The sequence below is a fragment of the Puntigrus tetrazona genome, chromosome 8, assembly GCF_018831695.1.
Source record: "Puntigrus tetrazona isolate hp1 chromosome 8, ASM1883169v1, whole genome shotgun sequence".
NCBI lineage: Eukaryota > Metazoa > Chordata > Actinopteri > Cypriniformes > Cyprinidae > Puntigrus > Puntigrus tetrazona.
In genome coordinates, this window is record NC_056706.1 from 8,233,021 (window position 1) to 8,809,736 (window position 576,716).

A 576,716-nucleotide genomic window follows, 5' to 3' on the forward strand; every position below is an offset into this window, starting at 1 on the left:
TAATAATAATTAAACCCCTACGTGTGTGTTGGAGAGAGTTTCATGCTTGATTTGAACAGAATAAAGAATCACTTAAAGACGGAACGGTTCACCTAAAAATTTAAATTCTGTAATCATTTACTCACCTTCAAGTATTTCCAAACTATTCTGTTTTGGGTCACCATTGACTTCCACAGTATTTTTTTCCTACTATGAAAGTTAATGGTGACCCAAATGAGCCTGGTTACAAATTGTCTTCAAAATATCTTCCTTTGTGTTTGACAGAACAAAGACATTCATACAGGTCTGGAGGGTGAGTAAATGATGACAAAATTTTCATTCTGGGTGAACTATTCCTTTAACATTTGAAACGCTTATTTACATGAGCTCTTCCTACAACAATTTGTCGATCAAATAAGTCTTCAGACATCAAATTAGAGAATGGTAAACACAATGCACTCTTTTCCATTATTTCCTGTATAACAGCACTTCAACTCAGACCTACAGACAATATGCAGTACATGCAAGTGTGTGATGTCTACTTTAAATGCTTGTGGCTTAAACACTATACTCAAAGGTATAAACTGAATCCAATGAAGGGCACCTTGGAGAAAAAGCAATTTTGCCATGCAAACAATGCAAATAAAACAGAAATATATAAAGATAAGCATGTGAAGGAAAACTAATTCACGTTACCATAGTTACCCACTTGTTTACAATAGGGAAAATAGAGAAATATCCTATTGTGCATATATACATTGTGAAACCAGCAAAATATATATAAAACTAAAAGGTTTTAGAACATATATGCTACTACGTGAATTGAATAGTCAAAAAACCTGTTGACAAGCACACTCGCATGATGCATGTGCAAATGCAATGCTGTAGTCAAATCAACAGGTACACAAACAGACACACAACATCATAAACAGCAAATGAGCATTTTGTGGGTGCTAATTGGAGCATGCAAAAAACCATCAACAATGCGAGAGGATGAGTGGCCACTGGGGGCAGCGTGGAGCGCTCAAGGGGCCTCAGGGTCATTACGCCACTAATGGAGCCATATGGTCCGAAAACAAACAGAAAACAGCCATTTTCTCCTCAATAATAAGGTCATGAGATGCCTTTGCTTGTTTGGCTAGAGACCAGTGGGAAGTTATGAGAAAGATGAGACCATTTCAGCATGGTGTCTTGCGATGGTAAATGGATTTATTTTGTCGACAGAGCCTTCGGCAAAGGCAAAAGTTAAGTCCTCTTGAGTGGAGAACACAAAGAATCATGCAGATGGCTGTAATGTCACTTTTAGAGCAAGAATACAGGCACATTTTTGTATTTATGGCTGTACTTTATGAAGTGTATATGAAGGACAATATTTTTTGATGACTATGAATCTGGCCCTTACCCAAAAGGCACAATTACTTACAGCCTTATGGTCTGAGAAGACCACTGATTCATAGGGTGCCTAAGCAACTCATTTTAAAACCTGTGGTCTAAAACCTGAAAACTGTCACATGCAAATTTTAAGACATAAGAATTTGTAAGAAATCTGACTTAGAAAGGGGACAAATTTTGTCATAACAAAATAAAAACCTTGTTATGAAGATCAAATCTGCGCTAAATAAAGATTTAATAAAGATTAAACATGCATGCTAACATGCATGGCATCATGATGATATTCTCATTTAGAATAAAGTGGCAGTGGTGCATGCTACCAAGTAATCAGTTCCAAACGCACACCCTAGACCCTTCAAAGTGCTCATTGCAAGTGCATTGCCCTTTAGAGTGTGTGGGCCATACTTTTAAATGTAGTCCGCCCAATGACAGAGCAAGGAGGGGGTCTTTTAAACGTCCCTCTGAGGGATCAGGGTCAATGAGCCAAACAGAGGTGGACATAAATGATCACAGCCTGACTGATTCTTAGTCTCTAACTTTGAATTATCGCTGGTATCTGGCACCAGGTCAAAGGAAGCTGCTTCACCACACTGCGACAACATACTCAGTTTGATCTATGTATTACATTTCGATTTCTGACACATTTTTTAAACACATTTCTAGACAAATAGTACTGTCAGAACACCAGTGAACCTATATGAATATACCTAAAAGCATGACTTTAATCTATTTCTAGTTTAAAGAAATAGTTCAACCAAAAATGAAAATCCTGTCATCATTTACGCACCCCTCATGTCGTTTTAAACTTGTGGGACACAAGTATATCACGAAATAGGTTCTTGTTGCTTTTTTCCATGAGTCTTCATAATAGTCAATATAAAGTGTGGGCTGAATTGCAAATGCATACAGAAACTTTTTGGGTCAGTAATATTATTTTTATGTTTTTGGGGATGCATTAACTTGATTAAAAATACAATTTAAATAGCAATTTTGTTAAATACTACTGCAATAAATTATTTCTGGTCTTAATATATTTAAAAATTTAATTTATTCTCACGACACAAACACGTTTTTTAACATCCATTACTCCAGTCTTCAGGCACATGATTCTTCAGAAATTGTTTAAATATGCTATTTTGGTGCTCAATTTTTCAATTATCATATCAGTTCAATCTATAAATGAAACAACCAATTAACTCAAAAGAATTTGTTCTTTTCACAAATTGGACATTGCTTTTTTTCGCATCAAGGAGAACTAGGTCAGATTTCAAGATATTCAAGACTGGAATGTAGCACACAGAGCTACTTTTGTGCTGTATTTTTGCCCATTTTAAAGCTTGAAATGCTCTAGACTTAAACGAATGAAAACCAGCACAAATACGAGTTTGAAGGTGAGTAATAAGGATGAGTAAATGATAACAGTATTTTTGGTTAATCTATTCCTTTTACTTACAGTCCTTGTAGTATTTTGTTAACTTTTACAGTTGAGCCAATCAAGAGTTTTGCTCATTCGGGTGTTCTGTGACCGACTTACATAAGAGAATTTAATTTGTAGATGTATAGGGCTAATCCATCAAAGAGACAGTCATGTGATCCTGCGTAATGGTGTTCAAATTACTCCCCCAAAACGCAAAGGGAAAAAAAGTGGACAATTTTGCAGATATTTCATTTCTCCGGTTCCAGCAGCTGTCATCTCTTTCACTCCATTACCCAGGCTTCCCTGTGCAAACCAATTGCCGCCATCCACCATTTAACCATACATTTGCAAGAAAGCACCGTTCATCACGGTGCCTGTGGACGGTGGGGAAAAACACAGGATGTAAAAAATGCTTTTGCACTGTACAGACACAAAGAAATTAACATTTTGATATCATTTGCCGTATCTGTTCCTCTCCAGGGATCTCTTGTGTGGAGGAAGAGACTAGAGTGGCCTCAACAAGTCACTCTGAAATCACCCCAGCTCTCGCTTTCACCGTTTCTGCCTCCACCTCATCGAGGTGCCTGCAGGGGAAGCGTGGAAAACAGCCAAAACGAGTATTTAATATTCACGCCCAGATTGAGAGACGTTGTGGGTATTAGTCGAAGAGAACTTTGATGTGGCATTAAGCATGTGCTGAAAAATACATAGCGAAATAAATAAAAAAAGCACACATGGCATCTATTTTTGTCTCTGTTTCTGGCTTCTCCTGTGCGCACACCCTTCTTTGGAGATGGAGTGAAAAGAAAAAGTCCCTTCACTCGACTTCTTTCCTCTTTTCAGGAATGTGTTGGGCCAGCTGGTGAGTTTTTGATGTGTTTCACTTTAATACCGACTCTGACTCCTCTCCTGGCTGAGATTCTCTCTCTTTCCTTCCCTTTATCTCTGGTGCTCTCTCTCTCTCTGCCTGTCTCCCTCTCTTTCTATCCATCTCTCTCTTCCTCAACGCCCAACAAAATCCTTCTGGGTCCCAATTAAGACTCAAAGCTGCTGTTCTCTGTATGATAACAACACCAAGCGCTGACAACATGCTACCTGTCAACGAGAGCATCAACACCCGCCATCTGTTCCTGGGCAAATTGTCTTCATTATACACAAACTGCACAATACAACACACACACACATTCACTCACTCATATATATATATATATATATATATATATATTTATATACCCTAACAGGAAAGCGCCTTCGATGCGCACAAATCTAATTACAAGCTAATCTCACATAAATTACGCCACTATATGTCTCGTCTCTATGTTTCGATTGTGCTTTATTTGAACAATTTTTTTTTTGCTTGTTGCGAACTATAGGAAAAACCCTCCTGATCCCGCTTCTTGATTGTTAATACAACAACTAATTAAAATACAGCCTGCTGTTGTAGGTAACCACATTTCCACTCACACCCCTGTTACTCATAATGGTTTTGTCAGTCGGAGCAAATTATCCTGAGGAGGTGATGATAGATTTTCTTCTCTAATTAAAACACATTTTTTTTTCTCTCACCGGTCTATTAATCAGAGGATAAAACTGCTTTGTCAGGAAATATAGAGGTGCAGTCCTTTCCAAATGGGAACGTTCACCTAGAGAGCATTCGGAGCGTGCACATTTTTTTTTCTTTCTCTTTTGCTAAGGATTATAGACTAAATTGGTTTCATAAGACTCATTTTACTGAATTTTATCCCTCCGCCTACCATTTTACGGCACAAAAAGTGCTTACATATCCAATGGGACAGCGACACACTGTTTGCAATGAATTAGCTGCTTGCACTGCGCAAAACGTGGGATCTGATGGTTATTGCGATTGTCAGCATTGTCATTCAGGTCCATCTGTGTTGTTTTATGTTGTTTAGCTCAGGGCAGTGTGAGAAAATAACAGAGTTAACTTCACCTTTACTACCACTGTCACTCCACTCACAGATTCTCATTAGGTCTTATCTTAAGAGCTTCCAACACAGCAAACACAGCATGTGTGTGTGCGCATGTGTGTTCCCTGTCGCACACACACACACACACACTCACTGGTAAAAGGCCCACAGGCATCTCTCATCCTGCGGCACTGACATAGTGCTACAGGAGGGCTAAATATAAACAGTGTGGGCAGCTTACCACACGGCGACTTGCGCGACCATCTGAGGTGCATTATGGGTCTGATGGGCTGATGACAGGATCTCTGCTATCAGGCTGTGAGGGCCCACACTGTTTGAACGCGGTAACAGTGAGAGTCGGACGCGGGGAGTGGATGAGAGCGCTCTGGACTGTCTCACACTGAGAGAGTTAATGAGAACAGCACAGCCCCCAGCAGATGTGAGTTCAGCCGCTCAGTCATTTCTTCTCACTCACTCGGTCAGCGCTGTTTAACCACCGTGTGTCTCGTCTGAGTTTAGCCCCCACTAAAAAAATGCCCTCTACAAAAGCAGCTTGGCATGGCTGAATTGTGTCAGATCTGCTCCGATGACTTTTCTTTGCATTTAATGTCCAAGTGCAGTCATTATGCTCCCTCAAATGAAGCCCTCTAAATTGCTTGGTCGAAAAACTTATGAGCTGCCTACGGAGGCTACATATTAAGGAGAGGCACCAAGGGTGGGAAACAGCAGGGACCTGGCGATGCAAAATGACACTGCTATCTGGCTCATGATATGATTATACTGTGACTATCAGTTTAAAGTTATTCAAAACCGGGATGTATTGTGGTATTTTACTCACTTACAGCAGTTACGTTTTGCATTCTCACAATCTGCACCAAATTGTCTTTGTATTTGTAACAAAAGACAAAAATACATTGTATGGGTTATTTTTCTTTTTATCAATCAATCAATCAATCAATCAATTAATCAATTTTATTTATATAGCGCTTTTAACAACACAGGCTGCATCAAAGCACTTTAATCAAAAATGATTAGGATATTAGTTAAAGATCATGTTCTGTGAAGATATTTTGTAAATTTCTTATCATAAATATATAAAAACGTTTTGCTTAGTAATATGCTAAGAACTTAATTTAGACAAAAAATTTCTCATTTCTCATTCCAGATGTCAAATAGTTGTATCTCAGACAAATATTGTCCAATCCTAACAAAGAAAACGTATTTATGTATGTGTTTGTTGTCTTGTATTTATGCTTTTTGTGACTATTTGTGATCTGCCAAGGTACTGTGAAAGAAAAATTTGCTTTTATAATAATAATATATATATATAGCTTTCAGAAGATTTATAAATCTTAGCTGACAATTAAAAATTGACACTTAAGGCAGGTTTGTGGTCCAGGGTCACATATCTGTGTGGAGTGCGTATATTTATTATTTATCTATAAATTCCAAATATTTTGAAAATATTTACATGTAATTACATTTACATACTTATATTCATATAATTTATACTATATATAAATTTATTTAATATCTACAAGTAACATATTTTTCTTAAATATATACATGTTTGAATGTGTATTTATATATACATATATATGCTGTGTGAACAAAACATTTTTGGATGCGATTGCTGCAAATAATCATTTGACAGCACAAAGAATATTAAATATAAATAAAATACAAAATAAAGTGTATTATGTATATAATATACAATAGAAATATCAAATAGAAACATATAAATAAATAAATAAATAAATAAATAAATAATCTTGGCAGCAAAATACAGTGCAATACATCACCTTAATCATTGGTGTACTCCTAACATGAAGGCGATAGATACTTCTTGGAGCCAAAATCTGAGGCAGTATTATATAGTTCCCATGCTGAGAAGGCAAATCAAGAAGGCACTGTAACAGGCTATGAGAAAAATAAATCCAAGATGAATGATGTAAGAGAAAAGTTGCTTATAAATAAAAAAAAAGTTCAATGTGATTAAAAATGAATAATTTACCCAATATTTATTTTACGCTTTTTAGATTCAATTGAAATTTACTTTGAGTTAAGTGTCCCACATGAAGCTGCTGCCCATCTATGTAAAGTGTTCCAAATCAATCTCTGAGGTTCCATAATGTTCAGGATGCCGCATTAGAAAGCAGCTGTCTAGACAGACAGTAGACGCCAAGGCAACTCACTAAGTTTTGGAACAGATCTAATGTCTATAAGAAGGCAGAATCCATCAGAAACTGTCAACTCAGGAACAGATAACCATTTTCCTCAGGAGAATGCTGCAAGTCGATGACAATTTATGAGTCACCTCAGTCTTTTTTATGATTTTGTTTTCACTTAATGCCATTACTTGGCGTTCCATGAAACTTGCCTTCTTGTCAGAGAGATGGCAGCTATGTCATTGTGAAGAATGTATGGGAGTTTCCAACATTAGATGTGTTTCTGGAGTTTTATAAGATTGTACTTGCTGTAAATTTATAAATGCACAGGAATCCAGACAGACTTCCTCTTTGAGTTCTTTATTGCAGAGCTTTTGAAACTGTCAGCTGCGTGACAACACATTGCTTTGGAATTGTATTTACTGAGAAAAGCGTTATAAAAATACATCGAACTGAACTTAAATGGTTTCTGTACTGCTAGGCAGAAACAAAAAAATTGTACACTGGGCAAAAAGAGAAACTAAATACTATTAACAATAATATTTTACAAACATTTAATATTTAAAAATGTTTTGGCTTAAGCACAATGGTCAGTATCAGTATATTTGGGGCTCTGTTTTAATTAGAACTACCGTCTGATTTCAAGGAAATAGAAACGATTTAAACTCATCAGGGCACTGAGATGAACTACCTAGTGAGGAGTAATAACTCACAGAACAGAATGATTTCCACATTAATGATTAAAACACTGCACTCTTGTCTTAGACTCTTGGATCTGGGATGGTGTTAAATGCATTCTCACTGCATTGCCGCAAGCAGGCTCTTGTGCCCGAGTCCCATCAGCAGTCGTGGTGCAGAGATGAATGGACTGAAATTCTCCCCCTGTATAATGTCATCTCTTCGCCCCATCTCTCTGCCTATAATCTCTGGCCCACAGGCCAGGTGAAGACCATCCAGCACGCAAACACCATGTCATACATTATGCATTACTGCACAGCTAATGCGTTCAAACATCGTCCGCTAGCCGCCCTTGTTATTGGAGACCTCCTCACTTGAGTAATGAGAGTCTCCGTGCCCAATGTCCCGTACAGCAGACAATGACTGCGTTCAGAAAAGAGCAAAAAAGTGTTGAGGAGAGAAAGAGAGAGGGAGAGCACATCTGCCAGGATCAGCCGTGTGCTCTGCCTCCTTCAGCGTCCTTGCAAGTCTCTTAACTTTAGTCCTTCTTACAATCTTATTGTCCTAGCATCAAGAAGTAGCAAGTAGAGGATGCACAAAACTGATGACTTGTAAAACAATCTGCCATTGAGTTGTCTGAAGGCCGTTCGCATACTGTAGCAAAGATATCGTTATAGTAAATTCAAACTATTTTCGGTACACAAAAAGTAGACTTGGAAAGGAGTAATGTCGCAAGTATAGAAAAAGGCATCTTTGGATCTAATCGCTGATGACAGTAGATGAATTCTTCAGTTCTAAAGACATGTGATTATGTCATCTGTCATTGATTTCTGACAACCTTACAGGGTGCAGGGATATTGCTATAAGGTCAAAGGTCTAAACAATTACTCGAGTAAAATAATGACAGTGACTCGTCTGGAATAACAAGCGGACTGATATATTTGACTAATATTGATTGACAACTCTGACCAGCAGCCTGTTTGGAGTGTCAGACACAAACTCTACTGAAACAGCCCTAATCAAAGTCCTTTCTCATTACCAATCAAACTCTCATCTGCAGGCAAAACTGTCAAATGGATGTACCCAAATGTGTCATAAAAATAAGAATAGAAGCTGAGGGAAGGAAAAAAATGTATGTGCTGACAATTTCATATTAAAGGGAGGATTCGTGGACCTTATGAATATCTCCGAGCTTGGGGCCAAGATATATCAAGGTCATTTGCTTTTCAAAAGTTGGTGGGCAGTTGTAGTTTGAATATGCTGACTGTGGAATTTATTAAGATTAAATGTTTGGTTTTATTTACGAAAAAAAAAAAGTATATTTTGCATAAGTATTCAACAGTCTGGGCTTTTTAAAAGAAATGTATGCTTTAAACTTTTAATGACTTTTTTAAAAGTATTTTTAAAGTAGCTTTTAAATGACCTTTTCAACAAGTTCTGTAAAAAATATAAAGCAAAACATTAGTTTTTAAGCTTTATTTAAAAAAAATTAAATTAGCATTTGAATGGTTTCTGAATGATCATGTGACACTGACAACTGGAATAAAGGCTGCTAAAAATTCAGTTTTGCCATCACTGGAATAAAATTTATTAAAATTTTAAACAATTATTTTAAATTCTAATAATAGTTCATAATGTTACTGTTTTTACTCTACCATCATTAAAATGCAAAATGCAAGTTCTGTGAACTGGTCACCGCAGCCGGATCATTTATCTTCCTATCAGGCCATCTTTATTGTTGCGTTCTACAGTTTGGATGTGCATACAGATAAAACAATGAGAGCATTAGGAGTAAAAAAAATGCCACAAGAACAATCAAGAGGATTCATTAGCGTGTGTCAGCCTTGGTTAAAATATATTACGATATGAATAATGAGCTAATCAAGCTAATAATCCATTAAACACCCTTTCAGCAGCTGTTGAAGATTTTGAATTTTGTGTAACAAAAACTGTAATCATTAATGCACAAGTAAATAAAATGTATAAATTAGCCACGCTGCGTCAAGTGATTGGGCTCTAGAACGCAATCATTAAGAAAAATATGTCTGCACAAATAAATTTCCATATAATAAGGTTGACTGTCACAAAGACAACGCAAACAAGCATTTTATCTCGACAAAAACATACATTTAGCATCTGTTTTCAACGGCAGAGAATACGCCTACCTAAATACAGAGTATGAAGTGATAGATACACCCAGACACACAACAATATCATACTACCACATAATCTGGGACCCGGGCAGATATGTGACTGCGTACCGGTAATAATTCACCAGCTAGTAAATGTAAGACCCTCGGTCTCCCATCCCAGGAGTCTCTCTTTACTGCCATGTCATAAAAGCACGGGTACATGTCATTGCAGAGGGATAAAATACTTTGTAGATGGCTGTAAAAAGCAGCAGAATGTCCTGAGGCCCCCACCCCTCTTCCTCGTGGTCTGTGTTCATGGTGTTTTTTAATTAAAGGGAATGTACTGCAGTAAGCCTCCACTAGCTCACATACACCCACATTATTCTACCACATCTACTGCGGGGCTGTAAAGCTGCGGTTAATGTCTGGTTGTAGCTCGGTAGAGGGGAAATGGGAGGATACGGCACAGCTAGAAATGAAAAGCAGAAACACCATTTATTCCCCTCCGCCCCCTCGCCCCGCTATCTCCGTTTCCTTCTCGTCCAATCTCTACGATCTGTCATCCGCTGGCATTTACAGTGCATTTCATTCACTCGTTCCTTAAGGACAATTGGTTTTCTCCCCTGATTCCATTAACATGAAGGCAAAGAGAAATGAGAGGCGCACGGACTCTGGAAGAACCCCACATTTACCACTCCACCTGTCAACACGCGTACACAACACGCTACACACGTGACGCAAAATGCCACGGTGCACAAACACATTCAAGTTCCTAAAAAAGCAACCGCATTTTCAAACTGATCTTTTGCATTATACTCAATGAAAAGGCTCATGAAGGTCAGGTTTGAATGCTAAACAATGCAACACACAAAAAGCACAGCCGGAGCCATTTCAATGCACCAATCACAGAACACGTTGCTAGTTTCTTAATATTGGATGCATGGGCCAACTTTTCTTTCAAACGTGAAATGGGGGTCAACATGCCACACTTGTAGAAATATGTGCTTTATAAATTATAGCTTATTTATACCACGGCAAGAAAATGAAAAGGATGCTAACAGTGGGGAACCTATCGGGATGGGAATAAAGAGCTAAAGTTAGCCATTACTCAATGGGAGACTGAAATTTACATGAGGTGTCAAGTCACTGCTCATTATGATATTTATTCAATGGTTTCTGCTATTAAAGAATTGCATGAAGCACAAAACTGATTTTAATAGTGAGAGAAACTAAGTAATACGAAAATTTTAATCTATTGCTATGATTTAATTTTGTGGGTTTCCAATCAAAAGTAATGTCACTTTCTGGAGGATGATGCTATTTCAAAACTGCATTCATACTAATATGAAAAACTAAAAGAATGGAAAGTGATATCAAGGACACGGGGGAAAAAGTACAAATCAAAGTATTGGTAAAAAATATTACCAAGAATAAATTAAAGGAAAAAATGAAGAAATAGCCGGAATCACTTCTTAATAAATTAGTTTTTCCATGTTTAAAGTTATTGCGACTGTGCTCAAATCCACCTGGAAAGTTGCTACTTACAAGTTTAGAAATCTTAATTAAGATATGGAGCACGGTATGTCAGTCCTTTTAGTAAAATGGACTGAACAAACACATTTCTCTCCCTTTTTCTCGACAAAGACAGAGAGCTTTTTTGCACTAATACAACATAATGAAAATCAAAAAATATTGTTTGGTTGCACAAGTCCATCTCCTCCAGGCTAAACGAGTAGCATTTTGTGACTATCAGCACACATTTTATTCACAAACTAGTGTTATTTTAGTGTTATTTATATTACAGTATTTATTAATATTTCTATTGCCTTTTATATTAAAATTCTCGGTTTTAGTAATTTGTTATGTGCTTTTGTCATTTTCATTAGTTTTGTTTTTTTTATATTTCCATTTAGCTTTAATTTATTTTTATTACAGTTTAAGCAACTGAACTGATTTAAGTTTAGTTGCCAAGGCAACATTTCAAATTTTCATTTAGGCTTTCAATAAATGAAAACTTTTAATGGAATTTTAGTGCCAACCGCTACTTGTGCACTCACTTAAATGCAACTGTTACCAACTATACCTATATTTTGAATAATAAAAAATAGTTTTTATATATTGTGAGTTGAATGTTAATAAAATGTACTGAACAACAGAACCGAAGAAGCAACCTTATGACCTTTCATGGACCAGCTGTACCTTTAACAGTCAGCGTGTTTTGTACAAGGTATACCTGAGTCTCTCTGTTTTAAGAGTCTTCAGCAGATTGTGAGTCTGGGGCACTGTGGATCACGGCAGCTATGATGGAGGTAATTATTCAAGGAAACGGAGGTGTTAGAACAGTCTTAAACACCACAGCTCTCCTTTCGTTCAGCCTCACTGCATAGACAAATAACAGCCGCCATCCGCCTGATCCGGTGCCTCAAGGAGAAAATGGCCTTGTGGGGGGGGGGGAAACTTATAAGCGATACAGCTTTTTATTTCAGAGGGAGAAGAAAATATCGTGACAAATAAATTGCTCACCATTGTAATGGTCTTTCTTTGCACCGGCTCCGGCGTGTGCTAGAGAAATTTCAATATACTGGAACATCTTAATACAGAATTTATCAGCGAGCTTCACTCACAGGGCCACGGTAATAATCCTTGTTCCTGCAGAGGGATGTAGTAAACCCACTTTACTCTAGGTTTTTTTTTCTAGTTTGATGCTAAATCCTGCACATGATTACATAAAGACTTTTTATGGTTGGACTTGTTCTGTCAAATTAGGTCTTTTAGCACCCTGCCCTGCTGGAATTACAGACTTATTTCCTTCTCCTGAATATAGATAATCAGGGTCTCACTATGGGTTTAGAAGAAACTCCCAGCCTAGACAACTGGAGAAAAGAGCAAACGTGAGAAGAAATGGAGCACGAGCAAGACAGGGAGAGAATGGGATACAGATAAAGTGAGAGGACTGGAGAATGTGAGCGTGAGAAAAAGAGATGCTCTTCTCGACTCTAAGAGATCTGAACATATGAAGAAATTCTCACCTTCTCTATAATCATAGCATGAGATGATTCTTCCTTCAGAGAGATTACAGATGGTAAGCACCGCAATTCCTTCCACTTTGAATTCTGCCCTTGCTCTGAGAGGGAAGGAAAGTGCGCACACTCAAGTGCTCTCTATGTTTCTCTGATTCCTGAGACTATAACACAAATAAAATCACTCATTTAACACTGAATCTCATATTCTGTTTGGTGTCTGAGTGACACCATTTTAATTGGCTAAAAAAAACAACGAGGCAATGACAACAAGTCATTGATCACATTTCTCCCACAACAACAAAAAAATTTCACTGTGATTGAGGTCTCAAATATAAAACATTTTGGGCACCCCAGACATTAAACATGAATAAAAGCAATACCAACTGGTTATACAGACAGAAATAATATCACTAAGTCACATCTATTATTAAGTAAATTATTAATCATCAAGGCACATTTCTGATGCAACAGAGGTTTAAAACTTTAGTAATACCTGCCAGCTGAGTTTTGATTAGGTCACATTAAATATTCTAAATATATATTTCCAAAATTAATTCAAAATATATATTTTTAAATTGTCTACAAAGTCTGCAAATAACTGAAAAGTCTAATCTGTATTTGATTTATATATAAATGAGGCATTTTGTTAAAACACAAAAATAACATTAAACAATATTTGTAAAGCAATAATCTTGGTCTATGTACATATGCTAATAAGTTTTTAACATTTAATATGGTATATATCAGCATTAGTTATTAATAATGATGCTGTTATTATTAATGATCAATAATGAAAAATTGTGTAATTACAAATTAACAATCTAAATTATAACAAATATGGTCATGCTTTTAGGTCAATTTTTTGCTAGAAAAATCATAATTCACTTTTGCCTCAATAAACAACCAATTTGCTACTTATTAATAGTTATGGTAGTTAAATTTAAGTATTAGGTAGGATTGGGGATGTAGAAAATAGTCTTGTAGAATATGTGTTTTGAAAGTACTATTAATATGCCAATATATTAATACTATGCAAGCTAATAAGCAACTAGTTAATAGTGAAAATTGGTCCCTGCTGAAGTGGTATAAGTGATCCCTAATCCATTAACTTGACGTTAATTGTAAAGCATTAGCTTTATTTCCTCACAGGATATCACTGAATATGGCAGTCTATTTAAAAAGAAATGTTACCAGTGACCTCTTTATTATTAAGACAATTTTCCTTTCACAGAAAGTAAAAAACAACAGAGAATGTAAAAGTATGCACCGCGATCTATCAGTTCTTACACACAAATCATCTATCTTTGTGTTTGTGGTCAGTGGCATGTCCAATGAGCACTAAACAAACCTCACAGAGTAGCCCAAGGTCTATCGACAGATCCTCTGTGGATTTGATTGAGTGTGTTCAAAAGCTAGGCTAGCAATATGAAGCCATCGATTTCCTGCCATATTAAAAAGGATTAAGGTAGCCATAAATGCAAGTGGAAAAAGACTTAATGGGCCATACTTGTGTGCTAAACTTTAATGTCTGTTATTTTTTCCCTTTATTCGACACCATTAATCACATTTCATCTGCGATGATGGATGTCTGTCAGTGGAGGCCGATCTGTCTTTTAGATCTCAAAGGTATGGTTTCTATCTATCAATATGAGAAGACGCCGGATGGAACTAGAGCAAGACATTCGTCTTTTCACATCCTCAGGCAATGGATTACCAAGGTCAAGTATCCTTCATCTCTCCCAACATCCAACTGGCCCCTTCCGATTTCTGCAGTGGAAGTCATAGTTAAATGTGGCATCCCACACTAATGAGACTCTTTAAACAGAGCCGTTTCACAGTCCTGAGTATTTAACGCACCAATAACATGGTCCTGAAGATCCATGCTGTGAAATGTACCACATAAAGCAGCGTATCGCTCCAAAGCGAAGGGGATTTTCAGTGTGCCGTGACACACAGGAAGTGTAGTCACCAGCCTCGATTCCCGAACGTCTAATGCTCCGTGAGAATTCTCAGAGAGTTTAAAAGGACTTTCAATCGCTACAGGGATGAATCTGGCCTGCTTTCCCCCCTCGCAGTGACATTCACAGACAGACTAAACTTCTCCCAACATGATTCTACTGAACATGATTGTTCCTGACATTTCCAGCAACGGGCTTCTAAGAGACAAATCACGCACCCTCTCTCTGTCGTACAGCAACCAGGAGCCCGGCATACCAGAGTTTATTACACCAAACCCAGAGAGGTGAAGATACAGTAAATCCATTCAGCTTGGAGGAAATAGTAGGTGAGAAAGTGAGCGTGCAATCGTGCGAGAGAGAGAGATAGTGGTAGACAGACACACAGACAAAAAGCAGGAAAATGAGGGAGAGAGGCTGCTGCCAGACCCCAAGCGCTCCCTGAAGGTATGCTGTATATTTCATACTGTTATGAGACACTCTGAATGGTATTGTTTAATTCAATCTCAGCCGCTGCTGCTCCTGTCAGCTCTCTTACACAACAACCACACACACACACAGAATCCACACAGTAACACACTCAGGCACAGATAGAAGCAAAATGCTGAAATACACAGCTATGCAGCTACGCACACACTAATACACAACCTAGTACACTCATGTACAAACAAGCATGTATGAATACATATCTGGGATATATTGGTATATGTATCCATACATGGAAAACATGGGTATTAGTATACATTCTGGTTTAATGTTAATTAATTCACTGTACACATGACACTTTTTTATTTAATATTTTCTAATAATTTTCTCATAATTACAAACATGAATATTTAAGAAAAATAGGCTATGTAAATATATATATATATATATATATATATATATATATATATATATATATATATATATATATATTCAGATGAATATGGGTATTTATACAGATATAATTCAAATGAACTTCACGTTTTACCTGGGGGGGGCCACTTTTTTTCAATCTACGAAGCACCACATACACAGCGTCACACACACCTCACCAGAGCTGCCACACACATCTCCACACTGACTCACACAGCATCAACTCAATCCCACAATCCCACGCAGCACATCTCTTAATCCTCACTGCCACAGAGATTAGGCAGCACAGACGGAGAGCTAATGCCGCTAACACCTGAGGATTCACCTGAGTACGCCTTCTACAGGTTCACAATCATGAACAAGAACTCCAGACCCCATGCAACAATACCCCCCCTTCCCGATCACTTCATATCTGAAGTAAATACAATACTCTGTACATGGACACCTTATATCTGCCAGAACAAACTGAGTAGTTTTCTTGCAAACCGAAAAACACCCTGGGAAGACAAACGCAAGGCAACCAGCTGACATCAGCTTCCTGTCACAGTAACTTTACAATTTGTATTCTAATACCACAACATAAAGAGGTGAAAGTGTGTATGTGTGTGTGTTAGCATGTGAGTCCACATTCTTTCCAGCTGGCATCCGTCCTATCAGACCACAACAGCTTCCTTCCTAGTGTGCTGGAATTCAGTCTTTTCCCCATTTTTTCGCCCCGTACGGACTAATGCATAATCCCGTCAGATATTTCTGGCAGCGTCAAGTGAAAGTTAATAAACACCTCTCTATTGACTCACAAGGATTAAAAGTCATCAGGACATGTTTGCGCTCCTCGCACATGCCTTTCTGCCAGGGCTGCGCCAAACAATTTATGCCGAGATGTTTGCGACAACGAGCCGGCTTTCTGCTGCACGGATCCCCGGTGACATGTCAAAAACCGAACGGGAAGTAATTAGCATGTTCAGTGAAGTTTCCCATGCATTTGGCGTGACGCGTCGCGGGGATACATGCAGGATTCATGCCATGAAAAATAATATATTCATCCAGGTCCGTGCTCCAGATTTGCTCACATTTCAAAACACGTAGAGCACATCTTTGTGCTTTTTTCAAACAAAACAAGAGCTAGACATTAGGCCTAAATACCATTTGAATTCCTCCTTTAATCTACCTACATTATAGCAGCAGCAGTGCTGGAAAATAACATACATTTTCACCATTTTACAGAACATATAATAATCTTGTAATGGTACTTGACAATATCCACCCCGCCTCCCTCTGACAGACATTTTGAATATGTTTTGACTCCAGGGAAATCACATGGTCTTTAGTAAAAGCATTAAAGGCCGCCCAGTTTGCGCTGCTTAAGAGCGTCTCGCTCTCCGTCGGCCCCTGAGGGTCGCGAGACTCTCATGGTCTCCAGCCCTGTTCAGGTACGACTCACTACAGAAAAACGGTAAGATTCGGAGGCAGCGCTATGGCAACAGCAGAGCCCGGCATTAAGATTCCAGTGGCGTTCCGATCGCGAGCACACTAGTCGCAGGTTTCTCGGGGAATCTCCTCCAGGCTGCGCTTCCAAGGTGAGTGCGCACGCTCCTTAGGAGTTGGGAGCGAGAGATAGCGGCCAGAAGCTATTAAAATATGGGCAGGAATTTCTGTTATCTGCCTGACGGGAGGCTGTGACGGCGGCTTTGTGTTATTACAGAGATAAAATGCACAGCCGCTTGGAGAGCACGAGGGGAGCGAGAAAGGAAGGAGGAGGAGGAGGGTAGTGGTGGTAGAAGAGGAGGAAGGGAGGGTGTTGGAAGCTCAGATTTATAGAACTAGGGAAGCTTAAGGTTATTAAATCTGAAGATTACTAGAGTGCAAAATTGTTGGAGGTTCTTTTTTTTTTTTTTTTTTGACGAGAACTTGAGGGATTTGGTCCAGTATTTAGCAAAGGGCTTTAACGGTCAATGATATAATTCACAATTATTTTCCCTCTTGTCTTTCTTGCTCCCTCTTTTGTCTTTTTCTTTGTTCATTAATACCAGAATGAAGCACTTTTGTTCCTCAATTCTCTCTGTTCTGCTGTAGGTCTTTCTGAAGTGAGGGGACCACACCTGCAGCATGAACATCACAGATACCGTAAATACAACAGAGATAACAGATATAAATACACATCACAAGTGTATCTCATGAATAATATCTCAGTTGTATCTCCTCAACTGCATTGTAAGAGTGAACGGTAAGCAAACGGATGCTCATGCTTTGTGATGAAACATTAGCAGTCCTCCATATTGTTACGTACTGTACATCCAAGTGAAATGGATTATCATTGGATGGAAACTGAATTGCTGAATATGAGTTTGTAGTCAACTGTAAGAAATAATCTATAGGTTTAGGCTGACCAAATGATTGGAGACATACAACATTAGTCTTACATAAATTTTTTTTAGTAAGTTAAATTATTTACCCATAGAGACAACTGTAAGAAAGACATTCTTAGGTTAATTCGCCCCAAAAAGGTAAACATTGTCACTCATGGGTTCGAAAAATACAGCATCTGGAGTTTGTCTGAACAGTGTAGCATTCGTTCAGTTATTCATTTATTCATCCATTTATTTCAGTTTGGTGTAAAAGTTACACACTTCACCTTCAGATCTCATGCTTCTCGGCTTTGTCCTCAGACCCTAGTAATCTCCTGTCTCCTCTAGAGTTCAGATGGGGATCTTAACAATGCCACAAACTGCTCAGAGTTGCTAAGATACCAAAGTCATCAAAAGTCAAAGATTTTAATATGAACTCTCATCAAACTCTTATCTCATCAAAGGCTATGCTACACATTCGTTTTATAGCTCTATGCTCCTGCTGAATGTCAACAGTTTCATCTGATACTTAAGTGAAACATAATTAAGAGCTGCATTAAGTCCCCAGAGCGCTTAAAAGAGCAACCTATGAGAAATAAACATCTATCAAGCTTCAGTTCCAGTTTTAGTGAAATCACAAAGTAAATGTGACTGATATACATCAACTGACATACAATAAATACATCAACGCATGTTCTCTAAAATAAAAAGACAAATTAGATTTAATCAAATCCAATAACTACGAAAACTTTCAATGGCTGATGGCAAGCACAGATGTATCATTAATTGTTTAGCAAGAATGATTGCTCTCTCAAAGTACTGTGTAAAAACACTTTTTATATTAACTATATTTACTTTATGTACTACATATATTGTTTAAATTATTTTTGGACATTTTTAATTATAAATCCTATTGGTTTTGATAACTTCAGACCAGATTTCTGGATCAATACACTGCATGCACTAAACAGACTACACAAATTGGGTTTTATGGGCAACTGCAGAGAGTTTGTGAGCTGATGAAAAGCTAGCAATGTAACCAATGTATGTTTTTATTTTATCTTATGCACATTAAATATGGTAAATGTAGGCTCAAACATTCCTTTTAGCTGTTATTGCTGCACTAGATATGTGTTTGACCTCTGCATTTTGCATTTTGTTTAGTTTTCTCCCTCTAATAAAACTTCTGTATGTCTGTCAGAAAATAAAGCACTTCTACTTTTTTAATTTAAAGTAACTTTTTTACTTAAGTGTGTTTTTGGTCAGATACATTTACTGACTATCTTTACTTTTACTTGAGTAAACTTTTTGAGTACTTTTTACACCTCTATTTAAGTGTCTATTTACCTGTATGACCATTTAACCAACATCCACAAACTGTAAACAATCCAACTGATTAAGTTGATAAATAACTAATACCTTAAAATTCCTTCAAGTAAATCTCATGCATTAAAAGCGTTTGACTGGCAAAAAAGGTTTGGCAATCCCTGCACTAAACATGATCTGCACTAAGATCATGTTAAATTATTTGTGAGTAAAAAAAGCCTCTGGCATTTTGTTACACCACAAGCCCAACAACCCAAACCATCTCCGCTACTTTTTAACATAAAAAGATGACCATGAATTGTATCATTTTATTTTTTTAAATTTATTTCTTAAACTGTCAGTCATCGAGCCAAGGTCTTCCGAAATAGAGATACAGAATCTGAAATGACACTTCAGACGCAAGCAACCCCATCGGGAGGTTTGTGAGGTGGGGAATGGTGAGCAGGATCAGGTGCTTTCGTGACTGTTTACGAAGTCCCTGTTCCGTCTCAAGCTCGTCACGGTGAATAGACGGACCCCCCACTGTGATCTAAGGAAAGGAACGCTCCTTTATGCGAGACTGCTTATGCGTGAGTTTGTGTGTGTGCGTGGACACGAGGATTCAGATGGCGTTTGTTTACACGTAAAAAACCTCTCTCAGGCTGCCATCTCGAGATCCACTTGTTAATTTCTGGTGCCTTGCTGAAGAGAAAATTCATTAACCTCAGAGCCACACAGCCATGTGGTGAAATGTGCATGTTTAATGTGCCTTAAAAGAGCTTTTTAAAGACGTAAACAGGCTAATTGGCAGGACTGTAGGCAACACGGCGCATCACACACACCAGCTCACTCCTAAAGAGCTATTCGTGTTCGCACTTCATTGGTGCTTTGCCCTAAACGCATACATGCACAACCCTGTATATACACCCTTGTGGGGGCTTGTTCCTAATATATGCTAATTATGATAACTATAGACTAACTACCACTAACCCAAAAATAAACAACAAACAATGAGGTTGCGCATTATAGTCATTAGCTGTTATTGTTATCGAACACGATTTTACGTTTGAATTTACTTAATAATAGCACAACCCAGACACACACAAGTATGTTAAGCTCACAACCGCACCGTATTTATAATAATGCCTGATACTGATGAGACACATAATTATGTTAATCAATAAAAGCATGATGGAATTAAAAACAAAACCTAAAAATAAAAATTTGTCAATGCTACTGGTGATTTGAGGCATTATGAAATTTTTATGTACAGTATGAAAAAATGAAAATTCATTGTAAAATTAGCTTGAAAGTGCTAAGAAATTGTTAGTGTTTGAGATTAACTTTAATACGATTATGCATAATGATTGACAAATGAGGAACACTCAAAGAAATACACAGATGTTACAAGTTATCCTAGTTACTTTACTGTAATCATTTTAGTTAACTTTAATGTAGTGACCAATAAACAGGCACTATTGAAAAATAAAAAAGATCTCCCTCGAGGCTGGTACTATTTTGCCTCTTTTACTCTCTTTGTCTTCCATTCCGCAAAGGTGGAGGTCAGGCGTGGCTGTTCCTGGTCCAAGCCTCGGAGGCAAAATCTCTCTAATGCACTTAGAATCTGGCACATACACCTTCCTCCCACACAGGAAGTCCTGATGGGGCAGAGAGCACACACTGCAAAGAAGACAGAGGGGAGAGAGAGAATCCACTGGAGCATAAACCCCCTGGAGACTGACAGTACAGTGCATGTATCTGTGATGAGGGTGTGTATGTGTGCGCGTGTGCGTCTGTGCGTGTGTGGGTGTATTTCAGAGAGGAAAGGACATGTGGCAGATTTAAGAGCACTTGTGTGCAACACGAAGGTGTTTTCCGCCAAGTCGGGGGAAAAAAATTTGGTCAAAACACGGGCTGATTGCCATGGTTATAATTACACTAATGGCTTCATTACGGGCATTAATTCAGCCCTCATCAGTCTTTTGCCAGTGATTAGTTCAAAGTGGAGGAGGGGTGAAACGTACAGTTCTCAAAAGAAAATGATTTTCCTAAACAGGCACAATCTACCAGATCAAGATGTCCTCCCACAATCCCTCATGGTTTTGTAACACGCAGAGACTGCGGCCAATATCATCAGATGGAGTTTGTCAGATGGAAACTGATATAATCCTGATTTAGTGTTATGACACCAACTGAAGGTGCACTCAAAAAGAAGAATTCTTCGGCTGCACTTAATACAATTGTGTTCAGCACTTCCAAACGTTGAAAATGGGTTTTCCTGACGGTAAATTAAACCGTGAACCTTGTAAAGTGGAAACCTAACAGAATTGAGCAAATGCGATAAAATTAAACATATCAAATTAGACCAACCAAGGAGGTATTTACATCAGACTTTTTATCGGGTAACTATGAGATCAGATTTCCATGAAGAGGAAACTAGTTGATATCTGGACCAGCACCATGTTTTTTATGCAAACAATGGCCCTTATTCACATTTCTTTTCACAAGCTTCTAAAGTAATTTCAGTTCAATAGTATTCTAGTCTTCTATATGGTGAATGGTAACTACAACAAAATTAAATGTTTATGTTGCCATTTGAGTCAATATCAGAAATAAAAATAAATCCATGGTACAGTGTTACACACATATACACACACACACACATATATATACATATATATATATATATATATATATATATATATATATATATATATATATACACACACATATATATACACACATATATATATATTTATACTGATTACAGTAGTCAGAAAAGATTACAATGTCAAATTTGTCAAAAGTCAATCAGCTGAAATAACAAGGTAATAAAATACCTATTTTATTGTTATAAATGTACACAATTTTTGTAAATATACACAGAAAACAGTTGATGTTAACTTTGGAAATGCATCCAAATTCCAACCAGATTTATAGTCAACTGAAAATAAAATTAAAGTAGGAAATATGAAAACTAATATATTAAGAAAAACCATGATAGTATCTTAATGATACTGAAATAGCACTAAGCACCAGACAATTAACATTAACTGTCCTCTTTTTTCAATTTTTCCTAAGCTAGGTTAACATTAGTTGAAATTATTTATGTGGTCTTAATGCAAATGAAGTAAACTTCTATTTTACAACTAATCGACTGAACTCAATTAAATTAAATTGTGACACAATATCCATGAGTTGTGATGTATTAGATCACTTTAATTGAATAGATTAAGCAAGCTGCAAAATTCTTTTTGACTGCGTGTTCTAAAGAGTGCATGATATCCACATGCTAAATGAGTTTCCTTCCAGCGTTACTGCTTCCCGTTTATGATAGGAAGAGAACATGTGATCAGCCTAAGGGCCCTCAGTATGTTTTCAATTGCCTGTGGTCTTTCTCCTGAAACGTAAGATTTGAAAAGAGAAAATACACACATAAAAGTGGTGTTTTGAAGCGTGGCCATCACAGCGCCACTCGTCAAATGAAGCAGTGTCTCACAGGCACTTTTGTCTGGTCATTTCTTCTTAGAATCCTCTACATTAAAGCTGTGGAGGGAACCAGCTGAATGTATCTGTTCAGAAACAAACACACAGACAGAACATCAAAGCGTGTGGACTGCAGTCAGAGTGGACAGTGAGTGACCTGTTCAGACGCTGAGTGCAGAACAAGATTACATGAAAGACCACAGGAAATCTAAATTAGTTTTATGGCTTTTAGACCATGTGTGTTAGCTTTGAGGCCATCTATATGCTAGACTTTTGACAAAATTCCCTTTTAGCAGATACTTAATGATAAAATGTATTAATAAAATAAAATATAAAATAAAAATTGGTTAATAAAAATAAGTTACATTTAATTAAATTCAATTGATGCAAACAATTCCATTTGAAAACATTAAACACAAAAAATTCTATATCATGTGGAAAAGCTACAAACTGCGTGCAGACAACTGGAAAATTGCTCCATAAAGTGTACATTTACTAACATATACTATGTTCAGTTGTCAGCAAATGTCGGTACTCTTGAGCTTAAAATGTTCTTTCAATAGATGATATTTATTTATACAATAACTTTTATTTTGCTCTTACCCCTAATGCAGCTCTTCTTCTGAGAATGTGACTATTACATAACATATAAACAGTTTTTGGACACTCTCACAAAATAAATAGATGAATAATTGTTAGTTGAATAATATGTTTTTATAATTTATACATTAACAATATTTATATATTAGCCACAGTTATCCATAGATACAAGCCACAACAGTGTCAGCTTATAATACCTGACCACTCTATCCTCATCATATTTTGTCAGATGCTATTGAATCATCTTTACCAAACATGAAGAGCTCCCTCTAAAGGTCTAAAGGCCTACTGCAAAGTATCACTATTTTCCTTTTTCAAAGCCCAACCTTTCACACACACACACACACACACACACACATCCCCTTAAACTCAACTCCTTCTCAACCTACTCTCTCCTCACACACTCTCCTTCAAATCGCGATCCATCATTGTCCTCTAAATCAATAATCAATCTGCAGTCTTGTCCTCTCACCCCATCTGTCTCCATTGGCCAGAGCGTTGCTCTCTGCCTGTATAGATCATCATTTGGGTCCCTGTAATTGCTGGTCAGAGGGAGGGAGGCCATTAAAGACAGTATGGCCACTGGCTCTTTCTTTTCCCTTCTCTTTGACCCAGTTCAGGCACTTCTTGGCTTCTCTCACACCACTTTTTCCCACTCTCTCACTGGCCAGAAAACTCTAACAAGGCTAGAGATGAAGATATCAGTAAAGATACTAAAATAAGCTCTGTACTTACTTTACAGGTAACTATCAATTTTAACAATTGCATTTAATTTTAGTTTTCTTGTTACATTTATTTCATGCAGCAGCAGTACATGTGTTTTATTAATCAAAATATAATACAATATAATATTCAGTGTTGGGCTGCCAAGACTCCAGACACTCGCATGTTGTGGGCAAGCTGAGATAGGCCTATAGCATCTTAATCAAAGACTAAAATGGAATAGGCCTATAAAAGAAAACCAGTATAGGATTAGAATGCATCTCAAAAATACCGCATACACAGATGCACGTTGCCATTATGGGAGTCAGAACCAAAGTATAGGTAAATAAAAAATAAACTGAGATTACAAAAGTGATTCAGTCAAGATCAGTAAGGGATTTTCTTTTCTTTTGTTTTTTGATAACATGCACTGCATCAGCTACACCTTTGTTTTCATTACATTTCTTTAAGACATAACCAATTGTATTTCTGAGATATTTTTGATATAATTCTGTGTGCATTTGTCACAAAATATAAATCGAAAATAATGCCACTGAAATACACTTTAATGAGAACAGGCTGCCACACGTTTCATTCAAATGAATGCGCACATTAACGTTCTATTACAGCACAAGACAAGCACTACATGGAGAGCTATAAACGAGCAAGAATGATAAACTTTGGAACTTGAGGAAGCAGCACTGGCCTGACTGCTCAGAGAAGTGATTATAGTTCAGAGAACTGAAGCCCACCTAAACGCTCAAACTCTGACTCGAACGTGTGTGGCTCATTATCCAATGCCGTCTTCGGACCAGGGCTTGACATAACCTGGGAGGTTGATGGCTCCATGTCAAAGCATTGGTTATGATTTTCAGACAGATCAGACCTTAACTTAACATTCTTAACAAAAAAAGTTGTCAATCGTTGTTTTTATCTCTCATCATCCGCGGCTAAATCCACTCTATTTATCTGACAGGCCTAGGCTACTCGCCTCTCTCTGTCTGACTGCAGCACACACATTTTCAAACATACACACATAAAGTAATATCTAGATCCGCCATTCACTATGTCTGATTGGTTCAGACTATGATATGTGCCTAATGTGTGCGATAGTTTTAAACCGCACGAAGACTTTCAGAGTTTCTGAAATTTTTTTCTCTAGAACAGCTAGTCGTACAGGTGCATCCATAGATTTTTTTTAAATGTGACACCAGAGGGTGTTTACCCACTGACTGGCCACCAACATGGATATGGTAGGCTGCTATGGCCACCATGTACAGCTTCAGGATGGAGTGGGTTTACCCTGCAAAGAGTCTAGTCTGCAAGAACTCCAGAACTGTACCAACCCCAGGGTGCAAGCAGGGCATTCAGCAGCTGGCTCCCTTGCGAGTCTTTGCCGCATGCTCTACTCCCAGACAAACAACACACAGCGTGTGTGTATCTTGAGGCGTCATAAAATGCTTACATGGATGCACACACTACTTATAAACTCTCTGTTTGCAGATTGAATGAATCGGTTGAATGAATGACTCAATGACTCATGCTGTGATTTGCTGCCATCTACTGCAAATTTTAAGTTCTGCGTAAATACACTGTCTTAGGTTAAATAAAAACTAAAGGATCAAAAAAAAGGTCAAAATCATTTAATCATAGCACAGGATATGAAGAATATCAAACATTTAGGAACTGTTCAAGGCAAAGTAGCAGCACAATAACACAACTTTTTTTTTTTTTACAAAAATGTAAGTATAGGCAAGTTTTTTGAAAAAAAATTAGTGTTAACACCCGCCTATCATGTTCACAAACAGGCCTGAACGGGTTAAACTTGTAAAAAAAAAAGATGGGCTAATTAAAGAGAAAACAACTAACCCAATAAAACGTCCAAATCAAAATTAACATAAAATGTGCATTGAGATTTTAACTAGATTAAATTAAAACTGCAGTGGTTTTAATTCTAGCTACAGTTGCTAATATTTACTGATTGGTGCAAAAAACATTCACTTACAGGTTCACAATAAGCGTCAGCCTACAGGATGATTCATTCAACCGATTTAAATGTTTATGTATTTATAGCAAAAATATGGGCTGTTGAAATGTCATGCATCAGATTCGGTGGTGACCAAAGCAGGATATGAATAGATTTACCATCCTAATCAAGGGCAAATTCAAAGAAAGACACATCCAGGTGACATATTTTCCACTTTTTCTCTTGTTCGCCAGCACTTGCTGTACTCCCCTAGTTCATTTTGTGCTGCGTCGTGCCTATAACCCTTTGTACCATCCCGGAAACCTTACAGTTCATATCTACCTAATTCTAGGCTACATTTCCCATCTCCTTCTGTGCTCCCAAGCAACTGGGATTTTCTTTTTCTGGCTTAATTAAAGCAGCGGGTGGGCGTAAATTTCTGACATCCATCACACATTAGCTACTAAATTGTTGCAGTGTCACAACATGCTCCGACATTGTTTCATAACATCAAATAGCAGGTTATAACATCAAGCTTTTCGACGCTGCTCACATCCAGCTCTGAGTCGATCAGAAGCATTCGACTAGTCGTCAAAGAGCGGCAGCCGAAGAGGCGTTTCTTTAAACAAAAGTACCGAATGCTCAGTTGTCTGTACTGCAGGCTATTATGGATTCACAGCATTTCCCCTCAGAGATGTGTGTGTATTTTCTCCCCGTTTTTCCCTCCACCATCAGGGGAACCAGAATCAGTACGCAACTCGGCGGGTTAGCGGAGCATTCAGCTGCGTCCACTGCTTCTACAGAGTGATATGCTGTTAATTAATTTACACTGAGTCCCAGCACTATGCTAACCATTGTTTGTGTCTGCTGCAATTCCCCGTTCCAAACACATGGGTGTTCGTTCATGTATGTGCTGTTTGCGGGGCGCGATTATCCAATCAACAACGCGGGTCACCATGGGCCAAAGAGGGGCTGGGGAGCGTTGGAAATCAGTGAGCGTCTTAAATGGGCTTTATTACTAATTTACCATAAGTAGGATTCATTTTTTCCCCACTGGCTTTGGTCAAACAGACACCAGGGTCTCACGAAGCGTCCACACACAACAGCTGTCCTTACCAAAACCGTACGGCCGCTAATTTACAGTCGACGAGGAGGAGCAGCACCGGCCTCCGTGATTCCTCCAACGCTAATTGGCTGCTTGTAAAAGATCGCCCTGGAGGAAAACAAAGGGCTCTTGAAATATTAATGCCCTTAACAACTTTGGAAGAGTGCCCACTCCAAAAGCCCCTGCTGTGCGACTCCTACTTGTTGTTGTTGTTGTTGGGTTTTTTTTTTCCTATTTCTTTCAAAACTCTCCCACTCTCTCACACAGCAATGCCGAAGAAGGCCTGTGAGTCACAATGCATTTGTGATGGGCTGCTTACAGCACTGGCAGACCAACATATGCCTTGTCAGGGCACAAACTGCCCCCTTCAGTAAGTCTGCTATCTGCTATCTAATGGTCAAGAGAGTAACTGACAATGGCTATACAAGAGGCTGTCTGTTCAGGAGAAAACCTGTTAGCAGCTTATCTCTGTCCAAGAAGCTGACATGGCAAAGTCAGTTTTGAACTTATATATTTTTTTGTGTAGGGATGTCAAAAGTACCAGTACTTTGACACTAAGTGAATACTAAAATAAAAAGATATACTAGTAAAAAAATACTAAGCAGTACTAAATTTTTCAACATATAGCAGCTTCAGTTTTTTTTTTATTCCGCGATCGCAGAATACAATGCAAAATTAACAAAATGTTGCAGTTTTTTGCAATTCGTTGTTTAGCCACAAAATAATTACAAAAAAGTCCTCACATAACATTAAATTCTAATGATCTAACTCAGGGATTGGCCCCAGTATCTTTTAGTATGTGCTGCTGGATCATATTAGACTAGGATGATGAATTTTTAAATATTCATCAAGTCAGTCAAGTAAAAATTGTTTCTCCAACCAGTAGAGGTCAATAGTTTCCGCCTTTTAAGAGGTCTTAAATTTGGGGACAGAAATACAAGAATTGTTATATAGACTAAAATGTTGTTTAAACTTTAAATAAGTAACATTCATATTTGCTGTAGAACTAAAACTGGTATCTAATTATGAAATTAATACTAGCATTGACTGCAATTTTTTTTTACAGCATACTGTTAAACTCTAGAGACAACTGATGATATTCCAGGTCAGCTAAACACTATAGTCTCTCAATCCCTTCAGTGGGTGCCTATAACTTCAAATTATGAATTCAGGCACGTAACCAAATGGTGAGAGCTTCAATTTTTTTTTTCATGGCTTCTTGCTGTTCCTCATCAGTACTTTCTGCTGAAACGTACTGTTTGCAATATGCAATTAATGAGTTGTTCAATGCTTTGAACGAATCCATTTTAAATGTAATTGTCTCTGTTCCCTAGAGGCGTAAGGACAGGCCCAGAGACGGAGCTGTCAGAGAAACAGGGCTGTCTTTAATCTTCATTTGATGACTCTCATACTTGTACGCTGTGCTATAATTTAACATGAGAGAGAATGAAAGTGTGTATGAGGTAGTAAGTGACAGTGAAAAAAAAAAAAAGTGGGTGAGTGTATGCTTGTGTGTGCGAAAGATATCGAGAAGGTACAACATAGCAGACTCAACGTTTCAGACAGACCTACTTCTGCCAATCAGACGTCGATTGTCTCTCATCTTAGGTACAGAGAGGAAGCGATTGCTTTGAAAGCGTCCGACGCTACAATGGACTGAGACGGGGGAGTGTTGTGCAGGGTAATAGAATAGTTGGCACAGTCATACTTAATAGAGAGCACTTTGCGTCTCATCTTTTATGTTTAAAAACATCAAAGCTGTTCAAAATGACGCATATCAAACTGATCTAACAATCACACAGAGTGAGTAAGAAGAACGTCTGCTGTGTGTCTGCTAAATCTGAGAATATTTGAGGGAATACATAGCGGAGTAACAGGAAGGCGAACCGAGGCCTTTGTCTACTTGTAAGCAACTACAAAGTTGGTGAAATGGGAATATAGTGTAACAGAGATGCCAGAAGTGTTTCAGGTAGCTGCCTTAGCAAACTTTCAAGAGGCCTGCAAAATGATTTCAAATTATTTTTAAAATAAGATAGAACTGCTACATTTCACAGTCAATATATTACTTGTTTTAATTCATCCCTTCATATTCAATTATTGATAAGATTTCCATAAGATATAAAAAAGAATTTCAAAAGTGTTATATATATAATATTTGTGAAAAGTCCTTATTCAGTCAAGTTCATTAGTCAAAAATAAGTGTTCTCCAACATAAATAAAAACAAATTAAATTATAGTTCTTTTTGCCTATTGAAAACATCTTTAAAGCAGTAACTGCTAAAATTCTTTGTGTTAACCTACCTGGAAATAAAACGGTTGAGAACCATCACTCTACATAATATTACTGTCCATTCTCCAAAACTTTCCAACTAACTGACACATTGATGATGCATAAAATATGACACAGAGGTTCTATTTCTACTGGTAAAAAATGCCTCACTTCACTGAAAACCTAGCCAGCTCATCTGAAGCCAACCACCAGACACCTTCAGGGAATTACTACCACCACGCATACTGACCGAATCAACTGGCCGCAGCAGCTCCTGGTACTAAATCAACATGCCAAGTCATAGTATTACTCTCTCTGAGTGATGATCTTTTTTGTGGTCAGTTTTTTGGGAGACAAAAACACCATTGTGTTTATGTTAATGAAAGATTCAAGAGCAATAGCAAACAGTGCTTCCTGCTCCAAAAACTTCCTGAGGCAGAAAGATGCAGTGAATAGACTGCAAACCGTTCAGGTAAAACTGAGTGGGAGAGGTGAATTGTGTTCCTCCCGCAGAGATTCTGACACTTCAAAACCAAAGAAGACGGATCACACCACACACACCATACAAAACGATACCAAAAAAGCACAGACCAACTGTTCAGTTATAATTTTATCTTTTCAACAACTTTTGATTTGTTGAGCAGTTTAGGTTTAACAGTATTTTATTGTGTTAAAAAACATTTTGATATATACACAAACTTTTCAACTATAAGTACATTAATTAGCAGGCATAAAGTATGTAATTTAAAATTAATTATAATTGAAATCAAAATGTATTAAAACAAAATATATTACACATAAATACATTCAAATATAATTATAAGCTTTGTGTATTTATTTATTGAAGGTACATATAAATCCTGGAACTTGTGATTATTGTAAGGTTATTTGATGACTGAATAAAAAAATATTCTCATATAATTATAATTAGATAATTAAATGTACAAAAAAAGATACATAAATATATTCACATATATAACTATCAGTGTTTTTTAATTAATATACTGCAATCACATTAATTCAATTTAAATATATTCATATTACTTCACATTTACATATACCAAATTTACACACATGTATATATAATTGAGCAAACAACTATTTAATAATGCATAACATTAAAGTACTACTGTTACATAATTTACGTATATATTCAATTGTATACACAAAAGATAATGATATTAAATACAGTTTTATTATATATCTTATTATCAGGAATTATTCGTATATTTCATATTCATACAATCATGCGCATAAGCAAAAAAATATATATTATTTTAGATTATAAATTGTATTTGTACACATATTAAAGAGCATATTCTATGTATGCAGCATATTGGACTGCAAATGATTGAAAATTGACATTGTGGGCAATCACACAATCAAAATTGGCCTTTGCCTGCAGCGTCCTGACATTTAATCCCACTAGACACAGGACAGCAGGTTGGCTGTGATATGACACTGAGCATGTGTGTCATGAATAGGGTCCGAAAGGGCAGATGCCAAGGTCACATGGGGACGTAAGCCCTCTGCAGACCCGCATTCAATTACTCTTAAATCAATGTATCAAATGACACCCCTAAATCAATAATCCTCAAGGTGTTCCTTGAAAAAATGCACAGTTTGCTGACCTCCGCCTGCCTCTGATCTCCAATCCACTTCTGCTGGGTCGGGTCAGACCCTTTACCTTGACCCCCGCATAGGTAATGCACTGAAAGCCATCAACCCAGTGCTAAAGTGAGCCACCCCCCGTGAGATTGCATCCCTCTTTTAAACCGAACACCATCCTCACACCCCGGAGACAAGGAGCAGCGTTCTCTATTGAGCGGAAAAGTAATTGCCTTTCTTTTGTTTGTTTATGCACTTTCTATTTGTTATTCAGCATGGACAGTAAAGGCAGCTCTTAGAGTGAAAATGAGTTTTATGTAAGGAGTAATAACCTAAATGGATTTCCTCAGTAGCAGGAAGCCCCATGGCTATTTATCTTCTCCCTCCACTAATTATTCATTACAGCTCAGCCAGAGGAAACTCGCAAAAACACACAGTCAGATAACGGCGGCGAAGCGCTCGCAAAATTACTTTCTGCTTTCGCCTCTTAAAAGATTCTCGCACTTCAATGCGTTTCATTCCAGCCGAGCTTCTGGAGGAGACGCCCACCGAAAGCATCTGATAGCTGGGAAAATATTCAGAAACACTGATTTGTAAATGCACAAACAGCATCCAGGAGGAACTGAACGTTTTTCGTCACAGGTGGAAGTTGAACTTGTGCGTTTTGAGAGAAGCGCGTCTCCTGCAGTGTCCTAAAGTATTTGCCTGTTCTGTAGTAACTGCTGTCCACGGCGTATTAGCGATTCCCTAGCAGAGGACTACTTACCGCTGACCTTATATTTATAATTACCCTTCACCTTTACCTGACTGATGTCACAGCGCTGACATTTGTGTCCAGTCGTGCCATTCGGTGGCTCCACTGCGACGCTCTCTCTAATCGCACGGGCCCCGACTCATCACACAAACCTATCAGCTCACTGCAGGATAGCTGTCACGCTGACAACAACACAATGGAGGCGAAGCCTTGTGAGGTAGTAGATGGAGAAACAGACACTTTTCACTGAATAAAGAAAAGAGCAGCCACATGGCCACATTTTAATTCATGTTTGGAAGTTTGAAATTTATTTGAAGAGAAATGGCATGATAGTGATGAACATTCACTTACTCACAAATAAACCTGTTAACTGTACTTTACCTTACAATAAATTAACAACAAAAGCTACTGTTCAAAGGCCTGGAGGTCAGTAAATTAATATTTTCTATCAAGTAAAATATTGTCAAATATTATTACATGTATTACATTACATTAAAACAACTTTTCTATTTTAATGTAATTTAAAATGTAAATGATTTCTGTGATGGCAAAGCTGAATTTTTTTCAGAAGCCTTTACTTGAGTCTTGAGTGTGACATGATCCTTCAGAAACAATTCTAATACCAATAAATCAAAACAGTTACGCTGCTTAATACATTTGTGTAAACCATGATGCTTTGTTTCAAAATTCTTTGATGTTTTTGATGACTATTCATTTAGTTTTTTTTGGAAACAATGGGAAGGTCTTTACTGTCACTTTTGATCAATGTAAAGTATCCTTGAATTAATAAATGATGAATAAACATTTTTTATATTACCAAACTTTTTAAAGTTTGTATAGTCTGTATAGACATATAAATGCAAAAAAAAATGTAATTAAGAAGTACACTATAAAATATATTAATGCAACATTCAAAAAATTAAATATTGCTTTTTAAGTATATGTAATGGCATTACATAATTTCATCAACATCATTATACAGTTATCATATAGAATTAAATGATTTTATGCAAAACTTTCTCTTTTTTTTAACAACAACAAATCTTCCTCAAGTCTTCCTCATACAGCACTTAAGTCTGTTAATATTACAGCTTAACAATACATACTTGTATGTGTCAAATATCGAAAGTCAACAAAAACATGTGATTTTTATTTGGTTTCTCTGATCAGTCCAACAGGATCAGAGAAGCACTGCAGCAGAACAGCTTGACCTTGTATCCACTGCAGGATATGGACTAACAGTGCTATGAGCATCATGGGAAACATCTGTGTGGTAAGACTGCCATCTAGTGTAAATGACCATCTGATACATAAACCTCTGAACTCTTATCTGCATGGACTTTACAGGGTCTGCTAGCCAGGCCAAATCATCATCAACTGATTGCTTTCGAATCTAACCTATACTATACTAACACTTAGAAACACTGATTTAATCTTCAAGTTCAGAGGAATGTTGTAAAAAATTCTATTCTGTGCTTCCTGAGACAGCAAACACTGGGTGAATGGATGCAGTGTACTGAATAAACAATACCAGTTACGCCTAATTAATTTGACAAGTGATTAATACCCACTCAGACAACAAAAACAAATGGTTGCTGCTCCCTAGGTCTAGTTAACCAACAAAGAGCCAAGCAAATAATTCATAGGAAAAGGTTTTACAAGGAGTGCAGGTGTAGCAGAGCAATAACCCTGCGACACAGCCCAAAAGCCCTCCAGAGACAAACCAACAACAAACAAAAATGAACACAAGCATTCATTACGCATTTGCTTTCAGGCTATAATTCAGTAATTTGCAACAAATGAATGAGTATCTTCCTCTGTCTTCTGAATAGGCCACAGAGGACAGATCCTATGACCAAATTACTTTTGAATAGTGTCGTTATTCACATTTTTTAGAACATTGCATTTTTTAGAACAATTTTGAACAGTTTTTGCTTATAATCTGTTCAATCAATAATCTGTGAATATTTCTTTTCTCATTCAGATGAGAAAATTCTTCTTTTTTATTTATATATATATATATATATATATATATATATATATATATATATATATATATATATATATATATATACACACACACACACACACACACACAATTTGTTAACATCTTAATTATGGACTTGCAGCTTTTAATTTCAGAAGATATTAACTGATGAGTCATGTGAATTATTGAGGTGCTTTTATCAGCTGTTTGGGCTCTCCTTCTGACGGCACCCATTCACTGGAGAGGATCCTTTGGTGACCAAGTGATGTAATGCTGAATTACTCTAAATCTGATGAACAAACTAAATCTATATTGTGGATAGTGTGAGCCTAAGTACATTTTCAGCTAATTTTCATTTTTGGGTGAACTACTCATTTAGGAGTAAAAATATTCTTGTGAATTTTTACTAGTTGCATATGTCTACAAGACAGCCTACAATATACATAAAGAATATTAAAGCACCTAATACAAGAAGAAGCAGCAGCTTTCAGTGCTCATGTAACCATCAGATTGTGTAAAATATGTTTTCAAAGCATTACGACTTGGAAATTTCATCCCACGCAGTGCCTCTTTCTGTCTTCATAATTATATATGAAGTATTTTCAGGTTAATAATTACTACACTCAGTAGTAGTTTCAGGCTAATTTTGCAATTTATAGTCAGTTTTAGTCTTCTCGTGAACAATTACCTCATATTATCTATGCATCCAAAAACACTCACCTGAGAGACAGTGAATATTGCACAGTTAGAGGTCACTATGAAGTCTGGAAGGACACCACATCCAAATGTAGGCAGGGCTAGAAAAATCACCAGTAGAAATAACAAACATAAGATAACTAATCCAGCAAAAAAATAACAATACAGTTTATTTTACACAATTGTTTTGGGCCATTTGCATTTTTTGCAACAAGTCCCAGTTATTTTCGGAGTCTGCTCAAGTAATAAGCATGGCATTTGTGCACAGTTAGCATTTCATTGTACTCACAACGTATTTAGCACTATTAATGGTTTAACCCTATAAATGCTTCTGTAACATATTTAATACACAAATTTCTGAGGCCTCTAAATGATCAACATGTTCAAAACTTCATGCTCTGTTGCATTTGTCTTTTTGATTTGAACCTGTATTGTTAGTCATATTTTAATATTTTCAAACAGCAGCAACACATTTGATCTAATTTTTCCACACCTATTTTGTAAAACCGCGTTAAAATGCAAATATGAAATATGATTTATCAGGCTTTTGAGGAACATTTATTTGTCCATCTCTCAATCATCACGGAATTGCACATTGAATTGAGTACTGTTATGAAGTATACATTTTTTCATTGATTTGGCATATGTTACAATCTGAATTTATAAAAATACACATTATTATTGATGAATAAAATGCATGCAATCGTTTCTTTTTTCAAAGTTTGTTTAAAAGTTCAACAAACTGGCCGATTTGGTTTGCATTTACAGATTTAACCATAACATATATTACATTGCCCTACTGCTTTGTAAACTGTTAAAATTTTACTGTGTATAAGCGTCATTATCTTTGTCACTCTTCAACACAGACAAGACGAGCAATGTGATGGAATCAAAAAGGCGAAATAAGAATATTATATCGTTATTAATCCAGTAGATGGCGCAATAGCTTTTTTATTTCAAATTCGTACCTGATAAACACAAATGAAAAAAAGTCCATAGAAATGACACTTGTCACTTTAATTGCTTAAAGAGAAGTTGCTAGGGTTAACATCTAATCTTATAAAATGCATCTTATCATATATTAGTTTTTAAATTAATTGAATTAGAGCTTATGTACATGTTAATAATAATAAATAGCCTACTGATTTAGTGATCAGAACCAGTACATGACCTGCTATAAACGGAGACCGTTGTGCTTGATGCAAAAAAAAATATCATAATTTGAAGCTCAATAGCAGTTGAGCAGGATGACTTAGAGTCATATAGGTGTCGAGTACAAAAGTTTTACAAACGTTCAGGGCTTTACCCAAAACATCCGGGGCTCAATAAAATCAAAACAAACATAAAACAACTCAATAAAATGTGTTCTTTGAATACCATGTAAGTTGCTTTGGATAAAAGCGTCTGGCAAATGCGTGAATGTAAATGTAAAGTAAAAGACAATGTATTTTGGTTTACCTGTTTCTGAATTTCTGTAAAATGTACAGCTGGCTGTATAATGAGTCTAGTTTAGTGTTTTTGTACTTTATAATCAGACAAAAACTACCATACAATAATAGAACTTACATTTCAATAAGATAAAAATGTACAATATATATTAGCAAAACATGCTGTATTTATATATTGCTAGAACAGCAGCCCGTGGATAATTTAGCTAACTTTATTTACTAACTTTACCTAATGGGAGCTCACCTGTTGTTAGCACGGCAACGACGGCGATCACAAGAAAAGACTCCGATGCAAACGACATGACCATAAATTTATAAATAAAATACAAAAAAAATGTACTTAAAAGTGGTGTTTCTTCTCTCAGTTTTACTCAGTATTTCCTGTTACCCCGTTGTTTCATATTACGCCTATCAATGGAACTAGGGACCGTCTCCAAAGTTACATACGACACTGGCGTTCACGTTTCTAACGTTTTCAGCATTTAAAGAGAATTACCTTACTTGCTATAAAGAGGCAGTGTAAAAAGTTATTAGGCTTCTCTATGTTTAACATAGTTGACATAGTTAACTTCAATAAGTGAGATTAACTCCAGTTGTTCAAGAGGACCAGTTGTTCTATGCAACGTGGAATTGAAAAAGAGCACAAACACAAAAAAAAACACATTTGACATCCTGACTACATACTTAAAAAAGAACAAAAAAAGAAGCAAGTTACTTAAAAAATGCTATTTAAAATCTCCACTTGAAATAGTAGCGTCGCCGAGTGCACTTTACCTCAGTATTTCTGATGTTAGCCTGCTGTTGCCAGAGCTAGCTTGAATTAAAGAGCAGCAGACCATAAGGGCTTGTTTTTTTTAATTTTTTGGTTTAACTAAAGTTTAAGTTTATTTCGACTAGGACACCTTCATTTACTCAGTCGATGTTATCATCATTATGGCGGTATTCCGGCCGACAGTAAAACATGAAAAACGACATGATGAGTTATGTTAGTTTGCTGTTGTGAAGTGAAACATCTTAAAATATCTATAAAACAATAATATACTAAACTTTTGTCCTTTTACTGCCTCGTTTCTTGCCATTTGGTCAGTTTTACTAGGACAGGTAAATGTACAGTAGTTTACTGTAAATTGATTTACAGCGGTGAAGAAATACAGAAGTGGATATATATTTTCCCATAATCGTTTGTACTGTACGTAGCCTATTACAGTAAAATACTGTTCGGTTACAGTGTGTAAAACGTGTGCATTGTAGCTGACACCTAGATGAACACTTTAAAGCTTGTTTTATGACTAAATCATCCTGTTCAAATGCGTTTTAACCTTAAAATCGGCATTTGAGTCCATTCGGTAGTGAAAAGTATCTTTTCTGCTTATGATTTAGTTTAGTTTAATAATCATCAAAAATATAAAAGGTGTGCATTATAGGTGACAGGATGAATAGCCTACAGTTTGTTTCATGACTGTAAGTCATTCTGCTTCCATGCTGTTGAGCTTCAAATTATGGAATATTTTGCATTTTGCATTCTGTAGTGAAAATAGCATTTTTTTTTACATACGATTTACAGTTTAATTTAATAATTCTTAAAATGTAAAAGCATTATATTTGACAACCAGACGACCAGTATAGATGTTTTTATGACTTTAAGTCATTCTCCTCAAATGCTTTCGACGTTAAGGAAGTGCAGGCTTATGCCAACGTCGCACGTAAGACGGTCCCTAAATATCGATCGTCCAGCGTCAGGCCAATTTTATGCTATTCTGACGCCGCCATCATTAATTCCCGCGTGAACTCGAGAAACCGTCCTCTCGGGTTTGGCCTGACGTTACTACCTGACTTCACGACAGAACGCTAACGTTACTCTCGGGTACCTTTTCCGTGTGCTCTTTATACATTTCCCCGCAAGGTGTCGACATAATCAAAGACAAAACTATTACGAGTCGCCTGAGATTCCACTGACCGATTCCATATTCGACCAGAAGAGGGCGACAAACTCTCTCATTGAAGGTTATGATTTTAACACGATGGCCAAATTCTGAAACAATATCAAGACGAGAATTTCATGAGACGGTTTGCCAATAGTGTTATTTGTATTGGCGCTTTATATTAGTAACTGTTGTTCATTTTATTATTTTCCATTTAGCATATTCTTCCTTTCTAGAACCTTGATATCTAATTTTACTTGATATTTGTAGCCTAACGACGAAACCGTGTTATGTTGGGTTTTGTTTTATAAGAACAAGTAGAACAAGATCAAACGGAATTATAGTGGTTTGATTTGTTTGTTTCACCATTTTTATAGTAACTTTGCGCTTTAGAAGCGGTCTAAATTTACAGCACAGCTCGCATGATATTACTCCGTTGCTTCTGGGACAATTTAAAATAGCATTTTCATAATACCACATTCCTGCTTGTTCTGTTTCTGAATGAAAATTGCAAAATGAAAATGTAAAATTAAAAAGACAAAAAGGCGTAGGCTATGTGGGCTATTTCAGTTATTTCTGTACAATGCAAAAAAAAGTAAAAATAAATAGAAAGATGTCTAAACACACACTTTTTAATTTCAAAATGCATGTTTTTTTTGTTAAATGTAAAAATATACATAGATTTTTTTTTTATGTACTTAGCATACCCTATATATGTGGGCTATTAGCCTATGCTTTTTTATTTAGATGAGATCTAGCCTAGCTGCTTGATAGTTTGTCGTAATGTTTAACCTACGATTTTATTACTTAGAAAAGCAATAGACTAGGCTGTAACGTAGTCACACGGTATTTAAAACATAGAGTATTTTCATTCGATGTATAGTTAGACCTACCGAAATTGTATAAAATGATGTAAATACTGTAAAATAAATACAAACTAAATAAAAACCGAGTTGAAAGCAAGCGCCGGGGCGGAGGAATTTATCTCAAATTTATTAAAACACTAGCCTATCTGTGTAAATATCAAACAAACCGAGAGAAGAGTCTGTGTTATTATGCACCTCATCAAATGTGCATTATGAACATTGGAGTGCTCGGTTTCTCCGTTAAATGAAGGCACACTGTCAATCCGACACTGCTGTTTACACTGTTTTATCTGCGGGGAGAAAGTAAACACTTGAGCTCTGGCGAGGGGGATTATGTCTCCATGGCATCGAGTTTCAATAGTGCAGCTATACACTCCTCGTGCGAAAATACAGTGGACTCCTGCTTTGAGACTGTCTCTGTTTAGAGGCTTTCACCATCTTTTAAAAGAAGAGAGGAGCTTATAATATCATCTCTCTTTAGCTCGGACTGTCCATACGAAAAACAGAACCAGACATAGGCCTATTGTTATGATAAATGCACTTTTTGCACGCAAAATATTTATCATTTGAGATTATATATATATATATATATATATATATATATATATATATATATATATATATATATATATATATATATATATATATAGCGTATGTGAGTGGACGCTTTGTATTAATTAACTAATAATAATTGCACTAATACATTAAACGTGATATTTTTTGTTAAACATAGGCTATTGCTATTTATTAAGTCCATTATGACATTGCTGATTTTTGTTTGAACTTTGTGTTATGCAAAATATTTTTTCGAATAGTTTCGAAATAAGCCATAACGCGCCAAATGCTATAAAAAAAACATTTAAATGCACAAAAGTAAGAATAAAATAACATTTATTTATTTTGCAAAATTTACACAGAGAAATGTACACTTCGCAACGCAGCAAGATCTCATTCAACAAACATCTTTTTTTTTTTAGATCCCTTTTGATGTTTTTTGAGAAAATGACTTAGACAAATATGAGTTCATCAGGAAAATGCAATATACATAATTTAGTCGTGTAACACAATATATCACTCACAAAGGGAACACAAATGTCTACTTGAGCCAGTACCCATATTAAATCCAAAGAACTTCTGTTCTGTTGAATGAACATGGCACGATTTTACAGACACTTAGCAGAAAAAGAGTGAATAATAGACGTTCCACAATAACAATAATGCTAGAATATTCCCTTTTTTTTTAAACGATGAAGCAAATTATTATTCTAGGAATTGCACTATTATCGCACGGAGCTTAATCCGTTTGGTAAATAATCTAAATGGATTGTAACAAACGTGAAGGATTTTTAAAATACACAATTTACATTACGCGAAAATACTATGGTTACCCTGCTAAAGGTCTAAAATAATTCCCCTCTGGCTCCCTTTGCGCTGAGGCAGTGTCGGTAATGCCACCCTGCAACAGTAAGATGGGTAAAAACTACTTTAACCTTTACGCGTAACCATTTTCTTTTTGATTAATCACAAACTTCAAAGAAGCCACGACCACCAAACACATTTTTTTCCCGGTGATTCAACTAGACATATTTTATATACAGAAACACGAGGCCCCGCGAGTCTTCAGGGATGAGGAACGCTTAGGCCTATGAGTCTTTAAAGACAAGAAACACTTTCGTCTACATTTGGGAAACACTATTTCACTGTTTCTCTGGGGTGTTGTTGACCAGAGGACCGTACAGTCCGTTGGTGTAGCTTTGATCTTTATGTAAGAGAGTCCTGTCTCTGATCAAGTCACTGAAGGCATAGTCCATTGGCGGCCGGAAGCCCAGAGTTGGCATCAGACCCGTGGTGGAGTACGGAGCCATGAAGGCCAGGCCTCTGCTGTGAGCCGAGTACGCCAGCCGGAGCGGGTTCAAGCCCAAATGCGTACTGAGGGGATACGTGCTCGGGTCGGAACCGAAGTGTGGCGCGTTGGGTTGCAGTGGAGAGAAGGCGGATCTGTTGCTGAGAGTCATGGTTCCGGGTAGCATAGGCCGCGGGGTGGAGGACATGGGCGGCTGCGCGCTCTGCAGCATCCGATCCGCCGTCCAGGACTCCTCTGGGCCCTTGGCTTGGCCGCTGTTGTTGAGGATTTGCTCTATGGCCTGCACCACGTCTTTGCCGCATCCCTGCAGCACGAGCTCCAGGACGCTGCGCTTGTGGTTAGGGAAAACCCTCGTTAGGATGTCGATGGCGTTCATCTGTCGCGATGCCGCGGAGGAGGGCGAGGGCTCCTGCTCGTCTTTATCCGTATCCGAGCCGGAGTCTGAGCCGAGCGGACTGATGGAGCCCGGCGTCTCATCGCCGTCTTTTAACGGTTTGGCTATCGGGGAACTCACGATGGACTCGCGGTCACCGTTCTCCGAACCCGAGCCGTGGCGCATATCTGGAGATGACATTCCCGGAACGGACTCGGTGTCTGTGGATACGGACTTTCCAGGCGCCTGCTGTGGGGTCACCGATCCAGATAAAGATGTCTTGGGGAACAACTCGAACTTTTGGATGTTTGATTCACCTGAAATAGATTGACGCACGTCAGTGATGGTCATCAGTCATCTTATTTTTTCGTATTTTTTACAGTGACACTTGAAACGCAACCTGAAATTATCCTACACAGTACGATATTATTATTATTTGTATAATACATACGCTAGCTAAACATGCCATTTCTTTTTTTTAGAAATAATTTTTAGAGATATGCAACTTATATTTAACATGTAACATGTTTAATTTTGATTCAGTATAACAGCTTAAAAGTGCGTAAATGTTTTCTAGAGAAGTGTATTTAAACGTCTTTAAATATATACTGTACATTATATTATAGTATAATATCTATTTAAAATAAATTATCCACCTACCAGAGTTGGTGTCGTTGTTAACTGGGCCAAAGACCTCGTAGTTTTGCCGGGGAGGAATGATGCCGTTGGCAGCGGCCAGGGCCAGACCCTCTGCCGTGCCGTAGAGCAGCTGAAGTTCTCTCGCCTCGTTCTCCTCCTGCGCCTGCTGTCTGCGGAGCGCAACCTGAGCAGCCATGACGCGTTGTCTCTCCGCGATCAAAGTGCATTTGGCACACATGCAGTCCTTCCATCTGCAGTAGCGCTTGTGCCCCTTAAGCGCGGACACAACGCCGTGATTCCTGCACCGGGCGCACTTGGGCGTCCGTGGATACTTCTCCGTAGCGCGAAGCAACAGCGGCGGGGCCCTCAAGAGGTTACCGGCCATGGAAACCGGGATGGAGGCGGCAGCGGCCGCGGCAGCGGCACCGGGGTGAACCTGCGACCCTGCCTGGGAGGCGGGTGGGATCTCTGAACGAAGATCCATATTCTCCGAATACAAACAGCCGATCGATAGGTTAAAAAACGCGCGCAACCGTAGTCTTCGATCGGAGACGTTTCATAAGCATTGAGTAGAATCGATACGCGGCGAATTTCTTCAGCACAGCACTCGAGGAAGAACACAGCCCGAATGCCAGTGTCCAGAGAAGAGATGAGAAAACACTTATGCTTCACGAAAGTTCTCTTTCCAGTGAGATCTTCAACTTGTTGCGCGCTGTCCACAAGCAGCCCAGTACGCTCTCTTAGAAATTTAACATGCGAATAAAATCGATCTTTAAAAACAAAACGCAAAAATCCATCGAAGGTAACGCAAAACTAACTTTAAAGTCAACGATCAGCCGACAGTCTGGGAGAGAGCAGAGTTTGCTGCTGGAGCCAGTGTGAGACACTAACTTCCTCGAGAGATCTTCAGTGGATACAGATCCCTCTCGATCTATTGTTGCGCCCACGTTTTCATTAGACAAATTTGACAACAATGTGGCGCCTGTCATTGGCCAAAGGGGGAAGGAGCGATCTGATTGGCTTGTCTCTTTTTCAACTGTGTCCACCTGCGTTCTTTTCTCAAATAACAAGCATCACGCAGAGCTAAAACATAAAACTTTTATCATAAGATATTATTTACTAAAATACAGGCAAAAGATCCCGAAAGACAAACGACTATTGATACTATAATCTTTAAAGGCATTGTCTTACGGTTTGGCAGTACAAAACGCAGATTAGACAACAACAAAAAATAGCTGTTAAAAGTTCATTACGTGGACTTTTTTTCTTCATTATTTTTATTTACCGGCAATTATTAGCCAAAACATGTTTCGTATTTTTTTGGTGATCTTTTAAAAAGACACGTTTTTGCTCTAGAGGTTTGCCGGAGAGCCATTTCCTCGTAGAATGACGTCAATATCGATAAAGGCGAAACGGTAAGTTGTTACGCTGGACTTTAAGGGCAGTTCGTTGTCCGTAATTGTTTACTGCATGTCTGTAATCGTTTACTGTAAACGTTGTTCGCCTGGCTTGGAAATGTCATTCGTTTGTAGCGTTATTTTAGAACTGCTGATCTGGCTGCCGGAGTCAAAAACAGGTTCAATGTGCTTGCCATTTCTCATCGATACAAACAAAACATTGCGATATCTGACAGCAATCTAATCATTTAAGATGAACTAAATGAACACTTCATTGATCGATATGGCAGTAATGTGCTTGGACGCCGCAGGATTAGTTATATCAATCTAGCCTTTGCAAGACAAGCTATCGCTTCTGTTTGTCTGTATTTGTCAAACATTTATAGCCTACTATTAAAGCACTATATTTGACTCCAGCATTGTATCGTTCCTTGTAAGCGTTGATCCCGATAAATAACAAACTTTTTTTTTTTTTTTGCTTGTTTTTTTTTTTCTGGAACACATTTCATTTGGCTATTTGATTTTTTTTTTTCATTTAGCGCTCTTCACACTTTTAAAAGTCTCCCGATTGTCCAAAATACGAACATCAGCAGAAAGCGCTACGATTATCAGGCTATTATACTATCATTATAATTAATAATAATATTGTATTATTGCTAATATTATTATAATTAGGCTTATTGTTTTTATTATTATGCATTATTGCTAATTGACTTATTGGAAATAGCCTACAAGCAGTTGTATTGTTGTGATTCGACACGTACAAGAAAATAAAAGCGATGATTATAATGTGAACCTAGTCATAAAATGTCAAATTAATTAATTTCGCAATACTTCAATGCATTTAGCCTACCTTTAGATTAGCGCAGTTCTTTTTTTTTACATATAGGAGCTATGCAATATTCGAGATTAAAGATCGTGCTGCCATAAAATGGTAAGCAATTTTATTTTCTGAGAGCGTTAAAATATGTTTTTGTTAAATAAGACGCGCTACGCGATTAACCATAGGCTGCCGCTCACTTATTAAAGGATCCATTGCACGCTACGCTTTTATTTTTTATTTTCAAAATAAAAAATGAAGTGCATCGGCTAAATTTTTTTACATTTGCTCGCATGCGATAAACAAATCTGTCAGACGACAGCGGATTTAAATCTTAACGTTATTTCTTGTTCGTTCGGATTAATGCACTTCGCCGGCATGTTTTGTATTTTGCAAAGAACTTAAAGCAGATCGACACGGTTGTCTTTGATACCTGGACCCTTCGATAAAGTGATATGGGCCTGTACTGTTTCCCTGTCGCTCGGTTTCTTATTGTTTACACACTCAATCACAGTAAGCAAATGCCATCTGTCCCCCCCGCCGCTCTCATCTGCACCTTTAATTACCCAACCAGCACACTAATAGAGACGATATTAAACTAAAGCTTTTTGACATTCAAAGTCATTATCTCGGCAGCGATCTCACGCGACTGAAAATAGACATCCCGAGATCATTACAAAACCGCAAGCAGGCGTTGATTGTTCATAAACTGGGAGATGATGAAAGCGCAGCTCCGAACAATTGTGATCTTTTGACAGATATGAGAACTAAGCCGGTTTTATGTAAGCTGTTCTGTCGATGATAGCCATATAGTCACAACTCTCGGAATGCAACTCAAAGCAGACGACTTAGATATTTTTACATGCATTTTTACATTACTCAAAGCAAAACATTTAGTGTTTAATGCACAAAATGCATTTTAAACATAATTTCAAAGCTCATATATATATATATATATATATATATATATATATATATATATATATATATATATATATATATATATATATATATATATATATAAACGTGGCGTTCCCAATTGCTTTCTACCGGTGCGAGAAAACCTTTAGGAACATAAAAGACACGCACTGTTGTAAGTTGTAGTTAGACATTAAAAACTTTTTTCAATTCTATTATCATCCACGGAGCGAACTTTAAAAGGTTTTGCTCTGAGACCAAAAAAAAAAAAAAAAAAAAACTTTACTCGCAAGAGAGCAGGCAACATTTACCAATTCTGTTCAGGCAGAACCTGTATATTTTATGAAGTTTAAATAATGAATCCGGCCCTCTTTACTCGAAAAAAGAAAATCTCTCCCCTGAACGGGCGTCTCTGTGAATTCCAATTAAATGCCCCCGGGCAATTAAAACTGACTGTGGGCACTTAGGAAATTCAACATTCTTTCAACAGTTCATCAGACCTATGCATCAAAAACCCATACAGGGCTTTCACTCCCTTTAGAATCTCCACCGCTGACTGAGTTTTACACCTTTTTAAAGCGGCACAAAAGAGATGCTTGACCCGACATATGTAACAGCATGTCTCTGTTCCTCCAGCACCCCGGAGCGCTATTGTGAGGATCTTTCTCTCCGCTGATACCCGGCCGGAGCGCGGCTGGACCCGAGCTACCTCCCCGCGGAACTCCCGCTGGAATGGTTTGAGCGCGCGGAGCGCGGCAGAGGTTAGAGTAGCAGATAAAAAAGGGGAACGAGGGTGCCGAGCGCGCGGTTTTGAGAAAAACCAGTGTATTTACACGCTTCATCTCGTCTCCAAGTCCTCATTAGGTTGTTAACCTCTTGTTCACATGAAAAGCTGCCGCGCCGCGCAGGACCCTTGAGCGCAGCAATGGCATTCCCCTAAAGGCACGGAACAAAGCGCTTAAAATAACTGCGTTAAATTAAGCTTTTATTAGCTTACTTAGGATGGACGATCGATGCGGCTTGCTTTAGTTATTCACCTAAAATATACATTTTTAATATTAATTCACTCAGCGTCGCCTATTACGCAATTAAGCTATGAATTAACGTCTGCATACTTATTTTAATTAATTTACGAAATTAAACAATGCAAAAAAAAAGCACGAAAACTATCAATGGGGTGGTACCTTTTCAAAAGGCAAAAACGTTGTACCTTATTTATAGCACATTTATACCTTAAAGGTACATATTTTACCACTAAGTGTGAATTTAAAATAGCTCAAGAATCATACAGGTATATCATATTCTTAAATCTTGATGGAAACGGAAACTTTGAAACGGAGCCGTTTCTGTCCACTTCGTTTAAAATCATAATGCATTGGTCCGATACTTAAAATGCACACCATTCTTAGATTATTATAATATTACGGTCCGTTCTGCTTCTTCGGGGAAATAATAATAAAATAATAATTTACTGTAATTTTACTCTCTTTTTTTTACACCAAGGACGCACAAGGCCGACGACAGACGAAATGATGCGAGCTCAGGCAGCAGCCAATTAAAATGCGGCTTCCATCCCTCCACATCTGCCTCCCTTTACAAACGAATCAAACAGAAAAGCAGGAACCCAGTGAAAGAGCGCTCATTGAGATCACAGATGGAGTATAGGTTTTTGCAAGAAATTTGAGAAACACCATTGTCCCAAATCCAAACTCAATGTGGTCCCTCACAATGGTTGGGGCTTTGAGCCGCGCCGACTCAATTGGCCTTGTTTTTTAAACTTGAAGTGTTGAGCACAAAGACCGGCCTCCTAAATGTCACAACCGCTCCGAGTGGGGCTCTGCAGCGCGATGCTGCCTGAAAAAAAAAAGAGAGAAAAAGAACACAATTATGAAGCAATAATTACTCTGCTTCTCTTCGCACGCCACTGCGTCTATTCAGGCCCCTTTAGCCCCATTTAATGCTTTATCCTCGTCCACGATAATCCGAATACCACAGCTTTATTATTTTTTCTTCTCCCTTGCAGAATTTTCTTATGAGACGGGAGTGGGAAACGGGGATTGTGCTAAACCGGACAATGGCCGTGTCGACTTACTTTTTTAATATCGAAAGATTAATGCTTAGCGTCACAGCCGAGAGCTCGCGATACGAAATGTATATTAAACTCATTTATTGAAACGGATGTAAAATATTACGTTTGTTTTTATTTATTTGTCGCATATTTATTAAGCAGCACCGTAACTGATACAAATAAAAATATTGTTTTAATTAAAAGTGTTTTTTGGGGGAGTATAGGCTTTTTTTAAATGTTTTTTTTTTTTAAACGTATAAAAATGCTGAAAATGTCAAGGACAACCGTAGACTATAATTGCTAATAATACAAAATAATTAAATAAACGACAACAAATACATCACATGTTTAAAAAGTAGCCTATATTATGTATCTATGATTAATATAGCAGATATAAAACACCAATTTTCATTCAGTGTGAAAAAAAGAGCACTTTTTTTGACTGACTATAGGCCAACGTTTAAGTTATTAAGTTATTTGCAGGACTGTGTAAAACGCACTACATAAAAGAGCTTCTTCTTTCGTTATCTTGAAGATTTGTCTTATTGCTTTGCTGAGTACTAATTTTTGTAAAGTCGTCTTAATATGTATCGAATATCCACGAAGAAAACTGTTTAATGAGTCCGTTCATATCACTAGACGTTGTAATTTAGGCTATTGGTAAATAAAGTATGCAAAAGTTGCGTATTTCTGTGTTTATTTTCATTTTGCGGGGAAAAAAAAAAGTTTGATGCCAATTGACGATAAAGTAGAAGGTTTAGGTTTCTTATTTCTGGAGATCCAATTATCATCATCATCTACATGCCATCAAAACTATGCGCTTTCTCAATTTAAAATAATATTATGATGTGCTCTCATGTGACTTTAAAAAAAAATTATAATAAAAGCCACAATCAAGAAATAGAAACTCAACCTTTTTGAAGTAATTGTTTTTACAAAATAGCATTGGCTGCAGTGTTTTTGCCATTTAAACATTAATTAAAAGTGTGTTTTTTCTAATTAGAATTTCAACCATGCATCAAAGAGGGGGAGAGACACATGAATTATAAAGATGCATTTAAAAATCTATTTAGACTTCGAAAAACAAACAAACGAGCCAAAACCAATCATTAAAGAAACTGGAGAAACATCCATAAACAGTGAAAAAGTAAGTTGCACCCGCAGCATCCTTCAGGACCCGGTACCTAATGAAATGAAAACTCCTGGAAATCCGTCAGGATGACTAAAGCATTCCTTTTGGAAGCGGCCAATAAAACTATTTCTGTTCACACCGACCCCTCCCGTCTCGCTCACTCCATTCGCACACATTTGCCCGCCACAAACGAGCCCCTTTTTCGGGCGACTCTTTAAGCCGCATAGATTCTGTTTCTCTAGCGTCTCTGAGAAAGTAAACTTTGAGTGACCCTCCAGGTTAGTTTAGTCTGGGATTTCGGCATCGTTGGGTGAGTGGATGCTGTGGGATCAGGAACTGCTTCAAAGAAGAGATCACTTGCGTCAGGAATTCTCTTCTCTCACCAAGGGCCAGCAGCATTCTTGACCCTTAAAGACTAGTCAAACATTATTGAACGCTTCCCTTTTGTCATTGAAGAATCGAGCCACCACCTGATGTTGCCAGAGGAGAATCTGTGTCACAAGAAGCCACAAAATAACTCTATTGTCCCTAAATAGAGAGTTTGATGATCGTATTGGAAAATCGGATTCTTGACTGACAGCAGCTACGATTCAGGGTCGCCGAGTGAGACGTCACAGAGCTGACAAGTGGGCAAATGAAAAACTCAATATAATAACACTTAAAAAATGCTGATATTAACTATTAATAATCAAAAATATTAAATATATACGTGTACACACACTCTCAGAAATAAAGGTACAAAAGCTGTCACTGGGACGGTACCTTTTTAAAAAGGTACACTTTTGTACCTATTAGGTTCTAATATGTACAATTTAAGTACTAAAAACTTAAAACAAACCCCCAAAAAAAAAAAAAACCCAGTGACAGCTTTTGCACCTTTATTTCTCAGAGTGCACAAATTAAATACATTCACTTATTTACCGTTTTGCATTATTAAACACTATTTTCCCTACTAAATATCATATTTACAACAGCTTTGTTTTCAGTTTGTATTGATAAAAACAATATAAAGGTGATTTTATTTGACCTTTAAAAAATGTGTTTTATACACACACACACACAAATAAAACTACTACTATCTGTTTTCAGTTGTCTTTTTAAACATATACACACACAAATATATATATAATATATATATATATATATATATATATATATATATATATATATATATAGCTAAATTATTTATAAAATATAAATATGTATGAAATAGGACGTGTTTGTAAACACACAGTGTAATAACAAGGTAACAATCAAAATATAATATCAAAAGAAAATTGTTCAATGTCTTTAGGCATCTAGTTGTCTTTTTTTAAATTGTTTAATAACTTTTGACTAGTCTTTTAGTGTCAAGAACTAATATATATACCGGTTGAACTGAGAAATGAGTTAAACCTTGTACAACTGATGAAGTTGAAAACGTAAAAAATTAATTTTAACATTTAACATCGTTTTTTCTTTTTCGTGTTTAAAGTCTAAAAGCAACTAAAAATGTAAAAACAAAAAAAAAAAAGGGAGAAAATCAAAAGCCCATTATGTCCTCCGATAGTGGATTTTTTAATTTTTTTTTCCAAACAGGAGGATTACTGTTTCAACTGTGGACATTAATGTGCTCTTCTCACATTGCTCAGAACACACCTGCTAAAAGAACGCCGATGACTAGGTGCAGACAAGCCAGATCAAGCTAAAAGAAATATCAGTTCACTACTTGAAACGACAGCATTTCCGACCTTCTCCTCAATGCTGTCTGTGTCGGTACAAAGTCAACGTCTGCGTGCATTAACCAACCATTCAATCATTGAAACAGTAATATCACACGCACACGGGAGCTGCATAACCAGCATTTCTCCCTCGAGCTGGATTTACCGATCCTCCACACCTGATTGGGCATGATGAAAACGTGAAGAAAATGAGAAAATCTTACCTTTCAGTGCTTGCTCTTTCTTGAAAGAACGGACACGGGAGAGCGGACCAGGCCAAACTTAAAAACGATACCTGGGGAACGGCGGATTCTGAAACGCATTCAAGTCCAATTTACACAGGCGTTACTCGTATTTCACAGCATTAAATTGCAAAGCGGCAGCGAGTATACGAATCATAAGGAGGAAGAAACATTCACATTTTGCGAATGCTCATTTTGGGGCCGAAGAACACACAAGAGCCGGTTTCAGAGATTTGGGTTACCCGACCAAGCTTGAAGAAAGCTGTAATTTAGTTTGTTGTTGTCACTTTGAACATGGCTGCTTTCTCCTTTGTCTGAAATGAATACTGAACTCGCACAATGTTTGAGTTAGTTTAACTTACTAAGCTCATTCTCAGCAAACGGTGTGTGTGTGAGAAACAGAGTGATTCATGTCTTCTCAGGGCACATCACCTACAGTGGAAGTATGACTGGGTGAACACATTCAACTTTCAGATTCCTTGCGTGAGAAGGCAGACAACCCAAACAAAACAGCCTGCAGGTTAGACTCCTTCTATCCAGTTTAAAAAAGGTCAAGCGTACACGACGAACTGTGCTTTGCATAAAAACGTTCTGTTCGCCGCTTATAGTTTAGCAGGTCACTTCATTAGCTTCAAAATCCACGAAGAATCAGGATGGATCCCTGAACCGTCAACTAATTATTTAACTTATCATCGATCCCAAACAAGAGCAAAGAGCCTCGTTTTTCTCTCATCGAAGTGTGTGGAGATGCAGAATTACAATAAGCGTTTAATTAAAAAGTTTAACGGGCAAAGCAGCCATAATGGCTAATAATGCTCATGAGAGATGTCTGAAAACATCAAAAAAAAAAAAAAAAAAAGTCCTTCAGTGCATGTTATGTAGCATCCAGACAGTTCCTCAAAGTGATCAGTGTATATTCTTTAGATCCTTTTTAGAATACATGATCAATCATGTGACCGCCACTGGCTACATTCTCATGCACGATACGCCAAAAAAAAAAAAAAAGAAAGAAAAGCCACCCGCTTCAGAGAATTGCAATGTTAACCCGCAAGTAGTTCTCATCAGCGCTGAAGATATTTGTGGTATTCCCAGGTTCATTTAAGGAAATATATACTACTCGCCCACAAGCCATCCTAGCTGTATTTCACTTTCTTTAAGATGAACACAGTTTGTTTTTATTTATCCTGGCTCTTCTAAACTTGGTAATGTGGCTGAAGAGCGGCCATTATTTTGATTTATTCATAAATCTGATATATGCGCAAGTACTGCGACGTAAAACTAACCTATACTCCTTCGGGGGGTTATCACACGTCTTCTGAAGCAGATCGATGGGTTTTTGTAACAAAGATATTTCAAGTTTTAAAATTATAATGTCAATAACTGACTCGCAGAATTACGTCATACTTCGGGTCAGAAGTCAGCCAAGAAGCCGGAATTCAACACTCAGTTATTCACTTTCTAATTATAAATAATTAATAATAATAATTATAATTTTAAATCATTACCACCTGCATCACCAAGTTAAAAAAAAATTTTTACTCATTTTTTACAACATTTTTTAAGAAAATGTTAAGAAACTGAAAGAAGTCAGTCATATACACCTTGGGTGGCTTCGAGGTGAGTGAAATATTGGGTAATTTTCATTTTTGGGTGAACTATTAATTTAATCAAAATATTTTAAATGATAATCCTGACCACAGTGATCTTGAAAATAACGGTGAAAAAATTAATTGGTGTGATGTTATATTGCTCCTGCAATAAGGATGTTAGAAGAACAGTGTAAAGCAAAAAATGAAAACCCTGTCATTTGCTTACCCACATATTGTTCCAAACCTGTATTTTTCAAAAACTGCACTGGTCACTTCAATCAAAAATGAATCAATTATTATACTCCACCATGATAGACCAAGATCTTCATTAAAAAAATAACTTAGAAGGCTAGCTATGTAGCACACTGTCATATTGAACATCTTTATGATGCTTTTGTGCCATCTTTTAAAGCTCAAGTCCTCTTTTAGATAGTCCTCACTTTCAATATTTCTGTTTGGAAAACTTTGGAAGTTTGCAAGTTAATAAATAACTCCATAATGCATTAAATTTACCTCAGCAGGCACGTGTTAAAACTACAGAACTCCAATGAGGAGGGGCCATGTGCTGGTTTGATGAGGTCATGGTGACATAGTCACCCACACATGAAGGTAAAAATAAATTTAGAGTGGCAAGACACATGCATGTTCATATATTCTTTATATAATGTATATTAACCTAAATCTAATACAGCATCAAACTTAAAAATGGGGGAGAAAAAAAAAAAAAAAAAAACAAGTATTAAACCAAGTATAATCAATTTGGGTATAAGGAAGAAGCTGGGAGCACGGGCTGTCCAGGGCCGTGCTGAGAATCAGGGACTCTGAGAACTTTGGGAAAGGAAATGGTCCAGCGTTCTCCAGGAAATGTCTCTTTGTATGACTTTTATTTATTTGTCTTTTTTTTTTTTTTTTTTTTTTAATTGATTTTTTTTTTTGCTTCATTTCAACACAAAACATGTCTAAAAAGCAGCCTCAGCGAGAAGTCCTTGTCTGTGAGGCTGGCTGTTTTAGACTTCCACACCTCTGCTTGTTTATTTTTTTTATTTTTAATGTTTTTTTTTCTCGGTTACCTTACGTTTTGGGTGGAAAAAGAACATTACACTGCAGTTATGGGAGGAGAGTGATCGTTTATCCATGTGCTTGTGAAGGCCTCTGTGTGCATAAAATGTACACTCAGCATTCATATACAACGCACTGTGTGATAGTGTGTGAAGGCTTGTGTGTATGTGGGTGTGTGTCTGGTCGCTGTGGACATCATGCTAAAAGTTCTTTGCTTATTCTTGTTCGCCCTCAGGACGTCTCCGATCAGTCCTACTCTTTGGCCTCCAGGAACAGGGTCTCCTGAGGGAAGAGTTTAGCCTCCACCAGACTCCATGCCGGGTCCAACTGCGTTATCTGGAAACAGATGAAGACAAAAAAAAAGCAAATTTGTAATTTTTTTATATATATGCTAAATTAATAACTCAAAGCAGCACAGAGTGCAGTCCGCCATTACGGGTTTTATTGATTCAAAAAATTCTTGTTGCTTTCTGCATGCTTTCTCTTCTAGAGTCTCTCCTTCATTCCAGGTCAAACATGTAACGCTGAACACTGCTACTGAGACTTTTTTTAATGCGTCAGATTGTCCTGTTTTGTTGATGCCGGTACGCCATGAGCTCTTGAAGCTCCGCCCTGTTCTGAAAAGGGGGCCGGGTGCACCAGCTTATTAGCATTTTGGCAATTTTAACAAGCTATAAAAAATATCTGTGGGGTATTTTGAGATAAAATTCACACAGGCTTTGGGGACATCAGAGACTTATTTTACATCTAGTAAAAAGGGGGATAATAGGTCTCTTTCGAAAGAATATTAATAAACAATAATAATGCATTTTAATTAATGGTGCCTTTTTAATTAATGGTTCAAATGCATACATGGATCTTTATCTTTATTTGACGCATTTGAACATTCTCAAAAAAACAAAAAAAACAAACAAATAGAATTGGCTTTTTGAAAAAGTGTCATACAACAAACTCAGAACATTTATTTTCAAAACAGATTTTTTCCCCCTCAGAATTCTGAGTGTATATCTTACGATTCAGAATTTTTTGTTTCGCTAGGTAATAAAAAAAATGGGTAATTTTAACTTTTTACACAATTCTCATTTCTTTTTCTTTTCTTCTTTTCTCTAATTTCCAATAGAAACAATCTTCCAGTGTAGCACATCAAGTCCACATCAAAAATGCAACGATAATTGCACAGATGAATGAAATAGTTTTCAGAATGACTTTTTATCTGGCCGATAAAAGGAAAAAATGCTTAAAACACTAAAAGCCGATCAGAATCCATCTTTTTTATAAGAGCTCAAGCGTTTCTATTGAACAGCAGGATGCACTTATGATAAACCAAACTCTTTTCTGATGCTGATATAGTTATCTTTCATTCTAGATATAAATGGGCCATTATTGCAAATATCAAAATTGAAAAGAAAAAAAAAACACACACACAGTTAATGAGGTGTGCGGGTTAAGTCTGGCCATTCCTCCTAAACTAAGCGATGTGTGGGGTCTAGCCTTCTGATGTCATTGGTTAAAGCCGTAATGCGATAATGTCCCCCGTGTGAGGTACGTGTCCTGTTTCCCTCTGGGATAGTAGCTGTTTGTTATCGCAAATGGACCGATCCAAACCAAGCACGATAGCAATGGGCTGAGAACTCATCAGCCACTAATAATCTCCATGAGTGAAGCTTGACTTCATTATCCAAGAGCAATGCAATCACTAGCCACACTTTTAACAGCAAACTAACGGACGTTTGTGACTATGCAACCATCATCCACGTCTCGGTTTGGGGATTTTCCCAGCTGATGAGGAGTGATGAGCGCTTGTGTAAGCGGCTTGCGATCCTGCGTCGAGACAGAAAAGGAGAGCAGGAGATGATGGCTGTATTGTAGTGAGCTAATAGCAGAGCGTTCTCTTGTTACACGGGGCCTTTGCCTCACACCTGGGTGTCCACACATCGAGCGGCCACAGCGCTCAGGACAGGGGCTTAACTGCAGCCTGGTGACAGGGCTCTGATTAAGGCCTATTCTCTGCTCTGAAGACCCTTCCAGCTCTACGTGTTTGTAATTAAAACACAGAGCTGAAAGCAGCTGGACTGGAAGGTCACAGGGTCGGAGCTGTGTATAGTGTAATTTCTGTTAAAGTAGTCAGGACATTGGATAATATTACAAAGATGATTAAAAAAAAAAAAAAAAAAATGTGTGTGTGTGTATATATATATATATATATATATATACATAAAATAAATAAGTGCTTAAACTGTTTTATAATATTATTTTAAAATTATAATAAATAAGTGCTTAATAACTGGCCCAAATCAAAATGCATTCTCATTATTACTATTATAATGATACAAAAAGGTTATAACGTTCTTATAAACAGAGGAACAAATAAAATAATTTTCTGTGGTGATTGGCAGCATGCCACATATATAACAAACAAAAATCTTTTGAACATTAGTATGTGTACAAATCAGCAGTCAAGATGAATAAAAAGTACTTTTTAAATTTTTGAAACTTAATTACACACAAAAATACATTTTGTTTACCTTAACACATCCTTTAAAAGGTACAATTCTGTCCCATAACAAAAACGAAATTCTAATATTACAAACATTTTAGAGGTAAAGGCCTCATCAGGACACACCTGACGTAGGCGGAAAGAAGCGGCGTAATATCGGCGGGTCTGGCATCTCAAAGGGGGGTAAGTACAGATATCACACCCGCTTCAGCACATTAGCTGTGTTGCCCCAAACCTCATTTTAGCGTGTGACTTATGCCTTTTGTTTTTCAATCTGACCTGAGGGCACAGGAGGGGGTGTAGTACGTCGTAAACACACATCGCTCCCACCAGGATGCCTTCCCTTTCTTTCGTACGAGGACTTAAGCGAAACTTAAAATGGAAATGAACCCGAAAACCTGCTATAACACCACAGCATCAGGTAGAAGTAAATGAGGTTCAAGGGTGGCGCAGATGTGTGCGCGTGTTTGTGTTGATGACTGTTCTCTTTTAAAGGGGAACGAGAGAAACAAGGTGGCACTCCAATGGCAGGAGACAGATGCCATGGGTGATTGTTTACATTGTTATCCAATTAACAGACCATAAGAGGAGAAGCATCTGTCAACAAACAAAGCTGTTGTTTTCCTCCACTCTCTTTGTCTTTCGCTCTTTTTCTTCCTCTCACTCCCTCCCTCTTTTCCCAGCACTTGTTAGTTTCTTCAGAAACCTTCTGTTTGGCCCTTCTGAATTAAATTAGAGCGAGATCGCGCTCGTGCTTCAAACACCTCGACTGACACACAAACGCACACTTGCACAGAGTCGTAAAATTAAAGTACGATTAAAACCCCCCTGACTGACAACCTTAACCCGCTATGCGCCGAAAGGGGGAAGTTAAGACCAAATGAACTCGGGTAGTGAGATCTCCACTGATGAACAATACGTTCTCCGACGGCCAAAGTAAATAGAAGAAGAAAAGAGATCATTTGAAGGGTGTGGAGACTCATATCACCGTAATCCTGAAGAGGTTTATTAAAGCAAGAAGTGGCCGTGCGATGGAGGAGAGGCCCGAGCGGCTGTTTTCTTTGGGCCTTGATGATGTTGATGGCAGGTAATCCTGTTAAACCTTTAACACACTCATCTTCAACGGCCCCACACAGTCACCAAACAAACATAGGACAGCCGCTCAGATGACCACAGGAAAAGGGGCACGAGAGAAAGATAGAGGGAATCCTGCTCTCCAAAAGCAGAGTGCTACTCGACTTCTGAGCCCTGAATGCAACGATGACCATCGACAGGCCATTGAAAAGAAGCAAAAGCAACTAAAACTCTTATGCATACTGCACTTATTTGACCAATTCATTGAGTAAATATAGTAAAATATCATTACTGAAGTTGTCGATTTTTAATACATTTAAAATGTAAATCATTCCTGTGATGGCAAAGCTGGATTTTCAGCAGCCATTACTCCAGCATCGTCAAACATGAACCTTTAGAAATCATTTGAATATTCAGATTAACTTTTAATCAATTTATTAAAACTTAATGTAACTATTGTAGTCTGATATTTGTAGACAGGTAATCTGTGTGTTGGGCTGTATTTTCCTCACTTTATAAGTTATTATATTCATTAATTATTAATTAATATTAAAAATACACAGGGTCAATAAGATTATTTTCTTATGCTCACCAAGGCTTGCCTTTATATGAGGTAAAAACAGCAATAGAGTGATATAACTATGAATTAGAGTACTGTTGTATTATATTTTATAATATAATTTATTCTGCTGATGGCAAAGCTAAATTTCCGGCAGCTATTAAGCCAGTTTTTCCAGTGTAAAACAATACTTCAGAAATCAATTTAAATATGATGATTTAGTATTTAAGAACATTTCAGTGTTAGTGTATTACTGTTACTTTTGAAACAATTTACTGCATCCTTGCTAAATTAAAGTATTATTATTATCATTATTATTTAAAAAAGAAAATTTTAGACTTTTTATCGGTAGTGTAAAAAAAAAAAAACCAAACAAATGCAACTAATAATATAATAAATATAATAAGCTTCTATATTATATACAATAATCACTTTTAAAAAGTGCAGCTGAAGGGAAAATTCACCTGCACTGTCTTCGTGTGAAATTTGAGCAGCACTCATTTGTATCACTGACTGTACTGTGTACATTTCTACAACAAGACTATTTGAAAAGTCCTGAGGGAATCAATACGGAGTTCACCGGAAAACAAAATAAAAGCTGGATGTCTCAGAGCATGATTAACTGATGTCACTTGCAGCTGCCAGTTCAGTTTAATTAATTTCATTATTAGTATGCTTAAGGATTAACCTGATCAATAACACAGTAAAAACTCATTAAAATGACAATACAGAGTTTCATCACAAAGCAGGTGTATGTTACCAGGCCGCTGCAAAGTAAACTGCACGGAGGCATTATTATAAATTAAGAACACACAGGTTTTAAGAAAGGTCTGGCTTCCGAATCACATAGTCAAAACATTTAAAGCAAATTAGTAATAAGCTGAACGCCAGTCCTCGCTGATTCGAAGCTAGACTTGTTTAAACTGAACATCCACTTTAAAAGCCAGGCAAATAAATATTGCCGTTCATTAGCACTAATAAAAGGACCTGCAATAAGAGGCCAAGAGAGAAGGAAAATAAAGACCAGACACGTGAGATGTGGAATATAGAAGGAAAAAAGAAAAGGGGAAAAAGGCAAACCAACAAAAAAGAAAAAAAAATATACAGCTGAAACAACGGTTCTAATGAAGCCATTTAGGGTCCTCCACCATTAATTAAAACCCAATAGCCAGGTCTGTGTTAGCGCTGTGTTGTAGAGTGTTTATTTGGCCAATTAGGAAAGCGGTGGGAGATCATTATCTGCCTGCAGGAGCGGTGAGGGCGTTAGCGTTCACAGTGTTGGAGTAAGACTCTGCTAAGGGCCGGCCGAGGGTGGAGACGGAGGGGGAAAGGAGGGTTCCCACCTCTGGGGAGAAGTCAGTTCTGACTCCCTGCTTGTCTGTAGCATGACCGCGGGATGCTAAGGGGGGGTCTAAAGGCAAGAAGCCAATGCAAATGCATAGACAGGCCAGGCGCTGACGCAAGGGATGTGAAACCACACATCCAAATGGCTCTCCGAGAGTAGAAAGAAGCGATGTTTTATCAAGCAGTGGTTTTGCAGCTGCTTTGGTCCGGTGACCCATGCTTCACAGAATATCACATGATGACCCCAAATGATTTGTAAAGATGAATAATAAAATACACATACACATACATATATAAGTACGTATGTATATGTGTGTTTTTGTGTGTGTGCATGTATCTCTCTCTCTACGCACACACACGTGTTATATTGTTTATATAATGCTATAATGATAATATTATATTGTAAATGTAATTTGTAAATATAATGCATTTGTCTTTTATCGATTTTTTTTTCTGCATTTCTACAGAAAAAGTTGCCATGCTCATTTATCTTCGCTTCGAGGTTAGTTTAATTTTTATTATAATTAAATGTGTTCTCTATTCCAAACAGACCTGTCACTCAATTTTGGGTCGGAACCAACCAGCTGAGAAGCACCGTTCTTCAATCAAAACACATGAGATTAGATTATTCATCCAAGAGATCCTTACGTATCCCGAGTTGGATAACTTTAAAAAACTACAGAAAACAAAAAGAACTCATCAGATGATTGGAGGTCCTCTAAGCGCTGGTGTGAGTGGCAATGTGACTGTGCCATGACATTAATGAGTGTTATGAATAGAAAGGGAATCCTGAGGCTGCTTTTCTAATCCTTCCTCACGCTCGCGCTCAGAAGAGTGCAGGTGCATTGGATCTGTCCATCAAAGAGAAGAAAAGAACAAACAAACTGACAAACACAACCCTCGCAGGCCGCAAATGAAACAAAAGGCTTCAGACACTTTTCCATCTCTCTCTTTCTAAACTCCTCTGTTTAATCACTCTCTTATTGCTGGCAATTATCTCGGTTTTGGATGCGGCGAGGAAAGGAGGAGGAGGAGGAGGAGGGGGAGGAAAAAGAGAGAGAGATGAAGTTTAAACATTTGTGCAGAATTACAAATGCAATAGTGCTCATGGCCTAATCCTGTGGGAGGGATAGAGCGAGTCTGTGGCAGAGATGATTTTAATTAGAAGAGGCAGAGAGAGAGAGAAAGAGAGAGAGGATTAAACTCAAGCACTGTAGTCACAGTCACAAACACAGCCTGTTTTTCCTGCTTTTGCTTTCCTCTTTTTGCTGGATACACATTTCGCCCTCCGCAGAAACACGCAACTCGATTCTCTTTTGCTTTCCAAACAGAGACTGTGAATAAACGCAATACAATGTGTGAAATGGTGTTCGTCGGGCGCGAGGCTGCCCGAGTAGCAGTGTTTAAGGCAAATGTTGAGCATTTATGAGCATGAGAAGGCATTTTGTGAGTGTGTTTAAAATTGTGAGCTTGTTGGGGGCCTTAGCGCTCGTCCCCAAAGGGTTTGGATGGCATGCTGTCTGGGCAGGCCTGCGCACATCTCTTGATTAATGGAAAGCCCATTTCTGTTTCCATGCTGTTAATTAGTCAGGTCGTTAAGAGCAGCGCTTGTTATCTACCTGCTGCAGAGTGCACAAACGCAGCACTTTAATGACACAAACACACACTCACACACACACACAGGAAAAAGAACTGCTGACTGTATCTGAAGTAGCCAGTGCACCTTTCTGCTTCTGAGGACCGCAATTAATATTCCGTAAATTATTCATGCACTTGTGGGATAGATGTGGATAGAAAAAAAAAGGAAAAATAAAATACACAAGAGGAAAAGAAATACTAATTAACCAGGCATGGCTTTTAATTAATGTGCAGGTGTGTGACTATCTGTGGACTTGTACAGTACACACACACACACACACACACACACACACACACACACACACACGCAGACTAAGATGAGCAACAAACTTCTGCCACACGCTGGGATTAACTAGCCAATTATACACTCTATTTTTCCTGCTGAGCTGTAACACTCACACACACTCTTTGCACACACACAGGCACGCACACACAGTTATTAGTGCACCGCAGATGGACAGGAATTAAAAGATATTCACCATCAGTGGGGCTCTAGACTAATATCAGTCATGTTCCAGCATGGGGAAAGTTGCCCACAGAAAATATATTGAACAGGAAGGAGGCGGGTGTTGCAGGAATATGTGCGCACTTGGGTACTTATAATAACTGTCACGAGTGGGGTTATGGTCATGACCAATATCATTATGATATACACGTGTTACTCTAATTATCTGAATCCAAATGAGCAGAAACATTTAGTTAAAAATAATAACAAAAAATATATGCAATGCTTTTTGTGAAACAATGCTTTTAAATAAACTTTGAGGAAAAGTGATTCATAAACACACAACAATAACAATAATAAATACATTAGTGATATAAAGACTTAATAAAATAATTCTAAATAAAAATTAATAAAAAGATTTACTGAACTATTTATTATATAATAATAAAAAGTATTTTCATTTTAATAATAATAATTGACTTAAGTTACACACATTTAAAATAAACTAAATTAATTATATTTAATTTAAATATAAAATTAAAAACTTTTTGTTGTGTCTTATATATAGCACTAACATGTCAATTAAAGAAATAAGTGTATATTTTTGCATTTATTCATATTTATTTATACTCATATTTTAAACAGTGTGTAAAGTTTGATTGTTCATTATTTTAGGGTCAAAATTCATATACATTTATTTGAAAACAGTAATTGTTTGTGTGCACGTGTGAACTCACAATTCTGCGTGGAAAGGTGGTGAGCAGTTTGAACTCGTCAGATGGGTAGCCCTTGGAGGCGACGAAGTCAAATAGGACCTGGAGTTTACAGCTGCCCAGGAACCGCCTTTCTAAAAACTCGCCACTTGGCGTCCGGATGCGCAGCTTGCTGATTGGCTCTCCGCCCTCTTCTTTGGGCTCTGGTGGCAGGGCCTGCTCCAATGAGAGACGAATAGCCTGCGCGAAGGGACAGTAAAACGGTAACATTATGGCAAAACAAACATCTCTCATATGTATCTCATGAACCAACCACTTTATAAATCTCCCGTTATGAAAGTGAAGGTTTAAAGCTCACTGAATATTAAAATGACTATAAAACACAATACTGTATCTTATGAAATCGTAGCACTCAAGTCATGCGTTGAAAGTACTAAATTTAGCATCACAGCTTGAACGAGCCACAAAAAAAAAATCCATTTTGCACGTCATAGAAATATCACACTGTAAAAAAAGAAAACAAAAAAACAAAACGAGTCAAAAGTGAGGGACGGGGAGGGAAACGGTGAGAAGTCGCATACACATGTAAAGAGAACAAGAGCGAAAGTGAGAGGGAGAGGTGAGGGAATTGCGCCGTCTCTAGTGTCACGGAGCACGACCTGCCGCTCCTCTGGGCTTTTCAACTCCAGCTTGTTGTTCCTGTTGTGACACTGGGCAGCATATGCTGTGACAAAACACGCAGGCTTTATTTACACACCATAATGCAATTATATTTCATCAAAGTGTACAACAGTAGCTCATTAGCAGCAGGTGGCTTGTGTGAGCACGTGCCGGCCCCGCTCCCTTAGGTAGGGGCCGCGTGTAAAAAGCCCTCTGGGGGGCGAACGGCGTCTCTCCCCCAGCCCTGCTCGGGATGTATGTGTGTACGTACGTGTCTGTGTGTTTCCTGGTCCCTGCGCACAAAGGGCACTAAGGAGCATCCTTTTCACTGCGCTAAACAAACAGAGTGTGTGTGTAGCACCTGACTGCAGAGAATAATGACATCACCACTCCCCCACGGCCTTTCATGTGCTGTCTGGGTCACAAAAGAGTCCAAATCACAGAGACATTTCCCCTCTCTACTTTTCTATACACTTCTGCTTATTGTTTCCCTCTAGTGCACCTATTGTCGCCACAGACCCACCGAGGTGCTGTGGTTTGGGCGTGTGCGAGGTTGAGCGCGTGCTTGGATAGACTCCAGGTGGAGAGCATCTTACTGCCTTGTTTACACACACACACACACACACAATGTCACAAAAACAATGCGCGGGAAGAAACGCAGATACACGCACACCACACACGGCCAAACTGCAACAGCTGCTAAAAAAATAAATAAATAAAAAAAATAGAGGAAACGAATGTACGCCATTTGAATCTAATCTTTCCCTTCAAGAGCAAGAGGTTAATTACGATTGTGTGCGAATCCAAACAATGTCATGAAACGTAACAGGTGACCTCTAAGGTGCAGGAATCGAATATATGTCACCCGTTTCACAGCTTGGAGATTCATGTCCAAAGGCGTGACGTTTCAGCTGGGAAAGGAAAAAGCGGTCGTTTGGAGTTTAGTGAAGGTGATTTTATCTGTTTAAATGTGTGTGTGTGTTTCAAGCGTCTTCTCCCCTTGGGATCATTACAGACAGCAGGTGAACAACTTTAGACCCTGTTCTCATTAAAACACAAGGCTGCTGCTGAGTTAACAGCTCACACACACACACACACTCAGGACTGACACAATTACTTCGCCTCCAGGCCGTCTTTGTGTTTACCTCTCTACAATATGCCTCATATTAACAGCTTTGTCCAAGACGAGCATTAAACGAAGCTAAAGTGAACTATTGTAGGGTATTGTGTGTTTGAAGGTCTATACTGTAGCCTACACACCACGTCCTGACAAGAATGGTACCATGGCAATCGGATATTGAACTAATTACATGCTTTTGTTGTGACCTAAAAGTGACAAATTATCTCATATAGCAGTTTCACCTGAGCTGGTTCAGGTAGTATTTACTGCTGAATAAACAGACGCTAATCTGGCGACACTGGTGTGGCAGCTTTTTGTGAGCAAATATCTTATTAAAAAGAGTGTGTGTGTGTTGAACTTGTAAGCACACTAAATGAACAAGTACACTTTGTGCCACAAACTGTCTTTAGAAAGAGCGCTAAACCGCACCATCTGTAATACATTTGAATGTTAATACAGCGGTATTGTATTCTGCTGATTAGCTGATAGGAAAGGGGCTATATTTGCTTACTCCTACATCTACAGGTGAGATTTAACTTTCCGTGACACTTTTTGATGCCGTCTTTGTGAGGGTGTCAGTGTTTTGACGTGCACCTGTCGTTTTGTACAGCTCGTATAAGGGGCGATAGCGCAAACACTGCAGGAGTACGCGGGCGGATTGCAAATATGTATGTGATTTGTGTAACAATGTAAAGTGTGTGTTTGATGAGAGTGGTTACGACAAGACACGAAGCTTTATGGCTGTCACTGCTATTTGTCATCTTATGAGGCATGAAATCCCATTTAAGTAACATGTTTAGAATATCAAGAAACACATTAAATAGCAATGAGTGAAACTGTCACGTTTAAATTTGGGCTTAAAGCACAAGTGTCATTTTTTTCGGCTTTAATGGATGAGAAAGTGGTTTTAAAGATGTTTTCAAAAGCATTAATGGCTTTTTTTGAACCAATTAACTGGAACTAACTAGCAAGGCAAAGTAATAGTAACATAATGCTGGAAATCAGTCATATTTGGCAAGCAAACAAAGCTTTGCTGGGCTCTACGTAGAATAAAACAAGGAAACTAGAACATTTCTGTGAATTCCTGTTCTTTTACATAGAAGGATCATGATTACATGGCCTGTATTGTGCTACTTTTAAGGTGAATTATTTAGGGTCGTTCTCAGATTTTCTTCTTTTCACCCACCTTTGAGCTTGTCATATAAACCATGTTACTGAAACAGTCACCAAACCGGTGAAACTCAGTGAAAGTAAATCTCACCTCTCTTTCCTCCTCCTGCTCTTTCTTGATTCGCTCCTGACGAACTTGCTCTGCCTCTTCTCGCTCTTGCGCTTCTCTCTGAAACAAAAAGACATTTAAATCACATTAACTAGCAACATACTATAATACAATATATAGAATAAAAAATAAGAACTTTACATAATCATTCAGCAACTTCATATTTTATAATAATAATTTATATTCATTCATAATAAATAAAAAAGAAAATTATATATATATATATATATATATATATATATATATATATATATATATATATATATATATATATATATATATATATATATATATACACACATAGACACACACACAAAAACATCTGAGCAAAAAAAGACATTTAATATTGTGCTAAACCTTTTTACGGTCAGCCTCCAGAGACACACGATAAGCTTCATCCTGCTCTCTTTTGACCATTTCTCTGGCTTCACGTTCATCCTGAAAGAAAAAGGAGGGTGAATAAAACTTTTTATGAACCAATCATCAAATATTAAAACAACAATTTTAATTTCGAAAATTAATATGAATATGATTATTTACTTTTTTTAAAGGGGGATCCAGAAGTAAAATAAATAAATAAAGTAAACAAGAACAGATATTGATAAATTGAAGACTAATAATAATAATAATAATGTCAAAATAATTCAAATTTAATTTTAGGTCACTTATTGGAAAGCAAGTAGACACTGACCATGTGTACTAACTTGTTCAAAAAGACTTAACTACTTATTAAAACTGTTTAGCTGATCATTAGCAGACTCTTATATTATCACTACATTTCTATTATCTACCACCTATACCAGCTAGCCAATAGGAGCATGTCTATCCAGATAACAATCCCATTGGATCTTTGACGTATGAGATGGTTCCTCGTCATTGTCAGCAGTAATGGCCACATACTGAATACTATTGTATTGTCAGACACACTAACTGGGGATGACTAAAAGAGTATCTTATAGAAGTGAATGCATGGAGTTCCTCTACATACAATGGATAGGCTCTTTTATTATTGTGAGTGTGTGTGTGTGTGTGTGTGTGTGTCTGTGTGAATCCTGTTTGTTAAGACCCAGCTGCAGGTCTACCTGCTGAGACTGAAGACTGTGAATAACTACTGTTGCTTTTGTGCAGTCAGGCTCGTGCGATTGTCTGCGGCCGCTTTTAAGACTAAGGGTCTTTTCTCCTGGCCGGACTTTGTGTGGAAATGTGAAAGAGTTGTAACTACACAGAGCAGAGAAAAAGAAAACGAAGGATAGAGGAAAGAAAGGAGCACAGAGGCTGATCAAAGCAGAGATACATCCTCAAATTCTATTCAAACGAGCTGTAAAAGAGTGTGTGAAAACCATGTTGTGGTATAGGAAGAGTTTGTGGGCTGATGTGTGTGGGTCTCCATTGGTAAAGTCAGAACACTGAAACAACTCGGGTGAATAAGGATTACAAACAACTGGATCTTTTATCTGAGGGATGGAAATAACAAATATACATTGACTTTTCCAAACACGCTGTGCTTTTGAAGAACTGCTCGTACAAGACAAACTCTTTCAAAAGGACTTTCAAAAGCTACTGTTCTAATAAAGCAATTAGTCACGACATGCCTCTTTTTTTTCTTTTTTTTTTTTTTAACACAATGAATTCACTAAATCTGTTAATCAAGGTTTAAAAACCCTTACGGAGCTTACGGAGTTTGCGGAATTGTGATAACAACCATGTTATCTTTACCAAACAACATTAACAACATTAATAATAGTCATTTTTCAACCAAGTAGTATAATAGTTAATTATCCTTAAGCAACCTAGAGCAACCAAACAAAAAAACTATTCATAGTAAAATAAAAAACAAACTGAATGTTTAGATGACTTTACAGTACAATTTACAAAACATTTACAGACAACCTAAACTGTAACATTCAAAATGATTTCTATAAATCACCTTGACTATTAAAAACAAGTCCCAAATCATAATTCATGGCTGTCATCCAAGCTAAAATCAATTGCCCATTAAAAACATTTTTAATGAATTTTAACACGTAACGTTAATGACTATTACATTTATAAGTAGTCCAATTGACCAATTTGATTATCCATTTACTCCACTTGTATCCTTCTACTAGAACAAAGCAAAGCATTCTTTTAATGCTCTGTCAAAAAAAAGCATAAGATGAAAATAAACAGTGCGAGTAAAGAATGTCCAACCATTCTCCCATGTTTTTCTCTCTGTTGCTCTCTACATACAGTGAGTCAGTGCTGTGACCTGTACCAGAGCTAATGGAGCAAGCGTATAACTATTTTATCCCTGACTGCACAACCCCAGGTCATGTCACTTACACACAGAGGAATCTGGTGTGATCTTGGTGGATGAGTGTGTGCTGTCTAGGTTTGTCTGTTGATCCAGACAGTGTATGTAAGGGGTGTATATCTGTCCGTACAGATGGACAGACACACACAGGTCACTCTGAGTCACCTGACTGTATGGGGCAGGGATGGCACACACGCACACAGGGACATTTCGGTTAAGGACTTTAAAGGGCAAACCTAAACTGCCTCAAATGGCAGGCTGTTAGTGGTGGCACAACAACAAATGCGTCCAAACACTCCCACATATTTCTAAGGTGGCTCACTCATTTGTGTACAAACACAAGGTTAACAAAGGATTTGGATTCAAGCATCACGCCCATGATTTGAAATGAGATGTAATCACCAGCAAATCTGATTTTAAACTAAGTCAGTGCTACAATACTTTGACCCTTTAAAACCATTCTGAGTCTGATATGTTTTCATTTTTAGTGAATGTAAAACATTCAGTGCAACCAGTATAGTCATACTCGCAATGAACTGCTTCTTTTTGTTGAATCAAAATATTAAAAATTTTTTACGTATGGTTTATTTATAAATATTTAATTATAAATTCCTGTTGGAAAAACAGTTTATGTTGGTTAGGTAAATCTTGGATGCTGGTTTGAGCTGGTTTAAGCTTATCCATAGCTGGTCATAAGCTATCAAGAATAGTTTAGATATAACTGAAATAAATAGCTGGCTAATTAAAATCATATAGTACTGATACTCAACTCTAGGGAGTAAATATTAAATTTTACATGCTTTAGGTAAACTACACCTTAACTATATCTTTCTACCACATAAACAGTTTTTGCTGTAAACAGAAAATGAATGGAAATCTTGTTTCTTCACTTTCAAGCTAAGGGCCAAATGTGTGAACTACATAAAGTGCAAAATATCTCCTCTGCGTTTCTTCTGGCACCTCACTAAACCCGGCTCCCTGTTTGTGTCCATTCACATCACATTTCCTTCACAGCCAAAGAGATTACAGCCATTAATTGCCACGAGGAGCAAACCGTCAAGACGCTTCCAGCTGAAATCCATCAACGTGTCAGAGTTATTCAAGCGCTCTGACTGAGGGAAGCGGAAATTTCACAGCCTAATGGATCTAATGGAACAGATACAAATCAAAAATAACATTTTTAACTGAACTTATGCAGCGAGCGGGGAAACCGGCCTAATAGCAGAGAAGACTGAGAGAATTACCTCGAGTCTAGAAGAAATGTTTTCACACTGAGACAATGGCAAGGACTAAGACGATTATGACATGTCAAATATTTTCTGTTGCTTTTCATGATTGATAATTATTCAAAGCATCTCACGCAGGGGTGCGAACTGAAAAGAGAATGCTGGGACGAGGCATAAAATGTCATGACTTATCAAATCATCGAGTCAATGTGCCTCAGGGGGACAGTAAGCTGTGTTTGCTGTCTGAATATTTCCCACCAAACCACAGACAGAAACATTAAAACACACAGGTGAAGAAAGAAGACCAATTAGCTCAACTCGAAAAAAGTGTGGTCGGACCTGTCATGACATGTATCCAAACATTAATAATTAGTGTTTTTAATTAGGCAGGAAGCTAATGTCCTCTTGAAAGCTGCCACAGAGTATAGAGATCCACTATTAGGAATAACCTTTCAGTTATGCCACTTAAAAACGTTTTCAATTCATTTGAGCAGATGGACACATCTTGTTTCATTGTTTGCAGAACGGGCATTGATTTAAACAATCACATACCGCATGAAAACGTGACACACCAAAATCGCATCCTGCCAGCATTGTGTGGACTTCACAAGCACAGACCACCGCAAGCTTACATTACACAATTGTGCTTTTTCTTCCATGGCTTGTCTGAAAGCCAGACAAGCACACAGGCGAAGGAGGAGTGTCTATTCTTACCCTTGTGTGATGGGCCGACTCAGACAATGAGTGGTCATCTGCCCCAACATGCCCCCTTTTTGTAGCCTAAAAATATGACTCTGAATCTGCCTAATAAAAAGCACCTTTCTAAACTAATCAGTGTCTGGTATAGTGAATTACAAGTAGAGTGCACTGCATAATTTTATATATATATTTTAAATATTTTTATTTGGAATTTATATTGTCACAATACAGTAAGGGATTGATTTTTCAGGATACATGTAGTGCTTAGAATTTGGCCAAACAAAGCATCTTAGGAGGGAAAATAATTAAGCTGCCTATTTTCATTTCAGAAATGCTTAAAATGCTGCCTATGAAGATAGCTCATCTTCGATCTCACCTCATCTTTGATGTCTTCTTGTTGCTGTGCTGTGAAGATCTCCATGGCTCCCATGAGTCTCATCATGAGCTCATCCACTGTTGTGTTGCCTTCATCATACACACAGAAAAACAAAAACAATCAGACGTATCTAATTTTGAAGTTTTTCATACTTTGAGATGCATGCCAAAATGTTTTAAATGGAAAATAATTGTATAAGCACTATATGAGGCATGCTGATATACAATTTAATGTAATTTTTTCTGAATTATTACGTATATAATCTAAACTATTATGGATTATTAAGCACTGCTCAAGCACTGCTATTATTAAACCAAAGATTTTATCTGAAAGGTAATTATTCAATACTACCTCAAATGGTTATGTAAAATATTATTACTATTATTTTTTTTCTGTCCATTCATCCATGTATATGGTCTAAGTACATGCAAAGTACATTCAATGAATTAGTTTTATTTGTGATTCATTTAGATAGTTTATATTTTACCTTGAATGACATTTAAAACTTCATTTGATGTCCGTTTGCCCATGACAATTAAAAGTAATGGGAATTGGTCAGTCTTGTACGTCCGAATGGTCTGTGCAACAACACTGCCAAAGTGCCTTGTACACATCGTGAGTAGTCTAGAAAGAGAATGACAGAAATGAGAGAGAGAAAGGAGAGAGAGTCAGTAATTTAAGTGGACAGTGGACAGACAGCCAGTGAAACTCCCCTGAACAATCACTGAGCTTAATAAGAGTACACAGCTCATCATATTAACAGACTTTAAAACCAATTCTGCTCTCCGCTCAGAGGATGGTCCTTCTCCAAACACTCCCCCGGTCTGAATTAGTATTCAGCTCCCGCCGCACCGAATTTGATAGGGCAGAGAGGATTTCTTATTCCATTACAAAGACAGAACTTTAAATTAACGTTTCGCTGAAGGAAAAGGGTAGCAGGCAGACTCAGAGAGCTCGCAGTAAATGTCATAATATTAATGAATTGCTATAGAGCGAATGCAAATATAGATTAGCTTCTCTCTTCTTTTAATAACATCGGCTTTAATAACTGGAAAGTAAAATAGAAGAGAGATGGAACACACTAGAGTGAGGGGCCAAGACCAGTGTAGAAGGGAAGAAAAGAAAAATTGAAGTTTTTTTAATGCCAAATTTCACCCTTTTATCAGAGAACTATATAAAAAAAGTTCAGAGAAGATAGGTGAGCACTTTGACAGGCCTTAAGACAGGCTTACTACTCATAATTTATAAAATAGTATGTAGTATGTTCACTTAGATTCAGAATAAACTACATGGAATAATGTATTTGCATATATGCAATTAAATATTCCCTATATTACATATACTCTTAATAGACAACTAGGGAAGCGAACTGAAAACAAGAATGACAAGATTGAAAAAAGTCAATTAAGTTACTAAAACAAATAGAGTGGTTACATGGTTAACTAACAGGACAACAGACATCTATCTTCTGTGTAACTTGTACAGATGACTAGACTCCACGGAGCTGCCAAAAAAAATTTAAACATCATACAAATAACACTTGTGTTTCCAGAGGTCCCATCAGGCATTGCAGTTGGCAGTTCATTGTCACATCAGTGATGCGCAAAGAAATCTTGAAGAATGTTAAGAGTTTTCAAAGGACCTCAGGGGAGTTATTTTTGATTTTCTAGTTACTAACACCAGGTGTTTCAAGCGTCTCATCAAGGATGGCTTTGTAATTGGAGTGACACACTCTCGTCTCCTTCTCAACCCTCGCTCAAGTCACACACTCTTGAGTGTGTGAACCGTAATATTTCCCCATCGCCTGAACCGACAGAGGTGTGGCACAGTATCAGACCATCTGCTGGGGCCACAGGGCGTGCACTGCTCTTTGACTGTTTCCCTGAGAAAACAGTTTCTCGATCACAATGATCATGATACTCAAACTATGCATTGATGTTCAATGACACAATTGCACAGCAGCAACAACCAAATTTTTAGATACTTCTGTTAATTTACAAACACAAGATTCACTATTGAGTCTACTAAATTAAATTACTTTACTTTTTATCATTCACAAGGACAATTCTCCAATACCTCGCCCATTCTGAACTTTACACACCTGTTGCAAAACAGGAAAACACATACCCAGAATTTTATCATTTGAATTTGGGACATAGCCTTGTGCCCATCTCTTCAACATCTCCAGTTTGAGTCCTGGCTAGTGTTTCTTTCCTGATCCCTCTCTCCTATCATATTCATATTCTCAATTGTTCTTTATATAAAGGCAAAAAAGAGATTAATTGTAGCAATAATGCTGTAAATACCATATTGAACGTATGATTCACAGGTTTTCATAATTCACTATGATTCACTTTGAGTCGATACACAATTAAATTTGATTAAATGTAATTAATCTTAGTATTGAAAAAATATTCTGTAAATACTTCTATCAATGCCTTTTACAGATTTTGTATCAATACCAAAAAAAAAAAAAATATGAAGAAAAAACTGCTGCAGTTGTTGGAAAAAAATAAGTATTAAAATTGCAATTAGTTAGACTTTTAGCACTGTCAATAAATCAGTTATATGAATCATCAGGATTTAATAGAGTGAAGAAAAAAGAAAAAAAAACATTATCTGCTAGAATGCACGGTCAAAATTCTGACCTGCAGCTTTTTCTTACTTGTACCAGTAACAAAGAGCACCTGTAGCACCTGTGGGTGCTAATTACATTCACTCTAATTACATTTGGGCTCTGGATTAATGCACAATTATGCTGAAAGTCTATGTGATCGGTGTCAGCGATTAGCGATTCACAGGCTTCATTCACAGAGTTAGCTTTGAAAAACACTGCCAGTCACCATCCACAATCACCAATCAGTCAGGCCTGGCTCGGGAGCGTGAGAATGAGGTGTGTATGTGTGTATGAGTATGTCAGCGTACAAGGATGTGGGATTGTGTGTGTGTGTGTGTGTGTGCCTGTCTCTCTCTGTTCGCATTATGAATAGCCCCAGATGTTGCCCGCCTTTAATCTGTGGTAGAAAGGCTCAGCTGGGGCAAAAAGCAGAAGGGGAGGGAGAGGGGTATAGAGGCAAGGCTGGACTGAAGGAGCCCCTGCAGAACCAGGTCACTAGCTGGTCTTTCTCTCCCCGTCCGCTCTGGAGGGAGGCCTTTAGGGTGAAGCCTACTGGAAGGAAAAGTAGAGGCCTACTCAGAAGCAAAGCCTGCTGGGACCAATCAAGAATCCATCTGCTGCCTGACCAGCTTCTCCCTTTTTCTCTTTCGGTTCGTTTCCTTTTCTGGCTTTACATTTCTATTTTGCATGCGCCATTTCTACCTGAAGCAATCTGGGATCTTCGTAGTTTACTCAACATCTCAAAATAAAAATAAAGCACACTTGAAACAGTAAAGAGCGATGTGTTTGTACAATCTTAATAGCGTTTTGGGCTGAGCACTTCTATTGCTTCTGAGGACCAAAAGTTGCATTTTACCAAAGACAAAGCGTAAAACCACTATAACTGCTATCTTGAAATGAAGGCATTGAGCAAACCTTCATATGGGTTTACTCAAAGTACATTTGAAACAGGGCAGAATAAATTATTTTTGCAACCTTAATGCTATTTTAGGTGCATGTTTCTCTTGCTTCTGAAGGCCAAAAGTTGCATTTGCCCAGTGACAAAATTTAAAACGTCTGTAACCAGTGTCCTGAAATGAAGACATTCTGAGGAGTGTGCTCTATGATGGCTGTGTGTCTAACTGACCCTTTAGTGGGGCAGATTAGTGCAGATTGCCCTACCGGGGCCTCAGTGAGCAAACACGACATCTTTTGTTAAAGCCCTCTATGAGGAGAGAGTCAGAAGAGGAGAGGGGGGAAGGGAGGAATGCCTCTCATTAAGAGATCATCCATTTTGAGTGTGAAAATGCTTCCGATCCCCACCGTTCTGGATGGTTTGACTGCCATTGTGTGTATGCAATGAGAGAGATGAAAGAAAGGAAAATGCTAAACAGTGTTACCTGGCTTTATTAGCTTCTTTAGTAACGTCCCAGGCCCATGTGATGAAGTTCTGGCTGAGATATGACACTATGGAGTCTGCGCACATCATCTGAGAGCAGAACACGTTACTGAGGACACTCTCATCGTTGTGGAGGTAGATGGCCAGCAGTTTTCTCTGAAAGACAGAAGCACAACATAAAAAAACAGATATAGGTATGAAACTAATTGAGATTATGGATATAATGAAACGTGTCATCATGATGGGGGGGTTTGCAGAAAAGAAAAGCAACTGCTGTCCATAAAGTCTGTAGCCAAATGGAGAAAGCATTACACAATAAATAAAACACACAAACTGGCCACACAATATAGTCCATCCCCAACATCTAATATTTTTAAATCATATAAATCTATTCTATTTACATTATATTATATTATAATATATTATATAAATAATATAGATGTGTAGCTGGTGTAAGTGATACATATTTATTTAAAACTACATTTGTGGACAAAAAGATTATATATATATATATATATATATATATATATATATATATATATATATATATATATATATATATATATATATATATATATATATACACACATATACATACATACATATACATACACACACACACATATATATATATACACATATATATATATATATATATATATATATATATATATATATATATCCTATTCAAATATCTACACAGAATAAAGAGAGACATTCACCCATTTATAAACTAATTCCCACACAAGTTATTCCATTCCCACATCCAATTTTCAAAAAAAAAAAAAAAAAAAAAAGCATGAAAACCGAAGCCTCAATGGCTAATTCACTACCTATGAAGCCAGAACCCATCTAATCCCAGCTCACTGATCCACCTTTATTTCATGATTCACCATCAGGCTTTCTGAGAGCTTTAAGGCCACTAATGCTTCACCAGAGTCCACGAGTAGAAAAAGACAGCAAGTGCCCTCCCCGTGAGCCCTGAGCAAAACAAACATCCAAACCAAATCAAACTGATGCAGGCTAAATCAAACTTTCTCTGAAAAACAAAAACCGAACAAATCGCTTTATTTGTTTTGCATCAAATGCCAGTGCCCTCCTTCCATCTTCGTAGGTTAGCACAGGAAGGCACCTCTGATGTCGACGCATGTCCAAATCCACAGATATTTACGCCGTCACTCGCTCGCATAACCCAGCAACTAATTAAAAAAAAAAAAAAAAAAAAAAAAAAAAAAAAAAAAAAAGGACACCGCCACAAACATGAAAGGTTTCGCCAGACAAGGCTGGGGAATAAAACCCACCGAATTACAGAACAACTCTGAACGTTTCCTACAGCTCTGACCCCCGACGGTTCGTCGAATACAGCAGGAGGGATTACAGTCCGACGGCGGAAAAACAGAAAGCAAAGCAGGGAGAGAAACGAAGGAGGGCGTCGACGGAGAAGAGAAAGTTGGGCTCTACGGAGGTGTGTATGGAGGGAGCGCTGCTGTGTTTGCACAGTGATTAAAGCTCTCGAATGAGCCGCACGGCCCCTGGCGGGAGAGAGCTCAGGCCTCTTTCACTAGCCCAATTCAAGGCCCTGAAAAGATTAAACACTCACGCTGGGTAGACAAGCAAATGGGACCTAGAGAGAGGGCGAGATTTTACTCGTCAAAAACTAGGAGGAGGCGGGGGTGAATGAAAACTAGACATAAACTTTTCCACCCTCGCTCTTGTAGTCGGTCCTAAAACTGACAAGGCTGTTTTAGCACCGACTGAACGCATTCGCTGCGAGCCGCGAAAACGTTTTGACCTTTTGAGGCCTCTAAGATTTCACTGAAGAGGTGGGGAGAAGCTACTCTCGCTAATAACAGTCTTTGGTCAGCTCCCTCGTTTCACGCCCCTCCATTACCCACAGTCACTCCCTCTCTACTTTCATCCCATTGTTTTCTCCTCCTTTCTTTCCCTAGTTTTTGTGGGGCTTTTCTTAGCCTGCAGAAATCAGCGCTCAGTCCAAAATTACTGGGTCTGTTCTGGGGAAGAAACTGACCCAAAAGGTCTTTCTGTCACCTTGAGCTGTATCCCCACCTGCTCCGGACGAGAATCCTGAAATGGTGAGGAGGAAAGGGTAGAGCTGCGAAAGGAACATGGGAGGAGAGAACAGAGAGGGAGGTGGGTAGAAGGAGAGAGAAAGCTGATCTGTCCTGTGAGTGGGATAGTACTAGATTTCACACAGTTGTCTGAAAGTGAGGAATTCCCAGGCTAACTTTGGATGTGAGCATGTTTGTCTGCTAAACAACAGTCTAGTCACACCAAGAATGACTGTCTGGCATTAAAAGCATGAATGAAACAATGTATCACTGTGCAGTCCTTTAAACAAATCAGTCATTATTTATTCAGAGTCAGTAAAAAATATAATTCAGACAAAATTTGGAGAGCGATGGAAACTGAATGCAAAAAGTTATTCAATCTGAACAGGCAGATTGAATTTACCTAAAAAAGGACATGCTAACAACCTTTGTATGGAGCATTTGCAATTAGTAAAAGTGTCTTACAAATGGTTCGAAATTTTGTATTACACAGTGCAAGGTTTCCAGCATTACTATTACTATAAAATGAAATATTAAGCACAAATCACAGCTAAGCAAGACAGATTTAAATTTAAAATCAGCATGAAATGTGAATTTTTTGTGAATGATTCATCTAACCATGTTTAAATGTTTTTAGTTTGCAAAATGTTATAACTCGATGAAAGATGTTTTTTTTTTTTCTTTAGAAGTGGTCATATTTTTTTTTAATTCAGTTTAATCCAAACTGAATCCAAAAATAAGATTGATTACCTTTTGGTGAACTGCTGGTTGGCCAAACTCATATTTAAGGCACTGTCTCAACATAGAGGCTAAATTTATGAAATCTTAATTCTTTTCAAATTATCGCAAGACATTCTTGTGATGGCTCCACCTGCTCGGCTGTGAAAATAATGCTAGTTATACAGACGACCATCTTGTAAAAGTATTGTGAAAGGATGTTTTTAATTACAGACGACCTGTATGTGCTGAAGGGGGGAGAGACTGTGAAAGTGATCATCCTCTTTTCACTGTAGGAAAGCAAACAATGGGAAATGAGGAGTTCATATTACTGCTCTCTCCTGACCTGTAGCGGACTGCTTTAACAGATGGCACTTACAATACTATAAGAGATTCTCCCACAAAACTGAACAATAATAAAAATGTTGTTGCATAATTAGAGTTTAGCTTTAATAGCTGCCTTCTATATGTAATACAACTCTAAAAGGGCCAGTCCACCCAGCAATGAAAATTCTGTCAGTATTTACTCACCCACATGTCACTCCAAAACCCAAATGACTGAGTTTTTAAGGAAATGTGTTGAAAAGGGATATATATATATATATATATATATATATATATATATATATATATATATATATATATATATATATATATATATATATCATGCGTCTTTTATTCTGATAGCTATGAAACAGAATAATATGCAAGTCATTGTTATTTATTAAATTCTAGCAGAGATTATATTCTTCCCCTCCAGTGTGCTGTGAAATTTTTGCAATAAACACTTGCTCATGATTCATACATTGTTGCTTCTCTTGTGGATATGCACAACTGACACATCAATTAATTATTTTGAGCAGTGTATAAAGACAAGAGTCAATTTTCATCAGTTTTGATCAGTTAGAACAGCATTTTCAATAATAAGTCTTTCGGGTGTCAGAAAACTCATCTCTCTGTATCATTTTTCTCACAGACTGAAAAATCAATTCATCACGGAGGCTCTGCTATGAAGCTCATGCATGAAAAACCCATGAAGGGCGCAACGGAGCTATGAATTTTGATGGTCGTCTTTGTGCGGGTGGCAGAGGAGGGTTAGCGTGATTAGCTGGATGTTAAGGGGATTTGTGATGAGGCCTGTGTGCTGATGGGTGGCCTGACTCAAGAGTCTTCCGCTGATCCTCCGGATGAACTCCAGGGCCTCTAGCATTTTCATTAAGGATGGATTGGGAGCATCTCTCACTCCAGAAACACTTCATCACACGTAGTGTTTTACTTAGTGATTAGCCTCTCAGGCCTATGAGAGAGAGGCACAAGTGCCCTCAGAAAAATCCATCCCACACATGCACACGTGCACATGAAACGTTCACAGCCACGGCTAAACAACCTACACTTAACAAGAAGACCAACTGACTGAAACGTGGTGAACACAGTGGCTCATGCATTAGCCTGAGTAGTCTGAATGCTTCCCTTCAAAAATCCTATTTTACTGGTTATTTTACTTTGTTATTGCAGTTCTATATAGTTATGTTAGTATGCAGATATTTCTTCAGTGTTTCCATTGCCTAGATTCTGACAGCCTGCCAGTCCTGTTGCAGTTTTGTATTGAATATGAACATATTCTGTACAGTTCTGATAATGAAATAATATGTTTTGCACTATAGCTTTGGCACTGCATCTGTCAATAAACCAAAATAAAGAAGTTAATTAAACAAATAGTCTATAACACAGCACATTTAAAAGTGAAGCATGCATGCGGTTCACTTCACAGTGCATGTGCTGTACGTTTAACATGCATTTGGGAATTTATACATTTACATAATTTCCAACATATTTGTGGACATATGATTTTTTGCATGATTTGTTAATAGATGTGTTGTAAACCACCAAATTTTCCACCAAAATAAAAGTGAAGATATTAAGACAAAATAAAAAACATACTTATTTTGAAATTCTAATTAAATGTATCGTTCATTTACATTTATGTTACAGTTTTGTTGCAACAGCACTATAATACTGTCTTACACGTAATAAAAATAATAATAATTACAAAAATATTATTACGTTCTGTATTCTGTTTGTCTTCCACTTTAAATGTCAAGGCAAATTAACTAGTTTTTTTTATTCCGTTTAATTTGGACAGTAAAAAGGACTTGGAGCTGTTGTAAACTCTCATAGTGCACCAGATTGAGGCTTTTAACTTCAAAATGAACGAACCCCTTTTTATCTAGGAATGGCTTCCCCTAGACCTCATTAGACGGACCAAAGTCCATCCCCCTTATTTCCACAATCCTATGGGAAACGTGTTATGTCATAATTTACTAATAGCACAATTTAGTTTATCGTAAAAAACACACTAAAAGTATTTTCACAAGTCATTTGGGACTTCATTGCTGTACCGAAATAATGTTCCAGTTGACGTCGATCCATTTTTAGAAATTTTCTCTTTCATCATTTTTACTCAAAAGCACTTTTTAATGACGCATACCTTAAATATGTCGTGTTAATTCCCTCCTAAATATAAATCCTCTGGCTGAAGCCCAAAATGAGGACAACTGTGAATGGCATTCTAGAGAAGTGCACATGGATAAAAAAGTGAAAAAGCATGACCCGTGAAGAAAAACACTGACTGTCTGCAAGAGAGGAACACAGAAGGTCATCTCTTCTTCTTACATTAGTTTGTTTTTACTGACACACTGAACTGTCTTCTCGGGGGAGAGCGGCGGCCATATTGTGCCTGTGCTGAGGAGAGGAGGAGATCAGCTGGGCTGCAGGCAGGAAGCCATTCCAGCCCGCTCCTCATGCTCAAAAACCCCCTGAACATCTTGCTGCATCCTCCCAGTCTAATAAGACCGTAATCCACACAAGCTGTCAGTTGATACAAGCCTCCTTATGAGGACACAGCGGGAAAACCAGCGCAAAGCTGTTCTAAATAAAGCTTCAGCTGTTCAAATGGGAAACGGAAATTTGATAGGGATTTATCATGATGGGGGGCCAGTTCTGCCAATCAAACATTTAGCATTGTTTATATACCTGAGCATACGACTTTCAGAAGAAATGTTAGAGACGTGACCTGGTAGAGCATAAGCTTATATGTGGGCAATATAGGTTTCTGCAATCTGGCTCAGGTCATTTACTGATCCAACCATTCATTGTTTTTAAATTAAATTGTAAAGTAAACCAATTAATAAATGCATTAATTTAAAATAAAATCATAAAATAAATTACGCATTTATTGACTGGTAGAGTGTAGAGTTACTCACATCTCTGGCTTTGCCATAAAAGGCCTCTTGAGATGCTGCTTCCAATGAGCCGATGTAGAACACGGGATGGCAATCGCCATATCTACAAAACATACAGAACACACTAAGCAAATATCACACACAAATAAGCAAATATCAGAGTAGCTATTTTCTAACATTAAAAACATCTCATTCAAAACCAGCATCGCTGAAAAATGTGTACAAGACGCTGCATACTGAGCTATAAAGAAATGCAGTTCATGTTTGATTTTCTTTAGTGAAATTGGATTACAAATGTTACTTTGTCCAGGGATCTCACCTTCTAGAAAATTCAGCAGTAAAGTGCAGTAAGGCATCACCCTCATTTTCACTGTTCTCTGGCACTGAGGAAAGATGAAAGCATGTATCAATGCAGATATCCAGTAAACAACCATTCCTTCAAGGTCAACACCAGATGAAATGACACAGTGTAACTTACTCATCGGAGACTTTCGACAACTTGAGCTTCCCATGCCAAAGATTTCAGATTCATCTACACCAAATTCAGGTGCATCTTCGAAATCATCTCCCTCACTGTCACTGACCATGTGAACATCTGTGCACTGTAACACAGACACAGAGGCAATTAAAAAAAAAAAATCAAGTTATCTTTGTTCCTCTTCTACCCTTTCATTCTCGATAGGAGTAAACAAAGTAAGAATTTCAATGTTCAATGAATTTTAATGTAATGTAGTACATATGATAATAAAGCTCTTTTCTACTTTATATCAAAATGTTAAATCTAATCTAATCCTAAATTCACTGAAAGGTATTTGGGTTTATAATCATGGGGGAAAAACAAACACAAGATTTACAATCCTGTGAAAATGAACAGAAATAGCTATTAGAGTCAGCCAAAACTGCCTATATTCGTGACTGCCCAAATAAAACTCCATAAAAAAAGGATAATAGTTCATAAAATAGCTCCCATTTTAATTCTACATTGGGGACCAAACCTTATATGAACGGTGCAGAGAATGCAATAGTTGCCAATCTGTTGAAAGGTTGCCATCAGACTTGAAACACAGGGGCAAGTCTGGCTGCAGTGTTACGCCTGGCAACTCAACAGCGATCCCTGTGCCCACTACACATTATTTCATCAATTCAGACTGGGGCTGCATTTCTATTCCAACAACGAGTTTCTAATTAAAGATAAAAATGGCAATCATTTATCCATTTTGGCTGAGCGTAGCAGTCTAATTAAAAATCCCACAAAACATTAGAATTGCCAAAACTGCCACCACATGCTGGCTTTCAATATGCTGAAAAATTAAAAAACAAAAACAGCAGAAATGAAATATATAAATGTAAAAAATGACAGAAACAGAACTTCTTCCTGGTTTTTTTATCTACAGGTAAACCACAGCAGATTTGACACTTTTTACGCATTGTAGTGGTGTAGATGTGTGTTCTGTGCTTTACCTCGTCTGTCTGGTCCACCGTAAGGGCAGGAGAAGATCTTCTGCACACGGTCAGGTGGTGGCAGGGGTAACTGATTCCACTGGAGGCCAGAGTCATCTGGACAATCAAAAAATTGATTTCTTAGACATTTTAGCATTGTTTCCCCAACCTTTTTGTTTTGTGTAAGATGAAACTCCCTTTTGTGCCAACAGAAAAGGCCATATTGTCATCATAGCTAATGTTTATGTAGTGAGGATAGACTTACTGAATGAACTATTCCTTTAAAATTTCCCAGTAAAGTTTGCAGAGACCACCAGTATTCATTTTCACAGGTTTTCAGGGGTACTGTCTGTTTGGCACTCTAAAGAGCATCACATGCAGCATACGGTGAGCTGCTGGTGAAGGCCTGAGTACCTCATTAACTCTTAGGCTAGAGTGGAAATGTCAGCAGCACTCCACACTACAGGGACTCATTACAGACCAGCCCCATACACACATACACTCTCATAACTCCCTGGAGTTACAGCAGAGGTCTATTCTCTCGACTCTTACCTGACATTACCAATTACACTCTATAATCACAGTCTGTTTTTACATATTCATTTTCAATACTTAAATGACCACAGCGGTCTATACTTTATACCAATAGTAAATGATAAACTTTCGCTTAAACCTCTCTAAAGTAGCAAGAAAGACACACCAGAAGAAACTAAAATCCAAGGAAACAAAAGGAAAAAGAATACTTGACTGCAGGGGGCTCTTGTGCACTTTTACTTTCATGTGTTTTAGAGAGATTTAGAGAGAATTTTTGATTCAACGAAAGCTATGTTTATACCATTTTTTTTTACCTACTTAAATTATTGGATCTTCAATTTTAAATCTACTGATCAATTGCATAATTAGATGGAACTTGAAACAAATTGCACCCAGTGACACCATTTACATAACAGGGCTGTTTTCACAGGTAAATTACTTAAATGTACTGTTTACATCAATTACTCAATTAAAAAAAAAAAAACGGCAGTCCACAACAAATACACGGAAATTAAGTTAAAATTTACAGCTCAAAACAAAGATAACAATACATGTGTAAATTTAGAAGCCAAAGCAACCATGCATAAAAAAGCATAACAAATGATAACAACAATATTATTTTATAATAATTATTATTATTGTTCTGTACAAAAAATTCAGCTGCTAAATAAGATCTCTCTGATTTGTAATGTTACCCAATAAAAATATAAATTTCTTGAGCATCTTGATTAGGATATGCATTTAAATAATTTAAACATTAACTAAACTTTACTTTTTAGAAGTTAAAATAACTTTAAAAAATTAAGTTAAACAAATTTGAGACATGCCAAAACCGATGTCACATCTTATTGATTAATAGACATAACAGATTAAATGTAAAAAAGCTTTAGTTTAAGCACCATGATATCCCATAATGCAACTCAGAGAGGTTTTCAGAGTGTCAAGTACTTCATCAGTGTGCCAACTCCCCCAAAACACACAAACACAACACACTCTCTCCTTCTTTGTGATGGCCCACACAGAGAGAAGAATCAGTGTTTCTTTTCTACAAGGACTAATTAAAGACAGACTGCCTGTACAGAGAGACAATGTACAGTACTGTTGGGTGACACAAATAAAAGCACTGTCCAAACATCAGACACGTTCTTTTCACAGGAGGATCAGAGAGTTGCAGGCCAGAGAAAACTTAGAACTCACTAAGAAAGAAATTAAAAACTGTGCAACTACTGCAAGTCCATGCACAGTCACAATTAAGTTTGCCATAATTCTTTATCTGACGGAATATATTATAAATTCTATATATAAACGAACTTTGTTATGCAAACTTCCACGTAACAGGTTGCTAATGCTGTCTAATCTTGATTAGATGCTGATACGCAGACAGTTAGTTTAAAATATTTTGTAAGAATAGTTAATGTAAAAATGAAATTTCTTTTATCATTTACTCAAGCTCATGCTGTTTCAAACCTATGACATTTTCATATTCTCTGAACTCCAAACAACCAAACACTGCACTGGCTGCCTATCAAACATCAGATTTTAAAATATTGTCAATTACTTAAAAAGCCCTAAATGGTTTAGCTCCTCAATACTTGAGCAAGCTCCCATCACATTAGACCTGGCCGTCCTCTGTGTTCTCAAAACCCTGCCTGTTTGATAATCGATTGCGGGTGGCACATGCTCTTCCTATTTAACTCTAAAATAATCTCCTTAACACTGTCAGTTTAAATCTAGATTAAAGACACATCTCTTTAACCCATTTTACACGCTTAAAATTAATATATTACTCAAATCTGTTAAAGGATTGTTAGGCTGCATTAATTAGATCAGCCGGAACCAGGAACAAGCCCCATAACACACTATGTACTTGTTACATCATAAAAAATATGGCATCTACGCTAATATTAGTTTCTTTCTTATTCTGTTTCTGAGTTCGTATCCAGATCAGATGGTGGATCAGCACCAAGAGATGACCTTCATCATAGACCCGAACACCTAGATGTGCCCCGTGGACAGATCACTGGAACCAGACACTGGGAATGCTGGGAATCCGGCCAGAGGAGAACTAGCCCCCAACTGAGCCTGGTTTCTCCCAAGGTTTTTTTTCCTCCATTCTGTCTTGTATGGGGTTTTGATTCATTGCTGCTGTCGTCTCTGGCTTGCTTAGGTGGGGACACTTAATTTCTAGTAATTATCATAAATTTGATCTAGGTCTCTATGCATTAAAAAGGTGTTTAATCTCATCATTATACACCACTATCACTGTATTCTCCTATTTAGTACTGTTCGGTGCTTTGATACAATCCATATTGTTAATAGCACTATATTAATAAAAGGGATTGATTAAAGTGACAGGTAAGTGACGAAACTTTTATGTTCTGACCCCATTGCCTAACGGTATGAGTGTGTCTGGGTGCTTAAGTGTGTGTGTATTCAGAGCCGCAGGCTACAGGGGAGAGGTCACCCCCTCATCTTTCCACACCTCCCTCTCCACCTCCAAACAAAGAACAAAATCCTCCTCTTTTGGACCCCTTTCATTAACACTTGCATTAAAGCCCCTAGCATTGAGAACCATGCAAAAGAGGAATTCCATTTCTTTTTCGCAGTTCTTATCTTAGTGGACTTTTCAATCTATTATCAACTAAACATATTTCTCTGCCTAACTTTTACTTCTCCTCTCGCATGTTTTCAGCTATTTGTTGTCATTCTCCATCTCTCAGGCTGTGAAGGAGATAATTACTGCTGACAGCTGCTCTAGTCGTCCGAAAGCCCCAAGCTGCACCTTGTGTCTGCCTTCTTTGATAGATGAGGACAAGAGAGCTACAGAGCGCGAAAAAAGCGAGAGAGTGTGGAGTCCAGAAAAGAATGGAAAAATAAGAAGCCCCACCCTAAACACCTGTTGGACCCTTTCAGGTTGGGGTTTGAAGAGGTGTCAGTCTTGATTAAGATCTAGGGTCAAATACAGTGTTTAAAATGCCCAGTGAACCCTTCAGAACTAAGCCCTTCGAGAAAAAAAAAGTGTGAAAAGGCTAGGAGATGTTTTGTTTTCACCTGTTTAAGGTGTAATCTGTAACTGCTACGATTTGCTGGATGCCGGATGGCAGACAACAGCAAATGTCTTGTACAATAATAAAATATTGTAATTGTGTAGTGCAAATCTCAATGTCAAAATAGTTATATTTTAACACAAAGTATTATTTGAAAACAAAACAAAAAACACCAAACTTACTTGCATAAATGTGTGTGTGCATATACATACATATACACACTTTTACACACACATACACTCACACATATATATATATACACATATGTGTGTGTGTGTGTGTGTGTGTATATATATATATATATATATATATATATATATATATATATATATATATATATATATATATATATATATATATATATATATATATTCATTGAAAACATACAAAAAGAATAATGTTATGTTATTATTATATATGTTATGTAGTTCACTAAAACACAGAGCAATGAAAAAAACCCTACATTTCAAAATCAAACATTACAGATCAATTTCACCTCCATATGATACATCACCACTACCCACTGTTAAATACAACACCAGCATAGTTAGCAGGGTGTTGATCTAAACATGTAAAGCATGTTTTATGTCAGTTGGCCCTAGTAAGGGACAGGGAGTGGAGATCGACAGCAAGCCGGCGATTCTGAAGACAGAAGATTGGCAATATAAGAGTGTATATACCTCTTGAAAACTTCACCTGCAGACAGCAATCTCACAAGGGGCTCTGTACAGGCTTAGAGCTGAGCCTCGTCGCTACGGCAACCAGCGGGCCCAATAAGCCGCCTCCGCAGGTCTATGACGCTGAAAGCCCATAACAGCCGTGGGCCACGGAGACCCTCAGAGAGCAGCAGCAGTAATACATTAGCAAACACCAAGAAACACTGGATAAATGTCAGCAATTAAGGGGGAAAAGACTCTAATAAGGACGTTCCAGAAGTTGTCAATCATTCCCATAGGTGCTCCACGAGGTTGGCAGTGAAATATGAAAAGAGCTCAAAAGAGTTTTGGCTCAAGATGTGTGTGTGTGTGTGTGTGTGAGAAAGGGAACGCAGAGGTGGGAAATGGACCAATTAGGCGCCTAAATTAAGAGAACAAATAAAATAAACAAGAACATGAGCTACAAATTGACGCTGGGACATTTTTAATAAAAGAGTCAAGGGAACAGTGCACAGTCAATCAATCTTAAGCACTATTAATTTTTTTCAGACAGAAATTCACAAAAGCCATGAAATAAATATTCACTAATTAAGCAAAATGATGAACTGGTATTATTTGCATAAATCGTCTGAAATCTCTAAAAAAACCACAATAGGATGCAACAAAAAAATATAGTGCAGCCCAAGTTCGGGCAGAAAAGATATCGAAGTTTGGGCGGTTAATGCCAAACACAGCCTGTAAACAGCAGTTCTCAAGTGGCCTGCCATATGAAGAAGCCTGTGTCAGCCCCTCAAACACACCAAATGCATCCTGACTACACCCACTCAAACAAACAAGGGCTAAAACATGACTATGGTAAACAGCCTCCCTTGAATTTACAGACACTGCATAGGGACGTCAAGACAACCGCTAAGATCCACCCACAGATTCAAAAGGCATAAGAAGGTACACTGATTTTTACATTGTAATCCCTTTCTCCCCGGAGACAAATTTACAATGCTAATCACAAATCCAGTTAAAACAACCACACTGTTTAAATGTTAACTGGTTAAACAGTTTCACTGCATGAATGGATCAAAACCATTTCTTCATTTGACTCCCTGACAGTAATACAAAACACGAACACAGAAAATGCACTAACAGCCAAGTATACGTTATGACTTCTCTCTTAAACTGATTACCATATTATTGATTAATATACAAGTTTAATCCATTTCAACAGTAAAAGAAGAAAAAAACCTGTCGCTAGCTCCTTCAAAACCAATATGCTTAAAAGCTCAGTTGGCGAAATGTAAACTGACTACTGATCAGTTTTCCATTTTTCAGCCTTATGAGGTGGAAATGGAGCACAGAGAGACTCGCTGTATATGAGCAAGCCAAAGGTAATGAAAGCACAGCGGAGTAGGCATTGACTCAGACTGCTGGTAAATGTATTTCTAAGCCTGGGCTGTCATGTTTATTGGTACAAATCCCAGGAGATGAGGGAAGGTTAATGAGATACGCACAAAAAAATGGCCTGCCTTCCATGCAAGAGCTTTGCGTCTAATGCACGGCTAGGCATTTCAATAAGGGCCGGAGGCCATTATTAAGACTGGTGCTTTAATAATATGTCCCTCCCTATAAGCCAAGACGAGTTGAGGTAAAAAGCTGGTCTGTGGCCAAGTGCATGGCGACCACACATAACCAATCATTGCTTGGGCATTAACAGTTTAATGTGCCTTGAAGAGTATTCATGAGCAGTGCCCTCTTTTTTAAAAAAATAACAAGATTGTGGGTTGAGGTCTTCGGTGAGTGCACTTCAGCCCTGAAGTGGCCCGACTCAAGTGGGCAGTCTGTGGTGAGAGGGTGTAATTCAGTGACCTTGTGTCTGTTGTGCTTTTCGCTAAAGGACGAAACGATCTCTCCAACCGCCCTTTTAACAATATGAGCTAAATGCAATGGTTGAGATACATGAGCCTTACAAACGCACACTGAAAATAAACAATGCAGTCATTGTTAAAGAGCTCTGTGAAACACTGCTCATAAAGCTATTGACAATGGAGTCATGGCCTTCTGTTTTGGTACTCTTGAATACTAAGTAGTAACAGGGTTTTATGTTTGATTTTTTTCTTTAAATAGTGGTAACCAAAACCATCTTAATAGCTTTAGAAAAAATAAAGCCGTCAGATACATTTTACTCTTTTGAAACATGACAATGCAAATATGGACGTTGGAAGGGGGGGGTGGCTTTCAACACCTGAAACAAACAGTGCTCACAAAACAGGTTTATTCATCATGAAATCGTACTTAAATTAAGCACCTGACAGCAAATGAAAACACAATGACAAGCATAGAGCAAAGAAGCACACGGTTAAAAGCACAAGGGCAATTTCCATGCTTAACTGTTCAGGTGCACAATGACTAGTTATAAGCAAAGAAAAAGCTCCCATGGTTATTGTACAGATGATTATTGTGGAGTCTAAGCTGGGAGGTGGGGTTCCTCAGGGTTCAGTGTTAGGGCCTTCTCTGATCACTGTGAACAAGTCGTACTGAAAGCCTGGGAGCACAGAACAGGGCGATAAAGGTCACTGACCCCCCCACTACATGAGCTGTAATGTCCACACAGAAAGGACAAGGGAGAGGAGCTGCTGTGTGACATCTTAATTAGTACCAACATTTTACTTTCACATTGTGTGACTCTTAAACCACTACAGAAAAGCAGAAATTATTATATTTGTCTACACTTCTACAAGTAACCTGTTTTCTTACACAGGCACAATTTTTGTTGTTTCACACTGAAAGTAAAAATGCACCAATTATAACAAAGCAAAACTTATTGTCAAAAAACTTAATATCAAGTGCAGGATTTGGGGCCAGTAAGACTTTTCTATGGTAAGGGACACCCGAGGCTTGACCGAAACCAAGTCACCAACAAGAAGTCTTTTTTTGCTATCGAGATCCAAATCTCAGTTTAATGTGGCAAAAATACTTTATTTTTAATTATATATATATATATATATATATATATATATATATATATGTATATATATATATATATATATATATATATATATATATATATATATATATATATATATATATATATATATATATATATATATATATATATATATATATATATATATATATATATATATATATATATATATATATATATATATATATATATATATATATATATATATATATATATATATATATATATATATATATATATATATATATATATATATATATATATATATATATATATATATATATATACATACATATATATATATATATATATATATATATATATATATATATATATATATATATATATATATATATATATATATATATATATATATATATATACATATATATATATATATATATATATACATATATATATATATATATATATATATATATATATATATATATATACACACACAGTTAGTGACACTTCTACTAATCTAAATTTAAATTTACTATTTTTTACAAACAAAGCATTTTTTAATAAAACTGGAGCAAAAGGCATGTGCACAGATAAAAAAATAAAAATAAAAGATTGAAAAAAACATACCGAGTCATCTGAGGCAGAGGCAGGCCAGCCGTCCCACTGTTGATGCCGCACAGGGATGTTTGTCAGGTCTGAAATGTTCCTTTTCACCTGACATATAAACATACAAAAATATTAGATAACAGGTACAAAAACGCAACACAATCCATAAACATATTGAATTTTATTTCACAAATACTACCAGACAACACTATCAGCAGTGTACCTGCTATTTTCACTAAGATATAAGTGACTGTGATGGAAGGGAGACAAGGCAAGTAGTGGAAAAGAGCTTCGTGTACTAAAAAATTCCACAGATGCCTGTCCTAATGCCCAATGCCAACAGCCCTTCACTTGAAAAATAGACAGTATTTCCCTTCTGCTATTCACCGCTGTGTAACTGCACTTAATAACATTGCGTGCATTTAAACAGTTGATGCTGGCCCCTGGTCCTATGCCGCTGTTGGTTTAAAGCCCAACGCCAGGCTGATGTGCGGAGGATGGGGCTGATCAAAGCAGGCGTCGCCCAAAGCTGGATGGGCCGCAGATTCTAGTGCATTATCCCCAGAGAATGCACTACCCCGCGGCGCTAGATACAGAGGCAGAGAAAACTAGCCATTGTGGCGGAAAGCCCTCATAGCGCATGGCCAAATCCCACCGCCAGCGCACTGAGTGGACATGTATCCTCTGCCAGACTGAGGACTCGTGCCCACGGAGGCAGAAACGATGGCTGCAAGATGCTTGTAAAAACAAAGGACATGAAGCAGGGTTGAAAGAGATTTAAGGGTTAAGAATTCATTAACAGATACAATCAGGACATTTCTGTTAACAAAATATAACCACTAACAATATGAATATTTATGAATGGAGTAATAGTGGTTCTTAACTGGAGGGTTGTGACCTGAAATATGTCAGCTGATTTTATTTTATTTTTATTTTTTTTAAGAATTTGAAATTAAAATGATTAATACTCTTATGATACTTATTCTATGTCAATAATGAAGCATATCTGTAGGGAGACAAAAAGGCAAAACGGATTATCAAATAGAGACTGATAATACATTTTACAAAATCATAATAAAACAGTAAGTAACAATTAAATTAAACATTAAATTAAATATGGAATTTGAAGTATTTTTGGTTTTTCTAATCTGTGTTGAAACAAAAATAATTTAAAACCACTCCATTCATGTATATAGGTTTTTAATAAGGATTGTTTTGTTTATATATATATATATATATATATATATATATATATATATATATATATATATATATATATATATATATATATATATATATATATATATATATATATAACACATGACTATAACCATGACTAAAGTGAGCTTCCTGACCATTTTGGTCAGGCACGAACTCAATAAAGGGAAACAAATTCAGATATTGACAACATCACCTTGGTTGGCTAAAGTCGGAGACTCTACCATCACATATACACACACACACACACACACACACACACACTCAAACATCCACAAGCCCACACACTGGGCTGTGCGTTTTTCTTATTGAAGCGAGCAAGGGTCAGCTGGGTTGGCCAATGTTATTACAGAGTGTAATATCTGTGTTTGACCAGAGGGCTACAGGGATTTGGCCGCCCAGGCCTGACCGGCAGGCTGCCGTAAACACCGGCTCTTGGCTGTAATGAACAGTTTAGGGTCAAATGGCATCGCAGCCCAAGAGAAAGTAGAAAGTAACGCCATCACCGAGGGCCAGACAGAAGCATTTAGCTGCTATAACAAATTGGCCCTCTGCGAGAATCTGATATTTCACCGCTTTACTTCATTGGGTCTTTTTTATGAGCACTGCCCTACTGTCAATATACCTATACCACTCGGCACTTCAGCCAGACTTCATCCCATCTTGACAAACAACCAAAGAGAAGCTTTTCACTGTTATTTGACTTCAAAACAGATTTAGCTATATTGGAAGATAGAGATTTGGAAGCTCTTGGAGAATAAGAAAAGAAAATAGCAAATAAAACCACACTGCAAACCTGTCGGTGAAAAAAGATGGAATTAAAGTTCATTTATCAGAGGTGACTTGTTGGGTGATGGGCTTTTTCTGCAACTACTGCGAATTATAATTGACTTAAAAGGAAAAAGCCCCATACTGCTGCAATATTCACAAACACAAGTGTCATTACCTATTCATGAGCTACGAATTCCTCCTCTTAGCAGTCAGGGGTCTGCAAATTAAAGCCAACATTACCCAACTAAATGAGAAAAAATATATACACGGGAAGGATAAACAAACAAATCCACCGAATAACAAGTTTATTTATCACTGATTTCTGAGAGAAAGTAAAGAGAGTTTGAAGATGTTCGGAAACGTCTGACATTTGTTCTGTCTTGCCCAAACCGCTGCCCATAAGGAACAATGAGGTTTGATTAAACAATGAAGGAAAAGACTCAGTCCTATTAAACCCAGTTCCGCTGACATTTCATTTTAAATGTCACAATAGAGTTTTTAGCATCGGGGAACAGACATCCACTGTGAAAAGGAGAAGGAAAAAAAAGCTGAAAATGTTGACATTATATCAGAAAATGCGGGAAGATCTCACGGATAAAGACATTTCAGCTGCCGGGATTATATTCTTAAGGACTGCATGTAACAGCGCAGTTCATTTAAAAAGGTTTTCTTTCATTCATATATACTCCAGTGTGGTTGTCATATAAGATAAATATTATATATCATCCTCAGAAATACTTCCATGGTGTCAAAATAAAAGGATTAGAAGATGGACTGCACAAAATGTACAAAGATAAAGAACAGTATTTGAGATACAAAGAATTTGAAAGGCATCTGTGTATTGCTGCCCCCTTATTGACAGAACCTAAACTGCAGAGTTCAATTTAAAGATTAATTTAATCTTTTATATTTAGAAAAAAAAAGAAAAATAGTTTAACTAGCAATTAAACAATCTATTATATTATTTTATTAAATTAACTAATGTTATTAATATCTTCATAAAAGAAAAAGATTAGTCAAAGTGCTCAAGAAAAAACATACAAAATTAAATGACATAGATGTCAATAAACACGTACGCTCTCACAGACAAACAAGCACACACACACACACACACACACACACACACACACACACACGCACATTAATGATCCAATCTTTCTAAATGCCAAGTACTGGTAATCCTTGGCTGGAGAGAAATCAAAGAGAAGAAAAGGTTGCCGTTAAACAGTCACAAGCTCTTCAGCACCAGATGCCTTTCATTCACACTCTTTTACTCTCCATCCTTCTTTTCTTCCTCTGCGTTCATCTCTCCAGCTGCGGAGAGAAACACTGTGGGGCCGGCAAAAATCCCTGGGACGAGTCGTCTGGTCACGGACGGCAGAGCCCTATCGGACGGCCCTATTCTCCCCACCACTTTCCTGACAAACATTTGCTCTGAGGCTTAAGCGTAGCCCCGAACTCGGGTTTGGGAATGCCAATCAGAGGAGGAGAGCAGGGCCCGGGGCCGAATAGTGGAAGGGTACGTTCCCTGGGAGCCTGGAGGCAGAGCGAGAGCCTTTGGCAAAGACAAACAACGGGACAGCACTGAGGGACTCTCTTCTCTCTCTCTTTTGCTGCTCCTATTGATATGCACATGCAGAAAAGCATCGGCTGGTCTTCAGCAAAGACAAAAGATGAGCAGAAAAAGAAAGGCTGGAGAGGAGTCCTCTCCATATGTGGCTGAGAGGGGGTGAATAGGGAAAAGAAGAGAGAGGGAAGATTGTGAGAGCTCTCTGTTGCTGTTTTGTTGCATTTTCACACAGGCCTTCAGTTTTAGGGCCACAACTGTAAAACAAAAACTTTTCTCACTTGTTAGTAACTTTTTCTCAACAAGATGTTTGTGAAGAAACGTGGTGGATCCCGCTGAGCTTTTGCTTTTCGGCCACATGTTTATTTTCTGGCATTTTCGGGCACAAAAGCGACTTCTTGGACACGTTAGATAAAAATGTTCCCATCCCAAAAGAGGGAAAACCTTCCTGTGGAGCCAAAGTAACTAATGAACTCTCCAGCTAACTAAACCAACTCCATGCAACCAATAAGGTGTTCTCTTACAAAAACAGTTTGTATCACACACAATTTGTTTCTCCTTAGAAAACAAATCTTCTCCCTCTCCCCCTCGTTCTCCATCTTAGGAAGAAAGAAACAGAATGCCTGAGGATCAAGCCAGTCGGGGCCACAGCGGCCCGTTTGATTCAGCTTTGTCCAGTCACTTGCTCCCCTACCAAGCCAACAGCTTCGCTTCCTGCTTCTCTTTTCTCTACCCTGCGGGCTCTACTCTCCAGTTGTTGTAATCTCGGCAGAAACACTTAAGGTTCACAGTAGGTGCTCATCAAAACCATCTGCTGAGGGAAAGAGAGCGCTCACCCATCTCACTTTAATCTCTTCAATTAGCACCATTACAAACCTGTCAAGTAGTCTGATTACTGTAATGGTGACCAGCGCCATCAAGGCGGCAGTTTCGCCGGGAAAGGGATTCTGGGATTGCGTGGACAAAGCTGAGGTGGGGGAAATCAGCTCTTAGTTTGAAAAATGAACAAATTCGGACTAAAAGGAAATATAGAGTATAAAATGGAAGAATGGAAGAAATTGCAAGCGGTTTCTTACAAAATTCCTTGTGCTTCTCAAAATTTATATTTACAAATAAATGGAATTTCTGAATGTTTGGTGTAACGAGTTTATCACACTTCCAAAAGAGAGAAAAAAAATAGTAAATCTAAAGTAGAAAATAAGACAAATTCTCTTTATTTATTAATTTAACAATTTGGAAAAATTTCCCAGAAAACAAGTCTTAATATCTTATATACTATAACAGTAACACTTTTTTAAGGTGTCTTTGTTATATGTAATTGTACAATAACAATAAATTATACATAATTACATGCAAGTTAGTAACTCTAAGCCGAACCCTAATCCTATCCATAACCATATAGTAAATGTAGTTAATTAATATTACCCAGTACTTACATTCGTAATTACACTGTAAGAAGGACACCTCAAAATGAAGTGTAACCATTTCTGCTTCTTAAACGGATTATGTTTCAAGGATTTTCCAAAATTATTAAATGGAAAATAAAACAAAAAGTTAAGAGCAAGAGTTTTGTAGCGCAAGTTTAAACTAATAATCTGCACAAGTTATAAAAGTTGACTAAAGTTAAAAAAAAAAAAAAAAAAAGAACATCACAGATGTCTGTTTCTTTAAAACGGCACTGCACTGGCCCAACATGACTCCCCCGGCACTGAAGGAGGGGTTCAAGTGGCGCTGTCAGTCCACAGGGAGCTTGTTACACTTGACGTGGTGCGTGCTACCTGCTGTGAATAATTAATGGAGCCATTTCCAGAAAGCTGTGTGTAGGTTACTGGGGCAGGCCGAGGAGAATGCAAGGGACTCAGGGAGGGGTCTGTGTGTGTACAGAATGGAGCGTTTGGGTTTTGTGTCCCACACAAACCAACCTTAAATACAACACTGTGTAGTTAAAAGGAAAGTGATGAAAAGAATGGCATCGCACAGGTCTGATGGGAGAGGGAAAGGAGCTGATGAGCCACAGGGGGGTTTATTTATGCTGCTCAATACTGAGCTCTGGTTATTGCAGACAATGTGATGAGCAGAAAGACGCACAACAGACAGTCTTGTAGAATATGAAACTCACCTGCTACAAAATATTATATTATTAGAAAGAGGAAATAAGCAAACACCCCAGTACCTCAGGATTTCAGAAATTCCCATTTCACAGAACAGGAGAGAGGGAAAGTAGCTGTAATAATTGTAAAAAAGGTCAATGAGGGGTAAAAAAAAGTTTTTTTAAATCAGAATGTCTGCATTCATTTGAAATATACAAACATACAATATCCCAAATAAAAATCAATAAAGGTAAAACAAAGGAAAAACATGTTAACAATTATAGTTAATAAATAAAACAAACAAAAAAATAATGTACCAAATATATACAACTCTTGTTCCATAGTCATACTGTGCTGCATGCTAAATAAAAATTTCAGTTTAATCTGAATGTTGTGCTACATGCACAGTATATATTTGTAAATTAAAATTTATTTTGAATAAATGACTGTGCAGACAATTTGCCTTGAAATGCAAAACAATGTGAATCTCTTAATCACATGAAACTGTATATGATCTCATTGGGTCACATGACAAAATTTACACATAGTTTCACACAAAATGCACAGTTGCGGCATTTTGAAGCAGTCCTGAAGTTATTAGTTCCATGGGCATTCTGTAAAGGAAGAAATTTGCCTGGGAGATTATTAACTTTGGCTCAACACAGGCCTTAATCATCATCCTTAATCATCTCCAGCACAATGAGGACTATTATTTTAGCACGTAATAATTATATTGACGCCCCACTAAAAAAAAAAAAACTCTGAGCAGTTTGAGAGAACACAGGCAGAAACACAGTGAAGAGACAGACAGACAGACAGACAGAGGGGTTAGGTGACAGACAGGTGTGCGTTGGTCTCACCTCCTGAATGGTTTTGCTGGCAGGGAAGTTGAGGCTGTAATCTCTCTGTGCTTCACGGTGGCTAATGACGAGCAGGTAGTTTTGATTCGACAACCCTTGCTGGGCACTGCTAAACGGCGGGAAGGGCAGAAGGGGGAAAAAAAGAGAGAGAAAGGAGCATTAGAGTTCAGCGGTGGACGAGTCAAGGCTCGTCTACATCTCCCCAGGGTCTTTGGGCTCTGACAAGCCTGTGCCACCCCACTGCTCTGCTCGGGCAGTAGGGCCACAGCATGGGCGCACACCAGCACCAAGGCCATCTGGAGGTATCGATTGGGGCTAAGAGGTGTAAACGTCTCACAAAAGGACAAGAGGGCTTGTGCTGTTCGTCCGCTCCGCCATCACGCTGACCTCAGAGCGGGTTTGAGATTCATGGGAGCCGTGGTGCTGAGCTGTAGGAGAGAAGGCCTCATCTGATGACAAACGATGGGGGTTAAGTAGCGCTTTGAGCAAATGCTCCGTCTGTGTGTGTGAATATGAATCAACAGCTTAGAGGCGAGCCTGCCGGCTAATCAGGGTTCGAATGAAAGCAGTCAGGAAGAGGAGAGTCTGGGAATTAATATGTAACGCACACATTAATTATGCAACCAGCGCCTTAATCTGAGGAGCTTTGGACAAGCTTATGTTAACAGAGGACCAAATTTACTGTAATGGCAGCTTATTTACATTGACTAAAACTGCGAAATCAATATGTAAATGTAATGTTTGTTGTAGCTAGCGATGAAGATTGAAACGGTGGCCTAGGAGAGGAGGATGCATATGCGATGCTGTGGAGAGTGGAAAAACACAGAGTCATGAATACAAGTCGTAAAAAGGGGGGTTTAATTGGGGTATCAAGACTCTCACCAAATAAGAACAATTTGGAGACATTTTGTATTCTGATACAATAGATTTGCATTGACTAATGCGCATAACTAAAGGTAAGGAATGGGTAAAAATATATTGATTTAATTATTAATAACAATCTAATATTGATTCTTAAAATATTGTTTGTTATATTGCTAACCAGCGTTTATTATCTGCTATATACTACTACTAGTACTGTTCAAATAATGGACTTCACATCAAAGCAAAATATACATTGTAACTGTACTATTTATAACTTTGGATATATTAAATCAAGTGAGAATAAAACTTGTAGATCACAAATGAATTGAATAGAGTTTCAAAAGCATCCAACTGTATGACGTGTTTGAATTACTAAATGTGAAAACACAAAATTTCATATAGATTCCTATATGTTTATATAGTCAAATAAAGAAATAATCTTTTATGTGCATAATTCTTTTTTATGAAAACACACACATACACAAAACACACCACAGTTCAAAATTACAGTGAATTGTATTATTACAAAATATTATTACAATTTAAAAGTATTTTTATATATTTAAAAATATTTGTGTTTATTATTATTATAATTATTATACTTTAGTGCAAACTATGATACGTTTGAATGTAGGATTAAGTTGAAAAGCATTTCTTGGAAACAAATATTATCACAAATGTCTTTACTGTCACTTTCGATTAATTTAATGTGCACCCGGTGAACAATAGGATAAGAACAATTCGTTTTCAAAACAAGCATCTTACGGACACTGATTTTTGAATTTGTTTATTTATGCATCTATATAGATTTCAAAATGTACCGATATAAAAACTATATACCTATTTTCGGAACTCTGGGTTTGTCCCACTTCAATTGACGTTATGAAACTGTGGGTTAAAAAGTAAACTGCAAAGTAGAACTTTTCTCTCTAAGGAGTTAAAACTATGTGAAATTTCCTCACACAACAGATCTACAGCATAAGGTTCATCTGTAGGAGCTTAACCAGGTTCAGCCCTCTGTGGTCCCAACAGCACCTGGAGCTGACCCCCCCAAACTCACCCTAAAAGCTTCTCCACACCATCGGAGGCACTGGAAAGATTGTCACTGGCTGCTATAGACAAAAAATAAACCTTTGTGTAAATGAAGAGCAGATTGGTTCCATCTACCATCTCAGAATCCTGCAAGACTGAGACTTCATTAAAGTCCTAGCGTCTCACTCCTCATATAGGCACGCATATAGTACACGCTCAATATACCAACCTCTCAATCTAATTTCTAACACGCACCCTCTTAGGGTGACCTATAGCAAAACCCCCGAATACACGAACATACCACTTTCTTTTAAAATTTTATTTTTGCATCCGCCACTAAAAACGCTTTTTTTCCCCGCCTGTTTTGCTTTGACAAGTCTAAGTACTAATTGCTGTAGTTTAAACAGTTTTTCCTTTCTGCCAAAACCAGCAGATTCCTCGGGCCCCCCGAGTCTCACAGGAGATCAGATGCTGAAAATGAGATAAATACCAAATGCGCACTGACTCATTTGCTCATTTGTATTTGAAATAGCAGAAGTTCAAATTAAAATAACCTTAAACACACACATCTCCTGGAAGCAACAGAAATAGATGATTCGTTTTAAATTATTCATAAAGTTCCATTATTTATGCTGGAGATTAGGGGTTTGGATACCTCCACGAGAGGGAGAGCGAGCGAGATGAGCTTGGCTCATCACTGGATTTCTGTAACTACCTTGGATGGAGTGTCTGTCTTGAAAGCTCCAAAGCCTGTGCCGTATTTGCATTCAAAACAGAGGGAAGAAAATGAGGCAGGCGGCGCAGTGTGAAGACAGGTTTGATTAATATGTTTGGATATGGTGTGCTGAGGTATGCTTTGCAGTAATTGCCTACAGTGGCTTTTATTTGTTGAGTACTGTCCCATTGTTCACAGTCTGCATCCTGAGACCTTACACTTTAATTTAAATTAAAAACAAGCTGACAGAGAACTTTGTTTTTTAAGCCGCCTCGTGTGTTCAACAAGGCTGCATTTCCTTGATCAAAAATACAACAAACACTACTAATAAGAAATATTATTACAATTAATATATATGTATATTATTATATGTAATTTTCATCAGCCATTACTGCAGTATTCAGCATCACATGATCCTTGTGAAATCATTCTAATAAGCAGAACTGACATTTGTCATTTTTTGTCAATGTTAAAAAATTGATTATTTTAAAAAACAAATTTAAAATAACATTTCAAATTAAAACTAAAAAAATTAATACAATGAATCTTACTTTGTTGTTTTCAGACAGACCTTGTAAATGGTGATTATATCAATTTAGGAAATTATTTTCATGAAAGGATATATACGGCTTTCATATTTAAACTCATAATACTTTTATCAGACAACCCAACAGCACTCACTTTGATAAAAGCGACGTTTAAATGAGTACGCAAACGTGGCGCTCGCTTTCTTCTCAGAAACATAACAAACAGAAAAATACTTGAATAAAGTTGGATTAGAAAATGAGAGCTTAAAACTTTGCTTGACTTATTGTTTTACCTGCAAATTATTCCCATGAATAAATATTTTTTCATTATTCTTTCTCCCTGCAAATCCTTACCAACCTCTCAATGTACTTATGCTGTAAAACAATCCTATCAATAAAGTACCTTTTATTTACAGTTATAATTTAATAATAGAATATAATTTCATATTCAACATTTGGTTGGCTACTTTGTAATTTTGTAATTACAAAAAGCCATCTAATTTAATCTGCATCTGAATTCGACGTTTCATCCAACAAATTCCGACACGCATGACAGGGACGAGAAAAAGTACTGCATAACAGAAGTGACCCAGTTATCCTTTCGCACAGTTTCTTTCTAATAATTTGCTAAATCGCACAGAAACACTGACGTTTTGCTCAAGCCAGGTTTAAAATAAGCGTAAGTAGAGATGCCTGAGCAGATGAGAAAACGGCATCTGAACTGCCCCTGAGAGATACAACCAAAGAGCAGCAGTACAGCAGGAGCGAAGTCTGCTGAGGAACACTTCACTCTCTCCCCGTCTCTCTGTGACAGTTATTTATAAAGGCAGTTAACAGCTTGTCTGCTCACCCTCCTGGAAGCCCTCTTCTCACTGCACCAGGAGAGGACAATCACGGGCAACAATGGGGTCACACCTAACTAACACCGGCCCTCTCTTTTTCTCCCCTATTTCGACTCCTCTAAAATAGTTTCTGGGAAATAATTAGAGCCTGCCACTGATGATGAGCTCTAGTAGGTGCTGGATATTAGATATTGTGCCATTTAGAGACAGAGGTGACAAGGTCTCTGTGGCACGTCACCTGCCCGATCTGGAAAAAACGAGCAGCTGTCAGGATCACAGCAATACATGTGATCTCGACGGATCCGTTCATCCTGTGACCGGCAATGCGGTCCACGATAACGTGCGGTACGTCACAGAAATGTGCTTTTTTGTTGCAATCTCCAAAATTAAAGCTAAGAAAAAATATATAAATTGTATGCATGCACAAAATGCCTCTGGACCGCATGAAATGCAGGCGGCTGAAAAGGTGCCAAATAACAGGAGGAGGGGGAAAAAACGAAGTGCTGATGTGCTTTGGAGGGTACTGTTATCGCAATATTAGTTTACAGTCCATTTAATAGTTTTCTCAGAATGTTTTCGCACTCTAGAGTACAGTGTCCACACAAGCTGACAGAGATGCCAGTTTATACCCAGTCGTTCGACGGCATCGCCACCACCTCCCACCGGGGCTTACAGCAGTGCTAATCAACACATAATTACACACACACAAACACATGCACATCAATATAACACACACACACACACACACAAGCAGCCCTTTCTAACTGAAGTTACTTTCATTTATTACTTTGAACCGCACTGCTCTGACCACAATGTTAACGCCTTGCTTATTTAAACAGAAATAGGGTGACAATCAACTATATTTTTCTTCTTGAATGTAATATCTAGAGAGAGTCACAGAATCTCTAAATTCATTAGAGAAGTTTTTTTTTTTTTTTTTTAAGTCTTTTAATTGATTACAAATATATTAAAAACTGTCATATTATTATTGCCATTAAAAATAACAATTTCAATTTATTTGAAAATGTAATTTATTCCTGTGATGGCAAAGCTGATTTAAAAAAAAAAAACTAAACAAAACAACGTGTCAACCGCCATTGCTCCAGTTTTCAGTGTCACATGATGCTTCAGAAATCACTCACTAATACGCTGATTTGGTGATCATTTATTTTTATCCATACTAATATAAATTGTTCTGCTTAATATATTTCATGGAAACTTCTAAGGATTATTCATAGTGCATGAAAGGTCATTTATTTGTGAAGTAAATCTTTTGTAGCCATGTAAATGTATTACTTTTTATATATTTAATGCTTGCCACTCGAAAAAGCATTAGTATCTTTAAAACAAACAAAAAAAACTTTGTAAGCTTTGTAAATTTAAATTAAGCAATATAAGCTCAAATAAATGAAAAAGAGAAGTTCTTCAGTTGATTAAAATGCTGATTTAATGTCTTTTTCTGAAATGTGATCGTGCAACGCCACCTAGCGGTGATTGTGGGAATTCTCGTAAATGCAAAGGATCAAGGTTTTTTCTGCTTAACAAGGTCCAGTCAACCCCTGCTGGTAGATGTTAACTACAACATTTAGCTGGCAAAAATCTCGGTTTACTGAAATTCACAAAGTTGCATTATATTAAAAACATTATAGAAATTATAGACACTCTCCAAAAATTATAGACTTCCCTGCCTGAATCCTGCGAGGTTGACGCAATCAACTTTATTTATTAAACACATGTCCAAACCTTTAGTTAGAAGAACTATGTCAAGCCTATTTAAATGTTTGCATACTCCAGAAAGTGTGTGTACTTGTTATTACATATTATGCTACTTGCTTTTTTGCATTGTTTTTGCTTTAAGCAACACAGTTTAAGCTAAAGAGTCAAATAAATGTAACGTACATGAATGCCTAATGTCAACGCAGAAAAAACATACCTGCTCTGGCTGGTGCTGGCTGAAGGGGTGATATCAGGGGTGAGCACATACAAACTGTTGTTCTTAGGCAGATGTAAACTCCGCAGAACAGTCTGAGAAAAAGTAAAAAAAATTAAATTAAAAATTAAAAAAATAAAAGGTCATAAATACTTTCACAGTTGCCATTTTATAGGTACAACATAAGAAAAACTACAAGTAATTTAATGAAAACAAACATAAAACATACACACACACACACACTTTATATATATATTATTATTAATAATAAACTAATAATAATAATACATTATTTTTAGATTCAACCTTTCCCCTCAAAATGGCAGTAACAACTCGGCATATATTTGCCACTTATTTAAATCATTTTAAACATTTGTTTTACATTATGTTTTAAAAAATTATTATTGCACCAATAATACATAAAAAACCCTATAATCTATATTTCAACAGCAAACATACTATAATGCCATTCTTACACTGTCAGATACGTCTCCACTCTTCCAGCCTTTTAACTGCATTTTAGAGACAGGCACCTGTAGCTCGGTCTCTAAAATAGATTTAATATCTCCTGCAGAGAGAAAGAAATAAGAAGAGGTTAAAAAGAATTTTTTTTTTTATGGCAGTTTAGCATGTTACCACTAGAGGACAGCATGTATCTAGTCTACTTTTGTCAGGGTTTTGTTTTAGCAATCAGTTCAGTTATTAGTTCAGGACACAAGCTGCTACATTTCATTTGTTCGCAAAAAAACTCTCCACCACACACAAAAACAAAATTCTAATTATTAACTTGGTAATTATTGCAGCTACAGGTTTCTGAGCATAATGATCTAAATTGCATTTATAATAAAATGCATTACAATTTTCAAGCTTCAGACAGAAACCTGATGAAACCATGCTTGTGTGTAAAAGACTTCTGCAAGACACATAACACAATACATTATATATTTACAATAACTGTAATAAAAAAAAGCAACATAATACACTACAATAATTTAAATTAATGAATACTATTCATGCCTATGAATAACAAATGCACACATTCATATTTAATGACAATATTGACATAAATATTATTAAAGAAAACATTTGTTTATTTAAAATAAACAAAAAAGACACTGTATGTTTGAGTCAACTATTATACAACTATTATTTGTGCAGCTTGCCAATTGCCATACAACCTGCAGATCACAGCTCTTCTTGTTGACTTCATGACATTAGATTCAACTTTCATTCACAGAAGACAGTGGTTCAGACGTGTTGAGTGAATGGCTTACCAAGAATCAAAGATTAGCATCTACAGCTACCAAGAACTCAGTCATTTCTGAGAAAACTTTTTCAAAACAGATGACTTGCTAATCACTGCCTATTTGACAAAACCTCAGTGTAAATGTAGAAACCTGTCAGCACTGTGGGTAACAAGAACCCTGTTACTAGGTGCTCTGGCTTGGTATGATGTGTACTTCTAAGAAACCACGTGTGCTACCTTTGCAAGAGCACCACTAGCATGTGCTCTTTTATTCTTTTTGGATGGGGGCCAGAAAGCTGTGTACTACCTAAAGACGTGCGCTCACCGACTGTGCTGGCATCTTCCAGCACCACTTCTGTGGAGCGCTGTCTGTACTCCACGCGAAAGTTGAGCATCCGCGACTGCCGTTCCACTATGTGCCGGGAGGGCTGGACAGGGCAGAAGGCTGGGCTGGATGATGATGGGGGTGAGGAAGATGATGATGCTGATGCTGATGCCGATGCTGATGCTGATGCTGAAGAAGGCGGGGCTGAGGGCACAGGTGCTGTGGCTTCTGATTGGTTGTGGGGTCCATAGGGGCTGGTCTGAGATGCTTCACTTGAGAAATTACTACACAGGACAGAAGAAATTGAGGATTAGCTTAATGTACAATTTGCCACAATAAGCACCTCTCCATCATAACTGAAATCTGATGCATACATAAATTTTATATTACGAGTTCATTTGCAAAAACAAACATATTAAACTTAGCATATAAATGTTTTTAAAAATAGTTTTTAAAAAAATCATGTTTTCTCATTGTGAACACCAGTCTCAGTCAAACTGCAGATGGATTTGTCTTGAAAAAAATCAGTCATCTGTTTTTGCAAATAAATTCTTCATATATACACACACACACACACACACACACACACACACACAATAGCATTCAAAACGTTTTTAAACTGACATTTCTAATGTTACAAAAGTAAATGTTTTTTTTTTTTTTAATTATCCAAGAGTACTGAAAAACATATTACTGTTTCCACAAAAATATTAAGCAGCACTGATAAATACGGGACATATGTGTATGCATATGTGTGTGTATGTATGTGTGTGTGTGTGTGTGTGTGTGTGTGTGTGTGTGTGTGTGTACATACACACACAGAGAGAAGTCATTTGAAGTAGACATAAAACCAAAACAATACCTGTTCTTGTATTAGGACAACTTTTTTTGAACCACTTCAAATGTTAACTACTCTATATACTGACACTGAAAATAAAATAAAAACATTATTATTATTATGACCCATGTGTAACTGAACATCCGAATGGGTGGATGGCCACGCGTTGGAAACCCCAAAATTATGCAAACCACCCATGTAATGCATAATATCTAATCCTCCCGCCTTTCTGTATTTGGTTTATAATCCAATGAGAACACTGGGTATCCTGTCAATTTTACGTTTACTTTATCTGACAACTGTAAACGGAAATAGACTCCATAATGACCCCAACATTAGAAAAGGAGAACTGGAGGAGAGACAAACAGATAAAGTGAGTGAGAGGCGAAAAGAGAGAGAGCGGATAAGCTTGCACCTCCTTACACCGCTCTGCATGATCCACAATGGTGGCAGTGCTGAAATCCAAACAGTATCAGACTCAATGTAAACAGGCTTTACTGGTATAATAATATGGGCAGGGCCCAACAGACGCTCGATTGTCCAACCCAGAGAAAATCACCCTTTTTTGCTCTGCTGAGGACACAAAACGGCTTTTTCTGGCACTAGCTCTCTCTCACTAGCTCTCTCTCTCTCTCTCTCTCTCTCTCAGCGGCTGATGGCTGAATTCCCCCGTGCCCCCGTGTTCCCCTGTGGCAGTAAATAATGTCTTTTCTCTGAGCGCTGGCGGGACAAAGGCTCCTCTCTTCTCCTCCAGGGTCAGCACATATCGCTGTAAGAGCAGGAGCGGGGGGCCAGGCACAGCACACAATGCCTGACTTTATACCACCTTATTACAATACCAAAAGGTTAAAGACGTTAGGCTCCGGGGGCATTCAGAAACTCGTTAGACACAAAAAGGAAAACCCAAACATTGGATAAATTAAAGAAATGTCCAGAAAAAAGAAAAGAAAAACACAGTCACTGCTTCGGCCTCAGTGAGATCTATAGGCCAAAATAGTCACTTAATACAACGTTCATAATAAACTACACATTTAGACATATAGACATGATGGAAAAGAAGCATTGACGTAGCATATCAAATATATATGATATGTAAAATTTTAACAGCCTTCTTATGACCGCTTTGAATGAGGAATAAGATTTGTAAAAAAAGAGATTTTCACAATACATGCAAAGTTTTACAGAAAATCATGTTGGTAATGTTTGTAATATCTTTATTACTTATTGTTGTATTTAGCAAATTTAGCGGATTTAGCTAATTTAGCAAGTGTTCACGGCAGAAAGATGTGGGAACTGATATGGGAATCAATAAAATAGGTCAGAAAAATATCAATAGTACCAATTTAACCAATTTATTCAGTTCACAAAACCAGTCTAAATGATTCATTAACAAACTTGACTAATATGAATAACTTGCTGACTCAATCCAGTCATAGAAGTTGACAGAATAACCACTGAAACGTTTGCCCAAAACAGAATCAAATACAGAGATTTTTAAGAATTGACTAACTTCATTTTCCTTGCCTGGAATCCACAATTGTAAGAGCGAATAAATGACAACAGTTTGTTTATTTTGAGTGAACTATCACTTTAAAATAAAACACGAGGCAAAACAAACAAACACGTCTTTTGTTGGATGCTTCTAAAACAAAACCGAGAAACGGCTTGTGACAAGGCCAAGATGATGACAAAATACAAATCTGGTAAACCTCAGACATTAAAGATGAGGTTTCCCTCGCACATATTTCAGAGTATGGCCTACACGAGATGACATCCGTGAAGTTGACGTGGTTAGAAATAGACTTGACCAATGAGACGCTACATCAAGATTATTAACAAATCTTGGTGTTCGTTCTTCCACGGTGATATGAGAGAGTGGTTAATAATACACATCTTTTCCAGAGCGGCGCTGCAACAGTACAGTTCCACAGCCTGCGGCATCTTCAGCCCATTTTTAAACAATCTTGTGATCTGTATATAATTTTCACCCACTAATGTCTATCTTTTCTCTCCTCCACACTCTCAGACACTGGCATTCAGTCAACAGTTATTCCACCGTGAGCGTCTAGATGGCAGTCTGCACACACGCTTGACTTGGCAGCAGCACGTAGGTCTCCGGGTCCCGCCGAGCAGAGATCCAGCTGGCGGCGGGCGACTCAATGGGGGCACTTGAGTGAACCGTGCCATCCTACAGCCTGCAGTATGGTGCCAGCCACCCACTGAATGCACAGGCTGGAAGTCGCCATGCCAGGCTCCATTCATAATTACGTGCCTTTGAGAAAAACATGCCCTCGTGTCCAAGCTCTTACATTCACACACCCTCTAAATAAACCGTCACAGATTGCGCTCCGTCTGAATATATTTGTTCTTAAGACTCTGCTGCATTCATGAGCGCTGACCGTTGAGGAAGGAGAAATGGATGGCGGACACAATGAGTGTTCACAAACGCCTTTTGTTGCTCAAAGTTTCAATTCCTGTTATTGGGGCAGAATTTTTTTGCTGTTGTGTTTGTGTGCGTTCCTGTTCAATTTCTCTCTCTTTCAGGCCAAGGCGAATGAGGGAAATCTCAATACGGCTAAATGCGTAGTGTAACACTTTACAAACTCTTCAAGCGAGACAGACAAACAACAAGAACTGTTTGTTGCATTTTCAATTGTGGGTGTCAACGGTTTAGTGCCCAGCGCTGTGCCAAGGTGGTTGGCCCCTCTATATACCTTCACAACCCAGTGAAGAGTGCACAACAATGCAAGCTGTCAACTACTTTTCTTACCCACAATGCAACTGGCAGAATTTAATTGGTCGATGGAATGCTGAAAAGCTTTACATTCAGCCTAAACACACCATGAATGAGTCCACTGCTATCCAAAGCGGGCCAAACTAAAGAAAAAAAAAAAAAAAAACACGAGGGGGGAAAAAAAGAAGAAGAAAAACCTGCATGTATGAAATAGTGGTGAGCATCTAAACAATCCTATACCGCTGGTCACAAACACATCACATTAAACAGTATTTTTAGGGCACTGTATTAACGCACTGAAACGTGGCTAGCGGCGCAGAACCCACAGTTGGCTACATCCGTGCTGACTCCTATAAAAAGCTCCCAACTTTGTTGGTTGTTCTCCTCCATTAACAAGGTCATCAACCAACCGCTATGAAAACCCCTGCAGTAAACTTGATTGTTTGATTTCCTGTGACTCTGGTGTTGAAATGGCACGAAGGGGGTAATTGCTGGGGAGCAGACTTCCAGAGGGAAATGAGATGACAGCTTTTTCTACACTGCTATTTCACCGCAATTATTTCCGCAACACACTTTAATTCTCACTTTCTTTTTCCTCCCCTCGTGTTTTTTTTTCCTTTTCTAGCCCTAACCATAAAGTACCGTAAAGAATGGTTTTAATACATGGTACTAAAGTGATGTACTATAAATATACAATAAATGTTATATAAACATTACCGTAATGCACAATAAATACTACTGTGTATATATACTGCAGTGTAAAAGAAAGAAAGAAAATTTAATAATAACATTTTTAAATATATTACAACATACAAGTTATTTTAAGAGTTGCTATATTTTAAATCATTTTAAAAATCTACCTAATTCAACTTATGAACAGTAGCGTAGTATAAATACACAAATAATCATAAGAAGAAGAAAAGTCTGAATTTAAAAGTCATAAACAATGTCTTAAAGGCCTAATGATCTTCCACTAAAATCTAAAACTCTTTCTGTCATACTTCTAATAACTGATGATCACAAAAATTAAATTAGATTATAATACAGTGTGTATGAAGGTAGTTGATGAAGTATGAATGTGATCTATGGTGTGTCAGCAAAAATAATCTCTAACATTGACAATAAACCTGTCTCATGCTATTTGTAACTCTAAGAATGAAGATAGATTTTTCTCATGTTATTTGTATGTAAAACTTTTTTTTTTTTTTTTTACAACCATAGGACACCCATGTGTACATACGCATACTGCATAATGATGTAATTTGTGATTAAATACTAAAATAAATACAATTTTATTAGTGATCGCTTTAAATTTTGTCATTGGGCTGCACCAGAGACTGACACCTAGGCTAACTGTGGGAAAGATAATGCATTGATTCCTTTACACATTATTATTACATTACAAATTCTGAAATTAAGCTAGATTAATATTAAAGTGCAGGATTTTGTTTTCAGTAGTTAGTTTACTGATTAGCCAGACATAAAATGGAAGAGCAGACTTCTGATTTGACTAATCAGATGAGCAGACATGATAAGAGCTCTACCAAAGGCCCTACAAGCCGAAACACACGCTGCTCTGACATTTCCCCCTTGATTCCTTAACATTCAGGGAACCAGCAGCAGCCACAGCTGGGTCTCATTATAGCTTAGAGACGAATGCCCTTTTGAGAGGAGGCCAGTTTCATTTTACAGGGGCATGAAAACAGTAACAACCTCATTCGGGCCATCAAGCTCAGCCGGGTCTTGATTCAGGTAATGTGCCGTCTTTGGAGTTTACCAGAATTAATCTCTACTCTAAAGACTACCACATGCAGTTCGATGGAGTGGAATCTCTGCCATAATCTTGTAAAAGGAAAGCCCGAGTTGATGGTTTTAGATTCATAAGAAGCAACAAATCAACATCATACCTTTGCAAGATCCCATTTTCTTGTGGTATCACTCCATTGATGGCTGCCTACAAAGAAAATACAAATATATTTTAATGAGAGTTCGAAATATTGATTAGTACAAGAAATAACTGTTAGGTTGGTTTAAAATTAAAGGGGACAGAAAATGAAAGCTTTTAGTCAATGAATGCAAATGTATAAAAGGAAACATCTTTTAGGTGATGTAACTAGTGAAAATGTTTTAACACAATCTCTGAATATTTATGTACTTCCTCATTTTACAGTATGAATGGCCGAGAATACAGAATACACTCTACAGCATGCAAATGTAAAGTAAACTAAAAGTAGTTTATGTAAATAATTTTGCAATGTGAAACAACTAGCACAAATGCACTCTATAAATGAATATGAAGTCATAAAAAGTAATCATTTAATTGACTAATGAGGTTAGTAATTTCCTAACTTGTCAAAACGTTTATTTTTCTTTTATATGAAAGCTTTAAAAATATATATTGTTTTATTTAGCAAGGACGAGCTGTTTATTCATCAAAGAATGTATTATGTTTCCACAAAAAGCAAGCACAACTGTTTCCTACATTTATAATCCAAATCAATCTATTAGAGTAATTTCTGAAGGATCATGTGACACTAAAGCCTGAAGTAAAGGCCGCTGAAAATATTAGCTTTGCATTATAGGAATAAATTACATTAATAAAATACAGCAATGAAAAAAATACAAATAAATAAATTACATATTAAAACATTCAAATAGAAAATTATAATAAATTATAATTCGTAATACTGTTGTTTTAGTGTATTTAATTTTAAACTGTAGTATATCAATTTACTTTTGCTATAATATATATCATATCGCACTGCTGGATACATGTGCTGTCATTTCTTGAAACTTAACATCAACTACCTAAATAAATAGCGGTCTAAATATACCAATTCATTGTTTAAGATGATAACAGAAATAACAGATACACAGCAAGTAAACCAAACAATAAAACAAGGAATATTCAGCAATGTGGGCCACATATTTCCCCCTCTCCTTCTCTCATCAGACTGAAGTGGAATGCACAGAGATGGGCCTGATGTGTTTGTGTCTGTGCGTGTGTGAGCAAGTGGGTTCTGGAGCCAGACTGTGATAAGGAGACTTACTCTCGGTGGATACAGATCTGAATGGAATGGCTTCTGATTGAGCCAAATAGCAAAGTGTATACAGAGACGTACATCGTAACGCTTGCTATGCTCGAAAATATTTTTCCATGCCGGTAGAGGCCACAGAAATGATGTTTTGTCTGCTGTTGAGACAGAACATCAGATAGTTTTAACCCTTTAATGCTCGCAAAGAAGCGCTCTACACATTTAAGGCCATTTATATTCTAATGAAAGATTTGCTCTGGTGCAGTGCAGTGTTTGTGTGATCATGTGTGCACGGCACACACCCCGGTTTCAGTGTGGGGTGTTCAAACATTCGCTGGCTGTCCCGTGTCTACATTTTTTGACTCAATCAACCTCACTACCCCGAGTAAAACAGCAAGTCATCACATTCACAGGTGCACTTAACCACGCCGTGGCTCGGGCCTGTTTTCTTTGAATTGCTGCCAGCATACAACCAGCTTCCTTCTAAACATAGTAAAACAGCCTGCTTTCAAGATAAAAAAGCAACTCTGTGGAGGAAAATCTGTCTGCAAAACCACGATTTCTTCATTTTGTTTGAAAACTGTCACTTTAGATCTGTCCTGACATTGCATTCTTCATACCACCATCGCTGTCTGTAAATACGTGATGGATTGAACTCTATTTTAGGAAAAGAGTGGGACACACGCAGTCCCTCATGCAAATTAGCACTACGGAAACTGCTAGAGGACACGCCCACTCTTACATTCAGCCAATTAAAACAAGCTCTGCACGTCTGCCTTTGTCTGTGGTGTGACACCTGTCACAGCTGCATGTTTTTTAGGCTCTGGAGGTGAAATGTTTGTGCGTCGGCGAATGAAAGATGATATACCAGACTGTAAAAAGACTAAGAGGACTTCAATTACAATTTCCACACCATGTATTCAAAGGGTGGGATGGGCTCTTGCAACAAGGCATTTTAGGACCGTTTTGATCTGTCTAAATGACCTGTTTGCAAAAGATAAGATGAAAGGCTATAAAAAGGTGTGGGTATCTGCAGACTAGACTGCAGCAGACATTTCTGTCTGTTCAAATAACATTATCGATTGAAACAGACACTTAGACACATAAGCTCTGCACAGTAGGAGCAACAAAGGAGCTACTATTTGTTCAGTAGGAGTGAAACAGTTCCTGCCTGAAAAAAAAAAAGGTAAAGATCTGGTCCCTTGTTTGGGCATGCATTTCGCTACTGCAGTGTAATGCCCCTAATGACTCCTTTCTAATGTGTATAAACTGTAATGTGACTCTATGTAGCACAGAATCAGCATGCTATTAGAGAGAGAGGGGGAAAAGAAATACAAACTGGTGTAACAAATGAAACAAAAAGGCAAATTTGAGTATTCTCGGTAGAACAGCTGCATCGTAATCAGACTGAATTAAAGATGCTAACTGATAGAAATGGTTCCTGCTCATATTGTGATAACTGTGATGAGAGGTTTATTCTGCAATAACAAAAAGTAGTCATGTTGTCACAAATGTTTAGTCACTAATCTTAATTACCAACCTAAACAAAATCCTAAAAGAGGGCAAATAATTTAAAGATGCTAATGTTTTCTCATCAGTTGAGTATTAAATACTCTGTTTATAAATTACAGACATAACTTCACAATGTGTCGCATTATATTAGAATGCAGTGCATTTTGATGTATTTATGTATGCATGTATCTTAAAGTTCTAAACAGCTTTTGAGGTGCAGTGAATGTCAGTGTTGACCTGAAATGTCCTAATTGATGCACCCCTAATGCTGGCAAACAAAATACTTACCAATCCACAAAACAGGAATACTTATATTTCATAATTAAGCTCCAAACCTATTGTGGTACAAAATGTGTCATTAAGCCTAAGTGATTAATGCAGAACCATAGACTTGGTAGAGTGAATTAATCCAAAAAAACTAATTTTTTAAATATTAATTTGTCAACACAACATAACTGAAAACATTTAGCACCTATTGAGATAAATGACACATGCTAAAGTAATATGTGTTGCAAAATTAATTTCCAAATGCAAGGAAAAGGTGCAATTTAACTTTGCAGTGCTGAATGCTTAAATTCATTTGTTTCTACGGAATACATTAATCGATGCAGTGCTTACAATACTTGTTATAATCTGGTACAGATTCAGAAAAGACTTAATCATCTGTTCTTACGTTGTTTCATAATTCTAAAGTATATAACTGGCTCTGTACTAATTATTACAGTCAAAGTCTAAATTTTATTACAAATAATAATATTTATTTGTATGTGGGGGTTGGTTTTTTAATGAAGCACAAATGGTATTATCAAAGTTAATCCTTGGATTACCTTACATGGAATACATGATAAAGCAGAGAGCAATCCCTAGCAATCGAGTACAACTACAATTTTGCTTGGTTCATTATAAAATATTAGGCTATATCACAATATATTATCTGAACCATAATCCCCCATGCATACCATAAAATTACACCACTATGGCGAAGCGAATATGCTCACTGTGTCACTCGCTCATTACACGCGCAAATACAAACATCAACTATGTGGAGATAACTATGATCGCTATGTTTAGGCACCTTTTGGGTATGGTTGGGTTCATTTTTACCAGTATCGTTACTGGTACTGGTAACTGAAATTCAGTACCTTTTTTACTCTCTATGTAATAACAAAAGCATTTACTTCAGTGTGAAAAAAGTCAGTCCAAAACTATCAATTTCAACATTCTGAACATCAGGGCCTTTTTTCTTCTTCTAGAAATTCGTGTTTTATTTTTTCTGAAGCATTTATTTATTTTTAATCGAATGAAAATGAAACCCTTTTAATTTTTTTAGCAAACAAACAGTGGTTTACTGTTACTACATTAATAAACGCTAGAAATGTGTAAATATTACTATTAAAAGTTTTAATAATAATTAATCGAAATTTGCTATTGATTGATTTAATAGGAATCGGTACTCTGTAGTACCAACTCAATTCAGTCAATTCAGTTTTGTATCTGTTTTCCTAAATTATTATTAGCGTTTATTATTGATAGCATCTCTGTAGCTGTGTTAATAAAATACAACTCCCATTGCAATTGATCGGTTTTAATGGTTTTCTATGCTCTAGAGTACAGTAGCGCTTTCTTTCATTTGATTCAACAGGACGTGTCAATAAGCTCTTCGCTGATTGGCTTGCGCAAGAACACGTCATGCGAATTTTGGGCGGAATTTTGCGAAATTTGCATTTGTGCGGAAGACGCGATTGAGGCGAATATCGCACTTTCGCGGCAAACGCATCGCGCATTGGTCATTGGTGTGAACACATCATTAGAAAGAAGTGTTATCGATGACTCCTAAAAAAATAGATACACAATGACCCTGATTATAAGCCAATTGTTTACAGTGTCAAAACTATAAATAAAAATAAAGCCTTGAATTCCAAACATGTCAGACTAGGTTCTTCTGCTGTAAGTCAATGTAAGTAGTAGATGGAAACACAGCTACTGCAGAGCTGTGCCAGAATGTCCTGTGAACAATGGCACCATTAAACAAGAGTTTGCACTAAACATAGTGGCTTTGTCTCCAATGTGTCACCACAAACAAACGATAAATAGGAGACAATCACTTGCGGTTTGAAATGCGGTTAAAATGTGTTTTGAAAGAAATCTAGCTGTGTGTCAGTCTTATAGATTTAACAAATGAAGTGCATCTTACCACCAAGTCCCAGTTATTGAGTTCCAGAAGTGTGATCGCCTCAGCAATGTTGTCAATTCCGGTACATGCCTGAAACAAAAACAACAAACTGGTTGTGACATGTGCATATTAAATATATAGAACATATATAGTCCTCTTTTTAAATTGAAATAAACATATATTTCTGAAAACGATAAATTAATCTCCATTTTGTTGCAGGTCACGTGAATATGCATTATGCTAATTCATATTTAATATTTTTTTAGGCACAGCATTATGTGAGAGACGTTTATTGTAAACCTGTAAGTTTATAGTCACAATGAAACAGCGCTTATAAGCGATCTTCGATTTTGGTGAACGTCGACTCAGAAAATTTGCGATTGCTACGTATTTATGATCGCTTTCAGTTTCTATGCGAAACGCGTATTGTCAACACTCGTAAACTGACTCGTATTGAAAATCTCAAGGTAAACAAACTGAAAAACATGAATGTGACAGGTGATGGCAGTGTAGAAACAGAAAGAACCGTACAGGGTCATCTGACAGCTTCTGGCCATTACAGGGTCATAAAAACACAGATCAAGCTTCGGATGGCAGTGCAGTTATGTTTTACAGTCCCAGAAAAGCAGACGACACCGAAATTATGTATTTCAGGCTGCTCATTGTTCTTTTGTCTAGTCCCGTGCTTTCCAGATTTCATTTTTGCTGAATAATTCAAACAAAGCCACTGACAGCTGATCATCCGAGGAGATGTCAACAAAAAGAAGTGAGTTAAATAGCCGTTACCCGGCTAGAACTAAGCAGCCACGAGAACGGGTCTGATCTGCACATCCAGAGCTTATAAAACCACAGATTATCAGTATTTGTGTGAGGAAACCCACCTGAAAGTCGGCCAGGATCATTTCTCTGTCCATGTTGCTGTCGGAGGCCATTGCAGAGAGAGGCTAACGACTCATGTAAAAACCCCAAAAATATCAACCACCGATTTCAAAAGAGCAGCTCAGGACACGGCTTATCAGTGTGCGGCACGTAACTGAGTATAAATGCTGCTCTTTGGGGCCGTGTTGTCAGTGTTTGGTGGCTTTCAGTTTTTCTGTTATCGTCACTTTGCTGTTCTGGATCGGCGTTCAAAGCAACGGAAACATCTTACGGCTGCCGTAAAGAAGTGCCGTGAACTGTCGCACCCCGCTCACGGTTGGAAAGCGCTGTATATTTTTAAAGCAGCAGCAGGGCCGCTGTTGAATTTGAATCTACTGTCGTACAAGCGACATGTTTAACTATCTCATGACATTTCACAACCGAAAAAATATTTTAAAATGTTTTCTGAAACAAAATGGGAACTGTAGGCCGTTCTAAAACGATGACTTTTTTGTCTGTAGAAATTTTTCACAGTTCACTACCTGACTGCCAACCCCCAAAATTAGTTTTTTTTATTTATTTTGTAAACATGAAAATAAAACACAACCATGATGAACTGATTTAATTTTACTAATGGATGCTCTGACATATTACCTATTCTGAAAAAAAGATTTCCACCAGTTTAAGTTGGTTTGCTGGTTTTAGCAGGTACATGCAAGCCTTACCAGACAGGTTTAGAGCTATTTAAATGGGTCAGAATGATAAAGTAGCTAGTACTAGGTCAAACCATTCTAAACCAGCATACCAGATACATTTTTTAAGCAAACTTACTTAAGCTAACATAAACATATAAAGCTTGTCTCAAAAAAAAAAAAAAAAAATACAACAAAACCATCAACAGTGGGCAAGCCAGTCCTTCAATGCTGGTTTTAGAGGTGTATAGACTGGTTTTCAGTAAGTTTCAGTGACCTTGGCTAGACTAGGAGACAAGATAGAATCTTAACCATTCTTAAACCAAACAAACCAGATACATCCGTTGCAATTACACATATTTAAGTTTTTATAACCCCTGCCTTGTCTGCCTGGCCTGAAATAAAACTGCATAAACAATAAATAAATAAATAAATAAATAAACCAGCCCAAGTTGGTGTCCTGGTCTCACAGACTTCCACAGTGAAAAGTGACCAAATTCCTCCAAAAAACCCAGCAAATCAGTAGGCTGGTTTAGTTTGTACCAGCAGGGATGTAGTTGTATGTCTCAGTGTAGCCTCCTATTAATATATTAGTGTGTACTGTTAATGTAAACAGGCTAGCTGTTGTTGTGCTATATGGCATTAATTCAGCGAATGAACCAGTGCGACTGAGAAATGTTGAAAAACTGTCCATTTTCAGACAGACTGCACTAGTGGTGCCCTTGAGGGTTTCATCTCGGCGGTTCACGTGGCTGAATATAAACCTTGCACTGTCTTACACCCTTCATCTTAGCAGTAATTTGAATAAATGACACTTCAAACACACACTTACGGAGATATGACATTTATATTGGTAATAACGACACTTCAAAGCCTTCGCAACTTAGGGATACATGTTTAACACGACAGAACCTGTGAGAAGAGAGCAGGACGTGCATCTCTCTCAGCCTCTCCCCCAGCAGCAGCATTACGGTTGAGTCCCGCCTGCTCCGCGTCTGTTAACTGGGCGGAAGTCTCGGCCCTTTATTTCAAAAACGGAGTGATGTCAAACAACAGCGGCAGACTCTCTGACAAAGTCAGCTGTCTTCTAACCAGCTCGTTCAACGCCCATAAAGCGGTCGAAGAGGATAACTCGATGCCCGCGACGTAGCCCAATCATTCTGGAGGTATCGGATACAATGTTTCATTTTAAATTATCCATTATGACGTCGTCCATCATCGACCGAATCGTCACAGCGTAGCTGCACCTCAGCGCGCGAGGAATCACCACGACAGAACATTTGTAGATATTCACGCCCGCAGTTCGAAACGCGTGATCGCAGACCGAAAACCCGTTAAAGCTTCTTTCCGCGCGGGTCAGTTAGAAACACCGGACCGGTGTCAGTTAGCAAGTTTTGATAAGCCCTCAAGCCAGCGTTCTTTGATGTTGCACATCAAAGAGGATTCGCTTTTGACGTTTCATATTCAAAATGCGCGGGAAGCTTGCATAAAACTTACAGCACATCCTTGCAAACCCGAGTGGATGCATGATAGAAATTTCCTCGCTGAATAACAGCCGCCTGCCTCTATTTATCCGTTTCAGAGCTCGCTCGGAGGCTTGAAATGACAACATCTGCGAATGCCATGAACGCATCGCGATTCTCCAGCCCGTTGCACCTGCATACAGTGAATATCAGAGGACCCATGAAAGGAAAGTTTGGCTCTTAGATACGAGCGTTTTTCATGTGACTACTACAGATCTGTTTGAATGTCAGATCATATCTGGACCGAGACCACAGGAGAGCTTCGTGTCATTCACGGACACGGGGAGGAACTTCGCGCGTTGATCATATAAAAGAGAATGTTTCTTTTTTTCCATTCCATGTGATTCTCGACTGTGCGTATATTTAATAAGAGATGGCATGGCATCCCTGTTTTCTCCGCTGGTTCCGATGGCTTCGGTAGGACGATATTAATGTGGGTGGACCTTGGCGCATCTCCAACGGATATTTTTTAGAGGGGCTTGAGGATCGGGCTATTTACTACGGCTTTGTAGTACTTTTTACATCTAAACCAGCGGACATTTTTTTAAAACGCAAGCATCAGAGATATTCTACCTCCTTTGTCAGGATATAATGGCCGAGGACACAGCTATAGACAGGCTGAGCACCGCAGCTGCGATTGGAGATCTGAGAGGAATTGAACAGACACTGCAAAGCAACGTGAACGTTAATGAGAAGAACAAGTACGGCAGGACACCATTGCAGGTCAGACTCCCATCTCCACGAACGACTTTCATATCTAAACGCGATGTTTATAATGCATAGTGCATCAGCCTCAGGAAAACATTCTGTCCTTTTCTTTCTCGTAGTCACTAGCAGTGGCCTGGTTGGGTTTACTTCTAACCAAACCAGTGGTTTTTTATAAAGTTTACCTGCGAACCGGCAAGCACGCACCTGTTGACAAATGATCTATATTTTATCATGCCAATAAATCAGCCTCACTCGTTTTCTGATACATAAAGAAAGTGCTGTGGAAACCGAAAAGTGCTTTATTACACCACAGTCAGCTCACGAGCTAAATGAAATCTGACATTACAGTTTTTGGCAGCCTTTTACACTGAAATTAGGGTCATTCGGGTATCGTTGCATTTGTTTTTATGTTTTTACACAACGTAAGTGCAACGGTTAAGTTAAAATGCATTTTTAATGATCATGGAGTTTCTGTTGTAACAGGCAATAAGGCCGAAGTGCTTGTGGGTGCGTATGTGTTTTATATTTCCTTTTATGGCGTATATAAAATTCTAGAACTCAATAAAATAAATAACTTAAAATCGTAGAAAACCCCTAGAGGCTTTTTGTTTTGCTTTTTAAACGATTTCAGTTCAAATGTGACTTCAAAAAGGCCGTCTGCTCTTACACCAAGCTCAATACAGCTGTTTGATTTCGGTCACTATGAAACATTCTGATATTATTAGTTTTCGTGTCAGATGATATGGCTTCAGAATGAGTGATAATTTGAACACTGGGTTATCCCCATCCTTCATGTTTATATCATATGGCAATTTCTCCCTATGCATATGTAGTGTATTTTTGTAGCCTACTCAACACATAAAATTTTGTTTTTAACAACTTTACGATTTTAGGTTAAAAATTCTATGAGTGCATAATATAAAGTGTAGGTTTTAGGTGCTGTGACTGGTCACTGACTTTTAGGTCTTGGCCGTTTTATCACCTTTTACCTTCAGTGGGTCATTTTAATAGTTCTGTGACGTGACAGGAATGTATAAAATATGTATTCCATTTGGTCTGAATTCATATGAGTTTAAAAAGCATGCATAATAATTATAAATAAGAGTGAGCTGTGTAAATGGAGCCCTACCCATATTAAACAACATGTGTGGTGTACTGATGTACTTCCTCGTAAAATTTCCATAAGCACTTTTTATAATATATGGTATTTTTTCCCGGGTTTGTCGATTAGGTCTATGCCATCATTTCATAACTTATCTTTAGAGGTCAGAGAGTCATAATTTAGAAGGTCGTTACGTGCCCAAAGCTGATTTCAATCACGAACATTTTTATAGCACAGGTTTTGAAGTCGTGGTTGTTCTTTCAAAATTCTTTCGATTTTTTTCTGTTTGCATGATAGTTACATAATAATTAAATATCATCTAATAGGCTAGTAATAATGATAATAGGTACACACCATGAAACGTACAGTATGTATGTGTGTGTATATATATATATATATATATATATATATATATATATATATATATATATATATATATATATATATTCATGTAGATATGACCCTTTATTTTGATTTTAAAAAATAATAATGCACTCATCATGCTGAATTAAATTGCACCACTTCACAACACCAAAAAGCGATTTATGTGGATTATTAATATGACGATAGTTTAAGCACTTTAACACATCTTTTTGGGTTGTATTTCAGGTGATGAAACTTGGCTGCCCGTGCATAGCGGAGGCGCTGCTTCGAGCTGGCGCCGATCCAAACGCGCGCGACCCCATCCTACAACTGACCGTCAGTCACGACGCCGCGCGAGACGGATATCTGGACACTCTACGGGTGCTCGCGCAGAACGGTGCTGATGTCAACCTCCCTGACAACGACGGCAACCTGCCTCTGCATCTGGCGGCGCGGGAGGGAAACCTGGATGTCGTTCAGTATCTCGTGTCCGACTGCAGCACGCCGCCTTTTGCGCCTAACGCGAAAGGCTACACACCTCGTGACTTGGCCCTCATGCACAAAAAACACAAAACCGTGGAGTGGTTGGAAAACATTGCGCTCTAACAATGCAGTTAAGAGATCATGACTATGGGCCTGTGTGTTTTGTTGTGTAACAGAGGTAGCAGACAAACGCTGAACGAGCGATTTATTGCATTGCAGACATTTCAGCCAACTACCTCTCATTGCATTGTAAAATATTGGGCTCAGGGGCTTGTCTGTTTGTGAAGAACAGCTCGCATTTCAGTTGACGTTGCGCGTTATTCACAATACCCCCAAATTCATTTTATTTTTGTAAAAGATCATTTTCAGCTCATCTAAGTCTCCATTTTAGATTTGCATCGATCCTTTCTTCAACTAAGTTCCAGGCGGGTCACGCCTGTCCCGCATGTCTTGTTTTATAACGACAAAAATGTTAACCTAAATTAATTGATGTGCATAAAGGAAGTAATTGCACTATAGTGTTCAAAATCAGCTTACCCCTGACTGCTCTGTTTTTGTTCCGTTTAGTTTTTATGACATCGAACTTGCACTTTTGCTTGTAATTAATGCCTTTTAACCGTTGATTTACTGTGAAAGCTTTTGTTGTGACGCATTGAAAATATTAAAACTTTGCAAAATAACCAAAGACACCTGTTAAACGGTTTCGTGACGTTGTGTGTTTAACTCTGGCCTCGTGTCACTGAAATACGGGTAGGCCTAGAAAACATTTATGAGACTGTATTAAAAAAAAACATGAAACATCATTGGCTGAACATTGGTAATTGTTGTTTGATGTTGTAAGATGTTTAAAAGAGAAAAATAAAACGCTGTGACGCTCGCGGTGGCGGTTGTATATTTTTAGTGCAGGCACAGAGCACCTCTGTGAACAGAAAGACCCTCACAGTTGACAATAATCCGATTTAGATTTCATTGTAGTGAAAAAAAAATCAACTAAATTAATATAATCTAATTTCCGCTGTCCCAAAATTAATTTTGACTAGTGCAGCATGGCATTTCTCTCACCTTTAAAACATTTAGGGCTCATTGGCACGTCGTGTTTCTGGCCCGAGTTCAATTTTTAAAATAAAAGTCATTTTAATATTCTCATTTATAGAGATTCAAATACAAAACACCGATGAAAAATATAACTGGTGGTGTAACTGATTAGAGGCCATAATAAAATGTGCCATTACGTGATTTTTTTTGTTATGTATGGGTGTATTTTAAGAATTCAAATGAGAATTGTAATATAAACATATCAACAAATAACAAATACTGTGGAACAAGTAACCCACAAAGAATACAATTATAATATTTTGACATTTTCATGACAAGGCACGTCTTATCAGGTTGAATTTAGTATAGGCCTAATCCTAAAATTTTCATTTTTCATTTCATAATAATAAAAGATTGCTAAAAGTTATGTACGCTCACGTTAAAGTGCAAGGACTGTATAAGCTACATTTAATCGTCAATACCCTAAATCACACACGTTTTTCCCTCTAAATGCACGAAACAGCGAACTGAAAGTTTACATATCTAGGGGTTATATACATGTGTTACGATCTAAAGGATCAAAATATCCTTTTTTTTTAATCTCGAACATCCTTATTTGTTACCGGCCCATATCGCGACAGCAACAGAAACGCACGAACAATGAAATCTAAATATGCGTCGTGTGGGCACGTTTTTTCTGCGCTTTCTCGCACAGTAATCTAAAACAAATATTTTGACGTGTGGTGTGCGGCAGTCATTCATTTCCAAACCATATCACAAACAGAGAGTGGACACGTTTCAGTCACGAATTTGCAGCTATAGCAACGTGCCATATTTTCTCGGAGAAGCAGTGCGCTCTTATTTTAAAGTTCGTGCGACGCGGGCGCATGGATTGCCGTTATTACGTCCGCAGAATACAAAAGGACATACGATGAAAGATAAAATGGTGACTCTCTAAGGGTTTTCATGGTCGAGCGGCAGCAGAAATCCGTTAGATCGGTGGGAGGAAACAGTCTAGTGCGCAGCGCCAAGATTTTCAAATTTAGGCGCTTTCATCGTATAAACCTTCACGATTGTCTCCAAACTTACGCCGCGAGAGAAGACGACACTTGCGGGGTGTTCGGCGTTTCAAAACGCAAGGGCTTTTTTATTTATGAAGATGTCATGCAGTGATCTTCTTCCTGTTTGCGCGGCTGCGTAAAACCTTTTAGAAACGCACGATGCCTGCTCAAGCTTTTTTTTTTTTTTTTTTTGTTGCTCCAAATCTAATGAATTACATTTACGACAATTATTCAGCTCTCGGCGTGGTTTTATATCGACTGTCAACGTGGAAAAAGGTAAATAAAACAACGTCTAAATGCGCAAATACTCTAGGCGTGTTTGGGCATGTCTGTGGTCCGTTTACTATATAGGCATAGTTTACAATTAAAAAAAGAAAGCTTTGCATGTTTACTGGTAACTTTTTGCAGGTTAATCAAAGCAGTAACTTATGATCAATATATAATGTTTTGAATGTATAGAATTATAATGTGAAATCGAAAGTTAAAGATGGCAATGAAAAAATTTATATTTTACTGAACATTTTTGATAGCTGTCAGTACAGAAAAATATTAAAGCCAAGATGATGACCCTGCGTCCTCAATCATGTCGATGCAGACTGTATTATATTAGCATATGCTCTCTATAGATGCCTATATTTATATACATCCTAATGGTAACTTTCATTTATACCAAACTCATTTTCATGGTTTGAATCTGGTAGAAATTGCTCTTTATGGTAACAAAAGCTTATTGCTTTTGTACAGTGCTATCTCGTGATAAACTGGGGTGTTTTGTTCATTGTGGAATACACAGTGTATAGAGGTCTCCACATCTGACCTTTCAGGAGAGTTTGACAGATGTAAGGGAAAAGCTGCTTAAATGGTCTCATGTGGGTTTTTGCAATTGACTGAGTGACCAATGCAAAACATAATATTTTTAAACTTGAGAACATTTAAAAATAGGCCTTTTTGTTATTTTAGTAGCAGAAGAAATTAATTGCACGAGGGTTCGTTTCGATTTCATGAATGTTGGATTGTACAGCTCCCTTTTGCTCATTCAGCAATGCTATTATAAAACACAGATTTGCTCATGACATAACAACAATACAATTTATAATAATAAAATGTATAGACATTTTTGTTTATTAGCAAAATTAATTAATTACTTCTTTTTTTTTGTCGCCCTGCTGCAGGATCAGTTCGATTTTAACCAAAAGAAGACACGAGGGAGCATCATGTGGCAGACCTTTCATCTGCATTTCACAAACTGTTTGCCCATTCCTGTGTCTGATTTTTTCCCAAGTGCCTGATGTTTAATTGCTCAACTGCAATATTTTGTTTTGTCCCAGTGAGGTCACCGAGTGTCAGAATCTTTCATCTTAGAAAAACACTTGTTTGTCATTATATACTGACCCGGTCTATTTATGTCATGTTTCACATCAATATAACATAATAGTCTATAGTCTGTGATAAGTGCTTTTCAACCCCATGCTTTTTTAAAATACTATTTTTAAATGTAATGTATATGTAAAAAATACACCATAAAAAGTGGTAACCTACAATTATTAACTTAAAGAGCTATTACCTATAAAAGCTAGCTTTGTTGATATAAATTGATAAATATAAGATGGTTCCGTGATATTAAATAGCATTTTTGACTTGAACCGAACAAGCTATTTTAGATGTTTTATTCATTATGTAGTAATAAAAATAAATGGCTGACCTGTCTTGCATTATGTTTGAAAGTTAAAGCAGGATGCTGAATAAAACACCCATTGCATTACAGCCAAAGCGTCATTGATTTTGTGGCCAATATAACAAGTTTGCTGCTTTGTAATTTATGAGTGTTACAAGAGCTTGTGTGAGCAGCTGCCAGGTGGAGTGCCACTTGAAAACTTTGTTTTTCCCACAGAAGGGGTGATACAATATGTCCAAGAGCCCTGTGGTGGCGAGCCATTGGCCGGTCAACAGGGCCATTTTTATCAGACTTTTGGGAAGAACTGCTGTGCATTTTGCTTTCCATTTTCATGAGAAGTTCATCTGTGGTCTCAGTGACTGACAGCACAGAACTCAATTCAAGTGCAGCTTCCTTCCACTTTCTGCAGGCACTGGGGGTTGTGACACAAACACACATGATGAAAAGTTTGACAAAGGATAGATGCAATAACTGATAAGGATATGGTACATAAAATACAATGATAAAAAATAACAAAATGTGGAGGATTTGACAAAGTTGCTGAAAATGATCTGACATGTCCCTGTCATATTTTGATAGCAATGGAGCTGTCTGCTCAACCGTGTCTAGCAATGCTGATAGATGACAAATGGCCTACTTTGCTCTTTGTCACAAAGTATTTTAAAATGAGTATCAGTAATCGCTACACCTGAACCTTATTTGCTAATGGTTCACCTAATGGTTTTGTGTTATACTGGCAGTTTGCAAAGTATCTGTGCTAAGCTTATTGCCGGACGGCAGATATGGAATATGTATTTGCATCTATAATTTGGTGTGTATGCAAAAAATATAAAGGAGGAATTTCAGGGACTTTCAGGTCAGGTCACATTTATAGTAGGGAAGATGGTATAAATATTATTCATTGAAATGCTTTTTGAAAATCTACGTGTATATTTACAGATAAATGTATATGTTTATTTCCAAACATAATTATATGTGACCCAGGACGCCAAAGTCATTTGGGATTATTTATAGAATTAACCAAATACATTGTATGGGTCAAAATGATAGATTTTTGTTTTATGCCAAAATAAGATATGTAGTGACTAGATATTTTGTAAATTTCCCACCTTATTATTAAAATTTTAATTTTCATTAGTAATATGCATTGCTAAGAACCTCATTTGGACAACTTCAAAGGTGATTTTCTCAGATTTTTTTTGTTTTCAATTTTGCACTCTCGGACTACAGACTTTCAAATGGTGGCATCTTGGCCAAACATATCCTAACATCCCCATACATCAACGGAAAGATTTATTCAGCTTTCAGATGATGTATAAACCTTAATTTAAAAGAACAAATCGATGATTATGACTGGTTAACAATAATATATATATTTTATTTTTTATGTAGGCCTATTGTTTCCCCTACAGTGCTTACATGTCACTAAAAAGCCATAAAGCAAATAAATGCAAATAGAGTATTTATATATTTTATATATATATATATATATATATATATATATATATATATATATATATATATTCCCAATAAAATAAATTCTCCTTAAAACAATGTCAATTCAAAGCAGGATCCTCTTGTGACAAATTACACTACATGCAGTAGTGTGAGTCAGTGTGTTAATGAACTGTAGCTTTTTACCTGAAAACAACTGTGACTTTTTGCAGCCAAAACTTTATGGTATGTACTTGTACAGAAAGCGAAAATAAACCTTCACTGAGAAATATTCACTGGGGGGTGGGACAAAAGACGAATATCCCCATTCCTCCCAACGTCACATAATGGCATTGTACTCAATTATAATTCACAAAAAAAGAAAACAAGCTCTGACTTGTGATTAATAGCCTAACCACAATATTAGCTAATCAGTATTAACTTTCTGATAATGGTCACCACAAATGAAGTTCTTAAATCTAAGTGAAAATGGCCGGATGGCCTACAACAAAAGTGACTCAGCAGTTCATGTGCAAAAGCAAAAGGCGTCCTCTAGTGACGCACAAGTACTACTGCAGAGTAAATAATAACGGACGGGTTTATCACGCCACGCAACACATTACGTACTGACGTCATTTCACGCTAAATAAATCAATAATAAATAAAAAAAATAATACTACTACTAATTTGAAAGACGGTCAGATCACGACTTCAAATTACTTAAATTAACATTAATCATGAATGTACAGTGGCAAAAATAAATATGCGAACCATTTTTGCATTGCTAATTAACGTTAGGCTAGTGCTCCGCGTTTTCAATAACATTTCAATGTTGTTAGTTCAGTCAAGCTGTATTGTGAATTATATATATTAAGACAAAAAGCAAACGCAAAAATGTAAACGCAGGCCTATTTTTAAAATGCTTTGCGTGTGTGGCTTCACTAATCCATTTATTTTTATAACGTACGTTTCCATGAAATTGTGAATGAAATTTACTTCATAGGTCACAGACAACCTTATTAATATGAAAGCGGCGTACACACGGACAACTTCATAGCATAAATTCTATTTATTATTTGCCTGTAGTACATAGAAGATGCATAATTTTATATATACATACGTTTATGTATATATTCACAGACAGACAAACGGGAGACTCTCACAGCCTTACACACACGTGTCACATACAAACAGATCACAGATAATGTCCATGTGCTCCCAGCACATCATGGAGAATCAGTTTCTGTATGGCATTGCATTGATGACATGTCTTCTCAGGAGCAAACATAAGTCTTATTACGTCCAAATGCTCATTCATCATCACTCTGTCCTCCCGATGCTGGTGTAGAGCCCCAGTCAGCCCAGGACGTCCAGCCAAAAGCCTCCTGCTTGTCTGGTCTAAGGCAATGGAGCTCCACGTTGTATGGAGAGACAGGAGAAAAAAGAAAAAAGAAAAGACAAAAACTACAACTAAAAGTACTGTGCAAAACCAGGCCAATGGATTTTCTATAAAGAAGATATCCCTCACCTTCATTAACTACACACTTACAGTCACTCCACACAAGGCATGAATTCAAACACGAGGAAAAACTTCACTTCAATAGCAGCCACTAACCACCAGAACTTTTTTTTTTTTCTTTCCATTTTGATTAAGGGGACAGATTTAATGCCAAACGCGTGTTACCTACTACCAATTCTAATTTCTAGCAATTATAAAGTTTGAGAGTTAAGAAAAATAGAGACTCGATTTCTATGCTCTCTTGTGCTTTTTTTTTTTTTTTTTTTTTTTTTTTAGACAGAGTGAGAGGGCTGGGCGTAATTTCACTAAGCATAAACCATCTTCCATTTAAAAAGAAAAACAAACAAAATAAAAACAAACCAAAAACACCAAACAGCTATTCAAGCACGTCCCAGCTTTGGGTGCGATCATACTGCCCTCGGTCTTGTATTCAACAAAAAAAATTAATGCCAAGAATTTGAAGTCTATGAGAAAACTTTTTTTTTTTTTCCCCTACAAACATAGAGAAGGGGAAAAACTCATATATCACTTGGCTGAATCCATGAGGACTCACAATATATATATTTTTTCAAAGTTTATGAGTCCCTTATGATGTCATAAAGACTTTCTTTAAAGTATCTGGTACTGAAAACTCAAATAAAAGTCACTAAAATATATATCATTGCACTATGTACAATAAAGTAAACTAAACACACAAGTGCACCAGTAAAGAAGGTGAAATGATCATTATTGAGCAGTTTCACACACTCATATGTGTACTTTCGTGAGTCACTACGTCCTATATTGCATTAATCACTCCAGGCTCACCTCATAGCCACCATCAGACTTTCGATGACTTCAGTGTTTTTTGTTTTTTTATCGTTAAATACATTTTTCGGTTGTGTTATGACAATAAACAGTATTGATTTTAAAACTAAAGGAAAAAATATGATCCACAAAGCAAAAAGCAACAAAACACTTCAGCTTGACCAATATGTGAGATGAGCCACTATTGTGACATTAATAGAAAAAAAAAATTAAAAAAATTATAATAAATATTTATAGAATTATTTTTATTTGTTATACCAAATCCACTCAGACTTGGTGTTCGCAAGCGTATACAGAAATGCTAATTTCTCAACACAAATTGGCTAGCTGAAGTGTCCATTGAGTAGTTTAAAACAACCAAAACAAACATATAAACTCAAAAAAAGCTAACATGTGGTTAAATAAAAGTCTCATGTGATGCACATTTGCGTGTGTGTGTGTGTTGTGTGTAAAGTTGGGCTTAATTCTTTAAGTCAAAAGTGCAAAATTCATGATGAGATTTTTTTTTCTTTCTTTCTTTTTTTCTTTCTTTGCATGTGTATGTGCAATGCCATTGGTTTTGCTCCACTGCAGCTTCGGCAGAAATCAAACGAGCCCTTTATGGAAACAGACACTGAGAGAGAGAGAGAGAAATAAATAGAGATTGAAAGTTAAAGATGCATTTTTTTAAAGTCCTCCGGCACGTTTCTCGAAGGTTCGTCTCCTTCCAGTGTAAATGTTGCTACCGTGGAATGGTGCGTGACCGGCTTGTCTGGGTGACGTCGATGAGAGACACAGGACTCACGTGATAAAGTCGTCAGGGTGCAAAAGGGCTCCTGCAGATTTCCCTGTCCAGCAGGACCATGCAGGAGAGGTTTAATTATCAGTGTGGCCTCCTTTACCCCATGATGCCACAGGCACACACCATCCCACGCCCCAGTCAAGCGGACACTTCGTTTCTTTATGCAAAGGGGCCGTGTGAGGACAGGACTCAAGGGTTGGGGGCGTGGTGTGTGTGTGTGTGTGTGTGTTTGTGTGTGTGTGTGTGTAGGGAGGGGATCAGTGCAGGCAGTAGTCAGTTAGTTTCGTAGGACGAGAGCAAGGCAGCATCTACAGGCTCCATACAGGAGGGACACGTGAAGGACCTCATCAGCCAGTCATCTATGCAGTCCAGGTGGTAGATGTGCATGCAGGGGAGGAACCGGATGGGGTCTCCGTACACAAAGTCCATCATGCAGATCACACACCTGCGCAAAGAGAGAACGCGTTAACGCACACCGCGATAAGCTTGGCACAGGGCACAGTGCTTCCATAGGCTGCTGACAGGGTCGGTAATAATGTAGAATTTAGAAGTTGGTCATGCCCTGCAGTGTGTTCACTCACAATTACAGATTGATGAATTTACTGAACTGCAATAAAAAATAAATAAAAAACTAAACAAACAACCAAAAATGCACACAACAGAATGGTCAGTAACAGAAGGTCCTCATTGAGATTCCATTTTGTAAACCTGTTTAAATTAGATTCTGGGAATGTATAAATTGGCATTAAAAAAAGTTTGGGGTTGTTGAGATTTTTAGCCATTTATGTTTTTCAAACAAATCTCTCATGCGCACTCTCACTTAAATAATGTAAAAAAAAAAAAAAAAAAAAGAAAAAAGTTGTATTATGAAACAGTAAGAAAATGTAAAATACATCTTTTATGATTTTAACATATTTAAATATCAATGTGATGGCAAAGCTGAAATTTCAGCAAGTATTATGAAGTATCTTCAGTGTCACAAAACAGTGTTGTTTTGCTGCTCAAAAAAATAAATAAATAAAAATAAATACATATATACAGTATATACACACACACACAATCACTTAAAAAAAATACAAATAAAAATTACATACATTTAAAAGGAACTTTACAAATAATATTGAATGATGAAACTCTCTTCAACGATTCTGAATTGATTTTAAATATTTCAGAATCGATTCTGAGCTTTTTTTTCTCCCGCATGTTGCTTGACAGTGTGCGCTTACACTCGTACTTACTTGAGATACGTTTTCATATATACCGTTTGGAATGCAGAGCTATTAGTTGCACGCAACTCGTGCACTGACAGACTTTTTGTGTTTGTTTGTCCTGAAGCGGCCGATCGCGGCTGCGGTTAATTGCACATGCATTTTTTGAATACTTTTATACAAAAGTTGATACGCCGAGTCAATTATGTTTTCAGAGCAGAACAAAACATCTAATATATAGAAATAGATCTTTGCGTTAGTCTGAATGAAGACTAAAAAGTTTAAAAAGTAGCCTGCTTATAAAAAAAGTACATTTTGCGCAAAAATAACTGATTTAAATTTATATAAAAATGTAGTCATGTGCAGTAATATTGAAAACTGAGAATGTGAAGCGTTGACATTGGTAAAAGATAACTGTAAAAAAAAACAAAACACTTGCATTGAATTGTGAAACCAAAATTCACACCTCTACTTTTAAGACGGTAGTACTGACACAGATATTTCACTTATAAAAAAAAAAAACGTAGAAACTCCAATGTTGTTTAAGATGTAACGTGGTAAAGATGCATCTGCACTTTCTATATCAGCTTAGCAGGAGCATTCAGAGAGTGTGCACACTTTTGAAAGGCTTTAGCTTAAGAATGTTTACTTGTATGTTTATGCATATTAAGCTGGGACATGAAAACATTTAAACGGCTTTATTAATGCATTTAACTGTATTGCTGATACTTGATTTCTACTTGTTGGGTAAGTATAAAAAAATTTTCATACTCTCTTTGATCATAATTAAATTCCACTATAAAGGCAATGCATTATAAATGTAGGCTTAATGTCATTAAACACATATAATCTTAGACATAACAGCCTAATCATAGCAAATTTCTGCTTTTCATTTTAAATTCAGCAATTTGCATGCTTTCATTCAGGATTTTTGAGAAAAAAAAAAACCAAAAACATTGCTTCTTCATAACCTAGGAGTAATTAGGAAACAAACCGACAGATGCACAGTGTCATTACTTACTCTCGAATCTTCTTCTCAGTGCCGTCACTGCCTGGATCGTAGACACCTCTGGGAAGATGCTGGATGAGTCCGATCCTTTGAGCGATTCGCACCTGCTCCTCTTCGGTCAGTTGGGTTGCAAGCCGGGCCTGGCTGGGAGTGGGGTGATACACGGGCACATGGATCTGCTCCTGAAAGCACAAAACACGTTATAATAAGAAATATAAATATATATATATAGTGAGAAAAATTCCACTTCTTGTGGGATTTGAAATCTTTAGCCACTCATTACAGTACAATTCTAGCTCTACAGTACAATTCTCAGTACAGTTATGAATAAGCGTCTTAATATTTGAGGCACACACGACCAAAGCTCCACCAGGGGGCAATCTTTCCCTTTCTGCACCATTTTGACCGAGAAGCCCAAATGGGACTATATCAGTCCAAAGGGTACTTATGAAGAGAGGGGAGGTGAACAATAGCTCCCATTGAGACAGGTGCCTGCTCAGCATTCACTAACGAAAGCTCTTTGGGAGACTGGCGGTATGTTTAAGGTCTGTGTGCTACGTTTTCCGCTATAAACATTAGAACAAGTGACGTGCAGCACCGTTCATAGCAAATGAGAATCAAAATGTAAGCATTTATTTGAATTTTAAAAAGAGCAAAACACCTGTTATACACAGGGAAATCTGTTTGACATTAAATAGCTGTAATTAGTAGACTTATTTTAACGTAGAGACACAATTCCTAAGATAACACTCATCATATTTTTTTGGCACCGCCCTAACGGACATATTTAAATGGTATGCAGCTTATTCAGGACTATATATCAATTCTAATGTGTAATAATAACAACATGTGTGGAAATTTATAGAAATGTGCATATACACATACACACATTATATTTAATAATTTCTGCAACATTACATGGAAAACATAAAAACACATTTTGTGTGTGTGTGTATATATATATATATACACACACACACACACACACACACACACACACACACACACATATATACATAAACACACATACACATACATACATATATATATCTCACTTACATATACATATAGATATAGAAACACACATACAGACATATTTGTGTGCGTTTTAAATCCCTTTATTATTATCATTATCATTTCAAATACTCTTTTCGCAAAAGTTTACATACCCCTGTGCATAATCCGTATCACCCTAACCACCATTACAACGTAATACCATTAAATTACCACTACACCCAAGAGAGGACATTAATATATTGTTTCAGGTGTCAACCATTATACCCTGGAGTTTAGATCACGTCTCTCTTTAAACCCCCACAATAAATTAGCCTTGTAAATGAGTGTTGATTTGTGACTGGTGGTGTTGATGGTTATTGGACTGGAGGTTTCACACTTGGCGACTCTGGGAACAACAACAACAACAACAAAAAATAGTTTTTTTAAAAAATCAGAACAGCCACGAACGACCAAAGCTCAGATATCGATTGCTCCACGGATAATCATACTTGACAGATATTTATTTCTTCCTTACATTATAAACCTCTAACCCACATTCGCATATGCATGCGCCACGATAACGATTAATCAGAAGTAGAACATGTTTCCACACAGGGGAGCAATGCCCATAGGCAGCAGTGAGACACGTTCGGTAGAAACCAGGCCTGAGGACTGGGAGGTGCTGCTGGGAAAAGCAACCATGGCGTAGCGCAGTTCTGATTTCAGATCAGATTAAATGTGAGCTTTGAGATCAGGTTCAGCACTCATTTGAGAATTAGGTCACACAGCGGCCATATTAAATACAATCACATGACGGACAGGTTACACTACCTTTCTGAATACACACTTATTTGTACACCGGCTGAGGACACAAGCAAATAGAAAGAACATTTGTGAGGCATGTATGCACTCCTAATGTAGTGGTCAGCACGGCAAATAAAGGTGTGTGTGTGTGTGTGTTTAGCTGGAAGCAGAAGCGAAACATGATCTTTCTGACAACGACAGGGTCGTCTTCTCTGACAGTGTCTGAAACTCTTGTGTTTCACACTATGGAAATCTAACAAAGGCTGAGTCGCTACCCGAGTTGCTGACTTCACAAGTAGCATTTTTGTATGAAGGTTCATCTTAAAGGTAATGCATTTACGCATTTCTGTGTCACTAGCCTCACCAAACAGAACGACAAAAAGTAACATCAGAAAAATATAATTCATTTAAAAAAATAAAGAAAGAAAAGTTGATATGACAATATATTTTATAATATATAATGTTTTGTAAATATTACAATTAACTTTATATTATTCATATAAACCATGAGAGACTTTATGTATGCTAAAAATGATAATTAAAACATGAAAATTAAAATAAAAATAACATTTAGAATTATGAACTTATATACACACACATACATATATATACACATACATATACACATACATATACATATATATATATATATATATATATATATATAAATAAACACACACACACACACACAAGTTCATAATTCTAAAAATTGTTATTTATTATATTTTCATATACAGTATATATTTAGCATTAAAAACAATGACATACTTCATCTTTAAGGACACAAAACTGACTTCACCAGACTGATATAGGCCTAACCAAGAAAATATTTAAATGCTGTAATGCTTCTTTTGCAGAAATACTATAACAGATATAGAGTATTTATAATAAGTACTATAAATATTAGAGACTAAAAAAGGTCATATCAGTGTTTTATGAGCAGCATTTTAGGCACTGTCAAAACATCACATTTGCGCTAATAGCCTAACAACCTTAAAATAAACCTAACTTTGTTTATACATAAAACATCACTGATAGGAAAAAGAAAATCATCACAATCAAACACAAAGGATTGTGGGGTACTCCAAACAGTGAGGTATGCACCTTCTGTACATTTTGGAATATTTTCCTACTTGATAGTATGTCACAAGTTACAATTTTTTCAGACATTTCAGGTACAGCTCTCATTTGAGAACAACAGGATCAAAGAAACACACAGTCCGAGACAAAGAGATGAAGGAATCACTGAAAAAAAACAAGAGCTGGCGAGCAGGGAATTCTGTTTGGTCTGGTAGGCTTTGGGTGCTAAACAAAGCATGTCGTCCAGTATCCGGCCCTCCCTCATTACTGGAGCAGACAAACCGTCCAGAGGTCCATTTTCTGCTCTCTTTCTCTGACTCTGTTCCAGTAAGAGCTGAAAGCACCACTCCCTCTCTAGACTCGCTGGACTAGACAAAACAATCCAAACCTTAACCACCGGACTGTATCCTTCTATTGCCTCAATATCCAAAGAAATATTAAAACAGAACTATAAACCGGTAAAACAACTGTTATTCCTGATAACAGTGACTTTATCTTTATCAGAAATCAAATCAATGTCAAGCCTGAATTGTTGCTTTCACAACAAACACAGAAGTGAGGACATCTGTGCTTCACATTCCTGTACGTGTACTTCACTCGATTAGCCCAAAATAAGGCTACAGGCTAGCATGACTCAGCCAGACACAGTCTCAACCTCCTCAGTGGACAGAGACTACAGACAGTATGAGGAGGAGGAGCTACTTTAGCATCCCAGCACTACTACTTTTAACATTAGCCTCCCAAGCTACTCATAAGCTAACAAGACAAAGCAGCTCATCATATTGAAGCTGTTGGGGTCATATATCTTTAAATACATAACTAGCAAAAGGATACACTGGATCTGTATATATCCAGCGGCACAAAAGCAATTAAAAATGTAACCAGGGTGACAGCATTAAATATGAATAGTTGACATATCAATGTGTCCTACGGTGTGAAGGGAAAAAAATGTGCAAAAAAAAATTAATACCGTCTAATCCTGAAAATAAACCTCTCTCATGCTATTTGTAACTAAGAATGATGCACCCTAAGCACATATACAGTAAATACAGTACACACACACACACACACACACACACACACACATACATATACATATATAAACTATAGATCAAACAGTAAGATTTTATTTATTTTTTTCTTTATGCAAATATAGAAGCAAAAACATTAACATTGTGACATGTTGTTACAACTTGTAACATGAAAACATTAATTCTTCTTTAAAGTAATTAATTCTTAGTTATAAGGGTCAAACTGAAAATTATCCAAATTTATATATATATATATATATATATATATATATATATATATATATATATATATATATATATATATATATATATATATATATATATATATATATATATATATATATCAAACTTTCAAAGAGTATGTAAACATATTGACTGTTACGGGAACATTTTCCTGCAGCTGCTCCGTACTCCGGGGCAATCAACTCTTTCTTTTACTCTCTCCCACACACTTTGTCCTCCTTTTCTAAGCTGTGAGAGGGCTGAGGAGGTGGACGCTTATCTGAGCACATGGAAGGTTAAACAAACAGCTGTTTGAAGTGCTACCAAGTCAGCGGTGCAGAAACGGTCTCTACCAGCTCAGCACAAAATCAGGCCTCCCTTACCAAACACTATACACTCTCACCACACATACATGTACATGTGTCAATATATACTTGCTCTTAAGCAGTATAACACCAAAATTATACTGACACTATTTAGAAACACAAGTACTAACGTACACTTTCAGCAGTGCCAGAGTGAGGGGAATTTGGTCACAGAGAGAACAGTTTTTCTACAGTGTACTAATATATATATATATATATATATATATATATATATATATATATATATATATATATATATATATATATAAACTTTTACACAGATTCAGGACCCTGAATGGTTAAATGTTTAGTTTCTGACACTTTGCTGCACAAGCTGCAGGCCCGTTTCTTCACATTTTGTGGAAGTTTATCTCCAAAGAATGGTTCATTGTGTACAGCGCGTGGATTTCCCCACATAGAAATCAACACCTTTCTTCAAATCCCTCTTTCTTAAGCAACGAGCGTATCAGCCAGAGAGAACGCTCTCCTTCTGTCCCACTTTATCCAGTCATTCTTAACAAGCTTTACTGTTATTAGTTCAGATTTAATGGTTTCATTGGCGCGACTAGCTGATTAGGTCTAGAAGTAAGGACCTGAGCTGGTGAGTGAAAGGTTGCATGTTTGAAACCCTAAGCATTTGATCCATACATTGATCCATCCTACAGATGCCAGTCATGAGATGACGTTGAAAATAAAGTTCACACAAATAAAACATTGTACGTGACAGAAATCTATTTCATGTTTAAGAATTTACATGCATTGGAAAAGTATTGTGTGACATATAATTAATTAGTTAAATATTATAGTATTAGTTGAACTTATTTCTCAAATATTTTAATAGTTTAGTAAAATGATTTTGTATTCATTTTAATTTTACCACTATATTATATAATATTATTATACATCCCCTTAAGATAGAGCTTAAGATTCAATATTTCCTTCACAAATAATCAAATACATCTATTTCCTATGTTTTGTCAATTACGCAAAAAGTGTTCAATACTGAATTTACCAATCATAATGCAAAATATGCTATTTTTGTTCAATAAACAAACCAGGCGATTAGTAGATTAACGTTATTGGCCTTAAACTTAGTAAATAGAATTGATGTCTTTCCACGGTTAAAACAATACACTTTCTGATGTTCATTAATGCTTATTTTATGCTATAACTAGTAAAGAGGAAAAGATGCTCGGTTCACTTTCCACTTAAACCGATATGTTACAATGATCTGTCACAAAGTGGTATTTCCTATTTGAATTTCTTAAAATGACAAATTTTGAAAGCTGAGACTACGTTTCATTCTAAAAGTAAACTGCTCCGTCTTGTCTGTCGGTGCGCTGTCAGTTTCCTCTTTGCTCTGCAATGTACACAAAAGTAGCCTTAGCAAGACAAAAAACTGTCATATTCCTAAAATGCCATAATTTGAATACTTCCCCCGCCACTTACAAGATTAAAGTACAATTAAACGCAACAGAACATTTGAGAAATGGTGGAAATGTTTGCTAGAGGGCCACGTCTGAAGAATCAGTATGAATGTGTGTGTGTGTGTATGCGAAAGAAGGCAGACAGGTAGAGAGAGGGTAAGGATTGAGCACTTCCACTTAAGATGAGCTGTCTGGCTACTAGGTGACGTGAGGCCTCCATGTCAGAGAACAGAGAAGGCGGCCTGTTAGATGGAGCAGCTACAGCCCGAAGTAAACAAACAAACAATCGATTGATTGATGAGCAGGAAGGTGGGAAAGCCACAACCATTCTTAAAGTCTAAAGGGAACCTCCATTATTTCTCATGTTGGCACCTACTTGGCCTTTCTCTCTCACACAGGCGCACTTATCTCACCGCGTCCAGCCTCACACATGAGTCAGCAAACGCTGTCAGCTGCTTTCCAAACTATCAGGAAGACCTCGTATTACACTGCCGTCTGTCTCCTCATCAATCCTCCAAGTTGACTTTCTGTTTAAATTAGATGCACTATACAGCTTCGAAACACTAATGCAGTTCAGCTTTACTGCATAAACTGTATTTACTGTTCAGCTGCATGGATCAGAGTGGAAGGGATTCGGCTGTTATTCTGAAATACATGTCTTTCTCATTGGTTTAGTCTATACTGGAGACACAGGGCGTGAAACTAGGCTAACTCTACTGAGCTCCTTACACAATGGTGCTAATGCTTCTTAACATAGCAGCTAAAGAAAGCCAGGAACCATGAGAGTTTTGATAAGACATCATTCTCTACAGAAATGTTAAATAATTGGCTGTTACAAAGTTTAGAGGTTAAATATATATATATATATATATATATATATATATATATATATATATATATATATATATATATATATATATATATATATATATATATATATATATATATATATATAGGGATGAAATAGACTTAATAAAATGTTAACAAAAATATCATGTTACAAAAAAACAGTTTCTGTTTAAATAATTTTTTTATAAAAATATATATTAAGATGTATTTGCCTTCAAAATTTTTTAATATGTAACAATAAAAAAGTTAAATTTTTTAATTGCAATTATATTTCACAATAATAATAATAACAACAACAATAATAATAATAATAATCTTACAAACCCTAAAGTTTTGAATACTGTATTTTCTCCTGATATATGGGTCCCTAAAATCTAAGACCACTTTTTTTTGTTATATTCTAAAATTTGTATAACATTCCAGTTCGACTTCCTGCTCAAATTGCAATTCAAATCATAAAATTTCTGCGTAATTTCACAGTACAAATTGCAAATCAGAACTACTGTACAAGCTCAAAATAAATCTGCTAACATTACCACTCTATTTCCTGATGACGCAAATTAGCTTCATGTGCACATACTCATTCTAGTCTGCACACACTTAATGTAGCATGTAATAAGATAAACCTTAAAGGGATAGCAGACATGAAAAAAAGTTCTGTCATCATTTACTTGCTAATTTCAAACCTGTATGACTTTCTTCTGTGGACCACAAAAGACAATATTTTCAAAATGATGTTTTTCTTTGTTCACATAATAAAAAAAACCGAAGAGGTCCACTGCTGTACTTTCATTATGCAGACAAAATAAAAGCTTCAATATTATTTAACATATCTTCATTGGTGTCATACAGAAAAACAATAGTCATACAGGTGTTTGCATGTCGTCTAAATGACGTGAGAATGAATAAAAGAATATAATTTGCATTTTTGGGTGAATAACGCTTTGAACAGAGGAAGACTTGGACGACAGTGTCTTTGTTGCATTTAAGTACAGCAAGAAGTAGCGGCACAGTATTTGAAACCTGTTTTTGAAGGCCTACAAGGGAGACAATTTACAGCCATCTACTACTACATTTGAAAGATCGCTTTACAACTTGAAAAAATAAGCAAAACCTTTTCCGTGCATACTTGAGAGCACAGACAGCCCCTTCCAGCTCCCTGCCTGAGACTCCGGGGGAAAAAACGTCAAGCATTCTTGGCAAGCAACGCAAGAATGTGCTGAGATTGGGAATGATTTGAGTTCTCAAGGGGGCTGTGCATTTTTTCATCCACTGCATGTTTCAAACAGACCTCCTGTCTGTCCAACATTCCGACAATAGGCTGAAGCACGCTATCGGAATATTGCACAGAGCAGCAGCGCCATTAAACGCTGGGTGAATTCAGCACGGTGCCGTCTTTTTCTACTCGTTTTTTTTTTTTACACCCCTGTCTGATCTTGCACCCCAGAGACTCAACAACTTCACAAAACAGAAAGCTGAGCACGGTTTTTGCTGGCGTTCAGCAGAAAGGTGCCTCCTCTTGAAAGACAAAGCCCAGCAACACAAGAAAGAGAACATTTATCCTATAATGAAACTCTTCTTTGCATTTCAACCCTTGAGCTGTGAGGCGTGAGAAGTTTGGACACGCTATTTCTTCTCATATGGCGTACGATTAATAATCGTATGGAGAGCAAATAGATACCCGGCACGGAACACAAACAGCTAATCAAAGAGTGCTGATTAAAAACATAATTCACTGGAAAATTACCCCAAAATTCTATGCATCATGATACATTCATCACTACCTAGAAACGTTTTATCAAAAGGCTACAATAAGCTATTTTGTAAACTGTGGTTCTTCTCCGATTCAATCTCCTGGCCCATCAGAACGTTCAGGCTGTTTTTTTAGATGATTATGTGGAGGAGGAAGTGGCAAAACACTGTTAGTTCAGCTGATAAGCGCAAGGAGTACAGCACAAAACGTCCCACCTTCTACCTTCTGCTTTCATTGGGTGGTTGCTTCCATTCAGTGCCAATCAGCATCTAGATTATGCAGCCAAAAGTGAAACCAAGACCAAAAAGAATGTTCTAAACTTCTGGAGGAAGGTTTTGCATGAGATAGTTACATCACAGTAGGTCTGAAGAAATTACTGCATGACTGATTGAGATGAATATGTGATTACCTATTATATGGAACCTGCAGGGCCGATGGCAGTTGGCCAATGGAGAAGCAAAGTTGTGTCTTTTCGTTTGTAAAGTGAATAAGATCGCAGCAAGGGTGACAGAGACTGAACTGAGAGGAAGTTCAGTGCATATGCACAGTGTAAATGATGTTGCAAAACACAGCGGTTAGTATATAAAATGTCTGCTTGTTTTGAACTGATAGTTATCTGCTCAAATGTGCTTTGTTTCACCCAACACAAGACACTCATCCTGTCAAACCCAGCTCTCATGGAAATTACAACACGGTGACATGGGATGAATGTCTTCCTTTTAAACAAAGCAATATGCAGCATGACATCATTTTAAACAACATGATCTCATGACTTGAACTGCAACTGACTCCACATGTCCATAAAAGTGGGAAAATCCCCTAGATTCCACCAAGACAATGTAGGAAAGCTTATGAAAACCCCTATGAAAGTTTCCCCAAGAGACCCCCAGTACAGTGATTCAGAAGAGTTCAGTTAAAGCACCTTTGCTAACTGCTAATAAAAAAAAAACATTATCCTTCTCTTTTGATGGGGAATGAAATGAAGTTATATAAATACTGAAAATGCCAAAAAAAAAAAAAAAAAAAAAAAAAAAAGGTTGGGAAACACTACCCGGGAGAATAACATATGACGTCACAACTGCAAACAAAGCGCGTCACAATCAGAATTGTTACTTTGTCGCAATAAACCCGGTGCTGGTGAATCAACACGCCACGGAGGCGGCAGTAAAAACGAAAAAGCAGGCTGTCCATCTGTCTGGACGGTCTGACGTGAATTGTAGGCCAAGTTTATGTCGAACAAAGAGGATTTAGTATGGCACACTGTCTAGGGCGAAATTAAACAGATGGAGCTCCTGCGGGAGCTGGTGCTACTGAGATATATATATATATATATATATATATATATATATATATATATATATATATATATATATATATATATATATATATATATATAATGCATTTGTTTTTGTAAGATACTACAGATCATGAATAATCTATATCAATGCGAATGTTTATATTAAAAAGCAGTGTGGCACAGTGTGTATTTTCGTCAAAAGTAAAGTTTCTTTGTTTATTCTAGAGGTTTTTTTTCATTAGCTTACCTGATATGGAGGTGGTGGCTCCTGATCCGGATCGTTGGCGTCACCAAAACTGGCCCTGTCTGACTGTGATTCGTGGAGCAAGGAGATATCATCCGAAGTGGGAGATTTCAGACAATTCCCCATCTCCTTTCCAAACTCCTTGTTGTCTAAATGTTGAAATACTGTCTATCCCCTGCTTTCTTCCCTTAATCACTCCAACCAGACTTTCGCCCCTTTAAACGGGATGGCTAAATCTCTATCATTCATTTAAAACGATCCGATCATCATGAGAAATCCTGACGGAGAAAAACAAACCATTGTCGACACACAAAGAACCCTGGCAAAAAAGTGTCAGTCACGGATATGAAACGATGTTTTTGTAAACACACACAATCTAAACCTGTCACATACGTCTGTTTGCCCTAAAGCCGTGGTATGCAGTGTTGTCCTTTTCTCCTCGCCTCAATAGTAAACACTGGTTAGCCTTCAACGAATTATTTCTACAATCTCAAATATGCGCTCGCTCTCAATGGCGACTCAGGCAATGTTGCCTTTCAGGCAGTCATTCTGAGTCCCGCCTCCAAACTGTATTGTCCAATCAGCGAGTGTCTTCTTTAGTAGGGAAATTATTAGTGGTTATTCGTCACCCAATCAGATGGCCGATTTAAAACACCAACAACAGGGGGTTTAAAGCCTGTAAACTTGACCGCATTAGGCCGATTTAAAGGCATAGTTCGCTCTATATTAAACATTTTGTTGTAATTACTTAACCTCATGTTGTTGCCAAAACCCACGACCCTTTTTTTGTGGAACAGTACAGGAAACATTAAACAGAATGACAGTACCCAGTCACTGTTCACTTTCATAGTTAACGTTAAGTAAAACCATGTAATAAAAAATGAATAGCCACTTAAATTTTTAGTCATTTTTGTCATGGGACATTTTTCTTTTTATACATGAATGGTTTTGTTTTTAACGTGTTTTTGTTTAGCATTTTCAGGCTTAGTTTTAATAACAGCAGTACTTTAGTTACACATAAGTAGTTAAGGCATTTACATTTTTTTTGTCATTTATGTTTAATTAATTAATAGTTGTGGTTTTAGCTACAGTAACGATGCTGACATTGACTATTACGGACATTGACTATTACGGATTAATACAGTGCAGTCAGGATGTTTTTATTGATTACAATGTGCCAGACTGTTTTTATTTTTGTAATATAATTTTAAACCTCCCTTATATGTTTTGAAGACATGAAGATTCATCAGATCAGATATATATATGAACCTGAATATACAGAAATGTTCAGCAGTATGTAGCGTCTCATTCACCTTCATATTTCTTCTGTACAATGAATGTGAATAGCAACTGAAGCTGTCAATCTGCTAAACATCCCCTTTTTGTTTTTCATGATAGAAAATCAGTGATGACAAAATGTATCCTAAGGAGCCAGGCCCCTTAGATCAAAAAAGGAAAACAAAAGTGGTTTTGGCGTGCCATCATATCATTTAATTTTAAATTAGAAAATGTAAGTTCAGTATTTACAAGAATGTGTTTACACAGTAGCCATGCACCATATACAGGATTTGGTGACCTCTATAGCCCAAAGCCTGTAAAATCAATCTAAATCAGGAAGAATTTTAATGAGGGAGAAACAAAGGCCATGAAAAACCCATATATCACTCCTTTTTAAACATTCTGTTTTGCCACATTTGAAACACAGCATGTTACAAATTGCCTGTAAAGTTTCTGAGCTAACACAGCATGAGCTGATGATTGTTTTTGCTTAATGTAAATTTGGCTTTGGTAGAACCGGATCTCATAAAACAAGACACTATACAAATTGCATAGCAGAAGAACAAAAAACCATGGATACGTTTCAATTAATCTGGAGTAAATTACTATGAAACACGCAAGCCTTGAAGTGCAGGGCTGTCTGATTAGAACTAAATCTGAAAATGTGCAGAACTACACTGCAGCTATGTCTATTAAGATGAACTCCACACTACAGGGAAAAGCTCCATGAAGTAGCAGAGTAGCAGTACAATCCTCTGTCTTGAACCAGTTAAAATTTTCTTTCTCTTCGTAGTGCAAGGCTGTAGTGGTTGTCAATATATCCCTCACGTTGGCTGGAGCTGGCATGCCAGCCCGTCCTGCATGTATCTAAAAGACTTGTTTGTTTGAGCTCAAGTACGATCTGGACCAAGTCCACATGAAGGAGACTGCCTTTCTAAAAGACACATTCGGCTGCCCACTTAAAACGGAGCAATTTTGAAAGGCGCTATAACAGTGAATAAATACAAAATAAGAAACTAAACCCGCACAACTTCCAGTTTACATTCCTTTTCTGTTACGAAGATGCTCGTTTCTTCTCTTTTCACCACATCGCTAAAACAGATTAATTATATACACAGAAAAACAAAGACAAAGCTATATGATAAAAAAATTAAGCTTAAAACAGGAATCCTGTCCATAAGATTTGACAAGGCCACAGTACTCTAAACTAAAGAGTAACCCAAGATATCAAAACTTACGTTCATCATATCATCTCTGGACAATAGGTTTATTTCACAATCTATTTATACTCCAAAGATTAAAAGTAAAATCATGTTTTTGCACGTGTGCTTTAAATCCTAATCAAATTTAGCTGTAAGGCACAGCCATATGTAGCCACAGAATGACCAACAGTGGAGAGCATTACCAACAAGAGCATCGAAAGCAGCCAAAATGATTGACAGATGGCCTTACTTTTGTATGACAACGTTCCTAGCCTGATGTTCCAGTATATTATTATTGGACTGGTGTAACTTGCATTATATTACTATTATTTATAATGGTACATTTACAATATTCTAATAGCACAATGCTATTTACATGACATCGTAACAGCATGATGTCACTTCTGTGTCATGAGTAACATTATTAATGCAGCTGTTGTCCGTGTACTGTATAATCTCGCTGCGAGTCATTCAATGAAGATGATTTGTCTCTAAAAGCTCAGTTCTGGTCTGATTGGTCATGTGCCCCTTTAGTCGTCCTCTTGGAATATGGCAACCCACGTCAAGCCTGATCTTAGCTTGCTGTGACCCCGACCGTTAAGGGCTGGAGGGTGAGCAGTCTCCGTTCATAGCTGTGCCTCGTGCCTTATGTAGTGCCGCCTGGATCCGGAAGTGTGTCCGCGATTCCATGGAGTAGTTTTTGTAATTCTGCCTGAAAAAAAAAAAAAAAAAATTAATATTATGCTACTACGTTTTACATCTGTTTAACAGCCATGATGTATATGTAATAATCATTTGTAAACATTTTTATGTTGTGTTGATGACTAAACGTGCTAAATGCAATGCTTTTTGGTGGGAATATAATATATCTAAGATTTCAATAGCATCTTAAACCGCAGTTAAAGCATATCAAATCTGGGGCCAGTTGCATAAACGTAGCCTTTGTGTTAATATCTAGTCTGACCAATTAGCAGTTAGGGGTAAATAGTTTTATTTTCTGGATTAAATTTAGACGAACCTACATTTTTATGGAACCAACATAAAAAAAAAATATGACCAGTCAAGAAAACAATTTGATGATTATGGAACCGGTGCCCAGAAGTTTAATTATGCACAGACAGACAGTGTATAGTATATCTAATACAAAATTCTTATTTTAAATTTAGTTGTTTGTTTTATTTCACAAGGCAACATTCATAGCAATGTAGAGACAATTTATGCGACCTGTAAATCATTAAATTTTTTATTATTACTTCTACTTCCTTACATTTTTTATTTAAAAAAAAAACATTCCTTATTAAAATAGTTATGAAACTAAAACAATGTAACTAACATATAAAATAAAAGTAAATTATTATAATGTATTTAACAGTTGACAAAAAAGTTTTTGTTTTTGAGCAGTTTGTATGATTGTCCATGTCAAACAAAGCCATTAATCTGTCTTTGAGACTGTCTCAACAACTTTAATTTTAGCAGTGTTACATTTAGTTAGGGTAAAAGTGGCAAATCTTTGCCTGCTTTGAAATTCCTATCTTAGAAAAATAAAACATTCACTGTCAGGACTGAACTTACTTGGCTGCCTCCAGAAGTTTGATGGCCTCGTCTATTCTGCCCTCCTCCAAACACAGTAAACCGTGTTCCAGAAGAGCATTGGGCACCAGGTAGTGGTCATATTTAATCTGACTCTCACTGTGCAAGTGCAAACACAAACAGAAAAGGCACAAAAAGAGCATTTGTGATTGAAGCCATGTTTATATATTTTTCTCTATTATCTGTGACATGCATAATTGTAATATTTCTGTGCAGTGAAATCACAGAACATGACATTTTACGAGAGGGAATCTTTCCTCTTCTGTACCAGAAAATAGGGCATGTCTACTTAAGTCTTCACAAGAAAAAACAGAAACACTTCTCTGTATATTAGTGTGATTTGTAGTACACATAAAGAGCAAAACTGACTTGCAGAGGACGAGGGTGAAGTAATGTTCAGCTTCTTCCTTGAAACCCAAGTGTTTGAGACAGAGCCCCTTAAGCAGACTAACCACACACTGGTCATCTGTGGTGAACTCGGTCCCTGAGAGCAAACACACAGAGACATTTATGTTTCAGGAAAAAAAAAAGCTAAATGTGATACAGAGGGTGTCTGTGTAGTTTTTTTTTTTCAGTAGAACACACTGCTACTTTTGGTACTCGTGCTCATTGTTGCAAAATATCATTTGGAACGACATGAGGAAATAAATAATTGCATTATTTTTGGGTGAACTGTTATTTTAAAAGTGGACACTAGCAGAAGCAGTACTGCATTGTTTGGAAGGAAATTTTTACTTGGATGTTGTTCAAGTGTATGCTGAGCCTCATCCAACGTCTTCAGCATGCCCTCTGTCAGGTCCTTGTGCTTCCCAATCACAGTGTAGCCGTTCCAGATATACATCATCTCCTGTCGTGCAAACATACCCTCACAATGAACAAGAATTTAAGACTGTGTCTTGTCCAGGTGTTTCCCTTTGTTTATTTTGCAGTGGGATTACACAAATCAGGATGCTCTAATTCCTTACTCTTTGTTAATTAAAGGGCATTTCGCACAGGACGTCTTCTTGCATTTAAAAATAGCAAAACGGAACACAATGGAACAGAACAGGAAGCACATTCATAGATGCAGTATAGCATTGCCAGTGCAAATGATGAAACTCGACAACTCTAAACATGACAGCAAAAGATGTAAGACCACAACCTGTGTGAACTATGCAAACAAGACACTTGCGGTATCAAATTAATACATACAGTAAATGTATAAAACTGAACACTGACCAGTGGAGGTGCAGGAAGAGGAATGGCATTATCTGTATTATAGCGGCGAGCTTTTCTGATAGCAAACTTCTCTGTGGGCAGTGACTTCCCCGCTATTTTCTGCTTCAGACTGGGAACTTGTCTGAAAAGTACAACACGGATCACAGTTTGCGTTAACACAGTAAAATACATGTAATGTCCATTTTATATTTGAAAAAGGCTAATTTGAAATATTAGGTCATTTGTAATGCTAGCATGACCTGAACGGCATTACAGTACAGGGTATATATGACATAAATGACTTTTTCTTGATTTGATTTGTTCAATTTATAGATTTATATTTAATCGTGTGAACAAACACGAACATGCACGCACACCATTCCCTTGCTATTACCTAAACAAAGCCACCTCATTCTCCCCGAACGGCTGGCATTCCTCACGACTCAGCATGCTGAGGTAAGCAGCTTTCATATACGCATATGTGGCCTAAAAAAAGTGTGTGTGTGAGAAAAAAAAAAAAGACAGCGATGAGTTCCGAACTGCACAGTAAACACAAACATCCCTGCAGGAGATTAATTGTTCTCAGCCTCCATTCATGTTATATCAGCAGACCTTTTAAACCCGGAGCAAAATCTTCTATTTTAAATTAAAAAGTGATTATAGCATATATATATATATATATATATATATATATATATATATATATATATATATATATATATATATATATATATATATATCATATTTGCTAATTCAAATGTAAAAAAATTTATCAATTCAGATCACCCTCTTGTACAGATCGAGCAACTCTTCAGTGTACCAGTCAACTGTGTATTTTAAGGTTTCACCTTAGACCAGGCATTCTCTTTGCTGAGCAGGTTTGCGTAGAAGTAGGCCATCTTCCAGTGCCTTTTATAGGTGAAACACCACATCAGTTCCCAGTAACACATGTGATGGAACTGCTTCCAGTGCTGCTGAGCTTCACAGCACTCCTGAAAACGCTTGATAGCCTTCAATACATGCACATGGGCAGTTAGAAATAAAATAAACATACATTAATAGGAACTTACACAAAAAACTCCACTTTTATGTATTGAATAAAAATAATTATCACTTACAGCATCCAGATTTCCTTTAATTTCCTCTATTCGACCAGCGAAGAACAGGAAAATGGATCCCTGACAGGCACACAGCAGTTGTCAAATATTAAATTCATACTCTACTATTAAAAGGGACTGCAGCAGCGGCTCATATGCTAACGTAAATGAGAATGCAAGCTTTTTGGATTGGATTTATCACTGGAAACTCAAAGTACCTTCGGATACTTTTTCAAATAGGGCTGCAACAGTTTTTCTGCATCTTCTACATCACCCTCTCCGGTGCCTGAAGGACACACACACATGCAAATAACACAGTGTTTCTTCTGATGTTCTCCAAACAGTATGAAAATGTGATTCAGAAGCTATTTTCTCTTACCTAAAATGAAGCTCATGAAGGTGTGATAGCACAGCAACAACATGTTACACAAGAAAGACCTAAATGTGTGCTCAGCAGAGCCCTCCTGGAGCTGCTCAAGACCAAACTCCTAAAACACAAACATATATACACAAAGTTAGTCGTAGAATAATGTAACTGTAGAACATACCAACTGGAATAGTTCACTAAAAATCTGCTGAAAATGTACCTCATGCCATTCAAGGTACAGATGAGTTTGCTTCATTACATCACTTGCTTACCAGTCAGCGGGTTCTCTGCAGTGAATGGGCATCAGCTGTCTTATTCTGACGGCACCCATTCATTGAAGAGGATCCACTGGTGAGCAAGTGATGTAATGCTAAATTTCTTCAAGTCTGTTCTAATGAAGAAGTCAGAAGTAAGAAAGAGCTTTACAACCACGTATGTTCACCCACACAAGGAATTTAAAAGAAAGAAACATTCACATCTCAGATGGCCTCAGGCTGAGTACATTTTTAGCTAATTTTTATTTTTGGGTGAACTATTCTTTAGGACAATCACAAAAGTCACACAGGAAATCGTTCACACTTCTGAGCTTCGTGACATTCAAACAGGTATTTAAAAAAACAACAACAATGGCATTGCTAAAACAGACAGAAAGAAAAAATAGCCAAGCTCTGATTAAATTTCATTTGTACACGCCAAACGTGAGCAGAGCCAAACTAAGCTTAGTACTACACAATACTCACTTTGTTACCAGAGAAGCCCACAAATTCCAACAACCTGAGAGTCCGTGTTGGCAATAACGACAGCATCTGGTAGAAACACAGGTGAGAAGCTGATAAAACAGACTTGTCTTCAATTAACTTTATGCTAAGATTCATAAATGCTCATTGTTTGGTTTAAGAGGAAACACTAGAAAGTATTTTAAGGCTTCAAATCAAGAAAACATATGACATAGTGCACTCACCAAGTTAAAGGCCCCGATTCCAAGCTTAACACCTCCCTCAAAATGACCATGATTGTCACCTTGAACATAACTTGAGGACTTCAGGAACGTATGTAGCTCCCTTGCAATTACCACAAACACACATTAAAATAAACATACAGATAGAAAACTGCATTTAAGTAATAAATAAAACAATAAATAAATAAATAAATACACACATATATATACACACACACACACATATATACACACACACACACACACACACATATATATATATATATATATATATATATATACACACACACACACACACACACACACACACACACACACACACACACATCTTTTCACTTCAACTTGCATTTATTTTATGTTGTACTCATTTTAATACTAAACCTTTAGTAAAGTTTTTTTTAAAGGTTTACCTAATAATCTAATCTAAGCTAAAAATTTTATATTTATAAGTGGTTTAATTTCAGGTATACTTACATTTATATATAGTTAACGATAACAAAACTGCAGCAGGTCTTACTTGTATATTTGATAGCTGTTTCTCACTTTCATTCCTCCTTTAATGAAGCTAATCATATTTTCATCCTGAAAGAAATAGTAAATAAATGTTAAATAAAAAACATAATTCATCCACAATAATATATATTACGCGCTTACACAATTACTATGCAAAGTAGATTTAAGAAGTAAACGGGAATCCACCTGCAGGAAGGTGAGTGCTGCCCTCTGGAGGAGACATTCGGCATAGCACACTTCAGCGTGGAGCTCCTCTGTGAAGGACACAAACCAAATTACGATTTCAGAGTATATAAGCATGATGGGAGTATGTCACACTGCCTTTTTCGAACAACAGCCACATGGTATGATCACCATAGACTAAGGAAGTGTTTGCATAAACTACTTACATTACAAGAATACACATTTTGTGAAAGATCTACAGATCTCTGACTGCCAATTAGTCCTTTAGCAAAATATGTATATAGGCACCCACCTTCCGTGAAGTTTTTACTGTTGAAGGTAGACTTTTTACGGTATCTGTAAAGACAAACAAAGCCTTATCAGCCCTGTCCTAAAACAACACAATAATCCATCAGTAGTGGTTACTAGGTAACACGCTCAGTTGGCACAGTTGGCTGAGGTCAGCCTTGTGCTCTCTGTTACAGTCCTACTGTGTGAAAGCTAGTAGACAGACTTGCACTCGCTCCAAAAGTAAAAAAACTCATTGATTCACTGTTTCCCCAAGGCCATATAAATAGAGCAGTTGGATCTGAGGAGGACACAATGGCTGTCTGGTTTCTGTCTGAGTAAACCGACTCCCCTCTGAGGGACAAACATGAATTCTAAGCAATTTTGGCTTCGATTAAATTTACACAAATACAAAACATGCAGATGAATGCCAGGGGGCTACGATAAGTAGGCCATGCACACCCTACCAAGTGTTATAAGTGACAGCCACGGGTCTGTGTATTTATGGAATATAGAAGTCACTCTGTATCGCTCAAGTGACAGCCACAGCAAAGAAAACAAGCTGCATGGATGTTAACAGTTTAGCCACTGTGCAACAGCCAGGTATTTATTTTAGTACAAACAACAGAAGGAGGGTGTTTTGTTTACGCTTTTTAAACTGCTGCTTGTATGTGGTTTAAATGAACAGAGTCTAGAGTTTGGTGATATGTAAAATTATGATACGATGAGAATGCTTTTCGTACGCTGCCGGCAGTGCAAAATTTTAGTGACAACTTTCTATTTTAATTTAACGCCTGATGCATCATCATCACCATTATTCACATGTTAAACTTTAAGGTAAAAGGTGCAGTTTCATAAAATTAAATTTGAACCACAAATGTCAAATGTACAATTTTAGCAATATCCTTACTACCTTTCTGAGCCTTGAACGTGGTAGTACCATTGCTGTCAATGCAGGGTCAGTAAGCTCTTGGATTTTATCAAAAATATCTTAATTTGTATTCCGGAGGTGAACAAAGTTTTTACGGGTGTCATGAGATCATGAGTACATGAGTAAGTAATTTTTAAATCACAGAATTTTTGTTTTTGGGTGAACTATCCCTATAAGAGTGCATCTGCATCTTACTGTACTCCAAATACTGGATTTATCTTATTAGACTTACACTTAAGATCAGTGTAGTAGAGTATAGTATAGACAATATGTGTTGTGACAGAACCAGTTTACTGTCCTGCATACGTGGCACCTATTATTTGGACCAGACAGTGTAGCTGAAGAGCAGCACTGAGTGTGTGTGTGATCAGGTGACAGTGGCATTCCAGTGTAACAGGGCCTGGATGACGTGGCAGAGTCACAGAGGTGTGAGTTGCCTAGAAACACAGGCATAAACCAGATTGTCACACCCCCCCAACACAGCGTGTCATGGGTCTCTGAAATTCCTCTGCCATCTGGGATGTGGTGATAGCCCTAGTCATGCTGCATTGTGGCATTACATCACTAATAATACCAATGTCACATAACCAAGATATCCTGAAAATAGTGTGTGGATGTTAATGGCAGGAACTATACCCTGAAATAGAATAAAAGTGCATGGAATAAAAGTAAACCTGCTAGTATGTTACTCCATGTTGCTCTCTCTCTAAAATATGTAAATATTTAAAATATAACTAAGCTCTAATATTAAATTGATTTAATAATAATTAACATATGTAAAATATGTGCAAACATAACTTAAATAAATTCTGTTTTAATTAAATACACACCGTTGACACACAGCCTGTGCCTCTTTCATTGTGTTGCCTGCAGCCAATATGTCCTCCGGGTCGAAGGTCATCATGGCCTGCATTTCCAGTATTGTGGCATACGTAAGTGCATGATACATGCTGTCTTTATTCCTGCCAGAGAGCACAAAGAAAGACCATTAGATCTATATATAGAGCAAAAGGGAGGTGGTGTAACAATGACGGTAAAAGAAAATTCACCTCTGAGACACTCAACAACATCATCAATAACACAAATGAGAAATGCATAAAAGTGTCTGAGTAACCTGACCATCCTGAGCACAGTCTTGTAACATTATTCCAAAAACACTGAAACTAATGACATTATGAAAAAGTAAAACTACCAGAAAACAATATTTAAAAAAACCCCTATTATTATTAACCTTATCACAATATTTTTTGTAATTAAATTCAAAGTGTTAAACATGCATTTTAATGCAGGTTTTAACTGTGATTTTGCTAAATTCTAGGCAGCAATTAAACTCAAGTCAGCATCTATTTACAGTGCAGTTTCAGTTCTTTCAGGAGCTGGATAGAATGTGACACTACTAGTCCAACATTCCTGGGTTTAGAGATGTCTGGATAAGCAGGTTTACCACTCTACACAGGTGAAACTGGAATAACATTGGTGTAATAGGAACAGGAATGTTGCATATATTACATTGCTGATTTTTTGTGAACTTTGTTCAAATTTGTTAAAATGCTTACAGAGCCAATCAGCTGTTGACATTCGAGTGAATGTCAGGCATTGAAATAGTGTTTGTGCTGTTGCTGTTTTCCTAAGGAATCACAAACACTGGCCTGAACTCCTAACCGTACGCATTATCAGTAATTATCCTTTCAAAGTCAAATCAGATGTCCTGCAAAACAGAACCAAGTGTAGAAGAAGAGACAGAAGCTACTTTCACACAGCAGTAGAACACAGCTCTCACTAAAATATGGAGTGCCAAATATGTTTTCTGTTTACATTTATTTTTATTTACTTTCATTTTATAAAACATGATTAAAAACTGGTTAGAGAGGTACAAAGAAGTCCTATTTAAGGAATAGTCCACTGTGTGATCACAGAAAGATCATCTTGTTTATACTACGAACTTGTACAGACATGGATTCTAATATTTCTGCTTGTGAGTCTCTTGTTCTGGCTCTGTTTGTAACTCTTGTTCACGTGTACCTTTCACTAGCTCCATGCATGTAGCAGCCCTGCCCTGCCGGCTGTAATAGGGTGGGACACGACTAAAACAAACCTATTAGGTAAATCACAAAACTGTGACTTCACTATTTGCAAGTTCAAACAGTGATCAGCAGAAGTGAGGTCCTCTGATTGTCGAATCAATGTCTATGTTCATGCATTATGCATGTTTGAATTGTACAAATGAATGTGTCAAACTAATATTTGACCTGCTATCCAGACTCAGTTGAAACAGAACTGTTCAGCAGCAGTGTCCAAAATTAACACTTGCGAGAGAGAATTTATTAGGAACTCCAACATAATACATTAGGAACTCCAACATAATACATGGTTTAAATTAAATTATAAGAATTATATTCTAAACTAAACTAAACTAAAATAAAATACAATTAATTTAGACAAAATTTAATAAAAATAATAATAATAAAATACATAAATAAATAAATAATCAACCCAAAAATAATCAGCATAATCTGCAAGGTGTGGCTTTAAGTTTATTTTGGATCCTGAATGTAACCCAACAAAAGTGTAGTGACCCAGGGGACAAAGATGAAAAGATGGCAAAGATTACAAAATGCACTGAATAATTATATAGGTTTATAATACACAAAAGCACACACCCATTCACAGCTGGGAGTAGCGAGAAAGGCAGAAATGTGAGATGCTACAGATGCTATATACGTATGAAAACAAGGTGTGGTGTGAAAAGAAGAAAAGACCTAGAGATGAATCTCTGGAGAGCTGAACTTATTCAGTATTACGTGAGATTTACCTGAGAAACATCCACATTTTTGTGGATGAAAACTCACAAAATGATTTATGAAGCAACTACATAAATTAGCGGATTATGCACTTGCTAATGGATAAAACCAGATACAAATCACTTCATAAGATCCAAAAGGGATTAACAACAGTGATTCAAACTGATTATGAAACACATACTACAATCCAAGGTCTTTTTGCCTAACACACAAGGAGGAAGTAAAAGAAATAATAGAGCCTTGTTTTGTTATGGAGGTCCATAAGTTCCATAAGCGTTCCAAACCCAGACACACATAAAAAGTAAACAGCAGGTCAAACTCTTATTGTGAAAGACATAGGCAGTCTTACCTGCTCCTAAGTCTGGTCAAAGACTCATCAAATTCATTTTGCAGGAACAGATCCAATGCCACCATGCAGTCTTGAAGAGCCACAGATAGGTCAGATTTCTCCGACCTAGCACAAATACAGAGAGAAAAAAACAACTAAATAAACAAATGATTTTTCATTTCCTCCGTCATGAAAGAATATCTCACCCAAAATGTTATTTTTCTGAAAAACTTCTCACCCTAAGGCCATCCGAGATGTATGCGAGTTTGTTTCTTCATTGAAACAGATTTATAGAAATTTAGCTAATTCTAAATTTCTCCATATCCGTTTCAATAAAGCAACCTCTACACGCTAGTGTCATGTTTGACAGGGGACACTGTCACAAAATCTCACTGTCCCCAAAACGTTTGTTCTGCGTGAGTGTGAAGTCAGTGCTCTCTGCTGCAGAGAATCCCTCCAGAGCCTCTCGATTTAGATACAAGAGCAGTGAAGCAAATGTCACCTTCAAATGCACTAAGGCGCAGGTGAGTGAATATCTGTAGTGTCAACTGAAAAAACACTAGGAATGTGAAGAGGAAAGATAATAAAATTATGAGAAAAGGAGTGAGTAGAGAAAGTCTAGGAAATCTAAGTGTACACAATCTATTGATTTGTGCATGAAAAAAAAAGCATACTGACAGAGTGATAATGTTTCGTAGAATCCCTATAGTACCATATTGCAGGTATTTAAAATGATTTAAGAGTTTAATGAGAAGAACTGATTTTTTTACTTGTAGATTGGTCATCAGCTAAATTCACAGTTCAGTGAGATTTTACCTACACATTTCAGACAATCAAGTTTACCCTTTTCATTTTAATGGTTTGAACTTTTTTTACTGTGTACATAAAGTATGTAAAATAGCATTTATAAAGTTTATGAATACGTATTATATATTTTTTTTAAATAATTGCACATGCTAATTAACTTCAATTGTGGGTTTGCTGATGCACTGATAGACAAGATGGCTGAGAGCAATGAGGCTGTACAACTCTAACTGTTCACTTAACCAAACTCTCTAGAGGTTTTGCAATTAAGCAATAAAGTTGCAGCCTTTTTTATTTTCTTCATAAAACATTAATGTATCACACACTTAAATGCTCTTATTTCTGGCAATCTAAAGTAGCAATTTACACTATCAGTCATTCATTTTCAGTGATGGTGCAACAAAGTGGGCCAGGATTTAAACTGGGTTTTTTTTTCATGTTATCCAGAAATATGACATTGACCTTTTCAACTATTGTTAACATCTCCAGTCAAACCAGATGCCTAATAAGATGCCTGATGAGGGATGCCATGTTGTGATCACATGACTAGTCAAATCACAGAATAAATGAACCATGGCTAATGCTGTGTCCAAACATGCTTGGTTTCACACTATATAGTAGGCGAAAACAGCATGTGTAAAAAGTAGTATGTCCAAGTCAGAATTTCTGACATTAGTATTCAACAGACACTTTTCTATCCCATTAGGCCATGAGAAAGTATTCATGAACGACAGTAAAATGTCACAAATGATGCAGATGTAGTGTCTCTAACTATCATTTATAATATGTTCACACTATACAGAACATTTTTAATGGACAAGAAGTATCAAAACAAATAAAAGACCAGACAGCATTGGATTTTGGACTAAGCTAGATTGTGAAATAGCACATTTCAATAATGGTGATGTTATGGCACCACTAGTCCTAAATGAAACTAGCTAAACTAAGCCATCTTAAATTGTGTGTGAAAGGAAGAATATAAATTTAAAGTAACTTTAATTGTTCAATATTTGCAATAACGTAACGGCATGCATATTATTTATATGACATTACTAAGCATATACTGATAAACACAATAATCATTTTTGAGTGAACAAAATCAGTTGCACCGCTTCTTCAGACACATGATGAGAAGACAAAGGTCTTAGAGATGAACATGATCAAAGCCCATTGTATCTCGCAATAAGGGACACATTCTTCAAATTGCAGCACCATTTAAAATTAATTTCTAAATTGAGTTGAAATTTGTAATGGTCCTGACCTCAGCCTGCTAGGATTATATCATGCTTCCTAATCTAATAAAACCCAACAACCTCTTACAGTTCTTCAACCCTGAAACATTCTGCTGAAAACAACCATTCATAGAGTGATTCTGTGTGTGGACAAATAAACTGGGAATTGAGAGTATGTAAAAGACAATGGCTTTGGCCATTCTCCACTGAAACTAATCAAATCAATAAGTGTGACTAAATGAGCGCCACGTTTTTGCATTCCAAATGACAGCCAATACATACTCAATTTATGGGATCAGCTTGGCCAATAGTAATGCAGCTGATGGCTCAGGCCTATAGAAGGACAGATCAGTTGGACTGCCGGGTCTCTTCACCTCCTAACGCTTACCAGGTGGATTTAAGTCTACTGCTATCAATGAAGCATGGCTTCCTGCTCAAACAATGTCAAATATCTACAGCATAAAAAAATAGAAGTATTGGTTTATCCATATGTTAGTGCAAAAAAGCTAAAAAAAAACTATAATAATATATATTATGTGTGTGTGTGTGAGTATATGTGTGTGTATATATATATATATATATATATATATATATATATATATATATATATATATATATATATATATATATATATATATATATATACATACACACACACACACACATATACACACACAGACACACATATATATGGTACAATGCCAAATAAGTATCTAAACTTAGAACACAAACATACTAACATTTAAACATACTTTCTAAACTAAAGAATTTATTTACTGGCCCGAAAAAAGTCTGAGCAAACCTTACATTTCCGTGAGTAAAACTAGAATAAGTTAGGAACAATCAGCTTTAAGCATTTCTCATCCCCCAGAGGCGGAACACAGAGTGCATTTCCTCCCTGATGCTGATACGTGATATCAGAGCTAGATGATTTGAATGAATGAAGAACAGTGCATGCTACATCGAGTCAATGGCCAGCAAAAGGAAGTGGTTTGAGATTTGTTCAGAAGCTACAGCAGAGGAAAAAAGAACCTTTGCACTCCTTGTACCCTACAGTGCTCACAAACTAATTGTGGTGATGCTAAGCGATTCTGAAGAGCTGATGCCACCTGGGGGCTAATTGACTACCGATGATCATCACCGGAATGATTGGAACAAACAAGCTGACTCTAAAACATACACATATGCACATGCTCAGTGCTAAGAGACTAACGCTCCCACAACAATTACAAAAAGCTGTGCTCTACACTAAACACTAAATTAATTCTACAACACAAGCAGCTCTGAAAGCAAGGGCATCCAAAACAATTACCCGTCTAATATTTCCAAAGCGTCCCTGTTTTTCTGGTTATGCAGGCTGTAAATGCATTCTCATGTTGAGAACAGTTAAACAGTCCTCAATCACTGCTAAAACACACACTCACACAATAGCACACTCTCAGCTGTGTGGCGTTCTTACCCGTTTGACAGAGTTTCTGCCTCTCCTGACATTTTCATCTGGTACAGCGAGATCGAGGTGTGCAGTAAAGCGAGAGAAAGGAGGAATAAAAGGACAGAGAAGAGACGCAGAGTAATTCACAGTGAGAACTGTGTACTGGTTCCTATCAGCAGAGCAGCAGCTTTCCTCTGGCTACAGCACGCACATACACTCTCACTCACTCAAGCTGCAGAGAGGACAGCGGGAAAAGAACGCAGAGCTTAATAAGATTTGGATGACTATCACACAGGCAGAAAGTGAATATTCTCATTGCCTCTTTCTCGCTGTCTCCCCGCCTTCTAACACACACACACACACACACACAAGCCCCCTCCCCTTCTCAGTATCACCCTCATGCTACACATCACATCTTGGCCTCAGATTGGTCAATGATGCAATGGAGGAGGTTCCAAGTTCTTAAGAACCCATCTAGCAAAATGCTCCTAAAGTGGGCATCATGCTTCTGCAGTCAAGTGACAATCTGAAGTCAATAACATTCAACACAATGACAGGCCTGTAAATCAGTCCTCAACAGTAGGGATCATGAGACGAAAAGGACAGATGCAGACAGCAGATGCAGAGTCAGCACAAGGAAGTGACATAGCCTGTGGCGTGTTTAGCATAGGGGAGAGGAAAGTTTATAGAAAGAATGGATGCAAGATGAAATGCTTCTATTTTGCATACTCTGGAGCCACATGACAAAGCTGATTGGCTGCCAGAAGCACATCCTGAGCTGGGAAACCAAAAGCAGCAGACAGAAAAAAATTTGAATGTATATGGAACCAAAAAAAACCCAGCAATGGTGAAATATATATTGTAAAGAAATACAGTGCTGTTCAGTTTGGGGCTGATTTCAAGCTCACCAAGGCTACATTTATTTGATCAAAAATACAGTAAAAACATTAGCATTTAGAAATGTTAAAATAACTGTTTTCTTTTCAAATATACTTTAACATGTATTCCTGTGAAGGAAAAACTTAATTTTCAGTAGCCACTGCTCTAGTCTTCAGTGTCACATGATCCTTCAGAAAACATTCTTAAATTTTGATTTGTGCTCAATAAAAAAAATCCATTATTATTATTATTATTATTATTATTATTATAAATGTCTTTTGTAACATTATGAATGTCTTTAATGGTCAACTTTCATTTAAATAATTGCTAAAATGAATTGTATATGTAATTGCTTTAAAAATCTAGCTATTTTTTAAAAAACAATTGCTTATAAAGCTTGAATATTAATAAAATGATCTATACAATTAAGACAGATTCACAATGTTTCACTGTTCAAAAAACATCCACATACAAAGGTATTTAATGACTACTAAAAGCTCCCCTGAGCAGTAGGTGCTAATATGAACTGAGGGAGATTTTGTAGACATGATTTGCAAACCTGTAGATACAGTATAAATCAATAACTTGCACCCATCAGTTCTGTGAATTTTTTACATTTCTGAAAAAAAATGCAAATAGTGTTCTCCATGCAAAAATTTTAGCACATTCTTTGATTACAAGCTTAGCTAGCTTATCTGCATCTAGAGCAGTAATGTTGATGCGCATTTTCAGCTCTAGATTAGAGTAATCATGACTATACTGGCATGACCGGGTCATTACAGTGAGATAATCCTTTAAGAAAACGAAAATTAGCTTCCTGTTGACTGATGTGATGGAGCTCCATTCTGCAGTGGGTTTAGCGTAGCTGATGTGGAAGCCATCTGTAGTGAACCTTTGAATAATACATGCAGAGGACGGTAGGAGCCTGCCCTTTATGAGCACAATCGTTAAATCTCTCTAACGAGATGTTACATCCACAGTTTGCCAATGTGAGAATATGTAATAAAAAAAATATATATTATAGTAGTAGTATCTACAGTCAAAGCTTCAAAAAAAGCTATTATTACTCACATGCTAAGCACAAATTTATGCTTGTTTTATATTTAAATGCACATATGATGCAATGCATTGTGGGAAGTAACATGATGCCATCTTACCTGTTACAACACAAAGGTCAATCTAGCTATTGGTATTCATGTTCACTTATGTATGAACAGCCAATTCTATATTGTTTTTCTTCCCAAAACATAACAGAAGCAGAGCAAAATGCAAAATGTTTGAAAAAGAAAGGTGGAGGCGGAATCCTACCCATAATCAGTGATGACAGGGTCCAGCCCATCTTTCTCTATAATAGGTGACCTAAAAAAGGAAACATTGTTATAGTTCCTGCTACTATTATCAGTTAAAAACTTCCCGAATGACATTGATTTGATTACATACATTTATTTTGACTGGACAGCACTTCACTTTAACAGTTATCAGTGTGTGTGTGTGTGTGTAATGTGTGTAATCTTAATTGTTGTTAATGTCACAGACAATAGATGTGAAAACATGGGTTGATTCAAAGTGTGACACTCACTGGGATGGAGACGTAGGGCTGTCCAGTGAATCTTCAGTCTTGAGTTGATCTCTAAAAGCAAATGAAAACGTGTGTATTCTTCACTAATGAGCCGTTACTGACACTGTTTCTCGAACAAATAATATCTGGGAAAAACTTTAAACAGCTTTAAACAGTTTCTATAAACATAATACCAAGTGTCTCATTATTTTATTAAGACAGCCGTAATTTGAGCACTGTGCACGACAAGAAGTAGCACTGCCAGAGAATTAAAGTCACACTTGATAGCTACAAATCGTATTTTAGAAAATTCATAAAAAAGAAATCAGTGATTAATTTCTTTTATTTTTATACACGTAACAAATTACGGTATGAAGGAAACATCTACTTCTCTGTCATAAAGCAATAAAAAGTTAAGCATTAACAAACAGCAGCAAGCAGCACCTGTGATGTCATTGTTTTTTCAAACAGGAAGAGGGGTTATACCATGAAAGAACAGGTATCACCCAATCAACTTGCTCCAAATCTTATCTATATTGTGACATCACCTGCTACATTGTTTTTGACATTAGGTCTTTTAATTAACCTGACAGTCTGCCTCTTAGAATATTAAAGCTTAAAATGACTTACTTTACACTTTATACTCGTTAGGAAACAATTACTTATCCAGTACGGACTTCAATAGCTTTTTACTCTATGGTGCTATTGTATTAATAAAACCCATGACAAAGAGTTTAATTATAGGCTATACACTTCCCATACTGAGTATCTTTTAGGACAACTGTTTCTATCTAACAAGGTGTCCACAAAGAACGCTATATAAAATAAATGAGTAAATACGAAATTTAAACAATCTGTTAAGCATAATGTCAGCTAGGAGTCTTAGTTATTATTTTTTTTAATTTAAAGGTTACATTACAGTTTTAATTTTGAGGCTCCCTCAAGAAGAGCAAACCCGATCACTAGATAACCTAGGTTACTTAAAAGTTGGCAACTTTAATTATATCCTTTCTTTACAATTAAGTGGTTGATACTGAATGACACTTATTTTATATAATGTAATATTCACCGGTAAACAACTACTAGTGGCACACGTAGATATAGCGACTTCATAGTTAGCATACTTTGATTACACATTGCTGGTAAATGTACATTATATACGTTGACGTCTTTGCAGTTTCACATTAGGCTATAAAACAAAACAAAACAAAAAAACTGTTCAGCATCGTGTTATTAAAAATAATTAGTTACTATAGTGTTACTAAATATTCCTAACATCCAAGCGACTATGAATGCCATTTGTTCCGTCATGTAAGGAGGCAAAGGTTTGCTAGAACACAAGATTTAGATCTACCCCCCACCCGAAACAGTCCGCAATTCTCTAATTTATGCAAATTATCTTCCTGTACCTCCCGTACGGATTGCTTTTGTTCAAAACCTGAAAGATTGCAAACTTACTCTTTGCTGTCATTCTTCTTGTTGCGTCTCCAGAAACTCATTCCAAAGAGGAAGAGAAGACAGTATAATCCAGTAAGACAGTGGAGAGAGTGCTAGTCACCACCTGGACATTCGTTACCTGTCCTAGTCTAACACAGGTGATCGCTGAACTTCAGTTTGAGACGCAGCGGCGGGCCGTGTGTTTCTACCCTGGCCTTTTTCAACATGTGAGGCAGGCAGGGAGGTGTGGAGAAACCCATTTACACAAATAAAGAGATTCTTTGCGAAAACTGCTGGAATGCTGTGCTGCTCTTCCCTGGTCTTAAAGTCCTCCAGGTTCACCGTTCACAAAGCACTACGAGGAACGTATTTGTATTATAAAACGAATTGTGGTGGGTGTAAACTTGCCTCACGCAAACAGAATGGTATTGGATTCACTATCACGCATAAAACCCAACAATTAATAATAATAAGCATTCTGAAGACACCAAAAGACTTGTAAATGAATGTATTTTGTTCATGTAACACGCGCGACAGATAGTCGACGGCCAGCTGTTGCTATGGTTACCGCCTCAGGCAAACGTAATGAAATTTTGTGGTTAAATCAAAATTTCAGCGATGTGTCTTTTAGTCGGTCTATTAGCTCTCAATAGTTTATTTAAACCCGATTAAATCAGAAAACAGCTGTTTTATGAGATGGCGATTTCATATGAATTCGTTCGATACAATTCGTAAGCGTATTTCTTAGAAAACCGTTAAAAAACGGTTGCTACATGCTACCTGCTAAATGGAAGTAACCCTAAGCTTCATCATACATATAGTTTATAATTATTACTCAAAAGTAAAATTACACTGTAACAAAGACAACTTCAAAAGTATAACTAAATATTGAACACAGGCATTTGTGCAATCAAATGTTTTCTTAAATTACGTTAAAAAAACCAAAAACAAAAACAAAAAAAAAACCAGCTGTATTTGTTCATGACTGTAGTGTGAATCAATTAAACTAAAAAACAAACTTAATTGCACCAAGACTTCCTGTTTGGAGAGGAAATATTTTAAAATGTATATACTGATAGCAGAAATCAAGCACAACCATGTATACATTTTTAATAGTTTAATATTTATTTTGTTTGTTTTAATTACATGTTACTTAACATATTTAAACAATTGCCTCCAATAATGGGACGTTAAAAAAATAAAATACAATTAGCCTGTTCTTAAAAGGCAGTCAGTGGCCAACATATAAGTGGTTTTCTTTTAGAGGCACACAAAGCTTATACATACATACATACATACATACGTACATGATCAACAATAGACAGAGCATAAGAACGTTTTAACAATATGCAGGGCCGATAATAAACAAGCAGCAGCCATTAACAGAAGGCCAAGCATTTTTTTTTTTTTAAATGAGGAAAGTAGGTGTTTTTTTTAATGCTGTGTTTCTGCCTGGTTAATTGTAATGTTCCAAATCTTCATAATGTTATGATTAGCCAAATAAAAGCCAGATTAGACATATTTTGCTGTTCCCTTCTTTGAATATTTTCACATTCGCCACATATTTCTGTGTGAGTCTGACAAAGCATTCAAAAAGGAGTACACTACTCCATTTTGCAGTCAGATGCTTTCATAATATACATTCTGTGTGAATGAAAATCTTCACAAAGCACGTCTATTGTAGTCAATCCAGAATCCAACTCTGCCCATGGGACTGAACCTTGACAGCGAGTTCATGTTTTTCACACAAAGCGTGTTGTATCTCAGCGAGTCCACCTACTGGTGAAACTACACACAGACAATTGAAATGTTTTTGACATGCTGCAGATATAATAAATGATAACTGCATTGATATTAGGTTTAAATTTACCTTCCGTTAAGCTTATACCAAACTGTGCACGTGAAATTGCAACCAACTGTGCACTATTGATCACCAGAGAGTGTTTTAATAATCTTTTGAAATGTGGCAGTGACGATGTTGTGCGAGATATAAAAGAGAAGCAAATGGTTCTTATATAATTGACACTGAAATTTGAGTATCAACAGTGCTTCTGAGAAAAGTAATGCTATTAAAGGATTAACAAATTATCATGTTTGATTGAAGCTGATTTTCTCTCTCCAAGGCATAACTAAACAGGTAGGCACTTGTTATCAGAAAACTGATTTTACGAGCATGAGTACACACACACACACAAGTGTGTGTGTGTGTGTGTGTGTGTGTGTGTGTGTGTGTGTGTGTGTACTCATAAAAATCAGTTTTTGTGCCACAATGCCACAATTTGTTTAATTCATCTTATTCTATCTTTTCGGCACTTGTCATTAGGAATAAGACAGAAGGGACATTTTTATTAAGCAAACTTTCTATATTCTACACATTTTTTGATAAAATAGAGTATGTTTTAGGATATGAATACACTGTAGTACAAGATTACTGGCAAAACAATTCACAAATATGTACATTTTCATTATTTATACCAGCTATTTATAAATTTCTTATGTCAAATAATGACTCTTAGTAGTTTGTCAAGATTTTGATTCTTCAAAAGGACAGAATGAGTCAAAGTATAAATGCTGTATTGTTGAGATTATAAAGTTAAAACGGAGTTGCACGGTTGTTCTTTCATCAATGTTCTCTTTTAGTAGGGTAGAAATTCAGTTGTAGTAGTGGTTTATGTAAGCTAATAATGTTACCAGCACATCAGCTTCGATTCTAGCTGAAATTCACTGAACAGGTTGCGGTTTCATGGCTTGTGGGATACGTTCCTGAGAGTGGACAGATATGCCCACAATAAAAGCCTCTTGTGTTCGAGAACTATTGCTGAAACTTTAAGCGAATGAAGCTGCCTAGTTCGGCCGCTTGTAAACTTTGAACAAATGTGCTAATATTGCCCACGAAAGGAAGAGAACGAACCTTGGAGAACTTCTTGTGGATTTGTTTAAGCCTCCATATCACAGATCTACATTCATTCACCCGACCGATAACCTTATAATAATCACTCTGAAATAAACTTCAAATAGATGGGAATAGATTTGTTCAGAAACACTTGTTCGGTGATATTGAACTGGACATCTTAAAATTTTAGATCAGTGGAGCTCTCTTGATTTGAGATCATTTAAAAACGAAGGGAGTCGCACTAGAGGTTTCAAGCCACAGGCTGCAACTAGTCTGTTACCTTTAACTCCATCTTAACTCGGCCTCCAGCCAACCGGACACCGGGGAGAACTCAGCGGACATTCAGAAGAAGCTGGAATCCTAGATGATTATCAAGTGGACATGGAGGTGGAAGGATTCTTCTAATTGTGGTGGTTCCAGCTTTTCCTCTGCTCCTCCTCCTCCTTGTTAATGTGGCTCGGGTGGTGGTGGTGGTGCTGTACCAAGCTTGGGTCAAGACAGCTCGGATTTACTTAGGGCTATCGCCAGCTCCAGGTCCTCCTGCTCTTGCTGGGTCAGACGAGCCACTCGCTCCCTCTCTTCTCTCTCACTCTCCCGCTTCGCCCACTCTATCATGTCCTCCTCTGTGGGGTACTGCTCCACACACACACACACACACACAGACACACACCATAACCCCATCAGATACCCTGTTATTGCACCTGCGTGAAGTAATAATCTAACCATCTAAATAAAGAGGGGTCATGCAACTGTTAGTCAGTGTAAATTATATATCCTAACTTTCGTCCAAAGACTTGTGGAAAATTGGCTTAAAATGTACTTACCCTCTAGCAATCCAAGTTGTTGATGAGTTTGATTCTTAATCAGTGCAGATTTGGAAAAAATTTGCATTAAATCAAAGAAACAAGCTACTTTCGTTTCACAAGATGTTAAAAGTCTGATTATTGTGAAGGTTTTATTAGCTGTTTGGGCTTTCGGTCTGATGGCACCCATTCACCGCAGAGGATCCAATGATGAACAAGTGATGTAATGTTAAATTTCTCCAAATCTGTTCCGATGAAGGAACAACCTCATCTACATACTGGATGGCCTGATGGTGAATATTTTATCATTTTTATCCCACAACACATACAATAATCTGTTAAAAATTTGTTTTAACTGATTAAATGAGAAATATTTCAATAAAGGAATAGCTCAAAAATAGTTAACTAATTTATTATGGTTTACATAATAAATCATTTCAATATTATTATTTATTCGTCTTTTTTCCTTTTTTTCTGAGTGAGCTATTCCTTTAAATTATATTTAATATTACACTTTATTTTACTTAATCATTCATTTTGTATTGTTGGGTAAACTATTCTTTAAGTATTGTTTATTCAATAAGTCAACATCGACAAAGCGGTTTTTCCAAATGTGGAAGCAATAAGGGAGAAAAACTTTTTTTTAAATACAAAATAAAATAAAAAAAAACTGTGATAATGTGGTATAGCTACTGACACAGACATATGAGAGACACAAGATGTGTTCCATGATGCAATCCATAAAGCCTTTCAGCTAACATTGGCTCACAAGGCTGCTGACACATAAGACTTCATATCAAATCACTAAAAAAAAAAACAAAAAAACAAATATAGTAAGCCACATCTTGTTTGAAACAACTCTTCATGGGTTTGAAATGTTACAAAAAAATAAAATTATTCATAAAACTTTTTCGTGAATGTAAATTTATGATGTACTCATGTGTCAAGGCCTGGATTGCTCATATAGCCCATCATGCTGAACATGCAAGTATTTCACACAAATGTGAAGGTATGGACAACCATGGATGAAGAGATGAAATCTCAACAGTTAGCTGGTAAGCATTTTAACACGGAGAACACCAGAACAAGACAACTTAACATGACAACAAAAATAATCTCAAGATACCTCTCTCTTCATTAGCAAAAAGTCATTTTATAATATCAGAAAATTGTCATAATAAAGATTAACTTATTTGATGCATCGATTGATAAAGAAAAGCTCACAGTGGAGAAAAATTAGAGAAGACAAGCTCTTTAATTTTAATTTTAATTTAAAATGATAATACAGAAAGAAGCCAGCAAGTGCTGTCAGCATCCCTGGCTTATTAATATATTAAGCAGATTTTGTGTATAAAAACACAACAGACTTTATAGACTGTAAAAAACAAAACAAAACAAAAAAAAACATTATGGGACCAGGAAGTGCTCTACCAGGGAATGGGAAGGAGCAGCCCAATAAGACAACAGGTGAACACAGTGATTAGTTCGTGCAGTGTAAAGGTAAGGCAATGCAAATCAGTCAACCAAGGTATGGCGGGCAATGAACGTGCAAGATGGAATCAAGTCTCAACCAATGGTGGAGAACATGACAAAAGAACACAGGGGTAAATTGAAAACAGCCAATAGCAAGCAGCCCCATCTCTCCTTCCACAGCCAGTCAGAACTTAGGCGTGATGTTAGGCATGTTGTAATGTCATAAATATGTAAATTTAAATACATTCTTTTTTTTCTAACTTAGCTTAACAAAGACATTTTTAACACTTTTTAGTAGAAGCAAAAGCCTTGGATTTAGATTAGATAAATAATGTCATTAGAAGCTCATTTATATGTACAAATAAACATTACATAAAAAATGACAATGTTTTGTGGCTTTTTACAAACAGATTATAACGCAGAGTTGTCAGAATATTGGATGACAAGTTATCCTGGAAAGAAATGCATCAAGTAAAAAGGCTGTGTGGGGTCAAGAGGTCAAGGCTGCTGCTTGGAGGAGGTGAAATGTCACTACTGGGGATCAGGAGGGGGAGAGGGGGAGGAGCTCACTTTGTCAAAGCTGGCGAATCGGTTGGGGTCGCGTGGGGCTTGGTGGGGTGAGGAAGGGGCGAAGGGGTCTGGTACCGAGTCTTTAGCGGGAAGGGAGGAGAACTCTCCAGAACCCTGAGCCTTGAATAGACCACGTCTTTGAAATGACTCTGAGGACTCTGATCGGTGGATGTTGGACCGTTTACCTTCAAGGAGATACACAGACACAAAATGTCGCCAGGTACAACAAAATAGCATAAAAGGACAGCTAAAACGGCATTCTGAGTCATTCTGACAAAACACCAGCTTACCTGGGGGTGGAGGTGGAGGTCTGGTGGGTGTTCCGGTTTTGGGCGGTAATGCTGGAGGAACATCTGACTGAGTGTCCTCCTTAAATAAGTTCTTGTTTGTACTCGAGTCAAATGGATCGCTGCCATTAGACTGCAATGCAAAGGAGAAGTTCAACAGCTGTAACCCATATTCAGCTTGATTTAAATCATGTGAGTAAATTGACTAGAAATAGAGTTGGAATACTGGGCTTCTGTTTGCGTTAAAGATCCTTACTTTTGCTAAGCTGCTGAAGTCTGCAAAACCTCCTCCAAAAGTCTCATTGCCAAATACTGCAGCAAAGGGATCTGAAACAAAAGAATGTACGCAAACAGAATACATTAAAGAGATATTTAAAGTAGGCAGGTAGAAATTGGAGCAAAACATACAATACATACAAACTGAGAATGAATTGAGTAATCAGCTAACACATTTATTTTAAGGAATTCAATACAAAATGGCTCAGTAATGTAGGGCTATTTCTTTTTAGATGAAATAAATCAACATTCAAATCTCCATATATTTAATGAAATGCTTCTCTGTAGGGCTATTATTTTCTAGCTGACTAATAATGAGCTATAGAACTTTCTTTTCATAGATGTTTTGAAACACAGATTGAGTTTATTAAACTACACCTACTGATGTTGACTTTTTTCATGCTCTTTCAGTAAACAGGAAAAAGTTGCAGGTGTTCTTTTATGCCACATTAAGTTATATCAAAAAAACATTAATTGTTTGAATTTCGTGATAAAACTGAGTATGAATTCAGTATGAGCTTTATTTCATGTCAATTATAACAAAGTTCAAAACTTTGTGATTATTGCTTGTCATACAAGCTACAAATAAAGAAAAAGTTTTGTTCATGTATCAATCGAAAACAACAGACTTCAGATTTAAAAGGCACAATATGTAAGATTTTTGTAATAAAATATCCAAAAAACACTTGCGCAGTATTATATATTTCATGCAGTGTACTTACGTTAACTCAAAAGTTCTTTATGATCTGTAAATTCTAAGAAATTCAGTAATTAAATAATCATTGTCGCCTATCAATTACTCAATTTCCGCACTAACCTCGGTTTCCGCCAATGAACACTACGACAACACACGTGGACAAATTCGGAAGTGACTATTTTTCCTTGCTTTACAGTGTTGCGCATAATGACCATTCTCACACGAATCTTTTTATGAATGGAATAATCAGAGGGGTTCAGATGAGTGTGCGCACGCGCTGACAGGCCGACTGAATTTGGCTGGTGAACAAGAGCATATGTATAAATAACGTAAGCAAGCGATTCATTCATCAGTGTATAGACAGCTTTATGATTACAAGGGGAATTTTTTAAAAGTGCTTAATCTCACGCTAGACTGAAATCAGTCAATGTTCTTTGACAATGTATTATTATTATTTGCTCGCTTTCTCAGTTTCAATAACTGTAGAAGGTACAGGTACTGTTATTTCATTACCTTAACGGTGAACATGAATCGTTAATTCCATACATTATCTAATTAATAGTGAAAACAATGTCTTTTTTTTATTGTGAAAAAAACATCTCTCATCGTTCCACCCATCATCAAACTTGGCCTTTGTTATTGTTTTGAACATGTGGCGTCTAGCGGCAAAATCTTCCATATTGTGCCTTTAAAGGGTTAGTTCATCCAAAAATAAAAATTCTGTCATTAATTACTGACCCTCATGTCGTATAACCTTCGTTCATCTTTTGAACACAAGTGAAGACACATTTGATAAAATCTGAGATATTTCTTCATTTTATTCTGAAGATTTTAAGTAAATAAGATTACTTATTTTAATTTTTGGCCTTATTTTAACTATTTAACAATCAATATTGGTTCATCAAAATGAACATTAAATATATCCACGAAATAAATCCTGTTAACCCAGCCTGGTAATGCTTGTTCTACCTGGGTCTGAGTTAGCGGCTACTGTAGTTCCTCCTGGGGCAAAAGGATCGTTGGCTGCTGCTGGTCCATCTCTCTGAAAGAAAAAGGAGGAATTCAACCAAATATCATCCATTTATTTTAAGTCATCCTAATACAACACTGTATAACTGCAATCTTAATAATGTGGGACAATTCAAAAGCTCAGTTTAAAATGTGTACCACCAAAAATCTAATCAAAGTGCATTCAGAATTTATTTGGATGTCACTTTTGTACAAATATAATCTTATCAACACTATCAGAAATCAAGCATGACAGAAGCTATAATGTAAGAGAATGCATCTGAATGAGATTTCAAAGAGAGTTTAGCTCTACAGCACTCACAATAGGAATATCTGATCCTCCAAATGGGTCATGTCCTGAGCCAGTCGAGCTAAAGGGATCTGAGTCTCCCAGGGCATCCATTTTGGATCCGAACGGATCAGTGTCTTGGATGCTACCACTACTGGAAGCAAATGGACCTGGAGTGACAGCATTACTGGTCCTGGATGTGAATGGATCAGGCTCTTTTTGGCCTGTGGTGGCATTGAATGGGTCGGAGGAACCAAAAGGATCTCCTGAGGAGAAACCACCCGAAGACTGCTTGAAGAAGTTGTCTGCTGCAAACGGGTCTGTGCCTTTAAAAGGGTCCCCACCAAAAGGATCTAAACAGCAATTTAAGAGCCAAAATTAAGCAAGCTGTGAACAAATATTTTTTGAAAACATACTGCAAGACAGTAAGCTAATACTTACCTGAAATGTCAACTTTTGAGAAGGGATCTTCAGTGAATGGATCGCCTGTAAAATAAAATAAAATAAAAAGGTTACCCAAAGCAAGTTCTTGTATTAACTACACAGACAATCTAAGGCTGAATGATTAATTTTACTTTGTGTGCAGATCTTACTGTCAGTGAAAGGGTCAGAATGGAAGAAGTCAAGGCCAGGACCGCTGGGTGGGTTAGTAACTGGCTGGGCAGTTTCCTTCTTCTCTGGCTCCACAGTTTCCGCCTAAACATAAAAGTTTATGCTAATGAAGTTTGTGAATGATTAAGATGAAATTAAACCTACAAATATATTCACAGTCTAAAACAACACAGTACTGAATCAGTACTGAAAATATGACACCATTCCAAAAGTAAACATTTTGAAATGTCAAGCAACCTTTGGAGTGCTGGTGGTGGGCAGGTCCTCTGCTTTTTCCTTCTCTTCCTCTACCTCTGGGTTAGCTTGTGTTGTGCTTTCCTGAAAATAGAGTGGAATAAAAAGGCAGACACATGAGAACCTATTTGTAATGTTTTGCAAGAGTGAAATTATAAATGATTGTACAATTAGAGGAAGTGGTTTCTGACCGTGTTCCCCTGAGGCCAGGCGACAGTAGTGGGACTGGCAGTGGATAACCCACTGTTGTAAAGGTCAGAGCTATAAAAGTCAGCTTTAGGCTCTTGCTCCTCTGGGCTGGTGGATGACTCCTCTGCTTCTGACCCGGGCTGCTCCTCTGTGACTCTGAGCTCTTGCGGCTCATCAACAGACGAGTGCTCCTCTTCATCCTGAACTTTGTCCTCTTTGGGTTGCTCGAGCAGTTGTGCAGTGGGTTGAGGCCACTGCAGTTGCTCGGGCTGCTCAGACGAGGGCGCTGTTCCGTTGACAATCACTGGCTCCTCCAGGACCTTCCAAGTAAGCCGTGCAGTCACTTCTCTCTCCTCTGTTTTAAGCTCAGCCAATCGCTTCTGTTCCTACAACAAAACCCAGTATAGTATTTCAAGACGGAAATATCAAGTAGTTTGTAATCATGAATGGAACTAATATCAAAGCCACAACTTTACAAAAGTTGAAAACAAGAAAAAAAACTGAAAATAATCTGAGAGAGAAAGCTGAAAAGTAGATGTTATTTTGTTGTATTAAGAAAAAAAAGCATATTTCCCATTCTAAAATCTTTCTGGGTAAGCGATATTTGAATCCACAGTTAAAATGATTTTAATATGCCAAAAATCCATATAATATTTAATATTATGATCATCAAATATTATTAACCTTGACTGAATAGAAAATAATTATAATTCTTCATCTTACTTTCATATCACTTTATCCTCTTTGGGTTACTCTAATAATAATAATAATAATAATAATAGAATCCACTTAGTTATTTATCAAAAATGTATTGTTTATTGAATTGTTGCCAAAAAAGGGAACAAAAAATTCTTTATCTCAGGTAAAATCACTGTAAAACATGGGAAAATTAAGGTTATAATGTGTATTCATCAATAAAAAAAAGAGACTTCAAAAACAGTTGATGCAGACAGATACAGAAATAGATAAGAATCTCACTGACCTGAGCAATCTGTGTGTGGGATTCTTTAACAGCATCCTCAAGGGGGCAGAGTTGAACACGGGCGGACTGAACCTTCTCTTCCAGCTGACGCGTTTCCTCCTGCAGTTGGAGCAGTTCTTCTCTGGCTCTGGTCAACTCCTCCTCGTAGTCACCGATTCTCTGCTCCTGCTCTGAGTGCTCCACCTGCAGTGACTGGATCTGAACACACATGCATACAAAGAGACAGGTTTATATAAAAAAAAAAGCAGTATAAAACATCTGAGGTCAGTATACTTTTAAAGGAACATCAGTGAGAACGCATTTGTATCCATTCAAATGCACTATGTGAAATAATGTGTGAATTCGCTGGATGTGTCTCTCTTTCTGTTCCACTTTTTTCTTTTTCTGGTCACACACTAATATGAATATGAAAACGTCATGCAAAACAGCAAGTGAGATTAAGACCAGCACATCCAAGACTATCAAAATAGCATGCAAAGAAACCCAGTCGTGATATAGTTTAAGTGGATTTTTAAAATCAGAGCATTCTTTCTGGGTATATATTTTTCACAATATACCCCGTCTTCATTTCTCTCTCATACCAGTTGGTTTTCCTGGCTGCATTGTTGCTGTATGAGTCTGAGCTGCTCCTCTAGAGAGCGTTTCTGCTCGTCCAGCCTCTCCAGCTTCTCCTGCACCTCCTGTCGCTCCGCCTGCAGGCGGCTCAGCTCCTCCGAGCCCTTCTGAACCTCCTCCTGCAGGTCCTGAGAGAGAGAGAGAGAGAGAGAGAGAGAGAGAGAGAGAGAGAGAGAGAGAGAGAGAGAGAGAGAGAGAGACAGACAGAGAGAGAGAGAGACAGAGAGAGAGAGAGTTTGTGTTGAGAGGCCTTTCAACACATCTTTCTTTGTCTAATAATAAACAGGACTTCATCACCACCGACAGCAGTGCAGAAAGCTCTTAAAGTGAAGATAAAAACACTAGGGGTCAAGAAGACACAGAGATAGTGTGTAAACCAGTCAGCAAAGCCAAAGCAAACAGAAATTAAATTAGATAATTGCAGTCTACGTGCTCAACAGTAACACAATGGCTTCACTGATAGAATCAGTCCATCTTCAAACAAAGGAATGACACCGTGGCTTTCACACAGCACAGGAGCTTTCACTTCTCAACAGCTGTTACCTCACAGAAGTGAAAAGAACATTATACAAAAAACTAATTTGAATTATGATCCTTGCAAAAATCTGAAAGGAAAGAAGCAGGAAACTGAAATCACAAAAAAATGAAAACTTAAATTTCCACCTAACATAGCCAGACTATTGAACATCAGTTATGGCCCAGTCCAGAATGGCACACTTAAAGTGGACTTGTGGTTTCATGGCCTTGGGCTTCGTGTGTCTATGAAATTAACAAGACCGGTTGGACATTGTGTGATATGCCTTCATGGCCACCATGCAGCCTTATGCCGAACCTATAACAATGCAGACTTCAGAGCTGAATATTACCCAACAGCCCATGAAGGAAAGTGTAGACACATAGGAGGACCGTGGGTGGTATCTGGAAAAGGGCCATAAAGTCTGGTCCACACTGCAGATTATTCTGGCCAAGAGCTGCCCACTTAAACAGGAAGAGAACGTCTGAACATGTTAGGCAACCAACAAATTCATTCTGATTTACTGCTATTTAGGGGCACTTTATTTAAAATTGTTTATACCATAGTAGGACATTTTTTTATTTTTTACAAGTTACATATACGTATTCTTGTAATAATGGTAAATCTTGCATGCATACATGCAACTAACCTAAATAACACCCTAATCCTAACCCTAACTATATAAATGTTATACATTTTACTCAGTACCTAATTATATAAATTACACTGTAACAAGGACAACAAAAAGTGTAACACACACACATTAAAGATTGTTCCTAAAGTTGCTCAAAAGTCAGAAAGTCTTCTGCAATCATTCTCCAAAGCTGCATTTTATTTTTAATTAAAAATGTATACAGTAAAAATAGCACTACTGTGAAATATTACAAATGTAAAATAACTGTTTCCTATTTTATTGTATTTTAAAATGTAATTTATTCATTTGATGGCAAAGCTGAATTTACAGCAGCTATTACTCCAGTCATCAGTGCTACTTTAAAAAGCATTTCTAATTTGCCGATTTATTCAATTTCTTATTATGAATACAAATTCATGCATCCTTGTGAATGCATAATGTATGCATTACAAAATAAAGTAATTTTGAGACAAATTATACGTGAACAAAATTAATAAAAAAAAAAACATTTTCATACTGACATTTGATTGGCAGTGTAAGTCTTTCAGTTTTTTCTTTCAGTCCTTATTTTTATTATTATTATTATTATTATTTTACATACAAAAAGGCTACACTTAGTCAAACAAACGAAAATAATGTTCAGTGAAAATACAGAATATCTAACATAACAAATGCAAAGGTGACGACTACGAGAAAAAAAACATTACATTTTTCAAATATAAGAAGGGAATTAAATCCAAAAGGAATAAAAAAAAGGAGCTACAATGATGATGAAAGACAACCATGTCATTTCCTATTCACCTTGCAGTGCTGTGAGAACGCTGGCCGACTGTGACTGAGTGGGTCCTAAAAATAACAGGTCTACAGCAGCAGAACCGAATAACCGCTCACGGTGAAGATGGAAACCTTCACACGTCTACTGCACAAACGTGTCCTCGTCCAATCAGAAGCAGCGCTGAGAGCCAACAGCCCCCGAAATAGAATCTATTCATCATCCCAGGGTTTAAACACAGCAGAGGCTCGAACTAAAACTCAGCACACATTCTTATTTAATTATTCAGCGCCTGGAGCTGCGTACCAGCACTGAGTGTTTCAAGGCTAATCTATTAAGAGCCTAAACAAATATTGATTACATTCATAATTGGTAAGAGGCCCTCGCCTCCGATAGCTTACAAAATTGATTTTCAGTTCTCTTAACGTTGCCTTTTTGCACAGGTGAGATTGTTAAGCAGTACTTATGTTCTTGAGAGGACAACTTATAAGCCATATGGGCGTTTTTTGGTTTAATGTACATCAACTTATTAAGAGAAAGACCCCTTAATTATGCTATTCATACAGGTAAGAGATCATAAGTGTCATGGGCACATTTTCAAAAAAAAAAAAAAAAAAATCAGCATGATAAGTGGCCTTGTTTGATGACAGGAAAGGAGAACCCTAGAGAGTGGGACCAGCTGTGCTATCAGTATGCCATCTAATATCCATATGCACATACACAGACACACACCTCAGGCTTCTCTTCCTGTATCATTACATGAACACACACACACACACACTATTGTTTTTCTGGCTCATTAGGCATCCATCTGTCAATAATACATTTAAAGACCAGTGTTGGCATGCTTCATGTTTTTAAATAAATGACCACATATTAAAAGACTAACAAGAACACCTCTGAATCTGTACTAATTCAGCAGTCTAGAGAATCTTCCAGTCTACGAAACTGCTAGTTTTTTGCTATACACACACACAGGAAATTAAATTATCACACAGTGGGAGAGAGCGAGTGAGAGGGAAGGAGGGAGCTCAGATCGTGATGGAAATGAAAAACACCAAATTTCAGGAAGCCAGTGCAGATACAGTATAGAAATTATTTCAACTCCGCTGACAGGCGGCGAGGGGGGAACCGATTCACGATGAGCAGTGTTGAAAGACGGATGACAGGAAAGATAAAATAGACAGACAGGAAGAAAGCCTTTGGAAAACAGCTGGCTTCTGTTCTCCATTATTGATCCAATAAGTGGTCAGTAAACTCTAGACATTATGATGAATGAAACAGTCAATATACTGTCTTTAAACAACTAACATAAAATATTCAAAATAAAAATGTAATAACAAATATTAGCTGCCTTTACATAACTAGAAATACAAAATGGCAAAATAAAAAATATTAGCTGCTTAAAAAAAATATATGAATTATTAAAAAAATTCAAAATAGAAATGTTGAAATATTAACTTTTACAAAAAAATTATAATTTATTTTAATTCAGCTATTTTTCTATATTTTGTAAATGTAATTAAAATTCTTTCAGCACAATGTGAATGGTTAAGCTATCCGTTTATGCTTGCACATCTGAATATCTCTGTCAGGATCACTAACCAAATAATAAACAGAATATTTTTTTCCATTCAATTTTAAAATCATTCATACCTGGACTTCACTGTTCCTCTGTCGTATAGTTTCCTCCCTCTCTTTTATGTCCTGTTCCACCACGCTCTTCTCCCTGAAAGACCAGCACAGACATGAGTACTTAATCACGGTGGCGACGGCGGGTACAGACAGCCAGCCGCCTGGAACAGGATGGACAGCATCTCCCTCCAGCACCATCTCTGCATCTGCTGCTGGAGCTTGTATGTGGGAGAGAAGAGGGAGGCTGTCCGTGATGGAGTGTGTCAGAGCTGCACATGAGCAGATGGTTTTCTGAACGTCAGGAAGAACGGGAGGAGGGAGGCATGGAGAACGAGGGAGAGAAAGAGAGCGATGGGGGATGTGGAGCTGGAATACATTAGAGGTGTTTTCTCTCATCACACTGTCTGCATCTTCACCTTCAGGTCATACAGGTTAGCAAACAAATATAGCTGCATATATTTACTGTATGGTAGTGATAGACCATTAACTGTGTGATGTCTAGCTAATCTTGATAAGATTTAATGTTTTATTGCAATTTAATTCTGTGTAGGCAAAGAGGAATTTCCAGTCTTCAGTGTCACATGATAATTCCGAAATTATTTTAATAAATTAACTGGGTGCTCAAGAAACACTGTGTGCGCTTTTTTGTGACATATGAGGACACATTTGTATAACGGCATGGGTATGACGTAGGAATTACTTATGAAGACATTACCTCATGACCTCACTTTTCAAAACGCTTATGAATTATACAGTGGTTTTTTTTGAAAATCTAAAAATGGCTGTAGTTTCCTGTAAGGGGTAGGTTTATGTGCAGGGTTGGTGTACACACACACACACACACACACAAACAAATAATCATGATTAAAATCGCATCCAAAATACATTTTTCTTTACATAATGAATGTGTGATTAGAATATAAATGCATAATTGCACATATTTTCCAGATGTAATGTATGTGCACAGTAAACACACACATAGTATGTAAACAAAAACCTCTGTGTTGCTATGTGGTTGCTTAATACTTAAAATGGCCCAAAAGTTCTAGAATTTAGCAAAGTAATAGCAGATCTTTTTTCAATAAAACCTAAGCTACAATCTAAAAGTACTAGTGATACATGCTGGCACCATTAATTATAAGACTTTTATACCAAAAATTACAAGCAGAGTACAATGGTGAGTTTTGATGGTAATCATTTTTTAACAGTCAAATCATTCACCTTTAGGCTGCTAGCCCAATTCTAACTACTACGCCACACCATCTACGCATGATGTGGGAAACAAAACACTTCGTCACACACATTTGCATGTTAAATCCATTTCATTACCAAGCATCATCTTAAAGTCCTTCAGTGTGGAAGCATATTTATTTTAGTCACAAGTTACAGTGTGAAACTCATTTTCTAGTATATAGTGGAAACAAATGTGTTTTAATGATACTGAAATGTTTCTTTATGTGAAATCTCTCTTAGGTTAAGAGGCTAGCAACCTAGAGTAAAACAAAGATTAGAAAAGGAATATGAAAAAAAAAAATGAATATGAAAAAAGAAGAGAGATTCAGAGCACCTTTCCTAAATTAAGCTGAACTGTATTAAGCTCTGACTCAACATTTCCTCTCAGATTCTGACACAGTGAGTTAATGCTACGGTCTTCCCAGCAACAGAGAAACTCACAAGGATCTGACCAAGAGTCAAACACACACACTGTGAGTCAGAGACTCCCAGGAGAGAGCGAGAGAGAGGAGGAGAAAACAAGAAAACAGAAAGACTAAAATTGGATGTATAAATAATACAGGGCAAGCGAGAGTTTCCCTAAGGTCCTAAATCCAACTGGCTCTTGAGCAGTCCAAATCAGCCAAAACAACAAAGCGCAAATCATCCATACAGCCTATAATTAATTTCCTTTCTCTTTTACAAAGAGGGCGTGGCTTTTTCTTACCTGTCACCCGAGGTTGCCCGTTGTCGTGGAGATTTAAGACAGTCCCTAACCGCACGCATCATTTTAGCGACAAACAACAGCCCATCGTTCACTATCTTTCTGTTTTCTATCCTTTCTGCTCATCTTTTTCAGGCAGACTCATTACTTCTCACTATTTATCTTGCGCTCTTTTCAGGAGGAAGTGAGAAGTGCTAGAGCTGCTGTGAGAGTGAATGTGCTGGGTGCTGACAGGTGACTATCTGCTTTTGCTCAAACTCTGTAAACCAGAGATGGAGGGAAAACCAGAGGTGGGGGCATCTTCCTCTTTCTGTGTTTGTGTAAATGAGAGCTCCACCTCTCTTCTGTGGGGTAGTGACTCCCATCACAAGGAGTGTTAACTTCTCTGGAGAATAATTGCTTACAGGAAGTGATTTAAGGGATTGTACATACCACCCACACACATGTTGCATTCAGTATTATTATTCTCAACAAAGCTACAAATATTTAATTTTGAATAATTAGTTCAACCAATAATGATTTGTTCACCTTCATGACCTTCCAAACCAATTCAAATTAATTCTGAGAACTACAAAACATGACTTCGAACGAACAAACAAAAAAAGTAATCTATATTAATCCTGTTCTATTTTACAAGCTTTCTGGAGCCAAACAATAAAGACTGCCTAAGGAATAGACAAAATTTTCTGTATGATTTGTGAATGATTACACATGTATCAAATGAATCAGTTTAGAGATGGATCTGGAAATAATCATTTAAATTACTGCCAGTTACAGACACAATCAGTTCCATATATGGCTCCAAATGACCTGGAACATTGCATGATAGCAGTTAACTTTTTTTTTTTTTTTATAAAAGCGTTTGAATTACTTCAAATAAAGCTGTAATAAAAAAATGTAAATAAATATAATTTGAAATGCTTTGTTGGCAACTAACTGAAACTGAAATGGCTAAAACTGGAATAAACATAAAATAAAGTTTAAAATAAAAAACGAATAAAAATAACAAACACTTATACTCAAACTCAAAATACAGAGATAACAGCCAAATTCTAAATACTATATAAAATTAAATTGGATTGATCCATTTTACAGTGCTTTTTTGTCATTTTAAAGTTTGATGGCACCAAATATTGTATTAAAAAGCATGTAGTGTATGTGTGTGTATATATATATATATATATATGTTTGGAACTACATGAGAATGCCAACTGTGACACAATTTTATTTTTTTGGATGAACTATGGCTCTGAAATAAATATTTTTTTAAATACTGCCTGTGGGTGAAGACAATTTAATTCAGCTTGAGATGACCTTGCACATTATGATGACAGACCGAAAAACATTAAGTAATGAGATACTCATTAAAGAAAGCATTCATCAGTTCAAGTGCATCTATCATGATAGACAGATTTGGGTGCACTGACACACTGAGATTACGGTCAGACCCATACTTCTGTTTCTGTAGTTTCACAATCTTCTGTGCACCTGTGTGAGAGCATTGTGTGGAAAATACAAATGCACAAAAATTTAAACAGATGGCCAGATGGTTTAATTAAAAAAAGAGAAACGGAGAGTACTGTACGCTGAATATATTATGAATAATAAAGACTTGTAGACAGATAGAACGATGCAGCGATCATCCATAATTAAGTACTCTATGTGTGAATATCAATGGGTCTACAAGACAGATTTTTACATTAGCCATCTTGTGGATAAGTGGAGAGAGAAACGTAAAATTGGTAACTCACTTCTGTAGGTCCATGATTTCATTAGTGAGCGAGTCCAGCTCTTTAATCGCAGAGAAATCGGCAGCTTGTACTGTGGCAGCATTGTTCTGTAAGAACATAAGAGAAATGAAAAATCATTAAAGAAAGGAGGAAATCAGTCACACATAATTGATATTTAAAACATATCCTCAATCTAACACTATAACACTAAAAGGTTTGAGGTCAGACATTTTTTAAGGCCTTGTACGGTTTCATTCAGCAAGTAAGATGCATTAAAAGTCATAATAATGAAATGTATAACATTACAAATGCTGTTCTTTTAAGCTTTCAAGTCATCTAAAAATCCTCGAAAACCAAGATTTGATTACTGAAAGACCATGTGATACCAAAGACTGAATAATGGCTGCTCATAGGCATCACATTAAAAATACTTTATTAATAAACTGATTACAATAAATAAATAAAGGTTGCCTTCATTATTGAGAGTAACTTGTAAGAAAAAAAAACAATCCTTTTGACCCCAAACCTTTGCACTGTAGCATATAAAAGACTTACAAAAGACAGCAGCAAGTTAGAAAAAAAAAAAAATACAATCTCTAAGGACTCAAGGATTGGTAAAAACAAATATGACAGGTACAACAAAATCCTACAATCTTTCATTCAACAATAACAAAGATCTTAAGCTATAGTTCAACTATCAGTATACCTGTCGTGCCAGTCTATCAGAAGGAGGGATCATTTCTGGAGAGAGTGTCTGGGGTGGGTCTACTCCCTTTGACAGCTTCTGGTTGATTAGATATAGAGCTAATGCAAACTGATCTCGGCTCAGCTTCCCAATGTCTCCTATATCACAAAGCTCCCTACAGAAACAGACACAAAACAAGTAAGCTTAAGTAACATTCCAATACAAACCCATACAGTTTTAACGTTAACGAGATTAGGCCTAACAGAAATCGAAATCCAAGCAATGGCATCTCACCAAATGCGGGCCAAAGTGGCAGATGGCAAACCAGTCTTTAAAAATATATCTCGGACCTCAGCACCGGACACCAAGCCATCCATGTCGTTGTCTGTCTTGGCGAATAAGTCATCATATTTGGCTTTATCTGCTGGAGACACCACCCACTGCACGCATACAAACACACAAATGGTTCGTGAATGAAGCTCATGATATATCATTCCTAACATCTACATGAACAATAAGACGGCGGTATAAAGCCACACCAATCCAGTCAGAATGTCACCTGTGGTGGTGTAGGTTTTGCTGGCAGTGTTTTAGATCCAGAGTGGGAGGAGCCTCTCTCTTTTTGCTGCGCTGGTGATGGTAGGAGGGGCATCACGGGAGGCGTGGCTATTTTTTTCCGTTTTGATGGTGGAATCAGAGAAGCAGGCAGAGACATAGGAACTGGCTCGGATTCCAGGGCTCTGTATACCAAATGCATGGCCTAAAACACACAGAACTTATTAATTACAAACGCTGGATAAACTAGCTTCTTAGGTTACACTACTAGTTTGCTAGTACAGAATCAGAATAGTTTAAAAGTTTTTCCATAAACAGGACACAAGATTTATTGCATCCAATGTCTGAATTTATGGCATTTTCATGAAAGCAAAAAAAAAATAAAAAAAAAAGTGAAAGCAAGATGAATATACAAATACGAATATACCATTTTGACATAACTGATAAAACAAGACATGTTTTCCTTTAGAATGGCAGAACCGAACAGAAACATGGGTACAGCCACAACATTTAGATTGGCTTTATACCAGAGTCGTTATTGTCAACTAAAACTATTAAAGATTGCTTTAATTCGAAATATTATTTTTATTTGAAATATGAAATGAAAAAAAAGCAGAAATAAAATAAATGTTATCACTGAATAAAAAGCATAAAAAAATTCAAACTGTTGCCGTGGCAGCAAAGCAAACTATAGAATATCTCAGTAAAAGTACTACAATTACTAAAACAAAAATAATTGAAATAAATAGAAAACAAATTGAAAAAATATAATTCTTAACTTATATTGCATTTACAAAGTTAAATATAAAAACTCATTAATAATATTATAATAGCATTTAACAAGAAATTCAGTTTGGCGTCACTGAACTCACCACAGCAAACTCATCTTTGTCCAGCATGCCATCTCTGTCAATGTCACTGAGCTCCCAAACCTACAGCAGAATTAATTACTTGTAGTTAGATTTTAATGCAGTTTTAAGTGGGATGGACGAATTAGATCAAATTTAGTTGTTGTTTTTGCCTTTAAAAAAATCTGTATTTTCAAAATACGGCTCAAGAGCGCAGCCTGGTGGTTAGGCCAAAAACGCATCTTTATAAAAAAGACCAGCTAAACAAATGTGTCTCCACACCCTGCATCATTATAAACCTGCCTCGTCTTACCCTGCCAAGAACGTCCACGGGGAGTTTAGAATTGAGGAGCACTGGTTTGACCTTATCCCCCGTGAGCATGCCGCCCACAGGAGAGAGGCTGTCGAAGATGGCATCGAATTTTAGCTTCTCCTCTGCCTATACGCCGTGCAAAACACAAACATTCGTAAATGAGCAATCGAGCAACTGGTGCATTGAACTGAAGGTCAACCTAATTTATGAATGATTTTAATGACAACATTTATTTAGCAACTTGATTCCAAAAATCTGTTGGCGATATCTGACCTTGACGACCCATGGGCTGTCCGTGGGCACGGGGCCAAACTGAAGAGGACTGCTAGTGTCATGCTGCACAGGAAACAGAAAAACAGTCATTAACTCACAAGAGACATGAAGCGGTTTCCACCGCGTAAGCAAATAAAATCACCAACTCAGCAGCTTTTAAGTCATTGGTTGTTATATTGTGAGGGAAGCGTGATGTCATTTTCCCGATCTGGTTAAGAGGAAGAGGAAGTTAAGGTCTGACTTACAAACTTTGGGGGAAGGACAGCTGTATTTAAGCTCTTAAGAGACACCTCAAGTCCATTCTGAGCACACGCCACCAAGCGGAGGGCGACAAAAAATTGCTGAGAAGCGAAAAAACAAACAGACGAATACAGTTGAGAATGTAATGTAACTATTTTTATTGACTTTAATATTAATACTTTTCAAGATACCTGCTTGTTTAGCGATCCTTTGCGTTCTGAATCTGCCAAGTCCCATATCTGTGGAACAAAGAGTAAAATTAGAGGTATAGACAAAAATGTTTTCACTAAGCACTATGTGTTACACAGTAACACAACAAACTGTAGTCAATCAATAGAGCAATATGAAGAAGCTAAATAAATTACACCATCTGTCCTTTTCCATTTAAGTCATCTTGACATTTCCAGCAAGCGTCAATCAATTCACTGATCTGCATTTCCCACACTGCTATACTGAAGGCACGCTAACTGATGTTACCTTGCCAAGGATCAGGTCTGTAAGGCCAGACGTCTTTAAAAATAAGGCTGCATCAGCTGCTCCTACACCCCCACTGCCGGACGGATCTACCTGTGAAGGAATAAAGCATACAGCATAAATATTACTACATGTTTGGGGTCTGTACGTTTTTTTTTTTACATTTCTAAAAGCCTTTTAGCACAAGACTGCATTTATTTGATCAGAAAAAAAAAACTGTAAAAAATGTTTAAATTGAAATATATTTTAACATTTAATTTATGCATGTGATGCAAAACTGAATTTTCTTTCTCAAGTCTCAAGTCTTTAGTGTCAATCGATCCTACATATATAATTTTAATACGTTAATTTGTTATTATCATTTATTATGATAATATTATAATTTCTTATTATTATCATCAATGCTAAAAACAGTACTACCAATAAATGTTGTACCTTTTTTTTTTTTGTTACTCTTCGATGACTAGAAACTTCAGAAGTACAGCATTTACTATTTTAAAACAAAATCTTTTGTAAAATTATACACATCTTTCAGTCACTTTTGATCAATTTAACCAGTTCTCGCTTTATAAATTATTATTTTTTTTTATTACTGTCAAATGTGACAACAGGTTTTTGTTTCATAACAATAAAATGACACACAATGTTGTTTTTTAGTAACAGGGTATTTGCCAAATAAAGTCATAATTCATGTTTATTAGTAATCTGACTTATCGATCAAGTATGCAAATCACATCTAACAAGAATAATTAAAGTATTAAGTATTTAAGACACTTTAGGGGTCCTTAAGGCATATTGCCAAGTATATAGAAGAACATCCAAAAACAATCTGAAAAATAAATCAGGACTAATGCAATGCACAAATACTACTTTGAAGAGATTCACTCAAATGAGAAACCAGCAGCAAGATGTTTAAACCACATGCTAGTTCAAACAAGCTGCTTCACTCACCATGTTCTGTTCGGGTTCATCACTAATTCATAACGGCATCCTCTTACTGAGAGAAAGACACTTACGGGAGGCAGAAGCCTCAGAGTGCTTTTAGCTCAAACTGACAGTGCGGTGAGGTTTATATTTCTCTTCTCTTGCCAAGTGCTCTATAATGCCAAAACGAAACATAACGCAAAAAAAGCGGATTAAATGCTTACCTGTCGATAGTATTTCTCATAGACAGGATTCCCACTCGAAAGCTGCAACACAAAACTTGATTAAAATTATTTCGAAGACATCGTCTCAGGTCAAACTGATAAAACCAGGACATAAATAAGCCAATTAACCATCACATTCTTCTAAACCGTTGACTTTCTTGGCAACCCTGATACATTCAGACCTCTGAAAAGGAAATGTTAAAGCCATCTGGCAACCAGGCGAACATTCATAATCTCAGAATGACTTCAAGCTCTCACACACCTTTCCGCATTCAAAGATGCTGATTATGCACGCATTTACACATAAACGGAGGCTTTCTTAAGTCGCCTGCCATTTTCTGCACAATAAAAACACTGAGCTTTTGTTGAATTGTTATTTCCAAAATTCGGGCAGAGTAACGCACATTTGCGAAGCTGACTGCAAGCCAAACATCGGGTTAAGTCACGGCCAAAAGGCGAATTTATAACATATGGATGGATCAAGTGAAATCAGATGCATTTCAAAGCCCAAATCACGACTGTTAAATTGTCTTTTTAGGAAACTTCAACGCCTCTGCCAATCAAAAGCTATTCGGAGCTCATATGATCTTATATATCAGACATCTGCATCACCGTGATGCATAAGCATCAAATTGCTTTTCTGGACATGTTAGATTGCCAGATCCCAACTGTTTTTTGATTGTAGTTCAACAGCTCTGTCTGTCTCCCATCAGGTGGTTACTGGTGCATGCTAATGTGATCCTGGCACACAATATTCAGCGAAGTGCCACCAAACATTTCCTTGCCCCGCTGAGAAAGGAGTAGGAGTTTTTGTTGTGCTCCTTTTAAAAAAAAAAAACAAAAAAAACTTCAACCACTTTCATTCAGTTCTGATTCCAACTCATTTCCTGAAACTTATTCTGGCATGTTCTACTTGCAATTACCACGCTCCTAAAAGCAAAGGCTTAGTAAACCATGATTAAACACAACAAAAAAATACCAACAACTACATCTACAAAATTATCTTGGCATAATCGGTCTAATCTGTCTTTCTGTCATGCTGTCTTTTACACTGCAAAGTCAACACAGAAGCTGAGCAAAAATATTACAAAAAGATGCATTTACAAAAATAATAAAATATATATATTTTTTTAAAAAACATCAAATGATTCATGGATTTGTTGTATTTTCCAAAAATACAAAATATGAATTTAAAACTAACATTCTAAAAAAACATTTTTAATATAATCATGACGAAGCATTCCATAAGCATAAAAAGCCCTATGATCTTGTAATCATAGAAAGCAGAAGAGACCAAAGACATATCAGACATGTCTCTTGCTCCGTCTAAAGTCTTCTTGATGAGGTAATGCTGCAATGCATATTTCATGCATGTGTGTCTTGCTTCTAAAAGTGAGGACACCATCGGCTGCAATGTGGTCAACACTACAACCATCCTTGCCATTAGAGAAGTACTATTCTTAAAGCAACAAAAAAGCAAACATGAAATGAGGAACATTTCGGACCATCAATCTAATCAATGAATGGATCAGTCTAGACTATTAGCAGCTATAAGTGAATGTAAAACATAAGCTGCCAGAGACCTTTCTTACAGTAGAGCAGTGTCACTGAAGCTATTTCATTAATATTTCATTACACCACACCGGAAATAAGTTCACATATATCTGGTTTGAGATTTCTGACTCTTTAAAATGTTGAGACTATTATTTTTAGCCGACCATAGCCTTTTTTTTTTGAAGGTTAATAATCTGTTTAGCCAGTTAGCGAGTGTCAAACGCTTTAGCTAGCTGGCTAATTAGTTTATAGACTCTGGATAAGAGACAAAAAGTTGATATGGATAGAATAACGAAGTCCACAAAAGTGAAAAATACACGATATGACTGCAATATGATAGTACATGCCATATTTGCACAAACAACTAGTTCCTATTTATTAATATATGAAGGGAGAAAAAGCTAGCAGTGAAGCAAAACTTCCTGCTGCTTTTCAATGCCTCTAGAAACACCGAGCATGCTTTACTGATCTAAAACACACCAATGTTAGAAGTAAAATACGTTTTTAATATTATAAATTGAGCTACTGTGTCATAAGCTGAAGCCTTCATCGTTGTTCCATCATCAATTTTCATCTAGGCAAAGACACATTAAACAAGCACTTTCACACCTTCATAGCCGAGGCGTAAAAATACAAGCTGATATCAAAAATTACAGTAACTTTGGATGAACTCATGACATGCAAAAGCTGAAAACATTAAACTTTCAACAGCTTAGTTTAACACTGACACACTAAGCTACGCCCTTACGCAAGTCCCTAAAAGATCACACTGAAACTTTTTCTCTGCCCAAGCAAATGGCTGAAAACAACTTTAAACAGCTGCGATCGGATAGCAGGGTGTGATCATTTTCCACCCTAAACCGCCACACTAAAGTTCAACGCATCTGATAGACGTATGAAACGAGCTGGAAAGTAGATTGGAGAGCGCTATATTTGTGTAGAAAGGGAGGTTACCTGAGTCAGGGAGAGACTGGCAGCCATAGTGTTTCTGTTCCCACTAGTTCATCCTGCGTTGCGATAGGCAATGGGCAATATAGGGATGCTATAAAACCTGGTACTGGATTCCTCTGTGGATTGAGGGTGAATAAAACCCGGAGCTGGATTTTTCAGTGGATCTGTAGGCGGTGCGTAACGTGCGATGGCACTGCAAAACCCCCAAGTGTAGGTCTCTGCAGGCGATGTAATGGGTGTTATCAAATCAGGGCATTTTTGCACCATGCTGGCTGATTGGCTGACGTTATAGTGAGGGTAGGTTGAGGGATAGGGTTAGGTCAGGGAGATCATTTTGATTGCATGACTGAGAAACACCCAGCTGTTTGTAAACGCCCGGAAATTGAGAAACGCCCACTTTTGCTCTGCAGAGACATTGGAGTTCTCGGTGGATCAGAAGGATATGCAAAACCTGGCGCAGTGATTATCAGTGGATGTGGACCGCGTGAATTGTCCAGTTTGTAGCGCTAAAACCCAGAGAAATAAAAAATATACATTTTTGTGTGTGTGTGTGTGGAAAAAAGTGTGCTTAATTTTCTTTCTTTTTTTTTTTTTACATTTTAAAAAGATAAATTGAACTGTTTTAAATGTGTCCCTTTATTTTTACGTTTAAGATTTCGTTACATGAATGTTGTTGGTGGTCTATTTTCATGTTAGTTTGAATTAATAAATGAATAACTTAATTTTAAGTGTCATTCTATGCCCCCTACACTTGACAAAACAGCTTATATTGACAAAATAAATAAATAAAACCACCCACACACCATGCAATTTTAACCACAGAACTAATTTACTCATAACCTAAAAGCAATATTCCACAAGGTCAAAAAATGAGCATGCAAGCTGTCAAATTAAGGCTATGCATTTAATATATTCATAATATTATTCATTTTTTAAAGAGTAAAATAATTTATAATAATTGATTTTATGCAATCAAAAATTAGTCAAGACACTTGGATATATTACTCCTTTTGTACTTTTATTATTGGACAACAACTTTCATACTAGAGCTTTTCTTCTCAATATGTCAAGGAACATCCTTCAAACACAAAAAGTACAAAATATATCTTTAAAAAAAAGGTCACAATCTATTTTGCTGGGAGAAGTATCTGATTGAAGCAGTACAGCAGTGCAATATTCACAATGGCTGTGAAATCTCTGTTGGAGAGCAGAAGAGTTACTAGAATCGCTATGGAACTTTCTTTGTAACACTCCTGAAATCTCACAAGCTTTCCATTTTTCCCCACACTCCACAGGTTCAGCTTGGGTCTGATAACCGTATCTGCCAAATTCAATAAACCAGCGATTCACTTAAAGAAAAGAACCAAAGCAAACACACAAGAGCTTTGTAGCTACTCAGAAATCATTGTTGATATTAATTGACTTTCTCCAAATATTCGGTCAACCAGAATAGGAAATTCATTTCTACTCTTGAGAAACCAGTCAAAATTTGCTTGCTGACCAGGAAAAGATAAAAACTGATCAGCTTGTGAGATCCACAGTGTGTTAGGAAAGTACACGACCGAGATTTTAACTTGGCCACTGATAGACTGATATTTAGAGCGAGGAAAAGGTTATGAATTTGAGGTTTGGGTTAAGATGAAACATGCAATAAAGTGAGGACTCTCTCAAACCAACACACACACACACACACACACACACACACACACACGCACGCACACGCAAAACTTGGTCAAGCCAAAATGCTACAGATGAAATGACATCTAAACAACTCTGCATATTCTGTAACAGAAGTGAAATGGTAATGAAATGGCAGCAACAGTACCTCAAAATTGCTCCATATAATCAATAAAATAGATAACGTCAATGTTTTTTGAGGTAATTATTCTAGTGTAATGTAGCTACCAGTTGATGACTGTTATGATTCAAGTTTCGTGTCACAGAATTGCTTAGCAAACAGGATATCTGACATATGTAAACATGAGCGTTGAATTTTTTTATGGATCACATCTCACACTACAGATGGGGATGTACGATTTTCATGTTGGCTGCCTTCAACCCCGCCCGACTGAAAACGCTTGGGACTTTGCTTAACATCATGCAAATGAAAAATTATGAAAAAAAAGTTAATCTATAAATAGGTTTGTAGTAGTGAAATGAGACAAAAAAATAAATCCTGCCGGAATCATCCGACACACAACAAAAAGGAATGTCCAGCATTAGTCCAGTTCTCTGCCTTGCACCCCATTAGTCATGGGGCATTTCTTCACAAGTTCCTGTTGAAATCTACAACTCGTCTTTGAGTTTAGAGTCTGTTTCCTCTTCCTCCTCCTCCTCCTCTTCTTCTTCCTCTTCCTCCTCCTCCTCCTCTTCTTCCTCTTCCTTTTCTTCTTCCTCCTCATCCTTTGCCTCCTCCTTTCTTGTCTTTTCCTCTTCCTCACGCTTCTTTCTCTCTTCCTCCTCTTGACCTTCCTTCATCTTCTTCTCAGCATCCTGAGATGAACATAAACAGCATAAAACAATGAGAAATTTCTATTAGGAACTACAGTTAAAATGAAAAAAATGGATGGAGACATAATTGAAGAATCATACCTTTGTGGCACCCCAAGTCTCGTTGCCAACCTCTTCTGCCACCTTAGGGTCATTGGTGATAAGGAAGTTGTCAAAAATTGTGCCAGATTTTACCTAAAAACGAAACAAAACATGAAATACAAGGAAAAGTGGTACAGAATGTCAATAAACAGCGTTAAAATGTGAAAATTGTAAATGTATTTGAGACACAAATCAATTACTACCTGCCACAGGTCCAGTCCAATCACTCCGATGCTATCGTATTTATAGATTTCGTTGTCAGCGGTGTACTCCGGGTTATCAATCTCAGGGTGCACCCATTTCCCCTTGTAAGCAGGATTCTCAATGGGGCGGGGTTTCCACTCACCCTTAAAAAGATAAAAAAAAAAAAATGTTTTAGGCATAATCTGCAACTTTTTTTCCCATTATTAAAGCAGGTAAGAAATGGATGCATGTTATTGATCTTATTGTGAACGATTTATCTATTTATTTTTTAAAATCAACTTAAAACTCATTTTCAGTTCTGCCATCATCCAATCAACAACCCGATGGATAGAACTTAGGAGCCGCCATACTTTTTTTTTTTTCCCCCCTAAAAATATGATGTACGTCACAATAAGGAAGAAATGATTCTATTCCATATACCACAACTGAAGAAACGATGGTACCTTGTATTCTGGATTGGTGACCATGGGCGGCTCCCACTCCCCATCCATCTCATCATCCCAGTCATCAGGCTTCTTGGCATCAGGATCAGGGATGTTCTCAGGTTTGTCCCAGTCCTACAGAAACATACAGACAACGATGATATTAGCAAGGAATACATCATTTTACACTTTATATTAGAACAGCTGTTAAGACACAGGAAATCTAGTGCACACCCTAATTTACTTGGTGATCTGTGCTTATTTACCCCAAATAACAGCTTAAAGTTAATCTGTTTTGCGACAAACAAGAGAAGGAATCTGTTTGGTTTTTGTACAAACAACAAGGACACTGTCATTACCTCTGGTTTCTTGTCATCAGGGTCGTCGATCTTCTCTCTCTCGTCCCAGTCCTCAGGTTTTTTCGCTTCGGGATCTTTGATCTTTTTGGGAGGCAGGAAGTCCCAGTCTTCTTCCAAAGATCCAGACTCCGCCTTCTTATTATCAATCTTGACTTCATAAGTGTTGTCAGGATTGACAATTAACGTATACAGATGGGTGTATTCATCATCCTGGATGATAAAATACATGGTATATAAGCTTGGTGGACTGGTGCCACTGAGAATTATGGGACCATATAAAAATACACAAAAACATGGGATTACCTTGCATCTAATGTCTTTGTTGATCAAATGATTTTTGCCTTTGTAATTGAAAATGACATGTACTTTCTTGGTTCCAGGGCCACAGATGTCAGGACCTGGAAGAGACAAAACAAGTTAAATCATCTTGTGTGTGCAATAGCACAAAATGTTTACAATGATAATGAATTAAGTGGTTATTAAGATACTCACCAAACATGATATTATATGTGGAGTCTCCATGCATATCTTCCTGTTTGAGGTCTGATGGGAAAAGTTTGATGTAGCCTCCACCACAGTCAATGCTCTGCTCATGTTTTACACTGAACTGGATCACAAGGGGCTGATCGTTGTTGCTGAAATCAGCGAAGCGGGCCGACAGCGCGTAGAAATGAGCATCCTGACTGGTCTGAAGACCTGCAAGTTCATAATTGGAACTTTTAGTAACTTTTCAGTTAAAAAAAATTCCTATAGAATACATCTTATGGTTATGGCTCTAACTGCTGATTGATTGTTTTGATATTAATGCATTATCTACATTTAAAATATTTTTATTACACATTTTGCCTTACACTCTCCTCGAAACTACCTGCAACTAACACAAATTTGTGAATGTTGAAAAATACGAAGTAGAACACACAAATAGTCTCCTTACTGTTACTGCCCTAACTAAAAAGTAATTTTTAGTTCTATATGTAACATTAAATGTTTTAACAAGAAATATATTTGAAATACTAAAAAAAAAATAAAAAAATCTGCTTAAAGTAAATGAGATACCTACAGCCTCACGTACATATTTTTTTATTTACGAATGTTTAAAATTGATTTCACGCAGTCTCTAAAGCATACTATATTCCTCAACCTTGGCAAAACAAAAACTGGAAAATTGGACTAAATTTAGTCTGTGCCAGGGTAACTGGGCCCTACAGCACACGTGAATTTGTAATGTTTTGAAACATAGTAAATATCAGATGGTGCTACAAGCCTGCGGCTCAGTAAGAGCAGGGGGAATTACGTCACAGGCAGTAGCCACTCCCCTGGCGTATTATTCAGAGCGTACAATAATGCAAAACGGAAAAAGCCACAAATTCAAACAAACTGGTGTCAATTATATGTTATAAAGAAACACTCACCCTTATCTTTCTCGGCATCGCCATAAAATTTGCCTGCAGAGAGCACAAACTTCCCGTAGTCTGATTTATGCTTGGATTCCACCCATCGGCTCCTCCAGGTGTCTGAAATGTGCATGTGTGACATGAATATAAAATTAAAAGCTTTATTATTAGCATGCATATATGCATAATTATGAGTAAGATCAGATTAAATCAAGGACGTTTGCTCCGTGACCGTTATTCATCCACGCTGCCTTGACTATTTTTTCGTAAGACAACCATTGTCTAACCCAAACCTAAGATTTTAAATGATTATTACTACGCTTACTATTATTATTATCATCATTACATGAATGCAAAAAAACATTGCTGCCAAGCCTTTAAAATGGTATATATGCCTCCATCACATAGAGAATCGGGTCTATGGTGACTCCATCACATACTCGAAAGCCACAGAAAGCATAAATACTATTTAAAAAAACATAAAAACACAAATGCTTCAAACTTACCACCGTCTTCGAATTGCTCTCGGAAATAAACAGATGATTCTGCAGTTATTAAAGCGATGGACACGCTCATAAACAGTAGAGACAACGCTGTCATCTTTGCAGTAAAAAATATATGCTCTTTTTTGGGAGATAAGACAGTAAAATATAAAGAAAACGATTTAATAAGAAATATGAGGCTTAAATGTGTATATAACGAGCTCTGTTTGGATCTTCACATGCCTGCAGAAATCACTGTGCGCTGCTCTCTTTCGCTCAGTCTCGCCTCTAGACTGGGAACAGATGGCTGGCTCTGATTGGACGGCAGCTGGAGACGACAGCGTCACACCGGTCAGCCAATCAGATCATTTGCGGAATTCTGTGGAAGGTCCTTTCTGGCCAATGCAAGCTGACCACGCGTTTGGCAGACACTAGTGATGAAAAGACTCGTTTCCGCGAATCGGTTCAATGAACCGGTTCGGAAAACGAATTCAGTGGTTCCATTACGTTCTTTCGCGATTCCTGACATCAGTGTTCTCTCAACAGTTTTATTTGTACTATTTCTGAAATCTTAACATGTGTTTGTTTCGACGAGTGATTTTTTTGGAGTCTAAAACTACTTCTCTTCGTGAATAATTCGTTAAAATCATCTTGTAATACAGGTTGAGCATGTTCCTTGAAACGAACAGAGCATATTTGAAGGAATAGGGCCTATTCGTTCACGTGTTGTCGTGCTCACACGAACATGATTTCACTGATTGTGAAGTTATTCAAAAACATCAGGTACATTTTATTAAACCGAGGATGTGGTTTAGTGGTTTTCCAAATCTATATAGAGATATTAAGTCAAGAGTTTTGAGAGCTTGGCACATTTTTTATTTCTCTCTTACATTAGACAAATATCAATAACAATGCCATTTCCCACTGGTTTCTGTGTTATCAATGGGAAAGGAAATGCAGAATTTAGGCTTGTTCCACTAATAGTACAATAGTACAAACTACAATAAGCCTAACTCTAAAATAATTTCCTTAAAAAAAAACCAAAAAAAAAAACCTGCTGACAAGAATCGCACCATTTGGCATCACATTATTTGTAGACAAAACCCCTTTACAAAAGTGTAGAATTAGCTGGTGATAAAATGGTTCATCCATCAAACACTGACCTGTATTTACATTCAAGCACAACATGGATTACAGCTTTTCCAAGTAAACATTATCAGAGCTGACAAAATCAAGAAGCGTGTTACTTTTAGCAATAAATTTGCCAAAGTTTAAAACTGAGTACAGTGAATAAAATAAAAGTTAATTTGATAATTTGTCAAACCACAGAAAATGCGTACTGGCCTATGTTAAAAAAAAAAAAAAAAAAAAAAAAAAGGTGCATTACAAGTCTCAGTTGTGAAGCAATGATTTTCTCAGCCTCATGTTTGTCAAGCTTATCACTCTAGCTCTTTTTCTACCTACATAAAAATGATCATTTCAGTAGCATGTCTTCACCACCAACTGAATCACTTCAACATTTTCACATCAGAACGTGTTCAAAATGGAAATATCAATGAACAAAACGCGCATTTGATTTTAACTAGTTTTGAAGACGTTGTAACATTTACACATACAAGACACAAAAACATATACAATAAATAAACAATATATTTTTAATTACATAAGTCTTGAAATATGATCTTTAATGCAGATAATAATGACTGAAATATGCCAAAAATATAAAAAGGTCTTAAACAGTAACTAAAAGAAATAATCCAGGTTAAAGAAAACTTGGTCGATAAGCACATGTAAAATGGTCTTTTAAAAACACGTTTGACAATAATATACTTACAAGAAAAGCCTAGCAAACCCAATCAGTTAATTTTTCTATTTCCCTGTTTTGCTGAGAAATGAGTAGTATGGAAGTACAAAAAAGTTGCAAACAGCAATTTCCATTTAACTGTAAATGTAAAAAAAAAACAAAAAGTGGTTTTGCTTGCTTGATTAAGAGGCTTCCACTGTAAATGCAGTCTTTTTTTTAAAGAGGTTAGGTTGCTTACGTTCATATCAATGCATGTAAACTGTAACATTGCTTGGGAGAAATAGATAAGATAGATATAGATAAAAAGTTCTTAAAAATACTATTTCAACAGGATTAACCGTGAGCAAAACCTTCTCTCCCTGCCCTATGTAGAGCTAAAACTCTATATATGAAGTTTTTTCTGCATTGTCGGCGTTGTACAATTTGCATTTCAGATATCAGCAGTCATTTCTGCTTCATTCAAGTATACTATGTGTTTCTTTAAATGTCAGTGATGTTATGTTGCTCTCCGTTATGGCAAAAAGAAATTGATCCTTTGAGGAATGGATTTGCAGCCCTGCGCGGAGAAGAGTTTTTCCTCCTTGGGAACGTACAGCATGGCTTTAGCCACTTCATCAAGAGTCCCCTCATCCGGCTGAAGGCCACGAGCTGCGTATGCATCACGTGCACACAGTTTCACATGTCTGTACTCCAGCGGCAAGAAAGGTACAAAGAAGTCAATCAGATGGCCTGACATCAGCTCACTCTGCGCAAAACCTCCTGCAAAGGTATAAAGTAATTTAGCAACTGGAATCTTAACATTTGTTCATGAAAATCACGGACTTGTATACATGGATTTAAATACGCAACATAATTTGTCAGATGTTTTAAAAATGAGATTTAATAGTTCTTGACTACAGTTACCTTCTGCTTCCATGGCTTCAGCACGCAGAAGATGTTCCAAGTCTTCCATGCCGATGTCTTCCCTATTCTGTCCCGAGTGCCAGAAATCAAGTGCAACCTCATTGATGGCACCACCACCGATATTGCTAAACGTGATATTAGACATTCGTTTTTGTTTTTTTATTGGATCATACCAACATTTTTTCGATTCTGCATCTGTTAAGAACACACCAACCTTAGGAACAGAAATATGGCTCTTCTATAGCTGACCCCATCCACATTATCATAGTGGTCCATGTAGGGTTTTATGGCATCGATGAGGCCCGGATGAAGCTTTTCTGCCTCATCGAAGATAAAGAGAGTCTGTGGGCATCGCAGAACCATGTCTCGAATGGCTTCTCGTAGCTGGCCCTGGTCGCAAACAAACCCACACAAATACAGATTGAAAGATTCAGGATTCACTAACACGTACCATTTCAGAATTTGAACAGCAATCTATTGAATCACTATCTAAGTATATCAAGGGTGAATTGCATAATCATACAATTGTGCCACAGCTTTGACATCTAATGGCAGCGATCCAATAAATGTTCTCCAGAAGTCCAAAAAAACTGATTGTATTGGACCCCTGCCTATGTGTAATGCACTGAATTTAGGTTTTATATCCAAGCAGATAAATTGTAGTACAAATAACAAACATTTATACTGTGTAACATTATAATGTAACCAAATACTACTTGTTTGTTGGTAAAAAAAAAAATTTTTAATCAACAAACGACTATTAAATGACCTGGGCAGCTGTGTGGATGTCAAATGTTGAACCTTTGCTCACCTTGTACACGTCCACCAATCTCGCGTGAGGGAAGTGAAATGGGGCAATGAACAAACGCACACATTCGCTCTTTATACCATCTCGGTACAGGTTGTCCGCTACTATCCGGGCCACAAAGTTCTTGCCTGTCCCAGACCAGCCGTGAAAGGACAGAGTCAGTGGTTTGTTGGACTCAGGGTTTTTGATGAATCCCTGAATGGCTTTCAGAACCACAGACTGGACCAGGTGCTGCCCGTGAAGCTTCACCTGTAGATCTTTTTCCAATCCTGAAATATGCATTGATAAGAGAAATTAATTTCAATCAAAGATTTTTTGCTTAAACCATTCTGCATTTCTTGGATTTTCCACGGCTGTGAAAATCTGAACATTTGTATAAAATAATGCATGCATGATGTCGATTGCTGGCTCCACCTGTGATGTTATTTGTAATCCTACAGTCTCCTGAATCACAGCACTGACCCAGACTGCAGTACCATGCAGTCAACATGCCAGTGTAGTACTGGGGAAACCCTGACCAAATGTCCCCAGTAGGCACTGAGAAGAGAAGAGTGTTACATAAGCCTGCAGCCAGTTAAAATACAATCATTACTAACACTGCCATTCTTTAAAGAGTGTGAAGTAAAAGTTGATCCAAATCCACTTAAAATGCATTTTATTTTTGTCATTATCATCCATATCTATTAAAAATACTCATACATCATGTTTACATCATAAATGCATTATTATTTAGTACTGTTACAAAATTTCTAAATGCATTCATGTAAACAATTAACAGAAAAAAATGCTATGTAAATTAAATATAGGCTATTATTTTAGGTTTATTATTACAAACATTAGCATATACCACATCTTTATTATCTCTCTATACACATTTATCTCTATCACACACACACACACACACACACATATGCGTATATATTATATCTTTACCTTGTTGGGTCGCATCATCCTGGTGTGGTTGACAGTCCCCTTCCCAAATATTGCAATAGATGTAATTGAAATAATAGGTAGAAACATTTGAAATGCTGTCGAATTGAAAAAAATCCGCATCAGCCGAAATAGCCAGAAATGAAAGCAAGATTACGAGTGAAAACATCGGTGCCGACGAAAATACAGCTCGCGCAAAAACTGTAACATTGAGCTATTAGATGTAATTGTAGCGTCCATTCATATTCATCCGAGCCACACTGACTGCAGGCCGCATCTGCGCTCAACGTTCAGAACTGAAGCCCGACGTCAGTCTTCTTTCGAGTAGTACAGAGAAATGCTACGATGTGGGCGGGGCTTATTTTATTTTGTATTTTTTTTTATATCAAACCAGTGGTCATTACAGATTAAAACTATTCTAATATTAAAAATAATCACTGTTATTGTTCGGATTTAACATGCTTTAGCGCCACAGACCTTGTCACGTGGTTACTGCTAATTTTCTCAGCGCTGAGCAAACTGGGCCAATCGGGGTAGAATGAGGTGAAAACGTGATAGGAGGCTGCTGGGCTAATTTGCAAATCAGACATCCCCGCCACTCTGTAGAGCTGATGTTGGCAACTAATCGGAAAATTAAATGCTAAACGTTGCTCCATTACAAAAAGGAGAACGTGACTGTTACTGCAGAAAGCCCACTTGACAATGCTTAACTCAAGTACACCGAAACACCTGAGATGTTAAACCAACAAGTATTTTCTCCATTAAGCTTGAGTGCAAAAAACAAAACTTGATTTCAGTTTAACACCTTCAATTTCATAGACAAGGTTTAAACAGTTGATGTATCTAGCCTTGGTGCAAGGGTTTTATTTTATTTTTTTAAAGAGAAACCAGAAAACTGACATGTTCAGCACAGCAGGAATGCTCTCCTGAGGCATGTTTAATTCCTTGTCCTAACCCTGGTGTAGGCTAAGATCCAGCTATGGAACCAGGCCCCAAGTGTGAGTGCATGCGACAGAGCCAAAGTGTTAAGATGTTGAACAGTTTAATCAACCCATACATCAAGTATGTCATAAATGAGAAGGACCTTTGATTTCACCACTTTATTGAAGTAATAACATTACAAACTCGTAGGTCACAGATGTAGATAACTTGCACATTTTAATTGGGGAAAAAAAAAAAAAAAAAAAAAGGGGGTCTGATGCAAGCAGCCATTTTCTGCAAGAAACAGAAGAGTAGATTTTTAGAAGCGCACAAGTGCAAATAATAAACATCAAGTAGACAGTTAACCTCAGATATTTGGAACGGTATAAGAATATAATCAGCAGATTCATTTGGCAGAATCATGTCATCATTGGTTGCAAGAAAGGCAAGTTAAATAAAGTTGTGTACACACCAGCAGTCTGTCCAGTCATCAAGATACTGAATCTGGAAAGAGGAAAATAAATTACTTGACATACATAAGATTGTGATACACCTTCTCAAGTGTCTGAAGTCATGACTTACCTCCCATGTTCACAAGCACCTTTAAGCCATGTGAAGGAGTTAGTTAACTTAGTCTCACTTCACACCCCATCTCAAAATGCCACATGGCCACCATGACACCTGTCAATGAGCAGACGGCTGTTAGAAAAGATGACAACCATGGGGGATCTGAATTATAACATTTGCCCAGATCAGCCAGAGCTAATATCCATTTCTCCACGGCAAAGTCAAAGGATATCAGATTCATCACAATGGTCAGGCTTAGATTTACAAGTGTAAAAACAAACAAAAAAAACCCACTTACAGTGACTCATCAGCAAACGCTGGCCATCAGGCCTGTAAAACAATAAAATAAAATTAAACCTCCATTCTGCTTTGAGAGAACTAAACTGCACACACGTGGTCTTAAGTCAGAATGTTGCTTCCTCAAAGATATCAGAAACCTGATTCATACTCATCAGTTTGAGACCACTTCATAAGTAATGAGTCACCTTAACTACACTTACCGTGAACAGTCACAGCTGGACAGGCTAGCTCCCCAGTGAAATTCCAGCTGCAGAGAGAAATAAGGGTAAGACCGAGCAACTACTAAACACTGAGACAACAACATCAGTGATGCATCAGATAGGAGCGTTTTTCTTCATTGATTCTGAACTATATAGTCATCATTAGCAGCAAGTAGAAAACCCCCCAAAAATTCTTAAACATACCAGAAAGCCTTGTGCCCCTGTAGAAGTATAGCTAAAAAGGAGAAGGAAACCGAAGTTAGACAACGCTACCACCAAGTAGCAATACAGAACATCAGTGATGCATCAGGTATTAGTGAATCTCTTCATGAACTCCGCTGAACTATGCAAACATCATTTGCAGCAAGCATTAATACGTTAAACTGAAACTCAGAAATGAATACCGTGCTCAGCTGATGGCACCCCTCCTGTAGCAGTATCGTAACCTGCAATAAGAAAACCGTTACTATGGAACAAAGACCAAAACCTGGACCGTCTTAAACAAGCACTGTTTCAGTACAAAAGAGGTCTTTCAGTCTAATTCAGAGAGATTCCCATTGTTTTATAACAATCATCATAAACAGTGGATGACAGCAGCACAGGAAGCGCTTCAAAAAGGCTTACCTTTTGATTCAGTCTCACTGCTAGGGTTCCTGCAAAGTCAAAGAGAAGCGACTTTTAGTTTAGATCACAGCCGGACCGTCACTATTGTGATGTTCAAATTCAGTGCTTCAGATAAAAAGTTTTGGTGGTTGAAGTCTCATCAAGGTAAACTCAAGAGTAGCAAATGGGGTCATCATGCACAGTTATTTTAAAAGCACAGCAAATAAAACAAAAAATACCTTTGACAGCTTTCCAGTTTAGCGTTCCTGCAAGAATTTAACAGGCTAATTAACCACAGGCTACAGTTGTTTAAGTGCATAAAAACACAAGAAGCCTCAGAAAAAAAGTTCTCAGAAACCACTCCTGTCCACTACTCTTATACATTTGTCATCATAAGCAAAGTATACAAATCCCTTCTGTGTGAAGATAATATACCTTGGAGTCACCGCTGCCCCACACCCATTAGGTCACCCATCCACAGTCCTGCAAAAATATAAAAACCTGATTACAACAGTGAGACTTTAGCTTAACCTCAGTTAAAAAACCTGCCAATGCTTCAGAGCAAAAATTCTCAGAAACCACTTCTGTCCACTACTCTTATACACAGTTTGTCATCATAAGCAAAATAAGACGTAGAAGAGATTTAAAAATGTGCACACACCAGTGGCGTCCTGCGTTCAGTCCTCGGCATATTCAACCTGGAAGTGGATGGGAAAGAAAAAAAAAACCTTTAAGGCTCTGCACAAACAGTAAGCCCGCACGTAGAGCACAGTTACGCATATCAGAGATGTTGATGCTCATCAAATATTCTCAGATGTCCCTACCAACATCAAGTATCATCACGTATGCGAATTTTAGGTAGTGCAAAACACCTTCCAACCACGTGGGAGGTAACTGAAAGCGTTAACATTAAACGATTTCCTCGAGAAAGTCGTTATTCTTCAGCTTAAGAGTTACTTGAAAGATAGGAAATAGGTTTAATTGCAAATAGGCAGGTATGTTAACGCTCATTCGAGGCCTGTAACACGTGGGCCGCACTTTGACTTAGCTAACGTTAACTTACTCCCTTTCTCGCAGAATCCAATTTAAAATATCAATCATTACATTTATCAGAACAGCTACATCGCAAAAATAGATATTCCCCAACAATAACCCTAAAACACGTTAGATTACAACACAAAGATGGTGTATTACCTTTCTCTTCCACGAGCAGCAGGAGAATGAGACCGAAGGAGTCCTTCGCTTCGCTTTTTATACTGTTTCAGCGCAATGGTTTCTGGGAAATTCCTGTTTTTCTATTAGTGCGCGTTAATGACACCAGGTGGCGCTGTGGTGCCTTTTGCGTTCAGTGACGCTAGCGCTTTTGCTTGAGAGCACTTGTTCATGTTCCACATCTAGCAAAGTCATAGATAGTTGTTTTATTATTATATGTGCACATATACAATATCGCTTTGTACTTAAAAGCCATAGCATTCTAGGTACTAGATAAAGCAGAACATAACTAGAGAAAATGCACATTAACTGTGAATTTAGAAGTAAATTCCCATTACTTTGTAAATATAGTTCAAATTAAGTGAGCAACAGCCAGTGTTGGGGAAAATGACTTAAAAAAATGCATTACAATATTGCCTTACATTACTTTTGCTTGATTGTTTGTTTTTAATATAAGAATTTCTATTAATAGCAAATGTAAAAGCCCTTTTACACCAAAAAGTGTAATAAAGAAAACTTAGGCTGCAGGAAAAGTAAATTCGTGTCTGTACAGAACACAGGAGAAGAGGATTTAATACTCTTTAGCAATTAAAAAAAAAAACCCTGAAGTACAATTAATAATATAGTTATTTTTTGCTTATTAGTACGGTTAATCTGGATCATCGATGGTCAGCAGCAAAGACACTGGTAAGTAACACTGGATTAGACGCGTGTGTTAACATTTAATTATTTCAGGTTTGCATGATTTTGTATTTCACTGTTTTAATTAATTTTGATTAATCGTTTTTTTTGCTAGCGAGATGAATTAATGCACATCGACATTTAGTCTAGAACTACACTGTATTCACACACAACGCCTCTCACCTTCTGATTTCTCAATACGGGAACAAGAAACCTGTCAGTCAATAAAAGGGAAAAGAAAGTACTTTTTTTGGTACTTTTGTATTTACTTTCCGATTACGTGACTCGAGTTACTTGTAATGCGTTACCTGTAACAAAAGTTACTTGTAATGGATGTCTGTAACAAAAAAAAAATGCATTCAACCTCCTCACACAAACTGGTCTCATTGAGATTTAATATTATATTTTGATACATGGAAATCTGGTACAATCAACTGTTGTCAGGCAAAGAAAAAAATTGGGATTGGTTCTGAAACGCAATACTAGGCAAAGTAAATTTGACTTAAGGCCTCCAATTCATTACATAACATGAAGAGCAAGTGGCTTTCTTTTAGCTATAGCTGTAATAATGTTTTGTTTTGCCAGTTTTGCTCTAACTGCATCTCCAAAAAAAAAAAAAAAAAAAAAAAAAGATAATACAATTTGATTTTGCTTGTTGGTAACGTTACACAATGTATAGCCGTCATTCCAGGAGAAAACACTGACCTGAGTGACTCCATGCATCTACAGACTGTTACTTTTACCTTCAAAAAGAGAATCAATTCTTTCTGATGCATGACTATATGAAATGTATATTTATTTGGATTAAAATGTGACATTTCACAGAGAGAGAGAGAGAGGGAGATTGCAGGGCAATTTGTGATAACGTTGCTTGACCTCGGTGGGATAAGCACAGAGTTGTCAAATAGTTTTATTGTGCACGTTACTATTTCCTACTGGACCATCCAACTTTATACTAAGTTTATAAATTATGTGGACACTCAATCAGGCTCTAGATCATATCAAATCATTCCAAAAAAAAAAAAAAAAAAAAAAAAAAAGAATTGGAATGGATTACAACCATGACAAAGCTGTCTCAAATTTGAGCCCCTTAATGTAAATGGTAAATTTTCTTATTGTGGCTTTTGTGAAATGAAAGGCTGATGACGGAGTGGAACATAAAGGGAATGGCTGCTGTCAAGTACGTATATTCAAACAGTTACTATTGCCCTAGAGAAAGAAGATAAAAGGAAAACAAGAATATATTGTATCTTCTATATATCTATATAAATAGCTGTGGCTAGCAGTATGTGAACCAAGTTCTCATTTTCTTTACTCTGTGGTTCCACCGTTAAGGCTTTTCGAACATTAAAGATACAGCCTTCAATCCTCAGTCCGCTGCTTCCCTGAGATACAGAACGCTGTAGTTTTCAGAGTTTGTTCGATAAAAACACCTCAACCCCTCTGGAGTGGGAGAAAGAGAGAGAGACGTCCGCTGGGATCGTTCTTCCTTTGCCGAGACGAGAGCGTTTCTTTGATTTGTGATGCTAAAGGGCTTCCGATCACGTCTTCTGCGTGTTTCGTGGTGGGTTTTTTTCTTCCTCGAAGGGTGATAGAGAGGTGGAAGTGTTGAACTAGTGTCGCAGGGAGGATTTTGTTTGTTTTCTTTTTTATTTGTATTAATTAAAGTTTGTGTTTTCTTCTCATCATTCGTTCAAACTTTGAAAATGCAAAGCTGTAAGGGTTCATTCGTCGGTTATTCCAAGGCTGAATAAGAAAAGTGGTTTGCAAGAGAGTTCTGTTTTCTAGACTCCCGGGGTTTTGGAAAGGGCCTCAGTGTCGTTGCGATGCTAGTCGCTTCAGAAGAGGCTTGTCATAGACCCAGCATTCACCATCCTCATGAAACAGCTGCGGGGAGACAAACAAATCACTCTTTAAATAAACTTTCTTCTGAAAGGAATACGGATCATTTCATCAGATTCCTGTGAATCACTCAAATGGTCTATTGTGTTAGCTATTTTTGTTCGATGGGTAAATGGTTAAAGACTAATCGTTACAAACGGAGTTGGCTGATTTTGCACATTTTCATGTATTTCGAACCCTTTTATCTTTAATTCAAGTTCTAATTTGAATAGCGCTCATTAGTATGGTTCAAGAGGTAAACTGCATGTTTCTTTAATGTTCATTTATGAAATATTTTGGCTAATATGCCTATGCTTTTAGAGTTTAAAACATTTTACAATATTTAAATCCACCTCAGATTTGGCCCCCAAAATCAGCTTAGAAAATGTGAAAAGAGTTGATTCCATGCAGTCTGGTAATGACATTTAAGTCAAGATTGCTCTACCAAAGGTTAATTGCTCAGTCTGATTTCTGAACTCATCATGAGTAGGTTGGTTTGACTAAAAGCTGATATACGTTTGGGGAAACTCAATTTGAAAAACTGACACTGCTGAGCACTTTAAACATCCAGCTATGTGCATCACGGGTAACATTCAGTTTAAGAACAGGCTGCTTTTAAGCATCAGGAACCAATTAAGGGCCGTTTATCAGAGTCGTATTTCGATCTCATTAATTTTCACAGCACATTTGCCCTCCACATGTGCGTGTGCATAAGCACACTCACTCTCGTCTCCCATTGCATCTCCTTCTCCTTCCGTTCTCTGGCCTCCGCCCTCTGTTTCTCCTCCAGCCTGTGTTTGGCTTCCGTCGCAGCATCGATGTCCTTCAGTTTCAGGTTCACGGTCACGTCCTTCCACAAACTGACAGCCAGACAGAGAAATAACAGCGGTCTGCATCAGATCATCTCACAGAGGTAGCCAAGCAGAAAAAAAACATCACTTCAGCAGGTCCCCAGAGGAGCCGCTACAAAAATAAACAACCCCTTTTGTAGATCAGCAAATAAATCAGGTGCAAACAAAACTAAATACAGAGTGTTCCAAAAGGCCACTAGTCAACATGCTTGTATTTTGCATTTTCCATGACAAATTATATTATCAGCATAGCTATTTTTGTATAAAGTTGAATTGAAAAATGTCTGATTAAATAAAAAAAAAAAAGCAACAGCATTCAAGCACACAGGTTTGTGTATAACTTGATTATGTGATTTAAGAATCCTACATGGAGCCTTAAATGGAAGCAAGAATGTCTAAAAATATCGGAAATATTTATTTTTATTTATATGTGATGTAATAAAAAGGCCTAAAACGGTTCTAAACTTTGTTTATGTCAAGATTCAATGAAAATTTCAACCGCAGATTTTCAATGTGGATTTTCCAAATCACTTTCCAAACCCTCCCAGATTGAGCGGGAAAACAAGACACCTCATTCGGTAGCACAAATTAGATTTAAGAACCTGAGGGATTAGACTTCATTCTTAACCATACAAAATTCAAATGGGTTTTTAAGGATGGTTTCCCACGACTCATCACAGAGTCAAGCCCAAGATTAAAAAGTGTGTGTATATGCACTATAGCTTAAGAGAAAATGGACTTTGGAGATGTAGCAAACTTTATATATAGCGACTTCGTGTTGCAGCAAATCCTGTTTTAGAGCCTTCATGCAAGAGATAACATTTAAAAAGCAGAAAACCCCCCAAAAAAACCTCAGACCCACACCTTCTGGATTCATATTCCAACTGGTCCTCCAATTTCCGCACTTTCTTCTTAATAATTCCTATTTTCTTTGTGTCAATGAATACTGCATTTTCCTGGGTGAAAGACAAATATATTGTTTGTTTGTTTTTTACTTAAAAAGGTACATATTTTCATTTAATTTTGTAGGGTTCAAACTTACCCCGGTAGCCAATTTGGAATACATCACACCATTCCACTCTCCCTCTATGGAGCAGAATGACTTCTTATCACTGGGAGCGCTAAGAAAAAGGAAAATATTTTATGATACATTTTTAATTAACATGACAATAATTGTAACGTATCTGCATACAAACTTATTTTCATGAATACACTGTAACAGCTAAAGAATACCATGACAGTAGCGGTTATTGAATTTATGGAAAGCCCCAATTTGACTTACAATATCTCTGCAGTTATTCTGTGCTTCTTTCCACCATAGAATGGTTTGGTGTGGAAAACTATATTGGCACTGTAGCCAGATTTGGAACAGGAAATATTGCACTCTCCACCCAGCTCAACCCATGGAACAGTGAGGATTGACCTATTGGAGCACAATGAGATGGATGGGACGCTCCGCCCTCTAGAAATCGAACAATCTAAAATACATCACTGTGATAAAGTGATAAAACAGAACAATGCTTACCTCCCATAGCCATTGGGAAAAGTGAGAATATAGTGCTCATCATATTCAAGACAAGACACACAACCTATGGGTAACAGGAGAGGACAGTTAAGCATTGCAATAGCACTAATGTGTATTAATCACTTCTTAACAACATCCTCGACTACCTTGACCAATATTATGGACACCGATTGACATTCCAAGGAACTTTGATTTTGTCCAGATGTGGGCGTTGAACTGGATTTTTTTGCTGAAACATTCAGCATAAAATGCAGATACTGCAAAAACAAACAAAGTTGTTGGAAAATGTCAATTTACCCAAAAATCACAACAGATTATTGCATTACCATTATAAAATGGTAATAAGTTTAATAAATAAGTTGCTAATTACAGTTAACTGGTTTTGTTTTACTTTTACAGTACTGGTACCAGGTAATGTCTGGTAACTTGTAAATTGGATCTATTTTCTTCTACTAGTGGCCATAATAAATTATTTAGCGATACTCTGGGATAAAGATAGTAATTAGTTCAGCACTTACTAGGAGGGTGGTGAGAAACCTGCTCTGCCACAAATGACACACTGTTTTTGCTACTCCACGGCACTGGCCCATCTGATACAGACTTCTAGAAAGACAGACATAGTGACGGAGAAGGAAACGTATAATAAAGGGAGTGTAAACAAATAAAATCTGTTAAGATACTGTAAAAATTGGCTTTTTAGACCTTTAAACTTACACTCACAGAAGCAGCGAGATCCTCTGTTTCGGTAGGCAGGTCCCAGTGACAGAAAAACACCTCACCCAGAATGGGGTTGTAGGGCTTCTTGGCCACAGATCCTTTCCGACCAGCGTGAAAGGCTGAGAGGTACCACTTTACCACATGCACCATGCGGTCCCTTGGATCCTGCTGCTCTGCAATACTGCAAAATGTGCCAGTCGTGAGTGCATTAAAATGAAATGTTTCAATAAATCAACTTGCTACAACGAATCACGCTCCTAATTCAGAGAGCAAAGATATCATAGCAGGGGATGTTTGATTATTTCCTCCACTTATTTGGTTGCAACATTGGAACCAATTGCACAGTACACCGGAAATAGCTCAGTACTCAAAAATGCAGTCATGTTAGTATTTTGCCACTTTTAAATTCGTCAATTATTACAGCGCTGCTGGAACCAGATATAAAAACGATAAGTCCATATGGTAGAACAGCTGTGAGATCTATAAAAAGACAGCATGTGCATTACCTTACAAACAAATCTGGGTGTGCAAAGAAATCTGCATACATTTCCAGTAACGACCTCCGCTCCAAGATAAATGTCGGCAAGACAACCTGAGGATGACAAAGATGGATTAAAAGATGGAAATTGTAGGGAAAAAATAGACTAGAATGTAAATAATTAGAGAAGGTTGTTTTGTGTTTACTTTGGTGAGATCCATGCCCAGTCGCACTTGAGACAGCAGATGCATGATGACACTTTTGTGTTCTTCCACGGACTCACCCTCGCCGTCATCATCTTTCTCATCATGACTGTCAAACTGATCTGAGAAAACACATCAAACAGTGAACAAAGCAAACATATACACAAACAAGGTTGCATTTATTTGATCAAAAATATAGTAAAATCAGTCATCAGTGATTTGGTGCTCATTTCTTATCGCCATCAATGCAATTTTTTTTACTGCTTAATATTTTGTGAAAACTGTCGTGATAAAATATGATAAAAAATATATATAATTTAGTAAGGATGCTAATTGCTTGAATATGACGGTAAAAATATATATTAATAATTTATCATTAAACTTTCTATTATTAATATTTAAAGAATCCTCAAATAAATGCCTTTTTAAAGAAAATACTAAGCATCAAAAACTTTCAACACTGATAATAATAATAATAACTAATAATAATTGAGCATCAACATATTAGAATGATTTCTGTTGAATCAAATTTCAGTTTTGCCATCATGGGAATAAATTACATTTATTTACATCACAATATATTCAATTTGTACCATTGTAGCAATATTTCAAAATATTACTGTCTTTAAAGTAATGCAATATTGATGAACATTGGAGACTTTTCCCAAAAACATTGAAAAATTGTATAATTATTTATATTTATTTATAATTAGGATATATAACTATCCTAATTAATCTTAATTATACTATAACATATAAGTTATAGTATATTTTGCTTGGTGCTGCTGTTGAAACAGTTTGTTAAGTTCGAAATACAAAAAATACACTCTCCACTTTCAACACAAACACAAAGCAAGAAGACGCAACACAAACACAGTATTTGCTCTAATTCATTTTGGAAAACTTCAACGCGAGGGACATGTGTGTGTTTTTCGTGTACCTGCGTCAGTGGTGCCGTTCGACATGGAGGAGTTGATTGATTCGTTGGTGTCTGGCCGTTTCAGGGCCGTGCCGTCTTCACTGTTCACAGCGGCAGTTCTGTTTGGACTGCAGAGACACAAGAACATCACGTCAGCTTATTCCAGAATAAATTTACGTGGCCGTGGAAGATGCATGTAAGCGAGTCCATGCACTGTTTTAATCAGGTCAGTTTGTGTTTCTTTTTGTTTGCAGTAAATAGCATGTGGGAGTGCGTTTATCTCAAAGCAGTACTGTTTTCACATTATGCGGTGTTAGTTAATGTGAGTGTGGGCAGGTGCTACTATAATTTACTTGTGCAGCGGTACTTCAGTGAGTTTTAATTATATACAAGGTTTTGTGTGTGTTTTTTCACACACTCATAGACTATTGTGGCTTTCAGGTGCGATGTGTTTATGTGCGCGTGTTTAACTCACTCTATGCAGTGTTTTGGTGAGGTGCTGCTCTGATAAAACTCATCTGCGTCGTAAAACTCGTCTTCACTGCTGGAATAGGAGAAGTCAGGGACGGTGTGGGGCGGTACGTTCATGTGACTGGGCGAAGTCACACTGCTGCTCGGCGCTGAAGGACCACTCCCTAAAGCCACAGGAAGAAAATTAAACTAATAAATGTGAGAATAAATGCAAGTGTGCTGAGAAATTATGACTAACCACACAGCAATACCGTGGTCGGAAATCATTGTAGTTCAGAAATAGGTTGAGGTTTCGTGCTTTTGCATAAGTGGCTGGCATATAGGCTTTAAATAAATAGCACGACCCGTAAAGCTCATGTAGAAGCCTAGTAGTACGCTACATGGATAGCTGATTTCACAAGCAACTACGCCAAACACTATGTACACATGACATTCTCAGTCCTAAACACTGAAAGAGTATTTGAGATTAACTGTCGCACAAACGAGACAACAGATTTTTAAAACCGACAATGACTTCACCTTTGCCGTTTGCCACAAAACATGCATATTCAAATAAGCTCCAATGACAAGGTTGAGGTCCACCCTAAATGTCAGTCACTCTTATGCAAATATTGTATAGGCCCACCCTTGACATCACTCTTCACTGCCTCAATTCACTCCTGACACTAACAAAAACATGAGGTTATATTTTACATATTAACATTATTCAAGGAATAATGCCATTATATAATCCTACTTGACATTACTGACAAAATGTATTTTTCATAAATTTTAACTAATGTAATGTAATTAAAATCACGTTTTATTTAGATTTTCTATTATTTCAATTAATTTTATTTTTAGACTAAGAGGATATCATACTAGCATATATCAAAACATCTAAAATGCTAGTATTTTAGCATTATTTATAAATTACTTTTCATATTAATGATAAATTTATTAATTTTTAAGTATAAATAACAACAAATGAATGAATTTTAATTTAAAATATAATAAAAACATTTAATTAGATGTTCTATTTTTACTATTTACATTTATTTTATTAATAATTTAGGCCATTAACCTCTTTAAAAATGATAGTAACTTTTTTACCCTTCACAATTGTAGTTCAGGAATGTAAAGACCAAATGGAAATAACTCATAAGAAAAGAATGCATATTATTTTGATGCTGTCAGCCTAATAAATTAAATACTTGGTGCTGTTGATAAGACAAAGACTGCAAATGCTCAAAGATGTCCAATTAAATCAGCCCTGCCTACAACGCAAGCACTTTCAGCCTGAATATAAATGGAAACCCTGATTCACAGTCGGCACTTTTCAGCTCTTGACTGTGTTTTATGCATAGTTTCCTGCACTGCTGTCCAGAGCGCTACCGATCGGCTGTGTTTTTGCTGAGCTCAGCTCTTCTTGCACTGCCTCAGCAGAAGCTGGACTCCCTGAGCCCCTGTATCCAGCACTAATGACAGTCAAGGGAAAACAGACTGACTGCAGAGAGAACAGGTCTGCCTGCATCCCCACTGCAGCGGTATACTAGGGAAATACTGCTTCTGCTCACGTTGATAAGAGGTATTAGTTAAATTATTTGTTAAATAGTAGTAATTTAAATTGATCATAAATGAAGCATTGTCTTCCAAAAAGAGTTTCCCTTTGTTCTAAAATTAGATTAATGGGAATTTGCTGATTGTATCTGCACAAATATAATAAATACAAATACATAACATGCACACATATGGTAGAATACAAATATGTATGCATGTATAACAGATAAATGACTTTTTAAAATTTTTCAAAAATCCATTTCTTTGATAATTAAACTACAGTAGAGTTCCTTTGACTAGGTAAAAAAAAATAAAAAATAATAAGAAATAAAAAAAATAACAACAGCTGACTAACACAATAACCAAAACCCAGTTATCTGTTTTGGCAAATAAATTATTCATACATGCATACTATGCGTGTATGTATACACACAACCATACTTATTGCACGGCTTTTATGGACTACTCGATTTTGACTGGTCAGTCACCACATTCTAAGGTTTGTTATTCTGCGATAACAACCTGCTGGATGTACATTATCCTGCTTATTACATGGCTCCTTGACATAAATATGTGTAGGGAATAATTGAATAATTTGCATCACCGCCTCAAGTGTGCATTATTTTTCTAATAATTCAACGGCCCCCGGAGTCAAATATTCCACTTATACTAAGGTTGCCACACCTCAAGACATTGATCAGATGGTATATTTCACTGTATTTGTCCAATTTCTGTACTTAAAGCGTTATTGTGAGTATTTCTTCCGCATCTCATCTAATGCGTCCTTGTTCATTCCAAAATGTCATTTTAGACCTAGTAGCAGAGGCTTGAGCTGTTGATAGCAGACTAATGCAGTTAATAAATAATTTATGAGTGTGAGTGTGTGTGTGTGTATGTGTGTGTTTGAGAGAGAGAGAGAGCATGAAGTACCTCTGAGTCTGTACATGTCTTATAATTACTCGGCTTACAGTGAAACTAAGTTTATTTTCTTCACTAACAGTGCCATTGTTACCTTGCTTGTGAAAAGTCAACATTAGCTTTTATGTTAATGTGTGTGCGTCTCTGAGGGAGAGAGAGAGCGGGAGAGAACGAGTATGTGCTTACTGTACATAATAAAACGTGATTTTATGGCAAAACATGGAAACGAGCTGTCGTTTTTATCATATTGATTATAATATTCATTTGTTTGGCAAGTATCATTGTGGGTTTTGGTTATTTAAAATAATAGAAATCATTTGGCGAAGTGCTACAAAACTAATGCGGTCAAAGAGTTGCTTGGATATATCTCTTATGAATATATATCCGTCTCATTGTTGGTTCATACCTGTGCTGTTGGGAGTGGGGGTCTGAAGGCTGCCCATCACCGTAACAACAGGGCCCACGGGTAAAGAAGAAGGCCTCTGTTCCGTTTTACACACCTGAGCTCCATCTAGGGATGAACATACACCCTTCGTAAACCCTTGGCCCTTATAAACACAAGTTAGCAAAGAAATCGAATCTTTTAACTACAAATACCAAGAACCCTTTAAATTAAGCACTTACACATATATACATAATATACACATACATACATACATACATACATACACACACAGAATTAAGGAATGATTAACGAATGAAATGGAGAGAGCGAAAGCGATCGATAGCTCACCTGTGGGTAGAGTGGTCTGTGTTGGCATGGCACTGGCACTGACTACAGAAGTGTTGAGAGGGGTAGGCTGGAATACCCCATCCACTGGGTTTATGGTGCTCTGCAGAGAACCACAAACATGATACAAAACATACCTCTCACAGGAAAACACGTTATAAATACACCCTCTCATAGGAGATTTCAGTCTCAAAGCCCAACCCAACTATCACAGAAGTCCTCAGGGGAAGCAAGGACCTGTGATATTCAGTTACTAGAACTGTTTAAATAGATAGCTCACTCCATTATGACTATTCCGGCATCATTTAGACTAATGTTGTACTAAACCTTTGACTTTTTTGGGTCAGTCTTTCAAAGTATAATGAACTTTCATTTTAGAGTGGACTGGATAAGCTTTTTCCTTTTGTGTTCCACACTTATTCTAAACAACACAAGGACGAGTAAATGAAGTAAATGCTAAACTATCCCTTTAAGGTGCTGAAATTTTTACATATAGTTACATATAAACAAAACAACATTAATTTCTCAAGGTGACTCTCCAATATTCTGACTTCCTTCATAAAACAGTAAATTTCATTAAAGACAACTACTAACACATGATTTACCACTGTGTATTGTTTTTAACCATTCTACGTATCCACATTCATTCCACACAGAGACACAACAATGGTCAGTCATGCTTTGATAATTATGAAAAAGATTTGAAATAAATTAGTGAATCAAATTTAGCACTTTATAATTTACTGTATCCAAACGAGCAACCTCGCAGCTGTGGCCCGTGTCCATCACACTGAATCTCCTCAACGTACAAAAATCACTATGAATCAATCTCTGCCTTATGGTAACCAAACACAGAGCATCTGTCAGTCGGCACAGACTCAGACACAAGGCTATTATGATGACAAGATCAGCACATAATCCTGTGCATCATACACTAAATAGATAAGGCAGAGAGTTAAATAATCTCTACCCAGCAGGCAAAGTGAAACATTGACGTCACAGGGCACAGCACTGAGGTAACTTTACCTGAAAACACACAAGCGGGAAAAAAGGCATGCAGGGGAGTGAGTGAAATGAGTTTGGAGGGGCTTTTCTGCAAAAGAACTTGTTGTGAATAATCTGTAGCACAACAGAGACTGCTGCTCTTAATTAAAAGCCAATTGGAGTAATTAGAGCTCTGCAGTAAATACATAATCACTAAAATGAGATTAAATCAAAAAGGCAGAGACACTCAGGTCAACGGAAAAAAAGACGACAATCATAGATTCGGAAAGAAGAAACTACAAAAACCTGAAGAATACATTATTTGGTTAAATACATTTGCTACAACGTGCTTAAAACATTATGTACAAATATTAGATTTGGCTTTTTAGCAATATTCAACTCAAACTAAACCAGTTTGCGAGATGTATTAAATGCAAATGGTGATTACGTCGCTTCAACACTAGCCTTGAAAGTTATTGACCCAATAAGAGCCTCTGGGTAGGTCGTAATAGATCCGTATCCATTTGTCCCACATGGTTCAATAGCATGTATGACAACGGAAAATCGATGATTATGCCGCTGTGCATGTATGTGTGTCTCATGTTTGCAGCGTTGAAGCAGTTTGGATCAATCAGAATGTCGGAAAGAAGTATTAAAGGCTTAAAGTTGCAAATCATGACCACAGGAAAGGAGAGGCCCAGAATTACCCGACAGGTAGTGTAAGAAAGAATGAAAGTAGAGAAAAAAAACAAAAAAAAGAGATGTAGACGTGGTGGGCAGAGCCTTCTGATCAAGGTCATGCACATCTCGGTTCAGTTTTATTAAAGTGAAAATGTGATTTCAGTGGAAAACAGAACAGTAGCACCGTTTGATTCAGACTAGTTCATTGCTAAGGAATGTCAAAACTTACTATCAGTCCGTTTGCGTGTTGCTGTTCGTTACTTTGATCCTTTAGATTTTAAAAAAGAAAACACAAATTGAGAAATAAGGCAACTCCACAATTGGGAGTAAGCAAAAAAAAAAGCAAAAGTTCTCTGCTTTAATTTAAAGCAATAATAAAGGTCACTCGAGGTATTTTACCCTACTGAATCTCTCAGGCCATGTTCACATAGTCAGGGTTTGGGATTGTCAATCACATTTACTATTTACACATTTGTAGTAAAACCTACAGGAGTTCGATCAAATGTTTTTGATAAGTTCAAGCAAGGTCAAATTTTTATGTCAACGTGAGCATAACCATACTTAGCACTGTAAAACAAGCTTGACAACTGTATGCTGCTGCTGTGTGAACGTGGCCTTAGTGTAGGAGAATCACCTCTCCAAACCATTAATATGGTACCTGCTGGAATGTTCACAAGTCGGCCAAAAAAAATCATTAACAGGGTTATGGAAAATTACAGGTTGGGTTGCACGAAACACATTAATTCATATCAACACAGTGAGCAGACAAAACACAGGTGCAGACACATTCTGAGCTTGAGAGACAAGCGGTTTACCTTGGCAATCTGTAGTAGTACGATACAGTGTTTGATGGACTCTACCATACTCTAAAATAAGAAAGAAAATAAAAAACCCAAGAAAAAATGAAAATGCATTTCACCAAAATTAGATACAAAATGCATTAAGAGGGTGAAGGTTCAGACGCTCTTACACAAGTCGTGTCCTTCAGGTTCTCGATTTTCTGTGAATATGACAATGAAGAAGAAGGAAAGGGAAAGTTTCAGTTACAATTGTGAAATGTTCTTGGATTAAAAACAAAGATGCACCTTTACAAACCCTCACAGAAATGCAGAAATGAAAGCCTGTGACCGAATGACAGTCCCTAAAACAGACTTAAAATGTGACTTTCTTTAAAATCTTGGCTTCAGATTTGGTTGAAGTATCTACAGAATTTCTCTACTTTGCGCAATTTACAATAAACATATACATTTTCATTTTATGACTGTGGGATGTCCTTCAATAGAGATGCCATATTGGGCGTTCATGTTAGATGGAGTTAAATATAATACAAGTGGCCCGTCTCTGCCACATACTGCGCCTGGCAAGAAGAGTCTGATAAGCGATGCATCTCTGATGACAAATAAAAACGATCATGTCTTACTCTGCGTGACTCATCTTCCTTGCAGTCTTTAATTTTTTCATCAAAAAGCTATAGGATGCAACAAAAGCAGGAATTAGACAGCAATGTTTGAGAAAAATCATATGTCAACTCAAAAACACACTTTTGAGTCACAACGAGATCTTATGATTAAAAAAGCCTTACTTTTAACTGGTCGATCAAAATCTGCAAATACGCATCTGCTTCAGCTAGCTTCTTGTCGAAGTCCTGAACGCTGGGAACGAATCCTGTTTCTGCCTCCTGCAAGTGAAAGTGAGAGGGATCAGTTTCAGTCCTTCTACAGCGTATAAAAGCTTCCATGGTGTCCTAAGCTCAGTCACGTTCTGCTTTCGAGAGGAACTGAGCAGAACTGCCCTATGCCTGTGCACATTTCTCTCTAACAGCTTTAACTGAATTACACAATTAGACAACAGGAATAAACAGAGATCAGACCACGAGAGGGACTGGCACTGAATTGATCTGTAGAATAAATGGTATAGGCAGAGATTGGTTACTGATAGTTACTAGTACTAGAAATCTAGAAAGACAAAAAAAACAAAAACATAAACACAGTCATCCAATGCACATAAAACACTGCAATGAATAGTGTTTTTTCTAGAACATGGGGCCAGCTGATCATTATCTTGTGTGATTATATTTCTGAGCCTTTCTATGTAACTGTCAAACAATTCTAGGTTGATAAAATGGAAAAAAAACTAAACAATACTTTGGTTGTTTATGACTGATTGTCATGACTGATATACACAGACTTGAACTTTAATGTTGATAATGGAATACAATTAACCAACTATTTTTGTTCTCCAAAGAATAAATTAGAAATTTTAAGAAGAGGGTATATTCATTTTTAAATAAAATGATAAGAGAAAATGTCATAAATAACCAAACTGGCAATAGAATGTGTGCTTATTTTATTAAATAAACTAATAACTACTGTTTACAGAACATACTTTATGTTATGACACTTCTGTTTTCCGTAATGTTTTCCCTGAACTCACGCTAAAACCTTAAAACAGCTTCCTAACGAAAACAAGACTTTAAAATATTATAACTGTAATCTTAAAGGCAAACCACAGTTCCTTCTACGACAAATACAACCTTAGGTTATTCCAGACCTCTCAGTTAAACTATCCGAATAAAGACTAAAGCTAATAGCAGCTAGCCATGGTGATTTCAAGAAGTGAAGTTTAGATAGCACAGACAATATATTGGCAGTAGTCTTTACAAGAGAGGTACTCCCTGGTCTGGGGGTCACTGTTGCGAGTTTTGGATCTTGCCGGACCTCATGAAAGACCTTACGGTGGAGACTGGCTGAACTGAACTGCATGGGAAAATGAAGAAAAGCCATGGGCAGCTGACTGTCCGTCAAAACGCTAAACATTATAAAAATAGGTCAAAGTCTGCAAGAGCAGAATAAATCCACTCAGGAATCAAAGGTTAAGTGAAATATCAGCATGAAACCATATGATTCAGCCGACTGCGAACACAAGTAAATGCACAGTAAAAGATTTAATGAGAGTTTTGCTGCTTTTAAATTAAATTAAAGTTCAAGCTTAACTCTAAAAGGTATGGTCTGACTACTAATCTATAGGTTATTTGTACTTCTGACATCTTATAGAAATGCTTTAACAATGCACACGGTCTTGCTAAAACAAACTCCAAGTAATAAGGGCAAGATTAACAGCTGGAATGAAAGCCTGAAACACTTAATTTACCAATGTATGTATATAATGTACAATCTTTTAAGCACTGCCACAAGAGCCATTACATCAGGCAGATGGTCATGCATCTCTTTCAGGTCAACTATACTCATACGGGAGCAATAGTTTAATGGATACAAAATCATATACTTCTAAACTGTTGGCGTAGTTATAGCTTGCTAGCTAATAACTACATGAATAACAGCACATCAAACACATCCCCATGAGCTAAGGATTTGTTAGCATAACAATAACGCAAGAACGCAGGTAAAGTATGCTCAATAGACCGCCAAACATTCATGCCAAGCGTTGCTTTTACGTACCTTTGTTAATAGTGAAGTATGTTTCTGGCAAACTAGCAACCTAACAGTTATGCAACCTCTGCTCTTCTACGTTAAAAGTCTAGGTATGATCGTAATGGTGTATGTATGCATGTATTTTATTTATTTATTTAACAGTATAATGGCAACATTAACAGTATAAATTCAATAAATAATTTACAATAATGCATCACTTTCTTAAGAAACAATCATTTTACAAAAACAAGTAACAACAATAGTACTAATAAAAATAATACAGAAACTTTCAAATTTAATCAATGATAAATTCTATAAAAAAAATAATGCCAGAAAACAAAAAATAAACATGAGAATAGATGACTTTTAAAACTTTTCAACCATCACTTGAAACCATTTTAACATTTTATATTTTTTTTCCAAGAACTGCGAACACTTTTTTTGAAATGCATATTTCCTGAGAATTGACCGGCAATTCTCTAGTTAAGTATGCCTGCTCATATCCTACAGGCACCATAAACATCTCACCTCCCAGCAGCCCTGAGATCTGCAATTTTGGCATGAACAAATTGCCAAAATACAAGCATTTGCGACCCCCAAGAGAGCATTACATAATTAATTTATCCTGTGCCTGGCAGAGAAAAGCTGCGACACGCTGAGCGTTACATGGTAGCTGTTATCACACACCTGAACACTCAGATTGTCCAGACAGGAAGCTGTTCCCATTGACTCACTCTTTCAGCCTGACTCATAGCAGAAAATCTTAACATCCATCCCAACTGCAGAGAATATTTCTTTGTGAATCAATTAAGCCACCTGGTGTGTATAGGCTATCGTTATGCCTTTTTAGGAGACAAACCCACCGGAGACACATTTGAAAGACAAACACACAAGTCTGACTCCAAGTCAAGTGTTGTATTATGTCAGCACAGACTGTACACACATGATGTGGCTGAGATTGCAAATCTTAAGTTAGTAGAAAAGTAACTACGCATTCAAGTGTGACCCATGCCCTCTGTATTTGCACAAGCAAATGCTTTCCTACATTCGTCAACGCAAACTCACACACCCACCCCTACCTGTCCACACTCAGACACAGCATGATTTAAAGCATCAGTAAATCCTAACAAAACAAAGATACTCACACGATTCTTGCCACTGCAGGACATGCCTCCACAAATCTGACCCACACTCACAGAAACACTTTCAGTATTAGTCCGCACACCCTTTCCTGTAAGTTCCCCTCTAAACGAGGGGCAAATAAGGTGAACAAATACCTATCGGCTGAATCAGAGACTTTCTATAAACCACTTTTGACCAGGAAGGAGTAGACTTCCTCAAAAGAAAAAAAAGAAGAAGATAAGCTATACAGACTGTAGGAAACAAAATACAGCAATGTGATTGGATCTGTCATCTGCTGCACAGTAGTGGCTGGCTGAATAAGCAAGGCTGTGATTGGCTGCCAGAGATCATGTGACAGGATAGCTGCGCACACTCTGCATGTAGGTACATGCAGTTACGAGTCAGCATTAAAAAAAAAACACAGGGGTAGAGAAGGAATAGAGAGATCTTTGAGAGGACAGGATGAGGGGAAAATACAGAGGAAAGAAAGTTGGAAAAATTCATAAAATTATTTACAAGATGGGAAAAAAACCTATAAAAATGCATGTTTTTCTCAGCCTGTCCTGGTTTCATCCTTTGGTATGGAGCAGGTGGGCATGTTTAATAATACATTCAATACCCTCAGAGCTTCAGGCCTTTTTTTGTAGTTTTCAGATCAGCAAATCTTATGGAAACTTTAATTAAAAACACATTATGCTTTATAAAAGCCAATTGGAAGACACATTTTTCAAGTTTTGACAAGTGCATGGTTTTCTGTGCTGTTTCTCATTGAAACAGAAATTCATATTAAAATATGCATAATTAAAAAATAAATAAATGTTACATTGTAAAGTTGTAAAGTATATGTATATATATACACACACACACATACATAAATATATATTTTTTAAGTATATATAAATATATTTAAAAATATATATACAATTTAGGAGTACAGCATAAATCATTAGACCTTTAAGGATATTTTTCTTTTTTCACCTCTCTGAGATCATAAATATGGTACATATGGCCTTGATGTGTCTCTTACCCGCTGAAGGGTGTGGCGAAGAATCGTCCCCTCTAAGGCATGAATCCACTTCTCCCGCTCGTCTGCGTCACGGGCTGGTGGGGAGACATCCAAAAACACATCCATTAGTAATAAGCGGGCGGACTGCAAACACACGGCAAGTGAAATGGAGAGTGGAGAATGACCCTGCCGTGGAACTGTAAAGGTGACAGTGGTAACTACAGCTCTGTTGTGCTATCCAGTTTTCCTTAATGAAAACAGGCAGAGTTTCACGAAGACACGACAGGGTTGTGGCTTAAGTTAAACAGGAACACACACAAAAGAAAGCCTCTGCCCTTGTGTAAATAAGAACCGTAAATAACACTCATGACGAAGTTTCTTGTAGAAAAGAGTGATGAAATTTCAAAAAAGCCAAGGTGTGACTAAAAACAGCCTGTGTGCTTCAAAAGTAAAACTGTAAAGCACATTCATTTCTAACAGCCGGGTCAACACATTTATGTACCCTAAAGGGATAGTTGGTGTGAAATACAATTCTGCCATCATTTACTCTCTCACTCACGTTGTTCAAAATACAATTTTATTCATTCAGTTGAACTTTCTCGTTCATGTTTACAGACAATCAAACCTGTCACTCATGCGAAATAAAATTTGCCAGCTCCAGTGAAGGAGATGGTTTTCAGTAAATAATGACTTAAATTTGGCCTGTTTTTCAAACAAAGTTATCATGACAACAGAAAACTTAAAATACAGGGCAAAAGCTGTACGGACCACTTATGTAGTGCTTTTTTTTTTTTTTTTTACAGCCACAGTTCACCATCCACTTTCACTGTGTGTAAAAGAGCAGCACGAGCATTCCTCAAAACAGCTCCACAAAAAAAAAGAAAAAAGAAAATCGTAAAACATCAAATGATATGAGGTTAATCATCAGTACTATATGTAGTTCGCAACAAGGGGCAAATCAAAACTCTGAAGTGCACAGACAGATATTAGCCTAAATCTCTCTCTCTCTCACTAATAGCCATTAGTCATACATTTAATCATTCCCTCGGGGAACAGATGAGAAAAAGCACTCCAGACATAACATATAGCTGACACTTCGATGGATGAAGCTGCAATGCTCAGCAAAAAAAAATCTAAAAGCTTTCAGTAGCACAAAGAAAATCTGACACATACAACGACCATTTCTGTAACAAATTCAAATACTGCTGAATAGCAGACCTTACAGAAGACAGAACAGCAATCTTGAGATATGGTAGCGTTACACGTTCAAGAATTTGGTTAATAATCAATACATTAACCAGAAATATCTCAAATATAATGTGTTTAATATCTACAAGAAAAGAACCTGTAATTCTCCTTACCTGCTGATAAAACTACAGCAGCGTTAGCGTTCGCACATGACCACCAAAGCGATTCCACATCTATGGAACATGCTTGAAATCAATGTCCCAGATCCGTGTGAGAGTCACCGTCCAAAACAAACATGGCCCCTCCCTGCGCTACTGGCACCGGAGCAGAGATCACATGACGCATGATGCCAGGCTACCTCCACTTGCTAGCCAATGAGATTTCACTAGGTGAGGTAGTAGAGTTGATTACAAAACACTGCACTTGTCCGTTATTTGGCAACGGGGACAAGCTAACATTGACCTAAAGACTATAGAGCAACTGTAAAAGCCTACAATAATACAAGAGTGCAATAATTAAAAAAAGAATAGATTACCATTAAATATATTATAAATGTATATAGTTTCAATTAAAAACAATGTAATGCAAATATTATGAAAAAACGGACACGCAAAATTGCTGTCTACTCGAATTAAATGTTCTTTGAGCAAAGGCGTGAAAGCTAACTTATTTTACTACATTTGCACTCCTCCCCATCTCTACCCTATATACACTGAAAGAAAGGTGGAGTGTGTCTCTGGAGAGCAATGATGGACTTCAGCATGGAATGAGGGCACCTTATGCAATGTGCCCTTCTAACGACACCCCAGCAGTAGGCAAGAGAAAGAGAGAAACTTCAGCTCTCAACAAATGCTCTCATTATTTACACCAGTCCTTTCAAACCTAGTGAACGTGAAAGATTTCACATTAGCAGCTGCTGTAATAAAGCAGGATGGTTTTACCAGACACGCCACTAAGCTACTACAAAATGTTAAAGGATTGTGAAGCAAAGAGTAACAGTCTAAGGAAAGTGTGTGTTTGTATGTGCAATGAGATAGAGATTATATACATATATACACAAATAAGCAACTAATAACTTACATGGTCATTGTCAGTGAACAATACACGTCTCAAGAGGGCTGTATTTATTTAAAATACAGTAAAAACTGTAAAAAAAAAAAAAAAAAAAAAAAAAAAAAAACCATATCTGCTGAATTTAAGTTTTGTTTTTTTTTTAAAGAAAAGCATTTATTCAAAACTGGAATGTAAACAATTTATAAAATTTTTTGATTAATTCAATGCATCTTGGCTGAATAATAGCATTAATTTCTACATTTTAATGGTACATAAAATAAAACACTAGCATTATTTTTTTTTAATTAATCAACAGTCTTCACAAGATTATAATGTACAGTATAAAACATGTTTTAAGTCTTGCTTTTCACATTATTAATAAATAATTAGCATTTTAAAGATTATTGTTTTAAGTGGCCATTAGATGATGGAGAAATGGAAAAATAGAGGATATATAATTAGATGGAAAAAACTGATATGGTACAGATTAATTGTGCATCCCTTGTGTGTGTCCATCAAATATAGTGAGCTGCCTTATATCTACAGTTTGGAACAGCCTTTGTTTCGGGAAAGAGCTTTAAAATGCTGCTTAGCTCAGTAGGTTTTGGAAGAGAGCACGTGTGTGTGTGTGTGTGTGCTCTCCTGCAGTCTCTCCTAAACTCACTGCAGCTTCCATGTGACTCCCTGCGTCTTTCCACTGCCAGCTCTGTCCTGCGGAAACATGAGAGTTCGACGACACACCAGTAGCTCACTATTCCTCTACGCAACTGTTCCTCCTCTTTACTCCCTCCGTGTTATTTCTTTCCCTTCTGGAGCATGAATGTTGATCCACTGCCAGCAGGAGCTCAGTGTCTGACACTGGGAGCTTTTAACTGCTTTTTTTTCAGTCAAGTGTCTAAGAGGAAGACAGGTAGAGGCTTTTAGAAAATAAAGGGGCTTTCAGGCCGGACTGATATTGGGCCACAAAAGAGTATGATGAATTATGGATGGTCCTCTAAATAGCAAGTACTGTTCCTCTGAGCCGTCTCTGTGGCCGACATTGTTTGAACCTCTCCATATATACCCGTCCTGACCGCTTAAACTCATCTAATTCTCTGATGCATCTTGCTGAATGGGGAGGTTAACTATATTCTTACATTTAAAGCTCTGAAAGAACAAGCACACATGGCTTTAACTCTCCTATACCATATTATCATTTAGCAAGAGCATTTCTAGAACATGGTTTTGTTGTTTCTACACTGTAACATCTTAACAGCGTGTTGTTTGGTTTTAGCTCAGTGGGCAGCCTGCTATAATCCTGATGATGTTTCATGTTGAAACAAGAAAAACAGAGCAGAGTTCTGCTTGGATTTAATCAGGACACATCTCACTTTACAAACCACCCCACCCTACACTGACCATAAACACAGCAAAATCAGAACAAGGTTAATAAAGATTAAGCATCACAAAAGCCAAACTTTATGTTGGGCAATTAAATCTCAAATCGATGATACCAGTTTATCATCATCGTCATCAATTAATAGACCAACATGCAAAAAAAAAAAACATGATACATATTTTTTTATGAATCTTTGATTCTTTATATTTACATTTGATTCCTATATATATTATATATATTTATATTTTTTTTTTTTTTCTCTCTCTTTATGTTTTAAATTATGTCTTCACTGTCACTTTTGAACAAAATTAATGTGTTATTTCTGAAGTAAAAGGTATTAATCTCTTTCTTAAAAAAACAACAACCACTTGCCTTTCCACTGTAATGAAGGACCTCTATCATTGACATGACTTACTAATACTAAAAAAAAAAACATTTCTATGAAAAACATTTACTTACCTTTTACTATTTTTATTTAGTAATTGGATATTGCCTTCCAATTTATGTAATCTTCAGATTACGCTAATCAAAATAGCTGTTAGCTTGATCCCACCATACATCAAATGCATCAGACAGCCATCTGAAATAATACTCATAAAAACACCATTCAAACCGTAAATCTTCAATCTTTACACAAGAATATTCTGAACCCAGTGTGGCACTATGTAACTCTAAAAATAACTAAGATGCAAGCAAATTGTCCTGCAATTCCAGTCCATTGAGATAAGGAGGCACAAAACCATTTCTGCTGTGGGGTAAATGGCTCCTGCTGCAATGGAGATATGAGAACTGATAGGATGAGTCCCTGAGGATCTCAAGAGGTGGATGGTATGAAGAGATTGTTGAAACCGAAGCCCGAGCTCCACACTCACTGAAATACAGGCATGGAAACGCACATTAGAAACCTGACACAGCAGGTCAGGTTTTCTTTTTTTGTTTGTTTTGTTGTTTTTTGGATTGGCATACCATCGCACAACTGCCACACGATACCAAAGAATGTCTGCAATGAATTTTAATCTTTTTTCTTTTTTTTTAAAGAGAAAATGAATAATCTTCCATCGATATATGCATGGAAGACTTATCTAAAGCCTTAAAACTATTACTGATAAATATAAAATCCACCAAGCAAGTCCCAAGTACGAATAACACACTCAAAGTTAACAGAACCAGCCAACTTCAAGTGTAAATAAAAACAAAGCATGGTCAAAACTAATCATTAATGCAAACCGCAATCATAAAGGCTCACGGCAGAAGACGCAATCAGACGAGTCCCAGCTGAGCGTGACCTTACCCTTCTTACTGTAAAGCCACAGCATACAGTGTCGGAACATAGCAGTGGGTGAGGGCATGGGGAGAGTGAACGCACCCCCGGCAGGGCGGATGCCAGGGGGGGTGGAGGAGGACAGATGAGCCAGTGAGAAAAGGTGGAGGCTAGAGGCTAAAAACCTGGAGCTCAGCAGCCAGCAGCCTTGCGTAACTCTGCGGTGAGACTGTCCGGTCTACTCCGTTTCTCGAAGAGTTCTTCCAGCTCAGAGGAAATTCCTAGTAGAAATTCAACACGGATCCTGGAAAAAAGATCCGAGAGCCTCTGATCTCAATTCACAAAACTACGAAATCTGCAGATCGTCCCAGTCAGTGGTCGCAAGAGATAAGCCGGACAAACGCACCGGGCCTAATGCATGTCTAGATTGTCTGTGCGCAAATGATGCGAGTGGGTCGTGTATGCATTAGAATGCTAAATGTAACTGATGTCATAATCCTCTTTAAAATCAAAATGAGAAAGAGCATGTGGGGGAGAATGGAGAATGAGTAAGCAAGAACAAAAATAAACAGAGTGGAAAGAGCAGAGGAGGGATGAGCGGTATGAGGAAGAAGAGAGAGAGAGAGAGAAAGAGAAAGAGAGAGAGAGAGAGAGAGAGAGAGAAAGAGACAGAGAGAGTGCGAGACAGACAGACCGGGCACACGTGAGCAGCCGGCTGATGGCCGCACTATAAACACTGGTTAAAAGCATCACGACAGGAGGTGCTAAGGAACAGAAGAAAAACAGGACAAAAGCCCTAGTTGAACAAGAGAATGGAGACCTCACCCTGAAAATGGAAAGTCTTCTGGTCCACGGTAATGGTGAAAGTGCTGTCGTCCTCGTCATCGATTCCAATCACAGCTCCCTGCAAAAAAGGAACGCAGCGAAAGCCATTCAGACTGAGGGACACGTCATTCGCTCCCTCTCTCTTTCTATCTGTTCCTCTGCCCCACTCTCTCATGCACAGAGAGAGAGAGAAAGAGAGAGAGAGAGAGAGAGAGAGAGAGAGAGAGAGAGAGAGAGAGAGAGAGAGAGAAGGAAGGGGGTGGGAGAGAATGGGTGGAGTAAGAGAAAGAGGGGAACAAGACGGAAAAGGGAGGAAAAAATTAAAAGGAGGAGATGAAATTGAGAAAGAAAGACGGAGAGAGAGAGTGAGGGGAAAAACTGCAGCACATTCAGTAAGTATTACAGGGCCAGAGGAAAAACATGTGACTATTAACTCTTTCATACCTGATGTACTACCACATCAAAACCGGATAATTCAAGAAGCTACAAGCATTTATAACACTATGAAACACTTTGAAAACATGACATTATTTTGAAAAAAATTAAATTAAAATTAAATTCTGAAAATATAAAGAAAAACACTAAGCTTTAACTTTAAAAGCAGACGTGCCAGGCAGTGCCCTTAATGATTACAAACAGGAAGACAGCAATAACTGCTCACATCAGACCACAGGCCTTGAGAAAAATAAGCCAACGCCCTGACTACTTTTAAAGTCTTTCCTAAATTAAAATTAACTGCTCACTGTGAAGCAATTTGGAGATCAATTTCTTATTTAAGATGCTACCAATGAAAGCTATGCAAAACATTGATATTAAAAGGAGGTACACAAAACTCTCTAATTAACACTTAACTGCAGAGGAACTTCATCCATCTTTATTCGTTTGGCATAATAGAGATTAAAACCTCAAAACCTGGAGATAATCACTTTTACTGTCTCCAGGCTGTATTTACGCATTATCTACAATTAATACCCTAACTCTATTCTGCATATAATAACATTCCTTCTCGGCATTAAATGTACACATTTCATAACTGTCCTCTGGATATTAAACTTAAGAGTGTGCCATCTGCTGGTAATGAGTTTGCACAGCATTGCATTTAAAAGGTGAGGCATTTCTGTCACATCCTGAACCAGACAAACATCTCTGAATAAACCGGGTTTGTGCGAGGGTCTAATGATTACAGTGGAAACAGAACCTTATGTTGAACCATACATAGAGCTTCTGAGGTATTGCAGCAACAGTAGGAGGGCTCTTTATTGTTTTACCATTATTGTATACTGAGAAGCACATAGAAATGTTTTACTAAATCTGATGCAAAATGCTTGACAGTGCTGCACAAAACCTGTACCTGAATCTGTAGTGGACACCTCAAAGAAGATATTAACCTCATTAATAGACTCAGTCTATCTCTAATAAAATATACTTACAAGTCATATTTTATAATTCTTTCAAAATCTTCACCTATACTGCAATATCCTGATGACAGATTCTCAACAGCAGCTATTGTTCACTTAATAACATAATTTAACAAGAGCAATAACCAGAATGAGAACAAGCACAGACTTGAGTTAATCACTGAAATGATTATGATGGGCTAGAAAAAAAATGTGCAAGGCCAGATTCAAATTAGCCCTGCTTTAACAATAACAAAAGCTTCTTACCCGTAGTCGCACACAACCTCTTCTAGAGCCACGCATCATCTTGTCCTTGGACTGAAGGAGGAGACACAGATTCAAAGAAGCATTTTATCAAATGACCACCATGAGAGAGAGAGACCCTGGACGACCAAAATTAATGGGTATATTTGAATATTTATTGCAATAGCAAACAACACATTGTATGGGTCACAAAGTTTTTTCTTTCATGCCAAAAAATCACTAGAATATTAAGATCACATTTAATGAAGATGTTTAGTAAATTTTGTAATGTAAATATATCAACATTGTTGATAAGTAAAGTGCATCGTTAAGAACTTTATTTGGACAAATCTAAAGGTGATGTTCTCAATGTATTGACATTTTTTTGGACCATCAGATTCCGGATTTTCAAGTGCTTGTATTTAGAACAAACATTGTCATATGCTGAAGACCCCATACATCAATAGAAAGCATATTTAGTCAACTTTCATATGAAGTATAAATATTAACAAAAATATATAAGGAAAATGTATAATTATAAAAACAAATGAACCCTTATGCATGTATGTACGTATATGTATATATATATATATATATATATATATATATATATATATATATATATATATATATATATATATATATATATATGTGTGTGTGTGTGTGTGTGTGTGTGTGTGTGTGTGTGTTTTCGTGTGTGTACGCACATCCATATACACATACCACATACATACACGGATGTAATTAGGTAATATAATTTTAAAAAACGTGTATAAAACTGTGTGTGTTTGTGTACACATTTAAGCGCTTTTCGCTTTATATCTCTTTTTGACAGTTTGACAGTTGCAGCTGCTGAATCAAATGCAGTATTAGCGTGACAGTAAACCAGGAAATTCATAGAGAAGAGTTCATTTTTACGTTCCTTGTTTGTCAATAAACAATCACTGGCTAAATATATGGCCTATACATGTAGAAATTAACAAACCTGAGAGCTCTAGCTTGAGGATGATTTACTGACAGCAACTGCAGCTCTTAGCTTAGCTATTTATCTTGTGTATGGACATTATAGAGCTTTCCGGATGAAGACTGAAAGCTATAAATGTGCGTTAAGACATTTAATAACCTGCAGCTAACGCATCCGAAACAGCAGGCACATGTGGACGCCTCCACCCTTCATATTTTGCTAACTAAACTATACTACTGTAAGCATTTTTTTTTTCCAAGGGAGGTGGCCTTCCTGTTGGCAACACATCAGGTTTAGCTGCTAATTGGCTAACGGCTTCCCCAGCAAAGCGCGGATTGGCTGAAGCCGCGGTCGCTCAAGGGAAGCCCCGCCCCAACCAGCTGAGATTCCCAACTCCTGACAGGCCTGCGAGTGCTCGCTTCCTTCTCAACATTAAACGAATGTGGAACAGGCCACTAAGCGATCGAGCCTCTTTCATATCCCGTAGCCATGCAAGAAAAACTTACAGTATAGTATGACAGCAGGCCGGCGTTATAGTCCAGTACGAACCAGCGGTACTGCCACCCCTTCATGACGTTAGTCCATTTGCTCAGCGGCCCCTCCATGATGGACGCCATTTTTACACTTTGCCTGAGTGCTCGCGGGGAGGAGCGCGCGGCGAGAAAAACCACGCGCCTGACGTCACGTGCTGAACTATCCTAGCTCTGGAAGTAATAACTTCAATCTTACACATGTGCAAGTCTTATCTATTGCGACCACAAAGTTTTAGTTATATCAAGTCGCGCTCACATAGCTGAAAGAAAAAGCGGTTTTTATCTCAGTTAACGTGTATCGTATTTCATGTAATGCTGGATGCTTTATGGAATATTGTTTATTTTTCAGTTTTCTTTACTATAATAGCCTCGCCTTGAATGATAGAATAGAATTAAAACATAATGTATCGGAATAGCTTATGATGAATTCTACCAAGTCAAGTTTGCGCCATAGACACTAACTTACTGATCTATACTGCACTCTAGTGGTCATTATACACGTATGCGTAATATATACGTTATACATATCAAACGTTCCTTTCTGCTTGTTTCCTTCCAGACGTCGTTTTTCGTTACACTAGAAAACATTCAATAATTTTATCCATTTGCCTCTCGCCTCGTCATGTACTGTAGTGTCTTAAGGTAAGATATTTTGCTGTGCTAAGTTAAACTAATGTGTTTCCTTCATTTTGGAAAGTTTCTAGCGTTTACTATCCGAGTAAGCTCATAACGACCTTTGACACACAGAGAAAGAAAAATACAGTATCGTGCAGCATTAAGAGTCAGACGAATAATATAAACGAGACATAATAGCAGACCAATGCAACGTGCAAGGCGTTTTTAGCATCGTCATTAAACTGTATTATGCATTATTAATACAATATGTATTTATATAATATTGAGTATGTCTTGTGGATATTTGTAGTCTGTAATATTAAAGCTTAACATTGGCACCTGTTGCTGCCAGAGCTACATTTAGGGTATTAGATCGACGATCTCTAAATACAAATTCACTGACAGTCAAAAACAAGTGAAAGGTATGTTCTTTATTCACTTGGATTCCAGTCATCACAAATGCCCGTTGCATTGGTCTTTTTCTTATATCTAGTTTATTTATTTTCGTCCACTTCTTCATGCTGCACGACCCATTTTTTCTTTCTTTAAATAAGTAATTTAAAACTAATATTTTTAATACTCCGTCTGCATATATGCATTATTTATTATTAATAATAATTAACAACAACAGCAATTATTATTGCTATTATATTAAAGCTGATGTTTTGAATAGAAATCCCGAGCCCGATGTGTAATTCTTGGAGTTATTGCAAATAAAATGCATGTCTCTTTTTCACCAGGTCTTTGCATTTAAAAGGGAATAATGTCATTCAGCTCACCAGAGCATCATTCTCTCAAAATTCACAGTCATGGGACACTACATCCAAGCTTTCCGGCTGCACCGCATACCACTGCACACCTTCACCTGCTTCAGGCAGTCTGTGGCAACCCTTGACAAATAGGACACACCAGCCATCAGCATCGTCCCGCTGTATGAGCTCCACTGTACGCAGGAGACGCCTGCCAAGTGCCTTTCCAATTATAGATGGAGAATTTCATCCAGCTCACAGACATGTGTATGAAGCCAATCTGAGGAACAGCCTAATCTGTCAGCAAAAGTAAGCCAGATTCACATGCATTAAAGATCTCCCCACAATTACATTTCAGTATTGTTTCCTATTTGCAGATTTCATCCCGTAAGTAACATCCACCTTATATAACATTGTATTGTTTCGACAGATACCTTGAGCACAAGGAAAAAGTAATGAAGGGGGGTGGTGAAAATGCCATAGCACGGCATACGCAGAAGAATCGAAAGGTCCTCGTACGAGACAGACTCCGCATGCTGCTGGATGATGAAGATTATTTAGAACTTTCTCCTTTTGCTGGTCTTGGTCTGCCCTATGGAGACATCCCATCAGCAGGCTGTCTCTCAGGTAATATACTACATAATACAGTGAAAAGTATTGTTTATTATTTATGATTAAAAAAAAGGACCATTAAAAGGAGATCACAATGTGAAGATAAGTCATGCTTATTTATGAGGCTCATCGTTGTAATATTGTTACTGATCATTAAATAATTGACATTTATGTGGTATTTATAATTATATTTTTCTTTCTTTGAATTGTTTGGGGGGTTTTTTTCTAAAGCAGCAGGATTGTTTTTTATTGATTGGTATTATTAGAATTAGACATAACTTTATTTAGACTATATTATTTAGAAGTATTAGACTTACGATATTGAAATATTTGTGCATAGGGGTTCCTCTTAAACTTCTTTAGTAACAGTGTTATTTATTTTCCCACAGGAATCGGTAAGATTAATGGACTTTGGTGCATGTTTGTTGCTAATGACGCCACGGTAAAAGGTGGCACAGCGTATCCCATCTCAGTTAAAAAGCAACTCAGGGCACAGTTTGTGGCCAAGCAGAATCGTTTGCCCTCTGTTTACTTGGTGGACAGTGGTGGCGCATTTCTCCCTCTTCAGGTAACTTGCATTTATTGCCATGGCGATAAATGCAAATGAATGGTTATCTCTTAATGGTGCATTAATGGTTGTGCAACTGCTGTATCAACAGTCAGATATCTTTCCTGATAAAAACCATGGAGGTCGCACCTTTTACAATGAAGCAGTTATGTCAGCAATGAAGATTCCTCAGGTAATAAAACATTCTTATTAATATCCATTGCCAGACAAATATTTTTTGTGTTATTTTTAATTTTTGTGTAATGATAAATGTTTGATCTAATGATATTTGATATAATCTGTAGGTTGCAATAGTGTGTGGCTCATGCACAGCTGGTGGCGCTTATACACCCACTATGTCTGAGGAGGCGGTGATTGTCCACCGGATAGGAACACTGTATTTGGGGGGTCCGCCGCTGGTGAAAGCTGCAACCGGAGAGGATGTTTCCCCAGAGGACCTGGGAGGAGCAAGGCTGCACTCAGAGTATGCCGTTTCCTACTTTGATTGCATTTTCTGTTTTTTTCTTAATCTCTAGAGCAGAGGTTTACAATCTCTGTATGACCATGTTATTGATTGCTAATTAAAAATAATGATGTCAGTCAAGTTTATGTAAAATAAAATCTATAAAATAAAATAATATATATACAGTGTATTGAAATTGAAATTGTGTAACTATAATATTGACAATAATATTAAATAAATAACTATAATAAATATAATTTAATTTGTAAATAATTGTTTTAATATATAATAATTCAAATCAGTATTGCAACGATATTATAAATACATTCTGCACAGCTTTGCTCAGAATAATTTTTCCCCCCAATATTTCTTTAATTTAACTTTTTAATGCCTTAATTTAAGTTTCTTGCCTCAACTCTATCACCAGAGTGAGCGGCTGTATGGACCATTTTGCTGCAGCAGAAAATGAGGCATATGAAAATACCAGAAACATCATCTCCACCCTAAATTATGAGCTCCCAGAGGAGGACAGCACTTCGGTTGAGGAGCCCCTGTACAACGTGGACGATCTCATGGGCCTTGCACCTCGTTGCTACAATCACAGCATGGATGTCAGACTGGTAAAGACACATGCACTGTCTTATGCTATCACATTATTTGTGAGTGTTGATTTACCTGTTTCTGTCTTTATACTGTTTAGATTGTGAGTCGACTGATCGATGGTAGTCGGTTTCAGGAGTTCAAAGCCCGTTACGGCACCCCTCTCCTCACTGGGTTTGCCAAAATTGAAGGGTAATAGCTTTTGGAGGATGTTTTTAGTTAATATGTTATTAGGAAAAAAATGACAATAGACCTGAAAATACACCTTTTTCCGACTAAGTGCGTAACTTGTTTCTAGGTCATCATTCGGGACACTGACTTGACAGTAAAATGGTAGACAGTACAATGGTAAATGTAAAAGATAACCTGAAAATCAGATTTTCTTCAAATTCAAATTTTATTTGTCACATACACATACATACATGGTACGACATGCAGTGAAATGCTTATATGCTTACATTCTTGCATATATAACCAGTAAATCTACATCCAAGATATTCAGATGAAACTCTTATTGATGGTTATGTTATGCTGAACAAACGCTATTGTTAAACTGTTGTTACTTTATATTTAATTTAATTTTATTGGCAGTGCTTGCTATGGCAATCATCATTTGTTACATTTCTTGTGCTACAGACATGGATTGTACCATTACAGTAAATCTGTAATTTTGATACTGAATTATCCATATCTTGGGGCTACAATACCATAAAGGCCTTTTACACTTCAGTTAGTATGAAACCACCCAGAATCACACCACAAAAATCAAGTTTTTTTTACTATGAAGGCTCATTTTATTTTTTTTAGTCATTTAGTTGGAATCGTGGCAAATAACGGAGAGCTGACATATGAAGCTTCCCTGAAAGGCAGTCATTTTGTTCAGCTGTGTGATCAGAGGGACATTCCTCTCATCTTCCTGCAAAACACGGCACCAGAACCTGCACACACTTTCTCACGAACCAAGGTGCATCAGAAAGCATTGACATGCAGGTTTTCTAACAAGGATTCTTTTAAAGAGAAATCGTATTACTTCAAAGATATTAACAAATTGAATTTAAACATGCATGTGATACAGAGGAAAGTGTAATAGTTTCCAGTAGTCGTTATAAATAAGCATTTTTTTTATGGAATGACATCTGGCTTTACACACACGCCATCTTTTTTTACTTTGTTACTTGCTCTCTTTTTTTTTCCTCTCGCTCGCTTCATTCCTCTAAACCGCTTGCTCTCTTTCCACATCTCTCTTAGGCAGAGTCTAACACTAACAGACTGAAAGCTCAAGGTTCCATGATGTCTGCTGTGGCTTGTGCTTCAGTTCCCAAAATTACTGTGGTTATTGGAGGATGCCATGGAGCTGATAGCTATGCTATGGTCAGTATATAAATCTGTTATTTTGATTTAAAATTATATTAAATTAAACTTTGTAAGCTTGTTTAAAATGTATAATTTTTCTGAATATTTTTTATTTAATTATTTAATTGTTTTTTTAGTGCGGAAGGGCTTTTGACCCTAATTTCCTGTTCCTGTGGCCTAATGCCAGAGTGTCGATTTTGGCTCCAGGCCACTCGGATGCACTTGTGCAGACTGAGGAGGCTGAAGAGGAAATCACACAGATTAATGAGATGTAAGAGCCAAAGTAACAGCATGTCAAGTGTATTAGTGACAGAGGCACATTGGTCGTTTAAAATACGTATAAAATTGTTTATTGAAATTAAAATAATAAATAAAAATGTTGTCCTTGTGAAGGCTGAAAGAAGAGAGTTCAGCATTCTTTTCTACCGGCAGACTGTGGGATGATGGTGTTATTCTTCCTCAAGACACAAGAAGGGTAAAATTCATTTTATTTAATTTCTATATGCTTTAGTGATTATTCTTCTATTTGTACTTTTGCTATACAAATATGAATGCTGGGCATTCATTTTAATTTTGACTGGCTGGTTTAACTAAGTGATAGTAAATAGAAATTAAGCTGTGTTTTGTTTTAATGCTTCTTTATAATAGCCTAAAATACACCTTTAAAATAAACAAGTTTTGACATTATTTAATGCAACTATAAAATACTTTCCTCTTTGTTAGTTGAAAACATTTGCTTGTATCTTCTGTTATAAAATAGTTAAATAGTAGTTTAATTAGAATTTTCTTTGAAATCTGGCTTACACTCTTGTGTTTAAAAAAATCAAAGATGAATAAAATATATGTTTCTTGTTCCCTTTTAGGTTTTGAGCAAGTGCCTGAAAATCGTTAAGCAACAAGAGTATCAATTGTCCAGAGAGAAAACGAGGACTCCTTTTCTTCGATTATAACACTACCTCTGCAGAAACCTCAGTGAACTTCATAAACTTCTTAAAGTAATAAACTAACAGTGTTTGTGTTAAACACATATCTTTATTTTAATGCCAATTTGCTTGTTATCAGCAGCGGTGCCTTATTATTTAGATTTTCTGACTGATGTAAAATAAATCTATTTGTGCATATGGAATTTTACGTATGAATAAATCATTGTTCAAAAATGCTGAAGTAAAAAGTTTATTTCTTATTGTACATGATTATCCAAAAGCTGTTGTGTTACAAGCATATCAGGTCATATAACTGACCCATTTAAAATGGCAACAATAACACTGTATACATAAAAAAAAAAATCTACGTGCTGAAAAACAAAGTCGTGATTTTGGTCGTTTAAGGTTTGTACATGCCGTGGAGAGTGACAGGAATCATGATATCAACCTCTGCACGTGCTATTTCTGTCAGGTCAGTGGCATTGAGTATGAGGAGGAACGCTGGCCTCTGGCTGACTCCTGGTTTCACTACAATGCTCAGAAGAACTCCTGAAAAAAAACAGAATAAAGACTTCATTATTTGGTGATGATAAAGGATAATAAATAGGATAATCATTTTTTTTGTTTTCGTAACCGATGTGAAATACCTTCATCTTCATCTTTAGCATCAGGGCTTTGCACAAACAGTGGCTCGGACGGATAGGCATCTGGCTCCTGCCATATCCATGTTTCTTTGCTTTTCACATTCAACTTGCAAATCTAAAACCCCACAAAAATTACGCATATCACACATGGAGCAAATGTTGAACATGAAAAATGTTTTCAGTATCACGTCACTCTCACCCGGTCTGGAACGAAGTGGTTTAGCCCAAGTCCATAAGCGAAGGTGTAATTTTTCCCACAGTATTTTTTGTAGTTGATCTGAGGAAACTCAAAAGCTGAAACACAAACACAACCCGAAGAGGACTGTTATATATTTTTTTAAAATTCTGACTTTATAATTTTTTTTTTTACAATTATTAATATTTGTTTTTCATAGGTACATTCAATTATTACTACTGGAAATAAATTCAATAGTAAAATAATTACACATTTTTTTGTAAACAAGTATTTACCTTGACGCGGTCCAGAGAAAAGAACCTCGGGTTCAAGCCAAACGGTTCCATCACTGCACATGACAGCAGTGGCTGTGGAGTATGAAAGTGAAACCAAATTCTTTCCCTGCTCTTCCTGCACAAACAACAAAGGAATGACACAGAGATGACAAAAAGATGAAGAAACAATCTGAATTTGATCTAATTGTTCTTGAGGTGAAGTAGGATCATGATATCTCACCCTGTGAATGTCAAGTGGAAGCACATATCGTCGCACCTCTGGCTGTGGAGCTCTCATGGCTGCTTTTTTGACTTCCTCCCAGTTTTGCCTCATGTTTGCCAAATACAGATAATTATACACAAAATCATACCTGTCATTTAAAGAAAAGGGAACACAAATGATCACCATAGTCTATTTTTACTGCCATATCAAACGCATGTGTTTTTTGTTAGTTGATGTATGTTATTTGCCCATTTTGAGATGTTAGCTAATGCTTCAGTAAATATAAAAAACAAGCATTCTTACCCCTTCCAAGTGCAAAGGTCGACAACAATAAAGCCTTGGTCCTCGTAACAGTTAATGTGATGGAAAAGATTAAAAGCAGATGTCCTGAATTTGTGGCCAATGTATTCTCCAGGATTTTTGGTTGCCAGATGAAACCATGTCTGGGAATGCAACCAAATGAAGAGGATGAGTTGCCGTACAAAATACCCAGAGCATTTTTAGTTGTTTTCATTTTCCAAACATATAATTAACATTTCAACATGATATAATGCCAGTAGGCTCTGACTTACACCCATTTTGTCATTTGACTCAAAGCAGTCCATGTAATTTGTCCCTCTGACACTCCAGGAAGTCAGAAATTTCAGCAGATTGATCTTCACTGGAGTCTCAACAAACACAAAGTAGTTCTCTGTCATGCCAAAACTGTAAAATATATTATTTATTAACATTTGTTTTAATTATGAAGAATTCATTATATAACATTATATTATATTCTCAACCTATGAACGTAGGATGGTTTGAATCTCTCACTGCTTGGAAACTGCACCAAAACCTTTGACTTCTCGATTTGATCAGATTTATCTAATTAAAAAAAAGACAATAGAAAAGTTAAAGACCTTCTCAGAATGCATTAATAAAATCCTTATAGGCCAACAAACCAATATACCGACCTTCTTGTGGTGGAGGGATCTTGATAATGTTGTAGGCCAATGACATGTTCTTCCCAAAGCAGTTTCCAATGTTATATACAGTACCGTCCGGTTCAGTATGTGGATGTGCTGTCACACCATTGACTGAGAGATAATTGCAAAGGTCCACCTATGGGAAGTAAAGATATTAAACAAACAGTTCATGCAAAAATGAGAATTTGCTGAAAATCTACTTACCCTCCTTAGCCCTTCTAAAAAATTAAAAAGCTCACCAATCAATCCTCTGCAGTGAATGGGTGCTGTTAGAATGAGAGTCCAAAAAGCTGATAAAAACATTATGATAATCTATTAGTAATAAGCATGGCTATGTTACTTGATGGACTGGAGTCACATGGATAACTTGTGGATTATTGTGATGTTTTCTTCAGCTATTTGGGCTCTCATTCTGACGGCACCCATTCACTGAGCAAATGATGCAATGCAAATCTGTTCTGATAAAGAAAGAAGGTGAGTACATTTTCAGCAAATCCTAATTTTTAGGTGAACTATTCCTTTAAAAGATGTATTTTTTTGTTAATGGCCTCAAAATTGAGAAACAGTTCAAAAGCCTACCCTTTTTATTGTTTCTAGGGTATCAGGATCAACTTTAGTTATGTAGTTGGTTTCCGTGCAGGCATAGAAGTCCTCACCAATGGGGTAGATGTTGACAAGGCAGTTGTCTGTCACCTCAATACCTTGAAAGTAAGTAAAAAACCTGATATACAAAAAAAAGTACCAAAAGTAAATGCACCATTAGGAGTAAATTTGTTTTTTATGTCATTATCATTATACTCCCAAATAAAATTGAACAATTTTTTTTCTATAGACCTCGAAAAGATGTTTTTGCATGGATCTGGATATGCAGTGGTACCGAACTCTGTGATCACAATCCTTTTCTCTGTCATGGCTCTCACATAAGCATCAGTTCTGATAAATCTGTTAAAGGTACCAGTAAATATGCAATTGATTACGCAAAATCCAATTTCGCCATTAAACCACTTTTTACAAAACACATTATCCGGCACATGAGTCATTTAAATTCCAGTAACTTATTGGAAAACATTTAGGTCATAAACTCAGTTTGGCTATTACTGCACGAAAAGAACACAAACCTAAAACACAGCTACCTGCGGTAATAAGTGACATGTCCATCCTTCAGGTCAAACTTGTGAATGAGAGCCTGGCCATCAAAAATGTGGTAAAAAGGTTCATCTCCTATCTCAAAGAGCCCAGGGCCCACACGGAGCAAACTGCCAGTGAGCCAGGCAGGGATTTTGCCTGCAGAAAGAGAAAAAGGTTCACTTTAACCAAACAAATTGTTTAGCCTCCAAATGTTTATAAAATGGCTACATACCATATCAAACGCTACAAGGCATTTACATAGGACACAGCAGAAGCTGCATATGCTTTTCTCGCCAATGAAAGCATGGAGAAATGTGGAAAGTTATCAAACTGACAGTGCTTGATTTATAAGATTATAGGCATACAAACCTGAGACACGAGCAGGAATGGGCTCAGCTAACTCTTCACACGATTCAAAGATTTTTTTATAGCCACCGGCTGGGTGTTCAAGACTGTGAATGAAAACAGATGTCCATATTTCTAACACAATGACGTGACATGAAAAAGAACTTATACTAATATACTCATTCTTGAGGTATTTTGCACATACTTCGAAATTATACATTACCAAAGGAATGCAAACGTAAAAGGAAAGAAAACGATTAAGGAAACACTTTTAAAAAGAAGTGTTTTTACAATTTTGCCATTTTCCAGAAATATACAATAAACACTTTTGCACAGTTTGAACAGCTTAACTGAGAGTTAAAATTTCCATTACTCACCGGCTGACCATGTTGAACTGAGTTTAAGGTGAGATGCTCTCTGTATGCGTGAACCAAAACTGTTCTGTTCCCAGGAACAGCCACAAAGTCTTAGAACTCCTCCTCCGGCCGATTGGAAGGCTCCGAAACAAAAATCCCTTTGTGTTCAGACCAAGAACATTTCCACTTTCCCTTTCCTGAAAGACACTTGAGCTCAAAGGAAGAACACGTACAAACCAGTGGTGAATTGCCTCAATTTGCAGAGACCTATATAAAAACTTGTTTTTCATTTAAAAAAAGGAAGACATGATATGAAAGTAAGGAAGCAGAATTTATCAGTATAAAAAGAAAAACAAGACGCATGAGTCCACGTAACCACAATAGAAAAAGTTGCTAATTGTTAGTCATGGTAATGTGGCATGTGAAAAGGCTTTTCACTGATCACATATCTTTGTATACTGACAAAAGATTTTTCAGGGTCAGAGCACCATATCATTTATAAACAGGGACTGGATGTGAATACTAATGAAAGTCCACACTTCTCACAATTCAGAAACTACAATATTCATGCCTTTACAATAAAAAAAAAAAAAAAAAAAAAAAAATATATATATATATATATATATATATATATATATATATATATATATATATATACACACACACACAAACACAAACACACACACTATATTGCCAAAAGTATTTGCTCACCCATCCAAATATTAAGAATCAAGTGTTCCAATCAGATCCATGGCCACAGGTGTATAAAACCTATAGGCATGCAGACTGTTTTTACAAAAATTTGTGAAAGAATGAATGGCAAAGGGGCTTGCAAAATTTCCTGGGAGTCGTGAATTTGTGGGAACAGTTTGGAGCTTGCCCCTTGCTCTCCCAACATGACCAGGAAGATATGGATGACAGAATCTGGATGAACTTGACTGGCCTGACCTCAACCCAGTAGAACCCCTTTGGGATGAATTAGAGTGAAAATGAGAGCCAGGCCTTCTCGTCCAACATCAGCGTGTGACCTCACAAATTGGCTTATGTAAGAATGGTCAAAAATTCCCATGAACACACTCCTAAACCCTGTGGACAGCCTTCTCAGAAGAGTCGAAGCTGTTATAGCTGCAAAGGGTGGACAGACTTCATATTGATCCCTATGGATTATGAATGGGTTGTCACTTAAGTTCATAAGCGATGCATTCATGATACAGTACAGCCTCTAGTGCCTTATTGCTTTTCTAAAACGGTTAACACAACAACAACAAAATAAAATGTAACTAAAAATATATTACTGATGTACTGTAATAGTACTGAAAATCGTTAAATGCAGTCCTTCCGCTAAAGTAGTCCCTGACAGCAACAAACACAAGGGAATATTTCGAACTCGCCTCTCATGTAATTGAGCTAAAAAAAAAACAGAATAGCAGCAATTGAGTGTGCTGCGTCATTAATTTTTTTAACACCATATTTAATATTTTCTCTCACACACACACCTGCTAAGCTCTCAGCATGTGTGTCTGATTTTAGTCTTTTAGTTTCAAAACACACCGATTTGCTGTGTAGATTACAAGTATCATTACAATGTAAACTGATGGACATTTGATACATAATCATAACTGAAACAGAAAACTAGTAGATACAGTAATATTCTTCATCAGGCCAAACGTTTATTAGACGGGAAAAATTAAATGTGCAATAAGACCAGCAAGGGTCACTCCTACTTCATTAAATAAATAACAGACATAATACACGTAATACATAATACAGTGTTATGCTGTATTATTATGTTGCTAACGGTGGTTGCTGCTCAATGATACAACTACTGGGTGAAGCGGTCCTGTATCGTTTATAAAACACAGCTGCTGACCAATCAGAATCCAGTAATGGAACTAACTAGGTGTGTGTGTGTGTGTCTCTCTATCTATAAAATACAAATGCAATTTCACACAAAAATGCACTTAAAATGTTTATTGCATAGAGGAACAGTATAAGAGTCATACAATAAAATAGACAACATAAAACAATAGATTTGGCTCACTTATGCTCAGTAAAGTCGATCACTGTCCAAGTTTAGTTTTTCATTCAAAATCTGCAAGCCACTGAATCAGTACAATGTCTGAGTGCAAGATAATAAAACACTGATAAAAGAGGAACATAAGCAATCAGTAGATAGTACTGACAAGAAAGAAAATATGTACATAAGTAATGACTATACGTTAGTTATTTGAGATGAAAAAACAGTGCAAATTATCCCATAATAGCTTAATAGCCAGGAAACTCCCACATCACATAGAAAAATCAACATTTGTCTTTAGAAGTAGAACATTTTCTATGCACCCGAATAGTGAAAACACACAAAAAAGTATAATAAAAAAACAAATGACTAAAAGTGACAAACAATGTTACAAGACTAAAAGAAAATCTTCATTTTGTTCCGAGATGACAATGTAAACAGTATGTCAAACCTATATGCATAATATTTGCTGTGGGTCCTCTGAGCTTCTGTCAATATGACGCTATGAATGTCTGAAAGCTCCCAATAATTTACAATAAATCACACACATTAAATAAATAACATTAAACTAACAGATATCTGTACTGAAACAGAAAAAAGTCACTTCACTAGAGAGAAATACCATTTTAAAAAACTTCAAAAGTAAGTTACCATTCAGATTATACTATGCAACAGATAAACTAGAGGTCTTTAATCTCAAACAGTATACCAAAATATTATTCATAATCGATTTAAGAGGTATTCAGTTTCGAATACTGAAAGTTTTGGCTTTCTTGATGCTTAACAGCATTGGCGGTTTTATCTTTGGTTTATCTGCAAAAAGTTGAGCTTCACTTTCTGTTGTAGGAAAACGTCTTGAGTAGATATCTGGATATTCCTTCTGAAACTGAGAGGAAAAAAAAAATAAGTGGAACAAACCATGAATTTACACTTTAATGTTAAGACAATTTATCAGTGAATAAATTACATATAATTTTGTGTTTAATATTTACTGGTAGAAAACAACAAAGTGACAAAAATTTTTTACAGCAGGAGGTTTATGAGACATGAAAAGTTCAGTAAATAAATACCAGTTTTAGCTTCTTTTTCTTCTCTTTCGCAGACATGGTCTTGTCCTTTATGAGACTCTCCAGTAGGTCAGCGAGAGCAGTCTGGGACACAGACAGTTTCTGCTCTTCAAACTCCTGAGTGCTGATCTGCCTGCAGAATGAGTAGGTCGGCATGGCAACACCAGAGCCTGGGTATGTGGTCTAAGATCCAGAACGCATGCAAATGAATGTTGCATAAATTAATAAACACCAGCCTCTGTTCTCCTGAATAATTTGGTTTAAATACAATTTAACATGCTCCGTTTAATTCCTCCATTAAAATGTCCATTAAATTACAAACGAACAAACAAAAAAAATCTTTGATTTTATAAACCGAGGGCCAAGTCAGAATTATAATTTTCAGATGCTTTTGTTTTAACGCAGATTACATTTAACGTTCACTATTCCTTCATCCTGTTTGCTTTAAAAAAAAATATTGGATTTTTTTTTTTATGTTAATAAAGTATAACATTTATTAACCAAGGATGCATTTGATCAAACGTGACATTAAAATGATGTATGATACTACAAAGTTGTTTTTTTCCCTTTCTAATAAATGCTGTTCTTTTGAACTTTAATTATCAAAGAATCCTGAAAAAAAAAACCCAAAACAACAACATGCAGCAAGGAAAAACAGTTTAAATTAAATAAATGCAGCATTGGTGATCGCAAAGCTTAATCAAAATTTTGTTAATTCTATATATTTTGCATTTGCACTGCAAGTGCCCCTATTATATAATTGGCCTTTCATGCAGTGTGTAATGTAGCTGTATGCAGATGTAAGCGATCTGCAAAGTGCATGATTTTATTTTAAGTTATTATCTCCAAAAATAAAGAATTTACTCTATACAGCCTAAATGAGGCATTAGTAATTTGAACCCCACTTCCATCATCACGTCACGTTTTTTCCTTTTCAGCCAGTTGCAAACAGGAACTGTATAGATGTATAGCTCTATATGTGCCAGCATCACGCGCCGAATGTTGTAATTATAAATACTGTGGTTTTTTTTTTTTTTTTACAATTGTTTTGTGTCTTCAAAGTATCGACACGAACAGTAAGGTTTAATTTGGTTTCATCGGTGTATGTTTTTTTTTTATGTGTGTATGACTTTCAAAGACTTCCATTATACGACTGACTGACTGCAGCAGTTTGAGTTCTGCTTTTAAAGTTTGCTATAAAAATAAAAGTGATTGATATTTATATGTCTATGATTTTACTGACAATACCAACAGACTAGGCCATCTGACCAATCACTTCAAACCAATTATTTGAGAATCGCTGGAAAATGAGGTGATATTAAAGACATTTTGAGAAAACAAAAGTTTTTCCACCTCGCATGCATGTAAACCTATTGTAGGAGACTCCCAAAACAATATTATGAGCATTAAAAATTGCATAATAGGGTAACCTTAAACAACGCTGCTGTATTATATTACAATAAATATACATTTCGATGTGGTTTGTCAGCACTCACCAGTGACTTGAGGTAACTAATGTGATCTTCAACAGCATTGCGCAGGTACACAGGCACTTGCATGACCTCCTGATGGTGATCCATGAGAAATGATAACAGCCTTGTAGCCAAGAGCTCGTCCAGATCATCAACCTCCTCACAGCTCAAGACGCATCTAGAGAACGTCTGCACCAACTGCACACACATAAACACAAATGAATATGTAATGCGTATGAAATATGAATGTGCACAAAAAAACCCACATTCACTTCAATGTAAGTGAGATGATAAAAAGATAAAAATATGTATCTATATAAAGGTCTGCTGGACTCTTCCTGACCAGAGTCCGTGTTCCAATGACATCATGCAGACGTGGCATATCGACGTTCTGGCTCATACGTGAGATCATTCGCAGGAGAAGCTGTAGTTTGCGGCGACTGGCGGGCGGCAGGAGTAATGTGCAGAGCTGCAGGCCCTCGATGGCCACCCGCTCTAGTGACGGCTGCAGTAAACCTGGAATGTCATGTGACTCACATGTTACCAAAATAAATCACAGCACTATAACTTAAATACAAACACAAAATTGCCACACATAAAGCTTAAACATCACATAATCAGTGCCAATGATCAAATCACACACAAACTTCTTCAAGCAACACAACTGCACCTACAAGAAATATAGATATAGATATTATATTTTATATTGCAGTAAGTAAAATAAGTGTGTGTGTGTGTGTGTGTCACTGGCCTAACCTGTTGTTGTTATTTTAACCAAAAGTTTTGCCAAATAAATGTGAAAATGTAAAAAAAAAAAAAAAAAAAATTAGTAGTAGGCAAAGTGTGTCACAGAATTAGTTAGCATTAAAGTGATAGTTCACTCTAAAATTCTCTTATACCGTTCCAAACCTCTAAGGAGATATTTAGCAAGTATCCATTTAGTGTTTCATGCAAGAAACTACTGTAAATCATACAGGTTTGGAACATGAGGGTGAGCACATTTTTGAATGAACTATAACTTTAAGAATTGTAATTCACGTTAGTGTGGCGGACGCAAACAAACACATGCTTAAGCACAAACAGAGAAGCACATCCTCATGGTTCGTGTGTGTTTTTCACATGCTCTTACTTTGCTCTGGGTGGCGTGTTAACGGGGGCCAAGTGGGTGCAGGTTTGCTCAGGTCCAGAGAGCTCTGACAGCGCCTGCTAAAGCTCGGACCTGCCCTAATGTCCATGCAACTTCCATGCAAACTGAGCAAACCGGGACCTCTAAGGCCAATGCTGGATGTGGAATCTGGCTTCATGGTAATTTCAGCTACAGGAGCGTGGATGCTAAAGCTGCTAGCAGACATTTCGCTATTCTCCTCTATGTCAAACAAGTTACCGATGCTTCTGGGACGGGCCCTGGAGGGTCTCTGGTTGGTTCGGTGAAGATCTGAAGGGAGATGTGAGCTTGTGTTGTTGCTGGATGTTTGAACACAAGAGTTTATGGACACTGAGGAACCCTGAAGCTCAAATTTGAGGTTTGGATCTACTGGAGAATCTGTTTGAGAGGATGATTTATCACTGCTGCAGGACTGTATGCTTACAGACGGTCTGAGAAGGCTGTCCTTTTTATCAACAATTCCCTCCAAAGAGCAACTTCTTGACCGAAGCCTGCCAAATGGGACTTCTGTTTTGGGAGCTTGAGGAATTTCTAGATAGCTACCGTCCAGCCGGTCTCCATCGCTGGCCCTTCTACCTCTAAAAATGGGCTGCTGTACTCTATGGGCCTCTGCTTTTGAACTGAAAACTTCTCTCATGGGCGAATCGGTTTCATCGAAGGCCTCCTTTCTTATTAAGCTCAGTAAGAGGCATTCAGTCGATTTGAACAGGTTGGCAGCGTTCACATATGGGGTTTTGGCTGGCTGTGGGCAGGTGGGTTCCTCCTGGCTTTTACGCTTTCCACGTTGAGTTTTAGGAGCTGTGATGTAGCCACACATAACTAGCAAAGGACCAGACGACAAAACATAAACAACAGACAGGCAGGCAAAAGATATTCAAGAATGAGGTGAGACATTTAAAACAGAGCAGACAGAGTTAGTTTTGAACATCATCTGACACCACAAAAGCAGTGCAGTCAGTAGAAACAGTGCCGTGAGACTCCAGTTTGTTCCATCAGTATCTTATATATTAATACCCACAGCCAAATGATTCTTTAAGAGGTTTTTTCCAGAAAGGATGAAGTGTATGAGTATTCAAACAATTCAAGCCCAAATCTCAAAAATCACAGAACGTTTGTCCTGCTTATGTGAAGAAAAGGAAAAAAAAAAGTAACAAACCATACATAAACCATTTTTCATCATGTTTTTGGAAGCTCTAAATCCACTTAAAAGAAAAAAATTCCTATTACTACTACTATTTAAAATGAACTATTTTCTATTTAATTCGATTTTCTTTAAATAGAATTTGTACATTTTCAGCAGCAATTACGGATACTTCACAAATCCTTTTAATATTCTGATTTGGTGCTCAGAAAATAATTATCATCATAATACAATCATGCACGTGTTTCATACATACCCAAGATGTTGACAAAGAGTTCATAGTACTCGTAAGTAAGCAGCGGTTCAGAAAGGCTGTAGAAATAGTCTGAAACCGTTTTAAACACGTCCCGCTCAAATCCTGGGTAAGATTGCTGGTTTGAGTCATATTTTGGCCCTTGATGGATTGGAAAAATGACAAAGCATTATTATAAAATTAATAATATTTATATCACATATTCAAAAATACATTTACGAATTTAGTGCCATTTTGAATACTTATTCTTATCTCCATTTAATTTCACAAGTAGTACTTACAGTTTGCGAGACATTTCATGGCAGACAAAACCCAGTATGGCAAATCATCTATGAAGGTGGATGAAACAACAAACAAAATAAACAGAATGTAAAAAGATGTTTACTACAAACTGAAAAGTCACACATCTGACCTACCGGTCTTATCTTCCAATGAAACGACTCCATGTTTATTGACTTTGGTCATATTATAAACAATGAACTGAGGATTGACTTGTGCTGGGTCCAAAACATCTTCAAGAGACCCTGATCCCACCAACTTCTGCAAACTGAGCATTCAAAGGATGACGTACAATATCATGTAGATCATATCTAAAATGTTGTTTTATTTATTTATTAATTTATGTAATACACTCTATAATTAGAACAGACGTGTAACAGGATTTTCTAGGGGAAAACACTGCAAAAAAGACAACATAGCATCACATTTTACTCTATTATTATCATTCTGGATTTAAATAAACCATACAGAGTTAATTTCACATCAGAAACTAACCAGCAGTGATCACTAGCAAAACAATTACATTGTGGACGTGGACCAAAGTGTTATTTGAAATACTTTATTTCTATGTATGTCTTGTAAATGCCAAAAATTTAGAACCAGGCAATACATCAAAGTATTACGTTAGATAATCCCGCTACTAAGTAAGTGATTGCAAGCAGGAAGTACTATTTGTGTTGTGTACTTCAACACATGCAAACTATATGTAACAGATGGTGTGGGGGGGAGGTGGGCTTACTGTGTAAGTGTGACATTCTTCCAGATAACTTGAATGTCGTCCTCTGTGAGCTCCCTGCTGTGCTCCATCTTACTTGAGGAAGATCCCTCGGGAGATTCTTGTGCTTCTGGATCCACATTTTCCTGTGTCAAATAGCAGGTGTGTATTATACATCTGCAATGAAATGCCACATTAACAGCACATCTGAAACAACAAAACTTACCAATATTTCTTTATCAAATTTCCTAGAGCCCCTGAATTTGAAGAAACTCTCCTTGTCTATCATAGATATACTCTTTTTCCTCAAAACAGGGGCACGGTTAGGAATGGGCTTCAGTGGAGATGTTGATGGAAATCTGAAACATATTTTAAAGCAGACAATATTACGATTCTCTGCAATATTCTGCAAATTATTTCAAAGAGTTTTGAATACCTGTAAAGCTGGCTGTTGTCCTCCAGGTCTTCCAAGCCCCATTTACCCTTCACATCCTCAATAACATGGTTCTTCAAGAACTTTTTTAGCAGCTGGACTGTCTGCTGTCTGGTGACTTCAGGTCCAAAATTGCTGTTGTTCTTCAAAAGTTCATGTAGCAAATCCACAGCTGCTGATGCGGTAAAGCAGTTCATGTAAACCCTGAAATGCTGTCGGTGCTTCTTTAAAGGCATCCCTGCCCGGAAAAGCTTGGTCACTTCATTCCACTGGAAAATAAAAAAAGATAACATGGTATGAAGAGTTTGTAAACACTATACTATTGATATATACATTTATATTTTAATACTACTAATAACGTCGTTCTTCAAGTTTAAAACTGTTACTCTTTTTGTTCAAAATGTTTACACAATTGACGTTAAATATACAAATTAGCAAAAGGCATGGTAAAAAGTTAAACAACAAAAAGTTCTAACAACATATACAGCTGAGGAAACACCTAAAGTTAACAACAAACATAGCACTTCTTATAGCTCAAAAAACTTAACTCAATTTGTTTAACAAAGGTTGAACAGCTAAACAAACTTGCCTTATAAATCTGCGATAAATCACCACGCTAAATTTGGTAAATAAGGCAGGAGGGACTCACCAGTTTAGTGGCCCTGTAAGGACCTGGAGTGACAACGTGTGAACTCATTGAAAAGATCGCGATGTATCAAACACCTATACAGCCACTTTCATTATTCCTACATATACGAAAGAGTTTATTTTTGATCTGCTGAACACGTTTGGCTATATTTAATAGTATTGCTGAATATATCAATAGCTAAACCCGCTAATAAATACTTCGCTGGATGTGTAAACAGATATCCGGGGATGCCTCAATCCTCACCCACACTCGTTTGAAATTATTACCCTAACGTCTCGGAGGATTGTAATTGGACGGTTTGTTTAGTCACATGATTTATGTGGCGACAGCCATTGGCTGTTCATTGGCGATAGCTTTGGCTGTCAAAATATTGGTCTGATTAATAATACACTGTCAAAGATGTTATTTTTATTATGAACATCCAAAACAATTATCAGCAAACTATGTTGTTAAGTTCCTTATATTGAATGAAAAATTAATAATTCACAAGCAGAAGTGGGTTACATCTTCACTGACATTCCCCTTTTTGATGCAGTATGACTTTTCTTTAAAAGAAAAGTGGTCATTTTGTTTGTGCTTTTCTTTTTTCCTGTGTGGATAATACACACGTAATACATGATGTATGCAAACCCATATTATTATTTTTTTCTGTTCTTGTTTTTATGATTGTTTTGAGAAGAATGTTTAATTTCCCCGATCTTTTAGGTTTTTAGAAGGTCTGGAAGAAAAACAAAAATAATATTAAACTTTTTACTGAATTCAAAACATAAATCAGTGGTTTAAAAAATGATTATTTACGTATATTCGAAGACAGATTTGAAAGTTTTATAGTTATAGTTACTTTTTACTGTTTTAAACCACATGTAGTTTCCGTTCTGAGAGGACGTGGAACGACTACAATGACCAAGCTGCAATGCACACACGTTAAGAGTTTCACTTCCGTTTTTGATTGTCTTTACGATTGTCTTTTCTGGCGATAGTTACCGACTCATAACTACTCGGAAAATATTGAACGGTTTATCTGGTAGGTGCTCGTTTTTGTATGAACAGATCACTTTGAACAACATGCTCTATAGGATGATATGCACGCAAAGTTACTATAGTGTAATTTTCATTCATATTGGTGGTGTAGAACAGTCGCTAGAAAGCTGTGTTGCTAGCTTTTAGCTGTCAACGATACCTACCGAACTTCGTTAGAGACCTGTAACTGGTTTAACAGTTTTAATAATTAATTTTAAAACATAAACATAAATAGGTATATATGTATTGCACAAAAGAAAAGCAAAAATCGTTACTCGGTCAAACAAAACTATATTTTTATGCTAAACTAGCTAGCTGACAAGTACAGCGAGCGGTGTTGACTTTCAATTACAACTTTTTACATATTGCATGAGATCCTGCAGCTAGTGATGTGATTTTGCAACTGTTCTTTTATCTTAGGATCTGCTGCTGAAGACAGACTGAAAGAACGATGATTGATATCAAAGCATGGGCAGAATATGTGGTGGAGTGGGCAGCCAAAGACCCCTATGGCTTTCTCACCACAGTTATCCTGGCTTTGACCCCTCTGTTTATCGCCAGCGCCCTGTTGTCATGGAAACTTGCCAAGATGATTGAGGCCAAGGACCGAGAGCAGAAGAAGAAACAAAAACGACAAGAGAACATTGCCAAAGCCAAGAGGGCCAAGAAGGATTGAGATTGGCATGGAGAGGGGTCGATGTAACAGTCCAGTCTCCGATATATGGCTCATCTCTTAACCCAGGACAGTTCTTATGGGTCTTGGAGCAAGACTGGGCTTGAAAGATGCCTTAGTAAACCCTTAGAGGGAACATATAATGGAGATTTGATTGATCTCAGTGGCAGGACTGCAGTTCTTTTCCAGGATATTATCAATACAGTGGAAAATGCACTGCATTGTTGTGCTATACACCATTGTGCAGTACTCTGCATTCCATTTTTTACTGAGTTGATTGTTTTTTCCAAGCTATATCAACAAAACACATAAATTATGCTTTTTTTTTAATTAATAAAAAAAAAATCTTAACATGAATTTTGGCTCAAAACTGTCTAATGTCTGTGTAATTACTACAGTATTCTTGACTTAACATTATTTCCTGCAAATGTGACAAGTAACGCAATTTATTATAGTCATAAATGAATTCTACATGTGCTGCACTTTCTAATTCTTCTAGTTATTTGCCTTCAGTGGTTAATGAATTACACTAAATAATAAATACCAATGTTCAACAGAATAGGCCATTTAAGTAAATTAACTGGAAACCCTTATGATTTTCAGAATTAGTGTATGTAATTATGTTTATATGATAAACAATATTTTGATAAGTGCAGCTATACATTGTATTTACACAATTTCTAAGAAAAATGCAAAAGGAAATAGACAGAAATAATTTCAATTTTTTTAAATATGGTAAGACATCTGAAAACATTTCAATTAAACAAAATGCATAAAAAAATTCTACATTTGGTGATTTGATTTTGAAACAATCCTGAAGCAGAGCTCTCAGAAACCTATTTCTTAACATCATTTCACAATTCATTTCAGTAATGATAAAATTAATGGTTCACCCAAACATCAGATGTAGACCAGTTTGTTTCTTCATCAGAACCGGTTTGGAGAAATTAAGCATTATATTACATTGGATGGACTTGGATGGTCCTTTAATCAATGTCTTGTGAAATGAAAAGCTGCATGTTTGTAAATTAACATTCATCATTTTAACTTTAAAGTCTAGAATCCATTATAATAACAGACCATCCCCTGTCATCCTCTCACATCAAACCGACCAACATATTTGTTTAGAAGCATTTTGGTTCCATATTTAGACAAGAAGAGGGCAAAATATTGATAGAGGATTTGTAATTTACCAGGAAGCAATGGTTTGAAGTTAAAATCATCTTTCTACTGAGCTTTTCTATGTCTCAGATGTCCTGATAGTGTATTAATTTTCAGAAATGTACATTTTTAAAAATACACCTTTATACTTGAAAAAATAATAGCAAGCTAACCAGTACTTAAATAAAGTGCTTTTCAGTTGTCTCAAGAAAACCTGTACTGAATATATATCAAGACATGCATTGAAAATCAGCAGAACTATGATTTTACTTAAATTGCAAATTTACTTGACGACAGCAAAGGAGATTTCAAATAAACCTATTTTTTGCTTCCTGGAGGTGTCCAGGACCCAGGCTGGAATTTGTTAGCAGTGCTTACAGGCTCCTCACTGAATTCAGTCTGTCCAAACTGTGCAGCAGAAGCATGGCCTTTGACCTGAGTCTGAACAGGTTGGGCCACCAAACCTTCCTCATACTCTTTGACCTGCAAGGCCTTATCCCTCTCCTCTGAATCTATAGCTCTGATTTTGATTTGCTCCCTGGAACGTTCGTTCTGTAACAACTCCTATAGTGGACAAATGACAAGTGTTAAAACAACATTCACAATGATGTGTTCATTACAATCTTACTAGCTATAAAATTGTCATTTTAAGACAATTTATAATCAGACACAAATAATACCTCCAATGTAGGTGGCTGCTTCCTCCTGCCTCTCATCCAAGCTATAAGAAAAAAGACAAGAGATAATAATGTTCAACAAAGAACTAAATTACTATGTCATTTGATAATATATATATATACACACACACACACACACACATTTACACTAAGTATAATATGATCAAACTAATAATAATGGGCTAATATAATCTTCACTAGGGTCTGTTTTCAAATATGCAAATAGTTCATTTTAGCTTAGAGTTATAGAAATTTTGGTTAGATTCACATTATCATAAAAATACAGTATTTGTTCATTAATGCATTCTATATTACCATCCCATTCAGTAGGAATGTTTCCTTCCATGTACTCAAAGTAATTTGGATTGGCTGCTTCTACTAGGCGTTTGGGCCGGATGACCTGCCCTGGAAGACAAAGCATCAGGTTTATCTAAATTGGCAAATAAAGCAACAAAAAGATAAGTCATCTATAAGCACTAGCCAAAAATTCTGAAGATTGGAAGATGACGTAAGTATTTATTGTACAAAGTGTACAAAATAGTTACTTTATATAACAGTTAAGTTATTTTAAGCATTTAAGAATAGAATACATTTTCTTCATATAGATAATTCTCAAAATGAGTAACAATTTATATACAGTGTTGTTATTATCTTGAAATTAGTATCAAATTGCCTATTAGTGTTTTAAAGTGGTCAAGATTATTTATCAAAGTCACCTACCAGTCCATGACTTTTGCTCGGGTATATAATAATATTTATTTCCTAAATGATCTGTACCGACATGCTCTTTTACTACTCCAAACGTTCTTCGCAGCAGAGCCGTAATGCGGTTCATCTCTATAAACGAAATATCAGTTTATGTATTATCTCCTAATGCGCATACATACACATCTACGTTGAGCCGTAGGTTGCACAACTACCTAGCATTAATACTCTCATCTGATTGGTCCTTGTTCCCGGTCTGACCAATCAGAATTTGCGTTGTAAATACGTTACAACATGGCTGCCTCCTATCCAACAAAGTGCACAACAATCATATTATAAAGCTGAAAAAGATAATATACATTTAGTACGGTGTGCAGAATGAATTTGTTTAGTTTAAAAACGCGGTTTTACAGGCTAAAAAATCGCCACTCAAAAGCTGGGGTAACAGACTGTAAACAGACATCTGTTATGGTTATTTCACTCTGACAACATAGTCATACTGCACAATACTAGCATAAACATAAACAATTCTATGTCTCTACAACGATGCTGAGTTTTCTTTATGCCAGGCAATCGGGGCTTGACGAGCCAGTTCGTCTGAGACGCGCAGAGTCTACAAGAAGGTAATATTGTAATGTTTGCCAGAGTTTTCATTTGCATATGTATATGTTTAAAACAATCAAAACTCTCCAAAGGATAAACCAAACAAGTAAATGGAAAAAAAGGTGGTGAATAACTTTTTAAACTGTTAACACATTCACATTCATTATTTGTTTTTTGGTATTGAGCAATAATGTTAACTTTCAGTTAGTATTTTGTTATGTTTTCTGGAATAATTAATGCATAAAGGAGAATGATGATTAATTTTTTTATTTAACGTTTTGTATTTCATAGATTTAATTGGATGTCAAATTCATCTAAAATCACGGGAAAAGTGGCATAACTTAATCTCCATACTGTATCTTTAGGGTGCTGAGTCTGGAGTTGAACCACAACAGAGATGTTGATCGTATTCATGGCAATGGAATTAACACCATTGACATTGAGGTTATTGATGGAAGATAGTAAGTGAACTATAACCATAGAATTCACATTTACGTATATTTGCATTTAACACAATTTTTTTCATGAGATGAGTCCTTACCACAAGACAGTAAATACAATAAATTTCTGGCCCGTTTTGCATTTGAGTATGTTGTCAGGTGGATCTGATGGCGTTATTGTGATCTATGACTTGGAAAACAACAGCAAGAAGCCTCAATACACTTGCAAAGCAATCCACACAGTGGGCAGGTCAGTACGACCAGTGATCCACTGACCACCAGATGGCAGTATGATATTTTCAGAGTTAAATGTGTGGCTTTCACATCTGTTTTTCTGTGAAGGTCCAGTCGACATGTGCATAAATTCAGCGTTGAAACAGTGCAGTGGTACCCACATGACACTGGTATGTTTGTATCCAGTTCATTCGACAAAACCATGAAAGTCTGGGACACAGAAACTCTAAAGGTGTGTATATATATCCATGTCTGCAAGATCACTTATTTATTTGTTTTTCAATCCTTAATAACATTTTGTATATATGCATGTATATTGCTTTTCTCACTTCTGATTAGTTACTAACTGCATTTCATTGGCTCCGTCCTTGCACAGTGACAACAACTGCTCTTACGCAGTCCAAAACGTCCCCTCTTTTTCTCAAATGCAATTTAGCAAATTATCCACCAACTGAAAGCAGTTAGCCTTTGTGGATCCACCAATCTGCTCAAACAGTGGCTCTTCTGTGGTGTCAAATGTCCCTTATCTATTGACCCTTCATCCGGTATTTGCATTGTAACTGGCACACGGACACACAATATCTTCTGCTCCCTTAAGCACAACTAACGTGTGTGTGTGTGTGTGTGTGTGTGTGTGTATGTGTGTGTATATATATATATATATATATATCTGTTATGTATATGTTATTTATTTATTTCAGCCAGCTGAGGAGTTCCAGTTTGGTGGCAATGTCTACTGTCATCACATGTCTCCTATAGCCAGGAAGCACAGTCTTGTAGCAGGTTTGTTCTCTGACCAAACCAAACCATCTGCATCCAGCTGTTTTCGTTACTATTTTATTTCAATCAGTTAACATTTTTTAATCCTTAGAGCTGTAGAGTAGCTCATTCAAAGCTTCTATGTCTTCAGATTGCCTTCATAATAGAGCTTATTCCTAAAAAAAAGTATGGTTTTGATAGATGCTTGTATCTGCTCTAGAATATTCTTTCGTTAAAGTGGGAGTACTTGAGGAATCTTTATCATCATTATCGTTGAATGGGGAGACTGTGAAACATTTCCTGCTTTAGATATGAGAAGTGAGGAATCCAGTCACTTATCTACTAATCAAGAACGACCGGTTGTGAATGCCTCCATGTCCCATTTGTCAATGAACTCATAATTCATTTTCCCCACCTCCATGTTTTCATAAAAAAAAAAAACAAACCTGTTTTAAGGAGACTTTTTCTTAATAATTTCACTTGTCTATGAATGTGTAATTTTTATCGCAAGTTAGGATCGGCCCTGATACATACTTTTGTACATATGTTCAGTCTTTTTGTCTTTGCTGAATTATCTTTACAGCTATAGGAAATATTTTGTCAAGTGTGACAGCAAGGCCTTTTAAGAATTGCACACCTGTTTCCAACTCCATTCGTGTCAAACATTGTTCATTTCGGGTGTTCTGAGTTCTCTAGTGTTAAAGCCATGGTTCACATCAGACTTTTTGACAGCTCTGACTAACGCCTGCAAGGTTTCCAGTTACTGGAATGCATTACAATATAAATTTGGTTAAGCATAATTATTGAAGTAAACTGTTTTTGTATGTTTATTGTGACTTATTTAAAAAAGTTTTTGACCAACTTGTCAAAAATCTCACAATCAGAATTTTTAAGATTATATCTAACATTTGCCAAAAATGTTTAGCATTTGTATTCCAGTGAATAAATCGTATAAAATAACGAAATATTGTGCATTTACTTGCCACTAACACATATTGGTGAGTTCAGTGTATGTTGCTCTTAACACTGGGTTCACAACTCCTACAATAACAGTGTGTCTGAGCTGTTGTGTTACTCTTCTCACTCAGCTCTATTGTGCTCTGTGTTGGCAGTTGGTACCAAAGACCCCAAAGTGCAGCTTTGTGATCTAAAGTCTGGGTCGCGCATCCACATCCTTCAGGGTGAGTAATGCCAGTTGTTTCTGAATGGAGACAGCCCTGGTGGAGGGATATTGTACTCTTTTGAAAGCCAAAGGCTTAAATGTTTTGAGCAAACATTAATTCCTGGCATTAATTCTATTAGCAGCAATTTTCTGTTCTTCTCAGATATTACAGTGCAAGATTTACATTACCCTTCAAATATTTAGGGTTGGTAAGGTTGTCTTAAGTGCATTAAACGATATTATTGTGAAATATTGTTATAATTTATAGTAAATGTTTTCAATTTAAAATATTTATATTTAATATTGGTGCAAAGCCAAATGTTTTGCAGTCATTTGATCTTTCATTCTAAAATCATTCTAATATGCTGATTTGGTGCTCGATCTTTATATCAATGTTGAAAATTATTGTGTGATATTTTTGTGGAAATGTAAGCTTTTTTTCAGAATACGTTGATGAATGCATATATCTTTTATAACATTATAAATGTCTTTTTTAAACTTGTCAAATTTGATCAGTTCAATGTGTCCTTGCTGAATAAAAGTATACATTTCCTTAAACTTGATACTTGCTGACCCCAGCGTTTTGAATCCAAACACTGAGAGTTGGTCAAAGTGTCATTTATCATAAAAACAAGTTTTCCCTGGCAGGTCACAGGGGTGAGATCCTCTCAGTGAGATGGTCTCCACGATACGAGCACATCCTGGCCACCGCCAGGTAAGCTCCACACCTGCACAAACGCACTCATCTTTCATTTGCTACAATAACCAGCCACATCATGATGCTGTTTTTTTAACTATTGTATTTTTATATGGTAAATTTCAAGTCACATGCAGTTTTTATGCATAATGTTACTAGTCTTCTGAACGGATCCACTGCTCACCTGCTGTTTGGGTAATGTGAGTGAATGAGAGTGGGATAATTAGCCTTTTAATTAGGGATTTTTGAAACTGTCCTTCCTGCCTGAAAAATTAAGAAAACAGACCTGCGTGTCAGCCTTCTGCGAGATTTTTTGCTAAATATATTTTCAGTAAGTAAGCAAGCTATAATCAGAGTTTGAACTAAGCACATAAAGTTTTAAAAGGAACTGATTGTAGGAAGACTTTCAGGCATTTTGGCAACTGTTTTGTTTGGCATCTAATTCCAAGATTGCTGCTGATTGCCTAATTTAGGTGGGCTTAAGAATGATTATGTTAGTATTACATAAACAGAGGGATCAAACTTGTTTAAAGGACAGTTTTGAATCTGACATCATCGTCTGTAGGAGATGTATTGATCTTGCATTATTGCCGGTAACTCTTGTGCAATGGATTTCCCATCAGCACTGACAGTAGGGTTCGTGTCTGGGATGTGAGGAGAGCCTCAGGGAGTCTTTTTACTTTGGACCAGCACAACGGGGACAAATCCAAGGCCTCATCCGAAGCAGGTGAAATCACACTCATTTCATAAGGCCTCATGGGGATAAATGTGTGTTAATCTTCACACGATAGCTTCGGGAAAATATACTACATGATGAATCTGTTTTAATGAGTTACATTTTAGCTGAAAAGCATTTGAGATATAAAGCTGTTTATAAAAATATAATTACATAAAATGCATTTATTTAAATAAATATTGCTACCTAAATAATGCATAAGAATTCATATGCAATTTTACAACAAATCCATGTGATTTTTTTTTTGTTCTGAGCAAAATCAAATGAACACATGCACAAACATTACTAGTGTAGTACAATGTAATCTAAAATTTATAGCAAGAAATATGTCAGTATTATTTAATATAAATATATAAAAGTGAATATTACTTTAATTTAAATATTTATATAATGTACAATACGGTACAGATACATTTCTAATTTATTATTTATAAAATTCCATATATAGGGCTCAATTAATCTTATCCAAAATAAAACTTTTTGTTTACGTAATATATTTGTGTGTCCATATTTGTTACGTATATATAAATACACACACATACAGTTTATATCTTGACATTAATTACATGTGTATAGATTAATATATATATATTTAATGGATAAACAAAAATATTTTTCTTAAATATACACATACATGTGTTTGTATTTATATATACATAAGTAATATACACACTCATTTATTATGTAATTTTGGATGCGATTAATTATTTGACAGCACTAGTTTACATAATATGTGTGTGTGTAATATGTATTGTATGTGTAATACACAAAATATAAACGCATGTCTATATATATTTTGGAAATATATATATATATATATATATATATATATATATATATATATGTATATATATATATATATATATATATATATATATATATGTATATATGTATATGTATGTATGTATATATATATATGTATATATATATATATATATATATATATATATGTATGTATGTATGCATGTGTATGTGTTAACATATAAATATACACACTACACACACATATATTATGTAAACACTAACTTTCATTTTGGATGCGATTAATTTTTAGGACTGTCAATTTCATTAAATTACAAAAATATGTAATATTATATATTACTTTTGTTCTAGTGAACACAGCACACAATGGGCGAGTGAATGGATTGTGCTTCACAGCTGATGGACTTCATCTCCTCACTACTGGGACAGATGATCGTATGCGCCTATGGAACAGTGCCACAGGGGAAAACACATTAGTGAGTAGCAGTGCAGTCAAAGGAATGTCTTCTCTCATGAGTGTTACTGGCCTTCTGTGGGCAAAACATTTGATCCCAGAAGCAACAGAGACAGAATGTTGCCAGACATGAAAACAAGTTACAATCATCTGAAGGCACTACTAAACATTTTGCTACACATTTTCTTCATTGTCGACCAGAAAAACGCATTTTATTTGTTGCCAAGAAATCCTTATTTCTCATTAACAGGTGAACTATGGGAAGGTCGTGAACGAGAGTCGCAAAGGCCTGAAGTTTACCGTATCGAGGGGCTGCAGTCCAGAGTTTGTGTTTGTGCCGTGTGGCAGTTCGGTAGCGGTGTATGGGCTTCACTCAGGAGAGCTGATCACTATGTTGAGAGGACATTATAATAATGTTGACTGCTGTGAGTTCCACCCAGACTATCAGGTAATGTTGATCCTGATGATTTACTTAGGGGTTTAGACTTTACTATTAAACTAAACCAGCTGTAAGTAAACCATTAAGTTTACATGCAGTTATTTAATGAGATCTGTATTAGCTCATAGAGTCATTATTGGCTGTGAATCTGTGGGGTGCATTTTTAGGAGCTGTACAGTGGAGGTAAAGACTGTAACATCCTGGCCTGGGTTCCAGTGCTGAGACAGCCTGACATTGAGGATGATGAAACCAACTCTAAAAGGGTAAAACTGTTTTTCAAACAGACATTTCTAATATAAAAACATGTTGTATATTTTCACTGCCTTCTATTCAAATATCTGATGTTGATTCAAATGAATAGTGCACCTTTATAAAAAAAAAAATACAACGTGTTGTGGAACAGCTGTTTATATCTTTACAGATCTGCAGGTTTGGACTAGGTGGGGCAGAAAGTGATTCCAAATTTGTGCTCACATCAACACATTTTGCAACCTAGCTTGTGTCTCTCAGCCAATAGATAAGATCAGATGACCTGACAAACTATGCCTATTATGGCTTGTGTTCAGATGCGGTTGCTATCAGTCATGACATACGTGAGATGTGCATGTTACCTGGAGTCACATCTTGATGGCTTGTAGTTTATCAGTCATTCAGTGTTTGCTAAACATCCTGCTCTGCCAGTTTTTCTGACAAAAATATCTGGTACACATTTTAATTAGCACATTGTATTACTGGTGATATACACATCATAGCTTATAGTAATTACATGGATTAATGTATTTAGAATAATTACACAACAACATATACATTATTTATATTTCTATATTTAACATATTTTATTTTGGGTAACATATTGTGGTTTGAGAAATATATTTTAAAACCTTTTAACTTTAAACAGTATTAATTCTAAGTATTGTCACCATTTTATTTTTTCAAAGTATCACAAAAAATATTTATAGTTTTCTTTTTTTTTTTCACTTTTCTTTTATTTGCAATAATAGCTGAAATTTATTCATCCATAACTCCATGACTCCATAGCTATAAGTATATAGTATTTATACATACAGATAAATACACACACATGCAGCAGATATTTAGAAAATTCATATAATTGATGTTATGTATAAATATTTTAAATATATAAGCATATATTAATTATATATGTGTATGTGTATGCATTTAAATATACAAAATAAATATACACAGTATACACACATTATGTAAACAAAAACTTTTATTTTGGATGCAGTTAAACGCGATTAATCATTTGACAGCACTTTTTTTAATGTTTCTGAATATTTTGAATGTATATTTTTACAGAGTGATGCACAAGCTGCAATCAATCCTGCTTTTGAAGATGCCTGGAGCAGCGATGAAGACTGACAAAGCAAGGAAACCATCACTCTGTTTTTTAATATCCAAATAAACCACTATATACATGCCCTCAGATGTCAAAGTGCTCTTACTGCATCCATTATTGCATTGATGGGTGCAAATAAAGTCACTGTACACAAAAGTAGACTCATGGGTGTCCTGTACTTTCATTGGTTGTCACCTACTCATTTGCCTGTGTATTTAAAATTTGACATCACCTTCAGCTTGTGTCATGGGCTTCACTTCTACAGGATTTGCATTTAACATAGATGTGGACTACAAGCTCTCACATCAACAACAAATAAATACCATGAATTGGTGTAAAAATAAATAATAAAAACTTTATGACTATGCTGAACCTGTTAGTTTTTACTTCTGTTGCATGATTAGCAAGCTGTTTACACTTTATTTTTGTGACTTAAACATTGAATGTAGTAAGAAAAAAGATCCATGCTGACATTATCATTTGTACTGTGAAATATATGCTAATACAAATGCTGTTGTCTGTTTATTTTTTGTTATATTTTTTTTTACTTCAAAAATAAAGTAACTTTTGGAACATTATAAGTTATTATATTGTGACATTACTAATCTGTCGCAATTATTTGGCGCAATTGTTCTGCTCTCATGCGTTTCTTTTTAAGATGGTAGTCGTGCAACCAATGGCGTGCGGTTATTGCGAGTCCTGATGCTACGTTTGACCAATCAGAGCCCTCGGTCTCAGAATCAGGTGAAGGGCTACGCGCACCGCCCGCTCCTCTCAGTGAAGAAGGAACTCCGGCGTCTAAAAGAGTAATTGATGGAGGTCGTGTGGTCAAACCATTAGCTTTTACTTTTTAAACTGCTTTACCTGGCTCAAAGGCAGAAGACGAGCGTTCTAGTGAACGCTGAGCGGGAGGACCTCGAGGTGTGCGTGACAATACATATCTGAACTTTTGTCTGGTAAGACAGGTGCACGCGCACCTGCATTCTTTTGTGAAAGCCATATGTGACATGATGTTGATTTTTTTGTAATGATGAAAACATCCTGCCTTGCCTGTTAAAACACTATTCGATTCCATTATTATTTAGTTATTTAATTTGTAAGCTATGTTTATTTCACAGTGTTTACATCACGCTGGTTTTTTTATGGTCAGTAAAGGGAGTAATACTTTATTCGACCGCAGGTGGCATCTGATGTGTTTAGTTTTTAAACTTTAAAAAAGTAATAACTGAATCTCAAAAGGACATGGGTGTACATAAAAATATATAGGCTAGGCCTGTTTAAAATAGCCTACTTTTTATATTTTGTTGTTGTAACAAACGTGTATTTTAAAATGTTAACTTTAAATGTTTATACCTGTATTTATACCTATGTGCACTCAAGCTTCAGAGAAAGCTTTTTAATGATGTTTTTCTTAATTGTCAGTCGTGCAACTATAAATTTAGAGTCGTTAAATAGTATAGTACAGCCTATTCACACACATGCACGGTTCTGAATCCAGAACTGGAATCGAACTTGTACATTTGGGCAATATTAACATTATCTGGCATCATAACCTCTTTTAATTTATTTTTCTGGTATTTATCAATTGCTGAAAATTCACCAGCAAGGAATTATGCCTATGGCTGTGACTCTTAGCCAGCAGAGCATTTCCCACACACAAACATCATAAAACTTCAGATATTATGTTTGATTTTGATTAATATTGGGCTTTCCAGTTAAGCTGTTGGCACCCAATATTGAATGCACTTGTGTAGAGGGAGGGTAATGTGCTCCTCTCACACCTGCAACCTGTCCGTCTCATGGCAACAGGCATGTTGAAGCTTGTATTAAAGATTACTGTATCTAGGCAAGCAACTCTCTCCAGATAATTGGACTAGTATGCCCTGAAACACATGTTGGATTAGTTTCTCCTCAATCATTAAAGTGTGTGTTGATGGGAGGAAAAAACGCTTTGGTTGATTCACTTGAATAATGCCAATAAATGGACATCTGTCAAGTTTTTTGTTGTTGTTGGTTGTTTTGTTTTTTTAATTAGGGCCCTTCAGCTTAAAGTGACCTGTATTTATTATTTTTTTAAAATACTGTATGCATATATGCCAAGAAAAAAAGGTACCCTATATAACAGTTTAGTTTTATGCATTTCATACATTTTATATGTAATATTTATTATTTTGTTACAAAAAGAAGATACCAATACAAATAATGTGTTAGTTATTTTTTATTTGAAGTAATTGCTGGAAATTAGATTTGCTATAAATTGATAGTTCTTGGAAATTTTGTATTTTTTTTTTGCATGTCTAGCCCTTTTCGTCTTTTAATGAATATTTTGCTCCTCTTTTACACAGTCACAGACATGTACGGTATGTTCGTTATAGAATAATGACATTTTGAAATGCACTTTTCTGGTAATGGTATCACGTCGAGAACAACTAAGTGTCTCCGTTGTATGGAAGTTTTGTGGTATATTACTGTACATTGTCCTCTGCGCTATGCATATCTTCGTTTATCCACCCCCGTGGTTTTATGGGCTGTCCTGTCCTGAACATACACTGACTGCTTACCATTGTGTCCCAACACTCGCCCTCTTGTTCAGCTCTGAGTTTGCTGGAGAGGATGGAGGATGGCCCGACTGCTGATTTTAACTTCTTGTGTTTTCTTACAACAATAAAACGTTTCATAGTGCCACCATACACGAGTCAATCCCGCTTCATTTAGGATCTAAATCACGGCATATCATACTTTCATTAAGGAAATAATACTATGAAGGTGTAATTCAACATTGTTCAATTATAAATTTAGTCTGAATAATGTGGCATTTAAGTTAAATGACAAATTTGTATCGGACTTGAGTCGTAGGATGGGTTTATTTTGAAATGCACTAAATGTAAACGATCCATCACATGTACACTTTGTGTTTGTGACCTTAGGCTCTGACCATTGGCAGTGATGGCATTCCGTGAGTTCACATCCACAGCTGCACAGCTGTATGACAACTGGATAAAAGGTGCAGGTAAGAAGGTTTCTGCCATCAGAAAATTAAAACATGATTGTGCAAATGCACTCATTTAAAACTTGTTAACTTCCATAGGGCGAAGCTGTCAAATTTCAGAAGTAAAAAGTGTAATTTTCACTATAACAATTCATTTTTTTTAACTATAACTTAAAAAGCATTAAAGACAGACCTACTGCTTATGAGGCTGATAAATAAGCTTCATCGCGTATCGTTATTTAACAAATCCTTATTGATAAATACTTGCAGAACCAACACTGCTGAGGAAGTGGGACACCCAGCAGTTTAATCAAATGACTTACTTTGTGGATCTCAACTGTTCCTAATATCATTGAAATGTAATAGTTTCTCATTCATTACTGTATTTTATTGATCTCAGAGAATCATGTTGCGCAACAAGAGCAGTGTCAAATATAGATTAATGCACGATCTAATGATGTTACTATAGATGTTACTGTGTGTGGAGACATTACATGGAGTGCAGATATTCTTTATAATGTGATTTCAGACCCCAGGACAGAAGACTGGCTGCTCATGTCCTCGCCGCTGCCCCAAACAGTTATTATTGCATTTTACATCTACTTTGTTATGTCACTGGGGCCCAGGTTAATGGAGAACAGGAAGCCATTTGATCTGAAACGGGTCCTCATCGTCTATAATTTCAGCGTTGTGGCTTACTCTCTTTACATGTGTTATGAGGTAAATCTCTTTCTGTTTGCTAGCAGGCAAACCAGTTGTTGTGCTTTGCTCGGGAGTTTACAAAGGCACATTTTTATGAACGTGTTTTGTCAGATTCCATTGAGTTATGTTATCATTTCGTTGTAAGCTTCATGCAGGTCACACAGTAATGTGTAAACGGCTGCAGCGAATTTAGTCGCACCAGAAAAACAAATGCTGTGTTGTTCGTACGGTTGTCTTTCTTCTATGTAGCACAAAAGATGATGATCTGCAAAATGTCTGAAGCAGCTCTTTTATGTACATTCCAAGACGCAGGCACCATACAAGAAAGTTTAGCTATACTTCAAGACTTCTAAAGCATGTAGGACAAACTGATATTAACATACTGAAAAGTGTTGTTGGGGAAAATGTTTAGAGCTTTTTATTTTGGACATATGCCATTTAAATGCCAGTCGTACACAGTTGGCTTATTAGCATATTCGTTGTAAATAATTCATGTACAGGAAACACCCTAATCTGTGTTCACTTTACTAAATAACAAACTTTAAGTAAAACGCATTGTCCCAATTGTAAATGCACCATTCATTCATTCATTCATATCTAGGTTAAAGGGTATGACCAAAGATGATTTTCTTTTCTGCAGTTCGTAATGTCAGGCTGGGGAACGGGGTATTCTTTCCGCTGTGATCTAGTAGACTACTCCCGATCGCCACAAGCAATGAGGGTGAGAAATGTTGCCTTACTTGCTTTATGAGAGGCTTGTAAACTGGTTCTAGTTTTGGGTGTTTTGCTTGGTTGTTTTGTGGTTGATTTCGCTCGACGAATGATACCATTGACACTAAACAATGCATTCACTGTTGGGTAATGTATTGTATCTGTTTATGATCAATTTAGTGATTCATTCAAGTTTGGTTATAGTTAAATAGTAGGTTTTGTATTTAATAGATTCCTGCATTTGTGCATTAATATACATTTCACTGTATCCAGATGGCATGGACTTGCTGGCTTTATTACTTCTCCAAGTTTATTGAGTTGATGGACACAGTAAGTACTGTTTTATATTTATTACCTTGGTTTCATTACATCTTAAGTGCTACAGTTTGGCGGGAAGCAACTATATCTGTCACATATTTGACATGCTGTCAGTCAGCAATATTAATGTTCTCTCACGTTACAAAAAATGGAAGAAAATAGTGAGTCACAGGCAAAACTCCTGTTAAGTGGTTAGGTGGATAGATGGAAGAGAGGCGTAGGATTTTGACTGAAACTTCAAATTACAATATATTTCTTCTTAAATGAGTGTATCACAGCCATATTACACCTATACAGTGCTGTCCTTGTGATCAGATCCCACAAAACGGATGTTAACGCTGTGTGTTCCCTCTTTCTTCTGGACAGGTATTCTTTGTGCTGAGGAAAAAGCACAATCAAGTGACCTTCCTGCATGTCTTCCATCATTCCATCATGCCTTTCACTTGGTGGTTTGGGGTTCGGTTTTCTGCAGGTAGGGAATTTTGTATCTTATACAATTGTATGAATACACGTAAAAGATGAATTTCCTATAGATGTCTGTTTACTTGGTGTTGCAGGTGGTATGGGGACTTTACATGGTCTTCTGAACTGCATCGTTCATGTCATCATGTATACTTACTACGGACTGTCAGCTTTGGGCCCTAACTACCAGAAGCTTTTTTGGTGGAAGAAATATTTGACTTCAGTACAGCTCGTATGTACAGTATTACAATATTTAAATTTCCTTTTGATGCCGTTTCTTGATCACTGATATGATCAGAGTAGAGGAAACATCCATTTATTTATTTTTGTATGTTTCTGTATTTTATTCATTCATTTCATTGACATTCACTGTCATGTAGAGCTGGTTTTAAAAATGTTGTCCATGTTTTGTCATTCACTGATTAGACTGATTTGAGTTGGCTTTGAAACATTTATTTTTTTGTTTGCACTCTCTCTTTTCAGATCCAGTTTGTCATCATAACCTTACATATTAGCCAGTACTTCTTCATGAAAGACTGTCCCTATTTATACCCCGTATTCATCTACGTCATTGCTCTCTATGGGATCATCTTCCTCCTCCTCTTCCTCAACTTCTGGTACCACGCATACACAAAAGGCAAAAGGCTTCCTAAAGGCCTGCAAAACACAGCCATGCAACAGAACAACAATGACATACACCACAAGAAAGAATAACGGGTGCAGTGTGACTAACCAATCAGCAGTGACAATCTACCTAAAACCACCTTTTGGCTACAATTTTATAAGACTATATTCATGCCATAACATTTATCTTGATGCCCTGGGAAAAATGTTACTGTACAGACTGTGTGTTGCAGTCTGGGCTGGATCTTGCCTTTTACCCTCTTGAATGGTGGCACTGCGACTGTCCTTGAAGGAACCGATGCATTGATCTCATCTTGCACTATTGGTGAAGAAGGACGGGAATTTGGTTACCTTTATGAATTTATATATCGTCATGAATGTCTTAGGATGCTTTTTTTTCTGGGACAGGAGCTTGAAATTTTTGTACACAGGTATTTGTTTATTAACTTTTAAATATTTATGAAAAAAATAAATGCTGTATTCATTTAAATTGGTGTTTTTTCATTATTATTTTGTTAACTTATTTTACCTAAATCTCTCAAAACCTCAGCACATGTAGGGGTTTGGATTAATTTTATTTGTTTATCTTTATGTAAATAGTAGTGAAGAGTATGTCTCCATATAGAGTTGTGTTTGTTTTAAATATAGATGCTAGATTTTAAATTAATTTTTTTTTGTTTCTGTATACTCACCATGAGAACACAGCTCCCCCATGTGGAGTAAAATGTAAAAGGGGCTCTGGGAAATACTGTTTTTAAGTTAAATTAATTTGTATCATGCTTCTTATCTTTTTTGATTATCAAATAAATAGCTAAATATGATATAAAGAAATTTTGGAGACATGAAAGGAATATCTTTACCTATCTATCTATCTATCTATCTATATATATATATATATATATATATATATATATATATATATATATATATATATATATATATACATATATATATATATACACATATATATATATACATATACACATATATATACATATATATATATATATATATATATATATATATATATATATATATATATATATATATATATATATATATATATATATATATATATATTGTTTAATAAATTAAAAAATAAAAAGCTAAAATAATGTGTGTAATATTGCTTTCTCCAGTGAAAAAGTTAGCTTTTCTGAATCAGGAGAGCAATATGCACTGTTTACATGTTAAAACAAATATGATAAGACGACAAGGGATAGACTTTTTCACTGGAAGAAAAAGTAAAAAAATATTCACTTATTATGGATAACGGCTGGTATTTTGGCCAGAAGCAAGAGTTTAAAGTTAAAACGCCTTGATGGATTTGTTTATTACAAACACACAGCTTTTCACTTTAGAAGCCTTTAATTGATTGACTGCAGTCATGTAGATTATTGCGAGGGTTTTTATCCGCTGTTTGGACTCTTATTGGTGAGCAAGTGATGTAATGCTAAGTTTCTCCAAATATGTTCCAATGAAGAAACAATCTACATCTTGGGTGGTTTGAGGCAGGGTCAATTTTCAGGATATTTTCATTTTTGGGTGGAGCGTTCTTTTAAATTCTGGGTATGTATTTTTTTTTTTTTGTAATTAAAAAAAGAACATCTTTATGTACATCTGTTTTTATAAAACATTTTTAATATATATATTTATTAATATTTATTTAATATATATATATATTTCCCCAAGCTTATAAATCTGCTTCCTTGAGCAATGGAAAATTTAAGCATGGTAAGTGATATTTTTAGAGAGGTTTTTGTAGTAGAACAAACACATTTGAGTGGCTGCCTCCCACTCACATAAAACAGGATAACAGAATTCTCCTTAAAGCATTTTTCACTGGTGCTTCATGGGTAATTTTGGTCTAGCAGTTAGAAGTAGGTCACGGTTCTCAGAATGTGTGAACTAGCAGGTCAGAAGAAATCTGGATTGCCATGAATAATGCTCACATTTGTTTGTCAGACCCCTGCATTTTCCTTCTACACCTTGCACTTTGTCATTTTTGAGGCGGGATCTCCTAATTTGATTAATTTGTGAAGTAAAACCCCTCTCGATGTCACCATAGCATTAATTAAAAATTACTCTCAATCACTGCAGGGAAAATTAAACGCACTAATGAACACGCTAAATGCTGCACAGCCCCCTTCTTCAAAGTGTGTTATTTAAAAAATCAGCTGCATTTAGATATTTTGTTCCATTTAATGTCACTTTAGAGACTTGTTTACTCAAATTTAACTGTTTGGACATCATCGTGTGGACTGAGTGACATGGATGTGCGTTTAATTAGACGAATAAAGACAAACCAGTTTTTATAGCTGCCAAGAATGTTGTTGACTGAAGGATTATGTCAAACAGATGTGGTAAATTGTTTACTGATGGTGATTCAACACTCCTTACAGGGACTGCACAGCTCCATGATCATTACTGACTTAACGGATGCAGTTTTGGTGTCCAAAAATGTATTTAGGAAATGTTTGTGTATATTCTGTGCAAGGTGATGGGTGTTAATGTCACTACTTGTCACTATATTTCTTTCTCAAGAAATGTCCAAATCCTGTAAAACACAAACAAAAGCCGAGGTGTCTAGTAAAGTCATAGGAAGCTTCTTTCCAGGTGAGCGGGGTTTTTTACTTTTAGTTTTTTTTTTTATTATTATTTAGTTTTTAGTTGAGAGATTAATCTACAGTAATAAGGGCCACTACTAAAGGTATATATATATTTTATGTATGTGTTTGGTCTCACATATAGGTCAAAAGGTTAAAAGCGCTGAGGTAGTGATGGGCGCTTTGTAAGTACTGTTTGGTGAAGCTTCGAAAACCTGTATGTGAATAATTTTGTTTCTAACTAGTGGTTCAGATCGTGTATGATACTGCCAAAGTCACTTGACTTATTTGGCGATCTTTGTGAACTAATGAATGAGTTGAGTGTCTATTATTTTTACCTAATCTCAAATCAGTTGATTTTACATGAATTAACATTTTATTGAGACATTTGTGTAAAAAAAAAAAAAAGTTAATTCATTCTCGTAGATTAAAATATCAATCTTTGGATTTAAAATGATTGATGTTAGTATCGTTCTTATGAATATCATATTTGATTTAAGACAAGAATGCTTTTGCTATACATAATTTGTTACTGTGATATTGTTCTTTCAAAATTTTTGAATAAAGTATCCATTTGAGATGGAAAAAGTGTTGTGGACACTTAAACTTGCTCTGATATCACATCAGCATCAAACATCTGGACTTATTTAATAGGTTTGTGTTTGGTGTGTGTCTAAACATTGCGAGCAGATGGGAAATCATGACAGACATGGCTCAACAGAGCTCAACAGAGCTTGGTGCCAGGTCCGAAAAAGTAATTCCCCGATAACTCAATTTCCCATCAAACATTATGTAAACAATAACAAATATATCACATAGGAACTTCAGACAGCGTCTCACAAAAATGTTAGTAATGAGTTTATTTAAAGTGCATCATAGATATCATAGAGTAATCTTCAAAATATGATTTGTTTGCTTCCTTTGCCCACTTAAAGGTGGCTAGACCCTGAGAACATAAACGGGGTGAAATAACTAGACCATGACGATACAGGGCAGATTAGCTTCATATGTGTGTGGTTATTTATTATTTGTTGTTATTATTTATGTTGTATTACACAGCTTTTGTAATACTTGATTCTGATTGGTCGATTGTGGCAGTCTTCGTTCCCGGAATTAACTTCTTTTTTTTTTGTCTATTTACTTTTTCCACAGAGATTTGAAAAAAAGTCTTTGTTAAACAGTTATAAGAAATGAACAAAATCAATGACCTGAATTACAAAGTTTGACGCTATTGCAAAAATTTCAGACAATAAAATCTAGGTACTTTAAACAACAGCTTTATATTAATTTCAAGAGCTGGATTGTGTGTTTCTGCATTTTAAAAGTAAGTACTTTTTGTTTATTTCAGGATTTGCTCTGACCTGTTTATATTCCCTGATTGGTGGAGAGGTGTTAGCAGCTTCATGGGTAATGTAGTTTTCAACATGCTGGTAAATATTATCAAATGTGTATAGTGTGTATTTTTTTTTTACTTAGGACAAGGTTATTTTCATAAACATCAGGAAAAAAACTAGTTTTTAAATGTTATAAATTCAGCATTATTTGCCCAAACATTTTTGTATGTTACTTTTCCACAGTTTTCTTTTGTTTCCACAGTTTCTTGCACCATTTTTCATTTTATAAGAGCCTCATTGTTGATTTTTTGCCATTAAGACGTTGTCAAAAATGGTCAGTTTGAGTTCAATTAACAACGTCTTTTTCCACATAATGCTGGAAGAGTTCAATAGCTTGTTTGTGGCTTTGACTTTGACTGAGGTGTACACTTATATAACAAATTTACTTCTACATTTTTCAGAGGTATGAAGTTTGACAGCTAGCCACGATCTCTCCCGATCACTAACAGAGACAACAGAGACAAGTCATAGGGCATGTGAAATGAGAACTTCAGCCTCCAAAGGGACCACAGAGGTAAACAGTGCGATCAGCGCGACTGATGTGTGACGTCCAATTTTGACGATCCATTTCCAAAAAAAAAACCTCTCAGTTGATTGCAGTATTCCCATGGTGACCCAATCTCTCTTGTGGCTCTCGTGCTTGACAATTTGAGACATACAAGCATCCCGCTGTGATGCTGCAGTGGCCCCTGCTTTTTAAAACATCTCTCCAGTCTCTGCTGGCTACTGCTGAAGAAACTTTAGGGAGGGGTGGGGGGAAGCTGAGCGCTCTGATTGGCTGAGAGGCTGGGAACTCTGATATTCTTCAGTCCTTAAACCAAAGAGCATCACAGCACAAGGCACAGTGTCACAGGAAGCAAAGGGGACTTAGACATTCTGTTCTGTTTCAGCTGGACTGTATCGCAGTGACTATCGGGATCAGTCTCTGGAGGATTGCATCTGTCACTTCCGTTCCTTTTCTCTTTCTCCCAGGAGAAGAGTAAGTTCCCGTTCACACTTTATTCACTCCCTTTTTCTTCTGTATGTACCTCCCAAAGGTATCGAAAGAACGTTTCTGTACCCTACAATCCTGTCTTCTCATGCTTTTCCTGCTGTCACCTTCCATCTGGTCTAGAACTGTCCGCTAGCGTGTGTCTTTTTTTTTGTGCTTTATGGTATGTTGTAAAGGAGAGGCAGGTGCAAGGTGACTTTTGGGCACCTGACCCGTTCAGCTAACTCATCGTTGCACTGCATGCAAAGGATTCTTATAGAAGAGAGACGTTTGGTGGCTTTTGCATCCTTTAATCTATTAATAGAGCACCCCAAAGCAGCTTGCACTCACTGTGAACTGGAATGTCTTATTGTATCATAATCATAGTAAAGTGAGGCATTATGGTCCACATGTGCCTTTTTATTAGGGCTCGTGTCCAACTGATGATATTGTGTTTTCCTTCCACATGTCAGTGTTTCCCCTACGAAATGAAGTCATGTGTAAAAGCGAGCTCATGACTGTGTGGGAGTGATTCTGACTTCATGTCACATGAAGTTATGATTTTTGCATACTATGAACCCGCTGTTTTTGAGTACGGAGAGATGCGGTTTTGTTCATTCAACTTTTTTCCCCCTCACATTTGACATTTTACAAGCAAAAATACTAAATCTCCTCCTCGCCCCTTTTATGCCAGTCACAAAACGAGAGTAAAATAATTTAACAAAATTAGAAAAATGTATAATATAAATATACCAATCTGACTAATAATAATAAGGAAATATTCAATACAATTTTATATATTACAGTACCGGAAAAATACATCACTCAGTTAAATAAAAAAAAATCATAACATGTTTTACATTTTGTGTTACATCCTAGATACCGTACACAAAGCAACCTGAGCTATAAGATAAGTAAGAAAATATTCCTTGATCTGGGAAAAACCCCACTAGTCTGTCAGCAGTTTCATACCTATCTTTGACCATATGTAAATCTAACAGCTACTTTTTTATTTTAAAAAAAGTCACACAGTGTACTTGAACACTGACAAGATGTCAAAAACAAGAGTTTCATTTTCCGATCCAGAATTTTTTATTTTTTTTACAATGGGAAGTGTAACAATCCAGTGTGCGTTTACGATGTTCAAAAATGCTGAATCTGAAACAAGAAAATGTTCACAAGGGTGTGCGATGATATATGATGTCAAGAAGGCCAGCTAATGATGTCATTGATGACACCACCCTTCCCCTTCTAAAACATCTGCGCTCCTAATCGGTTCCTCATGACATTTTAAAGCACGATATCGCTGTGTTTATAGCCACGCTGGGTAATTGTTACTTGTAACAACTGGCTTTAAAACTTGTAAGGGGTGCAGACCCCTGCTGTTCTCTAACACGTCTCCCTCACGAACTGTGAACGCTATGCTTCAAAAGCTTGTTTGCGCGAATGTAACTGGAGACTTAATTTAAATCACCACCTTTGGTTGGCTGATCGATGCCCTTTGTTGCTTTTGAACATTTAAACCTTTGTGCAAGCTTCTCCCATGCAAATTGCTCTTTGTAGTTGACTGAAATATTAAGGACGGAGGAAGTTGGCAGTGTTTTGATTGCTCTTGGTAACCGACGTTTTTTCCTGCTCCTTTGCCATCAGTTTCCACAGTGTATAGTCGGAGCCCTCATTAGGTACAATTAAGGAAGTATATTTATTTCAAACATATTAAAAATGGTTGGAAAATGTGCAGGCATGTCTCAGAACTGATGATCCAGTGACTCGAGACAAACATGTTCATGCTGTTGTTTCAAGCTTATTATGTAAATTCATGCTTTAAAGGTCAATCAAAATCCCTGATAGAGTGCCAAAGCTGACAGTTTGCTTTTTCTGTCATGTCAATGCTATTTGGGGGCATATGCCCACACTAGAATCTACCTGGCTAATCCTCATCTGTTAAATCAGCATGAGGTATATGAGAGGAAACTACTAAGGGACCCTCAGGCAGCGGAAAAAAGAATGAATGAACTATGACAGGCCACACGATCTAGGCAAGTCTAGGCTGCTATGTTATGTTTTTTAGGTTAAATGCATTCAGTATTTTCGTACACTATGAAAACCATTTTGACACACTTGAAAATTGTTATATTCTCAAATATTTGCAGCAAATAGTTGTAAAGATTTATATATATATATATATATATATATATATATATATATATATATATATATATATATATATATATATGCACACACACACACACACACACACACACACACATATATATATATCAATCATATCATAGTATAGTAATCAGTATTTTTTTACCACTTTAAAGAGTAATTTATTACATTGTCAACATTAAATAGAACTGATATAATTTTTAAATCCTTCATACTCATAAAACATGAAGACTCTAATATTGGTAGCTGAATTAAAGCGGTTTTATTTTTAATCGACCAGTTCAATACTATTCTCTTTATCTTTAGACCCTTTTTCATCAAACATTTTACTCACTAAATATATTTAGTATAGCTGAGTCAAGATGGTGCATTTTTTAAATTTGATGCATCATCCACACAGCTAGGTGTCAGCATAACTCCAAGGATTCAAATCTTGCACGTTTTAATGGGTAAGGTTTGTCTGCATCACATTAAATGTCAACCTTATTTACAAGGTGCTGCTTGTATATACATTTAAATTCGTTAACAGACTATCACAGACTAAACTTAGATTGCTATTAGCATACTTCAAGGAGGCCTTGTTCAGTTGTGAGCATCTTAACATGACAGCTTCTTGATCTTACTTCTAAAAAAGTTCCTCTTTTGTTCTCCACCAATGGTGTATGTGGAATAAAAAAAAAAGCCTTTATTCATTTTCCATTATAAGGTTGTGTTTTGATGCCTCATCTAGCATCCTGTGTGGAGAGGTTGAAAAGCCATTTCTGGAAGAACATCAAAAGGAAAACAGCGCAGCCATTTTTTCCCCAAACTCTCTCATGACACGTTAAAAGTTCAATAACCTCAACAGAAACACAGATGGCAAGGCAATATGGAACTAACCGACATTTAAAGATGCAGTTATGGCAACGCTGGTGCACGAGAGTTAATATATATGACCATACTGTGCTAAATGTTTCTTATGAAGCCCTCTGGTTTCCTGTTGATGGTTATCTTTGTATACGTTAGATTTGCAATTGCATGTCTCGGCTTTTGCCTTTGCGGTGTAAACATTTCCCAAGCTTACATTTATTTTGCATAGGACACTGTGGGTTTTGCTCAATCATATCAACTACAAGTGCTTGATGGATGACTTTGGTGAACTTTGGCCGAAAAGAATGCAGAAAAGGTTGTGTTGTGCTTCCCATGGAAAATATTCCATAAACAATAATTGACATATGCCTATTTTAGCCTGTGACACTCACAAATATTTGCCTGGGGAAATAATTGTCTGAGAGAGAGAGTTTACATTTTCAGCAGTTACTGAGGCATGGGGCCCTCTTTCTAAAAACACTCTATTTTCACTCTAAATAGCACAATGTCAAGAGGGCTGTAGTAGTTTCATGACTAAACTGATTGAAATCAAACAGTGATCAAAATCTCTCACATTAGTGCAAGTTATGAACTATTTGTGATAGTCATTTGTCATTTGTAATATAAGGTCTGTTTATATCACTCTTTCTGCAGATTCAGCTTGCTAAACACATGGGAATGTAAATTGATTTTGCAACAATGTAGCCACTAGATGGTGATAGAGACTTTAGGGTGATAGAGACTGTTTGAGAAAAATCTATATTCCACAGACTTTATATTGCCTTCCTTAGACATTTCATGTCGCACAGCTATTTATATTATGCTCTGTAAAAGATAGTTTATAGCATTCTTTCCAAATTTTGTTTTAGCGTGCAGTTTGTTTTCATTTTGCAAGTTTAGCTTATCACATTCTGTATATTTATGTTAAGTCTGTTGATTTCAGCTTCAGCTTGAACTTAAAACAATTTTTTCCCCTTCCGCTCGGCTCTGAGGGGCTAAAGACTGACTGGTTTAAAAGGTCCTCATCGGTTTTTTTGTTATCCCATTTGCCTTTATGGTGTCACTACGCACTTAAAAATAAAGTTTCCAAAAGGCGGTTTCATAAGTGATACAATGAAAGAATGTTTTTGGGTTCATTTTAAAACAAACGCATGTTTTTCTTTGTCTAAGCAACCTTTTCTAGCTATATTTTATTTATATTACTTTTGTGCAGTGGAGAGGTGACACTTTTTTAATATTTAGTGTATAGTTCTCACAGGAACCTTTTGCCTCACTTTTGTGGTAAATTATTCCGTTACAATTCATTCCATATGTTAATGTTATTAATTATACAGTTCTTATACAGTTTTTGATTATGTTTTCTGGAAAAGGAAGAGGAACCCAGTGAAAGAAAAGGCTGAATTCAATGAATGATGGACATTTTTCTTCAGATCAGCAGAACTGTGCCTACAACAAAAGACTTGTCTACTCAAATAATAATGACATGAATAATCACCCACCCTTATAATGGAAATATTGTATTATGTTTTAGGTTTTAGAATACCTTACAGTTGAATCTCATTTCACTGTTATAAAATTATGTACGTGCATGCCTATTTTTAAACCAAGGATGCCTAGAAGAAATTCGTGCAATGCTAACTTCAAGTTTTAAGATTATTCAAGGCAGGAAGCATCTGTCAAATATTCAGTTCGGGTTTTTCTTGCCGTATTGAAAGTGACTTTGTAAAACAAGTGACTTTGTAGAACTGGCCAACTTCAAATAGGACAGAGCTTGTTCTGCCTCATGAATAATTTATAGAGCTCTAATTTAAGAAATGAACACAATAATTCCAAGGTCAAATCAAATACATACAATGGTTATTCTAAATGTAAAAAGAAACGCGACACAGCTCTGTGTGTGTGGCACATTGCAGTCTATGCTTTTGAAAACAGTATCATTTCTTTTTTCGTGCAAAACTAGCTCTTGAACTGTTGGTTCCTAGATTATCAGCTTGTCCCTGGGGACCACAGGCTTACTGATGAAAAGAAAAGTGCATTTATTCAAATGCAATTTCGGATGCCAGAACTGCACAAGATGGTTTTTTTTTATGCTGGAAGTAGTCAAAATTGGATTTGGACATTTGGTGCTGCAGTGTCTTTTGTCGCCATATTTTACTAGAGTTGTGTGATTTGTGTGATGACAAACCCCCTTTTTGTTTTTGTTCTAGGACTTTCTACGTTCTGAGGCCGAAACCTCAACTTTTTTCTGGGGCACAAACAATGCAAGAGAATGCCTGCAGCGGAGAAAGTCAACTGGAGAGCGTGAGTGCACTGAAATCATTCATGCCATAAGCATCCGCAGACAATTAAAATCAATACGTGTAACTTTTATCGATCACGGAGGACGTTTTACAAGCATTGAGTAGTTATTGGAGTCGGTTAAGAGGTTTATTAATCATCATTGGGCACCGTCAGACAGGGCAGCTAGCTTCGGTTAAAACTCGGAACAGATGGTGCAGGTTCAAATGATATTTCACTTTATAAATTAATGTTGCTGCTTTCACCTGTGATAAAGAACATTGTCACTTGAAACCTTGCCTAGAGAAGGGTTTGTGATTGTTGTTACAAGAAAGCATTACCTTGGAAATCGGTTGCCGTAAATGGGTTATTTACCAGTACTTACAAACAGTTTTGTGGCATTGATTAATGGTCTGAGCTGTAAACCAATGGTGGTCCAAAACCGAAGCCCCAGAGGCAGTGACCCATGAACTGGAGTGTTGCTGAGTTCCTCTACCTCCTTAGTGTCCTTGTGCAGCACTTAAATGTTTTTCTGCTATATGAGGAACGTGCATATATGTGCGTACAACTGTCCAAATGTTTGTGGTCAGTAACATATATATTTATTTAGAAACGGATGTACGTGATTTGGGATTTATAAAGGATTTCTATATCTTTTCATCAAAGAATATCTGTTTCACGGTTTCCACAAATATTAGGCAGCACAATTTTTTTCAATATAAATAATAATAAAATTGTTTTGAACTTTAAATCAGCATGATATAATGATTTCTGAGGGATCATGTGACACTGAAGACTGGAGTAATGATGCTGAAAAAGAAATGATGTTGTAAAAAATACTGAAATAAAAATGTTTTTAATTGTAATAATTCTCCATAATGTATATCATGTTTTTTAGAGGCTAATGAAAAACATGAAACATGAAAAAAAAGTCTAAAAAATCTCCTGTTGCTATATAGCATTATCTTTTACTGAACCAAACAAGGGTTTAAACCCAACCCCCCAAAAATGTAACACTGCTTTGAATTGTTGATGTCTTGCATAGTGGGAATCATTTCAACATAAAACCAAAGTTTTTTATTTGCATTTTGGGAGGCCTTTAACCTTGTACTGCCTATATGTAAGTTATTAAACTGAAATATGTCTCTGCAATATATGCTTACAGAACTTGTCTCAAGGAGGCAGATGAAGTGTAGTCTTTCATAAGAAGATTAATGAATTGAGATTTGTCATTGACCCGCTGTCATTTAGCTCCAGGCGACATGATAAGAGACCGTCATCGCTTGTCATCACCTGTGTAACCCGCGTTACTGCTCACATCACAAAAGCCCGGGGCAAGAACTTCATATCACTGTGATTCATTTCTGGTACTTTAGCTCCACATTTCAGGACTCTATGACATCCAAAATGTTTTAATGACTTTTTTAATGTCACAGGCGCTTTTATGTTCGAGTTATAGCTCATTTAGTCATTAATACATTTACTTTGAATGAGAAGTGTATTGTTCTTTAGTGTTGGAATGACAAATTAAACATCTGAGTGACTTACCTTCCCTAAAATTCTTATGAAGACTGTTAGATATCTCGATGACTGATTCCCTGAGCATTTCTAAAAATTTAGATTTCAATCCACAGCGAAAGAAGAAAGAAGAAATCTGCTTTGAAGCCTGCTATTTAAATATCATCGAATCTCACTTGATAAAGTGGCTCATTTGGGTGCCGGTCTTTAACCATGTGACACCTTAATCATTCCTTTCTGAAATCACATTTCCAATATTTCAAACGCAGTGGAGCTCTACGAAGCATCAGTGACGATAATTAAAATGTTTATATATTCAACGCCTCTGTGAAACCGCTGGTAATTGGATCAAAGGTTTGCGTATGAGTCCGCTGATGGTTTGCATATTTCATTCAGGCGATTTCATTGGGGTGTTCCCCCGAAAGAGAGCCTGTTTTTTTGCAGTTAATGTGTTTTTCACGGGATCTGACTGCAGCCATTAAAGTAGAAAGGTGAGACATTGTTTACTGCTTGCACCTTTAGTCATTTATTTTCACAGTTGGGCAGTTATACTTTAGAATGAAAATTAGTTTTTTAGTTAATATCTGATTTATCAAAGCTAAAATAGTCTGTTAAAAAGATGCAATTTAATAGCTATGTTATGTTGGTGTATATATGTATGTTTTATTTTAAAATAGCACACTTTACAAACTTAGTTCTTAGCATTTTTAGTTCTTAGCAACTTAGCATTCAAAGTCCAACCGATCTCATTTTTTTAAGCACAAGACTCGAGCATACAGATGAAATGTCTCGTTGCATTGACATTTTTTGTCCTCTAAATCACCTACAATGGCACTGAGACACAACTTGCTTCCTGTGAAGAGGAAAATTAATTGTTCGTGAAGGCCACAACTATTTTAAACCCTTCCATTCACAGGGGATACCTTGTTTTGGCTTGCAGCACTTTCGGGGTGAGCACAATTAAGTAATTAATAATGCATGAGGTGATAAGTCTGAATGTAAACCTCCCGAGAGCTATTTCTATACAACCCGGAAACAAAGGAAAATGTCAGTGTTAGAAAAGAAGTAAATACCTTGAAGACCTGTCTTCGAGCGCAGGTACTGAGTCATTTTCTCTTCAGTCAAATATCTGTGCGGTTTTTCGAGTTATTGAATTATGAAATAATTTATCTTTCAGGAAAATTGAACTGTTTTTCATTGCATTTTGGGGTTGGTGCCTGAAGGAAAATGAGTGGGGAGCCTTTTTGTGTGAATCAATGGTGATTTGTGTTTCCCACTTTGTCCTGAGGCTGTTTGGAGAGAGCTGGTCCCTCTGTATCAAATCGATATCTCCTTCTATCCAGAGGGAGTGAGGGTTCTCTCATGTGTCTTCAGAGCATGTTGTCAAAAAATGAGAGGACTTGTTATCGCAACAAACAGGAATGATAAATGGACGGATGGATATTTGTCACATGATTCTTTAGTAATCACTTTAATATGCTGATTTCAGGAACATTGCTTATTATTTTTTACATTTTAAAATGGTGTTGTTTTTGCTTTTATTTTTGTCTGTAAGATTAAAAAAATAAATAAATAAATAAAATATATATATATATATATATATATATATATATATATATATATATATATATATATATATATATATATATATATATATATATATGTACTTATTTTCAAATGACAAGTTATAGCACTATCAATCTGAACATAAGAAAAGAAATTACAATGTTGCATTTCCAGTGATTTTAGTGTCAATATTTTATATATTCAAACATGCAAAAAGCCAGTGTTAATGGAATACAGGTGACTCATTCATTATAAATTGGTCCATAAAAAGAGCAAATGGTCCATTTAGTTTTTATGAATAAATTCTTCTTGTTTTAAGTTTAATGTTAGTATCAGGCTACAAATTACACTTAAACCATGTCATGAAACAAATAGGTCATTTAAAGCGCTGAATAGAGTCTGCACTTGAGTCTGCACACTAATTCTTTAGTCTGAAGGTTCATCTGAGGACTAATTAATTTTCATACCTTATCTCTGCTGAAATTGAGTGGACTATTTTTAGTAAAAGTCTCATGTATTCTCTGAAACTAAGAGTTTGGGGAAATGACTTTTAATGAAACTGTCACCTTCTCAGGTCTCAGATTGTTCCCCAGACTCCCCAGACTCGTGTCCACTGTCCTGCATGGAGCCCTTTGCGGTGCGCAGGCTTTCCTGCCGAACTGTCCAGCTGCCCCCTTTGGCCTTCAGGCAGGCTGAACAGTACTACTGTGAGAGGAAACCAGAGACAGAGACGGCCCAGCCTCGACCCACCAGCCTCCCCCTGAGAGCACCTCCGCTCATTGCCATCACCTCCGCAGATACAAGCAGGTAAACAGCCCGGCTTTTATATTCTCGTTGTTACTGATGATTGTTCCTTCTAAGAGAAACAAAGAATTTATATGTTGAGTCAATATTTCCAACATTAAATCAATTTTGACTTGAAACAAAAACTTTTAAATGTGTAATTAATATGGGTCAGAGAACTTTTTACAGACAATTCAAATTGTTTCATAGATGCATTGGAACTTATTGCGCTTTTAATCTTGTTATTTCCTCTTGCTTTGGAAATTTGTTTTCTTTAAAGTCAGTGATATTAGGCAATTCTCACTGCCGGGCTATACAGTAGCCTAAATGTTTATATTGTCATCATTTTAGCAAGCGCGTTTTATGGCCTGACGCATGTGTGTAAAAGATCAGAAAATCCCAAAGAACTTTTACTGAAGAAAATAGTTGGTAACCTAACTGAACCGAGTTAAACAAGTTCTTAAAATCAATATCATCATGAACTGAAGATAGATACTGTTCGCACAGATTGCCATTAGCGTAAATATCAACAAACATCATCTTGTTTGCACTAAATTCAAATAGTGGCAAATGATATACAAACAGAGTAAATAGAAGTTAAATGCTGTTTGTACTAAAGGTAAATTGTCTAAGCACCGGAACACAAACTTAAAAAAAGAGCCTCTGCGAACATGTTTAGCATAAAACGACAGTCGAATTATTAACATATCCTGAATAGGAAAAATTGGAATAGGTTTCAGTAAAATAGTTCAGACCCAATGGAAAATTGGGCCGTTGAAGTAGATGAGTTTGTTTCTTCATCAAAACAAATTCAAACCAATGGGACATCACCAATGGTGCCGTCAGAAAGAGAGTCCAAACAGCTGATAAAAACACCACAATAAACCACAGTAAACCACAGTAAACCACATGACTCCAGTCAGTCAAGACCTGGTCAGGCAAAAAAGTGTGCGTTTTTTTTCAAAACAAGTTTTTAATTAAAAATTGTTGCTTCTTGCTTTTATCCATAAAATTGCTTTCCCCAGCGAAGACAAAAGGTTAATCAATGGACTGAAGCTGTGTTGTGGTGTCTTCATCAGCTGTTTGAACTCTGACGGCACCCATTCACTGCAGAGGATCTGTTGGTGAGCAAGTGATGTAAGAGCAGCTCTTTTAGTTTTCTTTTTCTTAAGAACGAGCACAGACCGCACCTCTTTATTGAATCAGTCTTAGCTAAATATATATTTCTTCCATTAAGGATTGTTCCATTGCTTTATATCACAAAAACCGACAAACATATAAACATTTTATGGTAGGTCTTTGGATTTTGATAAAACATGGTGGACCAGGTCAGTGTTCCAAAGAATGATTATAGTCAAACCAAACACGACTCGATCACAGCTAGCAATTTACACATGATTAGCATCTACAGCTAAAGATGATTGACAGTCATGTCAGCTAGAGACGGAGAACCTGTCAATCAAGTGCTCGGTTATACGCAACATCGGTTCCCATCTACGGCACATAGACTTTATACGCATGAGGCTTGTTTTTTTCTTCTGATTATGTTAAGTCATTTTTTTTTTTTTCCCCCCAATACCCTAAGAGGCCTTGGTCTCCAACTGTGAGGACTGGAAATTTTATGTAACAGTTTGCATTAATCATAAGAAATATTGCAATAATGCATACACGAATGAAGCTTTTGCTGAAACTCACTGGTATGAACTATTGTTTTAATCGTGTTACACTGCCCAGTGTTCAATTGCATCTTCTGCTCTGAATAAGCCTTGCATCTTGATTGTGTGTATGCATCATTTCCCTGTTTTATGCCAGGCTGTAATTCACAAGGTCACGATCCCCTCTTTACAATTCAGTGAATATTCTAATATGCAGACTTCACTGGATAAATTGTCTCAATTCTTCTTCCCCCTGTTGGCTCTAATGGAAAGAGCGCTTTATCCGACACCTCTCTATTACACACACTTATCTTTGAATTGCCTTCCTGTCAATGCTGTGTCAGAGGCAGGACAGTCATTCGAACAACGCTTTGGTTTTAGTGCCTGAACTGAGGGTTGACTCGCATTGTATTTGATTGAAAATCTATCTTAGATAAAAGAGAGAAGGGGCAGAGAACAGATTTGCTGTCAAAAGTAATTTCATGCTTATAACTTCAGGATTCTGCGTGCTTGTTTAGTGATTATCGTTCGCTCAGGTTGAACCGACACCTAAAGGATGCTGTCAGTACTGCTCAGCTCACGTGAGGAAACCTGTCAGGATGCTGAACGTTAATGTGCACAAACTGTACTGAATTGGGAAAATTCTAAAACGTATTTATGTACAGGGAAACTATGAAATGTTATTGTAAGGTATATTAAATATTTAATGAGTAACTTTTTGTATTTCCTGGGTTTCTTTAGACTATAGCTGTGAACAAGAGACTAAATCAAATGCATTTTTATTGCATTCCCATTTGTTCAAATAGCAAAAGATTATCTCCGCAGTAGTATTTTCATGAGGCTGATAACTGCAGTAAAAATATATTTTTTATTATGTGGTGCAAAAGCAATCTATAGAGGTATAGAATTATACATGTACAAAATAATTAAACAAATAAAACAAACAAATAAATATATAAATTAATTAAAAAAAAAAAAAAAAAAAAAAAAAAAAAAATATATATATATATATATATATATATATATATATATATATATATATATATATATATATATATATATATATATATATATATATATATTTAAGTTTTGTTTTCTCAAAGTTGCCTTATTGTGCGAAGAGCATTAGGCTCCTCCTCCTGGTCTGTCAGTCAACCTGTGTAGAATAAATATTGATCGCCTCCCAGCATCACTTCTGTGTGAAGTGGAGAGGAGAATGAGAGCACTTGGATGTTTTTTTCCGTCCAGGCGAGGCGCGAGACAGGGATGCTGGATGTTGTTGCGTGGACCTCGAAGATTTGGGCACCAATTTGACGGGACAAGCGTTTATTGTCCGAAGTTTTGTGTTATTATGGACGCTACGATAGAAGCGAGCAATGGTGCCTATAGACGATGAACTCTTGGACAGAATGGGTCGATCCAGAATAGTAAACATCAAAATTGACTTTTCGCTTTATATGCCTTTGCATATTTTATGTAGAATATTACTGCTCTCTTTGAAATAGCACTAACGGTGTACTTTACACTACGCTTTCTTATGGATGTTTTCCAAGTTTCGGACATTTCGCGCCAAAGCTAGTTGCAATAATTATCTCACAAAATTACAGTGTTTTGACGAATTTTAGCGAGACTGTACTCGTGCGAGAATGGACGCCGGAAGCGAGGTGTCAACTTTGGTTTCTCCCGGTACCGATGGAAATGCGCCAAAACATCTGTGGAGGCAACAGAGCCCGGTTCCTCTTCAGATCCAGAACTCTTTCGGCTCGCGCAAGAACTACCGGGTGAGACAGAGAGGCTTTTCAGACACGGAGAAGTACCTGAATCCCAGGACCATGGACCGGAGCTATGCCGTGGACACCGGTAACCGTCCCGGTTTGAAGAAGTCCAGAATGTCATGGCCATCATCCTTTCAAGGACTTAAACGGTGGGTGAGAATCTGATTTTGGCCATCATGTCCAAGTAAACAAGGCGGGGTTTTTCTTTCAGGTAAATGTAAATGGACTACTTTGTATGCAAGTACACTAAACGGATTTTATTTAGTATACTATTAATTAACTTTTAATTTAACTTAGCTTGCATTCATTTACATTTTTAAAAGCATAGCCTAAAAACGGATACATTCATAGAGCGTAATATACTACAATGTGGAATTTATTAGGTTGTATATATTATATTCAAAGGAGCATATCAATGGTTTTAGTCTGATAAAGAATAAAAATATATATATATTTTTTGTAGCAGAGAAATATGTTTATCAGTGTAACATTTTGATTCAGTTGGGCTATAATTTCTTTTTCTTTTTTTTAAAGAATATTCATTTTTAATATCTTAAACTTTAAATTGTTAGTTTTTGCAAACTAGTGCAAGAAAAACCAAAAATAGGATGCCATCTGGAGAAGCATCACAGAAGTCATGCAAGTACAAGGTATGTGTTTCAAGCTGTGCAATGCATTGTGAGTGAAAGAGAAAACTCATCCGCATTCTGTTTGGCTGTGATTTTGTTACATCATTTCTGTTTTCAGTCTGGACAAAAAAAAGTGTCTGGTGCTGGAATCCTCCAGATTAGGACACACATGGATTGCAGAATGGACAGGCACAGATATGGGTCAGAATAATATATAATTACGTTTAAGTGACCCGTAGTTAGAAAGGGCAAACTGGTTATCAAACAGCCAAACAAAAAGGTATTCGTAATCAATATTTTTAATTAGCCTAGAGCAAGAGCTATGGCTTCTCCTGATGAATTCGTGCATAAGTACTTTTCACGTTTGTTGCTCTCTGGAGAGCCCTCTGGAGAACTGCTGTCCTTCACGGCTCCCCCTTCATTCACCAAATGAGAAATAAGACTGTTTACACCCATCATGGACTAATTCATTGCAAGCTGAACACCAGACGTTCACAACAAGTCCCTCATGGTCCAGTACTTGGCAAGAGGAGACCAACGGTTCAAATGTTCCCTGAAGAGAAGCAAGTGTTTATCACAGAGCCTTAGTTACAGGCAGAAATATGCAGATACCCTTGAATCAAGCTAATAATAGAGCATTAGTCACAGATTTGATACCTTTCAGTCAGAGCAATGAAATGTTTCTTTACCTCCTGTATATTGCCCTCATATAGGCACTAAGTGGTAAATGTCAAAGTCACATTTTTCACCTTGACAGACGTTGGAGATTTTACCGTTGTCAGTTCTTACCTCTTAAGGATCCCCCCTCCTTCCTCACTAAGCCTCATAACACAGCGTATGCATTTTTTTGCCTTAAAACTAAGCAACTCTGATTTATGACGTCAGTGTTCAGTATAAACAAGAATGGAAGAAAAACAAGTCCTACTTTCTATCATTATGCCGATAATTGCTTCTATAGTCCATTTAAATCCATTTTCTCATTACTGGAGATGGATTTCCTACGAGACTCGGGGAGGGGGTGAAATTCAACCCCACACATTTAGACTACGACCAGACTATATGACTCACTTTTGTGAATGCTGTCACAATTTTAATATCCAGGGCCTCTGCACCCCTTAGTTGTAAGTTAGAGTTTTCCTTGCTGAGCAAATTGGTCTCAGTGTTTGTGGAATGATGTTCAGTGATTAACTATGAGGAGCTTCAAGCTAGTCTTGCGTGTTTTCGGGAAACATATACATTTTCAGCCGCGCGGATAAAAATAGCAACATCTAGGGTCTGCTTGAAATGGATTTTTAGGCTAAAACTTTCTTTGCAGTTACCTTTTTATGCATAAAATGCTTTATAATGATGTTGATGTATTTTCTGGTGCCATTTTTAGGCTCAGCAACGATGTGATATGCTGTAAAATGAACTGTAAAACTTTGGTCGTTTTGACATGTTTGAAGGACTATGTGAGAAGTTTAAAAATTATGACTGAACCTTTTTGTTCATTGCTTCCTTTGTGCATTGAACCAGTATCTGCACAAACCACAATGCACAATGTCGCAATGGTCCCTGGAAACACCTGAGATACGAACGTATTTGCTAATCGCAATCGTAGCTTGTGTGAGTGCTGTTACATTAGACCTCTCGGTTAGAAGAGTTCATCCTGATGGATGGCGTTATTAACAGAGTGATAGATCAGTAAGCTGTGAAGCTTAAGATCTTGTGTGATTGGCTAACGATTGGGGACTGGAAAGATGGTATCATCACGGTGAGATGAACCCCTGTGCGATGCTGTGATGCGTTTCAGGTAATATTTTTTTTTTCCCGTAAATTTTGCATGTTAATGTTTTTGGATCCTCTCTTTCATTGACATCTTAATAGTTCCGATATTCTGCCCGTCAGGCAGCATGGATTTGATTTCTAAGGAAGTCTCAGTTGTACTACTGTTTTGTACACAAACACGCACACGCTGACAGCCAAATCCCTCAGAGACCTGATATGCATCATGGTGCAGAACTGCCTCTAGACGCAGACAAAGCTTTCTCGTTGTCTTGGCACATGGTTGCTTTAAATCCAGAGCGCTCCTGGTGTACACGGAGAACCAATTGTAGAAACAGAGTAGTCAAACAGATTTGCATTAACATTTTAATATTGATGTAAATGTATGTATATGAATTTGCTGGTGATATAAAATTAAGCAACACCTTGAACATGGTAAATATTTTAGAGCTCATTCATTTGGCTATAATTAGACTAATTCGTGTGATCGTGGGGCTAGCTGCAACAGTTTGATTCCCTGTGTGCCTCAATGAAAAGTCTGTCAAACGTTTAAATTAACATTTTATTTTGTGAATAGTGAGTATGAGAGTGTTAAGACAGATGGCAAACTTTTTAAACTTCAGTAGCAAAAACGATTGGTACGTTTTATTAATTCCACCAGTTAAGACTTCAAGACTACAAGTGTTAGGTACACTACAGGAATGCTGGAATAGAAACAACCCAGTTTGGGTTATTTGGCAACCCAGTGCTGGGTAAATATTGAACTGAACATATGCTGGGTTATTTTGAAATGTTGTGTGAAATGTTTTTACCCAACGTGCTGGGTTGTTTAGTTTAAGTGAGCTACTGTTTAAAAATATTGCTGGCTTAAAACAGACTGAAAATAAAACACACACACATATACACACACGCACACACACACACAATTGCTATAGGCAACTGCAATAACGAAAAGATTAACTTTTATTATTAAGCAAGATGGACAAAATTCAAGACAAATACATTATTTTGGTCAATACAACATAGTTTTCAATATTACTTACAGTTAAACTTGTTTTAGCATTTTATACATACAAATGTAACCTTTTGATTGAAGCCTTTTGATTGAAGTGTATTCAATGTTATTTGTAATAATTTTTTACCAAAATAGTGTTAATTCTTGTGCCGGTGTGTCGCTGAAATCTGAAATCTGCCTCAAAGCTGAAAGATGCTGTGACTGACTTCATTAATCTGTATTACTGTAGTATTGTGATTGGAGAACATATTTTAACATCAGATTAAATTAAATCTAGTAATGAATAAAATTGATTAAAATAAAAAAAATTAAATCTTGTCCTTAAATTATGTTGTGTAAAAAAAAAAATTTTTACAGGACAGTAATATATATGAAATAATAATTCTAAATGAAATAAAATGTATAGAAACCTTTATTTCACTGATGGAGTGCACCAAATCGCCGACAATGAGAACCGCTGTCTCCTAGGGGACTGTAACTCAGCAGGTGTGTTGTTTGCTTTCGTGAAAAGGGTGATCTTTTTATGATTACTAGACAATTCAAATGTGTGGCGTCATCAGATTTTAGAGTATGTGAGTTGCCATCGATACAAGTCAATACGGTTACATTAGTATTCTCTGTAAGTCTAAGTCCTGTGATACACTTCAGATTTGATTGCAGCGATAACTGATGCCTGGCCACCGAGGCTTTCACCCGTGATGAAGAGTGCTGTCACTGGTAGAGCATTCATTCTATCTATAAACACAGGGATAGAGTGTCTCCCATGAGTGCTTTGATTTATGTGCGGCAAGAATTCAGGTGGATCTGTGTTCACATTGAATTCAGATAAGAATCAAACTGTGGTGCTGTGTGTTGATGAGAAAAATTTGTAAATTTATAGTAAAGAAAAAGGACAGGTTCTTTTAGGGTTCCAGGAATTTGGGAATTTTTTGGTGAATCCATCGTTTCCATTGGTTTCGGCTCACAGCTGAGACCTCTTAGTGCAGAGCTGCGTGCTGACAACCTTTTAAATGGTTTCACTCAAAAATCAGTACATATTTTATAAATTGGCACCGTTAAAAAAGAGCCTGACCCAGTTCTCTCAAGAAAAGGACAGAATTCACTCCCATGGTCGGCAGAAACAAACATGACATTATTAGTCATAGAAAAACAGGCTTCGGGGGGTCTGTGTCGCTGAAAAGAAATTTATGTCAGAAATGAAGAGGACTGAGGCGCTCAGGGGAACCAATGTTGCTCTAGTTTTTATGTATGCTGGTCACCCCTCCCTCTTTTCTCAGTTTTGTGGAAAACTTTTTAGACTTATCTTTCATCACAAATGTCTCTTTTGGGTGCTAGTACACACATTAATTCTACAGATTCTCTAGTGGGCGGTATGACCAAGTTCTTCCATCTAGTAATGTTTTTTTCATTTTTAATACGATGCAGTTATCTTTCTGTTAATCAAAGAATCCTTAACAAAAGTGTAAGCAGTGCATCTGTTTTTATCACTGATAATAAGAAATGTTTTTAGGCAGCAAAATAAGCTTGTTAGTTCAAATCGACTAATTGCTCAAAATGTACTGATATAAACATTATAGTTAAACTTTATGTGGAGTGCTATGTGTGCACAATGCTCATTTTTTAAAAATGAGCTAAAATATAATATCTGTCTTTAAATACCATATATTTAAAGTGTACCTTGCAGTAGTTCCGCTTTAACACAATCAAATATACTTCATTATAAAAATAGAGTAAAGGCTGCTGAATATTCAACATTGCTATCACGGTTATAAAAATATGAATATAGAAAATGGTTATTTTAAATTGTAATAATATTTCATGATACTGATGTTTTTATTAAATTTTTTGTCAAATGTAAAAAATAGATAGATAGATAGATAGATAAATAGATAGATAGAACTTTTAGTTTATATTCATTTAAGTCTGAATTTAATGTACCGTTTTACAATTATAGCCATATCTCTACCTCATGACACATTTCTACCATATATACCACCATTCAAATCTCTGGATCAAATGTTTTTTAATCATAACGTCACTCTCTTCTGTTTTGATCCAAATGCATGCAATCCTGTCCTTTTTCCCTCCATTTTGAGTTGGTGTTACATGACACCCCTGGAGGATTAGGTCCGGTCTCTTAAGCTGGCTGCTCTGATCCCAGGGGTTAGACTTACCTGCAGCCAGTACCTGTGTTTATGACTCATGCTCTGCTTACTATGCTGCTTTCCCTGGCAACAATAGAGAACGTGCATCATCTGGGCTCAGGACTAGGTGGTGCAGTGACTGAAATGCAATATAGTTGAGATCTTCTTATTTGTTTGCGTATGCTTCATGCAGTTTATAAAGTCATAGAAAGCTCTCGCATGAATGATCTAAGGAACCCACGCACCTAATATAGGAGGCTCAAGGATGGGTTTGAGAGGTTAAGATGAAACATACCGGAGAAAATGAGATCACCAAATCTAAATCACTTGCTGATGTGTGTTGTAATTTGCAAATTAATATTCATTCAGCGACAAAAGAAAGAAAGCTTGGTATGTAGGACAAGAGACCTCGTAGTTATAACAGCATGTGTGATCTTTTTATTTTGACCGCACACACAGGCCTTGCAGTGCAACAGAATGGGATCTTTTGCTTTCGATCAAGGTGATGTTGTGCGGGATTACTTGAGGGACTCCTCAAGAGCGGCTGCTTTCTGATTGGTCGCCTGGCTGTACGCTTTGTTCTCATCAGAGGTCACCCTGGCGTAAAGCATAATGGAAGGTCACATGGAGATGTGAGGTTGACAAAGACTTCAGCAATTACAATATTGATTGTGTTTTAGAAAATAAGACCGTTACGCTTACATGTTTGTTTGACTAAAAGACTTTTTCAGTTCAGTGGATTTTCCATTGCGTTAGTCATGCATTTCATCTTAACAACCTACAGCGATTATATCCTGTCTACTATTTTATCTGTGAATGCAGCCAGTATGAATAGTTCTGTTAGGACTAGAATCGACATGTATTACATATCAACCCCCTTCTGTTTAAGAATAAAATCGATGTAAGAGATGTTAAACAAGCAAAACATTTGGAAGCTTGACAGTCTCTTTCACCTATTTTGACTGCAAAAGGTTTGCTTAATATGCAGCGGGACCTCAAGGTTCGAGGAACACACTGAAAAACAAGGTTCAAAATCTAATGTAAGCATGGGAATCAATGGAAAGGTTTTGTTTCAGATGTTCCACAATACCGAGACATTATGACGTAAATAGAAATATTTCTAGGTCACTAATCAAATAATTACATTTGCAACATTAATCATATGAACTGCCTTGTGCAGAAGATCAGATGTTCTTTTTATTGAAGCACATGATAATTGTTTGGAACCTTCTTTAAAAATCCTGGATAGCACAAATGTGGAGTTCATGGAGATTGGCGTTAAAGCAAAAGGAGAATTTTGTACTTTTCACTGAAATTGTAAAGCTGTAACATCATGCAAAATATTGAATTATAAAGGATAAAACCATTTTCAGTAGTTCTCTTAGAGATTTGGATTCCACTGTATATACTATACTACTTGCACAGTAACCGTGTCAGTCTTCTATTTAAAACAATCTGTAGTACCTATATGTGTGCTTGAAGCCCTCAAGACATTTGACAACATAATAACTTTGTTTTCCTCTTTAATGAAGCCAGGTGGGAATATGGTCCTCCAGGAACAAGTCAAAGAGCATTTAAATGTGGTAATGCTATCTTTATTTTGTCAGGTGGACATATGGTCCTCTAGGAACAAATCAAAGAGCATTTAAACATGACGCTTCCGCCGTTTTATTATGAAGGTATTGATAAAGTAATAGCAGAAGGTAGGTATAGATTAAGTGTAGTTAATTCTGGTAAATATAATGCATGTGGACTGAAAAGTGTAGCTTACTGTCACTCACTTTCTTTATTTACCTCATAGGAGTACTTAGGCTGAATGTAGATTATGCAAATTAGATGCAAAGACCATCCATATAGCTCAATGGTTTGATATAAGGCTTATGAATATTTATGAGATGCCAGCACAATTGCTGACAGCCCTCCAAGATGGCAAATTGTTTTGTTTTTTTTCTGCTCGACATTATTTACAATTTTTTTCTGACCTATTGCACGTTCACGTATGTAGATGTCTCTGTGAGTGTGTGTGTGTGTGTATGCACGCGTGTGTTTAGTTTTATTTTTTCCTTTACGTCCAGTGCTGTTAATAAAGAGATAAAGGGGAACAGTCTGTAATTTGTAAACGGATATAATATAGTTGGATGATGTGAGGAAGAGTAACATTGGAATTCAATGTTCTCTGCCTTTTACCCACAAAAACGACCAATTTGCAATCTTTTTTTGTTGTTTTCCTCTCTGCGCTTTCTTGTGCAATTCTTTCCTCTGCTTCCCTGATGACCAATTACCTTGTCAAGGTGCAACCTGAGCTTTCTTCCGGGCGCTGCTTTATTCAGGAATCTTCTGTCTTGTTTCCTTCTTCTTGCCCCCCTGGAGATCAGCAACAGTATCTAGTCTCTTTCTCATTTATCATACATGTTGCATATATCCTATTAAAGTATGACTGGATTTTAAATATGAAGGTATAACACGTAAATCAATGGCACTAAAGGTCCCTTGTGTGTAATATGTGCTTCTGACAGTTCTGGTAGGTACTGGACTTACTACTCTAATGAGATGTCATGCTTTGAAAATTCCAGACTATTTTTGATAGACACAAATAGAGACTGTTTTATATTGTTTACTTGTATGTTGACATCCCAATTTACGTCAGGAGGTGTGGCTAAGCGTGCAGAAGTTGTAGAAAGCAATTTGATGATATGTCTTTCACTTTTATTTGTCATGTGCTTTATTAAAGCACAAATGGATATTTTTTGTGTGTTTTGCTTGGCTGCAAGAGAGGACCCTACTGGAGCTTCTGGCAATGCACAGCCTCAAGTCAGCGTCTCATTGAAACGTGGGTGTATATGAGATTAATTGCTGAACATGAAGTTTAATATTTGCTTCATGCCAGGGGGGCAGGCAAAACAGACGGGACTTAAAAACTCTTAAATATTTAGTTTTACATTTGGTTCATATTGGCGTCGTAAATCAGGTTGGTGACTAATAGATTGCTTCAGCGTTTAGAAGGAAATGAACCCACAGTGAAGCATTGTGGCTTCTTCTGATGTTTGTTGTGATGGCTCCTAAAGCCTTTTGAAGAAATGGCTTCTAGAGAGGTGATAGGCCAACTTCACTGCTAGCCTCCTTGATTTTCCCATCTCCTTGAAGTGTCAGACCCCCTGAAGAGGAATCTTTCAGCTCTGGAGTCCCACAGACAGATCCATGTGTTTGGGAATGGCAAGGAATAGATCACAGGACTTTAGATAGAAAAAGATTGATAATACATACACACCCTCACATTCAGTTGTGGGGGATACTAATGCAGCTGTTAAACACCTTTTGTCTGTTTAAACACCTTTTGTCTGTTTATATATATATGTGTATATATATATATATATATATATATATATATATATATATATATATATGACAGATAGATAGATGTGACAAGATAGATAGACAATACATTTTTTGTATTTAACGTCATTATTTTACAATTGTAATCAAATGCGCAAAATAAAATCTACAATATCAAACAAGAGATGTAAGCCCAAGATGTGCAGTCTTTTTCTTGCATTTATGGTCACGGAGTGGGACAGAATGAAGGCCATTGCTGCATGCGTTCTGAATGATGATTACAGTGGAGGCCGTTCGGCTATTTTAGGAGTTCTTGCCCCATGGGTTATACCCACCTCCCTCGGTAAAACGTGACCTGTTTCTGGTAAATGCTCTGTCCTCAGCCCTCTCCTCAGGCATGAAACTGACCATGTGCCAAACCTTGAAATTCCAAAACACTGCTTCCACTTTATTTTATATGTTTAAAATAGAGCATTGACTGCATTTACACAGACAAAAAAAATAAAAAAATATGTATATATGTATGTATATATATATATATATATATATATATATATATATATATATATATATATATATATATATAATAATAATAATATTTTATAAATGTTTAACATATAATAAAACAATAAATAAATAAATAGTATTAATGTGTGATTAATGCAGCACACATTTTCTATTTGACCCTTTGCCTAGCCCGCATTTGGTAAAATAGAGATGCACAATGTTGCCAACTTAGTGTCTGTGTTGCTAGGTTCATCGACATTTTCTTCCAAAAAAGCACCTAGCAACAATAACACATAATTGGACAATCTGTGTTTAGTTTCTGAGACTTGTTGGTACTGAGGTCTGTACAGCGAGTGTCTTTGTTAAAACAGATTCATGTTGCTTCTCTAATTTTACATGTGTAAGTATAACGGGAATCACAGCACATACTATGTGTATTTGATTTCAAATCAGATGGCTTGATTAGAAAGCATGATATGTGTAGGTATTAGAACGATTAATCACATGCAAAATAAAGGGTTTTGGTTACAAAACATGTTTGTGTTTGTATATTTATTATGTGCATATGTAAATACACACATGCATGTGTATTTTTCAGAAAAATGTTTATATATCAAATATATTTATTTGTAATATAAGTTATATGAATATAAATATAGTCATAAATATTTAAAAATGTATATTGTATGTGTGTATTTATATATACATAAAAATATACACAGGATAGACATATATCGTACAAAAAAACATTTTGTATGCAATTAATCATTCGACAGCACAAGTGTGTGTGTGTATATATATATATATATATATATATATATATATATATATAAAACCCTTTTTTTCTGAAACTGTTTCTAAACATGTTTATACAGACACCTTCAAAATAAGTTCTTATACAGGCTTTGGTGTGAAGAAATATTGTCTGTATGAACATGGTGTCTAATGAGAAAGACCTTTTCAGGTTTTGGTGTTTTGAAATTCCTCCTGTAGCTGTCTCCTCCTGATGAGGTCACGGGGTCACAATGAACCCTGCTGTCTGTTCTATAGCATTTAGGTGTTTCTGCAGGGCTCCAGACTGTTGTTCTTGCTCCTCTGACATATCTGGGTCATTTCATCAAGGATACTAACCTTTTGTTTTTGTTTTTGTGAGACGTTTTTTTCTAAATAGTTCCACCCTAAATCTTCATTGATGTCGTTGTCGGGCGTAGTGTAGCGCTGCTTACTGCTGTTTTGCCAAGCGCACTTGCAAGAAGTCAGCAAATGTTCATGCGTCAGGATAGAAAGCAAGTGACACGGTGTGAATTAACATAAACACTGCCTTTGTCCTCACTGTCATCTTAATTTGTCACTTTGATTGCATTAAGGCTCATATCTTGCTGTGAAAAATACATTTTTCAACGTCATGCTCCTGTCTACGAATATTTTGATTTAAAAAAAAAAAAAGAAAAGCAGACCCAAGGCTTGTCATTTCACAGCGCTCTGATTACAAATGCATTTTGTATAGAGAGCTGCGTGGAGATCGACATTTTGGTCTAGATGAGTCAACCCCCTGGTAAATGCGTCATAAATCATAAAAATATCAGATCTATTTGAACTTTTATAATTCTTTGTGAAAAAATGAAAAAATAATGAAAAAAATGTCACGCAGATACGAGATCTTACTAACACTTGGGCTCCCTTTTTTTTCTTTTTTTTTTTTTAACTAAATATTAATTTTTAGCTTTTTGTGATACTGTCCTTTTCTGATCGACCAACCGCTAAGGTGGTTTGTGTCTCAGATATGCCATGTTTCTTTAAAGATCTACAGACGGCTTCGTAAAATAGGCTGCCAAGCGCAAAGATGTAGTGTAGATATATTTGGTGTTCACTGTCTGTGTTTTAAATTCATTCATTTTAATAAGCTACAGAATATGCTGAAACCTGAATCGATGAAGGGATTGCAGGCCTGATGTTCTTCATATTTCGGAATAGCAAAATTTAGCTGTGTTTTGTTACTGAATGAATCAACTCATTTGAGCAAATGCTCGTTCATTCGTGAATTCATTCGTGCGATTTGAGTTTTAGCTTTGTTTATCGTTTAAACTTATCGGTTAAGATTGCTTTTTACTTTTCCATCATATTTTTATATCCGAAATGTTACGTTTAAAACATATTAGTAGTTGTAGTGTAAATTACTTTGAGATTATGCTTGGTCTCAACACCTCAAAGTCTTGCTTTTGTTTTGTTCTCACTCTGATCTTAATAATAATAATAATAATATATAATACACCTCAAATCAAAATGTAATTGATTTAACGTATTAATTTGGATCCGAAGATACTGCAGCAATTATTACAGTAAAAGCTTAAGTTTTATTCTAAAGAATATTTTTATGTGGGCTCAGGGATGAAGATTACACAGACGAAAAAAGCAGCATAAAATGATCAACATGACTTCCACATCTTCTGAGCTTCTCGGTGCGGAAAAAAGCAGACCTCTTTTGTGTGCAAACAGGAAAATATTTTTAGCCATTTTTGCACCGTATTTTTAAGACCACAAACGTCTTTCTGGAATTACAGCTGCCTCCCTCGGCAGGTGTGCTGTTTTGCATATTTAATGCATGTGCGTAAGAGCTGTCAATGTCTCGATTTTGAATTTACCCTTGGAGCCTGTCGCAAGTGTCTGACAGCATTACATGAAACAACCGTGTCAGCGTGAAGGAGGCTAGCCACTGTGAGGCTCAGAAAGTTGAATAACAGAAGCAGATCTGACACGCAGCCAAAATATTATTCGTGCCAAAGCTGCGAGATGCATCATTAAGGAGAGAATAAGCCCTGCAGAGGGCAGCGATAGAAAAACAACTTGTGTGGCCGAGACATCAGCCGTTGGATCCCAAAGGTTGCTCTCTAGTGAGGACAAGCTCCCTAAACATTTTCAAGGTGACAACAGAAACGAGCTTTATCACGTTAAAACAGATTGTATAAAGGAGGATCTGATATTAGGTGAGGTTTTTGTGGGCAGAGGAGATGAACCCGGGGAAAGGTGGAGTGAAAAAAGTAATTGTGCAAAGCAAACACTATTATCTGTGATATAGTGTAACTGTATAAAAGGAATGGGAAGCTTTCACATAACTATCAAACGTGCTTGTTATGGTGAAGAATGACGAGATGGCTATTGAGGCGTCTTATTTTTTAAGCACTTCACCAAAATTCTACATTTATTTCAATGATTCGTCCTGGAACTAGAAAATAGGCCTTAATGCACAAAGTGGAAATGGTCCTCTTTCTACTATGATTCAGGTAAAAATGGTTTCAAATGAAAGTAGCTGTCCAAATTTCCCAGTGCTATTTTCAATTTCAATTTCAGAATGGACTGTAAAAATGAGACGTTTTCACATTCAGAGGTTATGTAGCTCTCGAAGTATATGGAGATTTTTCCTGACACTGGTATGCCCTCTTGTGTCCAAAAGAGAGCACTGCACAATATTATTTAGGATTTATTTATTTTTACATTTAACTGTGTTTAATGAAAGAACAATTATAGTTGTAAAATTTGTAAAATTAGTAAATCTTTAGTTTCAAAGAAATAAACAGTGAAATGTTTTGTTTTTAAATTAAAAAGTATTGTTAGTTTTATGATGTTATATTAATTTAATATTGTTATATTAATATAACATATATATTTATTTTAGTTATAAGATCTTTAATAATGTAGAGGATAATCTAAACACAATAATAATACTAATAATAATGACAAAAATATTAATAAAAGTATCTCTAAAACCTTTATTTTACGCATTATCAACACAACAATCATGATGTGTAAAATCTTGGAAAAATAATTATAAAAACATGAATTCAAATTAAAAAATAAAATTATTTGTATCTAGCTGATCATAATTAATATTTTTGTAAATAATACTTTAATAAATTTAATACATTTTTGTTCATATACTTTTTAAATATTTAAATATTTATTATGTGATAAACGTGTGTAGTACAGACTAATATAGTTTTCTAGGTTAGTCATTTGTGTTTTCATTACAGCTAGATCTTTAGTGTTGCTGCTGTAATGTTCGTTTGGGTATACATGGACATATGTTAAGGTTACTACACTAAAGAAATAACAAAGAAACCTAGTAAGAAAAGAAAAAATGGATTAAACCCAGTCGTCCAGTAGAGGGAGATGTTTTACTATAATAAACGTTCATGTACGTTTAAGTCATACAAGCCTTCTAATGCTGCTTGTAAATTGTGGGCATTGTGAACCACCAAAAAAGTCAGGATTAGGAATTAAGGAATAGTTCACCTGAAAATGAAATGTTAATTTTTGGTAATGCTGTTTCAAATTCACATGCTCCTATTTTTTTGAAATAAAAAAAATAGTTACAGTTAATAAATGATTACATATGGATTTTTGAAGGAGCTGTTCCTTTAAGTAGACTGTTCCTGTCCTTTTCTTTTAGTCCGTGTGCTGTGCAGATGTGGACTGGAGCGACTTTGTTCTCGTGGTTTCTAAAATAAGCTCGTTTGTTTTAATTTCTAAATTTGCTCCATTATTCCTATGAAAGCTCGCCAGCACACAACAATGCAGTCTAATTTTAGTTCGTTTTTTTATACCTTGATTTTTGAAGTGCTGACAGCACAAGGGTATGACAACCTCTGTAATAATGATAAACTCACAAAGTCTGTGAAGAGATGTGTCACTTCTTCACTTTTGATTGAACTTGTTTGAGGACATCCTTTTTATACTAACGTTCTCTCAGCATGTCAGACTTTAAAAAGGGTCTTTTTTATACCGTTGTGTTTGAAGGGTGCCACAGCTATGATTCACACAAAGTGCTCTGGCACAGAGTTCTCCCTTATCAGCTGGAAGGCAGTTAGTCAGTCAGTGCGAATGAACTCCTAAATGGCCACAGAGGTTGTGCAGCCTCATCAGCTCTGCACATAAAAAGACAGACACTTTGCATTTATGGATCTTCAATATATAGGCTTCGTGACTGTCTATGCACTTTTGAGCATTGTTGGGGCGCCACCAATATCACAAAACGTTCAGGTTACATTTCACCCTGAAAATAAGACATTGAGACTTGTTGTTGTTGTTTTTTTTTAGTACCAAGCATTTTTTCCTCCCAAATTTCTTATTACATTATGTATCTGGAGGTATTACTTATGATTAAGTAATTTTAAAATTATTCCTAATATCGCTGTCTGATGAGAAACAGAGATGCTTAAATGTCAATTTATTTTTTATTCTCATTGAAATTGCATTAATGTAACAAAACAATTGTTAAAAGTATTTATATCACAATAATTTGTATCGGTAGCTAGTGTAACAAATACTATAATGTCTCAGTTTAATTGTAATTGTAATTCAACATGAAATATTATTATTATTATTATTAATAATAATATATATGTAATAATATACAAGAATAAAAATAAATTAAAAACAGAATTAAGTAAATATTGCTATTTTTAAAAATCTTAATAATAATAATGTATTAATATTATCATTGATATTATTATTAGTAGTAGCAGTATCATAATTAATAGTAGTAATATATATATTAATGTTTTTCATAGATTATTATGAATACAAATCAAAATCAAAATGAATAAAAAATATTATTATTATTATAAAACAGTAATTATTTGTTTTAATTCTATTTTAACAAACTTAATTTTTTTTTCTTTTTACCTTTAATGACCTATTATGATTATTTTATAATAAATAGACTTTGCACTTTGAATTAGTATTATCTGCAAAATATGTTTATATAAATAAACTTGCACTTTCTTGTGTATTATTATTATTATGCCATCAAATTATAATGGTCATCACTTACCTTATGGTAATGAGAATTTGAGGGGAGTGTGCTTAATTAAATTAAATAAATGTCACAACAAAAAATTTAAAATATTTATATATATAAGCCTAAATTAAGCCTAATATTAGGATATATATATATATATATATATATATATATATATATATATATATATATATATATATAGGAATAATTAGGCTTAATTTTATAATTTTATAATTAGGCTTAATTTTCATCAAGTGCTAAATATATTTTCTTTTGATTTTAAGGGGAAATAATATCTGTGGATGGGTTTTGAGAGAATGACCCAGAGAGTGTTTGTTTGAGGCATTCATGCATGCATATGTATGTGAACATCACCAGCACTGGGTTTGGAGCTGCATTCTGCGGATTAGTCTCCTTTCATTCCTCTGTTAAATCTCTAGCTCTGAGTCAATTCTTACCACACACACACACACACACACTTGTCTCTCTCCATCCATGTTGCCAAGGGTAACAGTGGAGAAACACACACAGACGTCATGCAGGGAGAAGTGGGGAGGGGAAAAGCGAACACACAATGCAGTGCTCTACCAGTCATTATGACACAACCCAAAGAACATGCACACATTGAGGTGGCCTGATGCCAAACTGTGCATACTGACAGTCCAAAAAAGACTCAGGTGTGTCAAACCAGTAGTTAAAATCATGAGATCCCTTATATTCCTTCATATTTTGCAAGTGTATTGTGAGATTTGGAACCCAGTGAAAGCAAGTAGAGACGATAGATCTCACCTTATGGTGCCCATTTTGTGAGCATTCTTATTTATGGTCCTTTTTTGTGGACTATTTATTAGATTAGAGATTGATAGCCCAGAACTAGCTCTTGTGAACTTCTATGTCCTGTGTCCTTGAAGTAATGAGCTGAAATCCAGAGGCAGTTTTCAGACGGGGCTCGGTGAGGCCAGGGACCAACATCTTATGAGCAGATCCATAGACAAGCGCACACTTTAATAACATGGTCACCCTGAGACAGATGCTGTTTCATGATAATATGAGATTTAAATTTACTGATCTGAAGTCACATTAATAATTCTTAACAAGAGATTAAATGTTAACACTTTTTCCAATTAAACATACGCAAACTTGCTAAACGTTTAGGATCAGTATGTTTTTGCTCTGTGTTTTTGTATTTGACAGTGATGCATTTAATTGATCAAAGTGACAGTGAAGACATTTAGAATAATATAAAAGGTCCGTGTTCGTGTTAAATGCACCCATTACTGAACACTAATGACTTGTACATATGGGTACAATAACATTAATTTCTGTTGCAATATACTTTTGTCCATATAGTGTATGTACAAGTTTTTGGCTTGAAGTCACACCAGAGATGTTCAGCTGTTCCACAAGATTTTCCACCAATTCAATCATTTTGTGTGTTTACATATATACAGTATATATATATATATATATATATATATATATATATATGTGTGTGTGTGTGTGTGTGTGTTATTTGTATGTTAAGGTTTTATTTTTATTTTTTTCTACATTCTTGCTGTCACACCATAGGACACAGTCCAATTTTATTTGTCATCTATATATACGCTGTATGTATATATGGTGAAAATAAGGTGAAAAAGATCTGACAGAATCGTAGGCTGCACATAAGAACATCAACAGGCAAAAACACACTTTAATAACTTGAGACAGATGCTGTTCATGATATCAAGAGATTTATTATATAGTACAGCTTTTGCACATTCTGCTGATCTGAAGTCACATTAATAATTTTTAATGAGAAAAAGAATTGATTAAATTTTAAACATTACTTCCAATAATGTGTGGTAGTTCCACGGCAGCACCACTTAAGATGTTGATATATCTGTTAAGGCTGTCTTAATTGGTCCTTCACACTATGTTAATATATTTCTCGGAGTATTTTGCTTTATAAAGTCTTTGTATTGTACGTGCTTTTATATTGATTTTGCATGATTTTAAGATGGACTGTCATAACCAGTAAGATGACACATTTGTACATCACATTTCATTGGTTCTTTTCACAATGAACTGCTCACATTTCAAGCAAATTGCAGGTTTCCTGCGCAATCACCGATCTTCCTCTCCATTTAGCTATTTTTGTCTGTCTTCCTGGATTTAGTGTTAATTCTCCCCTGATCTTCCAGCTAAGGTGTTCCTCCTGTGGTGCAGACGTGGTTAGTCACTCTTAGGGAAGTGAAGCGCAATTTTCAGCTCGGGGGGGCAGTTTGAAGTGCTCGCTGAGGTCATGCTTGCAGAACATGGAGAGAATTCATGAAGGATGTTTTTAAGTGCACGCTTACTCATTTTATACAGATGTTGGATGTAACTCAATGAGTATTTCTTATTGAATTTTATAAATCAACATTTTATGTAGTGCGCAATCGCAGATCTGTGAATATCTTTTTAGTATTGGCTCAAATGAAGAAACTGATTATAATATGAAATATATGTCATGTATGTGATTTGAATTTTTTTAAACAATTTTGTAATCTTTTACTCACTTATGTGGTTCCGAACAAATATCAAAACTTTAGGGTCTGTAAGATTTTTTACATGTTTTTGGTAGAATACTCTTGCTCACAAAGACTGCATTTATTAGATAACAAAAATATGCCTATCGTTACACTCCTACAGTATTTTGTGTCAGATGATCCTACAAAAGTCATTCTTGTATGCGGATTTCTTCCTCAAGAATAATTTCTTAAAATAAGTGTTGAAAACAACTGTGCTGCTTAATATTTTTGAGACAATCGTGGTACATATGTTAGGTCAATAAAATAAAATAAAATATAAAAATGTCTTTAATAACATTTTCCTTGCTGTCACTTTTGATTGATTTAATATATCCTCCCTTAAAAGAAATATTATTTCATTGAATAAAAAAGCTAAGAGGTATTCATTCATGATTCTAGTCCATTTTAGGGAACGTTTAATTTTTAATATTTAATTTAAAATTTTCTGGAAAACATTAGCTTGTCTGTGACAATCTGGCTAGTTGTTTCTTTGATGATAGGTTTTTTTTGTAATTAGATAGTCTGTTGCTCTTAAATGCTCTTTAAATTGTGTAAAGGAAAGGTGAGCACATCTTTTTGTGATAACAGCTGGCAAGCTGACAGTGTATTCACACAGACGGATGTGAACTAATGAAACGTTAGCATGCTAAATGCTTCCCTTCTCAAAAAAGCCCAGAGGGTTATCTAAATGTCCCACATAAAGTTGTTATTTTTTATTAGGGATGTTATTTTTTTTTTTTGTAAACCAATAACAGTCTGTTTCAGTCTGCAAGGGGTGGTGTGCTGGTTAAAGATCTCTCATTGAATTACCATTGTGCCCTTCAGCAAAACATTTACAGCAGCCCCGGGTTTCTCCCTGTTAGAAGTGCACTTTAAATTGCTTCGGGTCACAGCACCTGTTAAATGACTAGAACTCAGTAGAAGCTGATGATAGTATCACTAGCTCAGGTGAGTGAAGGTGAAAGGGACAGTCAGAGAAGTGGTATTGACCCAGAGCAATGTTGTGCTCGATGTCTAGTTAGTATGATTATGATTATTTATGGGATAACAGAGAAAATGCAAGTAAGCATAGAAATAAGAGAATTGGAAAAAGTTCTGTCGTTGTTTGATTTTATGATTTACACATGGGAGAGTGATCATACAACTAGATGCTAATACAACAAAAAATTGTTCTCCTGTTGAGGACTTAATACATTTATGCATTTGGCGTTTTACCCAAAGAGGCTTTGATTACATTGAAGGTTGCATTATATTACATTCTATCAGTTCATGCCTTGGGTTTAAAACCATTCCCTACGGTTTAAGCTACAGAAATGGTGATACATATTTGTAAGCTTCAGAGAAGGCACATGTAATGTTACCTCTATTTTAGTCATTGGAAGAAAGTCTTAGGAAATTTAAATAGATATTTCACCCAAAAAACTGGAATTGTGTCATCATTTCCTCACCCTCATGTAGTTACAAAACTATAAGACTTTCTTCTGGGGAACGCTACAAAAAAATATCTTGAAATACAGTGGAAAGCAAAGAATCGAGGGCGTTTCTCAAAACATCTACTATTATCTTCCACAGAAGAAAGTAAGTTGTAGAGGTTTGGAAATGACACAAGGGTAAGTAAATAATGACAGATTTTTTATTTTTGGCTGGACTATTGCTTTCAGCAAGGCCTCGGTTTCATTTTATTTTCTAGGAGAAATGATAGAGATATAAAAGTGATTTTCCTGCAGCTATTAAAATAAGCATGCTGTGATGATCATAAGCAACATTTATAGCCGGCTCCTGTCAGGATTCATTAATCTTTCATCTTTCCTTACCTCGCGAGGCTTTTGTTTTTGTGACATGTTTGGCAGCATAAAGTCTACATCGTAAAATCATATTTAGAACATCTGCTGAGTGATCAAAGGATAAGCAAATACGCACACTATTTTCTTTGGGCCGCACACGCGCATCCCTGTCATAAATTAGTCAGATTTAAACATACGGAGAGGGAAAAAAGAGAAAAGTTGTTTTTTGGCAGCATTGGCCGCTTACTTCATACTGTACACACACACACACACACATGGCTCTTTAGCGAAGTGGTGGCTTGCAGTCAGCAGTTAGTGAAGCGCTGCAGATCGACAGCTCGCTCTGTCTCTCCCCCCTCCCTTCCTCTCTCCCTCTCCTCTTCTCTCTCACAAGCACACCATCACAGCTCGGCAGTCGTCCTGACAGGAGCACGCACTCTTCTGCTCTCCCGCTCTTTCGCCGATTAATTCCAGTCACTCATTCGTGCGCCGAGCAGCCCGCACGGGGGTTTGCAGAGTTCGTCCGCCCACCCCCGCTCTCCCCCGTCCTGGGGAATTTACCGCCGGATTAGTGGACGTTTTTTTTTGGTTTTGCCCCCAGCAGCGCGAGGAGGACGGGCGAAGCGTGAGGATGGCCCAGCAAGCGGCCGTGGGCCACCAGGACACGCTGGCAGTGCCGCCCATGCCCAAGCACGTTGGGCTGAACGAGGACCTGGTGAAGATCCTGAGGGAGAACCTCCTGCAGCAGGAGCGACCCCGAGGGCACCGCCGCTCGCCCTCTTCCATTTCGCCCCGGCTGTCGCCACGGAACTCCCCCCGTCTCCTCCGACGGATGCTTCTCAACAACAACATCCACAAGCAGAGGCGCTTCACCGTGGCACATACTTGGTAGGACCCTGCCTGCATCGTTATCAGAGTTGGTAAAAGAAGCGTTTGTGTGTACGTTTTGTCAAACAGTTTTTATGCGTGAGAAGTTTGCTGTGTCTTTCGGAATCGTTTCCATATGCTTCCTACCTGTCACCTGCTGGGTTCTGCGTCACTTTGAGTGCCGACTGCCGTTTTCAGCCCGCTGGCGCTCTTTTTGGTGTGCAGGCAAACAAATATTAATGTGCATGTTCTCCTTTGATATTACCGGTCTTTCCATAACACCTGGCAGATGCTCTCACGCCACTGTTGAATAAATCATACCTGCATAAACGCTCTTTCAGGCTTTCCCCCTTAAGGCGAACGCTGAACGGATTAATAACTACATATCGCACTTCATCCTCCAGTATCCTAATCTTCCAATTCCGTGCCAGCAGAAATGAGATGGAACTAATTGTTTTTTGTCGTTGTTGTTGAAGGTGTCAGATTATTGGGCTCCAGGAAGGATTTTTACATCGCCTTTTACTGTGTTCAATTTCACACTTCCTTTCCTGCCGCCCCCTTGCCATCCGGATTACTGTCACAAGCCACTTTAGAAATACATTTAGCAGAAATTCTGTGGTGTTCTTTGGCCTTTTCTCTTTTTCCGATCCAACACTGGAGAGATGTGTTGAGCGGAAACATTACTCTGTGCCATTCTTGTATGTAAAAGGTGGCGCTTAAGTCTTCGTCCTGACAAAACGGAAGTAGCGATATATCTTTTCTTCCCTTTTGTGATGTTTGTCCAGGTGTAATAGATTACCGTAGGGCGGGACTTTGTTCTATGCATCTGTGGTTGATTGGTTTTTGAAATGTGGGCATTGCTCTCAAACCTTTTCAGTCTGCTGCATACACTTTTAAGCAGTTTAAATGATTGGAGTAGCCCTGCATACATTATCAGAGAAAAGGTTCAGTTTGAGTAAACATTGCAAGGTCAAAGAATTTTTTTAAATATAAAACCCATGCACTAACGAACTGTTTGCAGTAAGATCAATCAGATGCATCCAGTTGAATAGGGTTATTTTGCATTTCATGCCGACCTTAATGCAAATGAAATCACACCTCTGTACATTCTCACTGATTTTGCAATCATTTGTATTGATCCCTACCATCAAGTTGATTTCTCTTCAGAGAAGCGCTTCAGCCGTTCTTGAAAGGCTTTGAATTGATGCACTCTTCCGAGGTCTATCAGCTTGTTTGGTTAGAGACGGCTTTCTAGAGAATATCATCATTCAGAACCACAGGGGTGTAATCAAGGTGTCAGCGTCTATGCTCATTAAATCTGCTTTAAATGTAGATGGCCTTGCGCATTTGCCCTTATTTTTCCAGCATGTCATATATCTGCAGACATAATTTGCAGTGGTAACATACATACTCGGAATTCTAAGTCAAAGGTACATGGTTTTGTCGATAATGAGAAATATGCCCTTGTTATTGGCAATTAGCTACTGCTGGTGTGCAGAAAGCGCTTCTTGTTTGTCAATTGATTAGGACAGCTAGGCATTATTGACGTATCTGTTTTCTGCTCTCGAGAGATCCCTTTGTAAATGTTACCCATCTAAAAGAGGAAAAATCCCTGCTGTGTTTCAGATGCGATTAATTGGCCCACATTTCAGAGGTGTGGGAGCTGTTTTGTGTAAATGGTAAAAAAAGGAGATCACTTTGCTCAACAGCTGTTGGATTCGAATGCCTGTTTTAACGCTATTATTTTGCCCCTGCACAGGAAAATGGTTCCATCAATCAGGTGAAATGGAGCCTGAGGTTTTGCCGTTTGGGGGGTGATTTTCTAGGATGGCCTCAGATAGAAATCTCTTGTATTTCGGGTATTTAAATTTTACAGTACATTTTCATGTCCACATCATGTCTTAATATATTGGATAAAATATGAAACATGCTTTTGACATGTTTTTTAACATAAACATGTTTAATTAAGATTAAAATAGCGTTGTCGCAATATTCCAGTTAAGTGAACATGGAGTGAATTTGAAATAATTATAAACCAGTTCACTACGTGTAAAACACAGACTTATTGTGTTAGTACTTTAATCAGGAAATATTCCAGGTGTTTCATTTTTCTATGCCTTTTTTGGTTTTTCAATCAAAAGGTTTGCAAGAGGGTTGGTCATAATTTAGCAAGTGTGAATTTGAATTAAATTTGCCTGTTCATCTAGATCGATCCATTCTTCTTTTTCCAAAAGTTTTTTCAAAAGCTTGTCTCGACCAACTTTGCCTTTCTGGTTGATTTTACGTAGAATTTCAGTTTAATTCTACTTCCAAACTACTACTTCAGTTGGAGCACAACTCTGGTTTTCAGCAAGAATTCTTTCTTGTCTTTCTTTTTTTTTCTTGCTATTTTGTTACGTGTAAATCTGTCACAACCTTAAATATGTTCTTAAATTGCAACACATGTGCAAGTTCAGAAGGTAGTGCATAACAAGAATGACCCGCATGTGTCTTGTTAGCAAGAGCAGATGGTCAGATGACAGAATGAAATAATAAGTTATTGCTTATTAGGAATCGCTTGTAATCCTAATGGACTTAGGTCTCAATTAATCCTTCTTATAAATCATGGTCTAGAAAGTAGCATGTCTCGAATGTAATTCTTTTTTTAGATTTTGCCAAGCCAGATAGGACTTTCAAATGTTTTATTCAGAATCGTGTGGTTTACATTGTATGATGCTGGATGCCCACTGTGACAAAAAGCAGCACTTCACAGTCATGGTACGTTTTTGAAATGATGAGAGGAAGCAACGTTTACAGCAGTCCTCAAATCAAGTCCCCTTGTTATTTTTCCTCTCACTATCACCGAGACAAACTAGAGATATTTTTACAAATGTACGATACAGATCATCAGCACCACTGCATGCACGCTGTGCGCTCGTTTTCTCGCTCGCTCGCTCTCCCCCTCGTTCTCCGGCATAGTCATACTCTCGCTCACACAGGAATGCACAAAAAAACAAACACAGAAGTACACACAGTCACGATTCCATCACCTCCCTTTCTTTCCTGCTCGCCAGCGCCGTGAGTTACCTTAGTAATAAGTTAGAAAAAAGGTTTGAGAGATTTCCAGAGGCCTTGAACTGAAGAATGTGAGGAGTGATGTAAGAGGCACTGCAGGTTGGGTGGAAAAGATGGAAAGGGTGCATGCAGAATGGAGAAGACAACAGAAACGGTATAAGGACAAGAGAGAGGATCTATAATGCGGGCAGCTTTTTCATGACATGTGAAGATTGTAGTTATGTTGAAATGGGTGTTAACCAATATCCAGAACTTATTTTTAATGTGTATTTTATTATTAGTTAAAAATTGTGACGTGTGCACCATGATGTCCATATATGTTTGGAAACTGTATTTTGGCTTTGTATGCCACCAGAACATACTATACCACAAAATGCTTACGGATCACAGCCATTTGCCATTTTTATACTCCTATTTACAGGGATTGAAATGTAATTGGACAAATAAATATAATCAGAACTAAAACTTTCATTTTTATTATTTCGCTAAGAATCCTTTGCAGGCAATGGCTTAAGTTTGGAACTCATGGACATCACCAGAGACCGGCTGTCCTCCTTCGTGATGTTTTGCCAGGTCTTTACTGCAGCAGACTTCAGTTGTTGTTTGTTTGTTTGTGGGTCTTTCTGCTTTTTGTCTTCAGCGAGTGAAATGCATGCTTAATTGGGTTGAAATTAGGAGATTGACTTGGTTATTGCAAAATATTCCACTTTATTTATTTTTTTTACCTTCAAAAGATCATTGGTTACCGTATGTCTTGGGTCAATGCCAGTTTGTACCATGAAGTGTATTAACTATATATAACTATAACTATGGGTGTGTTTCACCAACAAGGATTAGGTTTAAATCTAGATTAAATCAAGGTGTATCTTTAAAGCTTGTTTAAAAATAAGATAATAATTGAATAATATTGATCCTGAATTTATTTTATATTTAAAATAGGTAAAAACTTAAATCGTGTTGCTCCATAACTTTAAACTCAGATTTAAATCTTAATTAAGGATCATCTTTAAATTTACAGACGAGGAGGTTTACATAAAACAAAAAGAGAAATAGTGGGTGTGTCATCAGGTCTCAGGGAGGTGTTTATTATAAATAAAAATGATAATTAAAGTGTACTGAGCTGACAGATTGTGAGGGTCGTGGCAGCCCCTAGTAAACTTGTGTCTGCTACCGTGTCCAGGATGTGAATCTGTCACTTATCTCAGTGCATCTCTGTGTACAACAAAGAAAAGAAGACAGGATTACGGCTGCTCCACACACGATCAAACGGACAGCGCAGTTTTGTCATAATATATACTCCATTAATTGATCCGGTAAATGTATATTTCCAAAATTTTGAAATACTCACAGGCTACAATTATATCCCTGATTTGTTAATCTAAGTTTAGATTTAAGTGGTGCAAAACAACTCGATTTAAAATAAAACCCAGAACAACAAATCCTTGCTTAGCTCTAAACTTTGCTTTATTTAATCCTTGTTGGTGCAGCGTACCCTCTAATATTATAATAATCAAAATAAAACATATTGTTTATTATGTTGCTGTTATTATTCATAGCAACAACAATAAAATTGTTATTATTGTTGTTAATACTATACTACTATTATTACTCTATTATTTATTATTAATATTATTATAAAATAATACAAAATAATAAAATAAATATATGATTCCATTGTTGTCAGATTTTATTGATGGTTTAAAAATATGCAAATTATTTTCACTAATATTTTTGGAGAGTAGATAATAAAATATAACATTTACTTACACCACTAGTACAGTTTGGAATGATTAATATATATATTTTTTAAATAACGTTCAAGTCTTACCACGGCTGCATTTATTTGATTAAATTACAGTAAAAACGGGAATATTATTACAATCTAAAAGAACTGGTGTCTATTTTAAGATATTTTATAGTATCATTTTTTCTGAATCTTCAGCAGTCTGAATTACTCCACTCTTCAGTGTCACATGATCCTTCAGAAATTCAGAGTCCAATCACCCAATCAGCACAGCAGCTCACCCATAACCCACCCCACAGCTGAAGCTCCCATACCGACACTGCAATACCTCACACATCGATTTTTTTTCTTTCCTGTCGTACTGTATGTCCCTTTTCTCATCCTCTATCTCATTTCAGCTGAAGGACTCTGAAGCGTTGCTGAAATCACTGTTAGCTTTCACAGCAGCAGAGCAGAGAGCGTTGATTCCATATGGATGAGGGGTGAGCGTGCATCGTGCTGGAGGAAAAGTTTCCAAAGTGCTGGAGAGGCAGAAAAAAAAGGTGTGGGTGGGAAGAGATGGACTTCAGCAGAGGTGCCCGAGTCAACCAGCAGCGAGCAGATAGCAGGCGTACATGCAATATCGAGGTATTACAAAAAAACGAGGCAAACTCGCAACACCGTTGCAGTGCTTTCCACCAAGCACCCTGCGGAACAGCAATGCGTGGGTGGCTTGAGCTGTACTCACAGAAGGCAATAACTTGATCAAAGCGATTGTTTTCTCTAGAGATGCAACAGGGTGACTATCAGCCAGAGACAACAGAAGGTCATGGTGACGACAAGCAGCAGACATTTGTGCAGAAGAGAGGTGCCACGAACTGCTGCATAGCTACATAAACGGGCGCTTCAGATTTGTTCTAGCTAGCGGTTTGATTCAAGCCAGTGCACACAGCTGCTGTATTGTTCCACACACACACACAAACACATGAACGCAGTAATGTGCGTGTGCATGTTAGAGATGGGTCAGGAGGAGGTTGGACTAGTCATCCACCAACTGATTAGCTGATTTGTGAGGTCAACTAGATTTAATATGTTTAGCAGCAGTGCTTTTAAGGGAATGAATTTCGGGGAGCAACTTTTCAGAGATTTGTGGTTTAGTGTAGATTTCACTTGGATGCAAAGGAGGCGTTAAGGAGTTTGGAGAAATAACAAAAACATACAGTCAAGTATTAAAGGCATAGTTCATCTTTGAAACACAAATTGAGTTATTTTTTTGCATTCTGGGAGCTCTCTCACCTTTTTAAAGACAGCAAGGATCCTTACATGATCAAGAGTCAGAAACGTAGAAAGGATATCTATAAAATAATTCATGTCACATCAGGGGTTCAACAGTAATTTCACAAAGCTATGAGAATAGTTTTGTGCACAAAGCAAACTAAAAAATCATCTTTCTTCAACTGTTCGTCTCATCCAAGTCACCCTACAGCATAATTTTGGAGAGTATTACATGCATAAACAATATATTCTGTTCTGCGTGAGCAGCACCGTCCCTGGATACACTCTTTAGGTTGTTTATTCTTTGGTCTGAATGTAAACAACATACCTGCGTATACAGTATGTTGCATATTTTGTTACTTATGTGATACTGTCCAAAGTGCTATAGGGTTAGGAGACTAACTGTTGAATAAAGTGATTATTTTAGTTTTCTTTGCGAACAAAAAGTATTTTCGTAGCTTTGTAAAATTACAGTTGAACCACCGATGTCACTGATGCAAATATTTAATGACAGAATTTTAATTTTTGGGTGAACTAACCCTCTAACATATAAGTATGACCTTTTTGTATAAAATACATAAGTTTGTGACATCATTAAGTTGAAAATCCACTTGTTTGTTCTGTGTTGTTGCTGAAGTTGACTAAATTCATCCTTTTTAAAGCACAGCTGCAAAGCACCAGCTGTGTAACAGATCCACAGGCTTCAGCAATAACTTTCAGGACAATTAGTAACGGATTTTAAATATCCTGCTGTGACCAATGTACCTGTTATCATAATTAATCCATAAGTCTCTGTTTTTATACAGTTTTTTAGGAATATGGATCTTTGCTGCAGTCATAGTTTTGTTCAATAAAATACTTTTTAAAAATATGATACATATTTTGCTCATTTGATTCAATCAGTGTGTTTTCTTAATGCGTTTTTGTACACATACAGACATATTACTTCTGCAATTAGGTATATTGTGTTTCTCTCTATTTTTAAGATTTTTATCACGATGTGCCATGTTAAATAGTTGAAGTATTAGAAATGTGATAATGTTTAATTCCTAAATTTGAATCAAGGTTGCAAATGGGATGTAGAGTTTCAGTTAGTAACAGTAAGGAGAATTAAAAGTAATTGAAGTCCATGTGACTTGACTGTAATCGTAAAGTTTGAATGTTTGCTTGGCATGGATAGATGGAAATAATTTCAGAGAGAGAAACAGAGAGGTAGAGTTTTAACAGATGGATAAATAGACGTACACCAGATAAAAATAGGTAATTTTTCTCAACTTCAGCGCATCTAATTTTAACAAGACAAGAGGGAAGGTGCTTGTATCGGTGAATGTCACATCTAATGGAAATATGGCAATTGGCATGTGTTTCTTTGATTTGAAGACGTGATAGCATGTGCTAATCATTTCTCACATCTGCAGCACGCAACGTGTTTATTAGCAGTAATTATGCAAATGACTTTTCCTTCATTTTCTCTATCTCCTCCACCCATGTGTAATTTGCCCAGTAATGAGCGGCAAGTCGGATTTGAGCAGAGGAAACACTAAATTAAATCTCCTCTAAATTATTAATCAATTGAATTAACTCACAGACCAATCGTTTATTCCCAAATAGAATTAAAGTCATTCTCTAACAAACAGAGCTACTGTAGATGAACTACAGTCTGAGAGCGAGTCTGTTTCCATGGCCACACCATAACAGAGAGGTCGCCATCCACTTTCTTTGTGCTTTAAGGATCCTTAAACTGTATGTGGATTTTCAGGGTGTTTTTTTTCCGCAAACTGAAGGTCTCCCGGAAGGAACTGTGAGGCGTGTGTGAGATTGGGCTTGGCACTAGATTGGAGTACTGAGGGCTGCCTGAAAAGAGAAAATAATGAATCAATGTGGGCAGGAAAAAGGAAGGGCATTGGCAGCCCAGATGCTCCGCTGCACTTTCAAAGCTTTTTAGAGAACTGATTAAGCTGTGGTCTAATGAGCTGCAGTGTCCCTCCACTGTTTCGGTCCTTTGTTCTTTTCATTTCAGAAATGAAAATCAAGGCTTTGATTGAAACCAACCTAACCTTTGTTCTTCTCACTGCTAGAGATTCTCCTTATTTATCCCTGTGCACCGACCAGAACTGAACAGGGCTGCTGAAATGAAGGTACAATTTTGTTTGAAATGGAAATGATGCATAAGTGATCCCTGGCTTTCCGGTCATCATTCCTGAGTCGTATTGTGGTATCCTGTGCCTGGGAGGTGTTGCAGCGTTTTGCAGTTAAACTGTTTTTCCGTAGAGCTTTTTAGTCATGACATTGATTTTGCAGGCCGATCTAGAAGGATAATTCACCACTACATTTATTTTAATGCATTTCTGTAGTTTTGTAGATTTTTTTTTATTTTTTATATGCATTTTTGTTTTTAGCATTTGTTTTTAATATTGAAAATATGTATAATATACTGTATCATTAAATATTTAATATGATACATTAGAAGTGTTAGTGTTGTCAAATGTTTAATTGCATCCAAAAGCAAAGTTATAGTTTACGTAATATATATGTGTACCTTGTACACGCACTCATGCATGTATATAATATAATATAATATATATATATATATATATATATATATATATATATATATATATATATATATATATATACATACATACATACATACACACACATATACACACATTAAGTAAACAAAAACTTTATTTTGGATGTGATTGTTTAACATCACTAATTATAATATACATTTTTAGTATACTAATACTTAGAGAAGCTGCGTATTAAAGGGGTCATACGATGCAAGATCAACTGTACGCGTGGTTATTAGTCATTATAAATAGTAATTATGTGCCTACTAAATGCCACAAATGCCTCATTTGAAATGACATTTATTGTTTTTGCAAAATTGCCGCAGGACATGGCATCAAGTTGTGGTAAGGGGCATAACATTTCTGCAACCCATTTCAGAAAGGCGGGGCTTTGAGGAGCAACAGTAATATACAGTATGTGAAAAATAATGTATTTTTGGAACTTGAAACCTCATAAACACATTGCATTTTACCAAATATAACCAAACATAATGTTCTTTTTAGCAACGTCAAATGAATAGGTGCCATCCAAATGAGTGTCTAAAAAACAATAATCCACAATAAATGTTTTTAATAATCAGTATTTACATTTATAATAAGCTCTACCTTTTCACATCCTACAGTCAACTTTGTAGTTTTGAAGAATGAAAGTCTAAAAGAATTTTCTAAATGCATGTTTTATTTTACATTTATCACGAACGCAAGCTCTTTCTGATTCTTCTCCCTGAAAGTGGGCAGTAGTGTTGGTGCTATTTTCATTTTCACGTATTCAAGATTTGAAAGGAATAAATAAAGAAATAAAAACGAACTTGCCCACGCAGTCCCCCAGCGTCCAACTTGCTATCCAACTCCAAAAAGCGAATCTCTGGGAGTCATGGCTGTGTCAGCATCTAGTGTCATTCAAAGATGACCAAAAGAGTTTTGAGAGAGATTTCTTAAAGGCTGTGTGTGTGTGTGCTGCTTCTATTTCATTAAATTTTTTTTTATTATCTTGAATACTTGTGCTAATGAGAATGCGCGTCATTTATTTTGCTTACTTTTCTTTTAGTTTTTCTTTTAATTTATGTAATTGAATTAATTTACGGACTCTACTCGTACATCAAAACCACTGTTCTAGAAACTCTGCAGGGAACCCTTGCTTTGAAAATGCTAATTTGCTTCCAGGTTTTAAACTGAACAGCTGTAGCCTAAGCAACAAACACGCACAAAGCTTTTTTCAAAGTAAAATCTTAACATCGCCATTGTGTGCTTTGTCAGGTTCAATATTTGACTGCTCGGGCGAATGTTTGAGGTGAAAGCTGCATATTCTATCACATGTCAGAGCAACAGATTGAGAAGGTTATCCTATTCATCCACTTTCATTTTCTCAGTAGTTGGTTGCTGCTCCATGTTGACATCCCTGTGCATGTGGGATGTGCAATCTCTGAGAAATCCTTTGCCTGCTGTATTGATTAATCGTCCAATCTTCATGCTTCTCGCTGCACTTGAAACCTGTTAGTCATCTCTCGCAGAGACATTACATTTTAGTCTTTCCCTGCACTGTATAAATATACAAATATGCCCTTATCTTTGCTCTCGGTTCACTTTCTACATCTCATTACCGACCACTTTCCACTCATTTAAGATGTAATACTAAGAAGTACACCTACTCAGCCATATTCTTGAGAGGACTTCAAGTCTTTCACTGTAGTTATTAATTTTGTGACCTTTGGAAGATTGTTCCGTAGGACATGTACTGAATGCAGAACACAGACTGCTTAATAATCTCAGCCTTACAATCATATATTACATTTTTACAGTTGATAATGATCATTTCTTTCAACATAATTGTTTAGGGCACTGCCTCATGGTGTTAATTTAGCTGGTGAAATTGCTTTTTTGGGTAAAATGAGAATCATTGTGGCACAAATCAATAATAATGCACACGATTTTAATGAATACATACTGTATGTAAAAAATGATATCAGCAGGTTTGCATAATAACACTGAGGATTTGGTGTTGGATTTACAATTTTAAATGTATGAGTAAAATAAAGTCAATGCTTAACATTATTTAAAGAGACATATAGTCATATTATATAGTCATTCCTGAAATATATTTTATATATATATTATACATTTTTGACATTTTATTAAATAAATACATATTTTTATTAATATATATATATATATATATATATATATATATATATATATATATATATATATATATATATATATATATATATATGTATGTCTATATAGAGTTTTTTTGAATTAATTATAATGTGTTTTGTATGTATCTTATATATTTATGACATTTTGGTTACCATTTGCCATGTTTCAACTGAAGTGATATTTCTTTCACAAATATGAAATTTTTAAATGTTGACTTTGAAACTGAATGACTAAAAACAACTACAAAAAACCTGTGTAAAAATAAAATCTGTGACCTCTTCCCTGCTGGTCATCGAAAGAAACAGTGATGGGGGCAGCTGTGCTTCGAGAATCCCATAAAATTAAAGTCAAGGCTCAATGAAGTTTATTGTTAGGAGCGCCAGGTAATGATTGAAGAGGAAAAATCCTAGCTGTGCTGCAGATGAGACCTGTGCCCGTCGTCTCAGTACGTGCTGTGTCATATATTATGCGGCACTCTCTTTGCTCTCTGAGTGCTCGCAATGTGGTGGATGACATTTTGAATGCAATATATCTTCCACTTCAACCGTTCGATTTCTTCTGAAAACACTCAAAGACTCATTCTTGGAAATGTTTAGAGATTGATCCCGTTGTTCCTTTATTTAAAACCATAAAGAATATACGAGGCTGCAAATTACATTTATCCATATATACACCAGTTGGAGGAACTAACCTAATCTAAGATACTGTAGCTAAAATTGGAGCGATCTTTTAGAGCAGTAGATTTACATGCGTACCCTACCCTACAATAATAATAATAAAAAATATTATTTATTTGTATTTTGCATATTGGTGGCATGTTTCTGTTATTTCTAGTCTGTACAGTGACCTTGAGCTTGAAAAAGGTGCTTATTAATTACACTTTATTAATAATAATAATAATAATAGTAAAGTTGCATTATAAAACATACATTTTCACAAATGTAGACTACCGTTCAAAACAATAGGATCAGTAAGACCTGCCATGTTTTTTAAGGGGTTTCTTATGCTCATCAAGGATGCATTCATTTGATCAAAAATACTAGATAATGGAAATATTGTGAAATAGCTTTACAATGTAAAATAATATTTATATTTATATTATTTTAATATACATTAAAATCTACTTTATTCATGTGATGCAAAGCTGAATTTTCAGCATAATTTATATATAATTTATTTATAACAAAGATTTATATTGTTATAAAATATATATATTTTGAATGAATAACACTTTTTTAAACTTCAAAGAATACAAAGAAAATATTTGGCAGCACAACTGCTTCCAAAATTGATAATTCTAATAATAATTCAGAATATTACAATGATTTCTATAGAATCCTGGGACACTTTAGACTGGAGTAAAGGCTGATGGCAATTCATCTTTGCGTCAGAAAAAAATATTTTAAAGTATTTAAAAGAGAAAGTAGATGAAAGGCTATATAGACAGCACCTATACTTCTGCAAAGCTGAGTGGTATTTCTGTAGTCTTTTGTTCTTAATAGCATGGATCCGCTGAGAAAAATGTCATTAGTGTCAGAGAAAAGACAAGCAGAGGAAGCATCTTGCTGAGGATAAGAAAGAGATACTGGAGATTGAGACAAGTTCACCTTTCTTTAGGGTTCGTTTCTCTCCTAAATCATGACCTTTGAAGAGACACATGTGACAGCACATGCGCTGTGGTCCTTTTATACTGAGTGCATCGAAACAGTTATGTACTCTTTTGTTTGTGTTTCGTCACCTGATTTTTGTATGCAGTCATTGTGGGGCTATTTGTGTGTTTACATGTTTGGTTGAATTTATGAGGGTCTTGCGATACAAAAAAACACCTTGGTAGTATAAACTGGTTTTAAATTTAACAACGTAATTAGGTTTGTGTGAGGGGCAGGTTTAGTGGTGTTTTATAGTAAATATCACTATTCGGAGCTGGTCCCTGTAATTGCAAACTTTATTTGATTGATCTGGATGTAAATTCTTAAAATCCCTCAGATTGACATTTTAGTGTTTTTAAGCAGTGTCACACCCTGAATCTAGAGACTCATGAATATGTGATCAGTTAAAAGTAGACCGAGAACATGCATTTTTTAATCTTGACCCTTTTAATAAATTATTCAAAAAGCCTCGCAAACACCTCGCAAACGTTGCAGTTATAATTCATCTGAGTGTTTGACTGAATGAACTGGCCGCAGTTGAACTGCATAGTTTGGGATCGGTTGTTAATTTTTTAAATTTTATATTTTCATAATGCAACATTTTTTTTACTGTGGGGGTGGGGGAGTTATATTTTATATGTAATCAAAATGTACCAAATTCAATTACATCGAAATAAGAATCGACTTGAGAGCAGAACTCAATTTAATGGACCACTGTGTATTGTTGTATACTAGCCTATATATCATATGAAAACCATTTCTGTCAAAGCTGTATTCTAATATATCTTTGTCCTGTGCGTGTGTGTGTGTGTGTGTGATTGACTGTGACGGGAGTGTTTTTCACCATATTGGATAATGAACGCAGAAAAGCATGGATCACTCACAGGGGAAGAATTGATGTGCACCTCCTCAACTCTGAGAGCATGGAGGAGTTTAGCTGGCTGGCTAATTGCCTGATTAAAATATGAAGGCTGCATGACGCTCATGGAGCTGATTGAGCGCTCTCCGTATTGATGGAGATGTTCATCGCTGTGTTCGCACAATAATGCGCCCAGACTTCTACCAAAGGCCTCAGTCCTTCAAACGAAGGTACGACACTTCCAGATAAACCCAGGCTATTAGATATCGTCATTTCTTTTCCCAGTGCCCTTTTGTTTTCCCACTCAACAGGTGGTATAAAGCTGAAATCAGCTGAAATTGTCTCTAAAGAGCTCGTGCCCTCTGCCAACTCAGTCTTTTTCGGTTCTTGTCTCAGAATAGCTGATAAATGTCAGGTGCTGTATTACCTCCTCCTCTGCACACACCGAATTAGCCCCCTGCATTAGTGCGGTAGGTTATTTATTTCTGCCCCTGCCGGACTGACACTCTAATCCAGGGAGAATAGAGACAACATTAACGTCAACCTGTCTGTTCCCTTATGTGTTTTAGGGAGAGGGAGGGGTGACGGAATAACCTTTGCGCTGACAAATCACAGCTTCTGCCTGTTCACTGCATTAGACCTCTGTCAAAACTGAGCAATGGCTCCGCTGCCTAGATGTACATGTGGTCTACATTTGCGGTTACGTTATTAGGTGATTAGTTGTAAAGCAGACTTGGGAAACGGATAAGAATAACTCTCGTAAAACATCCAGATGTCAACACTTAGGGACGCCAGTAGTTGTTCACTAAAAAAGAACATTTGCTGAATGTTTATCCTCAGGCCATTCAGGGTGGTAGATGAGTTGATCGTAGATGATAAATACTTAGCTTTTGTCTTCACAAGACATGAATTGATAGACTAGAGTCTGTGATTTTTTTTTATCAGCTCGCATTTTTGAAGTCACCCATTCACTGCAGAGGATCCACTGGTGATGTAATACTAAATATCTTCAAATCTGCGCCAAAACAAGTGACAGTGAATAAATTGTTAGTTATTTTGGTCTGTTTAACTTTTGTGTGAACTATTCCTTTAATGAAATGCTATATTATTAAAAGACCTAATTTAAAGGTCTAATCTAAACGTTTTTTTTTATATCACATTTCATAACTATGCCAGGCGGTTTAAGCAATATTAATATGCTACAAAGCATGGCAGAGTCAACATTTGCTCTGAAATAATTGTTGCCCCTCTCCCGGCACCAGTATATCATTAGTGGAGAGGTCCAAGACCCCTCTTTTCTCAGAAAGTCTATTTATAGAAATTCATTTAGATCTGTTTGCAGTGGGCTTGCCATCACGATAGAGAATGGATATCACCTGGCTCCTTTTTTGTTTTTTTTTCACCCCCACTCCACAGATTACTGGTTACAGATAACAGACCTGCATCACCCCGCCATCAGTCTGGTGTTGCTATGTGCTTTGTAGAAGTGTTGCACTGACTTAAGCAACCTTCACATATTGAATTAACTCGGTTTCCATGGTGAGCAGCAACAGTTCACATAATCCCAGAGTGCTTGATTTAATTGCAGATCGAATCAAAACAAAGTAATGATGCACGGAAATAACGGATAAAATGCACCGTCTGGCTATTTTTAGCTGCAGTGAAATATCTTTCATGGCTACCCGCAGAAATAGCAAGATCTCATTTAAGCATGCTGGATTAGTATTTTCTTGTGTGCACTGCGATCTGATTGAGCTGCAATCAGTAGAGTAAATAAGTTTTTGTAGAAAATAAATTTCACTTCTGTAAGGGATGCTTTAAATTGTTTGCGCTGAACTCTAAACTAATTTTGCTGAGCCCAGAAATTAACAGAAGACACAAGGGAGAAAGAAAGAAGCAATGCAGCGATTTTCCTTTTCCAGTTAATTTTTGTTAGTGCTAGAGGCCATTTGGAAATGTACTACTAAAGTCATTTACTTGACTTAATTGCTTTTAAATTTAAGATTAATAACAATTTATTATTAAATGATGTTTTTTTCCTAATGCCACCAGAAATCAATGTAACCCAATTTTAGAAGTGCTGCCTGAAAGCTGTAGCTTAATTACATTTTCTATGCAAAAAAAACTTTAAAGCATTATAAGATATTTTCAATTTAATAATCCATAACACCACGTATTATGAGTTTACCGGAAAGCCTGGTGGTCAGTGTTGGTGTGTTTGCTTGTGTGAGTTTGTGTTTGCCTGTTTTTTTGTGTGCCGATGGTGGCAGACGTGGTTTGGATTCCTGATTTTTAATTGGCTCTGGCAGACATTCAGAAGACATTGAATTACTTTGTTTAGCGTAACAGAGGGTCAGACTGCAGCCCCAAGAGTGCTGTTAGTGCTTATAGAGGGTATTTATCATTTGTAAGAAGGTCTGTGCAGAGAGCCGGTTAGATACATAGAGAGATGAAGAGAGAGGATAAGGAAGCATGAATGTTTGCAGATGGTTGAAAATCCACAGTGACCGTTCAGTGAGAGCAATATCATAGATTTAGATTTTTCATTTTAGTTCTGAAAATGTGCTGAATAAAACCTTTTTAATACAAACACAGCAAAAAAAGGGCAATATGATAATAAATGAATAAATAATTAAAAACATGAAATGAAATAAACATAATATACATAATTAAAGAATATAAACTATGTAACTATAAAAACTATATAACGTGATGCAGCGTTTCGAAAGGTGTTGGAAAGCCCTAGTTAGAATCCTGTGTAACTACGGTTTGAAAAAATGCACCAAAGCTGCGTAAAAGGAAGTTAAAATGGCACGGTCGCATCAACAAATGCCTTTTGATATTAGTTTTGCATTTGATAATGGTATTGGGTAGGTTTGGGCTTGGATTTTGTGTAGGGCGTATTTTCAACATGATAGAGCATTGACTTTTAGCAACACGGATATTTGAATTCGGATCCGTCGCGATATTTAACTAAACAATGCAGTAAGGTACATGAAAACTGTTGCACAAAAAGTGCACATACAGGTACATATTTTTATAAGAACAGGTTGTAAAAAACACAATAATATTACAGAATGCTATTTATATTATATATGTTATTCACAATATGAAACTTTAAAAAATTAAAAAATGTGATTAATTGCTGTGATTTAAAGTTGAAGCATCATCCCTCCAGTCTTCAGTGTCACATGATTCTTCAAAAATCATTCAGATATGCTTATGTTGTGCTTTTTATTCCTAAAATTGGAGTCAATTTATTTTTGTGGAAACTGGTGTCAGGATTCTATGAATCAAAAGAACAGCATTGTAAATGCTTGTACTCTTTAACTTTTGATCAATTTAATGCATTCCTGCTAAATAAAATAATTATCATTATTATTTTTTATTTAACTGACCCCATACATTTTGAATTACTTGGTCTAGCATTGTGTCTAGGCTAGTTTAGCAATTTTAACCAGCTTGCCTCAGAACACGATCTGCTAATATGTGGCAAAAACCACATTATAAATGTAAACCATTTTTTTACAGATGCACAATCAAAGTTTAATTCAAACGCACAAAGACCACCAGAAAATGTTCAGTGTGTGAATTATTTATTAATCTAATTTGTAGATGCTTTCAATGAAGGATTATGGCAATTCTAACACACTAGGAGGCAAGAAACCATAAGGAAAAAAAAAACGATCTGGAAAACAGGAGATTATAGCTTAGCTGGCATTCAGGACGAATGCTGCTGAGGAGTAAACAAATTATTGAGCAGTCGTGTGGCATTCTCAACAGTCTGCCGTGTGATACCCCCGTGTCATCTTTACAGTTCAATAGCACAGAACTGTTCGCAGCTGTTGCATGAGAAGGTGATGAAAGACATTTACAAGAGATCTCGCTAGGCCAGGGATATTGTGTGAGTAGATCGAGAGAGGGAGCAAGAATTTGTCCAATTAACAAAAATACCAAAGCTTGACATTTCTTGGTGCGTCCAGCATTTGTTTCTTCCTGGAAATGTCACTCATTTGAATAGTTCCCCAACAGCATTGTCCTGTCAAGCTAGGGGCCATCAGTCTGGAAAAGAGCTGTCTGTTAACATAAAGAGACAGAATCCACAATGAATTATTACCGCAAGGAAAGAGCCTTATTTTTAGACTCCACCACAGAGATGAATGCATTATGTATGAATCTTCAAACCTGTAAGGTTACAATATTTATGACGCCATGTGTTATCTTAATTACTTATTACATTGATATCATGCAAAGCCTTATATCTGTATTAAATGCTTTGTTTTGCTTGGTGTGACATTGTTTGAGCGAACCATTTGCGTTGGTTTAGCACTAGATTGGCTAAAGTAATTATGCAGATGAGCTAATAGTTCTGATTCACTCAAAACATATTGAACCAAAGGAATCTTTTGCACAATAAACTTCTCACCCTCAGTCAGCTTTTACTTCACAAGACTGGAGTCGTGTGGATTACTCGTGGATTATTATGATGTTTTAATCATCTTTTAAACTCTCATTCTGACGGCAAGTGACGTAATGCTAAATTTCTCCAACTCTATTTCAGTTTTTGTTGAAATAATTCTTACTTCACTTGCGGTAGTAATTGGTAGATGTTTAACAATTCCAAAAAGTCATTTTATATACAAGTGCATCTTACATTTTGTTTTGAGGTGTTTTGTAGCTGGTACAGTATCTTTGCGGCATTTTAATCTTTAGTTTTGAAGATGCTATGCCTTTGTTAATCGTACTGCGGTAAAATATCTCCATAAAGGCAGTGATTCAGAGTAGATCTGCATGTAAAGAACTGAGATGCGAGGGTTTAGTGCATGAAAGATCAACAGATCAATAGTCAACAGCCGCTGAATGTTCTCCTTTGACAGCGCTGCCTTCTCAGCGAAGAGCGAGTCTCTCATCTGCCTCTTCAGCACTCACTTCTATGCAACGAGTGCACAGTTAGAGCCAGTCGCATTATTTAATCAGGAGTGTGCTGTTTGTGTGCTGTCGTTAATGCACCCTGTGTCCACCATAGTCTGTCATGGCATTGGATGTAGACAGTTTTAATGGCCTTGCAGCTATATTGGGTATGCGGTGGCCCTTTCCCACCTCCGTTTTCTCCTTACACTTGACTGCATCGTTCTATCTTTTCCCGAACTTCCATTTTGCTCCTCGCTCAGTAATGCTTCCTCTGGCTCTTCTCTTGATTTGTGATTTTTTTTCACTTTGAAGAAGTATTAGCCATGTTTTGTTTTTTTTTAAAGGGGTAATGCACCCCAAATGCAAATTTTCATGAATCACTTAACCCAAGGTTGTTCCAAACCCGTAAAAGATATTGTCAGAACAGTCCATCTGCCATGAGTTGTTCAAACCGTAACATTATGAAGCTACAAGAACACTTTTTGTATATATAAATAAAAAAATTAACAAATATATTAAATGATTTACGTGACCGTAAAGCCATTTTTTTGAGCATCCTGTGAACTCACAGGAAAACTCTCTTCTGTGTCCGCAGTAATGGAAGGATACATTGTTTTTTGTACAGCACGAATCAATACATAGAAAACATATCCTTTCTTTCCGTACAAAAATATTTTCATAGCTTCATCACATTACAGTTGAAACACTGATGGCACATGGAGTATTCTGACAATGTCTTACTTGTCATACTTTTCTGGATCTTGAAAGTGAACATTTTGATTTTCATCCAAAATATCTTAAAAAGTGATTTTCAAGGACTAATGAAGCTTTTACAACGGCATGTGGGTAATTGATTAATCATAAAATGTTTATTTCGGGATGGAGTAAAAGCTGTATTCATTTATAAAGATGATTGTGATGAACAAAATGTGTAAAAATGGTAAACTTTTATTATTCACTGAGCTTATGTTCGAACCAAATTGGATTTGTTTTTTTGTCAGGGGAACCAGGGCGATGGTTGTAATATCCAAAATGCTATAACTGCAAATACATGTAATCACCACAGCACTCTATTCTTTTTGGTGGCGCTAGAAATTCCACACTTCACCTTTGAATTTGGTCTTAATCTAATTTTTGAGAGCAGATGAATGAGCCGTCATCTGTAGAGCGAGTCAGTGATTAGGGCTGTCTGTCAGAGGTGCTGATAGTAACTGTGTGAGAGAGAGAAAGAAAGCCACTTATCACCTTTGCAGCCTGTAAGCACTGTGCTAATTGTACCCATTGTGCTGTATAATGTCAGTGTACACTTGGTGAAATCCCCTGACTGATGCTATTTCTGATCGTTTGGAGCAGAAACGAGCCCCACGCACCTCCTTGGTTTAATAGCTGTGCTTAGGAGAGCACTGAATTGCTGACTGCTGAAGTGTTAAGAGATGGAATGGAATATTAACAAATTGCTTACACCGCAAATGCTGCAATCCAATTTATGGTATGGAATGATAAAAATTTCATAAACAGTTTATACTACACTACACTGTGTTCACAGGACTTTACATCTTTACTTGTTCAATTTTGGGGGTGGAGTTTAGTCTGTAGTTTTTGTCTTTTTTTTGTCTTTTTTTTCAGATTTTGGGAAATATTAACTTGTCCAGTAATGATGGTTCTTGACAAATGTAAAGCATATTGCATTGTAAATTTTTAGGGTTTTAAGGGTTTAAAATGATGTTAAATATATTGCAGCATTTTAGTAATTTTTTTTAATTCACTGTATTATAAATGTATGCAACTCAGAATAATTTAATAAATGCATTACACGTTAGTGCTGTCACACGATTAATCCCATCAAAAAAAAAAAACAAACATGTAATATATATATATATATATATATATATATATATATATATATATATATATATATTTACTACTAAGGCTATATTTATTCAAGATACATATATATTTGTGATTAATTCATCATTTAATTGAAATATATTTTAGATCAACTTACATTTAATGTTGTTTAATGTTTATGCTTATGTTAACAAGCATTAAGGATGTTTTTGTTTAATAAAGCAGGGATTATGGAGGATATTTAAAAAAAATATAAAGCTCTATGCTTTTCAGCCAGATAAAGCACCTGTGTGCATGGAAAGAATCAATAATAAATCTCTCTCCACATCCCGCCCCAACTGAAGTTACAAAACAGCTTATTCACACCGACCATGAGGATCTATGAGGCGAGCACTGAATAATTCATCGCTCCCCTCGACTACCAGGGTCTTCCTCACAGCTAGCACTCCAGCATGAGCTTGCATTATATGACACGCTTTTTAATGTATCCTGTTGATGCAGATTTTACATTCGCCAAGCCCTGCATCACGACTCAATTCCCCCGTGTGTTTAGATGATGTCCTCTCCCACATCAACACATTTCGACAAGTAAAAACAATAGCCTGCTACGACCTGTGTTCATGTAAAAAGAAATCAATAATAAATGGAAAACATAATTAAAATGCAAGCTGCTCCTTTAAAGCAGCTTGGTTCCGTAAGTTGATGAGGTGACAGACAGCGAGAGCCGCATCAGCACGAATAACAATGAGCAAGTTGGTTTTGGCCCCTTGTCTCAGACGCTGCCTGATCGCACACCCCATCTCTTTGTCTGTCTGCTCTTACATAATTCTGCTCCTTCTGCTATTTATATCACTTCTGTTTTTAGGGCTTTCCACAAGATACCCACAATTCTCCCTGTTTCTTCTGCCGTTGGCGTTGGAGGTGGGAAACTCGATAAAGAGTCATTCGATGTGATTAAAGTTAATGAATTGGGAAAAAATGGGACTGATGGACTGAGGTGAGATAAAGACTTATTGGTTGGGTGATCGTGTAGCACCAGAGGGCTTGTTTACTGGGTGTTGAGCATGAACATGCGGGATTCCACATCTGTTTCTGACCAGAGTCGCCCGCGAGGAGCGAGGTTATGGTGTCATGGTGTAACGGGTTTGGTTTTGCACAAAGAGATGATTTGACAAATGTGAATCAGCTCTGCGTGGCGGTAATTGTTAAACTCCTTGAGGGATAAAATCTGTCATTTCTCTATAGGACACAAAAAAATAAATTGCAGTCGTGATAAACTGCATAGTAAATGGAGTCCTGGCTAAACCTTTTCTCGGTAAGGGCCTTTGAAATATTAGAAATATTCCACCTCCACAATGTTGAAAACAATAATTTCCTAAAGCCATTGCTGGATATGTTTTTCTTTCTTTTTTTCAGTAAGGTGCATTGCTTGTACAGTATGTACCATACCTCTATCTTTTAAAATGTAAGTATATATATATAAAAAAATTTGTATGCAAGTAAATACAATTAATCTTTGACAGCACTAATATATACACATTAGTGCTGTCAAAGGATTAATTGTAATTACTCGCATACAAAATAAATAATTTTGTCTGCATAATTTGTGTGTTCTGTGTTTTATTATATATATTTATTATGTATATATGTAAGCACACACATACAGTATGTATTTTGCGTATCTAAAAACATTTACAAGTCTATATTAATAATCATATAATTTCAATACTAAATAATATATTTATATATATATATATATATATATATATATATATATATATATATATATATATATATATATATATAAAAACAACATATTTGATATATAAACAACATATTTTTCTAAAAATGTGTATGTATTTATATATACAATAAATATACACAGCCAACATACATATTATGTGAACAAAAACTTGTTTTGTTAAATTTTAATATATATAAAGCGCATTTTAAAAAGCGTGGCGCTCAAGTTAAGAGAAGTTGAACTCCCATGGTCAAGCATGTTTTTCTATTCCTCTGCCCATCTTTATCAACACAGAATTTGGGTGAATGGCACAATCATGTACGTCAGTCACGTGCTTCAATGTGCGGTTAATCATATGTGGTCGGATCATTGTTTTTTCTTTACTGTTATCACCGGCATATCGTCAAAGTGTCCAATTCTGCCATTTGGTAATGTTTATATCCAAAATTGTGATTACTTGATTTTAAAAAAAATCATTGCAGAACATTACATTCTAATTAATTGATAAAATCTTAAAAATCACCCATCTATGCATATATTTGCATTCTTCATCACGTGGAAAAACTGCAGGTTGTAACACTGACCCGTGCTGCACACACAACATATCTCTGTATGATTTATGTTTATTAGACAGGGAAGGGCGTGGTCTCAAGCAGGGGTCATTAATACTTTATTAAATAAATAATTTAATTTAATTTTGCCGAAAAGCATAATACACAGAACAGTTTTATGCTGTATTATTGATTGTTTATTTTGCTAATGGTGGTTGCTCAGTGATACACAATATACAATATACGTACATATTACGAAGTATATATACTTACAAACGACTTAAATACCAATAAAATGCACTTTTTCAAAGATTCTTTCTCTTCCTTGATTTTATGTTTTTCTTTTGATGCTAAGATGTTTTATTTCTTTACTCATGTAGCATTTTGACCCGTGACATTTAAATGCCATCTGCGGTTCACCAAATCATCTCCCAGACCGTTATCGGACATGGCTGTACACTTGCTTCCATTGTCAGCGCCAATATGCTGTGAGCACCCAAGTATCCATCAAGACGAGGTGAAGGTTAATTACATTGTGACAGTAATTACACAGTCCTGAGGACAGATAGCAGACGAGTCTCGCATGACATCGATAGCCACGATATTATCTTCCTTTTCATTCCACTGGCCCTTTTGAAGATTTCTCTCAATTTATTTTACCATCTCCCATCTTCTTTACACAGTGGGGTTTTGTTTTCACAACAGTAATAGAATTCAGGAATCATAAAAAAAGCCAGCATAATGCCTTTGGGTGAGAATTGGAATTATGCAAATTAGTCTCTGGACTTGAGTAATTCATTAGTGCCTGCAATACAACAAAGATATTCAGCTGCTGCTTATTTCAGGCACATAAATTGGGTTATAACTTTTGCAGACAGGTTATGTTTCGTATGATTTACTCAAGATCTCATTTACATGTATTTCATTAACAACAGAACAATGTGGCTTGTTTTAGATTTTGTGGCTGTCATTGCAGGTTAAAACATACCTTTGTTTATTTATTTATTTATTTATTTTTGACTCAAGTCGAACACCTGTAATCAATTATGAGAAAACATGTTCCTGAACAGCAGTTTCAACATGTTCAGTAAAGCAAGACAAAAAGCATTACACTGACCGTATTTAAATGAAGCAATTATCATTCAGAGCAAGTACACCTTCTTTCTATGTAAATTAGACTCATTTAGGGATGGGAATCACGAAGAATTTAATCCTTCTAGTTCCAATTCATCTTAACAATTCATATCCCTTTATGGTTGAAACGACTCTTTTAATACTCTTGTTATGAATAAATATTTGCAAAAAAACTAACAGTTTCTTCACGAGCTAATAAGATTATTTGAAAAATACTTCACTTTTAAAAACAATTCTTGCAACCAGTCAGTGCCTATTGGAAGCTGTATGCGTTAGATTCACTAAAACTGACTCATGATTAGAGTAATATGATTGTGGGTTAACCTACGATGTTTGAGCTGTTTGATTTTTTGTTTTGATCACTTAAAAAAACTGAAGGAATCGTTCTATATGTTTGAGATTCACAAAAAAAGTCCTTTGTGAATCAGACTAGCCTGGTTGTGTAGTGTGTTGTTTGAGTCAACGTAACAAACCAGTTCATAAAAGTCATTTGTGTATCAGACTACTCTGTTAATGCAGTATGTTGTTTGATCCGACGAAAAGAACCGGTTCGTAAGAGTCATTATGTTGTTTTCGATTCACTAAAAAGGACCAGTGCATAAGAGTCCTTTGTAAATCAGACTAGCCAGGTTGTGCGGTATGTAGTTTGAATTATCAAAAAGATCCGGTTCATAAGAGTCATTGTTTTGTCGCACAGTTTGTTTCGATTCACTTACAAGTTCATGAGAGTCATTTGTGTCATCAGACTACCCTGGTTGCCCAGCGTGTTGTTAGATTTGCTAAAAGGAAGCAATTCTTTAGCCATTTTTTGTATTAAATCCACGTTGACTGCACTGTCTGTTTATATGATGATGTGTGTAGTTTATAGCAAAATGCTGGCTAACAACGGTTGTGGATTGGCATTTGTTTATTTCATTTAATGAAACCATGCTGTTGTTTATAGACTCCTATGAATCTGTAAAACCTGAGCCGAGAGTCTAATAGATCGCCCTGCGGTCATGATGCTTTTAAGTTTATGAAGTGCTTTTGTTTTAAGACTTCGGGAGCTGCTATTTGACTTTATCCTGGTGGCCCTGTTTGTGAAAATGAAATGTGAAAAAAAGCAGCGCTGAAAGGGAGAGAAAGATCTTACTGAAGAGAGATAACAGCAAGATAAGGACCGCTGGCGCAATGCAGAAAGTCTATTTTAGGGGCTGGGAGAAGGACTAGTGTGAGCAGCCCCAGTAGGACCCTCATTCAGGAGTCATAACATCTCCCTCTCTCACTCTTCAGTGATCACGCCCAATGCAAATACCAGCATGCATTTCATTTAGCTCTCGCTGTCAGTAAGTGCACCGAATTAACGAGTGAATGAAGTGGAAACGGTGGAGATTGATAATGGTCACAGATCATGTGTAAAAAAGGAAAGAAGCTATTGCATAATGCACTATAACCAGGTTGCAGTTCAGTGGTGCATCTATAAATTTATGCTCTGTGGATTTTTAACACTAAAAGCTTTTATCCTAACGGATGTTATGCAATGAACAGTATAAAATGGGACTTGTGGCATATCTGCTGTAAATGCATTTGAAGGGAAGAACGGGGAGTTGATTTTAAGCAGTTTTATAAATCAGCTATATTTGACAGATATATTATGGAAGAAGGCAGTTAAAGCTGATCTGGTAATGGGTGTAGGTATTTAATGATAGGGTCGTGAACTGCTTGAGAAAGAAAGAATGATGAAACTAACAATATTATTATGCATAATTAGAAGAAAACTGTAAATAAGCTAATAAAGATGTAAATGTTTCTGCCTACCAACACGTGTTTTGGGATAAATTATGCCAACAGCAAATACATTCATAAGCACATTGAGTATTTATGCAGTATTTTGTGTGTTTAATGTATTCAGTAGTTGTTCAGAAGTTGTTTATTGTTGGGTATGCCGTTCACGGTAATGTTTAAAAAGAACGTTTTTTGTTTGCTTTTGTACATTGAACAATAGCCACTTGATGTCCAATGTTAAGTCAGTTGAGAACCACTGTGTTAAAACAAGTGTGTAGGTTTTTGGTGCTTAAAATCTACAATGGCTGTTGTACAATAGCAAATGAGCTATTTTGCGACAAGCCTCAAAGAGTTACATTGCTGAATATAATTGAAACGTTCTTTCACAAAGAAAGAAACACTCTCTTCTGTTCTGTATGTTAATCTACTCCCAGGAGACTTTTTAAAATTCTCTTCTATGTCTTTTTCTGTCAGATTTAGATGATGTTGACAGATTTCGATGTCATGTAATGTGTGTTATGTAACCGTATGCATTAGAACCATTGATATGGAACACTTAACATTGAATTTTTTTTGACAAATTGATACTTAAATATTCAGGATAGATTAAGTTGATCAAAATTGACAGTAAAGACTTTTACATCAGTTAAAAAAATTCAGTCTGAAATAAATGCTGTCTTTTGATCTTTCTGTTTATCAAAGAATAGAAAAAATGCCAATATTAATATTATTAATAATAAACATTACTTGAGCACCAAAGCAACATATTAGAACGGTTTCTGAATTGATTGTGTTATACTGAAGACTGGAATAATGTATGCTGAAAATTCAGCTTCGCCATCACAGCAGTAAATGACCTTTTATAATCAGAATAGGAAATTTATTCCTATTATATTTCACAGTATTACTTTTTTAAGGGCATTTACTATTTAATAATCCAACCAGGCCAATTATAGCATTTGCTGCCAGATGTTGTGATATTTTGATATTTAAATTTTTCCTTGCCATTATATGAAAATAGAATGAAATAAGGCTGATGAGATGGCTGATATTGCGTCTGTGTGGGTATATAATAAAGAGAGAGAAATCAAATCACAGATCAACGTATGAGCATCTCACTGTCTTGTCACCATATCCCAGTGCAGCATCCAGAGATCTTCTCTCTTTCCCTCTCAGTTTGAGGCATCATTTGTTGTGTTAAAAATCTAAAGAGTGTAGCTTGCAATGACAGAATCGATACGCTTTAGCTACTGGAACGAAGAGGGCAGCAGGGGCTCTCGTTATGGGGTCGAAGAGGGGACCACATGCCGACAGGGAAGTAGATCTGCACAGGAACAGTAGTCTCACCCAGGCCTGCAATGTGTTTTCCTCCCACACAAACACACACGCGTACACCAGGGATGCTTTGTTCAAGGGAGACATTGCCTCCGCAACGAAAACCAGATAGCAAAATGATTTATAATGCAGTAACAAAACAAAAATTATTACAAAATACATGAGCAGATTGTGTGAAAGCAACGGGGTATCTATTTTTTTTTTAATCTATTGACTGCCCTAATTTTTATTTTTTTTTTTTTGAAGAGATGCTTCACTCAAAAACCATTTACTCACACTAATATCATTGCAAAACCTGCTTTTCTTCTGTGGTAAGATATTTTGAAAGTCTTTTAAAGTGGGATTTAAAACAACGTAGTACCCCACTGACTTTAATTTTATGGACTGAAAAGCACAGGCTTCTTTTAAAATATCTTGCAGGCTTGGAATGACACAAGGGTGAGATTGATTACAATGATGACAGAATTTAAATTTTCGGGTGAATATCTTTATTTTGGGTAATGAAAGGTTCATGATTTGGTTTTGGAAGTCGTGCATGCAAGATAAAAAAAATATATATACTTTTGATAAATGACTTTATACACGGTGCACTTTCAGATTTAAAACTTTGCAGGACGTTTTCATTCACTTGTTTTACAAAAATCCATAATATGGGCATTTTGAGAATATCTATTTTATATGATTAATTGCATAACATGCATTGTTCACGACTTTTAGAAACCTAATATTTTGAAAATAGTAGAAATTGCCCTTACTTCTTAGAATTACCTCTGAGGTATTTGAATAACTGACATAAAACACCAGGAAAACAAAAACAGACTTCAATGTTCAGGAAAAAGGTGGATAAAGCTGATGTAATTGAAACACTGAAGGATTTAGGGCAGTATATACTTGCTGAACTCTAGCACCCTGCCCTCTGTTGATGTGAGAGGAAATATATCACTGGCAACAGGAAAAAACAAAGATTTGATATCGTCATGTGGATATGGAGGAGGAATGTCGTCAAGCGTTTTCCATATAAACACAATGTACGTCAGTTGGGATGGGAAGAGCTCGACACGCATTGTCAGAGTCTGCAGTATTTAGACTTCATGGAATCCACTGTAAATTTTAGAGCCGTATATGCTTAACGGACTTGCTTGATTATTGATTTTGTAAAATGTTATGGGTTTTTTTTCTTCATCATCAGTAAAATATGGCAGCGGATTAACCGAACCAGACTCCCCATGGCACGATGGGAGTAAGAAGACATTATGGACACAGAGACCACTTAAATCCAAAGTAGTCATCTGGTCTTTTCTCTCAATGAGAAGGATTCATGAAGAGCTTGTTGAGAAACTCTTGAAAGTCTGTCGTTCAATGAAGTCCGGCCGCAATCACAGGGTTCGAGAGGAGAGAATGATACGCTTGAGCAGCCTTCCCCTCCGAAGGCATTCCTGGATATGGTGAGAATTTCCTTTAGCGTGTGTTTGTGTGGTCGGTTAGGCAGCTTCCACAACTCAACAGTGCGTTAAAGAGCACCAAACACTTTTATACACCGTTTTGATTGTGTTATGCTATATGTGATTGAGAGCACATGTCCGTTAGAGTGTGTATGCGTGTCAGTCACAGGTTGCCTGGCTCTCATCCGCCAGCTTGCCATTCAGGGTAAATTTACTGTTTAATGGTGAACTCATTTCCTGCGGCCTCATCCAGCATTAAACGCCTGAGCAGGTTCACAGATGAGTGTATATATCAAAAGCAGATTAGCAAGGGAGGCGGTTATAATTTCATCAAAGCGGTATATGTTTGTAAGCCTATAAGAGCAGAACTTCTATAAAAGCGCTGTATGATTTTGCTTAGTTCATTTCTAGGTCATAGTCTAGATGCACGAGATGCAGTGTTTATATTTAAATAATCCAAGTTTCATGTAGAATCATTTAATGTGTTATTATATTTGTATATAATGTCATTTTCATACACACAGACGCACATACAAACGAAAAGTGCATGTATTGTTTAAAATGATGTAAAACAGTAGTAGTGTGAAATATTATTAAATATTTTAAAATGGTAATCTATTCAGTGATTATTCAGAAATCATTTTAATATGATCATTTGGTGTTCATGAAATATTTCCTAATATTACCAATGTTGAAAATCATTTTTTATTAATATTATTTCATAAATGTCTTTACTGTCACTTTTGACCAATTTTATTTACGCTTAATAAACAAAAGTAACTTTTAACCCAGTAGTGTGTATATAACTTATTAATTCTGTATTTCTATGTGTAAATTAGCATATAGATTTTAGGATTTACTAAAAGGATTTACTAAAGATACACAGTGAGGAATTAGCGTTGAAAAGCACGGTTATTTCGTGACTGACATTATTGAATATGCATTTATAAGAGCATACCTTTCTGACGCAAAATTAGTGGGAGAAGAGTATTAAATTTTATCACGCAAAAAGATTTACTAGTTAGCTACAACTAAAATGCAACTTTATTGTTAGACAAAGTCTGAAATTTCGACAAAAAAACCAACGATATTTTCACAATCACAAAAAAAAAATGTGTGAGACTTTTTTAACAATTAATTTGTAAATTTGTAATCGCTTTGAATAGTCGGCCTTATGCTGTCTGTTGTGGTGTTAAATGGATTTAGTTTTTTCAGAGCTTTCTCGTGACATGAAAAGCAAAAAAAATGGCACTGGTTTCTTTTCTATCATGAAAAATATGACTGCTTTACAGCAGCCCTCTCTTCTTTCAAATACAGGGACATTCACTGCAGGCCCATCACGTAATCCCTGACCGTGGACTTGCCAAGGCTCTGATTTTCTCTGGAAATACAGGCGCTTGTGTAGCACTTCTCATCCCTTTAGCTCAGCGGAGAGGCTTGGCTGATAGATGCTTTATTGAATCTGCCGCTGGGCTCCTTGACAACAGTGAGGAACGAGTGGGTGTCTCGCTATTAGTTCACAATAAGAACACAGTGTCAGCACAGTCAGCGGGCGGCAATCAGCTCCGTCCGTATTTCCAACCCTGTTGATGCAGGAAGAATAGCGCCTGAAGCGGCTAGCATCGTTAGCGGCCCACCAATGCTAACCCGATTCGTCGCTGCCGTCATGTTTCCTTTGCGTTTCAAAACGTCTCTCATGTCAGTGTGTGGGCTGCCGCATTTCATACACGGATATTCAGGCTTACACAATCTGTTTGTGCACTTGACGATAGGTTATTGCTTAACGGATGCGACAGGAGCACGCGCAAAGGATTTGCGCCGAAACCCTTAAGGGACAACGAGTTGCGTGACTAACCCAAAAAACAGCATTGTTACTTTACGCGCAACTTTCAGCCCTACTCAACATCTACTTTTCTGAGTTGTTTGTTTGTTTGGGTTGACTGCATGTCGCTATGCTAATTTTCGGTAATTTGTGCGATGCTTGTCTTTTTAAGTCATTCATTTAAAGTCAAAAACAACATTGTAGCAGGATAATTGTAATAATGCCTCTGAGTTGTGCTCTCAATGGCGTATTGTGAGCTCCCAGCATGCACTTTTACGTGGCATATCGCATGGCACTAGAGGTAATCCAGAGAACAGCTTGCTCGGGAACAAATAAGATATAACCCCAATTCATTTACAGCGCCCCATGTACTGAAAGACTTCTCAGATGGTGTGGAGGTGTCGAAATAGGCTTGAAATAATGAGCGGGAACACTTCCAATGTTCTCTTGGCTTTATGAGGAATAGAGATCACTCAGAGACCCCCCTCCCATGCCTATACTCAGGGTTCATGGTGCTGTAAAATACTGTTGTTGATCCAAGGTGCCATCCGTCCTTGAAAGCGAGTGACGCACAGCCTTCCGTTTCATCGCCATTAGTGCTGTTCTGTAAAAGCCGTCTTACAACTGCAGGGGTGAGATTGGTGGCTCACATGTGTGAATCCCATACCGAGAGCCTTTTATTTTATTTTGACACCTTAAGTGGCGAGGAATATGAAGACGATTCACTTTATTCAAGCTTATTTGGCTACTGTTTATCTGTGGAGGAGAAGGGTCGCATGCAGTGTGAATAATTAAATTAATGACATTTTAGATACTTGATCTTGTTTTTCAGATTGATTTGAATAGCATAATGGTGTGCCCTATTGATATAGAAATACAAAGAGTAAGAAAATATATTACAATTGTTGTTATCAACATCATGAAGTGCATTAAACGTTTGTAAAGGAACTGCCAGGGGTGAGTTTAAGATTAATGAAACGCTAACAATAAATTAAACTGGAAAAAAAAATAAATAATTTTTTTACCTGCATGTTGTGTGGCCATAACCAGAGATTATATAATTAGAGAACTGTGAACATGTAAATTTGATACTTAATTATTCACATATTTATTTTATATTGGTTTGTACTATTTACCACTATATATATGTGTATTTTAGAAAGTAGAAAAAAAGATCAAAACTAGAGGCAGTCAAGTGTAGAAAATGAGTTCTGAACTCTCAATCAGATATTTCATAAGTCTGTATTGATTTGTCAGTACACTAAACTAAACAATACAATTCACATGTGATTGAGAAGTTTTATCTTCACAAACAGAAAATATTCCTTTTCACATTCAGCTGCAACCTATTTTTTACCTGCTACATTACTTGCTTTTGTACATATTCTATATATATATATATTAAAGAAAGAGAACAAGTAAACAAGCTAGAGCAATTAGATAAGTTAAATCTGATATTCAGTACATTTCAATATCTTATTGGAACAAAATGTGATGTACTGTAATGTGTCTGTTTTTAGACAATTTATGCAGTTTTGTTCAAAATAAAATAGCCAGCATAGCAAAATCATAACGTACATAAAAACGTATATATATATGGTATACATCAACCAGATATGGTTTTCAACAGTATATCATTTTCTAAGCCTAAGCCCAGGAACCCCTGCAACTTTTATTCAGCAGCTTTCAAGAGGAAACAGCAATTTGCCCTTGACTTTTTTAACTTGCATTGTGTTCTAATTTCCCCACAACATCCTCCCTCGGACCATTTAATCTTCAGAGAGAGAAAGGTCAGGACTGCAGTGTGATTATTGTGGAAATGCTTATAGCATAACACAGCATAAAAAAATGAATCGTGACATCACACAGAAAGAACATCCATGAAGCATTTCGACAAGGAGCAGCAGAGAGGCAAAGAGCAGTTGTAAGCATTTGTTTTGAGATTTACATTCAATGACACACTTCTGTGCCTGTGTTTCTTCTTATCTTCTCTGGTCCTTCCTCACTGATGCTGCCATTTAGCCTCCAGGTTTTTCTGAATCGCAAGCCAGTAAGATTTACAATACAGTTAAGATACTGTGTTGTTGGTATATTCTGCTTTTATTTAGTCTTAAAGCCAGATTCCCAGACACAGATTACAAACAGCAGCAAAATACATAGGGTTTTCAATGGAAAAATCACGGTTTACAGTGCAAGTTAATCCAGTTTTCTGCTCCTACAGTGAGAACATTTGGCATTACTGGTTGAAATGAAATATTCAGTCTTTTCATTATTAAAACCGTTCTGGCAAAAGGCAATGTGAGGGAATATATGTGCAAGTCTCACATTCAGATGTTTATAATTTAGTACAATCCACACTACATCCTTCATTCTCACCTAGCAGTGCCAAACCTTCTGTTACGCATAGCTTTGAGACAAAGATAGCATGTTGTCTATGCTAATAATTTGTGCTTCTATACTAAATCATAATAGCTGATTATCAGCGCTGACCAAAAATCGAACAAAAGAGTGAAAGTTAAAGTCCAGTTCATAGTTTGATTTTATTTTCAAGTTCTTGAAGAAGACGGTTTTAAGTTCATTCTTGCTGTGTTTAATTTAGCTGGCAAAAAAATTACAAAAGAGTGGAAGTATGTTTTATTGTATCTAGAAGAAAACACTCCTTGTTGTAGATGCATTATGCCATTGTTAACTTTTCAGTCAACTCATTTTCATGTTTTGCGTCATTCTCAATTCAAAACAAAGTTGTGCTGGATTTAAATTACGCCGTGCCTTTCCTGTTTAAAAAAAAAAACAAGCTGCTCTTGCCAATAGTTTGAATTGTTGGCAACATGACAGATAATAGATTATATTTGGATGTCACAACAAGTTTCGCAAATGTATGGGTTTATTAAATCCAAAAAAAAAGCATCAGGTGTATAATTAAAGGTCTGGATGTTTGTCAGTCAAAGCAATCTCTGTTTGCACACTCAATTTAACTTTTTGTAATCAGTGTTTTTTTTTTCTTTTTTGGATAAATGACTAAAATGTAAATGTAAAGTAAATGCTCAAAGCTGATAGCATGATGGGAAGGGATGTTCTCATTGTGGAGCATCTGATTGGACCAAAATTTGTGCAGTGCTAAATAAGTCATCAATGTCTTTTAGTTTTGGAAAAATACTATAGACTAGCATGGGCTAAAAGTGCTGATTTCATTGGGTCCTGAATTCTGAATGGCTTTCAACTGCAGAGTTTTGAGCGGATGATGTCATTATGTTCTCATACTGACACTGATATGACATCACTTAGCTTTGTGTCAGTGTAATCCTATTACAACAGCCGCATACTGCTAGTATCTTCACACGAGAACACCAGCTACAAAACAAACTGCCACATGAATAGATAGAATGCTTATTTGACGCTGTGTGATTTTGTGCTTTGTGACACTTGCGCTGTTGTGCTGTCAGTGTCTAGGTGTTCTCTTTTGTATCCTAGCTTCGAATCAAATAATATACAGAAATGTGGGCTGTGTTTGCCTGTGTTAGTTGAATATTCAAACGTATGTCCAACATACCCATTTGTACTCACAGCACTACAGTGCTGGATATTGCTCTCTCTTGTCTGTCTTTGTTAGCGACTGTCTGTAAGACTTTGTTTTTGTCCTTTCAGAGACTTGTCATTTGGGTTTTCCTTGAATGCATCTCCAGTAACCTTGGTAACATTGAATAGAGTTAGATTATTTTGTTGCTCTCGCTCTGCTGAGTCTTTAAAAGATTATAAAATAAGCTTGAATACAGATGTAATAACATTTGACTTGGATTTTAAAGGCCTTGATGGTTTTAAAAAATGTCATTTTACATGAATATTCAGGGATGAAACAACATTTGGGCTTTGGAAAAAAAAAGTCACTTGTTCATTTTCTTTGTGCACCATGATTGAAATATGTGTTTTTGAAACTGACTTTTATCTGTGATAGAGCCCTGAAGCCTTACACTCGGAGCTCCTCGAGCGTATATAAGATTTATCACAGAGGCTGAGAGCTCTTGACTCCACCCAATGAGATAACAAGCCTGTAACATTTTCCTGATTATTTAATGCTTAAATGAGTCATATAATTACACATGCAAGGCAGCAGGCTGTTATACTTTGATCTTCTGAATCTGAAAGAATGGAAAAAAGAAAGCTTTAGCTGCATATCCAAGTGCTAAAGGTTTGATCCAAATCAAACTAAACTATTAGGTTCTAAAAGTCTGCTTGACCATCCATTGAAAGTCATTCAAAATTACACATGGATTCTGAGAAGCCTTATTTTATTAGATTTTTTTGCAACGAACAAATATGATACTTGTTGCAGTTGGTGTTTTTGACTTTGCTGGTTTCTTTATGGAGCCTCTTTTTTAATAATCATTTTTATAGAATTTTTACTGTAATACAAAAATAGCAAAACATCATCCAATCAAAAGCAAAAAAAAAAAACCCATCAGCAACACATAAATATGAAATAAGAAACAAATTTATAGAGCAGAAAAAAAGTTAAATGTCCAGAGAGTTACACGATTACAATATTGCTTGTAGTTTAATAGGGCTGAGAGGAGCTTCCATATAGTCTAGATATGGAGTCTAGACTTTATAAAAATGGACTGTTTCTTGATGTAAAACATAAGAAAGGAGCTCCTAAAAATGATCTTATGCCAACCTTTAAGTGGTGGAGATTTGTCACTAATCCAATTAAGTAGAATATTTTTTTCTAGCAGCAAAGGAGAGAATGTTACATAATTTCTTGTTAGCAGATGAAGCAATGCAATTATTAGGTATACCAGTACCACTGAGACTGGGTCAAAATCAAACTGCATGTTAAAGATCTTTTTTATTGCCCCCTGCACCAAAAACCAATACCTTTGCAATCTGTTGCATGACCACAGACAATGTGTTACACTACTTACTTCAGCCACAGGCGACATGGAGGCATTAAACAATATACAATATTAAGAGAAATATGCTGTCTGTTTAAGATTTTAAATTGTATTTCTCTTGTACGTCTACAAACAGATATTTTCTCAGCCTAAGAAAACGTCGTCCCATGTTTCATCATCAATATCAGTAACTAACTCTTCTTCCCATTTAGTTTTAATTCTTTGTGTATCAGTAGAAGAAACTGAACACATAGCACCATAAAATCTACCCAAAGACATTTTTTCAGATGGTAAAAAATAATTCTAACAAGTGTTGTGTTAATAGTAATATAATGTCTCAATTGGAGCAATCACATTTATTATTCGACAGTTTATTACCTGAAAACATATGCCCAAATCTGATCCCAAATTAAACTAGTGTTTAAAACCATCATCTGAAATTCCTGGAGTGAAATCAGGATTGTGTAATATTGGGGTAAAGAAAGAAGATTTTAGATCTAAATTCAAGCCTACAGATTGATCTCTATGCTTTGAGATTATTAACTCTAATTGGGATATCGTATTTCTTTTTTAGATTTTGAAAGCTCTTAACAAACACAAGAGCTCTAACCAAGTAAAGGAAGAATCATTCCTAACCCACTTCGCAATGTATCTCAGGTGGGAACTGATACATGTTAATATTTGAATATATCTGCCCAAAAACAAGAAGCTAAATCTCCAGCAAATTGTCATTTTTGTGTGAACTGTCCCTTTAAAGGGCTTCTGCCGCAGTTGAACAACTGCCATGGAGATGAATGTGAATACTAATGGATAGTTTTCCTCAGGCGTTATTGATGTCTTTGATTATACCATGTTGTCTTGAGAGTCTGAAACTGATGAGACAAAGAAGGTCCCACAAATCCTTGTTATTTCGCACAGAAATTCCCATGGAGGAATGTTCATCGAGCGGTGACAGAAGTTAGTGACTGTCTTATCTGTCTGTTTTGTCGTTAACGTTTCAGTTCACACTGTGCCTGCCATAATTAATTCATATGTTTGTTGAATTCATGGTCAGACGCATATGGCATTCAAGCTGTCTTGTTCATTTAAACCCACTACCAGCAGTTGTGAAAAATGATTCTTATTCTGCAGAGCATTTTTAGCTCAGTGGGTGCACAAGGTGAAACTGAGGATTGTTTCTTTGTGCGCTGCAATACAGTTACTTAAAATTTAAAGAATAATTCATAATGCTCACAGTCATGTTGTTGCGAACCCGTGTAGCATGTATTGGCAATAGACATATAGGAATTCGTATTTAAGCCATACCGAGAGAAATGTTGTTGACTAACACACACTCACAAATCACACACCATCACACACGGGTTACAGAGCAAACTGATTCCCACACAGCTTTGGTCAAAGGCCAACGCTGTGAAGTACGTCATAAGCCAGTCAGGTGTGCGACAATTGGTCACATGCAGACAGGCTAATTAGCTGATCACTCTTCCTCGACAGTCTGGCTGTGTGTGTGCAGCCCGACCGGTCTGCGCGAACACCTGGTGACTGAGGAGAAAGCTGTTTAACCCCTCTGCTCCACTCGGGAGGTCATGAAATCCATCATGTTTCCGAGGTACTGCACAGTCTACAAGCTAGGGCATTACTTGCATCCCCAGAGGGCATGTGCAGTTTGTGGGTTTTTTTTTTTTTTTTTTTGATCGAGTTGTGTATTTTCGAGACAAAGCTGATTGAAGCAGTAGAGAAGACAAATTAGATTGAGTTGCACCAGCTGGAAAATTAGCTTTAGACATGCACACGTAGTTGTTAGCTAGGTGTGTTAAATTAATTCATAGGATGAGGGCTAGTGCCTTTTTCTTCGCTTGTGATTTATTACTAAAGGCTTATTGCTTAATAGTTATTTTTAAAATGTAAATTATGTTTTGCTGCCCCGGCCTAATGTAAAGATGTGTCTGAATTTAGTAGTGTAAACTGAGGTTTTATGTTGTTTTTAACATGCTCTTGTTTATTTTAAAGGTCCAACATGTCAATTTCTGGCTTGACAAATGGTATGAGTTTGGGGCGGGTTTATTTTTGCATACTAACAAGTGATTGGCATATCTGTTTGGGAAATTTCATTAGTTTTGCAATTCCATTTAGTGCTACTACAATATAAATTTTTGCTGTCAAATAATTAATTGACGCGATTAATTGCGTCCAAAATAACAATTTTAGTTTGCATAATATAGGTGTTAAGCTGTTATGTATATATAAACACATGCATGTGTATATTTATGAAAAATGTGTTATGCTTTATATATAATACGAGAATGTAAATATATACATGTAAATACATAAACACAATAACATTTATTTTACAATAACATTATTTACAATAACATTAATCGTTATTGGTTTGCTTTTCACAGCCCATTACAATTTAGAAACACATTTAATGCACCTTTTATTTTTAATCGTTTAATTTTTTTTTTTTTAATTTATTCAGTTCAAACGACAAGGACAATAACTGTAATAGTAACTATAATTCTAAAGATTTAGGTGTATGATTTTTGTATTAAAATACCCAAAAAACAAGTTTCTTAGCAATCGTGTAGTAAGAAAGGTTATAATACTGTTCAGCTACCTCCGTGCCTTTAAGCAAGTTATTTAGCCTTAAGATACTCCAGGGGGAGTTCCTGTTTCTGACCATTGCTGAATGATTTATACAAGTACAAGAATCATGACCAGATCTTTGTCATCTCTCAAGAAAATAACTTGAAGATAACGATAGACGTTGTTTCCAGGAGACTAGAGAACAGGGTTTCTGCGAGGCAGACGAGACGTCAGTGACGCTCGCTGACATTGAGAGATGGCGTGGCTTTTTCTCGCCTTCTACTGAGGAACAGTGATGGATGATGGGAACTACCTCCCAGCCTACAAACAAAGCTGTACAATTTGTCTTCAGGAAGGGCAGTTGCAGTGGTATTACATAGCAGGTTAGCCTGGATAAGCTGAGTTTATTATAGGCTATACTTGGCAGAGCTTATAGGGATATTCATCACTAGCAGCTTTGATTGTCGTTTGATGGTAATGAACGATAAATACGCATGTTAATGTGGAGGCTTTGCCACACTTGGATGCCTGAAGCTCATTCTGGAGCAACTCGTTCAATTTATGTGTGAATAATATATTCATGTACTTTGTAGCAAATTCGATTTTTGCTATGAAACACTATGATCATTACATAAGTGTCGTGTGGTAATGGGTTTTTGGCCTTGGACACATTTCTCTATCACTGTGACTGCATTCCCCCTCCTCCTGTTGTGATGAGATATTCAGTCTCGGAGTGAGAGACCATTTTAAAGGAACTGTTTTACAGCAGGTGATAGAGTGCTCTCTAGTGGTAATAAATGGAGATAGCTACTGCAAAGATCCTCAGGTTTAGCCGGAGAACCAGATAAGGTCTCAGTTAAAAACATAGAAAAACATTTGATTTTTCACTTCTTTTTTTTCACGTATTATTCTTTTGTGCAAATACTGAATATTGCAGGCACCATTTGATAATATTGTTAATATAATGTTTTGTTTCAAATTATTATTTAATATATTCATATTACATGTTATTATATTCTTCTTTAATCTGAACTATAGTTTCTAATTGTAATAATTTCATTATGAATAATTAAAATGTTTTTATCCTGTTAATTACATTCCAGCTCTGTTTATATAATTTATATATATATATATATATATATATATATATATATATATATATATATATATACACACACACACTCACTATATGTGTGTGTGTGTGTGTGTGTGTGTATAGGCAAAATCATTGAAAACGAATCGATTGTTTGGAATTAGATACTGATTTGTGAGAAATTATTGAGAATCGTTTGATTGTTGAAGGTTGAGATGTATGAGGTGGCAATTGTTTCTCTTTAACAGCTTTTAATAGACAGAGAACACAGTTCAAATAACAATCTGTTTTAATAAATAAGTGGTATATGCATATTGTTGTTATTTTTAAGGAACACAACAGGAGAAACTGCAAAATATATGGTTGAATTAACATCATAAAATCACTAAGATGCAGCATTTCTCACCTTAATTATAAATATTCGCATTTATATATTTTCTGTAAAAGATTCTGTACTCACAGAATGCTCTTGGTTTTGAACGGCTGTCTAGAGATACTTGATTTGTCTCTATTATGCTGTAGTTATGGCATCTACCAAAAACCTGTTGGTCTGCTGCCATCTAGTGAACAAAGAAGAATTCTTAGCGATATTGTTTTATGACATAAATCAAATTTATAAAACTAAACATGCTGGCAATTGTGTTTTTTAGTTTAGTTTTTAGTTCTGATATTCACACTGTTTTCCGTACAAACCGTAAGCAGTGCTTGGTCACAAGAAGTTGAGGTTATTAGGCCATTGCTGTGCAGTTGCTAAGGTTTTCTGCTTGTTATTTTCAAGTGCATTTCAACCCAGTTTCCTTCGAAATTGATTATTTTAATGGCTTTAGAGGGCCACCATGTGGATTTTGACCTGTAGTCTGATTGCTTACATAAGTAATAGCAGACAACAAATTGGAGAATTATTAATGTCTGTAGCACAAACAATGTGGCATGCGTTGAATGCCAAAGTTTAATTGGTTACATGCATACAATGTGTAACAAGACATTAGGTCCAGTACACAAGAAAGACTATTAACAAGCTAAAGCTGTTGCACTGGGTTAAATTGGCTGAAAGTAGAAATGTAATGTCCGTGGCATCTTGTCATTTGCGAGACTGTGTTCTTGATGTGCGTCAGCCCCGTCTGTCTGATTAAGGGCAGAGAGTCGGGACATAAAAGCTTTTTAGAAATGCCACCGAGTCAATAGAAGTATGATTGGAGCAGATCAGGACAATTCCACGAAACGTGTGTGTGGTATTTTATACGCTTAGACACTCACACGCTGACTCTGGATGGCCTTCATTAAAGTTCATTAATGGCTGATTGATCCCGCCAATGATTTCAGCACCTGCCTGCTTCTTGTTCACCCACCTCCCGCTCTCTCTCGCTCTCTTTTTCCCTCCTCTTCCTTTTTGCTCATCCTTCAGTCCTCACTCAATCTCTCCGCTCTCCGCTGTCATTTTCACTCACAGTACTGAAAACTGGTCAAACTGACCTCGGAAGTCTTGCTCGGCTGTAGTTGGACGTGTTCAGCTTTGATTGTTAACTTGACGATGAGTTTGCCAGCAAACTCAGAACTTTGTTCTCTGGAGAGGATCGCCCGTTACCGTAGCGCTTGCATCAATGGCTCGCCGTATGCCATCAACAAACCTATTGACATCAAACCCTGGAGAAAATGGTAAAGTTTTATGTGTGTGACGTGCATTAGTACGCTCAGCTGCTATGTTTATAATTCGATTTAGGATTGGATTATAATGTATGAGATGTTAGCAAGTGAGATTTGATTAGTTGTATTTATTATATAATATTAAAAGTAGCCCAGATGTTTTATATTTCATAGTGTTTATCCTGGCTAATTAATGACTAAATAAATATTTTTCTGACAGTTTGGATCATGTGAATGCTGAATTTGAGCTTTTATTCATATGTTGTTAAATTTAAACAATTAAAATCTGCCTGATGTTCTTTAAGGCTGTGGTTAATAATAGGATGTGATAACCAGCTGGGTATGAGCCCATTGATTTCCTTAAAGATCCTTTAATGCTTCTCTTCACCGATAAACCTGTTTTATCTACAGCTCGGTTAGATAAATGGCAATAAATAGGTCGAATTGAGTGGCACTTGTGACCTGTTCTGGGCAAATATCAGATATTGTGGAAACTTACATAACAAACGTGTGTTAATTTTTATTCATAAAGGTTTGTTTTAGTAGCATTAGTAATAACTAATATATGTCATTGTTTTGAAATTTTCTCAGTCTAATAAGGAGCAGGTTTGTGTCAATAACTACAGTACACATTGAGAGAAATTTGAATGTGTGTGTTTGTATGTGAGAGAGATTAAGTCAGTGTGTATTGGGTCAAATACAAATGCTTGGCAACAGAAATTCGCTATCAGATACGTACCTTATGCTAATGCCAATAAAGCTCACACACACACGTACACACCCCCATTAAAACACAGAACGGACAGGTAAAGGACACATCAGATAAGATGCAATGTGAAAATCCACAGTTTTCAGATGAAGAAGAAGGGAAAATCAAGTTAATGTTCTGAAACTGTATTTTTGTTCCAGTATAGTGGCGTAGACCCATTTAAATCATCTGCATTCTGTTCTTCATTCAGCTAATGTTGAGTCTCTCTCTGCATGATTTTATTTAATCCAAGTAATTATGAGTAGGAGGTTTAGCACATTTATCAGATTTAGAATATATTCAGCACTTTTAAAAATAGCATAGTTTATCTTAGATTAACTCCTGATGATATATTTTTATAAATAATTGGTTGTAGGTGAGTAGGAGTGTGATATGGGGGTGAATGCATGTGGAGATGCAGCAGTCCATTTCCGCACACTTACCATCTGCTCTCCAATACAGTACTTTAAGACCAACAGCATGGAAAGTACTTTTGGCCTGAAAAAAAACCATTTAATTAATTAAATACTGCAATGCTATGTATTACAAATAATAAATATGTCATTTAATTAAATGTGTATAGAGAAACATCATTTAAACAGCGTACTGTATTTTAAAGATAATAAAATTAGCTTTACAGATCTTTATTTGGAAAAACATCTCATATCTCATAGAGCGAGCTGTATTTTCATGCTTGTTTATGCATGCTTGTGGAACCGTCTTTTAGGTCGTTTTCAGTCTCTTTTTTTGGTTCTCTAAAGAACTTTTCAATAAACATTTTGAATCTAAAAAACTCTTTACTGTAAAGAACCTTTTGCGCATCTTAAAGGTTTCATGCATGTTAAAGATTCTTCATGGAATCAAAGATGCCAAAAGCTTTATTTTTAAGAGTGTAGGGTAGGGTCAAATTTTAAACAAGGGCTAAAGACTGGGCAAAAGGAATTTTTATTTTCTCTTTCAAAGCACTAAATGAAAACAAATGTGACTACAGAACATTTCAACCAGCTGTTTATCATTTATATTTGTGCAGTGTAAAATGTTTTTTTTTTGTGGATGTCACATTTCGTAGTTTTTAGTCTAAATTTCATAACAGCATTTCATTTTAATTTGTTTTGGAGACTTTAGCTCACATTGAAATAAATTAAGGTGCAAGAATAAAAGTTTAACTTGGAGTAATAAAGATTCAGATATGCTCTGAACTTGGTTACATGTTTAAATGCTTGGTTTGAAAAAATATGAACAGTTGTGACATATACATTGAGTATCTTGATTAACCAAAATTCAGTTAATCCCAAACCATAAAAGTAAAAAGTTGGAATATAAAGCTCCCGATTTTGGCTTTTTAAAGATGCATAGAATTGTTATTATGAGTTTACAAAATTATGATTTGTATTTAAGGCTGATTACTTTCTTGACATAGTTTCATGTTCAGTTTGCCAGCACAGAACCCTGTGTTGCCGACATAGCAGCTGAATGCGAGAAGGCCAGACAGGTGTTATTGGATTATGGGATGAGGTCAGAGTAGTGACGTGGGCATTTTCCTCACACAAAGCTGAAGCTCTCTTATTTGGGGTCAGTCAAGCTGTCAGTTTTCTCAGGACACCATGGCTAGTGAATCTCCTGGCGGTTCTCCTCTTTCTCTCTTTCTTAGTACTTTTACTTGGAATGGCTGCCAGCTTGATATAAACTCACTGAAAGGCAAGAAAAGGAAACGCTGGTTCAAGTCACGCAGGTACATTGCACATTAGACAGATATATGGTTTACAATGTACCTTTATTCAGTTTAAAATTGCACACACTAGTTTTTCGACTTAAGTTTCGTAACTGTCTTAAGAATACATCAAGTTATATTTTAAATGTATATTAATGTAATTGCTCTTGTGTAAACGGATAAACATGATAAAACCGCACTGGTATACATTATATAATTGAACCATGGCTTAATTTTTATAAATGTCAAATGGGTCATGTTGATATTGGGTTTAGCTGTCACATGTTTTATGATGTAATGTTTATTATCTGTCTGTTTATTACAATTTCTGTTGGCCAAAGCAGTATTATTTTTTTTGTATATTAGCTTTCCAATGTTTTTTTTCTTGCCATGAACACAGTCTTTGTTGTTATGGCAATCATTTATTTTTTGAATATTACCAAATTATCAAATTCATTTTTTAATACATTTTTTGTATCTTTTTTTTTTTTATATATATATATATATATATATATATATATATATATATATATATATATATATATATAAATATATAAATCCAATCATTTAAATGAATAATAAAATTAAATTAATAAATAGCTAATTAATCTTTTTTTATATACTTTTTTCCCCATGGTAGTTAACAAAACCATTAAACTATAAATAATATAAAATAAATAAATATAAATATAAATGTTTATCAGCTTTCTATAGTTCAGACTTCATAGTATGTATTTATATAGAAATAATTATTTGAAATATTTACCAGATTAAAAAGTGTGTCAGCTTCTGAATCAACAAATTGGTCGGTTAATTCCATGGCATTGAGAATAAATACTTAATTGTGTTTACATTCTGTTTTTACACTCTATAATTGACTTTGTCAGATGTTCTTTTATCAAGTTCTATCTGCTTTAATCTCTTGTGAACACAGGGGGGCAACGATGTGCACAAACTTACATTAGCTGTTGTGTGATGGTTATTGAGCCGTCTGTATGAAGTGTCACTTTTTCTAGTGCCTCTTTTAATTTGTTCATATTTAGCACATACAGATTTCTCCCAAACTGATTACTTTATAATCAGATCTGTAAAGATCTGCTTGTTGTCTAAATGTTTACTGAAACCATCAAGTGAGCAGAGCGGTAAGCGATAGGCTGCTCCCTGCTTTGCAGTCATTGGTTGACATGTGTCATGCATCACTGGAACACCTCTAAGAGCCCTTGGCAGGGGTTAATGTGTGAACCGTTAGACTAGCTCCAGCAAACTAGTCAAGCACAGCCACATGCATTCGGTTTTCTTTGTTGAAGAGTTCTCTAACTGATAAGTGGTGCATGACACTGAGTGCTTGTTTTGTTTGAAGAGCCCTCGTTTTCTGTTTTGCCCATTAAATGACTCTTATATTATTACATGCTGGTCATCGCACAGTATGTGAAAGTTCATTGTGAATGACCTGTATGGAAGTGGCTTTGAATTTCCAGACTTTACTAGATGTGTGTCTTTTGATTCGGTGTGAATTCAAATTTCTGGGCAACTCCTTCCCACCACTTTTAGGGAGTATAAACATCCATTGGGACTCCTTACTCCCTGTCATCTGAAATCTCACAAGTTGAGGTGTTAAGTTGCCTCCTCCATTCAGGCTTATCAAACATGAGGAGCGCCCTACCCCCGACTACGTCATTACTACATGAGTCCAAGCAGTGAGCCCTGCCGCCAGCCAGGAAGGGAGGGAGGAAAGTACACAGGGTGGGAGTTTCAGGAGAGAGAGAGAGAGAGAGTGGGGGAGAATTATATCAGCCGGTTGCTGAGGGACAGAAACACTGGAACTCCTCTCTGGTCAGTTTGAGAGTCCCGGGACACGAGGGGCTCCTGTCAGTGGACCAAACGGAGGCTGGGCTGTCTCGACCGAGACATGTTCACTCTTGGAGACACACGTGAGGACTGAAAACAAACACACACTGCTGGGATTAGCTGTAGCTGCTAGCAGAGGGAAATCCAAGTCCAGAATGAGCATTATCATGAAGCCCCGGTCTCGCTCCACCAGTTCACTTAAGAACACAGACGGGTAAAGAACAACTTCTTAACTATATCCTTCTACCTCCCTTAACCTATTACCCTGTGCTTGCTGTTTCCTTCTCCACTCTTACATCAACTGTTTGGCTTTCCATATCTCTTTTTAACATCTTGTGCAACTCTCTGCTTCCTCTTAAGTATTAAACCCCTTTTGTTTTTCCACTTACCTTCCACAAATTGAGTTTCACTGTGCCTAAGGAATTTGTCCTTTATTTACATTCTTTTCCGCAAGTACTCTTCCTTTGAGTTTTTCATTTACTCTGTCTCACCGACTAGTTAAACGTAACTGTGCTTTATGATCAAAGATTTAAACATTCTTTGATGCATTATGTAGCCCGCTTGTCAAATAAGGGTAGAGATGATTTGGCCCCAAGTCAGTTTTACATCATCATTTTTATGTTTTTTACTTTAACATATTTCTATTTTACCTAAACAATTATTTTTTATACATTTAAAAGTATAAATATATACTTAATCCAATGTTCACACCATTAAATTGAATCAACTTTAGTCAATAAATTCATTAAGACAATATGTTTTGCACATTGCATTTTGGGAGCCATTGACTTTTCACCTGAATATTCTAATTAAATATTACTTATTCTATTACATATTACAGTTATAATTATAATAATAATTAAGTATATATTTATTTGTTATTTCATTATTTCATTTGTAAGAGCTGTAATTGTTTTTTTTTTGCAGTTACCACCTTTTGTAGATGCAGCCGTGTCTATTAAAGATGAAATTACGTGCATTTTTCATAATTAACAAATTAGGAAATTTGCTTGTTTTATTTAATTGACCTGAAAAAAATATAGAATATCGACCAATATTATATCCAATACACATATGCAATCACCCCAAAAAAGAAAAGAGAAAAAGAAGTAAAATAGCAAATAGTGGACTGATATTTCCACATGAGAAGGTGCTGCTGGATTGCAGCGTATTTGCAAGCATTGCCAGAGGGCAGATACCTCACCCTTATTTCTCTTGTCCCATCTTGTTCTCCATTTGTATTTGCTTATTTTAGAAGCAAGTGTTGATTGTTTGTGGAGAACTGATTATTTTGGTACAGCAGTTTTGAGTCTGTTTAAATGCACTGCGTGTGTGAAGAACAATCTGAGCAGTTATCCGTCACCGTAGGCTCTTGAGGTATTGCGTATTGATGATTCACGAGATTATTTTGATACGTAATAATGTTGTGTTTGCGTCTGAATGTTTATAAAGTAGGCTAGCAATAAAAGAGACAGGTTACGACCCCCCTTTGCTCGCGGAATGCTCCATTCCGTGTCCATGAATAACAGCTCTCAGCAAAGCAAATACGGCCTTGCTTTGAGAATGTTTAAGTGTGTGTGTGTTAAGATGTCAGAAGGAAATCTCACCGACACCGTAATGATATCATCAGTGCACGGGGAGCTACGTGTGTGTGTCAGTATGTTTCCTTCACCTCATATATTGACCCTATTGTTTGCAGTTCCTGTTTACGTTGTTTTATTTTAATGCATGACAGTGACTCAACACGTCATACACACCAATCATTAAGTAATAGTTGCCATCTCATATCCTGTCATTTGTACTATAGTCATTTGGGCGAGTTTAATAAAATATTACCATCATTTGTTATGTTTTATTATATTATATTATGCACGCACATCCAACCAGTAAAATAGGCTTTTCATTAGTGAACAAATAGTTTCTAATTTCCATTTCATGGCTGTATTTAACTTTTACATCTTCTATCTTGTGGAGTGCGTGCGTGTTTGTGTCTCTGTGTAAAAAAAGAGGTTTGCGGATTTATGTTTTGTATGACACCTAATCTGATGGAATAGATGGCCCGTTTCCTCTCCTCTCGCTTAAGCTTTGACATCACTGACACATCATAGTACCTTTTTAGATAAACACATCAAGAGCCATCCAATTACAGTGGCTTTTATGTGGCAAAGTGCAATATTTGCATTTCATAGAAGTGTGTGTTTAAGTGAGCACGTGTGTTTCTGTTGTCAGCAGCAGGCGTTAAATATGATAGAGGCGGCAGCCGCTTTTTAAGACCTACTTAACTCTACTTAACTTAAAATTTAAGGCAACAGATTTAGGATTTTTTAAGTTTACTCAAGTTATTGAAAATCGTACACATTTAACACATATTTGTGATAATGGAAAAACCCCCCGGAGGTGACACATAACACAAAGACAAAATATATATCTCTACATAACTCTACAAAATATAATTAAAAACTCTAAAACATCTGTTATTTCTGAACAACACATATTCATGTTATCCCCATGATTTCATTATTCTAGAGCAAGCATTTAAGTGTTTGACACTCACCACCAAAATTGACAATTCCTTGTTGTTTAATATTTTAAGTCGCTCAAAATAAATGGCCATGTGATAGTTCAGAGAAATTTCATTTCAGAAACATTAATTAAGTCGCTTCCAAACTTTACTGCTTGATTATTCAATTCACTTCTCTATATTTCTTATACTTATTTTAGAGCATGGTAATTTTAACAACAGTTATTTTTATGCGTTTGACAGCTTGATTTGATTCATGAATTATTCCGGCCTGCTATTTTTATCAGCTCATCTCTTTTATTTGTCTATTTTGAGCATATTCCTGTTCCGTCTCATGATTGACAAGAAAACCAGCAGTGTTTTGGAAACAGTCTCATGTGATCACCAGAAGAGAACAATGTCTTCTACATTTTTTTTGCATGTGGTCTTGAACCATTGGGTTCCACTTACAATGTCTCACAGTCAGGCTCTATATTTCCTGTGCTTTTGTGTTTTTCTCTTATGCTCTAATGGACCACGTGCCATTAAACAGAGCTTAGGAGAGCAGGCAGTCATGTACACTTCATCAGCGATCAACGTTTAACATTAAGAATAACTCATTTTGGACAATTCACAAGACTGAGCAAGTTGTTTCTGTTGTCGTTTTCATTTATTATAAATATTAATACTCAAAGTATCATTTCAGCTCCTTTAAGAACTCTGTGAACTCTTTGCATTGTTATTGTTGTCTACTATTCTAATTGGAAAAGATTGGTTTAGTACCAAAAACAGTTAGTTGGGGAACAGCCGGTCTCAATTAAAGTGGCTTAAACTGCATGGCCAAAGGGATTGGGCAGAGTGACCACAACAATAGAGCTAGCCAGTTGGACATCTGAAGCCATAGACAGCATAGTAGTGATTGCATCTACTGTAATTATGCCTTTGATTTTTTTTTAGTCGTTAGTTTTGTTGGGATTTGTTGTATAGCAAACCACTTTGGTTATATATATCTTGACTTTAAATTATGTTAAAACGTGCAGTTTTAAATCATTCTGCTTTTGATCCTCCTCGTCTAGAAAGAAAAATAACTCATGAAGAAAACAGAATCTATACACCCCTTAAATAGAAAATATACAGTGACCCCAAAAAGTCAAACCTAGCCCCATCTGCAAAATAATTATGCTAGAGATTTTCTCAGAACTAGCTTTAACTTCTAACTTTTCTGTGCTTTTTTCTACTATTTATTTATAAACTGGTCTAATTTTAGGGGCTATATGAAGCCATTACACACAGGTGCAGAAAAATGTAACCACAGATGCACATGAACTATGGGCATTCTCTTTTTTTTAAAATTTGTATTACTTACAGTTTTAAATATATCATAATTAGCAACTACTTTTATTATTTTATCAAATAAATTTGATGTTTCTTTTTGTGAAATACTTTGCTTCTTGCTATAACGTTCATGTATTTTTGTGCTTTACGTGTCCAAATACTTTTTGGGTTCTCTGTAAATGTTATATGATGAAAGTTAACTGGCGTACAGTAAATTCTCTTAAAGAAATTTCTGCTTACATGAAGAATTTCCTCTTACATGCTTTGATAATATCATTAGTGTCTGGAGAGAACCATGCTCCATTATGCTTTGAAATAACTGGAAGTCATTATGATTATCTAGAAATGACTGTTTAATGTATCATGTGCGTTGCGTCACAGAGTGCTGTTTGACGTCTAAAGAGCTTAGAGTTTCTGTCCAGTTCCAGCAAAAAAGTAATTAGGGATTAAATTCAGACTTCTACTAATCTCCCAGGTATACCAAACTGTGGTTAACACTACAACTTTTTTTTTTTTTTTTCATATTTTGACATTTAGGAGTGCGACAGAAATGCTTCTCATAGGATTAATGTGGTAGAGGTTTTTATCGGACACTGATTTCATGTTTCTTAGGTTTTCTGTGTTTGTGTCACGTTTGAATTAATTACAAAGTGTTTGTATATAAAGAACAGGAACACTTCAAGATAATTACCCTCAAAAGTACACACAACGATACAAGATATGTTGGTGTGTGTTTGTATTTTAAGTGTAGTTTAAGCAGACAGTGATCTTTGTACAGGGAACAGATGGAGACCTTCGCATACTGTTTATTTGATCGAGTGAAATCAGGGGAGTGAAATTAGAGCGCAAGGAAAGTGAAGACGAGAAGGAAGGAGAGAGGATGGGAGTGGTTTATTTTACCCTCTTTGTAACTGAAGACACTAGACAAAGCAAATTGCGAATACAGAACTGCTATTTGCTGATGGGCTTTCCCTTTATTGTTCTCTTTAGTAGCAGGACATTTTTATTTACATTGATAAGAAATGTTTCTTGAGCAGCAATACAGCATTTTATTTTTCATTTCTAACAATACTGCTGTTTCTTGTTAAATGTAAGAGAATGTACAATTAAATATACAGTTTAAAAACAATAAAAGAACCTCAAACTTAGTAGTAGTGTATAGTAGTGTACATGAAAAACACAATTTTTTTTAAAGAAATTATTTTGAATTAATCTCCTTATCATATTTTGAGCTATAGATTTAACTTTTTATAAAAAAAAACCAAATTATTTATATATATATATATATATATATATATATATATATATATATATATATATATATATATATATATATATATATTTATTTTTTTTTTTTTTTTTATATATATTTAACCAATTTTATCCTGTCAAATATTTTGTGGTCTGAGCACAGGTGGTTTTGGGGTAATATAATAATAATATAATATAAGTAATTGAATATTTATATTATGAAGGTTCTAGTGATAATCTGAGATCAATCTCAAAAAGCAGAAATGTTGCTGTTGTCAAAACTAATCACCGGACATGTTTTGTCCATCTTTTTAGAATCAGCGAGGCATTTTAACATGCTTGTTGATTTATTTATGGTTATTATAAGAGCCCATATTCCCCTCTGTAGCGTAAGCATCAGTGCTTTTGTGTGGGTTACAGTAAAAAGAGAACAGTCTCATTCATAATGCATGTCTGGAGTTGAGAGTGTGAGACGGTAAGCCTGTGCATTCCTGTGATATGACCCAAGAGAGATGAGGCCAGCACATCAGCGGGCCTCTCACCACCAGCTCTAGCTTTAACTGTGAATAAGTCACTTCTCAATGAAACAAAGTCAAAAATAAAGTCAAGTGCCATGATGTGCTGGGGTGAAAAAGTACAGGACGCAAACTCCAACACTGTGCGTGAGGTTTGTTGTTGCTTACATATTTGTTCTCAGTCAAAACAAAACTAATTCCCTGTTTTACCTGGATCGTGTATCATTGGCCCTTTGTGTGTGAGACAGTATGAAGTTACCAAGGTGCAGACCGAAGCACTAATATGGATTTATCCATCCGCACCACGTTACTTAGATGTGAGCCTGCATGCAGGTGATGACGGCGGCTAAGCGAGAATAAGACGTACAGCCACGTCACTGTTCGCGTCAGGAAAATACAGAGGGCAGAGCAATTATATTAATGCTCCCCGAGGATTATGGGTCAGCTTGTTGTAAGCACAGTTGGGTGGATCTAAGGACTAGGAAGATGAAGGTTAAGGACGGCGTTCCCGCTGGTCTGGGGAAGCCCTTTAAATTTAGACTTTTTTGCACTACAGTATTACACAACCTTAATAAATATGTATTTAAATATCATTTCAATCACATTAATTTATTACATTGATTTTTGTTTTATTTAACCCCCTATGGGGATTATTTCTGGGGGGGTTTTTCATGTCTACATTATTTGATTACATGTTTATTTGGAAATAAGTCCTCGCAGTTTTGTCCACAGGAGGAATTTATTTTTCATTTGGACAAAGAAAAAACACTTGTATCCTTGCTAAGTATCTTGTGTCACTTGTTAGGAGTTGTTTCAACCAAAAACGCTATTTGGTATAAAACTAACTTAACACACATGTCCTTTATAAGCTCACAGAAAATAGCAAACAAACATCAAAAAAAAAAAAAGACTAGAAATTGTCAACACTGTCGACCTGAGTAATATACTACTCTGCCTTCTTTCAGTTTTCTCATTTAACATCAGGTTCTAACTGTCCCGTTGTTTCGTCTCCCCAGCTTTGATGTGGACAATGGCACCTCATCAGGACGTAGTCCGCTGGATCCCATGGCGAGCCCAGGGTCAGGTCTCATCCTTCAGGCCAACTTTGTGCACAGCCAGAGGAGAGAGTCCTTCCTGTACCGCTCTGACAGCGACTATGACCTCTCACCAAAGTCTATGTCCAGAAACTCCTCCATCGCCAGTGACATGTGAGCAAATGCCCTGAACTGGTTTATTAGCAAATACATTTCTTTTTATTAACATTCATGTTTTATATAGTAAGACAAATAAGGGAAACTATAAATAGAAAAAGCTTGTGCTGTTGTAATTCGCATTTCGTCCTTTTTTTTGCAGACACGGTGATGACATGATTGTTACCCCTTTTGCACAGGTATTGCGATATTAAAATATGGCGAGATTTCGACATTTCAAAAACTACGAATCTAACTCATTTTAATGCGTCTTCCCTCAGGTTCTAGCAAGTTTAAGGACTGTCCGGAATAATTTTGCTGCTTTAACAAATGTACAACAAGAAAGGGCCAATAACAAGTGAGTGTTTTCAGTTTGTTCACGAGCACACTTTTTTTATCATGACCGTAAATCTTGACAGAATCTGTATATGTTCAATCAATCAGTTACTTTTGTTTTGCATCACGTACAGTTCTTTGTTTCCTTTTTTCTCAATCAGGAGATCCCCGATGTGTAACCCACCTCCCATCACAAAGACCTCCTACACAGGTGCCGTACCTTTACTTTCTATATTTTCTATATGCCAGTTTAACAGCATTGTTATTAAACTATTATTTCTGTACCAATATAGAGTTTGTTAACATTTTTAATTAACTTTTACTTTTGTATTTTCAGCTGCTTTAGTTGTTTGTGTGTTTTTTTAATTACATTATTTTTTAATTACATTCTGTAATAGCTTTAATTAATTTTTATATCAGTTTTAGTTTCAGTATTTTGTACTTTAAATAAAACAGTTCTTTGCCAAAGCACATCTTCTAATTTTAATGAAAAATATGTTTATTTTATATACGTTTTTATACTTTTTTCAGCTTTATTTAAATGATCTCAGTCGTCATTTATAATTCAGTTTACATTTTATCATAAGTGTTGCTTGGATAAATGTTGTTTTAATTTGTGGAGAACTGTTAGACAATGTCTGATATGAGGGATCGTGTTGTCTTTGTGTGGCACCTTCAGTTTTGTCTAACCAGCGTTAGGGCAACCTCCAGACATCCCATATCACAGTGTGTGTGTCATGTACTCTAAAGGAGATAAGAAATATTAATAATAATATGTCGTAGTAACCTCCATGTCCAAATGAATGCTTTAAAGATACCTTTTCACTCACTTTAATAATTTGTACATGCTTTATAGAGCATCATGGGATAAGACAGTGTCTTCGCCATAATCATGAGGCACTGGTATCGATTAACTTCTGTTTGTGGCCTATTTATAAGGTCTGCCACGAAAAGCTTGTTTTGAGATGCAGGTGTTTGACCTAGAACTGTAGTACAGAGCGCTTGCTGGATGTTTAGCATGAGCAGAATGTTCAGCTGCAGAGATAAAAAGCACCAGTGTTATAGATTTATAATATTGATTTGTACTAGAGGCAGCAGGCAGATGGACACATTATACAATTTAACTCCCCGTGCTGAGTTAAATGTCATGTGACCGCTAAAATTGTCAGAAGACCCTGGCGAGTGTTGAGTGTGGATTGGATAGCCACATACCTTAATGTAGAATGAAATGATGACGCCTGCAGCTGAAGATATGACCTGGTCGCCAGAAGGCTAAAATCCCTTAAAGGGGTGATGTGTGAACAGTCACCGTTCTGGCCTAAAGCAAGACACTTAGCTTCATGCTTTCCAGGGAGAAAGTCTCTCTAATAAGTGTACTGGAAGTCACTGTGGGTAAAAGTGCCACCTAAATGACTAATTAGCGGGGCTTGCTATGACATGATTCCTAAACTCATGCAGCTTGTTAAGAAGAGTGTGATCAGACTTGTGCAGACAATAAAACAAGTGATTAATAGACTTACATCGAAGCAGGGACCCGAGCCGTGTTTTACAGGCCAGAATACCAAAGGGAAATTGTGACCAGTTGACCAGTGGACATCATCTGGCAACCCTGAACAACATAGAATTATGGGATATATTTTTATACTAAAGACCCATATATAATTAAATTGTGAAAAATGTGCTTCCTAAAATATAAAGTGTAAGAAAAGTTTCATATTATCAAGACATATTTTCTCATTGTGATTTCTTAAAATATTTTTCAGAAAAAATTCTAATTCAAATGAATTTGTATTCATTTAAATGTTATATTAAAATTTTGTAATATAGCACCTTTAACCATACATATTTGTCTAATTTATATACTAATATAGTATTTGTTCACATGTTGAATCAACTTTTATTTTTATATTTTTCATTTTTGATATGTGCTTTTGCCAGTTTTATTAGTTTTAGATCATATTTTCTATATAAATTCAAGGTTTAGTAATTTAAGTACCTGGAATAAAACAGTTCTAATTATTTTAATGTATTTATATAGCACCTTAAACCATACATACTGGTCTAAAGCCTTTTTTTTCATTTGAAAAACCCTTGCCCCTGAAAATGCATATGCATAATGTACATAAAAAAAATATATAAAAAAACATAAAAATAGAACTTTTGACTTACTAGAATTAAGTTGCATTTTAGTAAAGCCTTAGTGAAGTAAAATTCTGCTCACAGCTGCAACTTAAAAAAAAAAATTATCTGTATATTTTAAAGTTTATTTTTGGTCATTTCTAGTGTATTCAAACAAATCCTCAAGTGTTTTGCTGAGGATTTCCTTAATGATATTCTAGTGAGAGCCAGATTGGAGGAATCCAGTCCAGCTTTTCGCCACAGCTCTCCTGTCTGTGGAGCCAGTGCCCTCTCATGGGCTGGTGTATGATGTCGCGCTAAGCACGAGAAGAATGTCATTGACGTCAGTGCAGTCTCTTTCAGAGAAAGTGGCACCCCAGCCCTGTGTACTTCACCACACACGCAGAAAGAGAGAGAGAGAGACACACACACACACATACACACACACAAACACACAGACAGACAGGCAATGAATAAGATAATGTATGCTTTGTTAAAGGAGTGAACATGTGGCACATGCATTTTATCTGGCTTTGTATTCATAGTTGCTTCCAGTAAGCAGCATGTCTAACATAGCTGCACTGACGTCTGTTTTGTAAGTCTTTTGTTATTTTGTTTCACTTATTTTTATGCCCTAATATGGATGGTAACCGTTTTCGAAAATGCACATGCAACAGATGTTTTGCATGTCATAAATGCTCCCACCTTGAAATGCTGACCTCAAAGTCAGTGCTAAATTATTTGCAATCTTTATAAGCCTAAATCATAAATCAACCTCTCCAAGAACAAAAAAAACCCCACACGGGGCACCTAACCTTTCTCAGACTGTCAGCTATGAAGGACCCGAGCTCTCAAGCTCCAAATCCTGTAAAGTTTACGTCAGGTTTTAGCTGAAGTCCTCTCTCTCCTGCATGCAGCGGCACTGGCAGGCTTTAGGCTTCTGTTTCAAGAGGAAGCTCGGCTCACGTTCGGCTAGCGACGCTCCACGGCTGCCCCGTGCTCGTGCAGGGCATCCACCGCTCTGAGAAAAGGGGGCAGGCAGATGCGAGCACCTTTGTTCTGTTTTGCGGCGGACTGGAAACAGGGACAAGTCACTCATCTGTTGGCGTCAGCCCTCTGTGTGCTTTGCGTTTGTGCTCGTGTGCGTGTATGAGCGAGTATACGTGTGTGTTATTGTTATGACACTATGCCTGTATGCTTTGTTATGGGTCGGATCGCATGCTCCTAGGGGCCAGAGCACGCTCCTTGGCTTCTTGGATGTAGACCGGCATCTGTCACGCAGAGATGGGCCTGCCCACAGCAATGACATTCTCCCCGTCCCGAGATGAGAGGTTCGACTCCGGGCTCCTCGACATGTAGGACTATAGATTCTGCGGTGACTGTCGTTTTGTTTGTGAGCGGCGTGAGTGTTGGTTTGTGTGGCTCCTTTGTATGTTTTCGTAAGGGATATAGTGTTCCCCGCTTCTCACGAGATCTGACTCCCACTCCTCGTCGTTACGGTGCCTCTTTCGGATTACAGTGTTTTTGGAAATCTTGTTTTTTGGCTCGATTTGGGGCCCCATCATTCACTGTGGAGGGCTTCAGCACAGCATGAAGAATCACCCATGCGTTCTGTCGGGATATCCCAACATGGCGGTCTACAGCAGTTTGGGCCCTCTGCTGGGAGCCTCAGCTAGACCCCTAAAGCATCTGAGATCTGACTCCTTGCCTCCTTCTCTTCCTCCAGAGGAGGCCTACCAGAAACTGGCCACAGAGACCCTGGAGGAGCTTGACTGGTGCCTTGACCAGCTTGAGACCCTCCAAACCAGGCATTCGGTCAGCGAGATGGCATCCAACAAGGTAAGAATATCTAGGCGTCTTGGGTTATTTTTGCTTTTTAGGATTCCCTAGGATAGTTCTGCAAGTTGATGAAGTGCAATTTTTGTGTCTCAGGTTTTCAGTTTCCACTCGCAATCACAATTGGGGCAAAGATTGTGGACTTTTTTTTTGTTAACTTTTTTTTTGTCCATAATATTTATAAAATTATTTTATTTAATTTTATTATCTTTTTTTATTTTATGCTCAATCAGTTTGCACTTGTGCACAATATACAGTATGATAAAGTGCCTTAGGGTCAAATGACTATTTTAAGACTTGATAAAATAGATTTTGCATTTTTTTTTTTTTTTTTTTTTTTCATTTTGTTTTGGTAGACTTGATCATTCTGTGATTGTAGTTTTTTTAGTATTGTACGTTCTTTTAAAAATGAGTTCGAGATCATTAACATTCTTAAACGACAGCCTGCTCATATAATAAATGACTAAACTGCTTAGTTGTTTAGAAAAATAAGCTGATTTAGATGATTGAGAGTCACTATATGGTCATGGTTTGGTGTCTTTTAAGCAGTGCACTGTTTGCAATAACAGCAGCAGAATCGTCATTCAGGCTGCACTGAGCATGCTCACAGTCTCCAGCAAGGCCCCAGTACACATACAGCATGCTAATCAGCCTGTAGTGTGTATCCCGTCTAGTCCATTTAGCCACAAGACCTTATAAAAAAACTGTATTTGAGATCCTTCTAATATTTCTTAGACAACCGGCCTTAAAGTCTGCCAAAGGTGACCAGACATAAGTAACAGAAGCGCCAAATACTCACATTTTCATACGTCTCACTCGACCGAACCCCCCTCCTCCCTTTCCCTCCTCAATACCCAGTATCCATGGAAACGAACAAGGCCTGTCAGTTTGCTTTGTTGCTTTAGCTCAATAGCAATAGTGGCGTATCCCGTATAAAACTGCCTCACACTCGCCAAGCAAGTGTTATATCCTGCTGGACTGTTATAAATAACACTGGTTTTGTGTTGTTTCAGAACAGAAATAGCTAGACTGTTATGAAACACATTTTTAGTGGTTGTGTGGAGATGTCCAGCTGCCATTGTTTTTATGAATTATTAGCAGTGCTTGAATACATCTTCCATTTCAGTGACAGAAAAACATATCTATTTCACCATAAGAATTTGATTTAGATCTATTTTATAACTCTAAAATGTATTATATAAGTTATATTAATCTGTAACTACACTTTTTTTTATTCAAACAGTAACAAATCAGTCCAGGTACATAATTTATATGAGATATTTTCAAGTAGCTGTATGCTATCAACAGCAATGTTGTATATATAGTATATAGTATATATATATATATATATATATATATATATATATATATATATATATAAACTTTATTTTTAGCATTTTATTTATATATATTTATGTTTAAACATATTTTTTAAATAAAATATCATTTTAAAAATATTTTATAATTATATAATTCAATATTATCCAATCTGTTTATGTAATATAATTATTTTTATTTTGTTATATTTATTTCTTGTAATTTGTGTACAGTTTAGATATTATTAATAATAATAATAATAATAATAATAATAATAGTTAATTTTTGGGATGACTTTGTGTTTTGAGTAATTTTATTGTTAATTACTTTTGATTTCATTGAACTTTCATGTAACTGTTGAACAGGTGTCACTTTAGGAAAATGTACAGTTTACATGCTGTCTGACCTGTTATTTAATAATATTGATATTGGCTTATTTTTGTATTGTTGATTTTTTTTGTCCATCTAATTTGCATCTGAAAAATACCCATTTTCAAAGCTGTTTGCGTGTTATTGAAATTGGAGAGGTCTGAAAACGTATGCATAATTTTAATTCATCAGAGTGCTCAATGGCTGTGTTGTTGTTATTTAGTCTGCTGAAAGAGTGCAGTTTATATTAGAATAAGAATTATGGGTAACACTTTACAATAAGGTGTCATTTGATAACATTAGTTAACAAGCATTTATTACTCTTTTTATCAACCTTTGTTAACGTTAGTTGTCCATTGGTTCTTCATGTTGACTAATGTTAACAAACTGCTTTTAATAATGCATTGGTAAATGCTAAAATTAAGATGAACTCAGATTAATTAATACCGTAGAAGTATTGTTTATTCTTAGTTGATGTTTCCTAATGTTGTTAACCAACTTTAACTAATGAACCTTACTGTAAAGTGTTACGGAATTATGTTATGTTGACCTTAACATTATGTTTTTTTGAGCTCACGATTCATAGACATCATCAAATCCCTTGCAAGTTCAGCAGAAATAATGAATGAATGTTGCTTTTGATCTACAAGGCATATTATTAAACTAGAGGGATGGATTCGGGAACAAATCATTATTTAGGCCTCTGTCCCAGAAAACACATTTCGAAGGAATCACAGCTACAAATTGTGTGATATCTTTCCATTTTTTGCTGGGAGACGTGTTTTAACACCCTCTAGATGTTCCAACAATAGAAACACAGTCACCTCTGTCCGCACGGACCCGCAACAGCCTATTACCGCCGGCTCATCTGCTCCAGTAAAGCTGCAAATTACTCAGCATCCCACTAGTGGTACACAGGGACCAGAAGTGTGAAATAATCCCTGACCATGTTCTGTCAGCTCCACTGCCTCAGCTCTTTATTTGCTGCCGTTCAGTATGTATTTCTGCCATGGGCTCTGTCCAGATCAGTGTAAAGACAGGTTTTGGTGCAATACCTCAGTGACATGTTTCTAAAAACGTACAAGGCCTACAGGTACTATTTGAGTCACTTGCTCTCTGGGTAAAGTTTGGTTTTGGATAGTAGGTCATTGGAAGTCAGTCATCATACATCTGCAAAATGCTTCAGATGCTGAATATATATTTATATTTTTGCATAAAGATTGCTGTTTTTTATGACTTGATTAGCAAAATGTAGATATTTTACAAATTTGACATAATTGTTGCTAATTTGACCAAATTCTGCTAATAGATATGTGCATAAATAGGAAGAAGCATTGTTATGTATATCTTCATAATGTATATATTTAAAATGTTTATTTAATCATAATTACAGTGCATAAAACACATCAATGTTAACTTTTTAGTTTTTTTTTTAAATAAGTAGTATTTAGTGTTTTTTTTTAAAGATGTTTAGCATGCATGGAGCAAATTACAAACTAAAAAAAAATATTTATAAATTAAAGTGTCACTTTTAATGGTCTTGCCATAGGAAAGGTAAAAAGTAAAAAAGTCTAAACTACTTGGCCAGTAGAAAAAAGTTATTGTTTAGCTCTCAGAAATGTTTTTTCCCCAGTTACGATCGGTAAAAGAATAAAATGGCACATTTCCCGGCATAGATTTTCCTTTATTCAAGGGCTCATTAACAATTTACCAGGACAAATCTAGCACGGCGTCATCAGTTTGTTTTGTTCTTCTTCATATGACATATGTTCTCCATTGACTCCCCTCTGTGGATTTATGTGAATGAACTTCACTGAATATTTTATGAGTCTGGCTGACACAGTGTCCACTTCCAAACCTCACGTCATGTCATGTAGATTACCTCACCCCTCCACACGTACACCCGCATCTGTCCGCACGCATAGTGAAACATAACGCGAACATGCATCAATCCAAACCACACATAATGACTGGGTGTCCTTTTGGGGAGCTATCTGCTGTATTAAAGAGCTCTCGTACAAAGAAGCACATCCTCCAACTGAGCTGCAGACATCTAGAGGCTGAGGTGGGAGGGGTCCTGAGGAGGAAAGCAATCCCAGAGGGTTTACATGCGATCTCAGCTCGGCCAATCGGCTGCAGCGATGAGCTCATTCTAATCTGGAGGAGCCGCCTGATTGGCAGGGCTGCAGTCAGAGACTCTCACCTGAACGATTGTGCGAAACGCAGCCTTATTTGGAAGCTGTTAACTGGGCACATTTTCCTTCCAAGACGCGGACATTTTTCAGTCTATTTGGTTTGAGTGCGCAGCTCACAGAAAGATGCTGTCACACAATGCCGTGGCTTCTTCACGCCCTCCTCTGTCTTAGATGGAATCTTGCCAGGTTTCTTAACAATGGAGTCGGCCATCGCAAGGAATGCCCTGGAATTTCTGCACTTTTCAGACGGGGTTTTGCGTAATATCATAACCTTAGTTCAGGAGGATTAAAGCATAAGCTTTGAGATCCTCTCGCTGAGCAGTTTGTGTGCGTCTTACCTATCAGCCAGTGTTTTCTAATCTCATCTGCTATCTGGACTTACTCATTCAAAATGCCTGAGGCAAATTATTTGCTGTCAGTTTCTTGGGGATACATTAAGGTAAGCTAATCGATCGTGAAATGCTGTATACTTATATTAGAATGTGGTTGGATGGGCTGCTATTGTTTTTTACTGTTGTACAGTATGTGGTTACATAAAGAACAAAGGTTGCGTAAAGAAACACTATATCTAAGTATCTAAATTAATTAATTTCTTGATTAAATAATGGCATATTTATGCTTAGATTAAATATGTATATTTAAAATCTGCATTTCATCATAATTGCATTGTCTAAAAAACGAAAAAAAATTTTTTTTACTTCTATTCTAAGCCTTGTTGTTAGTTTTTGCTTTCCTATTTTCGATTAGGTTGTATCACTATTTGAAGCAAGCTGCTATAAAAAGCACCAGCACATCGTGTGCAGTCGCTGGGCTGCTTTAGTTGTTTGTTTGTGCACATTAGCAAGTTTATTTGTGAGCATGAGGTGGTTTTCATCTCTACCTGGTGTCTGCAAATCTTGTTATAAACGGGGAAAAAGGTACTTTGTTTTGTGGCGTCTATCTGGTGCGACCCAGCAGGTCGTTTTGACCTGGCATTCTCAACAGTGTGAGAGGATTCATATGTTTTGGGTTGTTTGGAGGACTTAGCCTTGAAACCATAGTTTATCTGCCGACGGATAACGGCATAGCTGACAACGGAAAATCCATTTAATGATTAAAAAAGGTAAAATGGTGTCTAGAGCAGGGAATAAAAGAGGGGGTGTTTGGGCAATGGTGCTAAAATGTTACGCAACACCTTCACGCTATATTGTTACTTAATGTTTTTTTTTCAGTTTGTCTATAAATGATTATAGAAACTGTCTTTTTCAACTCAAAATAGGTCTAAATGGCCAAAAAACGCTAAATAATAGTTTTCCTTGTTTGTTTATCTCTCAACAGTTCAAGAGGATGTTGAATAGAGAATTGACTCACCTCTCAGAGATGAGCCGTTCTGGTAACCAGGTGTCTGAGTTCATCTCCAGTACATTCTTAGGTGAGTGTCCTAAGAAACCATAATACAAATCAGAGATGGATGTTTACATACACTGAGTGTAATATGCAATCATAAAGTCACGTGGCAATATGCATTTTAAAGGAGGGAAGCTGTGGGAAATTTTGGGGGAAACTAGAACTAGGACAACCTGAAATGCTGATTATGAGCAAAAAGCAGGTCAACAGCGGCTCTGTAGTGTGACGGTCGTGTAGCTAAATAATTAGCCACAAGCGAGACCATTAAATGAGCATTAGCACACTATTCTTTTGCAAACATTTCTAGAACGTTCAATGAGTGTTTTCTGTTTTTTTTAGACAAGCAACATGAGGTGGAAATGCCATCGCCCCAGTCCCAGAAAGACAAGGAGAAGAAGAAAAGGCCAATGTCCCAGATTAGTGGTGTAAAAAAATTAACGCACAGTTCCAGCCTTACCAACTCTAACATCCCTCGGTTTGGAGTTAAAACTGAAACAGAAGATGAGCTGGCCAAGGTAATTTTAAATAATTATTTTATATAACAAAGCCTTAAATTATATTTAAAAAAATACACTGATGTTTAGAAGGTTGAAATTGTCTCAAGAATATGTTAAATAGATAAACATGTTTATATTTTAAATAAATGCTGCTGTATTTAACTTTCTATTCAATAGATCATTTATTGTCTCACTGTTTATACAAAAATATTAATCAGCACAACATTCATTTTCAACATTTATTATAATAATTAAAAATGTTTTTTGAGCACTAAATCGACATCATTTTATAATTGACATTATTATTATATTTAAATGAATTAATCATATCCAAAATAAATGTTTTTGTTTAAATAATATGTGTGTCAGTACTGTGTATATTTATTATGCATATATATATAGTACAAGCACATGCATGTATATATTAAGAGAAATATGAAATATGTGTGTTTATTTATATATATATATATATATATATATATATATATATATATATATATATATATAACATAAAATATAAGAATATAAATATATACATGTAAATATTTTCTAAATATTTAAAGTATATGTGTGTGTTTATGTATACATAATAAATATACACAGTATGCATGCATATTGTGTAAACAAAAACGTCATGATTAATCATTTGACAGCACTAAATAAAATAGAAAAAGTTATTTTAAATTGTATTATTACTATTTTACTGTATTCGTGATACATAAATGTACCTTTGGTGAGCAAAAGAGACTTCTTTCAAAAACATTTTAAAAATCTTACCAACCTCAGTACCTGCCAACCTTTTTAATGTTAGTGTATAAAATATGTACAGAGATGTACAGAAAACCTCAATATAAGAAATCAAATTATATGTGTTTCGCTCATTTCAGGAGCTTGAAGATGTAAATAAATGGGGCCTTAATGTCTTCAAAGTGTCAGAATTTTCTGGGAACAGACCTTTAACGGTTATGATGTACACAATATTCCAGGTACGTTTTTTCACAGTTTGTTCCCTTATGCTCAAGTTTGCTTTAATGTCTTTTCCTGTACAATCACAAACCATATGGGCTGTCTTTCTGTAGGAGAGGGACTTGTTAAAGACATTTAAAATTCCCCTCGACACGTTTATCACCTATCTGATGACTTTAGAGGACCATTACCATGCTGACGTTGCCTATCACAACAACATCCACGCTGCTGATGTCACACAATCCACTCACGTCCTGTTATCAACCCCTGCCCTTGAGGTATGATACTGCTATCCCAGCATGAAATGCTGTTTCTTCTGATTGTTGGGTATTAAAATGACTATGATGTGAGATTTTAGAAGATCTTTCTGTGTCTTTCTGGTATATTCAGGCTGTGTTTACAGACCTTGAAATTCTTGCTGCCATATTTGCCAGTGCGATACATGATGTTGACCATCCTGGCGTCTCCAACCAGTTTCTCATCAACACTAGTAAGTCTCTAGCTCTAAGAACATTTGCTATTAAAATGTTTCTTTTGCTGCTGTGGAATTAAGTGAACAATTCACGCAAAAATGTGAAAATTTCTGAAGATTTACTCACCCTCAGGTCATCCAAGATCAGTTTATTTCTTCATCAGAACAGATATGGAGAAATTTAGCATAACACCAATAGAACACCAGTAGATCCTCTGCAGTGAATGGGTGCCGTCAGAATAAAAACACCAGTTAATAACAAGTAATCCATGTCTCCAGTCAATCAATTACCTTCTTGTAAAGTGAAAAGCTGCATGTTTGTATGAAACAAATCTAACACTTTTAAATTTAAACTGTTGCTTCTGGTTTTTTTTTCTTGATTTGTTCATATTTTCTCCCGATTAAGATGTTTTCATATTGGACAGCATTATTATGGAGCAACAGTTTGTTACAGTAATTGATGGACTGGAGTCATGTGGATTACATTCACTGATCACTGTAAATGATCCATTGGTGATGAAATGATGTAATGTTAAACTTCTCCAAATCTTTTTTGATGTTTGAGTGGCCTGAGGTTGAGTACATTTTCGTCATTTAAAAATGCAATTCGCTATACAAGGTCAAAGTTGACTGGAAAAAGTCTACACACTATACTAAATTTTTAAAAAGCGAACCCTATTCCTGTTGTATCCGTGAAGGAGCATCATGTTGTTTACATGTGCGTGATGTTTTTCACAGCCGTCAGAACCACTTTTTGCTTAATCACGGTTGTTCAAAGTAGCAAACCCAGACAAAGAGGAATCAATAAGCATTTAAGCCGTTATCACGTGCAGCAAGTAGTCAATCGGGTGATTTTCACATGCTATGGTTGCATGTGCTAGGTGGGCTACATGTGTCTGTGAATCACAGAGCTCACGTGTCCCACCCACACAGCTGGTAAAATCCCCTCAATGACTAACGGAGGGACCAGTGGTGTTTGTCACAAGCTCAGCAGGAACTTGAGCACAAGAGGAGGATGCGTGTTGTTTTATACCTGTATGCTGCTGTTTTTAGCTGTGGAACTCTAAACGAGACATTTTGATGAATCTTTACGCAGTCCTAAAGGTCAAGCTCCAAAAAAAGCACAGTGAAAGTGGTTCACATGTCTCGTGCGCTCTTTTGAAGCGCAACCGTAGCCTTCTAGTAAACTGAAATTTATTATTTAGGTTGCTATACATAGAAAGTCCACCGAGGAATACAAATACAAGAGCTGTCGAGTTAATGCAGTATAGAATTAATTATCCTTCCTCTTTTTTTCTCTCCCATCTCAGACTCTGAGCTGGCCCTCATGTATAACGATTCGTCTGTGTTGGAGAATCATCACCTGGCTGTAGGTTTTAAACTGCTGCAGGAAGAGAACTGTGACATCTTCCAGAACTTGACCAAGAAACAGAGACAGTCACTTCGCAAGATGGTCATTGACATTGTGAGTCACAAAGTTAAATGTGTCATTGGTCTAGGGTATAGCTGTAATTTATCACTCTGGCAGATTAATTGCACTGATACTTGTAATATGGAACTAAAAAAATTGGTTCTCTTCAGCTGCAATTGATGATCGTCCATCTTTTTTTTTTTTTTTGCAGGTTTTGGCCACAGACATGTCTAAGCACATGAATTTGTTGGCCGATCTGAAAACCATGGTGGAGACCAAAAAAGTGACCAGTTCTGGGGTATTACTGCTGGATAACTACTCTGACAGGATACAGGTTGGTCCTTTTTGGTCCTTTTATTAAAAATCATATTGTATTGGAAATAAATGATGAAATAATGATGATGATTTGAGCTTGTAATTAACATAGAAAATATATTGAATATTGAAACCAATATATATATATATATATATATATATATATATATATATATATATATATATATTTCCTTTTACTTTTTCTTAAAATGTAGTAAGAAACAGGTGACAAATTATTATAAAATGCTAGAACTTAATTATGAAGCTCCATGGTTGAGGAGTCTGGATGGGGGTCCCTGGGTTTATAAAGGTTAACAGCCTCTGCTCTGAAGAGTTCAGCATCCAAATTTGAATATGATAATATACTTCTGAATATGCAAATGAATGTAAATGTTGGTTTGAATGTCTCAGGTCTTGCAGAACATGGTGCACTGTGCAGACCTCAGTAACCCCACCAAGCCGCTGCAGCTGTACAGGCAGTGGACGGACCGCATCATGGAGGAGTTCTTCAGTCAGGGAGACAGAGAGCGGGAACGCGGCATGGAGATCAGCCCCATGTGCGACAAGCACAACGCCTCAGTCGAGAAGTCCCAGGTGAGCCAGCTACACCAACACCAAATAATCAAGCTTAGATATTTCGTATATATTTAAGTCTATATTATGTTCCTAAATTATTTCTAAATTCAGGCCGGGATGTTACATCCAAACTACCATTTCATGACCTTTGAGCCTAAATGGCTTTGCTTCTTGTTATTTTTGTGTATTATAATTTATTATAGCGTAAATCCCATGACTCTTTTTCTAGGTGGGCTTCATCGATTACATTGTCCACCCACTGTGGGAGACGTGGGCAGACCTGGTGCACCCAGACGCCCAGGACATCTTGGACACGCTGGAAGACAACAGGGAGTGGTACCAGAGCACCATCCCCCAGAGCCCCTCTCCGGCTCTGGACACCAGCAGCGAGGGCAGACGCACCGCCGGCCAGGAGAAGTTCCAGTTTGAACTGACTCTGGAGGAGGACGGGGAATCCGACACGGAGAAGGACAGCGGCAGCCCTCCTGATGAAGAGGAAGAGGAAGAGGAAGAAAACAGCTGCAGTGACTCTAAAACCCTTTGCACACAGGACTCTGAATGTACAGAGATCCCCCTGGATGAGCAGGTGGGGGACGCACAGGAGGACGAGGACGAGGAAGACGAGCAGGAGGAGGAAACGGAAATATCAGAACCCTGTGTTTTAGAGGAGGAAGAGGAGGAGGAGGAGGAGGAGGAGGAAGAGGACACTGCCAACACATAACACAGTATGACACGGCACCAGAACTTTTTTATATTAGAGATGAGAAACACTTATTTATGGTTAAGATATTAGTTTTTTTTCATTGTCTATTTTGCATACGTCGTTCAGAAGTGCTTTTTTAAATGTCCGCCTTTAACATGTTTTTATTTTTCATTCCTCACTTCCTTTTCTGTATTTTTTTTTTTTTTTTTTAGTTTTAACCATTTTTACACTCAGGAATATCTTTTCCACTCCCACCTGTCATTCATAAAGACAAACTAAACAAACGAAAGGTTGAAAAGCTCGACTTGTATTCCTGATCGTGAGGTACTTTTATTTATTCATTTTTTTTGACTGAATCAGTATTTCAGAAACGTTTAACTTAGAAAGCAGCTGTTTTTCACCAATGAGACACAATATTTTCCTGTTTATCTGAAGGAAAGTGGCAATTCGAAGCATTTTAGCAGACAAACACTTTAGAAGTGAATACTTCATGCTTTGAACTTCACGTCTTCCTGATGCCTTGAATGTGTTATTAATCTGGATTTAGCTGTCTGTTGTGTTTGTGTATCAGTCATTATTTGAAGTGAATGGACATGGTACCAAAGTGAAGAGAACTCATGAGACACCACTTTCACATGAAAGCACCCATTTTCATTTAAATGACCATATTGGGGGTAAATATGTAAATGTGGTAATTTCCACTTTTTTATTTGTTTTTACTTTATTCGCTGCATCCAATCCAGATCTCAATACATATATATATATATATATATATATATACACACACACACACACACACACACACACACACACACACACATATATATATATATATATATATATATATATATATACACACATATATATATATATATATATATATATATGGGTTTTTGCTCAGTTAATTAATACCTAATTATGACCAACATCTAAAAAAATCCCCAAGAACAAGAAACGAAATCTGTTCTAAAATAATAGCTTGAATAAGCCTTAAATGAGTTTTGCCTATCATTGTTTTCTATTTTGCTAGAAATGCAGTAAAATGAATCCTGGTGATCATTTTATATCAATAACAATATTATTACAAAGAATTAGAAATTACTACAATAATTATTATTATAATTAAATACTGATGATGATGAGGATGATAATGATAATAATAATACGTATTATTATGATTATTATTATTATGCCCCTGCTTTTTTTTCTCATAAATGCTGGCCAGCTGTTTGGTGCCATACGTCCCTGGCCAGTTAAACAGAAAACGGCTGACATAAATAATCAAGCTCAATTTAGTGTGTTGTCACATGATCACGGGACAATCAGCTTCAGTGCAAAGTCTCATTGTAAGTGTGAACCTAGTTGCACTGTACTTTTTCATTTCGCTAGGTTTTTGTTTTTTCTTTTTGTTTTTTTATTGTCATTAATATTTATTTTACACTGCCAAACATTACCAGTTGCAATGACTTTAATTGCTGCTTTACTCATCTCTGTCAAGTGTCTCACTGTGCAAACATACTCTTCGTTGTGTTACGTTAATGCTAGCATTATTTATTAATGCTCTTTGATGTGCGTGTAGCATATTAAAGCGTTTTAATCAAACTGTAGCATCGGCAATGCAGGCTTATCCTTAATATATTGTTTTGATTATACATATGCAGTAAATATACCTAATCAAATGTACAAAATTCTGTATAATATCGAAGCCTTTTGAAACAACCCCTTTCTCGTTGCTTTCTTTACTCTATTTAAAAACTCATTCTGTTGCCAAGTTTGCTTTTTTTGTCAGTAGTTTATATATTTTTTGAATTGTCTCCATTCTTTACATTGTTTTTCATTTCTCTCTGTTTACATACATGTATTTATTGTGCTGTACAGTACATATTGTTGCTCTTATCATGTGGTTGTAAATGATTATATCATCCCTTTTGGTGATGGTGTTGTATTATGGAACTCTTACTGAGAGAATGTTTGTTATTTTTAGTATGTAATGATCCCATTGATATGTGTCTCTAGAGAGATTGCGTAGAGAAAGGGAAAGCCAAATTATAGTCATTACTGTGTTTATTTTTCATTCTTTCTTTCTTTTTAAAAGAAAGTGGTTCCGTGGCCTGAGGGTTGTGCCTTACAGATAGCTCTTTAGATTTTATCCTCTTGCTGCACTAAAGAAACTACTGGCTGGAAACTGACCTAGATGTGTTTGTCGTGTTCCTCCTGTTTATGTGGCATAAACGCTCCCAGCATAAAACAAAAACAAAAAAAAAAATAGTTTTCAGACCTCACCGGACAGGGTAAAAGCAGGCCAGTGTGATGGGTTTGGGTTTGCGAACAGCTGTAAGAACCTCCATCCTATTTCCGTCTATGCTGTGTTCATCTGACTGAGACATTTGAAGACATTTGCGTTTCATGCAATATGAGAGAAAACGTGTTTCTGTTTGGGGGAAAACAGGGCATTTTGATTTCCAGATCCTTCACAAAAAGCCCAAACGCTCAATTTGGGACTCATTTTGACACATATACTGTAGATTCTTATTGATCCTAAATGGATGTAATCAGTGCGTCCTTCTTGTCTCTTTTTAAATCATGAGAAAAATACACAAACAGAATTTGACAAATGATATTTAGGGATAATTATTTTTTTGTTATGTGACTTGAATGACAAAAGTTGTCTGGAGGTTTCACAAGACCGTGTAGTTGTTTATTGGACTTCTTGTTTATTGAAGTCTATTGGATAGAACTGTAGAAATAAAAATTTACGTACGAAAACTGGTAAAAATCGAATAAAAATGTTTTTTTATATGCACCAAAATAAAAGCATGGGTTGACTCTATGAAGCTGTCTCTTGTTTCCTCCTCTGAAAATAATCTGCAACCTTTCTAGAATCAAATCTATTCTTTTTTTAGCATTATTCTATTCTTAATTAACATTGTTGAGATGGACTGTTCAAGTGATCTAATTGTGTGTGTGTGTGTGTGTGTGTGCGCGCGTTTGTGTTCAAACCAGTGTTAGTTTAGTGTCATTGAGATACTATCAATTTTGATATATAGTATTGTTATATGTTCTGTTTTCATTTTATTTATTTTTACTTTTAATAGCTTTTGTTATTTAGCTATATACAGATGTGTGTGTATTACATATAACAATAAAAAAAAAATTATTTCTATATATAGTTTTAATTCATTTTTATTCCAGCTGTAGCATGTTAAGATATTTTCTTGGCAGCCAGCAGAAACAAAATAAAGTTTATATATATCATTTTTTCAGTTAACATTAATGTTATTTCAAGTTATATTTGTAATGGTTCTAGCTTTCTATAATAACCCTGCTTCAGTCTGATTTTTAATTGTATTTATTATTTAATTTTAAATAAACATATACATTTAATAGCTGACTTTACAGGACACTGTAAAAGACTGACGAGAAAACCACTTCAAGGCCACATTTATTTTTTTTCATACCTTTTTAGCTTTCGCAGTCATTTTCCGTACACACGTCACACACAAACATCTCCAGCTGACTCACCAGCAAAATGCGAATACAACATCCTCTCAATCTGGTACACATGAGTTAGACAAGTACGTAGAATTTATAAATTTGCTAAAGTTTATAATTCCCCTGAGAGACATGGGAATGATTGCGGAGCATCTAAAGTTCAACTCGTTTCTGCTTATGCTAAAATGACTAACAGGAGAGATATTGCAGTGCAGGGAATACAGGTACACTAACAACCCCTGAAAAAAGACCTCTTTGCTAGTATAATGGCATAAAGGTAAGACAAGGTTTGACACTTGTGTTTGGCACAATCTTGCTAGTTTGCTATGTCATTAACACCAAAAAACTAGGAGTTAAAGCCAGGTCAAAGGTTTGAGGTTCGGTAACCTATTCTGTGTCAGAATACAGAAGCTTGGCAACAGCGCTCGAGCCACAGAAGCGAACGGCCTGGACGGTGAACACTAGCAGCTACAGTCAGACTGCTGCGGGGGTGACGGGTCGTCCGTCAGTCTGGTAGTGGGCGTTCCTGTGGTGACGGCGGGGTCGGCCTCAAGTGTGTCTGACATCTTGTCGCAAATGATGTCCACCAAGCGCTCGAAAGTCTGCTTGACGTTGATGTTGTCCTTTGCGCTCGTCTCAAAAAACTCAAATCCTTTCCAGAAAGAGACATTGGTAAGTAAAAAGAATGCACGCTAGCTTTTAAATGTTTGGGGTTGGGAAGATTTTTTACATTTTAAAATCTCTTATGCATAATAGAAGGCTTCTATTATGTGATTATTAATTATATATATATATATATATATATATATATATATATATATATATATATATATATATATATATATATATATATATATGTATATAAATATATGTAATATATAAACATAACATTTTCTTAACTATTTACATGTGTGTGTTTACATAATAAATATACAGATGTTATGCAAACAAAAATGATGTGATTAATTAATTTGACAGCACTAATATATATGTGTATACCTTTATATACCTATATATATACCTATATATATATATATATATATATATATATATATATATATATATATATATATATATATATTTTTTTTTTAACTCACCCAGCTGTTCTGCTAGCAGTCTCCCGCTGTCCACAGACACTATCCGTTCCTCCTCCATGTCACATTTGTTTCCTGCGAGGATTACCTGGGCATTGTCCCAAGAGTATGTCTTAATCTGGGTCGCCCTGACACAAGACGAGACAAAAGCGGGCAGACAAGCTTGTCATCAGTACAAATGCCACTGATACGTCTCCCAGCACAAGACGTGCCAGACTCGTGACAAACCTTTTGACAGTTTTATTGTATGAATATGTCATCATGCCACGTGGAATCAATAGAAACGTTATGTCGAACACGCTCCTTCTTGTTCCTGTTTCTCATCTCTGCTGTTTCTCGCATTTTCCAATCCAGAAATCTAATGGCACTTTATTACGGTGTATTTTTGTGTTTCGCAGGTCATTATGACTTCAAGGCGCAGTGTGTAATATTTAGGAGGATCTGTTGAAAGGAAGTCATTACATTATATGTAACTATGTTTTTTTTTAGAACGAGCTATTTATATCTACATACAGCCCTTACGTGGAAGCCGTCATCATGTTCGTACAGTAACTATTGTTTATGTTATTACAACACTGACCATGATGAACAAGTAACGATAATATTTGCAGTAACATATTGAATAATTAAGCAAATATGATTCATTTAAAGAATCGAATCTCTGCTGTCTCAGACATCTTAATCACCTTAATCCTGTCTCAGCCACCGTAGCTTCTCTAAAGGGAGGCGTGAGCGGAAATTAATACACTGCACCAAAGGATTTTTCATCTCACTACTAAATCAAGCTCATGTGTCATTTAGAGGAACAGTAAAATATTTTTCACACATTGCTATTGAAATTTCATTTGTACACAATAAAACAAAAAAGATTGAAAGTATGCTTGTAAACTATTTTTTAATAACTTTTTAAGCACTGAACCATTCTAAGCTAAAAAATATGCCTTTAAAAAAAATTTGACTTTAATGAAATAATTTCTTAAAAGCGTGGTTCACTCAAAAATGTGAATTAATTAGAATTCATTGTAATTTTTGCATGAACTATCCTATTACGTTTGCTTTTGCTCAATTGAGAAAATATATATATTTTGTACTGCTAAAACTAAGGTAAAATTCAATTTCAAACACTGTTTTATTCTCAAATGTTTCACTAAAAAGCAAGTGAGGTTTTAACAAACCTGTGGTTAAGTGATATTTCTGTACTTTCTGTTTACTTTTTGAACTGTGCTCTACTTTATAAAATCATTATGATATCTTCCTGATACGATTCCTGACTTTTATATATGTATATTTATAGATTTTGACTCCAGGATCGACAGACATGAATGTCTCCGGCTTTCAGACAGATGGAAACTGCAGGATCGCCTCTGCAATCCCACACAGTGAAAAGTTTACGAATGCTTCTACTGAAAGCACACAGTGTAAGCTTTAAATACACTTACCAGTCCTGTACAGCAGCGAAAGACTCCTCGTTAGTAATGTCGTACATTAAGATAAAGCCCATGGCCCCTCTGTAGTAGGCAGTGGTGATGGTCCTGTACCTTTCCTGCCCAGCTGTGTCCTTAAAAGACCAGCAATATTATATAAAAAAGTATCATCTAAGTAAAGAGTATGCGTAGATGTTTTATGAAGTAAAAAAAAATATTGAGCTAAAGGAATGCTTCACCAATTAATGTAAATTTGCTAAAAAATTAATCCACCTAAGACCATAAAAGTTTGTTTCTTCATCTGAACAGATGTGGAGAAATTTAATATATCACATCACTCGCTCACCAATGAATCCTCTGCAGTGAATGGGTGCCGTCAGAATGAGAGTTTAAACAGCTGAGAAAATGCATCAGAGTAATCCACAAGTAATCCACGTCACTCCAGTCTTAGATATTGGTTTTATTTAATCAATAGGTCTTTAACTTCAAATTATTTCTAAAAAACTAGTCGTACATTCATTATTTTGCTTTCTCCTGTGGAAAAGTTTAACCGCCGGACTGCAGTCATGTGGATGACTGTAATCTTTTTCTGTTTGGACTCTCATTCTGACGGCACCCATTCACTGCATTGATGAGCGAGCGATGTAATGTAAAGTTTCTCCAAATCTGTTACGATGAAGAAATGAACTCATCCACGTCTTTGATGGCCTGAGGGTGAGGGTGAGTATATTTTTAGCCAGTTTTCATTTTAGGGTAAAATACTCACCTAATTTAGCCAGGGACAGACAGTCAAAAAAACAAATGCGTGAAATGAATGAGCGCTCGAGTCTGAGAAACGAGCGAGACGGTGGTTTGTCACCTCTAAATGCAGCAGCGCTTTCACCGAAAGACTAAAATAGAAAAGTGTGCCACGATCTGATGAAGAGATCACTTTTGCTGATGCTGACTTAAAGGCCTAGATAAGGTTACACTGGCTTATGTTCTCTTTCCATACACCGGTGTTAATCATCAGCCCATGTGATATTTACATTGCGCCGTATGTGATTATCCAACCCTCCAATGCTTCACCAACCATGAAACGCTGATGCTAAGTTAAAGAAGATTTAACGTCTGCGTGGTTCTCGAGTGCCAGAAATTACCCAGATCTGAAGCTTGATCCTTTTGTCGTTCTTATACACAGTTTTGACCTTAAAGTCGATGCCCACCGTACTGACAAAGGCAGACGTGAACGTATCATCAGCGTAGCGGAAGAGGAAGGATGTTTTTCCAACGCTGCTGTTCCCAATGATCAACAACTTGAACATGTAATCAAAGTTTTGATCAGAGTTCTCCTTTTGTTTGTTGTCTTGCGTAGCAGCCATCTGTGAGGACACAAAGACACCGAGTAATGAATAGATCAAAGGTTTACAGCCTAACGATATTCTGCAAACTCTTAATATAGAAGAAATGTAATTATAGTGTGTCATATGATATTATAAACAGAGAGAGAGGGGGGCCTTCTGGATTTCATCGAAGACTCAGTTCTCTCTGTGTTTTTAGGCAGGCTATGCATGTCATTCTGTGAAAGTCAGCACCAGGAGCTGTCCATGACTGTGTCTCGAAGCCTAGTTAGTGTCCTACAGCATTTTTGAATGTAACTCCCGTTTAGCTCCATCTTTAACATTCATAACTTAAATGTCATTTGAAAGTTATAGGTTAATGTTTTGACACGCAATATATATCGTATATATTTACACGATACGTGTTGGTCTATGGCCTATATACAAACAATACATAACCTACAAAAAAAACAATTTTTGACTTTTTGCAAAAAATAATAGCACCACGTTTTAGAAACTTTATGTGCTTACATTTAGGGAAAGCTGCGAATAAATTGTTTAACAAGCGCGTGCAAACGCGGAAGGTGGCTATGATACACCAAAAATGTTGTCTAGGTAGGTAGCTCAATAGGTTATGAGACGCAGCCCGTTTGTTGTTCCGGGCTGAGCGCCTGACTCTTTTCAGTCAAGCCCTGGATATTAAACGCTAACAGTATTTAAACACCTAATGTTTATAAAACATAAAAACTATACATGAAGTGAGCCATAGATAACACAAATGAGAGCATATAACCATGCTTATATTCGCAATATCCTTGCATATAAATATTCCAGAATGTTTGAATTACCTGCTCCTGTGAATAAATTAGCTTTTACGGCTGATTGCTTTTGTCGTCACTGATGTCGCGTTTCATAAATTTCATAAACCTTTCTTGACCGGCCAGTATTACGCACGCTGTCAAATGACAAATCTCTTTAAACGACATTTATGTAAAATTAGCCATTTATTTATCTTTTTGCGTGGCAAAACAAGACCAAACAACATTATATACACACGACCAAACAACATTATATATATGTATATCGCTTCTCACTTACCTTTCCGTATAACTCCATTAACTATAAATAAACCCAACACAATAAACGGAGCTTGTTCTTATTTAATCCTAATAAATTATAGTTTTTTTCCGTTTTGAAGAGGTGGAGTCGGCTGCTGGGATAAATGTTGGATGCAGTGATGCTCGCAATGGACGTCAGCAGACACTCGCACTCTCCACCCATTCATCCCACATCCGCCCAGCGCGTGAGTGCGCTCTGCAGACAGCAGGGGGCGGCCGTGCTCCTCTCTCGCGCAGATCAAAACATTCAGCGAATTTCCTACAATAATAAACAGATTATGAGTACAATATAGCATATGATAATTACTACAAAAACTGAACAATATTTGGGGAAAGTAGCTAAACAAAAACATTACTCATAGGAAACCTCTGAGACAATATATATATATATATATATATATATATATATATATATATATATATATATATATATATATATATACACATATATATATATATATATATATATATATATATATATATATATATATATATATATATATATATATATATATATATATATATATATATAAAAAATAAATAAATATTTGAAGAAGAGACTGAAGTCCCAGTGTGATTCTCCTGGCTAAATAAAGAATAATAAATAAATAAATAAATAAATATATAAAATAAAGATAATCTTTTCAAATGTTTTTTTTTGTGCTGTCACACCTTAGTGCAGACCATTTGTATTTGTCAACTACCCATATATTTATTAATGTAATTAATATTCATAAGATGTCAAAGGATGTAAGTATGACGTAATTAATATTAATGAGCCAGGTCTTCTCAATAGTACAAGTGCCCGTCCCACTCACGCACGCGCACGTGTTGTTTACAGGAATTTCTCGATCCAAAAACACACTGTAAATGCACTGGCATGCAAAAGGTAAACCGATTTTTAGCTGTCTATAATGTTGTCGTTTAATTTGTTGCTTTTAAATTGCGCGGGGGTTTGCTGTTTGTCCTGTAGACTTGAAGTAAACGCATTCGCTCTTTTGTTGACAGGGCTTTTAAAGTAAATTGAATCTCTGTTACACGCGTTTTGGTGGTAAACCATATTACTTACGCCTACATACTCTGTTCATGACTACTATATAATAATCTGTTCCGGTAAACAAACGTTTCAACGTTGTTTCCTTTACAAACAGTTGATTTGCAGCGCTCTCTAGTGGTTTCAAAACTCCACGAAGCACTTTGTACTTCTTGAGCTGCATGATTGTCGATGGAGAGACATTTCATATAAAATGACTTACGACGCGCATGTCAGCATTGAACAGATTTATTTGTCACATGAGTCATGTGCATTACGCTGTTTGCTTTTTTTTCCTTTAGTGTTCCGTTATGGAGGATTCGGTGGAGGTCATCCTTCAGCATAAAAGTTGCGAGCTCTCCCATCATACTCAGGAAAAGCCACTTGTCACAGCAGCCTCTGGCGCTTTCCTTGTGGGAGTTTATGGCCTCTGGTCATTATTTGCCCTTCCTGGTTTTCGAAAAGTACCCATATGTCTCAAGGTACTGTAAGTCGTATATGATATAATGGCAGCTATTCTCAGCTGTTTGTTCAAAGGTCTGGTGATCCCTTTAGATGGCAATGATGTTTAAGTTTTTAGTCCTACAGAGAAACCCCCCTCCCAATCAATTAATCACTCATGTAAGTGAAATTAATATTGCCCAGGTGCCTTATTTGCCCTCCAGTAGAACACAGACCCAGAATGTAATGAAACTCCTGCAGGGGAGAGCAGGGTGTCTGGCAGATCTGGGATCTGGTGACGGACGACTGGTGAGTCTTTAACATTGACAATAAGTGACAATGAACTGAATATATGACATGTATACTGTGCTTTCTACCAATAATTCTGCATAATACCAATGCATATATTTTAACCCTAAGCCTAACATGGACATCTAACACAAAATCCTGATAATCTATATTATATAATATAGTATATAAATACTATATAAATACTATTAAAATGTTTTAATCATCTAAATTGCAGATTTACAGATGAAGATTTGTGCTTCTAAGCACTTTCTGTTTCAGATGCTTCTGATGGCTTTCTGCAGATGACTACTTTCTCACCACAATACGTGGTGAGATGCTTGGCAGCTGTGTGGGAGATAATATGTGGGAAATAATAACAGTGTATTAAAAAAAAGGAAAATATTGGAAAATAGGCTATTTATCATTTTGCAGGACTTCGCTGTTAGATGTTGCTCATTTTAAGCTCTTGGGGCTTGGCTTTCTAAAATAAAATGACTAATCTGTGGGTTATTTATACAGTCATTTCTCACCAAGATAATAGCCATTGGGCAGCCTACCTGGGGCTGCCTCTTTTGTGATTAAAAATAGATCTCATTAACTCTCAAATTTGGATGGCAAAATCTTTTCCCCCGTACACATTTATAATAGGGAAAAATCATTGGTCTTACTTTTGAAAAAAATCTTCTTGGTTTAATTTATACTTGGAAAGCAAACAGTTTGAGCCACAGGCAGTCTGCTTTATGTCCAGATATAACTGAATAAATATCACGGATCCTGGTTCTCAAAGTGTAGGTTTGGCCTGGGTGTGTTTTGTAGGTATTTGCTGCCGCTGTAGAGGGTTTCCAGTGCGCTGGATTTGAAATTAATTCTATCCTAACTGGATATGCCAGAGTCAAAGCAAAGTGGAAGGGAATACCATCCAGCAGTGCAACTTTTATAAAGCAAGACTTTTGGAAGGTAAGGTAAAGGTGTCAAGGGTAAAGTGTGTAATTCCTGTGCCACAAATTACTAAAAATAATTGTTTTCAGACAGATTTTCAGTTTCTCTTATATTGGCCAGTAAAATAAATAAATTCCATGTAAATGACTAGGTAAATGTAGGCATGTGGGGATGTTAAAACAAGCATTAAAGGAGGCATTAAATCATTGTGCACAGGCACCGGATAGGTTTTTACACGAACATTTGCCTCGATTTTATTGTACCTACATCAGCACTCAGTTTCTTTTAATAATATTGTTGATGGTCATATCAGTCAATAATCATGTCAGCTTGGCCGCTGTAATGATTCTGGTCCATGAATTTCCACTCACTCACCACCTCCTCTCCACATTGACTCTTGATTGTATTTCATTCAGGACTTCAATTCCCATCATCCTTTGCACTGCCAACAAACACACACACATGCACAAAACTGATTGCACTCATCACATGCTCACCTGCTTTCTATCACTCTTACATCAGCAGTTCCAAACTGAGAAGTGTTTAGCTTTTAGCACTCTCCTAGCGTTAGTCTAGTCTATTTCCTTGTCTGGATTATCTGTTTTTCTGTATTGCCTGTTTTTCGGGTTTAACCCTTGTCTTGCCGGTCTGGACTCACTCTTGGATTACTACCCCTCACCAATCAAAGACCCACACTTGCCCAAGGAATACTCTTGTGTCTTGTCCATGCCATACTGTTGTTCGACCCTGCCTGTGTTTTGACCATATTTAATAATAAATGCCTGCATATAGATCTGCTCGACAGTCTCCTCAGCTCTTTTACAGCGACTTAATGTTATGTGTTTTCTTTAATTAAAATATTTTTAGTATTTTTAGCAGTAATTCTTTTCTTAACCACTTGTTTTATAGCATGTGTTTGTATTCCTGATCTACCTTTTATTCATCCTTAAAATATTGTACTAATTGCATTTAATTTGTATTCAATAACTAAATTATAGTAATTAAGTACACTAGCAATATTATAATATTTTGTATACAATTTATACATTATAATATATATACGTACGGTTAATATTTATAGTTTGGGACAAAAAGAACAAAAAGTACAAAAACCGTACTAGTTCTACAAGTGTGTGGAAAAACACTTATTAAAAAATTACACATACCACATGCATATTTTATTTTTGTTTTAATTTCACATGTCCAAGTGTTGATGATTCAGTTTTATCGCTTCCTTCCACAGACCGATTTGTCCAAATATAAGAATGTGACTCTTTTCTTGGCACCCGGAGTAGTAAGTATGCACAGATGTCCTTTCTCCATTTATACTGCTGAGTATTTAGATACTATCTTTGAACCGATTACATCATCTAGATATCTTCTAAATAGTGCTATTATTTACTCTGAAGAAAATACTAGGCTAGGCTACTGTCAAGAATTTATGCAATTTTTAAGCTATATGTTGTGCAGTGGACACATTCATGCTTCTTGATGCAAAAAATACCTGTCTGACTTGGCAATAATTACCTCGTTCAATTCAGTGTGCTTTGTGGTCTACAGATGGAGGTGTTGGGTAGGAAACTGGAGAAGGAGTTACCAGATGAGGCTCGTGTGATTGCCTGTCGCTTCCCATTTCCTGACTGGACTCCCACAGCCACTGAGGGTGAAGGACTAGACCAGGCTTGGGCATATGATATGAATGCTATACGGAAGCTTTCAACACAAGCTACCATGAGATGAAAAAGCATCTTTCCTTGTGTCAAAAAGCTTTCTGTTTTTGTGTTTTAGCACTGCCCGAAAGTTAACAGTCACTTTTACAAGACATATGCACGCATTATAAAGGATACAATAATTACTTATTTTTATTTTAAAGACTATGTTTTTTCTTCTTTTTCTATTACTGCAGGTAGGTTTGGTTACATGTTGTCTGTCTATGTTGTGAAATTCTAAACTAAACTGTGAAATAAATTACTGCTCCCAACAAAATTCTCATATGACCTTGTTCTTTTAATATCTCCTAGAATAGCAAAGACCAAAAAATATTAAGATGACATGGCTGTCAATTACATGTCGGTCAGACTTGAATAATGCTTCCCACAAAATATGAGCTTTATGAATGCATTCATATTAAGGAAAAACAATTACTTATTTTTTTGCTTTCATGTATATGCTCTCATTATTACTTGGGTGTCACATTGGATATTTTTAACACTTCTAAGTAAAAGGTTTGCACAAAAAATATGCAGCTAAATATGTTTAAAGTAAAATCAAATAATAATACTTAAATCTACTGTTATCTTCATGAATAGGAATGATCTTGTATGGTATTAATTATTACATACTTGAGAAGCTTAAGACCTCATGTTGGACAGGCCAAAATATCAATTTAAAGGAATATATTATAGGTTTATGATACAAGATGTTGTGTGTCACTTCGGCCACGTGGTGATGCTCTGACTCTTCTGTGAATCAATCGGTTTGAAACGCAAATATATTTACCATCGTTCATTTAGCCCATTGAATGCCGATAAACGGGTAACATCAGTAAACTGGCAATATCTCGCTTATTCTTCAAATGCTGCAGATATAATAGCCTGCCTTTGACCGAAATAGAAGATATGTATTCATCACTATGCTAGAGATTTCTATACGATCACGGCATGCGAGATTGCAGTGTGTGGATATGAATCACCGCTTCTATAGACCTGTTTTTTTGCGATAGTCTTTGCCTAGTAGGTGTCTATGAAGTGCCTTATATGTTTAATAATGGATACAGTGAGGTAGTTCACAGATGACAGAGCTATACGCCAGATCTCACGCGCCATATAGGGTCTTCCCCTCGCGTGACGCAGTTCGTCTGGAGCAGAGGCGCGCGGCGCTGCGGTATAAAAGCGAGGAGACACGCCGGTCCGGCAGCACTGTGATAGCACACACAGTAACACATAGAGCCATGGAGACAATGAGGAATACCTCTTACCCAACTATAACGACACAAAACGAAAAGATGTGTGAGCTCAATAAAATAAGTGAGCAAGGATGGAAAAAGCCAGAGGATAACAGTCGGACCGAGTATTCTAGAATCATTACAGACCCCAACACTGGGAAATGTTACTGCCGGGGAAAAGTTCTAGGAAAGGTAATGGACTCAACATTAATCATGATATTGTTTAAAATATATTTAATTATTCGATGTGTCAGTTATTGGTCTGTTAGAAAAAAAGTATCGCTATTCATTGTGTTCGTGCATGATTGCATTGCTTATGTCTGATATGTCTGTATATAAATGCATGATGATTACATTGCTTCTCGAAAACCTCTTTATCCTGGTTAACATTATACTTATCTTACACTTTCCCACTGTCATAGGGAGGCTTTGCGAAGTGCTATGAAATGACCGACCTGTCTTCAAGTAAAGTTTATGCAGCTAAAATCATCCCGCATTCACGTGTGTCAAAACCGCACCAGAGAGAGAAGGTAGGACAGACACACGGCAAATATAAATGGCATAGCACAAGTATTTGATCAAGTCTTCTAACTTATGTTCTGTATTCTGTCGTTCCAGATAAACCGAGAGATTGACCTGCACAGAGCCCTCAGCCACAAACACATAGTGCATTTTTACCACCACTTTGAAGACAAAGATAACATCTATATTTTGTTGGAGTACTGCAGTAGAAGAGTAAGTTTTAAAGTGAATTAATGTGTAAAATGTAATGAAAATGACCGTGTGTCCACTGACTGACTCTTGGTATTCTTTTGTAGTCACTGGCCCATATACTGAAGGCACGTAAAGTCCTAACAGAACCTGAAGTGAGGTATTACTTGAAGCAGACAGTGTCCGCTTTAAAATACCTTCATGATTTAGAGATCCTGCATCGTGATTTAAAACTGGGTATGTATTTATACACTCACTGTACATGCACATGATGTTTATTAACATTCCATCAGTATATAATAAGTTAAAAATCTTCTGTTTCACCATTCAAAGGCAACCTGTTTGTGAATGACTCAATGGAGCTGAAAGTGGGAGATTTTGGGCTGGCTGCCAAACTGGAGCCAGTCAGCAACAGACGCAAAACGATCTGCGGTACACCCAACTACCTGTCCCCGGAAGTGCTGAACAAACAGGGCCACGGCTGGGAGTCTGACGTGTGGGCTTTGGGCTGCGTCATGTGAGTTTTTCACCTTCAGATCTGAGGGTTTCCTCTATAAGCTATATTTATAAGTCGCCTGGTGTAAATAGGCAATGATTGCCGATTCATGCTCGATCTTTCAATGAATGTCTACTTTTCCATTCTAGTTGTGTATGCCATTGTATTCTGTGATCATGCTTCAGCTTTCACGCTTCAGTGACGTAATAACAGCATGTGGTGTACAGTTTGTCACCAGTGATGACCTATTTTTGGATAACTTACTCAACCTCATGTCATTTCTAACCTAAATTAACTTCTTTCATCAATATACACAACCAAAATGAGTTTTTAAAGCAAAAAACGGTTGGTCTTGTCAAAATAATGAATGTAATGTTGGTTTTGCATTACATTTCAAGTTTTGTTTTACATTGAACTTGGTTAATAATACTTAACAGGGAAATTTGATGGTTATTTTTTGCAGTGATATTGAAAATTGTCTAAATTAATGTTTATTATTTTAAAAAGGATAGCCTGAACATTCTTAAAAAATGGACATGATTGACTAAATTTTCTTTTTGGTGGAACCATTCATTTATGAGCAAGCCACATCTTCCTCTTCAGGTACACCATGCTTCTGGGTAAGCCTCCATTTGAGACCACTAACCTGAAGGAGACATACCGCTGTATCCGAGAGGCCCGTTACACCATCCCGGCCTCGCTCTCTCTTCCCGCCAAACAGCTCATTTCCGGCATGCTCGCACAGAACCCTGTGGACCGCCCGCACCTGGATGACATCATTCGGCATGAATTTTTCACCCAGGTAAGTTATTTGTTGCTCGGCAGTAGATTCAGTATATCCAGCCAAGCAGTTGGTCAATGTTTTTGTCGTGATTTCGCCGCAGGGCTTTATGCCAGAAACTCTGCCTGTCAGCTGCTGCCATTCTACCCCAGACTTCCACATTTCCAGTCCAGCCAAGAGCTTCTTCAAAAAAGCAGCCGCTGCTCTCTTCGGTGGCAAGAAGGACAAAGCCAAGTACTATGAAAATATAAGTAAGTTCTCGCTTTAGTTGACTAGTGGACTACTCTTTTCGGATGACCCAGTGAGTAATTGTTTTTCTTCCGACAGATCGCTTAGCCAAAGAAGAGGAAGACATATTCAAGCTTCGTCAAGACTTCAAAAAGACTGCCATAAGTAATCAGATTACTACACACTCATCCGAGGTGAGCATTGTTCCCTTTATAGTAGGCTATAATAAGGAATTCATCACCGTCTCTGAGATATTAATGAAGGTTAAGTGTTAGGTCATTCATGACACACATATGCTGCAATTTTACCTCTTTAGGAAGGAGGAAATCCGGCAGCACCTACAAGAAAGCCTGTTACCCAGGCAACTGCCGGAAGGCCGCAGACAAGAGATACCATTCACTTGATTGTTAGAGGCAGCTTGGGCAGCTGCAGCAGCAGCAGTGAATGTAAGTGTGTGTTATACGTGTGTGTGTGTGCGTTTCACCTGTTCGGTCTGACTCCAGCTCATTAGTTTCACAAGCTGATGCAACGTATCCTGCTGTCTCTCTGTAGGTCTTGAAGACAGCACCACTGGCACCGTGGCAGAGGCTGTTATTAGTGTTCTGAGAGGCTGCCTTGAACACATGCCTAAAGGTGAATAAGACCCATTACAAATTTCACACCTAAGGTTTTTGATTCCAATCTATAGAGTAAAGAAAATATACGATCTTTGCATTTAACAGTGCCCTTTTTCCCACAGCGGACAGCCTTCCCAGAGGAAATGGATGTAATAGCTTGAAGTGGGTGACTAAGTGGGTTGACTACTCCAACAAATATGGCTTTGGCTATCAGCTGTCTGACAATACAGTGGGCGTCCTTTTCAACAACGGAACACACATGAGTCTCCTCTCTGACAAGAAGTAGGTGCTTCAAGTTGACTGTTTGCTAACTTGGTTCCGCTTTTTGAAAAAAAATTATCAAAAGTTTAACCCCAAACAAATGTTCATATGAACATAGTTTGATTCATTTTTTAAGTAGGCAAACATTACATAACACATATTCATTGAGCATTTGATCATTACAAAATTACAAAAAAGTACCAGTATTTCAGTATTTAGTTGATGACAGAAATGTCCAACATTGTCTTATGTGCACCACCATTCAGTCATTTGGGATCGGCTTTTGAAAATGTTACTTTTTATAAGCACAATAACTCAAAGAAATTGAGGACACATGTTTATGTTCATCAAAGAATGCTTTTTAGAAAAAAATATTAAGCAGCTGTTTTCAGATTGAAAGTCAGATTTGCTATCACAAGAATTAATTACACGTAGAAATATTATAATATTTCCCAATATAATTTTTTACTGCATTTTTGATCAAATAAATGCATCCTTGAAGAGAATAAAAGACATTTTTAAAAAATCTGTTTTTTGATATCAAGTGTCCCCAGTATTATTCCTTATTCCTAGTTTTATTGCATAGCTTCTAGATGATCTTCAGAAAAAAAGAAAAAAAAACGTACCAATATCCTAGAAATGTCAGTTAAATGACAAATGGCATTACGCATGAAGTATTATAAAAGAGCAAGCATTAGTCATAGACATCATAAAGATGTGAGGCTACAGAAAGAAACCATGGGCACTGTATTGCATTGACTGTGTAATTGATAAATCAATGTTGTATTTGTTTTTTTAGGACTGTTCATCAGTATGCTGCCCTCAGCCAGAGGTCTGTTTTCTCTGTTATTGAGGTTCCTGAGTATGCTGTGGCTCAGGTCACCATTCTGAAGTACTTTGCCCACTACATGGAGGAGAATTTGATGGATGTGAGTGTGCTCTTAAATTCAACCCTTATGTTTTTATTCAGCTTTTGTTATTGTTACAGGTTCCTAGACTTGTACAAGAAGTTGTTGTGTTAATATATCGGTTATCCTTTTATGCAGGGAGGGGATATGATAAGTGAACAAGATACCCAGAAGTCCAGAATATATCTTTTGCAGTGGCTGAAATCAGACAGAGCTTTATTGATGCTTTTCAACGATGGCACATTCCAGGTAAAATTGCGGTCATCTTTATTCTGTACAAAACAGAACTGATTTGAAATGTATGTATCTCTGAAGTATAAACTGAGATGTTAGGAAGGATGTTTATGTTGGTCTTTTCCATAAAATGAAAGAAATTGTGAAAATGAACAAAAAACATCATAAAAGTACCATAACATTTAGCATTTTTTGTCATTTGTTGGAGCTTGGCAGACCTAGTGGTACCCAGGCACTCTCACTGTATGAAAAAAAAAGTTATTTGGTTTACGAAAGACACAGAATTATAACAGAATTTTCATTTTTGTGGGAACTATTCCTTTAATGCAGCAGTTGTTAGAACTTTATTCCTCATGTAAAAAGCTACTGTCTAGTGCTCTCTACGCCCATCAGACCCCTGGGTAGTTATCAGTCAGGTCTGTCTTTGTTCAGATAAAAAGCTGTGTATACTATAGCGCTGTGGGAAGGAGAAGGTCACAAACCCTGCTGTAATAACATCCTGCATCCTCTGTGAGTGTTTCTCGTCTGTTCCAGAATAACAAAACCTTTTTTCTTCATTTTCCAACAGGTGAACTTCTACCACGACCACACCAAGCTCATCCTGTGCACACAGCAGGATGAATATCTGCTGACGTACATCAACGAAGAGCGAACCTCCACCACCTTCCAACTGAGCTCGTTGCTCAGCGCGGGCTGCACTGCCGACCTGCGGAGTCGTCTGGAGTATGCCTTGAACATGCTGCTGCAGAGATGCAACTGAGACTGAACGGTTGGCCACTGACTCAGCAAGATCTGATGATTTCTTTTGGTGAAAGGGCACAGAGGAGGGCTTGTTGAACAGGAGGTCCACTGGACGTGAACTGGATGGAGCTATGGAAAGGTTTATAATCAAGACAAACTCTGTAGATTTACAAATACTGAGACTGGAGTGAAGAGGAAGGATAATGATCAGAAACATTATATGGAGGAAAGCAAATCTGGGCTGGGACCAGTCATTGTTTGACAAGAAACAGACTTTTTGTGTGTATGTGTGGTAAAATGTTGATGATCACACATGCATGTCCTAATCTGCAAATTGTTGTTTGTTTTTTGCTCTGTCCTTAACGAATATTTATTGTGTACATAGTTCCTTATTTATTTATTTAATGAATAAAATCCAAAAATTCTAACATTTGACCAATGTATATTTATTTTATACCTAGTGTTGTCTTTTTATATACTGAATATATACCACAAGCCTCATATAAGCATATTAGCATATTTGCATTTGAATAGATTTAGGAGGGAAAGGTTACTCAAGAGGGTGTAGTCCAGTTGAGTGGCACATGTACATCCAGTCTTATCGTCACATTGGCTTCCAGCATGGGTTCTGCCTCCTGGGTCCTTTGAGGTAAACAATTTTTAAATAAAGCTAAGTGCAAAATGACAAAGAAATCGTGACTCATAAGTAACCATGTCAACATACACTTAGTGTCAAGTGTGCAAAGCAAAGCAACACCAGGATGTTGTGCAGTCTGGAAATCTAAACGATAGCAGTTTTTGTCTTTAGAATCGTGTAGCGATTCAGTACGCGAAATATGGCATATGTAAAGCAGAAATGTTAAGAATTGTATGCTGTTCGATATTTAGTTTGAATAGCGGTTTACTTTAGCGCGCAACCGCGTGCTTTGCAAACAGGTTTTGTTCGCCTACGTCCTCCTGAACGCGCGCGTCTTGTTTGTTACAAATTATTGGGCGAATTATTAGCATTTTTTTTTCAGAATGCTAACAGCGATATATTAATAAGTGAATGCAAAAACATGGGACACAATTCTAATGTAAAATACATCTGTGCAGGTCTTACAAGTGAAACGTCAACAAGATAAGGCAAATAACTCAGTGCTTGTCTAAGTTATAACTTTAGTAGTTGTAATTCTCTCTAAATATATATACACACTTGAAGGAAGAGAATTCAAATAATTACTCATCATTTACTTGTATTTTGAATGTTTAACTAAGTACTTGAAGACAACATGCCTGACAAAGAGGGCAGGGCCTGTTCATCAAAAAGCCCATGTAAAGTTACTTAAGCATATGATAAACAACTATGATCTCAGCTTTCTAGAATCTAGATAATCATCAGATGGATAATAGGAGAAGGAAACATTACACTGTTATTTGGGAACAAGTCAAATGAATGACATATACATTTAGCATTACATCTCAAATAAACTACTTCCATCTTACAATTAAAGGAAGCTGTTGGGGCAAACTCCCAGCAAACCTAAGGATATTACCTAGACACACCTCAAACAGAGAATTACAAATAATACTGGCACATCGTATTATGTAAGTGCAATATATTTAGCTCCTTTTATCTTGGGATCAAATACCCCACAATCAAGCAATTGTCTAAAAGACAAGACAAAAGCTTACTATGTTTTGATGCCAGTGTTCCTTGAATTTTTGTAAAACCATTTGACAGGTTATCTTGAAAGAAAATGAATGAGCTATTAAAGCTAAATTTAAATTTAAAACTAAACATAAATTATTAAAAATAGGCTCCATCTAAGTCTTTTCTGAGTGTTTGTCCTCAGCATACTCCCAGTGGGCGTTTGTACAAATTTAAATACAGTACAAGGATAGGGTAATTATCGTTCAATGCATTTCTCAATATTAGCACACTGATAATCAGACGTTTAGAAAGTTCTTTAGGGAAAGAATTACTTGGTTTGTCACCAAGCTGTTTTAAAACACATTGTGTTACTCTCCGACCTTTGATAAAAAAAAAATCTGGCAGACATTTAACAAGCAAAATCTTCACCAGTGATGACTCAAATGCTCCTTTAAAAATGATCTGCTAACTCCGTAGCCAAGCAAATGTCTCCGTGGATGTGTATGCATGTTTTGATGTGAGTGTGCATGTGTATGCATATGTGCACCAGTGTTTGTTCTGGCATGTGTTTATGGGTATGTGTGCGACGCACCTTCTGAAGTAATGTCATATAGCTGTGCTGGTTACGCACGTCTTGCGCTGATGTGTGGGCTTCACAGATTCATCGCAGGCTAGAAAATCGGATGAAACGTTGTTTAGTTCAAGCGCTCTATCATTGCCCAAACCGATCCATCCCTCGGATTTCACATTTGACCCTGTAAGGGTGGAATACATCTTGAAAGGAAAGCAGAAGGGGAAATAAATCAATAACCAGAAAAGTTCAGGCATTTGAACTTCAACCAAAAAATTATTTTCATAAGCCCACTCTCTACCACACTTAGTTTGCTTAGGGAGAAATACAATGTGGTTGGAAAGTAAAGAAAGAGTTAACAGTGTATGGAGGGTACACTGGAGCAATTTAATGTAGGAAGATGAAACGTTTTCATATGAATTTGGACAAGGCATTGCAATCACTCAAGTAATCAAATCCATAGCCTACTTGACATTTCGATCAAAGGAAAATGCTCTCAGATAACGGGGAAAGAGGATTGTACCAACAGTGCTGTGAAACTCAAAAAGGGATGTTTCACATTGGTTCCTTGCCTTCAGTCTTGGGAGAAGAATTCCTTTGGGCCCAAAATCACATGTATTCCATGTGGAACCAACCCAATTGGCAACATTGTCTTACTATGAATAACTTTCTTGTTTCTGAAAATGCCAAAGCTTCCTACATACGCACACACAGCAGCTTCCCATTTGCCTTGCAAGCCCAATCTAGTTGCTTACGTCAGGAAACATCTTAAACAGTAACTTATTTATAAAATGAACCATTTTTGTATCATTGTCAGGGGTTTTCAACCTAAGGCATGTCTGAACAGTTTTTTTTTTTTTAGATTGCAAAATGTCTCACTTGATGTCTGATGTCATGTCTCACTTTAGCCTATAAACTCATAGTGTCATTGCTAAAACAGAGCTAAGTCTTGCAAAAAAAAAAGTACTCATGCTACAAAGTGATTACTATGTTATTTATTACTTTATTGAATACCATGATGGTATCAGGCTACATTTACAGAAAGCTCAGTATTACCATGGTACAATGTATGAAAGCACAAGGTATTTTTTTGTTAGTGAAGCTGGCAGCACATAGCTGTTCCAATTATTTTTTTTCTAGTTTCCTGAGCCTTGAGAATACCTAAGATTTCCAAATCCCTGAGGCATGTTGACTTTCTAAACCATATGAGTTTTGAGAAATACCACTTCAAATGTTATCAGTGAACAGAGTTTAATGTGTGTCTGTTTTTATCAGGGTTTTGGGAAAAAGCGATCCCCCTTAGGCCACAAGTGGTCTGAATGCATTTCAGATGACTGCCATTTAATTACCAGAGATGGTTCAGCGGTTTCTTACAGAGGAAAAATGGGGCAGCATTATGCTGTATATGGGCATGAGTGCTGATAACAAAAGAATGCAATTTGTTTGCACAATGATGCATAATTATATCAGAAATACTTTCATAATGTTTTTACTTCTGAAAAAGATAGTTCTTTTATAAGTTAGCAATGATTACATAGGTCTTATCTTAGTTTTGAGCTACAGATTTGCTTGTGTTGTCAAACTGTGTGTTAACTGACAGAAGAAAATTCCTAACGACACATGCCAGCTTAGATAAAATTCTCCTTGAAATACCGGAAAACATGCCTAATGTGAAGAATTGGTGCACAGCTGCTCTCTTCTTAGGCATGGATACACCCAAGACAAACATGCTAGTTGGAAGGTTTCTGTCAACAGTGGCAGAACTAACAATATTGGTGTGTATTTATTCTGTGAAATCCTGGACATGCATCCTAGTGGATATCCCATGTTTGTCAATCAGATGAAAGAACAATACTGCGGGTGTGTGTGGCAAGGAAGTTGCCATTAGTTAGTTTCACAGTAGTTTTGTATGCATGTCTTTTTAACATGCATGAAGCAAATGTTATTCAAATTTCCCAATATCACTGACATTTTGCTTTTGTTTCTCATTAGGTTACATATTTTGTCCTGAGGGGGAAGTTTCTCATTACTAAAAGGTAGGTTGAGGGCACGCTGACAGCTCGAATTTTACAAGTAGAAGTAGAAGGATAAGATCTCCTGTTGGCGATCTGCAGGGCTGATGCTCTGTAATTGAGCACAGATGATGCTCAGCCCACTCAGTGATTTGTGGACAACACCGTGCCTCCGGCAGGTTTGTGAAGCTTTTGAAGCTGTGACCTTTTGTTGCCCATTAATGGCCCCAAATCTGGCCGATATTAATAGAAAAGTGGACTTTAAAAAATGAAATGCTTAATATGCATCATTGCTTATAGCACATCACTTTTACCTTGACGCAAGGGGGTGGGTGTGTGTGTGTGTGTGCGTGTGTGATTCATGCAGAGCTCTGTCTGTGGGCAGAAATTGATCATGTCTGCTTGAGTTTTAACGGAGGCAGACAGAATCCTGGATCTTCCTCATTAAGGTCTGAGAAGGATGTGTCAGGAAGAGACATGTTCGAGCCCCCCTCCCTCAAATGACACACAACCCAAACAGCAGCTGAAACGCTGAAAAATCACCGGGAGCTGTTGTGCCGTGTCAGTATGTCACATCTGGTTTGCGAGCTCAAAGACTGTGGCCAGAGGCTTTATATTTCAATAAACTGATGTTCTAACAGCCATGCTTATGAAATACTCTATGGCTGGCACCATGGCATGCCAGCTCAGGTGCTTGGAAACTGTGGAAAAAACAAACATGAAGCACTGGGAGCAGGTTCAGCGGCTTTATATACTTCATAAACTTTATGTAAATAGTGAGACACTTGTGTAAGCACATTTATCTTCTCTGCGTTTGGAGGCTTCAAGCAGTGGCTACACTCTTAGCATATATGGTTCGTTTGGCTTGGCTAACAAAACTAAACAAAGCAATTGCTGAATCTAGTTCAAGAAACCAAAGGATGTTAACTTGTAACAATGAAGAGCTACGCTTCCTCCGACAAATAGCAACAATACCCTTCAAATGTGTTTGTATATGAGATTATATTGTATATGCCATTACCATTGCAACCATAGTTTTCAACAAAATAGTTACTGTTGTTGATATTTCTGTAAAACTTCTGTAAACTGCTTTGCATTTGTCCAAATATGTGGCTTAGCAACCAATCAATCACTTTTATTTATATAGTGCTTTTAACAATACAGATTGTATCAAAGCACTAAACAGTATCAACATAGGAGAATATATTCATAGTAATGTATAATGAGAAGATTAAACACTTAATTTTTGATTAAATCCAGAAGACGGTCTCTGTAATCAAATAGACAATAATCGCTAGAAATTAAGTGTACCCAACTAAGCAAGCCAGGGGCAACAGCGGCAAGGAACCAAAACCTCATCCGTGACAGAATGGAGAAAAAAACCTTGGTAGAAACCAGTCTCAGTTGGGGCTGGACTTCCAGCACTTAATTTGCAGTTACATTTTAAGCGCATGTAAGATTGTGCAAAAGTGAATCTCAATAAATTACAATGTCATGGAAAAGTTCATTTCAGTAATTCAAGTCAAATTATGAAACCTGTGTATTAAATAAACTCAATGCACACAGACTGAAGTAGTTTTAAGTCTTTGGTTCTTTTAATTGTGATGATTTCGGCTCAGATTTAACAAAAACCCACCAATTCATCTAAACAAATTAGAATACTTCATGAGACCAATAAAAAAACATTTTAGTGAATTGTTGGCCTTCTGGAAAGTACAGATGTTCTAATTCTACTTCTAATTTACTATACATGTACTCAGAACGTTTAAAAGCTCCTTTTGCTTTAATTACTGCCTCAATTTGGCGTGGCATTGAGTTGACTGGCCAGTCAAGCACACCAACACCATGGTCATTTGGCAGTGGGGCAGGTGGAAATGAAATCAGCATTTTCAAAAAGCTGGTCAGCAGGGAATTTGTGTGTTTTTGTTTAATTTTTAGCCCAAATCATCACAATTAAAATAACCAAGGACTTAAACTACTTCAGTCCGTGTGCATTGAATTTATTTAATAGTCAAGTTTCACAGTTTGAGTTGAATTACTGAAATAAGTGAACTTTTTAATTTATTGAGATGCATCTATATAGTGTGTGTGTGTGTGTGTGTGTGCATTTGGTTCCGGTGATATTTCCACTGGGCTCATTTAGGTGTTCGGTCTCCGATAAAGGTCATCTCTTGGTGCTGATCCACCATCTGATCTGGATGCGAACTGACGAACAGAATAAAAAAAACGGACAAATATTAACATAGATACTATTCTTTGTACGGGGTAACGAGTACATTTGTGCAATTATGTACATGCACACCCTTCGTTGATTCAAACTTTTAACTTCCTAGGAACTTCTGGCTATTTGGCAAGAGCAGCTCATATAAACCTTACTTCTCTGATTTCAAAAAGTGCACTATCAACTGAGTGGCGTAGTATTCACTTCAACATGTAAAAAGCAGTTTGGAAACCTTTGGAACCACATAGCAATGTGCTACAAACCACTCTAAACCACTCACTCGTTTTAAGATCGGGAAAGTGAGGTTTAACTGCGCAGCTCTTAACAGCTAGCCTCCATTACATTAACTTCCAGCAGTGTTACATGAAGCTTTATCAAAGTAACTACTAACTAACGCATTACTTTTTAAATTTACAAGGAAATACAGAGTATATCAGCCTTTTTCAAACAAGTAATTCAAGTATTCAAGTTTTTTTTGCCCATTTACTCACTGGGAAATTAGGAGTGAGGCGTAGAGGTCGGATGAACGTCCTTTAGACTCGGGCTTATGCATTTCACGTTTGGAGTAAAAGGGCCTTAAGTTGCCAAAAACTATCACTTTAGGTTTATTTTTCATTGTTAAAAAAAGCAAGCCCAGTCCAGGTAACAAAGGTCATGTTTGCATATTGTCACTTCACGCACAAAAACCACCCTGAATGGCAACATATTAAAAACCACCCAGAAAACGATTACTATTGTTTCACAGAGCTCTAGTAACCACTGAATACCTTAGCAACCACATAGCAACACAGTGGCAACCACCGCCAACTTCTTAGCATTAATTCATTTGCAGAGTAAACATACCTTCTTGTGAAAATGAAAAAGTGTAGGTATGGTGATAATAAATGTTTTTCAAAATTTTATGTACGTGGTTTGGATTGAAACGACAAAAAATAAAGAAATAAATGAGTACGTTGATGTCAGTGCAGCAATGCTACAATCACGTGTGGAAAAAGAGTAGCTGCCAGCAATCATCCTCTCAGGAACACATTTCCTTTTATGTGTGATTCTAATTAAGCTGTGATTGGCTATGTAAATTTCTCCATAATCACAGCTCATTTTCATCCTGCCAAACTACACATTTCTGTCCTCGTTTCCGTGAGCTCAGAAGCGCAGTATGCAGCAAAAAGCCGTTGTGTCTCCCACGGCAGACTGTGAGTCAGTGAGCCCCAGCGTGAAGCACAGCAGTGCAGGGCAGCAGGAGAGCCGGGATTGTTATGGTTTGTAGTGGGTGGATAAGGGTCATACAGAAGTGTGGCAGGGGCAGGAAACAGGTGTCAGAAATGACGCAGAGAGAGAGAGTGAGTGAGAGTACTTCAGACGAGCACATGCTCACTCACACACACAAACAGCAATCAACGCTCCTGTCTTCAAGCTGCCTTGTATTTTCAGATAAGGTAAACACTAACATTAGTCATTCCCCCTTCCCCACGTGCACATAAACATTTTTTTTTTTATTATTATTTACAAAGCGTGGTAACAGATTATATACAATGTTCCTTGCTTTGTACTGTATTAGTGGTGATTGCCAAGACAAACATCACTATTGCTAATGCATAGGATTATGAGCGTAATAAAAAAGTTTAAAAAACTCTAACAGTAAGTATTCAAATTAGAACCTTGTCCTTTTCTACCACGGGCATGAATTATACATCAAATCTTACTACATTTCTGAGCAAACAGATTTGCAATTGTTGGATGATTAAATGGGCGCAAGTTTTCTTGTGTATATAACCGATTTGAAGATGTAGGCAACCACATAGCAACCTTAGAACAATCTCAAACTTAGCAATGACCCAGAAGTCCCTATAGCAACTGTATAGAAATGGGCCTAAAACAGCACAGAACACTTAGCAACCAATTATCGTCATATCATTGGCTGTGACTGGCATGGGCTCATATTTGTAGTCATATCTGATTACTGTAGAAATCTAGTAAGTGTAAACAGATCTGTGATGACATTTTGTTTGCCAACCTGGTCTTTTGCTATGTCTGGTTTCTTCAGAAATTTATTTGAAAATTTGAATAATAATGCTTTTCATGTGATACTTTGTTTTTAGATTAAATTTACTGTGTGAAATTTGTTTCCACACATTATAATATACTATATAATACTATATAATATATAATATACTATATTTAAACACCCTGCAATTGTACTTTTAGTATACTAACCTGTTATACTTAAAGTATATTGGAATACTTCATTTTGTACTTAATGCACTTTAGTTGTGTAGAAGTAGTACTGAAATCCATCTAAAGATATACTGAAGTATGCTTGATTGTGAAAAAGTGAAAGCGCAGCGTATTTCAGGTACACTTTAAATATCTTGCATTTAAAGACTGATATAATACAATCACATAACCCTCATCAATAGTGACATTAAAACACATTTTCATGCTTAATATTAAGAAATATGCATAAGTAGTCAAAATAACGTTCAATTATCATTTTTATTTTGGTCTCGGGTGATATATATCAGTAAAAATGTTTTTGATTTGAACTGTACAAGTATGAAATTGAAAGTATATTACATTTTTGCTAGGGAACTACTTGTTAAAATGTTCATGTGTTTGCTAATATAGTTATCATTCTGTTAACAGGCCTTAATTCTTTAGTGACTTCACATCTTGTGACTCATATTTCATAACAGTTTCATAAATTCATGTGTCTTCTGAGGTGAAACCGGGCATCCACGGTCCCTACATGGGCTTCATTAATGGAGAATATTACGGTTATTTTGTGTTATTGAATACGTGATATTCACAGCAGCAAACCTTTCAATTAAGCACACAAGCTCGTTCTAGCAGCAATCTGCGGATAAAAGGACTCTTCTTGTTATTGTCTGTTGATTCAGGTATATATATGCTCTGCTCACGCTGTCATTATCAGTCGACTTCCGATTTTCCTGTTTGTGTGGGCTGGCCAGGATATTTTCCTTGTGTGCGTCTAACAGGAAGAGAGTCGACTGGGGGTGGTGCTTTCTCTCTCTCCCTCTTCTAGTGACTCATCAGAGCAACCCGCATCCACTCAAAAGCACACTGTTCTGTTCTGCTTTACTGGGCTACAATAGGACTCACGATCGCTCGCTCTCTCTCGCTCTGGCCTTTATCCCCTCCCTGTGTCTTTCACAAAGACGTACACGTTGTCTAATCGTTCTTTTTTATGAGACGGATAAGCAAAAAAACGACTCCTCTTGCCAGAACATAGTACATTGATGTGTATAAGAATTATGCAAAGTCTGGCTGCTTTTGAAGTTCACAGCATGACGCAACCCCTTTGAGTGCATTGAGGTTTTAAACATAAAACTAAATGCAGAGGATTCTGGGTAGACGGATAATTGCGTTGCTAAGGAGAGCACAGGGAGATTGTGTTTGTGCATACTGGTTCAACAAGAATAAACACGTTGAATTTATTGGTCTGCCATTGTGTGTCTGTGTGTTGTCAGAACCAGCAGTCCCACCGGACTTGGCATTGTTTGGACTCAGTCTCAGGTAGAGCTGTCGGCCCAGCAGCCAGATGAAAGCAGGGAAGATTTTCTGTTTCTTGATTCATTTCTCAACCAGAATCCCAAACAGCCTGTTAATTATTCAGATGTGAATACAATCAGGCCAGGCACCCAAACATTATGAAGCTAAAAAATAACATAGAGATTGGAATTTTGTACACACACATACACACACACACAGACTGACTGTCTATACACACACATAAACTGTACACATACATACATTTTTTTCCTTTGTGTTTGTGTGCTGTCAATTAATTAGGCTTAATCACATCCAAAATAAGTTTTTTGTTTACAGTATTATTTATTGTTTACAGTATTATTTATGTACATACTATGTATATTTATTATTTGTATATAAAGACACGAACATACAGCATATATTTAAAAAAACAAAATTTTACATTATATTCATATTTGTATAATTTTTATTACATAATAAATATAAAAATAATAAAAATATATTTAATATATGAACATAACACGTTTTTTCTTAAATACACAGCACTAATATATATATATATATATATATATATATATATATGTGTGTGTGTGTGTGTGTGTGTGTGTGTGCCTGTGTATAATGCTTTTAATATAACAAAATTACAGCTTCAAGTGTTGAAGATGAGTTCGTACTGTAAGATCTAAAAACGAATTTTTCATTTTTCTAGCTCCATAAAACCGGATGCAAAGCTGTCCACGCAGAAAAGCGAGATGAGGAGGAGGAATGAGAGAAGAGGAGATTTACGTAGAGGTCTGAGGATCAGACGGTGACTGAACGAGCAGAATACTAATGCGATCGCGTGAGGAGAGCAGATCTCTCTGAGCATTTTTTTACACAGATGTTATTTTTTGGTTCGTCATCCTCGCTAATACTGATTCAGTGTCCTCTTCCTGCAGTCATCCACCACATCACAATGACGGCAGACTCCACGGCAACCAGCAATTTTAAGCGGCTGAGAAAGTCACAGAGGGAACATAGAGACATAATTAGAATAAATTTTTAACCACTTCTGTCTTACTCTAGAGTCAGAAAATAGGTTGTATTGATGTAACTCTCGCAGGTGTTATGCTCTTAGTGCTCTCACTCCAAACAAGAAATGAAAGGAAGTAAACTGTTATACAGGAAGTAGAGAGAATGAGGACTGGACAGTTTGTTCCTCAGACATTTGATTCTGTAACTGTTACTGAAATCTCTCCACTCCATTTGTTGGTCTGCCACACTCAGGCTTCCAACTGAAAGAGTGGGGTAAGGGATTTGCATTTTCTGAAGGAAATGCCAGTTCTTCAAGGCAGGATCAGAATAGCATGAAAGTTAATTAGAAGTTTAGGTTTTAGGCTGTGGTTCTGCGTAAACGAGTTTGCATCAGAGCGTTGTCATGACACTCGGCGCACGTCTTTGCTGTCTTCGGCACGTAAGAATCAAAACATGATTACACTGCAGTGTAAAGGCAGCTATAAATGGTTGGAAGTGCGCAAGATGAGACCAATCAAAGCTCGGTATGCAAATCGATGTAAATGATGATGCTTTCGCGCTGACCCCAGTCCATTTGTCATCAGAGTTCATGTTTGGTTGATGTGAAAGTGTTTTATACTACATTAGGTTTACTTGAAACATTGGTATAGTTCAAAGGTTTAAATGCATATCTGAAAGTGAGTCGCAGTTGACGTATAGTATCACTTCCATGCTAAATTGTAGTAACTTGCATTCCTTTTTCATGGCACATTTAATACACAGAAAATTACTTGGCTACAGGCAAGATGTTTTTGTTTTTTTCTAGATCTGTGCGAAATAGTTTTTTTTTTATTATATTATTCCATAATCATTTTATTTTCATATATTGTGGACAGCATTGCAAAATATATAGCACCATTTTTCGTTAATACATTTTTCCCATAGCTCATTTCTGCAGTACAACATTAGCAGAAAACGGAAGTGCCCTTCTGTGTGTAAAGACTGCTTTGCAAATCTAAAGTGACAGAAAACGTAGATAAAACAGTGTGGAATATTCTCATGCTGAGATGTTACCAAGAGACAACGGTGAACAGCTGCCAATAGTGATAGTAATGAGGTTCAGAGACAAAAGTACAATGTGAAAACATGAAGGCAGGGAGGGTAAAGGGATTTTTATATATTACCTACACTACAAAAAATGCTGGGTTAAAAATAACCCAGTGCTTGGTGAAATATGGACAAACTCAGCTTGGGTTGTTTTGACCCAGTGCTTGGGTTGAATGTGCTATATATTTTTCCCTTAAAATGAATGCAAAATAGGTCGGAAATGAACACTTATTAATATGTTCAATACATTTATATTTGTTGATAAGTTTATCTAGCTCTAGTAATTAAGTATGATTTTAAATTTAGCTGTTTTAGGTTTATTTTAAGCCAGCCATATATTAATTCTTTTAACGATAGTTGGTCAAATTTGGGATAATGTTAGTTTAAACATTTAACTCAACTGCTGGATCAAACCAACCCATATTTCACCCAGTGATGGATTGTTTTAAACCCAGCATATAGTGTATAGAAACTGGTTTATATATTTCATAAACCATTTGTGTACCAAAATGTAAAAACACTACTAATTAAATGTGCTATACATTCTCTTTTTCCTGGACATGTCTTAGCTGGGATTTCTGTTGCCTAAAATGTCCAGGTTTTGGCTTTGTTTTTCATATTAACATTCTCTACATTCCACTTATATGTATAGGTATTTGCATTTTTTGACTGTTCTCTGTAGATCCCACCTTCTCACATTGCACGATCGATCAATGATATACAATACATGCATGCTATTGGTCATAGTGATTTTCATTTATTACTTTCAGAAACTGTGAAAACTCTTTTGTGTTCCAGGAGAGATAGAAAGTCAATTTTCTTTCTTTCTTTCTTTCTTTCTTTCTTTCTTTCTTGTGAACTGTATGATCTTTAATAGTAACATATCAAATTACTTTCGTATCAGTTTTTTCATGTCAAAATAAGAACCAAATGTTCCTTCGAGAAGACCAAGAACAAAACTACAATTAATGATACTTCAGACAAACAGATCTCCAAGAGTTACTCCAGATTGAAACAAATTTTTCTGCACTCATAGCAATTATGTTCTTTGTCTTTTTCTTTGCCCTTACCCTCATTAAATTAATAATCAAACTTGAAAGGAAAGGGTGCAGGGCTGATCTTGCAGTCCCTTTCAATCGTCTCCACCTTCCTTCCACCCTTACGTAAGGACACAATTTCTGTAACCTGGATGCAGTCTGTTATATAAGAGGCAGGAAGAATCACGTTAAATATGGAGAGGTTTGTTTGCATGCCTGTCAATTTGAGATGAAGAAGACATTAGGCCATCTGCACTTCAACTTCTCCAAGTATGTTCCATATTAATGAGGACTGCTTTGAACAGCACGGATTCCTAGGCTTTAATTGTTCACATGCAATTCATTATGTGGATATCAAGTATATCAAGGACCAGGTGAGGAAAGTGAAGATTACAGAAGTGTTTATTTGGTACAGGACTAATGAACAACATAGTGAGTATGTGGTGCAGTTAGTACATTTTAGTGGCATTTAGAGAAGCTACGGTGGCCGCTACAGGTTTAAATAGTCTGAGACAGCGGAGATAGCCAGCAATTAAATCTCTTTAAAAATGTAGGTTAATGAATTATATTTACTTAATCATTCAATAAATCGATATGGCTTGTTCATCATTGAGTGTCAGCGTTATATTCGCATCGCATCGTTCGTTTGTCCTTTGACAGTTACTGTACTGTAAGCACACGCACACACACACACTGTATTTTTATCTTAATAATCTGATGCGCCCCATTTGCTCTTTTTTTAATTATAGCATCAGCTTGGACCTTTCATCCAGATCCATTAATCACCGGCCTGCAATGAAATGACTCCTTTATATTGTGTTCTTTCAAAGAATGCTTCGCATGAATACAAATGTGATGTTTTCACAAGAAAGAGAAAAAAGCAAAGCTGAGCACAGAGATACAAGACCAAGACTATCTGTATCCTTAATGTTCCTCAGAATCTGCCAGATGAACTGTGTCTCAAGTACCTGTGCAAGCAACGAGTCCAGGGAACAGATTGTTCTGAGGTCAGTAATCAATGTTAAAGCAGCATGGCTTGGTGCTTTAGTTTCTGGTTAACATTATTGTCTTTGTAGGACCATGATGGCACACTTTGTTTTTAATTGGCCATGCGTTTTTCAGAGTGTGAGGACAGCTGATGCTGATAAGCTGATGCTGCTGATTTGTTCTTAGTTTGTTGATAATTACTGGCTTCATGGATACAACAAGCTTTTATACATACAAAGCTTTGCTGAAATATTACATAAGAGCCTGTTTTATGTTTCTTTCTGTCTTGCTGACAGATGACGGACAGTTTTTTTCAGCAATTGCATTGTCTTCCTCCCTTATGCATTACTGCAGCTGGTTCCTGTTTTTTCCTATTGCTATTTAAACAGCTTTAAGTTCAAGTTCACGTTATTTTTTTTGTCACGTGACTGGTGAAGAGTGCTGGAGGGGAAAACATCCGCCGTAGAACTACAGCACAGGCCTGCCAATTTTCTATCTGCTTTAAGCTATGAGTATTTAGATCACATCCAAACAAGGAGAAAAAGATATGTGAACATATATACGTTCAGTGTAAATCACTAGTGATGCATAAAATGCTCAACATGGCTTAATGTAGGATAGTAAGAGAGTGATATTAAAAGATCAAATTCAGTATATACATTGATAAAGCAAGGAGATGAACCCAGAATAAGATGCATGTTAATAATTTCCTTTTTGTGAAAATGCTTTATGTTGCATTCATTCTGCTTCCCTGTATATAGTATGTTTATTAATAAGGTTTATACTACGTGTGTTCATATATCACAATGCATTAAGCCACATACGCTTTTTTTTCCAATAGATGGTTTTCTATTGGAAAATTGTGTATGTTGCATTCACATTCTAGGCACAAATTGCATTTTGCAACTGAATTACAATAAAATATATTTTTGTATCACCAAGATGCATTTAATGTTCTATGATAATACTACAGCATTCATTTAATTACTTTTGAGGACTGCAACTAAATAGCATGGTATATGAATATGGTTTAGCATTCTGTATCATGACATATATAATGTATGCATATGGTATTACTTTCTGCCACCATCACTGTATCAAAGTACCACCACAATACTTTATTGTTAGACTAACCTAAACTTTAAAACTAGTTTGGTTTGTGTTTACCATATAGTGCACAGGCTAATGCAGACAGAGGGAGAAAAGTTTAGCTCAGTGATGCTGACTCAGAACTGAATTGCACATAGATCTTTGTGTGTGAGAGAAGTGCCAGTATGAGAAGGAGGTGCCAGTGAGGAAGACGTGTAAACTACACATCGTCATGCATCATTCGGCACTCTTAACTTGAGTTTTATTGCTTTCATATCTTGTTAAAACCTCAGTCTAATCTTTGTTTGTCTCAGACAGTAAATCTGAAAAAAAAAAAAAAAAAAAAACCTTTATTAACATACATAATGTAAACTTTTTATTATAGAATCTGTAGCTTCTGAGCTTTTCAGCTGGATGATCGAGGTTAATTTGGTTTATTTTGTCTTCTGGGAATTTAATGCACTGTATTGCCTTCATCAGTGATTTTGTTTTTTACCTTTTGCAGTAGTTTTCATTTTTGGGAAGCATACAAATATGCAAAAAAGGCTAGAAAACTAAAGATTGTGCAGGAAGAATACTACTTCTAAAGAGTGGGAGCAGTCTAACTGCTCACAACAGCTGAGAAACAAAAAACAGTTGTTGATTATCCAGGTAATATCACTCAGAATTAAGATTCAATGCCCACATTTGAACTGGCAGATTTTTTTCAGCTATGTTGTCTTGTGTTATGCAAGAGCTATGCAAACTTGCGAGCGGAACTTTGTATGTTTATGCTTTCAGGTGTGATTTTTATATTTATATTATGTACGTATATACAAATAATTTTGTAATATTTAAAAGCTTTATAAATTGTGCATTGTAAACACTGAATATGACCTGCTGTGATCTGATCTCTTTGTTTTTTCCCACCAAAGGTCTCTAACCCAGATAACCATGCTGTAATTGAAGGCAAAGGGAGTTCCCAAACTCTGGATCCTGTTTTCCCCTTTTCCATTTCACATCATTGTTTGCTAAAGCAGCCGGTTATGCTGGATGGTCAGGAGGTCTCACCATGGCCTGCCCTTCTTTTCCCAGCACACTCAGAACATTGCTTCGAAGGAGTGACCTCACCTATTGTTCGACCTCGCATTGAAGCGCATTGAACGCTTGAGACAACAGTGAAGCCCTGGTTTGCCTTCCTACTTTGCACAACAGCCGAATGAAAGCTGCATAAACTTAAATGAACAGTATTTCAGATTAAACAGAAGCGGACACAGCAGAAAGAGTTTACCAGAAACAGAACAGAAAGTGAATGTAATCGTAATGATCTGAAAAATTAAAAACACTCATGCTAGTTTCTGTCCGCATAGCTGGTACTTATTAGTCATCTGTATCACTGCACTGTTCGAAGTTACAGTAAACTTATCTGATGGATTGCAAACTACTCTTAATCAAGTTAAGTTACATTCCATGTACTAGCTTGTCAGAAGAGTCATTGTAATTCACGGCTGTGCCTGGAAGAACATACTTGCGATGCTGCCATAGATTGTGGCATGAGTGTAACAGTCATTTTTCATTTCCCATTTTGGGCATCGGCTTAACTTCAAAACCAAAGGATCAAAGGAAAGAGAAAATTTGTGAGCTCTTTGCTGTGATCTTCAGTCAGCTAACTGGAAAACTTCAGTGGTTATTAAACGTTCGTCATAAACATCTCAGCTGGACATGTTTTCTCCTCTTTTCAACACAAGCCAGTAAATATATGCAAGACAACAAGCTCTCATGATGAGATGACATCAGCGCATTAACGGCTTCCCCGTTTGCGCTCGGAAAGTGATGATGACTAACCAGCATGCGCACACGTTTCATTTCAGTCACACGTTCCTGCATGGTGCTTTCTCAGGACATTCCCACATAAGTGAGGTCACACCAGGAACACAGATGGCTGGTCTTGAGAAATGTTTTGAACTTCAGAAGCAAGTTCACTGATCTTTATTTGAACTTGTGCTGCATTTATCTCTTGCGATGCATTATATTCTTCCAAAAATCGTTCTATTGTTCTTTCTATTTTTCTGTCTGCCGTTCCTTCTATGTATCAATTTCTCTATCTATCATCCATCCATGCATCCATTGCTTTGTCATTTTATTTATGTATCAGTTTGTCTGATGGATGGAAGTTAATACATAGTTGGAACGGCAGACAGAACAAATTCATCACTAAAAAAATATTTATATAATTTTAAGTTTTCTTTGTATTTATCTGTAGTGGGGTTTTTGTTCTTTCTGTTCCATATCAGTTTGTCTATCTATCCATCTATTGTTTTATCGCTGTATCTATGTATCAGTTTTTCTGTCCATCTATTCATCCATTCCTCCATCACTCTGTCTATCATTATATTGTTGGGTCTATCTGTAGCTACCAAATGTTGTTCATTCACACAAAATTCTTCAAAATATTAGAAGTTTGGAGTGAACTATTACTTTAATGAACATATCTGGTGATGCATTTCTGACTCCCGCCACATTATAATTACTTAAACTGGCACAAAATGTACAAACAGGCATTCCTACACCTACACTGCACATATACTCACGGTTTATCAGGATCTGAATTTCCCAGCTATAGCTCGCAGTGGTGTGATTCATAAAGGCCTGGTTGAGAGAAGCAGCGTGGACACAGGAGACCGCGGGCCAGCATTGTAAACTCTGAGCTTTATGAAGGATCCAATCTCTATGGATACAGCAGGGAGATTCACCAACCCACATTCTCTCTGATGTTCCTGTGAATCAGACGAAAAACCCGGTAACCCTTAACTGCCTTTCACTCTAACTCAACTTCTTCACAAAGTCTTAAGCACTTAAGCACTTCTTCACTTGTGCTACGTTACAAATTCAGGATGAGGTTTTTTTTATTGGTTAAAATCACTTTTTAACATATATAGTCATACTATGTGAATTTTAAAGCTGGTGTAGATTTCACTTTCATTGATGTAGACTTCCATTCAGCAAGGATGCATTGAATTTATCACAAGTTTCTGCGTCTAGATGTTTATATTTTAAAGATATTTTTTTAATAAATAATTACTATTCGTTTGAACTTCCTGTTAATTAAATAATGGTTAATGTGGGGAAAAAAATTATCGCAGTTTCCACAGAAATATAATAACAACACAGCTGTTATATTAAGACCAAAATAGCATATTATAAAGATTTCTGAAGGATTACGTTACATTGAAGACTGTTGACAATTCAGCTTTGCCATCAATGAAATAATTTACAGGTAAAAATAGAAAATAGTTGCATTAAATATTATAAATTTGTAATACTTTAATATTTTACCATATATCTGTATCATTACCTTGGAAATTAGGTGTTGTGAGCATAGTTCAAAACATTTCAAAATGTTAAGAATTTCCAAGAGAACTAAATTTTCATCATGCTAAACTAACTGCACACCTTATTTTATAAATAAAACTTAAATGCTATTCTAAAAACCCATTAGCAATTCTGGGGAAGCTGTGGCGAATTGTCCTTCTTGGTGGGCTACAAATTGACATCAGCTGAATAGCTCTACATCACTAAATTACATGAATTACCACATGCCTTTTAAAAAGAACATGTAGGTAATGCTAAATGGAAAGGCATACGGTTAATAGTCTTTTACAATTGAATAACTAAATTTGGATAACTATAATTGAATTCTGGAAAATGCATAAGGCTGCTTTTGTGTTGTAGGCCTTGTTTGTGCATTGATAACAGGAAGTGGGAGTTGTTTTTATTCTGCATTTGCAAATGCACACACTCAACTCTCAGATGGGCTTATAGGGAGTAAAGTAAGCTGGAAGCATCTGCAGAGGATATGTGTGGCATCCTTCCTCAGTGATCCTGGAAACAGAGGAACGGAAACCTGAAGGAAGTTCCCCCATGTGAAAAGTCCATACAGACGACGTCAATGCAAAATACCAAAAGCATAGGCTCAAAACCTATCTATCTATCTATCTATCTATCTATCTATCTATCTATCTATCTATCTATCTATCTATCTATCTATCTATCTATCTATCTATCTATCTATCTGTCTGTCTGTCTGTCTGTCTGTCTGCCTGTCTTTATGTTTTGGATCTGTAATTAAATATTCCTTTGTACCTGCATTGAATTTTTCATTGTTATTGAGATATTCCTTGCTTTTCACGAAACTATGTTGTTTGTAAGCTTTATTTAGGGGCAAAATGGTCACACAAAAGCTCTATCTGGGCCACTGTCGCATTTATCAACACAATGCATTTAGACAGCTTTGGGAAGATAAGGGATGGGAAACTGTCAAACAGGAAGCAAGTGACAATCTGTTGATGTTTTCTCGCTGTGAGGCAGACCCTATTTTAAGCCCAGACCGCCGAGTGTTAGGACTACAAATCATTGTTGCGTCATCTTGTCACTAGAAAGTGCAGTAAAATTGTACAATTGAAACCTCACTTCCTTTCATCTGCTGCTAATGTTATACCATATAAACATATTGAACTAGATTGCTTTGCCACCATGGATGATGTAGATGCTAAATGTTTGCTACCCAGTTTTTTGAACGTACTTATAAATAGTAAGCCAAATAACTTTGACGTGTATAGGCTACTCGATGGGTAGGACTAAGGTTGTAAGATAGATGCATATATGTACGTGAAAACTGCGTATTATATGCACACCAATCACGTGCCTGTCATATATATGTCAAATAGCATTGGCATACTATTTATACGCATTTTCATGAGTCAAAAGTTCCCAAAGTATTTATGATTTGTATGTTTTGGTATATAAATATCTGGTCGATTCTATGAGATTTATTCTGCTCTATCTATTGCCATCTGTGTATGTAACTTTGATCGTTTTTAGTAATTAAACTTATGCAAAATAATCTACTGAGATTTATGATTTATGTTATGTTATGTGTAACGGCCGTTCTATACCAGGAACAAAAATAATTCTAACTAAACCTCTTATCATTTGAATTCTAGACTTACTTAGCCAGGATAGCGCTAACCTGAAATCTCTGATATAATAATACAACTTCTGTGACAAACATATTGTATTTTTTTCTATAAAACAATAAAATATAAAGTGGTTGGTGTAGATTTACCAAAGAGCCTGACAGAACAGATGTGACACTTTGACATGTGTGATAACCTCAGCTGAGGCGGGGGTCTTTCTGCATTTTCCTGCTCCGGGGGGTTATCAAAAGCAGGACAAGGTGTCCTGAGACGGTGGGGTCCAAGCTCAGGTCAGTGTGATACATTGCAGCAGGACTTCCTAGCTTCCACAGGAAACGTAACCGACACCCAGTTGAGTATACATTTTAACACTTTGCCATGTTTGTCCACCACTATTCCTCATATAGTAGCCTAATGGCAAGAAATTGATGCTGGTCTTTTCAACAGGTTTCTTTCATATTTTCTGCTTAAAATTATAGTGGTGCTTATGTACCAGTGCACAATATAAACAAATACTGAAAAAGGAAACGTGCACGAAAACTAACAATTAGTGTCTAAACCCGGTGAGAGGAACGTGTTGCTAAAATAAAGACCTCCTGTTTCTCACGGGTAAGGGAGGGCACGGTCTATTTTTAGCATGTCTAAAGCAAAATCACATTGTTATATTTTAAGCTGAGATACCCTGCAAGGGGTTTGAATATCATTCTTCTATCCATGTCAGTTGTTTGAAGTATATGGGACACTTGGCAGGCATGAAAACTTTGGTACATATGATTTGGTCATTTTAATTTCATCTGCATAAAAGGGTAATCGCATATCTATTGCTCCAGTGAATGCCTTACATAATATTTGGATATGTACTTAAAAAATATAAAAACTCAAAGGCTTGCATTTCGATTTGACAATAAAAAAAATAATGATAAAAACTACATGGCATGATTATGCTGAAAAAGAAATTGGTCAAAATGGATACATTTACCAGGATCCTTTTATTAAAGAGCAGGTCTAAACTACTTTACATCTAATAATGCATACATTCACACTATTATAGGAATGTGATTTTAGTAGTCAATGTCATGCTCAAGCGAACAGTAAATCTGCATTAAATATGCATGACCTTGTACTACTACAGTCTCGGACTGACGTCATTACAGAACAGAAAAACATATCAAGTCAGTTCCTGTGAACTGAGGTCAGAGTAATCACAGACAACCTCGCAGAAATGAATTACAAAGACGATGATTTTAAAATAGTGCTACAATGGTGCAAGAAGCAGCACCTGTGCCTTTTTGAAACAGATGACATACATTTGTAAATGTTTTATCTGTCAGCAGTTTACTATAGTTTAGATGGCTGAATAAACCGGAAAAGAGGGAACTGTCAAACAAATAAATGCATTAACTGCTTCTCATCTGATAGAAGATATCAAATATAACATGGAAACATGAAATGAGTGCTCATTAGATGTGCAGAGTGTGCTGCTACTGCCACCCTGTGTGAAAATAATGCAACTGTGAAAGGAGATAATCACAAGAGGCTCACTGCTGTAGTGGTGTTTATGCCTTGGCAGCTAGCTGAAATAAAATAGTTTATTTTCACTTTGGCTGGAAGTTCAAAACAGTGTTATGTGGGAGAATGAAATACGTTTGAAGGTTTAAAGGGGTGTAGGCATTGCTAGGATGTAGATATTTCTGCTGGCCAGCATATTCATTAGCATAATTCAGCGTAGAGGGCTAACATCATATCCTCTGGAAAGTTATATTCTTATTAGATGGATGTCAGAGATATATTTAGAGATATATAGAGATATATAGTTTGTTGGCCTATAAATACAAATATATGATTTGTATATGTACTGTTACCTTCTGCTTATATGTGCATTGAACTTTATAATCAATGAACTTTGCACTGTAATCTAAATGAACTGAATAATATTGAAATGAGTGGAGCCAAGTAATGAAATCATTGTATGTTTGCTACATAACTGATGAACTGCAACACTGATAATCTTATTAAAATAAACTAAATCCTCTATATAGAGCTGCTTTATATATGAAATTGAATTTGTTTAATAATTAGCATTTCCACATTTATTATATGAATATTTCACCCAAAAATGAAAAAAAAATTCTGTAACCAAAGTTTGTAACCAGGCTGTTTTGAGATACCATTGACTTTCATGGTATTTTTTTTCATATTCTGAAAGTCAATAGTGACCAAAACAGCCTGGTCACAAAAACCTTTTTCAAAATATCTTCCTTTGTGTAATGCAGAACATAGAAATTCACACAGGTTTGGAACTACTCAAGGGTAAGTAAATGATGACACATTTTTTCATTTTTGTGCAAACTGTTTCTTTAAACTTCTTTTAAAACTTAAGCTTCTCAGCGAAAACAAAACATCCTTCTAATGACGTTCATGCATTCAAAATTGTGTTCGAAATATTCACAAAACGTTAGAACACACACACACACACACACACACACACACACACACACACACACACACACACACACACACACACACACACACACACACACACACACACACACACACACACACACACACACACCATTAAAAATAAATAAATAAATAAATCACTTATTTTTCTACTGAAACGTTCCATTTAGACATGTTTTAAAAATGTCACTATACTTGTTTAAGAACTTTGGGAGGCCATTTAAAAGTAACATTCCCACAAGGTTTCCAAAACGAAAAACAAAAGGTTATTTGCATAGCCAAGATTTTTTTAAACATTAAGAAACATGAACATTTTGTGTTCAGAGAATATTAAACAGTTTTCAGAACATTCGCAAATGTAGTGTTTACTTTGTAATGCTAATTTACTTAGCATTATGATGAGGTTTGCATTATGCATTGCATTATGTGTTCTGTGCAAGTTGTTTAAATCTTTACTAGTATGGCTATTTTTCTTCATAACTTCATCCTTACCTAGGCTATCAAAATGCAGTCTGAGCGTTTGCATAAAGCGAATGTGTCTGACAAACTTGTTTGAAAATATACATATGTGAATCTCAAAGCTTATTATTTAGTGCAACCCATTCAGACTAATGTGAGATCAATGGACAGTCTAAGTTTAAAACCCGGTTTGCTGTAAACCTGTTTGAAAAGTGTGCCAAAAGTTTTGAGTCTGTCATTGGCTCCCTGTGACCATCCGGGTACTGCAGCACAGCCAACCTATGAGGCCAAAGACACCAATATGGCGGAGGTAAGCTGGATAGCTGGAAAAAGTATTCGATTTTAAATCCATTTCTTTAACGATTTACTGGGATAGCCGTGGTTTTCGTTGATATATATGCGTAAAATAAATCCTGATGTATATACGCGCCGGGGTTGTTAGTAATAATTGTGTGAAACCGACGATAGTAAACCGGTTTAAATGAAGAGTGATCTATCAGGATCGGAAAGGCCTCTGAATCTCATCCCCGTTAGCTCACAGGAAAAAAACAAACAAGAAATCGTCGCCTGTAATTGATACGTTACACGATATAAATATCGTTTGCATGACGCATTTTATTTTCCAGGCTTTATCCTGTTTTAATCGAACGCACTCTGGCTATTAACTTGCAGGAAAGGTTTTGTTTATGGTGCTAGTCGATGGGTTTTTACAGTGTTAAGAGATGATGACAACATTCGGATAGAGATGATGGCTGTTTGGTTTTTGTCATTGGTGCAATTTTATGAGGACAGTTTTTAAAAGGGACACCGGCTTGTATTTGCATTGATGTACAATTAGTGTCATGGGTTTTACTTTTAATGTTTGCACGCAGACGGCGTAAAATGCACTGTTCATTCGGTTTTATGTTTTCTGACGCTCTTCATTGCACTGTAATGTTGCTTGCATAAAGTGAAAGCCTATCTCTCCCTTTTTTCTTTTTCTTTATATCTGTCTGCACAGGCTTCCTTTGGGAGTTCGAGCCCTGGTAGGCCTCATTTAATTTTTTTTTTTTAATTTAATTTTTATTATCAGTATTGTTGTTATTATTATTTATTATTTATTATCATAATTGATCTTAATTGTATTGCAAATAGTAGTTGACCAAACAGTTTTTTTGTTCAATAGACAATGCTTGATTCATATAAGGATATGCAGAAATGTAATTCATACAATAAATATAGTAATCTACATTAAAATGTGCATGTGCCAACGTGAAGTGTTTTTTTTTTCTTCTCATAACATGTTCATTAAGTGTTGTACTAAAATCAGTCAATAATTCCCCCCCAAGTTGGCTCATTGTCTTCAGAGGATCATGACTTTGATCCAACCGCTGAGATGTTAATTCACGAGTATGACGATGAGAGAACTTTGGAGGAGGAAGAGCTTTTGGAGGGAGAGAAGAATTTCAGTGCAGAATTGTCAGACCTGGAGAGGGTAATGTGCTTTCATAACAATCCGCTATTTCTTCATTGAAAACTGTATGCATCATGTTGCAATCTCTGGATAATAAGGGCAATATTTCTGCTTTGTGACACTTCTTTTTTTTTTTCTTCATTTGGATAGGAGGGGAACATGCCGATCGAGGAGTTGTTGGCTATGTATCGTTATGAAGCGTCAGTCAGTACGGGGGCGGGATCTAGCATGGACAGTTCCTCTGTTGAACTAGCTGATGATCTGCCTGACATGACCCTGGATAAGGTAATTGACATGATTTTGCCTCAGTGCCAGGGGAAATTGTCAACAAAAATTCACTAATTGTGTTCTGTTGCAGGAGGAGATAGCAAAAGATCTCTTGTCAGGAGATTATGAGGAGGAGACCCAGTCGTCTGCTGATGATCTGACCCCTTCTGTCACCTCCCACGAGGCCACAGACTTCTTCCCTAGAACACTCAGATGTAAGAAGACTCATTACACTCTTTTACTAGTACAGTTTATGTGATTTTACATAACATTGAACTATTCATGGTTACTTTCTGAACAAGTTTGAATAATCTTCATTTATTTTTAGTTCTGTCAAATTAAAAAGTAATGTAATATTTGAAGTACCTGTAACGTGACCCCTTTAGGCATGTTTTTATCCCTTTTAAATGTATGTGCTAATGTATTTAACAAATGTAATTTTGTATAAAATTTTCTAGCCAACGCAACATATGATGGTGACAAAGAATCTGAAGGGGAGGAGGACGGTGTAAGTAGTGAAGATTCTAGAAAGGTTAGTCTCGTTATCCTTGACACTGATTTTTGACATTGTCTTAATACATGGAGATTAATTCTTGAACATACACACACACACACACACACATGTATGTGTATTTGTACATTAATTAGAAAATTGAATGTGAAATTAGTGTAATATAAAAGTATATTTAAAAACGTTAATGTAAGGTGGGGCTAATCGTGATTGATTTTAGGAAAATGTGATTTTTTATATATATATATATATATATATATATATATATATATATATATATATATATATATATATACTATACTGTTCACTTGGGTTTTATTTAGTTCGGGGGTTTTTTTATGCAATATTACTGTAATTTCCAGCAGTCTTCACTTGAACCTTATGATATTATACTTACATGCTTAGTATAATAGGATTTAGCGCTTTCTTCAGAAATTACAAATGTTTTCTGTCACTTTTGATCAATATAATGCATCATTGCCGATTAAAAGCTTGTAAAGAAATTAAATGAAATATGAGTTGATTTTGAATTGTTTTTGCTCTAAAACACAGGAAATAATGGTCGGATCTCAGTATCAAGCAGAAGTTCCACTGGGGGTTAGCCACTATAATGATGATGAAAAAGGTACGTTTCATTTAAATCGTTTAGTGTGACTTTCAATTGAAATTCTGTAACTTAAAAATAATTGCAATAACCGTAACTGACCATTTTTAATATGTGTTGTTTAAAGTGTACGAGGAGGAAGATCAGCTGCTGTGGTGTCCTGACATGCTGTCAGAGTGTAAAGTGAAAGACTACCTCAGAGAAGCGCTGTCACAGCCTACAGATGACAGTACAGAAAATTCCACACCTGAACACATACGAGATAACGAACAGGTCTGCGCTCTCTAAATACTTTCATTAATTAATATAATTAATGTGGAAATAATTTGCCCATGTGAAAGATTTAATTGGATTTTTTTTTTCCCTGTGACCTCCTTTCTAGGCCTTGTTTGAGCTTTTGAAATGTAATTACGACACCCGTGAGGCACTGACGCGATACCGCAGTAATGTGAAGACTTTGAAAGGTAGGCCGTTCGGTGTGCTACCAGCTTGAAATATTTCTTGTCCCCGTAAAGTCATAAAGGTTCACTTCTTTATCTTCTTTCGACAGAAGAATCCCCACCGTGGTCGGAGGAAGAATGTAGAAACTTTGAACATGCGCTGCAGATTTATGAGAAAAACTTCCATCTCATTCAGAAACACAAGGCAAGTTACACACTTCACCTTAATCTTGTTCGTCTCGTGAAAGTCTGTATCCTCATTGTTGTTTTTCTTTTCAGGTGCAGACCCGGACTGTGGCAGAATGTGTGGCTTTTTACTATATGTGGAAAAAGTCTGAACGTTTTGATTACTTTGCTCAGCAGAACCGATTTGGTAAAAAGAAGTACAGTTGTTACCCCGGTGTGACGTAAGTAATGGGATGAACGATAATTGGTCCTCGTGCCTGTTTAGATTGAAGTGCTGGTCTAGAGTGTGTTGTCTTCCTCTGCAGAGACCTGATGGACAGGCTGGTGGACGAGGCGGAGGGTCTGGCTGTGGACAGCTCGTCATCGGTGTGTTCAGCAGGAGCCGGGGGACGGATGGAGGCATCGGCGGAGCAACAGCTTGGCCTGCTGAACTCCATCACTGCCAGTGACCTCACAGGTGAGCCCAGCTGCCGCAGTAGTCTGGATTCATGAAGAAATGATTCTTACGAACAAGGGCTGCGTTTAGTCATCGTATTTAGTCAACATGAAATGGATCAAAATGAGTGGTTTTTAAAACCAATCCCAATGATTCAGAGTCGACTCTTTCTTTTGATAGAGCCTTTAACACCCTTTCAGACTTAAAACTCTGCAGCACGTTTTAATTCACTTAGAGCTTTGTTACACACACAAACATTGATCACTTTATTTAACCAAAAAATGTTTTGTAGTAACCACTTTTAACGAATATCTGCAAGATTTTCTTCATCATGCATCGCTGTTTTTCCATAACTCCATAATTTCTTTCTTTCCACCTTTTTGTTCTCGCAGCCATAAGCAACAGCGTAGCAACTGTGTGCAATGGTCCAGGAGACATAAGCTGTTTAGACTCCCCGTACTTCCCCCCTCTGGAGAGTTTACACCGAGGAGCCCTAAACCATGACGATCAACTCAGCTATGCCACAAACGGAGACGGCGGCTGCCTCAACATGCTGGATTCTGGCTTCTACCGCTCAGACCTGGGCCAGATCAGCGTGTGCAGCACCAAAGACTGCGAACGGCCCTCCAAGAGGCTCAAGATGGGCCTTTCGGAGTCCTTCATCAACGACGTGTCTGTTTCTAACCTGGACTTCGAGGGCAGACGTGCGCATCGCATTACTGGCGCCACGATGGCGGTGTCAGTCACAGACTTCAGCAGCATAGGGAGCAGCGAAACTAACGGTTTTCTCGGCTCTCATTCACGACACCACCAACACACTGCACTTCAGTCCGACTGACTGTCTTCTGACATCCAGACACTCGTTCATCTGCTCACTGACTATTAGTTCTTTTTTTAAATTAAAAAAATATCTATATATAAATATATGAATATACTTTTCGGTCGTATTTTTTTTCTTTTTGTTTTTGTAATATGACATCAGTGATGTCTTTATTGTACAGAGCTAAGAAATCTTGATTTCTCAAGAGTTAAAATAGCCATTTATTTTTCTGGTCCTTCAGATATTTAATATCCTTTTTTTTGTCTTCGGTGATACACAGTTAAACCTAAATGCTGGAGCAGAGAGCCGTGATCTCTTACTGTACTCATCTCGACACCTGCATCGTTAAGTTTCACTGTCTCACAAAGTCGTTGCTGCCACCGAAACTGCATTTTTCGTTGTCGATGTTTTAAGATTTTTCATGTATACGTGTTTGTTTCAAAACTTGGTACTTTTTTCAGTGTTTACACCACCCAAGATAGACTAAGCCTTGGGAAATGTAGCATTTTGTATATCAGGAAACCGGCTTTTGTAATTAAAAATACTGATTTCTTTGAAGCAAAAGACAAAAAAAAAAAAACAGAGCACTTCTAGTTGCTTAGATGTTTTGGCCTCTTTTTTTTTTTTTTTTGAGATATCCATGTTTTTTACTATCTAAATTTTGGATCTTGTTATTGGTTGGTGTTCAGGTTAGGATGTTTTTAAGTGTAAGCTTTAAACTCAATTTATTGTGGTAAACTGAACATTTAATTTATTATTTTTTTCGGGGGGGTTGGGGGTTTGATTGATTGTTTTCTTTTTTCCACTTTTTGTATTCTGCTTAATTCTCAAGTAGCATGACCGAAATTAACACAGATTGAATCTTTTCAACTGCGCACTGTAAAAAAAAAAAAAAAAAAAAAAAAAAAAAAGTACATTTTTCCAGTCCCCAAGCATTCTTTTTGACCAAGATTTGGCATTTAAATAATAATGTAAGCTTCGATATCATTTATATTAGACAGATTGGCTCTATAGGGCAGTCATCTGCACTTGTCAGTATTAATTGTGTATAAATATTAGACCGTGAGAAGTGATGTTTAGGATTCCCCTTTAAGCTTAAAAGCTATTTAAATACTACTCATTACTATCGCAGGTTATTTTTTTATTTATTATTATTATTATTTTTTTTTACAAATCATCAGTAACTTCTGCTGGTGCTCTAAACTGCAGGCGCTTTAGTACCGATTAAACCAGTATTACTTTTTATTTTCAGCTATGCATTATATATTTTTTGTAGCCGCCAGGGGTACTGAGAACACCTGAATGTTAATTGAGCTAATTGCTAATCACTCTTTACCTCTATTTATGTTAAACTCTATGTCTTAAGTTCTTTGCCAGTGTTGTATATTGTATGCATGAAGCAGATTGGACTCTTGTTGATTCTTTTGACATATTTCAAGCTGATTAATATTAATTGCCAAAAAGCAGTCAACATGCCGCACTGTATCAAAACCGATACTGCCTCTGAGCTCGGGTCCTTCGTGCTATTTGCATTTTAAAACAACTTACCATAGAATTAATTTGTATACTAAAAGCCCTGACTTAGATTAGGGTAATGCAGAATGCTGAAAAATGTCTCGTTTATGGCAATAATATGTAGATATGTATAGATCGTTGCACTTCTGTAAGTCTTACGATATTCATAGCTTTTCATCTTTGTTTTGTTTGCTGCAGTAAGAGACGTAAAAAGATGCATGCTGATTTTATTTTTTGAGAGAGAGATGGAAAATTGTAGAAATGGAAATAATTTATGGACGCTCCCATTTAAACCCATTTGTTCATCTCTTTGCTCAGTAGATTGAGGAGTTTCATTTGTTCACCGTGATTCTTACTCTTAAAACTTAACGGCTGCTATTAGTAATGTGAAGAGTCTATTTTCTATTGAATGCACTGCAGATCCAACTATAAGTTGAGTTGAAAGTCACGTGCATCTACATTTGTTAATACATCGAGAAGTACTTGTTAGTAGCATGTGTGGAGCTGCGAATACAGACGGCGATCAAAATGAATCCGTAGGTGGCATTATTCCTTCACGGGGGTTAGAAAGCACTACAAAGAGTTTATCTCTGTCAGACTTTTTTTGTTCGAAATGTTTTCAGTATCCGTACATCCAGAACTTTATCATGCTCCACATACAACAAATGTAGTACTTGGTGCTCATATAAAAAAGTTTTTATTTTCATACTTTTAAGTGTCTGTGCTCCTACTATTATGTATTAGTACTTTTTATAAATGATACATTGAATTTCGGCTTTGCTGAAGTACATTTATCCCAAATATTTGCAGATTGTTTCAATTTAAAGACAAACTAAAATAACAGAATGTACAGGTTGTTTTGACCTATAGAAGTAAACATTTTACAGCTTAAAAATATTGAGAGAAGTTTGGTAAATTGTCCTCAGTGGATTTGGATGGTGTGTGTGTGTGTTTTATATATTTAATTTAGAATTTTAAAGGAATTATTAAATAGAGGTTTTCACATTCAACAATGGAGGGGAGGACTGTGGTAAAAATTTGTGAATAAAACCAACAAATCCTATAGATGTATATCCATATATACAGACAATCATAACAATTACAGAATTATTCAGATATCTCTATTGTTTATAAAATATGTACATATAATTGTATTGCTTTTTGTTTGGTTTTTTCATTATTTTGTATTTTTGTTGTACTTTATTACTTGGTGTAAAAAGCTCCAGAAATAAAAGCTCTGGAAACAAACGTGTGGTAGTTTGACTGAAAATAACATGACACCCCACTTCTGTATAAAAGTGGTCTAGTATTCTATTCTAAACACGGCCAAATAAAAGCAAGAAAAAAAAAATTGAAACAAGCTTTCAAAAATTTGTAAATATTTTAATTGTTCAGTTTCACGATCCATAACGATTTATTTTGTTTAGACCTGTAGAATATGCTGGCACTCAGATAAGTGCTTTTCTCTGAATCCAGAACATATAATACAATGGAGGAGGAAATTCATAAACTCTGATGGTCAGTAGAGGTGCTGGCTAGCGTAGCCAGTAAACATTAAATAACTGATGGACTGAAGAATAACAAAGCAAAGAGTTCTGCATTTTAATGTAAATACAGAGCACCTAAAGGATGAAATGATGAAAACCAAGCACAGGCTTTACAGTGGTTAAATAATACGTATGTACAATTAAACTGATTTAATTAGTTTGGTTTGCTGTAAAACGTATTATAAACTCCTCATACTGAAAAAAAAAAAAAAAAAAAAAAAAAGTCGTCAGGCAACTGATTTTCATAAAGTCTGATTAGATCAGACAACGGTCACTCTGGCCCACCACGCTGAAAAAGAGAAAGAAAACCATCAATAGTTTGTCCATGTTCATGCCCACTTTTTGTATACTACTCTTGATAGTCATCATTTTGTATCTTTAGCTAAAGAACAGTTTTACAGAGTATTTTATTAAAACCCAATATGTTCTTTGCCGTCATTTCAAACTATAGTGAACGCCAACCTGGATGTAGTCCATTTCATCTAACGCAAGGGTTCTTCTGCGGTATTTGTGAGGGAGATCTTTAACTACATCAATGCTGTCAGGAGTGCCGGGCAGTCGGCTGACGGGTCCCGGGGGTCTGGGTGGAGGTGATATTGACGCTGTAGGTGGAGGTGTGGACGGGGAGAGCTGTGGGAGACTGGCTGCAAGCACCTTTAGTGCCTCTTGTACTGGAAATACAACACATGGAAAATATGTGAGCCAGCTTTAATGTTTGCAACCGTGATCATCGGTTGTCGTCTTAATTTTACTGCACTTTCTATTATTTAAAATTACATATTTCCCAGAATAACGTATTATTTAAATTTAGATGACGTTTGTTACTAACCATTCGGCCTAGGGCCGGCCTTCCGATCTGGAAATTTAATTAAAGGTGCATGAGGTCGCACAACCTGCAAATGAATGAATCTGATGAGAACAGTAAAACAAAGCAGTTGTGCACAATTAACTTGTCTACAAGAATTCTTAAGGTTTAACAAGATGCATTGAAGACTTTTGATCCTTTAAGAGTTGTTTAAGATAATAAAGAGTAATATTTAAAAACACAACAAATATCTGGTAGTGAGCTCAGGGGAAGAGAAGAGGAAAAGAAAAAAAAACTAAATTTTTAAGAAAAAAATAAATTGTCTTCCTACCCCACTGACAGATATTTGTTCTTGTTTTAATCATAAACCCATGTCATTATTTTCAGAAAACCAGCCTTTATATCTTTTTTTTTTTTTTTTTTTAGATTTAAGTACATTCGGATATTTGTTTACGACACCAAGACATAACACTTATTTATTTATTTATTTTTTTACAATATATGCAACATTCAAAGCAATGACAAAAGCAATTTGTATGACTTTCTGCTGTGATTCGATGCGTTTTAATGCTTTAAATATTGGAAAGGTGAATTAAAACTCTAAGCCTCAATTAACCCGCAGAAACCCTGTATATATGCTTCAACAACCATAAAAGAGACTGCATTTAATTGTATTTATTGTACTCAATGCTTAGTGTGCATTAAATATTTACAGGAAAGAAATATAAAGAGAAGATACTTGGGTTTGCTCACAAGGGCATCTGGGAAATCAATATGTTTTGGTGAAGTAAAGACACTTAAAATCAAAATGATGAAATATTTGGCGGATAAGTGAACATCGTTTCACCAATGCACCCATATGAACGAGATGTCACAACACAATATAGTGTACAAGCAGAACCGACTGTTTACCTGCACGACCCGACTGGCAGCTGCCATCTTGCCACTCACTTTGCTTCCCATGACGACATCCGAATACTGCTTCCGGTTCAGACACAGACGACACCGCAACTGAATGCTAACAACCTGAAGAGGGCGCGGTTGTATTATAACTCCGAAGCCGCGGATCGGTTCTTTCGAACTGTTCGTTTAAACTTAACAATTAACTCGAATCCTTCAGACCGATTCTACAAACAGACTCGACTGATTTGCTGAAAAGAATCGACCTAAAACGTTTTGGTCGCTTCTGCTTTTAGATCTGGCAACCGGACGAGGGCATGCAAGGACTATCATAAATGACAATGATTGCTTAATTGTTGCATTGTTTAGTTAGAAACAAACGTTACATTTACTGATAAAGTGTGTATAGAGTGTAGAGCAGAGAAGCGGTCGTTTTACTGAATCACACGGAATGGACATGAAACAGGCTGTCAATTCATGCACACATACATGCGAATTTATCTAATTAACTTTGACATCATGCATCAATAATATATTACTGCAAGCAAAACGCAAAATTACTTTAGTGTACAATAGCTCGTCCTGCTAACATTAATCACAAGTGGTTCTGCCTTTAAAAAAAAGGTCTATCGTTACGTTTCAAATCTACAGACCCGCGCATTATAATAAGCACAATAAACATACAGTCTTACCAACGAGACGCTATCTAGTATTGTATTGTAACGTTATTTTCCCATGTTGACCTCCGAAACCCACTAAACACTGTGCTGATAGTGGCCTGTCACGGCCAACCCTTTATTTCTGCTCATGCTTAGGTTGATGCAGGTGGGCGGGGGTTCGTGGATCACCATGGTCACGTGTCTGTCACGTGACGCCACTTCCTGGCGGCAGATTCAGACGGGTTCGAAGTCGCGCGGGTTGGAGGCCTACGATAAATAGAAATATTGGTAAACAAAAGCAGTAACAGAAAGCGACGGTAAGTGAAGCGGAAAGCTGTTGAAATACGCTTACTTGGTTGGTGTAGTTTTAAAAAGTCCTTATAAGTTATTGTGAACAGCTGGGAAGCCAATAATATTCATCGGTTATACGGTGCGAGAACATTGGTCCTAATCAAAGCTCATTTGACAGCTATTATAGATGCTTTCACCCTCTGTTATTATAATCAGTTATATATTAGTGTATCGTAAACCCTCAACAGAAATGTTAATTATTTTTTTTCCTTCACAGATACACAATTATGATGAGTCTCGGTCATCATGATGAACCCTCAGATATTGATCCTGCTGAAATGAACAACATTGTTCCAGATACAGCATCAGCTTCTGATGGGGTGACACCCACACGTTTATTAAAGTGATTTTCCAATATTTGATTATTTATTTGTTTAATCTTTATACACAGAGCACTACATACATGTATGATATACATGATATGTAATACATAAGTATAACTGTACTCAGTGTGTTTCTTGTATGTCTTATTTTTTCTCTCCTCAAGAATGAAAGAAATAATGGAAAATCAGTGTTTTGAAATGAATGTTAAAGTCAGCATGGGTAAGCTTAAATTTACACATTAATGAACAATGCATACTAATACTTAACGTTATGCTAATTGCAGTGTTTGTTTTTAAGGAAAACATAAAGAGTCCTGTGAAGCTGATGCAGACCTGTACGTTTGGTTTAATTTATGAATATGCCTGTCTATATACTGTATGTTGTTAAATAACCTGACGTTCATGTTTTTAAAAAAATGCATAGATCCAAGTATGAAAGTGAAATAGAGCAGGCAAGACTCTCATATTTCAACAAAACACTGGTGTTGAACAGGTAAAGATGCTGAAGTATTTTGCATAATTTTTTTTCTTTTTGCAATCCAATGTCCTTTTTGTGATCAAAGCGATTCTGTTTTCATGTAGAATGCAGATATGGAACGTCATCACTGAAAAGATGATTCAGAATGATGCAGATGCTGAGTGAGTGAATCCTAATTTAAAGAAGTGTGATCTATGTAGGTCTATGTAACTGTAATGTCTTTCATCGTACAGGGCACTGACAGAATTGACCCACCAGAACACTGAACTCTGTGAAAAGACCATGAAAATTTTAAAGGTAGGACATTGCCTGCTCTGCCATATTTTTGTTAGAGAGAACATTTCCATTTTATGAGTAATTCAATCTCTGAACAATTTTATTGCCATATGTCACTTAATTGCTGATCTTTTTTCCAGGAAACACGAGAGCTTCAGGACCAGATCACAGATATCCAAAAGGAAAGACTCGGTACTTACTATTTTAATCATAAAGATTTTTTAGATTTTTGCAGTTTCTGAGAAAAATAAAATCTCATTCCTGTTTTCTTAGACCTAAAAGGACAAATCAAGAAAAAAATGCAGGAGATAAATGAGTTGAAACAGGTAAAGGAGAACCAAGGAGAAGTTCAACAGAGAGCTAAGGAAAGAGCTGAAGCAGTCCTACAGAAATACCAGAAGGTCACCACCATTTTACAAAATGTGTTGCGGGTATGAAGTCCTAAACACGTCTCAGTGTTTGCTTGTGTACTTATTCTATTTTACCTTGCTGTCTATTTATTTCGAAACACCGCACGTTGAACCTCTTTGTCATAAAAATCTTGCTTTTTAGGGAATAATACTGGCCAGTAAAGTCAACTGGAGGGATGATCCGAAATTGAGGGACATTGCAATGGGACTAGAAAACATTCCCAACTAACTAAAGGCCTGTTTGAACACAGTTCTCCAATTAATGTGTGTATACTTCACCTGTAAATGTGCTCACTGTTACCATGTTATGTGTAATGTATATTTAAGCTTTTTATGACAGCTCATTTGTTTTACAATTCTGAAAGTAAGAAATGAACTGCATTTAACCAATAAATTTACTTTTTAAAATAAAGTTCAGACTGATCCTTTAATAAAGCTGATGTGTAACCACTTTCACTACCAGTTTTATTTCTGTAATGCCACGCATCTGAAAGAAATGGGTTATTCAACAAGTAGAACTGCCAGTTCCACTCAGAATCAATCCATTAGCCATTAATGTCAATTATATATAAAAAGAAAGACATTGTTTGCAGAATACCACCAAGAACATGAAAGAACATTTGATTTTGATGACATGGCAACAAAACTTCTATAAAGTATTTTATTTTCCAGTCACTTTAAGTGAAAGGTTTTAATACAGACATAAAAAATACAGACACGATTTAATAAAGTTCTAGCAGGAGGAAAGGTAAATTGTATCATATTTTCACCACCTGTCCTGCTATACATGGACTCATTCTCTTTCCCTCCATCAGCACAGGGTTTGGCTGAATGAGCATCCTTCCATAAGTCCCGCCCACCTGTCCTTTAGTGAGACGACCAGGATTGACACACACACAGCCAATCACATCCTAACACATAATACAAAATAGTTTTTCCAGTCAGAACTGAAATGGCATTTTATTTGGCATAAACATGTGCAGAAATGTGAGTGATTTACCTTGATGAAATACCGGAGCTCTGAAGGAACAATAAGAACATCAGGTGTGAGGTTCATTTGGCAGACCTGCTGAAACCTGTCATAATCCATGTTGACTTCCTCCGCAGGAGGATAGAGAGGATAGTAGCTAAAAGAACAATGGAAGAAGATCACGGGTAAACAACAGTTTACTATTAATCTAAACCGAGTTCATTTCATTTTGAAGATGAGAAAATAATATGCTCTACCTTCTCTGGGTCAACATGTGTTTCATGATCCGTGAGAAACGTTCTGTGCCTGTGCCACTGCAAAAAAACCCCAAAACTAAACAAATACAATTTAACAATTACACAATAAATCAGTGCTTCTGCTGACTCATTTCTTTGAACATTATTAAATAATGCAAGTTCAGATGTCAGCTGTTTTCATGAAATAATTACTAGCTGATTCAACAGTACTACCTGCTGATCTCTTCGGCTCCCATATGAAACAGAATGTCTGTAGAGGTCAGGCCAAATGTCACATTACCAATGAGGAGCGTGCAGGGGTCAGGAGCTAAGGTCACCCGCTAGTGGTAGAAAATGCATACATGAACAACAAGAGTAGACATAGAAATGGTTTAATTATTCAGTTTAAGCATTAAGTCCGTTTAAATAAAACCATGTCTTTCTAATTAAGTTTGCCCTGAATCACACAAATAGATAAAATATTAATCACTAGCACTTAAAAATAAATAGGACGGCCAATTAGACTCGAAGCATTTAGCTAATCATCTCACCGCTGAATCATCTTTGCTGAGGTTGGTCAGGTTGAAAGGTGGTTGAGGATAAATGTAATTATGATGGGCATCCCTCTGAGATGGCACAAACACTAACCTGCATCCTGATCTATAATAAAAGAATGCATTGAAAACTCAAGAGTTGCATATTGTGAGCATATTGAAGAAGAAATGATATACACACCCTTTGGTTCCTTCTACTATGATGTCCACACATCTTTTGAAGATGTTTCCAAATGCTTCGGTTACCTGGTTTTTCTGATTAAAAAGGTGGAACATCAAGTGGTTAGATCTGTGGCCACAATGAAACATGCTAATACAAAAAACAAAAATGAACAAAACCTGGGTTTACCTCAATCTGCTCATGTTTGGAATCGACAAAAGGACCAAACTATAAGACAAAGAGTCAAAAATGGCAGATTTAAATAAACTGTATTAAAATGTCCCCCTAAAAGCAGTCAAACTTAAGATGAAGAGGTAAATATACCTACCAGAATGCACACATCAGGACGATCTTTATTGATGATAGTAATGAGGTCAATCAGAGGGTCATAGGTCATACTGTCAGAGGGGGTGAACGGTCCACAAGCCATCATGACCATCACAGACTCAGACACTGAAAAAATGTGTTATGAAGGGTTTAATATGAGCATTGATCTCAACAGTGAAGTTAATACATTTTTACAAATCTTACCCTCGTCCATTTCTTGTTTCACTTCAGAAGGACAGTAAAAAGGCAGGGGAATACCCTGGTGGTGATCACAGAGTAAATATCATAATTCAAAAAGGTAACAAATTCTGACTTAACCCAAACAGATTTAACTTCATTAAAAAAAATTTATTAAAAAGTGACAATTGTGAGAGATACCTCGTATAGTTTGGTAGCAACAAACTTCTCTCCAGAAGGATTCATACCTTCCATCACAACAACCTAAAGAAGAGAATAATATAATGTTGCTCATATAGATAATAATATACGCCAAATACACTGCATAATTTAAAAAATGGGGGGAGGATACATCCCCTCATACATAATGTTTGTAAAAAATGTTAAGTGAGTTACTAATAATTTTGGTTCATGAAAATTATATGGAATATAAATAATAAATATTACAGGATAAATAAAGCTAAATACAAACATAGAAGAGAAAGAAAAAATGTGCATCAAATAATAAGTGTGTATCTCACCTGTCCAGGAAAAAGAGAGAACTCTTTGAGCTCAGACAGATCCACAGGAACCTGTCTGCCCCCCTGTTCCTGTCCGGCCTCCAGCAGCACAGACTGGGCATTGAGCTTGCCATTACTATCACAGCACACTTGCCCCAGTACTGTGACGCTATCCTGCAAGAAAAATAGCTAGTTAAAATGACAGATATTTTCCTTTTTTTTTTATCCCTTCAAAAACAGAATTATTTAAACTCTTTACTTTTAATGTCCCATTAATGTCTATGCTTCTACCTGAACTGGTAATGAAACCGGAGAGAATTCCTCTATGTTAAAATGACTTCGCAGTTCCTCTCCGAGTTCTTCAATCTTTTCGGTCAAAACTACAAACAAGACAGAGAACATAAGGCAGTCCGTATGTTTCAGGCAACACAAACACAAATCTACATCCTGCCATGCAGGTAGAATGGTTGCAGTAACTGAGGAAGAGTCAATGCACATCTGGAAAAGAACAAGAACGTGGCCTCACCGTCCCGCACATCTCTCAGTCTCTGGAACATGTATTTGTAGCTGCTAATGAGTGAATTCTCTCCTTCTAGCATCTCGACCCTCACAGCACTCTGTCCTTTACCAGTCCAGCGAGGACCCTGCACCGCCCCAAACGAAGAAACCACCTCTCCTCGCCCACCACGCATGCCGTACTTTTGAGAAGGGGTTGCACTACACAAACACATAACAAGACTTTACATTTATACAATTGATAAGATCTGGAATTTTTGAGTTAAAAAATGTGTTCCCTCACGAAGACCTCATATTTAAATCTGTATAAATGTATGATGATTTTGTTACCTTGGTGAGAAGCTGGCAGGTGACAGCAACAGACTGGGACTGGTGAGTCGAGCCACACCTCTCTTGGACTGAGGATGTTCTGGGGTGGTCAGCGCTCGCTTCTGAGAGCCCTGCAGTAATACAGTGAGAAGAATACATTTACATTTGTGCTTTCTTACCAATCCAGTTATCAAAAAAAAAAAATTTCAGTATACTGAAAATGACAGATGAAATAAATAATTTGGGTCTACTTTTAAGAAGCATTTTCTATCCACCCATCTAGATTTTTATCAAGTGTCCCATATTAATCTGTTTCCCAATTGTTCTTACTTTGGCAGGTGTTGAATAGGAGTCTAACAAGCTCTCCTCTTCCTCTTCTGCTCGGATTCTGTTTGACTCTGTTAAGAAAATTACTTGCATTTATACTAAAAAAAACAAATAAACACGTAAAAACTGTCTCAGATTCAACCCAGTGATGGGCTGAGTGGTAAGGATACAGCTCCTGGATAGAGTTTATGTCTCTTGTCTTGTTAAACTGGCTTCCCTTTGATGAGCCTTTAGGCTTTTTCTTCTTCAGTATCTGTAAGGAGTACACAAATTAAGCAGAGCTAAGGCATCTCTTGAGATCTTAGAGCATTTGTGTTGCGGTTATCATGTTTTGCACTCTAACGCATACTAACTTCATGTTCAAACTGGTCCAGATTATCAAGAGTGAGAGGTAGCTGGCCTCTACTGGAGCTGAAAGCAAACCACTCACACACAATCTCTTCCCCCTTCAGCCTGTGGCACAAACACTGTTCCAACACTACAAAAGACAGATATTACAGCATATGACCATTGCAAGAGTGTTACATATACATATAAATTTATACACACACATATATAAATAATAGACGTCCGGCTCCTCGCGGTGCATTAGGACAATATAGACACACGTCATCTTCCAGGCAGATTTGTAAAATCTTTAGTTGATGGAATCATCTTAATTAATTATTAATATCTTCTTATATATATATATATATATATATATATATATATATATATATATATACACACACACACACACACAATGCTTTGGCTCTGGACAATTTCATATATTTCACTTATATACATTTCTAAGGGTGCCGATAATTTTGCATGCACTGGTGAAAAAAAAACATGTATTGCATCACAAGAGTTTCTGCCCATTTTCAATTGTTTTACTTTTTTACAATTTATGTGTATTTTTTGAAAAGAGCAACAATTAAAAAAAATTCCCAGCCACCTTTGCTCATATTTACCAAAGTTGGTGGAGGACAGTGTATACACACATGTACATAATCGAATACATTTATCATATCATAATATGTTACCATAAAAAAATAAGCTTGACGTTTACTTTTATCCACTGTGTCATCGTTGAAGGCGATGTAGAAAGTGTCCAGTTCAGATTTGATGTCCTCTGCAGTGACTGATGCCATTGTTATTGTGTCCACTGATGTTTAAACACGAAGAATCTGCAATTTAAGAACAAAAGCAATACGTTTCCTGTTCCGAGCGACAGATTTCATCAGTCGGAATTGTATCTGAGAGAAACACTAATGTAACAGAGTTCAGCTAAGTAAGACACTGATCCAGCGCTAAAAGCAATAACATATTTTGCTTTCTAAATACTATTTTATTTAGCGGAAGATAAAACGCGAAATAAAAAACAGTTTCTTTAACACATATTACACAGCAATGTGTAAGATTACCTTATATTTTGAAATAAAAATCAGCTGTCATATTCCTCAGTCTTTGCATCGCGTTCGGATTGCCGCGAAAAAGAACCCGCAAAACAGCACTGAAAGGTCACTTCCGGTTCCGCCACGCGTCCCCCAGAACGCCAGAGGGAGCTGATTTCCATCCGATCAGCTGATAGAAACTCAAGGAACTAAAGCGAGCAGTTTTTGCACGTGTTTATGAGACAGTAAACGCATTATACATTTGTACTGTAAATTCCACAGCTTGGATCTTAAACATTACTTATTAAAATGCCGAAGGTTAAAGCTGAGAAAAAATCTCGACAACACCAGGAGGTGAGGAGTCAAGGTAGGTTACGCTCATTTAGTTTTTTTTGTACTGAACGCTTTGTGACTTAAGAAAACGAAATCTGTTTTTTACCTGAACATAAGGAATATTTGTATTTGTACTGTGACATCATTTATGACTGTCTGTTTCTGATCTGTTTCAGGAATTATGTTCAATACTGGTATTGGTCAACATATTTTAAAAAATCCATTGGTTGTCAACGGCATCATAGAAAAGGTCGGTAATGTGGATGTTGACATTTTCTGTCAAAATTTCGATTTCATATCTATAATACAGCTTCCTGTATGTGTCACTGTACTGAAACATAATAATAATCCGTGTGTTAAATAAACACAAAATGTCTTTCCAGGCAGCATTACGACCAACAGATGTGGTTCTGGAAGTTGGTCCTGGAACTGGTAACATGACCGTCAAACTTCTGGAGAAAGCCAAGAAAGTAAATAAGATGCATTGAATCTTTACTCCAAGATTTTAAGTAGCAATTCATGGACTTATATTTATAAATCCCCCCCTCAAACAATTGTATTTACTGTAATACAAAGGTGGTTGCATGTGAGTTGGACACCAGGCTTGTTGCCGAGCTTCAAAAAAGAGTCCAGTGCACGTGAGTGTTTTTTCATACACCTTTATTGCCACTGTTGTCAAGATTGAATATAATATCAGTTTGATTGAAAATCTATTTTCAATGCAGGCCAATGCAGAACAAGCTTCAGATCCTAATAGGAGATGTCCTCAAGACAGAGCTCCCCTTTTTTGATGTCTGTGTGGCTAACTTGCCATATCAGGTATTGGTTCAGAGATTTGTTTCTCCTTGGTATCTGTAGATCTGTCTTCAGAGTTAATAGCAACACTTCACAACGAGGTCCTGTTAGTTAATGCTTTAACATTCAACAACACATGTCCTCCAGTTTGTTTTAACATGAGTTATTGTAACAAACTTTCTTTTTTTTGTTTTTCTTGTTCCTATGAGCTCAGGTCCAATAGATAACATTAACAGATTTGGATTTATAATGTGCCGTATTTGTAAAAGTTGAAATGAACAGTAACTTAGATGAACTTTAGAAGCATTCGTCATGTTAATGTGGTTTACAAAGTCTTAGCAAATCACTGGTATTCACATTGAGATTTTTTTTTTCTAGATATCATCGCCTTTTGTATTCAAGCTGTTACTTCACCGGCCGTTTTTTAGGTAAGAAATTGTTTTTTTTTTCAGGCTGGTTCTGTAAACGCGATTGTAGAATAGAGTAAACAAACTACTGTTTCACTCTTTAAAATGAAAGATACTTGAGTTTTTCTCCCATTATACCGTCTACGATTTTATAAAACCAGTTAAAACCCACTGCGTTACAACGGATAATAATAATAATGACTTTTTAAGTTTTGTATTTGTTTTGTCGGTAGGTGCGCCGTGCTAATGTTCCAGAGGGAATTTGCCATGCGGTTGGTGGCTAAACCTGGAGACAAGCTGTACTGCAGACTGTCCATCAACACGCAGCTCCTAGCCCGCGTGGACCACCTCATGAAGGTCTGTGCCCGTTCGGATTCATTTAATGCATCCTCATTCTAATTCATACGTGAAATCTTTACACTAAAATGTTACGCTTATGAAGGTGGGGAAGAACAATTTCAGACCACCTCCGAAAGTAGAGTCCAGCGTGGTGAGGATAGAGCCCAAAAACCCTCCACCTCCTATCAACTTCCAGGTAAGTGGCCTTAATTAAAGTGTGCATGCTGACTTTGCAGTTATGTAATCTTGTAAACTTCCACGTTTTTATAGGAATGGGATGGTCTTGTCAGAATTGCATTTGTCCGAAAGAATAAAACGCTCAGCGCTGCCTTCAAGTAAGACATCCCTAAATGGTGTTTTGCTGAGCGATCAATAATAACGAATTTAATAAGCTGGCCAGTTATGATATGGAATTTATCTTTTATTTTTTTAATGCAGGTCTGCCGCGGTTGAACAGTTATTGGAGAAGAACTACAGAATCCATTGCTCCGTGCACAACATAGTGAGTCGGCTTTACTTTGACATTTTAAATGTACTTGACTCTATTATATTAATAGCTTTTGAAAGTCTTAGTTCACCCTTCCACAAATTAAGGCAGAAAGTCATGAATTCTTTGTCATAGCATTAGATTAGAAATTGTCTTCTTTAGTATTTTTGCAATGTACAAAAACAGCCTCAAATCTAGTTTGATTTAATTGAGATGCAAAATGAACACAGTTCAAGTCTGTTTTCTGAGAAATTGAGCAAAATGAAGCGCTTATGAGTAAAACATAAACAAATGTGTCTCAATAAGGAATGAAAAGTATTTTTTTTCTGAGCCCATTTGCAGATATTTTGTCTTGTTTTAATCTTTAACTCACTTAGTTTTTTTTTGTTTTTTTTTAACAATTTCTCAGAAAGGAAGGCATATTATCTTACCATATGCCATTTTGCTTCTCAAGGAAATGCATCATGATTTAAGATTTAGATATCACAGGAAACAAGACAAAAATTGAGGAAGAAACTATTTTGCTTTGAAGGTAGAATAAAAGTTATTCACGTTTTCTTTACACTGTATGTTTTGTAGAAGGGAGAAAAAATATATTTAGAGAACATATTGACGTGTTGGTTCATTCCTTTTTATATTTTCTTTATTTGGATTAAATGGTTTTGGAAAGTCTTTGATTTGCCCTCTTAAAGCCTGCAGAAACTCTTCTTTAATATATATTTGGAATTGTATCGCAGGAAATACAACAGGATTTCAACATTGCTCAGAAAATCGAAGGCATCCTTCAAGAGTCAAAGTTTAACGACAAAAGGGCACGTTCTATGGATATAGATGATTTCATGGTGTAAGTATCAAGCACTTTTCTTCATTAAAAAATTTAGTTTTAGTTTTGAGGTTTGTTCATCAAGCATCTTTTCTGCATCTGTATTTCATGGCAGGCTTCTTCATGCATTCAACTCTGCTGGGATACACTTCTCCTAAGACTTAAGAGACCGTGAACAGAGCTGACAGGAAGTGATGTCACAGGCTTATCCTATTTTGTTGATGCTATGCGAAGAAAGTATTGGTATTTCTTTTCAATGGACATGCAATGGGACAACTAATAACTAATGTCTTTCCTGAATCAGGAAGTATTTACAAACTTCATTCAGAGTTCAAAAACGAAGCCTTATTCATACTCTTCAAAAAGAAGTTTTGAAGAGGACGTATGTATTTACAACCTATGTCTGTGCTCACTCTGCAGTGCAGAATATTAAAGTTTATCCTCATCAGTCTCGGCACTGCACATACAACATACTATCCCTCCATTGTGTACTGCTCAATATTAAACTGTCAAACTGAAAAATTTTTACAATAATGTTCATTTGGTAAACCTTAATGTATGTATCAGGTTTTTACAGCATTTTGTGTCTAGCTAAAAATTATTAATATTCTACCAATGGTGAGGGCGAGTGTGTAAGCATTGTTTAAACATAACAGCTCATTTTGAAACGGGTAATTCAACTATTCTCAAATTAATTTAAGGCATGTTTAAGGATAAGCTGTACAAGGCCAATAAAACCATTGAAAAAGGTTTTGTTAAAACTTAAGAATTTCAAAATCAAAAGCAGGCTCTGCATATAAATGAAAAGAAACTGGGGAAAACGTTAGTTTTGTTGCTCGCATACACTGTGTGAGACTTTGAACTGTTCAAAGACGCCGAACAGCTTGAAATTGTTGTGCTGTGAAGCAGAGTTTCAGATCCTCCTAATGTTTTGATGCGGGAGGAAAACGAAAAAGACTGAAATCTGAACTTGAGAAAAGTTGCTTTGATGCAACCGTTCTGCAGTAAAAAGGATTATGGGTACATTTGAGCTGATCCGACCCATTTAAACCAGTCTTTTTTTTTTTCTTTCAGCAAAGTGCATTCTCTGTTCTTTCATTAAAATGTTAAATAATGGTGGTCATTCACATGAATTACATTTAAACGAGTGTACAATTGTTTAAGTAGTTCTTAGAATAAATGGTTATTGTTCCTCTGGTGGTTTCTGTGAGCTACTAGCTGTTTGTTGTTACATTATTTGGCCACTAGATGGCTCTCAAGTACCGTTAAAAATATTTTATATGAAGCACTACGTACATAAAGGCTAATAGCGAGTGCATGACTAAAGAAAGCAAAAAGGGTAAATGAGAACAATGTTGTTTTTAATGAATAAAATGAAAATAAAAACTTGCTTGATAAAATGATAAATTCTGCATGTTTTCCTCTTCAACAAGGTGGCTCATTTCACTCCTACCAACACCAAAATGTCACTGAGCTGAAGTTTCTTACCTTAGTATTGACAGATCCAGCTCTATTGATTGATAGCAGGCAGCACTTGTATATTCTGGGGTGAAGTGTCTTGCTCTATGGGGAACAGGAAGGAATTGATTTAAGAGTTGGAGCTCCACGGGTGCACAACCTCACATGAGTGACAATGGCCTCTACTGTCAATCAACATTAGAGTTTGTGTTGACTGCCTCATGGAGCTCAGAGATACATTTTTGAAATTTCACTTTTTCATATTGTTTTTTTGTTCTTTTTTACATTACCATTCAAATGTTTGGGGTCGTTAGTCTTCTAATGCTACCTAGGCTGCATTTGTAATATAGTGTATTATACATAGTAAAGACAGTAGGCTAATATTGTATAATATTACAGGGTTTTTTTTCAAATAAATTGATTCATGTGATGGCAAAGCTGAATTTTCAGCATCATTAGGCCTATTCCAATCTTCGGTGTCACATGATCCTTCAGAAATCACTTTAATTTGTTGATAAGATGTGCTACAAACATTTATTATTGTTATACTTGAAATAACAATAAAGCTCTTTCTGACTTCTGATCGACGCTTAAAGCAGTTCCGCTGATTAACATTTTTGTTAAAATCACTATTAATTTCTTAATACTGATACTTAATACCGGTAAAGGCGACTCATTCCTCATTTGATTATTTTTTTAGATTTTTTGTGATGCATTAACAGAGATGTTGGATAGATTTAGAAATGTTATGAACGTTTAGAAACTCACACACTAACTCTCGACACTCCTCACAAATCACACATTTTAAAGCGATGCATAATACATGAAATTAAGAAGCACACACATTTATGTTTGACATTTCCTGAGCTAAATGTCACCTGAACAGGTGTATCTTCCAATGCAGGACGTCCTGCAGTGCAACTCAGCTTTTTTTTTTTTTTTTTTTTTTTTTTGCATCACACCTGCTCATTTAAACCGATCCCTCTCTAACAGTTTCACAACATAACGCTTTATCTTGCGGCAGATGTGACCGAATCGTCTGAGAAGCCTTTACAGCAAAACGCTTTCAGCATTAGTATTACAAACTTTCCGGCTGAGTCACAAGCGCTCAATTATCCTTGCGCAGACTCTCCGTTTTCCGCTTGGCTCCTGAAGTCATGATGAAAATTATTAATTGGGCTTTAGGTGTGAATCCCTCACACGCTGCCCGGATACTGTCCTAGTTTTCCTGTATACGCAGGTTCTTGCCAGTCGCTGAGCCTCAGGCCTGCTGATAGAATCGAGATTAGAAATTCAAATGTCTTACTTCTTTGAAGTAAAGCAAGCGAGCTTTTGAGTCTGGCACCCGGAGGACATGCCAACACAGTCTACACATTGATCCTGCGAAATGTGTTTGACTTTGAAATTTATTTATTTATCTATCTTTCTACTGTATCTGGTTCTTTCTCCCTATTAAATTGTTCACTTGGGGCAGACGCTTAGATTCTCTTGATCACTCTCTGTGATACAGAATAAAAGAGAAGGCACTGGGAAATATCTGACCTGTGGTTCAAGCATCACTCTCTGCACGGCTCGATTAATCTGATGTTTCAAAGTCACTCTTGCTTTCCATTGTAGTTGTAGAAGTTCTTCTTGCCTTCACTGACCTCTGTGTTGCAATGAATGCAGTGGCCGATTCCGATTGGCTGGCTGCAGCAGACCGTGGGGGTGTCCCATAAATACTCACTGTAGCATTTAGCTGCTGTCAGAGTCAATGGTGCGAGACGATCCTAACGACCCCCAGACACTGAGGCCGTGATAAGCTAATCTTAAAAAGGACTCCATCAATGGGAAGGTCACGATGAGGATCTCATCACAGTATTGAATTTGTTAGCTGGCTTTGATGATTTATTCTATCACTTTGGGATCCATTGTAGATTTTGCATTTTAGATGTGTAAAATGTGCTTTTGCAAATCTGCGGTAGTGTATCATTCATTCATTTAGCCAGCATTTGAGGTAGTCAGAGTCCCAAAGCACGTTTGAATTATTATTAGGGTGGAAAGGACAGGAACCGACGAGGAGGAGATGCTGTAAAAGTAATTATTATTTGTTTTCTACAGAGGAATGACTTTATAGGATTAGAATGAAATCAGGATCAGTAAATGATGACAGGATTTCAATTTTGCGGTGTACTGTTGATTTTCAGAGAATAAATAAAATAGCAAGTTATTTGCAAATCACTTTCTTGTTTAGGTGTTTTACTAGAAACCGTCAAAAATTATGATTAAGACAATATTATTTTGCGGTAAATGAAATGATAAACACACGATAAATGGATGTACACTTCTATGTTCATAATTTTTCCAATTAAAATATTACCTTCAAGCTAGATTTTCACAGTATTTATCAACAGTATTTTGCCTGCAAATATAACCAAGTTATTATCTGATAATCAAGATATGAAAACAAGTCTATGTAACTGCTTTTCAAGTAAATATATTTTTATTCAAACACACAACTCACAGAAGCCTAATTAAAAACTCATCAAGAAGTCTTTTTTGCAGTATACCGAGGTAATTTCTTTTTCTAAATATTTCATTTTTTTTATATTTAATGCTGTTGACGTTGCTCCCTTGTTAATTGAATGTGATCTCACACCAGACCTTTGAATTAGTGATACCCCAGTGACAAGTTCATTTCTAAAGAGCTTTCATACTGATGATTAGGCCCGTGACTGTCTGCCTTCTCTTCATATATTTCCTCTCCCGCTCACTCAGACTAACGGATGCTTGAAATGCACGCCGTGGATGTACATTGAGGTATTCCCTGCGTGCTCAGTGGGACATGGCACAGGAGCGCGGCTGGGGTCTGACCTGGGCCCCCCTGTCGGATATTGATGTCTGCAGATGTTCACATACAGAAAGGGCAGCCTCATCCCCTCCTGCTCCTGATAAATCATATAAGGGAGGGATTCACACTGCATTATTGATGGTCCGCAGGGAGGGATGAGAGAGGGCTTACTAGAGAAAGAGAGAGAGAGAGAGAGAGAGAGAGAAAAAAATGCTGTTCAGCCTTTTCAGCTGCCCAAGGTTAGCCAGACACCAGTTAAGAGATCCTGACAGGTGTGTGTGTGTGTGTGTGTGTGTGTGTATGTGTGTTAGTGAGAGAAAGATTTTCCCCATGGGAGACGATGATCTGGAGTTTCTGAGAGCCAGCCTTGCTGTGACAGGCCTCTCCACAGCAACCTGTCAGGGCAGCCCCTTTCAAGCAGGTTTGAGGGATGTCATGAGGCTGTGGCATGGCGGCCTTTCGGAGGGGGAGGGAGAGAGAAAGACAGATTGAATGGAGAGCCGTATTTCCTGCGCTCGCCCCGCTGACTATAACAGGCGTGGATTTTATGAGGCTGTGAAGCTCAATCAGTTAGCGCACACTCCGTGAAAAGAGTGTTTTTTTGTACGCGGTCTCATGCATTCTGAAACTTTCATTTTCATAATTTAAACATCAGTGCCCTTTAGGCGCATGAAGGAACTCGGGCATTGTTTGGAATAGCATACTAACATATTTTATTTCTGCACTGTTTTTGTATCGAACATAAAATGTGCAAATGTGCATTGAATGCATTGTGCATGACACAGTGCGCCGCCTGGAACATTGGAGCCCATAATGCACTGTGCTCAGCTCGACCTCACCTTTCCAGTACATAAAGTACATACAACTACAATCTCTTTTTTAACTCTGAATATTCGATCAGTCTGACAAAAGGTACGAAATGTAATGGCGATTCAAAATGGAAACTGATTATTTATTTTAAGAAGGGGGTGATGACAAAAATTAAACATTATGAGGTCACATGACAACCACTTGAAAATTTTGTAGAAAGTCTGTTTTGGGTCAATGTCAATGGGGATTCAAAACAGTCTGGGTACAAATTTTATTATATCCTTCTTAGTGTTCGGAATAACAAAGAAATTCATACAGGTTTGGAGCTTCTCAAGGGTGAGTAAATGATGAATTTCCATTTTTGGATTAACTATTTCTTTAAGCCTTGTCTCTTTTGAACAGTCTGTTGATGATAAGTAACTTTGAACCAACAAGTCAACTAACTTTCATTAGAATATTAGTACACTGTCTGATTAATATCTGATGACTATAAGTAACTTTGTAAGTACATGCCAACTTATTCTAAACCTAACCCTACCAGTCTTCTAACACTCTAACACTATAATGAGAGTGAATGTGTTAAAGGGACCATCAAAATAAAGTCAAACCAGTACTACCGTTGTTTCTGCTGCTATTAAGTTATAGTAATGTAGTATTAGCCACTGCCATTAAAATGCAAAACTTTAACACTACTTTAACAGTTTAAAGGCTGGAATGCACTATACAATTTTTTTAAAATCAAAGCAGGATTTTTAACTCTGGGCATCGTACACAAAATGACTAAAGATCACACTCTGCAAGACTTTCAGGTAATTCTGAATACAGCAAACTCACGCAGAAACATGCCTTTTAAAACTGACTCAAAATATCCTGTGACTGGATGGAATCATAGTCTGAAGCTAAAAAAAAATAGGAGTCTGTGGTTATCTTACTCTATGGAATTTCTCTCAAATCTCTAATCTTCAAATGTCCAAAATCTGCAGGCTGGCCTTGACTAGTGTAGAGTCAGGAAACATTCAGCAACTAGCACTTTCCAAAAAAGCGCCAAAATTCTTGTTTTGTATTAAAGGAGCTTCCGTTTTTAATTTGCTATTATTTTACAGTAGTAGCTAAAAATGTCTGTAACTACAGTATTTTGTTAGAATTGTTATTTAAGGGTGATTGCTACAAAACTTTTCTACAACATCCCCCTTTTCGTCTTGTCTCACTTAAACATTTCCCTCTTCCAGTCATTAGGATTCAGCTTTTGAAAATGCCAGTAAATTTGAACCTGCCATGCAAGCTCAATTCCTCTCTCTCTTCTCTTCTTCACACTGTGGTTTTGAATGAATTAGGTCCCTCTTTGATGGCGAGAAGCTTTGAAAGCTTGTCCTCTAGACGCCCATCTGCCCCCGGCTGTGGTTAATTCCTGGTGCAGTGCAGAGGGGGCGGGACAGGCATCTGGGGAGCGGGTGAGCAGCCCTCCGGAGCAACCCCACTTCCCCGGATACAAGCTCTAGAGCTTGGTCTTCTAGAGTGTTCTAGAACGCCACAAGGGGATGAATTCGATTGAGATTTTGATGCATTTAATGCCAGACTAAGGGGAATAATCTATCCCTGTGGCAAAAAATTAGATGATTTGATATTCATATTAATATTTTTTTAATTCATGCTCCAAGTTTTCCCAGCTCAGCCAAAACTGGAACACACCCTTCACAGTTAACCCAGCTAACATAAACACTTAAGAATCTTTAGCTAATGTTTAGTTAATTCTGAATGTTCAATGCATCTAGATTTTTAAATGTTTTTTTTCTTATGCAAATATTAAGTGAATATTCTATTAAATTTTGCAAACTTTATGGGAATGCTCTCTAAAAATACTGAAACAAGTAGCCATCCAACATACATCCAAAGAAAAAAAGACAAAGTATAAAGATTATATTCTGAGAACATGACCTTTGAACTAGTGCCGTCAAATTATTAATCGTGATTAATCGCATTTCAAAATAAGTGTTTTTGTTTAAACATGTGTCTGCGTTATGTATATATCTTATGCATATGTAAATACATGCACATGCATGTATATATTTTGAAATAACATCATTTGAAAATATATGTACAGTATATTCATATTATATTAAAATATAATATATAATATAATATATATTAAATATATTTAATATATAAACATAACATTTTATTAAATATATACATGTATGTGTATTATATAAATACATAATAAATATACTCAATACTTATTTTAAATTTGATTAACTGCATAACATTTTTCGACAGCTCTAATTTTACCAGAATAATGTTCAGTTATAGAACCTTGACCGAACATTTTTGAGAATGTTCTCTGATATCTGGCCATTCACTGTGAATCTTATCTGATATTAGGTATGTACATTTAAAACATCGCATTCTCAGCATATGACTATAGTACTATAGAAAAGATATATTCTATGTCTCTCATTATGTTAATTTTGTCTTTAGTTAAGTGTACTTGAGCAAACACAAATGCAGTAATTCTTCCTCTTCTTTGAGCGGCATGGCCATCTTCTCGAGAATTTAAAATCCAGGTGTGAAGGAATGTCAGCTCTCTTCTTGAATAACACCATTAAACCCTCTCTGGTAGAGCTGAGTGCCAAGGTCTAGGCTGTTAGATAGCAATTATGTCTCCAGGAGAGCAAGCGGAAGGGAATCTCACTCATTTAATTGACTGTCAGGCTGCTATCTGCGCTTGTGCTTTCTGTAATCGGACATGTTCTGCGTCCCGGTTCAAGGTAAATTTCACAGATTACTCCCTGTGAGTTTTATTTCACATTTATTAACACTGAAAAACATTTATATGCTAGCACACTCCTGAAAGCCTTTAGCGGATAGTCTACAAAAGCTATGTTTATCTGATAAAACTGCAGCAAAAACAGGGATATTGTGAAATATATAAAAATATATGCTGATTTGGTGCTAAAGAAACATTTTTTATTATAAGCAATGTGGAAAGCAGTTGTAATGCTTTTGTTAAGGAATAGTATACACATTTAAAATGTACAGTTTTTCTCATCCAGACTCACCCTGCAGTGTACACAATGTTGTCCAATCAAAAGCTCTCTAGAATGAGAATGTCCCTCCCCCTATATGTATCAAATTGTATTTTAATGCCTGTTGACTATGAAATGGGATGATCTATTGCTACATCCTATCCAAAAATCCTCGGTAACGCTTTACTTTTAGTTCAGCTAGGCAACATTAGTTAATGATTTAGGTATCACAAACGATCAATAAGCAACTTAATGTTACAAATAAACATTAGTTTCTGTATTATGAACAAACGTGGATTGACAATGAACAAAAATATAAAGTATTGGACTAACATAAACCTGTTGACTAAAAATACCATTGCATTAACTGATGTTATCTGATTGAATTTTGTTGTAAAGTATCTCCACTTTCAACAGAAATATGTAAACACAGACAAAAAAAAAACTGCTCTTGCCAAGTGAATTCATGAGATTTCTTGTCATTTGGATCTATAAATTACAGAGATAGATCAACATTCATACACCGTGTGCCCACATAGCACCTTCAAGGTGTGGTTTGAAATATGTAAAATTATTCTAGTTTGACCCTTTAGACTTCAGACACGTCACTCCAAGGTGAGTCTGCATGGGCTGCTGTGGAGTTCAAAGGCAGGCGCTCGTGGAGCAGAGGTGTTTGGTTGCTAAGCCTCATATCAGAGGTTTTCTCCGGAGGTTCAAAGAGTGAAGGTCAAACTCATGCTAAGCCGCCTCGTTAACTCTCCATCACATCGCGTCATTGGTCCATGAGCGCGTGTGCGTGGGGAGGATGTTGACCTCAGGCTAATTTCCTCTTGCCTTCACTGACTTTTTTTTTTAATGACACACAGACAGCTGCCACTTCTGAAGGATGTCTGTCCCACAGGGGTGCTTCATTAAGGCGCGTCTCAACCCACGCTCGAGCATGCAAGCAAACACAAAGCATGCCGCCACATGTAGACGTCGTTACTGTCTCTGATCACTGTGTTCCGTCAGCAAATTCTGTCAGATGTGATTTCCAGAGCTGCTTTTCGTCTATCTCAATGTCAGCATCATTTCTGTAAAAACGTCGCAGCCTAATATGTGGGATCAGCAGATTACAGTGAAAGGAAAACCAATCGCGATACAACGGGTTTTTTTATTTACAAGACAGTTAATTGACCATTTTATTTTTAAGCTCTGCCTACTTTGGTTAATGTTGCTAATTCAGACAAGCTGTACATAGTAATGGACTGGAGATTTATGTGAATATGTTATGTTTTCCAGGAAATTGTTTTCGTGGGTGGTCATACGTTGGTCTGGCTAGGATTTAAAAAAATCGCCTAAAATTGGAAACTGGATTTTTTTGACACTGTTTTTCTGCTGACGTGCTCGCTACAGTACTCATACATTAAATCTATTAGTATTTGCATGTCCGTTCTCTGTAGATCCCACCTTCTTGCATATCATGATGGGTTAATTATGTATTAATTACGTACGGTGCCTTATGTCATGATTAAAGCACTTTTGAGTCATTACCTTCAGCAAGTATAAAACTAATTTTTAAGCAATATAGAAATCCCAGACAGAAAATGTACTTATGGTCACTCCAAGTAAAATAGTATTTTATCAGTCTTTTTCATGAAATAAGTTTATCTGTCTTTTTTTTTTTATCATCTGACTTTTTCATTAAATAAATTATGCGGTGACATGATTAAAAACAGCATACATTGCAGATCAGAACTGGGAAAATGCTTATCACAGTAAACTGAGAAAAGCCTAATTTAAAAGGGATTGCAACTGATAACATTAGTGTAAGCAGAATGAAAAAGAGCCACTTGCATTCTCTCTGCATACCTTAGGCCACTATTCTAGGAGACCCAGCAACAACATTTTTCATAATCTGAGATTTTTTGATTTGGAATTTCTGTAAATTCTGTCATTTCTGTTTGATTCACTGATCTTCCGTATATTAGGGGAGCACTTTAAATACCACAAGTGGAAAGTTCTGTCCAAAGAAGCATAAAAGAGAAAACAAAGGGATGAAAGCTGTTATGAAATCAATCAACTGCATTAAAATCAATAATAATTTCAGTCATGTTGTTCAAATCATGTCAGATTGCATTAAAATTAATGTGATTCGCATTGCATTTAGAGCATACATTTGATCATCCTTGCTTTGAATTCAAATAAATGAGGCCTCATTTATCAACAGTATGTAGAAAAAGTTCTATATACTGTCCTCATATTTGCACACATTCCTACATAACAGTACAAGCTGGTAAATTACACACTTTGCGTGAAACTCATTATGCACACATTTTGATAAATGCTGATAAATGAGGGCCCATGACTTGCTAGTCCTATGTTCTAGCATTTGGGCTACTGCTACACACTCCAAATACATGCCAGAAATCCCCAATGCACAAAGTGATTGAAAGACACAGATCATATATGATTGACTAAAACGCTTTCTTTTTTTTCTTTTTTTTTGCTGTTTGCATGGCCGTCACGAGAGATTTCTCAGATCATCTGTTTCGGTGTGCAAAATTGCTAGCAGCTTTAAGTATCGTGAAGGAAAATCAATATCCAGGTTCAGCAACTTTTAATAATCAAAAATATCAAGAGTGAGAATTGTTCGCTACTTTCAAAGATTTATTTAGCATAGGTGTCACTGACTTGCATTTAAACCTGGAATTTACTATTTCCATTGGGTTTTATAACGCATTTAGTAAAATCTATGAAGAAATTCAATTACTTTTTATTGATCATCAAAACTATCTGGAGGCCCCAGCCTTGAATTTATGAGCTGGTTGTGGACAGGATCCCCCTCCAAGAAAATCAAGGTCACCCCTGTCTCATCTGTAGTGCTCTTTCTACTCTCATCTTCTCATCTTCTCCTTCACCTTTCCTTTCCCTCGATACTCACCTGCAGTCAACCTCAAATGCTGGATTTGAAAGTCTGAATTTAAAACACCTTGCTATGCTTCTCTGAACATTTACTTCTTTATTTATTTATAAGGAAACCTTTCGATGGGCAAAAACTTTGCAGTCTTGCACGTTTTTTTGAGCTCAACTATGTTAAAAATAAACAAGGTGGGGTTATTTTTTGCAGTGTAAGATAATTTGTTGTGTTTTTGACTGAATGGAAAATGAGTTGTTAAGTGTCTTAGACACAGCACAAACACTTGTTCTAGCATGGTGCTCAGATAAACTGGTGGGGATGGGCAGGCAGGTTGGGGCAAATACCGGTCTGTGCATGAAGACACGTTCACAACTTTCCAACCATAATTGGCTGTGTGTTAATGGCATTTAATCTGTAGGGAGAGAGAGGGGAAACAGAAAGTGAAAAAGAATTAGAGAGAGTGCATGTTTGAGAAAGTGAGACCACACAGAAGCCATAACTTTGATATCAAGTCTTTTATCGCTAAGGACAAAAGCAGTTCCAGTAAAGCTGATATGTAATATGAAAATTAATGGGCCATGTTTTTTCCCCTTGCCATTTAAGACACTGCACCCATCAAACTGACCTGCCCGTGCTTGTTCTCTACCTGGCGCTGGCTGGAGGATCCCTGCTGAACGAGTACAGGTTTGATTCATTGCTAAAATGCCCTTGTTGTAAATGAGGTGCGACGTGCATCAGCATAACGTAAATTTAAAGCTTGTAAAATGTTTCATTCGAGGGTTGATAAAAGAGATCCGCCAGATGGTCGCGGTCATCGCCCTCGGAACTCTGCTTACCAGCTTCCCTTCATGAGTTATTAATCTGCCTGTACATTTTAATGCATACCCTGACAGTATGTGTCCAATGAGGAGGTCTGTCTGTCTGCCTGTCTGTAATTTATTGATTATTCCACGCCGAGCTCATGGCAATATGTGTCGAGTTTTTAACATTCCGCCTGGCAACAAAGATACCGGGACGCCAAACCCCTTCACGAAAGAAGAAAGCCGTCGCGTTTACAACTGTGATGACGAATGCTTATCAGGTTCAACTAAACGCTGGATTTTCAAAAGCATGTGAAATATTTAAGTCTTAAAATACGTCTGAGAGTTTTCCACACCGGTCTGTTATTGTGGTGACATTTCCACACCCTGAGACGTGACGCTGAACGAAATAAACTGTGATTGGTTGTTTGACTTGTCAGTCAAATGGCCTCATGGGTGGGCCTTTGCCAATGAAAGCTACCATGGATTCCTATGAGAGACTACTTAAATCATACAAAATTAGCCACCTCATGAAATATGTATGAACTGGTTGTGAGATAGTGTTGATTATTCTAACTTTCTATCATTCTTTATATCTATTGTTATAATCTTTCAGTCCATATTGTTGCATTTTCTTCCTATCTGTCATTCTATCGTTTTGTGTAACCTTCAAACCTTGTCTAACCTTTTCCATCTTACAATAGAAAAATTAATACCTTAGATTTGAAATTTGAAATGCAAATTCAAGCATTAGTTGTGTATTATAAAAATAAGTCTATTTCATGCTTTTAAAAGCCAAGCAAAACTCAATTTGTCCATGCTGAATCATCTACTATATTATAATAAAAATATGTGTATAATTGGTCAAATGATGTCAAATGTATGTTTTGCAATATATATATATATGTTGATGATTTATTTTGTAATGCTGTCAGAGGAGAAAGATTCCTTTTGGCAGCAAAATGTGTAATTTGGAGATTTAGTGCTTAAATTATAAAGTTACATGTAACTATATTCAGATTTAAAAAGCAGATTGCATGTTTTTATTGTAGCTGTATTGTGGCTAGGTTAACAACATTGTGTATTGAAAGAAACAAACCATATATAAGACACTCCCACTATAGTATATTTTAACAGAAACACTGCCAAAGCCACAGACCTTTGGGATGTTATGCAGCACTGAGCAGCTTTCTTCCAGGCACAGCTAAACTTCTCAAATTCAGCTTTTACCACGGTTCTTAAACAGGAATTGATCCAGAGCTAAATGTAACCAAATCTAAAGAGCAGCCATATTATTTCATTCATTTTCCTTTATATATGTATAGTTTTGAATGAGACCCTAAGCTCTTGCTCAACGCCAAAGGTTCTTTCATTTCCAAAGTTTTTCTCAGTGTCATGAGTAAGATTTCCCTTACTGAATGCACACTAAAAGAGTGGTAAAATCTATTTTTTAGCTTATAATCATTGTCCTCAAGTGTAATTCCTGTTACATGATGGAAAAAATAAGACCTTTCTTGCTTTCTGAACAAATCTCATTACCGTCACTGTCCTTTTGAGTAACAAAAGCCATTCAGAGCAGTCAGAGGTCTCTGTGCTTAAGTTAATACATGCTGAAAATAGTTGTCAAGACATAATAATGATCTATTTTTCACTTATCACTGGCTCCATTGCTATATGTGTTCTATATGTGTGTAGTATATAGAGAGAAATAATTTACAGTTTACGTCCAGGACTACTCATCCATTGTGGTGATCTTACCAAAACCACAGGCTCCTGGCTAGTCCTAAAAATAAGTCATTATTTGGTCATGTCTTTTGTTGCTCATTTGCCCGCAAGAGCAAAAAAATAAAAATACAACTGAAACACACACATTGACAAAACACATGTGAATTTTTTTTTTTCATTCATGAGTTTGAGTTGTGACCGGAATTAATGCAAATATTATATCAGTTTAACATAATTATGCCTCTTTGTTCCTTAATAGAATACCAACCAATTTACATTTTTAAGTAGTTTTTCATTTATTTTGATTTTGACATACAACAAAATACCTAATGCCAATTGTTACTTTTATAAAAAGTAAATAATTCAGTTAATCAATTATATAATACATTCATTGAGCTACAACCGCAAGTGTTCCAAAAATGAATTCCATATAGGACACTTAAATTCTATTTACTTAAATTTGAATTTGAATGACAGTTCTGCTTCCTTTTTGCTGCCTCGATTCAAATTTAAGATGTAATTTGGAATTTAAAAGGTTTTCTCTGAATGGAACACATTATCCTTTTGGCTATAGAGTAGGGTACTGTTCATTTTTCTTTTGCGTTTTCCTTAGTCTTTCTTTTTTGTTTTTATTGTATGATAAATACGCGCTACAATATTTGCATGCAGTGCAAGTGAAGGCCACACTGTGCACACATCCCTCTCGTTTTCCCCTCTTTTTCTTTGCCCTTACTTGTGCGCAGGTCCATAGAGATCATTCTAACCAATTACTCAAACACAGTTCAACCAATAATCACTTTAATTGCAACACAAACTTGCACTCACTTTGGTTTCCAAGGTAGTGTGATAAACATTTGATTTTCTAATTAATTTGCGAATCAGTGATTGAGCTCTCTATCATCTCTATTGTATGACTTTAGTGATTAGGACTACTTTAATAATAATTTTCTGTTGCTTTTGCATGCAAAACTGCATTTTTTAAACTTCTTTTGTATTACAGAAGAAAGAAGCTTATACATGTTTTGCAATATGATGATGAGAAATTGCATTTACGTTAGGCAAAGTGAGTACAAAACGACTTGGCTGAAATATTATATGACTATATCTGTAAAATCTGCTCATTTTCTCTGCATATTCTCTTTTATGCGTGCTTGATGCTCTAATAAGCCACCTGCAATCAAGCTCAATTCAGTCATTTGCCCAGGTGAAGAAAATGGCAGCTGGGGAGATGGAGTTTGCAGCGCTTTTACTCTCACCTCTCTGATAAACACACTACAGAGTCGCCCTGCCCCCTGGTTCCCTTTATGGCTCCTAATAAAGCCGCTGACACAAATGGCACCATTATCATCTCCTCCTATCTGCACCCTGAATAATGTGCAAACTAGAGTCAGCACAGCGGCTAAAAATAGCTTGCTTACATCTAACCATAGCTGTCGTTTCTTACATGTGTTAAAGTAGAGGCAGAAAAATCTAAGTTAAGGCTTATCATCTTTCCCCATTTGTCACTTTATATAATGTTGTTATATATCTAAAATAAGCGATATGTGCCCAGGCAGGCCGCAAAATGCAGTAATCATAACTAATATGACTAATTCATAATGGTTTTATGAAATTCCAAAGTAACTGCTTTTAACGTAATTACATAATATTAATTCGATTTGTTTTATACGTTGCTTCAGCTCATAAATTTACAGGATTAGTTCACCCAAAGAGTTTATTTATTTTTGTTTTTTGAAAATGTGTTCACCCTCAGGTTATCCAAGATCTAGATGGGTTTTTCTTCATTAGAACAGATTTAAGTAATGGTTGAAAACAGCTAATAAAAACATCACACTTCACAACACGACTCCAGTTAATATCTTACAAAGCAATTAGCTACGTTTTTGTAAGAAACAAATCTATTAATAAGGCATTTTAACTTTAAATTGTCACTTCTAGCCTATCTCCTATTGATCTCTAACATCAAAATCCACCAACATATTTGTTTAGAATGATTTTGGACTGTTTAGCTTGCAAACAGTGGTTTATCTTTGGATATTTCTTTTCTGATTCAGATGAGAACTTTTTCACCATAGCTAAAGCAACAACATTTTATTTTAGCCAGAAGCAATTGTTTGTAGGTATATACTTATGGATGAGTTAGTCTATAATAAGCATGCAGCTTTTTGCTTCATAAGATGTTAATTGATGGACTGGAGAGGCTAACCAAACTTAAATTAGCTTAAAATCAATATTAAATGTTTGAAAGTATCTTGCTTAATCATGTTTTTTAATAGTTTTTGTTATCATTATATTCATCTGGGCTGTATGTTACATCTTTTGTTTAATAAATGTTTATTGCATTATTATTAAGTGTTGTATAACCATGATGGTGTTTTGTGTATTTTGCATGAATGACTCTATATATTAGTATATACACTTCTGCTTGTGGCGAGCTTTGATTCCTCATGTTCTCTTTTACCATCATTATTATGGTGGCTGTCAGTATGTTAAAGGTACAAAACAGATTTTAATGAATATTTTCTATAATGAATACTGTGCATTTGGTTCCCATCTTAGAAGATTGGTTTTGACATTTTTCTTTTTGCTTTCAGTTATGAGTTCTTTGGCTTATGTTTTTGTTGTTTTGTTTTGTATTTTTTTTTTATCTTCAACTGTCATTTTCTCGAGCAGGGTTGTGTCATGAAACACTTTGGAGTTTCACATCAAAGGATGCGTGTGGAGTGTGTGTCATCCAGACTGGAAAAGCAGTGCATAATTAAGAGTGCTCATGGGAAAAGGAGAGCAAATTAATCACTGAGAGACTTATCAGCCTTAGGGCACACAGAGGCACCAATGTGTTCCTACATCTTTCGTCCTTCAACACTCACACAGCATGGGCCGCCAAAATTGTGTTAACCATGCAGCATGCAACAACTAAGCAACTAAACAAGCGTATTTAGCTAAGTAAAGTTATCCCTGTTTTAGTGCCGTGTAGCCAGACCTTCAGACTGACTGCTGAAGGTCTGGAATCTATCTAGCTTTCATTGGCCAAGGCCTGCCCATGAGGCCATTTGACTGATATGTCAAACAACCAATCACAGTTCGTTTTATTCAGCATCACGTTTCAGGGTGTGGAAATGTCACCACAATAACAGAATGATGTGAAAAACTCTCAGATGTATTTTATAGATTCTTATTAACAGCAATCCGGTATAATTCAACCAATCCGAAAGTGACTTTGAAATTCATAAAGTGTTTCCACTTTTGTGTGTCATATGCGTCAGATGTTTAGACAACGCTCTGTGCGAGTGATGTCTGAGGCTGTTAGTTGCAGTTCTCAAATTTGAGAAATTTTAGTCCGCTAGCTACAGTAGACTTTTCACTTTTTACATTTATAGCTTTCCAGACCAGATTTGAGAAGTTTTGAAAAATTTGACTATTAATAGATAATTAACTATGGGACTGTGAGAAAAGAAGAGGTTTTCAAACTGGAGGCTGCAAGAATATTTTAGATTTTGTATTTGTTCCTATGGCCAAGGCAATATTCTTTGATGAATGAAACATCCAAAAGAAAAGCATATTTTAAATAGAAATCTTGTGTAATATTCTTGACACTTTTGGTCAGCTTAATCCATCACAAACACAAATAAAAAGTATTATATATATAGTTGTCATTGGGGTGGATAACAGGCATAAATTAGTTCTTAAAGTGTACACATATAGATTATATACATTATATATATATATATATATATATATATATATATATATATATATATATATATATATATATATATACACACACACAACTTTTGTACCTTTATTTCTTAGAGTGTGGGGTCTCACAAAATTATCATCATATTTAGGGGTCTTTGGCATCAAAATTCAAATACCTCTGCTTTAAAGAACCCACAAACTAATATTCTGACATGAAGACTTTAAAATAAAACATCACAGCTTATTTGATCTCAGGGATTCTTACAGCCAACTTAAAACACCAGGAAAGAACGCGTAAAAAGGAGGACTTGAATTCTGAGTAATATATCAGGTGAACGAGAAAAGACAGACAGACCTAAAAAGACAGACAGTGTACAATAAATAGAACTCTGTCCTCAGATTCATCTTTACACAAAGTGCAGCTGAACTATTTCGGCACACAGGCACAGTGGATGGCGGTCGGATCTTTAGTCACCACTCTGTTCTTGATGAATTCTCCTGCTTGAAAAGAGAAACGGTCCATTGTGCGTGAAAAGCCCTCACATACTGTTACTTTTACAAATCAATATCAGATTGTTTTTAAGAGCTGTAAATCTTACACTCAACACTTGTGTCGGACAGAGCGGAGGGCTCAATACGGACCGCACACAGTCCGCTATGTCCATGCCCCCCATTCTTGTCTGCCCGATTCAAGTGTCAGTTTGTGACTGATCCTTGCATAGGCGTCTCCATGCCACTTTTGTCTCTGCTCAATGGAGTGCAAGGCCTACCTCTTAATCATTGATCCAATTAATTTAGGGAACCTCTCGGCTAAACAAAAGGGTCATTGAGAGAAAAGGCTCACACAATTGCGATGACTTCATACTGAGTATGTACGGTGATTGACATTTGGGCTAAACGTGCTGTAGCTCTTTTGAAGGGTTCAAATTTATGGACTTAGAGGCCGTGTTCATTATGATTGGCCACAGTGGGAGAGCTGAGGTTTAAATACCTCATTAGCGTTGCTTTGCGACCTCGCTAAACCCGCCCGCAAACCTGCTCAATAGCCTTTCAGCGGATGCCCACCTGTATGTGTCTGAGTCTGGGATATTTACCCAGAATTCCCTCCTCTTCGGCTGGGGAATTCAACCCAAAAGAGCATTAGCTAAAGGAGATCATGCTACGTTAATTGTCAGTGACGATATGAAATGTAATGGATTACGGAAAGCACTCAAGTACTTAATGATTTATAAGCAGACCATAAGCAGAAGGCAGCTCAATATGGAACAAATATCGCTAAACATATTTATGTAATGATTTACTGAAAGCAACCCACTAGAGCTCAATCTATATGTATGAAACTGCTGAGATAATAAGACAACGTTATTGATTGTATTCAGCTTAGTGGTGTGTCTGGTTAGAGAGACCGTTTTGAGAAAGACCTAGAGCTTCGTAAAAGCATTGCAATTCAACCAACAAGCTTTCAACACAGACACTGACTACAGTAATGCATACAACAGAATATTATTTTTGTTTGTTTGTTTCTGCACACGAGAACGATCTCTTTACATTAGGCTGAGCTACAGAGATGAATGATAACTCAAATTGTGTTTTTTCTTGAGGAGAGAAGTGATATAAGATTTCTAAAGAGTCATACTGATGAGTTTGAGCTGCTGAGCCTCATCATAGGAAAATATATGAGTCATATGACAATTATCATATGTGACAATTGTGTTGTACTAATTTACTTTTTTTTTACTAATTAATTTACTAATTAGAAATATAAAATATGTACTATACATAAAAGACAGTTATAGATTTAAGTGAGGCCTTTTTTTAGTTGTAAAAAAGATAATTGCAGTTCACTTTACAAGAAACATTTAATTATACAAATGTATTATTTCTAAGTGACAACTGTTTCTAATTAAATCTTACACAATTTATTTTTCAGTGTAGTTAAAGATTTACACTTTGTAGTTATATCAATTTAATTTAATTTTAAATGAATTAGTTTAAGAGTCAGCCGTGATTCTAAAGCACTGGCAACCACCCGCATCACCCCAAAATGTGCATATTTAGTTTTATAACAGTTACAGTAACTTTATATTTAAGAGTTTCATTTTATTCAACATCTTTATTGAATTGGATGAGCACTCTCAAATCACCTACCCTGCGAATAAGTGCTATTTTTAAACATGAGCTTTTAGATAAGCTCAAGGGATGAACAAAACCAAGCCCAGAAAGCGAATAAATATCTCAGAGCAACATTCGGATCGCATGGCGATGACTATGTTTATTTCCAATACAATGATTCACTTTTCCAATTACACTGTTTCTTATGTTCCACAGTGTCAATGACAAGATTTGTAAATATCCAGAAATGCTTCGGGTGGTTTCCACAATGAAAAAGTTCAACAAGTCAGGTTTGTATATCACGTCTGTTGCAACCGTTAAGGCAGCATTAATTACCTTGAAAGGTGCACAATGTTTTCTTGGGATGTAAAATTGTTTCCTTAAGGGGGGGAAATATGCATGGTCCTCATTAATAAATCTGTTTTTATGTCGGGCCTTGTTTTTCCTGGCGATGCCCATTTCTGGAATCCATCAGAGAGAACAATATACCCCCCATAAACTGGCTTAATAGGTAAACACACAATAGCTTCAGTGTAAATCTGGCCCCAAAACCCCCTGCCTGTCGGCGTCTCTGGGGAGAGCACTTTCACAATGACACGGGAGAAAAGGCCTCCTTCAAAACGTCTTAAAGGAAAAGCTTGCTCCCATTGACTGCTAAGGGAATACTTGCACACAGGTGTGCTGGGAAGGACTGACGGAGATGTGGAGACCGGGAAGGTGGGAAGGGAGAGAGCATATTTCAAATGTGATGTAATGGTTAAAGTACAATCTAAAGTCAAACATTATAACATATGGGATTCTACCAGGGCTTAACACTTTCCAGAGACACCATGTGTTAAAGGTTGTGTATGTGCGTGTGTGTATGACATAAAGCGAGACAGCTATGAATTCATCTCCAGGGATTCTCTGCGCCGCTGACAAGTAGCAGGAACTATGCGATGTGTGCGTGCGTGGATGGCAGGTGTAGGGTCTGGAGAGCAGTAAAGATGTGCGCAGGAAAAGTTTCTTTCCTCAGTCCATAAACATGATAAATATCGGGTTTCTGCAGAGCTCCTCTGGAGTGGATGGGCTTTGACACCGTGACTGATTCTGGGGCATCACATCAGGTGGGGACATCCCAGATGAACAGGGGAGTTTTTGTCTGCTCTCTCTCCATACTCGTATGACAGGAAAATCATAAATAAGATCACATTGGTTCTGAAATCTCAATTGTAACTCTTAGGCAGCAATGCAATTGACTTTTACTTAAAGCGGATAGCTTACCCAAAAATCTCAAGTTGTTCAAGACTTTCTTTCTTCTGTAGAACACAAAAGATGTTTTGAAAAACGTTTCAGTGTTTTTCTTTCCATACAATGAAAGCCTTTCAAAATATCTTCTTTTGTGTTCCACAAAAGAGAGTAAGTCATACAGTTTTGCAGTGAAATGAGGGTGAGTAAATGTGAGTATTCAGTGATCGTCGCTTTATGCTCAGATATTCTAAGGCAGGCCCTGGTATGTCTCATAGTTACAGAAATAATGTGACTCACATTATAAAGTTTGCAATCAAAAGTCAAAGACTTCAACATTGTTCAAATTCTAAAAATACCCAAATATCTTGCCTGTGCTTACCACGCCACTTTAAAAGTTCTATAGTTGAGGCATGTCCACAATTCTCCATGTCTGTTTTTTTTTATTTTGACTGTTTTTATTTCTCCTAAAGAAAATTAAGCAGCAACACCTCAAGCATGTTGTCCCAAAGAAGTAATTGAACCTCATAAAAACTATGGTTCCCCATAAATGTAAATTGTCCTAATTTTTTCCTCACCCTTGTGTTTTTTGAAACCTGGATGACCTTTTATCTGTGGAACACAAAAGAAGATGCCAAAGTTGCACTTGAAATACAATGTAAATGAATGATTCGTAAATGTATCCTGTATTTTCCACCATTAAATCTGCCATATGGCTTCAGAAGATTTAAAGATAAATACAATAAAAACAATAATTGTAATACTGCTTTAAATTGTTAAAAAGTCTTCTTTAAATTACTTGCAATATTTTTTTTTTTATATTATACATTTTTTAATTTTTATAAATTATTTGAATCTTTACATATTGTGTTACACTGAATGACAATGTAACCTTATTTTAACCAAATTTCAACATTTTATTTTCCAAAAGCTTATTTAAAACTTTAAAAGTAGACACATTTTAAAGATAACATTTAATGTGCTTTCTGTGGGCATAACATTTTATGAGACATGGACATCTTCGCTTATTTGACCTGTATATATATATACTTTCTGTTGTGGCCTTTTGGTACCTTGACATCCCCTGGTCATATTCACTGATGAGTAGGAAAAAGTAGCTTTAGAACTTTTGCTAAACATCTCATCATCATGGTGCTCCATCGAAGAAACAAAGTCATATGGGTTTAAGGAGTTTCATTTTTGGTTGAACTATGCCTCCAAGTCTACTAAACTATGAAAGATACACAATTCAGCATAAGGCCAGGGCTTTTCTCTCCTTCCCTCACACATGTAAATCAGACAGATTTAGGTTCATCACGGAGGACTTACGTAAGACGTTACTGCAGCAACCACGTCTGAACCTTTTACCTGCAGTTCAGGCACCCCATGCTTTCTGCATGCCTTTGGAGCAATTCACGCTTTCAGTCCCCCTGAAAAGAATCTACATATTCTGTTTACAGTGGGCCTCTCCTTTCTTCAGGCTCTCCGAGCCATTGCCTCCTGTCGTTCTCCCCCTCTCCTCGCTGCCTGTCCTAAGCCTGGAGGAGATGAAGTGAAGAAGAAAAGAGAGGGATAGTCTCCCCTGAGGGGCCCTAGCGAGACAGAGAAGCAGACTTTCAGAGCTACCCGTCATATTGTATATGCATTGAATGGGCCTTCGGTCTAGAGGGGGGGTTTGTTGTATATTCCTCTTCTTCTTTGTTTGTGTGCATTTTTTCCCGTCTCTCCCTCCTGCATTTCTCCTCTTGCACTCAGAAGTATGAAATATGCTCTCCAGCTGTAGAAGGCGCACACGGAGCGATCTGACAGACGGTGGACGTGAACAATACGTCTCCCGGATGGCATTCACTGGAATGAAGCTTGAGTAGCTCTTCAAAATGGCTGTGTGCTTTCTGAGAGCCCAGGTTGGACCCATCAGCGCCCCGGCGTCTCTCGCAATACGTTAAAAGCCCCTAGCAGCGTCTGTATTTATCTTAGAAAAGACACTCTTGTGCCTTTAGGGATTGGATGGACTCCTGTTTCCCCGCATATCCATGCTAAGATCATGGGCCTGTGGTTTCGCATGCAGATTGGCTTTGTGGGCACACCAAGTCTCTGGTGGTATCGTGGGGGAGAAAACGAGGCAGTTCTAGCTTAACAGTTACAGAACCAACAGTGGCGCCAGGGCTTCAAGTCTTTGCAGATGGACCTTCAGCGATGCAATTAGGGAGCTACATGCAATTTCTGATACGAAACAGTTTCTGGGAGAGCATAAACAGATACAAATGTTATGCATGGTGATTTATGAATGTTTGTGGGTTAAGATTTTTTTAAAAAAGCAAACCTTCCAATGGTTGTATAAGGAACAAGCTGCTCATTGTCTAAAGTAAAGTTCTTCTTTAGAAGTTATATTACAAGCTACTAACAAAAAAGGATAGTTTACTACACTGAAGTTAACAAGGGGCGGATCTTTCTAAAATTATTCTTTTGCATATGTATGTTTCTAATGGTTCACTGTTCATATGTAGCATTGGTTCAGAATTATCAGTTCAGATAGTTTAAAAGAACTCAACAAACTGATTAATTAGAATGAGTCAGTTCATCTTGAAGACTGTTGTCAAAAAGGATGAAAAAAAATCCTTTAGTTTAATTTCCCACATGACATTTTAGTGATATTCCATTTTTTTTTATATTCTTCATAAAAAGTATTCTAGTTTTTAAAGTTACATTTATTTACATTTAAGAGCTCAAATGTAATGCCACTTATTTATTTATTTTTTTAAATGTTCATAATCAATTCATTGCATTATGCCAGAAAACTATAGTTCTGTTTAAATGATCAAGTATTTAACTGGATTGCTCATTCAGATAGCTTCAGTGTAGCTTTTACTTTTTAAGGAGATTGTAGTGTAACTAATTCCAACTTTACCTACTCGAGCCAAATGTGAAACAGCATGTGCATGCTAAAACCCACAATGAGCGAATTGTGCTACTGAATAAGACAGTTTTATATGGTCGTATTACTCGAAGTATCATAATATCATCTGTAAATGTGTGAAACTGTTGCACTGATTGTTATTCGGGAAGTGCACATGTGCTGGTTATTTGATTCATCAGGATAACACTATAAAACTAGAATGTGCAGTAATACTAATGCTATGAATTTACTAGGGTTTCCTTTTTGCTTAATGTCTCCATTTACATTACCGTCCCTTGGGGTAGGAAATTCACACTGTGGAACAGACAGGGACTGTTCTCTAGCTCCCGCTCCACCCGAGACTTAGGTTGCAGCAGAAATGTTTTATTAAGCAGTTGCTGTGTTTGGATCATTATTGATTGAGCCAGCTCTCCACCGGGTGTTATTCTTCTTAACGCCTCTGTATTATATTTTAAATGCACATGCAATAACACCCATCGGTGGGCTTTGCAAACAACAGCACTAACTGTTCTCCATGCTGACTATGTGACAAAAAAACGTTTCAGTGGATATTTTTTAGTGATCCCAAATGACTCAAGCTGAAGTGGCTGAAAAGTATATCGTGTACCTGGACAAGCTTGTAGCGCTGAATTTAGGTCAGCAGTGCATTTGAGTTTGTGACGGATGAGTTCTACAGGTCTACTAATCAGCCACCGTCAGGTTTGCTCACATAGCACTGTGCTGTTAATGCATCCACACCAGTAGGAGCAGCGTAACGTCTGTGTGAGTTTAACCCTGCAGTTTGACCTGACACATGCTTGAAATTAAAAATGCAGTAATATATCACCTCCGATGTCTCAAAGCACAGAGAGGACATTACTTAGAACTTGCTGTGGTTAAACATATTAGAGTTCAATATTTTACATGAACTGTGCTGGAGATGTCAAGTTTAAAGCGGGCCAAGGGAACAACATTTGTTAAATTAATTCAAATGGATCGAGCGTGGGCATTTCTTTTCTGTTTTTTATCCTGATGTGGATTTTACATTAATGTCGTTACGCTGGATGATTTAACAGGATAAAAAGTATGATGACTTATAACTGTTTTCTATTTTTAAATGTAAATGTAAAGAATGATTAGTCACGTTGCATTTACAGCTCAGGTTTATTGGCTTAGAAAGCTCTGTGGAAGATTTACAGTCGTTGCTAAGACATAATTTATCATTTAATACCGCATTTTACAATTCAAACAAACACGGACAAGATGCATGTCATTTTTAATTGATTCCATTTCCTTGGCCCGTATCATCAGTTTCTTTGGAACAATTTCACAACAAGTTCATATTTACAGTATACTGTAACTATATACTTAGAAGTAACACAATTTGTAGGCTGCCCCGAGGGACAGGCAACTTGCTTGCCAACAACTTGGATAGAAAGGGATGTTTTGTGAAGAAAGGTCTGAACCTCTGCTTCTTCTCGATGCTAACATTACTACTTTGGAATGTCCAGGTCAAGGGAAACAGTTTGTGCAATCACCATGGCAACTGATGATGTGTTAATGTAGAAAGCATACACATACTCATATTGGACAAGAGAGGTATTGCGTTTATAAAATTCAACTGCTAAAGTCATTAAAACTCCTATTAGCACTGTGGTGAAAATGCCATAAGACGAAAAGGAAGTACTTTGTGGATATGTACTACTGTTAAAGTATGACCTTGTTAAAAGAAACTCAGAATATTACCGTCAAACTGTAATTAGTGGTATTTATAAGTACTTTCACTAAGACTTGTGTTAAAGGAATAGTTCAACAGAAAAGTCTGTCTGATTTAGGAGAGACGTATGCGTAGACACCCATTCACTTTAGAGGATACCTTGGTGAGCAAATGATGCAAATTTATTCTGATAAACAAACAAACAAACTCATCTGCATCTTGGTTGGCCTATAGATTAGTACATTTTCATGCAATTTTTAGTATTTGAAGGAAATATAAAGCTTCTAAAAATATAAAACTTCATCATTAGTGCTATGGACATAGCTCCACAGCTCAAACCAAGCAGCTTGTTGAGAATTATACATGTCAGAAGCATTTAGAAACGGGACTTGCAGTGAAGGAGGTAGTAGAGCCATTTGACTGCAGCAGCTGTGGTTGCGAGAGTGTGTGCGAGACAATGGCGTATTCTCCTGCATGCCTGTGCGCGGCCCAGTGCCTGGGGAGGATTTATCGCTCCAGAGTGTGCGGCCCCGAGCAGCGTGGAGCAGGAGATGATGTCATGACTTGGCACGGTTCCAGCCCCCCCGGCTTGATGGTGCAGGTCTGACACCAGGCCATAGGCCTCACAGTACCACACGCAATCCCATCATTCCCCACACACTGCACCCATTTACGCAACACACAATGGCCTAAAACCCTTATTGCAATCTGCCCATCACATCGGTCCCTTAAGGCCTAATCCATTGAAAATCACTATAAAATACGGACACAGCCTCTGCCTATCCAAAATACGAACCCCTCAGAAAACCCAAATAAAACAACACCTCAAAATACCCCCCACACAGCCAACTTTATGCAATACCAAAGCACACACACACACACAGCATTCATCAACCCTCAAAATACGACACATAGCCAACATTTTTTTTTCCTTCTGTGGAACACAAAACAAGTTTTTGGAGTTAACACAAGACCACTAGGTTTTCTGGATAATTTCTGTGGTTGCACCAAAATAAAAAAATAAAATGAATAAAAATAGCTTGAAACTGAAATAAAAATAAAAAGTTATTTTTACTTTCTGTGTCTGATTCGTGAATCAATAATTGTTTTGATTTGGATCTCAATGAATCAGTCGATCCAGTTCCTGTCTGAATTATTTGATCATTGTGTTCAACTCATAACAGCCAGTGCATCAATAAATAACAGCTTCGATTTTAGTATGTTCCTGATTTCAGATGATGTACTGCATCATTTTTTTATGGCAATTATTTGTTATTTTGCAGCTCTGCAGCCATGTTTGCTTTCAAAAAATAGTTCCACAAAAGACAACGAAGAAAAGGAATATGCATTTTGGAGATGAGGGTGAGTAAATAATTACATAATTTTTGGAAAAACTATTATTTTAAAAGAAATAATAATGCCTTTATTAAAATGTTTGTATTTGTTAGAGCTGAAACTCTAAAATGAATGTTTTTACATGTTTACTGAACATACAACAATACAGCCCTTTAAAACATGTCTTATTAATGGGACACTTCACCTGTACACTGGTATTTAAAACACAAAATAAATGTGAAAGACATGAAGTACACACCAACATCACTATGGGCTTAGACTCTATTCTGCTGCCCGGCAACAGACAGCATGACAGTGTGAATCACTGTAACGACCATCTGGGCCTCTGCTAGAGTCTTGCCAAGGCAGAGAGAGAGAGAGAGAGCGCAGAGGGAAGAGAGACACCGCATTCCTTCAGTAAGAAGTCTTATTCTTTCGTTCACCCTCTCTTTTTCCGTCTGTCTCTATCTGGGGCTCACTGAAGTCACAAACCACATGAAAGCCGTAGTGCTTTAGCCAGACTGATGAGTGCATGGCTTTGCTTTAGCACAATAAAGTTTTGGCTTTGCTTTAGCACAGCGAATAAGAGATACGCTTAAACCTTAGGTCTTCAGCACACACCCTTGTTCAGTGCTGCAGAATGAGGCTGTGAGAGGACCCACAGCCACCCTTTCACATATGACTTTATTTTTTGTACATCACCTTTCTTGTTTGAAAAAAAAAACTGTTTTATTATTAATCTTATTATTTCAATTAAGAAACAGCTAGTTTGAAATATAGTCAATTAAAAGCTTTTACAGTTTATCTTTACAGTTATTGATGTAGCAAATGATTTTGACGAAAAACATTTTCTGAAGAAAAACATTAGTTATTAAAAGTTCATAATTAACAAAAGCCATATAAATGCAGTCAGTTGAGCTACTGGAACAGTTTTCATTTATAATATATTTATTTATAGAAAAAGTGTCTTACTATGCATAGACAATGTGTATTCAGCTATTTTTGAATGGCGATCTTAGTATTTTTGTCTTGTTTTTCAGTACCTACATCTAAACATTATTAAATCCAGATGCATTTATTTAAGAAGCAAAATGACTTCAGATAAGTGAGTTAATGCTTACCTGCCAATAGGGTGAGAAAAATGAACTTAAATGGAAAACAAGATTATTTTTATTGATGTCAGTTTGCTTCTTAAGTAAATGTATCTTTATTTTAAATTATTTTGATATTTACTAGAAAAAAAACAACACTAAAATACTTTGTGAGAAAGTATTTTTTTTCTTTGAGCTCTGAAGAGTTACAATGCACTGAAACAATTCGCGTGTACATTTAAAATGATGGTTGGGGTATGCAGATGAGGTAGTTCCTCCATTTTTGTTTTTTTTTTTGAGACGCTGAGTTCATGGGGTGTTATATATTCGTATTTGCATGTGCATAAGTGTCTATACATTTTTCTGGTGTGTGGTCCGAAATCCTTGGGAAGAAGAAAAATGGTTGGTACTGTTGTGTTTGTGTGTGCTGAGGGGAATGTACCAATCTGTCATGGCCGGTGCTTTGCCACTAAAACCGATCTGAAACATTGGCACTAGCCCCGCGGACCCCCACCCAGACTTGTGTTAATTGAATAGCAGGGGGAGACCAGGGGAGGCTGGGAATTGTATGCATGGAAAACTGAGGAATTTATCACTTTCATTTGCATAACAGGATTAATAGGCCTTACCTCTGCATTCAAGGGCAGCAAGAGAGATGAAAGAAGGGAGAGTTGGTTTGTCTGTGTGTGCGCACAAAGAACACACCTGCTTGGCACTGATGTGGTCTATAAGGAGCCGTGTAAATGGACATTCAGGCTCACAAGAGAGAAAAGGAAGCTCTGTATGTGCTGTCATTGTTTGATAAAATTACATTCATTTATTATTGATCATTGCTGTAGCTCCACAGGGTCATCTGGGTCACATTACCCCACACGCCACAGTGGGATCCAGCTCAGAGTTTCAGAGAGAGCCCAGTTACATGCCATTCTAACCCTCCTCTTTCTTTTCCCGTTTCTTTTTCCCCTTGCTTGCTTTCTTCTGTTTTTTTTTTTTTTTTTTAGTTTTCCTGGGTGTCTAATTTAATCTAGCTGGTCCCACTTCATATTAGGTGGCCTTAACCACTGTGCACTTATGTTTAAAATTAATTATTTGGTACCACGCACTTATTGTGTACATACATGTTTTTGCATTGTACTTATATTTAGAAAAATACCTATGTAATTAATTTCTGCAATTACACTGTTAACCCATAACACCTTAAACCTACTCATATGACCAAACTCAACAGGAGCAAAAGTGTTTTGCAATACAATGTGTGCACAATAAGTACATTGTACTACTTTTTTAATGCAAGTACATAGTCGTTAAGGCCACCAAATAAAATGTGTGACCATCTAACCTAACCATCTACTCTTTCTGAGCACTCCATATTACAAAAATATATGTGTAGTTTGGCAGCGTGCTATTCCTATATCCTATAAGACACGGTGTGATTAGTATGTTATTCGATACTGCAGAAAATTGTAAGATAAGAATAATAGAATATTAATCTGAAATGGCAGATACAGTAAAAGTAGCATGCTAATATACTATATAGAAAAAATATGCATGGCAGAAATATTATGTGCAGTATGCTAGTGTATATGGCAGAAATAGTGTGGGTAGTAAGCTATTCTGACATCGCAAAAATAATGAGAGCAGAATGCTGTACCGATATGACAATAGAGTAGCATGCTATTTTTCTAACTACAGAGGTATTAGAAATAGCATGCTATTTAGACAGAAATAGTAAGATTAGAATACTTAGTATGCTATTCCAAAGTGGCAGAAATCGTAAGAACAGCATGCCAGTACAGTATGCTATTCCAGTAAGACAGAAATATTACATTAGTATGCAAGTATGCTATTGCAATGTGGTGGAAATAGTAAGATTAGTATGCTAATATGCTATTCTTATGTGCCAGAAAATAGCATGCTGTTCTGATTTTTGCCTTAGTCATCTACTATTCCTGCGCATCTTTTCAACATTTTGAAGGCAGGAAAAATAAAAACAAAACAATCAAGGAAATAAAAATAAACGAATGAGTGTGTTTCCTTTCCTACAGTATTGAACATCTGTTAACTCACAGTATGGCTGAGAACATGAGCACCACAGCCAGTGTGGGCAGATCTTAGAGTGATGAAAGATATGATTTGATGACTAATATTGGCCAGATGTGAGGTAGATTATGGGAATCTAACCATAAGAGACAAACAGTCCTCGTGTATGCGCAGCACTCCGCTGCATTGAAATTCAATCACTTTAATTTGGTTTAGAATGATCAACCCTCCTGTGTTCTTCTCATTCACTAGGGTAATTGAGTTCTGACTCTGCCTAAGTGGGCCGAAGTGGACCAGTACATGACAGAAGTGATACGCCAATTTGACACAGTTTTCAGAGCTGCAGTGGGAAAGTGCTTGTGGAAGGATGTGGTCTCGATATTGTTTTAAAAAGCCTCTCATTTTATCCACAAATGTGGTTTAAACAGAGCCAATAATGAGTTTTCAAAATAGAGGAATATATTGGGATTTTCACGTGTTGATTAAGTAATGTTTTTCATGCCAATATCTTCCCCCCAGCGTTAAAGCTTTTCCTTACCATTTCTTTCACAAACATGCCTAAGTACCTCTTCTGTTAATTTTGTTTATCCCATTTCTCCTTTTCTTTTCTCCTTTCTTTCTCATTCAATATTACTTTAAAGTTTCAATGGGAAGACACAAGTCTCCAACCTGCAGATGCTTTACAGTTGAAGAAAGCTTGTTAAATCCTTATTTGCTTTTCTACCTCTTAACTGTTCCACTTTTTCCTCTCCCTCCCTTTTCTCATTCCTGCATCTTCAAAAAGTCACATATTTCCTTTGTTCTACTATTTTAGCCTTGAGCTCTTCAAAAAAACCCAGACCAAGTTATTTAGTCATCTTGTCGTGATGATGCCTGAACAGTTTTAAATTGAGTGCAGTATAAGTTGCTTTAGATAAATGCATAAATGTAAATATCTTCTTAAAGGGCTAGTTCACTATCAAAATATTTTGAAATGCGTATGTTTAAAATGACATGAGGGTGAGTAAATGATGACAGAATTAACATTTTAGAGTTTTAACTACCTCTTATATAAGAATATTTCTGGTTATAATATTTTTTTGATTGTTGTTTCGTTGGCCTATCTGGCATTTGTCTTCAGTGTATGCTGGCACCTTGCTGATTTGATGCAAAGCAGAAGGTTTTCAGTTATCGTGCCATAGTAGAAATGTGCTATTCGCAGTCAGCCATGATTAATTTATTCTACAAGCAGAAGTGTCCAGTAACAGGGTAGTTACCGAGATAAACTGAGTAAAGTGCCCCCATGAGGCGATCTGTTCTATGTAAAATAAAACAGCTTTGACTGGAGTCTCCATCTTATGTGAGTGAACATGAGTTTAAACACATTTTTCAAAAGTACTATTTATTTATTTACGTGTGAAACATTTTTAATGAGGGAAAAAATACTGAGTGCACCTTTAAAACTCTTTTTCATACGGTTTTAAAAATCTATGGAGCTACATAATCTGGATGCAGACAGAATTTAAGCAAGGCCTTACATTACCCAAATGAAGTGAAATACAAATTCTGTCATCAGTTACTTACCCTCATGTCATGCAAGCTTGTTTCTACTATTGGGTAATAAAAAAAGATAATTGTGACTTACCTAGCAAAAAACAAAACAAATAAACATATATGCCAAATTATACTGACATATTGCTTGAGACTTCCTGATATAAACATTATAATTCAGATTTTATTTGGAGTACTAGTTACACATATTTCTTAATATTAAGCCTAAAATGTGTTTAATTGTCATTATTGACTATTGACGAGGACTGTATGTTCTCTTTTTAATATTGTTCTTTAAATGCAACACACACACACACACACACACACACACACACACACACACACATACATATATACATACATATATATATATATCTCAAGGTATATGAGATGTATTCAGTATATCTGTAGATGGACTTCAGCACAGCAGGCTTTAAGTATACAAGTTTAATATACTATTAATATACTATTGCAGAGTAAAGTATATACTGTGTAAATGTATTTGTATCTTAGTATTTTTATAGGGTTTTCATTCCATTGACATTTATTATACAGTCAAAAACAAGCTAAGCTTTTTGTCATACAGGCATATCATGATATGGAAGACCATTTCCACCTCAGCTAATCAAAATTACAATCCTTAAATTTAAAAAAAAAAAACGCAAGATATAAAGTCAGATTTGAGCAATATAAAAGGAAGAATTACTAGATATTCATTATGGGTAAAGAAACAAAATTTGCAAACTGTTTACATTATACCCATGTATATATCTATATACTTTTTCCCAGAAATGCTTGAAAAGAATCGCAAGATAAAAAATAATGATAACAGCAAAACTGATAACAGAACATTTGTTTTTGTGTAAACTATACATTTAACCATGTTGCTGCAGGGAGTTTCTCAGTGTCACGCATGCAATTTAGAATTTAGATAAAAGCATGGGCAAAATTGACAAATGTATATTTTATTCAAATCAGGAAACCGCTTTAAACCGGCAGTTTCAGGTTTACCCAAAATATGTTGCATGAACATACAGTGCTGCAATTACTTAGAAGTGGCTTTCTTGGGTAAACTCTGAAAGAAGTTCCTTATAAAATGCTGTTGTATTTCTTATGCATATCCCTCAACTGTGACCGAGATGGCTCAGCATTTAAAGTTAAACGACGATGTCTTCATTGCCTAGATTCAAAAACATCTCAGGCCTGTTTTAACCTCAGTCTTGCTGATAGATTGGTGTGTTGATTTGGGCTCTGTAGACATGCACACGCACACACATACACACAAGTCAATTCTGCTGTACAGTTCATGTCTTTTCTGTCATATCGTGTTTCTTTTTAGCTATAGCATCTGGCCGGCATTATTTCATTGTGGCTCTCGGCTCTCTCTCTCTCCACACACACTTTTTCCCTTAGGTTACATCATAGCCATGACCTCATTGCCTTAGCGTTGTAGTCTAAACACAGTGAAGGTAGTGTTGCCATAACAGCGTCCATGTGTGTATCCTCGCTTTGAACACTTTCTTTAAAGGTAATACAGGCTATTTTCACACTGATAAAGTTGTGGACAGCTCTGCCGCGGGGAACAAATGTACTTTTTTGGTCACAGAAACTTCATCATTCGTTCACCTGGAGGAAGAAGACATATTTTCCCTCTTGTTTTAAACCCATAATCCTCCACTGCCGGCCAGTGTAAGGTCTGTCGCGTCACCTGGGTTTAGTCGAGTGCTGCGGTGATGTAAACCATGTGCTGCCACCTGTTGCAGATTTATTAAAAGATTGGGCTGGTATTTAAGTTTAGTCCTCCATCTGCCGTTCCACTCTACTTTCAAAGCCTCATGTTCCAGATCTGCCAGACCAGGTTATTATAGTACAGTCGGTGAGTTACAGGAAGTTGTGTTTGGCCACACACTCTTGTCGTGTCAGTTTGGTGTCACTGGACATGACAGAATGAGACGAACGAGGTCAAATGAGCAGCCATTTATGATCGCTTGTGGTTTGTGCGCAAGTATATATTTCATTCACAAATATGTTTTAGACATGCTAAATAAATGTCAACAGCACTAACTTTATGCATTCAAATGCCAAAATGTACTACATGTACTTTAAGAAGTGAGAAAACACATTTTCAATCTTAAAATACATTTTGTTTAAAAATAAGTTTAAGTACAACTTATTGAAAAGATATTTATGTATTTATAAAATTTGTATTATCCATATATTTTTGCATACTTTGAAATATATTTTAAATATGTATGTGTGAAAATATATTTATGCACAACTTTTAGAAAGTAAAGCGCATAGGCACTTGGTTAATGTGATGAAAATGGGCATGTTTTTAGTAAAGCACCAAATGTTTTGTATTATCCTGTCTTCTTCACTTAGTTTCATTTCAGGTTAAAATCTAATTAAAACCCCTCAGAGCTGTAATCTTCTCTAAGAATCAGACACAATGTCACGCATAAATTGGACCACAAATTGTAGTTTTTCCTGCAACAAAGCTGATATAAATTATTGAGAAGCTATCCGTTCTACAGAAAACTAAGAAAGAACTAGACCTTTTTGTCCTAATTGTGCTCTATAGAGACCACTGAATATTTTAGACATAAAGTGGAATATACAATAAGATACAAGCATGAAAGCTTGCATTTCTTGCCGATTAAGAAAGTTTAAAAACTTGTATAATTCCAGCAGCTATTTGTACCAGAGAAGCACTCAGCATAGTTAAAAACACAGTCAGTTACATAACTTTCACATTTATACATGTGTAAAACTACAGAATGCCTAAAAATGTTTGTTTTTTATTTGCATGTTTATCCACAGGAATATTTAGTTTAAAACATTAAGTAATATCATATTTTAATATTTGTATAAAATAAATACACTGCCATTCAATAGTTTGTGGTCAGTCGGAAATCTCTTATGCTCATCAAAACTGCATTTGTTTGATTTAAAAAACAATATTGTGGCATATTAGAATTTTAAATATGATTTGTTTTTAAATCGTTTCTGATGTCATTATATTTTAAAGTGTAATTTAATTACATTTTTCCTTTTTTCACAGTACGTTTTGTAATAAAAAAAAAAAGATCAGTTTTAGTCAGATTTCATGGGAAATGGGAAAAGTACATGATATAGCTGAACAAAAGAAAAATTACATTTTGCCCAAGTTTGTAAGTTTTTGGACATCAAATGAAAGATATTCAAGGGCTATGTTTAAAACGCTTGACAGCAGGTTAATCAGATTATATACTTGAGCACAGCTATAACATCTGATTTCAAAATTACCTGCCACATTATGTTACCTCATGTTGCATCTTCCTGTCCAAGTAGGCGTTTCTTGATCAGAATAAGCTTACCCACACAATCAAGAGTCTGGCTACCCTGTATTTAACCCATGACCTTTTCCTCCCAGCTCTGCGTATGAATGTATTTGCAGGCATTTACGTGTGTGTGTGTGTATGTTTGTGCATATGCATGTTGGCGATATTTAGTCTGTCAGCGTGACAGAAGAGTTGCGATTGGGTTCTGCTCTGTGAAGTGTATGTTTCCTAGATGTAAATATTTTCTTAGTCAGAATAGCAGTGTAATTAGAGGACACAGTCAGCCTAGCGTAAAGTGTGTGGGCTCCTGGCAGCTCTGAGGGTGGTATATATATAGTGCATACAAGAGTTTATTTAACAGAGACACCATCCGTTAGATACACACTCAAACTGTCTGTCCCGTCAGCTTTAGCGAGAGTCAATATCCTGTTTAGTCTCACAAAGGCCGTACAGTACGTCTGGCTCCATCACACCTTTGGCCTCCATCTTGATCTTGTTCCCAGCCTCACAGTTCATCGATTCTCATGTCTTTTGTGCGCTTTGCTTAGCCAAAGTGTTGAATCTCAACAAATAGGCACTGATTGCATTATCTCGACATCAAAGCACACAAACCAGCCTTCCGTATAAAAGTGTCAATAGTGCTATGCTAATGCACGCTAACACAAACAGGCGTGTTGACACTGCGAGCGCTGTCTTAGACTTCACTGCAATTCTGATTGTTTTTCCGTCTCTTACCCAAACAGACAAGTCTGTGAAGCCACAGGGCACAATTCAGTTCTCGCCGGTTCACACAGAATGGGATTAAACCAGTTTCCTGCCTTCTCAGGACCCCGGAGTCGCCTGGGGCAGGACTGTTGCTTGTGGGTTCGGGGAGGAAGGCGGCCGCAGAACATTAGTTAGCCGTCAAGTTTTCCAGCACGGAGGCACAGGATGTCGGCCGCATCGGGCTTCCCGTGTGAATGGCTCCGCTGATGGGAATCTCGGGGAATATGGGGGAAATTGGCTTTGGGACTCAAACCGCTGCTCCTGAGACAATCCGTGGGGTTAATCTTCACATCGCTCCTCTCCTGCTTTTCTGGTTCCATCCGCCGTTTTTTGCTCGCTCCGGCCTTTTGCCCAGCCCATAATTGCTTTTGCTTCTTTTGTTCTCACACAGTGAGAAGTTTGACAGTGTACATAAACAGAATTCCAGAGCAGCAGTGGCGTATGGAAAAAGCGCATATGGAGGCAGTTTGCCCGGATCTCTGGAAGGAACCAGTGAGGACCATCTATAATAGATCTGTTCTGCTCTCAAGGTGTAGTCATTACCAAAGCTTAACGGACAGAGCGAAAGACTGCGCAAACACTGATTCAAGCAGACGTTCAGCATGTGTTCCTCTCACAATCTCACTTGACAGGGTTTCTCACGAGGTAAAATATAACAGTGATATGATGTTCGTGACCTTGTTCTGCAATCCTGCTACTTTTTACAAAGGCTACGAACAGTTGGGACAGGATGTTCTGCCAGGGCATAAGTTTGGTTGGGTCATGTATTTAATTATGCTTAAAAGTGTGTGTCTCCTACTAAAAGTGCTTTTATGTCCCATGGGTTGATTTCTATTAAAGTTAACAGATTTTAACTTTTTTTCTTCAGTTATATGAAATTCATATTAAAAATGGTTTTGGAAATGTTTTACCGTGCCTTGAACAATTATTCCTCTACTTTTCAAATGCCTTTCATGTATAACTTGTTCTACCCTCATCTCAAAAATCGTTCCATCATATACACTACCATACAAAATTTTTGTTTTGTGAGACTTTGTAAATGGTTTTGAAAACAACATATGCTCACTCAGGCTGCATTTACTTGATTGAAAATACAGTAATATTGTAAAGCTATTAGAAAATAAACAAACTGACACGAACAACTATGACAATATTGACTGCATGAAAAATAGTTACATAATTATAATAATCTTCTCCCCCAAGTTAGAGTATGTTTACTGCTGAAATGGAAATATATAAGATCTGATATGAAGCAACAGAAGACGTGACACGGAAAATACACAATATGTAAAGTTAAAACATGCAAAATGTGAATAAAATGCTAACTATGATACTAGAACGCCCTATAGAGAAATATATCTGTTGGACATTGTTGGCATACAAGTTAAATAATCTAGTGAGTGTAAAATGTGTTTGATTTCCTCTCATCCCAAAGTGCCCATAGTTGAAGAAACCCCCAAATACAGAAATGTATTTATGAAGACCGTTTTGTAGAGTTTTCCAGCCTGAATGTAAACCTATGTTGTTCTGGGCTCATACAGGTCGGGGCCCTTCCCTCTGAGGGACACCAGAGGATATAATTCGTGTTGTATTGCTACAACAACACCCACACTGGGTCTGAACACTACAGAGTGATGACTTCATTTCTCATAACACACTTTTAAATTACATTTAGAAGCAAATTTATGGTTTTGGTGCACAGACCCAGTATCTGATTACCAATAAGAGCAGGATTAACTTATGGCCATTTGTCGTTGAGTGCACTGGACGTCTTTCTGCCAAACGGCGGTTTTATGCTCCTCCATAATGCTGAATTGGATCATTTCCTGATCGTGACCTGGAGCATTTAGGAAAATGTTTGACTTTAGGTGTCTTTCTTACAGACTTCAGCCTGTACTACACCTTCTAGCAGAGCCAACCCATACTGTGATGCGGAGCATAATGTGAAACACATTGCACTATTCTTGCTTTCAATCACACCAATTTCGTCTTACTCATTCACTATCATTATCTCGTGCAGTTTACTTGTGTTTCAGAAGATACGTGCAAATCTTTGCTGCTCTGTGAACGCCAACGCAGGTCAAGTCGATGTGATTTATAGCATGTGATAGTAAACCTAGAGGTGGGAGTGTCTGTGTGTATATATGTACAGGCAGAAAAACAACTCTCCATGCGAATGACAGATGGAGCGCTTTAAACAGACCCCCTTAGGTTTATGTTTCATTTCTGTGTCAGGGTTAATACTGAGAGTAATATGGCTCAAATCAGTTCCATGCAGCATGTTTAGCTCTGTGAGGAAAGCTACAGTCCTGCAGGCCTCCTCTGAGAGGGATTTCCCAATACTAACACAAATAAGTCTAACACAATACAACATTATACAGAACAGATAAACAAACAAAACTCTGCATTGTTCTGCAAGCCACATGTTATAGCTTTATGGTAGCGCTGCTCTTCACTGTACCTGTTCCAGGTCCAGTAGTGTGTGTGTGTGTGTGTGTGTGTGTGTCTAATCGAACAGATTGGAACTAATGAACCTTGCTTTTGGTCACTGGGTTCAGGTCTTTATTGCTGCTGTGGCCCAGTGCATTTCACCATAGTTTCAATCCTCCTAACGACCGTTTCACCACAGATGTTTCGACACATCAGCACAGTTTTTACTGAGGTCGCTGTAACACAGCTCAAATGGACTACCACTTTGCAACTCAATTCCAAGTATGTACAAGTGTGTAATATTTGCTAAAATACCAAAAGTAAAAAAATCTGACATTTATCATAACATTTTTCCGAGACTAAATGACTTCTGTATAAGTTATTTTTATTGTTTATTTCTTGCTCTCAACGTCTTTTTTCAAAGATTAATGAAAGATCATTGGTTACCAAAGCAGCACATCTGTTATCAACATTAAATAAAATAAATTTAAAATAAAATCGCTAGATTATAATGATTTTGGAAGGATTATGTGGCATGAAAGACTGGAGCAATGGCTGTGAAAGATTCTGCTTTACCATCACAGGAATAACTTGAGAAATTAAATTGTTACCTTTACTTGTGATCAAATAAATGCAGACTTGCTAAAGGCATGCAACCTCATTAAAAAAACCTTCAAATGAATCCTATAGGAAGTGAACTTAGGACACTTTTTGACATAAGGATGGCTGTCAAAAATGTTTCAACTGAAACTGAATTCACCATGTACATACACACATACACGAAATGCTTTATTGTAGTATTAATTTTGTCTGACTTAAAATTAGTCTTAAGGCTAGTTCACACTAAGCACAATAAAGAACAAGATAAAGATACAGTATTATCTCAATATTAGACAATAGCATAAAGTCCATAGCTTTAACAGAGAAATTATATCAATCATTTTTATTTATATAGCGCTTTTAATAACACAGGTTGCGTCAAAGCACTAATATATAATTGGAATCACTACCAGAATGATTTTCTTGCAGTCAATGAAAGATACAAACATTGACAGCCAATCAGAATCCGTCCCTTTGTAACGAGCTCAAGAATTTAAAGGAGCAGATGTGCACGTGCTCAAAAATGTTGTATAGGCAGATGAGAGGGTCTATTGGAGAAAGCGTAACGGTTAACTTAAATCACATGCCTCTTAATAACTAAATCACATTACAGCCTTGACATCATTAAACTCCAGTCAGAGTTGTACGACACTTAACCGTCAGATTTAATCAAGTTTTAGTGAACTAAACATCTATAAAAGTAACTTACAAAATAATTTAAAAAAAAGCATATTCTTGCCTTTAATTTTAGTCATATGAAAAATGCTTGTCAACTGCCATAGTTTTTGTTAGTCTGCTGAGTTCTGAAAAAGCAAACTCATTCATAAGCTACAAACCATGTTTGTTTGAGAGGCTTGGCATATCAACCAATAATGTGAGTTTGGGGTAGGGCTACAGGTCTGAACAATGGAAGACTAATTGTTTGGAAACAATCATTATTTTTACCATTCCTTTTGGCAGAGAAATTACACACTTTAACTTGGAAGAATCTAATGGTGTGTTTTTTATCTTTTTTTTTTTTAAATAATGTGTATGTGAGTGGCATCTCATAATGTAATCTCATAATTGTGTCACCACCTCACAAGAAACTTTCAGGGTTTTTTTCCCCTTTTCTGGAGGGTCTTCTCTACTATGATATACTGTTCTAGTTTTAATAAACGGCCTCTCTTTCTTTCGCTCTCTGTCTCTTTTTCCTTCATACACTCCTTCTGGGAGGTGTTCTGTCAGAAATGTGTTTTTAATCAGGGCTGTGTTCTGCTGGGATATGTTAATGTGGAACACTGCTTCCCAAACCCTGTGGGTCCACTGCAGAGCCAGCACAGAGCCAACTTTGGGCCAATGCTGGAGCGCAAACAGGCCGCTGACACCCCCTGCATTAAGACGCTCCCTTTGCTCAACCTTAAAGAAGCAGGGGGGGTGGGACAGGAAAATATTTCCTAGAAAACCCCTGAAAGAAGTTGCCATGCAAAACAAACCCACTACAGCTGAGGAGATGTGGGTTAGAGGTAGATTGCCTTGCATTGCGGAGGACTATGGACTTTGTTCTCAGAATAAAGACGCTGTCAAAAGAAGCAAGATTTCAGAAACTTTGTCTTGTGTTCACGCCTGAAGAATACAAACAAAACTGGAGCACAAGTGTGTTGTTTTCCAACATGCTGCTAAGAATGGCCAGTGCTCTGGGTGACACTTTCAGTCAACATGAAATCACAATTGACCCTGTTTGCTTTCCTGATCTTAATGTGCATGATTCATCAGTGCGTGTTATTCCACAGTTGCGGTCTTCCATCAAAACAATCCAATTTCAAATAACTTTAACAATCCAATCAATTCTGCATGGATATAATCAAGCTCCGCCCTACTGTACATTTTCCCCACTGAATTTCCTGTTTTGCTCTGAAACATGCTATATTACCATCTTAGTTTAAAAAGGAAGTGCTTCCACAGTGTTTGTGTGTCGCTGGTGCTCCTTTTAAGCAATGAATGAACACATGTAAACTGAAGTGCTCTGCAAGCAAGCTAATCACCCAAACACATTCTATACATATATGAGATAACTTGAAAATTAAATTAACGCATCTGGCAGACGCTTCTATGCAAATCTATGTACTCAAGCTATGTTTTTTTTTTTTTGTTTGCATTCCCTGGAAATCAAACGCATGACCTTGACATTGCTAGTACCATGCTTTGTGTGTATTATTCAGATTTATTCACAAAATGATGAATAACTTAAGCACAAATTCATACGATTAAAGTAGCCTATTCATTTACAGCAATACTGCGTCAGGATCTCAGGTATTTACGCTTGTGTTTAAATACATATGTAAAATGTAATTGGTTTAAATGTTTTTTTTTTATCTTTTCAATTAATCACAAATGAAAAAGTAGTTTTTTTAAAGGTTAACTAAATTTGTTTATACATTACTATGTAGCCTATATAGACTTTTTACTTAAGTTTTATAATATTAGCACTTTATTAGCTTCCAAGGAAACGTTTATAATTACAATTGTTATTTATTTCAGTCACCTAAAACAATTTTTGAATAGTTCTAGTTTTAGTTAATGATAACACCACTGATTTTACATAATATATGTTTTCTCCAGTCATAGAGATCTGTAATGGCATTACTGTAATTACTGTAATGGCTTCACCTCCACTCAGGCTTTTCCATTTCCCGCTCTTCACTCTCGTGACACTCTAGTGAGAGAAACCCTGCTCCGAGTAGTCCTGGAATAAAACAAAACATAACTCTGTGCTACGGCTGTTATCACATTTTTCGCTAACCGTTGTGTGTCATTGTGTGTATGTTTATGTGGCTCGCATGTACGTATGTGTCTCACAACCTCTCCACCAGGTGCTGCTATTTGCTGAGCAGATCTGGCCTCCAAGCCAAAAAAGAACGAGGTGTGTGTGGCAGAAAAAGCAGGAGAGAAGGACAGATAGAGAGATTGAGACCGGCTGTGGTGTGTTCTCCTCTCATCTGGATTGAGTTAACATTCCAAACTCACAGACACAGCAACCGTATCCCAGTATAGTCGAGCTGCGTTCTTACAACTTACAACAAAGGTGTGTGTATGTATGTGTTTGCACGCATGTGTGTGTGTGTGTGTGAGCAGGGCGGCCTCTCCCTTCACTGTCTGAGAGGGTTCTCCCACGGCACTCCTTCCTAAACATGCAACATTCCTCCTTCTCCTCCATCCTTCGCTGCCTTGCTAAGAAAGAAGATAAGTGAAGTGCTTATGCTAGCATAATTGTAGTGCAAGGCTACTGTTTAGCTTGTGTGTAGTCACGTGACTCTTGCATCAAGAGCTTGCAACCAAAGGAAAAAAGATATTGATATATAGATAGTGATATTGCTTAATTATTGTTTTGTTGCTGCTGAGCAAACCAATTAGTTTTGTATTGTGTATTCTCTCAGGTTTTCAAGTCAGGACCGTCTCAATAAGTCAATAATGTCACAGCTATGAGTGTGATATTACCTTTATACAACAGTTTGATGGCATGAGTGTGCAAATGCATAAAAAACAACACCGGAGTGTCTTTAAAGACACTCTTTTATATAAAACTTCCTTCTGCCTTGAATTCCTATCTCTCAGTTTGACAGTTTAACTTATTTACTAATGCCAAAATGACACTTTAGAACTAGTAACGAAGGAACATTGATATGCTTCGTTTGAAGCTTATTGTATTACTGTATTAAAAGCTGCGCATTATGTGAAGCAGAGAATTATTACTGAGCAAGTGTGATAACCTGTATCTGAAACGGCATTTATTCTTCAGCTCAATCTCATATTCACAATAAAACGTTATTTTAAATGTCTATTGCAAGTTTAACCACTATAGCATATTCTAGAAGATCCGACCCAGGTAAGGCTGCTCTCAGCATGCAGGTTCAACGGCTGCTGAGGCCCTGGAGATCACATCTTTGTTAACAAACTGCATTTCATTCTTACCTAAAAAAAAAAAAAAACTCTTACAATTAATCAGATTCTGACTACTATATATGCATTTGATTCTATTCAAATTATTACTATTGTTAATTTGTTTGTTTTATTTATTTTTTATATTTGCTGAAATTTCTAAGAAAGAGCTATAGGCGGGGTCAAAGATCAACCTGTACAACACTTCCAACTTGCCGCTTTAATCCCTTGTTTGTATGTGCTTGTGTAGGTGTTTGTTGTACGGGTTTGACTATCCTGGTTAATAGGGTCAGTGCTGTAGGCAAATAATCCTGCACCCTATCCTCTCTCGCTCTTCAAGAGTGTGAACTTGAATTCTTATTTACCTACGTGTGCTGAATTACACACTGCAGCTATACACACACCTAAAAAGACTCGCTCAGCTGTGGAGATCTAGAGTGTTACGGACATTACGGCATTAAGAAAAAATTATTTACGTTTTAATAATAATGTTTTTGTTTACTTTAAGGTTAATGTAAAGCATATAAAAAAAAACCTATCTCACTTTAAATGCAAATTTGTGTGCTGTGGTTAATTTTTATACTGTGGGTTTAAATGTGTCTCCAGAAGTTAGGACTTTCATGTAAAAACATAGAAATCTATGATATGTCATCATTTAGATAGCTAAGTAAACGTGTGCGGTGACGTTCTTCTTGGAACATATTTGATATTGGTTCTGCTCCAAATTATTTTACAGTAAATAATCTGATGACCCGTGTATGTGTGTGTGTGTGTGTGTTGGGTAAGAGAATTGTAGTTTGGTGGTGTCAGCTTACACATACAGGTCTGCGCACAGCAGGCTTCAGCTGTGCTTGGCTCTGAACTAGACTCTACAGATACTAGAGAGAGCAGAGGACGCAAAAGATGAAGTAAGACAGGAAGAGTAGGGAGGAGAGAGGAAGAACAATCAAGAAAAGACGAGAAGAGAGAGCAGGAGGTCTTGGAAAGGTGAAAGTAGCGGAATAAAATGAACAGACGGATAAACGTGGCGAGGAAAGGAGTTCAGAAAACACCGTAAGGTGTCTTGTGGTGGGTAAGGAGGGGGGGCGAGACAAGAAGGTGAAAGAAAGATGTAATTGGACCGGAGAGGTGCAGAGCAAAGGTGGGTAAGGAAGGGTTAAGCGTTCGACTGGTGCAGCACAACAGGAAGGCTGTTCTTGGGCCCGACTCCAAACAGATGTTCAATTGTTTCAGAGCTGTGCTTACACTGTTGGACTGCGTTCCACCACTCAAGGGAGGAGGAGGGGCTGAAAACTCAGAGAACCCAGCTGCGGATGAGAGAGAGAGAGAGAGATAGAGAGAGAGACAGACAGAGAGAGAGACAGAGAGAGAGAGAGAGAGAGAGAGAGAGAGAGAGAGAGGGTGTGGGAGGGTGAAATGCACTGTTTTTTCTTGAACAAAAAAGGCATGTGTGTGTTCCAAAAAAACATTACCCCCAGGGAAGAGGGTAGGACAGAGAGATTCAAGCGCTTTTTTTCTGCATAAATAGCACTTTGAAGTGGGCGACAGAGGCTGGGGAGCCGCTGCATATGCAAACAGCTTCAGTGTCAGAGTTGCAGAGCAGCTTTGGGTAGACGGGCTGCTCCTCTGAGGCCTGGCTCAAACGCACAACTGGTGTCTCACCTCTCCCCTGTTTTACTCTATTCCCCAATTGCTATCATGACAAATCTTGCAAAGTAATGTCATGTTTCATTTTGTTCCAGAATTAATAGAAACAAGAAGTAAAACATTATATTGCACGTTAGGAAAATAAAGTTTCATGGTTAAAAACCTTAATTTTCATGACGATGGAAAGCACCTTTATCAACTACATTTATTAATGTTCAACAATCACTTTCTTATAACTATGATACAGTAATTAATGAGTAAAAGTGAAGAAGTTCAATCTGACAAAATCTGACATGCTTTGTTTTTGATGTGTTTTTTTTCCCCAACTATGAAAATAATTCCAAAAGAAGCCAAAGCATTTCCATTTATTTTATTTAATCGGGCACAATGCAAATTAATAGCACCTACAATATGTAAAGTGCACCAGATTTATCCAACACTGGCTAATTTTCATACCGTTTTGGCAGGTTGATGTTAAGGACAGGAAGAAAATATAAACAAAGAGTATTAATACACCAAATTAAGAACATGGAGAAAATATTAAAAGCATCAATCTTTGCAAGTCGCCAAAGCAACACACAGTTTATTTACATTTTTATTTCAAGTAATTTTTCGAAATAATTGTTTCATTATGAATTATTAATCACTCTTAAAAAAAGAATGATGTCGCTGAAATTATTAAAATCAAATTGCATATAATGCAGTTTTTTCCCAATTAATTGAAAGTAGTATTTTAATTTAACATGCTTTACTGCTTTACTTTTATATATTAAATATAGTATAAACTGTTGCCATAAATCATGTGGTAATTCATATTCACAGTGAGTGTACAGTACAGTATGAGTGTTTATGTGTGCTGTCAGTACAGTACATTATGTGTGCTAATGTCTGAACCAGACTGACATTGTGAGAGTTGGTAAAAGTGCATTAAGACAGGGCAGGCAGTTTCACCCTGTGGCAGTGGAGAGCAAATCTCAGTGTTTATTTACACCTCAGCGTCTCACACACACATACACACACACCACAAATGCACACAAGGTTGTATTTCGCAACCACATGAAAAAGAGCCAAGCCGAAACAATGGCTGGCCGGACTGAAGTTAATTACCCACATAAGACCAGAGCTGACCTCACTCGAAAACTGCCTACAGCCAGCATAATGTTAACTCACTCGTACGTACAGCACACTCACTCACTCACACACACACACACACACACACGGCCTCACTCTCTTGAACTCAAGGCAAAAAGGGTAGTCTTCTCCATTGACTCCCAGAGTGTAATAAAACATAATCTCAATGCTGCAAACAAACAAATCTGCTCTGTGAGAAAAAGGACACTGGGAAATCAGATCTGTGCTACAAGCAGGTTTATCATTTTATGGTTGGTTTTATGGTTTAATGATCAATTGAATGATCTAAGCTTGCCCTATTTGTAGTTGTCACTAACTATAGTATTTGGTGGGTTGGTATTATAATTTTGTGCGTGTTGTGAAATGAGATATACTTCACCTTTAGCTGGTCCTCAGTGCATCTTACAGTGTTTTTTCTTCCTATGTCAATGGGGACTAAAGGTGAACTATCCCTTTAATTGTTGTCGCAGCTATTGTACTTTACTATTACCACAGGCTACTTTTGACAAGTAAAAATTGCACTAACCATATTAAACTTGGACAGCTTAATTTAACTGAAATAACTACAACTCTTTCAGTTGAACCCATGCTAAATTTGAATAACTGAGTACTGAATTGAAATTTTATCATTACAAATATGCATTTACAAATATATTTAAATAGCCTACATGACAAAATGTTTCCATTAAAATTACATACGTTTTAGTTTACCATTACCTTGTCATTTGAAAATGTTTTTAAACAAGATAATGCACAATTGTGAAATTAGAAAGAAAAAGGGGTCAAAATACACTTAAACGTAACTAATTTAATAACATTTATTCCATGGTCTGTCTGATAATAATTTAATTGATGCACACTAACACAGAGAGAAAGAACTAGATGGCTACATTATATTTCTCGAGGTAGAACTCGCTATTTTCAAAGTAGCTAAACACAACCTGATTGTTTGTAGAGCGAGACACAGATAACGCACACACAGCTGCATCTCTTTCAATCGATAATTCATTCAAATAAATGCTTAATAATGCTGACAATGAATAAATTCATTCATATAAATATGATCTTAACGCACTATTTCATCTCTGTGTCTGAAGTGTCTTGAAGTGGGCAGAATGCTAGCACTAACAAGCCGTAACTGATGAAAATAACCATCATTTTTACCTCTCCCGTCAAATATTGTGCTGCAAAGAGAAATCCTAAACATGGCAAATGAGCGTGTAAAAAGCATGATAATCAACGGCTTATTTAAACTACAACACATTTTCATGTCACGAAACATTGCATTTAAGTGTAATATTTTAAGGTGTGTTTCCATTAAGTATAATTTTTATGCTAAGTGTGCTAAATGTAGGTCTCGGTATCTGTGGGAATGTCAGCTGAATAATCACTGACCAAAAAAAAATTGTTTAGTAAGCACTTGGTAACTAATTACCTTCTGTAAAAATCCATCCTTGAATGAAAGCTGGGTTTAAATAGTTTCTAGCTGGTCGGCACTAGTATTTCAAGCTCAGTCCAAGCTTATTTAGGCCATTGTTTAGATCGTGGGGATAAGATCAACCTGGTTAAAGCTGGTAGATGGTTTAGGTTGCTGTGACCTGCTTTCTCCAGCGGGGGCGCTCATATTCTCCTTCCAGAGACGTCTGATTAACCTCTGTGGCCTGGCGTCTGGCAGGGGCCGGTTTTAGCGACACATTCTTGGAGGATTCAAATTTAGATTTACACTAAACCGATGCACTAAGGAAGAACGTGACCATATTAAAGCCAATAAATCAAACGTGGAATATGACACTGATGTTTTCACAGCTCCTTTGGAGGGATTGACCATTGGTACGATGAAATCACTGCAGTGTTTCGTGGACCTTGAACCTGTGAGTCACACAGACACAAACATCCTGATTGCTGTATTGTAGGTTACTCTACTAGGCCAGATATGCCATTGAACAGGTGGCGTTTGTCGAGGGTGTATGTGTGTGTGTAAAATGATTCATGCTGACTCAAAGTTTGTGTGTTTGAGCAGCAGACAGAGCGGCTGTCATCTTGAGGAGGTTTATCACAGAGCATTCTGTGTACCTACTGAATTAACCCTGAGTCACAAAGCAGACTGGGATTGAGACGGAGCCATAAAAGAGCCATCTGATAAGCTTTAATGAAACCTAGACCACATGGCCTCTTAAAAACTGTACCTCAAGTCAAGACGGTCTGCTCCACACATCACAACATTGCTATTTTACAGTATTTTTGCCTCAAAAATAAAAACACTAAAAAAAATCTTACAGACCACAAACTTTTGAACATTATGTATGTTTATATAGATACACATACATAACATTTTGAACGGTATGCATGTTCATATAGTTATATTTATAATTTACAAAACAATCTTTTAATTCAATCCATTTAGAAATTTCTATTCCGGCTTTTACCATGGTAAAAGACAAACATATCGATAATTCGATATTAGTTCATCATATTATCATCATAAAAAATAATAAATAAATAAATAAAATAAGCTCTTCTTGCTATTTGAAGGAGATGTTATATTGATTTACTTTGAATGATCACTGTAAAATAACTGCAGAACGTTGGCAGAAAATCTGGTTGCAAAAATAAATTTTAGGGGTGTTGCAACTTTCATCATAGTAGAACAGGATACTGATTAGTAATTCTTAAATTCCTGAGTATTGCAATCATTAATGATCAGACCACAACCACCACGGTGTTTAAAGCATGATTCACTCACAGTGAATGAACACTTACACACACGATTCTCTTTCATTCTCTCCAGTTACAGTTTTGCAATGCTGAAGAATATGACTTAAGATTTCCATTACGCTGAGTGAAACCCATTTTCCTTTTCTATGTTTCCAAAACTATTCAGACCGTACAGTTTTGCGCAACATAAATAAACAATTGTTCCATGTCAGTGATTCCGAAACAAAGCATTGGATTTAAAAGCAGAATGAGCTTGCCATATCCAATATCTTATCATTCATCCACTCCTTCTTATAAAGGGTGGGTCTGCTGATGTTAATTATCAAGCATCATTCCAACACTCTTGAGACATTTATTCCTCATTATTTCCAATGAAAAAATAAACTAAATAGGAAATATCTCAAATGCGTGTCAAATGTGTGTTAATTTTCATGAATCTGGTTAACAGCGTAGCACATACTGTATACTGTCTGCGTAACCATAGTCATTTACTAGCTTACTTTATTGCATAACTGCTTTAGGGGTCATCAGATGCCCACTTTTCAGTTGGTACGGTCCTTTAGGGTCTCAATCAAAAATACTTTGTGCTCCTTAATGTCTCCTTTACCCTAAACACCTTCTTTACCCTCACTGTAAAAAAGAATAGATGTTTCAACATGAAATCCTTTATTACCCAGCTGACTTACATTTCTTTGTTTAGTTACTTAAGTGACAATATTTTAGTTGACTAAACTAAAAATTTTAAGTCAGCGGGGTAACAAAGGATTTCAAGTTGAAACGACTATTTTCTTTACTTATTTTTTATCAAGCCATTCTAGTCTTTGTTGCTTTAATGCTAATGAGCTCTGCTGACCCCTCGCCTTTCTACCGTGAAGTGACAAGCAGACTGTAAACATAAGCCGAGAAACTGGCATGAATGATAAGTGCAAACAGACACGTTTAGGCCAATCGGGGATCGACACATTCACTTAAAAACAAAAGTGACATTAATCCTCTACGTTTTTTAGCGGCTCAGATGCCAGGAGTAAATGACGACTGCTATATTCATCATTACATCCAAAAACAAAATGCTTCAATTGCTTAAACACAATTGCTTAAGTTATTCTTGCCTTCCCCTGCACCGGAGTCAACACAATGACAGACTTAAGGCAGTTCACTCAGGGCAGGTCTAAGGTGAACTGTCATGGGAGGGGCCATTTTTTTAAATATTATTTTATTTTTTATCACGGATGGACGTCTACACACACTCCAACACACATTTATGTTTAAACAACATGTATAGTGGATTTTCCATCTGATGACCCCTTTATGGTTATTTTGTTTTTAACCCAAATTCTCTTCTGAAAATACAATAACGTTGGCAGCCTCATCAAACAATCAAATCAAGAAAGGGTTAAAAATAGTAAAATATTTCTTGTGGTTCTTTTAACATGCTAAAAATGAGAGGTCAGGTGGTTCAACACATTGCATTATGGGACACCCCATACAATGTGCTCTTTTTTTTTTTTATATATATACAAAGTTTGGTAAATATACACTATAGGTAGCCTGGTTACACAGTGTATATACAGAATTTGCATACTATGTGCAGTATAAATAATATATAGTGTAGAAATGGTAAGCAGTATGGCAGTATGCTATTCTCGAGCAAAGCCTCTCTCTCTCTCTCTTTCTCTCGCAGCTGGTGGATCTGTTTGGAGGCAGACGGTTGCCATGGTGCGGTTGCCATGCGGCTGGTGTCTGACTCAGACAGGCCCACACACTGTCAGTAGGAGGACAAGAGGTGAATCACTATGCTGGACGTGTGTGAGTGTGTGTGTGATGGAAGCCACCGCGCTGTTCACAGCTCCATCTGTACAACACTCACTGTTTTTGATCAATTCTACCATATTCTTATATCTATAAAGCACCATTTTGTAATATCGGTCCACTGTCAACATAACACCAAAGGTCTTGCAAGCCTATTAGCGGATTTTGGCAGTGGATGTGTTTGCTGAACATATTTCTGATTATTTATTCTGTAAGGTAGTGTGAAGTTTTACTGTATTGTGAATCATTGTTAAGTTTTTATGGTAAAGTGATATAGTGCTGAGACTGTTGAGTACAATTACGATTACGAGGTTGAGAGCTGTAAAGTTGACAGATTCACGTTATGAGTTTTAACAGTAGAAACATGATATTCACTTTCCTCTGTAAAGTTCTACTGGAAATAGATACTTTAACATTGTGAAGTTCTACTGTATGTCAAAAAAGCAGATCATATTCAACGTACACATTGCACTTTTTCCTTTGACTATAAAAGTATTAGAAACAACAAATACTTTTCATGAATGTTAAATGCCAAAAATTATTAGGATTTTAAAGTTATCACTTTTGAAAATAAGTTTATTATTATTATGTGTAAAGTCTCTTGAATTATAGTTTTTGATGAGGTTTTGCATTTTATATATATACATACATATACATATACATATATACATATACATACTTTAGTTTACGTGTGTATACATATACATTATACATATATATGTATATATAATAGACAAATATGAATATAGAAATGTATAATACATTTAATTTAATGTTGATATTTACTGTGCATCAACTGTTTATTGCTAAAAATGAAGGCTGGCGATCAGCATTTTCTAATGCTTGATCTTCTTGCTAATGATCTTTTCATGTGTCACACTTATGGATGTTCTGTGTTTGTTTTTATTTACCATGTGCTCAGTGTGACCTAGTTTTCTGTCATTATCTAATTGTGTTATTATGTTCAAGTGTGTCTTTAATTATCATCGTTTTCTCTTTATAAGTTTCATTCAGTTCAGTATTTCTTTATTTGTTCTCATTGATGTTAGTGTGTTTGCTACCCTGTTTGTTGGATCACCTCTATGTGGATTATTAAAGATTGTAAGCTATTCTTTATGTTTAAGCGCTATTCCAAACCACACCATGACATCATGGCCCTAAGTCAAACACTACTGACAGAAAGTTCAGCTACTCTAAATATCCAAACCATTCAGCTCTTTTAGTGTAAATACTCACACTATGGCCGTCTGTCTCTAAAGTTTATCTGTGTGGTTGTAAGAGTGATGTAGGAATAAGTTGGCGGTCGAAATCCTCTGTATGGCATGCTAAAATGTTGGAGGAGAGGCCATCTGTCTGCTCTGTTTATTTTGATACTCCTTCGTGCTGTAACATTGAGTCAGTCTCACGTAGGACGGAAAGAACGGAATGGAGGAGTGTCACTACTGAACCCATCCTAACTCGCTGTGCGGAGGTGCACCTGCAGGGTCTGTGTGTAAAACGGTTGACTCATGGGTAAAATATTCAATCTGGGCTGGTTATGATGCATGAACGCATCCATGCAGACATACCAAAGGAAGGCGTCAGTTTTGGAAGACCATCAGCTGTTGCTTTGGATTTTGGGATTTCTGCTGAATCCCACCCCTCTGGCTCATAAAGTGATATATTAAGTGTTCCAAATTTTCTCTGGCTGTAGGTTCATCCAAGGATGAGTTCATATGCTCTTGGATGAACTAGTAGATTGAATTACGCACTCATTGTCTTTTAGGGTGACCAGACATTCTTGTTTTGTTTTTTATAAATGATGTGTTAGATATTTCTTGCTAATATATACATATATAATAACACACATCGCACTACAATTCAAACATTTTGAATAAGATTTATTAAATAATAGTTTATTAGAAATTTGTAATTGAATAATCAAAATGTAATGTATTCCTGTAATGTCAAAGCCGATACTAATATCATTTCAATGAATTCATTTGTGCTCAATTATCGATAATGGTTCTTGTTATTATCAATACTGAAAACACACGTGTGACCCTTGACCATAAAACCAATCATAAGTAGCACAGATAGGCCTATATCTTTAGCAATAGCCAACAATACATTGTGTGGGTGAAAATTACATTTTTCTTTCATGCCAAAAAATCATTAGTATACTGAGCAAAGATCATGTTTCAAGTAGATATTTAGCAAATATATCTTAAATTCGGTTTTTGATTAGTAATATGCATTGCGAAAACATTTTGAATGTTTTAACTATAGCAATTTTCTAAATATTTTAATATTTTTCCACCCTCAGGTTTTCAAATAGTTGTATCTCAGCCAAAGATTGTCCCATCCTACATGTGTAATGGAAAGTTTATTTCATCAAAAAAATTTACCCTTACAACATTTGTGGTTCACGGTCACATACTATTCAAAATGTCTTTTCTATCACAGCAGTAAATTATAATTTTTAGGGGAAGGCAGGTAGCTGTCTGCCATGCTGATATGCAAATAGATGCATATAATATATATAACATAGGCAAAGGTGTAGGTTGGAATATTTAGGTTAAAAGAGAAGCCTGTGTAAATTACATGAGATTGATAGAGGATGTGCAGTGGTTTGACTGATCGGCGGTCTTGTCCTTTGGAGTTGTGGGATGAACATTGTTAGCCTTTAGCGTTAACAATTACGGTAAGTTATGAAAGCAGCACTGGCCAGATGTAGAGCAGACATAACATGGTCTGGAAGGGTGAAACTGTTTACATTCTCATTCCAGAAACAGGATGCACTGGTGTCCTTTCTCGCTCCATTTTTCTCCCTCCCACTCTGAAAAAAAGCATTTGTATTGAAACAGTTTTTGCTCAGAAACTGCTAGTAAATTTACAAAGAAATTCCAAGTAACATACTATATTAAATGTAAAAATTAAATGAAGTGTAAAAATATATATTTCTATGTAGTGAAATTATTGTGCATGTCTGACATTAAGTCTGTTGCAATATTATCTATTCAACTATTCAGCATAAGTACCACATATGCAGTGGATAATTCCAGCATTTAGGTCTTAAAACGGCACGTGCACATAATATATAGACATGCTATAAGTGTAAATGTTATGGAAATATATGGATCATCATAATCCATCAGCTGCATAGCAAGCTGAAAACTCCATTCAGTCGTTTTAGCATTTTCCTACATTTTATGGAATAATTTATTCCCAGCTTACCAGTTGACCATAGAAACACACACAAGGTCAACCTAAGAGGTTAACAGACAAACAGTCTTGTTTCGTATGGATGGATCTCGACCTCTTTCTCTGCTCTGTTTACCCTAACATATATGTCTCAGATATGTTTTGTAGTATACTGTAGCTTTTCTCGATTGCCTTTTTCTCTTACCTCAATCCCCAATGCTCTCTTTCCACACTTTTCTCTTCACTTTCGCTTCACTTTCCCCTTCTCCCTCTCTCTTTCTGCCTGTCCCTTGCTTTCCGTTCCATCATCCAGTGTCTTCCCATAGCTCCAGTTACATTAATCCACGGTGACGTCCGTGTTCAGCAGGAGCCCCAGATGCCTGAGAGCCGCACTTGAGCTCTAGAGCTCTTCATTGGGCTCCAGTCTCTCCTCCTCCTGCCCCCCTCAAAACACATCCGGCCACAGGACACAAATAACTACATGCAGCTCTCAGTAATGATACATAGTGGACCCAAAGCTGGAATTACAGCATGGGGGGAAATTGTGCTCTTTGCTCCCCTGCTGGGCCTGTCTCTTCGAGTGAGGAGTAGCTTGGAAATCAGAGATAGAGAGAAACAAACAGATACAACCCTCCACATCTCCCTTACTAGATATCTCTTGGCCCACACAGGAGGTTTTGCACACACAACAACATTCACATGTAGTGTTGAGCAGTCAAGGCCGACAAACAAATGAAAATCCTCAGAGTTTTGCTCAGTAGGATGACTTTTAACACACATGGCCATCAAATGATTCAGATTCACACTACTGTAGATTTCCATCACTACGCACTCTCTGATGCGTCACTGACAGTGAAAAATAATGTTCAGACAAAAAAGAAAAGATCTTCGGTACAAGTACGAAAATGGTCCTAAAATGTGTTTTTAAATACAATGTTTGGCATTATCATTTCTGATAAACGGATTCAATAATATAAACTGTTATATGTTGTATTTACACATACGAACCCATATAATAATTCTATACTTTAGAATTCTATAAAATTTAGAATTTAAAAATGTTTAGTATACCAGTTTCATATTCATATAATTATAAAAATTCTAACTTTACAAATGATTATTATTAAATATACCATCATTATAATTTCAAATATAAATTGTGTGGGTTTTTTTAAACAGATAATTCTAACAAAATTTACATTTATTTCATATATTTAATAACTTTTTTTTTTTCTTCAAAACAGTGTTTATTATGATATATAACACATATTTAAACTATATTACATTGTGGTTTTACAAGGTTTTTGACACCAGATTGTCGAGCTGGTAGATCTGCTAAACACCTACTTTCTGCTTGTCCACGCTAGTAGACCTTAAAGTAGACTTTAAAGCTAGTAGATCTTAAACCAGCTTAGGTTAAATTCATTAATTTACTGTAAATTTATCATGCCAAAAACAAACTTTAACTCCAGTTGGTCACAATTTTTTTTTTTAGTTTGAGAGACCTTAGTGTTTTTACAGTCTAGTCACACAATACGTTCACGCTGAAGGATCTTTACAACAGCGTAGGTCTGTGGAAACTCGAATACAGGACTGAATGTGTGAGAATGCCGGTTTTGAGTGTGCTGCTGGGATTTTAATGACCGTTTTTGTGCCATGTCTGGCAGTGCTCGAGGTTCTCAGGTGGAGTTTAAACAGCAGAAAGGTTTCTGGAGACGGGTGGGGTGGGATGGAGGTGTGCTATCCCTATTTCCTCAGAGAACAGAGACTCCCTGTGTTTCAGCAGCATCTGGACAAAATCAAACTAGGCCATACAGGGAGAAAACGAGAGCGAGCGAGGCCTCCGTTTCCTTACAAATGGCCGCCGTCGTGCCACGGCCACTGTAGGTAAAGCAAAGTTCAACAGGAAATTGAATTATAAGAAGCAGAAATGATTGCTCTGTGGCTAAACGCTCCACCGTGTTTTGTCTGCGGATGTATTAAAAGGCACGGCAGAACATGTTTTTGGACAGTTTCTGAGAAATATCAGACCGACATGTTAGCTTTAATCTGAGGCAGACGTCGATTGTTTAATGATTTCCCAAACATGGTCTCGCATAGCAGATTAATTGCGCTGATTTTTTGGCTCTGTGCTGTACCACATAAAGAGAAGGAGACATTTTCCCACAGTCTTGTATAACACCGGCCTATACAATTTCCACTTGACAGCTACATGCGAGAGGCCTATCATTAAGTCAAGCACTATTTCCATGTTCACTATCTCTAAATGTCAACATCTTTGGATTCTCAAGGCAGTTCTTTTACAATGACAGCTGTCAAGTCTTTATGAATTAGAATGTCACATTCAGCCTCCTGTTTGTCTGCTGCTGTTGTCATGGAGACCGAGATTCCATAAAGCATCTCATTCTTGAGGATGTTTCCGTCATGTGAAAAACATGAAACATCAACACGAGGTTTCTTATGAATCTGCATACCGTGTCTACTATTGAGAAACTCATTTACATAAATTCATTGTGTGAGTGCTGGAGTTGTTAAGTCTTGATAGCTACTCATTCAGGTGTAATAGACTCTTAAAAATAAAAGTTGCAAATGGGGGTTTTCAAAACGATGCCATAGAAGAACCAGTTTTGGTCCCCAAAAAGAATTTCTGTGTTACTTTTTTTTAAATAACAGTTTAATAAATCTAAAGAACCTTTTTCCACCGTAAAGAACCTTTTGTTGAATGAAAAAGTTCCACAGATGGTAAATGTTCTTTGTGGAAGCAAATATTTTAAGAGTGTAAAAAAAGTCTTTGAGATGCTGCTTACTGGTATTTAAACACCTGTTAAATTTTTAGCTAAATATTATGGTTAAGAGACAAATGACAATGCAGGAGTTACTGTTTTGCACTGCATTTTCAATAATTCAATCTGTATAGTTAGTTTATCCCAGACGTTTTCATCTCTTGTGCTAATTCTTCTTTATGGCTTTCTTAAAAAGACATTATACCCAATAAATTTAAGTTCTGTCATGTCAAGATTTGAATATTTTTTTTTTTCAAATTCTATATCAGTGGTCATCAAATGGTTTTGCTTCAGGGTCCAAATTTTAGGTTGTTAAAATTACATTGGTTTATTCCACTAAAAATAAATTACAATTTCTCTAACTCAAAAAAAAAAAAGTTTTAATTCAATTAGTCAGTGACAGATGAATTTGTGGCAAAAAAAAAAAAAGTAGAATTTGATTGGACACACAGCTTGTAAGGTCAACAACCATTTAAAACCTTTTTTGTCCCTTATTCACACTATTATGTGTATTTGGCAGTTTTTCCTCTGCTATTTCAGAAAGACATTTTTTGAGCACCACTGAATATGTCTGCACTGTCATTTCAGTTTCAACAGAGCAAGAATACCCCTCTTTCTAAAACTTCCAGAATAAGCGGTTCATTTCTTAACAGGCAGACATTAGTTATTCTGAGAGTAGAAAGAGTTGTCCTATCCTTGACATGACTGCGTGAGTCCTTGTCTCCGCCCTTGTCCCGAATACTAAATGAGAATGTAGGCACATTTGCTTAATCAGCAGAAATCAGCCCGTGTTCACCCACAGCAGCTGCGCTCTGCATGCAAAAGAGACCAGACTGGGGCTGCTCGCCTTTAAATCAAAGCAAAGTAAGACACTTTTGTCTTTTGTACATCTTTCAACCCTCTGGCTGGCTCGCTTTAATCTGATAACCTGATCAAGACCTGCCTCTCACTTTAATGGAAGACTTGGATCATCTCCCAGGGCACCCTGGGATTTGTAGTCAGCACTCCTTTGACATCGCCTTTGAAAGTTGCTGTTGTCCCCAGACTTCCTCCGCACGGTAACAGGATGAGGTTAATGAATAGCAAAGTGAATTAGTCCCAGTGGATACGGATTCCCAATTGGGTGGCTTCTCTCATTTTCTTGTTCTCACACACACACAAGCAGAAACACACCTTCTCTTTTGTGCCACTCTACTGTGCAGTAGATTGAGATGCATTGTGGTCCCACCGAGGCTGATTACTCTAGCTGTAACCCAGGAGACCCCTCTGTCCTCAGCCAGGAAACCAGGATGGGAGAAGTGACAGGAAGTTGGGAAGGAGACCGCTAGCTAATTAATTACAAGTGAGCTTGTGGGAATATGGAGCCTAAATGCAAGTCATCTCCCTAGATGAGTGTGTGTATGTGTGAGAGAAGTGTGTGTAAATAACACACAGGTCCCTGTGAAGGGACACAGTTAACAGTTGGAGCCCAGGGCAAACCAGTGGCTGTGGGGGCTCTGGAGCAAAGCGGAGCTCTGTAAATGATGCAGATGCCAGATGTAGCACAGCTCGCTTCCTGTTTAACCTTTTCTCGTGACGCCCTTTATGTTTTATAATCTTGTCAGTAGTTAACCCTCTACTGGCAGGATTTTCAAATAGCATATATAATAAAAAAAAAGAATATATGAATATATTTTCAGATGCAAATGCCTCTAATAGCCATCTTGGACAAAAATGAGATAACAGCACTGTGTGAATATGTTCTTCACACATAGTATACAGACGTGGACAAAATTGTTGGTACCCTTTGGTCAATGAAAGAAAAACTCACAATGGTCACAGAAATAACTTTAATCTGACAAAAGTAATAATAAATAAAATTCTATAAATGTTAACCAATGAAAGTCAGACATTGTTTTTCAACCATGCTTCAACAGAATTATTAAAAAAATAAACTCATGAAACAGACCTGGACAAAAATGATGGTACCCCTAACTTAATATTTTGTTGCGCAACCTTTTGAGGCAATCACTGCAATCAAACGCTTCCTGTAACTGTCAATGAGACTTCTGCACCTCTCAGCAGGTATTTTGGCCCACTCCTCATGAGCAAACTGCTCCAGTTGTGTCCGGTTTGAAGGGTGCCTTTTCCAGACTGCATGTTTCAGCTCCTTCCAAAGATGCTCAATAGGATTGAGGTCAGGGCTCATAGAAGGCCACTTTACAATAGTCCAATTTTTTCCTCTTAGCCATTCTTGGGTGTTTTTAGCGGTGTGTTTTGGGTCATTGTCCTGTTGCAAGACCCATGACCTGCGACTGAGACCAAGCTTTCTGACACTGGCTAGTACATTTCTCTCTAGAATTCCTTGATAGTCTTGATTTCATTGTACCCTGCACAGATTCAAGACACCCTGTGCCAGACGCAGCAAAGCAGCCCCAGAACATAACAGAGCCTCCTCCATGTTTCACAGTAGGGACAGTGTTCTTTTCTTGATATGCTTAATTTTTTCGTCTGTGAACATACAGCTGATGTGCCTTGGCAAAAACTTCGATTTTTGTCTCATCTGTCCACAGGACATTCTCCCAGAAGCTTTGTGGCTTGTCAACATGTAGTTTGGCATATTCCAGTCTTGCTTTTTTATGATTCGTTTTCAACAATGGTGTCCTCCTTGGTCGTCTCCCATGTAGTCCACTTTGGCTCAAACAACGACGGATGGTGCGATCTGACACTGATGTTCCTTGAGCATGAAGTTCACCTTGAATCTCTTTAGAAGTCTTTCTAGGCTCTTTTGTTACCATTCGGATTATCCGTCTCTTAGATTTGTCATCAATTTTCCTCCTGCGCCACGTCCAGGAGGTTGGCTACAGTCCCATGGATCTTAAACTTCTGAATAATATGTGCAACTGTAGTCACAGGAACATCTAGTTGCTTGGAGATGGTCTTATAGCCTTTACCTTTAACATGCTTGTCTATAATTTTCTTTCTGATCTCTTGAGACAACTCTTTCCTTTGCTTCCTCTGGTCCATGTCGAGTGTGGTACACACCATATCACCAAACAACACAGTGATTACCTGGAGCCATATATATAGGCCCAATGGCTGATTACAAGGTTGTAGACACCTGTGATGCTAATTAGTGGACACACCTTGAATTAACATGTCCCTTTGGTCACATTATTTTCAGTGTTTTCTAGGGGTACCATCATTTTTGTCCATGCCTGTTTCGTGAGTTTATTTTTTTAAATAATTCTGTTGAAGCATGGTTGAAAAACAATGTCTGACTTTCATTGGTTAACATTTATAGAATTTTATTTATTATTACTTTTGTCAGATTAAAGTTATTTCTGTGACCATTGTGAGTTTTTCTTTCATTGACCAAAGGGTACCAACAATTTTGTCCACGTCTGTATGCTCATCAAGTGTACTGACTTCAAATGTGCTAAATGCTGACCTTTGAACTATATATAAGCATCAAGTGTGTGTGTGTGTGTGTATATTATATATATATATATATATATATATATATATATACATACATATATATATATACATACATACATATATATATATATATATATATATATATATATATACATATATATATGTATGTATGTATATATATATATGTATGTATGTATATATATATATGTATGTATATATATATATATATATATATATATATATATATATATATATATATATATATATGTATATATATATATATATATATGTATGTATATATATATATATGTATGTATATATATATATATATATATATATATATATATATATATATATATATATATATATATATATATATATATATATATATATATATATATATATATATATATATATATATATATATATATGTATATATATATATATATATATATGTATGTATATATATATATATATGTATGTATATATATATATATATATGTATGTATATATATATATATGTATGTATGTATATATATATATATGTATGTATGTATATATATATATATGTATGTATGTATATATATATATGTATGTATATATATATATATGTATGTATATATATATGTATGTATATATATATATATATATATACATATACATATATATATATATATATATATATATATATATATATATATATATATATATATATATATATATATATATATATATATATATATATATAGTTCAGATTCAGAAGCCTCTAAGTCCTTAATCATTAAAATGACAGCCAACCTAACTTATTTATAATTCACTTTTTTTTCTATAAATTGTAATAATGGTCTCTTACAACCCTCTATCTATGGCACACCTTTTGATGCCATGTTTTAATAGCTATGTTTAACCATCTGTGGCAGATCCTTCAGATTAATTCTGTTCATGCACTTTGCGGCAGCTTTCTAAAGCAAAATGGGGGCCTTCAATATTTCCCATTTTAGTGAATTACAAAAAGAAAGGCAGTCCTTGGCACATAGTACAAATAAATACAAGTGTGCACACACACACACACACGAATAGATTTTATGCAGACTGCGACAGTAGTCCTTGGCACACAGTTCTAATACATGCATGCCCGAAGGCTTGTCACTCTTCTTGTTGTGGTTGGTTTCTCAGTGTGCTTTGATGAGAGCTAATCTTCTGATTCTCACACACACACGCTCTTCAAATCACCACTATACAGCCTCCTGCTGTGGCACCACACTGTGTGTGTGTGTTTATGTGGTTGTATGCAGGTGTCTGGTGTCTGTACAGGTGTTTTGTTAGTGATTAAAACTGCACCAAGTATTTTTTTTTTACTTTAAAAAGTTTTAAGCTTCAAGGAAATCAAAGTACTTCTAACAAATATTTTTAATATATACACAACATGCTGTGTTTCACTGAGACTGTCTGTCTCAACGAATTCTGAAAAAAGGTATTAAGATTTCCAAAAAAAATATTTAGCAGCACAACGGTTTTAAACACTGATAATAATAAGATATGTTTCTTGAGTGCTAAATCAGCATATTAGAATGATGTATGAAGGATCATGTGATACTGAAGGGAAGTAATGGTTGCTGAAAGTTCAGCTTTGCCTTCCTAGGAATAAACAGCATTTTAATTACAGTTTTCTATTTTAATATATTTCAAATTTTTCACAATACTGATGTCAAACAAATGCAGCTTTGATACTTACTTCAAAAACAGGTAAATGCTATTGGAGCTCCAGAACTGGCGGGGGCAGCAGTGAAACAAATGTGAATCAAATGTGTTTTTTAGGGACATCAAGGGGTCAAGGGTTGGGGTTAAAACAACCCCTTTAGCCCCTGCTGGTAGCTGTTGTAACTACGACAAGCATCTTTCTCTACTGATGGCTATTCACAATTCACTATTCACTTTGTATTTTGACAGAATATGCAACATGTATATCATGGTTAACTGTTAATGTAACACTAACTCAACACACTAAATTGATGTTCCTAGTCTGTTGGAGGTAAAGCAAAAGGCTTTGAATCTCACTGTAATTCTCACCCCTCTTTAATTGCAGCCACCGATTCTATTCTTTTAGTCAGTTTTCTTCCTTTTCTCTGATGTATCTGCCGCCTCTGGCAATTACATTCTGCCATGTGCATGTTGTTTACCACTGCTAACAATTCTAGTCAATAATAATGGCCTGTTCTCCCTCTCTTGCTCTGTGTCTGTTTCTCATGAGGGACTCTTCTTCTACTACTAAGCAGACGGAAAGGAACAGAAAGGCAAAAAGATGGACCCAATTTTAGCTCTTTTCTGCTTCCTCTTCATGATAATTCTCAGTGATAAGACAGAGAACATTCTGAATGGCACTTCAGTACACTTCAGGAGTCACTAACTAGAGGCAGATCAGAAGATCTGGCCATCATTTGATGTGTGACGGGTTCAAACACTGCTCTGTGTATTTGGAGACCGGGCTTAGAGGCACTAGCTTCATAAAAAGCCAAAGTGGACCCTCAAGACACAGATTCGCACATATACACTCTTGCCTTCATCATCGCAGCTCTCGGGGTATCAGTAACAAGGTTGAAATCCCTCTCCAACCCTCTTGGTTTTTGGTCTGAGGTTTAAGAAGGTCCTTCACCACAACAGCTCATTTTTAAAGGGATAGTTCACCCAAAAATACAAATTCTGTCATCGTTTACCACCCTCACTTACTTTCATCTGCTATGCACAAAAGATATTTTGAATGTTGGTAACGAAACAGTTTCAGTTTCAGTTGACTTACACAATTTTTATCTTAACATCTTGGAAAGGTCTTTTTTTGCAAGAAGACCTTTTTTGTTCTGTTGTTTAATAAGCTCCTTCACTGCAGCAACTCCCTTTTTAAAGAAATAGTTCACCCAAAAATGACAATTCTGTAATTTTCTCACTTGTAAGCATTTCTTTGAAAATTTTCGTAAAACCAAGTAGTTTTGGTTCCCATTGAATACTCATTTATTTTTCAAGTCAATGAAACGGTTTGGTTACCATCACTCTTTAAGATACCTTCTTTTACATTCTACAGTTTCATTTTTGGTTGGACTATCCCTTTAAACTAGAAACTCCTCGGAGAGGAACCTGTCAGTCTTGTGAAAAACGCACAATTACCGTAATTAGCATGTCAATTGATTATGCGTTCAGCCCTTCTACACTGTCATAATTCATGACAGCACAATATCTAATCGATTCGAAGATGAATGGGCTGCTGTGTCTTGTAACTGAAATGAAATGAATGCTAAATACATGCTGTCTGTTCTTACAGGCGATAAATGTTGCGGTTCGCTTTCAGGTCCTTTTGCGCTAACTGTCAGACAGATATATCATGCAGAAAGACTTCCTAAGTGCCGTCCAATGACTGCTGAGCACTCTAGGACATTTTGTTCTCATCCCATACCATTTGTATGATAACATAGGTGTTTCTTCTTTGTGAATTGTGTGCACTGAAACTGGCTTTCTACAGAGCTAGATATGAATGTAAACTGTCTTTTGTCTTGTCTAAGAGCTGAAACTAGTGGTATTTTCTGCCAAGATGGAAGCTCTGGCACTGGAGAGCGACTCGTCCACAGCAATCATCTCTGCTCTATGGGGCACCACAGATGGCTCTCATTTTCTCCTCTCATCCCTTTAGCTCTGGGGAGGTGTATGCCTTCATTTGAGATGGACAGATAGCAAAAAAATAGAAAATGAAAATGATGTGTCCGTGACTTGTCATCGTGTTCGTTTATGTCTTTTGAAAACCAACAATGGGAAAAGAAGGTTCAGGGCAGAGGCACAGGGGACGGACGGCTGGGGTGCCATCTCAAGGTTTCTTTCTTGTTCTTTCTGTTAAAGCTGTTTGAATGTAATAATTCGTATAAAATGATGCCTTTTCAGTAAGGGTCAGGGCTATGAAAGACAGCTGGAATCATTTTTGCCTCATCACTGTTCTCCTGAGGGACAGTGGGGAAAATAAACTAACAGCACTTAAAAAATGAAACAAACATAGGATAATAAAAGAAAGCAAGCTGATGTCACTGGTCCCTAAATTATCCTTCTGAGTTCAGACACTGCGCTTCAAAAAAAAAAAAAAAAGTACTATTTTTACGTTCAATAAATTGTTTTCCTTTCTTTGTTTAATAAAAAGTATTAATATATATATTCTTAATGTTTTAAATTCATTCAGAATTTTTTTGTGGAGTGTGGCCACTGCCGCTTTCTCATAAAAGTAGGACCAGGCTTAAAATAAGGTCTTATAAAGGACTATAAAAACGTTTCTTGTTGTTGTCATTAATAGGGTTATAATTGTCTGCCAGCATTACAGAGATGTGATCAAAGCATTACTTTTCCTTAAATAATACCTTCAGATATTAAGTCATTTTAAGTATTAAAAAAAAAAAAACTTTTTTTATTTGTTGTTTCCTTTGTGAATTTACTTGCAATTTCTGAATGAAAGTTGCTTTGTTGCCCAAATAGCAGGTGGGCAGACAAACACACACACAAAAAAAAGTAAAATCAAAGAGCCATCATTTTGTATAAATAAAAGGAATGTTCTTAGCTGATTTGTCCTTTTTTAAAAGTCCAACCAAAAAGTGGCACAAGACACAGCCTGCAGTCAGTACAAACACAGTCTGTCCAGCCTTGCAATTCTTTAAAGGATGGATCAGCTTGGCAGATCACCATTATTCTCTCTGGAGCCAGCCCAGGTCCCTTGCCACGTTGGGCCTGCTCACAGGAGGTTTGCCTGGGGCTACAGGCGGGTCAGAAGGCTCTAACTGGCACTGGGAGGGATAGGAGGTGTCCCCGGGGCCCAGGAAGGTCCGGTGAGGATCGAATCATAAGAGATCCTCACAGATGCCAGCTTGTTCATGGAGAGGGCATAGACTGCAAACACAATCCCCCTGGCATGACCATAGGCATTTTGACGGGGCACCGAGATGCTCCATCTGTCCCAGAGAATCAAGCCCTGTGTTCAGAGTAGAGAATGGAGCTTAACTAACACGCCTATTCTGAGACCCATTGGATTCCATCCCCCTGTCTTACATGGCTGAATGCCAGTTTAGCACCAGGCCTGACAGACAGACCATGACCGAGGGCAATGCCCTATGCTACTTGTTCACAGGAATCTGCTAACAAGTTCACAGGGCAGAGAGGATTTGTTCGCTATTGATAGTGCTAACACATCTTTGTTAAAAGCAAATGGGATAAAAACTAAAAGCAATATTTTATTAAAAAGTTTCCAAGTCGTCTAATGTTGATCCTTGGTCTGAAACCATTTGATGTCGATTTTTAGACACTTCAAGGTACCCCTAATCACTCCTAAACATGATGCAATCGGTCACAAGACACACAAGAGCCAATGGCATTTTACAACCAAAGCTAATGAAGCGGTTTTTCTGCCATCAGTTGTTGAAATTTAGATGGATCTGAGCTATACAGTGGATCTATTCTTCTTACAAATCAATAATTGTGCTTAAGAAGATTTGGAATGTTCAGTTGTATGTGTAAGAGATATCCTCTTTTCTGACAAATGGTAGGTTTAGAGGGCAGGGTTTGGGTTAATGTATAAATACTGTAATGCAAATAAAACTGTTCTGACTGTTTACATTGGGGACTTTTTTTTTTTTTTTTTTTTTTTTTTTTTTTAATCACATACCAGCATATATGTAACTTGCAATAGTATTACCCAATATATAATTTATTAAAAATTATAAAATTCATCTGCATATAGATGCCAAAGGTTTCTTATTTAAAGCAATACAGGATCCTGCACATTGAAAAATTGTGTCAAAAAAAATGAGGGTCCTGACCATTATGTGACGAGTGAAAATGTAATCAATAGTTAAATACATGTCATTACAAACCCATGTCTTCTGCTCTTCTGAAGCAAGATTTCATAACTTTTCAATACTTCAAGTCTAAATCATTAATTTATGAATTAGACTGACACTAGCCCAATGACTCAAGTGAAGTTTAAACCCATATTGGTGCAATATACTGCATGTGAGAGTACACAGACAACACACACATACTATTCCAGGTAGGCAGGATGGATCATGTCGCAGCTTGGAATGCAAAGGTAACAGAGGAAAAAACATGTTCCTTTTTCCAGCCTGAGGAAACGAGTGTGTACCACAGTTTACCACCCAGAAGCTCTGGGCTGTTTTTTGCCATCTTTTTATTTTTTTATGTCGCTGTCAAAACCTCAGTTTTAAGGTAGCTTTGAAGAAAAATTTCCATAATTACTGTGGGAACATTTGAGTGTTTTTAAAATGATGTGGCCTTGACAGTTTCCCAAAGAACAGATGATTAACTATCTTTGTTACAACATCTTGGCCAACTAAAGAAAAGGAAGGAAAAAAAAAATGACAGCAGGCCCTAGAGTGAGTTTAGGACCTGTTTCCAACTGAAATGTCAGGTGGAGTATTGTTTACAGTCCCTACTGTTAAATCAAAGATATAAATTAGTATGATAGGATATGGAAGAAGCATGTATCGGTTAATAAAAGTTCATAGTTTTGGTGTAGTTATGTATATTGGTTAGCATTGCTTAAGGATTGTCATTGGCTTCCCCTCAATGCAAAAATACTTATTTCTAACTAACTTGGTTTTCCTGAATGAACACGTCTAATCAAAGTATTTCACGTCTGTGTTGAGAGAATTTTTGTTTACTATTAAAGCCATCTGCTTTTCTTTACTTTCCTTTACACTTGTGTGCCTATGAATGAAAGCATTTGGACTAAAACATCAGGTGTTCATAGAAAAAGCGACAGGATGTAGTTGTCTTGCTAACACGGTGAAACACAACATTAGACCTCTGTGTGCATGAGAGAGAGGAAATGAAAGTTTTTTTCACCTTCTTTCATTGTTTAACATATATGAATATATATACCACATTGTATAGCACAAATTGTCTGTCTGACCTGCATTGACATCTGTGTAATTGTTTAGTCATAGTTCTACATGCTTCTGCGGCTTCACGGCGGGCAAATGTAGCGCAGCACTGCATATCCCTGTCGTGCCTGTGGGTGTAGTATGACCTTTGCCCTCTTTCATCGGTGCTGTGGCTGGCGAGCTCCTCAGGGACTCGCATGGAGTCACATTCATTATGCCTCAGTGCTTAATTAGCTGTTTAACGCAGCCGAGTGGAGAGCAAGCTGTTACTACTCACCACAGGAGGAGCTGTCTGTCTTGACACCTCCATTAACGCATGCTTTTCTTTTCTTTTATCTTCTCTTTCTCTTCTCTCCTTTCTAGTCAGTTGCTTTTAATGCTAAAAATACTGTTGTATACTTGATACAGACATTTGCACTGTAAGGCCCTTTAAATTATCAGCTAGATCAAATAAAGTAAACCTAAGAATACTATTTATTGTTGGTAATATTTGAAAAATTTATTTGACTGAAGCAACTAACTTGATTATCCATACATCAAGTCCTAATTTTAGGAGAGTATTTATATGCATTTTTTGTCAGCAGTCTGCTGTTCTACTTTTATAGATCTCATTTATGATAATGTAATGTGAGATAATGTGATTTACTTTATAATGATATCAGCAGTATCTTACTTTTTCATATAAAGTCATACAGTACGATAAATGCTGCTCATAATCATATAAGCCAGATGTATTAAAATTTACATTCAACAAAAATTCATACTTGCATAAAAGGTTCCATTTTGAACTTTTTTTCTGTTTATCATTTCATTTGTCAGGCTTTAAATAGTTAATCAGCAACCACGGCTGGTCTATACTCACTAAACTAATAATTACATACGTTTTAACATTTCTGTCTGGAAAGTGTTTTAAAGTGCAGTGAGCGTCTGTTCAGACCTGCAACATTTATCCTGTCACTTTGGTCCAGCTTCGTCTAGATAAACAGATACACAGTGGATGATTGATTTCCTATTGACAGTCTTTGTAACAGCTTGTCATTTTTACAGATGCAGATCAATAGCATATTTCACCCAGAAATCAGTCCAGCAAACAGCCCAGTTTGTCACACACAGCATATAGTTTAACCTGATAGCTATGTATTGCTTAGCCTATGTTTTAAACTGATAACTCCCATGACTGACTGGATCTATGAGCCCTACCATGGTAAACAACTTTGGCAAGGAAATGAAACATTACCCACCAGCTGAGGAGTCATTTTAAAAGGCACAGAAACATAATACACGGTCTAAATTGAACTGTAAAAATGATAGACCTTTGCTGATGTAAGTGACGCAAGCAAAGACATACAAAACGTAATGAGGAAAACATGTGTTGAAACTTGTGCATAACTTTGCAAATTTATATAAAAAAAAAAATTATTCAGTAATTCAGTGCTTAATTTTTCATATAAATTGCAACCTAAAATCATTTACGGTAAGCTTTATGCACCTGGATTCAAATACCGAATTAATGTGGGGGGGTACATGTATAATAGATTGAGCATAAAATAAACAGTCATATTGTCAATATGCAAAAAGGCCTGTGGACTATTTGCTCCAAAAACAGTAGGTAAACGTCTTATTTCTGAAAACAAGGCATTTGGTAAGGAATGTCTTTGTTGCGTTTTATTAAGAAATATTTTACTGCTTAGAACTATTTTCTTTTCAGAACATGCAAATGCACTTGTACTGCCACTCAGACAAATATGATCTTTATTGAGGTGGAATTTATGCGCTGTTAACCTGTCAATTCTGTAACGCTTGGTAATAAAACAGATCACAGAACTGCCGCCAGTTTGGAACACTCTAATGAAGTGCAAAGCACCTGCCTGAAGGGAATCTCACTTCTAGAGTTTGTTTCCAAGGAAACTATAGATTACAGAATGCTGGTATCATTGTTTGTTGGTTGAATAGTCTACCGAGAAACTAGGCAGAGTATAAAGTGAAAATGAGAGCCAGAAATATGCTTATAGGTATTGCGTGTAATGCTTTTTCTACATAATTTCATGATCTTAGGCAAAGTGCAGACAAAAAAAAAAAAAAAAAAGAAATCCAAAGTAAACTGCACACAGCCTGCATAAAGTAGCTATGATTTTTCACGAGCTGTTTTGACTTCCGTAAAAATGTGACATCAGATCTACTCCACCGCCTTCAGTCATCATCCGAGCACCGCCCACATTGTTGAGCAACAACAACATGGAATCGTGTCGAACGGTTTAATTAGAAGAAAGCAGATTGGCCGACCTGTGCGCTCACTCCAAGGATCTGACAGGATTGTTACTATTGACATGAATCACATCTAACGTGTTAGTTATAGTAAAGGCAAGCTCACCGTGTCTATCTAGTCACGATGAAGATGTACACATTTAGCATCTAGCGCTGTGACAAAATTTTGTTGTCAATATATTTAATTGGCCTGCCCGTGCGTCACTCAGAAAAGAACAGGCCAATCAAAAGAGAGGCTTATGAATAGTAATTAGAAAGGCCAAAATTGAGCTGTTTTTGACAGAGTTCCTGAGAGAGGAGCTGTAAAAAGATATTGAGATGGTTTTTGCTACTTATACCCCAAATATATATATTCTTGAGGACATCAACACCTAAAATAAAACTCCAAAAAGCCGTACAATATGGGGCATTTAAAATATTTTCCATTTCATTTTAAGCTGGTTGTATCTCTGTCAAAACATTGCTTGATTGCTTGAGAATCCTGAGAAGCTCAAGCAATGCTGTGAGTTTGAGGGTTGGACTATTTGTTTGAACAACCAGTTACAAATGGAAAGAGTGTGAACTTGTATTTATGTTGCTGCGGAAATTACACACTTAACCTTAATCACTCATGTGGACTGAAGTTTTTAATGGCAGTCATAAAAACCCGTCTCAACCCTTATCTAACCTGAAAAATCTGAAACAACCGAAGACAAGGGAAAAGAAGATGGCGTAAAGTTCATGATCTCATCCAAGATGTTTGAGTGAAGTTGCAGAAATGTGACAACGTCTGTGTTGACGTAAGTGCTGTCTCTTTGATATTCAAGTATGAAGAAGTTGTATGATGTAATAATGCCCAAACCTGGAGTAACTGTTTACTTTAATGACTTGGTTTCCAGGCAATGGGGCGGCAACAGTGAAGATGAGAACAAATTTGTGTTTAAAGAGCTGGAGGTCTGTATATGACAACCTTGTGACTACAAGATCCCACTCAACTTTTGTTTGTATGTGTGTGCATGTGTTGGAAGGGAGCGCATGTGTCCCTCTGACCCAAACACTGCAAATCTATGCATTGTTGCAAGAATAAAACAGCTTTAACCTTAAACTTGATTTTAGATAAGTTTATGCACTGAGTAACCATTTGACTGACCGATTTCTAAAACTACAAACAAAAAGAGTTTTAATCAAAAATCTGTGTTTCAGTTCAGAAAATGCATTACCCAAAAATACAATTATTTAAAGTGTTTTTTTTTTTTCTTTCTTTTTTTCATGTAGACTCCCGACAGCAACATGCAAGGACATATAAGCTCACTGAGTAATGGTGCATGTCTTGACCTTTTAATAAGGCATAATTGTATTTACACAAGAATCACAACTGAGGGAAGCAATCTATCACGCACCTGAATGTTACACTTTTGACGGCCGCACCTGTGAGCTTCAGGGCAAAGCAAACCCATTGCTGCTATACGGCAAAACCCGTATTCTTTTATTTTGTCTGCTACAAATAACAAGCTAAACTGGATTCCACTGAGACACATTAATTTTTGTACTTTACATTTTCAAAATGTAAATCTTGAGAAGAAAAACTTGCACTCTGTCAAGGATAATTATGACAAACGCTCTAGAACATCATCATTCATCATGCAATTTACAATATTGTATCAGACTGTCAGAAAATTAATTAAATGCATACAAAAGCAAAGTGCTATATACTTTAAAAATAACTATTTAGAAATGAACTATTAAGGTTTATTTCATCATGCAATTTACAATATTGTATCTGTCAGCAAATTACTTAAATGTATACAAAAGTAAAGTGTTATATACTTTCCTAATTCCTTAAAAAGTATTAATAAAAGGTAATCTGACTATGTAACATGCATTATATGTGGATATGAATAATACTGAGCCCCTAAGGGCACATTGAGTGAGATGGGAGAAACAACTTCTCTTGCAGAACTACCTCATTCCCCTGAGATGTTTTTTTTCAAGAAAGTTTACATTCGTTCGCAAAACATCCATATTCTTTTGCAAAACTATTGCATTTCCCCAATAAACTTTGCATTCCCATACAAACATTTGTATTGTCTAGCAAAGGTATTGTGCTCTCAAACTATAATGTTTGTTAGCAAATCATGTGCGTTCACTATTAAAAAAAAAAAAAAAAAAAAAAAAAAAAAAAAAAAAAAAAACATTGAGCACCCCTCAATGCTTCACAAAAAGCATGTTCTCTCGCAAAAAAAACTATTGCATTCCTCTGTGAATATTTGCATTTGTTCACAGTTGCACAAAAATCTACACTTCGGAATGTTTCCAGCAAATAGTTTTGCAAGAAAAAGCTAAAATGCAAATTTTTTTTTTTTCTTTCCATCAACATGTCGCTTGAGGGGCTCCATAGAATACAGTATACGCACCGCATTTTTTCATGTATAAAGCAGACGGTGTAGTCTTCCTAATCCTAATTCATAAAAGATGCTTTCTTGTAGGTATTATAACCTGCTTTTATTTTCAATGCTTAAGATTACAGCACTCAGTGAAAGGGCACGAATACTGACACCCACAATGTTGTGATGGGAACAGTAAATCCCTCAGCGGTGCCTCACCCGAGAATCAAACGGGCAAGATGCCAGTTCCCAACGGCAAGCACATGGGAACACATCTGAAGCCTGAATTGTTGACAGCCGACCACACCTTCATTTGTGAAGGACATGGTCCTGCGAGAGCCATTAGCCTCGAGGAGGAGAAAGGACAATGACTGTGACAGCACACTGCTGGGATCCAAGAATTCAATAGTATTCTAATATGAGTTGAATGTGATTGTACAGTGTAGTGTGACAGATAGAGGCGTGAAAAGGTAAACGAAGCCGAGCTATGCTGTCTCCAGTCATCAGACTGTCAGCGGAACTGAAGAGAAGCGCATAACTGCTATTAAATCACTTTCTGTCATGCTGTGTGTGTGTGTGTGTGGAGACACTGAGATAGAGTCTCTGTTTCCAGGTGTGACAGACATGATGGTTGCCCTAACAGCTAATGCAGTGACATGTGCGTGTGAATGGGCATATATAGAATGACTGGGCATTGTGATGCAATTAGGACAGTCCTAAATTGCCGTTCCTGGTAATTAATCTTAGCTTTTGGTTGACTGCCATGAATCAATGTTTTAAACTAATGTCAATGTGATTCATGCCGTTTCTCTCATGAGAAACCAGCAGCAGTGCGATATGTAGACTCAAATATCAAGAGTGGGTGGGCTACGTAGTGTACTTTGACCCATTAATAGAATGGTAATAAACAACTGCATCTGTTGCTTTTTCCTCGCAATTCCGAGAATCAAGACGACAACATCAGGTATAGCCATAAATAATTAACAAAAGACATTTCTGGACACTCTTATTTTACTGGCTGCTATTTAACTTATTTAAAGACATAAAAAACTACATCTGTTGCTTTTTTCCCCAGCAATAATGAGAGGCAAGAAGACAACATCAGGTCTTCACAGGCATGCTGTTTTCTGCATACTTTTTACTAGCTGCCATTTAACAAATTATTCATATATATATATATATATATATATATATATATATATATATATATATATATATATATATATATATATATATATATATATATATATATATATATATATATATATATATATATACACACACACACAGAAGCATCTAAGACAGCTACTGCCATCATTATGAATGGGAATTCTAATAATATCTACAGCGAATAGCTTCATCCAGGTATATAGGTACCGAAGCTAGTGTTTTCACAGAGGGAAGTGATTTTTCAAGACACATTTCAGTAATATCTTTCAGATAATAGTGACAATAAAAAAAATAACATAGCTTCTGTAAATGATGTGATTGAGATTGTGGGACTGCCGAATCTCAGCCAGTCATATTGAACCTGCTAGCCTCTGCTTGTCACTTAAAGGCAGCTGATAATTTAGGCGTCATCGCTTACAGATGGTTGCCACGCTGCCATCTGAAAGCATGATTCAGATCTGCACCTCTGCTGCAGCTGTCAGTCACCATAGCTGAGGCAATCGTAGCCAAGTGGAAATTGATTTATGATTGAGGGTTATTAGACTGAGTCTCTCACACTCTCAGGAAGAAGGAGGGCAGGAAAAGGCAGATGTAGGGGTTGGATATATGATGTGTGTGTGTGTGTGTGTGTGTGTGTGTGTGCGCTCGGGCGCATGCTCTGCCCCAAGGCTGAGGGTGACTGGGAGGTGGGGTCAGGATTTGAAAAATGTCTGGAGTCTGGTCATTATTCACAGCTGTCATTTTCAGAACTGACATGATGAATGAGAAATATTTCAAATGGTCATGGAGTCGACTATAGTTGTATTGAACTATATGGTGACCTTGAGTAAGACACTTAACCCCAAGATGCTCCAAGGGGACTGTTTCTATAATAAGTGTAATGTAATATGCTTTGGATACGAATATTTGACTGCTATTGCAAGGAAAAATGATTTTATATATGCACATTAGCCATTAGTGCATGTTATACTCTAGTATCGAGCAAGCTGTACTGTACTGATTGACATTTCAATAATAATAATAATGTTAAAAATATATATTTTAAATGCTAAAATATCCAGGTCTTTTTAAAACAAACAACTGCAAGTATCTCTGAGTCAGCATGTGATGTAAGAGACACATCTGAATGAACCTGCTGGCTTGAGAAGCAGACTTTTTCATATGATCTGGTGAGGACAAGAGACTGGTACAACTCTATCGGATCATGATTCCCTGAAGAACCGTGAGAAGAATAGAGGACCAGACACCGTCGCTGATCAAATATCTGACCCACATTCTCACAATGCCCTAGTCCGTTTACCCTTTCTGAGTAATGTATGTAGACGTCTATTGTATGCATTCAAAAAAAGAGCATTATTAATGCTCTTGAAAGACCTGAGATCACTGTATATCTAACAGTTCAGAAAAGGAGAGGAACTTGGTGATTATATATCCTCTGATTGTGTGTCTGAGGAACATGAATGCACAGGAAAAAAACGAGACGTAGCGGTTCTCACAGTATTTCTATGCGTTTGATAACTATCATCTCTACAGGGAGTCATCTATTAATAAAGATTTACAGGTGCTTAAATGAGACTGGAGCTCTTCAACATTTTTCCTTTTTTTACGTGTAATTTCCATGTTATGGCTAAAAACTGCAGAAGAACAAATCCATAGAAAAAAACAGACATTGGCCTGGTATGAAAATAACCAGTGCATTGTTACAGACAAATCCTGTACTTCTGAAAAATCCACACGTAAATTCTGTTATATTAAGATGGTTCATTAAACTTTATTTTAACAGAGTGTGATAGTACAAAAATATTTAATATCTGTTGCTTATTTTAATTAACATTTTCTTAGTATCTAATATTTCTTAATATCAAAAAAAAAAAATCTGACCTATACCAATGAGGTGATAATCATGTTAATGTAATGGCCGATAAATAGCAAATATTGAACTGACATTATATGTGTGTTTTTTTTTTTTTTTTTAAAAAGAATAATTTAGCCAATATTAGCCAATACATATTTCCAGCATCTCTCAAAAAATTTAGAGATGTCTATATTTAACAGTGTTATTACATTATTAGTCTTTTTAAAGATTAACTTGTAAATACTTAAGACATCTTTTATTTATTTAATTTTTTTCAGACACTTATTCAGCAGCACAACCATAAGCTTATTAATTTTCCAGATTAGCTCAGAGCGTTGCGTATACATGATGTACCGTATGCTTATTTTATTTACTGTGCACTTTACAGCCCCTTTTCATTCTCGTTCATTTATGTCACACAAACTCATTTGCATAAGGAGAGTCAAGCTCAGTTTTTCAGAGCAGCAGGAAATTAGACGGTACATCAGACACTTCCAAACTCTCCGTGGATGTCACACACAAATCACTGTGGCAGAAAAAGCTGATCATTTAATAAGATCAGGTGTTTAGGGATATGATTAGATGTTTTTATGCTTAGCAATCAGGCAATGAAAAAGACAGTCATTAATGAGGTGTGCTAATATTTTCCTTCAACTGTACAAACACACACAAGCACACACTCCGTTCTCTTCCTCACCCACCACGTCATCTCAGAACAGAGATATTAATCACTCAACACACACCTCAAGGTTTTTTCTGACAATATAATCAACCCAGCTACAATCAAATGCACTCGACACCGGGAACAACTAACAGTGTGTGAGAGAGCAAAGACCGTAACCATCATACACTGAAGGGGATGTGTTTCCCCTAGTTTCCCTTCAAGTGGAGTCAGAAATATCATAATTACAATTTACGTGCATCAATGACCAAGCAAAACCCTGTATTTACCAATGGCAATTCTCAATGATACTCAAGTCTGAAGGGGCATCCGCATAAAAGATAGCAGGAAAAAAAGAATTTAGATGGTAATGTTTTTGCTGCAAGATATTTTAATTACATTACTACTATTTTTACTAATGACATTTTACTAATGCTAATTACTTACTCGTCGTGCAAAGTAATTAATTATCTGTAACTAAAAAACACTATTTTTCATTTGGTTTCCAAAGCAATTTTCATTAAAAGTTTATAATAAACAAAATGTAATGCAAATTAGCTTAAATACATTTACATATATACACAAAAATCACTAAACGAAATAAAAAGGTACATAAATAAAACTAATAAAAAATGCAATATTTATATAAGTAATGAATAACAGCATGAATTTAAAATTTTCATTTTGATGATTAGAGCTTACAGCTCATGAAATTCAAATATCCAGTATCTCAAAATATTAAAGTACTTCCTAAAAGCCCAAATACTCCCTTTAGCAAAAATTCTTTCACCAAAGTTACAATCTAAGAAAAACCTTTTCCACAATATTCTAAACTAGCCAGTAAATAAAATAAAGTTTTTAATTTTAGATCTTGGTACTGGCTAGTTTAATTCATGGCTTACAATTTTTTATTTACTGAACATTTTGAAATCACTTTGAAGAATATGAATGAGAAGAACACACATTTCTCACTTTGCATTTCTTGACATTTAGTTGTGCTGCCCCCAATCTACAATATTGGGTTACATTCTCTTGGTGTTTGTTTTGAGAGGCCATTTATTCACTTATATGACCGTCTCTCTCACAAGCACAAAGAAGCAGTCTACCTTTTGAATCGGTGCCCACATGTTCATGTAGGAGTATGACATTGTTATCTATGTGCTTAACTTCACATATTCAAATATCAAGTGTTCATTGAAAGGAGCAGAGCACCACTCGCTCGCGATGGAGGGATGACTTGTCTGTCTTTTCTGCGCTCAGTAAAGCAGGGAAGGCCGGGGCTCGGTTTGAGAACCCACTCTCCCTCTCTCACCCTTTTTGATGTCTATCTGTCTGTCTCTCTCTCTCTCTGCCTCGCTGTCTTATGCGCATGAAGTCCCACAGGCACTTATATCCACTCATATTGTGGGTGTAGTTGAATTTTGGCCATTTTGGAGTAAATTTTAAATGCAAAGAGGTGGTGACTTGCCCCTGCCCTCCTCCATGGTTCTCTGGGCGTGTGTGGGATGGACAGTCACGTCTTTAAAGACCTTGCGTTGCAACAGTGGAGTGTGATGGTGATGATGTCATAGCTCTTGTTCCCACACGCAGGGCTGAAGTTAGGAATTCTGGGACCTCTGAATGTATATTAAGCTGTACTCAAAGTTATTTTTTAACAAAACGATAGGTGTGAATAGGACCGCATGCACAGCGCAACATTTGATTTACGAACAGATGGAAATGTTAATATCCGATTGCATGTTTAAGATTAAAACTACTTGCATTACACAAAGCAGTTTTATTACATAAAATTAAATGTCGGCGTCAGCTCATTTTACAACAAATATGCCATCGATACGCTTTACATTAAAATGCTAATTTTGTTCAATCATTTTAATGACATATTTTGATACAAAATATCCTGAATGCTACTTCGATCCTGCTACAATTGTTTGCGGAGACAAACAGCCATACAACGCTCTAAAGCACAAAAAGGGCATATATCTCTATTGATCACTGAAACCGATGCCTGTACATTATCTGTGTTCATGAACTTAATTCCCAACACTCTGCATGACCTAGTCATGGATCAAAAATTTCTCTCCGACAACTCTGTGGCACCGACTGGCTTAGCCTGCATTATTTATACCCTCGAGTGATGCATAGGATGGGGTAAATTAATAGATCTGTCTATTGATAACAACTCTGGGGATAGAAAGACAGTGCTTATTGTTTATCAATACCTGTCACTCATTGGCTCTAGGGCCAATTTATCAGTTTGTTATAAAGTCACCATGATCCCAATACATTGTGTTCTCTGACTAACTGACTCGAGCTTTAAAACAAACGTTCCGTCACATGCTGTGTAGTGGAGGATGTTTGTTTTGTTTTAATGAGATTGTCACTGTATACTCGAGAATTACTTAGGCAAACGTTTTTGTTTCATATACTGTACACAAAGAAGCCACTGTAGTTTTTGTTTTTTGTTTTTAAATAAACTGGGACGTTCACACAAAACATGAAAAAGAAAAAAATCAAATATGGGCAGACAAAACGGATTCTGTGTAAACAGGCTAGAAGCATCTTGCGTTTTCATTTGTATTTCAAGACTTTTGACTACTAGCATGTCTGGTGCAGCCACAGTTTGACATCTGAGAACAAAGCAAATTATAAAAGGCATGTTCAAGCTTGATAAGCTCTTGAGTATCATACTATTTTCAGTGCCATGTACTTCACAAATTTTGGCAAATCCAGCTATTAGCTCTTCCTTGGAAGTGCTCATTTTATCAACTTAGTACCTTGTAAAGATGACTTTCTTGATGATGGGAGTGATAAAACGGATTTGAATCAAAGAAATTGCATTTAAGTCGGTCAATCAGATTAGAACTGACAACCGACTTGGATTTTAGCCAGTGTTGTGTGTGTTATGTTAGTGTGATATGCATCGTGCGGTTAGTGAATGATGCATCGGCAGTATATTTACATGCTGTCTGAGGCTGATACTAGAAAGCATTCTTAAGTTCTTCTTATAGCATCATTAATGGGCAGGGGCGTCATGACTCATGCAACTATTTTTTAAGTGTGAATTGGCAAGATAAGACATGACCAAAAGACAAAAAAAGACTCTTTAACTACTCTACTGAACCATTCTGAATCATTTATGTTAGGTTGAGTTCAAATTCTAAACTACGGTAACATATAGGCCAATTTGATAAACATAGGAAAGACAAAAAAACATTCACACTACCATAGAAACAATGAAACAAAGTCATCTGAAGTTTGTCAGGCTTTAAAAACTAAATGTGCACATCCAGCTAATTCAAAATAACTTCTAACAGAGTTATATTTATCAAACAGCATAAACAATGACAAATGTCTTTGTATATGGATAGCATAAACAATGAAAAACTGTATATGCTGTTGGATAAATAAAACTTTTTTTCAATGTCTGATGAAGGCTGGATGACCGAGTAATGAATATTGTATGGGTTCGCAAGATGTGGCAGCGTGCAAGATTTTTCTTCTCCGTTTATCAGTTCATATCTTACGCTCCTACTAATTTAGCAGTTTTGATATTTTGTATAATAGGCTAAAAACACCAAAGAATGTAGTCGACGGCTTTGCTGATTTAAAACAACGGGAATTCATACGTGTGAATGTTTGACTTCTGCCACAGACAAGCAGCCTTGAATTTCAGTCAAGGACTGAAAGGTTTTTGTGGGGTGGAAAGCTGCATTAAAAATGTATTCATTTCAAAAATCTAAGACGGCATGTGCAATACGAATGCGAATGATTATCCTGATAATCGTTGCAGACGGTAAACCTTACCGGAAACCCCTTTTCTGAATGCAAATGTTATTTGAGAGATCCTGTCGGTATATCATGACTGCGTGTGTTCCTGGCACTGTGACAGTAATGAGGAACAGAGCTGGTTTCTATGGTTTCTGTGGAAGCGGTTGAGGGCACAGACTGACACCGGTAATGATTACTGACACTCATCCAGCCAGGAGAAGAACAGCAGCTGTGTGTGAAAGTGAGAGACAGACAGACAGCGCATCCTCAAGAGCGGTCGGAAAGTGTATGGAAGAGAGACACGGAGACAACCTGAGAGAAAGAGAGGGCGACAGGCAGACAGCGAGACAGACGTGACAGTCAGAACTAATGGGTATACAACGTATGTGTAACTCCTGTCAGACACTGTAGTACTGTGGCTAATGATGCGTCCTGTCAGTCTATTATCCATTAGAAACCACACTTCCTGCCTTCAAATATACCGTACATACACACGCTGACCTGGCTGCCTGGCAGGACAGTTACTGTTATTCACAGGGTTAGCCTACCTCATATGTGGCATTCTGTGTAGAGGAGAAAATAAACAAGACTGTATTATGTGGAATAATGAATTGAAAAGACTGCATACCTTCTGAATGATTGACAGCTACGAGGCAACCAAGTGACCTGATCTGTTTACGGCTCCCACAGCTGCAGATCTCATGGCTAATGCATACTGAACACAGTAAGACATACAGAGAGGTATGTCACATATTTGCATCATATGAGTATAGTCATGTGTTGTATACTTAATTCCTTTTGTTTTCATCTGTGTGACTGTGAACCAGGATTAAGGTTGGGTATCGTTTAAGTTTTTTTTTTTTCAATACCAGGGGCAAAACGATATTTTTAAAATGGTTCCTGAAACAGTGCCTGAACTGAAACTGAAACAATAAGTAAACAAAAAAAAATCCACTAAAAGGACGGATTGGCCATTAGCACTATAAACGCAATGGTGTCGGTTTCATTCATACGGAACGCCAGAGGGCGCCCTCGTACAGAAAAAAACATATATCCATAGAAGTACCTAAACTGTAACTGAGTTAACAGAAGATATAAAGTTTTGAATGATAAAACGAAGAAAATAAACACTCAACTGCAAACAATGTATCGCTTGCCGTTGTTATTAAAGCAAAGTGACAAAGGGAAGCATTTGACTGTTATTGTGGAGTAAAAAGGTTATACTAATCTGTCTGGTTAGACAACAGGTTTAAAAATGTGAATAAACGGGAAGTTTAGCTTTAAGCATTCTAATATAAGCATGTTTATCTTAGCTAGTTAGCGGAAGGTTACTAAGCGGAAGGTCTCCCAAGTTGTGTTTTTAAATCGAAATGTGAAAACATACACACTCACGATACTACAAAGATTTGTTTTGGTTCGGTACGTACTTGTGCCCAACCCTTACCAGAATAAAGGGTTCGAGCTTATTATAACGATTATATATCGCCAAATATACGTCAACATTTAAGTATTCATAAAAAGCTTAAATAGCTTTCTCTATTTGCGTCAGATTTAGCAACAAACAACGTACAGTTATTATAACCAAAATACGATTTTCATTTACAAAAGGCTACTAAAATTCGGCATTAGTAACTTACTTTCCGTGCCGTCGGTTTGCAACTCCGCGTTCTGCTGCTTAACCCCGGTTTTCGGCTAATTTTGAGCCAGACACGACTACTTCCGTGATTTGTCAACTCAAGTCGAGTCTCATTTAAACCGAATCATTGAATCACTGAGTTGTTGACAGTCCAGTTCGTTCAGTTCAACCGATTCACCATGTTCTTCGAAAATTATCAATCAGTTCAAAAACATGGTTTATTAACAAACTGGTCACCGATGCGTTTTATAAAATGTTAGATTACAAATCAAAGCAATATTTACGAAAGCAAAAAAGTTAATATTTTTCTAAATAACAACACTGTGTATACCGATAACGGTCATATGTAGCTAACGAAGTCAAATGATGCCTAGTGGTTTTTCGTTTATTTAGGCATTATTTAAGCCAAGCCTGTAAATTGCTGTGTGAACAAAAACGTTTTAGTAAACACAGTTCCAAAGTTTGTTACCGTTTTTTAAACTGCTTACATGCGTTTTCAAAAATTTGCCTCTTTTTTTTTCCAAAACTTTCCACATTTTCATTCAGTATTTTAATGAAAGTGAAAAAGTCAAAGGTCAAGAATTAGTGTATGGTTTGCAGATTTGGTTTTTGGTTCTGGTGTTTGAGTGTCAGTTTTCAGAAATTGTGTGACAAGTAAAGATTTTGTGTGTAAGAAGCAACACTTGACTAAACTGTTCACAACAACTTCTGCTCATGCGCCACCCACATTTTCTTCGTGAAATGTAAACATCTATTTTTAACATCTGTAGATTGTTGCAATTAATTTTCTACTGATGCTGTAAATTAATAAGGGAGAGCTAGCGAGGGTTTGTAGAAAGCGTCGATGTATGTTTAGTTTTTGTTTGTGTACGTGTGGGTGTGGCTGTGAGTGCATTACATTTGTGTGTGTGTGTGTGTGTGTGTGTGTGTGTGAATGGGTTCAGATTGTGTGTATGAGTGTGTTTGTGAGCATGTATGTGTTGTCAAGTGGGTGTAGGTCATGTGTGTGTGTTGTGGTGTGTGGGGGGAGGGCAGGTTAGTGGGTTACAGTTGTGTGTGTGTGTATGTGTGTGTGTGTGTGGGTTGCTCTGTTAATGCAGCTCTATTGGCAGGCCTCCAGAATACTGGAGTCTGTGTGGTGATCCGTTCTGCTTTCTAAAATATCGATCACACCAGCAGCTAGAGGCGATTCAGACACATTATTTAGACATACAAAAATTCAGCCACTGAGTCCATTAGCAAGATATTCTTTTCTAATAACATATAGCAGACGTTACTATGGCTATACTACCCAAGAACTATTGTGTTGTGTTATTGTCTGGACATTTACCATTGAAATATTATATTATGTGTACTGTGGTAATATCATGTTTTGTGTAGTTTTTTTTTTTTTAAATAAAATGCTAATACCTTGGTTGTTTGGACATTTGGACTTTTGCTATTACATGCAATGTCTCCAAATGATCTCATTTTGAAGTGCTTGGCATTATTAATAATATATTAAGATATATTAATATATTCTTTTGCACTTTATGTTAACAAAAGAATTCTGAATAATGTATCAAGGTTGATATAAAATATTATGCAGCACAGCTGTTTTAAAAAAAAAAACAATTCTTGGGCACCAAATCAGCATATTAGAATGATTTCTGAAGGACTGTGTAATACTGAAGACTGAAGTAATGGTTTCTGAAAATTCAAATGTGCCATCATAGGAATAACTTACATTTGAAAATATATAACAATAGAAAATATTTATTTGAAACTGTAGTCATTTTTACATTGTTACTTATTTTATATTTTATTTAATGATAATAAATGCAACAACCTTTAAATGGTTTTTTTATATATATATATATATATTTTATATATATACGTGTGTGTGTGTGTGTGTGTGACCAATCAGGGTTAATTGAATCATCCATAAACATTATTATTATTATAATACGAAGAAGTAACAGTATTCACATAATAAATAAAGGCATTTTTCTGATAAATAACGGCTGAAGTATAGAATCACTGATAGATGTGAAGGAGAAATGAAAGTGTCAGTCTGCAAGTTAATTAGTGCGTAACTGTGTCACTCCATGTGTGACTATGATGGGGGGTTCATGACACACTGATAACCTCTTTCATTACCTTTAATGTGTGTGTGTTTGTGTGTGAGAGGGAGAGAGACAGGCAGAGAAGAACCTCTTAATTTGCGTTACACACATCCAGCTCACTTTGATACATTTTTTAATAGGTCTGCATCTCACCCAGTGAAACTGACTGATTCTCCCCTCGATTCTTGTCCTTTCCAATTAATCCTCTTTTTATTTTTGGAGTGTTTCTCATCTCATCTCTGTCTCTCGCTCTTCATATTCCCTGTCGAGAGTGTGCAGCCCACGTTCACTTTTCTAACTCATAGAGTCTGTGCATCCCACACGTGGAGATAAAGATTGAGATGGAGGAGAGATGAGTGCAGCGTGTGGTACGTCCCATGTGACGCATGGAACGCCAGACAACAGGATTCCTTTTTCAAATCTGCGGGATGAATCTTTTGTATCTTCACAGGAGCTTGTATGCATTACTGATTAAAAACTGAGCAAAACACCACTAACCCTGAATAGATGTAAAAATATGCATGAATGTGGTTTGGTGTGGCGGTTTTTCATTTATTTGATAGAGATGAAGACGAGATACTTAAGATGCTCTGACCAAGGAAGTTATTTAAAGTCATAGTTCACAAAAAAATATAACTTTTGATATTATTTATTCACTACCATGCCATTGCAAACTTGTATGGCTTTTCTCTAAACTCTATACTGATTTAAAGGGATAGTTCACCAAAAAGCAAAAAAAGCTGTCATCATTTACTCACCCACAAGTTTATATGAACCTATATAACATTTTCTAGTACATTTTGATGTCCATTGTATGATTTTTTCTTATGGAAGTAATAGCTACCAGCAGCTCTTTGGTCCCCAACATTCTTCAAAATAACTTATTTCATGTAATCTTTCATTAGAAGAACGAAACACATAACAAGCATGAATTAATGATGACAGAATTTTCATGTTTTGGGTGAACTATCCCTTTAAGTCCACAGAATGCCGTAAGCTCTGTTCAATTCACTACAAAAAATTGAGTAGAGGCTCACTAAAAAATCATCAGGATTAGTGACTTGAACTTTTATTAATGAATGAATCGGGAACAGCTCAAACGATTTAAAGAATCGTGTTTGTTAATTGATTCAGTCCTTGAGTTCAGCTCTCTGAGTCACTGACACACAGATGTTCAAACAGTTAACAGCTTGAAGGGTAGGATTATCAGTAAGCAAATGAATTTTTCATGAAATATCCACTTTTTGTCTCCCACAGAAAAATAACAGGTTTAGAATAACGTGGAAATAATCACAAAATGTTTGTTCTTGAGTATTCTCGAGATTGCTTTAATTTTAGTCTTAGAATAAATCTTTTGCTTCCTTTTGCAGTGCCTGTTAAATAAAGAGAGAAACTCCCACACACACACGTACACAAATACAGACATACAGACACGCCACCCCCATCCCAGTCCGTCTGACGCCCACGAGGCCCCCCTGCCGCGTCTTCCTCCTGTGAGCTCGGCTCTTGGTTTCTGAAGCCAGTGGGAGGCTCTTTCATCTCCATCTCACCAGCGGGCACCCCAGTGCCAGCCTGGCATAATCGGCCTGGCGCTGACATTTTAGCATCTCTTTTAGCCAGTCTGTTATTCCTCTCCACCTGATGTCTCTCTGTCTCGCTCCATCTCACTCACTAAAAAGCTGGGTCACCAACCCTTTAGCAGGAAAAACAATAGAAACCTACTTACTCAATCAGAGCTATGGCCTAGCGAATGTGCTCCAGATATGTTGAGACGTGAGAGATAAGTGGTTCAAATCTGACCTGTGTCATGTCTAGAGACCTCCTAAAATATCCTATAACTGCTATAACTGTTTATGCTCTATGTCTATGTTTCCCCAAAAAAAAACAACTAGATTGAAACGACGTAATATCGACATGGTTTAAGGATAGAACCTATATATATATATATACACATAAATAAGATATAAGATTACTTTATACTACTAACAATCGTTTTTTTGCCATTTTAAAACTTTTCTTTTCTTTTTTTACTGTACTATTGTTGTACTATCCTGCAATCTCGCCAAGGTCAAACTCCAAGGTTTAACCCTGAGAAACTCGTTGCCTTGCAGCAGCTTCTACTTGTTTATATACAACTATCTCTTGACTTGGTAAACCATGGTGACCGCTGTTAGTCTGTGTGTGGTATAATCCAGCTCAACGTTTACACATCTCTCATTCTCAGATTCATTTTAAGCCAACTTCCAGACCAGCGATCCTTTTAGAGTGCTTACTGGCTTGCTATCTTTATCCTGTGAAAGCTCTGAGCCCACAGTACGGCAGTATCTGTAACCCTACTACAGGCAGGTTCTCCCAACTAACACGTTCATACACTCACAACCACAGTGGGAGTTTAATGGCTCCTAAACGTAGCCCAGAGGGGCCGCACCCTGCATACTGTGGGATGCAATGGGAAAGAGAAATGACTGCTGAGGAATCACCAACTGTGGGAAACTGTCTGATGTTCTGCAAGTGATTCTCTTAATTAAAATGTTCACTAGAAAGGTGATGTGATAAATATAAATATATAACTAATGTGTGTGTCTTTATTAAAAATATGTGCTGTGTTCTCGCTAAAATTTATTTAACAGATATATATCTGGAATTGCATGTTTTTTATTTATTTAGTTTTATTGAAAACAATGAGGTTTTATTTAATACACTGCCATGTTTGATTAAGTCATGATAACTAAAAACTGATCTGATATTAATCTTTTCAATCTATAAAGCAGTTTTTATTAAATATGTTAAGATATATATGAAAATGTAGACCTTCTAAACTGATTAAACTGATGTTATTGCATACAATATTCATATAATTTAAATTGTTATATATATATATATATATATATATATATATATATATATATATATATATATATATATATATAATATCAAAGAATATATATTGCTATTTTGTAAAGTACCATATTGTTACTTGTATTTTGTGAATAGAAAACTAACTGAAAATTGTGTACACTTTAATAAGTATAGAACTTAGTATTTTGTGAGAAAGCTAACTTGAAATCAAACATTTAACTGCATTTCAGACCTAAAATAAAACCTTTTTGTCTTATAAATGCGTTTTTCAATCATTTCCCTCTCTCTTTAGAGCCCAATAACAGCAGGAGGAACAGGAGCTTGTGATGGAACCCCCAGAGAACACCTGGGATTTTTGCCCCATAATTTTCCGGCTGGCTAAATTATTAAAGTGGGCTGGCAAACAACAGCAATTAAAGCATCAGTCTGTAGAGCAGCGTTGCCCAGACCACCACTCACACAGGTATAATTCACAGCTCAAACCCAGTGCCACCACCAAACAAGTTACGCTTTAGACATTTATGAGTGGTTATTATTTAGCAGTATATGTTTTTTTGTACAGACCAGTTGAAACTATTATTAATAAAAAAAATGGGCATGCAATTTTTAGGCTTTTAATCGGAATAGACAAGAGCAGTTAAGAGGCTAACCTGTCTGTATAATAAATACAGTGCACTAATTGTTTTCATATGTTGTTATGTTTGTCATTCATCTGTCTTTTGGTCCAGGAACATCCAGACAGACAGAAGAAGAACCAACAATCCAACTGCTTGTTTGTCACTCCCCTGGGAGATTAAAAGAACTACATTTCCCATAACATCGCTCATGGTCTTTATCAGAATTGAGTCTGTCGGGCCAGACATGCAGTCACACACAGGGTCAACTGGAATTGACTGATGCTCATCCCTCGAGAGCCGCAGATTCAATAATGCCATCACTGTTCAATGACACGTTCAAAACAGAGCACTTCTCCCAGCTGTCCTACAGCACAGGCTTTCATGCAAGAAACACCCGTCTAGTCATGCTGCTTTACTTAATAAGATTTTTACAAACCGCTCATTTACAAATTAAACATTACTAATTGTTTTTATTAGAATTATTTTTTTACTATAAATAAAAAATAACCGGAGTATGCTCTATAAGAAAATACTATTTTAGTGTCTTCTGAATGGTTTATGAGTGAACTTTTTGAGTGAAAATATTTTGATTTTCTGTTTTCACGGAAAATGATTTCATTGTATTAAACATGAATTGTTAAAATAATGACATAGTAACTATATTGTATATTATATATGGTGTTACATTTGAATAAGAAAGGTTTGAATAAGAAAACAAAATAAAAATTATTATTACATAGTAAAAAATTGCAAATTAAATATAGTTTAAGTATGATTTACATGAACATATTATTTTAGTTTTTCTAACTCGAAACTTCACGTTTAACTTAACATTTCTTGTAATCTTTTGTGAATTTGACTAGCCATGTCCATGCATTTTTTTAATGTCTCATCAAAAATGTTTTTCTTAAAAACATTTCCCGCAGTATTTTCATTCAAAATAACTTCAGCGTATCAATAATGATTAATTATGCATATATTAGCATATTTTTTTTACATTTGTATATAAAAGATCTGGATTCAAAAAAGAAACTAGTGATTTTTCCACATTTAGATGAAAGGAAAGAAGTTTTCTATTCGTCTGTACACCTGTAGCGGCTCGACTTTAAAAGAAGACGTACTACAAAGGTGCTTCCTGAATTATTAATCAGCAAGCTTCGTAGATCCGATTCATTGGCTTATATGAGCCACTATTACAGTCAATGACAAGAGTGCTACCTTAGATCTTCATTTCACCTGTAAAGCAGGAGCAACAAGACAGAGAGAAAATGGGAAAGCTTAACAAATTTTCTTTGAAGGATCAAAACATTGTGTGCACCAGAAATAATATTTCTCCTGAATTTATTGCGTTAAATTAAGGTACGCCTTGCGAGTGAAAGTGCAGTAAAAAGGGTAATTGTTTCAAAGGAAAAGAAATAAAGATACTGTTCCACCGAGAAATAACAAGCAGAGCAAAAGATTTCTGGACAAACAACTTTATTTTTGATTATGGGTCTATACACTGTACATCCTGACACTGCAGTATATAAGCCGAACTACTTTCAACTCTAATCTCATAGAGCTCTCTATCTTACATTATAGTCCATGTGAAGGGAAAGGGGGACGTCTAAGAGGGAAAAATTGGCCAGATCCAAGTGTATAAGCGGCATCAGTAGAAGAAGAAAGCATACATTAATCTCTTACATAAAAATAATTTCAAGAGTTGCAAAGTTTATAGTATATTGTTATAGCAGCAGTGAAGGGCTAAGAAGATATATCGGCATGAAAAAAAGGAGAACAGATTGTTAAAATAAGAATCTGAATGTCTGATTCAACCAGAATCCAATGTATCTGATATTTAGCTGAACGTAACAAAACATTGATAACAGAAAAAAAGGCATTTACCATAACGATTTTACTGAACATTACTATTATTCTTTGTAGCACAAAAAAGGGAAAAAAGCAGGATAAAGGACTGAATATGCTTGCATTGGGAATACAACCTTTGAAATAATAGTTTTTTAAAACATTTTCTTTCTTTTTGTTTTTAAAAACACAACATAAAATATAACAACTATTATGTAAGGTTTTTTTTTCTCATTCTGAAAAAAAGAGAAAGAAACACAATATACATTTATGATACAATTTTTTGTAAAATGAAAAGAAAACAGCTATATACATTGGTGAATTTGTACTTTCGTCGTCAGACTGGCTAATCCTGCTCATTTATCAGTGATGTTATGTCGTTATTGCTATTTTAGATCTTTTTTTGTGTTAGCAAAAAATGGCTCTTTTAGAAAAAAATCCACATTTTTAGTATTATACTGGGAGCAAAGGAGCCTCTGTGATCAATTTCTCCCTTTTTCATAGAAAACCGCGAACAAAGTAAACTACACATATCAATTTGCATGTAAAAACAACTACAAAACCTCATCGGAAAGTTTTTTTTTTCATTTTTATCTTTTTTTTTGGTCTGTAAAAACGCACAGCCTCTTGCTACTGTTAAGACACTGAGCTTCCTTTAGACCCCCGTTTAGTATCTTCCTGCAATGTACAGGACAGGGCAATGTATCATATCGTTTCAAAGGCTCTTTTTACATCTATAGCAAAAGTAACCTCTTGAATATATTTTTTTTTAATTCCTTAAAAACAGAGAAAGAAAAGAGTTTATTTATTCCGGCATACATTTAAAAGCTGTCTTAGTATAAGATTTAAATTCTTCTTTACCAGTGGCAATTGGAGCATTAAACTCTGCTATGCATTTTTCTTTTATTTAATTATTCATTGATTCTCGAAGAAGAAAAAAAAATCAAAGGAATACTGACAAAATGGCATTAAAACCTATCAAATAAGCTGCGGCTTGCTCTTAAGCAATGATAGTCAAGTTCGTTCTGGCAAAATGGGGCGAGCCGAAGAGGCTCCCCCAAATGACAGTGCAAATGGGATGTCCCGCTCTCACCATCCGACCGCTGTCTGAAGCAGTTCAATGCGCCTTACAGTCGGTCACCATGGAAACGGGCTCGATAATTGTTCCTCTTCTGGAACCCCAAGGGCCCAAAGACAGGCACTTGAGGGTCTCCAGCATTGCATATGCACATAAGGTTTGTATTTAGCCCAAGAGTAATGCCGTTAATGTTGCGTTTAAGATTGTTAAGAGCTGAAATTTATTGTTAAGAGGGTTTTGTTTTCCTTTGTAGTTAAAAACAAGATTAAAATTGCTTTATATTGCATAACACAATAAAAAACGTACATATACAGTTTTAATGCCCAATAATGAATATACGAATGGCAGACTTTATCTTTTTTTTCTTTTAAATTCCATGCATATGAAAGAAATTACATAAGCTTGCTATTGAAAGAAGGAACATAAGCAATAAAATATTCACACAATCTGAAAAAACATCCGTTATAACAACAACAACAACAACAAAATGAAAAGAGCCAAAACGTAACATACATTCTGATTGCATTGTACCCAATGTATATAAATCACTTATAAAATATATGTATTTTCAACAAAATCTATCTCAGCTAAGTGTGTGAGCATTTAAAGATGCATTTATTAAACCATCTAGGCTTCCGTTCGTTCGTTTACCCATCCTCGTCTCGTTTTGTACACAGTAATACGCTCTTGCTCACAGCCGAGAGGAGCACCTGCATTGATATTTAGACTCCCTTTTACCAATGCATGACAATTTGTGTGTCCTATTCATTCTGAACGGTTTTAAATTTGATTCGGAAACCGTTCAAAACCTGTAGGAATCCAGGACAGTAACAATAACACTTTAGCAACGATTATATATCGATAACTATGATAAATGTTGAATTAAAGTCAGATTGAGTGAACGGCTGCGTGCGCCGTCCACATTTCAGCAAGCAAGCATGTGGAACCTTTCTTTTTTTATTCTTGCGGTTTTATTTACAATAGTTTGTCTTAAACACATGATTACATTGCATTTATTAGAACTGCATATAATTAACAAAATGTTTATTTCAATTTTATACTGAGGAATACTAAAAACTCTCTGAGATAAATGTGTGGGAGAGTGTGGGAGCGTAATGCATTTAGACAGTATTTTGTAATGACAAAGTGCGATTCATTATTGTAAAGTAAAAAAAAAAAAAAAAAAAAACAAAGCGAAAAGAAAAAAAAAGAAACATTTTCATATTTACATATTATAATTTACTTAAAAAGAACAATTTGTGGTTCTTGATCACATGACACCTCCTGCCCTAGAAGCTGTATTTTTTTTTGATGCTTTTAGTTTATTCCCAAAAATGGCCGCCCACATTTGTGAGCCGGGCCAGCTGTCAGCACCTCAGCCCACGGAGAAGTTGTACGCATGTGACGAGAAGAAAACCCGAACCCTCACGGAGAGCAGGAGCCGCAAACCTCCGATTCCACACTGACCACGATCTCAAGATCCGCCGACGGGTTTTGACCCTCGATATCACACGACAGCTTGTGAGGGGAGCGTTTGTTTGCCATTAAAAGAAAGTGCTCTGGCTTGATCATAACACTTACTTGAATACAAATCTCTCTCCCTTTTTACAGGGCTGAACTTCTCCACCTCTAGCTCTCCAAAGCCCTTCAACAATCTCCTGACCAGTATCTCTTTACCATTGTTAAAGATACAAGTGTGTGTAACCATTTGTCTCCATGGCTTCTTTTAAACAGCATGACATGTGTGTACATGTAAAAGGGGGAAATTTGAGGCTCTGACAAGTCGCTTTTCTTTTTTATCTCATCCACGCTCGCTAACAAGTCTCTTAAATAGCTTATTACAAAATGATTTTCATCTTAGTTCCTCGAAATGAAAGAGAGAGGAAAAAGGAAACAGGAATTTCTGATGGGATGATGATGAAGATGTTGAGTCCGTGTCTCTTTGATAACAACGTGGGGCCGACAGCATGCTTAAAAATTGCTGTGTAAAATTTTTTTTATCATTATCACCAATTTGTTTGTCATAGAAAAGTCTTCATTTCAAAATGTATTCAGTTTCAGGCACAGTTAGCTTTTGTGCTATTGGCTTCTTCCTTTCCGATTGAACTTTTTTTTTTTTACGTCTTGTTGGAGGCGAGGTGCATTTCAGTGCTCTCGAAGTAAAACTGTGTCTGAAGTCCATCAAAAAACGTTCAGGATACTTCCGGGTTTGCGCTGGCTAAGAGGCAAGTGGGCGGGGCTCGCCCGCATGCTAGCTGACATGATTGGGCGGTTGGTGCTGTCAATCAGGGCGGTGTTGATGTGGATTTGGGTGGAGTCAAGAGATAGAGGATTAGTTGGAGTCTTTGGCGGATGGTGGTGGTGCGTCTGTGCCGTTCTTGCTGGGGCTTTTGGGCCACAGCTGTTCCTGTAGCTCCTTGACCACTCTCTCCAGGTGCTCCCTTGCCTCCCTCTCCTGCATCAGATCGGCTCTCAGCTGCTCTCGGTCTGCCTCGGCGTGCTGCAACTTTACTTGCAGATCTTCAATCTGAAAATATACAATATAAAGATGATAAAAAATTAATAAAGAGGCCACGAATTAGCAGTAAATCATGTAATTTGACAAAATGCTACAGCACTGTCTACAATTAGACTGTATTCCACATGCAGCTTACACTGTATTTTAATATCCATTCCATTATTGAAAATATTCATTTTAGTGAATAATTTATATATAGTGAATAATTTATATATATATACATACATATGAGAGAGAGAGATTTTATTTTGATTTTTTACATTTTTATGTTTAATGCTTATCTTAACTGAGAACCTCACTGCTTTTGTGCAGCATTGCTCTACTTGTAAAAATAACTTACATTATCTGATATTGATAGTTTTAGATAAATAGCATACATTTAATGAAGTTCTGCTAGTAGCTTGTAGTGTATCTAACTTTTTCAAAAAGTTAGCATGACTGTAGCTAAACACTGACACACAAACACAGCCAAGCACCCATCTTAGTGATGTCTCTCTCTTGTTTAGTCTGAAACACACAACTCTGACAGGAAGCTAGCCTGTTTCCTTCTGAGAAATGAAACATATCTCATCAGACTAGCAAGGCCACACCCGGTCTGAGAGTTCATCTGAAAGTGTGTGTGGGTGGGGTGTCATGTTACATCAATCTAAGCATTCCTTAGATTACTCTTCATTAAACAGACACTTGTTTGTCTTAAGCCACTTCCAGGACATTTATAGCACAGGGACAGTCACTCTGCGAACAGTCTGTAGTTTAGTGTCTTGCTCAAAAGGCATAATAGTTCTGAATAACACCTTTGAACCATGACCTTTCGGTTACTAGCCCAGATCTTTAAAGGCTTATCTTGGTAGCAGTGCGTGTATGAATGTTTGAACCGACCTGTGCAGAGTACTTGGCTCGCAGACGGCCGGCCTCACAGCCCTTGTCACACACTCGTAGCTGTCTGGCCTGCTCAAGCTCTCTCTTCAGCCGTATACGTGACTCATTGGCTTCTCTCATTTTCCTCTCGCTTTCAGCACGCAGACGCTCAATTTCCTTGCGCAGGTTCCTCTTTGCCTCGGTTGCTTCACGGAGCTTCTCCTTCTTAGCGACACGGAGAAACTCAAGCTCCTGTGGAAGGCACGCAAATAATTACTTACTTGTATATATTTCCTGCCAACTTAACTGCAATATTTTTTAAGAATGTTTATGGACTGTTTCTTTTAAATACAGGAGTGTCTTATTTAAAAAAAAAGGTATGTTTAGCCATACTTGAATGGCAAGTTGGTCTGAATTTTTCAAAAATTGTGTTGTGTCAGAAAAAGTATCACCTTTTTAACGTAATTTAGTTTAATTTACTGTAATATTTCATTTCTAAATTAAATAGTGTATGAAATAATTTAGTGCTGTGAATGATGGGAATATGTATGGGGAAAAAAGTAGATAATAAAAAACAGACAACTATGCATTTTTATATTATTAATTATGATTATATATAAACAGATTTTAATTGGAAAATGTATATAATATATAAATATTTATTCTATATAGAATTAATATATTTCTTTATAAATATATTCAGGGAAAGTTCAACATCACAAGGGGGATCAATTCAGTGATGAAATAAAATCCCCAGTGTGCTGTGGTGTAATAAATAAAGCAATGCCACGATTTTAGTAAGAATGGATTTAAACATTTCCAGAATCAGTGTTGTTGATGTGTGTACCTGCTGGAGGCTCCGTTTGGCCTGTAAAGCGGATCCCAGCTTCTCTTCCTGTTTTACCCTCATCTTCACTATCTCATGTAGAAACTTTTCCTTCGACTCTTTTGAATCCAAGCCGTTGTCAAGTGCCTGTCTCAGCGTCTCCAGCTCCGACTCCAGGTTTGTCATGGCATGTCCCTCCCCTCCAGACACCAGGGGGCCCTCAGGGGGCCCGCTGGCTGGTGTCAGAACTGCTGGTAAGATGGCTCCAGGGCCAGAGGGAGAGCTCAAGTCCTTGGCAGAGCTCGAGGATGTAAAAGATGGGGAGGAGAGTGAGGAAAGCGATGAGGTGACTGAAAAAAACAACAAGATAGAGAAGAGACATAATTAAGTGGTGGATCAGACTACATGGGCTTCACTGGTTCGTATGTCAGCCAGTTTTTTCAAGCACCTGTCAAACACACAAGATGTGCTTTAAAATGAGCCGTAAAGGATGAGGAACGAAAGAATCCTCATTGATTTTCTGCCGCATTCACATAAGAGCTGTTACCGTTCTAATCCACCTCTCTCCAGAGCGCTCAAGGTTGACTGAAAATGAACTGTGTGCAAATGAAGTGTGAATGAAATCTTAATGTATTTAACGAGCACTTTTGTTTCACAACGCAGCAACAAAATTGAGGGTCACAGTTAAAACACCATTATCCCAAATTGCTCTTCAAATATTTTAAAGGAATGTAGCATTACTCCATTACAATGTAACACACAAAATGTTAACACTTCTGATTTTACTATGCAAACAGTGTATTTTGCGCCATTGTGATTGCATTACTGTAAAACTATTTTATTATGTACTGTTATTTATTAAAAACAGTTTTTAATTGGGTAATTTATTCCTATGATTTTTCATTAGCTATTACTCCGGACTTTAGTGTCAGGAGATTCTTCAGAAATCATTCTTATATGCTGATTTAGTGTTCAAGAAACATGTATTATTATTATGATTAATCTGGAAAAAAAAAGTTGTGCTTCATTTGAAATAGACATGTAAAAATCACTTTGGATGTTTTCAGAGCAGTCTTGCTGTATAAATGTAACAACTGTCACCACTGATCAAAGGTAGATATCACAGCATGAAAGTCTAACCTAATTTTCTGCTGTCAATAAAGCTTAACATGCTTTGAACCTGGAACATTCCTTTAATTGAGGTGGAGTGACAGTGAAAAGGTGCATCACTGTACTCACATTCCTCACGGCTCTCCACTTCCACCTCCACGTCCGAGTCCCTCTCCTCCTGAGAGGGCGGAAGTGGCTTGCTGGCAGTGGCCGAAGGGCAGGGTTGTGGGCTGGGGTGGGTCTCACCCGTCAGCCTCCTCTTCCTCCCTCGATTGTTGCCTTCGCTTTCCGCCCCATGTGGGTGTGAACTGCTCGGGGTGGTAGGAGAGGCTTGCCCTCCTTTCTGGAGGGGGGTCAGAGCTACGTTGGGGGCCACGGCGCTCTCCAGGCTCTTGTAGTTGTAGAAGCTGCAGAAGATGATATAAAGTGAGTGAGCACAATGATTAAAATTTTAAGCAACAGTTCACAAAATCATGCACTACAGGCTGCTGCTTGAGTACTGGCATTACCTAACATAATCTTAAAGAGTACGGGTGATTTAGTAATGAATAATCCAAACCAAATGGCAGGTTGACAGGAAAAGCATCTTTGCAGCCCACAAACGAAGGGTGGGGAGAGAACAACGACTGTTGCAAGCGGTTTCAAAGAAACCGATCTGGGTTCGATGCATGACTCACCCAAACCCTCTCTAGTTATGATGGTAAAGTTAAAACCACATATATCTAAACAAACAATGGCCAATAGACTTGCATCATGTTCCCCTCTAGAGAAGATCTAAATCTTACGCTGTTTTGCTTTAGAAAAACCACAACCAAGCATGACTAACATACTGGTTTCATACTAATGAACACATGTACACCCCTTCTTAACGTTACTTTTACAATCTTTGTAAACTAGATCATCTTGCACAATGAAATGATGGTGAGATAGATTCGACTTCTAACTGCAGGTTGTGGTTTATTATAAAAAAAATTGAACATTGTTTAAACTATCTATTATTATGTGAGCATTAATCAGAAGTAATTAAGTATCAATCAAGTATTTTAGAGTGCCATGTAATATGTTTACCTGTCACGTAACATGCTAGCAGTCCTGCCACCTCCCTCCTTATCACCAACAGAGATGTTTGGAGACCATGGCCGGAAGGCAGATGGTCTCTGTCTGGGCTGAATGCAGTTGAGCCCCTGCAGCAAGAAAGAGAGAGATGTTAAAAGACGCCTATTGTGTTACATGTAAGTTTTTCACAGTTGAGAACACAATCATAATGCATTTGAACATGAACACAGAGAACAGCAACCATCTGCACAGAGAGCTTGGAAAATATATTTTTGCTTTCAAGTCTCTTGAATTTAACATTTAAAAGTGAGAGAGACAGATAAAACAAGCTTGAAGAATGACCAGCAGTACAAGTACATAGAGGTCAGCGTGTCTGCTTGAAATCGGAGAACTATGCAAGCCTATTTGCAGGCTCTCTTCATTTTAGGAGAATTGATTTTTTCAAAAGAACATCATCAGTTATTTTGGGTTGAGATCTTGTTTCAGAAGAACCTGATTCTCTGTGGCAAGAAAACAGTTGCTTGGCTCCAAAAATCTTCGTAGGAAAGGCCAAGTTTCGTAAACAGACTTGTACAATATTAATACACAGAAGAATATATAATTATCTAAACTCTGTACTTTCATACAACTAAGTTATCCACCGGCAAAAAAACAAGCTTTGTAACCTTATTGGCTGATGCAGAGAGGGATCGTAGCCAATCGGGTTGCTTGTCTTTGTCTCCTGAGGGCGACTGTGCTGGAAAGTCATCGTGTTTGGACTTCTTGGCAGGAATGGGATCAGACGCCTAGAGAGGGAAGAAAAAAAGCCAAAAAGGGAGAAAAACGATGAGCGTTGCTCAATATGAAGAAAAATGAAGTCATCATCGTTCTGATTTCGACTCAGTGCACATCGTACCGTCTAGTCAGGCGTTCAGATGCCCTACAGCCCTCTGTAAACTACAACGCAGTAATAGCAGGATCGATGCAAGCAGTCGGTCACATTAAACGAGAGCCGCGCTAGAGGGTGTCTATCACCTCAGACAGAGCTGTGAACTGCAGGAGACAGGTGCAAAGGGAACGTATCTGAGGACTAAAACTGTCAACGTTAAATTTAGTATGAGTGTTGACACTATGTGAGACTGCGTGTGTGTATGCCGGAAGGAAAAGGTCGGATGTATTGTTCGGATGCTTAATAGGTTGACAGAACCATCTGCTTTCATGTTGCCACGTGAACACGCGAGTGCAAATATACGTCAAGGCAGTATTTGTTTAGTTCTGTCACTAATGACCTCACTCCTGCTGGATTCCTCACTGACTGCTGTATAATCCCTAAAATACACTGACCTTCCTTTTTTACACTCTCATTTATTCCAGAAAACCTGCGGTGTGCGCCGCCCACACATTTCTCGCTTATTAACACAAACCACAGACGTTTAAACGCTGAAATAATGCACAGCGACTGGACAAGCGTTATCAGCCTCCGGCAATAAATCTGCGCCAACTTTGTCTGGTGGACTTTGCGAGAGCTATTTTCGAGCAAGGCTTCTCGTGGGAATGTGAGAGAAACCCAGCTGACAAACTGCAGCGTCCCGGCCTAGTGCCCTAACTGGCCCGGCAGCAGGGGCTTCTGGGTAAGATGTTTCCAACTGGGTTGCACGTTGTGTCTGGAAGGTCTGACACAGTTAGCCGAACATAAGCTGAGAGAGCTTCATGTTAAAAGTCTTGTTTTTTCCAGTCAGATGCAAAATGTTTTGTTTTCGAATAAACACAATGTGGGAGTCGATTACTTTCAGAGTGAAAAGAGGGTCATTCAGGCAAAAGAACTCGCTGATGGGCCGATGCTGTTTGCATACATGAATGATTGCATCACTGTGACCTCATTCAGCAGGCCGGTCTGCTTGGGCGTGGTGAATTTCCAGCAGCAGAGCATGATTATATGACCCCGAAAACAGTCACTTGCCACGTGCCTGTGTTTATTCGTGGATTAGACCTCTGACATAATGGCACCAAATCTGGGAGATCTTCACTGATCTGGGATAGGATTCTGCGTCCTAGTACATCACTTAAATAGGGTGCATATACATATATATCTGGATAGAAAGAGATCCGGATAGAAAAGCATAAGACCTACTAAATCTAATTGTCATTAGTCAAAGGATAAAATTCTTTACAAAAAAAAAAATACTATACAATTTACATTATATATATATATATATTTTTTTATTTTACTTCTATTACATATATAATTGAAATAAAAAAATTATCTATCTATCTATCTATCTACACATACATATACACACACACACATACATTTTATTTTATTGCAAGAAATTTTCTATAAATCATTAAACACACACACAGACACAGAGTTTACTGTAAAAGAAAGCTGTATAAAATATTGTGAATAGACAAACAAGTGAATTTAGGCATCGCAACACTATATAATTGTAATCAATGCACTTGTATGAACTTCTGTGCAGTATTTTATACCATGCTAACTGCAGACAGTCAGATGACCACAGTCAGGCCACACTGCAGGAGAAAGGAAATGACCTATAAATAACATCCTTGTAGCTGTTTTTTGCCCTCCCTTACTCTGGGTTTTCCAGTTGGTCCCTCTAAAAGACATCCGCCCACACCAGGACTCTAACTTTGACTGGACAGCCTGTAGGATTACATCGCTCAAATAAATATATGAGTATAAAAACACTGTATAAAGAAAAAGCCAAACAGACAAAATATAGACAAGCCAAGATTTAATCGGATTTAATATCGGATTACTACCTGACAGCCACTACAGTGTGCAGTTGAAGAAGAGCTGCATTTAAGGCCAGAGGAAAGACAGAGATCTTTAAATAATGCTTCTATTTCTATCTTCCACTTTGTACATTAGAGTCTTTGTATATCAGTCATTTTCACAGTCATTGCTTCCTCTTTCTTTTATCTGAAGGGCAGCAAAGGGGCCCCTTTTAATACCCTCTCTTAAACTGGTCCCCAGCTTCCATTCTCACATCAAACAATGAGCTTACGGGTACCAAAATGGCATGCAGCATCTTAGTGTGTGTGTGTGTTGGGTTGTGTGTGCAGAAAAGATGCTGTAGACAGACATCCAAAGCACTGTGAGACATGCAGACAGGAAATCACACCTTTTGATAAGAAGCAGGACGTAGCAGCATGCGAGAGACATACTTAGATGTGAGCTTAGCTCAGAAATATGCACAAATACACAATTTCCTTTGTCTTTCTGAGGAATCTCACACCTTACTTTCATCATGGTAATTCTGGCACGGGAAGATTGACTAAACGAGACATGCACATTGAAAACAGGAGTACACAGGATGGACAAGTTTCTGCAAAGCGGTTTAAAACTGCAGGTGTCTGAGGAAGGGCGGGGTGCCAAACACACACACACACACACACACAGACAAACACACACACATTCTGCCTTGCACGTTGGTGTGAGAATGGAAGAAGGGTTTTTGCTAGAAGGTTTTTTGTGTCGTCCGCTTGAGGGATGACAAAGGAAATGTATTTCGAAGGGCTGAACACCCACATAAATGTTCACGTCTTGCCACATTACACACAATTAACCTACTAAACAAGCTAATGGAGTTGGTAAATGGCCTCTCCTGTCTCGTAGTCCTCATAATGCCACCCCTCCCAGTCTAGTCCTGTGTTTCCTGTGGCACAGATTGCAGGATTTGCCTCCTAAACAACCAGTGTGTTCCAAACAAACATGACTGTGTGACGCTGGCAATGTAAACATCTTCCAATGGTCCCTCTGTGTTACTACTTAAATAAAGCAATAAGCCAAAAAGAATGTGTCTTACCACAGGTAGGGTACAATGTGAAGCCCAAGATTTTTTTGATTAAACAATTCCTCACATTGTCTAAAATTAGTAATAAAATATTATTATTAAAATGAATTTTAATTAGTTTATATTAATAATAATATTAGTATTTTTCAAACAACCGACTGGACTATTCAAGTAATTTACAAAAATATAATAATAATAAAGTTTTTTAAAAAAATAACTACGGTTAACATTTTAGACACTGTGTGAAGCCAAAGACAATATTAATACTGAAATTAATATTTAGATATTACCACAATGGTGCATCTAAAATAAATAATAAAATCTTATTATTAATAACTAATAATATTAATAATAGTATTAGTATAGAACATTTAGAGTAATATAGTTCATTAGTCCAATATAAATATATTCACAATAAAAAAAATACACATTTTATAATTTAATTTAGTAAGTTTTACATTTATCAACATAAAATGTTTTATCATTAGATTAAATTCATAAATATATGAATTTTTCGAGTTTTCAAAACAATTGGAAATCTAGTTGTGACTACCAGAGTGGCTTGTTCCCATCTTTAAAGTTCTCCTCAGACAGGTTTGATTAATGAGTGTTATTTAACTGCGAGACGGGTTAAGACTATGAGACAGGTTTTTTTAGAAGCTCATGTGACAAGCTTGTGTATCCACGCAAGTGTGAACACCAAAAAACCAAACCAGTTTTTTGTTTTGTGAGAGCGTCAGTGTGTGCAAGCGATACTCCACCCTCTCTCTGACCTGAACATGGCCTCCCCCTTGAGCTGAGCTGCAGGCCTCAGCCGGAAGGGAGGAACTTCCTGTAAAAGTAGCAGAGCGCAGCTCTCCCTCTCTCCCTCTGTCTCTTGCAGTCTTCAAATGGGTTGTCGTATTTCACACAAGCCAGTGACCACAGAAACCTTAAGCGTACAGGTGTCAGACATAATCTAGAAGGTCCACAATGTTGCATTTGAAAGCGCTTTTATCCATACGTTGAGATAACCAGGAGTAAAATCTCTCAACTTTCTTCGCAACAGGCATCTCAAAGACGTATGCAGAAGCATTTAGGCTTCACAGATGCTGTCGCTTGAGAATAATTCTTCCCAAAGTAATACGGTTCGAATGGTGGCAAACAAGTGTTGTTCTCTGAGAAGCCTGGGTTTTGGGGAGGTAGAGGTGTAAAGTGAAACTGTGAAACGAGTGGTTTTCTCTCTCATGCATTAGCTCTCTGGGCGAGTACCCAGCTCATTAGGAACGTTGTGTCTGTACACCACCCTGCTAGACAAAACACCTCCCTAACTATGCCAGCAAACACATACAGATGTTCACAGCGTTCTTCTCACTTTCCCACACTATCAGATGTTTGTGAGACTCTTGCAACACTTTTGTGTTTAATCGTGCTTTTTTACCTGCAGATTGAATCTACACAGGATTCACAAACATTTTCTTTTTTGCAAACACGTCTTGCTGACATCTTGTTAACAAAAACCTATTAAATCTATTAGACTTATACATATAGTTGAATATAATTAATAAATACACATTTTCATCAATTATTATTTATTGAATTTTTTTGGAACGGCATTCAAAATCTGAATGGTCAATGGGCACAATGCAGAATGACAAATTACGTCTGGATTTATTTTTAGGCCTCAGATTGCATGGTGGGTAGAAATATTTTGCTGTACATTGTTGGACAAAGGTCTAGGCAGAGGACTCAGGCCTGTCATTAGCGTCTATGGTGTGTGTTTTGAGGTTGGGCTTCCAGGAAGAGTCCAGTGACTCCAGACATAACAAAGCCGCACAACACTCACAAGTGCACCACAATAAGGCAAAGCGACTAAATAAGGACCATCCCCTGCAATCGCACATGCACGGTCCAGCACAAACTCCACTTCCAGACTCAAAACCACAGAGCAGCACACAAACTCCGCCGCACACACGAAACCACATCAAAAGTCAGGCGTTTTGTGCAGCTGCTTGCTTGCATATTTAACTAGAAATACACACACACACACACACACACACACATAAACCTGGTGTTTTCTAAACTTGGTCACACCAGAGAGGAGGGATAGGGTTCCACTTCCTCTCCAAATTTGCTTTGGCAACGGCTTGTGTGGGAACGCAGTAGACCCTGTTCCCTTTGGACACACAGGGGGCAAAACCGTAGTACAGGAAAGACGCTACACGTCCTGCTTTTTCACGACAGTCATCATCACACACCTCTCTGCTGTAAGAAAAAAAAACCCCATTCAACGTACCAATCTGCAAAACAAACTTTATTCAAAATTAGAAGCTGTGAATTTTAACCGACAATGTTTGGCAGTAGAACAAGAGGGAGATATATATAGATAAAGAATGTCAGAGAGAGAGCCCTCGGGTGCAGACATGGGGAGGAAAGAGAAGAATCCAGAGACAAGCATAAATCTATGACTCATTTACTCTCAAAGTTAAAAGCATCTAAGAGCAGGATAATCACATTTCAATGTTTTTCAAAAGTTGTTGAAATTGCTGAGGCTGGACCCTAATGGATGCTTATTGATCTATGAATGTGTGTATGTTGCTTTCTTCTAGCATGTCTTACCTCATGTCTGCTAATAGCCAGCTCTCTAATCTCATGTTAGAAGCAGCTTTTTTTTTGATTGATAGCCGATAACCAATATAATAACCAATATCATAAATCTATACGGTTTTGTCTGTTTTAAATAATGATACATCTAATATACATCAATTAACTGTATACAATTTTTTAATTTTTTTTTATAAATAAATGTTTTATTTATATATACACGTAATAAATATACACAATACACACACATATATTATGCAAACAAAAACATATTTTTGATGTAGTTAATCACAAGTAATCATTTTATAGAACTTATATTAAGTTATATTATAATATAATAATCATTTAAATTATAATTTAAATATTACACTATTCAAATATTAAAATAAAATAAAATAAAATATGCCCTGATCAAATCACACTTACTAAACGACAATACTAATACTAACAATATTGACAATACCGAATTTTGCCACTGATTACAAAGTTTCCTCAAGAGTGTGAGACAGTGGTGAACTTGCTCTCCAGCTTTGCAGATGGCAGTCGTTTCTAGCAAAGTTCAAACGCAGTGACAGTTTAAACCCCCTCAGGAGAGAAGCCTCTTTCAGCCAGGACTCGTTTTTCCCTTCTGCCTTCTTTTCTCGCTCTCTTTTTAATGACTGCCTTTCAGCGCTGTCAAAGAAGCCGCCATCGTGAGTGTGCTCATAAAAATATTCAGAGAGCCTCACCGAAAAATTCCTGCGTTTATGACCTCATAAAGTCAACCATAGCGAGACAGAAAGAGTCAGAGAGAGAGAGATTTCTCTCATTCCTCATACGAAGGAGAGGAAAGACCGACAGAAAGAAGGAGAGAGGGAGCAGGTTAGGCTTTGTGACAGGCCGTTTGAATTCAAGCCATGTGCATAGTGACATATTTTCAAAACCTATAAATATACAAGACGAAGAATTCTAGTTAAACTAGTCAAACTCAGAAAATGACTAGTCAGTGGTTGGACAACTCGTGATTTTTCTGTTTCAGCGTGGAGCCATATTAATAACTGTGTGTGAATCTGTATGTGTGTGCAGGCATGTCCTGTTTCCAGACAGCTGGCCTGGGACGGGGGTCTCTCGGTGTTACTCGGGGGCAGTGGAACAGTGCGAGGTATTTCTGTAATCTCTGCAGAGTCAAACGCACATGTCTGTACATGTGACGGGCCGAGAGAAGCGCCAAAACAAACACACGCACAGAATAGGAAACATGGCCTACACACACACTCATTCAGGGAGATTCAGAGGTCACAAACTCTTGAAAGAAATGGAAGGGGAAAAAGAAAAGAAGGGAAACGACAGAGTGATTGATTCAGGAGATGAGGATGAGTGTGTGTGGCACTGACTGATGCTTAACTAGCCAGTTCAGACAAGAACGTGCGTGGGTTGTGTTTTTGACTTGGTAATCCGGTTATTATTGTAGCTAACCCCACTATTCTCACTTTCTCTCCTCCTCTCTATCACTCATTTCTTTTTTGTCTGAGAGGCCTGGAGCATCTCGACAGTTGATTTGAAAAGATGCTATTTTAGCAATGGGGTAATTTCCATAATTCTGTTAACTTATGTTCAAATGAAAACATACTATGTCGTATGAAAACATGACAGCCACTTTTTTGTTAGCAAACTACTGCACAGACTCAAGCAGAGAGCTAATGCTTTCTGATTATAGGAAAAATCGTTTTTTTGTTTTTTTTTTTCTATTTACACCCTTATGAAAATTAACAATGATTTTAGTGCAAATCATTAGTTCTGCTTTGACATCAGAAGAATAAGTTACACTTGTAAAATAATTTTGAAATTTGAACAAACTTATCAAACTAGGTGAGTGTTAGAGATTTCCTTCAAAACATAAAAAATGTACTGACCCCAAACTATTGAATGGTATAATGGATGATATAGACTTCACCGGAATCCATTTATTATCTTCTCTCTTCAAAATTTGTTAATTTTAGAGAACTCAGAGAGACAAGCAATCTTTTTTTAACTCTCATTTGTGATTAGTCATTTCCTATAAGCAGGAAGTACAAGAAATATGACAAACGGCGGCTAAGTGTCCGTCTCTCTCCATCTGTTTCGTAATGTTCCATTTTCCCCACTGTCCCATTTTGTAACTCCATAATACGTGCAGTCAACATGAATTGAGAAATCAATGGTCCGTTTACATCCGATTTGGGTAAACACCAAATCAAATAAAACAAATAAATGGCCCCATGTTTCCCGCTTGTGGCCTGAAGAAACAATTGCGTTATTAATAAAGAAATCATTCGGAAGGGGGCCGTTAAAAATAGCATAAATAGTGGATGACACACAACAGGACGAACTTAAACGACCCCACCTCCCGTGGCAATTGGTACGTGTGCGTGCTTTCCCAGCATGCGCCGTCTAGTCGGAACACACAGGGACACCACACTCATAACCGGCTGAGAGTCATGAAAGCATTCGGAAGTGTGGAAACCCGGGACCATTATGGAAAGCAGGAGACCACCGGGGGAACGCTGGGGACAATGCATGGCCTCTGTTCCTGATGCTGACCCACCCGGACCTGAGAACCACACATACGGGATGCGGCTCGGGGGTGTGAGCCGGTTTTAATTAGCCCGAGCGCTCTCGTTCCGCAGCAGCAGGAAGGAGAGACTGAAATAGAGAGGGAGCTATTAACGGCAGGCCTGAATATAGCAGCGTTGAGCCGCCACACAACTGCCCAGCACCCAGCAGTCTCCTGAACAGGGTCGGAAAAAGCAGAGCCGACTTTTTTGGTGGAAAGTACAGCTGTTAGAGAGAGAGAGGGAGATGACCATTCCTGACCATAACAGCCTTAACTCTCTCCCTTTAGCAGCTGCACTTTCCACTAGAATATTCTGTTCTTCTTTTTCCACTGTCTCCCATAGCAACTGCAAAGCTGTATCTGAATAACAGAACAAAGACTTCTTTCCTTTCTTTCCTCTCTTCATTTTTCCTTCTCTCATAGCTCTTAGAAAAGTCAGATGTATTTAAAGACTTTTAAAAGTAATTAGATAAATAACATCTATTTTCCAAATAAATGTTATTTTCAACTTTCGATACATCAAAGAATCCTAAAAAAATGTATAATGGTTTGTTACAGAAGTATTAAGGAGCACCTTGTTTGCACTGTTGTTGAAATGTTTCTTATGAACCAAAAATAGCATATGTGAACCTGGACACATTTTTTTTTTTTAATTGATATGTATACATCATGTAAAAGCTGAATAAGCTTCCCATTGATGTATGATTTTTTTGGGATAGGACAATATTCGGCAAAGATACAACTATTTAAATATATGCAAAAAAATTCTAAATGACTAAACGCCTGTATAGTTGTCTAAATTAAGTTCTTAGCAATGCATATTACTAATAAAAACTGAAGATTTGATATATTTATGGTAGGAAATTTACTTAATGGAAAATGATCTTTACTTGATATAAAAATGTTTTTTGCAAAAAAGAAATTTATGTCATTTTGCATATTTTTGGCTATAGCTACAAATATCCTTGCTACTTCGCATATTAGATCGCAAATTAGAATGCTTTCGGAAGAATCATGTGCCACTGAAAACCGGAGCAAAAATGCTCAAAATTCAGCTTTGCATGGAAGGAATGCATCTAATTTAAATACAAAACAGTTATTTTACAATATTACTATAAATGTAATTATTAAACTTCCCTAAAATCAGTGTAAAAATAAAGTATTAAAAGACTAAAATATATAAAATGTAAAATAATATGTGCTAATATGAAATAATTTTATTTTTGGGTAAACTGTTCCTTCGAGTATCACATCTAAATACCATGAATTTATGGAAATCTGCACATGAAAAACAGGACGGACACCCACTCTCTGAGAGGTCAACGAGGTGCCAGTGCTGGATTGAGGTCGCAGGGTGGCATGAACACGGGACACTGACCGGGACATGGGGGCGGAGACAATGACCAATCGGATGGCACCACCAGACAAGTGTAATTTAGCATGTTAATGCCAGGTTCATTTACAGCCAGGCTCCAGTCTGTGGCAAATTAATGGTAGATGGCCTCGGTCTAACACAATCACAGCTGACCCAGACAGCGCTCCGCTAATGCAGACCTCGCTCTCTGGCTTCGTGCCTCACATGCATATCTGCACGCACGCTTTTGGTTTCTGCCTTTGTTCACATTTAGAGCGGCAGTAATGTATTATATCTTTATGCTAACACAGAGCTAAGCCTACACACCTCTCCTCTCACCAAAATCACCATTTGAAGGAAGTAAGCACTTAAATTACAACTCTAAATCCCTAACTAACAATCATGGCGTGTTCTTCTCTCCAACAGACAGACAAATCCTCTGTAAAAGAGCCATGCTAAAGGGATTTTTCACAGCATGGCTTCATATCACCACAGTCTGGTGGTGGCTGCTAGAAAGCAATCCACACACACATACACAGGCCGTCCAGACAGACCGGACAAAACGCTTTCCAATCTGAGAGGAAATGGGTCGTCCTCATTGTGGATGGAAATGGGAAAATGGCCTCCCGCAGACGTAGAGTAACAAGGAAGCTTATCGTTTTACAGCAAAGATTCCATCCTTTTATAACAAGAGAAAAGCAGCAGTACATACGGTATAAACTCTGTCTAAAAAACAATATATCTCCATTTAATATCTGTCTTGTTTGTTTTATTCAATAGTTTCAAAACATCTTTTGAACCAAAAACGGGCCGTGTCACATAAACCAGTCAGCAATGATGCTGATTTACGACATTGGCTTCAGTGAGTTAGATGTTGATTTAGTAACTGCTGAATGTATTCATTGACTTGAATTAATGAAAGATTCATCAGAACGATTCCAACTTGTGAATCTTTCATTAAAAGAATCAACACAAGCGAGTCGATTTGTGAAGTGACGTGCAGACTCTATTTGTGGTACAGTCCTTTTATCCCATCTTATTCAATTCAGACTGGAAATTCACAATTAAAATTAAACTTCTAGAACGCAGTGCAATGTGCTGTGCCTAATTCAGAGAAGAACATAGAAATCTCCCAATTCCTGGAGAACTAGCCTTGGGGTAGTCATGGAGAAAATGCATTGCTTAAGCAAAAAGGTGACAAAAAAAAGCTGATGAATAAAAGTGCTCCGCTGTAGTAAAAACTACATGGGGTATGTATACAGTACTAGAATAAAAAACCTTCTTTACCATTCCCTTTTTCCCTTCAAACGAAGCATTTTGAGGAGGTGTGCCTGCAGTTGAACTGGTGTGTGACAAATCAATAACGAAAGTCTCTGCCCACTAAACAAACCGCTCCTAATTGATCGGAAACAAGTCGTTGGCATTGATTCTATCTTTATGTTGATGTGTGGGTTAGAAGGGGCGACACAAACCAGGCCAATCCAAAGATTCCCAACGATTTCCTAGAGGAAAACAGACAGACAGACTGTGCTGGGTGGATTGCATGTGTGTCGCCGGCTTGTCTCTTAATCCGCGAGGTCCGTTATCCATCGACGGCCAGATGGGATTATAATCCACTCGTATTAGTCGTCCCAACCCAAACAGACAGACTTTTAAATGAGTATCTCAAAGCCGTAATCCAGACCCTCTTCAATACCCAAAGGACTAAAACATAATGCAAACCTTTGCTGAAATGAGAAAAAAAAATTGTTGTATGGAAATAAAATGACCATTGTCGTCACAGTTCACCTCTTTACAAACAAGCACGCACAAATTGCTACCAAGGCCAGTTATGATGGAACACCGATCTTCTTATTGCATCTGAATTTTTGCTGACGGCCACACGCACACAAAGAACTGCTGGTGGCCCATGTGGTATTAGCATCCCAGAGCAGGAGGTCTTTCTCCTCTGAATGCAGGATCGGAAAGTGTGCCAGAAAGAGGAGGGTGACAAAAAGGGGGCATGGGAAAAAATGACTCTGTGCCCAAATGCCCTGTCCTACTTCTGTCAAGCAGCTCAAATGCCTGTCTTGTGCTAGTCATATGCGTTTTTATATTCTGACTACGCTGTTTCGATGTACGTCATCTTTGGCCCATTACAGATCAGGAAAATTGTGTTGATGTAAAAATAGGTACAGTTTTGTTGTGTTCAAACCCAGTGGTCCAATTAGAAGAAGCTGGGGGCGGGACAAGAAAATCCTGCACATAACTCATAGTGTGCTGCAGGATGATGTATTTTTGCAGGCCAAAACCTGGAAATGAGTTTGCATTTTTGCACTTGCAGTTCCATTGTCCAGAAGTCAATGTTTTTTTGTTTTTTAGTTAAATGCCTAAAATAAAGTCTACTTTAAAAAAAAAAAAGCTGAATTATTTCCATGTTTTATTACATAAAACCATGGTCTAGTTTGTGTATAGCATAAATTAATTGGCTATTGTATATAGGTTTCCAATTTTTCAAAGATGTGTTCATGATCATAATAAAATATGTTAGAATCATAAATGTTTGGTGGTCATGGAAAACCGAAAAATCCAACTGGGAACCAGGGTAAAGGTTACTTTCAAGTTGGCCTACAAAACTACATTATCACTGCATCATATTCATCCCGGTACAAGCAACCAGACATTCAAAAAAAAAAAAAAAAACAGTTCTGTCTTTGCTGCAATGCACTGGTGTTTAATGGATTTGGTTAGCGCCGGTGGTGTGACATGTAGCTGTTAGCAGCGGTCAACACACACATACATGTGCTATAAGTGGACTGTGACTTTAACACACTCTGTCCTGCACTGCTGAGTTCACGCTTTGGCCCTCTTCAAACCAGCAATCAATTATCAGTCTAGCCAGAGCAAGGGCAGGACACATGAGACCTGGGTGGCGGTGTGTGTATGTGTGTGTCTTGGCTGGTGTCCATTGCAGCTCAGGCAACTCTGAGCGCGTGCATATGTGTGTGCGGGTCTGCTCGAGTCATGGGGTTAAAGTCAAAACCAGCACCTGCTGCTCTTAAGCTCGAACATTACAGGCCTGTAACTCAAGACTTTACATGGGCACACGTGCACCACAGACCCATTTTCACATTTAAACTGAAAGGTTGCATGATGTGTACGCTAAAAAAGTAATGGTGTAGGATTCGCTTTGAAACAGTTTTCACTCAGACATTGCTAAAATTGCAGTAAACGACAAGTAGGCCTAACACATAGAGTTAAACCAAAAATAGATTAAATTATATTTTCTTAAATCGAATAATCGTTATTTTAATGTAGATATCATAACAACTGATATTAATTATTATTTCTGGTCCAATGTTTTAAAACTGCAAAAATCAAATCATTATATAAATTAAATTAAATTACATTTCATTAAATTATATTTATAGTTAGATTAAACAGCAAAAAATGCATTTTAAGCCTAGACTGTTTCCAGCCAAAATATTAAAAAAAATCTAAATCAAGAAGAATTTTCTAGTAAAAAATACTGTCTTGTTTTCAGAAAAAGAAGTGAAAATTGAGTGACCTTTTACTTTGAACAAGCAAAATAATCTGTCAATGGGATAAGCAGAATAGTCTTATTTTCAAAAGAAAACTAAATTATTTAGCTTTTCCCATTGGCAGATAATTTAGCTTGTTTTTTTCTTAAGACATTTTCTTGGCTAGAAAAGCACTTTTTCTAGTGTATTATATATATATATTTTATACGCATATGTAAATAAAAAAACAATAAAACACAATCAGATAATGCAACGCTCATGTTTATGACAGTATCCATGGGAAACAGGGGCTGATGGCATCTCTTTAAAAACACAGTGACCACAGTGCTGATGGAAGGACCAGGTGTTAAACTGATAAACAGTAAAAACTGAAATAAAGTGGTAAAAGGAGAGGGGGAAGAACAACTGAGGGGTGTGAGGGATGAGTGCAAAGGGCCTATGAGGGCTGTAAAAAAAAGGGCCTGTAAAAAACCGGGGGTGAAGTTGGGGTCGAACGCTCTCTCTGTGTTTAGGTGGGTTCACCCAGAGGTGAGTGACCAGTCCTGCGTCGTAAACAGTCTGAAGTTTACAGCAATCATTCCGGTTGCCCCCAACCCTAATCAGGCTGAAGAAAGCAAGGCCGCTATAAACTGCACGCGGAGAGGGGGACAACTGCTCGCCAAAGCCAGGTCAGGGCAAGCCAGAGGGGGCATGTGGAGTTCAACTGTCCTCCTGGGTTCTCAGGATATCTTTAATGTTTTGATGTGCTGTGCAAAACATATACAAGTAAATGAAAATATTTTGACTAGTAAATATATCTATCTATACATTTGATGATTTATTTATTTTTTATTATTATTTGCATTATTCTGCAAATAAATGAATTAAATGCATTTTATAAATGTGAACATTAGATTTGTGCAGCAAAATAAATAGTTTATCTTATAAATTGCAATATTAATATTAATTTTATTAAATGCTAGAAATATTAGCAGATACATGGATTGTTTTAACTTTGATAGGGACAACTTTCAAACCCTAAATACACACTCACGGTTTGATGACTTGGCTAACAGAGAAAGAAAAAAACAGAGAAGGGAAAAAAGAGAAGAGATGTAAAGAAAAAGCAAGCGGCGAGTGGTCCGGGGGTCATAGCAGATCTCGATTCCATCTGGTTCATATCAAAACAAACATGAAGGGTGAGAGACAGACACTAATGTTCTCCTCCTTGATGAGGGGAGGTGTCAAAAAAATAACAGCAATGAAAAAAAAGCAGGAGGAGGAAAGAAAGAGAGGGGTAAAAAGACAGGATGTTGTGGTTGAAAAAAAGCGAAGGGAAAAAAGCTTGGCACTTTTCTCACTGGAGTTGGTCTTAATTAAAAAGGATTGGTTTTATGTGACTGCCGGAGGGGAGAGACAATTTACTGCAAACATGTTCAGACAGACTGAAAGAGAGAGAGAAAGAGAAAGAAAATATCTCGGTCTGGGTGGTTCTGTTTAACCTTATGTTTTAGACACGAAATGTACATGTTTTATGTAGGTAAATGTAAGGGAAGCCACAAAGTGTGGTCAGAAGTCCTTTTTTAGCAGGTAGAAAGTTATCATTATGGCTCTAACAGGCTTGGGTTTTTATAACTAGTCTCAGACTAGTATGACACCAACAATCCAGTGTTGCGTACACACTGACAACAGGTCATCAGGAACAAGAGTAACATTACTGGATTTGTAATGATTACTCACGCACATTCAATTAAAGTCGCGCAGGCACTTCACGTCTACTCGTTTCACGCCCAAGTCTGACCTGATTAAATGATGTGCAGGACAAACCCTGAACGGGTCAATTAAACCTGCCACTAGACCGTAATTCTGAAGACACACGTTTCCCGCTAACCGTTTAGTGCGCAGACAGGAAGATGACTATTTCCTCAGTGAGAACGATCTCGATTTCCTCATTGTGTGTGTGTGTGTGTGTGTGTGTGTGTGTTTGGGTGTGTATATGCCAACAGCAGTGGCAGAAAGAGCAATTTTGCTGAAGAATGTGTCAATGCAGGAAAGTCTGTCTGACACTATAACGGCACAGAATAGGGAAGCACTGACCTCGTTCTCACCCCTATCAGAAAACACATTTCAGTTATTCATTCACTCCATCCACACTCACATTCCTCGAACATAGAAAGAGTCTGCTTAAAAGCGTAGTATTCTTTTATCGCTTCATTTGCTTGAGGTTGCAGAAATTGCTATTTACACATGAAAAATTGTACAGCTGAAATAGGGAAAAATATCCACAAAAGTGTGAGATGAAAAGATTTGAAGCACTTCATATCCCCTGGCTGGATTGAAATGCGCTTTCCCTGATCCATACTACACCAAATCATGACTAGACGAGATGTAAATTTGTTTTTTACTGATTAGTCCCACCCACAGCAAAATCTCATTGGTCCAGTCTTCGGCTTTTAACGGTATATTAAAAACTAAAAATGTTTTGAAAAGCTGCAATTGTGTTACCTTTGCATTTTAGCATTTAATGTGAACAGACAAATACCTGGAAACACATTCGTCACTAGAATGTTAAATAGGGCAGTCTTGCTAAAAAAAGGTAACAAAGATTAACAAAGATTCAGGGATGTTTCCCAGATCAAAGGCTCCTCGTTGATCTTCAGAAGATATTTCTTTTACAGACTAAATTATCAAGAACACACAAACATGCGCTAGACGAAACTTCCAAGCAATGCCAAAAATGGCAACCTTATCCAACATGTAATCTTAATTCACTGGCTAAAACATAAAGGTCCAGATGAGAGCGATTCTCCCATGCGTCCGAGCAAACAAAATCCTGCCAGCTCTACCGGGGCCACTGATGTTACTATAGCAATGCCCAACACAGCGCCAACCAAAGAGCAACCACTGGTGCGTGCTTGTGTCTGTGTGTCAAGAGATTTGTACCCTGTTTGCTCCAGGGAGTGCCAGCCTCGTTGATGTGTGTGAGCTTGTCTACTGTGTGTGTGTGTTTGTTTGTGTGCACCTGCTTCTAAAAGTGGGCATGATCGTGTTGGCAGTGCTCAAGTCCCATGCAGGGCCGCTGCATACCTGAGCACACCTGAACCCTGAGACGATAATCTGATAGCGGGTGTGCACGTACAGACACGAAGCTGGAAATTCCTTTCCCTCGTTCACAAACCCGAGCAGAAAAAAAAAAACAGACAGGCCTTTCTTTCTTTCTTTCTCAGGCTCTCTCTGAAGTAGCGAGGCGTGTCCAACTGTACATCTGCGTGTCTGCGTATTTGTTTAATGTAAATCTGCCTTTCGAAAGTCTTCAGTGAGGCAGAACGAAAGCTTAGACTGTGACTGAGAGAGAAAAAAGACACCCTTACAAAATCACCAACCCCTCACCCACCCACCACAAAAAAATAATTATTCATTATATCCATTGCTCTGAATTCTTTTTTTTTTTTTTTTAGAAAAGTGCTTTCAAAACTTTCAATCAGAACATCCTATATGCAATTTTAAAAATAAAAAGGTAATAAACTAATATTTACCTATATGAAAAATACCTTTAAATGATGGTTCTGAGTTGGATGGTTTGAGCCGATTCATTTTAGTGATTTGAATTCCATGATTCATTTGTGTAATCAGAGTAACGAATCAATTCACTGAACAATTTCAATTGTTGAAAATGAAAATGAATCTGTTCAAACTGCTTTTAACAGATTGATTTAGAAACTCAGATTCATAGATTCATTTGAGGCATCACTCAAAAAAAATTTCTATTAAAATCTCTGTCTAACCCTCTTGAGCTAAAAAGCCTTTATGAATCGACACAATATTGCCTAATTTTAGAGAGTAATCAAAACGAATATAGCGTGAACACCTGATGTATCGCAAAGCTCTTTCATCCAAACGTGTACCCAAATCTTTACATCCACCCTCCCAAATCCCCCTTAAATTAAAAAACCTGCACTAAAACTAATTTTCTACTCTAGGAGACGAGTGACTCTCTCTCTTCGTCACACACACAGTAAAACACACAGTAATTATGAAAGTGCCTTGGGTTCTAGAGCCTTGCTCTCTTTAAAAGTTGACCTTTGCCTCAGTTCAATCTGTCGAATAAAACTCCAAGCATCAATCATCCCTCTCAGAGCTCTATCTCTCCTTTTCTCTCTCTTTCACCCTCTGCTAATGGGTCTCATCCCTCATTCATGAAGACAGACAGGAGCGAGTTGTAACTCAGCTCATAAAAGAGACAGATAGCGTGTCATACGCAGAGCATATGCATCATGAGAGAGGAGCCGAAGAGAAGAGCTTTCCTATCCTTTTATCTTGTTTCATTATCATTTTATATTAGCATATTTTGGGGGCGTCGTAAAAAAAAGAATGTGCGCAAGACCCTGTGTCTGTAGCCTACATTATTCATCATTCAGTACTGCGAGATAGGCTGTCCGTCTCCACACCCTAGAAATTCTTGGATAGGCTTTCGTCTTTTTTTCCGACTTGCGTTTTCTTTCGCACCCCTTCTCTCTCTGTTTCCTTCTTTCGTTCTTGTACTCTTCAGTGTCTGGCAGAGCGAGTGTTTTTCTCCATGGAAACCGACATAACAGTCTGTCTAAGCCAAACTCCAGCTCTACAAACAGAACCAAATCAAATCTATCATCCAGTCCTGTTATTCCATGCACTCTCTCTCTCTCCCTCTCTGTTTTTCACTCTCGTTCAGCTCAGCCAGCTCCGAAGGATACAGTTCCGAACACAGACGTCATTCCCAAACTCCTGGGGATCGTTAATATTTGTATGATGAGGTTGCACATGAAACGAGAGCGCGCAAAAGAAATATAAGGAATATAAAAGATGAAATCATTGACGCCACGCGAGGGTGTTAAATTCAGTTCGAATGGTGCGGTTAACCTTCCTGAATGCTAACACAGTTTTGAGCGTGCATTCAACCAGAAAACTGGCCTTTCTGTTTCAAACCCACTTTAATGACAAAACCCCCCAAAAATGGATATTTTTCTCAGTTACATAAGCGTTTAGCCCATAGATGGAAAAGATGACGGATGTTGAGAGGTGCTCCGTTTCCAAAGGCTTTCCCAGTGAAACACATTGTTCTTTCTGGATTCTCAAGTTGCGTTTTGAAGATGAAGTACAAAAAAAAAAAAAGCCTAGTCTTGCAACTTATCAATCTTTAACAGAATGTGTTGACTAGCGTTTATGGCTAAGTTCAATCCATAGACTACGAGGTGAAAGGTCACGCACCGTTAAGATGCGTAAAAATACCAATATGGCCAATTGACTCTTCATATTAACTTCCACATGCTAAGAGCTTTGCAAGCGTGTGTGTGAGATTTCTAACCGCCGTATTACTGATCCAAGTCCACAGCTATATTACAAAACAACATTTCACAAATGGTGTTGCTTTTCCTGCCACAAATAATTCTCTGTGCCATTTTGGCGACGCTATTATGTGTTTAAACATACAGAATAGAGATGAATACATTTAGTTAACTTCCTTACTCTTTGTTTCAGCAGGAAACATATGGAAGTGATAGACAAGGCGGTGTCATTAATGTAGCTACTCGTTCTGATTCAGAAGTGCTTCTCAAAGCAACACAATCACAACTTTTCAATGACAGAAAGGCTTACTGCAACATAAACTGCCATTCACAATCATGCATAAGGAAAGCATTTGGGGGTGAAAAAGAAGCTTTGCATAATTTTTCCACATTGACTCAAGAGTGCGTTCCTTGGCTTGGCTGAGGCTTCCGCTTTTATATTTCCCCTGTCAGCCTGTGATGCAGTTTGTGCTCAGTAAAATCCTGAGTGAGAAAATAGCGGAAGAAGGCAGCTGCTTCTCAGCGCAGAGAAAGAGCGAGAGAAGGGGAAGTTACAGCGGGGTCGGGGGTGTGTGTGGATGAGGAGAAGGATGTACCAGCATGAGTTGGCAAGACTGAGGATTTTCCACTGACATGCCTCCCCTAAGGTTCCCCTGTCTCTTCCACTCTCGGACACCCTCACTTTCTCCCTTCCTCTGAGTGGGATGGTGTTTGTGGTCTCCGAGCAGGGGATAGGGGCGTGTTTCCTGCTGTTCTCATCGCCTGTATCTTGGCGCGCCAATGAAGGTGTGTGTTTTCCACACCAGGAAAAGAGATGGCAAAAAGGGACAGAAGAATTTGGGAAGTATAAAGAAAGAAAATGGACACAAATTGGATTCAACTGCTCTCTTTTTTTCTCAATGTAGTTTCAAAAAACTTGGTTTCCAATGGCTGTTCATGCAAACTTTTAACTAACCACAAAGATTCAGCTGAATATTCAGATTTAAATACAATAGAATTTTTTTTGTCGTGACAACTTTCGGAGAGATTGGCATAGTAATGTACATGAAAGTGTTAATATATCTGGTCTGCTATGCTGCTGCAGTAGAGAAAGTACCAAGACTTTACAGAGCTCCTTCCAATACATCCACAACATGCTGCTGTGAGCATGTAAGAAATACTGCTGCTGCACATATACGTGAGACATCCCCCATATGAATCACCTCTCAGTGGGTTCATACAGGTGGAGCTGGGGAAGGTGAAGGGTTTCTGAAGCACTTTGCAAGTGCTAAAGCAAGAACTGATCAGAACTGAATGTTAAGCAAAGAGTTCATTGGCTACTGATACAGGAGAGAACCAATCAGCTATGCCATGTAATAAAGATGTCATTAGGTCAATTTAGTTAGAACTATCAGACTGTGCCATCTAGAGACCTGTATTTCAATAAGTAGCCACAATATCAATTGTGTTCGAAAATAGAGGAAACTCTCTATTGAAATTTATAAACTAAAATTAATATATTTCTCTCTCCTTATTTTCTGTCTTCAGTGCACACACTGGTTTTGCAATTTCCAGCATTCATATGTATACATTTTTCACCTGCAGGGTTGCATTCTAACAATCTTGTTTGACAGGATGTTTTGGTCTCTGTGGTGTGTGTTTTGGTAACACAGTGTATGCGCAGGCTCCTCCAGTTACCACAACACCTCTGTCTTCTTCACACAGGCATGGACTAACATGTATTGGCTTTGCTCAATTATTTTTTTAGAGTTTGTTGTTTTAAGTCTGAACTGCAGCAAAACTATTAAAAATTATTTTCAGTAATGAAATAAAGTACAATAAAATATTACATTAAAAACAAAAAAAAAAAAACATAACAATAAAACTATTTAAATTCTTAATTAGAAATAATTACAAATAATTTTCTGTCTACATATACAGTATATAATCCAGCTGAAAAACCTATAAAATCAGTTTCAGACCCTGAATGTTCACAAACGTAGTTGAAAAACCACATTCATATGTAGTTTAAAATCTGATTTCAGGGCAAATTTCCTGATGACTATATTCCTAGAGACCAATGTAGATATATACTGAGCATAGAACAAACAGATCAGATTTTATCACTTCCAATATGAGTGAACGGTCACTAAAGATCGGATTTGAAACCTAAATCTGATTTATGTGCAGTGTGAACAAAGCCCTAGAGTCTTACCCAACAAAAGCAAACACATGAACACACTGCAGCTGAAGACAACCAGCCAAAGCTGTGCCCTAAATGACCACATGCTATAGTGCAAGAGACTGCCTAGGCCCTGATGGCATACATCTTAATCTCTCGAGGCATAGGCTAGAGCGTTTCTCATGCCAGCAGTTCTCTGAACAGCAGTTGGGCAGCTGTGAGCATTTTAGGGGGAAGATTTGCACCAGGTTTCGACCATAAACAATGAGCTCATTCTTTTGCATCTGCTCCCAAAGACAGCACTCATTCAGCCTGAAGTCGTGCTAGAGCTCTACAAACCAAGGCCGTTTTCAATTGTTTTGCTTTGATATTATATATGATTTAACACCTTTCAATCATACGTCAGCAATGGAATAATGATTTAATGTGCGTAAAATTGCCCTGCTATGTAAAACCCTTTTTCTTTTTGTTTGTGCAGTCCTGTTTTTATTTTTCCGTCCATTCGCTTACATCACATTAAACATTCTTCTGGGAAAACTGGCTTGAGATCAGCAGAAAAAGGGAAACATATATCAACACCCAATATGGCAGCGAGAGAAACATCAAGCCATTTTGTCTGAGCCATTTCCTGTTTAAAGTAGGATGTGAAAGGATAAGAGCCTGTAAAGCTTTCCTGATGGGTTCTTTACTCTTTAACAGAGTCGCCTCTATTTTTTTTTTTTTTTACAAGTTCTCTCTCTGTAAACAGCATTTCAATTAACTTGGCCTTCGCTTTAAAGGGATGTTTTCCGACTTTGCTACTTTAATACTGGAAACAAACTGGAGTTACGTGGCAAGGAAAAAGAGCCAACAGTTTAGATAAGGACGAATACTGACCCAAATCGAGATTTTGGGTCATGTTTCAAACAAGCACATTATCATATCATACTTATCTATATACATACGTTTATAAATATATCTGTAAATGCACATATTAATATTATATATAATTCATAAATATTGTTTTAATTTGAATTTAATTATTTACTTTTTTGACATATTTTGCTTTACTTTGTTAATTCCCATTTGGGCTGTCTAGGCATGTTTCTATACTGTTATAATTTACTCACAATTTCTAAAATGTAAATGTGGGTGTCTCGTCAATGTATGGGGCTTCATGGGTCCAATCCGACTGTAAACTGATGTGAAGTTATATTCAGTAAATAATCTGCATTTGGATTCCATTGTACTTAATTTGTGTCAGAAACAGCAAAGGACGAGTATGTGCTTTTCTTACTCGGTGTGTGTGTGTGTGTGTGTGTGTGTCCATGCCAAGGGAAGTGCAGGGGGTCACAATGTGTTGTGACTGCAGAGGAGGAGGAAAGTGCGTTTGTGTGTGTGGGAGAGAGCAAATGCCAGCCATGCGGCGGGGGGTCTCTGCGCATTTTGACTGCAGTGCGAGGACAGACAGATGAGCAGGTGGCGCTCAGGTGGGGGTGAGTGTGGGGTGTGGGGGATTGTGGGTAATGCCAGACTTCTCTGCCCTTTACGCTCCACATGCCTTCATACTGCACATGCTTCAAACAAGCGCACCTCTCCACCAGTTACTGTGTTTTTGAGAGCCTAACGTATTGTGTGTTTTCAAAAAGCCCAGGGTTTTTTTATATACATTTTACAGTCATAAGCCACGCACATATGCACTGCTAAATCTCTCTGGAAAACAAACAAGCTCAGCTGGTGTATGAACGGCCCCTCACACACTATCAGATCTGTTTAGCAATCAGCAGGGTCCGTACGACTGAATCGTTGTGCATGTGTGTACGCATGCATGGCTAAACAGATCCTGACAACATAGTCATTCTCTGCGGAGTCCCTGAATAAACACTGAGCAATCAGGTCTAATTATCTCATTGGACACATGCTCAAGACAACAGCTCACAACAGTCAATGCGCACTTGATAGCGATGAGAGCGCTGAATCGACAACAAGTTACTTAATAGTTTTTTATTCAATGAACAATGGTGGATTATGCGAAAGGTAACAAAGGTCTGTTAAAAAACACAATGATTTAAGTATTTTTAAATAAAACCTAAAGTCCTGACACTGTTTAATGGGGTGGGTGTAAGCATTTACATTTGGGTTTACAAAAAATGACCCCTGATAAAAATGGCATTTAATTAGCTATATATAATAGAATAAAAACAAGCTGTACATTGTGTAGGGGTGTACCAAAATGCCTAGATATCACATATTTAAAATTATTTGAAAAAGGTGAATATTAATAAATAATAATAATAATGTCAAAAATTGTTAAATAGTTACATACAAAATGTAATTATGTAAAATGGTTATTAAAAAAAAAAATATTGATACACTGCAAAAAATTATTAAACAATGTTTTTGTGTGTGTAAAACATGGACAAAGAGAAGACATTAGGGATAATATCGGTAACATCGCATTGTAACACAACTTCATCAATATCATGTGTAGTGTATTAAAATAAAGGGTTTCTAACAATGTCAAATGTTTTTTCCTGTTTCATTTTCAACTTACTAAGGTCTCAATGCAATTTGTAAGCAAGGTCACTGAAAAAAGGGCGTGGAATTAAGCCAACATTACCTTACTGTCTGTCTCTCTCTCTCTTTTTCTCTCTCTCTCTCACACACACACACACACACACACACACACACACACACAGGAAGTCAATAAGTTTCAGCAGTCTAGCCAGAAGGCTACAGGCCCAGACTACAGATGTTCCATCTTCTCTTTCTCTCTCTGCAGAGTTACTGCAGGCAAGCCTGTTTTGGCTCTTAAAGTGACAGACACAGTTTTTCTGGTCTGAGTTCACATCAGTTATGGCCGCTGCAAACCAGGAACACAGAGCGTCATTCTTCTCTCCCTCTTTTTCTCTCTGGTTTCCCCTCATTCCTCTCTCTTTAAACAGAATGACTGACTGGAGAGGATATAAGGCTGGCGAGAGCTGGGCAGAAAAACTGTGAGTCTTTCAGGTGATGCTATCACAGAAGCCAAGACGACTTGTAAAGTTCTGCTATAAAGATGGAAATCACAGCAGCATGGCTTTCTTTATGAGGAAAAGAAGGACAGTGTAGTCTTTTTTTCTTAAAGATGAAGTGTCATTCTTTTCTCTGAAATATTTTTTTTCCCGCTTTTATTTTATTATATTTTATTCGCTTTTATTTTATTATATTTTTAGTTTTCATTTTTGTTTTAGTAATATTGTTATGCACTTACTTGTTTATTTTACAGATACTACTAAGATACTAGTTTAATAATGATATTTAGATTTTATTTCTTATTCATTTTAGTTAGCGAACAATATTTAATAGTATTAGTAACAATACAGGTTTGATCACCAAACTAACCCAAAGCGGGGAAAAAATGGCTAAACCAGTTTTGTGATTTTGGAGGCATGATTGATTGTCTGACCAATAGGATGGGTGTGCAAAAATAGTCATTATTTTTGTAATTCCATTATGTGTTTCTAAAGATTGCACACTTATTTTTAGATATTTGAAGGTAGAAAATCTAAGGTAGAGAAAAAGAAGAGAATGAAGAGCCAGACTCGAACCCACATCTCCCACAACTGCTCAAACTGACACACATTTCAACTTTATAACGAAAATAAATCAATAAGATGTTATTTTGAACTTAAAGCCTTGGTTTAAAGTACTTGCACTAACAAGTAAAGCTTAGAATGACGTCTATGAATTGAGCACATTTCACATCACATGTGAAAGTGCAAAACTATACGAGGTGTCTGCTGAAAAGCGTCACCACAGCTGAAACGGCGGTGTCTCGCTCTGCAGAAGCAGACGCTGCTCTCCGCAGCCAGACGCTAGCATGCGTCTCGCTGAGCTGTGCTGAGACTGTCAGCATTAGTCCTTCCTGTCCTTCGCTCTGATCTACCTGCTCAGTATGCACACTCGCATCTCTCTCACTCGCTCGCTCTTTCAGGCTTTTTTCCTGCTCGCTGAGTGAAAAGTGGAGCCTCGTGCCAGCCAGGAGAGGAAGCCATTAAAGTTTAATGAGAGCTGAGAGATACAGAAACCCGCAAGGGTGTGCCTGCCTCCTTCACACACACACACACACACACACACACACACACAGTCTTCCACAAACTACCGTCAGCTCTTTTTTTATTCCTTGACATTCCTCACATCACCATCACAACAGAAGTCAGCTCAACTGTACACTTGCCGAATGGTGATAAAGGAGAAAAAGTCAAGGATAGAGAGAAAGTGATTGTGTGATGTTGTAGTAAGAGAATGTGTGGCTCTTACTGACCTACATGCAATGATGATGATGATGATTCACATGATTTAGCCCCAAACATTAAGCCCACAGACTTTCAAGGGTAAATGGATTTGCTGAAGGAAGAGTGGTCTTATCAGATGTCCACTTAGTAGTGTGTTCGCTCTCCTCTCTCTTTCCATCATTCATGTTTTAGCCCTGCTTTTTGATGAAAATGCTCAGCATGTGGCGTGATGCTGTGCAACTAAACATGTTCACTTCCCTTTCTGTTATGGCTTTTGTGAACCTTACAAGTCAACTTTATGCCTCAATAAACTCCTACCTTGCTGCTTATTAATAGTTAGTAAGGTAGTAAGTTTAGGTTTAGGGATCTAAAATATTGTAATGTAGAATATGGGCTTTATGTGTACTAATAAACAATTAATGTTAATTATAGGCATGCTTAGGAACAAATAGTGGGAATTGGTACCAATTCTAAAGTGATACTTTTCAAAAATATGCTACATACTTTAGATGGAAGTATATAATAATTCAAAACATTCTTACTTTTGCTATATCGATAGGCCAAAAGTAGAATTTGTATCTAATATTTTTTGGTTCGGTTTCTCCCAACAACTATTTAAAAAAACCTAACCAAGGAGAGGTGTTCTGCTGTATACGTTTCCGATTAAGAAGTGTGTTGTGTGCTAGAGCCGGGTGGTAAACCGTCCCGGCCGCTGTAGCAATCAGTGTGGTGTGGTTCTCGGTCTATCTAAAAGCCACGCTGGCCTACTCTGCAGTTTCACTATGTTTTCTAAGTTCAAGTTTGTGTGTGTTCACGTGTGCATGTGTATGTGCACTGCATAAAGCCGCTACCGCAAAACCATTTTACTCAGATCCTCCCTTGCTTGGTTCTAACACACACCCACATACAACACTATATTCACAACGTATCAGAAAGTGTACATCAGACAAAAAACATTTAATGACACTTACCTAGAAATGGTAAAAAGCAGGTCCAGAAACATGAAAAAGGAAAAAAAAGACAAAGTTAGTTCGTTCGTTCAAGAAAGTACAACCCCCAAAAATGAAAACACATACAATTTTACTTATTCTGTGCATGTTTTACGGAAAAGGAGTTATCTCTGAAGTTCAAGGGAAGGAAGACAGCCTGAAGCCCGATTCTGTTAAGCATGTACGTTTTAGTTTGCAACAAAAAAAGAAAACAAATTCCGCCCACACAAAACCACAAGGCTGCGTACCGCCACATAAATGCACGCAAAACACACAGAGCTAGTGAAAAGGAAGACCTCTGCAAGTATTTCTGCACCTATTTGCCAGTCTCGCTCGATCTTTCTTTCTGTCTCTCTCTTCGTCGCGCTCTCACTGTTTTCTCTAACCTCCATGTAAGTGGCGGAGGGCGATGCAGTGGAGCTCATTAGAGGTAGTTATAGCTGAGAGAATTTCAGCCCATAAAACCCTCCGTCTGTTCCCCCCCACCTCAGAAAACCACCAATTACACAGACACACGCGTTTATTCGAAGACTCATTGCACACAAAGAGGCACACAGCTTGTCTTTTAAAGAGTTTTTTGAAAGACATCCCATTTTTTATTAGAAATTTTATGTCTCAGTATCTAATTTCCAGTTCTACAAATCCACAGAAGACTATAGCTGAATCATTCTACGAGGCTAGGCTAGTTAGCCGCATGACTGATGTGTATTTAGTGTGGTCAGATAACAGCGAAAATAGCACTGATAGCAAAACCGCTTCACTAATCTTCAAAGTGCAAAACCAAACCTTGCCTAACTAAGCTGTTCTTTGAGTTACTGTGCACGTTTTATTTGTGCTGAAGGCAAATACTGCGCTAACACTAACGCTAAGCTAACAAGAACCTCATGGCTGGAGTGGAACTCAAGTGGGACCTTTTGCTTTACAAACAGACACACTTGCAAGCTCACATAAGAAATGCGTGCACGCACACACACTTGTTCTGCTAATGAGGTGAAGCCTTAGCAAATCTGTTTGCTTTTCTCACCTCACCCCCTCATTGCGTCCTACTTCAGACACCCACAAACGATCATCATTCACCGTTATTCAACAGAAAGAGAGAGAAAAAAATGGAAAGGGGGGGGGAGAAAAAGTGGGAAAATAAATAATTAAAAGACTTTTTTTCAGTTGGTGTAGAACTTGGCTTGGACTTTACAATGGACATTAATAATTAGGCTACTTTTGGGTTTGTGACACATGCAATGTGTTGGTAAAATGCAATGTAACAAAGTGATTTTGGCTTATCCCTCAGTTTCTTTTTTTTAAGCAAAAATTACAATTGGAGCACTCTTGAAATAGCCCTGTTTATACATTTTGAGTTGTAGAATTGTCTAAGTAATTGTATTTCACTTGAATTCTGAGTTATTTTGTAGCCAATTCCTCATCTCACGCTGGTTGAAGCTAAATCCCTACAAATTGAAATGGGTCATGAAAGAATTACAGTTTATCAATATTTATTTTACATCCTTGAATGACAGAGATGTTTGCTTCGGTATCCAGAAAAGAAACGCTTTACTCTCTTTGAGGGATAAACAGTGCATATCAGCCGTCGGATGAGTCGCAGACAGATCAGCTGAAATTTTAAGATGGATGACTCTCTTCAAAGACGCCACTTTCTCATGGAGATTAATCACTTAAGAAGATTGTCTTCCCCTCTTTTTCAATAGCGATGCTGTTAACAGGATTGCTTTGGCTAATGTTCCTTATTTAACATATCCCAGACTGACTGAAAAGTGGCACGTTTTCATCTGAAAAGGGATCAGCCCAAGAGACAAAGAGTGAGAGATGATAGTTCTGGACTTCTTTTTCTCTTTCACTTTCTATCCCCCTTTTCCTTGTACTCTTCTTTCTGTTTTTCAGCAGGCCAAGTCGGCCGCCAAGAAGCCTTGGTGCTAGCTTTCTTTGCGTGTAAACTTCCCAAGTTTATTCCTTCCTTTCTTCCTCATAGCTCCAAGACCCTTATCACTGTATAAAATGTAGTCTCACTATCCCTAGTGGGACACATTGCCCGCATACACGAGTGGTGATAGGGGGTTCTGTTGTGTTTATCTTCCTTTAACCTTTAAACCTCATTCGCTAACTGTGGACGCCCGGCTTAGCTAGAGACCGTCTGTGAAAGCAAGCACATTTCCTTTCTCACTACCTTATCGGCCGGGCTGCCGATCTGAAAGCCCAATCTGACTCTGGTTCTGTACAAGCACAATGTTCAGAGGAGAGAAAAGACACAAAAAGGAGACGACTAAGAACTGAGAATGGAAAGAGGAAGACGTGAGCGCATACATTAGGCCCCAGACCGCTGTTTTAGTGAAGCATCTGACGAAAGTGTCAACCAACAAAACTCTCACTAAAACTGAGAACATTCACTCTGAAACATACAAGGCCTTTGGAGGAACTGTTTTATTTGTGATTAGCAATTTTTGCTGTCATTTTTCACACTTTTACCAATTGCTCTTATAATAAACATCAGAAAAAGGCTGTTTTTAAAAGTGTTTTTAAAAAAAAATTTTTTTTTTTCACTCAAGTTTTCTTTAGCTTCCTCCTTGACAACCTATTTCATATACAAGCTCACATATAAACACTGCAATGCTAAATTGTATTACACACAATAGACATGTGACCTTGAGATCACGGTCGTACATTTAGAAGAACCCCCTTCACCCCTATTAAGACTAAAGGTTAGGTGGCCATGCCACTTTATGGTTGCCAGATGCTATGGAAGCCCACATTATGCCTGTGAACTAGCCTGAGCCTCTGTTAAAAGTGACCGCTTGACCCTGGTCACATAAACCTGGTGTTCAAGGCCTCAAGGCACCGGTAGTGGCACAGTATCATGGAATAGTGCTACATGAAAACTATAAGCAAAAATGAGGATGCCTTTGGTTGAATTTAGTATCTGATTAAATTCTTGCACTTTCAGTTTTATCTTAAACACAGTTGAACTAAAGGTGATGAAACTTCTTCATTCCTTCTTAGAGAAGCTATCTTCCAACCAGTGCAGCTGAGACAGACCTGTGCTTGTTTTGGTGAGGTCGCGAACCCACGGCCGCTCTACGTAACGGCTCACACCCGTTTGGGTTTATAACCCTTTGCACTGTAAAGTTTAGGAGGGGCAGTCTGGAGCTCTTTTAAGAATAACAGCCAAGCACTTTAAGTGCTATCTTGAAAAGTGATCAGCAAAGACAAATCAGCTTAATGACACCAAATGCAGCCTAATGAGTGTAGGCTTGCTAACGGCCCCTAGCCTGGGTCAGTCTCGGGTCAGGTTGAAACACAGGGCGTCAACTTTAGACTAGGAATGAAAGGTAAAGTGGAAATAGTGCACGGATGGTTTGAAAGAAGAATGAAGGAGAACCAGAAAGTCAGAGTGTCTTCTTTAGACGTTTTCACGACCGTCAAAGGCCAAATGACTGTTTGAAGAACACAAAAGGAGTTTTGACAGTTCAAAAGGTTGAAAAAATAAACCAACCTAATTATACACAAACCCACATCACTCATCATTTTGGATTAAATATACAAATTATAAACAAATAAAAGTAGTATAAAAAAAGAAGTAAATTTAGGAATCTTAGCATTATAAACCTAAATCTAACAATTTCGAACCAATATGCTATCATACATATTGTGTAACCCAACTAAATAATCCTCTACTGATACTACTAGCTAATACACAGGGACCAGTTTGCTAAGTTACTACATGTTCAAAATATTATATGAAAATGCGGTATGATGTGGTAAAAATTGTGGTAAGCTTTCTGCAATCCCATAATTCATCGTGACAAAAGCAGGGCATTCAGTGAAATTGTAACCGTAAGCATTTTCACGCTCCTGATAAGGAGGCCTCTCCTCCTTTCGAGAGAAAAGGGGAATTTGAGATTATTAAAAGAGGGAGAGGAAAGAGGCGTCCATTTTGTTTTTACTGCACAGTTTTATTCCCCTCTCTAGTTCTACTACACATCTGGAGAACAGGAAAGCCACCCCCTCCATCTCTGTTTCTTTCGCACTCTACTGACGTCACCTTCGTTCTCTGGGCTGATTAATAGCACATGAGGGTTCAGTTGATGGAGATGGGGGGGGGCTGGAGATGGATATGTAACTATTTTCCACCAGAAAGCCCACTTATCAGCTAGACTCTAGGGCAGACAACTTCTCTGCAGGTCTCAGTTCTCACAATTATAGTTTAACAAAAGTATTGCAGTGGAAACTTAAAAATAATGACTCTTTTATGTCTTCTTTATATATATATATATATATATATATATATATAGCTATAAAACATACTTTTAGATTGAATCACTTACATATACCCCCTGATATCATTATAAAACAAAATGACATTTTAGCCAAATCTTTAGTAAGATCTGCAGTTTTCAGCTCTAGTTTCTGCAGCGTGTGAAAGGGTCAGATGCACACAGGCAATAAAGGCCGCTTTGTCCCCAAGCGAGAATCACTCTCTCTACCTCAGCCATTATCACCAATTACAGTGTCTGTCCTCATTTTTGTGGGACGGCTCTTCTCTTCTCCTCTCCCCCCCTTCCCTTGCTCACAGACCCATGCGCAGACACCTGCCTGAGGAAAAGCTTCTTCACCACCATGTCCTTATGCCCTTCATCACAAAAGAATATGAGTCAGGATTTCATATTTAAAGGAAATTGAGAAAAGGGAAAAGAAAGAGATACTGAGTTGGGGGCGATATTAGGGCGTTTGCACTTTGAGAACTTCAGAGGGTGAGCTGGGGGTTTTGTTACGAGGAAAAACAATCTCAGCCCTGAGGTTCAGTCATTGTGGGCTAAAGATGCTCCTCCATCTTGCCATACACTTTTAACACGACTCTAAGTTAACATATTTTGGACAGAAAGTGTTTAAATTCAAACAATACAGATGAATCATTTTCATCCACAAACTAAAATTGCTTATTGCTGCCAATTATTGATGAAAACATGCACATTTCTACAAATACATTTTTATTGCATATTATCTGAAAAAAAGCATTATATTTTTAAAAATGTTTCAAATCACCTCTAAGGTTTGCATGACATCTGCAGTGATTTCTACTAAGCCTACTTCTCTTGCTTGCTGTATTTATTATAATAAATACAGCAAGCAAGAGAAGTAGGCTTAGTAGAAGCAAGAATTAACAAAGCATTTCCTTTTTAAAAGGCCTATAAAATGCTTGAATTTACCAATTACAACATGATAGAATTCTTACAATACGTCTATTACATGATATAATAATTGCATGCAAAATATTATTCTGTCGTCTCTTTGTTTCTACCATCCATGCCAAAACTATACACTCAGCTTTGCACTAGTTGATTTTGTATGGTTATAGTACAGTGAGCTCAGATCTCTTTCTCTCAAATCGATGATTGTGGGTGTTCTGAATGGACAAGCACTCCATATTTTTTGCATCAAAAGTATTCACAGTGAATTGTCTGAGGACGCCTCTCAATCTCTTCGCCGGATCTTTAGATGCATGTAACAGCTGGCTAATGCTATTAGTTTAGGATATTAAGGTGGGGGGGATGAAATCATTACACGCTAGTCAGATAAGCCTGCGTAATGAAACACAAAAACATCCCTGAGGTCTGCAACGCAGGCCAGTGTATTTAACCCATCAAGTGCAGGCTGAGTTGCCAAAACTAAACCTTGATGCCATTTGTATGACCCATGAAAACAAAAATAAATCTTTGATGATAATGCTACCACACTAAGCTAAAGTGAGCCTCAGGGGGCTGTGGTTGAACGTTAAGGTGGATGCACAAGAGGTGAACGTTTCTATAGAAAAGGTAGTTAAAGTGAATAGTCTGCACTTTGCAGTTGATAAGCCTTTCGTGCCAAGACGAGGTGCTGATTACCTGTTGTTGACGATAATCTGAAAAGCGGCTTTAGGGGGTTTAGAGATGCGGAGAACCGGCTGCTGCCGTGAACTGGAGAAAGGTCTCTCTGACTGGAGGTGATATCACGGGTAGGCCACAAATGAGATGGATTAGATAGAAGGATTGATTAAATCTATTGATTATCTAATCCTATTCTGATTGTAATTTTGACTCTCGTCCTCTGAAAACAAACACTGCGTACGTGATGATAATGATGTTGTGGACAGTCTGGCTACTTCTTGATTTGCATACTCTCCGTCCTTAATATTATGCAAATAAGAACTGGTGTTCCCAAAGCACAGTAGTATAAAATAACTAGCTTATTGTAAAGGTGCCCAGAGTGGGTGAATGCATGCATTGGGGTGATATTACCCAGAACCCTCTTGTGCTGTTGAAGAAAAGTGGTTTGTGACAGTTCAACTTTTCTGTGGTTAAAAAAAAATGGCAGGGAATCTGAGGCGGACGCACAGTAGTTTTAAATATACACAGTAGTTTTAAATATATTTTGACTTTATGTAGATGCTAACACATCGAATACAAATAGGTTGGTGATATTAAGACTAAATTTAGTGACACATTGTGCATTTTGTTTAAGCAAATTACTTACAGTTTTTTTTTTTTACATTTCTAACAGATGGCTAAGCGAAAACACAAAGACACAGAATGTTTGAGCTCTGGTAACATAATGTGAAATGTAATAAACATTTACTATGGTTTTATTACAAATAACTACTAATAAAAGCATGTTTATTGTATTGAACCATGGGTTTACTACACTACCCATAGTTTACTCACAGTATTTGTGGTAAACCACACTTTACTATAATAATAGTTACTTTTCATAATCTCTCTGGAAATGTGTACGTATGGCAACATGGTTTACCACAATCATAACACAGAATTGTGCGAGAAACAAAGTCGAAATATGTCCTTATTAAGACCTTGCAATCTTAATTTGTGTGAAAAGTTTTGGTGTTCATTTTGGTGTTCATTTTAGCTGTACACTGCAGTGAACTTATCTGTATTGGTGCGTTTTTTGGAAATAGAGGCACGTATTTCCAGTGAGCCAATGTTGAATTTAAAATGTATACTGACATGATTAAATACAAGAATTCCCGATCAAACACAGAAAAGAATAAATAGGCTGCTTTAAAAATAGTGCTAGACTTCCTTAACCACCACTCCCACGACACGAGCAGCCACACAGGCACAAACATCACCACAGAGGCCAAAGGTGCTTTGCTAACAGAGCGATAAGCTAAGACTAGTGACAAGGGCCTCTTTCTGAAGCTGAAGAAAACTGTTTTGGCCCTATCTCAATGACCACAGAGGCCTCTTCTCTTCCCCCTCCCAGCCCACCATCTCTCATGTCATCCTCTTCTCAGAAGAGATCTCTCGCTAGCTGATATGGCGAGGAGAGCCGAACGATGCAGGCTAATGTCACACTGCTGAAGGTACTTGGAAGCGGAGAAATGAGTCCTGCCTGTTCAAAACTGGCATGAGCAAAGGAACAAGGGCTATCTTCTGGCACAGAAAAAGAGACTAAATGGCTAAAAGAGCCAGAGAGAGAAAGAAAAAAAAATGAGAGAGAGACAAAGAATAGAGGGATTAAAAGAAAGAGAGTTGAGTAATTGGGAGTGACAAGCCTGTGGTGGTGTGTCAGGCCTTCAAACAACAGGGTTGAGTGAGTAATATATGGAAAGAAATGAGACAAAAGAAAGGGGGCTGAGCTTTACTTTTCAAACCTTCCATGTTCAGTAAAAAAGGGGGAAAAACATCTTCTGAGGTTGCCAAGAGAGAGCAGCCTTTTAGAGGTGACCTGTGATCAAAGCCACCAGTCCATCGCAGATCCCTCCTGTTGGGAATAACCTACCTCTCTCTTTCGCCCCTCCACGGATCCAGTGTAATCTCACAACATCTGCCCATAAATATCACAGATTATATCAGTCTTTAAAAGGTCCTGGATCTGCCCTCCACGGGGCCACCCTTCCCGGGCCAGCCACCGTGAGGAGTGAAGAATAAATGCAGCCGTGCGTAAAAGCATTAAGCTAAACTAGGCTCGGCTACACTGCATGGCACTGCAGAGCCTGTCAGGCACACTGTAATGCAGTCTGATCCATAGTAGAGCGAGAGAGAGTTCGCCACACTTAGCTGAATCAGGTCACACACTAGCAAGCGCACAGATGCAGACTCAAAACCCCACCTACTCAATGACACACACACACACATTAATTGATGACACTTTCACTCTTAAACAGTAACTAACCTTAAAAAAAATCTGAATATTCAAATTCTTCAAACCCTTGGAGAATACTTCAGGTTTTTTGTTCTAAAAATATGATGCCATAAATCTGATAACAGAATAAAAGACAGGGCTTCAAAAAAAAAAAAGAAAAAAGAAAGAAATATTGGAAATATAGGTGAATCTCTGAGGGTAATATATTAATAATAATAATAATAATATAAATTATATATATAATATATATTATACGCACTGATTTTTTGTGTATAATTTAGAGTATATACGTTAGGCTTTATTGTATTTAAAAAAATATATAATTTAATATTTTTAGTCTGGGTTTTACAATCAAGAAATACAATCAAGAAATCATTCAAGTGCATGGCTATTGCGAAAAAAAATAAAAAATAAAATAAGGCTTCTAATTTATGACTTTTATTACTTAGCCAGCTAGCTCAGATAACCTGATAAAATGCTAATACCTTGCAGCATACTACACCCTGATCTTTGGTCTGGCTCCACTGCTTCACTTCTGTAATTAAAGAACTTGGACGCTATGAAATCTCACTCCAGCATGATGGACAGTTGACCCACGCCATCAGGATTGGCTTTCACGGAACGACCGGCTAGCCGTCTTGAGTGAGAGAGACCGTTACACACATGCGGTTTACATGTCTGCATGGCTGCATGGTAGAACTGTAATGTTACCTTACAGGGTTACAAATGCCTACGTAACCCCATGCTGTAATGGCTAGTGTCATTTTTAGCTTCTGCTAGAGTAGTAAAAGGTCAAAGGGTCCAAATTTAACAAAAATCAAACAGAAAAGAAGTGAATTAGCATACAAGACAATCTTATATAATTGCGGTGATCATTTAATCGGGAAAACGTTCATTTCCTGTCGAATGGATGCTGCGTGAAAACAATGAGTTGGGCAACCCCCCTCAGTAATGCAATTATTCTCTACATGAGCACACTAGCAAAGCCCCATTTACCACTGCATGTCTGCAGCAGGATTGGAGTGTGTGTGAGCGTGTGTTTCCAGCCCACCAGCCAGGAAGCAGTCAGTGGAACTCTTATTTAACACAGGAAGTGCAGATTTGCTTAGCAACCACATTAACTCTCCTGTCACTGAGGTATTTGGAATTATACCTATTTAGTGACAGCCAGGCGTGCACAGACAGGCACACACACACAGACATGCGTTTTCCTGATATTTGAACTCACAGAGGAAATACCACTCCTGAGACGCTCAGCAGGAAAGGGTCTGAGCGCTGCTGTACACAAACCTGGTACTTTCCTTTCAGTAAATTCCATTCAGGACTGTATTTTTATTTACACACACACAGACGACCAATCAAAGCTCAGATTGAACCCAATTTCGAAGGCGCTCGGCCATGAGAACGCTGCTCTGTAGCTCCCACAGCCAATCTATGGGGTCTTTGACTGCGATCGACTGATAGCTTGACTCTGATAGATTGTTTCTATCACAGGCCGAAGGAGATTAACGAGAGAGAGACAGGAAGTCGAGCCAGTACCACTCAACAGAAGCTGAAGAGGCCGGCCGATATGTTATCGAAAACTAAATAAACATTTATCAGCGTGCATGCTCTGCTCGGCCCAATCACTTCCCTGTCTCCGCGTCTGGGGCCCCAACTCAGGTTTCAAAGTTCAGCCGCACAATTTACTTGCCAAACAAATCCTGAACTGGGTTGCTATTAAATACGAGCGCAAGTGAATGGCTGTGATCGTCCTCAGTCAATCACGCACAATGAGCCGGTACGCGGTGGGGTTTGGTCGCTATCGCTTGTCGGTTTTCACACAATGATTTCACAAGAGCGATCACCTTTGGCTGAGAGGATCATTTGTTTACACAAGCGTCAATGTGAAATTAAACACTTTTCATGTGGGCTTTTTCTTCACCGGGCCTTTTGAAATGCGAACAGAGAAGAAAAACACAAGTGCGCGCCTTTTACTGAACGAGTTTGCTTTACAATCTGCTCTTTTGATTCCTTTCAAGTTGGTTAACAGTGTCGAAATGCTCCAACAACTGGCTCCTGAGCAAATTCAACAGTTCCTGCTTGGTGAGGGCTTTTGTGGATGGCGAATTGTTGCGCTTGTTGGTGCTGCTGATGTTGTTTGGCAGCCCTTGTCTTTGGGAGAGGACAGTACAAAGGAGCTTTGATTGGAGTGTGTGTTTGTTCGAGTTGTGCTGACATCTGTGTGTCTGTGTGTGTGTGTGTGTGTGCGCGCCCATGAGTCTCAGAGTGGTATTGGCCTCGCTGAACGCTCAGCAGGTTGACTAGAACATGCTGGCTCTTTCCCTCGAAGCCGCCAGCATTCTGTTCCAAATGAGTTCAGCTCGGGGAGAGCCTTCGCTCTGGGGCACAATCACAAGGCTTACTGTTACAGGCATAAAAGAGGGGCGAGGGGGATGGGACCTGTGAATGGGGACAGGAGAGCTCCATCCGGAATGAGAATTAGGGAATGAGAGGCAAGGAGGAAGAGAGCGATGATATTTTGTAACATTTAACATCACTGGACTTGTTCTAAGGTTTTACATCAGAAGGTAGTTTAAGATTTAACATTTTTAAATTGTGAAATTGAAACTGACTTCCTTTAAAGTCAGAGTGAGTTCAAATTGAACTGTCCACAGGAATTAGAATGTCAAGCAGGAATTGATTTAAAAACAAAATGTGAAATTAATTTGAAACTGCCTACCCACTTATTTATCTACCCACATACCTGCCTGTCAATCTACAAACTACCATTCTATCTATCCACTTACCTACTCAACCATCCCTCTACCTAATTACCTATCTATCTATCACACTACCTATTCACCTCTATCTTTCCACCTAACTACCTGTCTATCTACCTGCAGATGAATGAGTTGATTGGTAGGTGAGCATATAGAGGGGTACTCTATATGCTCACCTACCAATCAACTCATTCATCTGCACACCTACTAACCTAACCTACTTATCTATCCATCTACCCACATACCCATCTACCTATCCATAATTAAACCAATCTACCAACCTGTCTATCTGACTACCTATCTATTGGTTTGTAATGCCTATAAACCTTAAAACATGAGGCTTAATTAAAACAATACTTGGGTACAACTTAGCAGTCAAATGTTAGATCACTGGAAACATTGCAGTGCTGTAAAAACCATTGGCTTGAGCCAGTGCCAAATTAGCCTGCAATGACAACATTCAAGATCCCTGTTTCAGGTCACTGTGTAGTTCATCTAGAGCAGGTCTGACAAACTGAATAGACCTTAGGTAAATGGAGAGCCCCAGGAAGTGGAAGAACTGGCTGAGGACCAGCGAGAGCGACTACACCCAGGCAGAGGAGTGATCTGGGCCTCCTCAGGAGACAGTTTGAGCAGCAGAAAAGAGACGGGTCTGATTTCATCCGATAAGCAGGCAGAGCTGGAATAAGGTCCCTGCACAGGGGACGTAGAGAGTGTGTGTTCTTTTGTCATTGCTGCCAAAAACTACACACTCAAGAATAGAACCTGCTGGCTTAGATCCTCTTCTTTACTTTACTTCTCCCCATCTTTAGACTCTTGACTATCTATCCATCTATCTATCCATCTATTAATCTATTTATGTATCAACGTATAGTGCAAGTTGTTGAAAAGCCATTTTATAAGATGCAGAAAGTGGCGGCTTTGTGGCTGTTATTTAGAAAAACACAGAACTGTAGCCTATTATTGTGAGCAAGTGAGACAGAAGTCTGTCATTGGAGAGCTGTTGTGTCTTTAAGGAAGGACAGAGGCTCAGCTGTTTTGTCTCTGTGTCTGAGGGGAGGTAAGAATACACACTCACTTACACACACATATACACACACTGTCAAAATGCCTTCACATACGATGTCTAAGGAGACGGCATCAAATTCAGGAAGCCCAGTGTAACATCAGAATGTGCTTCCTGCAGAAATCAATAGATCTCAGGGCCATACTCCCCCACACATGCACAGACTTTAACAAGGGCGTGAGCGGATAAACAAATTGCCCTTGCACTTTAATCAGACTTCGAGGGAAACAACAAGCCTTTTGCAAAATTTATGTAATCGTTGCTTGAAGAACGGCTTCGCTATTTCGCTCTAGTTTTGCTTTAAAAGCCACTCTGCAATCGACCGAACCACTTACGCTAAGCCCAAGCCAAATTGCAGTCAAACTGAAATATTACTAGCTCTAAAAGACACCTCATCTATATATCTTTGATAGCCATCATATTCATGGTCATTATAAATATAAAGTGTTTAAATATGCTCATACATTGAATACGAATACTTTTGAAGTGTTGGCCAGGTCCGTGTGAAATCGTTCAGGAGATCCATTGAGTCATAGATCGATGAAGTTTCTTGTGGCCGAAGAGAGGCAGCGTGAAGTTGATGCTAATTGAGACAGAAGTGAATTGATAAGGCATGGGCTGCATAATAAGCTCCCTTGAAGCTAACACAGGCTAATGTGTCCATTAGCGTCCACGAAGAGATGGATGGAGCAATGGATGGTGATATGGAAAGGGAACGAGCAAGACAGATGAGATCGGGAGACACCATTTACCGTATCCAGCAGTTCTGAGCAGATTCGTACAGAATACAAAAAAATGTACCAGAAAAAAAGCATGTGCTGACTATTTAGTTTTCATGTTTAGCTGATTTATCCTATTTCACATAATGTGAGCTACCAGTTACATATTCAGATATTTTTAAAAGCCATATTCACAGAAATGTAAAGAAAGTAAATTGTGTTCTTTCCCTCTTATTCCAATTCAAGTATTTTAATTCAAATTTGAATTCAGCTCTGATTATTATGTTCTGGACTTTGAATTTCAGAGTGAGAAAATACATCAATGACAAGGGAAACCAACACAACACACAACACGCTGACATTTTCTTGAAACTAAATCTCTTTGAGGCCATGTTACTACTTGGGGGAAAAGCATGTTTGTCCAGTTCCTTCTATGTAAATAAGTCGAATTAATTCAGTGCGATCGCAGATTAATAGTATATAGTTTTGACCTCAGTACTTAGCATCACAATGTTGTTGGCACAGAGCTGCAGAAAACAGTGACAACCTTGACCTACTGATAGGACGAACTGTTAGAAGCCAAGGTAAAGAGATAATTAAACAGACTGATAGGCCTAATAGTGAGATAAAGGTCAAAGTGAAGAGAGAAAGAGAGAGAGGGAGAAAAAAAGAGGGGGACGATACATCAGACTAGTACTGCAAAAGTCTGCACAGCGCAAATGTAAATAGTAGTAACCTGTAATTAGATCCCTGTACTGGTGCGATTTATGTCAGATGCTGTACTTCATCGAGACATCCTTATAGAGAGCAAACAATGAAGTATTGTCAGATATAGGATGCCCCTTTAAAACCGGGCGGGCTAGTTGGAGGGTACAATTATCTTCAATTTCCTCTTGGAAAAAAAACAGAAGAGCCGGCAGAGATTGTGTTCGGCTTTCTCTCCGATTCCATGTCTGTGTGTGCTCGTGTTTGCATGTGAGCGTGTGTGACAGTCCTTTTCAGGGCGAGATTACATGCGTGGGCAGGCGAGGAGTGGTTTCAGACAGTAAATCAATGGATTCCACTGTAGTGGTGGTGTAGAACGTCTACAGGTTAGCGCCGAGCGCAGGGGGAGCCGTGTGGCTTTAACCTGAGCCTTTACCTCCCGTCACGGGCACACACACATACACGCAGCTCTGGTTTCACACACATTGTTTTATTTAGCATGTCCGCTGTCAGCTCATTTGGAGGAGTGGTACTGGGTTGGAATAGTATTAACTGCGAGGGATCTATGACCTACGATCGCTAACCTGAGGCACCACACTAGTCCGGATGCTAATGGTATTAAATGCCATTGTTTCCAACACTTTTAATTCACCTGGAGAAAGACGAGAGCACATTCGCGTACACAAATACACCCATAAACCTCATGGCCTTTCTGAACCTCTTCTTATTGGTTATAAGAGGTGTGACCAGACTTGCATTCATCCAATCGTTTCTCAGGGATTAAAGTAAACATATAATTAAACTCAAAACTACTTAATGTGACCCAAGATATTTAATGATTTTGTCCATCTAGAACTTGCTACAACAATGCCTCAATAGACAATTACCAAAACTGAACTGAATTGAATCTGATACCCAATGTTTTGGACTGACAAAATTGCATCAAAAAAACTGGTCCATTTAACACATTTGCTAAACTTAAGTCTAAAATATCTGAAACTTTAACATGAAATTGTGTCTAAGAGCAGAAATAAACAACACATCTTGCCAATAAATTTATTTGACCTTGCAGGAAAATGCAGGCCTAATTCCATCAGAACTCTTAAACTGTGTCTCACAAATCAATTCAACTAATTATGAATTCAAAAATGAAAAGTAATTTGCTAACCACAATGAGAAATGATTTGAAAACCACAACATGATTCATGTGGGCCACCGACTAGCGAGCCATTGTTAGCATTTGACAGCAGAAGCTCCGACGAGAGAAAGCGCGGGGGAAGGGTGCTGTTGAACAGAGACAGACATTCTTTTGTTACCTGTTCAGCAAAACCAAAATAGCCCGCGGGCTTTAAGGCTGGAACTGATACACCACGTCCCTTAATCAAAGAACAAAATGACAAGCTTTCTGTGTCACGCCTAGCACTGCCTCTCCACTACAGCCGCGGGGCTTTAACTGGCAACCATCTTTAGCAACAGCAAACCAGGATGTGATGAAGTGATTACATTGTTGTGTCTGGTAAAACAGCAAAGGCTATATTTTTTAAATAAAAAATATATAACTGGAAAAAACTAAAAATACTGAATTACACTAGATATTCTCCTGACAGCACACATACATCGACAAAGTCATTTTTCTGAAAAAAGTTCATGTGCAATGTTTTAATCATTCATCAACTGGAAATTGATTTTAACAATATCTTTCCCTGGTGTCGTTCACTATAGCTGTGGTCTAGACTTCCTGATTCTCACAGATTTAGAAAGACTGCTAAAACATTATAGTTATTATAGTCATTCTTAATGTGAATGGTCCTTTAGGCTTGAGAATATAGGAAAATGAAGCACGGCTCGTGAAGACCACAACCAAGACAATAGTCTCATGCCTAGGCTTTGTCTTTAGTCTTAGTCTTGTTCCTGAGCCCCAGCTGATCCTTTTTAAATGTCTGAAGGACAAAAGGAGCCCAATCGGACCTCAGGATGAGAGGTGGGACCTTTGTGCGCTCTCCATCACCCAAAGCACAAAACCATGAGCGTCCCTTGACATTCTGCACCCTTGCTTTATTTAGCATTCACCACAACACACTCACGCATGCACAAAACGAGACAAAAAGACTCAGATTTGCCTCCTGACGGAATGCAAACACGCAGCAGACATCAATGGCAGAGTCGTGCTGTGTTTCAGACCGCAGCGGTGTGTTCATTTAGACGGGGTGTGAGTGCAGGCCTTTGTGTGGTTAGACTGACTAACGTCCACACACACAAGCACACACTCGCCCTCTGCCCCAGTTGTGTGGCCTGTAATCTTGTAATTCTTGGCCTGTGGCCTGTAAAAGGTCAACTCTGAAACAAGATTACTGTGTGTTCTGCGGTCAGGGTTTCACCTGAGTGATGTCATGATGGAACCTACACGTCTGCTAACTTAGATGCTTCTCACCTTGTAGTAAACCAAAGCATAGCTGCCGATGCGTTCTGACCAAAGAAAACACGCTTTTCTCACATAAAGTTGTCCAAACAAGAAAAACTCGACCAAAGTGAAACAAAACGAGATGATGTAAAACTCCAAAACATTGCTGTGAAAAAAGGTAGACCTCTTTAATATGTTTCTGCTAAAGGAAAAAGTGGTTTTGGATCAGAAAAATTAGCTCCACCACAAAGTTCTCCAAACAAGGCGACTCTAAACCAACTGAAGTGAAATAATGGAGGTGGTATAAAACTGTCAAACATTTCTTAATATTACAGCTACATTTGAAATTTCTCAATGTTGCGCTCACGTATTTCATTTACAAATATGGTCTGTGAATTAATTGCTGATAATTCATGATTACATAAGGACGCTTGAATATATCCTTTCTAAATTGTGCCATGTTTTTGTGGGCAGGTTATGTAGGCTAGTGAATTACGTCAGTGTTCTGCTCTCAAGACAGTGGAAACACTGGCTCCAGCAACATCGCCATTTAAAAGAAAAAGGGTATGTGTGAATGTGTGGAAGTTCTGATTCAATGATGAAGCATTTGGTGGGTGTCAGACAGATGGAGTTATGAGTGAGTAAATGTATTTACCTCTTTACGCACATTGACGCTGAATTGTACGATTAATATCATCCATACCCTGCTGCCGGTCTGGAACAGACAGCAGAACAGCAGTCATGATAGCAAACCCATCATCTGTCTCTCTCTCTCTCTCTCTCTCTCTCTCTCTCTCTCTCTTCTCTGTAGATGTAGCCAAGAGCCCAGACAGCAGCGTTTCATGCTACCCTGCGATTCCATTCTCAGCAAACATAACTAGAGGATTTGAGTTGCATTTTTTCTAGCCGTGTACTGTAATAGTATGTCTGTCTACTCATTTCAATGTCAAATTACACATTATGAAGTAGGCTCCTTCTGTGTAGGGCACGCTTCAAAGAACGGCAGTTATATAAGTCTGACTAACCAAACCAAATTATGGTGCATCTCAAACCAGTGCCATTGGGCCCAGACGGGCGCTTCATTTAGAACGGGTGAGGTAGGATGTCTATTTCTTTCTTTCAGATGCTGATTCTACAAGGCTTTACGTGCCTGTAAAAAGTCTTTAAGAACTTGCATGGTACACGTGCATATGCTAAATATAAGACGGTCAAATTCTAGAATGAATATAACGTTCAAAAGAAAAAAAAAAATCTCATTTTGTGTACACCAATGTGGTATACTTACTTCACAGACATACTCGTACTTTACAATTTGCACCATTTAAAGTGTTTTTTTTAAAAAAAGAAGTCTTTTATCCTCACCAAGCCTGCTTTCATTTGATCACAAAATATAGTAGAAAAAGATATTGTAAAATATTAACGCAACTTAAAATAACAGTTTTCAATGTAAACACAGTTTAAAAAATAGCATTTATATAATTTGTAGATTTAAAAAAAAAAAAATTCAATCAATGCACCCTTCTTACATAAAAGTTTAAAATATTAATTTCTTACAAACCGACAGTGTAAAATATTACATTATATTTTCTGCAAGCAGGTTAATGACTATTTTTAAAGGAAAGTTATGCTCGAGTAACTTGGTGTGGTTCTTCATTCACATCTACTGCGTTATGAACTTTCCCTTGCGCAGATTTATAGATAGCTGTGACTCCAAAAATATCTTATTTTTCATAGTCATTCAGTTTGAGGAAGTGTCACTGTCTCTCAATGTGTATGTCACGCTGCCTCAGTCAGACAGCCATCTGTCCGATGGGAGCTGTATGGTGGGATCCGATTGGTCAGTTTATCTGAATAGAGAAGGGTTTGATGGCAAGGGTCATGTGTCGGACTGCTCTTAGACACACAAACACAAACTGCCAGCTAAAGGCTGACTCACTCCGTCACACAAAGACAATAGGGCTCAGCTGACATAGCAGAAAATCCCCATGCACAAACCAAAAACACCTATTTTGCTCAGCTATCTTTAATCACAGTGGCAGTCAAAAGAACTGTGCGGTGAATTTCAGACAGAAACTTCATACAGGATGCATTATGTGTAGAAGAGAAGCAGCCAATCAGAATCAAGTATTCCAGAGAGCAGTGTAATATAACTTTACAGCTGGAAATCCCACACGAAAGAGTACAAAAAGTGAGCTTCAAAGACTGTTCACTTCTGTAATCAGCGTTAAAGCGTTCAGAGAAACCGAATTCTTAGCGATGAATGACATAGAATGGGACTTGAATGCATCAGTCTGCATATGACTGGATCATGAAAAGTAGACCATGATATTAAAAGTTAATATAATTTTTTTTTCCCACCGCACAGCCTTGGCTACATCAGCACAAGCCAAAATCATTTCAGAGTAATACATTTAAGATATTAAAGAAAATAAACATGGTTAAATTGGAGGCATATCAACTTTTTATAAAAACATTGTTCTTTATAAATATCTTACCATCTTTATGTTAAAGTGCAAAATAAAGCGGAAACGGAAGGTGATTCGGTTCATCGCTGAATTTTTCAAAGCTAAACTCATCCAGGAAAATGTGTTTTGTCCTATTCGTGCTTAACTGTCATTAATAATGCATATCTACCGCTCCATGAATGAATGAATGCAAAAAAGCAGCAATGAATGAGGATTTATTTATTTAAAAGAGAGTGTATGACGCAGGAATAAACTGCCAGACAGAAAATTGGATCCAGTTCCTTTTCTTTCCTCCTTGTTTAGTTAATTCATTCATTGACTTGGAATTGTTATTCTGGTGTGACTAGGACACAGGAGCGGCTCGAAACAGTCTGCCTGACATTAAATGTTCACAATGTCTTTCAATAAATCAAACATTTACCTCGCACCTTACGTATTAGCACATCCAGTTTCACACTGACAATCGCAGTAACCGAGGAAACCCCCGAAAACGCATTTATTTTCCCACCCCTCCTCCGTCTTAATGCCAGACACAGAAAAAGCTCCCTCCTCCATCCCACACTCATCTGTCTGCCAGGCCCCCATCTCTTCCTCCTCCACCTCCCCCAGCCGCCCCTATCAGGCAGGTATATGAATGCTTTCCCAAAGGCCAGCTAATACAAACACACACACAGAGACTGGGCTGACTGATGTGTGGGGGCTGGGTGGAAGGAGTGTGAAAAGAGAGGATGCCCCGTGATGAACCTCTCTCTTTTATTTGTGTTTATCTCCATCTGACATTAATGAGATTTTAGCTACTGCATCCTGGGGGAGGGGGTGGACAGCCTAGGAGGCTTTGCGGTGTGTGTGAGAGGGTGTGATATAATGTCACAACACAGCTTAAGCTGATGACGAGGGGAAATTATGTAAGAAGGAACAATTATTCAATATGTACAGTCTTGTTTACGATTGCCTTATAACTGAATCCGAATGTTTCTTCGTTCACTGAGAAGAGCTGTAACTGTGTAGGCAGTAAGGGCTTCAGGTTAGCTCTCTTGAGTTGCAGTGCTTTGTGTTCCAAAATCTAGTGAGCTGCCTACTAGGCAACATACTAACTAAATACACTTCACAACAGTCTCATTTGGAACGCTATAGCTATACCATACGCACATAGTTTACAATATATCATATAATTATAACAATATTTTAGTAATTGTTACATATAATTAAAAAATATATATTATTTTTATTGATTTAAAGTAAATTTATATTGATTTATTAATCATAAGTGTTTGATTATAATTGTTTGTTTATTGTATAATTGTAATTATTTATTGGTTTAAAAATAAAGGGAAAATAAATACTTATTGTACATATATCATTAACTGTTTATTTATTAAAAATAATAATAGGAATTCTTCTTATTATTTTTCACTATTTATTTAAAATGAATAAAATCGTATTCATTTGACATGTATCATAAATTGTTGTTTATGTTGTTTATTTATGCATATTATTATAATTATTATTAAAGCTGGGTTTTGGAACAAAGTGAAAGAGTACAAAACATATTTAATATTTTATGTGATGCAAATTAACATGAGACTCTTTGGGTCTGAAGTACAGTCTGTTCACTGAGTTGAACTATTACGTACATGGATGTCAATTTTTCAAACAACAAAACACTGGAATTTAGCCTATATATTTCCAGTGGGAAAAAAGGGTTGCAAAATGTGACAATAATTGTACTTTCATCCCTCCCAGCCTTGCTTTGAATCGTTTGCATCAAATTAAATAGGGCACCTAACGTGAATGACGTCTATAACTTAAGTATACTCTCAGGCATATTTTTAAGTCACTGATGGAAAAACTGTGAAAATCATACTTCCCACTGAGGTTGTTAAATAGCATTGAACAGCGAAGCTGAAAAAGTGCCATTTTGATTTGAAAATTCAGCTAGAGAGGTGAAAACTGATCAAATTAGCAAAGATGTGGCAAATAAGCAATGCATGAATATTCACACGTGAACTGAACTGATAAATTAAAAAAAAAAACCTAATGAATTGACTTGCATTTGCATTCTATTAGAGCCACAAAAGCAATTAGGGTTTGAATTGTTCCAGGGAGATGTTCGTGTCTTATCTCTAAAACAAAGCCACATATTTTCTCTCTTTGCCCGGTTAATCACAGTTATGATCCATCAGTTCGGGCTTGTCAGCGACGGACTATTTGAAAAATCTTAATTAGCACCTAAAGGAGTCTCGTTAGAACACTCAGCTGCTGCTCACTCCTGAAAAAACCCTGTCGAATTTAATAACCACCCAGGACTACACATGAGGGATCAGTGGGAAGAATAAGCTTTGTTATGAAAGCAACAGATTACCGTGTTTTTTTCGCCGAGTTTCATACTGAGTAAAACTGTTCGGGTTTCTCGTCTGGCACTCTTGCGCAACAATAAAAATGACCCTTGCGGATATCCAAACAAAAGCCTGTTCATATCAGTAACCGACTGAACAACACAGGGTCCGTTTCTCTGCCTTGCAGGTCTTTGACCTCACGAGTCCAAGTTCTGGAACATACTTATGAAGACTTTGACCTGTGAGGTCTCAGAACAGCCGCTCGGCTCGGTTCTCAGACGGATCCTCTGGTTTATATCGTCGGCAGCTGCAGGACTATCCGTGCCCGTGGAGCCCCTCGCATTCTGAAGGGGAGGTAGAGAAATGCGCAAATGCAGCTTTTCGTGCTGCGGCCATTGGTATGCATACCAGGGGCCAGCTGCTGCTGAGCCGAGTCGAGTTGAGTCGTCCGCTGTGAGCAAGTGTGTGTGTGGCTTAAGAGTGATATGCCTGGCGAATGAGACGGGACATACCTAATATCCCCTTAGGGAACTGGCTTCCTCTCCCAAAGCTCTTGCACCCTCTCAGTTCTCCATCAGATATCCCAGAATCCTCCGAGGCGCTTGGATGGGGGTGTTGTGGTGGTTGGAAAGGCGCCACGCTCTCTCCGAAATAAAAATCACAAGTCAGCCGAACCGAACGCGGAGGACGGAAGAAAGAAAATGAACACGCAAGGTGTTCATCAAAAGCATTTTCAAGGGCGTGATTTAGACTAAATTACGTAGTTTTGTTTCCAAAGAGCGAACAATTAAGTGAGAAAACGGCTTCAAAGGCTGAGTGCAGTTAAATTCTGCTTTAATGACTGCATGATTAGAGAGGTTTACTACCCACTTCCAGCACCTGGGGGGAATTAAAGATCGAGAGAAAGAGGGGAAAAAAAACACTTGATTGTGGAGGAGACGAGAAGTCAGCAGGGGAAGAGTTCTGATACTGAGCAGGTGTGCGTGTGTGTGTGTGTGTGTGTGTTAAGTGTGCCAGCAGACGCGCAGCGAATGCGAAAGAGAGAGTAAGAGGGCACGCTTCATTCATGCCCATTGATACTCCCATTTGCATAATCAGTCTCTCGCCGTACTTGGGAGTGGCGGTCCTGGAATGCGGCTGTCGCAACTCTCCCTTCCCGTCACTGAGCTGCGGTTTTCCTGCACTGGCGGCAAGAACACGGCGTCTGCCAAAACTCTCTAAATAACCCCTGATAAAACGCCTCCACATTTAACAGGAAACTCAGAGGGGGAAATCAAACGCATGACTAAGTGGGAAATGTTCATGATATGGGCTTTCTCGTGCTTACTGCTCTGAAAAATGAAAATGCCAACTATTTTGTCAAGTAAATCTGTCAATGTGAACACGGTGCGAAAAAAAGAACAGTCATAATAGGGCTATACATTTAAAATAGCTACATTTACTACAAATGAGTAGCAATATCATCTAGCACATATTTACATTGACTGACAATTTAAAAATAGTGGAGACGTAATGCAAAATTGCATCCTGTGTGAAGTCCAAGTTCTAAACAAAGATAGACAAAGATGATTGTAAAATAGATTTTTGTGGTCTGTATGTCACTGATAGGCTTGTGTTCAACGTAATGGAAATAAAACGAGCAACATATTGACTCTAAAGCCATTTTCATCTGCCATATTAACATATAAATGTGATCTTCATTTGGGAGTTTCCTCATCAAATATTGATAATTTGTGATTCATTTGATTTATTCATCAGTGCATCATGTAACAATTTATTTTTAATCGATGGAAGTTCAAATGCTGACTCTATTTAAAGGCATTTGCGCACTTGTTTACAAAGTCTTAAGTTATGTACTTCTTAATCCACCCAATCAATCAGAGCCACTCCTGACAATTACGTCCAGACATTTTTATCAGCATGTACTGTATGATAGCTCACGAAGCCAACTCAACACCTAGGCTTACACTTTGAACCTCTATGCTACAGATCAGCAAACTCAAGCCTTGTTTACAAGCAGCCAAACTCTTTCTAACCCTCTGAACGAGATCTCAGACAAGCGTAACAGTATTTTATCCCCCCACAGAATATTAAAAGACAGTGCGTGTGGACCTGAGACAGCTTGACAGAACATAATGGCTAGGTGCATTTTACGCTTAATTATGAGTTTGTGCCTGAGAGAGGGACATAGAACATCCTGTCTTTCTGCATCTTCCGGCTGCTGACTGAAAGCACCAGACAGACACACTTACACTTACACACACACACACACACACACATATATGTTGAAGGAGGTTGAGTAACAGTCTGTGACCTTCCCTCAGCAAGCAGCTGAAAAAGAGGAAGTTTCTTCACCCCACCCAGAGACAGAGAGAGTGAGAGAGAGACTGCCAGACTACTTTTCACAGATGAGGAACAGTAAGATATGTAAATAACTCAGCAAAAAACAAAACAGCTCTTTCACAATCACACAGAATATGCATCCCAGACAGCAACACACACTATCTAAATGCAACTAAAACATTTTTTTATGTCTACATCACTTGCATGTGGAATCTTTGGGCCAGATACGTGATTGTTATGCAAGGTTGCATATCTATGAGTTAAAATGCATTAAACTGACCCAGTGTGAAAGTAGAACAAACAAAAATCTATTTTAAATAAATGCTGCTTGATTCCTGAAAAAAATGCACAATTTTCTCAAAAATTTAAGTTTAACTTTAATGACAAAAAAAAGTTTCTAAAGCACTTAATCAGCATATTAGATTGATTTCTGAAGGATCATGTGACAAGACTGGAGTAACAGCTGGTAAAAAAAAATTGACTTTTTCATCACAGGAATTAATTGCATTTTACGGTATTAGAAAAACCATCCAAAGTTCTTACCGACCCCCTTAACACAAATTGAAATCAAACTAGCAAATCTCCAAGTATTTGCATACAGTTGGATCGATTACATTTCAGGCCTCAATCGTTTTCAACAAACATCTTAGTGGCAAATGAAATTGTGTGGAAGCCATTATGAAGTCATCAATATCAAATCGCCGACTCTTCCTGGCAAAGGAGTGACCAGGCGGGCGGGCGAATGTAAAAATACACCGAATCTCCCGCTCTCTAGATGGATATACAGATATATTCCACTTCCGTTTCCAGACGGTTTGAGAGTGTTCCCTCTTGTGTGTGGTGAGAGGCAGGAAAGCTCTTGAGAGGAATAAAAGCCTGCTGTGGGGGGTCTGATAATGTGATAATGCAGAGAGCTCCGGGACATTTTGGTCTCACTTGAGACCGAGAGAAACAGCTCGATGTTAACGAGGCAACGTCATTCACCGTAAGGGCCCATTCAATCGCCAAAGCACTTATGACACACATCGTAGGTGCAAAAAGAGACAGAAAACTGCAAATGTGTGTAAACGCGTCGGAGAGCGGGCCTAGGTTTACATTCTATCGCTCCACTCATACAGAGAAAGTAACTGGGTGAGAGCTGGTGGGTGGGGGAGGTGATGGAGGGCTGATCACAGAGAGATGGGAGGGAGGAGATGTTGGTGAATGCACCTCTTTGTTGGTTCATATTCCGTTTCCACCACAATACTCCAATCCCTGCATCATCAGCTCCATTCAAGGAAAACAGTTCATGCAAATGACCAGGCCTGCCATTCATTGAGTGTTTGTGTGTGTGTATTGGAGGGGGGGGCACACTACTAAAAAACTTTTCCTTTAATCCTCTACCTCACGAACAGGACCCGGTCTGCTGCAAGAGTCAAGCATTAGAGCCCCAAGGGTAAGAAGAGCCGCCACACATGCGAGTAACCCGAGACTGGAGACAACCCAAAGCAGATAAACATAAAACAATCAGCCTGAGACTGCTTTATCGGATTATTCCTTCTAAAAATACCCCGAAATGAACTTTATGATGCATATTTAAGCAGTAAACTTGGTTGGACTGCAGCTCAGAGAGCATGGCGTTTTCCCTCAGCAGTCCCATGATTAAACCCTCAATGGCCCGATCATTAAAAACACATCCACTGTCAAGTACCTGTGATAGCTAAACGACCCATTTTGGAATTACCATAACATGACGCCGTTGCCGTGGGACATGTGGAAGTCATGCTGGGCTCGAGAGAGACAGATGGAGGAACGAGATGATAAAAAACAAGCACTAGACAGAGAGAGAGAGCTGAAAACTAAGCGCCCTGGCTTTTAATGGCTCTTAATGATTGTTTGTTTACACACTCAGCACTGTATCTACAGTAAAGGCCAATGGGACAGAGGTCATGACACAGAGGGTTAGTTACTGGTCAATTAAATACAGCATGTGGAAAGTGTCTCGAAATGCTATCTGCATCTGATTTTTTGCATTGGTCTGCTCAAGTTAAATATTTCATGCCATTAAATTTAGGCCACTGTGACGGCTACTCTATCTCAACGTCCGCCCGCAGAATCCACATCTCACCCCTCTCCCGGATATCAGGTTGTAACATTTGGACTGGGAAACCAATATCATGATAGTCTCTGGAGTCTGAAGACTGGGTCACCAAAGAACTGACACTCTTGGCCCCTTTCCAAGCGCTCATCTAAGGAGGGAAGCTGACACTACTTGGAATATGCCAACGCAAAACCTAAGACATACAAATTTCACCTTGGTGGCGTGGCTTAGCGCTTTAAACCTCTAGTCTGCCAACTTTAGGACTGTTTCTTTAATACCAGCAGAGGTGATTCATGGACATCGTCACAGTGCCCCAGAGCACTTAACCTCAGGTTGTGCCAAAGGGACTGTCCCTATAAGAAGTGCACTGTACGACTGCCAAATAACTACTTACTGTTGAGTCTGAAGTTTGTGTCACCAAAGAACTGACACCATTGGCCTTTCTCCAAGCATTCATCTGAAGACGACTATGGCAAGCCATTTTAACAATATTTATTTTTTTACGCCTCGGATACATATTTTTGGAGTACTAAAATGCGAGCAGAATATTTTCAATTTCTCTAAATTCTTACATCACTAGTTTCGATTGCTTTTTTACTTGCAAGATGCAATGACTAGACAGAATTCATGAAAACTGTCACAGATACTAGCAGCTGAACTATTTCTAGTAAGGACGAAATTAATACTGACATAGTAAAACTGAAATAGGCGCTAGCGGACATGCAAAAAGGAATAGTTGGCGTCTGAAGGAAAAATCCTACTACTAGCTTGCAATGCATTTACCTGGTAATATGCGCTATTACAAAATATGTATCAAATGAAAAGTTTTGAATGAAATTGGAAAAGATGAAACGGCTTGTCATGGACATCTGACACTTGCAGTACACTAGAAGAAAACTTAAACAGTTCACTATGATGAGAAGTAAAAATGAAACAAACTGGCTCACCCGTGATGCTTTCCGCTTGTATTTATTGGCGAAGTCAAATTTCTCCTTAATGTCATCGAGGAGCTGCTCCAGACGCGCTTTCTCCTCTTTCCCCGTGTAATCCGGGCTCAGGAGGACATACGCCCTCCAGTTGGCCGAGTCAAAGCCCCAATGGCAAGTCCTGTTCTCCAGCGATTTGTGACTGTGCACCACAAATTTCTGGGTCGGGTACATGAGCCTGCAGTCCATGCACTGGATGCAGGGCGCGTTAGGACTCGTGTAGAGCTCCGGGACCAGCAGACCCTTACACTTCCCGAAGCACTCGTGATAGATCTTGAAGCTCTTCTCGGTGAGCTCCAGCTCGATGGAGCCGTACAGCTCCTTCTTGGAGTGCGGTGGGTACGTCCCCCCGTAGATGAGCGCGTTGCACAGGCGCTCCGCGTCCGTCTTGGTGATGAGTCCGCAGGACGGCGCGGAGAACGGCAGGATGCCCATCACCTTCAGGATCTCCAGCTGGTCGGCGGTGCAGCGCGAGCAGTAGATGTGCAGGTCGTCGCACACCGAGTTGATCTGCTGGAGCGAGAAATCCCGCAGCACCGTGTTGAGGATCTGCGGCAGGCACAGACGCTTCTCGCCGCCCACCACGAAGCACGAGATAGTCTCGCCCTCCAGGACCGTCTCGCACCTCTCGGTGGAGCGGTCCGACGGGATGAAGAGCGGCCCGGGCATCACCGGAGGAGGCTGCATGGGGGGGAGGTGCAGCACGGGCTCCGGGACGTCTTTGCCGTCCTTCTTGAAGAGCAGGTCGTGCTGCCATCTGGCCGAGAACGCGGCCGGTCCGCCGAGAGAGCTCATGGAGCTCAGGTGAAACTGTTTGAGAGTTTGTTGCAGTCCCGGGTGAGGCTGGAAACTCTGTCGCGCTACTGTTTCCATGTTTCGCGCACGGCGTTGTCGTTGAAACCGAGCGTCTGGCGAGAAATACGACTCAAAGGTCCTGGTTCCGCGTCTCGAAATCCAAGTCTGTGAAAACAAGCGCAAGAAGGCCGATAGGGCTTCATCAAATCCCCGCTCAGACGAAGGTTTCCACCGGCGCGTCTTCTTCCCCTGCAGCGGGCTCTCTTCTGTCCATATCCACAGACAGACGCGTACGGGAAACTCAAGTGTAACACAGGCAAAAGCGCGCAAGTTGCAGCAAAACTATCCCACGGGGGAGCCGAACTTGTCCCACGTCAAATTCAGGAGTCGAATACACAATCCGCCAACTTTAAATCCGTATTTTTCGCTGCGAGTAGAGATCGCTGCAGCCGGACACGGCGCGTCGCCTCCGCTCCTCTGCCCCTGCAGTTCAGTATGACTGAGTCAGTGAGCACAGCCTCTCGCTCGCTCTCTCCCTCTCTCTCCCTCTCTCTCTCTCTCTCTCGCTCGCTCAGTGTTTGTGTGTGTCTGGCTCAGTCATTGAATCCCAGCCAAGAATGTGACTGACTCCGCAGGCTGTGGCTCTTCCAAGAACCAGCCTTCACTCCCCACTGCTGTAGAGCGAGTCACTGTACTTACAATATTGCTATTTATATTTGTAAACACCTCATCTGTGTTTTATTTGGAAACTTCACTTTATTCATAATCATTTATCACGTTTTCCCGGTATTTAATGCATTGCTTACATTTATTTATGCAAATAAACTTTGATTTAATAGATGCTATTGATTTAATTTACGGAAACAGCTTTACTAGTCATAATCGTCAATACTGTACCCAGTTCACAAAAAAATAAATAAATCGGCCTGGTATAATGAAACAAACTAATAACGTGTAACAAAGCAGTTTAATCTGCTTTGTTATTGTATAATATGTATTGAATCTTCTCGAATTGCAACATTGTTAGTTTAATATAATATATGATATTTTGAATAACAAAAGGCCTACATAGTGCAGATGCATAGGTTTTACAATAAATGCACTGAATTGAAAATTGAGATCCATCATTACGGTATATCAGCATTTTTGTAACTATTTTTGCTCTTTCAATCATACCGTATTCTAGCTTATTTTTCTTCATCGATAATCAAATTTAAAACACACATCGCAGGTTGTCACGGTGGCCCCACCTCTATGTCACTTAAAAAATAAGCCAGCACTTGAGCCTCGCACAGCTTGTAAAACTGCATTTGTACAATGAACATTTTTAAATGAAAGTCTGAGGGGGGAGGAAATAAGAGCATTTTGCAGGCAGGCAGTCAGGCAGGGCAGTATGTTGAATCAGTGGGTTGATGGGTGGAGTCTGAAACAGACGCTCTAATTTAGACTGACTGCGGTCTGAGTTTGTAAGCTTTGGTTTTCCTGAGACTTCGAGACTGAAAAGACTACAGCAGACTGAACTGGGAAAGTACTAGAACTGCATGACTAATAAACACTCAAACGTCGTTTCACAATATTTGTGTGATACGGCAAACCAACTGTAATGTTTTGCCAATAATCTGGGTCAAGCACATCAGGCAGTAATAACATCGCTCATTACATCATCATATTTGTGTTTT

The 576,716-nt window shown here is 36.9% G+C and overlaps 26 protein-coding genes, 4 long non-coding RNA genes and 5 other non-coding genes across 57 annotated transcripts; 13 read left to right on the forward strand and 22 right to left on the reverse strand.

The window, feature by feature from the left end:
• Positions 1–20,517: 20,517 nt before the first annotated feature.
• On the reverse strand, positions 20,518–36,197 carry LOC122351107. Of its 2 annotated transcripts, none has more exons than XR_006251686.1 (3): positions 36,046–36,197; positions 34,378–34,454; positions 20,518–20,860 (listed from the first exon to the last, which is right to left on the reverse strand). It is a non-coding gene; the product is annotated as an uncharacterized LOC122351107 (long non-coding RNA). The 2 variants fall into 2 exon arrangements; XR_006251685.1 differs by lacking the exon at positions 20,518–20,860 and adding an exon at positions 22,449–22,752.
• A 3,266-nt stretch (positions 36,198–39,463) lies between these two features.
• Positions 39,464–42,379, reverse strand: dmrta2 (DMRT-like family A2). Its single transcript, XM_043246326.1, has 2 exons — positions 41,487–42,379; positions 39,464–41,143 (listed from the first exon to the last, which is right to left on the reverse strand). Exons 1-2 carry the CDS (start codon positions 41,947–41,949, stop codon positions 40,287–40,289), a joined length of 1,320 nt encoding a protein of 439 aa, XP_043102261.1. The 5' UTR covers positions 41,950–42,379; the 3' UTR covers positions 39,464–40,286.
• Positions 42,380–42,554: 175 nt separating this feature from the next.
• Positions 42,555–47,315, forward strand: LOC122350903. Its single transcript, XR_006251640.1, has 3 exons — positions 42,555–42,880; positions 45,237–45,361; positions 46,104–47,315. It is a non-coding gene; the product is annotated as an uncharacterized LOC122350903 (long non-coding RNA).
• A 4,895-nt stretch (positions 47,316–52,210) lies between these two features.
• On the reverse strand, positions 52,211–113,001 carry faf1 (Fas (TNFRSF6) associated factor 1). 2 transcript variants are annotated; one of them, XM_043247529.1, is made up of 19 exons: positions 112,724–113,001; positions 111,864–111,932; positions 107,030–107,076; positions 101,551–101,834; positions 100,456–100,547; positions 99,983–100,074; positions 94,070–94,175; positions 87,585–87,671; positions 79,798–79,893; positions 78,815–78,938; positions 78,656–78,719; positions 78,358–78,439; positions 72,310–72,464; positions 68,801–68,937; positions 68,314–68,402; positions 64,077–64,157; positions 63,702–63,779; positions 60,685–60,900; positions 52,211–52,726 (listed from the first exon to the last, which is right to left on the reverse strand). In XM_043247529.1, exons 1-19 carry the CDS (start codon positions 112,772–112,774, stop codon positions 52,643–52,645), a joined length of 2,034 nt encoding a protein of 677 aa, XP_043103464.1. In that variant the 5' UTR covers positions 112,775–113,001; the 3' UTR covers positions 52,211–52,642. The 2 variants fall into 2 exon arrangements, with proteins under 2 accessions (XP_043103464.1, XP_043103463.1); XM_043247528.1 differs by having other exon boundaries at positions 94,070–94,178.
• Positions 113,002–114,262: 1,261 nt separating this feature from the next.
• cdkn2c (cyclin-dependent kinase inhibitor 2C (p18, inhibits CDK4)) lies at positions 114,263–118,448 on the forward strand. The gene is made up of 3 exons (XM_043245981.1): positions 114,263–114,558; positions 114,975–115,638; positions 117,335–118,448. Exons 2-3 carry the CDS (start codon positions 115,507–115,509, stop codon positions 117,692–117,694), a joined length of 492 nt encoding a protein of 163 aa, XP_043101916.1. The 5' UTR covers positions 114,263–114,558; positions 114,975–115,506; the 3' UTR covers positions 117,695–118,448.
• Positions 118,449–119,010: 562 nt separating this feature from the next.
• Positions 119,011–121,431, forward strand: LOC122350828. Its single transcript, XR_006251625.1, has 2 exons — positions 119,011–119,943; positions 120,840–121,431. It is a non-coding gene; the product is annotated as an uncharacterized LOC122350828 (long non-coding RNA).
• Positions 121,432–123,826: 2,395 nt separating this feature from the next.
• On the reverse strand, positions 123,827–138,717 carry rnf11b (ring finger protein 11b). Its single transcript, XM_043247198.1, has 4 exons — positions 138,562–138,717; positions 138,172–138,446; positions 128,113–128,282; positions 123,827–126,328 (listed from the first exon to the last, which is right to left on the reverse strand). Exons 2-4 carry the CDS (start codon positions 138,292–138,294, stop codon positions 126,157–126,159), a joined length of 465 nt encoding a protein of 154 aa, XP_043103133.1. The 5' UTR covers positions 138,295–138,446; positions 138,562–138,717; the 3' UTR covers positions 123,827–126,156.
• A 919-nt stretch (positions 138,718–139,636) lies between these two features.
• On the reverse strand, positions 139,637–158,474 carry ttc39a (tetratricopeptide repeat domain 39A). Of its 2 annotated transcripts, XM_043247944.1 has the most exons (20): positions 158,244–158,474; positions 156,807–156,857; positions 156,536–156,586; positions 150,902–151,006; positions 148,582–148,713; positions 146,846–146,889; positions 146,557–146,624; positions 146,375–146,439; positions 145,861–145,960; positions 145,640–145,705; positions 144,912–145,020; positions 144,751–144,818; positions 144,554–144,613; positions 144,284–144,445; positions 143,830–143,921; positions 143,457–143,577; positions 142,974–143,085; positions 142,608–142,722; positions 142,221–142,337; positions 139,637–141,360 (listed from the first exon to the last, which is right to left on the reverse strand). In XM_043247944.1, exons 1-20 carry the CDS (start codon positions 158,282–158,284, stop codon positions 141,246–141,248), a joined length of 1,794 nt encoding a protein of 597 aa, XP_043103879.1. In that variant the 5' UTR covers positions 158,285–158,474; the 3' UTR covers positions 139,637–141,245. The 2 variants fall into 2 exon arrangements, with proteins under 2 accessions (XP_043103879.1, XP_043103880.1); XM_043247945.1 differs by lacking the exons at positions 156,536–156,586; positions 156,807–156,857; positions 158,244–158,474 and adding an exon at positions 154,376–154,679.
• An 850-nt stretch (positions 158,475–159,324) lies between these two features.
• eps15 (epidermal growth factor receptor pathway substrate 15) lies at positions 159,325–183,533 on the reverse strand. 4 transcript variants are annotated; one of them, XR_006251596.1, is made up of 26 exons: positions 183,416–183,533; positions 180,908–180,949; positions 179,763–179,852; positions 179,477–179,524; positions 179,291–179,386; positions 179,046–179,108; positions 178,773–178,898; positions 178,484–178,543; positions 177,616–177,816; positions 177,351–177,496; positions 177,078–177,231; positions 176,393–176,478; positions 172,727–172,799; positions 169,117–169,278; positions 168,536–168,733; positions 167,556–167,939; positions 167,368–167,448; positions 167,112–167,214; positions 166,960–167,004; positions 166,552–166,871; positions 166,191–166,263; positions 164,505–164,575; positions 164,252–164,381; positions 163,962–164,146; positions 161,396–161,748; positions 159,325–160,010 (listed from the first exon to the last, which is right to left on the reverse strand). XR_006251596.1 is itself a non-coding variant. In XM_043246729.1 (25 exons), exons 1-25 carry the CDS (start codon positions 183,440–183,442, stop codon positions 161,608–161,610), a joined length of 3,099 nt encoding a protein of 1,032 aa, XP_043102664.1. In that variant the 5' UTR covers positions 183,443–183,533; the 3' UTR covers positions 159,325–161,607. The 4 variants fall into 4 exon arrangements, 3 of the variants coding, with proteins under 3 accessions (XP_043102664.1, XP_043102665.1, XP_043102663.1); XM_043246729.1 differs by having other exon boundaries at positions 159,325–161,748; positions 167,556–167,933; XM_043246730.1 differs by having other exon boundaries at positions 159,325–161,748; positions 164,037–164,146.
• An 876-nt stretch (positions 183,534–184,409) lies between these two features.
• calr (calreticulin) lies at positions 184,410–189,175 on the reverse strand. The gene is made up of 10 exons (XM_043247751.1): positions 189,109–189,175; positions 188,890–189,006; positions 188,402–188,503; positions 187,482–187,685; positions 187,293–187,387; positions 186,990–187,199; positions 186,652–186,765; positions 186,208–186,351; positions 186,005–186,097; positions 184,410–185,905 (listed from the first exon to the last, which is right to left on the reverse strand). Exons 2-10 carry the CDS (start codon positions 188,981–188,983, stop codon positions 185,699–185,701), a joined length of 1,263 nt encoding a protein of 420 aa, XP_043103686.1. The 5' UTR covers positions 188,984–189,006; positions 189,109–189,175; the 3' UTR covers positions 184,410–185,698.
• Positions 189,176–189,718: 543 nt separating this feature from the next.
• On the reverse strand, positions 189,719–193,686 carry tor3a (torsin family 3, member A). Its single transcript, XM_043247881.1, has 6 exons — positions 193,314–193,686; positions 192,795–192,917; positions 192,384–192,649; positions 191,787–191,962; positions 191,573–191,697; positions 189,719–191,428 (listed from the first exon to the last, which is right to left on the reverse strand). The coding sequence occupies exons 1-6, from the start codon at positions 193,477–193,479 to the stop codon at positions 191,181–191,183; spliced, it is 1,104 nt and encodes a 367-aa protein (XP_043103816.1). The 5' UTR covers positions 193,480–193,686; the 3' UTR covers positions 189,719–191,180.
• Positions 193,687–194,594: 908 nt separating this feature from the next.
• LOC122351129 lies at positions 194,595–194,667 on the reverse strand. The gene has a single exon (XR_006251692.1). It is a non-coding gene; the product is annotated as a small nucleolar RNA SNORD47 (small nucleolar RNA).
• Positions 194,668–195,804: 1,137 nt separating this feature from the next.
• On the reverse strand, positions 195,805–195,884 carry LOC122351128. Its single transcript, XR_006251691.1, has one exon. It is a non-coding gene; the product is annotated as a small nucleolar RNA SNORD79 (small nucleolar RNA).
• A 348-nt stretch (positions 195,885–196,232) lies between these two features.
• Positions 196,233–196,300, reverse strand: LOC122351132. The gene has a single exon (XR_006251695.1). It is a non-coding gene; the product is annotated as a small nucleolar RNA SNORD75 (small nucleolar RNA).
• Positions 196,301–196,453: 153 nt separating this feature from the next.
• On the reverse strand, positions 196,454–196,524 carry LOC122351131. The gene has a single exon (XR_006251694.1). It is a non-coding gene; the product is annotated as a small nucleolar RNA SNORD75 (small nucleolar RNA).
• A 149-nt stretch (positions 196,525–196,673) lies between these two features.
• LOC122351130 lies at positions 196,674–196,754 on the reverse strand. Its single transcript, XR_006251693.1, has one exon. It is a non-coding gene; the product is annotated as a small nucleolar RNA SNORD74 (small nucleolar RNA).
• Positions 196,755–198,172: 1,418 nt separating this feature from the next.
• Positions 198,173–224,214, reverse strand: osbpl9 (oxysterol binding protein-like 9). 5 transcript variants are annotated; one of them, XM_043247872.1, is made up of 24 exons: positions 224,066–224,214; positions 222,620–222,670; positions 220,956–221,034; positions 215,272–215,345; positions 211,274–211,369; positions 211,112–211,159; positions 210,662–210,691; positions 210,507–210,557; positions 209,921–209,959; positions 208,030–208,129; positions 207,703–207,807; positions 204,844–205,003; positions 204,390–204,496; positions 203,453–203,571; positions 203,275–203,360; positions 202,772–202,949; positions 202,570–202,654; positions 202,198–202,308; positions 202,052–202,115; positions 201,809–201,949; positions 201,569–201,647; positions 201,391–201,482; positions 200,400–200,535; positions 198,173–199,681 (listed from the first exon to the last, which is right to left on the reverse strand). In XM_043247872.1, exons 1-24 carry the CDS (start codon positions 224,174–224,176, stop codon positions 199,607–199,609), a joined length of 2,217 nt encoding a protein of 738 aa, XP_043103807.1. In that variant the 5' UTR covers positions 224,177–224,214; the 3' UTR covers positions 198,173–199,606. The 5 variants fall into 5 exon arrangements, with proteins under 5 accessions (XP_043103807.1, XP_043103806.1, XP_043103808.1 ...); XM_043247871.1 differs by having other exon boundaries at positions 202,766–202,949; XM_043247873.1 differs by lacking the exon at positions 209,921–209,959 and having other exon boundaries at positions 202,766–202,949.
• si:ch211-198n5.11 (methylcrotonoyl-coenzyme A carboxylase 2) lies at positions 224,214–230,195 on the forward strand. Of its 2 annotated transcripts, XM_043247877.1 has the most exons (14): positions 224,214–224,269; positions 224,652–224,734; positions 225,448–225,765; positions 225,887–226,083; positions 226,458–226,636; positions 226,728–226,808; positions 226,921–227,099; positions 227,506–227,698; positions 227,779–227,870; positions 228,486–228,642; positions 228,927–229,049; positions 229,169–229,302; positions 229,425–229,506; positions 229,895–230,195. In XM_043247877.1, exons 2-14 carry the CDS (start codon positions 224,715–224,717, stop codon positions 229,979–229,981), a joined length of 1,842 nt encoding a protein of 613 aa, XP_043103812.1. In that variant the 5' UTR covers positions 224,214–224,269; positions 224,652–224,714; the 3' UTR covers positions 229,982–230,195. The 2 variants fall into 2 exon arrangements, with proteins under 2 accessions (XP_043103812.1, XP_043103811.1); XM_043247876.1 differs by lacking the exon at positions 224,214–224,269 and having other exon boundaries at positions 224,378–224,734.
• Positions 230,189–234,193, reverse strand: LOC122351041 (retinal Mueller cells isomerohydrolase). 2 transcript variants are annotated; one of them, XM_043247879.1, is made up of 14 exons: positions 234,087–234,193; positions 233,734–233,816; positions 233,370–233,520; positions 233,071–233,178; positions 232,816–232,957; positions 232,225–232,372; positions 232,054–232,135; positions 231,844–231,976; positions 231,575–231,714; positions 231,290–231,419; positions 231,070–231,184; positions 230,798–230,892; positions 230,602–230,713; positions 230,189–230,503 (listed from the first exon to the last, which is right to left on the reverse strand). In XM_043247879.1, the coding sequence occupies exons 1-14, from the start codon at positions 234,095–234,097 to the stop codon at positions 230,355–230,357; spliced, it is 1,599 nt and encodes a 532-aa protein (XP_043103814.1). In that variant the 5' UTR covers positions 234,098–234,193; the 3' UTR covers positions 230,189–230,354. The 2 variants fall into 2 exon arrangements, with proteins under 2 accessions (XP_043103814.1, XP_043103815.1); XM_043247880.1 differs by lacking the exons at positions 233,734–233,816; positions 234,087–234,193 and having other exon boundaries at positions 233,355–233,482.
• A 1,828-nt stretch (positions 234,194–236,021) lies between these two features.
• Positions 236,022–243,527, reverse strand: depdc1a (DEP domain containing 1a). Of its 2 annotated transcripts, XM_043246028.1 has the most exons (12): positions 243,257–243,527; positions 242,611–242,876; positions 242,401–242,533; positions 242,199–242,320; positions 241,597–241,727; positions 241,462–241,509; positions 241,184–241,321; positions 239,751–240,605; positions 238,965–239,137; positions 238,646–238,819; positions 237,153–237,332; positions 236,022–236,968 (listed from the first exon to the last, which is right to left on the reverse strand). In XM_043246028.1, the coding sequence occupies exons 1-12, from the start codon at positions 243,302–243,304 to the stop codon at positions 236,825–236,827; spliced, it is 2,412 nt and encodes an 803-aa protein (XP_043101963.1). In that variant the 5' UTR covers positions 243,305–243,527; the 3' UTR covers positions 236,022–236,824. The 2 variants fall into 2 exon arrangements, with proteins under 2 accessions (XP_043101963.1, XP_043101965.1); XM_043246030.1 differs by lacking the exon at positions 239,751–240,605.
• A 623-nt stretch (positions 243,528–244,150) lies between these two features.
• On the forward strand, positions 244,151–245,306 carry smim15 (small integral membrane protein 15). The gene is made up of 2 exons (XM_043247027.1): positions 244,151–244,280; positions 244,697–245,306. Exon 2 carries the CDS (start codon positions 244,728–244,730, stop codon positions 244,950–244,952), a length of 225 nt encoding a protein of 74 aa, XP_043102962.1. The 5' UTR covers positions 244,151–244,280; positions 244,697–244,727; the 3' UTR covers positions 244,953–245,306.
• Positions 245,307–245,660: 354 nt separating this feature from the next.
• On the reverse strand, positions 245,661–247,711 carry ndufaf2 (NADH:ubiquinone oxidoreductase complex assembly factor 2). Its single transcript, XM_043247026.1, has 4 exons — positions 247,508–247,711; positions 247,103–247,192; positions 246,791–246,831; positions 245,661–246,674 (listed from the first exon to the last, which is right to left on the reverse strand). The coding sequence occupies exons 1-4, from the start codon at positions 247,620–247,622 to the stop codon at positions 246,429–246,431; spliced, it is 492 nt and encodes a 163-aa protein (XP_043102961.1). The 5' UTR covers positions 247,623–247,711; the 3' UTR covers positions 245,661–246,428.
• On the forward strand, positions 247,277–255,510 carry ercc8 (excision repair cross-complementation group 8). Of its 2 annotated transcripts, XM_043247023.1 has the most exons (13): positions 247,277–247,295; positions 248,062–248,115; positions 248,461–248,556; positions 248,684–248,785; positions 248,878–249,001; positions 249,471–249,552; positions 250,641–250,709; positions 251,339–251,405; positions 252,011–252,114; positions 253,237–253,361; positions 253,590–253,787; positions 253,946–254,041; positions 255,099–255,510. In XM_043247023.1, the coding sequence occupies exons 1-13, from the start codon at positions 247,291–247,293 to the stop codon at positions 255,159–255,161; spliced, it is 1,185 nt and encodes a 394-aa protein (XP_043102958.1). In that variant the 5' UTR covers positions 247,277–247,290; the 3' UTR covers positions 255,162–255,510. The 2 variants fall into 2 exon arrangements, with proteins under 2 accessions (XP_043102958.1, XP_043102957.1); XM_043247022.1 differs by lacking the exon at positions 247,277–247,295 and having other exon boundaries at positions 247,785–248,115.
• A 393-nt stretch (positions 255,511–255,903) lies between these two features.
• On the forward strand, positions 255,904–261,434 carry elovl7a (ELOVL fatty acid elongase 7a). 2 transcript variants are annotated; one of them, XM_043247025.1, is made up of 8 exons: positions 255,904–256,059; positions 258,066–258,148; positions 258,657–258,847; positions 259,470–259,550; positions 259,814–259,870; positions 260,225–260,330; positions 260,416–260,552; positions 260,804–261,434. In XM_043247025.1, exons 2-8 carry the CDS (start codon positions 258,085–258,087, stop codon positions 261,032–261,034), a joined length of 867 nt encoding a protein of 288 aa, XP_043102960.1. In that variant the 5' UTR covers positions 255,904–256,059; positions 258,066–258,084; the 3' UTR covers positions 261,035–261,434. The 2 variants fall into 2 exon arrangements, with proteins under 2 accessions (XP_043102960.1, XP_043102959.1); XM_043247024.1 differs by having other exon boundaries at positions 255,907–256,094.
• Positions 261,435–265,796: 4,362 nt separating this feature from the next.
• On the forward strand, positions 265,797–366,818 carry pde4d (phosphodiesterase 4D, cAMP-specific). 6 transcript variants are annotated; one of them, XM_043247307.1, is made up of 17 exons: positions 265,797–265,923; positions 271,143–271,236; positions 274,871–275,103; positions 349,879–350,070; positions 350,216–350,252; positions 350,334–350,410; positions 350,550–350,599; positions 354,233–354,345; positions 359,541–359,634; positions 359,949–360,124; positions 360,994–361,092; positions 361,186–361,350; positions 361,463–361,562; positions 362,855–363,009; positions 363,167–363,289; positions 363,682–363,864; positions 364,076–366,818. In XM_043247307.1, exons 2-17 carry the CDS (start codon positions 271,195–271,197, stop codon positions 364,565–364,567), a joined length of 2,331 nt encoding a protein of 776 aa, XP_043103242.1. In that variant the 5' UTR covers positions 265,797–265,923; positions 271,143–271,194; the 3' UTR covers positions 364,568–366,818. The 6 variants fall into 6 exon arrangements, with proteins under 6 accessions (XP_043103242.1, XP_043103241.1, XP_043103243.1 ...); XM_043247306.1 differs by lacking the exons at positions 265,797–265,923; positions 271,143–271,236; positions 274,871–275,103 and adding an exon at positions 277,974–278,658; XM_043247308.1 differs by lacking the exons at positions 265,797–265,923; positions 271,143–271,236; positions 274,871–275,103 and adding an exon at positions 298,442–298,922.
• A 1,156-nt stretch (positions 366,819–367,974) lies between these two features.
• rab3c (RAB3C, member RAS oncogene family) lies at positions 367,975–373,146 on the reverse strand. The gene is made up of 5 exons (XM_043247251.1): positions 372,977–373,146; positions 371,699–371,920; positions 370,575–370,693; positions 369,139–369,263; positions 367,975–368,693 (listed from the first exon to the last, which is right to left on the reverse strand). The coding sequence occupies exons 1-5, from the start codon at positions 372,992–372,994 to the stop codon at positions 368,503–368,505; spliced, it is 675 nt and encodes a 224-aa protein (XP_043103186.1). The 5' UTR covers positions 372,995–373,146; the 3' UTR covers positions 367,975–368,502.
• A 628-nt stretch (positions 373,147–373,774) lies between these two features.
• On the forward strand, positions 373,775–377,680 carry si:dkey-190g11.3 (uncharacterized protein LOC567059 homolog). Its single transcript, XM_043247252.1, has 6 exons — positions 373,775–373,885; positions 374,332–374,511; positions 374,675–374,779; positions 375,578–375,718; positions 376,944–376,994; positions 377,261–377,680. The coding sequence occupies exons 1-6, from the start codon at positions 373,877–373,879 to the stop codon at positions 377,438–377,440; spliced, it is 666 nt and encodes a 221-aa protein (XP_043103187.1). The 5' UTR covers positions 373,775–373,876; the 3' UTR covers positions 377,441–377,680.
• A 796-nt stretch (positions 377,681–378,476) lies between these two features.
• On the forward strand, positions 378,477–384,049 carry plk2b (polo-like kinase 2b (Drosophila)). Its single transcript, XM_043247250.1, has 14 exons — positions 378,477–378,836; positions 379,067–379,174; positions 379,263–379,379; positions 379,463–379,592; positions 379,689–379,872; positions 380,455–380,653; positions 380,736–380,883; positions 380,960–381,054; positions 381,177–381,306; positions 381,413–381,493; positions 381,600–381,759; positions 382,538–382,667; positions 382,785–382,895; positions 383,449–384,049. The coding sequence occupies exons 1-14, from the start codon at positions 378,492–378,494 to the stop codon at positions 383,638–383,640; spliced, it is 2,130 nt and encodes a 709-aa protein (XP_043103185.1). The 5' UTR covers positions 378,477–378,491; the 3' UTR covers positions 383,641–384,049.
• Positions 384,050–406,881: 22,832 nt separating this feature from the next.
• Positions 406,882–411,965, forward strand: mier3b (mesoderm induction early response 1, family member 3 b). 2 transcript variants are annotated; one of them, XM_043246673.1, is made up of 13 exons: positions 406,882–406,965; positions 407,656–407,680; positions 407,984–408,129; positions 408,259–408,393; positions 408,467–408,590; positions 408,834–408,907; positions 409,439–409,511; positions 409,618–409,763; positions 409,873–409,954; positions 410,041–410,135; positions 410,210–410,337; positions 410,422–410,573; positions 410,945–411,965. In XM_043246673.1, the coding sequence occupies exons 1-13, from the start codon at positions 406,957–406,959 to the stop codon at positions 411,388–411,390; spliced, it is 1,635 nt and encodes a 544-aa protein (XP_043102608.1). In that variant the 5' UTR covers positions 406,882–406,956; the 3' UTR covers positions 411,391–411,965. The 2 variants fall into 2 exon arrangements, with proteins under 2 accessions (XP_043102608.1, XP_043102609.1); XM_043246674.1 differs by having other exon boundaries at positions 410,044–410,135.
• Positions 411,966–414,249: 2,284 nt separating this feature from the next.
• Positions 414,250–416,963, reverse strand: mrps36 (mitochondrial ribosomal protein S36). The gene is made up of 5 exons (XM_043246677.1): positions 416,832–416,963; positions 416,152–416,265; positions 415,264–415,327; positions 414,897–415,105; positions 414,250–414,723 (listed from the first exon to the last, which is right to left on the reverse strand). Exons 2-5 carry the CDS (start codon positions 416,200–416,202, stop codon positions 414,706–414,708), a joined length of 342 nt encoding a protein of 113 aa, XP_043102612.1. The 5' UTR covers positions 416,203–416,265; positions 416,832–416,963; the 3' UTR covers positions 414,250–414,705.
• An 11-nt stretch (positions 416,964–416,974) lies between these two features.
• Positions 416,975–419,048, forward strand: cenph (centromere protein H). Its single transcript, XM_043246676.1, has 10 exons — positions 416,975–417,115; positions 417,367–417,492; positions 417,637–417,692; positions 417,771–417,807; positions 417,897–417,965; positions 418,055–418,111; positions 418,184–418,247; positions 418,367–418,418; positions 418,500–418,657; positions 418,779–419,048. The coding sequence occupies exons 2-10, from the start codon at positions 417,377–417,379 to the stop codon at positions 418,863–418,865; spliced, it is 696 nt and encodes a 231-aa protein (XP_043102611.1). The 5' UTR covers positions 416,975–417,115; positions 417,367–417,376; the 3' UTR covers positions 418,866–419,048.
• Positions 419,049–419,283: 235 nt separating this feature from the next.
• Positions 419,284–424,266, reverse strand: pola2 (polymerase (DNA directed), alpha 2). Of its 2 annotated transcripts, none has more exons than XM_043246672.1 (19): positions 424,119–424,266; positions 423,764–423,881; positions 423,066–423,190; positions 422,883–422,965; positions 422,716–422,773; positions 422,407–422,516; positions 422,087–422,277; positions 421,852–421,940; positions 421,582–421,734; positions 421,262–421,324; positions 421,088–421,142; positions 420,885–421,009; positions 420,746–420,784; positions 420,578–420,651; positions 420,394–420,502; positions 420,077–420,183; positions 419,864–419,920; positions 419,637–419,763; positions 419,284–419,547 (listed from the first exon to the last, which is right to left on the reverse strand). In XM_043246672.1, exons 2-19 carry the CDS (start codon positions 423,843–423,845, stop codon positions 419,395–419,397), a joined length of 1,800 nt encoding a protein of 599 aa, XP_043102607.1. In that variant the 5' UTR covers positions 423,846–423,881; positions 424,119–424,266; the 3' UTR covers positions 419,284–419,394. The 2 variants fall into 2 exon arrangements, 1 of the variants encoding a protein (XP_043102607.1); XR_006251592.1 differs by having other exon boundaries at positions 419,406–419,547; positions 419,864–419,939.
• A 1-nt stretch (position 424,267) lies between these two features.
• Positions 424,268–428,464, forward strand: dimt1l (DIM1 dimethyladenosine transferase 1-like (S. cerevisiae)). Its single transcript, XM_043246675.1, has 12 exons — positions 424,268–424,455; positions 424,598–424,671; positions 424,805–424,891; positions 424,998–425,059; positions 425,147–425,240; positions 425,595–425,644; positions 425,857–425,980; positions 426,066–426,158; positions 426,233–426,297; positions 426,401–426,464; positions 427,187–427,293; positions 427,388–428,464. The coding sequence occupies exons 1-12, from the start codon at positions 424,398–424,400 to the stop codon at positions 427,428–427,430; spliced, it is 921 nt and encodes a 306-aa protein (XP_043102610.1). The 5' UTR covers positions 424,268–424,397; the 3' UTR covers positions 427,431–428,464.
• A 50,552-nt stretch (positions 428,465–479,016) lies between these two features.
• LOC122350893 lies at positions 479,017–506,911 on the reverse strand. The gene is made up of 3 exons (XR_006251637.1): positions 506,828–506,911; positions 505,819–505,905; positions 479,017–479,617 (listed from the first exon to the last, which is right to left on the reverse strand). It is a non-coding gene; the product is annotated as an uncharacterized LOC122350893 (long non-coding RNA).
• Positions 506,912–513,866: 6,955 nt separating this feature from the next.
• Positions 513,867–575,579, reverse strand: skia (v-ski avian sarcoma viral oncogene homolog a). The gene is made up of 7 exons (XM_043246846.1): positions 574,204–575,579; positions 522,364–522,483; positions 521,711–521,826; positions 520,772–521,049; positions 519,554–519,882; positions 518,728–518,958; positions 513,867–517,857 (listed from the first exon to the last, which is right to left on the reverse strand). Exons 1-7 carry the CDS (start codon positions 575,113–575,115, stop codon positions 517,663–517,665), a joined length of 2,181 nt encoding a protein of 726 aa, XP_043102781.1. The 5' UTR covers positions 575,116–575,579; the 3' UTR covers positions 513,867–517,662.
• Between the last annotated feature and the right edge of the window lie 1,137 nt (positions 575,580–576,716).

What these genes read in the sequence shown, in the direction of transcription:
- smim15 (XM_043247027.1), top strand. Translation starts at nt 244,728, where the DNA reads ATGATTGATATCAAAGCATGGGCAGAATATGTGGTGGAGTGGGCAGCC.
- si:dkey-190g11.3 (XM_043247252.1), top strand. An exon ending in GATCTGGTGACGGACGACTG is followed by an intron (nt 374,780 to 375,577) that starts GTGAGTCTTTAA and finishes TGTGTTTTGTAG; the next exon opens with GTATTTGCTGCCGCTGTAGA. An exon ending in TAAAGCAAGACTTTTGGAAG is followed by an intron (nt 375,719 to 376,943) that starts GTAAGGTAAAGG and finishes TTCCTTCCACAG; the next exon opens with ACCGATTTGTCCAAATATAA.
- plk2b (XM_043247250.1), top strand. Translation starts at nt 378,492, where the DNA reads ATGACAGAGCTATACGCCAGATCTCACGCGCCATATAGGGTCTTCCCC. An exon ending in TGGGCTTTGGGCTGCGTCAT is followed by an intron (nt 379,873 to 380,454) that starts GTGAGTTTTTCA and finishes CTTCCTCTTCAG; the next exon opens with GTACACCATGCTTCTGGGTA. An exon ending in CCTTGAACACATGCCTAAAG is followed by an intron (nt 381,494 to 381,599) that starts GTGAATAAGACC and finishes TTTTTCCCACAG; the next exon opens with CGGACAGCCTTCCCAGAGGA.
- depdc1a (XM_043246028.1), bottom strand. Translation starts at nt 243,304, where the DNA reads ATGAGTTCACACGTTGTCACTCCAGGTCCTTACAGGGCCACTAAACTG. An exon ending in AATTTGATAAAGAAATATTG is followed by an intron (nt 242,321 to 242,400) that starts GTAAGTTTTGTT and finishes TATTTGACACAG; the next exon opens with GAAAATGTGGATCCAGAAGC. An exon ending in TTCATTGGAAGATAAGACCG is followed by an intron (nt 241,510 to 241,596) that starts GTAGGTCAGATG and finishes CCACCTTCATAG; the next exon opens with ATGATTTGCCATACTGGGTT.
- tor3a (XM_043247881.1), bottom strand. Translation starts at nt 193,479, where the DNA reads ATGTTTTCACTCGTAATCTTGCTTTCATTTCTGGCTATTTCGGCTGAT. An exon ending in GATTACAAATAACATCACAG is followed by an intron (nt 192,650 to 192,794) that starts GTGGAGCCAGCA and finishes TGCATATTTCAG; the next exon opens with GATTGGAAAAAGATCTACAG. An exon ending in TGAAGCCATGGAAGCAGAAG is followed by an intron (nt 191,429 to 191,572) that starts GTAACTGTAGTC and finishes ATACCTTTGCAG; the next exon opens with GAGGTTTTGCGCAGAGTGAG.
- dmrta2 (XM_043246326.1), bottom strand. Translation starts at nt 41,949, where the DNA reads ATGGATCTTCGTTCAGAGATCCCACCCGCCTCCCAGGCAGGGTCGCAG. An exon ending in TAACAACGACACCAACTCTG is followed by an intron (nt 41,144 to 41,486) that starts GTAGGTGGATAA and finishes AATCTATTTCAG; the next exon opens with GTGAATCAAACATCCAAAAG.
- dimt1l (XM_043246675.1), top strand. Translation starts at nt 424,398, where the DNA reads ATGCCGAAGGTTAAAGCTGAGAAAAAATCTCGACAACACCAGGAGGTG. An exon ending in CCAGGAGGTGAGGAGTCAAG is followed by an intron (nt 424,456 to 424,597) that starts GTAGGTTACGCT and finishes GATCTGTTTCAG; the next exon opens with GAATTATGTTCAATACTGGT. An exon ending in TGGCTAACTTGCCATATCAG is followed by an intron (nt 425,241 to 425,594) that starts GTATTGGTTCAG and finishes TTTTTTTTCTAG; the next exon opens with ATATCATCGCCTTTTGTATT.
- LOC122351041 (XM_043247879.1), bottom strand. An exon ending in TGCAAAAACATCTTTTCGAG is followed by an intron (nt 232,958 to 233,070) that starts GTCTATAGAAAA and finishes TTTGTATATCAG; the next exon opens with GTTTTTTACTTACTTTCAAG. An exon ending in GACCTTTGCACTTGGAAGGG is followed by an intron (nt 231,420 to 231,574) that starts GTAAGAATGCTT and finishes TTTAAATGACAG; the next exon opens with GTATGATTTTGTGTATAATT.
- skia (XM_043246846.1), bottom strand. Translation starts at nt 575,115, where the DNA reads ATGGAAACAGTAGCGCGACAGAGTTTCCAGCCTCACCCGGGACTGCAA. An exon ending in ACAAGCGGAAAGCATCACGG is followed by an intron (nt 522,484 to 574,203) that starts GTGAGCCAGTTT and finishes TTCCCTCTCTAG; the next exon opens with GCGTCTGATCCCATTCCTGC. An exon ending in GCTAGCATGTTACGTGACAG is followed by an intron (nt 521,050 to 521,710) that starts GTAAACATATTA and finishes CATCTTCTGCAG; the next exon opens with CTTCTACAACTACAAGAGCC.
- pde4d (XM_043247305.1), top strand. Translation starts at nt 326,643, where the DNA reads ATGGGTTTTTTTTCTTCATCATCAGTAAAATATGGCAGCGGATTAACC. An exon ending in TATCAACCCCTGCCCTTGAG is followed by an intron (nt 361,351 to 361,462) that starts GTATGATACTGC and finishes TGGTATATTCAG; the next exon opens with GCTGTGTTTACAGACCTTGA. An exon ending in GCAAGATGGTCATTGACATT is followed by an intron (nt 363,010 to 363,166) that starts GTGAGTCACAAA and finishes TTTTTTTTGCAG; the next exon opens with GTTTTGGCCACAGACATGTC.
- elovl7a (XM_043247025.1), top strand. Translation starts at nt 258,085, where the DNA reads ATGGCATTCCGTGAGTTCACATCCACAGCTGCACAGCTGTATGACAAC. An exon ending in CAACTGGATAAAAGGTGCAG is followed by an intron (nt 258,149 to 258,656) that starts GTAAGAAGGTTT and finishes ATGTGATTTCAG; the next exon opens with ACCCCAGGACAGAAGACTGG. An exon ending in ATTTGACTTCAGTACAGCTC is followed by an intron (nt 260,553 to 260,803) that starts GTATGTACAGTA and finishes CTCTCTTTTCAG; the next exon opens with ATCCAGTTTGTCATCATAAC.
- ercc8 (XM_043247022.1), top strand. Translation starts at nt 248,039, where the DNA reads ATGCTGAGTTTTCTTTATGCCAGGCAATCGGGGCTTGACGAGCCAGTT. An exon ending in GCAATCCACACAGTGGGCAG is followed by an intron (nt 248,786 to 248,877) that starts GTCAGTACGACC and finishes TTTTCTGTGAAG; the next exon opens with GTCCAGTCGACATGTGCATA. An exon ending in CACATCCTGGCCACCGCCAG is followed by an intron (nt 251,406 to 252,010) that starts GTAAGCTCCACA and finishes ATTTCCCATCAG; the next exon opens with CACTGACAGTAGGGTTCGTG.
- rnf11b (XM_043247198.1), bottom strand. Translation starts at nt 138,294, where the DNA reads ATGGGGAATTGTCTGAAATCTCCCACTTCGGATGATATCTCCTTGCTC. An exon ending in AGCCACCACCTCCATATCAG is followed by an intron (nt 128,283 to 138,171) that starts GTAAGCTAATGA and finishes TTGTGCTTTCAG; the next exon opens with GAGCAGATCCATGTGCCCGT. An exon ending in ACTGAGAAGAAGATTCGAGA is followed by an intron (nt 126,329 to 128,112) that starts GTAAGTAATGAC and finishes CTCTTTGCGCAG; the next exon opens with GTGTGTGATCTGCATGATGG.
- mier3b (XM_043246673.1), top strand. An exon ending in AATTGTCAGACCTGGAGAGG is followed by an intron (nt 408,130 to 408,258) that starts GTAATGTGCTTT and finishes TCATTTGGATAG; the next exon opens with GAGGGGAACATGCCGATCGA. An exon ending in AGTTGTTACCCCGGTGTGAC is followed by an intron (nt 410,338 to 410,421) that starts GTAAGTAATGGG and finishes CTTCCTCTGCAG; the next exon opens with AGACCTGATGGACAGGCTGG.
- faf1 (XM_043247528.1), bottom strand. Translation starts at nt 112,774, where the DNA reads ATGGCCTCCGACAGCAACATGGACAGAGAAATGATCCTGGCCGACTTT. An exon ending in GTGGAGACGTATCTGACAGT is followed by an intron (nt 100,075 to 100,455) that starts GTAAGAATGGCA and finishes ACTTTTTCTCAG; the next exon opens with ACTGTTCTGCGGAGTTTACA. An exon ending in CCACCTTTCCACGCAGAATT is followed by an intron (nt 52,727 to 60,684) that starts GTGAGTTCACAC and finishes ATCTGTTTCCAG; the next exon opens with ATAACGCAGTTGGACCCGGC.
- cdkn2c (XM_043245981.1), top strand. Translation starts at nt 115,507, where the DNA reads ATGGCCGAGGACACAGCTATAGACAGGCTGAGCACCGCAGCTGCGATT. An exon ending in ACGGCAGGACACCATTGCAG is followed by an intron (nt 115,639 to 117,334) that starts GTCAGACTCCCA and finishes GTTGTATTTCAG; the next exon opens with GTGATGAAACTTGGCTGCCC.
- ttc39a (XM_043247944.1), bottom strand. Translation starts at nt 158,284, where the DNA reads ATGAGTTTCTGGAGACGCAACAAGAAGAATGACAGCAAAGA. An exon ending in TGGGCTTCTCTGGTAACAAA is followed by an intron (nt 145,021 to 145,639) that starts GTGAGTATTGTG and finishes TTTGTGTTTTAG; the next exon opens with GAGTTTGGTCTTGAGCAGCT. An exon ending in TACACTTGAACAACATCCAA is followed by an intron (nt 142,723 to 142,973) that starts GTAAAAATTTCC and finishes GTTTGCTCTCAG; the next exon opens with GGACCGAGTTCACCACAGAT.
- cenph (XM_043246676.1), top strand. Translation starts at nt 417,377, where the DNA reads ATGATGAGTCTCGGTCATCATGATGAACCCTCAGATATTGATCCTGCT. An exon ending in CAGAATGATGCAGATGCTGA is followed by an intron (nt 418,112 to 418,183) that starts GTGAGTGAATCC and finishes TTCATCGTACAG; the next exon opens with GGCACTGACAGAATTGACCC. An exon ending in TATCCAAAAGGAAAGACTCG is followed by an intron (nt 418,419 to 418,499) that starts GTACTTACTATT and finishes CTGTTTTCTTAG; the next exon opens with ACCTAAAAGGACAAATCAAG.
- calr (XM_043247751.1), bottom strand. Translation starts at nt 188,983, where the DNA reads ATGACAGCGTTGTCTCTACTGTTTATGAGCGTGTCCATCGCTTTAATA. An exon ending in CGATGCCGAGAAAGATAAGG is followed by an intron (nt 187,686 to 188,401) that starts GTGAGTGTTTCT and finishes ATGAACTTGCAG; the next exon opens with GTCTTCAGACCAGTCAGGAT. An exon ending in TTGGACTGGACCTGTGGCAG is followed by an intron (nt 186,098 to 186,207) that starts GTAGTAATTGAT and finishes TTTCGTTTTTAG; the next exon opens with GTAAAATCTGGCACAATTTT.
- rab3c (XM_043247251.1), bottom strand. An exon ending in TTCGCTGCTGTACAGGACTG is followed by an intron (nt 369,264 to 370,574) that starts GTAAGTGTATTT and finishes GTCTTGTGTCAG; the next exon opens with GGCGACCCAGATTAAGACAT. An exon ending in ACTGCTAGCAGAACAGCTGG is followed by an intron (nt 368,694 to 369,138) that starts GTGAGTTAAAAA and finishes CTTTCTGGAAAG; the next exon opens with GATTTGAGTTTTTTGAGACG.
- osbpl9 (XM_043247871.1), bottom strand. Translation starts at nt 224,176, where the DNA reads ATGGCGTCCATCATGGAGGGGCCGCTGAGCAAATGGACTAACGTCATG. An exon ending in ATCTCGCTGCTTCTGTGAGT is followed by an intron (nt 202,655 to 202,765) that starts GTAAGTTTAAAG and finishes CTGTCTTTCTAG; the next exon opens with AAGTCTGTATCAGATGGGCC. An exon ending in AGAATAACTGCAGAGATATT is followed by an intron (nt 201,648 to 201,808) that starts GTAAGTCAAATT and finishes CCTTTTTCTTAG; the next exon opens with CGCTCCCAGTGATAAGAAGT.
- eps15 (XM_043246728.1), bottom strand. Translation starts at nt 183,442, where the DNA reads ATGGCTGCCAGTCTCTCCCTGACTCAG. An exon ending in CCCACACACAGATTGCTCAG is followed by an intron (nt 167,940 to 168,535) that starts GTCAGTGAGATT and finishes GTTTTGTTGTAG; the next exon opens with GAACAGAAGCGATTGGCTGA. An exon ending in TTCTGACCCTTTCACTGACA is followed by an intron (nt 167,005 to 167,111) that starts GTAAGATCTGCA and finishes TTTATTTTACAG; the next exon opens with GCGATCCATTCACTGAAGAT.
- si:ch211-198n5.11 (XM_043247877.1), top strand. Translation starts at nt 224,715, where the DNA reads ATGTACTGTAGTGTCTTAAG. An exon ending in ATGTACTGTAGTGTCTTAAG is followed by an intron (nt 224,735 to 225,447) that starts GTAAGATATTTT and finishes CTTTTTCACCAG; the next exon opens with GTCTTTGCATTTAAAAGGGA. An exon ending in AGCCTAATCTGTCAGCAAAA is followed by an intron (nt 225,766 to 225,886) that starts GTAAGCCAGATT and finishes TTGTTTCGACAG; the next exon opens with ATACCTTGAGCACAAGGAAA.
- mrps36 (XM_043246677.1), bottom strand. Translation starts at nt 416,202, where the DNA reads ATGGGAAGCAAAGTGAGTGGCAAGATGGCAGCTGCCAGTCGGGTCGTG. An exon ending in CTGCCAGTCGGGTCGTGCAG is followed by an intron (nt 415,328 to 416,151) that starts GTAAACAGTCGG and finishes ATTCATTTGCAG; the next exon opens with GTTGTGCGACCTCATGCACC. An exon ending in GGCCGGCCCTAGGCCGAATG is followed by an intron (nt 415,106 to 415,263) that starts GTTAGTAACAAA and finishes TTGTATTTCCAG; the next exon opens with TACAAGAGGCACTAAAGGTG.
- ndufaf2 (XM_043247026.1), bottom strand. Translation starts at nt 247,622, where the DNA reads ATGAACCGCATTACGGCTCTGCTGCGAAGAACGTTTGGAGTAGTAAAA. An exon ending in CGAGCAAAAGTCATGGACTG is followed by an intron (nt 247,193 to 247,507) that starts GTAGGTGACTTT and finishes TTTGTCTTCCAG; the next exon opens with GGCAGGTCATCCGGCCCAAA. An exon ending in CATTCCTACTGAATGGGATG is followed by an intron (nt 246,832 to 247,102) that starts GTAATATAGAAT and finishes TTTTTCTTATAG; the next exon opens with CTTGGATGAGAGGCAGGAGG.
- pola2 (XM_043246672.1), bottom strand. Translation starts at nt 423,845, where the DNA reads ATGGCATCAGTCACTGCAGAGGACATCAAATCTGAACTGGACACTTTC. An exon ending in ACTGAGAGATGTGCGGGACG is followed by an intron (nt 421,941 to 422,086) that starts GTGAGGCCACGT and finishes TCTTGTTTGTAG; the next exon opens with TTTTGACCGAAAAGATTGAA. An exon ending in TCTCTCTTTTTCCTGGACAG is followed by an intron (nt 421,325 to 421,581) that starts GTGAGATACACA and finishes TCTCTTCTTTAG; the next exon opens with GTTGTTGTGATGGAAGGTAT.